Raw genomic sequence first — 486811 nt, 5'->3', positions numbered from 1 at the left:
CCCAACCCTTGGGACACTCACCAAGGTGTGCAAGAGCCACCGCCCCTCTCCCTCAGATTATTTCCTCAATGCCCATTTCGTGGGCAGCTCTCTAAGGGATGATTGGAATAAACCCTGCAGGATCTGGCTCAGCTGTCATTTATTGCTAATAATAAATGATAAATCACAGAGCACAGACGCTAATTACAGTGTGGGAGCATCTTATTTACTATGAAACAGATTAAAACAGAACTAAAAGGAATTTTAAAAAAATCTGTTGGAAATAGGGTGAGTCTCTCTTCAGCACCAACCCCAGCGTGAATAAAATCTCCCTGGACAAGGATCAGTGTTTTTACTGAGTGGCTCAGTGCTGGGGCAATAAGGAAAAGGGAAATGCTGCATCTGCTCCTGTCACAGGGATTGAGGACACTCTGTCCTCTGCCCGAGGCCTCTCTTTGCACCCAGGTTCTGCTCTGGGCAGGAGGTGACAAGGACAGGAGCAGCGTTAATGCAGGGAATAAACAAAACCCCCCAGCAAAAGCTATTCCCAGGAAAAAGCAGGAAAAGACAAGGAGGCTTCAATTGGGACCTCTGATTTGCCTTGTGAGGATGGTTATGGAAAAGCAATTTGCTGTTGCACAGGTAACTCGAGGTGCTGGTTTTCAGGAATTTTGTCTCGGCGACGTTTGGCATGAAATTCTTTTATTGTGAAGACACCAGGAAATGACAGTCACTCCTGAAGGACAAATAGTCGAGGCATGGTACAGGAAAGGGTGGGGGAACAGAAGCAATTGGAAGGATCCAGCAGGAACATTATTTTCCCATGTCCAGAAGGGTTTAGCACAGAACTGCACTGATACCTTTCACATATGTTGGAGCCAGAGCTGATGACTGTGGGGCTGAAAGCTGCAGTCCCAGGGAAAATGAAACAACACTGGCAATGAAAGGTGGGGTTAAAACACATCAAACAAACAAACAGGGGTTTGTACAACCCACCCAAAAGCAATCCTTTCCCAGCTTTGGGCTGCACCTCGGTTTGAGAGCAGCCTCGGGAGGTGTGAGAGGTGAAGGCACTGCTCCTTCCCAGTCATCAGGGGAGCAGGGGGTGACAGCAGGGGCAGGCACAGAGAAGTTCCTAATACAATGTGTTTTCTGCAAAACATTTTTCTCAGGAAGCACAAAGAGACAAGGAAACCAAACCATTACTCACAAGAAACATATTTACATTACTCACAAAGAATTCTGACGAATTTGGCAACTCCACTTACAGTCAGCTCCTCCTGTGACAAAACACCAGCTCAAAATGCACTTGTCTGGACAAAATTAGTTTTCTGTGACTGCTGGGAGAGAAGGATAAAGGTTTTTCCTTTGTTCTTTCCTTCCTCACCCATCCAGATGTGGATTCCACAGGGAAAACAGCACTTGCCAGCACCCTCCCTGTTAAAAAGATGTCACACAGCAAATCCATGTTAAAAATCCATTCATCCAACTGTAGTAAAAAAAAAAGAAAAAGTATACAGAGAAGCCTATCAAACTTCCCAGGCTGGTTTTAGGGTTTCATAAGCGTGGAGTTTAATAAATACCAGGTGTAACATCAACCCCCTCTGCTCCAGGGACACAGATCCCATTGCTCAGGAGCAACACCCCAAAAATCACAGCTGGACTCGATGATCTTAAAGGTCTCTTCCAACCTAAATTGTTCTATTAGTCTATAAATGATTTTATAAAAAGTTATTACTCTTGGAGATGGGAGGCTCTTTTTGATGGAGTTAAAAGTGGACTTGTTGATTTTCTTCCACAAAGCACTAAAATGAGATGGGATTTAAAAACTCTGCAATGACAGAAAAACAAATGACCTGGGAACTGAAATGGCTGTGGAAAACGCTTTGTGTGGGAGACAATCATATGTAAATTGGATTTTTAAAGAAAGGAAATGCAGGATTTACTGGTAAATTATGTGTACCTGTGGAAAAGGCAATGAAACCCCAGCTGGAGGCAGAGCAGGGCCACAGTGACCTCAGCCAGGACACTTTTCCTTCCCGATCTCCTCCAAACTCCTCCTGAACAGACACAGCTCCTCCAAGACAACTGCTGAGAATGGGAACATGCACTTTTCATTATGAGGCTTAAATGCATCTCCTAAAAATAACCTGCTGTTTGGGGCTTTTAGTATCAGAAATAAATCCATATACACTGCTAAAACCTGATTATAATTAGTCACACAAGTAAAATTATGAGTGTAATTAACTACAGCAATTAATTGAAATGCCTTTGGCACATTATTTCCCTTCTTGCAGTCAAATGCAATTTGCATTTAAAGTTACACCATAAAGGGTATAAGATGGCAATCAATTTGGGTTATTTTATTACCTTTTACCTATGAATATCTCTGAATTGACTTAGACATCCAGTACTCAAATACAGTTTGATGTAAAAGATACCCAAAGAGCTGACACTGTTTTAATGAGTTTTGTTTCCCCATAATCCACTCCAAGCCATGTAAACTTTCCCCTGCCCTTCCTTTTTATTGCCTCACAAAACCAGGTTGGTTTCCATCGAGTGGAATCACCTTTAGAGTGATTTAACTTGGAATCACCTTTAGAGTGCCACCACCCTTCCCCTCCCTTCACCAGGGCTGCTCCCTGTTCCCAGCACAGAGATCTTGATGGATGAGTTTGCAGATTGAGGGTGGTTATGAAGAATTTATGAGAGAGAAAGAAAGGCAGGGAAGTTTTACATTTTGCTGATTGTGCTGATGTCGAGATTAAACTCTAAATAAATCATAGACAATCCCTATCAAGAGTGCAGTATCTTTAGAAGCCTACAATCATCGGAGTCTGTGGTGCACAAAGCTCTCAGCTTTGCACAAAATGCTTTTCTTAGAGGCAGTAAAACATAATGGTTCATGTCCTGGAGCCCAGCAGCCACTGGGAAACATAAGAATAACCCTGGTAGAGGAGCAGGGAAACAAAAGGAGTTTAAATCTTAAAAGAGCAGGATAAAGACAAAAATCGGCTGTGGAGGTGCTGAAGCTTCTCCAGCCTTGCCAGCTGAGACCCTCCGTGACTGAGGATGCCCCGCGTCCTGTGCAGCCCTTCCTGCCAGACACATCTGAGAAAAGGAGGATTCTCCTCTCGTTCCCATCTCCTCAGGGAACTTCAGGGCTCCAAATCCCGGGCACAGCTCAAACATTTTGGGAGCTGGGAGCTGGGACAGCCCCAGGAACGCAGAGAGAGCTCAGGCTGGGAACAGAAAGATTGCCAAGGCTCCACTTACTCCAAGGCTCTTATAACTCCTTTTTTAAAAGCGATTTTTTGTTTGTTTGTTTTTTGTTTGGGTTTTTGTTTGTTTGTTTGTTTTGTTTTTGTTTTTGTTTTGTTGGGTTGTTTTGGGTTTTTTTTCGGATTTGGAGCATGGTGCCTTCTGAAGCACTGCAAAAAGGGCTCTGGTGTCACCCACATAAACCCCGGAACGGGCTCCTGTTGTCCCTTGGGAATGTGGCAGTTCCTGGCCTCAGACGGGGTGTATGATCCCACATGGGATGGGGTTGGTTTATCCTAAACAAAACAGGCCATTAAAGCTCACAAATATCCCCATTACCCTTTAAATCCCCGCTGCAATCCCGCCTGTGGCCGCGGCGCTGTTCGGGGGCTGCGGCCGTGAGGGCGTGGCGGGAGCACGGGCCGTCCACAGGCCGCGATTTACAAATGCCTCCGATAAAGTTTATTAAAAAGCAAAATCCTGCCTGTTTGCTGCTTAACGAGCACTGAATGACCTCAGGGAGGATTCACCCTCAGGAAAGAGGCAGCAGTTTGGGGAAAACACATGAGGGGCTCCAGAAGGGCTGTGGGACACAGGGGTCCATAGCGGCACCTCACAGAGTTCAATTCATTTACAGAAGAGAACCAGCACAGCGAGATACATAAAATGGAATTAATTTCATCTCCTCCCATCCCTTGCTCCTCTTTTCCCTTTTGTTTAAAAAGAATCCCCATCAATGACAGCAAAATTCAGCTGTACCAGCTGCTCGTAGGAGCAAACCAGGGATGCACAGCCAGGGAAAAACCAGGCACTGAGGAAACTGCAAGGATTAGATGGAAACAGCAATATTCCGAAACAAAACTCCAATTAGGGCCCTACCGAAAGAAATAAAATCCCAAATAGGGCACAGCACAACTGCAGAAATTAAAGCTAATACAAGCAGCCTGCCCACAGCACACCCAGCTTTTGGTGTCCCAGACATTTGGGGAATCCTAAGCAGTAAAATTGTTGGGGATTTTTTGGTCCAGCTTGCAAGGGATTGTCAGCATCAGTCAGCTGAGCTGCAGGAGGGATTCTGCAGGGAAATTATTGTGGCAAAGGCACAAAAATAAAAATAAAAAAATCTGAGGGGGGTTGAAGGCCTGGGAATGGTGCAGGTTGCTGTCCAGCTGACAGGACAGCACAGCCAGCCAAAATAAATCTGGCCCCTCTCTGCAAGCAGTCTTCCTCAAATGCCTTCCTTTGGAGTAATCTTTTATTTTAAGCAAAATACACAAACAAAAGAAAATAGTGTCAGTTTTACTATTGTACACATGAATCAAAAATATCCACTATAATCATCACCAAAATAAATTATTGTCCCGGTCTGAAATGGTGGGAAACTGCAGTTTTCCTTTCATTCAAGTGGAGGACATTTTATGGAAAGATATTCCTCAGGGATAACATACATTATCATGGATTTGAGTAAGAGTTAGCAGACATTTATTTATATTATGGCTGTGCATATTAAATATAGTACTGTGGGAAACAGAACAAGAGCCTAATGGGGATCTTAAATGGTCATTTTTATGCAAGAGAAATGAAGGATGACACTTCCAAAGGGTCAAAAGCCTCTTAAAACAGCAGCTTCCCATGAAAATTAAACAGCAGAGAGAAGATAATTTGATATTTGGGTGGCTGCACCCTTGTTCTTCAGGCAGGTAGCTCCATGCAGCATTGCCCCAGTAAAGCACTTTACAGCTGCATTTTAAGACAGAGAACCCAGCTAAGAAACCCCTTCCCTGTCCTCCTTTTCCCTCTTTTATTTTTTTTTTTTAACCACAAAGCAAAAGAAGTTTTGTTTAACGGGCTGGAGCAATCAGAGGGATCAGGGCTCAGGTTGCGGACGTGTCAGCTTTTCCACCACCGATCCTGTTCCCCTCAGCCATCCTGCATTTATTTTTAAAAGGTCATTAAGCAGGACACAAAAGGTGGAGTGCAACGTTACAGATTTATAACCTGGCTGGGCTCTGCCTGGAACACAGAGCTCAGGTACAGGAGGAGTCTCTGTGCTCTGCCACATCAAAGCCCAGCAGCCAAAGGGAGAAAGAGATTTTCAGAAGGGAAATTCACATCTGTGTTCTATCCCTCACCTCCCTTTAGCCATCCCTCAGTGTATTTTGTTTATTTGAACTCTACCCTTCCTCACGCTCAGCTTGGCTTTTGCTTTGTTGCAGCACCTGCCACTCTCATGGAAGAAAACTTTAATAAATTATAGCCAGAGGTTTGGGGCCAGTTAAATCAATTAAACAAGAGATTTTATGCTAAAAGCTGATCATTCTTCAGGTCACTCTTAATTCTTACTACTTAAACTGCAGTTGGAGCAACCAGATCTCTGGATGATGTTAAAATCCAAATTGAATGTCTTTTTTAAATGGAGCCACTATTTGAACACATGCACATTGAAAACAACCACTTTCCCTCTTATAATTCATTCATAATCATTTAAAGAAAAAAAATTAAAAAGAATTGGAAGGAAAGGTAAGAAGTTTAAACACCCAGTGTGACATCCTTGCTCACATCTCGTGGCCAAGCTGCTCCTCTGATATGCTGCCAACTCTTTATCAAAAAGCTTCCACTCCAACCCTCCTTGTTACCAGTTAAATGCTGGGGCTGCCTGTGCTCTAAGAGTCTGTGGGCCCACAGATTTATTCCCTGGCGTGTGTCTTTTAAACAGGAACATTTATATAATCAAAGCTGCAGATAAAAAGGCACGGCCACATGGCAGGCAAACATTTCCAAGGCGTTAGCTCCTGAGCAAGGCCACAAGCACGAGCGTGTGCTCATGGCCAGTGTGCAGCACCGGGGCCTTCCTGTGTGGAATCCTTTCCTGCCCCTTCAAGGAGTGTTTGGGTACAACAGGAATGGCTTTGATTTAAAGGGGTTTTATTCCATATCCGAAGGAAAGCACCATGGAACAAAAATTCATCCACCGTTCTGTGCTGTTTGCTGGGGCTCTCAGCACAAACCTCCAGCACTGAGCTGTGGTTGAGATCATCCCTGCGTGGATTGCTGAGCTCCAGAGCTCCAACTTCAGAGCTCCCGACCTCTGCAATTGCCCTGGGCTGGTTTGAGCTGGGCTGGGGCTGTGTCCTGACAGCGCTGAGCTGGGCAGGATCATCACAGCCCGGATTTAAAGGCTCTGCTCCTGCCAAGGACGCCTAAATATTTGAGTCTGCACCACACTGGGGCTTGTTCATCCTGCCCCATTGCTGAGCTCTTCCTCCCTCTCTTGGAATCCCAGGTTTGGTTTGGAAGGGACATTAAACATCCTCATCCCACCCCTGCCATGGCAGGGACACCTTCCACCATCCCAGGGGCTCCAGCCCCATCCAGCCTGGCCTTGGACACTTCCAGGGATGCTCTGGACAAGCCCCTCACATCCTGTGCCCTCCCCAGGCATGGGGACAGCTGTCACCCTGTCACCGAGCCCCTGGAGGAGGGATCCGCCTCACAATGTCCGGGCTGAGCTCTGTAATCACCCTGTTCCTTGCATTGTCTCCCTACTCCAAACATCACAGTACAAACACCATTTGTGAGGGGTTTGATTTGCCAGTGCTGGTGTTGGATCCTTTATTTCTGGCCCTGCAGCAGCAGCAGCTTCCCTTTGTTGTTATCCAGCTCCCAACCAACACCCACGCTCCAGCTTTCCTGCAGCTTCTCCTCAGGAGCCCAAGGTTTATTTATAAGACACATAAATATCTTCCCCAACAAAACGCTGCGTTAGGTGAAGGCACAATTTCATTGCATGCTAAATATACAGGAGATTTAACCCAAAACTCTGCTTTCTGTATCACTTTTCAGCAAACTTTAAACCAGATTACACAGAGATGCAGCAATTCCTAGAGAAACTTGTGTGATGTAAAGACTGAGCCAAACCTGTTGCCTCAGACCTTTAAATTGACTCCAAACACAGCATATAATCCACTTTTCCACATTATTTTTTGGTTTAGTTCCTTTCTTCAACCTCAATTTGACCAAAACCTCTCAAATTCACGGTGTAAAGACAATGTAATTAGCAAGGTATTTGCTAATAAGCTGGACTAGAGTCAGAAAGAACTTGGGATTTAATAGTTCTATGCAAAATAAAACCTTGGTAAGGGCCCCAGGAGCTCCCTGTGCTTCCCATGTTCAGGATCAGGGAAAGCCACAGGATTTTAACCTCACACAGAGCTGAGGAACAGCACTGAGAATGTTCACAGCAGTTTAGAGACAGCATTTCCAAAACCCAAAAGAAGTCATCACACACCACGGCTCTCTCAGCCCCTTCATTTGGACTTTGCACCCAATAAAAATCTAATGCTGAGAAAAATTTCAGCAGCACTGAGATAAAAAATATCAGAGTACAGGGAGTGCTGCATTGCCAGCTCACACAAACACTGACAAAGGCTCTGAAGCATCTGCTGCTGTTTATTTTCTTTTTTTGCAGGGGAGGGAAGTGCATGAACTCTGACCACCCAAAGCAGCTCGTGACCCACCTGGGGACATCTCTGTGCTCTCACACACACCTCGGGTGAGGTTCAGTCATCAGGTCTGTCTGGAATGACCCTAAATATAAATAAAAGCTGTATTTTGCCCTAAGTTTTCCTCATTGGTTTTCTGTGCTCACAACTCCCAGCGAAATTTAATTTCTATCAAATCTAGAAGCATCCTTAATCTATTTTCTCCTTTGTGACTCATTTTGCTGAAGGGACCTTATCAAACATTGCTTTTCATTTTCGCAAACAGGAAATCTTTTACACACGATCGAGGAAGCCAGAGGCTTGTCCCAAACAAAAGGCACAATCTCCCCAGCTCCTGACAGGTTTTTATTTTCCTGAAACGATAAATCAGCAAGCATGGATGACTGCATTTTACTCACTTCTTCCTTCGATTTACTGGACCTGAGGGAAAAAGGGTAACAAAAGGTATAATTAATATAATTAATATCTACGTGGATGCTCCGGGCCTCGAGCCAGTGGCTGTGCCTGGAGCCCAGCACGTTCTCAGGACATGATCACAGCTCACAGATGAATCTGGCATATTTTGATATTTAGACACAGGGAAAAGCAGGGGTAGAGCCTCCAGTGCCAGCCCAGGGAGGACAGGGAGCAGGGGGAGCAGCTCCAGAACGGATCCAGCACTCGGATCAGGATGGAAAATGCCTCTGGATCTGGGATTTCAGGGAAGGGAAAGGACAGGGGTCACTGCTGTGGGCAGCAGGGCCTGCAGGGTGGGTACAGGGGGGAATAAGAGGCTTTGGCACAAGAGGTGCTGTCCCTGCTGTGTCCTTCCCCTCCTTCCCAGGAGAAGCATCAAAAGCCACCCCAGGTCTGCAGAAATCTGAGCCACCCCAAAGCAGAGCAGGGGCTTCAGCACTGCTCACACACACAGAGAGGCCTGGGAAATCCCAGCACAGCTCAATTCCCACTGCTCCCACCTCACAAAGGGGCTCTGCTCATTTCTGATCTCTGTGAGACCGGCACAGCTCTGAGCTGGATGTCAAAGGGACCCAGCAGCAGCAAATGGCTGCAGCCTGGGCAGGGATGTGATGCCTTCATCTCTTCCATGTCCCCTGCTGCACTCCTGCACCAGAAAAAGCTTTACCATTGACAGCAGCACGTATGAACAGCCTCAGTAATTAGAGTTGTTCATCCTTTTAAATTCCACTTTCAACACCTCAAAGCCTTAGCAGAGGAGGATTCATGACAGGAACTACTATAGCCCATATTCTTTATATTGAAATTAAATTTTCAACCTTGAAAATGCCCAAGTGACTCAAATGACACCGTGGGGTGACCACACCTGGTAAGAATGACCAATGCTCTGACAGCTGGTCACCAGCAGAGCGTCACCACCCAGTGCTGCACCAACACTGCCACCCCAGCCAGAGATGGCTTCACTTCCAGAGACATTCTGGGGATGCTGCTGCGTGCTAATCCTCGGGTAAATACCCACCGGGCAGCTTCAAGGGCCATAAAATAACAACAATGGTTCGTTTCCAGCTAAACATCACCAGGGTGCTTTGGAAACACTCACGGACCGAGGTGATGTTGCTCCTGCCATCAGCTCTGTGCAGACTTTGGTCTGGTTGCCAGCTCAAGCAGATGCACTTCCTGCTTGCAGAAGAGCAGGGCTGGGAGTGCAGCAGGGTGTGAGTGTGAGTGCAGCAGGGTGGGAGTGTGAGTGCAGCAGGGCTGCGAATGTGAGTGCAGGAGAGCTGTGAGTGTGAGTGCAGCAGGCTGGGAGTGCAGCAGTGCAGCAGGCTGGGAGTGCAGCAGGCTGGGAGTGCAGCAGTGCAGCAGGGCTGTGAGTGTGAGTGCAGCAGGCTGGGAGTGCAGCAGTGCAGCAGGCTGGGAGTGCAGCAGTGCAGCAGGCTGGGGGTGTGAGTGCAGCAGGGCTAGGGGTGTGAGTGCAGCAGTGCAGCAGGGCTGTGAGTGCAGCAGTGCAGCAGGGCTGTGAGTGTGAGTGCAGCAGGGCTGTGAGTGCAGCAGTGCAGCAGGGCTGTGAGTGCAGCAGTGCAGCAGGGCTGTGAGTGCAGCAGTGCAGCAGTGCTGGGGGTGGGAGTGCAGCAGTGCAGCAGGCTGGGAGTGCAGCAGTGCAGCAGGGTGGGAGTGCAGCAGTGCAGCAGGCTGGGAGTGCAGCAGTGCAGCAGGCTGGGAGTGCAGCAGGGCTCTGCCACCCCTGCCTGCAGTCCCCAGCTGTGTGGGCACACAGCCCTGGCTGCAGCAGGGACACCTCAGGACTGCACAGCAGGTACTGCAGAGCCTGTCCAAAGACACCAGAGCAAAGCCTTCCTGTACCTGAGGGATCACTTCACTGTGACACGGATTGTTTTCAAGTAATAAGTGTTATTATCATCAACAAAATACCCAACTTACCTTTTGTAAACAATGAAGAAGCTGCAAAGAATTGTTGGATGCATGCCCACGCCTCAGCTTTTGGACTGGCAAAGGGATTTAAGCTTCATGGAAGCAGCACAGACACTTCAAAGCAGGAAAACAGTTATTAAAAATTATCTGACAAGAAGTGACACTTCATCTGCATCCACAGTATTTAATTTGTTTGAATAATATAGTTACAGATAAACAGGTTCACTCCATATACAATTACCAATACCTTTGTTTTAATACAGCTCATATTCCAGTACATCAACACTATTTTATTTACAAGGCATTTATGTACATTAACATCTTTCTAAAGTCAGTGCATTGTCAATAAGTTTTATACAATAATTTACAAAGTGAATGTAGTTAATAGTTAACTTAATAAATTTACTACTAATTCTTGAATTAATTTAATTTAAAAAATTAATTACAACCAATGTAACAAACACAGAAGATCAAATAACATTAGTAGATTGTGCTACCTGCTTAAATAAAACATTTGAAAGTAAATCAGTTGAAAATCTTTCACTTTTCATGGAGTTTGCGGAGGGAGGAGTAGACAAGTGGGTGTTGAAAAAGCTTCTAACCTAGAAATTCACAAGTCATGTTTGCTTTTCTTTAGGCTCAATGTTCAGACCACTTCAAAGATAAAAGACCGTAGAGGATAAGGAGCAACACCTGACAGGTAAGACAGGACTCGTTTTTGGAACAGATTTGCTGTCCCCAAAGAGGCACAACCTCCAAAGGCTGGGAGGGCTCTGCCCGAGCAAAGACAGCCAGACCAGCTGATGCCATTTCTTAAATGGATAAACCCCAGATCCTCCTGGAAATGATCAACTCACTGAAGGTTTGGCATTCCTGTCACACACCCCACAATGAATCCTCACTAAGCGCAGAGAACCACGTGAGTTACAGTTTTGTTAGTGAAGGTACAAAAATCTGGAGAACTGGGAAGATGATGTACGACAAAATGAATAAGCTGCTTAAGTTCAGCTGAAGAACAAAAGGCCAAAAGAGTGAAAATTTTCATCTTCGTTCAGATATGCAAACAATTTAACACTGAAAATGTTTAAAGAAATGCCTGCTCAAAAAAAACAACCCTCTTTTTTTTTCCAGTCTCTGCTAAGACTCAGTCACACCTCCCCTCACACAAGAAGCCCCTTGAATTACAGAGCATGTTGCAAGGGCATGGAAAGCAAGTCTGGCTTAACTGCAAGTATTTGCATGACCTGCTGTAACAAACAAACAAACACGATAATTTGAAAAGGCAACCAATTTTGAAAATAAGAAACTGAGTTAAGAAACAAATAAAAAAACCCCCTCCATCCATGAATGCTACCTGACAGCCACAGCTTCCTCCTTTGAAATACACAGTGGATATTCACGGCCAGTCACTCCAGAGCCCTTACAACAACAACAGAAAAACCAAACAAACTGTGGGTTTCAATTGAATCAGATGCGTTTTCAAAAGTGCAAATTCTCAAAAGCAACACCAGTCATGAAACAAAAGCTCAAGCATCTCTCCTTCCAAAAGCTGGGAACGTTTTGTGCAATGTGCACATTTTAAGACACCGTGAGTGTAATCACACCTACTCTCTCCAACCTGAAGTTTCTTCTTGAGGCAGCTCAAAAAAGTTTGAGCCAGCACTCTTCAGGCAGAAAAGCCATTCCTGAAACATGTTGATCTGCACAGCCAACACGTGGAGAAAACACAAGTAGAATAAACCATTCAAGTGTAGAAATTAATCTCTTCTCAAATGATGATTTGGTTGTGCTCCCAACACACAGAAAGAAAGCAACTGACACACATTAGTGGTGGCAAAACTGGAAACTTCTCTTCCCCATGACAGTAATTTGTTTCCATCTGAGCACTTTTCCTTCTCTTGCCTTCCCTGTTTTGCCAATAAAATGCAATAAAACTGCAGGAAAAAGGAGGTAGCAATATCATGTTGTCCAAAGACAACACTACAAATTGTTTTTCCCCGTTACCTTAAACCTAACGAGAGCCTCGGGGGGGTGTTAGAACAGTTGGTAAACTCTACACTACTCTGTTTAGCTCTTATTTGGATGTTTAATTTAGCTCTTATTTGGTCCTAGTCGGCTTTTCTCAAACCATTAAAGGCCAGTGGCAGTCTCAGATGCCCAACACCAGAAACGTTTCGAGCATGTAGTGAGGAAACAGAACAAAACGATACTACTGGATATTAACTGCTTCACCAGGGGGCTCTTTTTGTGCTTTCAGCTCACAGGGGACAACGACAAGCACGAGCTGTCCTGTGTCCCCGCCAGGGACAGGCGGGTGGCAGCCCAGGCTCACTGCAGCACGCAGTATTTCTTGTAGTCGGACTCGAAGTCCTCGTCCATGCTGCTCGTGTCTGCCATCTTCTTGCCGTCGATCTTGGGCAGGAACTGGGCGTAGTCCACCCCCTGCTGCTCGTAGAACAGAATGTAGGCAGAGTCCGTGTCGATCTCGTCCGGGTGTAACTCCTGCCACGGGGAAAACGGCCAGAAAAACCCCATGGGGTGATTGCTGCACTTCAAACAGCCCCAAAAAGGGGATTTTTAACTGGGTGTAACACAAGGAATCCCGTTTGCTGTCTCCTCTCTTTGTCATCTCACTCACTTTGTGAATTACTTGGCAACTCTGACAATTTTGTAGTGATGAATGCAAATAGTTTGAAGTGTCAGAGCTGAGTTATTCACCAACTGAATACAAACTGCTGCCATCATGGAAATGTATTCCTGGCTTTCCATTCTTAGTCATTTTTCCATCTTTGTATGAAATAAGCATCTTCCCTTAACTGTGGGAGCAGCTGATGAACAGATGTTACCTTGGGAAAAAACCTCACGTGCAGTCTCAGTTAATAATTTTAATATTTATCTGATGCAGCTTTGGAGATGCTCCTGATTTCAACCAGCAGCTCTCCACAAAAGTTTGATTTAGTGGAAGGTGTCCCTGCCCATGGCAGAGGGGTGGAATGTAATGAACTTTTAAGCTTCCTTCCAAACCATTCTGTGATTCTAAAATTTCTCTAGCTGGAATTTCCTGTTCTAAATTTCTTTAGCTCTGGGTAACCAAGGCAAAAATTATTTGAAATAATTAGAATAATGATGTGAAATAATGAGGAAAAGAAGTGCTTTACCTTGCAGCTGCTGTCATTGTAGCAGTACCACTTGTTGTTCGGGTTTTTGGCATAAGTGACGTAATGACCCCCTCCCATAATTCCTGAATGGCACTGAGGAAATGAAGAAAAAAGAAATCCTGGATCAAACATCCAATGAATGATTCCCATGGCTCTATGGTTGTGAGTGAGCCATCGTGACAATCTAGACAGCTGGAGCTAACTTTACACACACAAGCAGAACAAATCAGCAGAGGCCAATTCATACCCAGTTTTACAGCAAATTTAAATTTACCGTGCTGACTTTTTCTCCCCTTCCCTGCAGACCCCTGTGCACACGAACCCAGCAAAGGGATTTGGTTGTGGCAGTGCCCCAGGGAGGACACACAACCTACCGAGATTGCATAAAGGTTGTAGATGGGGTTGACCCAGGCGTCGTCTCTTTGGTCGTCGGCGGTGTCGTCCTCGCTGTGGTTGTCGCCCTGCCCGTTGCTGAGCGAGCTCTGCTCCCACAGGTACCCGTTGGGCAGAGCCCCCTCGCTGTCCTGCCCGGGGTACAGCTCGCTCTGGCTGCCCCCCAGGGCCTGGCCTTTAGCCAGAGCATCCCCCTGCTCGTGCTCGGCGCCGTTGTCCCTGTGTGCAGCCAGGTTCTCCTTGCTGCTGGACAGTTTGTTTTTCCCCAGCTGGGGCAGCCGCAGGCGCCCTTTGCCTCTCCCCAAAGTCCTTGGGCTGCTGTTGGGGCTGCTGTTTTTACTTGAAGGGCAGCTGGTTCCACTCTTCCTCCCCAAGGATGGAGATGCTAGGACAGAAAGCACAGAGGTTACTAAGGTGAGTACAAACACAGCCTGGTTTTCTGTTTAAAGTGATTTTTTTAAAGTAACCGAACATTAGTGGAACAGCTCATGAGTAATATACAGAAATAAAACCCCACCCATACACCTGAAAACTGAAATTTAATTCTTTTTTGCAGGAGCACATCCCTCACTCTAATTCCAGCCCACTTACACCAATATCTACTGTCACTGAGCAACTTCTTAAATTTTCTTTCATTTTTTATGCTAAAGTGTCACCAAGAAACATTTCCAAGTGTAGTGCTTTGGCAAAAAAACTCCCAAACGTTAACATTTTGTACATAATGACATTTTCCCCCTCCAAACACCAGCACTGAGTGGAATTTCCCCGGTCATTCCCTACCTTTGACATTATTGAGGACAGTAGTGTTTAGGGAGGATGGGCTCCTGTTCAGCGTGTCCCCTTCTCCAGCTGTGCCTGTCACCTGCACATCTGTCCTCCTGCTGTCCCCTTGGCCAGCCCGTGCCTCGGGAAGGCTCTCGACCTGCAGGGTGAGCTGCTTCCTTTGGAAATGACTCGGATCCCTTTGTACCAAAAAGGCACTTGGGTCAAAGTTTTCTCTGGGAAATTTAACAATTTTCTGGGATTTTATCCAGCGGCCGTTAACGAACTGAAATCTTTTCAGGTGAATGATCTAAGGGGAAACATGGTAGAGATGATTATTAAAAGGGGGCAATGACATCCCATTGAGTAATTTCACTGTTTAAAGAGAGTTTTTCCCAAAACATCCACATTTTATTCTATGCTAGTAAAAATAATTTCTGTGTCACAATTTGAATTTTGGGTCGAGCTGGTAAAATATGACACTAATACTTCCATGTGGAAATGATGGCAAAGGTTGCTTCAATTCAGTGATCAGCACTGTCTGTTTTGAATAAGCTGTGAAGTATGAAAAATGAGAACTGCAGGTGTTCCACAACCAGAGAGGAGGTGGTGTCAGTATCTGAGCATGAGCTGTGTCAGAGCAGCTGATACTGAGCACAAACCACACCACTTCCTGCAAGGCAGCAGCTAAAAACATTCAAAAGGATTTGAGCTTTGCTTTATTTACCTGCAAACTCAGTCAGTGCCCCACCTGAGAGTGTGAACAAAGCAAATTATCTTATTCACAGCAAGAGTGGGGAACAACGTGCTTTGGGTTTGGTGCTGAGGAGGAAAATGACACCAGATCCTACCAAAATCGGGGGAAGTCTCCACAGGTCGAGTTTTTTGGTGGCCAGGCAGTGTGTCTTGCACTTGGAGCAGTAGTACATCTCATCCTCCCCCAGCTCCTCCTCGCTGGTGAAGGCTCGCAGGCAGCTGTCCAGGTTGATGGGCTCTGCCTGCGCCCGGCGGCTCTGCTCAACGCTCTCGTGTTCTTCCACGATCTGAAAGGGACACAAAACTGTCCCTGAGCTGGGAATGTAACACACACTGCCCAGAGGAGGGCTCTCAAAACTCTCTCTGACCTGGCAATGTAACACACACTGCCCAGAGGAGGGCTCTCCTCACAGTATCACACCAATAACTTCGCTGGGTTGTTCAGAATTAAAGATAAAAATGAGATGTGGTGAGTTTTAGCAGGAATTTTGTTTCAGTTATGAAGAGGCAGATAAAAATAATTCACTGTTCATATACTTGTTCTTATACTGCTTATAAATTATCCATAAAGCATAACTTTATAGATAAAACTCCCAAATTGGAACAGTTATTTCAGATTAACCCAGCTACAGGCTTACCTTCAGATGTGTTTTGTTGGCTTAATGAGGAAATAGGTTTACTCACACACATAACTGTTTATAGTTAGAGAAAATGTACCAAATTAAGATATTTTGTAATGTATTATGTAATACATTATTATATATCTCGGCTAGCTTAAAAGCAATTCACAACAGACAGCAAATGCACTGCTGTGGTTCTTTAAAAGCTTCCCTTCCACACCATTAGACCACATAAGAGGTCCAACATCAAGACATCGATTTATCCAGAATACACTGCTCCATGATTGCTGCCTTTGGTTTAACAGAAAAGGGACAGAAGCAGCACCAAAGAAATAAAAAAGGCTGCACTGGGAGGTGTTTCAGAGGTGCTAACAAAGGCCCAAGGTTGCTGTTGGGATTTTTTACCCGCTCCTGCGAGGTCTGGTAGCGCAGGTGCAGCGCGGTGGGGTCCCAGTCCACAGCAATGTAGGCATTGCCCACACAGGCCCTGTCCTCTGTGCACTCGATCTTGCAGCCACGGCAGAACCTGCAACAGAGGGGTTGGATGTGCTCAGTGACGTGTCCAATCACCTCTGCAGTGATTCAGTTCTGCTCCTTGGTTTGGATCATCTGCACCCTCCAAGCCCCAGGCCTCGGTGTGGGACACGTTTATGCAGCAATGCTCAGGGTTATTTGTGTTTTACTGCAAAACTTCACCAGAGTGAGGACTGGGAGCAGCTGGGTGAGCTCCAGCATCCAGTGGAAGGTGTCCCTGCCCATGGAAGGAGGTTGGGATGGGATGATCTTTAAGGTCCCTTCCATTCCAGTGCTGACCAAACCCACCCGCGACCCCAAAAACTCCACTGCTCTGTCTCCACAAGTCATTTTCGCCATGATAACTAATCCTAAGAGCTACAAAACACTTTTAAAAAATTACTTTATGGCCTGAATACCTTCCAGCAAGGGTCTGGAATTTTTACTAGCAAGTCTTTATTTATGGGAAAATTCCAAGCATCCTTCCAGGGTGAATTTCTTATTGCCTATTTTAGATCTTGCCCTTCAAATGGCAAGGAACTCACAGGGGTAGATGAATTACATCTAAAAATTTGGTTTGTGTGAATCCCCCCCAAGCCATGCAAGTCTGTGGACACACAACAATATTGTAAGGGGTTAACAGCTTTTGGATAATCTCATTTCTGTCTCCTAATTTAAAGTTTCTGTAGCAGCAGAACTTTCAGTTCTGTAAGTCATAAAAGCTGTGCTGCAGTGCAAGTCTGCCTGGAGAGAATTCTGGTGAAATTACATTCCAGATTCTTATTGTTTGATATTACCTCTGAAGTCTGAAATGTACCACAGACCCATTACCATAAATTACCTTTCTGCTGGAGCGATTCCCTGCTGTAAATGGAAAAAAGGACAATTTACCTGTACCATGGACACCAAGCACAAGAATTTCCATCCTTCTGAACTACCCTGAGGGTGAAGGGGTACTGATACCCCATGCTGTCATCACTGAAATAGAGGAGAATACAACATCAAACAGCAGCACTTTCACTGCAATTACCTCCCTTCACTGGCCTTGTTATGATTACTTAAAGAAAACCCTCAAAATGGTAATTTTGGTTACAATTTACTATTAAAAGCTGCCTTTCCGTGGCTTAAATTCGTCAGATATAAATAATTATCAATCACTGGATAAGAACGAAGCCAACATTTAAGTGCAGCTACATTTAACTGTACTAAAAAGGACTTAATTTTAATGACTGCTATTATTATGAGAAATCAAACGAACGCAATTTTAAATCTTGCAGGCAAGTGTAAGGCACTGTAATGTAAGTCAGAGCCAGGGCTGAGGTGCCCAACTCACCAGTCCTGGGCATGGTTACTGGCTTCCTGAGGAGGGAGGGGGCTGGCCAGCCTGGACACCTGGATCCACACAGCATCATACAGGTCCCTTTTCCGTGTGTGAACCGTGCAGGGCACGATCAGGGGCATTCCAAAGAGACTGGGCCGGTTCTTCTGGGATGAGAGGAAATACAGCTCTGTCCTCATCTGTGGGGAGCAAAAGGACCAGTCAGATGTGCAGCTGCATCAACTCACAGTGCAACAATCACCTGGATTGCTGGCCTTGTGGCTTATTCCAGGCCTTGGCAATCACAACTGATCAGTAATCATATTAAAACTACACTAATTCCAATATTAAAGACTGTAAATTTTGCTCACTGACTTGAAAAACATTCCTATTTTACGACACTAAGGCGAGGTTACCCGACGGCGTCAAACATAACTGTGTGTAATTATCACGAGGACACGAAAAGCATCTCTGCTTTTTCAGAATTTTTAGGATTTCCTCGGCAGCGTGCAGGGCCACTGACCATTTTCCTGTGCACGGCGATGATGTAGCCCGTGCAGGGGCTGTCACACAGCGAGGGCACGTGGCCGTTGAGGGCCCAGGCGGGCGGGCTGCGCTCCGTCCCGCACGGCACCACCGTGCTGGGCATCCCGTTGGGAATGAGGCTGGCCTTGGGCACGTCCCCGTTCAGCAGCATGGGGGGCACTCCGTTGGCTGAGGGTCCTGTTGAGATCTCTGCAGGCAAACAATTCAATTATTAATTAAATTAAGCACTCTCAGGGTTGTTGATTCCCTGAGATTCTCCTTGGGGTTGGTGTTCCCCAAGGTGCTCAGGGTTCCCCCAGGGTTGCTGTTCCCTGGGAGTTTCCCCTGGGTTGCTGTTCCCAGAGGTAATCAGGTTTTCAGTCTTCTCTTTGCCCTGGGTGTTTCACACCAGAGGTAGAGATGACAAGCTGAGTCCCCAGTGCACATTTCCAAGGTTGTTTATTCTTCATTATCTCAGTTCTGTCTCAGCTCTGCCAGGCCTCCCTGGCAGGGTCCCTGATCTCAGTTCTGTCCCAGCTCTGCAGGGCGTCCCCAGCAGAGCGGGGGACTGGGGCAGATCAGAGAGCCCCACACCTTATGTACAGTACCCCTGACCCAACCACTGTCCAATATGTATTTTTTATTTACAAAATTGGACCAATACCTACTACCTATGCTAACATGTCAGTTCTGCTCTAAACCAATCTCTAAAACCCAACTCAGCAAAAGATGGGGGATGAGAGCAAGAACAAGGAGCACAGGGGCCACTCCCCAATTCCTCCAACTTGTCTCTTCAGCCCCATATACTGAGAATCCCAGATTCTACATTTACATTCTATGATAAAAGAAATACTACTTATTTTGAATTCTCCCAGCTTGTGATTCTCCATACACTGTGGGCATTCACTGCCATGGCAGGGATCAGAGGCAGTGCCCTCCTGGGCTCTGTGTGAGGCTGGCTGAGCCCCTGGGACAGACCCCAGACCCCCTGTCTGGTCTCCAAACCCTCCAGGGTGGCCACAGGGATGTTCTAGACTCCAACAAAGCACGGCAGCCACAGTGATCTGGGGGTTTTATCCTTTCCATCCCCTCACCGAGCACCACCCGCACTTGTCCTTTCCTTAATCCCCGCCTAATGACAAAGCCTAGTCCTGGCTTTTCAAGGCTGTGCAGCTGAAACAAGCAGGGAAAGCAGGGTTTTGTCTCACCTGTCTGCACAGGGCTGGAGGCTGAGGTGGGGGAGCCCGGGATGGGGATCTCAAAGGCGCACAGGAAGCCGCTCACCGACAGCCGCACCTTCTGGTTGTCCTGGGGGAAGTTCTTCAGGAGAGAGGGAGAGCTGCTCAGGCACCTGGACACTTCATCTGGGACCAGAACGTGCTCTGTTCCTCTGAAAACTGCATTTATCAGCTCCTCACCCCTCCCATCTGCCTCCTCACACCTTTCCAAAAGGATAAAGGAACCCAAGCCCTCTGCAGGAGCTATCAGTGGTTCTCTAGACACACCAAGAGCATCTCATTTCAAACACTTTTAATCCACAGCAAAAACACCCACCTGGAAATATCCACACACACTGCAAGCCACTCATTACTATTGTCCTGATGTCTTGACAATGTTTAAACTCATCACAGCACCTTAACTTGAGATTTATTACCTCAAGATGATTTTTTTTCCTAAAAACATCATCAGCAATCAATTTTAATCTATTTCCAGCAAGCCATATTGCTGTTTAAGAATGAAGCAAAAATTCATATAGAGAGGTAAGTAAGCTGATTTTTTATCATACTTTTAGTTAAATTATTTCACAGCTCTTGTAAACAAAGTTTAAACGTTAAAAATAATAAAGAAGTAACAAAAAACCCCCAAAGCGTTTTGCAGCAATAATTAATCTTTTTTTCTTTTTACCTTTATATTGGAGCTGTGCACCTCTGCAAGCAGGATCTGCTCTGGTTTCAGGCCACAGAGTTCACTCAGCTGTTTTTTCAAGCCTGTGTACTTCTCATCCATGTTCAATCTCAGCCCGTATCGAACAGGAGTGGTACCATCTAATTTAATTACTTTAGAGGGGAAAAGAAACGCCCTGCTCAGCAACCCAGGCCAGTTTTAATGACAATAATACATTACAGCTCCCTCCTTACTGGACAATATTTTTCCCCAACTTGAATGGATGATTTATTTTATTTTCCCAGTCAATTTTCAAGGTCTGCAGGCAATGTCAGAAAATCTCTTGCTGCATAGGCAGTAGAAAATGGTTTCAAAATTTGTTTCACTTTTTTACCATCTTTCCTTTTGCCTCTTTTCCAGCTCCTTCAGAGCACAGTTCATGACCCAGATTGTATTTTTCCCCCAGCCCCTGTTTTTCCTCTGGGCAGATTCAGGACAACCTCCACAAGAGAGGGAAGAGAAGGAAAGTTCTCAAAATCTCCATTTTTAAAAAGGTTTTGTATTAAATCCTTCAATCAAGACTAAAAATGGGCCATCCTTTTCTGTTTCTAACCATTTTAGTTTGGTTTAATTGTGTTCCTATGAAAATTCTTGCCCTCTATGATATTAAAATGACTTATTATTCTTAATAAGCAGTAATGCAAACATCAAAATTTGATGTTTTATAGCTGTTTCACTTATATAAATTTTATTTTAGGAATGATACATTTACACCACTCACCTGTAATTTCTAGGTGCATGTAGCTGTCCATTGGCAAAGGCAAGGATAAAAAATTAAAAGGGTCAAACCTAACACTTATATGCCCACAAGTTTTACATTTCACTTGTGACTTCAGCTGCCCATGAAATAAATCTACAACAATGGATCTGTTTCTTCTCAGATGGTTTTCCCAGGCCTGAAATGAAGCACAAAAAATACAATATAAAGTTAGAAACTGGAGGCTACTCAGTGGTCTCCAAAGTTTTCCTGGCCTATGGGAGTCAAATTATTTCCACAGAAATTATTTCCTAATTTCTAATAAATAGGAAGTATTTAGTTACAGCACAAGTTCTCAACAGAATAATCAAGGTATGACAACGTTTAAAATATTTCTGAGGGGATCATCTGGCATCTTGAGATATTTTGATACTCTCTAATTTTGAGTTGTTCAAAATTGTTGTGAAGTACCATCTCCATAATTTTATTACAACAATTACAATTAATTTTCAGCTCAAAGGTGAAATTATCTCTGCAAATCAGAGCTCTGACACGATCCAAAAGGTGCTACAGCCACAGAAGTGTTGCCACAGGCAGCCTCATCAACAATTTCTCAGCTTAATGCTGAGAAAGAAAAGGAAAGAAGAAAGGAAAGGAAAGTAAGGAAAAGAAAAAACACCCAAAAAACCCCAAGGACAAGGATTTGGAGCCCCACCTCTGCTGCCACCTCCCAGTCTGGCCGCCCATCGCTGTCCTTCAGCTCCACATATGGCTTGTCATGAACTCTGTTCAGATCCTCGTGGAGCCCATCCAGGAGAAAAGCCAGGAGCTCCTGTGAGTCTTGCTGCTGAAAGCCATTAAACCTTGGAGCATATTTTGCTATTGTCCACTACAAAGAGAAAAAACAGCAGAAATTTCTTTAGTATCACATAAAAAATGTAAAAATAAATCAAAATATTGTACGTGAGACATGTGCTGTCAATGAACACAAACTCAGTTGCCAAGAGCTGAGGGGAGCCCCTTTGCTTTCAGAACAAAAGCTCATTTACAGGGAAATGCATCATCTTTTGTACCTAAAAAGGGCTTTAAAAGCCACTTCTTACAGCATCAGACCATGTAACTCCTTTGGCCTTACAACCACAAAGCTCTGGTGAACACTGGCTCCTTCTAGGAAAGACTCTGAGTCTCCAAACTGCTCCAATACAGGTAACACCAGGAAAAAGTGCCCTGAATTTCTGCTTTTCCAAGAAATCCTTGTTTTCCAGCCCGGAATAACTCACCCTCAGCTTTAGGGGGGCTATGTTCTTCTGGGTGCCACTCCACAGCTCCTGCACCAAATCCCCATAGCACTTGGCCATGTGTCCTTTCATTCCTATGGGGTTTGTCCTAGAAATCACAAAGGAATTAATTAATACCAGACCAACATTGAACCACAGCTCAAGCCTGGAGATGAACAAAAAAGCAGAAAAGACTTCTTGCTCCCAGAAACAAGAGGTTGTATTTCCATGTCTCTAATGTAGCAGCTGCTAACGCTGAATTTAAATGATTCCTTTACACTGAATTTCAGCTTGCAGGAGCAGACAGCCCTGAATAAATGTCCCAGCACCCAAAATGCCCCAGATTTCCCCCAGAATTACCTGTTGAGCTCGTAGAGGTGCCTCCCTGAGATGAAGTAGCGCGTCAGGGGCTGGGTGTTGCTGACACACTGGATGCTGGAGTTCATGAAGCACGTGTTCCCCAGATTGCTCAGCCCTGTAGCACCCTTCTCAGTAGGAACTGAGCAAAAAAACCCATAAACTCCATCATTTTAGCATTGTGCAGATGAGAAAATTCAGAATGTTGTAGCAGCAGCTTCTCACAGTAACCATTTTTAATTGAACCTGCTCCCAGTTATGACACTACACATATGCAGCAGATGTTTAAAATAATCTGCTCTCTCAACCCTGCTTCACAGAAATTGAGGAATTTTGTTGATCTGATCCACCACAGACAGCAGTGCGATCCATACAGAATATTTACAGCTAATTACGGTACGGAAAATTCTGGGTTCATTTGTTAAAATCCTAATTATTCCTTGCTTTAACAAAAAATCCCACCCTCCCACATTTCCAGCATTAAAGTTAATATAAAGGCCAAGGAATGCAGCATTAAAGACCTGACCCAATGTTAACTTTGTGTTTCAAAGAATTGTTCCAACATTTCAACTGTTTCCTTGGATTTTCCTTCTCATCATAATCCAGTGACTCTGTGAAAGACTCACCTTTGTGTCTGTCTATTTTACTGCTGTTTGCTATAAAAGACATTTCTTCTGGCCAGCTCATGTCTTTGTTCCGAACTAGAAAAGGACATGAAAAGGGGTTTTTAAAAATTGTTACTTACTCCAGAGAGCTTACACAGCTCAAACAAAGAGGTTTAATTAAAATTTTCTAATATTTGGGATTAGAAATGTGCTTACTTCTAGCTATTATTTTTGCTAGTTTCCATTTCAATGTTTCTAATCATTATTGGAACTCATTCTAACACTGGCATCCCTCCAGCCACACCAGTAACATCTTTAGGAAGCAGCCTTGGGATTGTTTTTGCTGTTGAATACCAAATTTTTCAGTGCTTATTCTAATTCTCAATAAAGATCCACCAGATCTGAACAAACCAGTTCATGAGCCCACCACCATTATTTTGTGTTGTTGCAAACCAACAAGAGATCCAAATGTATTTCAAAACAGGGACAAAATAAATGTAAACTTTCCTAAATTAGCTTTACCATCACCTCCCCATAGGTTTCCTCTGTAAATTTCTATTTTTGGAGGTATAATCAATTATGCTTTTTATACCTTCTATTACTAAATGCTGCTCATCTTGGATTTTAAGGTATTCCAGTCTGTGGTCTTCATCATCCAGCAAAGTGAGATAGTTCTGCAGGAGAAAAAATAAACCCATAATAGAATTAGAGTTCTGCATGTAAAACACTTTGAGGTGAAACCCTTTCAATTTTTTTTCCTTTTTTTTCCCCAATTTTTTCCCCAATTTTTTCCCCATTTTTTCCCCATTTTTTCCCCATTTTCCCCCATTTTTCCCCCATTTTTCCCCCATTTTTTTCCCCAATTTTTTCCCCAATTTTTCCCCATTTTCCCCCATTTTTTCCCCCATTTTTCCCCTTTTTTTTCCTTTTTTTCCCCTTTTTTTTCCTTTTTTTCCCCTTTTTTTTCCTTTTTTTCCCCTTTTTTTTCCTTTTTTTCCCCTTTTTTCCCCCATTTTCTCCCCATTTTTTCCCCCATTTTTTCCCCCATTTTTTCCCCATTTTCCCCCCATTTTTCCCCATTTTTTCCCCCATTTTTTTCCCTTTTGTTTCCCATTTTTCCCCCATTTTCCCCCCATTTTTCCCCCCATTTTTTTCCCTTTTGTTTCCCATTTTTTCCCATTTTTCCCCCCATTTTTTCCCTATTTTTTCCCATTTCAAATGGAAACTAAAGCCCAAAAAAAACCCCAAAAATAAACAGCAACAATCTTTAACTGTGAAGCATCTTTATAACCACTGCGCACGTGTAGTTAACATATTCTGGAAAGGAACAAAAACACATAATATATTAAAAATAATACTAAAAGGAAGGGGAAGGAGCCAGATTACCTCACTGTTGTAGAGCCAGAGGCGCATGTCCTCCTCCTTTATGCGCAGCCTCTGGGACAGGTACTCGTGGATCTCCTTGATGGTCTGCATGCGACTGAAGCAGCCCGTGTAAGCCAAAACCCTTTTCAAGGGAGCGTTTGGGGAGGGGACATTCCCTGCAGCCAGTGAGAAAATGGATTTATCCAGAGGTCACATCAACAATCGCACACTGAAGGTGCTGTGTGTAAAATTATTTGATATTTGGAGTGCTTGTGTTTAGGTGGAAATTCAGTTGTTAGTCTTTGGGACAACAAATTTTGCTGTCACAAAGTAGATAAAATCCCTCCCTTCTTGGCAAAACCTATTAGAAAATTGCTTCTCTGAGATTCTCATGGGAAATAAAAAATTCAGGGGAGTTTTACAAGTTCTCACCGTTCTTTTTTGTCTCTTAAAGACACGGTGTGAGAGGCAAAGGGAATTTTCAAAATAAAAAACTTCGAAATTTCATAAGAATTTCCTTTTTGAGAGAATGTTGTAAGTAAAATCAAGTTAAAAAAACCAGTTTGACTATTTTTGGAAGTAGCATGACTTCACTTCAGCTCTTCTGTGGGGTGAATGCTGATCTGTGCACACGGGATCAGACTGGCAGCTCACAATATTAAGTACTCTTAATAACTAAATTTCTTATGAACTAAATTCCTCAAAACATTCTGTGAAAACACCTGGGATTTCCACCAAAATTTCTCAACGAGCTCACATTTGCAACAACAAATAAATTGGTCAAGATTGCTGCTCTTTCTAATGGGAGCTCACCTTTAAATAAAACATTTGCACTAGAGATGAGACCAACTTTAAGAGGAGGGGTTTTTTTTTCTGAGCTTTTTATGTTTAAAATTCAGAAGTTCTCCACTCCTTATAAACATGAAAAACTTTTATTATCCAGCCAAACCCAAACTGGGCAAGTGCAATATTTAAGTAGCCTGAAAAGTGCCACAATTCTATTGTTAAAAGATTTCAATAAAATAAACAGTACAACATGAAAAGGTGCAGCATTACATTATCACATGCAATTTGACAAGAGAGAAAATGATACCTTATAATCAGCAAAGCATCAGTCTGGCTTCAGTGTACCAAGCAAAGTGCTCAGGTTTTTTTAAAAGAAAACATTTTCTGAGATTAGGGATCAGAGGATTAGTTGTAAGATTACAGCAAGAAAGCACATCTGAGAACTCCACAAGATTAATAACAGATTGGACAATCAAATTAGTGCAATGCAAAGTAATTTCAAATCAAGATCAAATTTGGCACACGAGAAGATTCTCTTCATTGGAGTGTGGGCATTTTAGGGTGTCCAAACCAAGCAGTTTCCATTGGATTAGGTCAGGCAGGAAAGCTGAATTTGGGCAGAGGCAGTTTGTGCAGCACAGCTCGATGGCACAGGCAGCTGCTGACCACACAGGGCTGAGATCCCACCAGAGAGTGAAAAATTGAGCATCTGCATCAGGGTTTTACCCACATTCTGTTTTACCACACTAAAAATTGAGCACCTGTATCAGGGTTTTACCCACATTCTGTTTTACCACACTAGCAAGGCTGAAGGATTGAATTTTCAGCAGTCAGGTGAGCCCATTTTTGGGGATTCCTTCCAGCCTCTTGTGCGAGGCAAACTGGGAACTGCAGACAAATCCTGCAACGCCTCGGCTGAAATGTGAAGCCACAACCTAAAGATTACTCTTGTACAATCTTCTGGTCAGCATTACCACCACAATTATGACAAACAGAATTTTAGCTGAGTGTTAATATTTAATTAATGTCTTTTTGAACTCCTTCAAATTATAGTCTTCATATTCCATTCATTTCATCACTCTCTAAAGAGCATTAAATAATTTTGGGCATCAAAGCCCAGCTGCCCAAGTAACTCAGGAGCAGTTGGCTGAGCATTAATTGAATTTATTGTGCCACTATCAGAGAGGCACAGAGGCACCTATTCCATGGCTGCAGGAATCACTCCTGAAACGGGAATGCCCAGCTCTGGCTCTTCACATCAGTTCAGCTCTGCAGTGCTCATTTCTCACTCCCAACTCACCCATAACAGTGGTAATCAACTAAATGCTCCCTCTGCTGCCTCCTCCCTGGAGAGGAGGGCAGGGGAAGCCCCTGGGTGCTCCCTGCTGCCTCTGCCCTGGAGAGGAGGGCAGGAGAAGCCCTGCAGATGCTCCCTGCTGCCTCTGCCCTGGAGGAGAGGGCAGGAGAAGCCCCTGGGTGCTCCCTGCTGCCTCTGCTCTGGAGGAGAGGGCAGGGGAAGCCCCTGGACCAGCTCTGCTGCCTCTGCCCTGGAGGAGAGGGCAGGAGAAGCCCCTGGATGCTCCCTGCTGCCTCTGCCCTGGAGGAGAGGGCAGGAGAAGCCCCTGGATGCTCCCTGCTGCCTCTGCCCTGGAGGAGAGGGCAAGAGAAGCCCCTGGGTGCTCCCCGCTGCCTCTTCCCTGGAGAGGAGGGCAGGGGAAGCCCTGCAGATGCTCCCTGTTGCCTCTTTCTTGCAGGGGAGGGCAGGGGAAGCCCCTGGGTCCTCCCTGCTGCCTCTTCCCCAGAGGGGAGGGCAGGGGAAGCCCCTGGAGCAGCTCTGCTGCAGGGCCATCGAGCTGGAGCACAAACGCAGCGCAGGAAGCTCCCCCGACCTGGGCTGGCCTAGAAACTGCACAGGGGGGTTTGTTGGTGGTTCTTGCTGCATTCTTAAGTTACCTCTGGGCAAATGCTGAGGGAACATTCTGAGGCTCATCATACCCATATTGACCCAGACGTTGGACTGCTGGGTGCGCGTGGCCGGCTGCTGCCGCAGGAACAGCAGGTACCGAGGGAACAGCTCCAGCTCCGGAACGTTGGTCTTGCTGTTCTTGATCACCTGCAAAACACGTTTGGGACACTTTAAAGATTCCCTTTTGCAAGTTTGGAGGGAATAGCAATAGGAAAAGAAGTGGTTCAATCATTAAAAAGTGATTAATTATTAAAAAAACAAACTCTTTTATGAGGAGATAAAAATTCGGAACTGCTCGTGGGGTTTTAGGCAAATATCCCCAGGAATGACAATTTCCTGATTCCTAAGCACTTTTTGGAGCTTATTAGCTGCAGGTTGTCAAAAGCAAACACCTTATTTAGAGCAGCATCACTCTCTGCACCACATCATGGAAAGAATATTTTTATAATTCTTGGAATATATGTGAATCCACAATGAACCTCATTAATTCCACTCAGTGGATAATACTTCCACATAAAAGTTTCACAGCTGTTGAAAGAACTGACAAATGCAGGATAAGACATTGGGTTTGAACTTTGTGAACCACAGGATTGACTTAAAACCTTCATATTTGTACAAACAGGCTGCAACCTACTTCTGTTGCATTTTGCTGTGTTGACAGAAAAAGCTGAAATTACCCCAAAACATATTTTGCAGTTTTTCAGCTGTCATTTCTACAGGGATTTTGCCACCTAGATCTGCCCAAATATACAAGCAGAAATGGAAGGAATCTTCAGTCTTTTTGTGACCATGTGAAGCAGAAGAAAACAGCTCAAGCTGTGAGAAGGAAGGTACCACACTGAAGAGCCTCGGTATTCAACTTCAGCTACAACAAAAACAATGGTGATGACATTTTCTGAGGGGAAAAAAAAGCACATTACTTTGTGTATAAAGTGATGTGGCCTTTTCTGGATCATGAAAGGTGTTTGTTTCCATGGAGAATGTGTGGGAGGAGGTAAAAAGCCAGTGATTTTTCCCTGTAAAATAATTGTCTGCACTGGAGCCAACAGACCAAATTGTCAAAAATCATAGAGATAATCCTCTCCCATCTGTGCCACTCAATGTTTGTGACACCAGCCACCAAAAACCTATTGCTACCAGCACAAAAGTCCCCTCACATCCCTTTTTTTAAGTGCATCTCCTACAAGGGACGACCTGACAGAGAACAAACCAACCAGCCCACGGAATAAACACACTCAAGAGAAACTGAAGAGAAAGTTCCCAACATTTCCAAGGAGCAAACTCCTGCAGCTCCAGCTCTCAGGAGCAGCCACTCTGACAGAGAAGAGTCTGGGGCTGTTCTTCCTGCACTCACCTGCTGCCAGCTGCTTCTGAGCTCCTCCCCAGACTCTGCCATTTGTGTTTCTGTGATGCTGAACCTGAAGGAGCAACTGGTGCCTCCCCCCAGTTCATGGAATTGTCAGAGACAAGGAACAGCTTTTCAGAGCTGCACGTGTTGCATTTTATAGCTTTTTAACTGTTCCTCAGCTTCTGACGAGGAGAGTTTGGATGGCAAAGCTTTTAAACTGACCTCAGGTTTATTTTTGTGTGCTTTAGCAAACACCAGCAGCACTTCTGCCCTGCTGCAAGACCCTCCTGGGATTGTGCTGCCAACCTGCAGCTAAACAGCCCCAACTTTCCATCCAGGGCCAGTCTGGAGGCTGCCTATTCCCAGTTTGCTCCTCAAGACACAGGAGGAAGCAGGAGATGACTCTCAGAGGTTACCTCGTGCCACTGGACAAATTTGTTTGTTAAAAAATGTCTAAAATCACAACTCACCGGCCTGGGCAAGGACAGGTTTGCTCCATACCAGTGGTAAAGTGCTCTCCAAACTGGTTCTGGCACCATCACGTAATCCTTTCCTTCCACCAGCTGTGGGGATCTCTTTAACCTTCCACCCTCCATGGTTAATGATGCAGCCTTTAAAAAAGAAGGGGTTTTGTCACATCTCAAGTGGAGAAATTAGTGCACAGCCACAGTGATTTTAGTTCATGAACACAGAACGCTCTTTAATTATTAAAAGGCTTCTAAGTAACAATTAGCAGCTGCTTTTCACACTGAGAGATGGTAGTTAAATGTAACAGTAATTAACGTTCAAGTCTCATTATTTACTGTTTCTCTAAAAGCCTCTGCAGTACAAAATTCATGTGTTTTGCTTCTGTGTCACCTACTCCAACTCTGAACAAAAAAAATCCCATCTCTGCCCAGCACTGGTCTGTGTTTCATGTTCTATTTGCATTCATACTACAAAAACTATCAGTTTTGTTTTGTTATTTTGTTATGCAAAAGCAGTAAATTCATATTTAGACGGAAACGCTGAAGTGTTTGATTATCCAAGTATTTTACACGTAATGCTGCAAGCTGTCTTTTCATAAATACCTTTCCAATTGTAAGAACATTTTGAATGTTTCTGTTCTTACAAAACACAAGAGCTGTAGAAGCAGAACACCATTTTCCCCTCTTAAAATAAGAGTAAGAAATCCAAATTTTGCTGTATGACAGAGCAACGTTAATTCGGAATTAAGCTGAAAAAAGCCAACATAAAAAAGCTGTGGTAGAAGAAAGCTAAAATATGCTTTTCCTCTCTTTACCTTGACTGGCTCCTGTGTCACCAGGGGCTGGTTATCGATAGCTCCTGGTTTCTGGGGGTTCAGCTGCAGCAGGGAATTCCCATTGGAGCCCAGCAAACACTGGTTATTATTGTCTGAAGTGTTGTGCTGCCTTGCAAAGCTCACCTCGGAGCCAGGGGTGCCAGGGTACAGAGTGTCTGTGCACAGAGCAAGAGAAAAACCAGAAATAATTCAGCTCCTGATCCCATAAACCACCAAGGGATGAGTTACACTCTCGTATCCTGGATTTAAAAAATATGGAGTTTGCTGCCCTTCATCCTGCAGTGAAACATGCAACTCTTCCACCTCCAGAGGGATCCATCTGTTATCTCTCCAAGAAGGATTTATGATTTTATATTGTATTTTATATTTTCTGTATCATGATTACACAAACACAGCTCTGAAACAGCCTAACCAGCTTTGCATGAGCATTTAGTTGTTATCTGGATGTTTGAACAACTCCTAAAAACTCATATACAGAACTGAAGACACATCCAATAATGCCTTGATTTATCTTTCCTTGAAAAGGCAAATGGTTTTATTCTTATAGAAGCTGCTTTGGTCATGCAGAACTAAAAGAAATTTCAATTAAAATAAAAATTAAAAGAAAGAACCTCTGTCTTTCTGCCCTTTGTTTCCCCCAACCCCTCTACCCCAAAAACATCACAGTAATTTACCTAATTTCAATTGAAGTTATGATTTTAAAATAGAAGATGCAACCTTCAGCTGCCTTACAAGGAAAAAAAAATCTCCAATTCTCACAAGAACTCATTGAAAATCTGGACTAAAATCTCTTTCACAAGATAGCTCTTAGGATGTGCACAAACTCATTCAAATTTAAATCACATGCCCTGTAAAACTACAACTGTGCTTTTCCTCATGTTTTTGTGCTGTTTCTTCTCTCTTTTTACTATCATTGCATGGCAGAGTATAGGATCAACCAGCTTAAAACAACTTAATGTGAAAGTGGGGGGAAGAACCCACTCAGAAAATAAAAGATAGGACAAAAAATACCTTGAAAATAATTCTGGAAATGAATCCCAGTAAAACAGATGAACTGCTGTTAAACCAGACTTTGTGTTTAGCCACCACACACTAAAAAAATCCCAAAAAAATCCTAAAAATCCTGCAATCCAAGCTGTGTTATCTCCCTGGCTGGGGGGTCCATGCAGTGTGCAGTAAAAGCTGTTCTACATGAAACCTCCAAGGAAATAAGATGCTTACTGCTGCTGGTGGACTCTGAGGCTTCTGAGGCAGTGGAAATATTATCTGAAAACTTTTCTTCTGGTGCACTGGAGTCATTAAGACCTCCCATTTTGTCTTCTCCCTGTTCTGGGGCATTGGCTGCAGCAGCTACGAGGGGATTCTTACCTCCACTCAAGACAGATGAAGGCTCTACCACAACTGGGTTTGCATCCTACAGTTGGGAAGAAATGGAAAAGTTAATTATGAGCCAAGATCAAAGACATGTCAGTCAAACCAACCACCAAAAACTCACAGCTCTGTGATCACTTTTGTACATCACAAGATTTGCTGAAGGAAAAATGATTTTGTATATACCAGCAAAAAAAATCAGCAGAAATAAACTCCCCAAATTGTTAAAACAAACAAATAAACCATTCTGCAGAGTCAGAATTCCAAAATTCTTTTCCCTACCTAGATACAGAAAAATACACCTGGTTTTAAACAGATGTAGTTACAGACTGTAAATATTTGAGGACTTGACGTTTATAGGGTTAAATGAGAACAGCAAGCACAAAACCAAAACCACATTCCTTCCTCAAACCTGCAGCATTTTCACAGAAATTCTGGTGGTTTTTTATTTCTGCAGTGAGTAATGGCAAAGGATTAGGGGTGAAATCCTGTGCACATCAGGTAAGGATCAAATTACCTGGCATTTCTGGCATTTCAACCCTCATTTGGCCAATTTATTGTGCACAAAGAATAATGGTCATTACAAGGTTAATTAATGCACTCGTTGCAGTTCTCAGAGTACTTTCAGCTATTTGTTTTTATAAAACAAATCAAGTACTTATATGATTACTTATAAGGGTATAGAAACTCTTTTGAGAGGTTTATTTCACTTGTTTAGCCTGCAAATAATATTTCTCTCCAATTAAATTTTATTAGATTTATTCATCATTCTGTATTTTGTACAATTCAGTGGTGCTTTGGCTTAAATATTTTAATTTCAGTGTATTAAAGAGCATCCTGTATCTATAAAGTTTTAGCAGGACTCCTTTGATTGAGTATTAGACTACTTTTTGTCGTTGTCTCTAAAGCAAATTATACCAATTTCCTCCTCTGTCCAGAAAATGCAAAGTGTATTTGTGGCACAAGTCAAGCCCAAAGTGGGCAGCTTTATTATCAAATGGATCAGAAAACATGAAAGAAATGCTCCTGTGAGCATGGGTTTTATTCAAAAAAATATTTTAAGATGCAGGAATGATGAAAGAGATGAGAACTTAATGAAATTACAGTGCAAAGCTCCCCACATAACAATGATTCAGCAGAACAATTATTTTCCACCAAGAGACAGGAGATGCTCAATTCTGAGCATTACTGGTTCAGCAGTCATTTCCTCCACACTGGTTTTTCCACCAGCACATTCAGAAAGACAAGAAATCACTTATTCAGTATAGATTATTATTATTATTATTCTACTTACATATTTGACATATTCTTTCCACTGGTGCCACCAGGGCATAGCAATGAGAAACCAGTTGTGCCCTGGCTGGAGGCCATACCTGCTCTCTCTTTCCAACCAGCCTCTGCACAGAAAGAATGGGAATTTTTAGCTCAAACTGGGAATTTCCAGTTCTTTTGAAAACACTAAAAGGTGGATCTGAAAGCCATTTAATTTTCTGAGCAAAGCACACACCTAATAATCTGTCCTTCCTCCTCTGGGGTGGCAGGGCGCAGTCCCAAAACTATGTGGCACACCTGGAGAAAGAAAGAAATTCTATTAACAGGCAAAAAAACAACTCAAATGAGACTTTTCATCATTTAATAATGGAGCAAGATTACTTAAAATGGAATAAATCACTAATAAAAAAGTCTTTTGAGCTGCGATTCCCAATTTGTTTCCACTGTTAAGATAAAAGCACCAAGAATGTCAAATGTCACACAAACATTAATGTGAAGAGAAAAGCAGTTTTCATGATTTTCAGGCTGTGACAGATCACAAATGCACAAATCAGGATGTCTGGGTGTGCTGGAGAGAGGGAAAGAGGAACTGAGGGAGTGCAGGAAGAGGGTGAATTAAAAGTTAAAAGGAATTGAAAGGGAAAAAGCTGGGAATGAGTGGCTCTAGAAGGGACTGAAAGGGAAACAAGCACTGGAGAGGCTGAGGAGAAGCTCAAAGCAGAGCAACCAACCCAAAATCACTCTGCAAAGTGCAGGCATTCCCTCAGTGCCTGCTGCTATTTTAATTTCTCTTCTTTTTATTCACTTTTGAACCAAACCCAGCAGGACAGGCCCCATCTCCTGCTCTGGGTGGGTTTTATTCCCAGTGCAGGTGGCTCCTGCTCCTCTGCTGTCCCGGGGGAGCTGCACAGGAGGGAGCAGAGCAGGGAGGGCTCTCAGGACCCTCCCAGATGGTTTTGCTGCTCACCCCGTGATTTACAGCCTTCCCCTGATGTCTCTTTGGAGGATATCAATTTGTATCTCAGCTGGAGACTTCTAATCACTGCTAAGATGTCTTATTTAAATTTATATTACAGGGAGAGAGACCACATCACACTCTGAATGAAACAAAGGCCGTTAGCCAGGGGGAAGAAACAGATTTTCCAGCACACACAACACAGCTGGCTCTGGTGTTTCTTTTTAAATTTGTGTAGCATTGAGTTAAAATGAGATTCTTCAGATACACCAACCCCTCTGCAAACAAACCCATTTGTTGACAAGCTTTCCACTCAGAATATTTGGCTTTTCTGTCTGCAGATGAGGCAAATGACACCTCAAATAAATGCTCAGATAAATCAATGGCAGACTCTGCCCTGTGCTTTACGTGATAAAGTTATTCAAAAAAAATTAAAATTAAAATCTAAAATGAAAACACAGCAACTATGCCAGGAGGAAAAAAAAAACATTGTAAATGAGACTTCCAATGAGCAATGTGCAACACTGGTGATGTGCAATCAGCATTAAGACAGATTTATTACACCTTCATTCATTCTTTGTCAAGATTGCAGGGATATTTGTTAGTTCATCAATATTTAGTTACGAGGGGATATTTGATGCCAGACAGGCCAAAAATAAAGACAGCCCTTGTGGAGAAGGTTGCAGCTTCAGCAAACATGATGTAATTAGAGATAAAATGAATTTGAAGAACTTTCTGGTGTTACTCTTTCCAGCTGTGGTGTAGCTGGTGGCCTCAGGATATTCTCACTCAAATCACCCTGAAGCTCTTGGGAAAGCATCATTTAAAATACAATTTATAAAGTAGTCATAGGCCAGTTAGGATTATTAATATTATAATTTAAACTCCAAGTATCAACCTCAAAGGAAAGCAGGTAAGGAACAAACTGCAGTGGATGAAAACACTCTTTGAGGGTTATTTTCTGCACAAAGCGAGCCAGAGCTAAAATATGGATTTCAAGGATTTAGAAAAATCCAATTCAAGCTCAATTAAAACCCAATTCAGCACATACTTAATCCTCAGCTTCTGCAAGTGAACAGTGATAGGAGATCCCAGATTTCCAGGACTGCTTCATTCAGGAAGCAATGAGAGGTACCTTAGAGGGCCTTAACAGAAAATGTAAAGGGAAACTGGTTTTAAAATATAAAGGGAAAGAATTAGAGATTTTTTTTTCCCATTCCCTGGGTTACTTTCTTGGCAAAGATTTGCCACAAAAATCATTTCAAACACAGCCTTTGTCTAATGGAAAATATAATTGCAGAAAACACTCGGAATTTCATTTTCTGAACAGTGCACCAGGCTCTCCTGAACAGATGAGGCTTTAGGCATCTCCATGCACTGCAAAAAGAAATAAAAACCAGAATCACTCTGCCAAGGCAAAGCCACATCCCCTCCTGTGCACACAAACGCTGATGCTGCACTTCGTGGCCATGCAGAAAGCTCAGCAGTTAATTACTGTAAATTACAACCTTAGCTTTCCCCTAAACATACCTGAAAAAGCAGATTTAAAAATTCATTGGCAAGAGCACTCTTCACACTCCATATCTGGTAGTCCTCCAGGGTGAGGTGTCCGAGCTGGAAGGGAGGAGAAGGGGAAGGAAAAACCAAAAAATCATCAAAAGATGAACCTGGTTCAGGTAAAATGAGGTAAAATGAGATAAAATGCTCATTAGCTGTCTCATACAAGGCATAACAAAACCAGGGATTTGATAAAAAATTGCATCTACCACTATTTAAATAAAATTTGATCCAGGGAAAGAAAAAAAAATGCAGTTTTAGCCTAACACAGGCAATGTACAGAGGGTGAACAGTGCCCAGTGTGGAGCCTCTCCATCACACCCAGTGTCCATCACCTGCATCCTCCATCCTCCTCTGAGGGCTGGGAAAAACCAGTTTGGGTCACCAAGCCCTTGAGATCTCACCTAACAACACAAATCCCATCAATTCTTCATCACACTGACCATGTCACAGCGATCTTCCATTCAGTGGAGGGATCAATCTGATTTTTTAATCTGGCAATATCATTCAGAGCCCATTTCACAGTTACCCTGCCTCTCCTCACAGACCATTTTCTGCAGAGTTCACCCAGGTCAAAGCTAACACACGACAAGAGGTTAAATAATTTATGTAATTACTGCACCATCAGCTCTTTCCAGCACTACACTGATGGTGCAACTACAAAAATGTTCTGAAGACTGTAGTCTTCTTTTTTAACTCTTTGTGGAAACCAGGACTGCTGTACACTTGATTATAAATTACCCTTTTTTCAAGAAGTCAACCAATAAAAACCTCAAAGGATGAAACAGAGAGAAGCCACAATTTCCACAGGTTTGGCAATTAAAGAATTACAATAAAGTATTTGCCCACCGCTTTGTTGGAGTACAAGCAGGCAAGTCAACTATTCAAACACGTAATTAAGCATTTCTAGACATTCTTTATAGTTTTTCATAAATTAATTATCCTTCCCAGACACTCTTCCCAATTAGTGAAGCAAAGGATGAAATAATGGAAGCAACTTCCACAATATTTTTTGTGGATATCTCCAAATTTCCTGTTTCCAAAGAGCAAGGAGGAGGATTACAGATAATTAGATTTACACCCAGCTACATTTAAAGCAAGATATAAACTACCAAGGTTTTTTTGTTGTGTCATGACAGATGCTTCCACTGGAGGATAATGTGTCTTGACACAGCATAAAATATAAAATAAACTTCTGCACTCTCTCTTAAGATCAATTTTAGCAGGAAACAAAGAGCAGTTTCCCCAGAACAGAAGTCAAGCATCAGATTTAAAACTGGTGTTAGTTATGCACAGCAGAGCCTTGCAAACCGTGCAGGCTTCCAATTAATTTCATCTGGTTATGCATTTTGGGTTCAGCTTCAAGCATTAAAATGGCTTATAAAATTCAAACATGTTCTTTCTTTCACAGAGCAACGTGGTAAATTTTAATGGAAAACTGACATTTCTTGAAAAAGATTCTTTTATTGACACATCTCTGCTCTAAAGAAAGCACTTTCTTATAAATAAGCTGAAGATAACAGGGTATAAAAATGACAAGGAAAGAACAGCAAATTCCTACCTTTGTGTTATCATGCACATGTAAAATATCTTCCACGATTTCAGACAAACTCATGTCCAGCTCCTTCAACAAAAGGATTAGAAAACAGAGTTCAAGTCTCCCAGCAGGATGTGCTCAGAATAAAAATAAAACTGTAAGAGACGCTGGAAACTCTCAGTAATTCAAACCAAGGGCTCCCAGACAAAAAGCTGGGTTTGTACCTGTGTTTATATGAAAGAACACATATTATAGACAATCCACTGAGCTCTGGGCAGGTCAGGAACACATTCTAACCAAAGCCTGTGCTGGGGACAGGTGACAGCTCTGCAGGTAAGGGACAGCCACGTGTCCCCATGCCCTGAGGGGCTCAGGGGAGCCTGCACCTCACTGACCCCCCAGACAAGGGGAACACTCCTCCTGTGGAGGGATGGCTCAGAAAACAGAAGGAAATCCACCCCAGACACCACTCACGGGTATTTTGTCCGTCCTGTTGTCCTTCCACACCTCTAGAAGTGCCACCACCATGTCCTTGATCTCGGTGCGAGACAAGACCCCGTCCCGGTCCACGTCAAACACCTTGAAGCAAACTGAGGGCACAGGGAATGAGTTTGCAGTTAGAACCACCCCATAAATCATTTTCTTTTATTCCTTGCAGCCCCATGGCCTGCAGAGCCCCCAGCAGCTGCTTTAGTGCTGGGGAGGAGATGCAGCAGCTTTGTTTAATAAACCCCAATCCAATTCCTGCAGTTCTCTGCTGTGTTTGCTGATGGGACCTAGCAGGGGGCGTGTGTGCATCCAGAAATTTCCAGGGAATTACAGCTTGGAAGCTGCAACAATGTGGTTTTAGAGAAGAAGGGAACAAAAAGTGTTTCAAAACACAGGAACCTTGCAGGGAGCCGGGCAGTGAAAAGTCACAGCATGCCATTTACCACAAGACAATCAAATAGGACATTTGTTTTTGTTATAGATAATGAGTAGCTAAGTGTTTGCACTTTCTATACTGAGATACACACTTCTGTCTCAAAATGCAGAACACTGCAAAAGGAACTGGTGAAATGTAGTTTTTCCCAGTTAGATAATTTACATGGAACTACTGATAAGCTGTAAAATACATGGAATTAGGTATAATAATTAGGTATAATAATCCTTTATAAAAGGAAACAGTGATATTTAAAATTCCTCTCTTTTTTTTAACTTCTAAAGTCACTTGTTTAGTGGGAAAACAATCTCAAAAGGTGTAAACAACTAAACCTCATTGTTCAAACTGAAAAACTCCTCCCAAATGAACGATTAAATTTTGCATACTTACACTTCTGTCTCTCTGCCAAGGGTCCCCTGCAACATGCTGAGAGCCCACAGGAAATTTCTTTAAAATCTATGTGATTGTCTCGGTTTTCATCAAAAGCATTAAACAAACCTGCAAACCACAAAAGCATCTCCTGTTACAGCACCTGAGAGAGGCACCCAGCACCTCCACCAGGGCCTGATGGGGAGCAGGGGTGAGGAGAAGTACAAACACTTGTCATTTATTCTCATTAAGTGTGATAAAGGTAATTAAGCATGACTAAGACCATTTAAAGGTGAATGGGATCTCTCTGGATGGCTGATGCAGCCAGGGGTGGGGAGGGAATCGAGCCTGCTCCTCACACCCTCCTTGTAATGCCTGATTTAGAGTGGAGCTGAACCAGCACGGCCAGAATTTCCAAATGCCTGACAGAAATTCCTGTGAAAATCCCTGAATTTCACTGCAAATCCAGCCCTGAGTTAAGAGCTGGAGCTACCAGCCTTCAAAACATTTAGGAGTTCAAATCATTCAGCATTATTTATCCTATAATTTATTTTTTTTTAGCAACAATGATTCTACAGAAGGGAAAGAATGACCAGAAACTATTCAAGTTTCCCCACAGCAGCTGTGTAAGTTCCAATCACTAAGGAGATAAAACACACTCAGAAACAAAAGGATGTGGGGATACATCCCTACAGAACTGGACATAAATTGTGATTTTTTTACCATTGCAGGTGACTTTCCCATTTATTACTTGCTGCTGTCACTTATCAGTAAAGCCAAGCTTTTGGTAATAAAAAATTGTCACTGCAGGGCTGCAGACCAGAGCTGGAGTGCAAGGGGAACATCCCTGACTGTCCTCATGTCGTGCAGCAAATGGCAATGGGACAGCTGCAGCCTCCAGTTATCACCAGAGTGCCTTCAACTGGGCACACCAGTTTGGTTGGCAGTAGAAATAACAACCTACAAATCTCCTGAGTGGGTCTGCTGAATAAAATCTTCCTTAATTTAGGGAGGAGGGGCTCATTGGAGCACGGTACAGCAGCTGACTTGAGCTGTCATTTAATAGCTGAAACTCCCCTTTGTCGGTTTAAAAACGCTCCAGGTTCTCTCATTCAGGGCCAGCAGTCTGTTTTGTATTTACAGAATATTAAGAAAAAAAATTTAAGCAACTACAGGGCAACTTCTCCACGAAACCTGACATTTCCTGCCATGCAACACCTCCTTCAGCAGTCCAGGTTTCCCAACAAACAGATTTCTCAGGGCTCTTTTCCCGTTTTTCAGAACTCAGTGAAGTTATTTCTGTCCAACTTATTATTATTCTGTTATTTCTGTTATTTCAGAACAGCCCTTTTAAAGCCACCACAGGTTGTTCCTCCCTGCTCTCATTCCATACCTTCACTCAGGGATTGATGGATTGGGGGGGACACGAGGGGGGCAAATGTTTCCAGATCGAAGCGTCCAGTCCTGGATTGAGCTTTTAGCAGCCAGTATCTCTTCTCCAGGTCGATGATGTCGGATTCTTCCACTGCAGAATCAACAAAAATAAACCAAAATTACCTTCCCTGTCCACAGAATCTTCTTATCTATTCACCATCGAGGACTTCACCATCAGCAACATCATCACAAGTGTGTAGAAACACAAAAATTAACTTTTCCCACTGTTAAAGCCTCTTCACCTGTTTCTTTTTGGTGATTTGAACAGGTAGATTATATCTGCAGTGTCTTCTTTGCCCAAGATATTCTGTATTTAAATCCTCAAAAAATAAGTGAAGTAGCATTAAAAAAAAAAAAAAATCCCAGATCATTTATGGAAAAGAATTACGCAGTACTTGGCTGCCCTTAAAAAGCTCCTATTTGACATTTTTAGCTTTTTAATAGAGTGATAAATTAATAATTAAATTAATTAATTATACAGCTAAATTAATACGGCAAAATCTTAATGTGGCATTTAAATGTTGTATCTCAGCATTATTTTTTCCCAAATATAAAAGTTTGTTTCACTGTATTATTTATACTATAGAATTATTTATAGCTATTTAATTTACAGTAAAAAGTGGGGAGTAGTTACTCAAACCTAGAATGCAGAAAAACTTAAGAGGCAACTTAAAAAGGGGAAAAAAAACCCCCAAACCCAAGAAATAAAACAAGGTGCTAAACAAGGATAGATAAAAATAGCCAGAGGAAAAACTTGTGTTTTCCTTCAAAACATTCTACACAAATGCTCTCTTTATACTTTGTCCTTGAAATTAAATATATATATATATAAAAAACAAGATTACATTTCTGCCCAACAATACTTTTACCCTTTTTACATATGCAAGTGTGTCACAACAGTGCTTTAGGTCAGTGCCAATTAATTGGTTCTCAAATAGATCTGTAATGACAAAGCTGTCTATATTAAGAACCACTACGTGTGATCTCATTCCCAGATGGTTCTGAGCCTCTAAATCCACGCCAGTTTTCTAATAGGTTTAACTTGAGCTATTTGGCCTGGTTTAGTCCACAGAAACAATAATAATCCTGTAAGGCTTAAGAGCAGAAGGGCTTCGCCTAAAAAGTTGTGTCAAATTGAAATTTTATTGATTTCTTTCCCCCGTTTGTGTCATTAGTGGCAGTAATTTACTTAAAATAGTAACTTAGGTAACCTGCACTGAGCATGAAGCAGTTGTAACCACCAGCAGGAGCATCATATGATGCACAGAACTTACACAACCCTCACCCTCGGCAGCAGAAAGAGCGGAAAAATCTGAATAAAATATCTGGACTTGGAGGAGTGGGAGGGCTTTGAATTTTCCTGTCAGGTGTTTTTAGACAGCCCGGCTGGAGAGGTGACACCAGTGACAGATGTCCCTTTCCTGTGTGCCTTCAGAGCAGTGACAGAGGTGACAGCCCCAGCCCTGCCTCTCCTCAGGCCATCATTCCCAGCTCCTGTGCATTCTCACAGGGACAGAAGAGCTGAGCCACAAGAAAAACTCATTTCCTCTCCTTTTCTTTCGTGGATGGCTCAATCCCCTGATGTGTTTTACCATCCCCTGCCTCTCGGCTGGGGTGTAATCAAAGTTATTTGGGTTGGAAGAGACCTTTCAAGGTCACCCCAATCCCTCCATGGACACTTCCACACCATCCAAGCTGGCCTGGAATGTTTCCAGGGATGAGGAATCCACCACAAAACCTTTTTCTCTCACATTTACCCTTCATTTAAACCCATGAGCCCATATCCCATCACCACAGCCCCTACTGAAACTCTGTCCCCAATACCTGAGGAAGCAGCAATTCAAATTTATAAAGCAATATTATTCCACTGGAAATCAAGACAGAGGAATAGAGGAGTTATTTCTTTAATATCAGCACACAGAAATATCAGAGATGTGAGGAGAATCCCAGGACCCTTCCCAGACAATGGCATTGCTGCCATTTACAGGAATTCCACTTCCACCTTACTGCTCTCATTAGCAAACACAAAAGCATTATTTATGTTCTCTTGTGCATGACCATGTAAATCACTTTGCTTCCTCTTAATCCACCTCTGTAAGTAGGAAGAATAACAAATGTGTGAGCTGCACTTCATTCTTCAAGTGATGCAACACTGAGAATATTCAAAAGCCAGCAGGAAGCTCCAATTGTCCTCGCTGAAGAGTAAATCTGCAGAACCCTTTCTCTGGCAGGTGCAATATTTGTCTTTAGTAATTAAGAACTAAAGAATGTTATATTTTACCAGAGAACCTCTCTCAAATACCTACAGCAGAAGTTAGTTGTATTCTGAATTTTTTTGATTGCACTTCACAGATGTTTCTACAGTGGCAGCTCCACTGTTTTATTATTTCGTCTCAGAAAATAAATGTTATCAGAAATCATCTTGTCTGTGTGGCTGCTCACAGTGGTGAACTGACACCATGGTCACTCCAACACAGAGAATTTTCAAATAATCACCTTGAGAAGAACAGCTGATAAGTGCTAGCACAAGTGTTACATTTTTATCCTCCGCTGACTTCCTGCACCAGAGCCAAGCACTTGAGAAAGTAAAACCAAGTAGTAAATAACATTCTTAGCACTGATTAGCCTTACACAAATCAGGTTAACCACCAGCAAAAATGTGACAAAGGCCTATTTCTCATTGCCAGTTGTAACAAATTGTATCCCAGTGCAGGAGCTGCAGGGAATAAAAGGGAGCAGGATTTATTGGATTGCAGCACAGGAAGTTTTACTGCAGCTGAGCAGCAGCTGTTGCGTAATTTGATTTCTCCAGAGTGATTTTTTTGCACATAATCTCGTAAATCAGTCTCAAGATATGCACTGCACCATCTTATTCCTCCATGAGTGCAAACTAAAAGGAATCTCTGGCAGTTTATGATTATTCACATAATCATATTTGTTACTGACGATAAATGAAGCGTGGGAAAGGCACACTGCACTTAATACCCAAACACACCAATGGGCATGACAAAACACCTCATTCCACAGAGGTTTGGTACAGATAAAGCATTTTATCTTTTAAAATATATATATTTTTCCCCTAATGTCTCTTCAAATCACATCAAAGTGTAAACTGGGCTTTCATTCAGATTACTTAAAAAGATGTATTTTATATACACAATATAGGCCAAAACCTCGGGACACACAGGTTTTCTAGGCCAAGTAATTATTCGTTTTGGTAATTAAATACATGATGTGATTATTTGAGGTCACATGGACATGATACACCTGGGAAATTTAAGCAGTTTACTACCACAAGCTGATTTATGTCTCCCTCATCACTTGCCCATTAGAAATATGAAAAACTTTCAGATCTGTAAAACTACGAATACTTTATTTTGTTCAATTCTCTAAGAATTAGACCAATATAATCAGAGGGATGATATAAGTGCAACTGAAGCACAGTCTTCTTCTTGTAAGGGAAGAACAAATAAACATTTTCAATCAAAATAGCATCTAAAACTGTAAAACTACTACAAATGAGTTAATTTAGAACATTAATCAACAGGCAGGTGCATGGCAGTGATAAACATGAAACCCCCATGCTATGTTTTAATGCCATTCCCACCAAATATTCCATAAATACCACGCCATGAACAACCTTCTGCCTTAAAAAAACAAATTTAAAATCACATTTTCATTTCAGCCACGGCTTATTACAATTCTTTACACCACCAGAATTCACCAAGCATTCCAAGAGATGGCAAAAGTTCAATATTTACCCACCTATGGGTACAATCCTGTCTGGCTCACAGCAGCAGAAACATACCATATTCCCAACATTTTAGCAGGCCTTGGGCTGCTCCCCTGTTCAGCATGATGTGCCCTGCTGGCAGCCAGGGCTCTTCATGGCAAGCACTCACCAAAAACTCCCCTCTGTGGCTTTCAAATTAACCCCCAGAACGCTCTGGCACCCAGAGCTGCTTTGCAAGACATAAAATAGCCCGGAACTAAGAGGATAACAAGTGGTAAAATACAGATTAAGTGACACCGAGGCTTCTACCTACTGGCCTGGGCTGCTGTCAGACTTTCATCTTTGTGCTTTTCCTAATTAAAAACAAACACACGGGGAAGGGGAGATGAAAACCTGGGCCAGGAGAGATCCCTGTGTGTGTCAGACATGAGCATGTTCATCCAGCAGAATGTGGATTATCAGTGCCTCAGGAGGGGACAGGGGGGTGACAACAGCACAGCACGAGTGTTCACCCCTGGGAAAGGCAGCACACAATGAAACCTGCCCTCAAAGCTGCTCTCATAAAGCCAAAATCCTCAGGATTGTCTGCTAGTGGCTTCCACACATTGCTGTTCCTAGAGTGGGTGCCCCGGCTGCAGGAGATGAATTTAACACCCAGCAAAGGGATCCCGTGCTGCTTTCAGCCTCCCATCCTCATCCTCCCATCCTCATCCTCCCATCCTCATCCTCCCATCCTCATCCTCCCATCCTCATCCTCCCATCCTCATCCTCCCATCCTCATCCTCCCATCCTCATCCTCCCATCCTCATCCTCCCATCCTCATCCTCCCATCCTCATCCTCCCATCCTCATCCTCCCATCCTCATCCTCCCATCCTCATCCTCCCATCCTCATCCTCCCATCCTCATCCTCCCATCCTCATCCTCCCATCCTCATCCTCCCATCCTCATCCTCCCATCCTCATCCTCCCATCCTCATCCTCCCACAGCTCACAAGCCCAAGTTGTTCCTTTCAGCTTCGATTTTGTGCTGTTTCAAAATCTGCCTCTCCCATTTCAACCATTCTGCCTGTTCATCCAGGGCTCCTCTCATTTACTGCACCAAATGAGTGATAAATGCATCTTCTGAAATAGAATTATTTGTACTGATTGCAGTCATAATTGCACCTCGGTGGGTGAGAGCTGTCAGAAAGAACAGGATGAATTCTTCTGACTACACAGGAGTCTCCTCCATTCAAAGGGGAATTTGGATGTTATTGAATCAGAACTCAGTGACACAAGAACCGGGTGACAAAGAAGCACAAATTAAACATTCTGTCAGTTCAAAACCAGTAACCTGATGAACAGAATTATTTTCCCCTTGGCAAAGGGCTGAAAACCTGAGTATCTGAGCCCATGACATGACACTGAGTCACACCAAAATGACACATAAAAAAGGCAGCCAGCACCCATGCTGCAGATGAAGGAAATCAATGAGGTGTCCCCTGAGTCAGTGTGATAGAAATGTGGGATTTACAGGCTCCACCTCAGTGCTGTTCAATGTGATGGCTTCAAATATATATATATATATTAAATAAACTGAAATGCATATGATCATAGTGCAGAACTGAGAAAATCCAAACTACTGCCACTTGGTCACTCCTCAGGTGTAATGCCAATTCACATCCCTAAAACTGCTTTTTTAGGAACAAAGGCCAGTCAGTTTGGCAGCTTTCAAATAAAATTTCAAATAAATCTGATTTAAGTGAAACGGAACAAAATTTGATTAAAAGCAGCAAGTGTGCGCAACTTCCTGTAACTTTAAAATTTCATTTCTAATTATGTGTTGAGAAATGTAATTAAAGTCATCTGCACACCAAAACAAATGTTATTTACAAAGGAAAAATTAGTATTCCTTTGTTTCCCTGATAGCCTGGCTCATTAAGCAAATTTAAATGGAGTCACTGATGCTTTGCAATGAAATGGGGGCTGTTTCTGAATCAAAGGGAATAACTTCTCCTATTTTTATCACTGCCATTTTTTATGGCACTGAAATATTGTCCAAGAAGTTGGAGGGGAATCAGAGTGTGAGGTAAGGCTGGGGAGGAGGGGCTGGGGCTTGTGCCAGGAGATGCAGCAGGACTGAGAAATTCCTGACTGCACCAGTGAGTGGCACAAATTAATTTGCATTTTACAATAGAGGAACGTGGAAACCTTTCTCTCTTTCCCTCTGTTTTCTTATTATTATGGTGTTTGCCTCAGTTTACCAAACATTATCTCACTTCCTGATCCTTCCAAAGGCAACCATTCTCCCAGGAAAAATATTAACAAGACTTCAACAGCTCTCAGTGTTTTACACATTCAGCTGTGTTAAAAATACCTCTGTACTGAATTTCTTACTCTTTGGAGTGACCTGATTAGGCTGAAATTACTTCCAAGTGCTCGAGCACTTACATTTCCCTTAGTTTGGCATCTGTTGGATGAGATTCCTACATTGTTGCAAATCACAAGGGAATTCAGTAAAATTTAATTTTACCTTGAGGTCCCAGCATAGTTTTCACGTGAACTTTCCAATTGTGTGGACAATAACATCATCAGCTACACGTATTTCTGGAATTCACTGAAAAGCTCAACCCCAGCTCTGACACGACAGTACCAGTGACAGGGATATCAAAACCAGAAGTGAGAACAACAATAAATACTAAACAAAAACTATTAAAACAGTAGCTGTTAAAATAATTTTTTAATTCCAAACCTCAGTTTCAGTATAAATAAACTTTCTGTGAAAAGCCCAGTAAAAGCTGTTCTGAAAGTTTCAATTTCAAAGCATAAAAAAGAACAGATCTCAGTTTGATACAGGTCAAGATCTCTTCCAGAGCTGAACTCCAGAACACTTCAAGGATTGGGTTTTTTTCACATTCCTCTTTCTCTGCCTTGTCTGTGAGACCTCAGAATATTCAGTGGTTTTCTGTAACCTCAGTGTCTCCTGCTGCCTTTCATGTAATGCAAATAAATTACCTGTTCATAAACTCCTGACTTCATCATGCATTTTCATTTCAGATGGTTAGAGAGGAGTTTGAATGCCCTTATTTAAAACCAAGAGGATAAAAGGGGTGTGTTGCTTTATTCAAGTAACTCACCCATGAGAGGATTAAACACCACGCTGACACCAGTGAGGAAAATCCAGGAAAGACATAAAAACACAACCAGACTGCTCCAACCCCTCACACCTCCTTCTCCCAGGGATCCTCCTTGATTTACACTGCTACATCAAGTGTCTTTTATCAGCCTTTTTTAGATTTAATTTCCAAACCAGCTTTTCCTTCTTTTACATTAACACAGACATAAGGAAGCACTTCTGCTCTGGAGACAACTCCTGAGGATGCTTCTCTTTAGTTAATTCTACCACATGCCAGGAATATTATTTATTTTACTGGAGAAGCAAATTAAGAGGTAACACTTCTTTTTGAAACAAATATTGTTTTCTCAACTCTCTCAGTAGCTTTACAACCCGCTGTAAAGACCAAAAATAAACCCAGTATTACCAGCCAGCCACTTCAGAAGATCCTATTTTTTAGCTTGCTTGGTAGCAAACTTGTGTAGAAGTGTTGTAGCCTTTATTATCTCTTAAAAATTACAACCCGGTGTCCTTGTACACAACATTTGACATCACAGCACAGAAAGCAGAGAAGGATGAGCTCAGGGAAGGAATTTCTCTCACTGAACCGAACACAGCGGAGAAATTCAATGAACACCGGCTCTGCCTGTGAACCCTGGCAGGTTTTTTGAAGATGTGCAGGACAAGAAGCACCTTTACTCACAGTGTGTGACTCCAGCCAGGGTCTGGTAGAAGGTTGGGGTGTCACTGTCATCGGTGAGGGTGACGTACACCCCTCCCGAGAGCAGCCACCGCGAGAAGGTGAACGCGTCTTTGTTGTGCAGCAGCCAAACCCTGAACTTCTCGTAGTTCACCTTCTCACCCTGCAAGGAAAACCAGAAAATGGGAGCTGTTTTTCTCACTGCCAGTAAACAGGAACCATCCAGCTGTATGAACAAAAAAATTGGGGCAATCTCCTAGAAAAATAAGTGCTAATGTAATTTTTCTGCTTGGAGCCATGCCTGTTTTTCCTTCTCCTTTTGAAACAGCAACGGGAGGGAAATTAACTTTCAGTTCTCTCTGCATTTCAGCCACCTACTCAATGTGGCCTTTGGAAACTCATTTACCCTGAACCTCAGGTGAAAAGGATGAAAAGAAAAATGGTTACTTGCAATTCAAAACAGCAGAGGTTATTTTGATGAATTTAAATGTATTATTATAGATACCAGCTCTGCTGCACTGAAAAACAGGTGCTATAAAATCATAAACATTCTGTTCTATCTGTGCAGGTACACAAACAGCACAGAAAAATCAGATTTGGGAATAATTAATGCTGTGATTAATTACTGCAGGAACATGTGGATTTTTTTGCCTCTACTGACCCAAATTCACCCTGGAGCACAAAAGTGAACATGACATTCCCAGGATCTGCTCACTGCGTGTCTCCTGGAGCTCCCTGATCAGGAATACATAAAAACTACACATTCACAGAATTTCAGTGCTGTTTAAACCATTTATTTGAATCCTTGCCAAGCTGTGGCCATGAAACCATAGGGTTCAGCAGACTAATTTCTACAGGACCTACAAAAGTACCTCAAATAAAAGCAAAGCCATTATCAGTAGACAAACTCATTATATGGAGATTCTCATCTCCAGGGGAAATAAACAGGGGTCTGCAAAGTGGAAGAGGTTTCAAGTCATTGATTATTTAAACTCCCCTCATATCACAGACCATTAAACTTCACTGAATTACATCTCTACAGAATCCAACAATTTGCATTTGGCCACGGACTATCTGCAACTGCCAAGTGCAGAAAATTGAAAATTCACTATATTCCCTTTGCCAGGCTGCTCCAATGGTTCATCACCAGCACTGCTCAAACATTTGCTTCCTATTCCCATTGCAGGGGATTGATTCAGTTCCAGATACTCATTCTTTTTATGCCTCTTTTTCTAGACTAGAAAGAGTTTTATATTTCCGTCCAACAAATCACAGAATGGTTTGGATTGGAAGGGACATTAAAGCCCAGCCAGTGCCACCCCTGCCATGGCAGGGACACCTCCCACTGTCCCAGGCTGCTCCAAGCCCTGTCCAGCCTGGTCTTGGATAATTCCAGGGATCCAGGGGCACCCTGTGCCAGGGCCTGCCCACCCTCACTTCGATTTCTTATTCTTTCATTTCTCCAACAGTTTGCATCAAAAGAAAAGAACATTTTCTCACCCCTGTTCCACCCTTTCCCTCTACTTTTTGCACTGCTCTTTGTAAAGGCAGCACAAGCCTGAGGTTTTTTTTTTTCATTAAAACTCCAATTTTCCCTAGAAGGACAATGAAGAGGGACAGAAAAAACTTTGGACAGGAGGAAGAAAGAATTTGAAGCAAGCAATGATTACAGTTGAAATGTGATACAACTTGAGCAATGCAGTTATTACTGAATTTTTCCCCTGTATTTCAGAAACAAAAGGAAAATTTGGATATATTCTAAAGATTCCATCTCTAGCTGAGTACATGCAATAATTCTGATGAACAGAAGTACCTATAAACATCATTCCTGAAATCAAACCATCCTCCATAAGGCAGGCAGGAAGGCCCACAGCAGGAACATTAAACTTTCTCACTCTCCAGCAATGCCCGTGAATGATTAAGAGCCCAGTAAATCCTGCTGAGTGGGTTATTGCACTATTTTCATTTTAAAAGAAAAATCAATATGCAGCATTTTCTTGAACAGGAAAATGCTCTGAAGCCCAGATTGATACTCATCTTCCTGCAAGGCTTCATAAAGTATTTCTGGATTTCTTGGACAGTGTGCAATTAGCTTGCAGGGTGCAATTCATCACATCACACTGATGGGAAATGATAAATAGGGAATGGCAGCGTGGGGCAGCTCCAGAGGCTGCAGTGGGCTCAGGATTGATGATTCCAGCCAGGCTCAGCAATGCAATCCCTGCCTGCAAAGCCAACAGGACACCCGAGCAGAGCCTGGCTCAGGCAATGCCAAAGTTATCTCCAACACAGAACAATAAAATCTGAAGTAATTAAGTAGCCTGATGGCCACCAATAAAGCTCCCAGTCAATCTGGCCAATCCTTTTGCCAGAGGAATGTACAATGATATCTCCATTTTGCTGGTCTTAGTCCTCTGATAACAAACCAAGCAAAAACCCCTGAAAATTCACCAGGATCCCTGGAGTCCAAGAACCTTCTATGAATATGGCAAAGCATCAATGCCCTGGTTTAGAGGAGGACTCCAGCAAGCTCCATAAAGATTACACCTCTCAAACAACCTAAAGCATCATTAAATGTTGTAGCTCCTGGCAGGAACAATGATACAAAAGCAATAATAGAAAATTATTATTTTGAAGCAACCATTGCTGTCAGGTATTTTTAAATCCAGGGTGTAGATTTTTTTCTTCTCAGCTTTGTGTTCTAGGTTTCTTCCCTGAATAAAATGTTCACACTAATGACTAAGTTCCCACCAGCAATATTAGTATTTAAATTTACCTGATGACATGATTACCACTGGGAAATGATCTCTTTCCAGGCAGCACAGTGAATGCAGGAGCACAAAGAATGCCCCCATTTATACACCAATATAAATTACATATAATACCACAACAATAAACTTTGAGCTTTTAAAATGAGCTTTTACTCCATTTAAACAAGGTCAATTTGTTCCCATACGTGCATGGGTATGAAAAAGAAGCTATTTAATGTAATCTTGACTTTTTTGTAAACGCAGCAGGAGAAAAGGTGCATGACCAACCTCAGAGAAGCATTTCTTGAGTGACTCTGGGACTTTCCCATCAACCACATGCAGCATCTTCTCCATCTCCTCACGGACAACATAACTCCCAGATTCATTAGAGAAGAGGCTGAAAATGTCTGAGGAAACACAAATATGTGTAAACATCTGTTTTTCAAACTTAAAGTTTATAACTGGCTGAGAATGTCAAAGGTTGTGCAACAACCAAAGGACTAAAAACTTGAGTTGATCCAAGCTCAGTATAGGCCCACAAGGTTTAGGTCTAGATCTCCCTTTTCTTTTAAATGATTATTATGAAGTCAGATTAACAGAGAAGACACAACAACAGAAGTCAGTAGGCAGATGATTTCTCTTTTTTTTGAAAAATAGCAATTCCATTCTCCTTGTTCTGCCCACATACAGAGACCATCAGGCTTTCTGTAGGATCCCAGCACTGACACTGATGATGATTTGGCAAATATTTCATTTTGGTGAAAACAGACAACAAAAATGCATCTAATTTCAAAATCTACAGCTAAAAATGCTTGGAAAAAATCCCATCTTCACTGTAAAACAGTCACATTTCACACTCAGAGTCCACTGTCTCATTGTTACTGTTACAAGTTACATCACTTACATTTTGTTTTCTCCTCCTCTTTGCCTCTTGTGAGCAGAACTAATCCAACTATCAAGTTATTGAAGTGCAGCCCTTTGGATATTCCTCCAAATGAACAGTAGATAACCTAGAAGAATAAAATAGAGAAGTTAACCAAAAATAGAGAAGTTAACCAGAATCAGGGCAAACAGAGACGTCAGAAGTAAAAACTGAGGCTCCATCTTACACGGTTTTTAGGCTCATCTCACATTCAGCTAAACACACTTGAATTATTTAATTGTGTTACCCTTGTGCAGCTCTTCTGGTACCTACAAAGAGCCTTTACTTAGTGACACACAGGCACAAATCACGAGCAGCACTAAAATCTCCACATCACAACCCTCCAGTGAAGACACTTCTCGCTTGCTCGTGCTGTTGTTTCCCCAAATTTCTTTCTAAGGGCTGAGAACTGCTCCAGGCTGGGCTCTGATAATCTCAGAGGCACCAAGGGGATGCAGCAGAAATCCCCAGGCTGGCAGCAGAGAGGGGAACACCAGAGCCCAGTGAGTCACTGGGGTGGTTTCCACTGCAAGGCAAAATTAAAGCTGGGAGTGCCCAAATAAAACCAGTCCTGGGCCTGGCCCAGGCACAGAGTGCTGTGGTGGCAGGAGGGTGACAAGGGAACCCTTTGCACCACTCCAATCTGTCTGCAGGCATGATAATTTTAATTAATGTACAGCAGGAGCTCGCTCTCCACAAATCATCCTGACCCTCACCTCCATCTCACTCCGAGACACAACATTACCCAAATTCCTGAATTTCCACAGGGGGCTCGGATCAGCCTCTTCTGTCACTAAACTTTAATCCATTTACAAATTCAGCTTGAAGGGCTGAATTATTAAAGCTGAATTTGTGCTTTATTTGGACACAACAATTGTAGAGGCTTCAAGGCAAAGATTTGAATTCTACACTTTTTATGGCTAATCCTTCTGTCTTCAGCAGATGCCTTCAAGGCTACACTGCCCATGTGAGCAATTCACCTTCATGTTACACTGGAATCATTATTTTTTTGAAATGTGCAGCTAAAATATCCACTCACTTCTGCTGAACTTTGGACATCTCAGCTGCCACAGCAGATGAGCACCAAATATTGCATTTATACATTATTTCAACACAACACAAGGATTGCTCGTGAGAGAAACAGGGGAAAGGAACTCTGTAGGTAATGTCCAATATATCAGTATTTAATATATGTAATTACAAATATATGTAATTACAATGCAGCTGGCATTGCTTGGAGTTTAGCTGCTTAATCATTCCTTGGGAAGAGTTTATAAACTCTAAACATTCATGTAACACATCATTTCTAGGGAAAGAACTCCCCATTTTTTCACATTGGTGTGGCATTTGGAAAACTTCTAATAACATGAACCATCAAAATGTGATGCAATTTAGTGTTTTCCAGAATTACTTCATGCTGTTGCAGCTTTACTTACAACAGCCACACCCAGGCAGAATCACAGCAATTTGCATTTCAGAATGTAACATTTATTGTCATTAAATAGCACATAGGAGTTTTTAAAAATAAAATTCAAGCCTGACATGTTCTGTTTCATGGGTAACTGAAGAGTGTAACAAGATTTAAAAACCAAAGCTGTGCTTATGCTTCCCACCACCTGAGCAGCTTTCCTGCAGTTTAACAACACAGACACATCTCTAAATTTCCTTTTATTAATATCTTCAATTAACTCCATTCTCCCAAGAGATCCTCCCAGAACATTACTGCCCTGAACATGTAAAAAATGTTTTGTGTGCAGGACAATCACCCAAACTGCTGCACCAAAGTTTCGCTGGTTTCAGTTCTCTGTTTTATGTCCCGTTGAAAACTCCTGGTTTTAATTTAACAGATTCCTGAAGGCCTCCTACTCCTGAGATATGAAAATATTATTCACAACATGCAGAGCACACAGCCCAGCAACCTGAGGCTCCAAATGATCTGTTTTAGTGACTGAAAGGCTCAAAACTCAGGGTTTTATCTGCCTAATGACTTTCCCTGCCTCTCCCCATCCCGAAGCCAGGAATTACAAAGCATCCCGTGACTCAAATCCCAATTTTGGCCCAATTTACAGTTTTCAAGCTCACAGATTTGATGCTGCACTGCCTGAGTATGAATGCTGCAAGTACATCATAATTTGTACTCAAATTCTGAGATGAGTTCTGATGAGAAGCCATCAAAAACCAATTAGGAGTCTTCCATTAATTTTATTTCACCACCTGGAAAACAAGAACTGCTCTATAACCATCAGGAGTGTTAAAAGAGAATCATCACCAAAATTGTGTCTTTAAGGACAGATTTTAAAAAAAATAAAATAAAAACCAGCCAGCAGATATTTGTAACCCCAGAATCTCTGTTTGTGACCAAATCAGTAATTTAACCCTGAATACTGACAGAAGGGATATACAAGTACAAGTTAACGCAGAAGATAAAATTCTCAATATTTTATACTATTTCAAACCAATCACACATTGTGAGAGATACATTTTTTGTTTAATCTCACAAACCAACTCTCAAAGCACCCAGAAAATGCTCAAAATTCATACTGAAGTCAAGCTTTAAGCTCTGGGCAAATCAGGCCCCTCCTTTTTCACTGCAAATTTTCCTGTTAAGCCTTAAACACCCACATAAAAAGCCAACTGTTTACAGAAGGAAAGTACTATCATCCTCTTTGCCAACACTGAGGAAAAACAGGGGGGAAAAAAAAGAATGGAGAGAAGATTAAGCTCAGGAAAAGGAACTCTGCCAGAGTGTGAAACCTTCAGCAATGCAACACCTCAGCACTCACATAATCTAAATAAAACTGGAGACCTGCACGCTGCCACTGAGGTCAACAGCTCTGAGGGTGCCAAAAATAGAAGCTGTGACTAGAAATGACATGGAGCAAGAGATCATTTGAAAGGTCTGCCTCATCTTTGGTCTCTCTACCAATAATATTTTGATATCTCTCTCAAGAAATGGGTAACTCTATAAAAGAAAATAATTTTGTAAGCATGCACGTGTGTAGGTTTGTATTACTGTTTTTCTTTTAGATGTATACACATGGATATGGATGCTTATATCCATGTTGCACATTTTGATTCTGGTTATTTTTCAGCTCATTTATACATATATTATGCACAAATTTATTTTTAAGAGTTTGTACAGATTCATCTTTAGAAAACAAAGTAACAGCCAACGGAATCTCAAAGAAGCCAACAGCAAGTGCCATCTCTGGAGTAAATAAAATCTGTCATTATGGTCTTGTTACAAATTCCTAATATTTTACATGCCCAAATTTGCATCTGGATATTCACATTTACTTCAAAGTCATCTACCAGGGTTGGGAGAAGGTCTCAGCCCAGCACATCCCTGACCACCCACGACCCAAGAATGTGAGAATGTGCATTGTGATACTGCATAAAAAATAGGAAACAATTCCATCAATTCCACCAACATCAGTGTGTGCACAGCAGCATCCAGCAGCCCGTTATCCTCTGCTTTTGGCTTCCCAGGAAAACAGCAAGGTCACAGCTCACCTCAGCCACTTTGGGAGGGACCCCATCACCCAGGACTTCCCTGATGAAGCACTGCTGGGTCATATAATAGGAGAGGCCACAAGTTCTCTTGAAAGCATCTTTGAGCCTCTTCAGTTCTATGTCTGTAACTGAGAACAGAGGAAAGAAAAAAAAAATTGGTCAATAAAGATGTTACAGAATGGTAATAGCTTAAGGAATCTCCAAATCCTCCGCTCCTCACGCTTACCTTTACAATAAAGAGACACGAAGAAATTAAATGCATGATTTCTCCTAAAGAGAGGGAAAACGTGACTGGGGAAAATGAGATCTAATAATCTAATCTTGCTTGAAAAGAGAGAAGGGAAGCAGACCTGTGGATACCATCAATGAGAACAACAGCTCGCCGCCTAAGTTTTCTGACTACAATAGTGGATTGTAATTTGTTCTAAATTCAGCACCATTCTTGTCGCACAAAGGAAAATAAGGCAGCTTTATGATCAATTTTGCATTGCATGTAAGCCAGGGAAATTATCTGCAACCAACAGTGGTGAATATTATTAAGAGCAGCTCCAACAGCATCTTTCAAGCAGTTTCATCTATTAACCAGTCTGCTTTTCTGTATTAAAACAAAAATTTTATCACCACTACAAGTTCATGAGACAGTGCAGCGAGGTGTGATTGAATAGGAATAAAATGTTGGGCTGCATGTAATTCTTCACCCAAGATTCCCTTGCACAGCCAAAATCTGCTTGCCAGCTACACCTGTTCAAACTTGTTCTCACCTGTAAAGGTGGAAAACGTGATGACATCCAGCCCATCCTGGCCTGGGAGCTCCCTGGAAAGAGCTTCAGATTTTACAAGCACAAAGTGACTTTCTAAGAAATTGTTTAAGAAGGGAAGGATCTCGTGGGACAAAGCAAGCCTTCTGTCCAAAGCCAAGCTGCAGGGAATGGCTCAGGATCCCCTGGAAGCTCCTGGGTGGTGCAGAAAAAGCAATTTATCACGCAGGAGCCCAGGGAAATGATGCTGCACACGGGAGCTGTGTCACTGTATTTATAGCAAGGCATTTTCCTTACCCTGCTATCACAAGCCAGACAGAAACAACACTGCCATGGCCAAAGGCTTGTCGAGCTTTTTGTCAGCCAAAATAAAACAGAGCACTTGAGGGCTTAATCCAGCACTCAGTAAAACATCTACTTTTCAGTTAATTCATTCATCAAAAGCAAAAATCAATCCTTAAAAGTAAATCACATTAAAACATTCCTCCCTAATTTTAATCCGAGTCAACACTGACACAGATGTCGGCTCCACTTAACAATTGTGCAAAAACAGAAATTGGGTTATGTTTCCTCTCAAATTTTATTACAGATTCTGGGAACTTCTGACCATAAAGAAAAAAAAAATCCAAGTATCTAAGAGATAAACCTCAAGTGTGACCCACACAGCACCAGAGCTATCAATTAGCACAGTGGTGATTATCATTAGCATATATCTTGTTTAACTAAAATGAGCCTGCTTTAATTACATGGCAGAAGAATGTTGATCTCATACTGTTACCTGGCTTACAAGGTGTTTAAATTCCATTATTTCACACTTCCATCTACCCAGAGTCACTGTGTGCTTTTCCAGGTGATGCTTTAATGAACACCCAGACGAGGAGGAAATGAAGAGAAGGGCTTCACCTCGTATCACCTTTGAGCACAACAAATCTTCAGCCAGCAGGGACAACTCCCACACTTAATGAGTGCTGGGACTGCTCAGGAATCATGGAGAGGGAAACTACTGGCTTGGTAATTTTGGCAAAGCAAAGCAAACAACCTGGATCCTAGACTAAATCCAACAACATTTCTGGGATGAAAATATTCTCATTTTTTGCAGCTTTTATATGCCTGCACATACTCACATATCTTTAACAAAAATCAGCTCTGTGCTCTGGTTTCTTCTCCCCCTCTGTTAATTTTTTGATCTCCCCACCATTTAATCTGATCTGGTTTGGGGCTTTTGGCAGAAGTTTCTGTACAAACACAGCATTTGCTAAGCTGATGCTTACAGCACCCCTGAGTGCCCCCTGTGCACTCAGGAGTAGGAAAATCCCACACAAAATTATCTCCCATAACCCAGGGGAGTGACTGCAGTGCCAGCCAAGGTGAGGGGAAGGTTGGGAACAAGATTTGTCAAGCAATACTCCCAAGATCTTCAAAAAGAACTGCACTATCAGTGGATTTAACAGGAGTGATGAGTTGATCCTGCCAGCCCATGTCACATTTCAAAAGAGAGTTATTATTGCCAGAGCCCACTCAGTATTATTGTTTGCATGCAGAAACTACAAAAAAGGTCACGGAATAACAGGAAAGGTAATTACTTCCATTCCTTCCCCAGGAGCCATTAAAATGACTGATGCTGGCCATTTAAAATCATCTGCAAAGCTTTGTAAAGATAAGTTCATTATACATTTAGATCCATGCACATGAAAGTACAACTGAAATGAGCAGAGTATAAATCAAAGATATTATCAATGTTTACTACGAGTCTGGAAGGCAAAATATTTGAATACAAAATCCCAACACCAAAGCACCAATTATTCAGCAGAGATAGAACATGATGGCGTGTTGAGAGGAAATAAAACTAAGTCTTCAATTATTAAAGGCACATTTCTAGAAGCAATACATCTATTACAATAATAATATGAGAAATTAGAACACTCTCATCCCCAGAAGCTGCCTTTTTTCTCTCAATCCCAACACACAGGAAGCATCACAGCACACAGAGAGGTTTTTCATGCTGCCTTTAGACACCAGTGGAGCTGACACACGTGTTTCCCACACTGACTGAAGTTCTTTCATCAGGAATATTCCCTTTTTCCAAAGGCACAGATTCCCCAAACACTTCCAGGAGCCAATTGTGTACAAACACCTCTGAGAGGAGCATTCACCACACAGACACCACACTATGGGGTGCACCCTTGTTGTGTTCACAGCCTGACAGGGAAAAACAGACACTGACAACTTTAAGGATGAGTTTGTGGTAGTGAACACAGCAAAAACCATCTTCACATCCCACCTGCCAATAACAGGGGCCACAACCTCAATATTATTGCAGGGAAAGAGACTCAATTGGCAACTCACATTTAATTCTTTACACCTTGAGACCACACAGGTGACCTTTGGACTGTGAGGTTCATTCAAGGTAACAAAACCGACTTTCAATAATTAGATGTTGTGTGATAATTCTTAAAAATCTATCTGCCCTCTTCAAAAACCCACCAGTGAAACCAAGTCCCAGACTGTCCACGTTCACTTTGCAAACACAAAGCTCCTGTGGCACCTCAGCTGGAGGGTTTCCAGCAAAGCTGCAGACAGTTTAACAGGAGATTAGTGCTGCATCCAGCTCTCCAGGGAATATTCCAGCTCCAGTTTGTTTAATAAAGTTTAAATGAAACCATGCAACCTCAGCTAAAAATGTCACTCGGCTTAAAGTAATTGTAACAAACCTTCAGCTCACAACTGCCGAGGGTATTTTTAGTTTCCCAGTGTTATTTAAACTTCAGGCTGTTTATATGGATGTACTATTCCACATTTTTTGTTTGAATTCCCATCTATCCAGGTAATGAAATGTGCAGTGCCTTCCAAAACTGCTGGAAACCACCTTGTTCTGCTCTGCTTTCACATATTTGTCACCAAATCATCCTGCAGTTTTCATTTGGACTAGAACTGTGTCTGAAACTCAGAATTATGCAAGTCCAGCTCTAGACTTGAACTTGTTTGGTCACCCCTATAAAACTTCAAGCTAAGCTAGAGGAAATCAACCCTTCCAGTGGAGCTTTGGAAGTTTTGCTGCCACATTCTCCATTCATTTTAGAATCTCTGTTCACTTCAGAGATTTTTCTTTTTCTTTTTCTTTTCACTTTTTCTTCTTTCCACCTGAAAGCACATCCTGTAGCTCTGATCCCACCCCCAGCTTCTGGGAAAGTTCTAAAATACCCTGCAGGGTCTGGGGTATGGCCCCTCCTCTATCCCCTCCAAAAATCACACTGAAAGGCCAATTTTTGACAACAAAAACTGGGCAGCAAAGACCTGCCTCAGCAAAAGCTGCTCTGCTCTTACCAGGCTGCTAGTGAAAATTATTAAGTCATCATAAAAATATAACTGCATGGTTAAATACAAGTAATATTGATATTTTTGCTTGTTCACGTCCTGGTTTGGAAAAAGAGGGAGGAGAAAATGATTATATCAAAGCAAATTCCTCACTAATCAAAATACCTACACTGTGATATTTCCTTAGAGGCCTCTGAATCTGAGCTAAGGTCTGCAAAAATTACCTGAATAAAGTGTTTTATTCAAATACTGTAAGAAGGAACTTAAAATCTTCGTTAATTATATCTGGTTTTGATGATGCAAGCACTGAACAAAAGGAATGTAAGAACTGCCACACTACAGTCTCTGCTTAAAGGTTAAAAGGAGTGGTTGGTCAGGCCCAGTGGAGTTATTACAGCTTAGATAAAAATTATTCTACACCTTACCTGTGATATATGCATCAAGAGCAAACACAAATGTACTTAAAATTCCTATTTAATATTTATTTGCAATGTCAAGACAGCCACAAAAGCACCTTCCCTCACAACGCTTTCCCCCCATCCTTCAAAATTAAAGCACAATGATGGAAAATGCTGAGAAATAGAGGCTGAGACCCAAATCTCAACTTTCCAAAGCAGCCACTTGTCTGATGGAGCAAAGGTGACAAACAAAAGCATTTGAACTCTTAATACTGCCTGAGACACCAGGCAAGAGACACTTAAACCTCTCCATGTCCTGTCTCAGCACTGAAATGGATATAAATTCCAGCCTCAGACAGATGTGTGATAAATGAGCTAAGATATTGTGTAAAAGCATTACAAGCTACTACTAAAAAGCTGATTTAATCAGTGAAAAGGGCAGAACTCCAAGTGTTTAACTGAGGGGAAGGTGGAATTAATCTGTCCTGGCTACTATAAACTGACCAATTAACATCAGGAAGAACTAATTGGACACACAAACACCTCCAGAATCACAAAAACTCAGTGCAGACCATCACTACCATTAGGAGGAGCAGCAGTAACCACAACAGAAAGCTGATCTTTGTGCCAAAAGCCTGAAATACTTCATTTGACTGCATGAAAATAAAGGATTTATTCTGGTTCACGGGTTCCCAGAACAAAACCCAAACCAGCCCAACCAAGGGAGAAAACCGCGATGTATCGACAATGCTGGAAGTCAAAACAGGAGACAAAATATTGCATAAGCAGGGAGAGAAAACACAGGATAAAAAGGTCAGGCAAGGTGAAGGATCAAGAATCTTTGCAGCCCATCTGACTGAAGCACTGGTAATTTCCCCCACAAATGGAAGCATCAAAATGCCCCCAATGCCTCTCCAAACACATCCCAAAATCTGAATTTCCACTGTCACTACTGGGTGAAAAGCAGCTTGCTAAGTCAGTGCCTTAAAAAACAAAATTCCACCAGGCCTGCACATCACAAGTACACAAAGCAAGCAATAATTTGCAACCATCAGCATAACACTGCATTTATTCTTTACTAAAAATAACCAAACCTGAATTCTAATAAAACTGACAACTTGCTCATCCTTCAGAGAGCAAAAAAAATTCACCAGTCTCACGTTCTTCCTCACTTCCAGTTCAAGTTTTTTCATAATTCTAATATTTTGATTTCTAAGTGACAATTTTAGAGGTTCAATATCAAACTCACAGGGCATATAATTCTCTAACCAGACAATTATCTTCCCTGTAATCACTCGCTCAATATTTCCCTTAGGAATCTTCATCCTAGTTATACATGGAAATTTTATTACTTTTTTCATTAGTCTTTATTGTGACTTAATGGCTGTGGTTATGAAGTTGTCAAGAACCAAAGCAATTACTAAAAAGCTTCAAAGAGGTAAAATGTGCGAGTGAAAGTAAAATGTGTTTGGGAACAACCCCAAATTGGAGGAACCAACTGCAAAATACAATTGAGATAAATGAACCAGCTATGACTAAAAAGTCAACCTCCACACCCACACAAGCTCGCTAAAAAGGAATCCATTTGGGAATATTTTGGGAGAAAACACAGACTAAAAATTCCTGCCTTCCCTAATGGAAAAATAAATCCACTCAGAAGGAATCTTTCATAACTGGAGTATCAGAAATGGCACCACTCAGTTTACAAAGGGCACCTCCATAAAGGCTTCACACAACATTTACCAATAACAGGAATTTAAGGATAACACCACCACGGTTTGGGTATTAGAAAAAAAAAATAGAATTATTCAATCCAGCTGTATTTTTTTTCCTCCCACCTATTCTTTGGTTTTGGCAGCAGTGGCTCAGCCTGTGGATAAAGCTTTTCTTGGTTCTATCAGACCTTCCCCTAATGCATATCAAAGGTTTAACATCTCCTGTGCAGGGAGTGCAAGGAGATTTAGTCATTACAATAGGATTTGCCAATTTTCTGTAACACGAATACTTAGCATTTCTGTGATGCTTTTAATCTTCAAAGAGCTTACTCCTCACAGTCCCCATCCCCAAAAGAATGGCAGCATTCCCAGCCTGTTTTATCCCTCTCCATCTCCATCAGGGCACGCTGCTGCTTGGATTAACTCTCCCAGTAAGCCCAGTGTGGAGAGGAACTGGTACGCAACAGCCAGTGAAATAATAATACTACTAATACTACTAATAATAGTGACAACAACAACAACAGGGAAAAAATCCTCCCACTATCTGGAGATCTTGTTGGCCGTGTTTTAGATCCTCAGGGATTAAAGGAGCTCCCTGGTCCAACCACGTGAGCCATGGGATAAACCTGAAAGAACCTGAAAATCCACAAAATTTTGCAGATTAGTGAAATTTATTTTACCATTTTTACAACCACAAATTGAAGCACAATAAACTGCAATATAATATATTAGGGACAAAAAGTGATTCCTGTTATCATGTAAAGAATTGATGGACTCATTCTCCAGGAGCAATTCCCAGCCCTGGACCATCCCAGGGTGTCACCTTTCCCACCCATGGGCCCTGTCCTCTGCTGGCTGGGAAAAGGGGGACAAGTTTGAAACGGTTTTAAAATGGTTTTTAAATGGTTTTAAACGGAGCAGGCATCATCTTGAACAGCAGCACTGAGAACCCTGAACTACCCTCCCAAAAATGACATGGACTAAAAAATAATCTGGAATCTGGGATGCCCATGTTCACCTGAGTTCCCAATATCTGCTCTCCCTTTCCTGCTGTTTTCCTCTGATGCACCTTCATACTTGTGGTTTGTCCAGGATTTCCCAGGTGAATGTTTTAGCTCTCAGTCTTTCCAGCATTTAGAATTAATGTTTAGTCCTGTTTAGATGAGAAACTAAACTCTGCTTTTCTGAGCTGTCCCTTCATCAGTTTTCCTGGCAAGCACACTGAAAGTTTGTGTTGTTATAGGTGAGCAGAGCAGCTTCTGTCACAATTCAAAAAAGCTGCTTCTGCTTTATTGCCACCATGAAAATCATGGAGACATTTCTGCTTGTTAAGATTCACAAAATTACAATATAGAACTCATTTCCAAGAAATAAACACCCTGTTAAAATGAAAGGCAAGTGCCAACTCTGTAAACGCAAACACACATAAGGACCGTGCTACAAAATAAATTGTAATACAACAAATATTTCATATCCTGTCTCCCAACAGTGCCAAAGATACTAAATGCAGCTGTAAGACAAATTATTCTTTAAATAAAAAATTATAGCCTAAGCCTGAAAGTTAAACAGAAGCTACAACTTCTATATAGGAAGTTTCCCATCACCTTCAGTGAGGATGAGAGGCAAGGAAGGAGTTCTAATTTGGGATTGCTGGCATAGTTTTGATCAAATATTCACTCCAGTGCTGGCCTCTGGCAGCTAAAAGAGCCAACTCTTGTAAAGCACAGTACTTACATAGTATGACACGAATAATAAAAGATTCAGATAATATTTATACATAGCTACATCTTAATTTCTAAAGTCAGAGGAAAAATATGACTCACTTGCAAGTCAAGTGTTCTGGCACAAACGCTCCACATGTGTGTGAATTCACAAGGCCAAGAAAAGGCTCTCTGCTTCCAGCCCTCCTATTCCCAACTCTTGGGGACACATCTGTCTGAAATATCATCTCAAACTCAGATGTAAAGGGAATATTTTAGTGCCAGGTCCCAAATTTCTGTCTCCTGTCACAAACACATAATGACCAGTGTGATACACAACCTGTGAAAGGCTGAATAAACACCAGCACAATCACAAACACCGACACTGGGCTAGGGAGTGAAGAAATAAAATAAAAACCACCACGTGCTTAGTTCTGGGACCCCATTACATGTTTGGTAGAACACCAAGAACTGAATCAGAGCTTTATTTTTCAACAGACAATAGCAAACAATTAGCATTACTATTTCCAAGCTCCACTGCTGCATCTCCTGTCAGGAGAATCCTCAATTAACATCCCAGGATTCACATTTAGGATTATCCTGGAAGATGCCATGCTGGTTTTACATGACAATTTCTCACTGAAGATATTCAGCATTAGATGTACATTATTGCTAAGGCTCTCCACAGGGCAGGATGAAACAGCAAATTTAGATCCACCCTGGAACAGCTGCATGGGGAAGCAGCTCCCAGTCATTCCAGTGGCACCGAGCAGCTGGGATGGATGGGATGACTCCAATTCCAGAGATTCAGATGAACACACTGCCCATTGTTCCACAGGAACAGAAAAGGTGTCAGAACTTCACACCAAAGAGCCCCAGTGCCCTGAACGAGGCAGCAGCTGGAATCTCTCCCTGAATCCCTGGAGAGACTCACAAGATATCCTCAAGGACATTACAGTCTCTATTAGCAGCACTACATTTACATAATAAATGATGAACATTTTATGAGTCTATATTTATCAAATCTCTTCTATTCTGCTTTTTAACCTCCATCCCTGTAGCACTGTGGCCTCTGCAGGTATTTATCCTGTGTTCTGCCCTGGAATTGCTCTGTGTTGTGGTTTCTGCCTGCTCTGCCCTATCAACATTGCAATCTACTCATAATTTAGGAAATAACATTTATTCTCACAACACATTTACACCACAATTCTTTAACCAAGGTGATCAGAAGACAATGCTGAATTGCAGGCAACAAAAGAAGTGGGGAATTGGTTAATGGCAAAAAGATCAATTATAATTCTTCAGGCAAAGACAAATCACGTTGTTAGCTGCAGGATTGGAAAGCAGGGACCAAAAAGTGCTCACATTACTCTGCCACTGATAACGATCCTCCCAAAAAATCCTGGCACAACCCAGACCAGGCTGCTCTGACTGCACCAACTGCTGCTCATTCGTCCTAAACCACTCCTGTTTCAGCTGCACAAAGAACAAATCCGCTTTTTCAATTTTTAAACGAAATTCCAGGATTTAACTGCATCACATCACGAGGGAAAACGTGCTAGAAATCTTGACTAGGAAATTTCCAGAGTTAAATTTTGCTTCTGGATAATACCTAACAGCTAGAAACAGGGATTGAAAAGAAGTGCTTCTTCAGCCCAAAATACATTCATGATGCCACATTCAAGTTCATTTTTAGAACAAATTCAATCTGCAAAACTCAAGTTCTCATAATTACTATCCCAATACTTTCAGTTCTTTTTTCCCCCACATCCACAGACTTATTCAATCTGGTACTTCCTGTTCTGTTTAGGGCTCTGTGTTTCTCCCACTTTATTTCATTCAAGGTCTCAGAATTTTAAAAGAATAAATTTTGCAAACTAATGGAGTAAAATTAATCACTTGAAACAATTCCAGCATCTGAAAGGAGCTCACAGGGAAGCTGGAGAAGGGCTCTTCATCAGGAACTGTAGTGGTAGCAATGGGTTCAAACTGGAAGAGGGCAAGCTTAAATCAGATAGAAATTCCTGTTAAAATATTTCAGCTCAGGAATCTGTCTCAAACCCTGAGCACTGCCATTGTCACCAGATTTGAGATAAGGAACATCCATTCAAAACACAAAAGAAACATAAGCATCCATTCTATATTAAATACTTAACATGAAATTAAACTGTGAGTGGATGACAACTGAAAGACCAGCTAACAAAAAGACAGATACAATGTGAATAAAATCACTGCTTTTGAGGAAGAATTCCAAAGGGCTTCTAGTAGGTTTTATTTTGAAAGGATGAAGCCTACATTTTTATACAGAATGCAATTCTCTCTTATTTTGGCCTGGTGACATTGCCTCTCATAGCTTGTGGGCCCAATTCAGACTCTAAACTAAGTGAAACAGCTTCAAAGCATTTGGACATTTAAAAAAAAATCATCAAAATAAATGTTAGAGATTCCTTTTGCCTTTGTAGCTGGCTGGAAGCAGTGCCTGGCTCAGAGCAGCTCCCACTGCCTGGCCCTGTGGCTGCACAGCCTGAGCAGGAGGAAGTCACAGCCCTTTTTAAGGTACAGACTGTCTCAGTGACTATTTAAAACCACTCCAAAAGTCAGAACTGCAGTGTCTGACAAAGCCAGACGTCCTTTCTGCCCATCTCAGCCTGCCCAGTGATTCCCACTATGAGGGAAGGGTGTCCCTGCTGGTTTTTCAAGAGCATCCCTGTCCCAGGAGCTCTCCTTGGTGAGCACCTGAACCTGTGCAGTTCATTGGCACCACCATTAACACCTTATTTTCCCCAAACACACCCCATGGGAAGCACAGGTCACCTCAAAACCCCAAAATGGGATGGGAGAGGCTGTCCTGGGTGGTGACTGGTTAAAAGGAGGATTTGAACACCCTGGAGATCAGGGCATGTCACTGGATCTGCCAAGTCACCCTACCTGTGACAGCCCTCCAGGGAGGCAGTGATTCAGCAAGGAACCAGTCCCACATTAAATAACATTTATAGAGTGGGAAGTAAACCCTGGGCACTGCAAACTGCCTGATTAGCCCTTGTCCTTTTAGTCAACACCAAATAAGGGTCCTGTGGCAAATGTTACCATACTCTCATAAAAAAAAGGTTTTGTTAAATTTTTAGATTATTAAACCAAGAGTCTCACATCTCTAGGACTTAGGCACATGCCAGTAATACACTAAAATAATTAAGGAATTTCCATTCATTGACATTCTAATGAATTAACTAATAGGCTACACAGAAAAATTCTGATTCATTATAACTCACATCAGTTTTTAAGTAGATTTGGTGAGCTACTACAAAACTCATAGGCAGACATATTTCGTGTCAAACCAAGATCTGAACTCAGGTTTTTGCCATTAAAAATCAGAAATGCAGAAGAGATTCTACATCAGTTTAAAAAATCAGCATTTCAAAGTGATGCACTTCCCAAACAAGCCCCACTTGTAGGGACTATGTCAGCCCTGCTCAGCTGTAGATACAACCCCATAAAATCCCCATTTCTCAGAGGTGTTAAAATTCATTATGTAAAAAAGAAATGAAAACTACCACTAACAGCTCAGCTGCAAACATTAAAGCCACACAGCCTGTGAGATACGGAGCCACCACTAACAAAGGTAAGGTGTCCCTGAAGAAATCACAAAAGAAAATGTGCCTTAGGATTTTGCCACTCCTCTTAGGCAAGCAGGGAATTTTATTCCAGTAAATGCTAGCAATAATCCAGCATTCAAAGTTTGGTGAATTAGGCCCTTTCAAACTCTTAGGCAGAATCTACCTTAATGGATTTTTCTTCTACATTCATCTTTGCCCAAAGGCTTCATTGTCTCATTATGTAAATGACCTTTTCATATGAAAATTAAATGTTAAAGATGCTTTTTGTAGTTCTTCAATACTGCAAATATCACATGGACATTCACAATAATTCAGACTAAGTACAACTTAGAGAAAAAGCACCTGCTTCAAGGAATGGAACAAATTAAGAAATAACTTGTTTTAAAATGACTAAAAATCGAAAGTCTTAATTAGAATTAACCCACAGAACTTTCTTTTCTATACAGAAACTCAAAGTAGGAAACCATCAGGCGAAGAAGAGCCCTAAAGGAGGCCTGGAGGAGACCCTAAAAACCCCAACTGAGCAGTTCTGGTTCACATCAGGCTTGGAAATAACCAAAGCCAGTGCACAGAAACAACTCTGCTATTTGAAAATACAACATTTGTTCTGCTGTTCCTCCATCAGCTTTCTGTGTGCTCACAGTACTTGGAACTTCTTCTTGGACCAGAACAGAGCAGGATTATTTTAATAATAATTAATAACTAAGTCATACAGATGTCATAAGAGCTCAAGACTCATTAGACCTCCCATATACCAAATGATTTATACCAATGTATGACTTCACAACCTAACCAAAGATACACTCAATTTTCAGAAGATAGTGACACTTTTTGAATTACAGATATTAGTAACATGTGGGATTTTAAATACAGAAAAATCCTAACCAGTCCTACCTCAAAGCAGGAGCTGTACAATAAACCTCATTTACAGAATTCAATAGACACTTCATGCCTCACCTTATCACATTACTTGTTAATGCTATGTTCTTTTACATTCTCACAGGCTTGTCATCCCTTCAGAGGCCCATTTTTGGAATCTGATTTCATTTTCTTGAGTAGTAAAGAACTGAAAGCCTTACTTATTTTATGAAAGGAGACAGTGGGCCGAGTTCCCTTCAGCACAGCAAAGGGGTGAGGGTTGTTTTACTCCTCCCTGCCACAGTGCCAGCAGCCAGAAAGCCTGAAACTGTTACAAGTCAAGTAAACAGGATTCAGAGTAGTCCCCTCTTCTTTTTTTTTACTTTCACATTTCATTAGAGATGCTTCATCTCACACTGAACAACTTCCTACCTTCTATTTTTGTTCTTTTTTTTTTTCTTCTGTAAGACACTGTCACGTAGATTTAGGACTTCATCAAAACAAGCCTTTACAAAATTCAAGCTGAACAGAAATATTTTACAGAATCTATCAGGTTGGGAAAGTATCTCAGGAGGTCACTTGGTTCCCCCTTGTGCTTGAAATTGGGTCAAGGCTGAACTCAAACCAGCTTCCGGAGGGTTTTGTCCAGGCAGAGCTTGGAAATCCCTGAGGATGAAAGTTCAACAACTTTCTCTGGGCATGTATATTTTAAAAAAATCCTGGTGTTACAGGAGGAAAAACTAGAAACTGGTTAGAAACCATAAAACAACCGATGTAATTGATAAAAATACAAGAAATAAAGCTCAGGTTTATGACCTGTGAGATATATAGGCATATAATCTATAATCCAAATAAATGTTTGGAGGACTCAGTTTCCGTCTACATCGAGAAAAGAAATGTATTACGTACAGAATAGCCTGATAGTGGTGTTTTCACTTATATCAAGATATTTAACACTCAAACTGAGGATTTGTTCAGCTTATCCTGTGACCTCCAGCCCCATGGCTGGAGTGATATCTATTTAAACTCCCCTGGCAGCTTTCCTGACTGCTTTGATTGGAATCTCCAGCAACACGCTGACAGGACAAAACTGCAGCTAATATTGTGAGCCTGCTTGTGTTTAGAGACATGATTCACCTGAGAAATGAGAAACCAGAGGATTCCCAACCTTTACTGAATCATAATTCAACTTTGTGAGGGTTTTTCCTTTAAGATGATCAACTTTTTCTTATTTATGAAACATCTATGTTCTTAAATCCTCTTTTCTCAGACTTGCATCACTCTCTGCACATTCAACACTTGAGCAATCACCAAGTTTCTGCCATGCTTGGGAACCATCTAAGAATTACTAAAAACCTGCTAAAAAGATGCAATCAGCTCCCACAGAACCGCAGCACTTGCAGCAGCCTAAGCAGGAGGCAATATTTATCCCCACCATGAAAGTTTTCAAGTGGTATTTCGTAAAGAACCTCTGAAGATCACAAAAGGTATGTCAGGAAAGGAAATTTACTGTTAGCTGACTTAACTTCACTCCACCAATGTTCCTCATTTCCAACAGGAAATAATTTGGGTAGTTCTAAGCAAGAGGCTGAAACCCCCTGAGTTCACTTCCCTAAACTTGGAAGCAAAGGTAAAGGAGAAAGTAGTGGCTGCAATTTAGCAGCTGAAGAATTAGAGGTTAAAAACAAACTCTCCTCTGGCAGATCAAGTGCAGCTGTAGGGAGAAGGATTTGGGAGTGCTGGTGGGAGAGGCTGGAGTGTCCTGTGCTGACCCCACAGCGGGGGCAGCAGCAATGGGGGGTTCTGCCCCTCTGCCCCCTCAGGTGAGACCCCACCTGCAGAGCTGCCCTAAGGTGCAACTCCAGGAGGAGCTGGAGCTGCTGGAGCCAGTCCAGAGGAGGCACCAGGGATCAGAGGGATGGAGCAGCTCTGCTGGGAGGAAAGGCTGAGGGAACTGGGATTGTTCACCTGGAGAAGAGAAGCTTTGGGGTGAGCTGACTGCAGCCCTCCAGTACCTGAAGGAGCCGACAAGAAAAACGGGGGGAGATTTTTTCCAAGGGCCTGGAGTGCCAGGACAAGGGGGAGTGGCTTCACACTGACAGAGAGTGGATTATACTGGATATTAGGAAGGAATTCCTCCCTGTGAGGGTGGTGAGGCCCTGGCACAGGTTGCTCAGAGATGCTGCCCCATCCCAAACCAGCCCAGGATTCTAAGAAGCATCTTCTCATCAGTTCATGGAAGTTTCCGTACAATTCCCCAAGTCACTCCTGCCTTTGAAATACATGTTCAGCAGAGACTACTGAGGTGCCCTCCCAAAACAAGCACCACAACTGAATGCCAGAGTTGTGAAATAATTACTGCTCTGTGAATTTGAGCGGCCACTCGCAGCTCTGCAGCTTTATAAACAGGAAGTGTGAAGCTCTGCATTCATACCTGCTTTCATCATATGACAGAGCCCTGAAGCCATCAAATACTGGCTGACATAACAAACCTCGCTGTAGAATCCAGTCTGTCTCCACAGTGGATTCTATTCCTTCTGATAGCTAAAGAAAAGGCTGAGAGACTTCCAGGCATTTTCACCACATGCCTCTGAAACTCAAGGCTCAGAAAAGCACAGGTTTATACCCTTAGAAAAGAACATATCCTGAAGAACCTTCACCTCCCCAGCATGGTCAAGCTCTGGTTTTCAGCTATGAGAGAAAATAAAGCAGAACAATCCCCTTCGTGGAATACAGAAAGAAGAGAATAAACCACTAAAATGGTTCCCTGATCATTTTTCCTAAAAAGATGTCTGGGATTTAAAAAGTTAATTTCATAATCTGGAGTCATAAAAAGCAGTTTTCCATGGGCTGAAGGGCTGAGTCCATGGATTTGTCACCAGGCTGAGATCGACAGCCTCAACTAGATGATTATATATTTGCACAAGTTTTCCATCATCCTTTTGTCAGATTTATGACATCAGTACGCTGGAGGATGTTAATGATCAGACACCAGATATATTTGCCTTGATTTAAATAAAACAAATGTAGCTATTTTTCAAATTCAATCAAGGCATAAAAGGTCATTAGCAAGATTTATCCTCTGCCCATCACACAACATTAGTCATTACTGGCACACACTCACCAACCTCCTTGTGGGTTACAGCGGGGTTTTGTTACTTTGATGGGCTTGGTGTTCTCCAGTTGGCACCATCTTAGAGACACAACCAGGGAAGAAAAGTGCCCTCAAAAACCACTATTCCATGAGCTCTCCAGAGGCAAAACCTGTGGAATTGATGCAAGTTTTGCCTGGCTGTGAGCTGGCATTTTACCTATATATACATTTTCCAACAGCGCTGTTTCTGTGCTTTCACTTTGCTCTTTTTCTCAGAGACCACTGAGCACAGGACCAAACACAATTAAATGGATTTAATTTAATTTAATTAATTAGCAGCAGTCACTCATTTCTCCAAATTCTACACTCACTGACCATGCTGATGGTGTGGCATTCCCCTTCTTCCACCCTGTGCTCATGAAACAAAAATTTTACCTTGCTTTGAGCAGAAGGAAAACTCTGCCTTCCTCTCTGGCCCAAATTTGACAGATCTATGACTATTCACCAACATTTCTTTTAAGTGGTTCCCTGACTCAATATTTAGCATAGATAATTTAGCTGGAAATGGCCTGAATTACACCTGCTTTAAGTAGCATTCACAGAAACTTTGACTACAGATTCTACAGTTTCATAATTCACAAGTTTCTGCATAAATTCATGCTCAGTCTATGATTATCCTCTCAAAGTTACTGAAGCAGAACACATTAAAAGCCATTGGAAAATACAGTCCATAAGGATCTGAAATAAACTGGCCACCAATGCCACACAGGCATCTCTCTCCTGACTTTTTACTAAAATATTCCATATACAACAGTGCATACACAATGCGGGAGCTGCTGTGCTGGAGCTAATACAAGAGTGATAAAAAGTTCTTCTTTTTATAGTTTTATTGGCCCAGTGACAGCCCTTTGAGGAATTGGGTGTCAAGACTGGCAGCAGGAGAACTAAAAGGTAAGGCAGGCTTTAGAGCCCCATCTCCTTGGCAAGGCCACAGCACCCTGACGAGGAGTGGGAAATCAGAGACAAACATTGGAAAATCCACCAAAACAGGGCACTGGCTGACTTGCAGCACTGCCCTAGGAAGGAAAATTGCTGCTGGAGCTTAAGCCTAAGAAAAGAGCAACAAGCTCGAGAGCCACAGTACCAGTTCATGCCAGCGCAAATTTAGTTTGATAAAATAACTGACAATTTTATGCTCAGTTTGGAACAAAGCACTTCTGACTTCACCTCTGTTGACCTGCCCAAGGATTTCATCTCCTCACTAAGAAGCCATCCTCAGGAGGAGGTCTGTGGGGTCAGGAACAGCTCTCCTCACTTCTCATACCTCTTCCACAGCACCACTACTTTGTGCCTCTGGCTACTATAAATAAGGTGACCACAACTGGCAAAATTCATAAAAAGAGATGTCTAAAATAGCATCCCTTGCTTTCCACTGCCAGGCAGCACAGGCAGACAGGTCCCAGGGAGGCTGGTGAGACTCCTGTGACCTGCCCTGGTGGACACAGGACAACTCCACCGTGCCCATCCACAGGGCCACGTCACCAGTGTCAGCTGCCTGTGCCAGGGAAAAGGAGGAAAAGGAGGAAAAGAAAACAGCAGGGCTGTCTCCTGTTCAAGGGTGGAAAAGGCCATCCCCAGCAGCCTGCTCGGGCACTTGCATCTCCTTGAGCAGAAGTTACATTTTAGCTACGGTTATTTATATTGTGAGCCTTTAACCACTACTCCCCTCCTCTTCCCAGCCTTTGGTTACCACCAAAATGGAATTGCAATAAATGAAATTGCTTAAAAGTCAGCCTTATTTTCTGAAGCTGACAGAAGCAGTGTTTTTTCCAGATATTCTGAACAACTGAAATTCAAACTGGTGACTCAAAAACACTATCACAGCATTCTGAATGATTACCACAAGTACAGGTAACCACTACTGATTACTCATGAAGAATTCCCAGTAGAAAAATTTGGACAAATATCACCTAATACAAAACTTTCTCTGCACTTAACAATCAGGAAACAACGCTAGAGAAGGTGGATCTAATTGGAGATAAATATATTTGGCTTTCTTTTTTTTAATGTTTACATTTATCCATTATCTCTGTTTGTGTCCACAGAAATGCCACAAGTACCAGCAAGGTTCTGTGGAAGAAAGAATGGTCTAACAAATAATGTTTTGATAACTGGCCTGTTTTATACATACAGTGATTCACTGGTTAAGTAAACAACATAGTTATTTAGCAAAACATCAATTTATAACAGAGTGCCTAAAACAACCTTTCTGGACTCCTACAGAAAAACAGTATTGAAGGTCTCATATAGAGAAGAAAAACACCCCCAAAAAAATAACAAAGAAAAGTATTATATTCACTGTGCAGAAATAACTTCTTATTAAGAAGAAATCAGTCTCATTAATTATAAAGCATCCAGATCAACTTCCTTGATTTTGAAGCAGTGTAAGAGTTTAAACCTAACTTTAAAATTCAAAACATTTGTTTCTTCTTATTTATGAACTCTGGAATAGACATCGTGACCAAACGAGTGTATTTTCCACCAAACAGCTTATTTCAAACACTTCACGATATATTTAACTTCACACCTCTACCAAGCTGCATTTATAACTCCAGCTCTTCTAAAAATACGGGCACCAAAGCTTTCAAAGGCTTCCTATACTTTCACTAGCAGTGAAAATTCTTCAGGGCTGCTATGTTTAAAATCTGTGACTTTGAATCATACGTTTGTTTCTCCTGCTTGACACTACGTTGCTCCATTTCCTATCTGACATGGCATCCTTCAGAGACTCCACCAGAAAAAAAAATTAGAAAATATTTAACAAAAACCCCATTTCACGTCAATTTGTTTCTTTTTCAGTTAACACCCAGTGGTTCCTCCCAGTTCTCCCTTATCACTCCCGACACGCCGCTCACATGCAAGCAGGAATAAAAAGGGCAGCCATAGATTGGCTTGAGCTTATGAATTTTATCAGGGCTTTAAATATCAAACAGGTGAGCTGCTTTACCTGCACTGCATCACGTGAACGCACAATAGGGCAACAACTGCAAACACCTGTCCTCCCTGCAAACCATTTACTGCTGAATTCCTGTCCCTCTTTGTCCTTGGACTTGGCTATCGCTTCCAGAGCCAGGGAGCTTCCAGGGTGTAGCTTGCTGTCGCCTTGGAGCCCTGCAGCTGCAAGCATTCACCATTCAGCTTGTTTATGTTTTCCCTTGGCTAGTTCCTCGTTAAATCCTCCGGGAGGACCCTACACCGGGCTCGAACAGCGACATGGAGCCCCGAGCCACGCACGCCACATCCATCTTCCCATGCGGAGCCGCAGATGCGTGATCCCCGAGCACGGGGAAGTAAACACGAGGAGCGGGAGGGCCGGCGGGAGCTGTGACAGCCCTGTCACACCGGGATGGCAGCGCTTCCCGATTTATCCGGGCTGCCCGCGCACTGCCCGCCAGCCACAGGCGAAGGCCGGGCCGAGCGCGGCGGGGAGGGGACGGCACCGGCGGCGGGGACGGGGCCCTGCCGGGGCCGCGGTAAAGAACGAGAGAGAGATAAACAAATAAATAGATAAGATTTAAAAAAAAAAATAAGCGACGGGGTGGCGGGTGAGGGGGCGAAGGGCGCGGGGAAGGAGCCCCCGAACGGTGCAAGTGCCTCCGCGCGGGGTCCGTCATGGAGGTGCCGCCTCACCGCCCGCTGGCGGGGGGCAGCGCGGGGCTCCCCCCTCCCCACCCCACCCCTCCACCCACCCTGCCGCCCTTCCTCACCCCTCCGCAGGGCCTCGTCGTAGCCGAGGAAGCCGATGCGGGACTCCTTGGCGCCCATGGTGCCGCTCAGTCCATGGCCGCGGCGGCGCCCGCCGGAGCCGCTACCGACGGGGAAGGGGGGGCGGGGCCGCCCGGGGGGGGCGGGGGGAGGAGGAGGCGGCGGCCGCGCGCCCGCCCCGCCGCCGCCGCCGCAGCCTCCATCGCGGGTCACGTGGGGCGCGCGCGCCGCGTCACGTGGGGCGCGCGGAGGACGGGGCGGGGCTGTGATTGGCCAGAGCCGAGCCCTCGCTCCCCCCGCGCGCTCCCGCCGCCCGCCCGGAGGCGCCGCCGCGCGTCCCCTCAGGGGCGGCTGAGGGGGAGCCGCGGCAGCGGTCGGGGCTCTGCAGCGCTGCGGCCGCGACGGTGCCTCCTCGGCTCCGGGTTTGCTCCTGGGCCGCAGAGGAAGGAGCTGTCACGAGGAAAGACCTGGCTTTGCCGCGGTACAGGCTCTTCGGAAGGTGTCGCTTGCGAAAGCTGTCAGCGCTTCCCGTAGCGTGCACCGGGGAGAGGAGAAAGGCTGCGGTGTGATGGGGCCCTCGGCGGAACAGCCCCAGGCTCCTGTGGGAGGGTGAGAGTCGCAGCAACCTCAAAGCGCACAAGGAACGGCCCCGCAATCCCCTCGATCCTCACAGGGGATCAGCCCTCAGCCCCCTCCACCCTCACAGGGATCATCCCGTTAATGCTCTCAAACCGCACAGGCAACAGCCCCTCAGTGTCCTCGATCTTCATAGGGGGTCAGCCCTCAGCCCCCCAAAAACCTCACAGGGATCATTCCCTCAATGCCCACACAGCGAGCAGCCCCTCAGCCCCCCCAAAACGTGGCAGGGGATAAGACCTCAGCCCCCTGAAACCTCACAGGGATCATCCTCCTCAATTCCCTCAAACCACACAGGGAATCAGCTCCTCAACCCCAAAAATCTCATAGGGATCAGCCTCTCAAACCTTACAGGATCAGCCCTTCAGCCCCCTCAAACCTCTCAGGGGGAGCAGCCCCTCAGCCCCCTCAAACCTCTCAGGGCACGCTGGTTCTCCTCAAAAAGTCCTCTTAAGTCGCAGGGCTGCAGGCATGGGGTGACAGTAGGAGGTTCCTGTTCCATTAAAATGTCTTTTCACTGTCTGAAACAGAAACACGGGCTGAATTGTAAAAGGATCAAAACCACCCCTGCCCTTCGCTGTTCTCCAGCATGTTTGCTTTTAGTATTCAGCCCAGGACTGACACAGAATGGGAGGATTTCCCAAATGGCTTTGTTACAACATTAAGCCTGGTAACCTACCCTGGGTCACTCCCGAGCAGAAAATAAGGAGTTTGAAAGAAAACACTGATTTCTAAGGGCAGCTTGTTCCAAGGATTGTTCCTGCCCTGAAACAAAGCCTGTGAAAACACCAGTTGCGAGTCATTCCCTCAGTTACTGTTTCCGCACGGAGTGATGTTGCCACATCGGAGCTGCGGAAAGGTCAAGCCGGAGTTGCTTTCTCGCTGATGTAAGTTCATGCGTAGGTATTTTTATAGCAAACATTCCAAACAAATTTCATATCTGATATGCAAAGCCAGGAATGCTGCTTACAGAGACACGGGGCTCCAAGGCCAAATTTCTCCTCCTGTAACCCAAGTGCAAACACACTACAAATGAAATCAGTTCCATAAAGCCTCCTTGTATCTTTTCTGAATTGTTTTTTTTATCTTAGATTTGTGGCATATCAAAAAAAAACCCGATATCATTTTCAAGCATAAAATCTGACACAAAAGGACCTTTTACCTCTCTGGAATACAGGCTATGAGGATGAGGAGGAGAACTTTTTAAAAATATAGATTAAATTGGTGGAAATATACTTCATCCAGCAGCCACTGGTTATGTATTTATCATTTAAAGAGTAAAGGTAAATGTAAAGGTAGCAGAGGAATAAGAGGATATAAACTCCCTTCATATAGATATCCTCTTACTCCTACCCTGCCTTTACATATCTCTTCTCACCATAGTTCCTTCCATAAGCTTCCAGTTTAGATACAAAAGAAACTCTTTAAAAATATTTGAGAGTGAATTCAACAAACATGGCAATGTGTCAATCAAAAGCCTAACTTGGCAATACCAGAAACAGCTGGAGAAATCTGTTTTATCTTGTGATTAGGTGGACTATTCTGTGGCATTCCTAGAGCCATGCTCTGTTTGTGATGGATCCCTTTCCTAAAGCATGAGCTGAGATGGGGTTTAATTCCTGACTTCTGTGTTGTGTTCCTGTGTGACCTTAGGTCCAGCAATAATATTTTAATGTTTTGGTTTCTCCTCTGAATTACCAAGATAATGACAGAATCCCATTTTGCCTGGAACGAGCAGCACTGGGGCACAGCCAGCCCCAAACTGGCAGAGCAGTTAGAGAAAGCAATCAGAGCAGGAAGCTTCAGTGGTGGGGTAAGGCAGCTCCACACCAATCCCTGCTGGTTTTCAGGCCGATTTCTCCATGACTATTTCTCCTCAGGCTCTTGCTAGAGAGCCACAGCAAACCCCTGAGTGCCAGGGCTCACCAGAGACTGTTTTGTGTATAACCAGCAGTGAGGGACCCTGCCAGGACAACTCTGACCTGATGCCACTGCAGTATAGGGGGTTTAATGACAGCTAAATTATGAAAAAAAAAAAAAAATGAATGACTGAAATTATAATTACAAATCAGATCCTGCCACCAGCTTATGGTCACAAACAGCTGACTGGGTGTTTGGTGCAAATGAGGAAGCAGAACCCTCTCGTGAGGAATTCCTTCCACTGTGGAAGGAAAAGGGATTGGAGTTATAGTTCATGATAATGGCTAACATTTCCTATTAACCAAAAAACCCAGACCTCTCCCAAAGAAAATGCAGGACACTAGGAAAAACCCATCTTAAAGTGGCATCCCTGATATCCCAGAGGTACAGACAGTGTCCAAGAACCTGCAGAATTTTGTTTGAAGAGCACTTCAAACTCATTTAGTGGATCCATTGTACACACCGTGGCCTGCACCAAATTTAATCACAAAGATACTCTGGATTGGAAACCAGGCTGGAGGCTCCCGATGGCAGTGTCTTTGTTCAGATTAAATTAAGCATGTTCTCAAAGGCACTGAAGCAGGAGCCCGGAGATAAGGCTGTGTGTGCTAACCCTGGATTAGATCTGGCAGTAAGTTTTTACCCAAGCCTTACTGGGGAGCACAAGATTATAGATGCTGCTGCTGTTTAAATGCTGTGTCAAAGGTAAATCAAATTAAAACACAGCAAATTCAGACTTGCATTAGATGAATTGAGCTCCTCTTGTCACAGAGAAGTGCTACGTATGCAAATCGAACTGGGCACGTGTCCTTTGGATTGCTGGAATTTATTAATTATTCGCTAATCAAAAACTAATTCGCAAGCACTTAGCAAATATCTTTAAGTGTCTCTGCATCACTGTCAAGGATGTGAGGCAAAGCAGGTATTTACTGCTGCACAGGAGCTGCGGGAGCCTGGCAGCACAGCAGCTGTTGGGCTCCACCAGGGCTGCTGCAGCCCAAGGCTCCAGGAACAGGGAAAAATCCACAGCCTGCTGCTCCAGCTCAGCCTGCAGCGGGCATCTGCAAGGAGAAGGGGATTGGAGCCACAGTGGAAAGGCCTCAACTCCAAAGGGGTGAGCAAACAACAGAGGAACTGCTGCAGCTACTCAAAAACACCTCTGAGAAGAGCACTGTGAGGCCTTAGGATTTCCTGATTCATCTTCACTAAAACAGAAGCCAAAAATGCAACTTTGTTGTTGGCCTCTAAACCTGTGCCTCCTTCCCCAACACGTGTCTTTCCACCCTGGGAAATTGTTAATCTTTTAGGGACTGTTTCTGCTGCAAGAAAACACAGGACAAGTTTTACCCCTTCCTGCTTCAGACAGCCCTGACAGGAGTGTGGCAGGGCACATCCCAAATATTTGAGAAGAGTAGAAGGTGGGAGAGAGATCAAGATGCAACAAGAGGATTCAATCCGGTCTGCAGTGGTCAGAGCTCAATGGTTTCATCTCTAATTACAGTGAACTGGTGAATGAGAAAAATACCCCGAATCTGCTTCATACAAAGGCTTCCTCAAAGAACAACAAAACAATACGCAAACTGAAACTCCTATCACATCCCACATTTTCTAGGAAACAAGTGGCTTAGAGTGGCAGCAGAGGGTGACAGATTTATATGAACTCGGAGGGAAAGAAAAGGAACAGATCCTTACCAGGTCCCTCCTATTGTTGTCATGTAAGCTGTACTCCTACACTATTGCCAGCATGAACTTTGTAGTGGAATAGTGCAGGGGGAAATGAAAAACGTAATTTTAAAAAATTAAATTAAATTAGAAGCATCCCCCTTGTTGAAGAGACATGTTAATAAAGGCAGTTCTCACCAGGGCTGCAGTGTGGTGTAGCCAGGGGACTCTCGGAGTGAGACGATTGGCATTTTTTCCCTCATTTCCAGTTTGAGGGCACTTCTCTTTTCACACCTGCCCTAGCGATCCCCTCTTCCCAGCACTCTCATGACTTTCTGGAGCAGCTGCTCCTGCCCCAGCAGCCAGGCCCTTGCCCTGGCATCATCCCCCGCTGCTTCCCGGCAGCAGCGGACACCTCATCCCCTCCTGTTCCTGGTGAGTCCCGAGCGGGGCGGGGACACGGCAGAGAACAGCGCGTCCCTGTGTCCCAGAGGGCTGACAGCACAGCGACAGCACAGTGACAGTGACAGCGCAGCGCGGGGTGACAGCCGCTGTGCGCGGGCAGGAGTGACAGCGCTGCTCCGCCCGCCCACGCGTGCCAAACGCCAGACCTGCACATCAGGTTGTGGCAGGTACGGGAACGGGGCTTGGACACTGCCCACACTCTGGAAAAGGCAGCAAGGGAGGGGAGAACAGCCCTCAGACCTCCTGTGAGCTGAGGGCTACCTCTGTTTGATTCTGCCACCCCTTCAAAAGAGAATTAATGAATGTGAGCCTCTTACCCCTGGATGTTTGTGCTCAGGGAGCCCGTGACAGGTTTAAAGCTGCTCAGAAGTGCTGCTCACATTACTGCTCAATCCATAATTTCAGCTCCTGTTATTAATAGTGGGATCTCCACAACCCAGCAAAGTGAGGCACATCACACACACTCACAGCTATTTTCAGGTTTGTGGGTAAGTGGTCCCCCACTTTTCCTGCAGTTGCCTTTGAAAGACAGAGAAGAAAACACCATAAGGCACCCTCCACTCTTGATATTCTCCTAAGCAAGGCTTCTCTGTGCGTGGAAGGGAGGCACGATCACACTTGAGGCCCACAAAGAACAGTGACAAACTCTTCTTTCCTGGCAGACTTTGCCGATGCTCCTCCAACCCGGGAGTAACGAGGTGCCACAGCTAATGGCACTCACGAGGTAAGTGTAACGCCTTGGATATTTACAAAAACGTCACGTCCTTCCCCATTTTCTATCAACCTGTTTGATTATGCCTTATACAGAGAAAGTGTCACAGAATTAATCAGCCTGCTGGAGTGCACACTAAAGGAACAGATGAGCTTTGGCAAGACTGTTGTTAGCACTGAAAAACTGTGACAAAAAAGAGGCAGACTGCAATCCAGACGCGTGTCATTCAGAAAATGAGACATGCTATGATTTATCAACGTACCAACAATTGATGGGAATAGAGATCTCCCATTTCAAAGTGTTGTCTCTGTGTAGATTAAGAGTAGTATCTGTCACCAGGAAACAATGGGAAAGGAAGATATTTGATAAAAGCAATTCTGTGCTCTCTTGTAGACAGAAATCACTGTGGCGTTGGAAAGGAGGTAAAGGACTTCTCTGCAGTTCCATCCAGGGCAGTAATAAAAAACCCCAGCGTTGTGACAAGAGGAAGTGCAAATAATTAATACCAGAAGATCAAATGAAAGGAGTGGCTTTGCAAGAAGTGACTCACGTTGAGTGTGCTGCAGGAAGGCCCAGATTGCGTTAAGGAAAGAGGAGCTTGCGTGGCCCCCAGAGCACGGCACACAGCGGGCAGGGACTCACCGCGGTGGCACCACGGGGCACCTCTCCCTACAAAGAAAGGGCTGCTTTCTTCTCAGCTCAAAGGCTGCTGCTCACAGGGTCCCCAGCACTGCTGCAGTTTGATTGTTGTGCACAGAGAAAGCAACACCAAAGCATCAAACACGGACCAACTTAGGGAACATTTTGCCAGCAGCTGGTACAGTGGGAAGCGCATCTCAAAACAGCAGGGCAGCAGAGCAAAACAAAAGCATGGAGCCAGGACTGTTGTGTCATTTGGCACATCCTGGCACTTCCCTTAATTCTGCTTCACAACTTGCAAGGGAAGGCCAAAGCTTCTTATTTGCTAATTAAGGTTTCACACGATTCAAACATTGAACAAAGGACATCCCCAAACAGAGCAACCTGCCAGCCCTCGTGCCCCTGCCAACAGGCTGATGTCTCAGTTCAGTGCTCTCCCAACACAGAGTGAAAGAGCTCTGGACAATGGCATATCCAAATGTGCACACACACACATTTTTATGCTGGCATGCACACATTACTTCTGATGGGGTTCCAAAAGTTCCACCTCCCTGTTTTTGTTAAGGACACTCCAGACACCCGACAGACAGGGGTGAAACAGGCATTAAAGCAGCAGACTTCTATTTTATGGTGTCAAATGGCTAATAATAGTAATTAAGGATCTTTAAGTCCTTTATCAAGAGGCATTATCTAAGATGGCATCATGCCTGTAATCAGAGTCAATGAACAACTGTTTGATCAAGCCAAGAAGGCAACTAAAACAGTCTGATGAGTTGCCATCTGCTCAAGCCACCCCACCCCTGGATCCAGCAGTGAGCCACTGCAGGACACTGACAACCAGCTTGTTTTCCTGTCATTTCAGCTGAACACTCAGTGTTCCAGAGGACTCCAAACCCAAACGTGACAGATCCATGCTGGACACGTAGCTCTGACAACGCTGTGCCCATGCAGCAAGGTAAAGCATCAGGGCTTAATCAGAATTTTGCATTCCGTATTAAGTATTTGCATGTACATTTGTTTTATAAAACATATGGTTAATTTATCCATAAAAGCCTTTGGCGCTCACTCAGCCTCTAGGTAAAAGTCCAGCTACTGCTAGAAGAGCTTTTGACCCAGCAATTGTAATAAAATTTAGGCCTGGAAAATGGAGTAGGCTCTTGAGCAGATTCTTAGCAATAGAAGACAAGTTCCCAGTAGATGGAGGTTGCCAAATTGTCACAGTTTGAAAAAGAAAATTGGTACATTCAAGGAAGGAGCAATTTGAAGTTTTTATAAAGCACTTGGACACCACAATGATGGGCAAGAGTTTCTTCACTCATTTTGCTTTCTCTTATCACTTCCCAGCTGTTTCCTCCACTTTCAGGTAGTTTCAATTTATCCTTCTATTTTTACCTACACAGTTCACTAACAGCCTTCGAGTTGAGATTCTTCTGGCTTTAGTGATGAGGTGCCAGCTGTGCATCCCTGCAAGCTGGTGCATATACGACCTTGAAAATTTCTGGGAAACCAATCAGGAGATGCTTTTAAACAGTTTCCTATCTCCCAGAGAGCATCTCTCTGTTTTTTAGCTTTAGATATATATCACATTATAACATCCAGAGCATTGTGCAGACATTACCCAGCTAATGCCAGCACAAACCCCTCCCAGCCTGTACCCTGTTATTGCCTAAGTAACAGCTCCTCCATTCCACTGAAGCCAGCCCAGGGAGTTCTTTCTGCTTCCTTCTCTGCAGGAATATTAAACCAGAATGAGAATGAAGAGAGCTGTTAATTTAATGTCACGGCAAGGAAACTGAAGGTCTTCAGATCACACTTTCTCTTCAGTCTTTTAATTGCAAAATTATACTTCAAGATTTGACACAAGTTTCTCACCTCCCTGTTTTCAAGCTACTAGTAAGCAAAACCAGACAAAAATTCTTCTTTTTTTCCTACTCTGCAGAGGCTGTTAATTTCAGTTAGGTGAAATGTTGCTAATTAGTAGCATATTCTAATGGAGCTTGTGGTTTTACAGAGAGCTATGTCAAACTAAACCAGATTAAGGGTCAGAATGTGCCAATCTTTTCATTGTTGTCACTTTGTGATTTATGTACCCCCCAATGTGTTCCCGCCAAGGTTCTTGGAGCCCTTGGCTAGCACTGCTCAGCTGCTCCACAGTTATTCCTCACACCAAATCCAGCAAAAACATTCACAGCACGCTTTTCTCACATATTCTCTAAACATTAGGTACAATAGCAGAAATAGAAATTGGAGATTTAGAAGCAAGAGACATGGGAGGAAACAGATGACTAACAGAATTTTTGCTAAATAAAAACGCAAAAAGAGGTAAAAAATATTCCTGAGCAGACATGGTACCTTTCTTTTTATGGATAAGCACTAATCTAGGCCCTGGAATACTCCCACTTCTAGATATGATGCTTAGTAACATGCTTCTAATTTCAGCTTTAACTTAAATGAAAATAATGGGAATACTCCTTAAGTTAGAATGTGACTTCCTGTGGTCCTCCTCCAGGTCCCACACTTTTTACCTTTGCTATGAGATTAACTCCACAAAGCTTGGCCAGCAGTGTGCCATCTCCCTTCCCTGTCATCCCTACAGCCATCCACAGTGCCTTTTCTTTTGATTGAACTTCACCTTCCAAGATGCAAATTCATGCCCTGCCTCTGGATAACACCCTGCACACCAGGATCTGAGCATCCAGAGACCCCACTGGGAGTTACACAAGCAATAAATCATCAAATCCCATCTTTTGTGCTGGGTAATGCTTTCTAAGTTTCTCCTGCCATAAACTATAAACAGCAGAAAATGCACTTCTTTGCATTCCAGCGTGTTGTGGGAGATCATAAAGGCACTTAATATATTATTTAAGCCATTTAAGCAAGATAGCACAACTGCTGTAATTAGCAAGAGTTCTCCAAATCCCCATATGCCAGACAAAGGCTCACGTTCAGCATTTCCAGGCTGGTAGGAGGGAATCAGAACATCACAGAAATGAAATCCGTGCTCTGCTTTTTTTTCCTCCTGTCAATCTCAGCAGAACCTATGTTTCACTACAGCTACTCCCCTGCACCACCACACAAGAGAGCCAAGGCATAACATAAAGAAGACTGCCCTTTTTGGGGCTTATTTTAGGAATAACAGGCTACTCAAGGCTTTAAGAAAGAGAAATGAAGCCACTTCTTTTGACAGCTACATTCTGCAGGCTGGAGGGGAACTTCTTTGCTTTTTCCTTTGAATAAAACCAAAATACAATGAAAACCAAAGCTTGACTTCCTCCAGAAAATCCATGGACTGAAGGCAGTGTGAAGTGGGAATGTAGAAGCACTCCAAGAGCAGCCACCCTTTGTGCACCCAGGGTCAGGCACAGGGCAGTGCAATGGGAGGCACAGGATGAGCAGAGAGGCAGGACCATATTTCATCATCCAAAAGATTAACAAAAGAAGTCAAATTCTTTTCTATACAAAGAGATACCCATCTTGTTACAGATTTGATTTTATAAGTAGCACCTAAGGGATGGGCTCATTATCATCTCATTAATAATGCCTACTTTAATTTGCATAAACCTCTAAACACTTATGAAGCACAATAAAAATAAAAGCCTTTAACTATCCTGTTTTTCACAGGCTGAAAGTTGAAGAAGTGTGGAGGAAGCTGATAATGCTCTTTCAGTTCCTGAGGACTTCAAGCAGCTATAAAGGTTATAGGACATTAGCAAACACCAACAATCAGCTCACAAACAGCTGGCTGAGAAGCTGAAGACAAACATCTACAGAACTGTTGAAGCATAAAATAGCACAGGAACACCTGAAAATACAACTATTGAGGAGGAGCACCAGCACCACAGGTTGGTCACTGCTACCTTTGGGCATTCTGGGAGGTTTGGCTGCCTGGGAGCACTTGGAACACACCTGATTTTGCCAGAGATGGATAAAAGAGATGCAGATGTGTTTATGGTTTCCCCACACCACTGGTCACAATCACACTTGTGTTTAGACCACATTAATTGCAAACAAGTGGTTAAATGGGCAGCTCCTTACAGGTACCAGAAAGGAACTCCTCTGGCACTTCAGATGCCTCTAATGATGCCACACAGAAACAATAACTGGCCCAAATTCTCTTTCAGATCCCTTCCCCTGATGCGAGATTTGTTAACTGGGAACAACAGGCACCCAGCTGCAGGGAGAGGATCACCTTCATCACCTGTGAGCACCAGGAAGGGAATTTCCAGATGGGATTGCCAAAGCCTCCACCCTTGCAGTCCCAGCAGTTGCTGAGTGTCATTAATCATTCCATCAAATGGAGCATTCACCACCCTCCTGGTAAGAACAGGTTGCTGGAAAACATTCCTCATTACAATTCCTATTTGGCATTACACTGCAATACATCTGGCAACAGTGTTTGGGGTTGATGTTTAACTAAACCACATGTGCAGGCAGTTGGTTTAAGTACAATGCAGAATACCTGTACATTTATCTGTGTTTGTCAGCTCTCCTTCCTGTGATCTGTCAGTACACAAATACCATATCAGATGCCTGCATATATTATATACACCAGATTCATCACATTACACGTGGTAATCGTGTTAAATCTGCCCAAAGCAGCAAGTAACAACCAGCAGCAGACACAGAACATCTTCACAACTGTTTCCTTTTTGGCTCCATGCCTACTCTGCACTGCTAGAGCTGCTGCACAGGAGCTGGTTAATGTTTGCACTTGCTCCTGGAAGATGAAGGCACTCAAATAGAGAAATTAATATTCACAGGAGAGCTGTCAGGGGAAAAGGAAGAGTTTTCCCTAAGGTGCACTGTTTCAGTACAGTGTGTTTGACTGGCACTTGGGCTCCTTTCCTTCACGGGGAGAAACAGGAGAGGCATAATCTGTTTGTACTCTGATTTTCCCCATCCAATTAGAACATCCTTCCAAAGCATTCCTGTTGTAGGTAGGCAGGATAATCTGATAGATTCCCAGAGATGTGGTCTGTCTTATGCCACCTTCCAGAGGCTCCCAAGGAGAAAGCAGTGTTGTCTCCCAGGGGAGGGGGAAGGACACAGCCACAGGCTCCTCTCATGCCTGATCTCTCAGGAATGAACCAGGCTGATGGACAACTTCTAAATACAGCCAGATCCTCAGATGAAGCCTGGCCAGAGAAGTCCATCTGTGCCTCCCACTTGCATATCCCTGGCTTTGGCTGAGCTCCGAGTGCAGCCAACACTGAAAGGGAGAACAAAGGCTTGGATTTGCACGGGGAACTCAAGGCCCTCTCAATGCTCTGCAAAGCAAAATGTACACATGATAAGCCAGGAGAGCCGTTCCTTGGGGCAGTCACATGCCATGGGGAAGCTGTAATCTCCCAAGGACACAGATATGGCCACGCAGATAGGGGTTATGCCTGTGCTAACACCCAGCTCACGTCCCTGCAGCTCCCAAATGGCTTTAATCTGGCTGCTAACACAGGTGAAAAGCTGCTGCTGGGGAAGCTTCATTTCTCCTGCCCCTGGTCAGCCAGGAACGTGCTACCTTTGGCACCTTGGCTGGAGAGGTGAGGACACAAGCTGGCTACTCCTTGGTTTCAGTCTTTGCAGGTGAGGAGGACAGGGGCTGTCTGTCACCTTGGGGACAGCTGACATGACTGCAGGCATGACAGGGCAGCTGGCAACAGGCATTGAGAAACCAGCTGCATTTTCAACACCACCTTCAACCAAACCACTGCTAACAGAGTCCTCACAGAAACCAGGCTGAGGCAGCACTCACAGCTATCACCTCTGCTTCCCTCTGCAGAGCTTATCTTGTGTAAAGTAACACCTAGCACTGTAAAATCCTAGTGCGAGTTAAACAATTGTAATGTACCTCAGATGGTCCGAGCAAACCTCACTGCTAAGTCTGCAAGAAATTCCCTTTGCATCCACTCAGCACCTGCCTGTGAAAGGCTCCTGCATCCAGAGCTGACAGCAAAACTCAGACAAGGGGGAGGAAGGAAGCAGACACAGGAGGGAAAATGCCACAGACGTCTTAAGGGCAGGGCTTGTCTTAATGCATTTTTGTCATCATTGAATTCAGCCGTGGGTAAAAGCCAAACTTCCCTAAGACAGCCAGAGAACCAGGACCTGCCTCTGTTTCAAGACCCATCCACAGGTGCTACCTGCCCTGGGCATTTGGCTCAGCAGGAGCTCAGCACTCCCGGCTGCACGAGGAGCTCCTGACCGAGATCATCCCAACTTCTGCCACGAGCAGCGCCCTCGGCACAGCCGGGCCCGACCTCAGAGAGGAGAGAGGGGCCTTTGTGCAGCCCTGGGAGGGACCGCGGGTGCCAGAAGCGACCTGGCACAGGAGCACAGCTGAGTCACAGCTGCAGCAATTGCACCAATTGTGCCAGGGACACAACAATTGCACTTGTCTGACTGGTCAGGCCATGACGGCAGCGCAGTGCAGCTCTCTTTGTGAAAGCGTTTCGCCTGGAAGTAAATTTCCAAAACAAAATCCCTCCAATTCCAAGCCTTTCCAGGCTTCTCCCTGGAAAGGGCAGTTTACTGAGAGGTGGCATGCAGCAGAGAGAAATCTCAGTGCTGTTGGCTTCCACCATCACCTGTGAAGGAGGTAACCCTGAATTCCCATTACTCTGGGATGGGAAATGAGGTCTCAGCTCCAGCCAGCTTCCCAAGAATAGCCAAAGGTGCAGCCCAAGGTCCCTGTTCCCCATCAGAATAAAAGCTGTGCAAAGGGTCTGTCAGTGGTTACACTCCCAAGCCAGACCCGGGGAGCAGAATGAGGAGGAGGATGAAGTTTGTACTCACGTGCACAATCCACATCTCACCTTCTGCTCTTCGGAGGGAGCTTGCCTGCCTCTTCTCAGGATGGATATGAAGCAACTGCACAATCAGTAAAAGTGCATCAAGAACAAGAAAATGGAAAAGTGTCTCATGAGAAAATAGGGAATTTAATCCCCAAAAGGCGTTCCTGCTGTACTGATTTTAGGGGATGACCACACCCTGCAGCATCTATGCCTTGATCCATCCCCTTGATCCAAGGAGAAGCCTGTTCCTGAGAAATCTCTTTATCAGCAGTACTTTCCCTGCTGCTCTGGGTGGCTGAGCGCTGTTTAGTCTATGGAGATGTTTGTTCACCCCATGCTTCCAGTTATGCTTTACAAATCCAATATGACCCATGGCTTCCTCTGATTCTGTAGGAATTAAACTTTGAAACAGGCCACAGGTTCAGGTACAGCCTGAAGGGCCAGCAGTGATCTCTGTGCCTGAGCATCACCTGTGCAAGGGAAAACTCCAAAGGGTTAACTCAGAGCCAACCATAAACATCTCCTGAGCAAAGGCTGGGTGCACCAGGAAGTTCAAAGATCCACAAGAAACATGGACTTCAGGGAGTTTATTAAAAAATAATTAGAATCAGATCCACTCCATTAAAAAAATGTGTCAACTAAGGAATTGTTTTGAGGAAATCAGAAAACAGGGACAACTTTGTTGGGTTACTGGGACATCTCCCTTTTTCAGGGTTAGAAGGGAGCTGTGGTCATTTGATAGCTGGCAGTGATAAGGCCACAAATAAGTGTGAGGCCACAGGTAAAACAGCTCTCTCCTCCAATGAGAGAGAGAGGGGAAGCCAGCCAGCTTTTCCTTTTCGTTCATGGGGAAACAAAACCATTCATTTCTTTGCAAGGCTCCAAGAAGGAATCAAACCTACTGTAAAGAAAAACCCAAACCAGAATTCCTGCAGGTGGCAGAGAGTAACGGAGCAACTGGTAGCCCAGGGAGGGCTGAACCTTGTGAGGGCTGCAGAGAAGAAATCCAGCTCCATTTCCAGCACGGGGCCTGGGACACGGCCTCAGCTAAGGACAAACCCCACCGCTCCCTCACACAAGTATTAAAGAGCAAAAAAATCCCCCAAACACCCTGCCATCCTTTTGCTCCCCTAAAAAACCACCAGCAAACCACACAGCTCCACGTCTTTTGTACAAGGAGGGCCCAAAGGCCAAGCCGGGCGCTGGGTGTGGGATCAGTCACTCGGGAGCTGTGGGGATGTGAGGAGCATCCAGCCAGGCTGTGCCGGGGCCGGGAAAGGCCGGCGGGAGAAGTGACAAACCCCGCCGTTATGTAACGGGTGACAAATGCCTTTTGTTATGCAAGACAAGTGGGAGAAAAATCAGCATTTTGCGACTCGCTGCTCGAGCACAAACAGCAGGCTGCGGCTCCGGGGGGCACCGGCACGCTCCCAGCAGCAGAAATAGATGCCTTGGAAACGCCTCCTGATTCGGATGAGTCAACAGAAAAATACAGAATCAATATTTAATTTTCAGGGATTGAGGTTGTCAGCACGGTAATTTGATAATTTGGGGGGGTTTGTTAAGGAGAGAGGCTGGTGGGCAGCCATCCACCAGCCTTGCTCATCAGTCATCTAAAATGAGAGATCTACATGCCCTTTGCTCAGCACTCGGGGTTCTAGGCTTTTTAAAATTAAAAATTTAAATTAGTATTAATATAATTTCATAATAAAACCAATGAGCCAAAAAGCCACACACATGTGAATTTAAGCACTAGTCCCAACTCCGTTTTTACACTCGGTGAAAATCCCAGATCCAGTTCTCAGCTTCGAGCTAGAACAGAGAATCCTCTGCCCTCTCCTGGCTCCTGTTCGTGGCTGAAAGCTGTAGAAATCAGCCTCACGTCTGGCTCTGAGAAAGAAATCAGGATCCTGGGCTGAGACCGTGAAAGTGTTCGGTTGAAAGGATTCAAAATCCAAGCAGCGTGACCTGCGGCATCAGGAGCGTTCTTTTCTTTCCCTAGGGATTGCCCAAGGGACGCGCAGCTCCCCGTGCCGCCCTGCTCAGCGCAGGGACCCAGCACCACACGGCGACAGTGACATCCAGCGGCAGCGCACGCCCGTCCGCAGAGCCCCGAAAATGCCGATTTGCTGTGCCGGGAGAGCTCTGGGTGAACACGGCGGGGAGGTGGCACCCAGCGAGCAGGGACAGCACGGACACACGGCTGGCACTGGCACCGCCATCAGGGCTGGAGCCCCGGAGCCCTGCAGGGACAACACGGCACAAGCGAGGGCGGCACCAGGCACCCCTCAGCTCGCTGCTGCTGCCACCCCCGGGGCCCGGGGTAAGCAAGAGTTACTGCCCAAGCATGAGCCAGCTGCGGTGCTCGTCCACATAAACACCTCGAAAAGTGGGCTCATGTTCCTGGTTTTTGTTTAAGCAATTCTGCTGTCTGTCAGAAACCCCGATCAGTTCAGAACTCACAGGAAAGACTCTGAAACAACTTGAAATCAGTTGGAGCTTCAGGAACAGCCGGGTCAAAGAGACTGTCACCTCCAACACGTGCAAGGTCACCGCCCAGCAGTGACAGGTGAGGCACTCCCACAGCCACTGTCACACTGCCACCCAGCAGGGTGAACCTTTTCCTGCTCAGGGACAGGTGAGGCACTCCCACAGCCACTGTCACACTGCCACCCAGCAGGGTGAACCTTTTCCTGCTCACACGGAGCCTTTACCCCTGGATTTTTTACAGCAGGATGAGCAGGTGAAGATGTGATCAGTGCTGGAGGGGCTGGGCGGGTTGAGCTGCTGTCCCAGCCATGGGAGCAGGGAAAAGAGCAGCTGGAGAAGCTCCTGCAGCCAGGGAGGGAGTGAGCAATGAGCCAGGGCTTTGTTGGTAATTAGGGTGTCCCTGCCTGGCAATCTGGATGCTCCAACATAGTTGTGGTTTGCTCTGGGCCCACCCCAGCCCAGCCACACGTTTGTCTTGCCGAGCAAAAATGCAGCCCGACCTGTAGCAGGGGTGTTCGTGCCTCCCAGTGCCTGCACTGGTTACTCCAGCACCTGCACACCCCAAAGGTGCAATGAGACAGGGACGGGAGAGGCAACTGCTGACAGCACCGGCTCTGCCACAAACAGGTGCCGCAGGCTGCCCGGGAAGGAGGATTTGCCCCACATAAACCTATTTTCAAGCTGCTAAAACACAGCCACATGTCCTGTGGGAGTTCTCAGGCTCTCAGAACAGGCTCGTTTCTCATCTCTTTTCTCCCCAGTCTCTCTCTCTTTACCTCTGAAAGGTCCAATCTGGGCTGTGACAGCTCAGAGGGAGCGCTTCAAATCTAAATTGGTGAACTAAAAGTCAAAACGCAAGAGCTGCCAGACAGCGTGATCCGGGAGGCTGAGTAGGAGTCCCTCGGTGCCCTGCGCGGCTCCAGGCGATCCTCCCCCGCCCGGCTGCACCCCGCAGGCTGGGGAAACACCAGGCAGCCAATTCCTACTGAGAGAAAGGCACTGCAGACACAGAGCGTGCGAAACGCCCCACATCGGAGCAATTGGAATGCAAGGAACGTCCCAAGGGGCTGGGACTGCTCAGTGCCCAGAGCCCGCGGATGGGCCAGCAGGCAGCTCCTGCTGTGTGCTCCTGGTGACAAGGGACATGGGACATGCAGCCACATCAGGAGCCGGCAGTCAGCCTCCCCAGAGGACAGACCGGGCTCGCCACGATCCCTGCTGCCTTCCAGTGACTTTCAGGGGTTTTAAAGGTTCCCAGACACCACCAGAGAGGTCAATGGAAACTGAACAGTGCGGCATCCCCACCTGAGCAAACGCAGGGAATCCAGGCTGTCTCCATGGTTTCCCAGAACCAAAAAGTCCTGCAATACTTGCAGTGTCATAGCAACAAGCTCCAGCCCAGCAAAACGAAAATTCTGTTATTTTAAACCATGAGATCTCATTTTTGATGATCCTGGAGGTCCCTAAGGGTTGTACATCAGCACCAAGGCTGGATTGAGGCTCTGGAAGTACCAGACCTACCTTCAGTACTTCATTCCTCTTGTACAAACCCCAATCATGGAAGAGCAGCCTCTGGAGGAAGCAGCAGTGCTCCTTCCCTTGCTGGGGCAGAAGTTCCTGTTCCAGGGAGTTGGCAGGGCTGGATCACCACTGGGCTTGATGACCCCAAAAAGGTTTTGTCCAACCTGAACGGTTCTGGGATTCTGAATTACTCTGGCTGGGCTTTGGGTTTGGCCACATTTGATTTATGGTTCAATCCAGGCTTTAAGGAAACATCAGAAATATCAATAATTTAGCCCAGAAATCTTTCAGTCTGACCAGTCAAAACCCCAAAGAGCCTTCACTCTCACATACTGGATGGGACAGCTGGGTGGGGGCTCAGGTACTGCCTTCAGCTCTGAACCCAACCAAGAAAAAACCCTCCTAGATCCCTTTGGGGGACCATTCTTACAACCAGGACAACAGATTTCCTTTTTCAATGTGGATCCCATTCCCAGACCTGGGCAGGGGCCTGGGGTTCCTGGCTGTGCTGGCCCTGGCACAGCCCTGTCCTCGAGAGCTGTGGGAGGCTGTTGTGTCACACCTGGATCGTGAGGAATTTTCTCTGGGTAACAGGAAACTTCCTCCAGCTAAAGGTAAACCCGATGGAGGAGAGCCTGCGGCTGCGTCAGGAAAACGCTGTCTGCCCTCAAAGTGTCACACTGGTTTAAGAGGGAACTGAGCAAGATTAAAGGCTGCTCAGGACTTGGATTATCCCACAGTTTTTCCAGTAGGAATTGAGGTGACTTAGAAGTGACAGGAAAGCTCTCAAGGAAAACTGAGCTCAGCCAGAAATAACCTCAGTTTCCTGACCAGGTGATGTGGGCAAAGAGGAAAGATTTCACCTTCGAGGGCTCCTGCTCCAAGTAGGATCAGAAAATCTTTGGAATACACTAGAGGATGCAATGTACATGGATTGCCTTTCCTGCTGCTGGATTTTAGAAGATGCCAGAGGCAGCAGGACTTGCTCTCCCCAGAAATCAGCGCAACAGCCTCATTCATACCTCAGTTTCCCCTTCACCTGGGCAGGAGTTTCAGGGTTGCTGCTGTTAATTCTTCCTTCACACCAGCAAACAGAATTATTTTGGAGTCTCCTGTTGTTGGCTTGCTCTTGGCAGTCTGGATCCAGCACTCCCCAGCTGTCATTTCCCTGAGGAAAAGGGGAAGAATTGAGAGAGCTGCAGGAGCACACACAGCCACAGGGATTTCCATTTCCAGTCACAGAGGCTCCAGGGGCAGAGCTGGCACTGCCACAGCCCCAGGGACCCTGGGGTCACCTCGTCAGCCTGACCTGGACTCACAGAGCCAGGGGAGTGTTCCAGAGCATTTTGCCTTTAAAAATGGAAACCTCAGCCCTGTGAGACAAGGAGGGGCCTCTGCCTGAGCTCCACGCACAGCTGGGGAGCTGCAGGTCACTCAAAGGACACAGACCTGATGGTTTAAAGATGAAACCTCCAGAAATGCTGATTTTTACCCACTCTGTGCTCAGGCAGCCACACAAGATGATTTGGTGCTGCCAGGGCACACTTGCAGGAGAGAATTGGTGCTCCCATGGCTACTTTAAGGGGAAAAAAGACCAAGAAGAAGGGAAGGATCCAGGAGGGATCTGGGAAGAGTCCACATCTTGCAATCACCACGGGCTCCCCCCTCCCATTGTCCACATTCCACAGGCCCCATCCACAAGGATTTACCCTCAAAGGCAGGGATTTCACCTTCTGCAAGGACAGGCTCTGTGGGGAGCCGGAACCAATTCACTGCAGATACTCCAGGCTGCGGGAACACTCCATTTATTAGGTCAATATTTCATCTGAGCAATACAGTTACAGAATATCACAATGCTGGTTACAAACAGAGGATGGCTCCGTGGGCACAGAGGATGGCAGGGACAGGTGGGTACGAAACCTTCGTCCTGACACGACAGGGACGGGGGCTGCAAGTAATGAGCAAAATACTTTTATATCAATGAACGTGGCACTACAGGTGGAGATTCTGGTTCAGAGGTGGGTTTGTGTAAGTAGTTCAATTTATACAGTTATACAGTTCAAGCAACATCTTTTTTTTTTTTAATGCTATTAAATTAAAATCCCCCGTAGTTCAATAAAGTATAAAAATAGTACTGAACCTGGTAATATTCAATAAAATGTAGAATTCATTCACATCATTAAGTAGTAAAGAAATTGTAAAGTTGTAGTTACCATGGCAACATTGCTTCCCAGAAAGGAATATACAGAAAAGAAAAGTTACACATACGGTACCTGCGACGAGTATTTAGCGATCCAACACTGAACTTGTGCACCACAAACCGAGTTTCTAAATATCTCTATATATTTATATAGTATATATCTTCTCCATCTTAAAATTTACTTTTGAAAAGAAAAAAAAATGTGCACTTCAACAAACTCACTAAGGCCACTCATGCTATAGATACCGAGGATTGCGAGGAGTAGTGGAATACGAGACCCGAGAGCACACACTTTACACACCCAGGGACACCTGTGCCACTGCCCAAAACGTTCCTGAGATTTAGGGACAAAAGCACTCTCAGTGCTGCCAACTCTTTGCAGATATTGGAGTTTATTTCTAGAAAAAGGAAATTTCCCCACTTCTCCCCGAAGCCCTTCCGAGGCCCCAGGGCAGGAGTGTCGAACACACCCAGAGTGCAGAGGCAGCTTTGAACTGACACCAGGCAGGGATTTTCCTGTGAGGGAACAAGGACCTCCAGATGAGGTCAGGTCAGCAGAAGGAAGGATCTGCTGGAAGGTTGTACCAGCAGCACCCGTCCTGCCCTGCCTGTGCCAGCCCCAGCCCCGAGGGAGGTTTTGGGGCATGGGGAGTTTTCCTTCACTTCGGACTGATAAAGGGAATGAACTTCAATGTGCATTTTGTACCACCAGAAGCAGCAATGGCACCTTGAGCAAACTCCCCCCTCAGTGATCCAAATCACCTCACACTGAAACAAAATATTGAGGGTTTGACTTCACAAGTAGTGACAATAATTTACCTTAAGGTGACACCCGTGCTCATCGCTTGCACTCTGTGACTCTGGGGTGATTCCTTTACTCACCTTCAGGACAAGATGCATTTCAGAGGATTTCCACTGCCAGGCCTGCCCTCACTGCCAGCCCCAAACAGCCCCGTGTTGTGCGTCTGGAAATGCCAACCACTCCCTCCCGGATCCATGTTCCACCGTGCCAGGCTGTGCAGGGAAAGCCTGCCCTGGGACAGGGGAGAGGAGCCCCACAGGAGGAGAACAGCGGGAACTGCAGCCCCTGCTGCCAGCTCTGCCCAGGGCACAGCAGGGCAGGACTGGAGCCAAGCCACAAGATGCACCCCAAGGAGTCCTTCACCTGCCTCTGGTGAATCCCAGCAGCGCCCCACTCCTCAGCAGCATCAAACAAACTGTGAGAGCAGAGACAGCACCAGAAACAGCAGCAGCAAAGCATCGCAGACATGCTCCAGGTGCCAACACAGAACCCTGAACAGCTCCATTTGGAGACAGGGAACCAAACCGCCATGGGATCAGTTCAGTGCTGTCCCAGCCACAAATGCAGGTCCTGAGCAGCAGCAGCAGCGCTGTCCCCGCAGCAGCAGCAGCGCTGTCCCTGCAGCAGCAGCAGCAGCAGCGCTGTCCCTGCAGCAGCAGCAGCAGCAGCGCTGTCCCTGCAGCAGCAGCAGCGCTGTCCCTGCAGCAGCAGCAGCGCTGTCCCTGCAGCAGCAGCGGCGCTGTCCCTGCAGCAGCAGCGGCGCTGTCCCTGCAGCAGCAGCAGCGCTGTCCCTGCCAACCCCCCACGCTCCAGCAGTGCCAGTGATCAGCCACAGCCACGCTGCTCCAAAGGGCCATGCCCTGGCACGCTGGAGCTGCAGGGATGCTGCAGGACAGCTCAGCCCCAGCCAGGATTCCCTGCAGGCACAGCAGGAACAGCCAGAGCCCCCAGGGATCACCACAACAGCCCCTGGCCAAGTCCTTACCAAAGGGACTCCCAGGGAGCTCCAGGACGCTCCTTCCTCCCAGCCCAGCTGACCCTGCTGGCAGAGCAGCTCTGGGGAGGACACAGGAACAGCCCCCGAGCTGAGACTGCAGCCACCAACAAACAGCTGCAGGGTGCCTGTGGTCACCCAGGGAGGCTCCTGCCCACGCCAGAGGCTGCCCTGACCCAAAGGCAAACCACGAACAGGGACACAAGGGCTGGAACAAGAGCAGAGGCTCACGCTGGCCACTGACTGGTGTCAGTCAGATAATGCTCCTCATCCCAAACACAACCTGCAGACCCTCGGGATTCCTTAGCCAAACGCTGGAGACCCAACACTGGGAACACGGAGTGGGTAAATGACCTCCAGCCCCTGTCAGTGTAAACCCAGGGACCCAGCTGGCAGCTTCAACACTGCTGCAGCACAGAATCACTCAGGTTCCTCAGGACAGCTTTAAGCCGCTTTCCCGCCCAAGTTCTGACACTGTTTTATGTACTTTGTTTAACTTTAAATAACTTTTAATAGGACTTAAGAACTCGTAAGAACTTTATAACTTGTCAGTGCCATGGGCATTCAGGGAGAAGAAGGTTTTGCCTTGTATAGCTGAATTTTGTCTGTAGCTCCTACACAGTCATAAACAAAAACTGCTATAAATAAATCACATTTTAAATCCACACATAACTAAGTTGGATTTTCACTGAGCAGCTGTTGCAGACACACTGAGTTAAGTCCTAATACCACAGGGGGTTTTATGCAAATACTTCTTTTCACCTCAGTGAAGATATTCCAAGTATGCAATCATTAATGTGCATTCACTAATTATGTCATTGCATTTTAAAGTTGATATTACTCAGCCTTTCCCCCCCAAAAAAATCCACTTGAAGGCACCAAAATATGAACTATTGGCCTGTAAAATTTCACTTCTTACAAGAGCCATTAAGCTCCAAGTCATGTCCAAAACCTCTGTGTCTTCCCTGAAGATCCTCCAGCACCTTTCCCTGCCAGAACCCCCATAAAAACCACTGGAAATGCAGACCCCAGACAGAACACCCAGTCCCAGCCCTGGCTGTGCCTGGCCAAGGTACAAACCCTGAAAAGAGGGGGAGAGCAACCCCCAAACTGACAGAATCCACAGAATCCCAGAGCAGGGCACTGCTGGTGCCGCTGGCAGAGCTGAGGTAACAGCAGCGAGTCGGTTCTGGTTTGTGTCACACAGATTTTCCAACATCACCCAACATCAGGAAACAGAACAAACCCCGAAACAACGCCCGGACCCAACCCCACACAACCACGCAGCCCCCAAGAGAAGAGGAATTAAGACAAGCTAGTGAGAGAGGCATTCTCAGAGGGTCTGTACAGCTGAGCTCTGCTTCGTAAAGTAACGTGAGGAATCGGTTTCTGGTTGTACTCTTGTTTAATGTAGAAATGAAGCATCACAAAAAAAAAAGACCTGTTGTGCTTTTTGGCATTTTCCACTGACCCCTGCGAACTGTACAGTAAGTTGTGTTCTCCAGAAACAGAACATGGAACTGGACTGCAATACAAAACTCTTCACTGGTATAAACAAGGTGTGGCCACCGTCAGCAGGAGAGGAGGAGTGGCTGCAGCAGAGCGGAGCGTGTGGAGCTGTGGCACTGCCAGGAATCTCTGCAGAAGCTCACTGGGTACAGACAAACCATCAATTCACTTCCTAGCTCTGGATCTATCACATGGATATCATTTGCACTGATCAGACACCTAAATGAGAGAGTTCTACTGTCAAAGTGAATGCAGGGGCAGAAATATTAAATTAAAGCCACTGGTCCAAGAGCGGTTTTTAGCAGGCTGGTCCACTGAGGTGTCCTGGTCCTGCTCACTGGTGGTGGCACCGAGGACACTGTGCTTGCTGGTCTGTGGGATCTGTTCTGGTCCAGTTCAGGGCATCCACAACAGCACAGGTGGCACTCCACGAGCGGATGGGGCTCTCCAGGGTGGGTCTTTGCCACTTCTCTTGGTAAGGCAGCAGCCAAGGCCAGCACATCTCCCTTTGCTGGCTATTTACCATGAACTTTGCTACAGTGATACAGCAGCAAGACCTTTCTCCTACAGCTCCTCAGAGTACAGCTTTTGTTCTCTCTGTCAATCAGCAGAAAGCTCTCGATGAAACCTTCCGTCCGTAATAACAATGCAACTCTTTTGAACTCAAACAGTTTTATTGAATGTTTTCTTGCAGACTTTCTGCAAAGTAGCTTCTTTTGAAAGAAGAGAGAAAGAAGGGGTTGGTTTTTTTTTTTTTGGGAATACCAAGTTAAAAATGTGAGCCGAACTAAACATGCCATACACATGCTGAGAGGAATTAACACACATTCATCCGTATGGGCACTCTTCAGTAGACTGGACCAGTGTTTCAACGCAAATTCCAGCCCCCAGAGAACTACATGGTTTAGGTTTCACAGTATGACTGTTCCCCCTGCAACCCGGGGGAAAACACCTTAAACTGGTGAAGTGACCGAGTTCTTAGCTGCTCTGTCCGTCGAGGTTCTGAGACATCAGGAAAGACTGCACCACCTCCTCCGTGGACTGGGGGCTGGTGCTGACGTCCTCCAGCGCATCCGTCACCGAGAACTGCCGGTCCCGCAACCGGTTCCAATTGGCCAAAATGTTGTGGTACTCAAACACCTTCTCGTAATTGCCAATGGAATTGTACAGTTTAATGAGACCTCTGTAATCGTATTCAAGTCCACTGTATCCTTCACCAAAAAGCTTCTTTCCTAGAGAAACCCAAGAGAAAAAGCAAATTGAGAGGTAAAATAGCCACGGGCTACAGCTGAGTTCTCAGGTTACTTTTACCAGTGAAATTTGGCTACATTCTCCACTTGTGTTCTAGCCACAGCATGTTGGCTAGAGACCAACAGCTAGAGACTAGCTAGAGAGAGTCTAGAGACTCTCCAGGCTAGAGACTAACCAAGTTATTTTCTAAACACTTGGACTCTCCCATAGTCACTCACCAATTGCTATGGATCTCAGATAAAGCTTTTCAGCATTTTCATACTGGTTCATGTCATAGTTGTAGAGGGAGGCGAGATGGCCCACGGAGAGGGCAACTTCATAATCCTCCTGCCCTAGGAGCTGCTCCTTGATCTGGATGGCCTTGATGTGCATTTCCTCTGCTTCCTGTCAGGGCCAGAGTCACACAGGTCAGCCAGAGCCCACTCACCACCCCACAAAAAGAGGGGAAAGTTAGTTTAAAGAGAATTAACCATGTAGCAGCTCAAACAGTAGCATTTTAACAGGCAAAAAGTAACAAAGCCAAACATAAAGCAAGTTCTCCAAACTCTTTAGCTAAGTGGATCAGCAGAGAGCACAAGCTCTCTGTCACCCCCTGAGGGACATCCATCTCCATGGATTATTTCTGCACAAAGCTTTTGGGGTGAATGATGAAGCACAAGTTTTGCAAGCACAGAACTACCCCAGCTGAGCTGTGGCCATTGAAACCCCTCATTTGCAGTGACAGATTTTAGGTCAGGAGTGAAGCCTTACCTTGAACTTCCTCATGGACTGATACAGTCTGCCCAGGTTGCCGTAGTGTTTGGCTGTCTGCACGTTGAACTCCCCAAAGGCTTTTTTAGCCAGCTGCAGCGAGGAGAGGTGCAGGTCGTGAGCCTCCTGGAGCAGCCTCTGCTCCGTCTCCTTGTTGTGACAGTCTATGGCAATCTCCTCCAGGATCAGGGCTGGGGGCAGGAGACAGCAGCTGTCACTGTGCCCAGGGACCCCAGACCCCCGGGGACAGCTCCCAGCTTTGTGTCTGTCACAAACTGCTCTCACTGCTGTGTCAAGCTCCCAACACATTTTTATATTCTCTAATTTTACTCCCCCACTCCAGCTCGTCTGGATAAGCCTTAAAAGGTGTTGTTTGTATTTTACAAGTGTGCTGTAAACACCAAGGACCACAAACATCTCCTTGAAAAAGACAACTCAAGCTACGTTGCTGGTAGGGACCAGACCAGATGAACACATCCAAATGATTCAAACCACAAAGGGAACTACCTTTAACTCTCTTTGAAGAGGCCAAGAGGAGATGGTCTTCTGGGAGAATGTGAGTGATAATGCCAATAGCACGTTCAGCATGGAATCTGAGAGTTGAAATAAAAAATTCAGGATATGTTTATGTACGTCAGCAGTCGACTGATAAAAAATTAGAAATGTTAATGTAATGAACATTTCTCTTCATTTACAGCACTGACTGTGCTGCTGTGTGTTGTACTCACAGTGCATTGTCAAATTTCCCAGAGCTGTACTGGTGAACATATGAGGAATAAGCCAAGTCTTCATGAGCTGTAGCTACGTGGATGTTTTTACCTCCAAATACCGACTGCCGGATATCGAGCGCTGTCTGCGAGGGTTCCAAAAATACAATTTCATCAGTTAACACAGAAAAAAACCCCAAATTCATCTCTATGATGCATCCACTGGCTCTGAAGTCCTCTCTATATTTGAGAAACTAATTATATAAAAGACATGAGTCAGAGGAAGACAAAGCAAAACCCCATGGCAGGCGGTGTTCGGGGTTTTTTTAAACACCATGATTGCAGTAATTAAATCAACAATTCTCTATCTCCATGAATTAACTACAACAGCTGAGAGATGAAAAACATCAAGAGAAACGAGTCCTGCTGCCTACCTGATAGATGGCAACAGATTGGCAGATGTTGTCTACGTTGAGCAGGTAAAATCCGTAGTCTAGTAGCGTGTCAGAGTATTTGGGGTGCTTGGCTCCAAAATGCTCCCTGCACAAACACACTTCCATTACAAACTGAGGCAAGCTGAGCATCATTTTAGAAGGGTTTTTGTGGAATGGCTCTTACCTGGCCAGGTACACGGCGTGCTTGATGAGCTGCTCAGCCTTCTTGAACTCCCGTTTCACCACACAGGCCTGGCAGGGAAGGGAAGCGCGTGAGCAGCTGTGCGCTCACAGCTCAGCCCCCCACACTCACTGCTGCTCTCGGTTTCAGAACATCATTGTGGTTATTAAAGGACTTCTCAGTTATTCAAGAAAAGGAGCACAGCATTAATAAAGCTCTTGTTTTATCCTGCCTGACTGAAGGGGCTGTGCTGTACCTGGTCCAGACTAAGGAGGGATCAGAGCCCTTGCAGGGAAGTGAACCTGTGAACCTGCACAGTGGTCATTTGTGCAGCTCTAACCCAGTTTCAGAATGACACAAATAAGAACAAAACTCTCTCACCCATTCTGAGACAAGCACAAACAACAGCCCTTGGGCCCCTGAGGAGAATTCTGGAGGTAACAACCTCTCCTCAGCTGTTCCTGGTGCAGTTTGGTGCCCAAAGCCAGGGGAGGTTTCTGGCTCACCTTTGACGCTTGCCGCAGCACATCCACCACGACCTTCACAGGCAGCCCCACCGTGATCTCCTTCATGGCTTCTATGCACCACTTATAGGCCTGGGGGACAGACAATGAGCTGAACTCCACAGCATTGGAACATCCAGAAACAAATACTACCCGCCTCTGAAAAGCTCGTCATTTACATTCCAAAATGATAAAAAAATATACAGTTTGATTGCTTATGTGTAATGAATTGTCCGGTTATGTGTTAAAAGACAGACTTAAGAACCACTTTTAAGGTTAATAGTGAATATGTAAGTATTTTATATTAATCTAAGGTTTATACTATCACAATGAATTTTACAGACAGAACAGGGCGTTTCATAATCTTTAAGCAATCCCCACAATTCCCATTGTGCAGGACAACAGCCTGTCAGTGAACTTAGGGGTTAAAGGAAAGCCAGTTAATGGAGTAGTTACACTTCAGACAGTCTTACAAACCAGGGGCAAAGGCTGTGTTCTGCTATTCACTCTCAATTATTACAATAAGCTTTTATAATATTTCATATACAGGTGACCAACACACATGGGCAAGGTACCACATGTATCTTCCTGTTGGTCCATGAAGAGCTATGGATCAGCACAGAACACATGGAAACAACAGCAGATAAATAAATTACTGCTCTGGCAGTGCCCCACAGGCGCCAAGGGGAGCAGAGGCAGGAGGGGCAGGCCAGGAGAGCCCCGGGCCTCACCTCGTCGTAGTGGCTCTTGGCGAAGAGCAGCGCGCACAGCTCGCCGTAGAGCGCCGCCTTGTTGGCCTGCTGCCCGTGCTTGGCCAGCTTGTCCATGTAGGACTGCGCCAGCTTGAAGGTCTCCTCTCCCAGGTGGTACTTGCAGTTCCCGTTCCGCACGTGCAGCAACCTGGGGGATGCAGAGAGGGCTGCTGAGGGAGCTCAGACAGCCCTGCGTGCAGCACCGGGGCTCTCCTGGGAACGCTCATGGGGTGGAGCTGTGCCAGCCCAGCAGGGCTGCCCTGCCCGGGGTCACTCACACAGCCGGGCACAGGCAGGAGCTCTTCCTGCTGGAGATGGCACAGGATCTCACCCACTGACACAGCGCTGCATTCAGCCACTTCAGGGTGGTCCCTTTGTGGGTTATTCTCCATAAAATCCACTCTTCCCAATACTGATGAGGTTCCATTCCCACAGCCCTGCCCTACACGGTCTGAAATCCCTTCCACCTCCCTCCCAAGGGGTGGAACCTCAAGCAGCCACAGCAGGTACAACACAGCTCATTGTGCTGCATCCCTGTGCTTTTCCCCAAACCCTGAGCAGCTCCAAGTGGGCATTTTTGTGCTTTGGGGAGGTCTTCACATAAGACTTAGTCACAACCACTCCACATGAGATCCAGCTCCCCCAGGAGAGACCATTTTATTGACCACAACAACTGAAACCTCCCCTGCTCCTCCCTCTCCTACCCTGCTGCCTTCCCACCTCAAGGATCAACACCCAAATACAGCCAACAACAGCACTGGTGAAACCTGCTCCTGCTTCTCCAGAGGAGTTACAGCTCATGGCACTTAGCATAAATGAAAGTAAAGAACTTGTGCATCAGTGCAGGCTGATGCTCACTGGCTTTACCGAGGAATTAGAACACCATTTTTGGAATGGGTGTGTTTTGATATTCCAAGCCCCAAGGGCAAAGCTGGGTTCCCAGCCAGGGCAGCTGCTCCTGCTGCATGGCAAACACCTGCTGGTGAGCAGACGTGGGATTTGGGTGAATGCCCCACTGTCCCTGCCAGCAGTGTGTCACCAGACAGTGAGTAACAGACTGCAAACAGCCAGGCCTGGGAAACCAGGGCACCGCAGCACAGGAGAGAAACAGAACGTGAGGCTGCACTGCAACGAGGCTCAAACTGCGTGGGTAATGCACAGGAACAGCATTGTAGTCCTGATATATCACATTCAGATACAACCTCCAACAAATTGTTTAAGGGGAAGGAGTGAGCAGGGAAGCTTTTACTCAATTTCTTTTCTAAACCTGTTTCCACTTGCTCAAGTAGAGATTTAAGCTGCTGCAGCCATTCCCTCAGTAATACAGCTCAGTTCATCCTAAAAGCTCAGCCTGTCCAACACTGTCTCAGTTTCCCAAATGCATCACCAAACTCAAATAGTGACAAGAAAGGAAATGAAGTTCCCCTTTCCCTGAGCAGGGCGTGAAGGCGAGCACATGACAGATGTGTATTTACTGCACCAAGAGAACATCAAAAGAAAAGCCCTTCAAAACCCTGCAAAGGCTACACAAACTCCAGCTCTCCAGTGGGAAACAGCACCGTGGCTCAACAACACACAGCAAAAAAGCAACACCCACATTTTTCCTTAAATAAAGCCTCAGAACCAAACACGATGTACGAGTGCATTGTGTGCCTGGTCACAGGAACATTCCAGCAACAAGACACAGAAATTATAAAGAAATGAGAGAAGAATCAAGTAAACAGTTTTCCTAAAGGGAAAACCCCATCTTGCCAACACCATTCTGCTGGGAGCTGCTCTGCAACATCAAAACCACGGAGCCCAAATCCCATGTAATGGAATAATCATTGGGGATAGCACTGCAATTTAGATAAGCTCCTGGGAAAGATCATATCCAGTGTCTGGATGCTTCAGTGATACCGTCTAGAAACAAAGAAATCTCCCCAAAACCAAGCTAAACCTAAGCCAATCCTCCAGGATAAGCAGAGTTTATGTGATCCAGTTCTGAGTAACAAAAATCCTTTATTAATCCAAAGGAATCTTAGGAGATAAAGCCAAGAGGAAGAGAAGAGGCCTCAGGACGTTTATGCTAATGGCTCTGAACCTCCTTTGATGTCTGCAATAACAGCTTTTGGGGACTAACCTCCCCCAGCAAACTCAGTCTCAGAGCCAACACAGCAGCTTAGGAAGTCTAAAACCACCAGAAGAAAACAACCCAAGAACCAGCCAAATGTGCAACAATCAAGTGGGAGAACCACGTCTTTGTGTTGTGCATCTGTACCTTATTGTCTAACACAGAATAATGAGGGAAGGCAAACCAAAAGGAGCACCACACTCCCAGGAAAGCAGGGCACAAGCTCAGAGAAACCTCACACCTTCCCAACTGCTCCTCAGAATTTACAACTCCCAGGACAAGGAAACACCAAGTTGTGCTTAAATAACACAAAACTTCACACTTTTTAAACTCTATTAATAATGCAACGAATTAATTCAACTCCCAGAGATTTGACTTGTTAGCTTTGGAGCAAGAGTTGGCACTTGAAAAAGGTGTGGTATTTTCAAAAGCTGGGCTTGAATTTTGTTTCCTTTAAACTCCCCCTAACTCCAGTGCAAGCCCAGGGTGAGAGCCTCCAGCAGTGGGATCAGGTGCTAACAGCACCAAGTTTCCTCTCAAGCTGAAAGGCAGCAAACTGAGTATAATGACTGCACTCTGCCACACAAAGGTGTTGGGATTTTACAGACTTAGCCCTTCTCAAAGTGTTTGATGTTCTTTCAGTTTGATACTACACCAAACCATTGATTCTTCCCATTCCCCTGCTGCCCAGAGGGGTGATGTCCCAGCAGAGCTCCCTAGGGAACCATGGATGTCTCCAGCAAACAGAGCCAACACCCCGGGTCAGAAGGGCTCATTCCAACACAGGATGCTTTCTTCTAGCACAGAATGAAAACCTCCTTTCCACAACTATTGTCCAGCAGAGACAGTTCCCTTTTTCCCCCTCCCTTTCTTTCCTTTCTTCTCATTTCTATTTGGAGAAGGTGACAGAGTTATTTTTAAGCAACTTCTCCAGCTTGCCAAGGAGCCTGATACAAGGAGAAAACTTTTTTTAGATTAATTAGAAGGCAAAGGCCCAAGCAGTAACTGTGGCTCTCCATCCATCACTGCCCAGTCCTAGGAAGCTGGATGTGTGTGTGCCCAGGCTCCTGGCAGCATTTCTGGAATGCCAGCCAGCAGAAGCAGGCAGAGCAGCGTTGCCATGGCCCTGGGGCTGGCACAGGACAGCAGCAGCTCTTGGCAAAGCTTCTCTGCTCTTCGTGCTTGCCCAGCCATAAACAAGATGCAGGCCTTTATTTGGAGCAGCTTTCCAAACAAGTTTTGCTCTAGATTCAGATAAATACAGCACATGCTTTGTTCTTTGTTACAGCAGCTAAAAACAATCCTACTCTAACCCTGCCCAGCAGCCTGCAGGTGCCCATGGGCACATCTGGAGTGTGCAAAACCAGGTGGGTCATGGGGAGAGCAACAAAACTGAGCCAGCTCCTGCCTGCAGCTCATCACACCCACAGGGGGAAGGGAAACACAGACCTCTGACAGTGAAACGTGAACCTCTGCAAGAACAAGGCACCTCCAAAACTCTAACAGCAAAAAAACCACAAAAAACCCAAACCCTTTTCCAAATGTTCTCAGCTGTGGCTGGAGGTGCCTACAGAAACTGGACATCCACATCTTTACCCAGAGCACTCAACGTGGAGCAAGAGAACTCACTGGGTCTGCAGTCAGGGAGGGTAAGTTCTGCCTTTATTTCTCCTCAACTGTATCTATATTGTTTGCATTTAGATTTGGCAAATTCTCTTTGTAGTAAATAGAACTTCAGCAAAGTCCAACATAGAACAATCCTTGGGAAAACAAGAACTGCTGAACCACTCTTATTATCCAGCAGTGTTACCCATGAGAGATTACACAGGACAGCAAAACATTGGGTTTTTTAATCCATTGTACTGTGCTGCCAACTCAGAGGCTGAAAATCCAGGGATTAGTGTAAAACAAGCACCTCCTGATCTTCAGCTCTAGCCAGGAACGCGTTTGGGTGCAGCAGAACACTGAGGAGCACCTGGAGCTGCTCCAGGGTTCCCTGGGAATTGCAGGTGAGCTCACCTCACACAGCACTCCACAGCACGGAACCAGTGAAGGATTTCATCGTGGAGGGTGCACAGCTGCAGGCAGGACAGGAAAACCTTCTCAGCATCGCTGTACCAGCCCGCGTCTGACAGGAACCCCCCTGCAGAAATCAGCAACAAACAGCGACTGAAGAGCAAAACATTTTCCAGAGAAAAAGGGTTGCTCAGCTCTTGCAAGATGATTGCTTATTTCATAGACCTGTTTCTACAGACAGAAATCCTGGCAAGGTCAAACCCTCCTGACCTGCAAAGGATGAAATGTGAGAGGAGAATTCTCCTATAGCTGAAGGAAATAATAGTTCAGTTCAGGATGTTTTTTTGGTATACAGAGTTTTCCTACAGATTTCTGTCAAAAAACTCCAAAACTTACCTACACTAAAATCATGCAAATTCTTCATCACATCTGCAAACCAATTTTAAACCTAAACTGTTTGAACTAAAAAGTTCATTCTTAAATATTAAAATCCAATCTATTTCTTTTAAGACACCAAGTAGCTTTCTAAAAATTCCATTCCAAAACACACAGTTCTTTAAAAAACCTATCTTTAACAGGAAAAAAAATTAATGTTAGATTAACTGTTAATGTTAAAAAAATTAATGTTAGAGTAAGCAAAGAGCCCCTGAGAGGCAGTTACCTAAAACAAAGCCAATCTGGATTGCTTTTTCTTTCACTGCAGCATCTGACTCTGCAATGTAGGAGCACCGTCTGCTGAAGGAATAGGCCAGGACAGAGGCAACCTTGACTCCATGGTCCATCAGAGCCTGGAAGCAGTGGTGGAGCAGATGTCTGCAACACAGAGAAGCAGGATTTGGTTATAAAGGTTTGAAAGCAGCCAGTTGGCTCTCATGAACTCAGAGGAGAGAAGTGGAGCCCGAGGCAGATGAGCACAGGCCCGCGGTGAGGCTGCAGCTGAGGATCCCAGGTCTGGTGTGATCCACCACAAAGCCAGGGCACACCAACTCCTCACAGGGACACCCTCCACTGGAGCCAAACACAAGCTGCCCAAAATTAAAATTAACACCGGGAATCGGCGTTTGCAGCTCCCCAGGGAGGGGCCACAACCCCCCCTGCCTCCCCCAGGCTCCAGACAAACAGCAGTGATGGCTCCATTACCATCACACACGCGATGGGCGGGACCGCTGTCTGAGGGCTCAAAGCTCATCCCGGTTACAGAGAGTCTGCTCTGAAACAGTCAATCTGTAACACCACAAATCGGAATATTTAATGACAGGAAAACTCTTCAAACTGGGGCAATCCCATCAGCTTCCCCAGGATCTGCAAAATCAGCAGGAAATGGGTGCTGTGACTGCCACCCCCAGGGACTCCGGGCACCGACCTCTCGTGTTGAGTAACTGGGGGGGTTTGCATCATTTGTTTTTTTTTGTTTGTGCTCTTTTTTAACATCTCTTCCTAGATGGAGAGATCAAGAGGTGAAATGAGGATTATTGATCTGTTAAGATACTCACCTTTTATCTAAAGCTCGTAGCACCTTTGCAAAAACTTCTAGTTCACAAAATTCACTACCCAGCTGGCACAAGCGGCCCTGTTGGTAAAGCTGAAAAAAACAGGGAAATTAATCTTAAATTAAGATTGAATTTTTCTGGGAAATCCATCTTACTAGCAAAGATAACTTCTGATAAAATCTAGACTTTAAAGCATTGAAATTCAGCAGGCTAAGAAGTAACCTCCTGTATCAGAAGATTTCACCTCAGGAGCACAATTTCAGTGTTAACAGCTGAACTATGAGAGGTCCATAGGTGGTTTCAAGGTTTTTTTTTTATCTATGGATGTATTTCCAGGTGTTTGTGCCCTCCTGCAACACCAAAACACTGCCACACGTAAGCTACAAATCCAAGACAAAGCCAAGAAATGACTGAAGCCAGTAAAAAATACAATTGACAGTTTTGATTCCAAATGCTTTCAAAAGATGTTGAAATGACACATAATCTAAGATGAGGGAATGCAAATATATCAGATATAAATAAAGCCAAACCCACAAGTTTTGTACTCACCAATGCCAGCACCACAGACAGGCACCAGCCCTGCCCCACTGACACCTGATTGATTCCCCACCAGTAAACGGGAAAACTGGAGTCTGTTCATGCATTTAATAAAAACACTGCCTTGTTTTATGCCCACAGTGATTTGTGCCTACAGATAAGCAAATTTATCAGCTGAGTTACTCACAACAAACAGAGAGTTGTCCATGCAGTGCATGGTTAAGTCCTGCCAAATCAGGCTATAAATGCTACGGATTTACACAGGTACAAAGGGACCGTGCAAATAAATGTCAGAGAAATCCATTGTGAACTATTAATTCCCATTATCTTAAAGGTCCTGACCCACAGAGGAGCACAGCAGAGTACAAGACCTAAGGAAGGATCACTCCACACCTGCCACAGGCACCATCAGTGCTCAAATGAAAACATTAATATTCCTCCCAGTTTTAATAATGCCTTAAAATGCTCCCAGTGATAAGCATCTGGTGCCTGCTTCACCTTTTTCTCCACAAACACTGGGAGCTGATGAATTAATATTCCAAACACAGCATGTGAGAACATCTCCAGCCAGAAATTTCGTTCTAGTCAACTCTTCTTATAAAAGCACACGACTCTGGCTCTAGAGCACAGCAAATTTGTTATTTTAACAACACAACCTACAAAAAAAACTTCAAAAATACTCTGACCTAATAATGTCAATTGCCAGAAATGAATGTTTTCCTTTTCGTTATCTATTTTGCTGGGAGAACACTAAAAAAAAAAAAAAAGGAAGCCTTTTAAAAAGCAGAGCAAGTTTGCATGCAAAGTTACTGCTCAGATAAAGCAGCGTGTCCCTGCACTTCAAAGGGATCAGAGCTCCTGCTGGAGCTGGATTCTCTCTGGCACTGAAGGAACAGCCAGGCTGCTGTATTTAAAAGCTACAGTCATGGTTAAATGTTCTCATTCCTTCAGCACAGCTGTCTCATAGTGAGTGCTCTATAAAATTGAAAATGTCATTTCTGCAGTAAAAAAAAAGCTGTTTGAATTCCATGCCCAAAGTGAAGGTGGGCATCTCATCAATAATGGATGAGATCACTTCTGGAGAAAGCTCAGCCACGTCCCCAAAGCATTGTAGCAGGACTGAAGGCAACCAAAAACACCATCACACTTCACAATCCTCAACTACAGTATCACTCCCTCCTATCACCTTGCAGTGCTAACCCAAAATCCCAGGGATTCCTGGTTTATCAAAAATTAACCACAGTAAGACTTGGAGAATTTTATACATTTATGAGGTTACATAAACACTTGTAAGGAGAGAATCCCTTTTACATGAGCTTCTGAAACTGCCAAGGAGTAAATGGCCTGCTGGGCTGGGAGGGAGGGGGGAGGTCCCACTGCAGCCTCAGTTTTGGAACATCAATAATTTTGGGCACATGTCAAGTTTGGCTCAGGCCCCAAAGTCCAAGCTGCAATTTTTCACTGCTCTAACTTGAAATACATCATCTTTAGGACTTTTACTATCCCTGTAACCCCTTCCTTCACATACTGGCAAACATTTTGAGGAATTCACTCAGCTGGAAGCCTCCGAGAACTGTTGTGGCTGTTACAGCAATATTTTCAAATGAAATTTGACATGGAAATAGTGAGTATACGTCAAACTGTGAAGTAATTCCAGGAGATCCAGTAACACTCATTGAGAAGCAATTGGGAGGGCTGAAGAAATGATTCTCTTGTTAAAGCTCCAGAGAGACAGAATTCCTGACCACAGCCTTGCTACATAACACGAAAACAAAACAAAACAGTGATTCAGGAAAAACATGCCCTGACACGAACACACAGCTTTGGACCTCTAAAGAACTATTCTGTTCTGGAGAGAAATGTGTTTTAGACACCAGCCTAACCTATTTGGAACCTACCAGGGATTTATTTGTCTTTAACTATGGAAAAATGACTCAAAGGCTGCAAGATGACTCCCAGCCCCATCAGCTCATGCTGACACACGAGTTCTGGCACTGAGGACAGGTATAAATTTAATATACAGGTGCACTATGACATGCCCAATCCAGCTGTTGTGCACAGCTGTGAGAAACCCACGACAACCCTCCCTAGGATCTAAGGCAGAAAGTTTAACTGCACATCCAGGTGGGTGTTACAAAAGCTGCACATTGTGGTGTCCACAATTAAACATATTAATGACATCAACTTGTAACTTCATTAGTATATCATAATTCTATTAACATTATTGGCCTGGGTAGATTGAGCTAAAAAAAAAAACCCTAAACTTCCTCAAAACATAATAAAAATATTTTAAAAAATCACTTTTTAAGTAGATGGGGGTTAATTCCAGCCAGCTGTACAAGGATCCTCTAGAAGAGGAACTGAAGACGACGCAATTTGAAAAATATGCTCCTGTTGCTCCAGTTTGGAAGGGGATTGAAAAACACAGATATTTCAGTAAGAATGATAGAGGAAATCCAAGAAGCTCCCCAGCATGTTTTGTAATGCCTAATAATGTGAGATGGAGTATCAGGCCACACTGGGGAAGGGCAGTGCACTTAAACAGCAGAATTTGGGAAAAAAGTTGGGCTGAAACCACCATCTTCCCTCCCCACTCAACAAGGAAGGAAAAAGTTTTCCTGAGTCAACAGGAATCAGTCTGTTGACAAATGACTCATTACCAAAAATAATCAGCTCGAAATTTACGTACATTCCATGCTTTTAAATGAATTTCAAAGTCATCTACAGACCCTCTGGACAAGCACTGCTTCTAGTGAATATTGTTTAAGGCATTAAAAAAGGAGAATTCCAGCACTCCTTGGAAAGCACAATGCCAGCTACGAGGCTGATTTGTACAAACCTAAATCAAATAAACAACCAAGGAAAAAAAATCCAAAGTTATTGAACTAGCATGAATTCAGAGACAACTTTTAGAGCCCAGTGCTTGCACACCCCAGTGTTCCCACCTGCTCTGCTCTCTGGGCCACAGCAGCAGAGTTTGGGTTCCGCAGGGCCCAGCACGAGGGATACAAAGTCTGAGCCTCACAAACACATGAGATCTCCTCAGGAACTGGGAAAACCCAGCCCACTTGGAGCTCAATCAGCCCAGAGGAAATGAAGTGGAAATAGGAATTATTGTTCAGCAGGGGCTCAACACCTCTGCTCATGATGTGACCTCGTTATCTCAATTATGATGAGTTCTGGTGTCTCAGACTCAACAATGATACTGAAAAGGTAGGGAGGTTGGAAAATATCAGGATGAGGAAACATAACCCATAGTTAGAGGTTAAAAAAACCCCAGAACAGTCTGAGTAGTACAAGTTAGGAGACAAGAAGTTTCAAACCAGTAAAGACGTAACAAGGAAAGACAGTTCAGTTCACATCTAAATTTAGACTACAGAAATGAGGCATGTGTTAATAATAATAACTGGCAAAAACTCGTGAGGTAATGATTCTCCTTCACTGCGAGGCTTTAATTTGAAGAGGTGCTAGAAGGCTCTGATTTGAGCCCAGCAGCATTCGGTGCACACTCTGCTCTGCCAGGTGACAGAGAGGCTGTACACGTGTGTGAAATCACCTTCCCACACACGTTTCATGTCTAACCTGGAACCACAGCAGCACGAGGGGGTTCAGTCCTGCGAGCTCCCCCTCAGAAAGCTCCGGGGTGCTCTGGTCCCTCCCTGTGCTGGTGACCTTGGCTGTGCCTCCCCTGTGCTCTTCTGGACTGAAGCAGCAGCACAGCCACACTTCACTGCAGGGGAGTTCATCCTTCTCACTCCATCAAACCCCCTGGAGACAAAGCCTTGGGACAAGCTTGCTTTATTCTAATGGACAGAAATGATGCTTATAATGATTCTCCATCAGTAAACTCAACCCCTGCTGCAATGCAGAGAACGGACAAATGCTGCTCGTTGTCAACAGTCAGCAAATTCCTGTTTGTTCATTTCCACTGCTTCAAAGAATACATAAATGTGACAGAAACCAAATTAATCTCATCTCCAACTGCTCCTGTGGCTAATGACCTCACCAGAAAATGTTCCAAGAACAAATAATTTTCAAGAAAAGGCAACTGGAAGAAAAGAGAAACACACAATCCAGAAAAGACATTCCAAAAGGAAAATGAACATGGGATGGAACTCCTTGTTAACCAACACCAGTCCAAGGTGAGGCTGGCTCTGTGTAACTGCAACAAATCCCTGGGACAGAGAGCACTAAAGCAGGAAAGCACCTTGAGAACCAGCCATGAGATAATGATGTAAAATAGAGTATAAAGCAGAGGCACAAGGGGGAAGAACTGAGCTCTGTACAAGACACTGAATGGAGAGTTCAAAACCTGACTTCTGCCAACAAACTTGATTCTTTACAGGAACACCCTCCCTCAAAGCACTACCCTCACCCCAAAAAACTACAGAATATAATAAATTGATTTTTCCAGGAGTTTTGGGGGTTTTTTGTTTTGGGTTTGTTTATTGGTTTGTATTTTTTTTTTGACTTGCAGTTTATTCCAGCTATCACTACTTTTTAATATCCAATTTTGGCATTTTGCTCATATGCTGAATCTCATTTATATGAGACCCAGCACATTTCTTTCTTTGGCTTCTAAAACCTACACAGCCTCTCTCTTATCCTCCCTCTCCAAAAAGCAAGAGAACCTAACTAGTTTAACAAGGAAAAAACCAACCAGGATATACACAAGCCTGGCAAACACCCAAAGGAAACAAAGTATGAGATGTGTGTACATTTTTATTTTTTCCCCCCAGAGGCAGATGGTACTTGTAATAATACTAGTTATTAAGCTCCTCAAAATACAGCTGTGATTAATAAGACATTTAAATATTTTGTAGCTCAAATGCAGGAAATTTCCAGGATATCCTCACAGGCATCCTGCTCTGCCTCTTATTTTTCTAATGGTAGCAAGGAAAAGTCAAACAGTGCTTGAAAAAGAGATGTGCAGTGATAGCCAGCAGAAGCAGAGCAGGTTTGTTGTTTTACCACGATCATGATTATTTGATAGTGTCTTGTTTTGAGCTGCAGTCACTGTGTGAGAATGCTCCAGAAAGATAAACATGCTCAGTGTGAGGAACCTGCCTGTTCCTGTCACCTTGCAGCAGGACGTCCTCAGCTAGCCCAGATCATTCCCCACTCAGGTTTGTAATGTCCCAGAATTTAACAATTCTGGAAGATGCAGAGGTAAAATAAACTGGATTTGTTAAGGAGAGGGAAATAAAGGCAGTAAGTTATGACAATGGAGCCAAACACTGGATTAGAGTGTGCCCCGGGGAGCAGCACCAAGACACTGCTGGCATTTTCCTCCCTTTTAAATAACTGCACATTGACTGTGCCTGCTGCTGTACCTCACCTCCAGCTTCTGAATCAACCTGGACACGCTGGGAAACCTGGGCAAGCCTGGCAAAGTTGGAGTGTTAATACCAATAAATATGACAAACATTTTTGCATGGCCACAGACAACAACCACAGATGAAACCAAAATCTGACTGGTACCACCTTTTATTTTTTGCAAAAATCAGTGGCAGTTTCTCAAGTACCACAAACCATGACTAATACCTAGATTAAAAACTATTACTTACAAGTTACATGTGAAAGACTGGAAACGTTTTTTATTCCTTTTAATCATCACAAAATGAATGTAATACAGGACACTAACAAATAAGTGACACCCTCCAACACAACAGCAACAAATACCATGTAGTCAAACAAATATTTGGAGGTCTTCTAGTCTGTCTTACTCCAAAGACTGTGAAGGGCTTTGGAAATTCTACTTCTTGTTTAAGGAACTCAACAGTCAGGACACAGGGAATATGGCCCATCATGATGAGCTGGGATTTAATATCCACCTGACATTCAAAATAACTGCCCAGAACCAAAACAAGCACCACACACACTGTGAGAGGGATGCCATCCCCAGTCTAACCTCATTCAGCTGCCATTGATCCATACTCCTGATGTATTTAATCAGATTTAATTTACTGTCATCCAGAAAGAGACTCAAGAAGCAGTTAGCAGGTGTCCTTTGGTGCACAGAGAAACAAACAGTTTCAGCAGACATGTGATCTGGGTGGCCTTGAGGCAGACACCACTCAGTGGCTGCTTCCTTTCAGCTCCCTGTCCAGGGTTTAGGGACATTTGTGGATAAGGTTCTTTGAAAGGGGCTGCTAAAGAGGACAGTCACAGAAACACAGGATGGTTTGGGAGGGAAGGGACCCTGAAGTAGTTCCAGCCCCAGCCAAGGGCAGGGATGCCATTCTCTAGAGCAGGTCCCATCCAAGCTGGCTGTCACACACAGCAAAGACAGCGCTGAGGACAGCCCAGCCTGCTCCTGCAGCCACCAACACCCACTGCAGGCATGGCCCGGGTCGGTTTATCCTGTGCATGTGGGCTGGAAGAGGAACACTGCACCTCACACAGCTCAAAAACTCCAGCTGAGAAACACAGAATGACAGGAAAAGCAAGGGGGAATGGCTTCAAACTGGCAGAGGACAGGTTTAGATTAGAATTAGGAAAAAATATCTAAGGGGGGTGAGGCCCTGGATTCCCAGAGCAGCTCTGGCTGCCCCTGCATCCCCGGCAGTGCCCAAGGCCAGGCTTGGAGCAGCCTGGGACAGGGGAAGGTGTCCCTGCCATGGCAGGGGTGGGATGAGATGGGCTTTAAGGTCCCCTCCAACCCAAACCAGTCTGTGATTCCAAATAACCACTGTCATTAACAACAGCTGTACTGTCTGTACAACCAAACACTGTTTGGGGGCAGGCACTTATCACCTTCACCATCATCTGCCCAGCAAGGTGACAAACCCAGGGACACAGGCAGAAGAAACACACTCCAGAGCCTCAGAAATCAGATGTGCTGCTGGATCTTCTTCAGCATGGAACAACTCCACGTGAACCTGATTCAAAGCAACCACCCAAGAGTGCTAATAAAAACATAAAAAGTCAGTGATCTATCAAGCTCACCTACAGATGAGTTTTTAAACAGCTGAGAATAACACATCCTTGAATATTTCTATCATCATATTTCTATCAGAAGGAGGTTTTATTTCATGCTTTTAAAAGCCACAGAGCACCATCCTCTCACCTGAATGAACATGAGAACAGGCAATGCCAAGGAAGTTTATTTGTCAACAGTCATACTTATTAACAGCTGAAAGTAACCCCCAAAATATTCTTCCACATGGTGAATTTCATATCTTTAGTTTTTAGCTGATGTGTCAATCACATCATTATCTGTGAACGTGCTCATATGTCAGAAAAATGGGTTTCCATCCTTCTCAGTAACTGAGGCAGACATGAAATAACCAGGACACAGAGAATGTACATGCCCGTTTCAATGCCTTTCCCTGTCTACAGTAAATACTACTTCTCTCCATGTATATGATGGGTCTTTACCCCTGGCTCACAAAGATTAGTCTAAAGAATTATTTCATTTAGAAACTTCTAAATTTTTAGGAATTTGCTGGCAGAGGAAAGGAGAGCTATTCCTCATCTTAGGTTTTTGGGGGTTTCTATAGACATTGTTTCTCCCCTGATGAATGCTCATTTCCAGCTGTTCCTGCACATGAATGAAATGTCTGTTTACTGGACAATAAGAAATTAATGGGCCATCTCAGTGCACCTTTTACATCAAATCCGTATATTCCAGGGGCAGCTGAACGAGGAACAGCCCTTTCACCGAGGAATAATTTAATGCTAATAAACTACAGCGTTAAACAACTGTCAGCTCTTTCCATCTGGTTCCTCCCAGATCATTTATACTAGACCACGGTAAACTGCTCCCTCAACCACTGACATCACCGTGTCCGATACATTATTGAAAAAAAAAAAAAAAAAAAAGAAAAAGAAGGGGAAAAGGAAAAACATATTCCAGCACATCCAGCTCGGCCTCATCCTGCCCGCATCGCTCCCCCACAGCGAGAGGCACCTTCCCCCTGCGAGCCCCGAGGCCAGGCCCCGTCCTCGCGTCCCCGCCGGGGCTCCGCAGCCCCTCACCGCGGCCTCGGGGCGGCTCCCGGGGGCAGCCACAAGGCCCCGGCACAGCCCGAGCCCGGAGCCGCCGCTCCTCCAGCCGCAGCCCGGGCGGCCCCACAGGCCCGGAGCCCCCGGGCCGCGCCCCGCGCCGGCGGGACCCCGCAGCCCTCAGCCCCGCGCCCCCGGCCACGCCAGGCCCGGGCCGCCTCTCCTTCCACGTCCCGCAGGCCCGGCCGGGCCCGGCCGCGCTCGGCGCCGCCGTACCTTGTAGTACACGTCGAACTGGATGTTCTCGGGCAGCGAGCGGATGTCGCGGCGCCGCGCCCGCCCGTAGCTGTCCACGACGGCCGAGATGGCCGTGTTGTAGAGCGTCTCGGGCACCCACTCCAGCTCCACCGCCGCCATCTTGGCTGTGCGGAGCCGCCTTCCCCTCCCTCCGCCCCGCCGCCTCCCGCCCGCCCGCCCCGCCTCACGGGGCTCCCGCCGCCCGCCCGCTCCGCCTCGCACCGCGCAGCCCTGCCCGCTCCGCCTCACACCGCGCAGCCCTGCCCGCCCCGCCTCACGGGGCTCCCGCCGCCCGCCCGCTCCGCCTCACGGGGCTCCCGCCGCCCGCCCGCTCCGCCTCACGCCCGGGGGCTCCCGCCGCCCTGCCCGCCCCGCCTCACACCCAGGGGCTCCCGCCGCCGGCCCGCTCCGCCTCACACCGCGCAGCCCTGCCCGCTCCGCCTCACGGAGCTCCCGCCGCCCGCCTGCTCCGCCTCACGGGGCTCTCATCCCCTTGCCCGTTCTGCCTCACGCCCAGGGGCTCCCGCAGCCTGCCCGCCTCACACCCTACTACTCTCATCCCCCTGCCCGCCCGCTCCCCATCACGCCCCGGGGCTCTCATCCCCCTGCCCGCCCGCTCTCCATCACGCCCCGGGGCTCTCGGCTCCCTGCCTGCGTCCCCTCACGCCCCGCGTTCCCCGCAGCCCTGCCCGGGCGGGCGGTAGTGGCGGTAACGGGGCGCTGTGAAGGAGGCCCGAGGGAAGCAGCTCAGGGGGAAGGAGGGCAGTGCTCTGGGGTGGGGATTTATGGAGGGTCTGGGGCATCTCCCTGATGAGGAGGGACTGCGGCAGCTGGGCCTGGTTAGCCTGGAGAAGAGCGAGAGGGGATCTCGTTAACGCGTAATAAACATCTCAAAGGTGTCAGAGGATGGTGCCAGACTCTCTCCGGTGATACCCAGCGACAGGACGAGGAGCAATAGCCATGAACTAAAGCACGAGAAGCTCCACCCCAACACGAGGAAGAAGTTTGCGTGAGGGAGGTAAAGCCCTGGACCAGCTGCCCAGGGAAGGAGAGGAATCTCCCTCTCTGGAGACACCCCAAACGCACCTGGACACATTCCTACTCCAGGTGGCCCTGCCTTGGGCTGGATAGGCTTTAAAAATTCCTTCCTAAGCCATGGATTCTGTGAATCCTTCCAGGCAGCCTTAGGGAGTGCGGTGGGATCGGCCACCATGACCCCACAGCCCACACAAACCAGCCGGGCTTTATCTTTTGGGGCTGAGCATCGAATAATCAAATACCGCCCCTCACACCCTGAGTCCCACCCAGCCCAGACTTCTCATAGGGCGTAAATATCATTTACAGCTCACTTGTGCTAACACCCAGCTAATATTGGGCTTTCCATGACCTCCAGGTGCATTGGCAGCTCATATGAGCACTGTTTGGGCACCCGAAATTTACTGTTACAGGACATTATAATCATAAAACTGAAAAAAAAAATCATAATTGTATGAAATCTTTGTTGCTCATGTTTTCTTAGCTCATGTAGGACTGTTACTGTTCTTTTTTATTTTAAAAATTACAGGAGGCAGAGCTCCTGGTGTTTTGCTTAGAGCACATTATTTTTAAACCAAAGTTGTTGCTGCTCCTCCCATTTTTGTGAGAGGACATTATTCTTTGTCCTTTACTTGCAGAAAGAAATATTACGGGGTGGGAAGAAAGGAATGTGACACAAACAGACCGTGGAAGATTGTTTGGTGGTTTTTTTCTTGTTTATTTAGATTTTTGTTTTGTTTTGTTTTGTTTTTCCTATTGGTGGCTTCAGATTTTCCTTTTATTTTCTGAAATGCTGAGGATTTATTTCACCTGAGGGGACACAGCTGGTTCCTGTTGGCAGTCAGCCCTCCCCGGGGTAGGGGCTATTTAGCTCAGTCGCTTTTTGAGGCTGGGTTTGGGAGGGTTGGAAGTTTTTTAGCAGCAGAACAGAGCTGGTTTCCAGTGCGTGAAGGAAGAAAGTATTGACAAGGTATCAAAAAGGGCTTTTTTGAACTTATAATGCTCTTTATTTTGTTTTGAAATAAAGTATCTAGTGACTTTTCTTTAAAAAGAAACAAAGCAGTGAGGTTAAATATACTTTTCAAGCACTGTGGCAATGGACTTTATCTTCTTGATAAATTACTCTGTTTTGAAAAGTGAGCCAGGCTGCACCTTCTACTGCCTGGTAATTTTTTTGTAGGTGAAACTAGAGTGTGCCTATTCAGAAGAAGAAATAAATGTATCTGTGAAGGAAAAGCATTGTATAAAATCTCTCTGGATCGTGTTATGTATTCAGTCTGTAACTTATTTTGGTGGAGCCTGAAAGCTAATCTTCATAGCAAAAGTAACTTACTTTCTTGATAGAGATAGCATTTAAATATGCAGGAATATTTAAATATACAAGAATTTGTTTTTTATTAAGACTGCATGGTTTGATATATTTATATATTGAATAGGTTAGTGGTTTTTTTATCATAAGTAGTTAGCCTGTTGGTTAAGGTGTTACAGGGAGTTGGAGTCCTCAGTCACTGTGTTGAGATAGTAAATAAGCATCAAAATAACATCTTTAGCAGCCAAACTGACAACAGACCGTTTTATTAAGTAATTGGTTACTCATTAATTATAGAGTTTGTTTAATTCCTTTTTTATTTTCCTTAAACCATATAGGGAGCTTATTAGCAAAACATCTCCATTCAATAATGTGCTTTTCACATCCGTAAATTATTTTAATGCAATCGCTCGTTAATCATTGCAGATGTTGGGAAATCCTCCTGACTCCAATGCTTGTTGGCACAGCTTCTGATGGATTTCCTTATCTTTGCTGGTATCTTTCCCTTTCCTCTTGTCCTTTATTTTTTTTATGTGGAGGAACAGTTAAAGGGTTTTTCCACACGCTGCCAGTGCCTGAAAGCAGGCTGGGGCTGGATGTTGTTTGGGGAAAAGCCCTCAGTGGGTCTGGCTGCTGCAGGCTGAGCTTTTGAAGATGCAGCTGGGTGTGTGAGCCCCTCACGTGTGCACAGCCTGGAGTGGGGCACATCTGGGTGTCATTCCAGGGGAAGGGGGTGCAGGCAAGGCTCACCAGGGGTAAATGTAGAAAGAAAATCTAATCAGGGTTATTTGAAAACAAAAATCCAACTGCCTCCAGAGATCAAACAGGCTCTGGGCTGTCAGAGCTCCCTGAGTGGAAGGAGTTTGTATGGAGGAGATTTTGTATCTGCAGGCATGGCTGTGTGATTTTAGGAGGATAAGTGGAATATTATTATATATTTTATATTATATTATGGAATATAATTTTAGGAGGATAAGTGATGGAAACTGCTGATATTCTACCCTCCCCAAAAGCTCAAAACGCTTAAAAAACCCCAAATCTCAACCAGACAGTGGTATTGGGTTACTCCTTCACACAGCAGTGAATTGCTGAAGCTCCCCTCTGCTGGAAGAGGCTGTTCCTGTGAAAGGCTGAGGGCTGGCATTGCTCAGCCTGGCACAGAGACTCTTCAGGGTCACCCATCTTCAGCCTTCCAAGGGAGAGGGACTCCTTCCACAGGGCACAGGGAAGGCCTTCACACTGAGAGGGTGGATTTTAATTAGATTTTGGGAAGAAATTCCTCCCTGGGAGGGCAGCAAGGCCCTGGCTGCCCCTGGGTCCCTGGAAGTGTCCCAGGACAGGCTGGATGAGGCTTGGGTCAGCCTGGGATAGTGGAAGGTGTGGGAGCTTTAAGGTCCCTCCCAACCCAAACCTTTCCATGGTTCCTTTCCAAATCTGTGTGTGAAACCATAGCTGGATGGCTAACAAGTCAATTTAGTCTGAAAATTTCTGCAGAGAGAAGCCTGTTGTCTTTATCTTACAATTTCTGACTCTGTAACTGAGCTTCAAATTGAAAAATAGTGATTTTTTTATTCTTTTCCTGTTGTGCTTGTAGACTTACAGTCCAGCCAAATTAAGAGCTGTATGTTCATTAAAGCTCACGCAGGAAGCAGCAGAATTGCCTCTCCTACAGCTGCTTTTTTCTCACTGCTGTGCCCCCAAGGTCGGGTTGAGTCACCTGCAGCTTCACCTGATTCATTTTTAGCTGAAATCAATTAGGAAGTGCTCACACCAGGAGCGTTTCTGGTGGGTGAATTTGGGAGGTGATTTTTGGCAGGGAAGAGGTGATCAGTGTCTGGGAGCCCTCTCACTGACCCGCTGAGGGACTGAGAGGGGAGGCCTGCAGATGCTCTGCCTTTTATATGCTGTCTCAAACGATTTTGTAAATAAGTAAGTACTATATATATTTTTTTTTCAGGTATATAGTTCTGGAAAGCCTGGATGTGAAAAATATGGAACCTGTTTCATGTGTTGCCAGTGAGAAAATGTTTTTTGCGTGCTTTCCTCAAAGGTAAGATACTTTCAGAGAGCACAAAAACATTTGTAACCTTCATGTGGTAACCAAGAGGAAGTTCAGTATGGATGGAGTTGAAAATTTGAGCTAACTCATCAATGGGAAATTAAGATTTGGATCACTATCTGCTCCAGTTTAGGCTTTTCAGATTGGACCAGCAGTTCTTGTTTTGTCATGGATTAAATGTGAGCTTGTTTATGTGAACAGCTTTGTTTTTTTTAATTACTATATCTGGGCATAGTTAGTGGAAAAAGAGGTTCTAAGAAAACAATAAAAACCTGCTGAATTTCCTTACAATATGCTTATTTTGAAGTGGGAAGGAAGTGAACTGACATGGATAACATATGAACCTACTATATCTCCTTGATGTGGATATTAAAGGAACCTTGAAAATAGTTTATGGGGAAGTTGTTGGAGGCTTCTAATTTTAAATTCTTAACAGGAAATCATTAAACTGTAGAGGAGCCAACATAACAGACTGTTGCTCTAAAACAAGAGCTAAATGCAGAGCATCCACATGAACTTGTCAGATCTTTTTTTAATGGTTTCTTTTTCCTTTCCTTTCATGTTTACTGCAACCCAGATAAATACATTTTCAGTTCTGTTTTTCATATACATCCACTTCAGGGTCCTGTTCTGGGTGAGCTGTGAAACCAGTGCCTGATGGTCAGACCTCAGGGCAAGAGGAGAAATTCACATTATCCATCAGACCAGGGGTGTTAACTCCTTGTGTGGTCAGGTCCCACCTTCCTCCACTGAGTGAGAAAAACCTTTAAAAACGTGGATATTGTTCACTTTTAGTTTCCTCTTTTACACAAGATTGTGATGCTTTATCTGAGCCCCGTGCTGAGGTTATTTGTACATTTTACATTGGCTATGCAAGAGGTGTAGCAACCTTTGGGCACTGTCAGCTGGGCTGATGAAGCTTAATTAGGGGCTTAATTAGGGACTGGGGGAAGGAGAAACATTCTGAGGTGTCTGTAAGCACTAAGACATGAAGGTGAGTTCCCAAATGCAGAGATTATTTTCAGGTGAAAAAGACTTTAAGGGACGTGGGTTTGCCAAAGCCAGGAGGGCACTGCTGCTTTCTGCTATAATAATTCCTATAATTAATAAGTTTGTACCTAAATGATGAACTTTTTAATATCTGACACTAAGCTGATGTGAATTTTTGTGTGTTGATAATTACATATATTTCATCTGTCAGACAAAATGAGTCATGGCTTTTGGAAAATGTAACTTTAAAGCTGCTAGAGAAGAGAGGGCAGGGTGCTGTTCACCCAGCACCACACTGTGAGGGGGAATTAGGAGGAATTTAAATGTACCTGTCTTGTTTCTTTTGATTGTGTGATCCAGCTGAGGGGAAGGAATTCTGTTGTAAAAAAAATGTAACTAATTTAGTTTAAGCCAATATGAGATTTTTTAAACCCCCAGCTAAAAGAAAAACTGAACTTTTTATCACAAAAGGAATCATGGCCTTTAATTCTGAGAAATTATTTAAGTGTTTAACCTGAGCATTCTGAGGTGGATTCATTTCAGCAACTGTTAGACAAAATGAGGGTAAGCTATCATTAAAGTCAAATAAATATTGTGTTTGGGTTAGAAACGTTTTTTGTGAAATTAATTTAATTCTAAAGTAAAAAAAGCTTTTAACTGTGAGTGGTTTAACCTGACTTCTGCATCTGAAATATAAAGCTGAGGAACCATGGGCAGTTTCTGCTTAGCATTTGCTTCCTTTAAGCATAAACCAAGAAAAGCACTCCCCATTTTTGTAAATGCATCAAGGATGTATAAAAATTGCTAAATTGCCCTTCAATTATTACCTGTTCTTTAGGTTCTGGGATTTGGAAATGGCAGTGCTACTTTCTGTCAAGCTTTATCTTTATTCAAAGTTTTTTCCCTGCAACAAACTTCACCTTTATTAGAAATTTTTCCCCCTGCATCTTCAACTTTTATTTGTTCCTATTTCTGTGAGGGTCTGGTTTAGTTGAAGGGGGTTTTTTTTTGTGAGCTGAAGGACTTCAGAAGAAAAGGAGGAAATCTGGTTTGAGTTGCTGCAGGATCTGCTGGTTGTGTGCCCTGTAAATCTTGAAGCACTTTGCTTTTCCAGCAGCAGTTTGGAGAGTGTAGTTTTTGTGGGCAAAACCATCTTTAATGTATTGTAATTTGATTGAATTTGTGAGTGTAGGTATGATTTATGTGGGCTATTGTCTCAGTTGTAGAAGTACTGACAGAAATAAGACACTTTTTCACTTGGATAGGCAAAAGCAATACTTGGATAGAAAAAGACAGAAATACCTTAGGGTTTGAAAAGGAATTTCTTCCCTCATAACTGGTTTTTTTTTCCCTTTGTTTCCTTCTTTTTACCAGACTACCTAAAGTATGTTTATGTAAAGTGGAGGGGCTGGAGCCAATCTGTGTGGTTCTGTTCCTGGAGTAGCTTGTGATTTTCCACTCAAAATTATTTAGGAAAGCATTGCCTGTATTGAATGAGAGTACTCCTCACACAACAACATATCTGGCTACATTTATCCAGCTAAAAAATAGGGATATTGTACTTTTTTGGAAGTATAAGGCTTTAGCTGTCCCTGTGATGACACAGGTCTGACAACGTTATTTTGTCTTTTTTTTTTTTTTTTTTGATAGTTTTAAGTCAGTTTGTTTGTTTTCTGGTTACTTTGTAATTAAAAATATCCTGCAATGTGGGTGGCAGTGCAGGCCTGGCAATTGATGTATCATATCCATGGTTTTAATGTTAATTAAGAGGGAAATAGAGATACATTGTGATGTTTGGGATTGCATAAAGCTCAAATTAGTCTTTGTCTCCTTTAAACACTGCTGAAACACGAAATATATAAAATACTGTTATGAAACATCATGGTCAGATTTTTAAAGCAATTCTATATTGGGACTGATGATCTGGTGATTGATCTGAGGGTATAAACACCTGTAAAGTAGGAAGGGATCGTTGCCTGATTGGATTAGTGGCGATTAATTCATTAATGGTTGTAGCAGGTTTGCAAATCCCTCGGGGCTCCAGGAATCCAAAGCTTTGTTGATGTAATTTTTATGTTTTAAATGCTGCTGATTTGACCGTGGTTGACGGAAGGAAATCCAAAGGGCTTGCAGTCCTTAAGCCGAACAATTCTCTCCAGGGTAGCGTTTTTGCAAAATTCCGTGGTGGTTTTCGCTGTAGCGAGAAGGGGGTCTGGGAGCTGGCAGTAAAACCATGTCTGGAATTTCAGCTGTAAAAACGAAACGCTCAAACCCCTCCAGAGTGAAGGAAATGTCTTAAATGGTCACGAGCATAGAACGGTGCAGGGATGCGTAATTCCAGAGGGAATCAAGTGGGAAAGCAGGGATGAAAGCAAGGAGCAGGCAAAGATCTGAGTAACCGTGGGGTTCCTGGAGCGGGGAAGGACGGGAGAGCTGAGAAACAACCCGGGGGTTCCTGGAGCAAGGGGAGGAATTCTGTGCCTGCAGTTGTGCCTCCCGCTGGCGGTGCTGAGCTCTGTGCGGAGCCTTTTCGGAGCGCCTGTCGCGGGGGGACACCCGAGGGACACTCGTGGCTCTCTGCACCTTCCTCGTGAGGGTGAGACGAGGGGCACAGCCCGGTGTCTCCGCTGAGCAGTGACAGCACCCGAGGGACCCGCCAGAGGTTGTCAGGGGAGGTTTAGGCGGGAGATCAGGGCACGGCTCTTCCCGCCGAGGGTGCTGGGCTCCCCGGGGAATGGGCACGGCCCCGCGGAGCTCCAGGAGCGTTCGGACAGCGCTGCCCGGGGAGGGATTGCCGGGGTGACAGCGCTGGGAAGGCCGCAGGGACAGCTGCAGGGCAGCCGGGGTCCCGCCGCTCCCGTCCCGCCCGGGCTGCGCCGCGGTTCGCGCTCCCCGCCGGCCGCAGGGGGCGCCGCGGAGCCCCGGCCGCGCCCGCCGCCCCTTCCGCCGCGGCGGGGCCGGCAGGGGGCGCTGGGCGGGCCGGGCCCGTTCCCGTTCCGGCGGGCGCAGGGAGCGGCAGCGGGAGCGGCCCGGGGCCGCCGCGGGCATGCCCGAGCGCCGCCGCCGCCTCCTCCGGCAATAGTCGTCGGCGGGCGGGCAGCGGCGGGAGCGCCGCGCGGAGCCGCCGCCGCTCTTCTCCCCATGGAGGGGCCGTACGCGCTCGGGGTGAGCGTGTTCTCCGACCAGGGCGGCAGGAAATACATGGAGGACGTGACCCACATCGTGGTGGAGCCCGAGCCGCCGCCGGCCGGGGCGCACAAAGGCGGAGCGGCGCCCGCGGGCCCCGGCGGCGCCGAGTCCCCGGCCGAGAGCGGGCGGCGGCGGGGGGGGACCCCGCGGGCGGCCGAGGACGGCGCGCAGCCCCCCGGCACCGGCCCCGGGCGGCGGCCGCGCCGCTCCGTCGCCTTCTTCGCCGTGTGCGACGGGCACGGCGGGCGGGAGGCGGCCCAGTTCGCCCGGGAGAACCTGTGGGGCTTCATCAAGAAGCAGAAGGGCTTCTGCTCGGCGGAGCCGGCCGAGGTGTGCGCGGCCCTGCGCAAGGGCTTCATCGCCTGCCACCGCGCCATGTGGAAAAAGCTGCGTAAGTGCCGGCGCCCGCCGCGGACCCTCCGCGCTCCCCCGCGGGCTGCGCTGCCCCCGCTCCGCCCGCGCTCTCCTCCCCTCTCCCGCGCTATTGTGAGGGCCTCCCTCCCTCTCTCCCTGCCTCCCTCCCTCCCTCCATCGCTGCCATCCCCGCGCCGCGAACCGCGGCAGCGCATCCCGCCCGCCGAGCCGAGCCATTCGGGAAAACAAGAGAAACTGGAGGGCACGCTGCGAGAGGGGAGATGTAAACACAAGGCGAGGGCACGCTGCTGTGTTACGTAGATAGCAATGGTGCGGTGGCAGCTGCAGTTTGTGTTCGGCGTGATACGCGTCGGTTTCCAAATTGGATTCATTGGGAAGGTCTTCATCTTGTTGTCTTGAGTAATCGCACTGAGCTCCCCCTTAGGTTTCCCTTGCATCATGAAATGGAATTGAAAAAGTAATTTTAACAAGATGAAATGGGCTTGAAACGGTGTTTTTCCCCCTAAGGGTGCTTGCGACTGTTTTTGTCAGTCCTGATGGAAGGATTGAAATGGGGCTGGTTTATAACTCGAGCATGGGGGAATACGCGGTGTTCCCGACAAAGCAGAAAACACATTAGTATCCCGAGGATGATTTTGGTAGATATAAATATATGTCATCATTATGTGTTTATGTGTGTATTAGTTGTTTAATTGCAGTCGCATAGAAGCTGGGGTTGTAAATAAGTCAGTGTCGAGGAGAGGAGCATGCCCAGACAAGTGACAGTCATCATTCCTGTACTCATCCTTCACCCCGAGCTCTTGTGAGGCTGCACTTTAAGTTTCTGAAAGACTTTTGTTTTGTAAAATGAAGGTTCTGACTTAAACCGTGGTTGTTTATGTAGAATGTGTGTATATAATTTATGCATTTAGGCATTCAAAAGCCTCAGAGAAGAAGCAAAAGCAGTGTACAGCGTGTGAAGGGAGGTGTGGAACATGGTAAAACTGGATCCAAAATAGTGACAGTGACAGTTGGGCTTGGGAGGGAAACCTGAAAAGCAAGAATTGCACTCAGAGCACCTCGGGCTTTCAACGAAGTGATTCTGGGGGGGAGGTAATTATAATTTCAAAACAGTTTCATTTTCCTTTTCCTTGAATAGCAAAATAGAGAAGTTGTGCAAATGTCAGATACTTGAGGAGATAACGGGGGAAGGAACAGCGAGTTTGAGGGCACGGAGGGAAGGGTGTGAATTTGAGAAGCACCAGAACATGACCACAACCTTGGCAATGGGATGTGCAGCCTTCTGGGCTGCAGGGCTGGGTGATAAGGAGCAAAATGTGTGAGCAGGGGGAGATGACATGGAGGGGGGAGATAAAGAGTTCAGTTTTCTGTCTGTTGTGTCCCTGGTGTGTTATTTGTCACTGAAACTCTGTGTGAGCACCGAAGGCACAGGAGAGAAAAGTGCAGGAACCTCTGTTTAACAAACAGCACCGGGGTTGTGGAAGCAATTTAAATTGTTGTGAGAAACAGCGCGGCTCTGGCTGGGAGCCTTTGGTGGCACTTGGAGCTTGGCTGTTTAGTAAACTCCAGAGCGTGTTTGCTCCTCCTGATTCCTGCTGCACGTGCTCAGCAGCCTGAGTTTTGTGGGACAAGCCCATCATTATCTCAGGTTTATAACTTCATCCTGTTACAGTCCCAGTGTGAATTCTACTGACAGGCAATAATTTTCCGTATTGTCACGTGTGAAGGAGCTTTTTAACCGTGTGCTGGTGACGCTGTGCACACGGAATGGAGACACTGGGTATGTTGGTATCCTGAAGTGTGGGGGAGAATTATTCGGAATTTTGGGATGGAGGATGGAGTCCTTATTGCTTCCAGTTGGCTCTTGGAAGGGAAGCTTGTACTTGGCTGCTCTCTTGATTGTTGGAAGTTCTGGGGTCATTCCCTGATAGACACAAACCACACTGATCATGACAGCAGCAGAAAAACTAAACCAGGAAAGTGCCCACTTGTCACTGGTGATCATTTTTGGCATTAATTCCGCAGTAATAAAATTCTCTGAATGCCAAAGGTCCTCTGGAGTAAGAGTTCACTTTGGAAGCTACAGAATGAGTGGAGTTTATGAGTTCAAAGTTACAAAGCTGAGTGTGAAGGGCAGTGGTTTTCAAGTAGAGGTGGGAAAAATGTTTTAAAAAGATGTTAATGCTCCTGATCCATGGAGGACTTGGGTCCATGGATTTGATTTTAATACCTGAGCTCAGAACAAAACCCATCAATTTTGACACTTTTGCTGGTTCCTGGTGAGACACAATCTCTATAGAGAGAACTGGGCTGTATCTAATACTTATCTCTGAACAGGAGCAAGGCATGAACTGCAGTCTCTGGATGACAGGCAGATAATTCCTGGTTTTGTTGAGCCTAAAATCTGAGGCTGCTGCTTCATTCTTTCTCCCACAAGTGGGTGATTTCCTTCTCTCTGCTCCCCATCCCCATAAAGACTGATTTGACTCTCTAATATATTTTATTGCTGTTCAGGGGTTGTCACACTGACAGAAACTCATTAGTTGCAGCTTGTTTTCTGTTAAGTGCATGGTTGAAGTCCTCATTAACACTTGGCTCCCTCCCTTGTTTGCTTTCCATTTGGAATGTGTTAGATTTAATATCCACAGTTAAAACTGCCAGACAAAGTACTTCCAATAAGCTGATTGAGTGTTTGTGTTCTTGAAATAAAGCTGCTCCTAGGGAGAAAGTGTGTTTCAGTATTTAGAGCACAAAGCTAGAACTGTTGGAACTTAAATGTTTAAATTGTGCTGGATGTCTTGGTAGATCACACTGAGAAAATGCAACTTGTGTCCTCATACTGCCTGTGAATTCTACTTCTCCAAATTCTCCTTTTCCTTCAGCTCTTCTTTCCTTCTTTCTTTTCCTTCCATGTCTTCTCCCCTCAGGCACCTGAACATCATTCAGTGGCACCAGAACTCAAGTTCCTCATTTTTTTGCTTCTGTTTAGAGCTTTAGAAGATTAAAATCCCTGTTTTCACAGAGGCTAAGGTTTAACTGTGTTCTCCCTTTCTCTCCTCGTGCGTTTATTTGCTGTGTGTTTGTTGTGCCACAGGCTTTGGCAGCCTGGGCTGGGTATTTCCTGCAAACAGCTTGTGTCACAGTGGAATTTCTGTGTTGTGCTGTGTGAGCCTGACTTGTGAAGTGCAGGAGACAGAACGTGACAGGGGGATGAGGCTCCCTTTGGAGTTTGTGTGGAGACGTGAGTGGGTGCAGCGAGGAAGAAACATGAGGTTGCTGTTGGCATTTGGAATCGACTGATAGCTGGGAGCTGAGCCTGCTTTCCGTGGGGAGGAGGGTGGTGTGGCTGGGCTGGCTCCCTGGGGGTGTTGTCTCAGTCAATTTGTGCAGTTTGGGGAGAAGATGAGCTTGTGTGGACACAAAAATAGGAAAGGCGTGAAAGAGAAATCTGAATGGGATGTAACTGGAGAGAGTAGTGTAGTGGGAAGTTCAGAGGAGTGGTTTGAGGGCAGAGCAGTTGAGGAAGATTTCCCTAACCCAGGTGTAGTTGTGTTATTACTCTGAATTCCAGGGGTGTCTCCTGTAGAATTTGAGGCGAGCATACTGAGGTAATCTGAATTATTTAGTGCTCCAAAGGGAAAAAATGTGAGTAAAGCATTTGAGATGTCATTCAGCACAAAATGTTGCTGTTCAACCTATGACAGTAAAACAGCAGTTTTTCTCCCTTCCAAGGGGGTCAGGAATGCCCACAAATCCTGCCTGGCAATTAAACATCCCGACAAAATAACTGAATTTAGGACATTTCCACCACTTCAGCCAGGGATATGAAGAGTAAATCACTGGTCACAGCATCCCACAAGCCTCCGAGACACCCTTCAGGGCATTCCCAGTTCCCCAGAGCTAAACCTGTGCTTTTTATGTGTGTTTTGCCTGGTTCCTCCTTGCAGCAGAGTGGCCCAAGACCATGACAGGGCTGCCCAGCACGTCGGGCACCACGGCCAGCGTGGTGATCATCCGCGGCTCCAGGATGTACGTGGCACACGTGGGCGACTCGGGCGTGGTGCTGGGAGTCCAGGATGACCCCAAGGATGACTTTGTGAGAGCTGTGGAGGTGACACAGGACCACAAGCCAGAGCTTCCCAAAGAAAGGGAGAGGATTGAAGGCCTTGGGGGCAGGTAGGTTTGTCTGCTTCACCTCGTTCTTTTGTTCTTTTATTTTTTCTTACAGCTTATTGGGGAATAAATTACAGAGGTTCATTGTTACACAGTTATGGTTTTTGCTAGTGGTTCATGGTATATGCAGAATTTTAATTTCCTGGTGGATCATGCAGCTGAGGGGTGGTTACAGTTCTAAATGTTCAGCTACAACTTTTTGCAAGCAGAGATGTTAATTTTTTGGCCCGTTTTCCTTTAAATTCTGAGGAACCTGTAGGTTGGCCAAATTGCCTTTTCACATAGGTAAAATGATCCGAGGTCTGGAATATCCAGTTTGTCACAGCACCCTGATTTCTCAGGCATTCTGCATTGTCCCTGAGGTGACAGTGGCAGCTGTTGAATCGACTCCTCAAAGCTTCTGCTTAGGGAACATGAGAAAAATCCTGGATTTGAAACAAAACCTTTCCTGTGCTGTTTGAACACCACAGTTTAGCCCCTGTCTTTGCAGGAGCCATTCTTGCCCTGGCAGATGTTGGCTCATCCGAGCTGGGCTGGGTGTGGGGAGGGAGGGGAGCAGGCAGGGCTCTGTCAGGTGGCACAAATGTTTGGAGACAGCCCCCAGGGCTGGGATGTGGGAGCTCTGCCTTCTCAGGTGCCACACCAGATGGATGGGCACGCTTTCCTCCTCGGAGCAGGGATCACTGAAGGTTTTCCTGCTGACATCATTCATCTGAGAGCCCTGTCAGCCTGTTAACCTTCAGGTATTTGTGTCTCTGGCAGATGGGAGTTGAAGGTTTTGCAGGAGGGATAAGCTGCAGTTTTGCTGTAGGTTTCCAAAGTGTTCCTCAGAGAGTGGAAGTCTCTGAAGGTTCAAAGAAGCATTCTCTGAAACTTAGTATCTACAGGAATGGTTAATTTTTAATATTTTTATTTGAGTGGCTCTCCTCCTGTGTTTCCCAGTCTGGTGGGAGCAAGGTGGAACTGTGCAGCTGTGCTTGGGAATCAAAGACAAGAGCAAACTGGGAACAGTTAATGGGAGAGCATGATGGAATCCCATTAAAAAGCTATTTTCCCAGTAAGAGCCTGAGTGTGGGATGAGGTTTCCTTTCCAAGAGTGACTGAAGTGAGCTCTGTGTGGTCATGAGCTGTACAAGTGGATGAGATCAAGTTTTGGGATGTGGTGTTTGTGCCTTTGCCGTGCTCTGGATGGAGTTGAACATGCCCTTGTTGTTAAGGCCTTTGAAGTGTCAGGAAGTGCATCTTGAATGGCTTCAACATGAGGAATCCTGAGGCTGTTCCAGAGCTGCTCAGTCCCTAATTACCAATGGCTGTTCCTTGGATGAAAGTAACTTTCAAGTATCCAGTTCCTCGCTTGGTTGGGACCAAACTTAGTTAATTTGTGGTTTCATTAGCACTTATTCCTTGGTGGTTCATACTTGTTCTTCTTTCTTCTCTGCCTGGCACAGCTGCCCCAGTTGTTTGCTCTGTAGCTCCTTTGCCCCTCCAGTGCCATCTGGAAGAGCTCAGCAGTGCTCAGTGCCTCAGAGCAGGTGCAGATGCAGAGCTGTTCTCTCCATCTCCTGCTTCCTGCACACACCAGCTCGGGACAATTCCTCTTTCTGTGTCTGCCTCCTGTGGGTGTTCCATAAATCCTTTCAGGATGCTGCTCCTTCCTTTGCTGTTGTTTCAACTGTGCCATGCTCTGTGCAGCCAAAATTTGAGAGATGTAGAAGATGAAGGAGGAACTGTGTGGAATTTACACCCGAGTGAGCTGATGTTGATTGATGGCCCTCATCTGAGGGAGGCAAATCCAGTTCTGCTCTGCCACTGACAGATTAAAAAGACACCCTTGTATATATTGTAACCAGCCAGAATTTCATCCAGGTCTTTATTACCTTGATTTTTATTTTCTTCTGCTCTTCATGTCTCACATTTCCCCTTGGTTTTATAAGGAACTATCAAAGTGCTGTCGTGTGTTCTGAAATACTTCATTGTGCCATTGTCATCACCCCCACATTTGCATATTTAACTGTTCTTTCCTGGTTCCTGCTGCTAACCTGCCCTCTGTGGTGCCTGCAGTGTGATCAATAAATCGGGAGTGAACCGCGTGGTGTGGAAGAGGCCGCGGCTGACCCACAACGGCCCCGTGCGCCGCAGCACCGTCATCGACCAGATCCCCTTCCTGGCCGTGGCCAGAGCCCTCGGTGAGTGCCCCAGCCCCTTCCACCCCCTGGGTTTGCCAAAACAACAAATTTACAGGGGTCTCCTCACCTGCCTTCTAAAGTCTGGGCCTTTAAAGGGTGTTTTTAATCCAATAACACTGTGTTTTTTGAATAACGCTGTAGCTAGGGAGAGAAGAAGGTGACTTATGACATGCAGGGTTTTCAGGGTCAGCCCTGCAAGGGTGGGATTTAATTTTACCACCAACTAGTCAAAAATTACAGTCCCATTATCTCAGTGAGAAAGAGTGTGCTCTTCCTCCTGGAGAGACACAGGCCTTGTACATTTTCATTCAGAAACGAAGTTTTGCTGGATGTGTATGAACTGCTTCAGTCTGTCTTTTGTGGAGAATCTATTTATTTTTTAGAGTTGGCATACAATGGGATGAAAGTCAAATCTGTTTAACTACAACCTGCCTTTATGGCAGCACTAGAAATGAGAAACTGTCTTTGAGGAATATTCCAAGGACAGGAAGGGATAATGCAGGACTAGAAAATTGGTGATGAATGTTTTTTTGGGAAGTACTCCTTAACTGAGTTTTTTTGTCTCTTTTACCCATGAGTGTCAGTGTTTCTGGTCGTTTTTCTCCTTAAATTCCATTGCAGAATGCCAATCTTTGGCTGTTCATGTTTTTATCCCTTTGTGCAGCGAGGAATCCTCCATGCAGATAGACCCCAAATAGTTTTGATTGGATGGGATTGTGGTTTTTACCTGTCAGGGCTGTGCTGTTAGCCCTGCTGGCAGCCTGGCAGTGCCCCTGGGTCAGCTGGCAGTGCCCGTGGGGACAGGCTGTTCTGGGACCAGCTCTGGATCATTCCAGAGCCTCGCTGTGTCTGATTTCACAGGCAGGAATAGCTGTGCCACAGGGATTTGTCCAGAGTTAGGGAGAATTTTGCAGTGAGAATGAACGTGGAAAAGTCAGCTGTGTGTCAAGCAAGGAGTCACAGGTGCCTCAAAATGAAAAATTTTAATTTTAAGGACATTTTCTCTGTATCTGAAAGTCTTTATGTGTCATATTTCAGGTAGGATAGAGTTTATTTTGTGGTTAGGAGAACTGACTTGAGAGTTTGAGTAAATCCTTTGGAGTTAATGGATGGGCAGCAAAAAAAAAACTTCATCCCCTGGGCAGCACATCCCTGCTGTTCCCTCCTGGATTGCAAAACGTGGACACTTAATTTCGGTGCGTCTTTTGTTGCTGTGATTGCAAGTTTGTTGCCTGTCTAGAGGGCTCTCTGGCTTTTGATCTGCTTTGCTCCCAGCAAGCTGAACAAAAGGATTTGGCTGGGGTTTGTGTGCAGATGGGAATTCAGGGAGCCGTGCATTTGTCAGCCCCCAGTGCATTCCTTGCCAGCAAGTGCATGGAGAGAGGAGCATTGGACAGTTCTCAGGCCCAGAAAATGGGAACACCTCTCTCTTACCAATTCTTGTGTTTGAAAGCTCAAATCCAGCCTTCCCTCCAACCTGGGTAAAAAATTTTAGCACAACAAGAATCTCTCAACAGAGAAATTTAGAGTTGAGAATTTATTATATTTAGAATGGGGGAGATTATCTGCTTAAAACCCCCAAAATTTAGATCAGTGTTTTAAGTGTCTCTCTCTTGCAACACTTTATAATATTTTGGTGTAGTCTCATCCTCCAGTCTTTAGGTGTAGTGCACTCTTAAGGAGTTCAGGAAAGGTTTTAGAAATAAAAGAAATAAAGCACCGTGGAAAAGTTGCATTCAGCCAGCAGAAAATCCTGGTGCAGAAGAAATCCTCGTGGCCAGATTAATTCTGACCTACCCTTTCCTGTTCTGATTGTCAGAAGTGCCCTTCTGCCCTAAAATAAGCATTTGTGGTATGCACCGTGGCTGTATTTAAGTATTTAAATAATGCTGAATTTATTTATAGCCCCATAACAAGTCAGAAATATTTGGGCTTTATGCTGTCCCTGTGAAGCATCTGTAAGCTGCTTTAAGGTACACAGCAGGTTTCTGTGTCTTATAATAAACCATTATAAACCCAATAAACCATTTTAAGCTGGAGCAGAGTTCTGTGTTTTCACAGCTACTTCTGCTGACCTTTTCTGGGCAATGAGAACATCTTTTTTTTTATTCTAATTTGTAATAGATCCCCATGAATCTGTGGTGAGGAGGGATTGCCTGGCACTGCTGGGGCTGTTCAGGAGGTGTTTAAATAAATGAATGAATAAATGAAACCTGAGCCAGGGGCCCGTTAGTTCAACCCCTCCCTCCTGTGGGAACATCAATTCTGCTTTCCCTGGGTTTTTTTTTAGGCAGGAATATAACAGAGTCACCCCTGTATTTCAGGTGGAGCAGGTGGAGGTTTGGCTCTTCCCAAGAGCAGGAATTTCCTGCTGCCCTCTAGGGCTCTGTCCCAGAGCAGGGAATCCCCGAGGAGCTGCTGCAGGAATCTCTGACAGGGGTAGGGGAGTTTTCCAGAACTGACTGCACCCAGAGCTGTTCTGTGAATGCACACACCATGAAATCCTGGGGAAGATGATGTGCCTGACCTCAAATGACCTGAGGAAATTCCTGTGTAAGGTTTTAGGGTTGTTTACATGCATTTTAACTCTTTTTCAAATTAAGTGGCGCAGCTGCCAATCAGTTTTTCCTTCCTGCTCCATTGTAGGCCATGAACTTGAATCACATGGAATTGTATTAGTTGTATTTACAGCAATTTCCAGCTTCTATTGATAATTGCTTTTCAGTTTTATCTCTATAAAACCAGACAAACTTGGGGTGTGTTTGGGATTCTTTTCTTGTCCTCAGGAGATCTTGCTGTAGCTTGTACAATTTTCTTCAGCCCTGAGACAAAATAAGAAGTGTGCTGTGCCAAATGCAGTGTGTGCTTTGTTCTGGGGACCTGTGTGTTACACACATCATGTGAGGGCACCTGTGGCTCCTCGTGGAGAAAAACTTTGATTTAAAAAGCTCTGGGATTAATCAAACTGGGGTTTTATTTTGGATTGAGTTATGAAAGTAAAGTTTGCTTTCTTCTATTAAAACCAAAAGCCCTTTTTATATGCAAAACTGTTTCTCCAGAAACTGAAATGAAAGACTTGATTTATGTGATTTCTGGACATGCTTTTGCTCTAAGAAGGCTTTGGATTTAATCCAATTCAGCCCACTTATGTGATGGGTGTTTTTGTTTGTGACTCCCGTTACTTCCCTGGCAGCACTTGACTTAGGCTTGTTGTATTTTATATAAGGTAACAGTGAGCAGATAAGAGAGACTGCATTGTTTGATACATTTTTACAGGCAGCTAAGTTAGTTTCCTGCTCCTTTAGCATCTGATTTCAAACATCTCTTTCATTTTGTAAGATGCAGTGTAGATCTCTGGGTATTATTCTGGTTTGAGTCAAGACTAACAAACAGGTTTTTCTGGAAGATAGAAGGAACTACAATAATAACTTTATTTTTTGTTGTTGTTTGGAAAAGAAGAATGCAAACTTCACACTTAAAGGAATACTCCCAGTGTGTGAGGGGGCACAGCTGGGCAGGGGGATGGGGGCACAGCTGGGCAAGGAGAGGGGGGCACAGCTGGGCAGGGAGAGGGGGGCACAGCTGGGCAGGGAGAGGGGGGCACAGCTGGGCACAGCTGGGGAAGGGAGGGGGGCACAGCTGGGCAGCAGCTCCAGAAAGCTTTGCCTTAGGCTGGGGAAGCTCTGCCCTTCAGGGAATAAAACAAAATAAAAATGTAAATGTCCCCCAGCCGTGAGTCGGGTTGGTGTCTGTTGGAAGGGTGTGTGAGAGTCACTCTGTGCCCTTTGGCAAGTTGATAATCCTTGGGCTGGCCCTGTGGCCACTGTGATGTTCCCAGTTATCCCTGGGAGGAGCCTCCTTCCTCTTGGAGCAGATCCCCTGGAATCAGTGGGGATTGCTGTTTCCTCGGGAAGGGCAGCAGATGGACACGATGACACGTGTGTGAAAGAACCCAATTTAATAACTCGGGTTATTTTTATCACCCAGCACAGCGTTTTTAATTAGAAAACCGATTCAGCTAATAACGTTTTGTCATTTCTCCTACGTGAGTATGAACAAACTGGCAAATTGACGTGTAAAAATATTCTCTATACATTGGAAATTGATGCTGCTCGTGTTTATTTTACCTGCTGTGGCCGTGACAGAGCGATGTGAGAAACTCTGAGTGCAGGAGGACTTTCCATGGCCATTCACATCCCAAAATTGCTCAGCTCTAGCGTTACAGTATTTATTTTGATCTCTCTGCCAGCTGGCTTTGTCGGGAGCCCCGTGGCAGCCGAGTGCACCTCTGTAGGAGCAGGCTTGGCTTTTAATTAGCACTCATTAGCAGCATGTGCTTGCGGGGCTGTAATGAGGATGGGCTGCGCTGGAGTGGGGTAATTGAGTTGAAGTGTTCCCTTTCCTGGTTCTGGAAAAGTCTTTTCAACTGCTTGATAGCTTGAGGCAAAGCTAATGGAGGCAAGGAGGAAGACAAAAAGCTTATTTATTGTCTTTAAAAGGGTGCTGATGGATGTGGAAGAAGCTCTGGAAAAAAGCAAAGGAAGAGCCTTACAAAACCTTACTCTTGAGTTGCTGAGCTTCTGTTTGCTGCTCAGCTCTGACATTTTAATTAATTTCTGCTTTTAAAGCTGTGTGTTTTGCCAGAAAAATGTAGCCAGTGCTTGCAAGTAATAATCATGTTACTTTTGGTTGCTTATCACTACAGGGAGCTGTTTGTGAACATGGAAATAAATTTTAAAAAGAGGTGTTAGGGCAAATTATTACTCTTCTTGATTTGAAGGCCTAGCCTTAGGGAAAGGTTTTTAATTTTTCAAGTATACTTGATAAACAGAATTGAAATAAATTGATATGGAAATGCATTTTTGTGCTGGAGTGATTTTTGAGGATGGTTTGGAGGGAGCTCTTGAAGCAGGAGATGATTGGACTCAGATGCGTTGTTCAGCTTTGTTTCTGCTGAGGTGACCCCAGACTCATTCACACAGCGAGAGAGATTTAAAAATAGAAATGTTCCCTGCATGAGGCCATCCTAGGGAGAGGCTTGAGCTCTCATTTGCTGCCTTCCTGCTGGAGCTCAGGCAGTGCCTGTGTTCCTGTGGCTGCTCTCCAGCTCCCAGACTTGGCTCGTGGTGTTCAGAGAGCCCCGCGTGGCTCTGCAGGAGATGCTCGGGCTGTGGGAGGACAAGGAATGGCAAAGGGAATTTCACAGGGAAAAGGCTTCAGTCTCCTCCTTGGCTTTTTCCTTTGTCCCTTCCTTGTGGCACCTGCATGCCCAAATATTTGCACATTAGGTGTGGGATCAACAAAGCAAGTTTTTACTTCTGTTTAAGGAGAACTCGATTAAACCAGATAGGTTTTAGTTTGGAGATAGTTGAAGTTTTACCATTTTCTAGCTATTTATCTGTTTGATTTCTCCTTTTTCCACAAATACTTGTTTTAAGAGAGTAGAAGACCTCTGATTACAGCTTGGTTTAGTTTAAATACGATTAGAAGGTGGCAGCAGCTGAGCAGTGACTGGGCTGGAATTTCCTCATGTTCCTGCCAGTGACTCAAGGCTGATGGTTTTTTTCTCTTTTCCAAGAGTGAGATTTCTCACGTGTTGTGTAACAATCCCAACCCATTTCCTGCTTTGCCAGGCGATCTCTGGAGCTACGACTTCTACAGCGGGGAGTTTGTGGTGTCCCCCGAGCCCGACACCAGCGTGCACACCATCGATCCCCAGAAGCACAGGTACATCATCCTCGGCAGCGACGGGCTCTGGAACATGATCCCGCCTCAGGATGCCATCTCCATGTGCCAGGATCACGAGGAGAAGAAGTATTTCATGGTGAGAGCAGAGCCCAGAAATCAGTGTGGAAATGTCATCCTGGTTACCTCTAAAATCGTTCAGTCTGGCAGGGATGGAGGGTGCCCCACAGAGCTGGTGGGCTTTAGGCAGACTGATGGTTTTGCCACAATATAAAAGTTGTTACAGTGTGGCTGATTAAATACCATGAGCGTTACCAGAGTTTACTTTTTGTGTTTTGGGGGAATTTGACTAGCAGGGCGCTGTCTGTGAGTAATAAAGGAGATAATGAGTTTCTTCTCTAAAGAAGTTACACAAAATGCTGTCTGATCATTAAATTTATTTCACATTAAGGTGCATGTTATAATGCAGACTGTTTAGTCTGAATTAAATTACTCTCTGATTTATTTTACAAAACAGTTGAGAATTTCTATTGGAGCATCAGAGAGTAAACACTCTGCAAACCCCATGAGGGACTTTGGAAAGACTGTGGGTTGTGTTCCAACCTGTTACAAGCTATTTATACAGTTTAAAACACTGTATATATGTGGAATATGCCACCAACTGATTGAAAGGTGGATTTAAGAAGGAAGATGTGTTTTAATCAGTATTTCTGGAGGTGCTGTGGGGCATGGTTTGTAGGAATGTGTGTGGCTTGCAGTGACACGGTGGCTTTGGGTTCCAGCCCTGTGTGACGGTGGCTGTGTGTGGTGGTTCCATGTGACACCCTGTGTGCCAGTGACTCTGTGACACTCAGTGTCCCCTGTGTGCCAGTGACTCTGTGACACTCAGTGTCCCCTGTGTGTCCCCAGGGTGAGGCATGGGAGTCGTGTGCATGGGTGCTGGTGGCCCTCTGTGACACCCTGTGTGCCAGTGGCTCTGTGTGCCTGGATGCTGGTGGCTCCGTGTGACTCCTCATGTGTCCCCCATGTCCCCAGGGCGAGGCACAGCAGTCCTGTGCCTGGATGCTGGTGGCTCTTCAGGGTGGCTGTGTGTGGTGGCACTGTGTGACACTGTGTGTCCCCTGTGTGTCCTCAGGGGGAGGTGTGGCAGTCTGTGTGCCTGGATGCTGATGGCTCCGTGGGGTGGCTCTGTGTCCCCCATGTCCCCAGGGCGAGGTGCAGCAGTCCTGTGCCCAGATGCTGGTGGCTCTGATGCCCTGTGTGACACCCCATGTGACATTTTGTGTCCCCTGTGTGTCCCCAGCGTGAGGTGTGGCAGTTGAGTGCCCAGATGTGGGTGGCTCTGCAGGGTGACTGTGTGTGGTGGCTCTGTGTGGCTCTGTGTCCCCCATGTCCCTATGACACTCCATGTGACTCAGTGTCCCCTGTGTGCCAGTGACTCTGTGACACTCAGTGTCCCCTGTGTGTCCCCAGGGTGAGGTGCAGCAGTCGTGTGTCCGCATGCTGGTGGCTCTGTGCAGGGTGGCTCTGTGTGACTCTGTGCGGGGTGGCTCTGTGGTGTGACTCTGTGTCCCCTGTGTCCCCAGGGCGAGGCGCGGCAGTCGTGTGCCCTCATGCTGGTGGCTCTCTGCGGGGTGGCTCTGTGAGGGAGGGTGGCTCTGTGGGGTGGCTCTGTGTGACATTGTGTGTCCCCTATGTCCCCAGGGCGAGGCGCGGCAGTCGTGTGCCCACATGCTGGGGGCTCTGTGGGGCTCTGTGGGGCTCTGTGGGGCTCTGTGGGGCTCTGTGGGGCTCTGTGGGGCTCTGTGTCCCCTCTGTGTCCCCAGGGCGAGGTGCGGCAGTCGTGTGCCCGCATGCTGGTGGCTCTGTGCAGGGTGGCTCTGTGTGACTCTGTGCGGGGTGGCTCTGTGAGGGAGGGTGGCTCTGTGGGGTGGCTCTGTGTGACTCTGTGTCCCCTCTGTGTCCCCAGGGCGAGGCGCGGCAGTCGTGTGCCCGCATGCTGGTGGGGCGGGCGCTGGCGCGCTGGCGGCAGCGGATGCTGCGGGCGGACAACACCAGCGCCATCGTCATCTGCATCGCGCCGCTGCGCGAGCGCGCGCGCTGGGACGGCGACCACGAGCTGGTGCTCAACCTGGCCGAGGGGCCCAGCTACAGCAGCCCTGACCCCTGCAGCCTCACCCCCTCCCGCTGCTGCACACCTCCCCTCAAGGTAAGGGCTCCCTGTGTCCCCCCTCTGCCTCCTGGGGCACTCAGAGATTCATGAAATACTCGTGGAAACTCCTGAGCTCTCAATTCACATCACTATTCAATGTTGCTGTTTTTAATTTTGAATTTTTACTGTATATGTCTGCTGAGATTGGCTCAGTTGTTAAAAGATGGTGTTGTCATTCCATGACCCTTGTGGGTCTCTTCCAGCTCAGGATATTCTGTGAAAGCTCAGTTATATCCTCAATACTTCCCTCTGCAAAGGTTTGGAGGACCAGACCAACTTTTAACAATGTTTCTTAAAAGACTTGAACATTCTGCCTTTGGTGTTCCAATGTATGGATTTTCACAATTGCTGCTGGTTGTTTATTGGTATTTGTTCATCTGTGCTCCCTCCCTGATGTGGAAGAAATTAGTACTGTTACTTGACAAACCTTGAAATGCATTCTTTCCTAAAGGAAGTTTTCTGAGATCCTCCCCAAGATTCAAGGCAGCCTTTAGAGACAGAGAGGAACCAGAGAGGGGATCAGAGGTATAAAAAAGAGACTGTCCAACACATCCCCTCAGAAATTAAGGCTGGGCTACAGTTTCTCCTCCTGCCTTGCCAGGTGCTTGCCCAGCCCAGGGATTGCAGTTTGTGAACCTGTTCCTGACAGGGCGTGCTTTGATTTGGGTTTGTTTGGTTGTGGTGGTGTTGGGCTTTTATTTTATTTTTTTTTTTTAAGGTTAATTTGTTCCAACACATGTTGCTGTAAAGAACATTTTCTTTCTGTACTGGGAGATCTCATTATCTTCCTTTGGTTGATTTGATGTTCTTTGTTGGAGGCAGAGACATTATAACATAAGGTCTTTCTGAAGGCTGCAAGTTTGAGTTGTTAACATAAAGCAGAGCTCTTCAGAGGGTTTTTGTTTTGTTGTTTTGTGGCTTTTCTTCCCCCCCTCTAAGAACTGGAGTGTAGTTATGAGTGGCTGTTTGTTTCAGTAATTACCAGCTGCTCCTGATTTAAGTCACTGTCCTTTGATGTTCTGCAGAATCTTCAGATAATTGTCCTTTGGGCAAAGGAAAAGAAAGCAGAAATTAGAAAGGGAGTTTTAAACATTCCCTTGGGAGAAACAAGCTCTAATAAAATGGCAAGCTTCAACTTTGTCTCCTCCCCTTTCATCTCGTGGAGCAAAATCCATGAAAAGAGCTTTAAACCTAGCAAAATCTTGAGGAAAAAAACTAAATTGTAAGTGCTCCTAAAATTTTCAATCACCGTTTCTGTGAGGGAAGCAGGGATGGCCTTGATGCCTGACAGCTGCTACCTGCCAAAACAATTAATTTGGAAATAGATGGAGACCAAAGTTTCTTAATTAAACAAAAGTATTTCTTAATTGCTTGTGCTTCTGGCAGCAATTACTAATACCAAATTAATTCCAGTATTCCTGAGGCCAGTGAGGAAGATTGATGGGATTGTTGAGAGATTCAATTGGCGATTTGTGGTTTATTTTCCCTGTTTTGTCACATCACTCTCCAGCAGTCCATCCTCTGCCTTTCCTTGCCTTCCCAAAGCCTTGTTCAGTCTCAGCTGTTTGCACGAGCAGGAGATGTTGGGGAAAAGAGCCACAACATTAAATATCTTGCACAATAAAAAACATAAAACTAAGTTTTATGGGACGCAATATGAGAAATTAAATTGAGCAGCTGAAGCAGCGTTGCCAGAGCTGCTCTCTGTGTGTGATCTGGTGTCCTTCTGGGTTCTGCAGGAATTCAGGTGAAGAATAACCTTTAAAATTCCATTCATAAAGGTCTTCCCTCTTGTGTTGCTAAATGGTGTAAAGGGATGTTATCTAAATGGTTTTGTCTGCACACAGGGAGCCACAGAGGAGTAGGGAGGAGTGGAAAACCAGTCTGGATGCTGGTGACATCCTGATTAGCTTTTCTTTTGGAGTGCATTTTATTAAACCTGGAGTTGTTCTGGGTTATGGCTTCAGAAGCATCTGTTTATTCACCCGGGATATGTCCCTGACTGATTCAGCTGTGTGCATTTCACTTTCCAGCACATGATTTTCTTAAAATAATAACTACCACTTGCTTTCCACTGAGGGTGTGTAGCGTGGCCTTGAAATTTACTTTTGAAGGACTCACCGAGTAACCAGGGACTTGTTCACAATTAAATCTTTAATAAGGTCAAAATTCCTATCTTCAGGGCGCTGCGTAAACACTCATTTTCATAATCCCCCTGTGCATAGTGACAGCAAGTATTGTCCCCATTTTCCTGTTGGTAAAACTGAGGATGAGGCAAAAAAAAACCTGCTCAGGGGCTGCAGAAGAGATGAGGGTCAGAGTTTAGGAAGTGCCTGATTTTTGGGACCTCACTTTGCTTCCCAGGGGGTGGCTGGATGTGAGCGAGGAATCCATAGGCAATAAAAAGTGTAACCTTGCACAGGAATATTTTTAGATGTCTGTCTGCCCCTGCCCCTGTCCGTGGGCAGCTGTGAGGAGCAGTTTGTCCAACCCTGGTTATGGAGTAACTGAGAGGGCTGAGCACGACAAAGGTCAGGAGCCTCTGGCTGCTGTTTGCCCACTGTGGGTGTGTAAATGAGGGGGCAGTGCCACTGTGGGTGTGTAAATGAGGGGGCAGTGCCCCTGTGGGTGTGTAAATGAGGGGGCGGCGCCCCTGTGGGTGTGTAAATGAGGGGGCGGCGCCTCTGTGGGTGTGTAAATGAGGGGGCGGCGCCTCTGTGGGTGTGTAAATGAGGGGACGGCGCCTCTGTGGGTGTGTAAATGAGGGGACAGCGCCTCTGTGGGTGTGTAAATGAGGGGACAGTGCCTCTGTGGGTGTCTGATTCAGGGATTCCTGCCGGTGAAGTGAGAGGTCACAGCGCTGCTTTTCCCCTCATCCCCAGCAGGTCCCTCTGTTCCTCAGCTGCAGTTCACATCCCCTGTCAGAGCTGTTTGCAATACTCACAGGGAGGGAAGGTGACTCTGCTTTGGAGTAGGTTTTTCTGCCTTGGATAAGGTTTAGGGACATTCTGGAAGTGCCACGCGCTGTCTCTGCCCTCGTGGGGTCAGGTCTGTCCCTGGAAGTGTCCTGGGACAGGGCTTGGAGCACGCTGGGGTAGTGGAAGGTGTCTGTGCCCAGAGTTTGGAGCTAAGTGATCCTGAGGATCCCTTCCCCAATCATTCTGTGATTGTCTTTATGCCTGAGTATTTTGTTTCCTTTTCCCTCAGCCCGTAGAAGATGACCCCTGGCCACGACCGAACTCTGCCGAGTCTATTCCTCCCCTCCTGCACAGCAACATGCTCTCAGAAAAATACCTGGAGCTGCCAAACGAGATTGCCAAAAGCAATTTACCTTCCTCCGGAGGAGCCCCGAAGGCTCCAGCCCCGCAGGAGGAGAAGTGCAGCAAAGCCCTGGCTTTGAGGCTGCAGGAGTCCTACAGCACCGGCGTCTCCGTCAGCCTCTCCCCTTCCCACTCGGCCAACTCAGGCACGGACCAAAAAGCCTTCAAGGTGTCCCCTAGCGGCCCGGGCAAGGCGCAGGACGCGGAGAGGCCGCCCGCGGGCAGCTTTAAGCGGACACTGGAGGAATCCAACTCGGGCCCGGCGCTGAAGAAGCCGCGGCGGGGCCCGGCGCGGGGCGAGGCGGGCGCGGCGCGCAGGAGCCCGGCGGGGCGGCGCAGCCTCCGCGGGCAGAAGAAGCTGGGCACTCCCCTCTTCCAGCCGCCCCGCAAAGCGCTCTGCGTGTGCTGAGCCCGCCCACAAAGCTCTTCCTTCTTCCCCCTCCGTCTTTTTTTAAAGTAGGAACTTTTTTTGGTATCCGACAGCTTTATCCCCCGGCCTTGTAACTTTTTGCTTGTATTATAACTGTGAATTTTGTAGATGTGTTAGGGTATAAGTCGCTGTAAAATGTGTGTAAATTTGTATTCCTTCATATAAATGTAGTCTCTTTTTTTTCTTCCTTGTATAATTGTTACGGGGGGGCTAAGCCTTGTTTAAAAAAAAAAGCAAAAAACAAACAAAAAGTAAATTAATCCTTTTTGTTAATTTACTAAAGTCATCAATTTGTATACGCTTCTTGTGAGGAGAATTTCACAACTTTTTAACTAAAGTAAATTATTAAACAGAATGGAAGATATGTATTTTCGTAGTCTGATACGTTCCACCTAAAGTGTGTCTTTTAGAGAATACACTAGGTCTATATTTTGGTTTTAAATTTTAGATTTCTCTACTCAGAAACGAATTGTATGTGGAAGCAGAGATTTGAGTCTTGCTTTACACACCTCAGTGTCGATTTCATGTTAATTAAAATACTATGCAGTATCTTATTTAGTTGTATTTTTTGTAACAATAATCGTCAAAAGTATTTAGCAAAAAAAGTGTGTTTTAACAACTCCAGCTCCCCAGAGCATCCGTCAAAGCCATTCCCATCCCCTGTTCCAAATGATGGCATTTTATCCAGGCATCACTGCCCTCCTGAGATGTTTTCTGCTATTCCAATACCGATGGTGCTGCTAATACCTTTCAACACAAGTTCTTAAATTATTTTATGACTATTTTCATTGACTGTGTGGACCACGTGTATGTTCACCTCAATAAAACACATGAAAATTTGACGGGGATGCTTTTTATTTTTTAATTTTTTATTTCAAGCTGAAGTTCTGTTATTTATTCAGCAGTGAAATATGAATTTATTATTACAGAAATATTCATATTTATCTGGTATTCATTAAATATCTGAATACTCTCCCCTTTCTCACTGTGGCTTAGGAAACAAGACATCCCACTTAAATTTATGACAGAACTGATCTTGGCACTTTATCCTGAATGTTATACTGTAGCAATATATTAACTTTTTACATTTTTATTTTGATGGGAAAGCAGAAGGCCAGTACTTTATTCCAGCGGCCAGCATGATTATTTAAAGAATCCAGTTTTTTACTGCTGGAACAATAAAGCAGGGGTTGGAAGCAGGCCTGCTATCTATATGTGTTACCATGGCTACAGCAATCCCAGGGGATTTTATTCCTGAAAATTCTCCCTTTCATCCATGCTGGGAACACAGCGCTGCCTCAGGAGATGAAAGAAACAGCCTGTCCAAACTGGATCCTGCAAGAATTTATTTCTGTGGATGTGGGAAGTAACTGCAGTTCGTAAAGTTCTGCTGTGATGTTGAAATTCTACCCCAGATGGGGAGGAAAGGCTGCAGAGGCCACAGCTCTGTGGCAACTACCTGGCAACGTCCTTTGCAGCAAAGTAAGGTAATAATTACCTGTTTTCAATTAGTTTGTGTTCAGCCTTCTAAAGAGTGACTGTAACACCTCGGTTAGATGACTATATATATTACTATTTATAAGGGAAATATGCAAAAGAAAAAAGTTTTATTGTGGATTTCCTAGGTTTTTTGTGCTACACAGACACAAAATTTAAGTTTCCACAGAATTCTGCTGCACTCAGAAATGTAAGCCTCATTTAAGTTTCCTCAAGCAGTTATAAACTTCGGCTTCTCCAGCTTTTAGCTTTATTTATTTTTTTTTCTTAACAAATTACCCCAACCCTACAGGTTTTCCTGGAGAAGCTGCTGGGTGATGGTCAGAATTAAACAGTGAGAGCTCCTCTGCACTGGACAGAAACTTCCCTGCTGATAGAAACTGCCAGTGCTTTGCTCCTGGGTATTTTGCCCACCTCTTTTATCATTTGACTTTTTTGAAATTAATATTCAAAGCTGAGAGGGGAATTGACACCGGTAAGTTCACAGAGGCTCCTGTGGTAAGATCAAACCTGAGTTACAACTTTTTATTGCGAAATCAAGCTCCGATCTGTGCAAGCCTGCTGGCAGGCACTTTGTGGATGTTTTCGGTCATTGTTTCATTCCTCTGGCATGTGGATGATGATGGTGTCACAGGAGTCAGGTGCATTCCCGGAGCAGGTCACCCCTCCTGACCTGCTGCCACTGTCTGGAAACCTGACCCAGGGCCCGAGTGTCACCCTGAGGGAGCGGGGCGGTGCTGGACACCTGTGAACATAAATCACACACTGGAGAACTTAAACGTCACGATAGCAGGGACACCTTCCACTGCCCAGCCTGGCCTTGGGCACTGCCAGCGATCCAGGGGCAGCCACAGCTGCTCTGGGCACCACCCACACAGGGAACAATTTCTTTCTCTAACCGAAATCCACCCTCTAGCAGTGTGAAGCCATTCGCTGTGTAAATCGCTCCAGGCCCTTGTCCAAAGTCTCTCTCCATGGTGCTTTGAGCCCCTTTGGGGTTTTTGAGTTCCCTCCTCAGCCGTGTCTCCAGCGCTGCTGCCACAGCGCCCGAGCTCTGAGGGGCAGCAGCTCCTGCCCCTCTTCTGTGCTGTCCCCGAGCTCTCCAGCCTGGAGAGGCTCCAGCTGGGGAACGCATCGGCCCCAGGCGCTTTTCCCTTGCCGGGACTCTGTGCCTGCAGCGTTTGATCGCTGCCCATCTTCCCCCGTCCCCTCACGGCCCCTCACGGCCCCTCACGGCCCCTCACGGCCCCTCACGGCCCCTCACGGCCCCTCACGGCCCCTCACGGCCCCTCACGGCCCCTCACGGCCCCGCCCAGCAGACCACGCCCTATGCGTGACGTCACATCAAGGAGACCCCGCCCACCGGCCCCGCCCCTCCCCGCCCCACGCGCGAGGGGCCGGCCCCGGCGCGCGGCGGCTCTCGCGAGATCCCCGATGTAAACAAAGCCGCGGGGCGCGCGGCGGGGGAGGCAGCGCCGCCCGCCTCTCGCCGCCCCGGCCGCATCCCGCCGCGCCCCGCCCACCGCCCGCCAGCGCGGCCGCCGATTGGCTGCGAGCGGGGCGCGGCCCGCCCCCGGCGCGCTGCGATTGGCTGCGGGCGCGGTGCGCTGGGTGTCATTGCCCGGGGGGTCCCAAACAGTGTCAGTGGCGCCGGGAGCCCGGCAGGTGAGCGCGGCCCGGGCCGGGGGCTTGCGGCGGGGCCGCCCTCAGGGCAGCGCTGCGGCGGCTCGGAGCGGCCCCGCGGGGAGGCCGGGCCGGGCAGCGGCCGGGGCGGGGGGCGGCGGGCAGGGCAGGCCCGCCCGTGAGGCCTGCGGGACCCCCGGCAGCTGCGGCCGGAGGGCGCGGGGTGTGAGGCGAGGGGCGGCCGGCGCGGTGGGCGCGCTCCGGGAGGCCGCGGCCCCGCTCACCGGGCGGCGGCGGGAGAGAGGCCGGGCAGGTCGCGGTGTTTGGGTGCGGAATTGCTCAATAGCGGCGGCGGAGGGTGCCCAGGCCGGCCCGGCCGCTGTCGGGGCTCCGGAGGGCTCGGGCGGTCGCGGCCCCTCGGCCCCGCCGTGGCGGCTCCGCGGGTGCCCCGAGCTGAGGCGCGGCTGTGGCCAGGCCCAGATCAGGACCTAAATTCTGCCCCGGTGCTCCCTTCCCCTCGGGGCGGGGTGGCACAAGGTGTTGGCACCCGGGGCACGGCAGGCGCAGGTGTCTGTGAGGTGATTTCATCCTTTCTGTACACATTTCGCCTTTCAAAGTTCTTCCGTTTGTGTGTCAGGCTGCTGTTTGTGCTACTGAACGTTTTGTTATTAATTATTATTTTGCTACTGATTTATGAGAGGTTATCCTGCCGCCCTTAATGAGCTGGCCCTTGCGAAGTCTGGCCTGACGTGAAATGATGCTGATAACTGATACCACCTTGGGGATTTGGCTTTTGCTTTTGCTTTATGGGCAGGTTTGGGCCGGGGGGACACAACAGAGCAGCTGAGGGGGTTCCCTGAAGGGCTGGCCGGGATCTGTGGCGCTCCTCAAGTGCTTTCTGCCTTCAGGAATGTTATACAGAATTTCCCCTGGAGAACAGAAGTGTGAAGGAAAGCTTGAGGATGGCATAAAAAGCTGACATAAAGCAGCAGAATGTGTGAGCTGCAGTGTAACCCACATTTTCACGATTTCAGTACGCTGCAATTGTGATTGCACGTTATTTTTATATAATTATTTACTGAGACAGCAGCCCATTAGTAAATAATGGGTTTGTGTAATGGTGATGACAACTGTGTACCTGTACCACTATCTCCATCATGGAATCATAGAATGGTTTGTGTTGGAGGGCTCCTTAAAGACCATCTAGTACAAATTGAGATAATTTTCCACTTTATCTGTGGGGTTTGTTGTTTTGTTTTCACAAGCATTCCAGGAGCTGTAGTGATTGAAGAAGCTGCCTTTCTCTCTTTAACAAAAGTGCTGTATAGAGGGCTGCAGCTCCATGTAAATGAAGTTTCTCTCTTGAAGAACACACCAGGAACCCGTGCAATAAATAATCCTGTGGCAGTTTTGGTGAAAGTTGTTGCATTTGTTGCAGGTGTGTGCCCGGAGCGATGGCGACAGAGTCCCCGCGCCGCCCCAGCCGCTGCACTGGAGGAGTGCTGGTTCGCCCTCAGGCTGCCACGTAAGAACCTTCTAGAAGAGCAGCCCTCACTGAAACGGGTTTGATTTTCTTGTGGAAGAACCCAGCCCGGGCTGGTTTGGGTTTTTTCCCTCCCAAAGCCAACTTGTGTTGATGCTGCGCTTCTGCTGAGCGTTGTCAATAAAGTCAACACTTGGCAATTCTGTCTCTCTAAATGGGATCCTTTGCCACTGCACACCAAAGTGATTTATTTAAAAGCTAATTACAGCAAAGTTTTGTTGTTTTCTGCACCGTTTTGCTGTACAAACTTTGCAACTTAGAAAAGTGATGCCAGCTTCTTCCTTAGGCCAGAGGGATGTGCCACATGTGATCCCTTCCTGCTGTTCTTTTAAACAGCACCTTGTCCCAGGAGTGGATATATTAAAACATACAAAACTTGTCATTAAAGTCCTCCAGGAAGGAGAATTGTGGATTTTTTAAAAATTTAATTAAAATAACAAAACCAAGAAAAAAGGAAGAAGCTCCATCCCTCTGGTCAGACACTTTTTATGCCTGGGCATCCTGATTTTCACTGTGTTCTCATGGGAATGCTTTCATGGCAAAAGAGCTTTTTGGCTATGAGACAGCTTAGAAGATTTATGGTGTTTTATTTGTTAAATGAGTCCTGTAGCAATTTTTCTTTCTTTCTATGCTGCTGCAAAATGGCACTGTATGGAAATGTCCACTTCAGGGGGTGTCACTGTGCCCTTGGAGATAACTCTGGATTTCCACAAACAAGATTCTCTTAATTTTTATGGAAGAGCACAAGAAACTGATTGTTATAGCACAAAAAGTTGTGTTAGAACTTTGTCTTGCAGACATTTTTTTAATGTGTCAGAATTATTCCTCAGCAAATGCATTTCCTCTCTGTAAAAACATTTTCTTCAAAATGTGCTTTAAAAATATTATAATAGAAAAATACTGTAAGAAGATGATTATCTGGTTTTTTTTACTTAAATATGTTTTGTTCTTGAGGTATCTGTGCCTCAAAAGTGTCACTGTTTTGGATGAGTCTGTGTGTGCTGAGCACTCAGCAGCATTTTGCTGCTCATGTTAATTTTCTACATCATTATTAAAGGAAGATTGGGGTTTTTTTTTGTGGTTTATGTTATTTTTAACCACTTTAAAGACACTTCCCTGCAAGTTTTTCAACTTCAGGAGAGATTTAGTGCACACACTCTGAATAAAACACCTCCCAAACATCAACTTTGCTTCAAGATGTGCTTGGGGAGAGGGGAAAAAAGTGCAAAAAGAGCTGAGCCATGAAGGCAGCGTGACTCTGGCTGCTTGGCATTCCCAGCACAGCTCCAGACACTGCATTTAACCCTCTACCTGTGGCCAGGCATTTTAATAAAGGTGTGCAGGGGCAGCGTGGGTGACCTACATAAATCAGAGAAGAATCAGCACAGAAGGAACCACAGCTTGTTTGTAAAGCTGAGTGGGACAATCCAGGATGCAGAAATCCTGGGGTTGCTGGCTTGGTCATGGGCTGGAACAGGCTTTCTGGAATGTAAAACTTCCCATTTTAGATTTATCTCTCTTTTCAAAGAGCTGTTGCAGCCTTTGCACAAGTATCTTCTGTGTGTAGTCCTAAATTCTCCAGAGTTCATTTTTCACTGCTGAACACTCCTGCTTTTATCAAAACAATCTTGCACAGCTTCAGAAAAAAGCACCTTTGACCATGCAGAGTTCCTAATTTACATCCAGAGTTCCTAATTTACATCCAGAGTTCCTAATTTACAGATCTCCTTTGTTGCTAAGAGAAGTCTCGAGTTAGCACAGGAAAAATTACGACAGCATAAAAGTTAATTTCGGAGCTGCCAAAGCCGTCAACTAAAGAAAACCTTGAAGGCATTTTTTGAATAATCTCAGACTTTCTGAGGGTAGCCCAGCGTGTCCCAGGTGTTCCTTGTGGCACAAAGCTCCAACTTTGTGCAGAATTTCAGCCCCTTCTGTGTGCTGGGGTTGCACAGGGTCCTCGCTGCTGGTGCAGGGAGAGGCTGCTCAAGGCATGATTTAAACCTCCCCACCAAGTGTATCTTGCATTATAAACCATCCCCAATCAGTGCTGCTAATGACCTTCCAAGGAGGAATTCATTAATTAATAAGCTTCTATAAAATCTTACCTGAGGATCCTCTCCTTGCTCTCCTTAGGGAGGGTTTGGTTCCACCCCTGGTGCCCCTGGGCACTGCCACGCACTCCAGCCCTGCCCATCGTGCACAGGAGCTCTGGGAGTTTGTCTGAGCTCCAGTCGTTGTTTAAATCCTCATTTTCACCTTGGAAGAGCCAAAACAAATAGAAAAACCCTGAGGAATCATCTCCAAATCCCTGTACCACTTCAGGCCCCTCTGATGTGGAGAACACGGCTTATTCCTTGAATGTAGATTTTGTCCTTTCCCCCAAGCAGTTATTCCATCAGCAGGTATCACTTGGCTTTGTTACAGACTCTAATTACTCTTCCTTAGTCCTTTCATTACTTACAGGCCACAATTTACATTATCAGAATTTGGCAGTATAATAAGTGCCTGCATTGCACACTTAGTGTTCTCCTAGTGCTAAAGGCTGCCCATGCTTCCTTTTTCTGGTATAATTTAATATATTCATGATTATTTCTGAACTCCTTTGGCTGAAGTTCTTCTGTTTTCCAGGGAACAGTCATACATGGAAAGTGTTGTTACCTTCCTCCAAGATGTTGTGCCACAGGTAGGGTGTGGATCTTTAAAACTCCTTTTTTTTCAGTGCACAAAAAGCAGTGTCAGGAATCCTCACTCTGCTTTGTAAATTTATCATTTCATTTAATAGACAAACGAACAAATTTATATATTTTAGTATATATAATTAATAAGGCACTGGAATCTTGGTTGCCCATGGGCCTCCCAGTGGCAGAAAGGAATTAATTTTGTTTTAAAATTAATTACAACTTTGGGAAAGCTGTAGTCCATGGTGGAGGAGCCTGCAGCTGATGCAGCTTCAGGAAATGATCCTGATTCTGAATCCAAGGATTATCCTGCTTACTTGGTGTCTTGTTTCCTCATGAATTTCCTCTAAGGAATCCCCAGTGCATTTATTCTGTAATAACACAAAAACAATGCCCTCAGTAATATCAATTTGTGAAAGACATTTTTGATTTAGGGTTAAAATTAAACATATTTTAAGTTTCAATTAAGAGATTGCTGCATTCCACAGCCTCCCATTCCCTCTCTCTGATTAAAGGATACAGTCTGTGTTTTATTTTAAAAATCAGCTTGCCTTGGGAGCGTGGAATGTGATTTGTTTTGAAAAGTAAACCCCACACTTATTTTTCACATTTATATTTTTAGTTCACGTTACTGCTTTTCTGGCATGTATAAAGTGATTATACAAGATGTGTTCATATTTAATCCCAAATGCTGCTCAGTATTTTATTATAATTCATTTGGAAGTGATGGTATTTCTGCTGGTGCTCACGTTGCTGCTACCAGTTTCTCCTGAGGACTGTAAAACCCCAGTTTGGAAACACTGCAAGCCTCACTCCACAATTTCCTTTTGTATCTCATCTTTTTATGGGAATCTGTAGAACACAGGAGTGAAACGTGGATCTGTTCTCCTGCAGTTGCAGTTTATTCTCTTTTAAATGGCTGCATTAAAGTTGCCACAAACAGAACTGAAAGGTGTCAGAAATATAAACTGTGTAGTAAAGGTCCCTTTCTTTCCTCAGCCTGGCCTTGCAAAGCTTTTAGGTAAATTAAAGAGAATTTTAATGATAAAACACCTCATGTGAGAACCTCCAACACTGCTGAAGTTAAAGACTGTAGAAGCCTCTGTGTTTAATTTTATTAACTCTAAGTCACGTGGCATTTCTTACCTGCCCCAGAAGATTTATTGTTATAAATATTTTGTCATTCTTACATCACTCCTGAGTGAGGCTCAGCACGGTTATGTTGTGTGAGTACTGGTGACAATAAGCTCCATGAATCACATTTGTGGTTTTTAATTACGTTCCTTCATACAGGGGGAGAAAAACCACTGTTAAATTTTCTTATTTCAACTCTTTTGCTTTTTGTCCAGGCCTACAGTGGAACCCCACCAGAAGAAAAAGAGAAAATTGTCTGGGTCAGATTTGAAAATGCAGATTTAAATGGTATGGCTTCATTTTCTCTCACCTGTTCTTGTGAGTTTTGGGTCCATGTGCAATAATTCCAGTCAGCTGTAATAGAATCATATAAAAAATATGATTTTCTTGGGTTAAAAACCCTTTAAAATTACATTTTCAACCATGAGAGAGTGAACAAAGCTCACTGAAGGCATGGAAGCATCAGAGACAGAAGATTTATTTGGGATGGTGAAAGAGGATCTTTCCAGGCCCAGTCAGAACAGGCTGCATAAAATAAATTTAAACACAACATGAAGGATTCTGAAGAATATTTTGAGGACTTTTGTTCTATAAACCTAAAAAGGGAATTCCTGAGATTTTTTAAAAAATAAAAGGAAAGCAAACCCCCAAGCAAACAAACCTTTAATGGCCAAAGATGGCCATAAAGCCACGTAGAGATAAATGAGGTAATTTCTAGTTCTAATAACCCTGATTTGGGTTCTTTCCCACTCCATCCCCAACCTTCCTTTAAAAAAGAGGGAACAGGGATGAACAGGGGGAAGAGCTCGGGTCTGACTGGGGACTCCATCACCATTTTCTCTTAGGCCACGTTGATATCCAGATTTTTTTCTCCGTAATTTAAATTTTAAAGCTCTCCCTCTGTGAAACTTTAGCAGTGGTGTTTGCATGAAGGAATAAATTTCAGAATTGTTCCAGCATGGAAATGGAAAGCTTTGGTGGCTTTTAGTTCTAACACTTGAGCAAACACCATCTGATGGTGCTGAGAGCTGGATCCTGCTGTTTTAATGTTTTAATAACGTTTTTGCTGTTGGAATCTCCTGCAGACACCTCCAGGAATATGGAATTCCATGAAATCCACAGCACTGGGAATGAGCCCCCGCTGCTGCTGCTGATCGGGTACAGCGATGGGATGCAAGTCTGGAGCATTCCTGTGAGTACAGAGCTCCCCTCCCTCCTCCCCTCTCCTTTCCTTTGTCAGCACTGTGTTATAATTTTATTTTAGACCTTGAATATGTCCCAGTGTGTTATAACTTTATTTTAGACCTTGAATATCTCCCATTGGAGTGGAAAGAGCCAACACTTCCCTCAATGTCGTGTGGGTTGTGTGTGATGTGCTTATCTCCAGATAATCCTGAGCACTGCTCAAACACTTCACTTCATGTACCTGCACATTTCTGAGGGCTTTTACACATTAATCCTGCTAAATCCATTTCCACACTCAAACTGCCAGCAGTGTTTGCCATTCTGGAATAGTTCGTAGCCCCTCCTCCAAAAAAAACCCCAGATCTTATTTTTTAACAGAAAGGAACAAGGGTTTAAAAACACCAACAGGATTTGTTTGTCAAGAAGTCAAGCATGACAGTATTAATAATATTTTACAGTCACGTGTTTGTCATGGACATGATTTGCAATTTTAATTCTGTGGAGGGCTCTGTGCATATGGGTTTGATTTCTGTCATCCCCACCCCTGGGTTGAGTTGCAGAGTGGTTTATGGGGCTCATGGGCTTCATTTGGGGAATTCCCCCCAAATTTCTCAAAATGAGGGAATAAACTTGAATACAGCAGGTTATAAAATTGTGAACTTTAAAAATCAAAATTGCTCACAACACCCTGTGCTTCAGAATAAAGCAGAGAGGATGGAGTTCTTACCCTTTGTAAAATACACTGTTTTTTAAAAAAATGTGTACATTTTACAACTTTTTGGTTAGCTGTGTAGGACATGTGTTTATATACCAGCAGCTTAGAAAATAATGTTAATTTCTACAGCAAAAGTTCAGTTAAATTGAGTGTTATGGATGTGGTAGGACTTTTCCCCTCTCTATTGCATCTTATTATCCTCCTGATTACATCTCGTTAGCTGGAATGAGGAAATAAAAAAGCTGATGAGGCTTTGCGTTTGAAGAAATGTTTAATAGAAGTGGAGCGAGACCTGATACTTCCTCTAAATTTCAGTATTTTGTAACTGTTAACTCAAATTTAGGAATTCTGACTGAAATTTGGGAACGTTTCAGCCCAGAGGGGATTTTCTCTCGCGGTCGTTTCACCGAGCGCCCACACGGTGGCGCCGGGACACCGAGCTACGAGCCCAGCACCGCCTCATCAGTCACTTCATTAATTAATTACCATCCTCTGAGGATCGCACCGGCCTGAGCTCACGAATCCTCACTAAACACAGAACACTCTATTGGAAACAGCTGAATTGTTGTTATCCAGATGAACCTGTGTTTTCTGCTAAAAAGGGGAGATGTGTTGCCATGGATGGATTTTTTTCCTTTTTCTTTCTCTCTTTTTCTTTTTTTTTTTTCCCTTTCCTTGTGTCCAAATAAGCCACAAGTCAGGCCATGGAATTCCTGATTTTGCCTTTTTTCTAGGAGGACCGTACAGCCAGGCTGATTTTTTTTTCTTTTTATTTTTCCCCAATATATTTCACTTCTTCATGATTCCTAGCTTTTGATAGCATTTGTTATTTCAGGAAAAATAACAAAAATGAAGTTGCAGAACAGCTTCTCTTAGTGTTGTTCAACTTTTACAGAAGCATGAGCATGGGGGAAGTGCAGTAAAATGGAGAAATGTGGAAATATTTGACCATGCACCTTCAGAATGTCAGCTGTGGGGATATTGCATCATTTTGCCAGCCCTTTATTTGTATATTCTGTGAAATTCTGAGAGCACAGCCAGGGAGGTGCAGCTTGGACCTGGACACTTCGTGTTAGTCTAATCTCAGTGCTGGAATGCTTCCTCTGTTAGTGGAGATTTTCACAGAATAATAATCTTTAACATCCGTTTTAAATGTTTTTGCAGAGCAGGATTTGTGTATCCAACAAATTTGGAGGGAGCACAAACTGGAGTGGGTTTGACATAAACCCGAGGGGGTTTTACATAAACTGGAGGGGGTTTTACATAAACTGGAGGGGGTTTTGCATAAACTGGAGGGGGTTTTACATAAACTGGAGGGGGTTTTTCACATTGTTGCTTCTCCTTTGCATTCCCCCCCCCTTGCTTAGCCTAAGCACAATAAAACCTGGCAGTTCTGTGATTGACTTAATATTTAAGAGCTTATTTGGCAACACTTTTTTGTGTCCTTTGCTGTTACACAATTTAGCTTGTAATTAAGCAATGTTATTCCAGCTAAGAGAAAAAAAAACAACCAAAAAACCAACCCTGCATTCTCCATCTCAATCTACAAAAGCAACAAAATGACATTTATGTGCAGATCTCCTCAGGAAAGTCATTATCTGTAGCATTGTGCGTTTTTATTCCTATAATCGGCCCTCTCTTCAGCCTTTAATAAGGTGTTGCAGGCAGCGGGGGCTGTGTGTGAGTGATTATGAAGTGTTTATGACAGCTCCTAAGCCCACACTCCTGCTAATGGTGTTACACGGCCTTGCCCACACCTCTCCTGCAGCCTCAGAGTGCTCTCACATTAACATCTCCTCCGAGGAGGATCTTTTTGGACTGCAAAAGTGCGATTTGCAAAATGGGAGACACCATTAAGGCGCCTTCAAAGGGTTTTTGGGGGAGCCTGGCCTTGGAAACGCAGCACAGGGTGTCCCTGCAAAGGGCTTGGCTTTGATCTCTGCTCTCAAATGGGGGTGGGAAGGTTAAAAGTGGGCTTAAAATACTCCTGGCTAAGTGGGGAGGAATCTGGGAATACACCAGGAGTTCCTGTTTGATAATGGTGCAGTGGAGTTCTGTGTTTTGTTTGGAATTTGGTTTTTTTCCTTGCCCCCAGTTTCATGTTTCAGAGACAACTGGAGCTGGTTTCTGCCTGATGTGGTTTCCAAGTATCTGTTCTAGATGTTCCTGTTCAGGGAATGCATCTTGGCTGCTTTTTTTTTGTTGTTTTTCATTGTAGGCTGCGAGTTTCAGAAGTAGAAAGATCATCTTAATGTAATAGTTCTTGTTACAATTTAAAAAGAAACTTATCACGTCCCAAGCTGCAACCCTTCCTCTGTCCAGGCCTGTTTGTAGAGGGAACCACTTGCATGTACCACTCAGAAAAATGCAATAATGAACTGACCTAGTGACCCTGAAAAACCTCTGAGGACTTTGCAAAACATCTATGCAAATCATTTGCTGAGGCTTTGGGTTTTTTACACTGAAGAGGCACCAGTGTGCAAGAAATGTGGTTTTATAAAACTTCTCATTCCATTAGCACTGCCATAATTTAAGGTGCTAGGTGCAACTTCGTCCTCAATCCAGTCACTAGAGTCACATTCCTTGAGTATCTAAATTCTTACAATCTCCAGATAATTACAAACATCTGATTTCATTGGAAAAGCTGAGTAAATTTATAAAGTGATCAAATTTGTTCATTTGCTTCCAGTCCTTCCTTACTTTCTCAGCAGCAGCATGACTGGAGGTTGCCTTTAACCCATATGCAGCAATATTTGGTGGAGGTATCTATCAATTGCTTATGATCATAATTTAACATCTTATCATGATATCTTCATATTTAAAACCTACATCAGAATATTTAAAAACAACCTCCTGATCATTCCCTTTTCCTGTTATACATTCCCCAGTTTCCATTTCTAGATTTGCACAGTACTTCAAGCATTGAGTTCCAAACTCAATTTCGCTTCACTTTGGTGTGTTTGGCTTTATTTTTTTTTTTAATTTTTTTTCACCATGTGAAAACCATTTTCTCTGGTTGGAAACTGTTACTGACCCTCAGTGTGAACAAAACTTCCTTTGTTCAGCTTTTTTTTATGGGTGCAAACTGGTGTGCTCCAAACAATACAGCTATGCCTTCAAAAATTACCCAGTGCTGCAGATTCCTGGGCTGTCAGGATTTGAGCAGCAGCTCAAGATGTCTTAAGTGGAGAAGATTCTTCTTCCTCCTTTCATGAAGATTTTTTGGGGATTTGAATCCTTGTTTCCAGCCTTCCCTGTAGGTCTGGGAGTTGTGGTTGATCCCAGGTTTGGAGAAGGCTGAGATGTTCTACCAGACCAGCTTGGAGCCATCATTTTGGATTCCCTCTTCCCTCCAACGAGTACCTGAAGCTGCTTTTACAGCTTAATATCCAATTCTTGAAACCTGCTTGGAAATATTCTTGGCTTTTGGAACGGGAAAGAAAAACTTTTAAGAGCTCTGAGAGCTGCCACGGGGACTTGCTACTTAGCTGGATCCAATCCAAAATGGCAGCCACAGCCTCATTTCTCACAGGTGCTTTTTGAAGAATTTAGAGCTCTGTTTTCAATTCATGAGCTCTATTTATATTTTGTCTGTGCGTGTGAGACTGTGTGAGCTCCAGGGAGTGGTAATGGGATGTGGAGCCTTTGGCTGAGAGTTGCCAGCCCACAGCTGACCTGTTGTCCCCTCCGTGTGCAATTCCTCGTCCCACTGGAGCTCCTGGTGGGATAAATGTGAGATAAGGGCCAGGAAGATCAGGCCACACAATCTCTGTCCCCTGCAGGAGGTGCTTGCAGGCAGATTGCATCTGCATGACCTCAGCAATAAAGTTTTATCCGTAGATAAATGAAGGGCATTAGCATTAACCACAGTTAATTCAGGGTTTTATAAGGCTGCAAACACCAGCAGCTTCTGGTGCTGGTGGTGTTTGAAAGAAGTTAGTTAGAATTCAGAGAAAATCTTGAAGGCCTAATGCATTTTTCAGTGCCAGCAAACCAAGGAACAACCAAGCTCTTACTAATTCATGGCAGACACAATATGCAGAGTTTTCCATGAGTCCCTGTCTCAACAGAACAGTTAAGGACACACAACTTAAATCCCGTGAAAAGGCTGTTACTTTAAGAAACTGTGCTAGATTAAATATTAGTGTTTCAATGTGTGATCAGTGTTGTAGTGTCACATACAGATTCTTTTTAAACTTTATTTCGTGCCTGTTAGAGAATTTGAATTTTCTTTACAAGCGAGATGCTGGTGGGTTGGGTGGCATCTTGTATTTTCATTACAAAGCCTCCAGTGGGAGTATATCTTAAAATTTGCTCCTTTTTAGCTCCCAGGAGCCAGCGGGTGCTCAGAGGCTGAACCCAAACCATTCCATGGTTTAGAATGCTACAGGAACTGAGCAAAGGACCTGTTAACCTACAGTGGTGTCAAAACAAGGGCTAAATACCTGTAATCACATCTTAGTCACTGTTGCATCCTGTGCCTTTTGTTATTTAACCTTACTTTCTGTAATTTCCCCTAATATAAAATAATAAACTATCTCTAATGAATATTAATTATTCAAAAGTTACTGCATTATATGCACGAGAAGAACTGGGCTGGGATTTCCACGTTAAATACCTCAGTACAAATAAACTTCATTTGTATTTGGACATTTCAAGCTTTTCTTTGCAAGTCTCAAGTTTAAGCTCTACCAGGTCTTGGCACTCCAGGCTGGATAAACATTCTCCTGGAGCTCAGGATATTTAAGAGCAGAGCCTGAGTTAGGAAGGTTTGGCCCTCTCTGTGTGTCTTCCTTTGGGGACTGGAACTTTGAAGTGGATTGAGCTGGGGCTGATGTGCTGGCAGGGTTAAAAAGGAGAAGGAGGTGTCTGAGCTGGGCTGGGACATTTTATGGGAATCACTCCTTCCTTACCTTTGTTGTGCTGCTTCCTTTCCCTCTTGTTTTCATTCCTAGCCAGAGATGTGCATACACGTGTGAAACAGCATTTTCATCATCTGGGGGGAAAATCTTTAATTGCCAATAATAATAGTTCCCAAACCTTCTATTTTTCTGCTTTTCCATTTCCTCCTTTCCTTTTTCATAGAGCTGCTGTGTTCCAGTGGACAGAAAACGTGCTGCTGTCTTAATTTTTTAAATCTCTTTATTACTCTGTGCCTCTTTAATTTTCCTCATTTTCTGCTTAGCTGTGCTCTACATTTTCCCAAGCTGTTTTTTCTGGATACAGATGTTTTCATCCAGAGGCTTTTTTTTTTTTCCCCCCACACTGCACTCATGATCAGTTAAAAGCCATCAACAAAACTTTAGTGAGCTGATTTCTGATGGTGTCATTAACAGTGATTTTAATTGATAAACTGCTGGGCTAAAATGGGTTAAAATGTTATTTCCCCACATTTGTGTAGCTTGTGTGTAATTCCAGGCTTAGCAGGGAAAAGCAGTAGTTCTCAGTATTGTAAGCAGAATGGTGGCTTAGCTCTGTAGTAAATGGTATTTTCAAAGTAATTTTATTTACAATTATGCTTCATGGGGTGGGTTCATTCTCCCCCATGACCTAGAGCAATGATAATAAATAACCAGAAAAGAGTGGATGTAAGCTGAGAGCCTGGAGTCCTGTACTTGGGATTTGCTGGTCAAACAGTAGGAGTATTTTAACTTCTTGGACGTGTGAGCTGAAGTGCAGAAAGAAATGGAAACAACCATAAAATGACATTTCCAAAAGTTCACTTGAATTTATAGTTTATTGATTCCTAAGAACCTTATTCCAAATCATGTTCTCTTCTGATATTGTAAGCTGCCTGTTTGGCAGAACTTTATGCCAGCCTTGGCTGTGTTCTGAGGCTCATTACATCTGGTTTAAGTTGTTGGTTAGTTGGAAATGAGCTTCATAATATTTGCCATTTTCCTGGAGTTTGACGTTCCATATCGGATCCATTTCCAGGCAGTTATGAAAATACATTGAGTGACCATTGCAGGAAGCCTGGAAATTCATCTTAACTGCTTCTGGTTTAATCTTTTCAACATTGCCATCAGTGACAGGCTGAAGTGGCTTAACCACCTATTTCTAAACATGGTTTTCACACCTGGGGAGTTTGAAATGAGCCAATATATGAAATTCTCCCATCTTTTTCCACCCGTGATTGATCTCTGTGGAGCTGGCATTTTCCTTTAGAACCATGTGAAATATGGGATGAATTTTTGTGAATTTTAGTCGGCTTCAAGTCTTGCTTCTTCCAAATCCTGTGTGGTCATGAGCAGTTAATTCAAAGCTTCTAACATATATTTGCAATTAGAGGAATGGCAGTGGTTGCTTAGGCAGAGCCTTACCAATGTGCTTCCCTACAACCCTCCAATGCCTTTTTACCTACCTTCTCAGCTCTGAAATGTGTCCATTTTTGTGAGAGTGACCCTGTTTTTGCCTTGCTGTGGTTTGCAGATCAGTGGGGAGGCTCAGGAGCTGTTCTCGGTGCGCCACGGGCCGGTTCGGGCCGCGCGGATCCTCCCGGCTCCTCAGATCAGTGAGTACACAATAAATACATCAGCACCCACCAGAGCTTCCTAAAAGGCTGCTTTCCACTCCAGCAAAACTAAGGAGACAACAGAATTTGTTTTTTGGGGTGGTACTGGCTTCTGATTTGTTCAGTTTCTCCTTATTTTACATTAGCTTCACTCTGACCCTTTCAGTGGTTTAAATTTTATCATCCTTTGAGTGCAACTCCTCTCTGCTTAAATACAATTTTATCAAATTCTAAACCAAGCTGCTTAATTTAACAGGATTCTTCCAGAAATTGAGTTAACCTCAAGAAAAACTTGCTGCAAAATCTGAGCAGCTGTGCATAAACAAGCAAATTCCTCTAAAAAACCTGCCCTGTTCCATCCAAACCCAATCTAATTGTTGACTTCTGAATGAACTGTTTGGGTCTAAATTAAATTGGTTGTTTTACTTTTTGGATGAAAAGAACGTATTTCTAATATGACCAAGGTGTTTGGGGATTATGCTGGATTAGAATTAATTAATTAATTAGTTAATGAACTCAAAAAATGCAGCCTAAAATATTACTGTTTAAATTATTGATAGTAAATCGTACTGATTTTGTGTGTTTTAAAGAAAGTAAATGAAGGATGTTTAATGGACATATTACATATTGTTTTGGTGATTTCCTGAGCAGAGGAATATACAAAGTATATGTGGCTGTGTAACTGTTACAGGTTAAACTAACTTACAGTAAAATACTTCCCAAGCCTGTTGTTCCTTTATTCCATTTACTGGAACCCTGCATAATTCCCAACGAGCTGCTCTTTTGTTATTATGTGTCATTGAATAATGGTTGTCTGTGCCCCTTCCTCTCTCAAAGGAAAAAAAACAAGGAGAAGAAGTGGAAATGGAAATGAAAATGAAGTAAATTAATTGAAGAACCTGGGGGTTCTGTTTTTTCTGGTATTAAAACAGGTTTTTGATTTTTCAATCAAGTAAATCACACTCATGAGCTCCTTCAAGCAGTTCTTGTCTTTCTGCCCCTAAATTCCATATATTTAGCATGTGACAACGATAGTTGTTACATTAGAAAACTATTCAAATTAGCTCATATTAAATTAAACCAAACCTTTTAAAAACATGTTCTGGTCTCTTTTTACATGGCTTGGTTTAAATAAATCTTTGATTAAAAGTACATGAATGTATCATTGACCAGTATCTGGAATCAGATAAAAGTAAAGCTGTAATAAGAGGCCTTAGATAACTAACTCATGAGCTTTAATGATTCTGAACGAAATAAAAGGAATTTGTAAAGGAGAAGCTGATTACCATCAGCAGGCTCAAACACTGTTTTACTGTAAAGCTGTAAAAAGGGAATTATTGAAAATAGTCTCCTGGTGGATGGATTTGGCACGTTCCTAGGAACAGATCTGAGCTGGTGATAAGCAGCTCATTCCCAGGTGTGAAAGGAAAGCTCATGGCTTTAACTTGGTGACTTTACAGCAGCAGAACTTAATAGTTTGTCAACTATTTCGTTAAAAAACTGCAGCCCTTTGATGTTGGCTCCTCTGCCTCGTGGTCTGCCTGGTGGCATAATGAGGCCTTGTTTCACAGGGGTTGTTTCATGCGGGGATCTCCTCCAGCAGCTCCTGGGTGCTGCTGCCAGCAGAGCCTGGGCAGCTTTGGTAGCTCAGGAGCTGGGCCAGCCCCTGGAACTGCTGGGACTGGCAGCTCTGCCCTGCTCTGAGCCCAAACCTGAGCTGGGCCAGCTCTGCCAAGGTCTGAGCCCCAAACCTGCCCTGGGCCAGCTCTGCCAAGGTCTGAGCCCAAAACCTGAGCTGGCCCAGCTCTGCCCTGAGCCCCCCAAACCTGAGCTGGGCCAGCTCTGCTCTGCTCTGAGCCCCAAACCTGAGCTGGGCCAGCTCTGCTCTGCTCTGAGCCCCAAACCTGAGCTGGCCCAGCTCTGCCCTGAGCCACCCAAACCTGCCCTGGCCCAGCTCTGCTCTGCCCTGAGCCACCCAAACCTGCCCTGGGCCAGCTCTGCTCTGCCCTGAGCTACCCAAACCTGAGCCTGGCCCAGCTCTGCTCTGCTCTGAGCCCCAAACCTGAGCTGGCCCAGCTCTGCTCTGCCCTGAGCTACCCAAACCTGAGCTGGCCCAGCTCTGCCCTGCTCTGAGCCCAAACCTGAGCCTGGCCCAGCTCTGCCCTGCTCTGAGCCCCCAACCCGAGCTGGGCCAGCTCTGCCAAGGTCTGACTCCCAAATCTGAGCCTGGCCCAGCTCTGCTCTGCTCTGAGCCCCAAACCTGAGCTAGTCCAGCTCTGCTCTGCTCTGAGCTACCCAAACCTGAGCTGGCCCAGCTCTGCTCTGCCCTGAGCCCCCCAAACCTGCCCTGGCCCAGCTCTGCTCTGCTCTGAGCTACCCAAACCTGAGCTGGCCCAGCTCTGCTCTGCTCTGAGCCCCAAACCTGAGCTAGTCCAGCTCTGCCAAGGTCTGAGCCCCAAACCTGCCCTGGGCCAGCTCTGCTCTGCCCTGAGCCACCAAACCTGAGCTAGTCCAGCTCTGCTCTGAGCCCCAAACCTGAGCTGGCCCAGCTCTGCTCTGAGCCCCAAACCTGAGCTAGTCCAGCTCTGCCCTGCTGTGAGCCACCAGACCTGAGCTAGTCCAGCTCTGCTCTGAGCCCCAAACCTGAGCTGGCCCAGCTCTGCTCTGCTCTGAGCCCCCCAAACCTGGCTCTTCTCCACTGCCAGATCTGGGTGCTGGGCTGGGTTTGGGGTTTGGGGTTGTTTCCATGTGTCCAGGTGTGCTGAGGGCTGGATTTTCTGTCAGTGCTGAGGCAACAATACATTTATTTCAGTTACTTTTGTTGTTCTTTCATCTACAAAATCAGAATATTGCTGCTTTCTGAAGGAAGTCAGTGCTACAATCTCCCATCTTTTATTACTTATCCCAGGTCATTTTACAAGCCCCTGGCCAAATACCTGCTTTGCCTTGTGCTGTCCTATTTGTCAGGGTAGAGCTGCATGGTTTAAAAATCAATCAAGAAACTCAGAAAACCAGGGAGCAGCTCTGTGTGTGGCAATTCCTGCTCAAAGGGGACAGGCTGGTGTGGTGAAGTTTAGATCAGTGGTTGTCTGTAAAACCTATTTCCATGTCTCAGCATTATGAAAATAAATTCCTCCAGCGAGCTGAATTAATTTATTGCCATTTTCTAGATTATGCTGCTTGCAAAAAGATGGTATAATAGCCCTACATATCTCAGTGAATTTGACTGTTCACTCAATTTCACTTATAAAGGGGAAAAAAGCAAATAAGAAAAAGAAATAAAAATAATTTAGAGGTATTAAAACCCGTTGATAGTTGAAATATTGCAGCAGATTTATCCCTGTTCTCCACTGCTCCCATCTTTGCTGTTGGTAAAATTAAGATCTGAACCTCAAAAGCTGACTCAGGTTTATGTGCAGGTACACTCAAAGAGCTCTAACATTTCGGTTGCTTTCTAAAGGAAGGCAGATGTGAGGTTTGTGTATGTTCAGCCTCTTGGGTGGTTCAGTGGTTTTAAATCCCCAAAGGCCAAAAATAATCCCAGGTTCTGTGTGGTGGAGGGGCTGGCCCTGCACGATGGCCCAGCAAGGTTTGGGGTGGTTGTGCAGGTGTGTGTTGGAGTTTTGGTGTTCTCCCACTGTTCTGTGGGGTTTTTGGGGATAATGAATGGTAAAGTTTGTGGATTATAGAAATTACAGACTGGAATTCTCCAAGTCAGGCTTTTAGACATGTTGCAGGGGAGAATTTTGGAGTGCAACACTGTAAAACCCCAATTCCTTCCAAGCTTTGGCCTGGCCTGTGTTCCATCAACACATCCCCAATGAAATGAAATAATCATTTCATTATTTTCTGGTGCTTTAGACCAATGCACCTGAAGCTTTCACCCAGCTGGGCTGAGAGGGAATCCCAGCCTGGGCCATTCCCAGCTCCTGCTGTGGGGCAGGACCACAAGTGCCACAAGATTTCCAAGGACAAGATGGAAATGAGAGGGGTTTAGTGGAGCAGGAGCAGCACTGCATTATTAAATGGAGCTGCTCAGTGGAATGACACACCAGGAAAATCCAGCCCACAGTGCCTCTGACCACTGCTAAATAGGTCAGAGTGTGAAATTCATCCAGTGCTGTTCTTCTTCAGGGAATCCAGGCTGATTCCCCGAGCTCTGAGCAGCTCTTGGGTCCCTGTGGCACCCACTGGGTGTTGTTTTTGTGCTGCTTTGGTGGTGTTGTTACTCTCTTTATTGGCATTATTGAGAGGCCTTAGCAGCCCCGAGGTCTCTATTCACAGTTTCATCAGCAGCACAGGACCTAAGCTGCTTTGAGCTTACGTGTGGGCAACCTTTTGACTTCATAAACTCCTAAATGTTGATTTGGATGAAATTTCATTTAGCCGCAAAGAGATTTTTTTTCCTTTCATTTTTTTTTCATTTTTAAGCACACTAACTGACGTTAGGTTTTTTTAAAAAAACAAATCTATCATTTAGCTAAATGGAGCTGTAGATAAGGTGGTGCCTTGTTGGCAGGAAGGGCAGTTTTCATTACTTTAATTGTGTGATTTGTCAGGATTTTCAGCATTTTATAAATGCTGTAGTGTTATATGACAGAGTTAAAAGGATTTAGAATAAAAGGAGTTTAAGAAAAAGACTTTGCAACAGGATTTCAATACTTTTTGTATTTGGAGGGATTTAGAGAGCTGTTTTTCATTTCAATTTTGTTAAACACTGCGTGTGCAGCAGGTGTGTGCAACGTCAGCGCCTCGCACATGCAAATAAACACAATTTTACAAATGAAAATTAATCCAGCAGAACCTGGGAGATTAAATCCCACCCCAGACCTGGGAGAGGCTCCTGCCTCCATTAGAGCGTGGCAAAACCCAACACATGTCACTCTGTGCAATCTCAGGGATGGGACAGCTATTAACCTGATTTAATGCCCTCTCAGGCCTCCCAGTAATGATCCTTTCCTACAGTATTAATATTTACATTCTGAAAGTATTGAAGTAGAAAATGGATTTTTTAAAATTGAGGGGCTCGGGTCATTATAGACAGAAATTAGAAGTTTAAGCACCTATTGCAGAAATTTTACAGATCTGTGCTGTGGGTATTAAATCTGGCATTGCTTTTGATTTTGGGCACTTGATTCCCTGGACTCCCCTCCACGTTTTTCCTCCATCCTTGGCATTAAACTAGACCATAAAGAAACACCTGAATTCGTGTCTCTAATGTATCCTAGTGAAAAAAAGAAGGAAAAAAGTCCAGTTAAATACTTCAGGTGAAATCCTGGCTGCAGTTAAATCAGTGTCAGAGCTGCTGGTGGTCAGCATTTCACCCTCAGTGCTGGGAACAGAACAAATGGAATTCATCTGTTACCTGGCTCGAAGGAAACAAATTGCTTGTCAGACTCTTAAGAAGACTTTTATGTTTCATTTATCAATTTACAGGTCAGTACATACAGTACAGGTTTGACTCACCAAAGAGCTCGAAATAATGGGAATAAAAAGAAAATACATCTGGCTGGTTTAGGTTCCTTGTAAAGCTATTGTTGGTGGTGGAGTTATTGATGTGACCCATTTGACTTTATAAATACCCAAAGGTGTAGGAGGGAAGATTTTTCCTTGCACAGATGAGAGGGCTCAGCAGTGTTTGTTACAAATTAAATGCATGTACCTGAGTTATTAATAATTAACAGTCTGCTGTGTCAAAATGTATATTGTTCAATGTTGTGCCTTTCTGAATAAATGATTTCTTTTTGTACAGCAGTATTTAAGATTTAAATTTTGAGCAGACTATATCACTAATATTCTTTAGAGATCAAAGGGTTTGGTGTATAATGGAGAAAAAAAAACCAAACCCATTATTCACCACACAAATGCAGACTTACAGATAGATAATTAAAAAGGGAAAGGTTGAAAGAAAATGGAGGAAAGTGGTGGTATTGGTTTTTACTTTAGGGGGGGTAGAAACACCCTGGAATTCAGTTAAACATTGTTCACAAGCACAAGTGAGATTTTTTTTTTTAAAAACCCAGCCCCTCAATTTTATTTTTATTTCTGTTTACGCAGCAGTAAAGCCAAGTTCCCCAAGCTCCTCAAAGCCCATTTTAAGAAGTGTGGTGTCTTTAGCAGTGCTGGGGTGAAGGTGTGACTGAGCCTAGGGGACACAGGGCTGCCTCCCAGTGCCAGGGCTGGCTCCCAGTGCCAGGGCTGATTCCCAGTGCCAGGGCTGATTCCCAGTGCCAGGGCTCATTCCCAGTGCCAGGGCTCATTCCCAGTGCCAGGGCTGGTGCCACTGGTGTGGCAGAGGGTCCCAGGGCAGGGACAACTGGCCCAGCATGGCACAAACCCACTCTGCTGCTCTGCTGTGCTGGGCTGTGCTGGGCTGGGCTGTGCTGGGCTGTGCTGTGCTGGGCTGTGCTGGGCTGTGCTGGGCTGTGCTGTGCTGGGCTGTGCTGGGCTGTGCTGGGCTGTGCTGTGCTGGGCTGTGCTGGGCTGTACTGGGCTGTGCTGGGCTCTGCTGGGCTGTGCTGGGCTGTGCTGTGCTGGGCTGTGCTGTGCTGGGCTGTGCTGGGCTCTGCTGGGCTGTGCTGGGCTGTGCTGTGCTGGGCTCTGCTGGGCTGTACTGGGCTGTGCTGGGCTCTGCTGGGCTGTGCTGGGCTGTGCTGTGCTGGGCTGTGCTGTGCTGGGCTGTGCTGGGCTCTGCTGGGCTGTGCTGGGCTGTGCTGGGCTGTGCTGGGCTCTGCTGGACTCTGCTGTGCTGGGCTGGGCTGGGCTCTGCTGGGCCGTGCTGGGCCGTGCTGGGCTGTGCTGGTGCCACCCTCCCAGCAGTGTTTGGGAGGTGGTGCAGGAGCTGTGTTTCCCTTGGAGGTTGTTGTGTTAGAGGTTTAAATCTCCTGCTGGTGGAGCAGAGGGATGTGGTTTGAATTTCATGCCCTGGGCACGGGGCAGGGGCTGCTCTGAGCTTGGCACTCCTGGGTTCCATTTTTGCAAACCAGGGGTGAGCCCCAGGCAGAGCTGCCGAGGGCCTGAGTGCAGACAATTCCTAAAAAACAAGGAGGAGTGAGCAGGAGCCTCTTGTTCCAGTCAGAATCCCAACCCCGAGTGGGATGAGCAGAAAATCCCTCCCAAAGCCTGGCCATGTTTTGCTGCTTGTGTTGTTTCTCTTTTTCATCTCTGTCAAAATCAGTCCCTCAGTGCTCCCAGCTCTGCCTGTAATTTGAATTTCTGTCCCTCTTACCTTGCACAAGCTGTGAGTTCTGTGTTATATTCAATATATTGGGCCCCAACCTGAACTTGGAAACTGTACAAACAGGACATAGTGATTTGCTTTTTCTGTTCTTTTGTTTTCTCTCTTATCAGGTGCTCAGAAATGTGATAATTTTGCTGAGAAGCGGCCTCTGCTTGGTGTGTGCAAAAGCATTGGATCTTCTGGGTAAGAATATTGTGTATAAAAGCAATTTATAAATTGTCTTGCCATCCAAAAAGCTCAGTGGATGACATTTTTAAAGCTTTGTTCCTTTTTTCTTCATGGGATAACACTGGAATGTGGTTTTAAACTGTTTTTTTTGGTGTGTCAACATGTATTTTTCCCATGACCTAAGCTTTTGGAAAGGAATAAAAAAGAGACTCTTGATATAAAACAAATAAAGAGGTATTTTAAGTTTATTTTATTCTCAGTGGAATCACAACTTTATGATTAACCTTTTCTGATATTAATCCAGGTCAGAATTATGATTGTGAAGTGCTTAAAGCAATCTCTGTGTCTTAAAAAGTAATTTTTCAAGCAGCAAATGAATTACAGACACCAAGCATTTCATTGTTGCAGCCACACAGTTTTTTAGCAAAACACATATTAAACCTCCTTCCTTGAGACAGAAAAATCAGTTTACAGTCTTGTTTTGTGCTCTCTACAGAATTGTTGTATCACTGCTCTTATAAAGGAGGCCCTTAAGATATTTCATGTTTACAATGCACAGGATTTATATCTCTACCTACAGGAAAATATTTGCTTTTCAGGAGTAATCCTCTACACAGCCATTTAATGGCTGAGCAGTTGAAGTAAATCTTCTTACAGTTGTAAGACTAATTCTGTGCCACACCTTTTTCAATTAAGAATTTAATCACTGTGTGTGTGAAGGAAGAACTGTCAAATCTCTGCTTTTCTCTGTTATTACTGTGTTAAATTGCAATATTAATGTTACCTGCCTTAAATGTTTGAATTAAAATCCACATAAGGCAGTGATTTTTTTTTCCTTTATGTATTTACAACTTGCAAAAACCAGTTTGTGGTGATTTTTCTCAAATACTGCTCTGTCTTTATCCAAGCAGTGTGTTTATATTTGTAAAGGATATGTTGGTTTAATAAAAATCTTCCTTCACACTCTTATTTTGGAAGCTGAGATACCTGAGACATGAACAAACCCTGAAGATAATTATTTCCATTGTGATATTGCATTCCTCAGTTAATGGAAAATTCAAAGATTATGGGCAGTTTTTCTTTCCTCAAACCCACAAACCCTCACGTGTTTTCAACACCATAATATTGTAATTTCCAAATAATTTTTTGTTGCTACCATTATTAATTAATTCCCAGATGAATTTCCTGATAATGGATTTTGTTTTCTATTCTTGTACGTGGCCATTTTATATTCATCAACAAGATGGAACTTTTGCCTCATATCTGATTTTCTGGTGCATGCATTTTTACATTTTAAAAGTCACATTTTTCCATGTAAAATGACTGAAATGTTTCACAGGGGGGCTGCACTGGGTGATCTCCTTCCAACCCAAAGCAGTCCATGTTTCACTGTATAATCTTTTCAAAACAATTCTTTTCACAGCCCCCCAAAAGTTGCAATCCTGACACAGAAATGGGAAACAGATTGTGTTTTTTGGCTGATATTTCTCTGCTGGTTTAGAGGTTGGTTCAGCCAGCTTCAGTCTTAGATTACAAGATTTGCAAATTAAAAGGAAAACCAAAAAAAAAAAGAAAGAATATCTGCCTAAATTTTGGGGTTGTGGAGGTTTGTAAAGACATGCCTGCTTGTTCCTGGTGATAAGAAAAACAAATCTTCATACACACACAAAATAATTGGTGGGTTTGGTGCATTTGCTAGGTGGTGAAACATGAAGATAACCCCGTGTTCCCCACATGGGTTATTGAAGCCATAGTTTGGAAGAGACTGGATGTATAAAAACACTTTCAAATACACCAGAGAGGTCCAAAATACATTACTTTCATTCTGTTCAAATGTAAATGTTAAATAAATACTTCAATTTTACTAATGGAGTAGTTTAATGGGAAACCAAGCAGGATAATTTCTATTATTTTAGCTCAATAAAAGCCAGTAGAGAATAAATGGAGAGATTGCAAATTTGCCCTTCAGTAGATAATATAGGTAACAAGAAAGCTGAAAATAATCCAAATTATTTTCCAGGGGGGAAATAAAAGCTTGTGAAGGAGCAGGGACAGGGAGAAGAGGGACAGGGAAGTCACAGCCCTTGTCCTGTCACTACATGCTCTAATAAATAGAATTTGTCCATCCTTCCCCAGGTACTGGATCTCTAAGCCATCCTTACAAAAAGCATTTGATATTTTGGTTCCCTTGTCCTGGGCCCAAACGACCAAATTCTTTTGCTAAAAGATTAGCTGATGATGTCAGAATCATACATAGGCAAGTATGATAATCAGCTAATGATGCAGGTCTAACTAATTAAGCAATCAGTAATAGATGATTAAAAAGTCAGAGTCTGAGGCCTTTGGGGAGAGTGCAGGAGCTCAGGCAGTGGCCCCTTCTAGCCTGTGTTGGCTTTCCAGCTTATATTTTTAGAAAAGTGAATTAATTTAATGATATCAAGTGGTGGAAAATTTTGGATGACCTGAAGAATTGGATGAAGGTCGTTTAAGGGCATGAGAAGCAAGAGGTAGTCTTTATTAATCATGGGAGGAGAGAGGAAATTAGGCTAAATTAAAGAAGGAGGAGTAGTTGGAGCAAACAAAATGTATAACTTTGGCTAGCCAGCATTTTTTTCCCCCTGCTGATCTGTTTACAAGGCAAATCAATTGGCAGCAGATTTGCAGGAAGCCTGTGCTTTATTCTCATGGCTACTGCAGATTAAATCCTGCTAACCCTAACCCAGCTTCAGCTCAGCAATGTGTTTATGGGAGTGCTCAGGTTTAGGAAGCAGCTTCACATGAGTAACAGCACAATTAAAGCATTCATATTCTCTCAATTAATATTTCAGGCTCATGTGGGGCTGGCAAAGTTCTAAAGTGCTAAAATCCAGTGTCCCCTCCAGGTGTCTGCAGCTTTTAATGCAGGTTGGGAGATGATTTGTCAGCCACAAACAGCAAAACTCCTGCAGGGCTCACCCAAGAGGGGAAATGAGCTCTGGGAGTGAAGTTCTTGTTCCCAGCCCTCACTGCTCTGGGGATCTTTCCCTGGAATATTTTCCCTGGGATGCTCTTGCACAGGCAGTGGTGATGGTGAGGACTCACCTGGCTCAGCTGTGCAAAGGGCGTGGTCTCTCCAGATGGAAAATGCAGTTTGTTTCCTAAAATCACCCAGAAGAATGGTCTGGGCCACATGGTTGTGATTTTCAGTGGTATTGGGCACTGTGAAATAGATTTCATGAAGTTTGTGAAATATTTGTGGGTTTTTATTGAAGACTGTGCAAAACTCAGATTTTGTGAAGACTCTCAAGCCTAGAGAGCAAATTTAATTTGATTTTTTTCTAAAAAGTACAGTAGGACCTCTGAAAGCTGGGCAAAAATTTCTCATTTCTATTACCTTCGAGGATTTGATTGCAAAGATTCTTGTGCTGCTGCATAACTGCAGAGTTGTGTGGTGTCAGCTGCCTTGCAAAGACTTCCTTCCCTTCCAGCAGATGAAAATCATTTTCCTCTCTGATTTCTTATAGGAAAATTCAGTTTAGCCTTAGCAGGTTGTGAGAGGCAGGAATAAAGAAGTTTAAATTGCTTTTAGTGCTGCTGGATGGGGTTGTTACATGCTAAAGACAGAGTCTCCATCTTAAAAAGAGCTCTTCAGATCCCAGGATTTTTTCTTGTAAGTTGATTCTGTGGTTATAAAAATGTCCTTTTTTTTGTAATGTTGATATTTGCTGGTAGTTCTGTGGATTTTCTCACAGATTCCAGGAGATGGAGCTTTAATTGAATAAGGTGGTGTTTCCATGTGTAAATACCAAAGGCAGGAAAGCTCTGGAGTTCCTCTGATACTCCAAATGTTTGTCTCAGTGAACCTAGAGTAAGAAATAACCTTTGAACCATAATAAACTGTTAATCTTGGATCAAAACTGGGAGAGAAAACGAGAATTGGGGTCAAACCTTGACCAGCTGGTGAGAACCATGGGCAGTTTTGACCTTCTAAAGCTTTGATTTATGAAGCTGTGAAAAGATGAACCTTTTCCAAGGCATCCTCGGGATGGAGTGGAGGTTTGGGAGAGCAGATTTTGGAACTGAGGCACAATTTTGTTTTACTGCTGCTCCAACCCCTGTGTGTGTTGTGATGAAGGGATGGAAAGGACGGAGGGAAGTGCAGCTAAAACCAGCTGGAGCACAAACCTGCCCCCAGTAACTTGTCAAAAGAAGCACCACAGGGAAAAGATGATGCACAGCACCATTACAGGCAGGGCTGCTGCTTCCAGCGCCACTTGAAATTCCACTTTAAATTATTAAATACTGTAAACGCTATAAAGTTAATTAGAAGAGGAACAAACTCTACAAAGATAAATGTGTTTTCAATATGTTTCTCAGGGAGGGTACAGTAGAAACCAGTGAATGAGAGGAAATTCATTTCTGGCAGCACTCTAGACATGGAGCTGTGGTTGAACTTTTTACCCTAATTACGTCCCCACTAATGCCTGCAGCGGTCTGGAATCAAAGTGGCCCTTCAGGCCCTGGAAAGTCTCTGATGTGGCGAGCGTTTGTTGTGTGCTGAGGGTTACTTCAGAAAAAAAACCGGGATATTGTGACAAGATTTTTCAAAATTTCTCAGTTACCACCCACCTCACTTGTTGCCTACAAAAATAGAGTAATTGTTTGCATCTGTGTGTTTTTGTCTGTCTCAGAAATAACTGCTATAAATCAACGTGACAGACCCGAAGAGCAGTTGAGGATTATATTTTCTTTTCTTATATGTTTTAGGGTTATTCCTGTGTTCTGTGCTGTAGGAAGGGTTTAAAGAACACTGGGAAGCAGAAATTTCAGAGTGATTGAAGTTGTTCTCTTTTCCTGAGGACACTTAAAGCCATCACATCCCAGAGGGTTCACAGGGGATGCTCTTTAATCTGTTTTTTCCTAAACAAGTGCTGTCACTTCTTGTAGTTGGAGCAGCTGATTGCAAACTGCTTCAACTTGCAGCCCTTGTTCCTGTGTTGTTACACAACTGCTGCCACTCGAGTAATTCCCTGCAACTTGACAGTATTTGAACTTTGCATCTGTTCCTAAATGCCATTTTCTCCCTCACCATGGGCACTCTTGAGTCTTTCCTCTGCTTTTCCTTTCCTTCAAAAATGTTTAATATACAGAGAAAATGTCATGGGAGTTTGCTGAGCTCAACTGTTCAGATATGGATGAGCTCCTTTTAAATCTCCAAAGTAGAGGAACAGACAATTGAAATACAATTAAAAATATCTGATATCATTATTATTTTTCTTAAGTTCTGGGGATTTTTTTAACGGAATGAATGTATCTGAGTAGCTTTAAATTTTAAATTTGCAAATTTCAATTCATAACTCAGTAAATATTACTCCAGTAATTCAAAATAGAGATTTAGAAGGCTCCTGCATTGTGAAAAAGCTGTAAGGCATGTACTTAAAAAAAGATCTTGCTTAATGCCTTCTTTCTTTTAATTCTAACTAGGTAATGTATTAGACTATCACCTGAGGAGACCCCTCACACATTTTTGGATGGTTGCTCACAGACTTATTTTTAAAATTAATGGTGATTCAGATTATTAATAGAACATTTTAATGATAATATTTTACAGTGAGGCATTAACAAAATAAAACAATGTTTTAATCACTTTTGCCTGCACAGTTTGAGCAAGTGCATCTCCCATTTCAGCATCAGCTGTGTTCGGTGACTCTCTGGGGAGAATGCTGTGTTCCTTTCCTTAGAACTGTAATTCCTCCTGGGAATATCAACCACCTTTAACTAGGAAATTCCTCCAAATTTAATGAAGAGTGCTCCCTTAGAGGAGGTGGCTACATTGTTATCTTCATTGGGAGAAAGGAGATAAAATAAGCTGAAGTTTATTTTTGATGTTAAGCAATTCATGGAGGGTTTCAACTTTAAGACCAATTTAAGGAAAAGCAGAATATTCCTTTTGCTGCTCATGGGGCTCCACAAGTAACTATTTTCAGATGTTATTTCATCATTTCAACCCAGCTTTTGGTGAGTTCAGCTACGGTGAGAACTCTGCACATCTGTAGAGCATGGTCTGTGATTCAAGTCATAAAACAGAGTAAGAAATACCTAAGAACATATAATTAATGGGCACTTGGGAAAGTTCTGGCCTACCTGATGTGACCAGAACCTCAGAGCAGCTTTGCTGTTCAGAGCACTTTTCAAGTGAGATCTAAGCCCATTCCTGCTCAGCTTCAGTCATACGCACTCTAAAACCCTCTAATTATTTCTTGGGATTGTTTTCAAGCTCCTCAAAAATGGTAATTTGAGCCATAAACTGGCATATAAACAATTAAGGCTTAGCAGAGCCCTGTGCAGCTGACAGACATCTTCTAATGATCCCCCTCACGCAACTGCAGGCAGAGGCTGCTTTAATACCCAGGTGATGAAGTCTTGCACAACCCCAGGGGTTTCTTACGCCGTTAATGACACCGAGGGCAAAAGAATTTTAGTCGAGACAGGTCGGTGCAAGGTTTTTGTGCTTAGTGGTGAAGCCCCAAAGTGGCTGTGAGGGCTCAGGGACGGCGGCGCGGGCGGGTCTGGAGCCGCTGGCTTAGCGTGGCCTTTGTTGGTGCTGAGGGGAGAGGGTGCCAAGGGGCCCGTGAGGCTCATGAATCATGAGGGGAGAGCACAGAAAGGGGAAAAAAACAAACCAAAAATCAACCTGGGATCTAAAGAAATGGGTTACAAGAACCGACAGGATGAGATGTTCCATGCTTCGGAATGGTTTTAGGAGGAGCGGGGAAAGTGGGCCTGTTGGTAAATGTTCAGTGCTGGGGAAATGACAGTGTTGAGAAAAAATGTTCAATATTTAGAGAATGACAGTATTCAGAAAATAATGTTCAATATTGAGAATATGACAACATTGAGAAAAAACCAATATAGATCATTCACACACGGAAAGGCTCTTAGTGCAATACAAATAATTTGTATTTCTTTCAGCGTTGAGTTCTGCTTCATTTGACAGTAGGGGGACAAAACAACTCTTAATTTCTTTTTTTTTTGTGGGAAACACATCAGATTGTGGCTTAACAGAACAACTAAAACATACAAAGTGAGGCTGCTAATGCACACATTAGAACATGCCTCAAATACATGCAATAATTGTATATATGCTTAAATGATCAGCTGCCATCTGTGCTAACTGTGCTGTCTTCTGATACACCATTAGTCAGAAAATACTGTCAGTACAAATGCTTCAGAATAAAGGAAAATCTCTGATATTGCTGTGGAGTTTTAGAAATACTGGCACTTTAAAAAATCTGTGTCCTGCTGAGGCTAAAAGTGGCTCAGCAAAATGCTCAGTTTGGGTTCTACATGTGCTTGGTGGAATTTGGCTGGGGCTGAGGTATTTCAGCATCAATTTGCCCTCAGAGTTGTGCTCCCAGAAATGTGATCTTTTCCTCTTCAGCTGTGACATGTGGCTGTCTCTTGATGTGCAAAAATTGCCACATTTTTGATTTTGGTCCATCCTGGATGATCTTGGAGACCTATGTGGCTCTTACTGCAATACAAATAATGTGCATTTATTTCAGTGGTGAATTCTGCTTCATTTGACAATAGGAAGGGCAAGGCAACTCTTTAATTTTGTATTTTTGTTGTGGGAAACACATCAGATTGTGGCTTAATCTGCTGATCACAGAAATATTAGTCATTGACGGGGTATGATAAATGCAGTTGTATTCTGTCAGAACTTAATATTTGCTTGTGTTCACGAAGATTTGCAGAAATGTCTCCAGTTTTGTGCATGTTCATAGAACGATCAAAGACACCAAGTGCAGGTTCATAAATTGTGTGTAAAAGGCCAGTTAAGCTACACACAAGCAAAGTCTAGTCCAGAATACACCAGAAAAAAAATGATCCTGCTCTTCAAGTGGAGCTCCAGCTGCACTTTCCCCTCAGTGACAGCCACGGTGAGGTAGATGAACAAATCCGGGAGACGCCGCTAATCTCCCTGTATTAACGAGCTGGAAATGTGATGGGACAGCTCTGCCTTGGAACATGTGGCACTCCTCAGTGGAGTGGAAATTGTGTCACACTCGGGTCCCCCTGCAAAGGCCACAGCTGAGGAGGCAGCTTGTGCCGTGTTTTACACTCCAGCAACGGGAGTGCCACATGCCGGGGACACCGAGGTGGCTCTGGGTTCTCTCATCAGCTCCCTGCATCCTGAAATGGAAAAACAAACCCAATAAAACCCTCTCAAACCTAGAAAGAATCTTCTGATGATGGGAGTGGGGGATGGCAGAGAGCACAAGAGTCAAGATGTGTTATGTGCTGCTGGCTGTGGGAAGAGCTGCCAAAAAAGGAATTTGGAGGTTGCTATTCTGATACTTTCAAAGATTTTTAAGTGTTTTGATATTTTTAAGGATTCCCCTTTTATTTTTCTTTCATGGTATCTGTCGCAATAATCAATATTTGCACAAACCCAGTGTTAAATTTTCTCCCTCTGGTTGATGTCTGACACCTCAGCTACAGGTGGGAAGTGAAGGAGTTCTTGGTTCCATGGAACAGCAGTGGGCTCGTGGTTGTTGAAAGTACTCAAAATGGGAAAAGTCACTGTGGAGAGCTCTGTGGAGCCTCAGGTTCTCTCACAGACCATGGCCAGACTTATTCAGGAGACAGAAACCAGTTCTTCATCTATTCCCTCAATCAATCCTTCAGCCAGTCCTTCCTGGGTCATTCCAGGTGCAGTTAGACCCTGCCCTGTGAAGAAATGCCTTAGTGATGAATTAACAGAAATAAAATTACTCCTTATGGTCAAAAAAAGGCAGATTCCTGAGCTTGAAACCTGTTACAAAATGATCTCTGCAGAGTCGGTGGCTTCTTGTGTCACAGGCAAATAATAAAAATATTTTCAGTGAAGATGGTGAAGTACAAGGACAAAGTGAGGGGTTTTTCTGAGGCTGAGAGACTTGATCACAACATTTGAGGAAGATGCAACAATGAAGTTTGTATCTCCTGGTGTTTAACACAACTCTTTTAGTGCTGTATCAAATAACTCCCTCCCCTGTATTTAAAGGATTAGATTTAGTAACATGTGTCAAAGGTTGGTACAGGTTTTTCTTATTTAGAAATAAGTGTTTCCATGCTTTTTGCAATTTGTGGTGCACTTAAAATGTCTCTGCTGCTTTGTGATTCAGTGCTGCACACATATTTTGGGGGAGGTGTCACTTTCTGAGAAATTCTGTGCTGCTTTTCCTGATTTTGAATGACTCTGTTAAGTACCATTAGAATTAGAAAATTACTTACAGAATGGAGTTTTCAAACTTTTATTGTGAAAAGATGGGATGCAGAGAGCCTTTAGATGATGAAAGTCCTAGTGAGAGCTCTTTCTGCAGTGGTGTTTAGAAAGAAAGAATTGAATTTATTATTTTTTAAAAGTTTTCATTCTGGTGTGCATTCCTCAGAAAGAAGGGGAGAATCACCCTGCTGAAGAGGGTTTAGAGGAGTTTATTGCTAGGCCTGGAAAACAAACCTTAAAACTTAAGGCTTAAAAGTTTTTTCACTTTCTTGCTGCCTGGATTGCTCTGGGTGATCACTGACAAAAGCTAACTAAAGGCAATGAGCCTTTTTGTGTCCTTGACAGAGACACAGAAGCCAAAAAGCAGAATATGTACCAATTCTATCAGGCACTAAGAAGTCATTTCATAAAAATAAAAGGATCAAAATGTTGGAACCGCTCACCATAAAAATAGAGGACTCATTGTTGGTTGACGTCTTTAAAGACTTTTAAGACAAGATTAGGTTGCTTGGTAAAAAATCATTTCTTTGAGCTTCTGGGACATTTTGTGCATGGCCTGGAAAGAGAAGATGATCCTTCCAGAATTGAAATCTGTTAATCTGAGCAAACCTTCTTCAGGGCCCTTGAGGAGAACAGAATTGCCTTTGTGGTCTCACCATGTTCATAATATTGCTACCAAGATCATAATCAAATCTCAGGCTGCAGCTTTCCAGTGTCAAGGTTCAGGCAGGAATTTTTCCAATATTCACTTCATGAACTCTGTGCTCTGGTTTTCTTTTGCTTCTCTTCTCCTTCTGTGAAGCACCAGAGAGGCAGAGCAGGAGAATTGTGACCACCCCTGCTGGGGTCACTGTCAGCATCCTCCTCATTCCCACATGGGAATAGCCTTTTTCCCCAGCAACTTATTGCTGGATTTGATGCTTTATAGAGTAGTAATTAATAAAAAACCTTTGTGGAGTAGTTTGCTGTGCACATCCTTTGGGTAAACCTTGAACTTCCTTGGAATTGCTGTCACTTTTCTCTCACCTGTTGTCTCTATAAGTCTTGAAATCATATTCCATTTCAGGCTCTTAGCAACTTAATATTTACAGCGAATTCTGTTTTTTTCTTAATCCTACAGGTTGTTAAAGCTGACCTAGTAAGAGATTTTGTTGAACTATTAGTTACTTTGAATAGGATTTCAGTATAAGTTTTAATATTTTTGTCTCCTCTTAAAGGCACCAAAAATAATTAATAAAAACAAGTCTGTGCATTAGGCTGGGCTTTAAAAAAACATTGTGAGAGTGGTATAAAATGCAGTGATATTGGCCAAAGATGATTTTATTAAAGGCCACAATTGACTGGAAAATCCCCACATAAAGAACATTTCATACAGGGCAGCTTTCCCAGCAAAAGTTTTATTTCATTTTTACACCTCCAAGCTCTTTTTTTTCCTTTCTAGACTCATGAGACCAACCTGTCACTGATGTCCACCTCTCTTTGAGTGGGATGTTCATCGTGTGGCAGAGTGGAGGAAAATCAACCCCTGACAACAAAGCAAAGTCCTCAAGGCACAGAAAAAACTGGCCTCGTGTTGATTCCATCACTCTTCTCCTTTTAATTTTTTTTCCATTAAAAAAGCACGAGTGTTTTGAGTGGTGTGTTTGTCTCTGTGCAAACATTTTGCACAGAGCTTTTCTGCCATGGTGAGACCCAGCAGATCTGGGAGGAGGTGACACTGTCGTGGGGCACGAGCACAGATGTCACCAAGTGCCAGCTGGACAAAGCATCTGCTGCTCCCCCTCCATCCCTGCACTGCAGCACTCAGACAGGAGAAGATACAAAAACCTGAGTGTGTTTATACATTTATTATTGCCACATTTTAAAGTTGTTGGTGGATTTGTGTCCATTGCCTTTAAAGAAGTCGTTGATCTCTCTACAGCTGCTTTAACAATTAGGTTATATAATGAATATTTGTTGATAATCTATGGGAGTAATCCACAAGAATTTTATTTGTGACAGAATTTAAGAGTATTTTTGACCTATCCATATAAAATATTCCAGGCCAGAGGGCAAGGCTTGGGACAGTGGAAGGTGTTCCTGTAAAGTGGATGAGCTTTAAGGTCCCTTCCCACCCAGCCCAGTCTGGAATTCTGTGATTCCCTGATATTCCTTGGTTATTGGCACTGAACTCAAGGTTTTACCCACTGTGGGTGACAAAAGCATTGGTAGAATGGTCTTACCATGATCAGCCAAGGGATCATAATAATTAGCCCATAATAATAATAATAATTATGCATTTGAGTGACAGAATTATTACCCACAAAGTGGAAAAATTTATTCCAAACAGGCTGGATGTGGAAACAGTAGTCACTAGTGAGTTGATAGAATTTTAGCTATATCTACTTTGGAGATTTGTTCTGAAATTCCCCTTCTATCAATATTATAATTTGCTAAAGGTAATAAACCACTTAATTTTAAGAAGTTTATTCATAGATCCTGCAGTGGCTTTCTGTGTTTTCGAGCAGCAGTGAACTTTAATGTGAAGGAACTGACTCGAGTTTCACTGGTTTAAAGGTGTTTTTGAAGGGCCTTTGAAGTGCTTGAAGTAATAAATTGCACTCTCAAGTTATTAGCCTAGAAAAATGGATATTTAGGGAAAAATTTCAGTGGGCAAAATGTCAAAAGTGGTTTTTTTTCTATTTTTAAATTATTATTATTATTATTATTATGCACAGTTGTCTTGCTGTGCATTTACTGTGTATTATACATTATTGTCCATTATACATTACTATATAATTAAAAATTAAAATGGTATAAACCATTTTATTATCTCGAGGCATTGGGGGTAAACTGTTGGCATTTATCCTCCAGCTTTCCAGAAAATTCTCGAGCAGCTTGAGCAGATCCAAGAGACAAGCGAGCGCTGGGGCAGGAATTGTGTGAAAATGTGTAAAATAAAACAGATCCGGGCAGGGGGGAACAGCCTCTTTTACCAATGCTCAGGATATGTTTGTACAGCTGGCAATTTGTGCTCCTTCATATTCCTTGACCTAGAAATAGCCAAGGTTTTAATGCGTTCTTGGAGGGGGAGAAAGGTGTTGTGGAGCAGAGCTGCCACATCAAAGCCTCTCCTCAGCCTCTAAAAGGGTTTTCCACCACTGCCTTCCTCGGCCCTATCGAACACTCAGCACTTTTCCCACTCAGCCTTTTTATTAAGAAATGGCCCCGGAGCTTTTATTTGTATGAAAATGATAAAAGTGACACAAAGCGGTTGGAAAGATCTTTAGGATTCAAATAAAAGTCCATTGGGGACGTAATGTAAATTGTGGGTGAGGTGTGTCCATCAGCCCAGGTCAGCTCAGCTGCTGCTCTGGGGAGAGCCCTCCCTGGAGTAGAGGTTACTCTGAGGAGTACCTTTGTAGTAGGACGTGCTTTCAAACTTCCAAAGTCTTACTGGTGGTAGAAAACCAAGTGTTTGATCATCAGTTGTGCAATACAGGTTAATGGCAGTCGAGGAGATCACAATTCAGTTTTCCTTCTTAATGTAGGAGCTTTATTTTGACCCTTTGTTCTCCAGACCCTTTGTTCTCCAGGATTCTGCTGGGATTGCTGGAATTCTGGGTCCAGGCATTGATGTTCTTGGAGGTCTTTCCTCTTAATCTTAATAATTTGTTCCAATCTTAATAATTCTGTGACTTTTCCTTTAGTGTTCTAAGCAATGCAAGGAGACTGAAAGAATTAAACCCCGGTGTTTAAAATATCCTGATTTCCATTAAAATCTCTCTTTTTGTTATTCCTTTCAGCACCAGCCCACCCTACTGCTGTGTGGATCTGTATTCCCTGAGAACAGGAGAGATGGTCAAGTCCATCCAGTTCAAAACTCCGATTTATGACCTGCATTGCAATAAAAGGTAAGGGTGCTCACTCTGGCATGCCAGATCTTGGTAATAAATACAATTTCTGCAGTATGACCTCCCTGATTTTCTCTTTTTTACTCTCCTGTGAGCACAGCTCTGGTTGTGTGTTTCTCAAGGAGTATTTCAGTCAGAATACATCAGTGTGCTTCCCCCATGGCTTTGGTTTTAAGAAGCTCAAACCAAAAAAAATCATTTAAGCTTCTTTCAGTTGTGCTAAAGGGTGAGCAGGAACCGCTGAAATCCTCGATGATCCACCTACAGCTGGGGAAATGGGATCACAGAGAGTTTAAACAGCACACAGCACTAAGGAGTTTATGTCTCTCTCTTTTGTGTTGGTCAGAATTTGCCTCCCTGCACATCCAAAACATTCCTGGTGTGCAGTCTGTGGTTTGCAGGGAATAATGTTCCACTGAGTCAAATAACAAAGCAGCATCTCTGGGCTGGGATAGAGAGAAAACGGCTCTGGAGGCTGAGGATCCCAGAGTTCTGACAGAACAGCATCTGTTGTGTCCACGGAATCGAATTTTGCTGAGTTAATGTGAAATCCTCCTCTCTCCCAGACACACAAACCCGGAGTTCTGTGGTTTGCTTTGTAGTTTGCCGCTTCTTTTTAAGGCAGAGGAGAAATCCCAGGATCCTTGTGTGAGGATCCGCTGATCCCTTGGCACTCCTGATGGGAGAATTTGGAGTGGTGACTTCGGCCCCAGCCCTGCTGACGTTCCTGCTCCCTTCACCCTCCCGTGAGTCACCGTGGCCCCAGGTGCCCTGGGGGAGTGGTGCAATCCAATTCCTGGGGTGAAGGGAGAGCCCTGGATGAGGAAATCGCTGCATTTCTTTGGAAATCCATTTTGCCATGCCAGGACGGATGGCCCTTCAATAAATAATAACACAAATCCTTGGAAAATTCAGAACGATTTGGTTTCTGTGCCTGGTTTTGCTGCAGATGGGAAGTAGATGAGTGTGCATCAAACTTGTGCAATTAAGTGTAAAGTGCTGCTAAAAATGAATGGATCAGTAAATCCTGTGGAATCATCCATCCAGGGGTTTCATTTCTGCAGGAAGACAGAGTGTCTTCAAGGAGAAAACAAAAATCTCCAGGACTGGGAAATATTCCCATCAAATATCCAAAGGTTTTCAATATATACCCATTACCCTTCCACCTGCATCAAAGCCTTCCCATTATTCATTGGTTTCCTCTATTTTAGGCAATGTAGAAAAAGTTAGAATTGATGTATTTTCTTCTGCTTTTGTCTCCTGCAGTTTCAGCAGTTGGAAGATGTCATTTAACTAAAACTACTAACATGTCCAAAACTAATTCATATTCTTTCTATATCTGAAAACATCAGCAAGCATGAGGGGATGGTGTATATTTTGATTTTAGTGTAGTCCTTCACAGGTATTGAGCTCTCATGGGATAAGAGGAAATGTTCTCGTGGCAAAACAGATAAAAATAGAGAAAAAGGGGTTAAAGGCTGATTTCACACTGCTGGGAGATAATCATCAGCCTTTCCCCAAGGATATGAGTTGAGACTGAGGTGATTCATCCTCTTTTGAAAGGTGACTGTTGCAGGCTCTAACACACAATCACAATGTTCACATGAAGCATTAGCTCTGTGTTTCAGTCAGTGAGAGATGTGATTAATTTCTTTCCACGTTGTATCTTTACAATTAAAACTATTAAAACAGTATTTAGTAATGCTCTATATTGACAGCTAATTAAAAAATGCTTTCTCACAGTCTGCCTAATGAGAGAATAACAGATTATTAATTATGTCATATTGCTAAATGTAGGTTTTATGTGTTGGTTTCCCAGGTGCTTCTTTCATGTCAAGCTTTTAAAAACTTGATTATGGGAAGTCATCAGTGTGGGAGAAAGTTTTCCTTGGTTCTAAAACATCCCAGATGCTGCTCTGCTCCCACCTTTGCATCTCTGGGCTCTATTTTTTGGGGCAGCACCGTGTTTCCTGCACATTTATCCTGTGGTTTTTGGCCTTTGCAACCAAAGTGTGTAATGTACAAGCAAACACATAAAATTACATCTTTAATTTGCTGATTGACCCAAATTCTGCTTTTCTCAGCTGTGTTTGTGTGCTGATGTTCTTGGTATTCCACTCCCCCTTGTTTTTAGTAAATAAAATGTTTAAATAAATCTGCACTGAGGTGGGCAGTGGGATTATTTCACATTTAACTCGTGTTCTGCCGATCCTTGACTTGATTGTTGGGTCAGTGAGAACAATTCAGGGTGTCTGCAGCTCCACTCTTGTTTTTAATGGAGCTTTGGCTGCAGGAGTGGATCACAAACGTGCAGAGCTGCTGTGGCTCAGCCCCTGCACTTCCTGAGGTGGAGCTGATGTGGTTGGGAGCAGAGAGAGCCCTCAATACCTGCCAGGGATTGGGAGCCTGGCACTTCATCACCGCGCAGTTTGTATCGATGCTTTTGAAATAATTACATTTAGATATTGAATCTTTAAACCAGTGCTTTTAATGGCTAAAGTGGGCGCTCCATTTCTGTGTTTTCAGGATCCTCGTTGTGGTCCTGCAGGAGAAAATCGCCGCCTTTGACAGCTGCACTTTCACCAAAAAATTCTTCGTCACCAGTACGTACAATTTTGGGCTCAGAGGTGGACACATCACATTGTTTGGTTTGTTTCTTTATCTCTAATTCCTCAAAGGAGGCCTCTGTGAATCATTTGGAGCTTCAGGAAAACTTGCTGCAAAAAAAAAAACAAACCCAAAACCCAACCCCAAATGCTGCTCTGTGAATTTTTAACTCTTTTCTGTATTTATTATTGCTGTAACTAATTGTAAAGGGCACTCACACTGCCATCCAGCACCAGCTGAACAATTCCTTTCTTCATTTTGCACAAATATGTGTAAAAAGAAGTGGGAGTTCCAGGTTATCACATCAGCAGCAATTAAACCCACATCAACAGTGATCTACCCACTGTTCATTTTTGATTGTACCTTAGGCACATTGGGGTTTTTTATATCTTTACACTTCATCATTTACTTTGGAAAGGTCAGAGTTTTATTATTAAAAAGAGTCTGCATTTTTCTGGATGCATTTTCAGTCCCAATTAGAAAAATTTAATTTTTTTTTTTATATTATCTCTGTATTTATAGTAAAATCTGCTTAGGAGAAGCTGTTTCTTGTCATGGTTTGAGGGAAAGCAGCTTCATGCAGTAATATTAAAGTTGCCAATAGGTGTCAGTTTTTTCCTATCCATGGATGTGAGATACTGGGAATCTGCTGGGATTCAGTGACAAGATGGGAAAGGACTTACTTGTGTCCTGTTCATCATTCCATTTTATTTCATCAAAAAGAATCAGGGTGTAAGCTTCCTTTATTTTAGACCAAAAGTAAAGAAAACCCCTCAGTTAAATGTGTATTCTAAACATTTTTGGGCTTATTTTGTTGTTTTGGTGGGGTTTTTTTTGTTTGGATTTTTTTTTTTTTGATACTGCAATTGATTTTTAAAATTTAATGCCATGAAGTTAATTTTGAGGGACAGGGATTCTCTATTCTTAACCATAACTTTGATTTGCTGTGTGTGTTTTGAGGAACAGCTGTGATATTTCAAGATGATAAATTAAAACTTTTGGAAATAATGATCCAATTCTTTTTTTAAAAAAATCCAGAATTTCCTGAAATGTCACTAATGCCAGTGTATTTCTCCAGCTGTGCTGCTTTTTAATATGAAAAAATCCAGATTTTCTGAAACTTTGTTCTGCTTTAATTAAGGACAGCCTCATTTTTGGGACACTTTGGATGCCCCAGCCAGAGCTGGAGCCACCACAGCCCTTCCCTGTGCCCTGCCAGCTCGGTGGGGGCTGTGAGCTGGTGTGAGTGGGCAGAGCTGAGTTTTTTCCCAGGATTTAGGAGTTTTTAGGATTTAGGACCTGTGCTGAGGATCCCAAGCTCAGCCATGCCCTGGGTGCTGTGCCCTGGCACGTCGGGGCTGCAGCAGAGCTTTTGTCTGAGCTTTCCCATTTCATGTGCTGAAATCTGCTCGACCTGAGAGCGTATCTTTAAAGGCTTAAACTCCTCTGATGTGTTTGGAATTGGATGTAAATGAGCTCCCTCGTTAGCTGCAGGGATTTCTGGGAGGCAGCCAACTGGCCACCACTGCCTTCTTTGCCTGTGCTTTTTTTTAAAAAGAAATTATTAAAGGACAGTGCCATTATCAATTAAAAAAACCCAGAAATCCTTGAAAAGGAAAAGTTCTTTGAGGCCTTTTTGTTCGCATTGTTGGGCAGCCTGTGTCCTGTCCAGACTGATGCTGGTGCACCTCAGTTGTGAGGATGTCACTGCCCAGAGAATTTGACAGCATGAAAAAGATTCTCTGGTTTTGGTCAGAAAGGAGGGCACAAAGGTCAGAAATATTCCTGAGGATCACTGACTCTTTGAAGGGTTTTCAGTTACTTTCAGCGAAAAGAAAACCTTTTTTTTTTTTTCAAAAAGATTTGGTGGTGGTGTGAAAATCTCAACTTCCACCCCTGTCAGTGGTGTGGGAGCTTCAGAACCTCACTGAGACAGCACAAACACGAAGCAGAAGCTCTGCTCTGTTTTGTTGATTATTTATACATAGAAATGAAATGCAGAGTGTCCAATTAAAAGCAGTGTCAGGAATTCTGAAGTTCCTCAGAAATGCTAATGCAGCTGCCGTGCACATGAGGAGTATTTGTCTTTCTGTTTTTGTTTTTGTGGTTGGATGTGTAGCTTAATATATTGTTACAATAAATATACCATAAAATATTCAGGATGTAGATGGTCAAGTTCGTGCTGCTGTTGGAATGTTTTAACTCCTGCGTTTCCTGATCTTTCCTGAGCAAGTTTGACATAGAACCAACCTTTGTTTTCCCCTGCATGGGATTCCATGGCAATGTGCTGATTTGACTTGGATGGCAGGGAGCCAGCACATTTTATTTGTGCCTTTTGTAACAAAACCTCAGTGTACAGGTGCTCCAGACTGGGAGAGGGAATTTAAGACAAGTGCTTAAACGTGGAGGGAAAGCATGCTGTAACTATTGTAGAAAAATTACCAGGATATCCCCTAATCTACCCTGTGAGGTGTTCTGATTTTTAAATGTCTGCTAGGAGGAGGCAGAACATCAGTCTCACGGCAGCCACTTCCATCCATCACTGCTCTCCTCCTGCTTGGAGCCAACTCCTTTTCCCTAAGAACAGACACCAAGGGGAGGAGAAAGCCCAGCAGGAATTTCACGTCCTGCACTGGTTTAGGTGCTCCTGTGGCCAAACTAAAAAAAAATTGATTTGATGGTTATGCTAGGAATGTGTTGCCTTTACTAGTTGTGAGTTTCAAGGTGTGGATTTTCAATAGATTCTTAAATAGCTCAGAGTTTTGTTGTGGTTCACTTCAGATTTCCTTCAGAGCCTTTTCTACACGTGACTGAAGGATCAGAAACCAGAGTGATGCATGGAAACCAAAGTGATGCTCAGGCTTTTTTTTTGCCCCTACTTTGCTCTAAACAAAAGCTGCAGAAAAGCTGAATTCCATTGATTTCTATTCCATCAGCGCTCCTCACCTCAAAACTGCTTACTTAGTGCAACACTGATGATTATGATTATGGCCTGATGGATCCTTTCCTTCTCCATAAAGAATATCCTGCCCACCCCCTGGGCCCTGAGGAAAGATCCTCCCAGATAACATCATGGATGTGGCATCATCCCGTGTCCGATAACGAGGGCCTGCTCAGCCTCCCTGCCCTTGCACTCCTCATATTGATATATCCTCCATCCGAGATTCCCCAGGGATGGAGACACTTACTGCAGCCATTAGCTGGCACCACATTTCTGTTGATGCTGTTCTGTGGAGCCCTGAGAGGTAATTTTGCAGATTTTAGTCAGAGTACTTTGTTGTATAGAAGGTCTCCAAAGGCTCTCCTCACCACAAGCCAAAAATCAGTCAGTGGATGTGAAATGCCCTGCACCCCTCCGAGTAAATCAAACCCCCAAACCAAATGGTGTTGGGTGCTCTGATGGGCAGTTTGGATTTGGGATTGCTGTCTGCTCTCACATCCACACACGAGGAATAATTTGGTGGTTTCAGTTTGTCACAGGGCTGGTCTGGAAATCTTGGAGGCTTTTTTGGCTGTTGCTGTTGGAATTTCTTTCCCTGACGGGCTCACGGGAAGCATTTTGAGCTCTTGACTTTGAAGTACAAACCCTGGGTGTTTTCTGGAGAGGTTTAATGCCTGAAGAGTCACATTTTTCGAGAAGCTGTGTGTGTCTCCCTGTCAGCTGTGGGTTTCTCCTGCTTACCCCACACGGGATAATCATTGACAGGATTCCTGTGTCTGGGGGGGATCAGCTCAGCCCGAAAGTCCTCGGGGCAGGTGGGAAAGGTGCTCCTGAGTCACAGGATTTTCTTGATCAGTGAAGAAGAGCCAACTATGTCCCTGTGTGGATTGCTATAAACACTTTTAATCTTTATACACCCACATCTATATGAGTACCTACCCCTTCGTGGTGTTTTTCCCTGAGAAATGCTGATTTAATTTAGCTTTTTCTTTTTAACAGCATTATTTATAGGAGTGGTTTTTTTTTCCTATCTGTAGGAATCAGTGTCTCACCATTCCAGGATAATGCTGAAGCACTTTTTGGAGAGGTCTTTAGGGCACTGTAGTGGATTTATGGGAACAAATGGCTTTGGTGCTTGCAGGAGGGTTTGCTCCACTGCAGGAAAATGTAAATACAACAGAAAAGCTGCATAAAGCCACAACAGAGCCCTGAGTCCCCGAGATGTCTGTCTGTCATATCTCCTGGCTCTGACAGTTTTACAAATTAGATGTAAAACAGGAAGTGCTGTTTGTTTCTATATAAGTTATTTTTATCTAAAACACCCAAATCCTTAATGTTAAAGGGCAGCAAAGCCATCTGACATTGTCCTGCCCAGAAACAACAACCTCAGTGGCAACTTTTATTATTTGTCACTGTCCAAATCTGAACAAAAAAAGAAAGCAAACCTGAGATTAAACATTGCCCTGAAATCAATCAAATTAGTGCTAAATGAAACAGCCAGGTCTAATGAACATGAAAGGCCACTGATATTTTTAGTTAAAGCTCTGGGATTGTGCTTGGACCTGTGGAATAACAGTAGAATCATAAAATCATGGAATTCCTGATTTTATGGGAAGTTTTATCAAAGTTCAGATGCTTCCAACTGCCGTGGTAGAGTGGGCAGGGAAGGAGATCTCTGTAGTAATTACAATAATAATAATAATAATAATATCAATAGGAAAAAAAAGGCCCTGGGTGGCAAACCTGATTTCTCAGTGGGTCCATCCTGTCCCTTTGCTCTTTTACTCCATTTTATGGGTGATACTTAAACAGAAGGAAGTACAAGAACAATAGAAGAGTTTTGGAAAGCATGTGACAGTGTGAGAGTAATAACATTTACACAGGGCCTTTCATCTAGAAGGAACCCAGAGGAATTTATAAACAGTATTGCTTTATACAGTTTATAAACAACAAAAAAATTGGTTTGCTAAAAAACCCCAAAAAACAAAACAACCAACCAACAAAAAAATTTCAATAAAACAACTTATATGATTTGTTTTCCTTGGAATAAACAAAGCTTTTGCTACAGCAGTATCACTCTGGCTGTTATTAATTGCATATTCCCTCTCTGTTGTGGATCTGTTTTCTGGCTGCTCTGCACTGCAAGACCTAAGGATGGAGTTTTGTAATTCCATTCCTATGGAGAGCTCAGTGTTTCGTAAGACCCAAAAAAGAATTACAGATTAATTTTTAGAGAAGTAGCAGCACTTCAGTGGGTTCTTGGAGCTATTTATTTAAAAATCCACAATGGCCCTGCTTCGCTGATTTTTGAAGTGATAATCCAGCAAGTCCTTTCAATGATTAAAGGCAAAGAATTTTGGCTGAAATGAGTTCCTTCTTTTGGAATTTGTTTAGAAATGTGTGTTTAGAACCACTGGACACCTCAGCTGACACATGTCATCTTTAGTGAACCTTGCCAGGCACTGAACAGAAAAATCCTGCTTTCTCCAGAAATCAGGAAGGTTTCCTTAGGATGGAGGTGAGCCGGGAATCTCTGCCTTCGTGGCATTCCCTGTCACCCCAGAGATGCCATTTCTGCCTTATTTTGGGATTAGAGACAGAATCCTAAAAGGCTTTTGTATTAATAATAACTGCCCATCCCCTCAGCTTGAAATAAAACTGGACTCAGAGGTACGAGGTGTGACATATCCATTAAAATTCCCCCCCTAGGAAACAGCAAATCAAAATTAGTTATAAAAAAACGATGAGTATGTACTACTGCAAAGGAAACTGGAGAGAACTGGGGAAAAGAAAGCGGCGAAAATGATGGAAAAAGAAAGTTTTCCTATTAAACTGGTAGGGAAAAAAGACTGAAACAAGACAGAAAAGAGCTTAAAATGTTTTTCATTAAAAAGTAAGAACAAAGTCAAGATACAGAGGATGAAAGCCTGGAAAATACCAAAACCAGATTTTATTTTTTTTTCTGGACTATAAATATTGTTGTAGGGAATAAAGTTCTTATAATGTGCTGTGAAATTAAAAATCAGCCAGTAGTGTCTTAAGATAAACATGATGGGATGTGTTTGAAGGAAAGCAATGTTGGGTGATTCTGATTCAGCTTTTTTATTCCCTCAACTTTATTAATTCACATAATAAATTCACATAATTCATTAATTTGCAGTAGTTTATCAGATGTCATTTTACAGTGTCTTTTAGTGAGTTTTGAAAAAGAAATAAAATTATTCTCTGGGTAAGGAATTCTACAAACTGAAAATAACCCCTGACTTTAGCTTAGACAAGTTCTGACTGTCAACATCAGATTTTTCTAGAGAGATTATTGTATTTCTATATTTCCTTTAAATCTTTATTCTGTAAAGAAGCTGTGGAGATGCTGAAGAGGAAATGGTCCCATTTTTAATAGTGGTGATTTATTGGCCCAGGTTCTGTTGTAGCTGACATGGCTGGTAAGGATTTTGTTCCTCTGAGCAGCCTTTTCCCAGTGTTTGTTTAAAAGACAAGGGGAGGACAGGAATTGTTGCTTTTCTCCTCTTTTTGTTCACATTGCTGTGCTGAAGATCCAGGGTGAGCTTCTGGAAAACAATTCAAGGAGAGGAGCCTTGGTTTGCTTGTAGGAGCTCAAGACTGGAAAGATGCAGAGTCAGAGGAGGGGATGTTTGTGTGAATTGTCAAAAATGGGTACAGGAGGGGATTTGCTTTATTATGGGCTTTCTACCAAAGGGTGGTAGAGATTTTTGTAATTACCACAAGGGTAGTAATTGAAAATTAATGGGAAATTAATAAACCTTCTCTGTGCTCATTCACAAAGCAAATATTTGTGTAGCTCCTTGGAGAACTTCAGGTAACGTGGGATTCCTGTATTGTCAGTAAAACAAAATATATAAAATCAGCACAGCAACAATTAAATTAAAAGCATCTTTGAATGCAAATAATCACAAACTATATGATCATTGCAGTTATCATTTTATAACCCGGTTACTAACAAAAAAGGGAAGAAATTGAGAAATTGTAACACTGAAGAATTTACCTGTGGGGCTGTAGGTAACATTTACACCTTGGAAGTGGGAAAACCAAGGCACAGGATGTGAGGTCCCAGGGTCTCTTCAGAGGGATCCTGGAGTCCATTTCTTATCCCTCACTGTCTCTTAGGGCAGCACCAATTGGATTTTTTGGGCATAGGAACTTGATAAAATTAGCAGAAAAACTTGGACTTTGATTCTGATTTTCAAAACGCAATTTTTCTTCTTTTTTTCCCAGCTTTGAAGTTACTCATTCCCTCTTCACAGAAGCAGAAGATAACTGTGTACTCAAAAGTTAGGAAGTAGTTTCCAGTAGGTTTTCACCTCTATTTTTGTGACAGGCCCAGTTAAGCTGGATCTAAGATCAGTTTTTTAGTAGTTGCTTGCTTTGCTGCACTTTTGGAAGGACTTTCCCTGAGTGATCTTTTCTTGGATGACCTCTCCCTGCTGTCATTAAAACTTGGAAACTTTGGTCTTCTTGACAGTTAGTTCTGCACTCTCATTATGTTCATTCCTATTGTAAACACGCTAAGGTTGCTGCTGTTATTGCTTAGAATTGCTTTTTCCTCTGTTGTTTTGAAGTCTGGTAGAAATAGAAGTTAATCTTTAAGAGAGCAGGGCTGGTGAGGATTGGATGGCCCAGCTCGATGGGTCATGCCGTGTCTGAATTTTCATCTGCCTCATAGATGATGTTCTGCTGACTCCAGCTGTTTTTATGGAAAGCACAAAAACAATTTGCTTTTCCTTCCCATGGAGTATAACCCTTTGTTTATCCTTGTGCTGCTGCGAGTTTCCAAAATGCAAAGACTTGCAAAGAAAAGAAAGGGAGGAAATAGCTCCTTTTTTAATGCCGTTTTTCGTATCGGAGAGTAGAGTTTAGGACCGAGCTGAATTGTTGACCTTTGTGGAGTTTATTCTTGGAATTGTGTGATTTGTGTGTGGAGCCTGATTGTCCCAGCTCACGGGACAAACCACGGGCAGTGGGTTTGGGGAGGGCAGTCCCAGCTTTATGAAGTAACTCTTCTCTTCAGTGATCAGTTCTGGATATGAAGAGCTCTTTTTGCAGTTCTTCAATGACTTCAGTTCACTGGGGTAATTGAGAACAGCTCCCTTTTCCAAGCAGGACTTGCTTTTTTTCTGTGAATTGTTGGATTGCTGAGACTGCTGTAGTTTTCTCCTGCAGGGATGTTCTGAATTTGGGAAACGCAAGCCCCTGGTTCTAAAGTCGCTGTAGAGATTTACATGACGAGGGTTATCATCTGGCAACTTAGAGTGCTGTATTTTATACATAAAAGGGAAGGGAAAAGAAAGGTTTGGGGGACCTGAATTCCTTTGCTGACCCAGATAAGAGCTGCTGAGGCAGAAGTCAGCATTAAAACCTCATCGCTCCTGATCTATAATGTCATCGGAAGAACACGTTTGTATTTACAACCCAGGGCTGTATTTACAACCTTTTTTTTTTGCTTGCTTTGTTCCTTAAGAGGCTCTGGCTACCCACATTTTATGCACTCCTGGAATGCAATAACAATTGTGGCATCATCTCTTCAGAATTTGTGTTCCTTCCTGAGATCAGGCCGGCGATGAGGCCTCACAAAACCCTCACTGGGTTCTGCCTGAGATGCCTTTAATTGGATGAATTAATTCTCTCCTTCCCTTGCTTTGTGACCTCTGAAACAACTCGCTGTGATCTTTGGAATTTTGCAACACCCTCAGCACTCTGCTCTGGAAAATGAAATCAGGGTTGTTTATCTCGGCAGGGCCCAGAACGCATCCAGGGTGTTGTCAAATATCCATTTAAACCTCCAGAAATGTGTTTTAACACCTCCCACACACCTCCTCAGCGCTGTGCAGGTGTGCAAAATAAAAACCACTCCACTCTGGAGGTTGTGCTGTCCTCAGGAAATGTTCTGGAGCGCTTTGGAGCCCGCTGGAAAGGACGGGATCTTTGTGGGGTCTGCTTGCTTTTCCTTGCTGTGGGTGCACAGCGGTGTCAGAGGCTCGTATGAGGGATTTAAAAAATAGAAAACTTAACTGGCAGTGGCTGGGTTTGGGTTTTATATTTTTTTTTTAGGTTTTTTAAGCAATACACTGAATAAAAGTCGTGTTGTATGTGTTCTGAAATGCTGTTTGCCTGTGCTGCTTCAGCCTGGGCTCCCTGAAATCACACACACGTCTGTGAGGGCTTCAAGGTTTTGTTTCTTGGCCAATCAGGGAGAGAATTTCAATTGCTAAATTGGCTGTATTAGCCTAAGAACTGATGAAAACTGAGATTAACCATTTGCTTGATAGCCTCCTCCTTCCCCCTGTTCTTTCCTCCTGATTTTGTTGTGTAAAAATGCATATTTTTAAATGCAAATAATTTATTCTATTTATAAAAAATGTATTTTACTTATTTTATAAAAATGCATATTTTAAAACTTTATATATGAAATACCATTTAATATGGGCCTGATTTATTTTAAGCCTTTCCATCTTTTCATTCACAGCTATTTTCTCTTACAGGTATTTTCATGTTTTAATCCTCAGGAATAATTTGCTTTCCTAAGCTCATTTTTATCCATATATAAAAATCCATTTTAATGATAATATAAAGGTAATGGAAAACAGTTGAACAGTGGAAACATTGCCACCAATTTTAAAGGAATTGTGAATTTTCCCACTGTGTAAAGTTAAGTTTGTGCAAAAGTATATGGAGAGGCTGAGGGCTTGTATATAGAATTGTTAAATCAAAACCAAAAGCATTTTGAAAGGCTGAGGGGCTTGTATATAGAATTGTTAAAAATGAAACCAAGAGCACAATCCATCCTTTCATACAATAAAAATCTAGAAGAGCTCGAAGTGAGCAAACTCTTCACCAACAGAAAGGTGTCAGTCGAATAAAGTGAATTAAAATGTGAAGATACAAAACCAGCCGAGTCAAACATCAATGTTCCCTCACCCCAGAATGTCATTCTTGTATGAAAATGGCTTTAAAAATGCAAACATAAGGAGAAATGAATATTTACACATAATTAAATGTTCAAAATAGCTCATCTAACCGCAGCCTTATCTCCAGAAAGAAGAATGCAAGCATCCACTGAGTGATATTAGCAACTGAAAGGCTTTTGTTTAGACTTTTTGTTTTCTTGGCAATAAATAAAATTCTTTGGAAGAAGTCATTAAGATATTTCTTAATGTTGCCTTTTCCAACTTTGCAGGCTGCTATCCTTGTCCAGGGCCAAACATGAATCCTATTGCCCTTGGAAGCCGCTGGCTTGCTTATGCAGAAAATAAGGTAAGGAGGGCTTTGATATCAAAAAATACTTGTAGATTTTATATATATATAGGGGGGAAAAAGAAAAGAAAAGGTCTCAGGAAAAAAGGAATGTGCAAAAGTAACTCTGTAAGAGGAATTAATTAAAATGACAGACCTAAGTATTTTAAAATATTAGATCTTTATTCTCCATATTTGATTTAAGTTCAGTTTGAGGAACTTGGAAAGCAGAGAAGAAAATCATCAATGTGTGTTTTCAGTGAGGTAACTCAATAATCCACTCATTTTAAAGCATTTAATTATAGACAATTCTGAAGGTAGGCAAAAAAACCCCTTCCTAAATTCTGTTTGGGGAAACTGAGTCTGGACAGAGCCTGGGTTTGTGTGAGCCCACACAGCAATGCACTCTCCAGGTTAGAAAATAGCATTAAATTGGCAACTTTTGAACATCTTCAAAATAGTTAAGCTCCAGGAAAAAAAATGAAACATTTTAAAGACTTTTTCTTTTTTCTAGAGACAAAGAAAATAGATTCCCAAGCAAAGAAATGATCATTGCTTTTACCCAGAGAAGTGGTTGTGTATTTAAAGCTTGAAGTGAAGCCTAAATTCGGCTCCTAATGCCTTATTTTTATTTCAAAGCAGATGTTTTTTCTCCCTTCCACCTGTGACTGGAGAAGCTGTTTCTAGAGCTGAGGCAGAAATTATCAGAGGCAGATTTTAGAAATGTTTTTGCTGTTACACCTCCTCCAGCACAGCTGATTTCTTCCCAAATTCAGACCTGCCTTTCCTTTAGTGCCACACCCTGCTGATGCTGCAAAACTTAACCCTGGCCAGCGTGGGATTTAAAAAGTATTGCTGCCAAAATATCAGCAAAAGAATTGTATTCCAAAGGGAATTTAAATGGGTTGTGTTTTCCCAGGTAAATTCACTGTGGGCTTTCCGTAGTTTAGGTATTTTTATTTAGATATTTAAATATAAGCAGGACAGAAAAGCCCATAGAAACAAAAATACATCTTACAGTAATTTTTAATTTTCTTTAGCTCAAATAGGTAAAGAGGCAACATGTTCTGTGTGCAAGCAACAAATACTTACTTGTATTTCTAATTTTGCAGAGAAGCACAGATTCTATTGTTAGTTAGGGTTCAAAGGCAAACCCTACTTTTGTAGGGTGATGGCAGGTACAAGAGTCTCGTTTTGATTTATTGATTTTGAAGGGAGGCAATAAAAAGCAAACCCCATGTACATTCCTCTAATCTATTAAATGCAAAGTTTCAAACAACTCTTTTCCTTTGTCATTTCTTTGCTTGCTCGTCATAAAAAGGAGGGGGAAGCCACACTCGGATTCTTAGAATGGCTGATATTTAATGTTACATATACATGGCTAAAGCTTTTGATTATATTTATTTAAATTTATTTGTGGTATTGCTGCCAGACCAAAAATCCCACCATTTCAAAGTTTATGAATTCTTCGTGAGCGCTCATCTGGTAATTGAAAACTGGAGCGGGGGACGCGACAGTCTGGGTGGCACCCAGAAGATTATAAAAAGGGGTTAAGTGTCTCAGCAGGGCTTTCTGCTGTTTGTAGGAAAAAACACACAGTGTACATGATAAATAAGAGCTCTGGTAATGGGTTCTGGGCTTGTGCAGTTTAATAGGAGTGACTTGGTTGCTGTCTTTTCTTCTCGCAGCTGATCCGATGCCATCAGTCCCGTGGTGGAGCCTGTGGAGACAACATTCAGTCTTACACTGCCACAGTCATTAGTGCTGCCAAAGTGAGTCCATCCCCTGCCCCGAGAGCTGCTCCTGCAGCACAATTAGGAGCTTTCCCTGCTGAATTGGGCTGTGTCATCACCCCTCCCTTCCTGACAGCCCTGCAGGCAGCAGCACCGTGCTGCCCTCCCCATCCCGCGCATCTCTAACTGCAGCTTTCCACAAAGTGTTTCTGTTTCTGAAGGGATTTTTTAGAAATTTTATTTATTACAAACAGCTGTTTATATTAGAGGGAAGTGACAATGGGATGGATTTGTATAATGGCTGTTCGTAGTGGCACAAGTTTATATGATTAGAGATCAACATTGTGAATTATTAGTCTTTTAGCATCATGAAAAGTGACTTTACAAGTGCCTGGTGCTTTTTGGACTCCATCACACCCCCATTATACATTTTGCTCTCTCTGAAGGGTGACAGCACAGCACTGGAGCTAATTAATTACCTTCTTTGAAGGTTAGAGCTTATTAATGACTGTTTACATATAGGTTCCATTGCCTCGTTTTCTTACTTCAGATGATATAAAATCCCTCTGTTTTCAGAGAAATGTCTGGGCCTTTGTGGTATCAAAAGGAAAAAGTCTTAAACAAGACCGAGCACAACTTTTGTTTTACTGTCTCCCTCCCAGCTCCTTTCCTTGCTGCAACAACAATTTCTTTTTCTCACACACACACACAGAGTGAGTTTTGGCACTGTGGGGTGAACTCGGTGCTGATTACAAGCTTCCCTTGGAACCACCAGCCTTTTCATTTCTGATACGTGCAACAAAACAAACCTAATAATAGGAATGAAATGACAGAAGGCTCAGTGGCACCGAGGAAAACAACAGTTAGGAGAAGCCACAAAGAGAGACACAGGGCAGCCAGCTCATGTGAAAACACAACAGAAAAACAAACACAGCCCATCACAATCACAGTGTGGCCGGAGAAGGAGAAAAATCACAGCTTTTTACATTGTTGAGGGGAGCTGGAATTGCTCCTCTCCTGAGGTGATTCGCTGGATCTCTGGTACTGTTTAAAAAAAGCACAGTTTAAAAAAAGGTGTGGGGCGAAAATCTCCCCAAATTCCTTCAATCCCAGCATCGTGAACATCTTTTTTATAGCACAGATAAGTTTGAAAAAATGACTGGCTTAGTGTGATCAGCCACAGTTTGGATCAGATGTGGCAAAATCCGACAAACAGATCACTGTAGCTGATGACCTTCCCTGCTGAGCAGTACTAGCCAGGGATCATAATCCAGAAATTCTGCTGTTAAGCTGAATTTATCACACTGAAGTAGTGCTGTTGCATCATGTGAGTGGATACTGAAGATAAAATGTGTTTATAATCATAGGAAAGAAAAGATTGTTAGCCTCTGTACAGAGATAAACTCGCAGGGAGAGTTAGGAAAAGGGATAATCCCCAGGGCACGGGCTCTGTGCTGCTCTGTATTTGCACAGCACATTGTTCATGCTCCTGCCTGGTGGATGTTACTGTAATAGACAAGATTAATACTAATATAGTTTTAAATATTTGCATGATTTGGCTCTTGAGGAGTGTCTCAGCCTTAGTGTATTAATTTGTTATCCATGAGTGCGCCACAGTAAATCTGCAATGTTTAATTTATCAGTGATTTCATTGAGCCTTGGCTTGCTGTCTAGCAGGTTTTCATCTCTGATAACTGCAGGGCTGACTTTCTGCTGGCAAAGAGATGCTCCAAATATCTGTTGCTCTTTGTCCATCTCATTGCTTCACCACCAACTTCACTCCTTCCTTATTTAATTCTTCATTTATGAATCTCTGTGTCCTATCAGCTGTGAGGGTTTGTAATTCCTTTGCTTTGAGCAGCTTCTTGGGGAGTGGATGTCCTTCCCTTTTCTCTGCAATGCTGCTTTTTGGTTCTGAAGTGGTTCCATTAAAATTCTTGTTTTGCCAGGTTACCTTGGGTTACAGCCTTTTTCTCTGGTTGGCTTCCAATTTCCTGCTGAGGTGAAAGAACCTTCCTGTGAAAGAGAAGGAAAGCTGAGAGCTTTCAGCAGGGTCCTTTGGAGAATTGCCATTCAGATCCTCTCCAGAAGGTCTTGGTGGCAGCACAGAATATTTTCTGTAATGGTTTTCCCCTTGCTGACCCATGTCCTGGTGGGGCCAGGGGTTTGTCCTCAGGTGCTGCTCTTGGTGCAGCAAATAAATTTCCTCCTTTATCAAATAACTTGGGAGTTATTTGGGAAGGTCCCTGTTAACAAAACCAGAGGTCAGAGTTGTGTTGGTGGCTTTCTGAGCGTTCATGCTCTGAAGGCTCTGGTAGCTTCTGTCATTTGACCAACAGAAAATTTTGGCAAGCAGAAAATGTCAAGATTCCCATTTGGATTAATGCTGAGTGAAGATAAAAATGGCTGGGTTTGGAAAAATGAAAGTATCATTCCTTAGAGGTGTTGGAGACTGCACTCAGGGCATGTGGACAGCAAAGTCCCTTCCAGAGGATAAAGATTCTTTCCAGTCCAGTTGAACAAACAGAGTAGCATGGACGTGGAATTTCTTTTAGATAAACCCTGTTATCCCTTTGTTCAAACTGAGTGTGAGGCTCAACCTCACTGTGTTGACACCCAAGGCAGATCTTTTTGATATCTCTTTCTACTTTCTATAGATTTTTTCATTTGCAATCAAATAGATCATATAAAATGTATTTATTATGAGAAACAGGAACAATATATTATGTTGTCACTAAAAGGATGCAAGGCCTATGTTGGAACAAAGCATCCTAACAGGCACTGAATGGTGCATTTTAATTCTTTTCATCTAATTAAAGTTGTACTTACTTTTCAATTAAATGAGGTATGAGGGCATACATCTACTTTCATTAAATATTTGTATTTCTTTATATTCAAATGAATGCGAACAGTCATATTTTGAAGTAGATAGGATACACATGAGCTTATAAATAATGTGTGTTTCTGCACACTGTGGATCACTGGTTACAAAAGGAACTGGATCAAGTATTTTAATTTTATTTATCAGCAGACTTCACTGGCGGGTTCCCATCAGTGACAAAGGAACTGGGACAGTGCAAACTTGAACCCATTTCATTTAAAATCTATTTGCACTGTCACACGTCTCACATCAAATTATAAACCAAGTCCTTCTCACCTCATAACTCCTTTGCTTGATTCCTTCTCCATATCTTTTAATCCTGTACTGGTAAAGTGATTTAGCAAGGGCTGCATCTGTTTTCTCTTGTTACCTGATAACTTCTTAATGAGGACTAACAGCTTATGTGAGAGCAGGGTCATTAGCCCTAATGGATGGAGGGGACAGCTGATATGGCATGGGAAAGGTTAAAGATTACCCCACAAGTTTTTGCAAATATACACAGCAGCACAGGGCAGTAAGTGCTGTAATGGTTCTGCGCTGATATTTCTGAGCTAATGGCCTTGGCCACATCTCTGCACACCTCTGCTGCTGCAGGCCACGCTCATCTCCTTCTGGAGAGCTGTACATTTATCTTTGGGACTCTGTCAGCCCGCTGCTCTCATTAGAAACATGAAAGGTGTTTTCTAGAGCAGGTCAGTGATGGTTTTTAGCCTTTTCCCTGGCACAGGAATTTCACCGTGTAGCGTTTCCTGCTCTCTCCTCCCTGCCCTGTAAACTGAGGACGAGTCATTTTCTAGGATTTTAGCTACTGCCCAAAAACTGCCTCGTCAGATTTTACCAGGAGAGCTGGACTGCATCCCTGGGATGGCACTGGGGCTATTTTAGGTTTATTCCTCAGCTATCAATATCTGCTTTATGTTACCTCTCCCAGCCTCCCAAACTCGCCACCGTTAAAACCCGTTTTATCCTCCTCTGTCGTAGCCGGGTATAAAAAGAAATAACAAGAAACAAATGGCAGGATATTACTAAAGACTTTAAACCCCCAAAGCCATCGCTGTGCTAAAGGCCTGGCTCGATTTTAAGTGGAAGGATCTCCATTAGCATTAATGGGGTGAGTCCATCAGCAGAGGCATCTCAGAGGTTAATCAGCCTTCCTGGCTGGCCTGGCCATCGATACCGTGTGGCGCCTGCTGCTGTTGGCCCTGCAGAGGCTTTCCTGACAACACACTAACAGACTTTGTGTAAGTCATTTCCCATGAATTATTAAAACAAACGTTTGGCTGCTAATTGATGAACACTAATGTGTTTTCTAATCACTGCAGTTTGAGATTTTAGCACTAAACAAAGCAGTTGCAATTGATTTGTGGCTGCTTCTTGGTTTCAGACTGGGATCTGGGCATTTTTTTTTCCTTTTCAATTTAGCAGGCAGCTTAGCTTGTCTTTTTAGTTAAGAATTGGCTTGTTACAGTGTCATTCCATTCTGATCTCTTTTGCTATTTCTTATTTATATTGCATAATAAATCTGCTCAATTCTTCACAGGCAAATAAGGCACAGTCCTTGGTTCAAGGAGAAAATATTTAAAGTTGTAGTTGGGCTTGTTTTTCTTTCAATCTGCCTCTCTATTAGTCTGCCTCTCTCTCCAAATAAAATAAAGCAAAATAAAAATAATCTTCAGCATCTTTAGCTGCTAAAAGCTGGTGCAGTGAACGTGTTTTGAAACCCATGTCTGGGAAACATGCAGAGCCTGGAAAGTCCCATTCCCTGTGCTGGGATGTTCCAGGGCGTTCCAGGACCTCAGCGGTGGCATTTTTAATTTTCCTGGATTTGAGTCTCATATTCAGTTTTAATGCTTAACTACTGAGTAAAATATAAGTGTGTCAGATGTAGCAAAGGCCAAATTCCTGGTCTCTTGCACTGTGCAGAAGACAAAACTCTGTCAGCTCTAGGAGCTGTTTGTATTTTTTGTGAGCAGGACCCTCCTCACACCCATTGTTGCCTCATCCTTGATCCTTCTGACCATCCGTGCTGTGGGAGTGAGTAAAATCAAAGTTAAAAAACCCCTCAACACTGGAATACTTCAAATACAAAACCATCCAATTATTTGAACATTAAAACACATCTTTTTTCAATAATGCTTTGGCATAATTAACTTCTATAATAAAGGTGAATTCTTCCATTTGTTAGGACGCCTAATTTTTTCAGGCTGTTTTGTCCCAGCCTTTTGCAGCTGATACATCACTCCTGAACAAATCCACTTCTAGAAAACAACTCCGAGCTGAACATCACTGAAGGGGTTTTATTTTCCCTTTTTTGCAGACAATAAAGACTGGGCTGACCATGGTGGGGAAGGTGGTGACGCAGCTGACGGGGACGCTGCCGTCGGGGGCCACCGAGGAGGAGATCCTGGCTCACAGCAACCTCCGCAGGAGTCCCCTGGTGCCTGGCATTGTCACCATCATCGACACCGACACGGTGGCAGAGGGACAGGTAAGGTGTGCCCACAGCCAGGACCTGCACTGCCACCACAACCCCGGGGAAATCCTTCTTGTGCTGCTGGGAGTGAAAAATAAACCAGATTTTTACAGACCCACAGAGCTGGGATCAAATCCTCTTTGGGATCAGATCCTCTTCGGGATTGAAATGCAGCCAAAATATATATATATTGTCCTTGCAGCATATTTATGTGACACTTTGACAAGATCAAGTGTGAAGTGTCACATTTTGTCTGCCCAGCACTTGTTCCTAATTGACACTGATTGATGCTGATCAGTCCGAGTGGAGTCTGATGATCTTTATTAATGTGAACGTGGCTGCAGTGTGGGGTTCCTCAGGAACAGGGGAATTGTTGCATTCCAGGTGAAAAAAATGATGAGAGAAGTTGGGTCTGAAGTGTAAAAGTTATAATTTTATATAAATCCCAGATGCAGTCGAGCATGATGCTGTTCTGTGAGGAATTTGTACTGTTTAATAATAATAATTTATTGTATATAATAATAATAATTTACTGTATATAATAATACACAGTGCAGTGCATCAGGCAGAAACATTTGTTACAAACTCCACACCATTATCAGACAATTTTTAAATTGCTGGATTTTCCTGTCTTTATGACAGAGAAGATATCCATGTCTTTCTTTGTTTGTTTCTACCACTCATTTCATTTTAAAGTGTCTGGTCCTGGATTCAGTGTTTATGCAGAACTCCCACACACTTCATTATTCTGTAACTAGTCTGTGAGATTTTTTTTCCTCATGGGCACTTTTATTGAATTTAAAGCAAAAAAAAAACTTCAGGGTTTTTTTTGTTTTCCCCTATCTTTATGATGCTCATTGTAGGTAAGTTCTGAGGTATTAAGGACACATCAGAAGTCAAATATTTAGCCAAGTTATTTTATTTTTTTCTTGACAGGAAAATAAAATCTTTTACTTAAAAAAAACAAAAACAAAAACAAAGAAAAACTTTGTTATGGTTGTTGCCTGAGAATTAATTTTGGAAGTATTTAGCCAAGCAATGTTGTTTTGAAGGAGTGTTGTTCATAAAACAATATAGACATTTCCTTCCAAAATTGAAATAAAAGAAAGAAGATAATGGAAAAAAAAAGAGATCTTAGAGTCACATCTTAAAATAATTCTGCTGGCTGTTGGGATTTGTATTTGTTTCCAGGGGAAAAAAAATAATCTTTTGGCTCTTCATATACAACAAGGAAAGAAAAAAAAAAGAGACAAATTTTACTTCATAAATTTCTGATGAAGCTGTTTAATGTGATCATTATTTCTGCTACTCGCTGTCTGTGCTTTGATTCTTCTGCACAGGCCTAGGGGGAAAACCATGATAGATCTTGGGTTTTTAAGGCTTGTTCTGTGTGATTTAGAGGTTTTATGAACTTGTCCTCTGACCCTGACAATGGTAGGGAGCTATGAAAGCCTAAAGGACACTACAGGAGAGGGGCTGTAAAAATGATAACGTTTGTCTTGTCCAAACCCTGCTGCTCTAACATAAATAAGCCATCAGCTCCAGGAAAATAAGTTTTGTCTTGAACCTCTAGGAAGTTGGATATCCTCATTGTGTGTATTGCATTCATATTTTCATATCTGAAGTTTTTAAGTGCTGTTAAATTGTGTAATTTATTTCCAGTGCTGCAGTTTGCTTTCAGATCTATATTTATTTCCAGGAAAAAAAAGAAAATAACCTTTCTTTTGCGTTGTTAGATTTTCATGGTGCACAAATTTTTTTGAATAATTTTTTTCTTACTGAAACATCCCTCTGGCAAAAAGCTGATTAAAAATAAATTAATGCACTTTGTACATGGTCATTCCAGCCTGCCAGCACTGAACCTTCTCCTGTGAGGAGTGTCCTGGCTGCTCCCAGTCTTATCCTGTGCCTCCAGCTCTGCTTGCAGTGCAAATGTGAATTTTTGTGCAGATGGGAGCTGGTGGATCCTGATTTTGGCAGGGATCTTGGTGTGTTTTTGGGAGCCTGGCAGGGCTGTGACGCTGTGAGCTGGCAGAATTCCTGCAGGGAATGCCAGTGTGGATGGTTTGTACTGGCTGGGGATGCCTGGCTGGGTTTGGGGCAGAATCCAGGGAATTTTAGCACCTCTGAGAATCTCACTGAGCTCACGGTGGCTGCCCTGGGCTCAGGCAGACACTGCAGCAGGAGGAGCTGATCCCAAACCTGTGAGCTCCTCGTGCTGGGAATTTCTGGCATGGTTTTACTGTGCTGTGGAAAATCAGATTTTTGGGAGGGTCCCCTGAGCTGCATCCTCTGGCTGAGCTGGGGGGGTGCAGCTCCAGCCCCTCTGCTCTTTTAGGGTCACTGCCTGTTTTCAGTGGTTTTTTAAAGTTCCTGCTCTGTGGAATCACAATCAGGAATTTTGGAAAAGACCTGCAGGATCAAATCCAGCCTTTGACTGAATTCTGCCATTCCCATGAAACCAAATTGTCACATCTGCTCGTTTTTTGAATCCTGCCAGGGATGGTGACCCCACTTTCCTGTGGGGGAATTTCTCTTCCAGTGCTGAACCGCACTCAGTGAAAGGATTTTTCCCTGTTTTATCACCCCACTTTTCAGATTCCTGAAAATAAGAGTGGAATCAACAAACCCTTCGTGCTGGGATGAGATGCCTGGTTTGGGATGTTCACGGCTGTGCCCATCAGGCTCTCCAGCATTAAAAATTAAAAATTTCAAGTATTTTCTGTGCTAAAGGAACCCTTGGAAAGCCTTGAACCCCATTCAGCAGGGATTGGTGTGTGCTCACAAGGCTTCAGCCTTGTCACAACTGAGGGGAATTTCAGAAGCAGGGAGGAATTATTTTCTTATCATCAGTACCCTCCTAATAGAATATAAATATCAGGTCCATAAAAATTTCTGTCACCTGCAGAGCCTGACTAAGAATTTGGGTGTTGCAGTGAAAGATACATTTTTCAAGTAATAAAATATGCCTGTAAGATAAGATACAGTAAAAAAAAAAAACCCACAAAAACTGTTTTAAAAAGAGACAGAAAACGGAATACAACAATAAATCTAAGGCAGGCAAATACATCATTTTGGGGGAGAAATAAGCATTTTTTTTTGAGTGGGGAAGCTTTCTTTTTTTTAAATAAATGTGTCTAAAGTTTTGCAAATTAATGATCCAAGTACTTTTTCAGTTATTTCAAGCACAGCACACAGATTCTAAAGATGGACTGAGCTGCTCTGTGCATGTGTAAAATACAACAATTTCTGTGCCAGGAGGATGATGAAGGGACACATTTTGGACACAAACCAGGAGGAGTAACTATATTTTTCACTAATTTTTTATAATTTCTCCCATTTCAAAGGCTTTAAATATGAGAGGGAGCTCGATGTGTCTCAGTCACTGCCCTGTGCTGCCATGGCAGAGGGTGAAATGCAAACTCACCATTGAAAAAATCACACTTAAAGACCAAAGAACTCTCCCAATGTCATCCTGCAGGATTAAATCTGCAGGAAAAGCATTTTTAATAAACCTTGTGAATGTAGATATTGCAGTAAACTCTCATCCCCAGCAGTTGTTTATGTGATAGCTCCTACTTTCAAAATTGGTGCTACTTTAAGAAAATTTGAATTATGAGGTAATTAAATAAATGCAGAGGAATGCAGAATTATTGACATTGGCTGTCAGGAGATATTTGTAAAAGGAATAAAAATAATTATCGAGGTGCCCAAGTAACTTTGTGGTAAACCAAAATATGTTAACAAGGTCGTGTGCTTGTTTAAACTTCCTTCTAATGAAGTGTTAGCAAACTTTTCAGTTGGATGGAAGGACTATTTATTTGAATCCCTTAATTAGTTGAAATGGATAAACCTAAAGCTGTACAGATGTCCTCTTTTTCAGTAATTGGAATTAAATGTGTAAGACTTTATTGGCTTGGGTTTGAAAGAAAAATTATTTTCTTTCGACCTTTGTTTCTGTATTCTTAATTAATTCATCCACCGGGCCACCCACGTGCAGGCTGCAATAATGACCTTGCTCAAAAGTCACCATTTTTGGGGCAGAATGTAAATCTGTTCAACATCTAACAATTGGCTGACAGAGAGAGATGTGGCCAGTGAAAAATCCAAACCTCGATTCTGGGTGCGATCGATGGAATCTCACCGTGCAGCAGCTCATCCACAACTCAGGAATAGTGGAGAGAATATTTTCAAAACAACAAAATGAGATAACATGTTGATGTATATAAGTTTTAAAATGTGATCAGGGCTTTTTTTTTTTTTTTTTCCCTATTAACTTTTTATTGCATTAAGGAGGAATTTTCGGGGAAAAAGCAGAGCCTGCCGCAGTTTCCAAAGTTCATTTGCATTTGGTGAGGAGCTGGTAGCAACTGAAGCAAATCAAGATGCTTGTCAGGAGCAGGAATTGTGACATTTTGGTCTGAAGCAAAAAAAAAGCTCAAAGAGTGAAGCATATTCAAAATAAAACTTTAACTACAGACATAATTCCACTGGTCATTAACACCAGGGCTTTTGTTTTAGGAGCAGCTTTGGCAAAGGCCGAGCTGATGTCCTGATGCTCAAATATTTGGCCTCAATTTTCTTCCCTTTTTATATCTCCGTGTATTACAGAAGAATTCTTTTTATATATAAATATAAAAAGAGCAACAGGATTCCCTCAGAGCATAATACTGTCTGCCTCACTTTTATTAAAGGAGATCTGGTTTTTGTCAAGAAGACATTTTTGTCTCAGATAAATGGTTCAGGCTGAGCGCGAGGCTGGTTTGAGTTTATGCTGGATTCTATTAAAAGGAGTGCAGTAGTTAATGCCACAGATCTATCACTTTTAGCCCCTTTCCACTGAAGTTTGACCTTGGCTGTAACTTGGGGGAGGCTCTTTGTGAATCAAACTCCAGCTCCAGCTCTTTAAAGCATTGGGGATCTCAAGTGTACAGCAAATATTTGTTATACAATATTCATATTTATAATTATTGCCAAACCTATTTGTTTTTATGATGATGGGATTATTCTTTCCTTAATTGTATTAAGAGGAGGACCTGCTTGATTAGATTTGGGTCCATTTTTATTTGCGTTACTTTCATGTTTTATTTAAAAACATGTCTCCACTGGGATAAGTGGTGTAATTTGCCTTTAAAGATTAAAATAATTAAAGTCATAATTACGAGTGGCTTCTGTTCAGCAGTACTGAAAATACCATGGAGGAAGGAAAATATGGCACAGAGAAAACAGCTCAGGCTGCAGTTATCTCCTGCCCTCTATGCCAGCTCTGTTGGCTGTGCTTTGTCTCTTCTTTCAGGGTGAGATAAAGACAATTCCATGAATCCCTGATGAACTTCAGAGCTGCTTTGGCACAGCACCTCCAGCCACGGGCTCTTTGGCTGGGCAGCTTTGGAGAAAATCCTCCTGCAGCTCTTAAAAAATGTTTTTGGGCAGCAGGAGCAGCTGAGGGCTCGTTCACGAGGAGTCTTGGTAGAAAAGTCTCAGGGTTGGTCTCTTGTTGGAGCTCTGCAAGGAGGATCCTGCTGAAGCTCTGTGATCACCAGAGCAATGCTGAGATGTCAGGACTTTTCTCAATGAGAGACTTTGGAGGGTCTTTTAGCAGAGTGGTTAGAGGCTTCCACCTTGGAGGAGGAGAAAAATTGCAGCCTCGGGATTCCTGTGGGCACTGCACGCTCTGGGAGGGAGAAGGAGCTGCCTCCCTCGAGCTCCCTGACAGCCCTTGCGTGTGTTATTAGGGAAATTGTCCCTCTGGTTTGATTTCCAGGAAAAATTCCCAACTCTGCTGTTTTCAGGGGCATGAAACCCTCAGCTGGCTGGAGGAGCTGGAGGTGCTGGTTTGATGTTCCTAAAGCAGTGTTGTAGCAGCATCATCTGATTTCCTGAAATTCTGTAAGAGAGGGAGATCACGCTGACAGCAGGAGGGAAGCTGTGTGTTCCCACCTGAGGGACTCAGGGAAAGCAAACCCACTGTCTCTGGGGTTTGATCTGGTCTTCCACTTATTTGTCTTACATATGTGGGATCAAAATGCTGATTTATGTAAGGGTTAAATATTCCCTTTTCTTTCTAGGAAGTGATTTTGTTATTGGAAACCTCAAATGGAGCTTCCTGCACAGCACGGTGCAATGGGCTCCTGTGCAGTCAGCAATAATTCATGGAGCAAAACAGGAATATTTCTCTTTTTTCCCTAGTTTGAATAGGATAAATAAATAGGAGATCCAGGCATAAAGTGGAGAATCCTTTGTGGTTATTAGAGCAGATCTCGTGTCTCTGTGTCTGAGGGAATTCCCGAGGATTGTTGGTTCAGCTGCCATGCAGCTTCACTGTGACTGTGAACACCTTACAAACCAATCCCTGTGTCAGTAAATTGGGAATTTCCCTCTGGAGTGTTCTCCCTCTGATGGTGGCTGTGCTCTGTCCCCAGGTGCTGGTGAGCGAGGACTCGGACAGCGATGGCATCGTGGCCCATTTCCCTGCCCACGAGAAGCCCATCTGCTGCATGGCCTTCAACCCCAGCGGTAAGAACTCCTCTGCTTCTTGGCACAGACATCAGCAAGGCAGCAGATCCCATGGGAATGTGTTTGCAGGGATTGCTGGTCCCGCTGGTGACCTGCTCTGTGGAGTGTTGGATGTGGAATTTGTCTTTTCTGGAAATTTCACACTCTTTTACTGTGGTAGGAGGGAGGAGATTCAGTCCCTGCCTGTCGGGATCCTGCCAGCCAGGTGCACACACGTTGTGGTCCTCAGGTATCAGCACATGCATTAAATTGTAGTCCCCCATAAATACAGAGATAAAATGGTTTCGCTGGTTTTTAAAGTAAATTATTATTTGTTTGCTAATGAAGAGTTTGTGATCTTACCCTCTCTCCTGAGTGAAACCAACTAAAATCTGAAAAGGCTTTTAAGAAACTCCTCATAAGTACCTGTTTGAGTCCTTCCTCTTCATAAATGAACAGTCACTGTGGGCAGCAGGGACAGCTACAAACCTTGTGTATTAATTAATCTTATTAATCTGACAATTAGCATTTAATTATCTGTAGGTAAATGATGTTCTGGCTGGTTGCAGCAGCACTCAGGGAAATGGTCAGGGAATCAGCAGCTTCTTCTGCCTAAATTAACAATTTCCAAAATGCAGCAAATGCCATGAAGATCAGGAGGGTGAAGTCACATTTCAGAGAATAAAACTAAATGTGTGTCATTTATGTTTTCACTTTTGCTGACCAGTTGGTGTCATTCTGACACCCCATCTGTTGTGTCAGAACTCTTTAACAGTGCAGTGCAGTTCACTGGGAGTTTGTGACAGAAAAGCTGTATTCTCATCTGCCTGGCTTTTCTTGGAAGGGAATTTTTCATGGAGCTCTGTGCAGTGAACTGAGAATCCTCAATGCCAGAACACTCATTTTGCTTTGTGCTCTGGAAGAAGGATGAGACCTAGAGTGGAGCATTTCTAATTAAATGAAATAAATAAGTGCAATAAATACAGCTGCTTAAATTAGAATGGTATATAGATATTAATTAAATGCCTCCTTAAGAGAGTTTCTAGGATTGTGTAAATTTAAAGGGCAGCATAATGTTTATGCAAAACCAAATTGTTATTTTTCAAAAGGAAGGATATTTTTACAAATTGCTGGATACTTCTATTAAGATCAAATTCTTTGGTTTGCTCAGGTACTGGGATGACAATAATTTAGAGAGTGACACTTAGAGCTAATGGTGTTTAATGGCAGAACACTTGTTGAAGTGGTGTTATTTTTGGAGATGCTGTGTGCTGTGGGAGGTTTGCAGGAGGGATGGGGACAAACCAGCACAGAACTCTTCCCTCAGCTGCCTCCAGTGAGAGCAGCACTTAGCCCAGGATTCTGTGTTCTTTATTTAACATCAAGGCAGGATTCTGTTTGAAGCCAGGGCTGTAACATCATCCCAGCCCATTCTGCAGTGGTCTATTGGCAATCAGGCCGAGCTCATTACAGAGAACAAAACAAGAGGTGGCTTTTGATTCTGTCCTTGGCTGCTTGCTCTCAAACCCCACTTTCACTCCTAATTCCAGGCAGTGTCTGCGTGGCTGCACCAGAACACAGCGACTGCAGAGCTGTGCTGGGGAGGCTAACGGGGGGCACTGCTCTGATTCACTGAAAATTTGATTTTCTGGGGCTGGTAAACCCCTTAATTCCATCATATCTCAGTGCTGGAGCTGCACAGGTGCTCAGGTCTGAGTTTGGGAGGATCCCTTTATAGATTTTTACTGTGTTAAAAACGAGCAGAATCCTCCCTTCATTTGGGCAGATCAGGGGTATAAAGGCCTTTATGAACTGTGCTAATTAAAACCAACTTGTGTGTAAATGACCCACATCTCTCCATACTACAGGAATTGTTATTTGTGCTTTTGAGAGTAATTTTTAAGTCTGCTGGGCTGCAGCTTTATTTCACTCAATTGTCTTTACTTCACCACATTTAAAAGCGAATTATAGATGTTTTATTTGTGCTAAAGCTGAGTTGCTGAATACATTGCTGTCTACACTTGGGCAGGTTCTCCAGAGCCAGTGGAGTCTTTTCTTTAGCAGAGGGGAGGAAGGGCCAGACCCTCTGGGCTCCCCCAGGAAAGTGTGTTTAAGGCCTCAAGGATGCAATGTGGGAAAAGTGGAACATAAAAACCTGTAGAGATGTCATTTTCACAGTTTGTAGATGAAATAAAGTGTAGAGAAGTCAGCCCTACATTTTAGCTATGACCAATAATTCTGGAGCTTGGTGTTGGAGCGTTGGGTTTGGTGTTGGAGGACGCCGGGACAGCTTCATGTGGACTCTGCTGCTCCTCCTCTGGAGTTCCACTTCCCATGGGAGCCTGGAGTGATGCAGCCCAATAATGAATAATTTTGGAAGCTGGGCTGAGCTGCTGAGCCCACCAGAGCTGTGGTGGGATCCCCGTTCCTGTGGTGAGTGCAGAGCCTGACCTGGACACGGCCTCCTGGGCTCCAGGTGGGATTTCCACACAAACATCTCCATCCCTTGTATCTCACTGGGGAGTAAGGGAAGTGTAGAAGTTTTCATGTCTCCTCAAAGGTTGTTTAAATCATTCACTGCTGGTTTTGGAAGGTTTGTGCCTCGTTTCCCTGTCAGGCTGCACTGCCAAGAACTATATGTACAACAAACCCTGTGGGCAGCCAGGAAAGATGAGAATTATCCCCCGTTTGATTTTTGTAGAGCTTCTGCTTCAATTGCCAATTTGTAAAGGCCAGTAAGTAGCCTTAGAGCCTCTGAAAAGGACATTTTGTTACCTAAGCTTCCTGGTGGTCTTCTCCTGGGACAGCTTTTCCCAGTAAAAGCTTTTCTCTGCACTCAGATGCAGCACAGAGGGGTTTTCCAGCTGCAGGACTGGATTCTGGCTTCTCACCCTTCTGGAGGGAGCAAAAGACACAATATTTTTCAATAAAAGCCCTTTAAAACCCCTGCAAATACAATAATTAAAACATTTCTGTAGCTATAGTTAAATCCAGACTCAGTTTGGGAGTAGGACCAGCTTTTAAATCGAGGGAATGGTGCAGGTACATTCCAATTTTAGTGTCAGACAGGAAAGTTTTCACATCAGATTCTCAGTTAGTAAACAGCTAAAAAATGGTGCTGGTTTATAAATATCTGGAGATTTTTTTTTCTTTTAAGTGTGGTAAATAAATGATCTGCTTTCCAGAAGTGTTGCTCCTGCCAGCTTGGCAGCTGAGAGCTGTGAAGTGCAAGACATTGAAAATTTAAAATAATTACGCTTCCTTGGCTACAAAAGAGATTTTCCACCCATTAATAACGAGAAAATTAATGTTGGGCCAGCAGTAAAACAGATTAAAGTGTGTCCCCCTTGGGATGCCTGACTGCACCTTTAACAGACCTGAAATTGCTCTGATTATTTTAATGTTCTGTATTGAAACGTGACGGTGGCCTTGAGTTAATAGTTAAAGAGGGTGAAATTGGAACATCTCTGCACAAGTTTTTTCCCATTGATCAGAGAAAGTGGGCAGGAAAACACTCCTGGAGAGTAAAACAAGCTGTAATTATTTAATGACAGAATAATTCTTCCATTTTTCTGTTCATTTTCTTCTGGGTTTTGACTTGAATTATTGCCTTGGAAGACAAATATGTTGAAATTAAGTCAGTTTGATGAGATGCAGTTATAAATGTTGTGTCCCTGTGTCCCATGTCACAAAAGGAGGAATCCTTGATGATTGATGGCTTGATCAAGAATTGCATTTTGGGTTGGTTGTGAAGGAAGAGCTGTAGCCATGGATTGCTTTAGGAGTTATAAGAGTCATGGGGAGTTATTTATTCACAAAATAATATTTTATTTTGCTTCCCTTTCTTTTGACTTCTTGGGATTTTTAAAATATTTACATTAAATCTTTACGCGCCTGCGTTTGTTTTGTGGTGAATTTCGCTAAAATCAGAATTTCATTATTTAGTTAAGGTTTTTTGAGACTCAGTTTTGGAACTGTAGCACATGGTCCATTGGGGAGTACGCAGGGGCTGAGCAGCTCTGGTGTTTGGCTGTATTTTCACTTGCCTGGGAGGGGAATTAAGTGGGGATAAATAAAGCTGCTGTTCCTGATGCCTCAGAGAACCATATGAGCTTTGTCACATGAGTGGGATGCTCAGCCCCGGGAGCAGAGGTGGAACAGGAATCCTGTGCCATGAGCCTGTGGAAGGGGGGAATGCCAGGAGAAATCCCCATGGACTGAACCAGGAGCTGCTCTAGGTCACTGTGGCTCCCCTGAGCGCTCTGAGCCTGCAATTTGGGATCCTCCAAAGCTCAGTACCAGCCTTGTGTGGCATCCAAGGTCAGATTTCCAAACTGAAGTGAGAGAAGTTGATATTTTTAATCACTTTTTGGATAAGCTCATTTGTTGGTGCTGGACTGGTCTCTCCGTGGCTGGGCATGGAAGTGTGAGGGTTGCATTCCCAAATCCAGTCTGTCCATGGATCCACGTTTCCTCCACACTGATCTGTGATTTCATTCCCAGCACTTACACCCTTGGTGTTTTGAAAAGAAATGCACAGCTTGGAGGTGTGGAACCCTCCAGTGAGCGCTGGCAGAGTTTGGGGAGGTGAAAAACCCCTCTGAAAACCGAAGGGAAGCTCCTGGTGGAGCTCCAACCCGTACAGACCTCATTTATATGCACGCAATCAACAGCTCTGCAATTAGAGAGGTGTTATAAATAGGATGTGGTGGGGCTGCCCAGCTTTCCCAGCGCTCTCTAATTTGCCCCTGGGGCTGCCAGGAGCTGAGAACTCCGTGTGCCATCAGCAGCTCCAGGCTCGGGCCAGGCCGAGGGGAGGAAGCCTGAGATAAACACGGCGCAGCCTCAGCTCCCAATCGCGCCCGGCTTCCGCTTCCAGGCCCTATAATTAGAAGTCCTTCTTTTCCTTGTATTCCCAGTTGACGCAAATGCTTTTTGTGGCTTGGCACCTCATTTAGGGCGTGGGCTTAGTTTATGGCCAGGCCAGAGTCTGGTTTAGTCTTCTGATACTGCATAAATAGCTCTTAACCCGCAGTCTGCATCTGTACTAGTTTTTCCTTTTATGCATATATTCCTCGTGGTTTTGTTTCTATCCTGAAAGAAGCTGATTGTTTCCCCAAACAGAATGCAGGAAAAGTAGGAAGCTGTAAATTAGGGCAGGTAAAACAAAGCTTGCCTAATTATTTTTCCCTCATCTAGGATATCTGTTGCTTTGAAACTGGATTTTAATCATCTCTGTGGATTTAAAACAACCACACAGTAAAACAGTCATTAATTTAATCTGGCTGCACCCTCGTACTGTGGATAAGCAAAATCAGAATTTTCGCAATGAGATATATACGAAATAAAGTCTGGTTTACACATAAATTTCCACTGGGTCCTGTGTATGCAAGATTTCCAGTGGATTTCAGCTGTTATCTGTTAAACAGGGATTAATGCCAGTTAGAAAAATAAGCAGGAAATCCTCAAGAATTATTCACTTTTCATCTCTGATTATTCACCCATAAAGTCCCTCATAAGAGAAAACATTTGGACTGAACTTAGCACAGCTTTAACTTGTATTTCCGTCTAAACAACTTTTTGGGAAAACCGTCACGAGGCCTCTTAAGGAGCTTGAGCTGAAGTTTCCTGCACTTGGAAGTGAAAGTGAGGTAGGACCAGGATTCCAGTTCGTGTTTCTCTGCTGGGATTAGGAATTCCTGCTGGGATGCTGCAGGGAGATGGAGAGAGAAATGAAATGGCTGCGCTGTGATAATGGAAAACTGGGATTCTGCAGTGTGAAGTAATGAGAGCTGGAAAATCCCACCACAAACCCCAGCCCAGTGTTCTGAAACATGGGTGATTTATTGTTTGAATAACAGGAGCGAGGAAGAGATTTCAAAATGCTGTTTTATAAATACACGTTCTTTCCCATCTGTGGTGTTGTGCTTGGGACCTCTGTGTTGATACAAGTCCTGCCAGAAGATATTTGTACTTCAAATGCAAATGTGGGTGTGAAAGGTCCTCCTTCAACTTACTGAAAAAGAGCCTCTAATACAAGTGAAGGGCCTGTTTTCCCTGGGTTTTCATCTAATAAATGCATTTATTCCAAATGGGACAGGCAGCAGGAGTTTAGATTAGACATAAATTGCCAAATCAGATACCACCCATCTTTCTATTTTTAAGTCAATTCCTTTGCAGCCACAAACGTATTATCTTTCACCTCTGTACTCCTTCAAGTTAGCAAAAGCAGAGGAAAGAAACCCCAAACCAAACCCAGAAAAGCCAAAGGCAAAGCACACATGGAGTTAAGAGCATCATCTGGAAGTGCTCAGAGCTGCAGGTAGGCAAATGAACGTCACGGCTGTGGCCATTGGGATCTGAGGTGTCACCCAAGGAACGAGCAGGGACCCCATGGCTTCTGGGAGCCCGTGTGCCACAGCTTTTGGTGTCTGTGCCCAGAGTGAGCCCTGCCGTGCCTGAAGACAGCACTGTGGGGTTGGGCAGGAGCCTGTGGGCAGCAGGGGTGAGGCCTCCTGCGGCTCTCGCCAGCACTGGGCACCAGATCCCGCTGGGCTGAACACCCACGTGTTGCCCGGAACGCAATAATCAACAACACGGGGGCAGAGTCTTCAGTGAAAGCTGCTCCCCACCGAGAAAAGAGGGCCCAGCCTGTTTATTCTTTTCCTTTTATAATTTTGTGGGTCTGGGAGCACATTGGCTCCTGGGGTTACTACCCCTTCACCCCACTGGCTATGCCAGCTGTCAACCAACGTTGTTTTCAGGTTGGAAATATGTAAGCAAAGGGCAGTGAACAAAAACAAGAAGGGTTGTTTATGTTCCAAAGTGTGAGAAAGTGAAAGACTGACCCTTAATATCGCAACAGTAGCTAAAGAACTGACTCCATCTTACAAGCAAGTAGAAGGCTTTAAAAAATCTCAGAAAAACCAGGGCAACACCCATGGACATCGCAGGACGGTGATCCTGGTGTTCTCACTGGCTCAGAATCATTACACGGCCTTTTGCCTCCAGCTCCAGACAGATTTTTGGTGGATTTAGGGTTTTTTACCATCTTCTGTGCACTGTGCCGTGCCCTGGGATCCACATGAAGAACGCTCCGCTGGGATCTCTGGGTGCACTCAGCTCTGAGTCTGTATTTATAAGAGACTTCTCAAGCCTTGGGGGAAGAAAAAATATCTGTTTGCAGAGCTTGTGTGCTCAGTATTCGGAGAAGTCTTATGGATCCATCCCCTCCAGCTTCTCCAAAGGTCCATTCCATCGAGAATAAGAGCATACAAGGACCCAAACCACCCTCCTCGTCTGTATAAAGCTGTCTAATGCATGAGGAGAGACAAACATGGCAATAGAGAAGATAAATTCTTCCTGGGTTGAATTAGATCTTTTGGAATATCCTCGCTCCAGTAACAGCAGCAGCCTAATTCCAGCACACAAACCCCTCTTTGCTTCCAGCTTTCTCTGCTGGAAATGCTATATATTATTGAGGACCGCACACTTCACTAGAAGGGAAGTGTAGTTTGTGATGTTGCAGAACAGAATTAATGCAAATTGTGTGCATAATCCCACACGAAAGGCTTGGCTGCCTTGCACCGGAGCAACTTGAGCTGTATTTCCTATCAACACAGTCACTACAAATCAAGGAAATTGCCAGTTAAGCCAACATTAACATCCAGCCCAACCTCAGCTCACATGCCTTACCGCCCAAACATAATACCCCAGCGCTCTCCCGGATTTCTCAGCTCCATAACAAACTCCCTTTCATTTCTAACACTCGGGCCCGGAGGAACAGCCGGGAACAGTAAAAGTGTGTCTGCTGGAGGGAATCTTGCTGAGCTCAGATGTGAGATGGTGCGTTTGTGCGAGCTGCAGGAAATGCCTGGGTGCAGCGTGGGTGGCCTGGCCGGGCCGGGCCCTGCCAGCCTCGGTGGTCAAGCTGAGGGGAAGCTTGCAGGCAGTTTTGTCTCCGAGAGCAATTTGGATTTTGTACCTTGCTGCTGGTGGGCCTCAGCCTGTTGGAATTGCCTGTTTGCCTCCCCAGGATCCTTCCCTCAGAGGTTTTGGAGAAGCTGAGGTGGTGCCACGCAGGCTCTGAGGGTGCTGCGGTGCCCTGGGTGAGGTTTCAGGACCCTGAAAAGGTTTTGCCCACAGGACCAAATCTTTGGCCTCTGAAATGTTTCTGTCGGAGCCTAAAGAACCCAATCTCTTGGATTGCCAAGGAGAGAAAACACTCAGGACACCAATCCTTTCCCACTGCAGTGGTCCTGTGTCTCTGAATTTTATCAGATATTAGCTGTGCTGCTCAGCTCTCCGGTCACATCGAGGCTGTCCTACAGAAGAGTAAATTGTATTTCTGTTGTGTATAAATAAAACCTTCACTTTTGAAACAGGGAGGAGGCAACAGCCTCACAAGGACTGCGCCTCTGACATGTCTGAAGCTGCTCTTGTTTATGCCAACCAATCTAGTGATGAAATGTCCTGTAGAAAAGCTAATCACACCTAATTTTTACTCTGCTGCTTGGCACACTTTATACAGTTTAATACTAAAATTTTCCAAGTGTCATAGGGTAGGAAATCAGTGGTAACGTGTGAGAGGTTTCAAATATGTGCTGTTGGTATCTGGGGAAGCAGAGGAACAGCAATCCCTGGTATCACCTGTAAATAAATGAAGGCAATGGACACTCATTTATGACAGAAATAAGATAATCATTTATCTTCTGAATCAGTGCCATGTAAAACATGGGGACCAAGTTCTCTTCCTGCAGGATAAAAGATTTCAGTTCTGCTTTGTGTGGAGAAATGTAGCAACAGATCTGAGTGGGAATTCCTGGTTTTTCTTTAATAGGTGGGTACCTTGAAAATTATTTAGAACATTGCTATTAAACTGCTAAAATCACTTTGTCCTTGCTGTTAACTAAATGTCAGAAGGTTGCTTTGGGTGATAATGTATTGAATTTCATTAATATTATAAAAACAACTCTGTAGTTTGTTACTGTAATCCTAAGTTCTGTAATGATGCTGTATTTTCCTTATATGTACAAAAATACTTTATTTTTTTGTATAAATTTATGGCAAATTGACTTCAAATATCTTTGTAAATGTTTTAAACTGGGTTATGGGCTGAGACATTGTGGGATAAAAAAGTAAATAGCAAATGTAAGTTACTGTGGTTCTGCTGATCTAATTGAATCATTTCAGTGACCCGTTCTCAATGAACCTGGTACCTCATTTAGTGTTTCATTTGAAATTTCTCAACTCCTCTTTTCACCAATAAATCAGACAGTTTCTTTCATTTATAAGGAAGATGCTTCTTCAGGATTGTTTTGGTATGGGCTGTTTTGGCTGGATTTCGATAATCTCTTCTTCCAAAAATTGTTATTGTGGAGACATCAATCTTTTTTGGACTGGCTCTTGCCCAGGGAAGAACATTTTGGGGTTTTGCCGTATCATTCATCACTTCAGTGCTTCATATTCATCACACAGTTCTCAAATTTAGTTGGAATATTCAGATTTTTCAGATGTTTTTATAGATTTGTGTTGTAATACTATCTTAATATATTAATATTTAAGTAGTAGTACTGTGAATATGATTTCAGTTGTAGTCCTGATTCATTTTTATGAGGTGAATCCCTTTCAATTCAATAATTTTCTGTGTTTTCTTCTGTTTCCAAACCCCAAATGTAAGCCACACTCAGTGTTTTTTTTTAAATAGACACTTTAAACCTCTTCTTTTGCAGCGATTAATCTCTTGTGCTTTTGTGCTTCTCTTTTTGTCCCCCAGGGATGTTGCTGGTCACCACTGACACATTAGGCCACGATTTCCATGTTTTTCAAATCCTGACACATCCGTGGTCATCATCACAAAGTGCCGTCCATCATTTGTACACACTGCACAGGGGAGAGACCGAAGCCAAAGTAAGTGAAACTCTTTGCTGAGGAATAATCCCCAGACACCTTATCCATTCTGTGGATGTTGGCACTTTAATGTTTGTTTCAGCACACAAAGAGCCTTTCTTGTGCTCCAGCCACAGAAGGGATAAGAGCAGAGCGTTTAACCTGGACAATAATAAATTCTTGCCCTTTGCAATGAGGTGCTGTCAGATTTATTCAGATCTGGCACGGCCTCCAAAGAGCCCCGATTATTGGCTGTGTTTGCACTTAACCTTTTCTCATGTAACATGTTCAGCATTTGTCTCGTGCCCGTGAAGGAACTGTCAGCGTTCGCCTGACTCTGCTGGTAAAAGCCACAGACAGACAATTAAAGAGTTGAAAGGAAGAGTTAATCAAAAGGCTGTGATTAACTTTGCTCAGCACAGTGGGGGAACCTGCAGAGACTCCCCAGTTTAACCTCCCTGTTGAAAAATCCTCCTCTCAGAGACAGAGGGCTAAGTCAGGATATCATCCAAGGGTGGAAAAGTCTGGAATTGTATTTTAAGCAATGCTCAGTGATTTGTTGGTGAGGTGGGGAGAAGGGATCTGCTCTCACTGGCAGGGCTGTGGCAGCAGCAAGTTCTGCTTGAGTCCTTCCTGGCAGTGCTCTGGGCACCAGCAGAGCCTTTTGGAGCACTGAGGAACTGCTGAGGAATCTGCTTTAAACACAGGAATAAAAATGTCACCACGGGGTAAGAAATGAGTATTGCACTTGCTGATGCAATTACACACGGGAAGCACAGACTTGTGACAGCCTGGCAGACGTAAAGCACCGTGACAGGGACAGCCTGGGGCTCTGTGATTGTGACCCTGCACTGGGAGCTCGCCTGCTTCTGGTACCTGATTACTGTTCCTTCAAACCTTATTTTTATCCTGGGAGTTTCTCACCATACCTTTGTAACAAGTGGAATGTGAAAGCTTTATTGTAACAAGTGGAATGTGAAAGCTTTATTGAACGGAGCAGTGGTTGATCAAGTTTTGATCTGGATGAATTTACATTTCTGGTAGTTTAAATACTCTGAAGCTTTCCTGCCACCATTCTGGAAAAGTGGAATTGCTGGTCCAGGCAATGGTTTACCATAAGAAGGAATAACCAGTCTGGAAAGTGAGAAGAAATTAGGAAAAACTGTTCATTTGGGATAATATATATACTACTAACAAAGTAGTTTTTATAAATATTACGAAGAGCAATGAGATCTGTGTGTATGCACATACTCTGCCATCTACTTGGGCATGTTCTATAATGGGTTTAATGTTTTAGAGTTATTTTTGTTCTCCCTTCATACAAAGACTCAATATTGAAACCCAAAGCACAGGACTTCAGTCATGAGGAACAAAGATGTTCTTCTGGTTTTTACAGCTGATAAATTTGTTTTCAAGGCACACATTGGAAACCAAACAGAACACGTTTTAGAGAAGAAACCCTTATTGATAGATGTTTTTTTGGGATATAGTATTAGCATCTCTGTGAAAGCATTGCATTAAAATTCTCAGAATCAACATAGTAAAATTTTTTCCTAGTTTGCCACACAGTTTTCATTTGGGATGTGAACAGTATAGCTTTTGGAATGGCATAAAATGGAGAAAATTCTAACCAGTCTGAGGTGTGTTGATGGATTTCACAGCTCCCTGGATAATTAAACAATATTGCATTGGTACCTGTGATTCTCAACACATGGTTTGAAATATTTTATATAATATGAGAGATTGTTTTACTCTTTTCTTTTGGAATAACAGCACTTGTAGCTGTTCAGTGAGAGGGGAGTTTGTTGGTGCTGCTCCTTTGTTGTGTGAATTCCCTGTATGAGGAGCATTAGACAAGAATTTTGGAGGCTGTTCAATATAAAACTCTCAGTGCAGCCCACACTGGGAGCCTCTGTACCTCCTGTCTGGTTAGAACAGTATTTATACATTTGCTACCAGACCTTTTTTCTTTTTTTTTCCCTGGTTTAAAACTAACTGTGAATCAAGGCCAATGGTCTTAAAGGTCACCTTCTGTACTGGAGCTATAAAAAGTTCTAATTTGTGTTGATGGACATGAGTGATTATCAGTGTCAGAATTTGTTTAGCTAGTACCCATTATAAATTGTTTAAACATCATCATTATGGCTGTGTTATATGTGGGATTTTAATGTCCATGCTGAAATCAGCTCTGCTTTTGTATGTGAGGTTTTGGCTGTTAGAGCTTCACCCCACATTGCCCAAAATCTCCTTTTTGTGACTCAGATGAGGATGGGGTGGGGTGGAAGGTGGACCTGTGCCTCAGAAGGGGATTGTGAAGACAATGACCATGGCAGAATGTGAAGTCTCAGATAATTCAGAGTCCTGCGGTCACAGCACTCAAAGTCACTTTTCTGCAAGCACAGACAGAACTCCCTGTTTCGGTTATATCAGATTAAGTTCTTTTAGCCTTGAAGTGCCACTTGTGCTTTAGATTTTATATTTTTTTCCCTTAAGAGGACAAAGAGCAGCACTGAGTAACACCAGGAGGATCCATTGCAAGGGCTGGTTGTATTTAACTGAGTCAGGGAGAGAACAGAACCTCTCAGAGGATCTGTGCTTGCACAGTTCAGCTGTGAAGAGGAGAAATGTGCACATGTATGTGCTGCATATTTTGGTTAAGGATACATTTTCATGTCCTCCAGCTCTTGCATTGTGAGGCAACGCTTACTGCACTCGTATTTTTACCCAAGAATATTCTGGAAGGTTTTTAATGAAGGTATAGCATGTTCTGAACTGAGGAAGCTCATTCACTTACAGATGAAAGTTAGGCTGTCACCTGATGATCCTTTCTCTTTGATCTGAAATTGTAAACAGCAAAAACAAAATCCCTGAAAACAGCATTATCTCAGCCTAGGACAAATAAACGTAGCGATAGCATCAGCTGGCTGCTGGCCAGCTCCTCTGTAATCCTTTACTCTGTCACACTGTTGTTATTCCCACTCCAAACTGCAGCTACAACTGACTTCAGTTGGAGAAGGTAAACAGGGGGAATGATAAAAGCCTTCCAGCCTGGCTGCTGCAGAACACGAGTGATTTGATGCTTTTCCAGGGAAGGCACAAATGTTTCAGTGATTCCACTGAGACTGTTCAAGGTTGTGTCACACCCGTGCCCAGGTAGAGAAACACTGGAACAACTTCCAAACATTGGATGTGAATCTTGCTGTCTGTGGCATGCTCATAGTTGCAATTATTGAAATAGACTCTGTTAGACTAGGAGGATTTTCTTGTTTCTAGGAAAGAAGCTGGGGATGGGCTTGAAACAGCCAAGATTGATTTGGGGAAGTTGAGCAGTCTGGGATGAGAGCTGACAAGGAGAAGCTGCTGCAGTCAGGAGTGGCTGGGCTGCCTTGGGGAGAGGAGCCCTGAGCAGCAGCGATTGCAGGCTCAGTCATTAACTGAGAGCTCAGCTCTGGTTGAAGGCCCCACGTGAATCTCTCCCTGTGCCCACATTCTGCCCTTGCTTCCACACAAAACTGAAATCAGTGCTGGGGACTTGGGGAGACACAGTTGGGTCTGTGTGGGTCTGGTAAATCATATTGTGTAGACCATGATTTTATTATTTTTTCATTTATGCTTGTTGCTACATCATTTCCTTAATTTTCTCAGCCAAAAAAATTCACATACAGACCAGTTTTCTAATTTATTTTGACCCTTACCTCCTTGGGGCTGCTGCTCTTTCTCATTGTGTAATGATACTGGTTTTTTCTTTCTGCCATCTCCCTGCACAGCATAATTAAATACTTGAGTCCTGTGCTTCAAACCAGGGTGTTTTTCCTCTGTGACACAGCACAGTGATCATGAACAGGTCACGTTCCTGTTGCAGCACTGCTGGCCCTACTCTCCCAAGTTTAATTAAATGCAGTAAAATGCGGAAGAATATACAGATTGCACCTGGTGTAACTCCACACGACTGACACAGGGGTGGTAGGAAGGAAAAAAAGAGTGCTAGGAAGATCAAAAAGGGGTTTATTTATTGTCAGTGTTATTGAAATCCAAGTTAAGCATTGTGGGGTTGGTTTTGTAGCTGTTACATGATTTACCTGGGCACAGCCCTGTGCCAGGTGCTCTGGGCTGACCCTGGTGGAGCAGGGAGGATGGACCAGCTGAGCCTCTGTGGCTCCTTCCAACCCAGCCCATCCTGTGATTCTGTAATATCAGAAATGATTTTTTGATCTGTACAGCATTGAAAGCTGATCCTCAGTAGAGCTGCTGACATGTGCTGTGTCCTTGGAGGACTCTGTATATTAAATTACCTGACTGTGTCACTCAGGGCAGACTCTCAGTGGTAGCTACATTTTAATTCTGTTTTCTGGAGGATTTTACATCATAATGTTCAAAACACAGGGAAATAGAAAAGTGGAAGTTAGAAAGAAGCATAGAAGAGTAATTGGAAGGAAACAGGAGAGGACAGGAAGCACATTGACCTTTTGGAGCAAGTCCAGAGGAGGCCACCAAAATGTCCAGAGGGCTGGAGCCCCTCTCATATGAGGAAAGGCTCAGGGAATTGGATTGTTCAGCCTGGAAAAGAGGAGGCTTTGCAGTGGTGTTTTTGTGGCTTTCCAGTGCCTGAAGGGAACCTGCAAGAAAGATGGAGAGAGTCTAAGATTGAAAAGAATTTGAAGATATTTTAAGGGCTCCCCAATTAACAAAGTCTCAGGTCTGTAATTCCCTCTACCGGTTCAGACAGAAGAGGATAGATAAAATTTTAAAATACAGACATGAGTATTAAATGTGACATTGACCTTGAGCTATAGAATAAACTTTACATCGTGAGAGATCTGCTGTACTTTATACTTTATTAACATATATCTGTAAACACTATGGGGTCTTGATTGATCTTTGGTATCTAAACATTACATCATAATTAACAACAAATCCAGAAATATATTATAAATACATGAAATAATAGTACATTAACCTAAAGAACAGCAATAAATTGCAACGCTTAGCATAAACTTGAAAACCACTAATGGGCCACTGTGCAGTTTGTTTATACTCTGAGCAGTCGAGAACTCGGCGTAATGTACAGGAACGTGGTGGGGAACAGCACAGCTCAGGGCATAATTTATAGGGGTTTATTCATGGACACAGCTGATTTTTGAAGTTGTTTCTCAGACTGCCAGGATGAGCATTGTCCTTTCAGCCTGGTCCATGCCTTCTTCCAGTTCTCCCAGAGAGTTTCGGGCTCCTCCACGTTGCACAGATGGATTTGTGCCGGTTTGATGTGAGCGTGTTTAATTCATGCCCTTGGAATTGGAAATATTCTCTGAATCACCTCCTTGAACTGCCTGTGGTTCTGCTGCTCCTCGTGTATCTCTGAAAGACAAACGAGCCCAGTGAGCAATAGGTGAATCACCTAGAGCAGCAGCTTCCAGCTTTGCCACTGCTGAGCAGGGTTTCACAGCTCTGTTCCTGTAAATCTTAATTCATTGAACACTTCTTTCAACACTTTTTTCCATGTTATTAGTGAACATTTAACCCCTTGTGGTTTCAGCCATGTTTTAGACAACCATGGCCATGATGCCTGCTCTGATTGCAGCCACTGTTTGTGAGCGCTGTTTTAAAGACACCATTGGAGATTATGGAGTTCCACGCTTTCTTCCTGTAGATCAGGAATACTTTTTTTCTGTGTAATGTTTACACCGAGGAAAAAAAAACATCCTGCAGTGATTGTTTCCCAGTTTCTTGGCTGGGGTTGTCATTTGCCAGGGCTGTTGTGTGTAGTTTTTGAAACAACAAAACCCTCAGGGTGCCAACTGCAAACTGAGTATTAAAGCAGAAACACACAGTTCTGTTGCGTGGTACAGTGAGATGGAATTTTTCTCTCTCATCTCATAGCTCTGTTGTAACTGAGAGTGGCAGTTTGTACACAGTTCATATGTTTGGTTTTGATCAGCAGAATTTGCCACTTTAACAGCAAGTCCTGAAATGCTCTTGGTGCCATCATTTTCCCTGACTCCGGGGACTTTGGGGTTTGGTTTTTGGGGTTTTTTTTGAGCCCTTATTAATCCCTGTGGGGTCTCTAATCCTTCTGAGCAATCTGTTAAGGTGAAACACTTGGTAAGTGCTGCACTGTAGGTGGGTCAGAGCTGAATCCTGGAGTGCCAGAGCTGTCAGGTTTGGGGAGCATCGTTGGCAGCTCATTGGGGATGTCACCAGCACTGAAAGGAGCAGGTGTGCAGCGCTGCTTTTAGTTCATCTCGATAATGTTTGTGTGACAGTCAGTCAACCAAATATCTTGTCACAAGTCACAAGATTTAAACCCTTTTTTAATCTCCCAGGCTTCAGGGCTCTGTTGGAAACTTGCACTTTGCTGAATACTTTGCTGCTTTTGTCTGGAATAGCTGGAGTGCATTTCTGGAATATTTGTCAAGATTTTATCAGTGTTTACTCCAATTTGGGTACCTAATGTATTGTAAAACTGGCTTCAGTGAAATCTTAAAAGAATTTGATTTAGTTTATACTGCTTAATAATATAATGAAAACTAATCCTTCATCTATATGTTTGTTTGCCGTGGTAAATCCCACTTGTGTCCATGTTCCTTTTAGTCAGCTTTTACCTTTAAAAACATTTTTGGAAGAATTGTTTCAGGACTTTTTTTCTCTATGATAAATCATTTTAACTTCGACTACTTGTTTTCTTGAGTTGTCTGCCAGGATGGGCTTGGAAACAAACTTTAATCTCTCTTTTAAAGCATTCCTTCAGGAACAAGAATTTGCTTTCCATCAAAGCGTTGTGTAAAGCACACTTAAAAGAGAATTAAATCCTTCTGGACTTCATATCTGAGATCTATGCAAGGAGTAACCGTAGTGGAAAATGTTTAACTGTATTTTTGTATTTGCTTCAAAATTGACTATTTTAAGCTAGAATAAGACTTGTGCCAGTATTTGTCAAAATCAGGCCCAGTGGTGAGATCTCTTTTTCTTCTCATCCCTCCCTTTTCCCGTTTTTGGGCAATCTCTAAAGATTAAACAAGCAAATATAAAACATGTAATTGAAACAATTTCCCAACTCTTTTTAGAACAAAATTCTGCTTGAAAACTACACAAAGATCTTGTGGCTTTGTGCAGCACTTCACAGCGTGGTTTGTTTTCATAATCTCAGAACATTTTGAAAAGTACAAAATTTCCAAGTGTGAATTATAGTGTATACACTGAATACTAAGTTTATTGATAAATGCACCAAAACTCAAGTTATTGCCTAAATGTGAGGGATTATTTCCCATTTCCAGCTGAGATCTGTGTTGGAGACATGACCCCTGTGCTGGAGGTGGTGGCTTCATTCCCCGTTGTTATAAATGCCAGGACAATTTATTTCCAAATTCAAAAATTTGGTTTATTAAAAATTCAAATCACAAAATTTGGAATCAAATCACAGAATTTTAAGCAATAAAAAAAACCCCACACAAACAGCAACACTTACTTGACAGTTTCTCCTGGGAAAAAGAGAGCCAAGGGTGACCCAGAGACACAGACCCTGGCCGTCTGTGTCTCTAGCTGGGTACACGAATTTGCCATGTTGGAGGCTTGGTTTTTATACTCTTTATTCTGCCCTCGGCAATATTTCCCCATACTTCCCTTTGTTTCTTGGTTGCTATTCAAACCCAAATTCGTCTCTGGTCTGGTTGAAAAGAGCTCCCCTCCCAAGTCCATGTGTTAATATTCAGTTTTTATGGATCCTTATAGTTGATGAATGTTGGAGATATGGGTGATATTGCTGGATGGTCTGTGAAGGTGCTCCAGAGGTGTGAGGTGCTCATCTCAACAGGTCCCCTCCCAATACTTGAGAAGGCTGCAAAGTCTTTTATCCCCTTCTGAATGGAGAAACCTCCTAAAACATAGACTTTTACCTGATATAAACTTATACAGCTTTATCATTTTCCAATTTACCATAAGAACATGAATTCATCACGTTTTTCACACCCGTCCCCCCTGTTTTGCAGGTGCAGGACATCTCCTTCAGCCACGACTGCCGCTGGGTGGTGGTCAGCACGCTGCGGGGCACCTCGCACGTGTTCCCCATCAACCCGTACGGGGGCCAGCCCTGTGTCAGGACACACATGTCCCCACGCGTGGTCAATCGCATGAGCCGCTTCCAGAAGAGCGCGGGGCTGGAGGAGATCGAGCAGGAGCTGACGTCCAAGCAGGGAGGACGCTGCAGCCCCGTGCCCGGCCTGTCCAGCAGCCCCTCTGGCTCACCTCTCCATGGTAAATCTGCTCTTTTCCTTTCTTTCCATCCATAATATTGATTTCATAAAATGAAAATTTGCACTGTAGATACTGTGTAGAAATATGTGATGTGTGCAGATACCGCGGGAATGAGCCAAGGTGGAAACACTTTGGAAAGACAGTTGTAGTTTTGCTGCTTGCTTTAAGTAAACGATGCTGTCACAGGTGTGTTGAGAATTTCTACTCAAAACTGAAAGGTTGGCGCTCTTTAGGTTTCAAGTTTTGTTTCTATGTAGCGCAGTCAGTAAACTGGTCTGTATTCAAAGAATTTTATTGCTAAAAGTTCTCACTGCTCGTTGGCCTTGATGATAACGAAGCACATCTGGATATCTACAGTAAATAACGCTCAAGGAGAAATGTGGGAACAAGGCAGTGGGAAGTTGATTTCAGAGATTTGTGTCTATGTTTGTTGTGTGTGTGTGAACAATGTGACAAATAACGTGTAAAGGTAAAAAAATCTGTAAGAATTGATCTGTCCATCCTGTTCCTGTGGTGGATGTGCCTTGGAGAAACTAGAAGGATGTGAAGGGGAGCCTCAAAAAATGTTGAAAAATTATCAATGTCACAGCTTTTCCAGTTTTGTCTTTACTTTCAGCCTTCCTCTTTCATGAGGTCTGTGCTGGAAACTGTTTTGTTTGCATTCAGGATTTGCTCCATCCTTACCCCTCCTTTCTGTTGAGAGTCAGTCACAAGTTCCATGGAAGTGAAAGTTTGAATAGCAGTTTGTTTGGGGTAACCACCCTTTTCCAGTCTGAGGGTATTAAAAATGGCCAGGAACAGTCCCTCTTCCCTAATTATGAGTAGGATTAGGAGCTCTTGTGAAAGCCCAACTCTGTGCTGGGCTTTCTGCTATAGAGAGAACCTTTGTGGAATTTCCGAATCAAAGGAACTCTTTTATGACTTGGTGATTATTAAGGGAACCAGACTTGTCTCAGAACAACCCTCTCTGTTTTTGCCTTTCTTTGGAACTTCTCTGAACAAAGGTTTGTGCGTGGCTGTTCTGGAGCCATCCTCTTCTGCCTGGAGCCACTGGAAGGCGCCCAAAACGTGCTCTGAACTTTCTTCCTCCTTTGGACAGTTGTGTTTCTTCCATTTCACTTCCTCCCATCTCTGTACAGCAGCTCAGCCTGGAACAGGCTGGGGAGTGCTCCAAAGATTTGCTCTGGCACATCCAACCCCTTTTAACTGTGGACATCATGGAGAGGAGAGGAAGGAGCTGTCAATTTGTGTGGCTATCACCCAGCCAATTCTATTTTCTGTCAAGGGAAATTGCAGTCAGTTGTTGCCTTTACAATACTCCGAGGTACATTTGGAGTTTTGAATAGTTTGACACTTTTTTAAAAGAAGAATCAGCAGTTTCAGGATGCTCAGGGGTGGTGGTAGGAGACAGGCGTGCACGGACGAGTCACAGAGAAAGGCAGCAGCTTTTAGGGGAGTGTCTCCAGAGTCCTTCAGTTTGCAGATGTCTGTCTTGAAAGATAATAAATCTGATTTCTTTCAAGATCTCTGTGCAGTCATCACTGCTTGAAAATTAGCTCTGTTTGAACAATCAGTTCCACTGGAAGTCTGCACATGAGTGCTGAGAATTAAGGCAGGAAGGTGACTTCGATTCCTGGAGGACTTCACACAGATTGTGCTCGTCACTTCTGCAGTGCAGAAGTTGGACATGTGCTATGACTGTGTGTTGGTAACTTGCAAAACTTCATGTGAACGTTTTCCATGAGAAATTTATGAGAATTGTGTAGAGGAGTCAGCACAGATGTCTTTAAAAAATTAGGAAAAAAAATAAAATAGTTGCGTTTGAAAGAGTCCATTTGGTAAAATGCTGTAATATTTTCAGTAATTTTATTGCTGCTCTTTCACTTCAGTAATCTTCCAGTTCCCGTGGCTGAAGGCAGGCAGGATATTGAACCCTATTCTAAGCTTTTTATAAAAAACCATTTATCATCAACTTGTAAAAAACCCCTGAAGTTCAGAGCGACTTTCAGCAGAGGGACTGTGTGTGTGTGTGTGGCAGCAGGATTAGCCAGAGACCGATGATTATTTTAATTTGTGAGCTAAGATGTGTTTACTCAGATTGTAACAGCTCCTTACCATATTATAATGTTAAATTATTGTTGTTTGGAGGAGTCGCGGCAGTCTGGTGACAGAAGTGTAAGCGAGTACTCGAAACAAAAAAGAGCAGTTCTGGGTTTAATTCTTTGCTTTACTTCGAACTCGCTCTGCAACCCTTGGTGAATTTTATTCAGCTGATTTTGCCTGTCAGCTCTCTGCTGTGTGACAACAGTAGGAATCTCTGTGTTCCCCGCGTGTGGAATGAGTTTAATTTTGTAGCTTTCTTCAAGAAGAATAACTGTTGTGTTCCTTAATCACCCGTCTAAGTGCAGCTGATTATAATGGAAATAAAGCCAGAGACCGTGTCCTGGAGAGCACCGCGGCTCTGGGACAAGGTGTTGATTAAGTGACTGATTCAGAGGAGATGGTGGCAGACTGGAGGATTTTTCTGTGTGAAGTCACGTCATCACGATTTGCCTCTTACATCTTTTCCAATTTTCAGTAAACCCTACATTAAAAAAACTGCTTTTAATCTTTCTGCTGATATTCTTTTTGCATTGAAATATCATTGCTACAGCCTTAGGCCAAAAGACTGCACGGGCTTATCTTCCCTTTTGCTTAGCAATTGTAACTTATTGATGATAACTTGTGATTAACTTTTGTTCTTGTAAATATTTTCAGAGCTCAGGCTCTGTCATATTTTTCTCACTCGTTTTTTTTGCCTGCTGGTTTCAAAACGAAACTGTTTGCTGTGTATATAGTAGCAAGGCAATCTATTTACATTGTGTTGGAACACCCCAGGACTGTTTACCCACACAATGTCAGCCTTTGCTGGGGGTAGGGATGATTTCATTTCCAAATGAATCATTGTTTGGCTTTGTTCTTTCTAGCAGAATGAAATAAACTGTTAAATAGAGGATGATAAAGAGTTATTTCCTTTGCACCTTTTATAGCCGACAGAGATTTTGTTTGGGCTGTTCTGTCTGTTAATGCAGCGAGGCTGTATTTTTGTCATTCCCTTGGATCACCAGAGTATGTTGTCAGGAATATCTGAGTTGGGATCCTTTTATGGGCTTTTACTATTATAAGACTATTACGACATCGGTTGGTTGTTGGGGTGAACATTAGGGTAAAATATGGCCTTATGTGACCATTTTAATTGAATAAAATTGTGTTTGTGGTCCTTACCTGTCTCACAGGTACACTGTGAGTAGTAGTTAAAGCAGAGCCACGTCCTTGGGGATGCAAACTTCTCCCTCTTCGGGACACCCACAAGTGAATAGCAAGGAGCTTTTAGCTGTAAAAGTGCAATGCTTTACGTGGAAGGTTGAAAACTACATATTACTCCAATTATTTTAATCCTGCAAATTAAAATTTACATAATATTATAAATTCTTGCACCACCAGTAAGTGAAATAAAGTCTCTGTAGCTCTGCTCACTCAGTTTTCTCTGTTGTTGGCTGCAGGAATTTCCAGTACCAGAACAAATAATAATCCATTAAGTTAACATTGGATCTACAGCTACACATCCACACCTACTAAAAATATTCCATAATAATATGATACTCTCTGAATTTGCCTTGCATTTCATTGGGGATTGAAGTATTTATTTATTTGCCAAAAAACTGTTCATAGTATGCCATGGTTCTGTTTCAGATTTAATACCGATGCTGAGAGGGAGTATATAAATTTAGAATTATGAAAAAACCATGTTGTTCTCAATACAGTGCATTCAGGCTTGTATTTATCTCTTTAAAAACATTTCAGTATGGCACGTTTTTCTTTGCAAAATCTTTTATAACTTTAAAAATCAAAAGGTTTTCTCTTGCTTTTCCTTCATTTGTCACAATCGCAACATGATTAAAATCCAAGCATAAAACTTGAAGTTTGATAAACATGCAGCCTGAGATGCTTTACATATTTTCACGTTACTTTTCACTATTTCCCAGAGTGAAACTCCTTTTACTAGAAGAATTCTTATGGGAAAGCAGAGTTGAAAGGACTGACATCATCAGCCCTTCCTGAAAAACAGATTGGTTTCCTTTAAGTAACACTCACTTAAGAAACCACCTATTTAGAGAGAAGCAGACAAAAATAGTTTCAAAGAAAATTAACTGTGTAATAACTTTAAATTATTGTAGGGCAGTTGCTTTACGAAACGCCGTGAACACGAGCTGAAAACGCTTTTTGGAAAACTCTCAATTAAGTTTAATTTTTCTCTTTGTAGCGTCTTATGGTAGAAACAGCGCGGAAACAGCAGAGCAAGCTGCAGCATCGGCCCGCGTCGTTTGAACGTGTCTATTTGTGTCATTGTCGCGTTTCTCTCCAGGGTGACACTCGCCTCTTTTTAAATTTAAGCCACATTTCAAATAATTTCAAATAATTCCTTTCGCAGCTCCGTTTCTTAGCGCAGATTTCGTCCCGGACGCGGCTCCCTCAGCGCTGCCTGGCCCCCGCCGCGGCCTGCAGGGGGCGCCCTCCTCCCGGCCATGGCGCCTCAGGCGGGGCCGGCCCTGAGGGGGACCCGGCGTGGAACCGCCGGAACACGGACAAATGGTGCCGATGAGGATAAAACCTTCTCTTTTTCACTAATACAGGCACTGAGCTGCTCGTATGGGCATCATAAATATTTATTTGCGTGTGTAAACCCTCCATACTCTCCGCGCTGCCTGAAGCATCCAGTGGTTCTCTTCACACCTTCACCTGAAGTTTCTCTTCACGGTTTTAAGGCCAGTTGGGGAAAAAAAAAAAACCAAAAAAACCCACCAAAACAAAATTAATTTACCTGGTGGGAATTTTCTGCTAATGACTTTTAGAGACCGTTCTGTGATTCTGTGATGATTCTTTGTTTCTGGAGCAGTCCCGGTGGTGGTGAGGGAAGGTCCCCACAGGTAGAGGTAGGAAGAGCTGTAATCAAAGTTTGGGAACCGGCCAGCAGCTTACTGGGTTTAAAGGAGCTGTGTTTGCTGTGTTTTACTGCCTTCTCTCCCCCATCCCTTTTTTTTTTTTTTTTTTTTTTTGGTAATAGAGAATCAGTGGAGTGAAAGAAGTAGGTGGTGTATTTTGGATAGTTTCTGAAGTGGAAGGAAAAGATCCATTCCCTTCAGATAAGTAGGGAAGTAGACTGATAAATTCTGTCACAAGGGAAGTTCGTGTCTGTACATCAAGTGTTTCTGAAGCAGGTTTTATGTAAACAGCATAGATCGAAGACTGAGGCATGTTTGCATTGATATTAGAAAGAGAAGTTTCGAATTTTCCAGACAGATTGAAAATTGAAGGAGACGGACATCAGAAGGGAATTGCAGCTCTGGAGATAGGGGGTGTAAAAATCTATGACTGAGTGATTAAGCACAGCAAATGCTGTAGCAGTGGTCAGAGCAAACTGTTTCAGAAAGGTTGTGGGTAAACAGACAGAGGGGAAATAATCGGCAGCACACAGGAGACCGCGATGGCAGAGATGGATCACGAGGTGAAGGGGAAGGGGAAGGCAGAGAGGGGTGGGATTACCACAGATGTGAGCGTCCCACTGAAGTTTTCCTGTCAAGATGGATGAGTTCAGTCTTGGTAACATCAAATGGAAGGAGATTTTGAGAGGGTCAAGTGCTGATGTGTCAGAGTCAGGTACTGAGGGAGTCCAAGAAGTGGTAACTGGAATTTTAAGTGTTTATCTGAAAATGACTTAATAAATGACAGCTTGTAATTCTATGGTTATTTCAATTGTTCCTTCGATTGCTCCCTCTTAGTTTACAGTAAGCCCACGTTTTTCCATCCGCAGAACTTCCCAGCTAACCAGGTACATAAAAGACAGGCTAGTGCATTTCCTTTTTGTATGCTGCAAGCAGTAATGACATCCTGCAGCTGATGCAGTGCTTTGATCGGGTTTTGCAATTGCCAATTGGAAATTGATAAATAATGATATTAATGATCCATGAGAAGGAACATGCTGGACTTTACATCTTCTCAGTGTGCCCGTGCAGAGGGTTAAGTACACTTGTGTACAGCTGAAATGAGTGTGATCAGCACAAAAGCCATCACTAGGATTGAGATGTGGAGTAACAGTCCGGCTGAAAAGAGTTGATCAGTGAAGGAGTGACGCAGGAAAGATTCTCTGCATGGTTCATGGCCAAAGCACAAAGGGGAAAGGCTGGAATTAGGTCAGGAGAAGAGTGGACTGGCACAGGGGAGACACTGCAGTCCAGACATTCATTGGTGGGTCAAGGAATGTAAGTGGTTCAAGGGAGCTGCCATCAGTGAAATGACAAAAAGTAGCTTTGCTCACCTGATACAAGCCTGTAATATGTTGGATCAGAAGGTGAGAAAGTAGAATCTAGAGTTTTTCAAGAGACTGTATCAGCTGAAGGAGGAGGTTTAAGTACGGAGGGTGTTGCCTGACAAGGGAGGTTTGGCATGAGGGAAGGTGAAAGCATGTGAAGCTCTGTGTAAGTAACCAACGAAGGGAAGGAATGGGGCAAGAGCTGGTGGGAACAATCATTTTATCTGATGGACATGCTGAGTTCAAGCCCAAACACCTTCTGCTTCTCCTGGCAGTGGGTATTCTGGGAATCCAGGGCTGCTCCCTTGTGTCTGCAGCCTGAACCAGACTGCCTGTCTATATGATTGGTGATGGATTGTGCAGTAAATGGGTGTTGCCCTTGCTGCCCTCTTTTTTTTTTTCCAGTTTATTATTCTTAAGTAAGGCATTTAATCAACTGTGCATCTTTAGTAGCCTGAAAAATGTAAACACTTTATGGAAAGAAACTTAAGCATTAAGATTAGAAATAAAATATACTTCTATCTTTTAAAAGGTTTATCTTTACCCTTAAATATGCTGATTGAGCTTATTCTTTTTCGCTTAGCCCTTGTGGGCTGTTAAATCAGTTGCTTTTTCCCATCTCAAGGAAATGCATCTTTGACACTTCTCATGACCTGAGTCACGATGCTGTCACGGAGCCAGAAAACATCCTCAACGGTCATGGGTAAAAGAGCAGAGCTGCCAAGGGTGTGTGGTGGGTGCAAGAGGGACAGATTGCTTCAGTTCCTATTCTATGGGTGTTTCAGACAAGCCATTTATTATAATTACCCATGGATATTATTATCAAGTTCTCAAATGCAGTGGTTCTCAAGGCACTTTTGTTTTTTTCCACATAACTTGGGATAAATCTCGTGTATCCAGCCCAGATTGAATTCAGATGCTAAAATATTTCTTCTTACGGTTGCAAGTGGAGGGGAAAATAAGGCAGAGATGGAAAGGTGGGCATAAAAAGATCACAGATTTATTAATATGTAGTTTATCATCAAAATAAATTGTAGTAAGCTCAGCCCTTTGGGTAAGGGGCTGGCATTAAATTTTCCCTATCTCCTCACTGAACACACTTGCACACAGAGATGTCCTTCAGAAATTCCCAGCCCAGTTCATTTTGCAGTTTCTAAGACTGGCAGATGAGTATTTCTGACTGTGCTGTCTCAATACAAAAAACATTAGGCTCATAAAGATAATTTTATTTTGTATCATTTGGAAGAGAAGTCTGAGACACTGAAATTTTCCAAAGTTTACAATGCTGAAGCGTCTGAGAGTCGTCCCTGAAAGAAGGCTTTGAATTGAAATCTGTGCTGATCTGAATTATGATGGATGGACACGACGAGGGGCAGCAATAGCGCATTCTTGTTTTCTCAAGCGCTTCATCATTCACCAGCAGACAGTGTTAGCAAAATTCCCATGTGCAAGAAATCGGAGCAGCAGAGCCTCTCCCCAGCGCCCGGAGGCTGCCTGCACGATAACCTCATTAGTGCAGTGTTAGGCTGAGCTCAGAGAGTCCTGTCCTCTCAAGAGTTTGCAAACTCCATCCAGAGCTGGCGTCCAGCCACCCGGCGGGGACGATGGCACCGCTCCTTCTGTTTGTTCACAACATTCTCTGCACCTACACCCGTAGCACTTACAAGAAACTGCTCTTGCACTCTTCCCATCTGTGCAGAGCTGGAGGTGCAAGATCTGTTTCAGAGAGGATGGGCTGGGCCCTGGCCTTTGCTGAGATGACCCAGGGTGGCCAGTTTGGCTCTTCTGGCTGGTACCACCATCTGAAGCGCTGCCTGAGCAAAGCCTGCAGCCGACAGCTGGCAAACCAGTTTGGTTGGGTTTATTTCGAGTTTTGCCCATACATGGACTTGAGCCTTGCACAAACAGTATTTTTAGTTAAATAAGTCCCAAAAGATGATTATTGTGCCAGATTTGTGTGTGTGGTGGTGGAGGGGTTGTTCTCTAAGGAAATCCCTCTTTGTCCAGGTAGAGGCACAGGCAGTAAAAGGGGTCATGGGAGTTCCTTCTCTGCTGAGCACAAGAGGAGATTATTGGGTATCAGTGAGTGGGACACTTCATAACTGAGGGACAAAGTTCTGACACTGAAGATAGTAGAAAAACTCCAGAAGGAGGAAGGGACTGCCAGGAGGCCATGTTCAGGTTTTGAGTGGATGTTGCTGAAGTTCAGGGAGCTCGGGTGAGAGGGCAGGGGACTCTGTCCCAGCAGTGACCGAGACACTTGGGCTGCCGCTTGGCCGTCTCTGCAGAGCACTCTGACTTAGGAGCTGTCACTGTCACATGCCTTGCCTGGATGCAAACAGAGAGCAAGCTCTGCTTTCCTAGCGTGATCGTGAGATTTAGTGCAGCTGTGTTTCCAAAGGTTCCATATCAAACGGATCTAAATGTTACAAAAACAACCGGCTGCGTAATTTTCTCCCATCCATTCCAATGGAAGCAAGTTAGTGATAGGTTTAGCTCTGAGTAGCTTCATGATGTGTGTACAGTAGCTGAGACATAATATTCCTCCTTTAATGGGTCTAATTGTACTGGAAGTATTGAGGGTTAGGGTGTGAAATGAGTTTAAATTTGATAGGACACAATTCAAGGAAATGGCAATGCAACTTTAATTGAGAGGCGATCGTTAACTAAAATAATTCATTTCCTGACTTCTTCTAGGAAAACGTCTAACATTTTACAAAGAAAGATAACACATGTTGGGCTGAATTAAACAAAACACGAAGGAAAAAGCCCACTTTGGCAGTAATTAGGGCTCGTGGTGCTGGGTGTGTGTCCCGGGCTCTTCCAGGGACTCGAGAGCCAGCATTGCTTCCGCTGGGTTCTCTGCTGGGGTCACAAGGCAGCGTTTCTCACCAGGGCGCTGCTGTTTCCTCTTCCGACTGTAGTAGATTACAGATTATACTGGAACATGTCTGAGGAAAGGTCAGGAACGAGGGTGAAAGTCTTGGAACTGAAGCTGGGAAGCTTTCCATTCTCATCCGGGAAACTTTTTGTATTGAATAAAAAGCGAAGCAAAATAAACCACCACATCCATGACACTTCTGGTTTTCCTGCCATTTTTTGCCTACCAGTTAGAAAGGATTTTATTTCTCTTGTATTATACAATTAGGGAATGTTTAGCTGAGGAATCCTCAGTGTTACACTAAACAGAAATAATGGCCAAACATGGTTCATTTTCCTGTAACTTGGCCTCCACATGATTGCATAGCCCGGAGTTACTGCATTTTTATTTACCAAATTATAGATGTTTATATGTAGTGTTAATGTCAGTAGACTTCGTGGTACCCTTTGAAATGGAGTCTGTTAAATACTGGAAGATATAAAAGCTAATCAAGTGGGGTTTGAATTTTAATGACACTGCATTACTAAGCTTTTTGTATTGGAGTAATGGAAGAAAAATGGAAAAAATCAACATAGAAGCATTTTATTATAAGGCTGAGAGGTGCTTGATACCACTTTAGTTTTTCAAATAAAGTGTGTAGAGAAGCTAAAATCCTTTTGATCATTACTTTCCTACCAGAAAAAATTGTCTGGGCCAAGTCATCTTTGCTTTGCTCGCTGACAGTTTACACCAAAGAAAATCCTGCAGGACTTGGAGACATGTCATAAACATGCTGAAATTGAACGGGTAAAAGGGTTTAATTTAATTTAGTTTGTTGCTAAGTTGGTGTTTGCATCCCTTAGGTGTGAGGGTGTAGTTTTGGTTTTAAGCTTGGCTGTGATTTAGGAGTTCCATTTCGAATGGGATCTGTGATACTGATAGATTCAAACTCGGTTGAAATCAGACAATTAATTGCATTAATGTGGGACTATGCCTGGACTAAAGAGCCGAGTAACAGGGGCTTCATCCACATCATTCTTTCAGGATCCTAAAAAGTCTTTTTGCCACACTGTGTTGCTGCTGAATGCAATCACTGGGGCTGGGGATTTGGATGTATAATTGTGTCATTAGTAGTGCCAAAAATCAGGGTGTTTCTCCTCCCCTCTCCTCAGAGATGAGCTCTGACAGCAATGCCCTCAAGTGTTCTGCTCAAACACTGACCAATTTGAAATCTGGCCTGAATTCATCAAGGCTCTTAGTTGATCAGAAGAGGACACATAACTGTATTAATTGCTTTCAGTTGATTGATTGCTTTTTGGACAGTGTTAGAAGCTCACAAGTCTTCAATGTTTTCCCCTTGATGTAGCTTTCCTTTCTTATCCAAAAATACAGTTTAAAAACTTAAAAAAGAGTGATTGATCAAATGTTTAAATCCCATATTGAGGCCTAAAGAGTGACTTACAGATTTAACACTGGGTTTTTGGAGAGTGAGGGTGTTGAGGAGGGAAGCGATGCTGTGGGACCCCGAGCCTGTCTGGCCATACCTGGGAGCTGCTCCTGATGGCTTTACCACAGATGTCCAGCTTTGTCAAAACCCACTAAATCTTGTGAAGTTTATTTTCCTTATAGCATCTGTATTTTATAATGGTGCTTTTAATTTGTTTTTTCTTTGTCTGCTGGGAGTTCTTTTGTCCGGCCCTTGCAGGCCTCCCTTTTTTTCCTCGGTGGAAGTGAGTCTGTCAGTGACGGCCGCTTTGGGAATACGGCTCAGCCAACAACAAAGCCCATTGTTGTTTTCTCTCCTCACTTTTATCCTCAGCTTAATCCATTTCTCCTTTGAGTATCAGTGGAATGAAATGTCTGGAAAAGAGTGGCTCAGGTTTTGGGGGGTGAGATGGTGGTGGTTTTGCAGACTGTCAGCAAACAGGTCCAAAACCACTGGAGTGGGTTTTCCTTGTCTCAGTAGACAATGTTTGCCCAACCTAAGGCTGCACTTGCAAATAAACTTGTCAGACCCCACAGCCACAGCATCCTCAGCTTTTTGGAAGTCCTGTAGTAAAATTAGTAAGAGATTTACCAGCCTAGACTGGCTTTAATGTATCCCATGCACAGCTCTGATACAAAAATCTCCTCTGTGGCAGCCCATGGAAAGACAAATCCTTGACCCCATGCCTTGCACAGGGTCCTGAGGTGATTACCAAGGGAAAGCACCTCCTTGCTCGGGGTGCTCCACTGGAAATGATCCTTGAGGGGACACATTTGCCATGGAATTGTGGTGGTGGTGACTGATTGCAATAAAAGCATTCCTGGAGCAGTCTGCAGGGTGAGATCTGTGTGTGTCAGTCCTCAGCCATTTACAGACAAATGCACTGTCCACATGTCGGGAGGTAACTCGAGTTCAGCATTCTGCTGGATGAAAAATACTGGATATTTCTACCCGACTTAAACTTTGGCTTATTTGTTGCTTGTCCTTTGACAGTGAATCAACAACGGCTTGAGCTGTAGAAATAATGTTGATGCTTGACTGCATTCTTTGTGCTCTTTTGGCCTCATCTGACTGCCCTGTGCACACACAACTCCAGTTTGCTGCAGGAGTTTCCTACTTGGAAGGGCTGGAGGAACGGAAGGGGAATTTTTGGGATTCCTGGATGGGTACAGCAGCACACCAGAAAATTAGGGGGTTTTCTTTGACCTTAATCGTCCCCACCATCTTAATGCTATTGTAGTCAGATTTACAAGAACAACTTTCCTGTCAGAAATAATTTCTCTCCTCTTTGTAGCATTCCAACTTTTATTTTTTGACTAGTATCACTTTTAATTACAATTTTTGCAGTTAAGCAACTGACTGTTGCAGCAGAAAATGCAGGTTGGCAGGCAATGGTTATTGTGACATATGTTTGGTATTTACAGCTTTTCCATTTGTCACAGCAGAATTTTTTTATCATGTTTGTGCCGTGAAGTGCTGTGTGTTATGAGGTCTGGTTTAGTAAATTTTTTATTGAGGTTTGTGTACATCAGATTTAGATATACTTTCAAATACATAGCTACAAATTAAATGCTTGACCTCCTGAATGTTTTTTTGTTTCTTTCTCAAAGAAAAATAATCTGATATATTAGTCCCTTTCAGAATCTCTTTTTTTATTATTTTTTTTATGGTTTAGTACTTTTTTTTGGTTTAATTATGTTTCCTTATAAATGAGCCTAAGAATTTAAAAGATGTTGTTCCTACAATTAATAAATAACTCTGAAAGGATGAGATAATCCTGCAGCTTTCTAAGTATCCCTAACTGCTCTGAGAGTCCTCAAATCGTATGGAAGCAAAGCTGCTCATCCTTGTGTAGGAAGCACGTCTGTAAATTCCTCATTTCCCTGCATGCAAATATTCATTGAAGGTTTTGAATTGAATTGAAGATTCAGCTGAAGGCTTTGCATGTGGCAAACCACATGAAGCTGGAGCAGAGACACGAAATGTGCCTTGAGAGGGGAGAGGGGGCTGTTCCAAGCCAGCCTGGGGATCAGTAGCTCCGAGTTAATCATTAGATTCTGAACAAGAAAACAAATTACAGATATTTACAGATATTTGGGGCTCCCTCAGTGGATCCTGTCAGTGTTTGCTGTGCCCATGTGGATCCAGGGGATATTGGAGAGGGAAACACTTCCAGAGGGGCCCTGCAGGAACAGTGACTAATTAGACAATAGTGCACAAAACTATTCATACGCCTTCCTGCAAGAACCAAAAATGCTTTATTAAACTAATCTTAAAAAAAATAATAATGGCATCTCAGTCTTATTTAAAACTGAGCTGGGTTTTTTTTTCCTTTTCCTTTTTCTTTGTATTCCAAGTTGGTGCAGGAAAATTGCTATTAATGAAATCTGCTCTCTGGGAACTTCAATAGGCTTGTTCTTCATTAAAGCCTCGCTATTTCTCTTAAAACGTATTGATGGATGCTCAGGCCAGATACTTACCACAAAATACACTTTGTAATTTCATCATTTCTGTTATTGTGCTTCTCTGAGACACAGAGATCTGGGGGCTTTGCAGAAAAACCCAAATAAAACCCCCAAGCTCCCAGTTATATAGCATTAAAAGAAGGGTGAAGGAAGCATTGAGTGTCTTTAGGATGATGAGACATTCATTAAGATTTTTCCGCCTTCCTTTTCCTATTTTCAATCCATCTGAAGTACCATTAAAGCTTTTCAGGCAGCTTCCTGTGAGAAACCCTTTGCTGTGCTGTTTTTCTTCCTTGAAAAAAGGTGGCTGCTCTTGAGGCAGATTGTATGGATTTGGCCTGGGATTTGTATAATATCTGTGTAGAATGCATCGGTTGTTTAGGAACCTAATTCCCAATATGGTTCCCTTTTGATTAAGAACAAAGCCAGCGTTTCACAGCATTATAGGAACACAGAAAAACAAGTTAATGATCTAAACCTTTTAATTCATGGTTGCTTGTCTATTTAAAGTACTTTTGATTCTGCTATAAACAGACCGGCCCCTTTTTTTGTTTAACTTCTTTCTTTGGTTTCTTCACATTTCTTTCTTTACTGTCCATGAAATTTGGAGCTAGTTTCCTTTTCCAACTGAAGAATGAAAGGTTGTGACTACAGAGTGATACAGCGAGTAAGAAAGCGTATCCAAACTGGGCGTCCATCCAGCACAGACCTCTTTGAAATCAGCTAAATTTAGGGTTGTTGAGGGCTTTTTTTGATATGTTTTCCCTTTCCTTTTTTTCAGTACCTGTGTTTCATTTTCATCTTTTGGAATGAATATGAAATTTGTTACTTTTTTGATACTTTTGTGATTTTTACATCTAGTTTGGCGTGGCTTTATTTGACATAGTTACTTGATATTTCCCTGCAGCCTTAGTTCTGCAGATGATTATTCTGCGTGTCTTTATCCGTCGAGACAACAAAAGCGACCTTTTCAGGACTTCCAATTACCAACACTGTATGTGGTACTTTAGGAAAATAATTCCCTTCCAGATACTCCTTTTTTTTTTAAATAGAGAATTGGAATCCTGAGCTTGTCCTTCAAGTCGAACTCGAAAACTTCTCGGTGAACAAAACTGCCAGGCAAGCAGCAGCAGCAGGAATAATTTCCCTTGCATGGAAAGGAATCTCTCCTTATCCCCAGATGTAAAATTAGCAATTGCTTCTTCCATTGTAATTTATTCTTTATCTGAAACGAAAATTATTTTTTTGGATTTTTTTTCTTTTATTACAACAGCAGCTCATATGGCTTTTTTGTTTTGGTTTCTTTTTTTTTGTCTTTTTTGCCTTACTTCAGGCAGATGTAGAAATGATAAATGAAGAAAAAATTCCAGTAATGTTTTTTATTGCATCTCTATCCCATCAAGGTAAATTGAACAGCCAAGACACTTACAATAACTTCACAAACAACAATCCTGGGAATCCTCGACTCCTGCCTCTCCCAAGTTTGACTGTGGTGTTGCCTCTTGCTCAAATCAAGCAGCCAATGACATTAGGGACCATCACCAAACGCACGGGGTAAGTGGCACAAACCTTCCTTAGCCTTTATGATTCTTGTGGAAATCAGTTGTGGTATTAGTAAGAATTAGTTTTATTCCGTATTTTAATTTTAGTGCATGTAATTTAATAGCAGCAGAGTGTAGGTGGGAGGAAGAGGAGACTGAAAACATCAGATAAATAAATATAACCTGGAAACAAACCTCTGTAAATTCAGGAATATTCATTTGGGTGGGTCAGGAGACGTTTTCACACCAGGAATTGGAATGAAACATAAGCAGAGCTGTATTCAATCAGAATAAAATATGGTTTTACTTTTTTTCCCAAGTTTGTTTATTTTGATTTCCAACCTTTTCAAGCAGAAATGATTTTTGACCATCAGAACTGGAATGACAGTAAGCCAGGTTGAGCAGAAAGGCAAAACTTAATCCTGCTGTTTTCTTGACCTTTTTCTTCTGTTGTACTCTGTTCTGGACTGGGTAATTCATGTGTGGATTTCCACTCCAGAGTCAGCTGCACTTTGGTACTTCTCATGTGCTGTGATAAAACACTTCAAAGTATTTCTTGGAAAAAATATGTAAGATTTTATGAACTTCATAAACCATACCAATTTTCAATTAATTAATACTGTCCAACAGCTGACATTTTTGTCTTGCTAAACTTTAAATATTCTTTTACTGCAATTAAAGCTACAGGGTGATCATTATATTTTTCCTCTCTCATTTTCGGGTTGTTTGAATTCCTGAATATTTTCCAGCTAAAATTCTGATTGATCTGTTAGTTTTCAGAGGGCTTTTATAATTTTAAGGAAAGCAGCTCGAGCATGGCATGTGTTTGGACAAAACAACCGAGAGTCCTGCAGCTCCCTAAGCTTTCCCTGCATTGTGGCAAACACAGGCACTGCCTCCTTTGCTTCGGTGCTTCCTTGCTCAAACCCTGCTCGTGAGGTGAACTTCCCCTTGTGTTTCATGAACAGGGAATTATTTTCCAGGCGAGAGCTCAGGGATATTCCCTGTGTAATTCCCATATCTGTGCCTGAGCTGTAAATTCCCTTTTGCTGGGTGCAAGGCAGTCACAGGCTGGGCTGTGTGAGTCCCTTCGTGTCTGTCCAGCCATCCCCTCCTACCCTGCTGTGAAACGGGAATTTCACGGAGCCAAACGGGAGGCACGGACACGCAGCTGCCCCCAGCACAGAGAGAAATTCCTGAACTGCACAGATAATTGTAAATGGAACTCAAGGAACACTGAAGGAGCAGTTTGAGGGTCATCTTGAGGTTTAGCTTCCTCCACAGAGACATTGCGGTTTCGTATTTTTGCTTTTTTAGTTCTCTGCTCGGTTTAAAACGAGTGAAAAGGATTTTGCTGCTGCTCAGGTGAATTTTGGAAGCATATCCAGGTGTGATCCTGGACGAGGATGGGAAGGGAGGTGGGATCAGGGGGAGGTTGTCACAGGGCAGGAGGTCACAGTTCCTCAGAGAGGGGAAGTACCAAAAACCTGACTTGAAGAACACAGCCAGTGAAGGACAGAAATGTAAATATGGGCTCCCAGAACTGCAATAGATGCTTAGAACCAGGTGGGACAGGGCAGAGAAAGAAATTAAAAATTCACCTGAGGGTCTGCCAGGGGAGGTAGGTGATAGGAGCAGTGAGAAGGATTTGGGAAAAAAAGCTCTTGGTTTACAGTAATAATGAATACAAAATTCTTTACAAAGGTTTCCTTAATGCGGTGGTGATGCCAGCAAACCTTTCTAAAATTATTGCAATTGTAGTAAAACTGCAATATTTTACTTACTGTTTTATTCTTAAACATCTAAAACACATTCGGAGTGTTCATATTTGTAGTTTTCTGGTAAATTATACTATTCACAAACTGTTTCTGTTCCATTTTGTGTAATTTTTAAAACTAATTAAATTTAAAATGCTCAGTGAGGCTTATGGAAGGGGGGAAAACAACAGTCATGGGAAATACCCTGCTGTGTAAATAGAGTTTTCATGAATGAGGATCATAATTTTCAGCACAGCCCACGTAGCCTTGTAACGCTAAGCCGAGAGCTTCCTTCATTTGTTCTGCATCCAAAATATTTGATGAAAGTACACAAAATTAACATGAGAAGCTGTTATTTATAAAGCAGGGATTTAAGAGGAATGCCTAGGATCCAAGAAGCCTGGCATGCCTAAAATGACCAAATTGAGACAGCAGCCTTAACTTAAACCTCCAGGGGGCAAAGCGTGTGTTTAACATATTTAACATCTGCCCTCATATTTCTGCAAACACATAGCACTGGAAGTCTGTGCAGTGTAAGATTTCGACAGGACAGGGACCATCTGCCTCGCTGGGAGAAGTGTAGGAGGCGTGGATTACTGCAAATGGCAAAAGACAGATGTATTTACACCTCCATGGTCAGCACCTCCGAGCGCTGCTCCGAGGAAACACGGCTCCTCCTCGGGAGCAGCTGCTGAGCCTCGCGTGGTGCAGCCATCAGAAAGGAGCCGGCATCGCCCGCCTCCTGCAGCCGCCCTCAAAGATTCCTCTCCTCTTGTGACTTTGGAAGAACTCAAAATCTAATCTGTTGCAGCACTTTTAAGCGAGGCTCAAATACCGTATAATTTGTCCGTTTGATTTGCTCTTAACATCAGCTGCTGTAATATTAAATCTTCATGAAGTCTTGTAGGTTTTATTAACCAAAGGGTTGAGCTGGGGTTTGTTCTGCCAGTATCCAAGACAGCAAAATATTTTCCAGGTACTGAAAGGACTGATCAGTGCTCTTAATATCATGTGTCTGGAGCAGAGCTGCAAAGCATGTCGTGGTGCCTGACAGGTGGAATGGCAGTAAATTTTTTAAAAGTGTTCCCTGTAGCCCTGTGGGAATGAAAGACGGGGTCTGGAATTGTGGCATGACCGTGCTGTTCATCACAGACGCTTTTTTTTCCCCCTGCAAACATGTAGATTTTGGAACATGTTCTTGCTCTGAATTCGAGTTCCATTGTCAGCATGGAGTATCTTGGAGCATCCCCTCCACCTCCCAGCGCTGTCCTTTCCTTCTGCCCTGCCCTCTGCTTCTCCCTTTGCTTTTTCAAGCCTCCCACTGTAATTTCCGCGCCTTCATCAAGCACTTAATTTTTGTCCCTACGTTTTGTCATCCCCTTGACTGGCTTTCCTGTAGTTTGTGCTGTCAGCACATTCAGCCTTTCCCAGAGGGGCTCTAACACTAATGAGTAAGGAAGCTTGTGATGTTTTAAAGATTAGGGGGGGATGCAGGACAGCACAAGAGCTGGATTTAATAAATCTTTCTATATCCGTGACTCAGTTTCCCCTCTCAAAGTTTTAATAGTAATGCTGAATTACTTGTCAAGGCTGGTGAATGGGTTAATTCATTGCTCATTTACAAAGAGCTTATAGATTGGGAAGGGGAAGAGCTGTATGATCCATCTCATTGTCTATAAAAGGCAGTGAATCAGAACATTCTAGAATTCAGCTTTGTGCCCCACAGTAACTCCATGAGTGTTCCCTGGGTTTGTGGGATGACCTGTAGCTGGTTTCCAGTGGGGACACGGCTGAGCTGTAATGGGAAGGAGCGAAAGAAAAGATACAATAATTGCCCCAAAAGAAAAACTATTGTCAAAGTTGGCTCCTCTGACAGCAGCATTTGTTTTAAGTTCCTCAAGGGACAGGGTCATTATATTTGTATCATACCCCACTCCCCAATTCATCCTTGCTGGAGTGAGCAGCAGGATGGAACCTGCGTTAGCTGAGCCTTGTCAAAACACAGAAATCCAGTGTGCCTTGCAGGAGAGGGATAAAACTTGCTTTTTTCCAGCCAAGAAACTGAGATAGTGTATTTTTAAACATGAAACTCTGTCCCTTCTTCGTCCCATCCCTCATTCCACCCTCACTGAGGAGGGGGGAGGCAGGTAAAGTGTCTGATGCAATTTTATCATTTTAATTTTCTATGCACAGAAAATCACTGCTATAACTTGGGGTTATTTTGTCACAGGGAGCATCATTTATCCCAGGGTCAGCTACTGCAGCAAACAAAAACAAGGGGTGCAAAATCACCTCGTTATGGTACAATTAATTAGGAAAAAATAACTGAAAAAGTAGAGAAAAAAAAATAAAGCTAAAGAATTCTTCACAATTGTCTGAAGCCAGACATTCTCTTTCTGGCACATTTCTCAGACATATTTTATATCACTTTTAGTTTTTATAATACATTTTAATAACAAAGCAACTGCTGTAATGATTCGTAATTGATACAAAATACAATTATTTGCACTAAGGTTTGTTCAGATGTCACTGTTGATGAAAGGATTCTCGATTTGGCATGATGAGGCTTAGAATAAATGGGTATTGCACAGCTTATTAAAAGCTTAAATAGTTTTATCAAACACAACACAAAATCAAAGTATTTCAATTTTCAATTTGCTAAAACTCAGAATCAGGTAAGAACCTGCAAAAATTCTGTCAGAACTTTGAATGGTGAATCCTCTTGATTCCATGATTTCCTTTGGAATGTCTCCCTAGGCTGGGAAAGGGGAACCTGGGTGAGTTTTTGCCTTGGCACTGCTCTCTTGCTGTCACCGAGCGCAGCCATCTGGTGCTGTCTCTTCAAGGTTGGGTTATCCTGTAATTTGTGGATTCTCTCTCGCTCTCAATTAGCATTCCATCCATATTATGTGAAGGAAATAGTGGAAAACAATTGCTTATATAAAAGTCATAAGGAAAAAATGGCTGTCTTTAAAGAAATCAGCTCTTTTGAACAGAGAGGAGGTACCAAGTTGGTTTACTCACACATAAAATATTTTAATAAGATTCTGCTGTAGTCTTTGGAAGTGTAATTGCATTTTCTTCATGATACAAAATTTTCTGTCCATTTCCATCTGTTTTCTATCCAAAACCAACAGAACAAAACCTTCAGTTGAAGCCCACCTGGCCCAGTCTGTAATTAAAATAAAGAGAATTTGTTAATTTGTATAAGTATATACACATAATCAGGTCAATATAGATGTTGTGGAAGAAGAAAAAGCTGGTGCCATCTTCTAAAATTTTTAATGGGCCCAGCTAAGTGTTATTTGTTATTTGTGAGGTTTGAAGACAGAGCAACTAAGGCAAGAAGAGGCAAAAATAGTGTCCAAAACATCCCTGCTCATCATTTAGAAATTGAATTCTAAGCTCCCAGGCAGATCCGACCACTCTCCAATGACTGTTCAAATTTACACTCAATACATTCTAGGTTTTAAATTATGTTGGCTTTGGGTTATGCAGGAGATTTAGCTTTCAATTAAATATTTAAGCAGTGCAGTAGTGCTGGACTCATCTTCTAGACTGGCCTTTGACTCAGGGGCTGGATGTGCTGACTTTATAGGAGATCATTTAGTTCAGACAATTTAATTGGGTTTTAGCACTGCTCAAAGATGATATATTAGGTCTAGAAGGGTGGTTTGTTCTGCCAAATGAGCTCTGTCTCCAAAAATATTAACCAGTTTATTAAATACAAAAAGTTAAAGGCCAGTCCTTATATGGAGCTCAAAAATGGGGTTTTTTTTTGGTCTGTAGTATCAATTAAAAATAGGAGTTTTTCTGTAATATGCTATTTTTTCTGTAATATGCTATTCTTTATTGGATTTTTGCATCTTTGCATGTTGAAGAATATATGTCTTAGGTTTGTACCTTCACCTGAATGTTTTTTGAGAGGATCCCTTCATTCATTGATGTTGTGCTCATGTCAGATTTAGTTCACTGAGTTCTTTTTTATCAGGCTGGTATCCTTTTAATTGTGTTGGTCTATGGCTGAGAGCTTTATACATTCTTCAGGGCTGGACCCTTTTCTGGTAATTCCTTGCTTGAAAATATTTCACCTGTTTCAACTACCCAGAACTTATCTCTGAGTCAGAATATGAAAACAGAGCCATTGGCATTTACAAAATCAGTGATTTAGAGATTTTGTGGATGATGTTACATCCCAAATGAGACTCAGAGAAGCCTTGAGCATGTGAGTAGCTCTAAATTTGTCTCCTTTTGCTCCTTTTCAGATTTTATGCAAGTGTCACTATGGCAATGGCTTTTAAAAAAGGATATATCCATTGAAAATTCCTTCAGGTTAATGGGTTAAAAACTCTCCACTGTGCAAAATACTTGGACAAACCATGAAATCACATCCTGGTGTAAATTGTTGTGTGGCCAAAAGCACTCAGCTCTAGATCTGGTGATTTGAGCATCCAATGCATTAGGAGTAAGTTAGGCCTCTCTTCCCTGCATCTGTGCAAGCTTCCAGGGGGGAAGAAGATTTCTGGGTCCAACAGATGAATTTCATGGAGTGTTTCTGTCCTAGCAAAAGGCTGATAATCGTCCCTGAAAGGTTCTGATTGCACTGTTGGTTTTATTTGCCCTCCTCTCAGTAACTTTGTCAATCTGCCCCATTCAGCCCCTGGGTGTTCCATGAGACCCCAGCCATGACTGCTGTGGATGCTGATTCCCTTCTCCTGTCACTCCTCACTTCAGTCCCTGCTGCAGCCCCGGCTTTGCAGCAGCTTGGAGGGAGGCCCTGAGCTGAGCCTAACCCAGCTCTAACTCTGAGCCCGGCTTGCCGCGATGTCCCCGCGTGTCCCCTGCGGCAGTGCCACCCCCGGGACTGGCCCTGGGCACTGCTGTGCCCCTGGCAGCTCCTCCAGGGCATCAGCAAGGGGCTAACAATGACCGTGTTCACTGGCTAACAGCATGGTATGCAGTGTACTTGTTGGGAATTGAGTTCTCATCTAATTTCTGTGCATTTTTCCCCTTTCCATGAAGACCTTACCTGTTTGGAGCAGGATGTTTTTCCATTAAAGCTCCTTGGTGAGTTCCCAGTTCAAACCCAGCATGCCTATACTCCATTCGCTGTCCTCGCTGAAAATAACTCTGTGCTTAGACTTCTTAATTTTGGATTAATTTTTTGTTTTCATTTGTTTACCTGCATGGCTGATCCATAGGTTTCCACCCACATAATTTCACTTTTAAACTATGGATGCGTGTTCACCATCAAGCATTGCAAGGATTTGAATTCACTTTTTTTTTTCTCCTTTTTTTTTACCTTTGAGAGTGCATTTAATTTTTAAGTAGCAGGGAAGTTGAAAAAATAAATTATTTCTAAGTGGGCAGAAATGATTGCAGTGTCTTTCCAAACAAGCCTCTCTCTTTTTTTTTCTATATTGCTTCCTTTATTATTGTAGCACTAAGTTGCTTACAGACAGAAAACATCGATGATGACCTCTGAAAAATAAGCCAGATTAGCAGTGAGTAGGCAGTAAAGTACTGCACTGAGAGGTGAAGCAGTAAAAGGGGCACTGAAAAAAAAAAGAAAAGAAAAGCTGATTACTCTGGAGAAAAAGAGTCACAGAATGGTGTGGGGTGAAAGGGATCTTCAGGATAATCTCATTCCAATGTGGGAAACGGTTCTGTTAAAATTTGGATATTTGAAATAAAATGTTTCATTTTAATGTGACAAAATGCAGCATATTATAAGATTACAGACAAGAAAAAGCAAGCTTTAACAAGTCTTTTGCTGCTGGAGTTTGGTTCAGTATTTGGGCAGTGCTGCATCACCTCAGTCACCACTTTGTAACAGGATGGGGCTTAGATGCTGGAAATTTTGGATAATAAGAATAAAAGAAGTAGGAACACCTTAGAAAATTTAAAAACTTCCAGCAAGGAGTCTTCTGGGACTTGGGTTTTTGGGGTTTTTCTGTGAGTTTGGGATTTTCTCTTTGTTTTTAATTTAGCTAAGGATATCTATTAATTGTGCCCACCAGTATCTGTTAGAGTATTTGTGCAAGGCTCTTGGGTTTGCTCTAAAAGCTGGCACCACGTGTGTCACCCTCAATGTCTCCATCAGAATATTCTGTTCAGGAAAAGAACTTGCGAAGAGCTTTGTAGGACACAGAATTCCCAAAGAAAGGCTGAGGAGGGATTTGGGAGCTGTGCCAGGGGAAGCACAGGGGAGGAAGGGGAAGAGGAGGAGGAGGAGGAGGAGGAGGAGGAGGAGGAGGAGGAAGAGGAGGGGAGAAGAAGGAGAAGGAGAAGGAGAAGGAGAAGGAGAAGGAGAAGGAGAAGGAGAAGGAGAAGGAGAAGGAGAAGGAGAAGGAGAAGGAGAAGGAGAAGGAGAAGGAGAAGGAGAAGGAGAAGGAGAAGGAGAAGGAGAAGGAGAAGGAGAAGGAGAAGGAGAAGGAGAAGGAGAAGGAGAAGGAGAAGGAGAAGGAGAAGGAGAAGGAGAAGGAGAAGGAGAAGGAGAAGGAGAAGGAGAAGGAAAGGAAAGGAAAGGAAAGGAAAGGAAAGGAAAGGAAAGGAAAGGAAAGGAAAGGAAAGGAAAGGAAAGGAAAGGAAAGGAAAGGAAAGGAAAGGAAAGGAAAGGAAAGGAAAGGAAAGGAAAGGAAAGGAAAGGAAAGGAAAGGAAAGGAAAGGAAAGGAAAGGAAAGGAAAGGAAAGGAAAGGAAAGGAAAGGAAAGGAAAGGAAAGGAAAGGAAAGGAAAGGAAAGGAAAGGAAAGAAGAAAGGAAGGAAACTTTGCCTTATTCACGGAGAATTTCTAATTCCTGTAGTACCACCCAAAGAACCATTTCTAAAAGCAGTTTATGGTGCACCAAAGAGTTTTTGGCCTGATGCTGCTCTAAGAAGGGCAGAGGCTGTGGAAGATGAGTTTTGGCAGTGGATTTGTGAGCAAAGGCTGTGCGGGTCACCCCTGCACGGAGCAGGAGACGTCGTTAACCAGGAATGGTTTTAGATTGAAGTAAGATTAAAAGGCTGAGATTAAAGAGGAGAATATATGAAATAGGCTCCAAAATTGTTGCCTGTCTTTCACAAGACTCTTTTTGTGGTTTGTTTAATGCCAGTGCTAGCTCAAAAATATGGTCCTTACTGGTCTAAAGAGAAATTAGGATAAAAAACACACTTTGGGTGGGGGAGAAATCATGTTTTTTCCATTAAGGTCTTAATGAGACCTAAAATTCTGTAAACAAAATGGATGTTGATTTGACAGCTAAGTGCCTTGTGAATAAAGGATCCCACCATGGCTTTTCGTGCTTTTTCTTGCTTTATTCATGATCTGACAACTGGAAACATCTTTGTTTTCATTTTAGACACAATGATAAATGAATTAAAATTTCTGGACTTGGAGATAGAATTTTTTTTTGTAATTTTATGTGTAATTGCAAATTTCATGCAGTATTTTTCTCCTGATACTTTTGTTGCTGCTTATGCAGTCAAGATAAAAGTTATTCCATCAGCAGTCATAGATGTTTCCATTTCAGTGGGTTTAGTGTGAAATACTGCTTCTGTTTTTATGAAACTCATATATTTGGAATGTATTTGTTGGGAATATAAAATCAAAGCAATTTTCAATCTTTGCAGACTGGTACTATTTCACTATAAATATTTGAATATATAAGGCAGCTCCTTCCTGTCACATATATGCAATTTATTTATTGTTTTAAAGTCATGTCACTTGTTTGACAACGGATTTAAAGATATATTTAAGAGCCACAAGAGCTTTGTGAGACACAAAGCTCCATCATAAACTGTGCAGCCTATGGAATATTTTAAAAGTATTAATTCTTACCAGTAAAATAATAATAATTCAAATGTTAACTAGTTAAAATATTGTAACCATTTAGTATTTTCACAAAGAGCTACCACGATGCATTTGCAGAGATTATGGCAGAGTTTGATGTGTTACAAAGTCACCAAGTGGGAGCTCTGAGTGGTTTCAGGAGGTCTTAATCTGTGCTGGCAACATGAAAGAATTGGCATGCTGAGCTCGGTCTCTTCACTGCTTTTCAAGCTCTGACAAAGTGATGTCTTCATTTCTTTCTTCAGTTTCCTCCCATCTCCTTTCGTGCCCTTTCAGTAGAAAATGTCATTTGGCCACGTCTGTATCTCAGTGCTTCTGATTTAAAATAGAAATAATCCTCCAAAATGATGTTAGAACATTTAATAGCAATACAGATTTCCCCAAATATATTCTATTCCTGATATAGATTTATGTACAGATCTAACTGGGGTAAATCTACAGCTGTGTCTCACTGAATTCCAGGTGTGGTTTCACAGTGAAGTTGATCTAGAGAGGAAAAAGTAAACTGCTTTTTTATCCTCCTGATGGTGTAAATACAATCCTGTTGTGCCTGACATTTGGGAGAAATGCAGAGTGAAGTTATAATGGGGAATGTTTTGTCCCATTTGCTTCACTGTCTTGGTTTTAGCATTGACACTCAAAAATCTGAATTTCTTCCTGCATCCCTTCTCAGGAAAGCTGTGGTACAATTTTTTGGAAGTTACTGTATTATGAAGATTCTTTTAAAGTAACTGTTTGGTAAAAAGTGAGGCCAAATGTGCCTAAATTTCAGCTCTTGGAATAATTTATGAAGTGCTGACAAGCCAAGAGCAAGGAAAGAGCAGGAGTTCATAGCAGAAACAGGTCATTCACCACCTACCTTCAACATTGCTGTTTTATTATCATTTATAAAGCTGAGAGGGTGTTTGCATCTGCAGAATAATGAGGATATAGTTTCCAAGTTGTTAAAACATCACAATGACATGTAAAGATATTTTTGTAATGGCATTACTGTTACTGAAAATAACTGGGCTTTGGAGGTTTGCTGAAGGAATGAAATTGGAGTTGGAATGTATCGATGAAAACTCAGGAGTCAAATGATGGTCAAATGAAAGATTCCTCAGCTCCAAGAGGCTGCAGAACAGCCTTGTTGACATCTCAGCAGTATTTTCAGAAATCTGTCCAAACCAATCAGATGCACAAATCTTTTTTGTTTGTTTGCTAGCAGGGCTGAGTTGAACCTCATGAGTAATCATGTTTTACAAGGTCTGCTCTCTCTGTCTACAAAACATCATCCTCGAAGGGAAAAGCTGCTGGCACTGAAACCAACACTTAAGTGCTTGCCTTGAAAGATGTGCATCCTAAAGACAAGATGGAAATAGAACTGAGCTCAGGCCATTTCCTCTAAGGCTGTTTTTGTAGAATTGGGTTTGGTTGAACACAGGGATGGCGACTCAGAGTGTGGAGGACTCTGGAAAAATGTGTTGAGTCCCAGGTTCACTTCTGCTTCAAGGCTTGCAGGCAGTTCTGTCTCTGTAGAATTTAATCCAGTTTATAGCTGACAGTAGCATTTGTTTACAATTTTTTCCCCATTTTTAATAACTTCATTAACCTTGAAAAATCATTTGAATGACCTCAGATTGTGTTTAGTAGAAATTGAGAATATTAAGAATATTAGGACAGGATAGAAAAGGGTCCTTTTGTGAAAAATGTGTTGAGTCCCAGGTTCACTTCTGCTTCAAGGCTTGCAGGCAGTTCTGTCTCTGTAGAATTTAATCCAGTTTATAGCTGAGAGTAGCATTTGTTTACAGATTTTTTCCCCATTTTTAATAACTTCATTAACCTTGAAAAATCATTTGAATGACCTCAGATTGTGTTTAGTAGAAATTGAGAATATTAAGAATATTAGGACAGGATAGAAAAGGGTCCTTTTGTGAAAAATGTGTTGAGTCCCAGGTTCACTTCTGCTTCAAGGCTTGCAGGCAGTTCTGTCTCTGTAGAACTTTAATCCAGTTTATAGCTGAGAGTAGCATTTGCTTACAGATTTTTTTCCCCATTTTTAATAACTTCATTAACCTTGAAAAATCATTTTAATGACCTCAGATTGTGTTCAGTAGAAATTGAGAATATTAAGAATATTGGGACAGGGTAGAAAAGGGTCCTTTTGTCAAGAGGAAGTGAAAATGGCAGAGTCATACCTGTGCTCCTGGTTTGCTTTGTAATGATTGATGGGTGACACTGTCCTGAACAATGTTCTGTATTAAACCGAATAATTCATTAATTGAAGTAATCAACAAGACCAATTCACTGATATATTTATATTTTCATTTCTAAAGGAATATGAGTATGTGAATACATGGAAAGTGAGAGCTAAAATAATTCTCAGTATACAATTTGGTTAAAAATACTCTTTCTGTGACAGATGATTATTTCAAAGTGAAAGAAATCTATTCTGATTTTTTTCTGAGTAGCTAATAAAAACTTACTAGTTTAAATCTCAGTTTAAATATTTTGATATAGAAACATGATGTGCCACTGCAAGCAAGGGAATGCATTTGTAGTCAGGACCTTTTTGGAACACAGATTTCTGACCCAGTCATCTGTAGCTGGAGGTTTAACAGTTGGATATTAAGTGCTTTGTGGTGGTTCAATACCAGAGTTACTGACTATAAATTCCAACTGCTCTTTTGGGACATTCCAGCTTCTCCCACATGTACAAGAGCTTCAGCTCTGATCCAAGTCCCTGGAAGTTTGTCTGAGTCTTTCCATGGGCTCTGGTCAGTGGAAAAGAACTTTTTTGTTTTAATTTCTAACTAATACATGAGACCATAAACTTGCCATGTGTATGATCTGTTAGCATAAATTAAATAGCATTATAACTCTACAGTATTTTAATTGATTTCTGCTCTTTAAAATGCGGAATTCCACTGTAACACTTGTACTCCTTTGTTTGCACAGACACCTGTGCACACACATTTCTCAGAACTGGAGATTGTTATGTAAAAACCAGGTTAATGGGATGGTCTGAGCACAGGCTGAAATTGTGTGGAAGCAGAAATTAATAGAAGAAAAATCGAAAGGAGGGCTGGGTAGGAAGAGAAGGGAGCAGTGAAATAGATTAGAGAGAAAAATATAAAATAATTAAATTAAAAGGACTAGAACAAAGGGAACATGAAGTAAGAAGAATCCTGTGTGGGTTTGTCAAACAGCTTTTCTCTTAAGGAAAGGGTGAAATCCTGATTCAGTGAATTGGGGCATGGACAGTGCTCTGCCCATAGTTCAGAAATGTTTTGTACCTGCAGGTCCCTGTGAGGAGAAACACCTCAGAATAAATATACAATAATTAATGAACACCCCCTGGGGCTGCCCATGCACCTCGTGGGCTCTCAGTGTCTCTGCTTTTCCATGGTGGAATTCCTGCCGTGCTCTAACAGTGGCTCATGAGTGTGTGCATCTCCCTGTCCCTGTCCCCTCTGCATGTCCCCCTCCCACCCTGTGTCACTCACACCCCCTGGTTGTTCCTGACTTCCTTGGAAAAGACAAGGAATGACTGACCCAGGATCTGTGTTTTCATTCCCAAAGGATTTAGGATTGCTTTCTATTTACATCAGAAGTTGTTTCTGTTGAATGCAAATGTGCACTATTGGGTCTTTTAAACTGAATTTGTTTCAGTTTTAAACAATTCAGCACATTATGAGCCAGTGCTGTTCTTCCAGTGAGTGAGTTCAGTATTCCAGGGGAATTTGGGACCTGTTATTGAGGAACACTGAGCATCTGTAAATCCTGCTCAGCCCTGTGGGAACTGCAGATATTCCCCATGTCTGAAGTAATATCTTAAAATTGCTGTTAAGCGAGGGACACTTTAATTTTTTGAGAATTAACCTGTATAATTTTATTTTGTTCTTTCTTTAAAGCAAATCCAAACCAGCTCCGCAGATTTCACCCAGTAAATCTGTGGGAGGGGAGTTCTGTGTGGCTGCAGTGTTTGGAGCTTCAAGGTCGTGGTTTGCAAACAATTCCGGTCTCAAACGAGAAAAAGGTTGGTACCTCACTGAATTAGGACTTGCATTTAAACTTCAATTCTTGTTTGGTGACAGGTTCTAAGCAAGTTGTGGATTTTGTTCCTTAAATTCAGGGGCAATCGAGAATTTTAGGAACACGCTTGGGGTGTTTTGGTAAAATGTACAAGAAATTGTAATTAGTGAAATGAATAATTGATCTTTTATGATGATAAAGTGACAGAAACCCAACTTTGATAGGTCAGTCCATAGGTACTGTGTGAAATGGCACTGAAAAAACTGAGATAAAGATGAAACACCTTTTCAAAAGCAAATGTACAAGATATGTTTGGAAATGTGTAATCAAACACCTTGGTGAGAAACTTCTGTTGTATGAGATATTCATACAATTGTGTGAAAATTGTGTGTTTTGTACAATTTTCTCTTTTCTCCCCAGCCCTTTTGCTACTTTTATTTCACAGTTTTAGCTGCAATCCAGAGACTTAGAAGAACACAGATACATCTGCAAAAGCTTTCCCTGTTCCCGTCATGCTGTCACAACAAGATTTTCTCTCTTTTTTGTCCCCAGATCAGTCCAAGCAGTTTGTGGTGGAGTCTCTGTACATCATCAGCTGCTACGGGAGCCTGGTGGAGCACGTCCTGGAGCCGCGGCCGCTCAGCACCGCGCCCAAGATCAGCGACGACACCCCCCTGGAGATGGGCACCTGCCCCAGGGCCAGCTGGACCCTGGTTAGGTACTTCACTCCTGCCACTCTTCCTTCCTGTCAGCCACAAAAGGATTGTGATCTTTGTTTTTGAACAAGCATCGTGATTGTCACTCGTAAATTTTTACATTGAGGGAGAGAAATTCAAACCCTGCTTTCCACACAGTCGCTGTTCATGTGCTTCTAAATCCTTCTCTGCACATGGAGCTAGACATGAACATGCCTGTGAATCAATAGAGATCCTAATTAATTGGTGATTTTAAATGATCAGGTTGTAATTTTCTTTTTATGTAAGGACTGGAAACGATTATTTTGGTAGTGTTGAAGTACAGAATTCTGCTGTGAGACATGAGCAAGGTTCTCAGGATGAAGCACTGTGAGTTTTCCTGTGAGCAGCTGAAGGTACCATTTCCAAAGACAGTAGAAGAAATTATTCCTGACATGTGGAAGAAAGTAAAGAAAAATTGATGAGAAAGTGTTGTCAGTGCTTTTGACGTTTTAAAATATTTTTCTATCGATTTTTCTTGGCTCCTACATTCCTTAGTGCTGCTTATGGCTGGACTGGAGTGATCAATACTTGATTTACCAAGCTATTTAGGAATGGCCCACCCTAATTAAAATTACAACACAGACTTCGGGACCATTATTGTTGAAATGAGTAGGTTGTAATGGAATTGAAAATTCTAATTGGATCAATAATCCATAACTTTACACAGCTTTATTTTCACAGTGAGTGCGCAATGACTTCACAGGATGGAAGCAGTGGTAGTTAACAGAACAAAAAAAGTTCCCCAGTTTCTCTTGTGTGTTTATATAACGTCAGCATGACATACAATGGTCCTAAACATATTTACCAACTTAATCTAAACCTCCTTCCTGGGTTTTTTTATGCAATCCCTGCTGCAGTCAACAACCAAGCATTGTCTTTGCCTCACAATCTGTACAATTTGGCCCTGCTGCTCCACTGCCTGTGGTGGATTGCAGTGTTTGAACAAGCTAATTTAAATAATTACAAACATTTTGTGAGCTTGTATAGATAATTGCATGTGATGACAGAAACACTGATTTACATTCTCCGTATTAGCTTAAATATTAATAGTCTTGTGTTTTACCTCAGAACTCCTCAGTGGAATGAACTCCAACCACCATTTAATGCAAACCATCCACTGCTCCTGGCTGCAGATGCTGTGCAGTACTACCAGTATCTTCTGGCTGGCTGTGAGTAGCTGACAACTTCTTGTCTTGTCTCATGTGCACAGGGTTTGAAGCACAGAGTGATTTTCCAAGTTGAATTTTCCAGCCAAGTTCAGTGTATGTTCCACCCCAGAGTAGAGCTGTGTGTAAGTGTGTTAGTAAGGATGGAGCAGTGAGTGTGGTGTTGGGGTTTTTGCCATGACTCAGAGTTGGGAGGCTGTGGGGGCACTTGGCTGGCCTTGAGAGTCACCCACCACATCCCATGAAATCTTCAGGGTTTCCTCACCTCATTCCTTCTCCTTTTAGCCATTTCCTCCTGTGAATTCCACACCCAGTGACAAATGGATCTGCATTTCCCTCTCCCTGGGAGCTCCTGGATGCTGGGCTCCCTCCAGCCCCAGCCCCAGGCACTGCTGCCCTCGGGAGCCCTGGCACTGCTGCCAGGGGTGCCTCCCACCTGCCCTGGCCTGTGTCCTGCCCACAGAGCCAACATTTCATGGCATGGCATATTCAGAAACATTCAAACACCTGCAGCTCTGTGTATGTGGTGTGTCTATATCACATAAATACACAAACCTGCACATTTTAATAATGGTTTTGTAGAAAAATGACTACTTACCTTTTATCTGACAATTGAAAAGAGAGAAGAGTACTGACAGTGAGGAGAAGGTTTTTGTTCTGTCTAGGATCAAGGGGATGCAGCAGTTGAAGTCTCACAAGGGAGCAACTCCTGGCATCTGCTGAGGTTCTCCTGGGGAAACCAGAGACCTTTCCTGGGGAAAGGGACACTGGTGCCAGATTGGATCTCTTGCTTCTACCTGGCCATCTGCTGCATCTCAGTGCTATGGAAGCCTGCAAAGTTTGAATCTTCCTTCTGTGCTGCACAGAAAATTGGGATAAACCTCAAAAGATACAAAAGAATATGAAAAAGGAATTAGTAGTGCACAGCACCATTAGATTTGCATTTTGGCTGGATTTTTTTTGCTAGATTCCTGATTTGTTTCACTTGTATCCCACTGAGTGAAACCAGGGGTGGATGGGGCTCATTTTGTGTATTCTATTAACATTTTATGAACAGCTCCAATACTGTTACACAGTAAAATATACATATGTGTATAAATACATATCTCAAATGGTTTAGTACTGAAAACTTTTTAAAGAAAGAAGAATGAATTGTAGCTAAATTCCAGCAAATTAATGAACTTAAAGGGGTTTTGCATATTTGATTGACTTATCCCTTGTTTCCTTTGTGTGACTTCTGTACCTTTCACATGGTTTTTGCATGTTTGAATTCACACAGTCAGTGTTCATGGCACATGATGGAATTGCCATGGAAATAGGTAACTTTGCATCACCAGCAAGTCTGACATTCTCATTTCATATTTATTTCCTTTCTTCCTTATCTCTCCATTCTGCATTGACTTTTCCATTGCACAGTAGATGTAATATCTGAAACGTGGCCCATTAAAGAACTTGTGTTATTTGAATTATAAGACTTTTTACTCAGGTATAAGAATTCTTTAAGCATGCAAATTTAAGCATTCTTTAAGCATGCAATTCTTTAAGCATTTCTTCTGGATGTGAAATGGAAAGAATAATAGAATATTAACCACTAAAGACAGCAGAGTGTCTAGAGGACATAATGCAAACGGCAATAACAGAGAAATTAGTGTTTGATTGTCTTTGAAGTTTTCTCTTCTGGATTCATTCAGGCTGAAGCTGCTGGCAGTGGAGTCCGAGCAGCTTTTGACAAACCCCACCTGTGCAAGGGCTGCCAGCCCAGCTCGGGGCTCTGCTCACCTGCAGCTCTGCCCGGGGCTCTGCTCACCTGCAGCTCTGCCCCGGGCTCTGCTCACCTGCAGCTCTGCCCGGGGCTCTGCTCACCTGCAGCTCTGCCCGGGGCTCTGCTCTCCTGCAGCTCTGCCCGGGGCTCTGCTCACCTGCAGCTCTGCCCGGGGCTGTGCTCACCTGCAGCTCTGCCCGGGGCTCTGCTCACCTGCAGCTCTGCTCACCTGCAGCTCTGCCCGGGGCTGTGCTCACCTGCAGCTCTGCCCGGGGCTCTGCTCACCTGCAGCTCTGCCCGGGGCTCTGCTCACCTGCAGCTCTGCCCGGGGCTCTGCTCACCTGCAGCTCTGCCCGGGGCTCTGCTCACCTGCAGCTCTGCTCACCTGCAGCTCTGCTCACCTGCAGCTCTGCCCGGGGCTCTGCTCGCTGTGCCCTCGCCTCCAGCGGGGGCTTTAATTGCCAGCAAATGGCCCAGCCGGGGCTGAGGGGGCCCGGCCCATCTGTCTGCCACGTCAGGGCTGAGAGCAGCCCTGGCGCCGTTTCAGGGTCACTCTTTGGAGCTGTCTCTCCGAGGTAGAATGCAGCAGTTTCTCTCCGTTTCTGTATAGCATTTCTGCCGATTGTTTGGCTCCATTAAGTGTGCAGGGGAAATAAAAGCCTGAATGACCAAGTCACAAGGGGGTATGGATAGACCCTTTCTTTGTCCACACTCAGAACATTGCATTAGGTCTCATTATCCATTTATAATAAGTGACCTTTGCCCCCTGGGTCATTGAAAAACCCTCAGTGTGCTTTTTAGCACAGAGTACCTCTGTCAGCAGCCGGGCAGAACAATGAGACGTCTGGCGGGCTGCTTGGAGGGCTGCACGGCCAGGTTTTCAGAAATAAGAGGTTTGATGCCAAAACACAGGGCCAAAATCTTCCTTAGTCTTCGAAAAATATAAACCAGGCCGGTGACTTCTTGTGCTAAACGGAGGTTATTCAGAAAAATCCTGCTCTAGGTTATCAACACATGGTTCAGCTTTTAATATTCTGAAAGAATCTGAAAGTTTTATTTGCAGCTAGAAAGGAAAGGAACAAGGAACCATTGTTTGAAGAGATGTTTTGTACAACAAGTGTCCAAGACCTTTCTCCCAAGGGTATTTGTAAGTGGAGCAGCACAGCTGTTTCCTTGCTTTGAGGTCATCTGTGACATCTGCTGCAGAAACCTGCAGCAGCGTGTGCAGCTCGTGCCTACCTGGGCACGTTCCCACAGCTCGGGCTGTGCACAGGTGAGAGGTGGGCAGAGGCATTTACAGCTTTCTGTCAGTTCATGGCTTTGAAGTGAATTTGCCTGCTGAATTCCACAGCGTGCTGGCCTGCAGGAAGTGTCAGGATCCTGCTCCCAACTCTGCAGTGGGTCAGAGAGAATAAAACCAGTCCTGAGGGCTCCCTCTGACAGAGCAGATTCCAGGCTCACCTCTTCCCACGAGCCCATCCCACAAACCCCTGGATTAATTACAACCCTCAGGTTTTCAGTGCTGGGGTTTAGGTATCAGATTTTTCTCTACACTCCTCACATTTAATACATAATATCCTACCTTATTTGTGTCTCTGATATTCCCTCTCTATTCACCTGTGTCCTGAGCAACTTCCAAATCTCACCTCAACAGAAGGAAATCTAAGTCCCATTTTTTTCTTCCTAGATGTTTTTGCTATAACATAAATAACATGTGGTGTAGTTAAACTGTCCTAGCAGGCCTGGCAGTGGAGGAGAGCTGTGCCAGGCACTGCATGTGAGGTTTAGGTGTCCACAGGAACTTGCAGTGTTAAAGCTTTCTCACAGAATTGCCAAGTTTTGTCATTAATTACTCATTAAATCCTGCCTTCTTCCTGCTGTTTGGTACTTAGGAATTAAGGTGCTTTGGGTTGTATAAACTCTTGAGGATGCTGTTAAGATGTGCTTTCCCTGTCTCCATGACAATCCCCTGGTTGTGTTCAGGTTTCTTTCAAATGAATTCTTTCCTCTCTTTTACCAGGCCCTGAAGTTTTGCATATTTGATTGACTTATCCCTTGTTTTCTCTGTGTGACTTCTGTATGGTTTTTGTATGTTTGAATTCACACAGTCAGTGTTCATGGCACATGATGGAATTGCCATGGAAAAAGGTAACTTGGCATCACCAGCAAGTCTGACATCCCCATTTCATATTTATTTCCTTTCTTCCTTATCTCTCCATTCTGCATTCACTTTTCCATTGCACAGTATGCAATATTTGAAATGTGGCCAATTAACACATTCATGAATAAACTCCCTAAAATTTGCCCTAAAAAGGTGTTGAATAGATTGAGATCTGATTTCTCTCCTCTGGCTCTGCAAAGGGCACCTTCACATTCCAGGCAAGAGTTTTGGCTCATCAGGACCAATTTCATGGACACGGCCTGCAGTTGTCAGGAGTGGGCCAGTGACAAGAATTAATATATTAACTGGTGTGCAGTACTCTGACAAATTGCTTACTAAATACATCAAAATTGATTGGGCATTCTGTGTTTAAATTGACAAATGACTGCATTAGGGGAAGGAGGGAAATCCATTAATTACAGCTGCCCTCAACCATAGGAAATGTAATCGTATAAATATAGATTTTGTTAAAACAAAAGTCTGTGCTTTACTCCTGTGTTGCTGGTAAGTGTACTTGCACCTCTTTGCTATTAAACCTGCAATAGGAGGCTTTGAAGACAGATCTTTGCAATTGGCTTTTAAATAATCAAAGAGCATTTCTGTTGTGTTAAAAGGAAAGATGCAGTGTTTCTGCATCCCGCTCTGACCGCTTCTGGAAATTGTTTCTCTCTCAAAAAAAATGGACCTGTAGCTGAGGCTTCTGCTGTCTCATTAATTGTTTATTCTAAATGCAATGTGATTTGTATTCCAAGATGTGAGCATTCAAACCAGCACTGTTTTCTCCTTCCTTGTCCCTGTACTGCTCTCCAGGTCATACTTGCAGAGCTGTTAAATTTTTCTGAGTAAGAATTTGCACTTGGGTTAGGCCTGAAGATACAATCAGTTTTATAGGCTTCGTTAAGGGATTCTTGAAAAGATTAAGGCTGTATTTATAGCTGCCTTTGACTTTTGGCTGTTACAACAGATTTTCATTTCTGGACCAACTCTTGCACATATCTTGTGTTTCACTGAAAATGGCTTTCATTACAAGTCCAATTTAGTAACTGTCCATTGTCTTCAAAGGGAGGGGGTGAGCCTTTCCCTGCTGTTTGTTTGGGTTAAATGATAACACCATTTATACAGATAATCTCTGGAGCTCTGACATCATGTTTGCACTTCCTGCTCCCTCTAATGAAAGCTGTGCACCCTGGGCAAGACTTCTGTCTCCAGGCAGCACCGTGGTTCTTTATGGCCCCTTTTGTGTTCCCTTCATACATTCCATTGACAGAAATAAAAATTACATCCCCAGAGCTAGCGAGTATTGTGGAAAGTCTGAGGGTAAGACAGAGAATATATTAAATAACTGTGAATATGTGCTGTGAGCACAGACACCGTGAAAACCAAGCTGTGGTGCTGGAATGAGAGCCAAGGAGTGCCACAGCAGGAATCTGGACATTCTGGTCCTCCAGCCCTCCTCAGGGCACAGCAGAGCTGGTCTGGTCAGAGCTGATTGAGCTGGGCTGATGATCCCATTCAGGGCTGTGCCTCCTCCTTTCCCCTTTCGAGGGTGCATCTTTAACAGCGGGTTTGGATGGAGGAATGCAGGTGATGGCACAGCCCTTTTTAGATGTGTCACCACAGAGTGTTGTGTAGCGTTTTTGGGGAGGCCAGAGCTGCTCTTGCCCTGGGTGTGTTCAATGTCTGTAACGAGCTGGGTTTCAAACAGTAAAGCTGATCTAAAGCAGAGCCTGTGCAGTAACAGCAATTACTGTGTCGTGTGCTTACGAGGTGTTCAAAGCCTTTCTGCTCTGCTCTGTGGCAGGGCCATGCTCGAGCACGAGCTTGGGGCACTTTCAGCCTCTCTGCTGGGCTTTCCTGGTTCTACCCTTGGCCAGTTGATCATGGCCCAATTCTGGAGTCCATCCCTACCCAAACCCAGCTCTGACCTTGCCCTGAAGTGAGGGAGTTTCACTGAGTTCACCTGAGCTGCCAGGGAGAGGAGCTGGGACAATCCCTGGGATATGGGGAACGTTTCCAGCTGCTTCATTTTCCTGTGCTGCTCATGAGAAGGTGCCCAAACTCCTTCAGCTGTGCCCGTGCCACAGGTCTTGCCACAAAGTTGTGTCACTTGAGTGCTCCAGGCTCAAACTGCAAAATCAGAGTATCAGAAAAATCCATTTTCTAGATTCCCACTTTGCCATTTTATACTTTCTACCTGATGTTGCCTGAAATCAGTAAATCATTTTCATGAAATTCTACTTTTTTATACCCATATAATAAAAGAATTCAAAATACTTCTTAAAAGAACTTCCTGGGGCTCTTCATCAGTGGTCTCAAAGGAATTGTGCAGATGTCCTGTAAAACTCCATATCCTTGGGGAAAAATTTATAATTCCTTGAAATTTTGAAGAGGGAAATGAGTTTTAGATTTCCCTATGCAGGAAAATGAGTTATAGAATTTCAGAAAGTTAATTCTCAAGTGTTTATGTTACCTCAGGTATTCTCTCTATATATTACATGGAAATACAGGTATCTGTATGAGCATGTAACTGATAATGTAAATGCTGGTAAAATACATTCTAGAAGAATTTTGATGATTTAAAATTTGTAGGTTTTTACTGCATTTATAAATGCAGATCTTAAATATATATGTGTGTATATATATATTTATGACTAAGATTGCAATATTTCTGGAGAAAACAGATTCCAAGCAGGCATTTCTCATACAGAGTGTGTTTGGATTTTCCTGGAAAGAGTCACAAATGGTGAAAATGGAATTTTCAAGTTTGCTTCTTACACTTGGAGGCTTGTCAGATTGCAGATTAATCTGTCTCCCCGTCCCCTTCCAGAAAAGGTGTTTCTAATGAAATTAAGTTTGTGAGGGTTTTTTTTAAGGGAAAACTACATTTCCCTAAAACAGTAGCCTGCACTTTCTGCTCCCTGCAGGAACCAGGAGTGTCAAAGGAAGCAAATTTCATTTCTGGCTGAGCCCTGAGTGACTGGGGTGAACAGGAGCGGGGCAGACGCGTCGCTGAGCGAGCAGTGGAGTTATTTCACAAATATTCCCGTGAAATATTTGTGAAATAACACAGCTGAGAGCGAGCTCTGCAAGGTGCACTGGCTGCTGGCAGTGTGCCTGCCGAGGTTCTGCTGCAGGGACACTCCTGGGCCGTGCACGGCTCCATCAGCTCCGCCTTGATAAACCAACAGCGCTGCCTCAGCGACTCAAACACTTTCAGATGTGTACAAACAACAATAATGAACACGGGCACATGCTGAAATGGTTCTTTCCTCTCCTGCGTGGTCATCTGGAAGTCCTTAGAGCGGGGTCCGTGAGCACGCAGGGGTCAGTTTTCAAAGCGGCGTGCGGGGATTTCGCCGCGCGCCTCCCATTGCCCTTAATGGGAGTCAAACGGGTAAATCCCCACGCACCGCTTTGAAAATTTACTACTAAGCCTCTTGACTTCTCACTACATACTTTGATTGTAACAGTAATCCATGGTTAACATAATTTTCCCGACAATAATGTCAAACATACTTTTGAAGTCGGTGAATTATAGAAATAGTTACTTCTTCCATAATTCTTTAAAGATGGCCATCAGATGGGTTTCAGCGTGGGTTCGTGCAGTTGAAATTATTCTTTAACTCAGAAAAGAAGATATTTGTTCTGTTGGGGTGTTGAACTGATTGTCTGCTCACAGTCTGAGTGTTGAGCAGCTTTAAGGTGCTCCATCCTGTGAACAATACCAGGTTCTAGCTCTGCACAGATTTAAAAGTGCATCGTACTCGACTGGCCTCCTAAGGGAACTTTGGAGATTGAAGCTGAAATTAAGCACAGGGAATGAACACCACTCTGTCTTGGGGAAAAAAATCCAGGCTGTGGACTATCAGACTAGTGTGAGTAAGGACTAAGTCATCAAAAAAAAATCTAAGAAAAATTAATCTCCTAATTACAGACCTACCTGTGTCTTTATTAAACTGCCGATACAGAGAGTGGATGGTCAATAAAGCACCTAATAAACTGTGGACAGGACACAAATAATGAATTAATCCAGCTCTAATCAATTGGTGGTGTGAAATAACTGTCAGTCTGACTAAACTGCTGCTTTATTGCACTTTTTAAGCCTAATTTTATTATATTTATGTATATGAAAATCTCAGAAAGTCCTAACAGGAAAAAAAATGAGCAGGGAGTAGTTTTGGGTAAAAGAGGATATTTTAATTTGCGTGCCATGCTCCTGTAGGAGTTTACAAGCTGAAAACTGCATTAAAACCAGAACTTTGTTGAGTAACGTGCAGCCACAAGAAAAGTTACATGGAGCATATCTGCAGCCTACAAACAGTTTATTGTTCACATGGCTGGGAGTGTTCTGCCCAAAATGAAATCCTGCCCTGTGCTTTGTTGTCACACTTGAGCAGAAATGGAGCCAGAGGCACCAACTCTGACACAAACCCACAAACACGAGCTGGATGTGAACTGCACAACTGTGGGACACCAAAACCAGAGCTGAGATCACATCAGTAACAGGGAGGGAGGGTGGATGTGGTGAATTTGGGGTGGCTCCATGGAGACCTGAACCAGAACCATCACACCGTGCTGGTGATGCTGTGGAACAAATGCAAGAGGGAAATAATTCAAATTGTGGGGCTGAATTCCAGCACAAGGGCCCCTGAAGTTTGTTGGCAATCATGGGGTTACCTCAGGTCTCTGCACCACCTAGATGTAAGTGAGGAAACAGAGAAAAAGCAGCAAAATCAGGTGTTAGGGTGGTTTTTTTATGAAAACAAGGGATATATCGTTTTTATCCTATGTACCTGGACATCATTAGAGATTGGAGGGGTTAGTTATGACTACATTGTCCTGTTCCTACTGCGTTTTAGAAACTCATTTGACATTATAATGTTAATTATATTAAACTATAATTGAGGAGATGGAAAAGGCAAGCTCTCTGGGTGTCTGCAGGCATGTGCATGGCAGGCAGCACCAAACAAACAGGCTTTGTGGTGCTCAGATGCCTTTGTTTGCTCTTAAATTGGACAAACATCCACCCCTTAGAGAAGAGCACATTGGGAATTTCATATATAACTCTCAATTAAATTGAATTGTGCAGAGCTTTTTTCTATAAATGAGAAAATTAAAACCTTTTGGTTCAAGAAGTACACAAAACGAAGTAAAACTAATGATTTATTGTTCCCAAATTAAAGCCATAAGTGCACACAGTACAATTGAACTGTAGTGGTTCTTTGTTCCAACACTTATGCTGCTGAAAGATGACAATTTATAATCTTTGAAGGAAGATTTGTCTTAGCTTTAGGTATTTATTTTATAATTAGCCCATCCATGAACAAACCTACTGCGTTTTAATTCCAATATTCCTCTGTTGTGTGTTTATCTAGGTCCTGCTCTGGCAGGAATGTCTATGCAAATTATTTGAGATTAATACAAATTGTTTGTTTTCTTTACTTGTCAGTAAATATCATGGAGAAATTTCTAAACAATGAGGGATTTTTTTTCATACTTACTCATGGAACTGTGTGAACAGGTCCTGGAATTCCAGAGGAATATCAGCTCTGCTGTATTTCAGCCTTTGCTTTGCCTGTGTTGACACTTGTGTCTCCTTCTGTGCAGTTTTCCTGGCACTAACAATTAGCACACAAATAACTTCATTTGCAGTGTGGTTTCTTTCCAGATACAATCTTCCTTCAATATAATGGTAACTCAATCCTGTCAGAGCTGTCAGCTGTTCCCCAGAAGAAGGACACAGAGTAAAGGTGCCATTATTGCCTTGGAGCAGCTCAAAGATCCTTTCTGTCCCTTGCCGAATATTGATGGCAAAACTCTGATTTTTCTAGGTGTCAGTCCAGTTTTTCAGAAGTGTCCTTGAATGCTGATTTTTGTATTGATTTGCCTTAAGCAGACTGTAGAAACTCCTGTCCTGCCATATTGCACAGACAGAAGTTTCTGTTTTAATTCTCACCTTTGATTTTTAATAAACCCTTTTTTGTGCTTTTTCACTTTGTGTATTTCTAGATTAAACAAACTCAGTTGCAGTCTGATATTTGACGTGTTTGTTCCAGATGTTGGTATGAGAACAGAAAAAGTTGAGAGTTAGCATAGCTCAGACACAACTGATTATTTTAGGAAGGCACAAAGCACCTGCAATTGCAGTAAAATATCTTTGTGCAGCCAAGGCTGTCTTGCTCCTGCTCTACGTCTGCTCTATTTGTGATTTTGCCCAATGAAACAGAAATTACAGGAGAACCATTAAAAAACACTTGCTCCAGAGCTTTGCAAGAATTAGAGTTTTATTATTTATTATCCTGCATGGTTGGGAAATGTTTCAGAAATTTAAAATATTCTGTGTTGCAGCATCAGAATAACCTCACTGATGGGTGAGAGTCTGTTGTAATTTCCAGTAATTGTAATTGTGTGAATTCAGATTTTCAAAGAATTAAGATGGAAGATAAAAGATTACTCCTGAGCTCAAATTCCTGGAAATGTCCTTCCAGGGTTAAATTAATCTCATCTTGGAACGTGATACCGATGTGAGAGATGACCCAGAAATGGAGGGAAAGGGGGCTTTGCATTTTTACACCGTTTGTTCCTGGAGCTCCAAGGGCATTTTTAACTTGGAGAAACTGCCCATATGCCCTGTGTAACAGGCAGTGGCAGATCTCCAGCAGGCATCACTTGCTTTATTGGGTCACTTCTCCAGCACACTGCACATTCCCACTGGGAATGGTGGGAGTGGGGATCCCCCATCCCAACCAGCCCCTCTAAACTGCCGTGGTGACAGGGGTGCCACAGAAATGCTGCTCCGTGGAACAGCCAAATAAATGACTGAGGGCTGACCTCAGCTGGGGCTTTATCACTGCTGCCCCGCTGGTGAACTCCAGGCAGAGCTTTTCTGTGGAATTCAGGATTTCATCACTCCTGCATGGAAAGAGTTAATGCTGCGCTCGGAGGCTGCGCAGAAACACAAGACCTGGGACTCCTCAGGGAGAGGCTTCCAGTGTAGCACCAAAACCAATCACTTGTTCAGCTTTTTAGTTGTTTTTTTTTTTCCAAATTTCTTTCTCACTGTAAAGCTATCTTGAATCTGCAGTAAAATGTAAAAGTTTTCCCCAAGGGAGAAATACGGCGACCAAGCAGGGGGGATGCTGCTCCCTGGGCTGTGTTTTTGCAGCTCCCCTAATCTTGACAGCTCTGGTAGTTGCCCCTGGGATAGAAAGAGCAAAAAAAAAAAAATTCAGATCAGTCCATAAAGTCCCTTTTGGTTTGAAAGCAAAACCATCTGCTGGAGCCATGAAGTTTGTTAGGGAGTTCAGTAACAGGAAAGCCTGCAGTTGATCAGCTGTGCTCTCAGAAACAGGCAGGAGGATTCAGAGTGGGGAGCCAGGAGATGTGGGGAGCAGCAAAATGGGTCAAAATAAAGGGTTTGTGTCTTTGGTTTCGAGTATGAACTTGGAGGAGAAGTGAGTGCTGTGATTTCATACTCAGATTGTTCTGTGAGTCCTCAGGAAGGGGTGTGTGTTCTTTAGCAGGAGTTTGGACAGACAGACACGTCCCTCAGTCATGGAACTGAGTCTGTCGTGGATGTCAGGAAGCAGATGGAGGTGTTTCTGTATAATCTGAAAACTGATGAAGATGCAGAGCTGAAATAACGCCCGGGGCTGTCAAGGTGTGGGTGTGACTGGGGATTGCAGTGAAAATGGCAGATCACAGGATCACGGGATGGTTTGGTTTGGAAGAGACCTTAAAGATCTTTTATTCCACCCCTGCCATGGCAGGGACACCTCCCACTGTCCCAGGTGGCTCCAAGCCCTGTCCTGCCTGGCCTTGGGCACTGCCAGGGATCCAGGGGCAGCCACAGCTGCTCTGGGCACCCTGTGCCAGGGCCTGCCCACCCTCACAGGGAGGAATTTTTTCCTAATATATCCCACGAGAAAAAATTGGTGTTTTATCAGAGAAGCACAGAATCATTAAAGTTGGAAAAGACTTCCAAACCCATCGAGTCCAACCCACTAAACCCACCAAACCATACCATGCAGTGCCACCTCTGCTTGTTTGAACCCTTCCAGGGACGGTGACTCCACCACTCCCCTGGGCAGCCTCTTCCATTGCTTGACCATTCTTTTTCAGTGAAGAAATCTTTCCTAATATCCAACCTGAGCTTCCTTTGTAAGACTGTGTCCTGGTTTTTGAATTTGGGATGTTGCAGGTTTGAGAATATGGACACTCTGTGGTCCAGAGGTGGGAGAAATGGCTCTGTACCTTCAGATCCTGACACACACAGACCAGGATGGAAATCCCTTTATTCCATGATGTATGGATTTATGCAAAGCTGTTTACTTTACAGAGGCGCCATTCTGTATTTATGGCTACCATTGTGTCTGCTTTGCCATTAAAACTCCAATTATTGGGGGTTTACTACATGGCTGTAAAAATTTGTAGTGGTTGGAAGCTTGACACATGAAGGTCAACCCTGCAATAATATAGTTTTTAAAAACTTTTAAAACTTTGAGTGATTATAAAATGTGGGAATATAAAAATACTTAAGTATTTTAAGGATTTCAGGTTAAAAGAAGAAGAGCCTGTGGGTTTTCCTGGTGGCTGTATGGATACATCCATGTCAAAGAGCAGGAACCTTTTCATGTCGATATCTGAGCTCCTTCTGTGCTCCTAGAAAATTCATTGTCACAGATTTAGGAAAACATACATTGCTATGCCATTAACTTATTAAAAAAACCTTTCTTTTTTTTTTAATAGAGCATTTAACAGTGAGTGTGATTTTGTGTTTTCTGGTTTTGTTTCAGTGGTGCCACCAGGGAGCCCTGGGCCCATCACCCGGCACGAGTCCTACGACAGCCTGGCCTCCGACCACAGCGGGCAGGAGGATGAGGAGTGGCTGTCACAGGTAAGCTCTGGGGGCTCCCAGCTCAGGAAACAGCCCTGGGAGCCTCTGCAAGTAAAATTCACAACGTTCCTCCAAGTGGGGAGTAAACTCCAGCAGCCAGGGAATTGCTGTGTGTAAAGCTGAGCCCGCTCCTGAGCGTGGGTGTGGATCTGATGGTCCCAGAGCAGATACAGCCCCAACATTCCTGACACAGTCACATCCCTGGAATGAAGTGGGAAGTTTCAGCTGGCACCAGCAAGTGAGCTGCCTTCCTTTTTCTCCTGGCATGGTCCTTTTTGGACAGGGATGAAGGAACTTGGCAGAATGATGGTTCCCTTTGGGTGCTGACCTGAGACTCCCTGCATTTGACCATAAAAATGGGGCAGTAGGTGGTTTATTTCCTTCCTTCCTTCCTTCCTTCCTTCCTTCCTTCCTTCCTTCCTTCCTTCCTTCCTTCCTTCCTTCCTTCCTTCCTTCCTTCCTTCCTTCCTTCCTTCCTTCCTTCCTTCCTTCCTTCCTTCCTTCCTTCCTTCCTTCCTTCCTTCCTTCCTTCCTTCCTTCCTTCCTTCCTTCCTTCCTTCCTTCCTTCCTTCCTTCCTTCCTTCCTTCCTTCCTTCCTTCCTTCCTTCCTTCCTTCCTTCCTTCCTTCCTTCCTTCCTTCCTTCCTTCCTTCCTTCCTTCCTTCCTTCCTTCCTTCCTTCCTTCCTTCCTTCCTCCCTCCCTCCCTCCCTCCCTCCCTCCCTCCCTCCCTCCCTCCCTCCCTCCCTCCCTCCCTCCCTCCCTCCCTTCCATTTCCTGCTGACAATTCCTGTGACCTATGCCCAGATATAAATACTGTATTGCTTTCAAACCATCCTGCTTGGTGGAGGATTTTTTATAAGAGGTCAAATCTTTGTCTTGTTATCCAATCTTGCTTTGTCTCAGTCCATGAAGCTCCTCTCTGAGAACTCAGTAAATTCTTGACCATTTGGCTCAAAACAGAACCTCAGTGTAAGAATGTAGGTCATGAATAATACACTGAGAATTAGTTCCTGTTAGAAATGAAAGGTTAGAGTTAAATAAATAAATAAAATTTACAAATGCTCTGGATTTGCCAAAGCAATTACAAGGTACCTGATCCATGGAATTCACCCTGACAAATTAGGTGGGTTTCCTCTGGTTTAAGAACAATGTTGTTATGGGAGTGATGCATTAAATGTGTTGCTGGGGTGTATGGCATAAGTATGAAATATTTATGGATGGGATTTGCTTCTCCCACTGGTGCATAAATCATACAGAGCTTTTTCCTGAAATGAGAGGTTAGGTTTCCACATGGACCTGTCTAGGAGGAGCATTCACTGGGGATTCCAGTCATGTGAATTCACTTACCTGTCTGAGGTTTCAGATGTGGCTGCACATCGAGGTGTCTCATTTGTCTGTGCTGTCTCTGATTTCTCAGAGCACAAAGATGATGAAACCTCTCAATCAGGGGAGTCAACAGGAATTTTATCTCTGAGCTCATTGGGACCAGATTTCACTTGCAGTTTTCCACCTCTCCAAGACTGTTTGGAGGTATTTGCTTATTTTACTGTTCTGGTGAAACCTCAGGAAAAAAGAGATTATGGTAAACCTACATTGTGGCTGTTTGTTTATTACTAATTCTTGGAAGATAAAATATACCAACGGAACTTAGCCTGCTCGAACTTCACCACATCCATCCCTCCAGAAGAATAAATATATTTATAAAGGGAAAAAAAAAGGTCCCAAGTGATGTCACAGAGCACAGATAATTCCAAGAATGCTCCTGGAATGTTTAATTCCTGCTGAGAGCAGGAGTGATGAGAGCCCTTGGAGCACGGCAACGCCGGCGCTCCCCGAGCAAGCCACTTCAGATTAAGCCTAAAGTGCAAGGATGTTTTTCAGAATTAAAGTGTTGTTATCAACAGTAACAGCAAGCAGTGAAAAAACACCGCCCTTCACTTCAACTTTTCAATTAGAACAGTGGGTAATGTGTGCTGTCAGTGGGAAGTAGATACAATATGTTTGTCCTGCACACAACAGGGGAGTGAATAGGAACATCTGGCCATAGCCTCAGTAAAATTGCAGAGGCATCTGTTTACCTCTCGGCTCTGTGACACTGATGGTTTCGAGCTTAAAATACACAGATTACTTTATCTGTGGCCTAATTTACGCTGCTACATAAAAGCTACTTGCTTCAGAGACGGCTGCAGCCAAGCTGAGGTGGGCTGAGCTCAATGCAGAGATGGAAATAGGGCTGTGGTTGTTGTCTGGCATTAGCAGAGAACTGACATCAGCCAGGGTTTCGAATTGCTCCTTGAAGGTGGAGAATCACATGCATACCTCTATGCATACATCTCTGTACCTATACAAAAATCTGCTCTCATGAATTCCCTCCCTAACTTGCACTTCTTCTGTGAAGATGATTGTTGTTTCAGCAGAAATTGATAGGAACTTCATAGTCTATTTTCTGTTTTAAAAGTATGAGTTCACCAGAGCTTAATATTTTCACTTTGTCTTTCCTTTTTCTGACCTTTAAAAGCTCTTTTTGATTTTTAGTCTGGTGTTGCATGATCTTTCCAGCCTTAATGATTCTATTCTCTTGATTACAGAAGTTGTATGCCTTTAATTTAGTTTTCCTGCTCACAAACCCCCTACTGCTGTTGAATTGTCAGAATTTTGGTTAAATGGATGTTTGTGTGGCACATCCATGGTTGTATTGCTGAGCTGTGAGCTGGGCTCATCCCAGCACTCCTCCCATGGCTCTGGCTTATGGATCTTGTGCTTCCCACAAGATGCTCGGTGCCAGCCTCTCCTCACACGTGCCAACAGGAATTAGGAGCTGTGATTTGCAATCCAGCTCTCACTGTATCCGTGGGAAGCAGTTTAAGTGTGAATTTTCACAAAGCAAAGCTGGAAGGAGCTCCCCAGAAGCGCTGCCCTCGCCCTGCTCAGGGTGAGGGATGTCTGGGGGATGTGGGTTCCTCTCTCTGCTCCATGCAGACTCAGGCAGAAATGTGTTCCCCCTTGGTCATAGCATCTGAGTTTTGGGGTGTATTTCATCATGGCAAGGGAGGAAGGAACAAGATCAGGTGAAGTAGTGGCCAGGATGAAGAATTGATCCTTAAAATAATTAAGGAGCTGGAGTTCAGTGTCCTGAGGCTGGTGGTTCACAAGCTTTCAGGTCTTTGCAAGGAGCTCTTGGCTTTGGCTAAAGCACCCATTCTCTAGCAAAGACATTCCCAATTTCCCCTTGTTAACCATTCCTCCAAACACCCTGGCTGAGAACACCCTTCCCACTTGAGGACAGCAGGATTGCAGGACTCCAGCGTGCTGAGGGAACCGCGCATTGTCTGAAGCTCCTCTCTGTGTTCATCCCTGCCCATCTCCCTCCCACAGGTGGAAATCGTGACCCACACGGGGCCTCACCGCCGCCTGTGGATGGGCCCTCAGTTCCAGTTCAAAACCATCCACCCCTCGGGCCAGACCACCGTCATCTCCTCCAGCTCCTCGGTGCTGCAGTCGCACGGGCCCAGCGACACCCCGCAGCCCCTCCTGGACTTCGACACGGACGACCTCGACCTCAACAGCCTCAGGTAAAAGAAAAACTCATTTCCCAGCTGGCTCACGTTTGTTGTGTGCAGAGCTTGCCTCCTGCCACGGGTGCAGGACAGGCCAGTTTTTATCAGGCTGGTCCAGAGGAAAGGCTTGGAGGAACACCAAGAAAAATCCATCCAGGCCAAGCAGCTCAGATTCCTTTTGCTGCCCCTTCTTGGGCACATGACAGGGAAAGACAGCACAAAATCTGGTGGCCTTGCTCAGTGTCCTCTTGCCTTTCACAGATTCTGCATTGCTTAGTAAATTCATTTTCTCAGATGTGAGTGGGAGCTTTATGCTGTGAATTTAGACAGCGGTCAGTGTGTTGGAACAGCAAGTGAACTTCTGGAATGTTTTCCTCCTCCCTGTTTTTATTTTTCCCACTCATTTTTTTCCTTCCTTGTAATTCTTTTTCATATATTTAATTTCTCTGGGTTTGTACCTTAGCTGATTTGGAATTGGGGTGCAGTGGGTGGCCTTAGGGAAGGGAAGGAGGATGAAGGTAACTGTGGGTTTACATTTACTGGTGATTTGTAGAGAGATTTATGCTCCAAGTGTTTGTGTCCTGCCCAGTAACTCCAGATTTAACAAGTTTCCATGCTCCTGACTCTGCATTTGAAGTCCAAAGTTCTGTGGTAGGGACTTGGATTGTTTGGGCCTGAAACTCTTAGGAGTAAAGCAAGAGAGATGGATGATATGACTAATCCCATCCAAAGTGGGCAGATTGTCCTTGGACTGGAAATCCATGGGTTTGAAATGGGTGATTTCTCCTTGAGTGCAATTATTGCCATGAGTAAGGATATGGCTGTCAAACTTTCAATTTTTTTAATATATATATGTATGTATACATGTGCAGAAGGAAAGCAGAAATTAAAAAGATAATAGATATCTGTGTTAGAAAGGACTCAACAATTACAAATGGATCCTTGAAACGCTGCTGTTGAGGAGAGCAATGGAAGCTTTTTCACCAGGTTTGGGTAGGGTGAGCTTTTTCCTTTGAGGCTTCCTGAGAGCTCCCATCTGAGCCATCCTTTGGGAACACCCACTTTGGCTGAGTCTCTGGGCGGATTATCCCAAACTCAGCTGTACCAAGCAAGGGAAATCAGAACTTTCCAACAGTTTTTAAGCCATTTCACAATGAACTTGCTGCATGTCCCAGCTGATGCTGGTATGGGGCTGAGCGGGGCCAGGTGGTGACAGTGACTCTGCCCAGCGAAGGAGTGGAGCTGTTTAACAAAGGACTGAACGAGGCACTTGTGCGGTCAGTGAGGAGTTTTTAGGGTGGCCCTGCTGCTCTCTGGGTGTCCCCAGCCTGGCTCACCGTGGTTTGTGTGGCTGTGCTTGGCAGGATCCAGCCGGTGCGCTCGGAGCCCGTCAGCATGCCGGGGTCACCGCGGCCCGCCGCCGACCGCCGCGGCGTCTCCACCGTCATCGACGCCACCTCAGGTAGGAGCACCCCTATTTCTGCTTCATCCATCAGTCTGCTCTGTTGTTTTTTTGGCTGGTAACGTGTACTAATTGTTGCCATCGAGGTTGTCGTGGTTTTCTGCACCACGGGGTAAGTGCTGTCTCGTACAAATACTCAATCCTGCCATGATGATGATTTTCTTTCCCCCTCCTCTTACCGCTCAAATGTGAAGTCACAGCGTTGTGGTAAGGTCTGGACACACTATTTATGTAAAGTTTAACATGAGCTATAGAACGCTAAAAACTGCCTAAACTAAAAAGCAGAACATTTACAAATACTAACACTGAAATGCTTTTATTAATGAATGCCCAAAGCGTAGAATATTACAGTTCCATCTCGTTTATAAAGTAGCTTTCATTGAAATGTAATCATAAATGTAATTGATTTCTGTGAACAGTCAGGACAACAGGAGAGTTTATCTAATGTTTGTGTAATAGGCACATTTTCACTGCTCTGCTCTGAAAAGAGTGTGTAGATTTAATACCACAGTGGTTGTGTTAATATCAACAGAGTAATAGATGTTCTATAAAGTTCTCTTTTCCCCTCGGTGCTGGGGAATAGCCTGTCTAAAGAAACAAGGGCAGCAGCACAGCTTTATGTTCCAGTGCAGCTGTACAGCGTCTGAGGGTCCACACAGCAGGATTTTGTCAAATAAAATCTCTCACAAGTAGAATTATTAAACACACAGCATTTGTCAAACAGTCAGGGCGGAGAGGATTTTAATCTTCAGCGATTTGAAAATCCCTGGAGACTCCTGATTGGATTGAGGTTAAACTGTAAAAAGAGACTGTAACACATACAGAAAGGGGTTCCTGAAGGTTGGTTTAAAGAGAGTTAAAATAAAAGCTCCTGTTTCAGGCTCTGTTTGCTGTTTGATGTAAGTGCTGAGTCCAAGATACTTCATTGTTTGCCAAATGAATTTATTTGGGTATTACAGGATATTTCATATATGTGTTTGTAACAGAGTTCAATAGTAACCGCATTTACTTTGGAGATTGAAAATTGTCCTTATAAATTCCATTTTCAAATATTTAAAAGTTGTTAAATTAATTCCTGTTGGGCTTAGACAAACATCTGGTGCTGGTTATTGAAAGGGAATTTTGTTTGTTTTACTACATGGCAAAGTAATTTTGAAAATAATTGTTTGATACAGAAGAAAATATTAATGCATCAGTTATGATTTTTTTTTGCCTAGTTTGTCTATGCTTATTGCTCCTAAAAGGTTCCAAGCTGGGCTCACAGGAGTGCTTGAGGCTGTGTATGTGACACTTGAGATTCAGGGTGATTGAAGGCAGGGCTGTGCCTCACTATCAGCTGATACAGAGACAGATATCAGCATTATCAGGTGGGGATTTTTGCCTTCACCTGTCCCAGGGATGTGAATAATTCTGAAATGTCTCAGTTCTGTAGCTGTAGCACTTCCTAAAGCTGTGTTCCTCCATCTACAATGAACACACAGGGCTGTGCCTCTTCCATGCTGAACAGCTTTTCCTGAGGTGTGGATGGGCCTTTAATATGAACTGACTCATGTGAATGTGATGAAGCCTCATTTGTAATGCCTTTAACATGTGTGTCCATATTAGAATTGCCAAAATCCATTGCATACATTGTTAGGGCACTGAAAATATATTTACTGTGCAGCAGAGACTCAGTTTGGTTATAACACTTCATAAGTTTCTCATAAACAATACGTGGGTTTTGTCAGGGACATGCTGATGGCAGTTTTTATTTGCTTCACCCAGACAGGTTGGGTTGGAATTGATTTTTGACTCAGGGATTTTAGCATCTCTTTGCAGGTTTTGTATTGCCTGATCCTCCCTCTTTCCCATGCAGAACTTAGGGGTTCAAATTCTAAATTGTGTGGTGGTTTAGGTGTGTGACTTGTTGCAAAGTAAAGGAGACATAAGGAAAATAATTACACTGTTTTTTGAGGTTTCCAACTTTTCTTATAACAAGGCCCAGCAAAGGCAAGCAGAGTATTTTATGCTTGTTTTCTTCTCTTCCCACCTCTGAGATGTGCAGAAAACTCCTTTAATCTCAGCTGTGGATGGGAAGGGTTTGGTTTTAATCCCACTCCTGCTCAGCACTGGGTTTTTGTGTTCCAGTCCACCACTTGAAGCATTCTCATTTCCTGCTCTTCCCACGGCTGACGTTCTTGATGGAAAGGACATTGTTAGGTCTGAAGGATTTTTAAGTAGATCATAAATTTCTCCTGCCTGAGCTGAACCAGGAAGGGATTGTGCAGCTGTGCCCCTGCACTGGAGCCTGCTGCACTTGATGAAGATGCTTATCTGCAGCTTTGATTGCCTGTTGCTGGGAGATGCAACCCGCGTGGCGCCTCTGCTTATCTGACTCATCACTTCTCCTTCCTATCCAAAGACTTCAAGTACATGTTTATCATCTCCCATTATCCTTCTGCCTTTCTCAAGAGCTTCCTTCCTTCTCCCCTGATGGTGACAATTCTTTTGTTGCATTTAATAAGCAGTTTGTGTGGGGTTTTTTAAGCGTGGTTTTCCTCGTGTGTCTGTAAAGCTGTGGTGTGCTAAGGACGATCTCGCCAGATCACGTGCAAAAGTCTTCATTTAAAAAGTGCAAAGCTCTAATGGTGTTATCAATAATGAAAATTTGCAGTGGCATTCTCAAGGTGGATGGCTGAATCTGTAATGATTACTTGGATATATTTTGAAAATGCATATTACAATATGGTTATCTCAACTCAAAATTCTCCTAAGATTATTCTCTGGCTTTTCGAGAAAAGTTTGCAAAAATTCACTCACCTAAAGCCTACTGGACATTTATCCCTCAGTGCACATATTTTAGTCACATGCATCACGGAGAGAATATACCCCCAAGGATTAAATGCAGTGTAATTCCAGATGCTGTTCCAGAGTTTAAAGCTGTGCAAAGCAGGAAGCCTTTGGTGATAATGCAGCAGCAGCACCACTGCACACAGGAGCTGCTCACAAGCAGAGGGTGTTTGTCCCTCCTCCCCACAGTGTGCTCAGGCTGTGGCCTTGGCTTTGACACGGGTGGGTTAAGCCTTAGTAAGTCAGGTTCTATTTATGAGCCCAGAAATGAAAGAGAAACCCTGAAGAAACCAGGCACCTCTCTGAGTTTTCATTCTGTAACCTGTGGAGGAATGGCCTACATCGTATGTGTTACATATCTGAAAAATCAAACCTGGCAGAACTCTGTTAGGGATGTGGGCAGGTTAGGATACCTGTACAGTCAACTCGGAGCTTTCAGAGCTGGAAAAGCTCTGGGGAAGGGATTTTGCAGCATTGCTGGTCACTGAGTTTGCCCACACAGCTGCACTGAGTGTACAGAGCGTCTCCCTTCAGCTGCACCCCAGGTGTGGGCTCAGGTGTGCTCAGGGACTCAGCCCTGCTCATTTGGGAGAAGTGCCTGCATCTCTGTGTCTGTCTGTGTTGTTTTTTCTTGTTTATTCCCTCACACAAAGAGGTTTTGGACTCTTACCCATCAGCCAAGTAATGATTTGGTTGCATTGCTAGTGGAGGATGAGAACATTGGCAGAGGAATTGTCTCATCTCTTTTTTTTTTTTGCATCAACCTCTTCCTTTCCTGCTGGGAGGAGATCACAGAATAGAATCATAAATCTGTTTCTTTCTTGCCTAGAATAGATGTAGAAATTGAGTGGGAAGGATTTCAGTGAATGGCATTATTTAATGAATAAAATTAATTTGTGGAAAAAAAAGATGCTGAGGATTCTTTTCCTCATTAATTGTGTGTGGGGTGGGGGGAACCTTAATGTTCTCAACTGAAGCCTGGTGAGTGCTGTGCTGCAGGGGGATGCACACATCATTTTTTAATGAAGATTGTTTATTACTGTTGTATGAAACTCTGACAATGCTAAGCTCTCTTCTGGTTACTTCAATCAATGCCCACTTAAAATCAGCTTGTAATTTACTACTTCCCTTTCTTTTGTGTGTGACTGGCTGGTCACGGGCAGAGAGCTCTGCCTGCAGAGGGTTTAATGAACAGGAATTGACTGGGGCTTTGTGTGGGAGGGAGTTGTCCTTTTATTGTTCATCACCTCACCTGGGAGCCAGCGACCACGGGACAAATTTTTACTGTCCAGCAACGCTCTCAGTTGGAATTTAATGAACACTTCTGCTGTCACACCTTAAACCATCTGAGCTCCTTTCTGTTGTATGCACAATCAAATATTCATTCCCAAACGCTGTACACCACAAAGTGCTGCCTGGGAGCAGATCAGTTATTCAGGTAGTGAAGATGTGTGAATGCAGCTGGCAGATGAAGTCACCAACATTGTGAATTCCCAGGCTGGCCCTGCTGCCACAGGCAATAAATGCCAGGGCTGGGCTCCCATTCCAGAGCTCTGGTGTCACAGGCTGCTGGAGCTGCCCTGCTTGAGTGGAGCCAGCCGGGGCTGCGGGGAGATGAAATCAATCCGGGCTGCAGCCCTTGACCTGAACCTGTAATTACCTGCACGGGATAAAGGTGGTTTGTTGTGGCAGATAGAGATTGCACTCGGGGCTGCAGAGGATAATGCTGGGCTTTGAAGGCAAGGAGAGGCTTTGGCCCCTGGGCTGTTCTTCGCAGCAATTGAGAGGTTTTAATAATGGGCAGAGAACAAGCTGCTCTTAGAGGGCATCACCTGTTCAGTAACACAGAAACACCGACCCAGCTCTGCTTGGTTTGGAGTTATTCATCCTGTCAGCCTGATTCTACAGGAGTTTAATAAGTTATGGTTCGTTCCTGGAATAACTTCTGTGCTTATCCTATTAATATAGCTATTTAAAATGCTTCTAATGTTACCTCTTTGCATAACATTTTAGGCATTATTCCCTGACTAGTGACTAAATGTGGGATATCTCAGGTATCTTTGTTTCCTCACATGTGCTCCTGCTCATCTGCTTTGCTAAGTGTGTGTGCACGAGCTGCATTATGCAGAATTCTGGTACTTTGAATGTTTTCAACTTGATTTATTTCATCTAATTTGAGAAAATGTTATCTGATGATTTCTGAAGAGAGCCTTAAGACAGAACTGACTCCAGCAGGCTCCAAGATGCCAATGCAGTGTACATGATTACATCTAGAAACAGCTATGCCCTATAGACTGGGGAGATGTGAGGAGAAATTAAAATGACCTGACACTCCTGACTGGGCACTTGCTGCTGGATCATTGCCTGGGCTGGGAAAAGACTCAGCTGCAGGGATCCATGGAGTAGCATTAATGTCTCCAAACACTGGTGGGTGTTTTCTGGAGGCAGGAGGAGTACACTGGAGAGGACAGGCATGGCAGCACTGAGTGAAAGGCAGCAGAATCATTAGATACTGATTTAATTTTCCACCCTGTGATGATTGTGGGTGGTTTAGTCACTTGTGGACGTGGCAGCTCAGTCCCCACAGCACAATGTGGTGATGTGGGGTAGCTTTACCCTGCAAGGAGCAGAGGAGACTCCTCATCCCAGTTTGCCTCTGGTATAACTGAGCAGTGTAATAGTGATTGAAGCAATTCATCTCTTCTGAGACGACTGCATTTCAAACCAGGTCTGTATCAGCTTGAAAAAACGGTGCTGCATGCATCTAAAATAAAAAATAAAACCCCAGCAGCTTCTAGACCCTGCAGTGTTGGGTGGAATTTGCCTTCCAGCAGTTGAGGTGCTGCTCTCCTTGTTCACCTCCCCCTGGGATTTTTGGCCATCCTCTGTGGATGCCCCAGCTCCCTGGGAGCTGAGCTGTGACCTCCCCACACTGTAACCAAATCCAGGGAGCTGGGATTGTCTCCACACAGGAAGACAGGTTGCAGTGGGGCCCCCAGGGTGATGCTAATGGTCAGTGGCACAGTGCTGCTGCTCCAGACAGTTGTTCTCGTGTCACACAACCTGCCTGACGCGTGTAGGGGCTCCATTAGTGCAGCCTCTGCAGTGTCTCACTGCTCAAGTGTGAGCCACTAACTTCCAGTTGGGGAAGCCACCTTCAGTTCATAGCAGCTGAAAAAACTGGGCTGGAGCGTGGTGGAAGCACAGAAATGCCTTGGGTTTATTTAGGGGAGGAAAAAAAATAATCTTGTTATCCGGGGTATTTTGCGCTGGTTAACAAAATCTCATTCTTAATAGGAGATTCTTATGTGCCCCTTAATTATCTTTCATTAACAGTTGTTAATGCTGTGTGTAGGTAGCTTTAAAGCTCTGAATAAGTGGGAAGTGTTGATTCTAATCATATCTGACACCACAATCTTCTGTGGAACAACACATGAGCTGAGATTCCCGATGGGCTCCTGTAGGATACAATATTTATTATAGCTGGAGATCTAAGAGCTCCCAGCTACTGTTAAACTTACAAGAGATCCAGAAACCTCAGTGTCTGTACTTGTGTTTTGAGAGATTGCACAGAAATAACACACCACTGGTATTTGCAGGCAGCGTGTGCATTGACATTTCTGCTCTTTTCCTGCACTGCTTAAAGGAAGTGTTTTGCAAATCTTTATATTTTTATAAGCTTGTAACATATTCTAAGCTCATCTATTAATCTAGACTGCTCGAAATGGCCTTAAAATGGATGTGCAAGTTAAAAGGGGAGTATTTGAATCGTGGAGTCAGTACTGTTTCAGGGAAAGCTTTATTTGTAAGCAGTTTATAATAGAGACATTTTTATTTAGTGATTTCACTAAATTAGGCTATATCTTTTGAAGTATTTGCTCACCATGTCCCATGTTTGCTTTGAAAACATCTAAATATGCCTCATTATTTCTCATTGCCACTTTGGCCTGCAGTCTCTGTTAAGGGTTTCAGCCATCAGGATTCTGGTTCTCATCCTCTTGAGATCCTCCTCTCCTTTTTTCAGGAGGTGTTCCAGAACATCAACCCATCCTCGGGGCTCTGCAGACCCTTCCTTTTGTCTTTCAGCTTCTTCTTGCTGTAATTTTTAATGTAATATAAACACAAGCACTGATTTTCCCCTCTGTTACTCCAAAAGGAGCAGGTTTTAGCCATTGTCCATTAGAGTGTGATAAGGATGAGTGAGCAGAAGTGTGGATTTGGGGATATGACATAAAACTGAGCTATTTGGCATGATAAATTAGCCAGGCATTTCATCTACTCTAAGGTGCAGTTTAATACCTTGAGGGTGTTCCAGTCACAGCCTCCTCACCCTGGCTACTCACTGGAGTAAAGATGTTCTCTGCTGGGAATAAATATTTATATCTAGGTTGAAATACAGCCTGTTGGTGCTTACTTGTGTATATATTTTATTGCCTCAGTGACGTAAAGGGTAAAGAAACAGATGGAAAATATTTTGTTTTCCTTAATTATCCACCACTGTGGGATACCCATTGGCTTGGAGCTGTGGCTCCTCCCCTGCCTTGGACTCCATCCCTGGCATCACCCCAGGCAGATTTTAATAGTTCTTTATCTGCTGCCTGCATTGCTTTTAACTTTCACTTTTTATTACAACCCAGGCTAAATTGGGTGCTGGTTACTGCTCCAGCTCTGGCTGGAGAGCTCTGAAAAGCCAAAGCTTGGTGCCAGCAAGTGGCTGCTGCAGAGAGCAGGGGGTGACAGGAGCCCCTGAGTGTCACCATCCTCCTCCTCAGCTGCTCTGGTGTGCCAGGAGGGTCCTGGAGGTGCCAACTTCCAGCTGTGGAGCTTTTATTCCTGCCTGGAACAGCCCACCTGGAAATCTCCTTCCAAGAGGAACACAGAGTCCCTGAGGGAGCTGGTGAAGCCAAGCACTGCCTGTGCTTAAACCTGGTGCTGCTCCCCTTGTGAAGGTGAAAACAAGCAGGGCACAGTCAGCTAAAGACAGAAAACACATTTGGGATTATTGGCATCGTTATTCTGGGAATTCTGCAGGTGAGAGGTGGTCCCTGAGCCCTGGTGCCCCAAGGCAGTTCAGTGCAGGCCTGGAAAATGCAGCAAGGGAAAAGCAAAAGGTGCTGATATGAACAACACATGGTTTCTGCTGGAGTTTGGCCACAGATTTAAGGCCTCAGAGTGGATTCCTGGAGCCTTCGTATCCTCTCCCAAAACCAACACAAAAGCCTTTCCAAATACATTTTATAAGCTCTGCAATGGTAATAGTCCCATCAGAAATCCCATGTCCCCGGGTCAGGTGGGGTGCAGACCATCCTCTCCTGAAATCCAGGCTTGCCAAGCCTTTCTTCCCTGCCATTTCCCCCCAGCAGCAGCGGGCAAACATTTGTGCCTGGCTGGAGGGCCCGGGGCCTGGCACAGCTGCAGTCCCTGGGGCTCACATCTGTGCAGGGCCAGGGCTCCCCCCCTGCCCCGTGTCCCAGCTGGGGCTCCCTGCAGCCCACCCGGACCAGGGCTGACTCCTGCTTTTGTCAGCTTTGGCACGGCTTGGACGAGTGGGAGTTTTGGTAGCTGGCTCTGCCATCCCCTTTTGGGATGCATTTCCTGGGCTCTGAGTCACGGTATGAGAAATGACACATCCAGAGCAGCTTTTGATTTTGGGTCATTTCAAAGAACCCATCCAGGAAAGTGCTACCTACTTAATTTGGCCTTGATGCAAAAAAGCAGGAGAAGCCACTGTTGCAGTGAGAACCTTGCTAGCTCCTTGCAATTCCCATTAATTGGGATTTTCACCTCTATTATTTACAGCAGGAATGCTGAGCAAACTGCTGTGTGCCCTATCTTTTGCCCATCATTTAAAATATATTTTAAAAGCAAGGATAATTTTACTTGTGATTGAATGTGAGATGCAGTAAATGGCTGTAGATCATCTGCGAAGTTGTTTGCGTTGCTGGTGGATTTTTAACAAGCAGAAAGTTGCCGTGAAAGAATTTGGAGAAGCAAAAAGTGCTCTGGTAGTCTTTTGGTCTTGGTGTTTGTATTTAAGCTCTTCAAAAAAAAACCCAAATAAAAGCAAACCAACACCCAGTATACAGTGAAATGCTTACAGGGAGCTACATTTTAGCACTGAAGTTAGATAAAAAATTCACTATATCATAAGTGAACCATTTCCCCCTTGATTTGTGTCCAAAATATGAGGAAAAATCCTGCAGCTGCATTATGCATTTTACAAAAGAACATATGCATGCATTTAAATCATTTACATTTCATCTTTGCTTTCTCTTATTTTTAACCCATATTATGGTGAGTGACAGCGTGTTTGGAAAACTGAGGTTGAAAGCAAAGTTTAAACTTTGATGCCCAGTAAGCTGAGCTGCCAGCAGTGCTTCACTATTTCATGATTTTATTTCAAAGTTTGGCTCGTGCTTTTTTCCTTTCTCTCCGATGAAACGTGATTGAAACTTTGTGAATCTGGCTGACAAAAAAGTTAAATTATACTGCACATGGTTTGTGCTGGTCCTACAGTTCCTGCAGAGGAAGAAAATCCATCCTTATGGAAGCAAGTCCTTGGGAGGATGCACAGCTTAAAGATGTTCTGGGCTGGGGCTCAGTGAGTTTATTAATTGGTGATCATTGCGTGGAATCAAATATTCCCCATGCTATAAAATGGTTTTTGATAGGGGGCAGAGGAGGGGGAAGGTGGGGAGGCACCAGCCCTGTCTGATGTGGCCATTTCTCAGCATTACCATTTCTCAAACTCCAAACATTAGTTTGATTTCAGTCATCTACTCAGCATTTCTAAGGAATTTCCAGCTGATCCAGGTGTGGGATTGCAGCAGTCATTTCCTGCACCACATTTGTTAAACTCCCGACTGATCCCCCCTGCAGCAGGAGCTGAACAAGAGTTTGTGCTGGGGGTGTGATGTGTTGTTCAGTGCCGTCAGCAGGCAGCACTCCCCCTCTGCTGTGCGTGAACAAATAAAATCCGGCTTTATTGGCCTAGTTCTGGCCTTTTAATAACCCTTCAGTGAGGGATTGTGCAAGGCGTGAAGTGCGAGCGCCCGCCCGGGTCACGGCGCGTGACGGGGGCACACGGGGGTGGCAGCTGAGGGCAGCCCCTGTGCCCAGGGGACCCGGAGCTGGGCTCTCCAGAGCATCAGAGGTACCAAAGGTGCTGGACAGTGGGGTTTGTCACCTTCCCCTCACCCCACGGAGCCGCCCTGGTGTGACCTGTGCCACCGGCGCGGTGACAGGACAGGGTGACAACACCCAGACCTGCCCTGTGAGGAGCCAGTACAGCCCGGGCTGTGCCACACAGCCAGGCTGGTCCAGGCTGTCCCTGAGCCCCGGGGCTGGCAGGGACAGTGTGGCACACACAGAGCCACGGGGGGTGCTGGAAAATGTAGGTTTGGAACTAAATGTAGGTTTGGAACTAAATGTAGGTTTGGGGGTCTTTGCACGCATCTCTTAGATTCAGACCTCAACATATACAGCAGGACCTGCATCCCCCTAACAGCTTGCAGAAATTATTCCTCATTGTCTTCACCTTCCACAAGAGTTAAACTTCCAGTTCTTAATTTATTTTGCTGGTAAAGATTGACTTATAGTCGAGGATATCACGTGGAGGACCTGTAACTTATTTGTATATCCATCCTTGCATGTTTAAAACCAAGTCGAGAAACTAATGAGGTTACAAAAATATTGCTGATCCTGAAGCAAATACAGTTGGAGAACATATGCTTTGGTTTTACATTTCTGCCTCTAAAAGGTGACATGTCCCGTGTTTGTCATTTAATTTAACATTCTATATATTTTTAAACGGCTGTATGATTTGAAGTCTCCAGATGCCAGGCTTTGTGCTAAATGAGGTTGACAGTTCAGTGATGTGGAAGGCCATTATCTCACCTTTGTGCTTCTAAACTGTAGCCACTTGCCTTTGCCTGCTCATAATGCATTTACTGCCTTACAGCCCAGGAATTTTTAACACCTATTGAAAGCATTAATTAGCTATGCCACACTGATGAGCGCTTTAAGTGAAAAGCAAGAATTGATGCTGCACTTTGAGTTGGTATTTCTCCCACTTCAGAGGATGAGTACCTAGAGAAATGAAACCCCCACATTCCTCAGGCGAATTCAAGCCCTGACTGTGCCCTGGCCATCAGCACAAGTGGCAGTGCCACATCAGAGCTTCTGTCCACGTCCCATCCCTGTCTGTGTCCTGATCAACAGCTCTAAATGGCTCCATCCCTGCCAGCTCTGCTATCTGTGAACCAATAAACCAAAATTCAGGCTTTTGCATCCCATTACTGCTGTCCTGAGTCAGCAGGTCTCGGATAGGATCATTTTTCTCTACCCTTGGAAAACAGATAATCATTACTTGGCTGGTGAAGTTCAGTAATGCAAGAATAAATGTGTCACTTGGATCTTAAAAGCTCACCAGCTAGAAACTCTCCCTCTTGTCTGATCAGGCCTCCAGTGCCTTTGATCACCATTTTCTCCTCTTTCTCAGCAGTAAACTTCTTGGTTTTCTCCATTTTCCTGGGCCCTTGTGCCAGTGCTGCAGATCCCAGCTGTGCTCAGGCACCATAAGGTTTGTATGATTAGTCAGCATTTGGTTTCCATATTTAGCAAAAGTACGTCTGGAGAAAATATTCTTGTACATATTTCCAGCAGTAGGATCAAAGCCCTCTCTAGGTTCTGAATTTTAATTTATCTCTCCTTGCTTGCTGTAGAAGGAACATCAAATGGAGTTTGTGTTTGTGGGAGGGAAGGGAACCTTTTGCTGGGTAGTTTTGGGAGCTGCATTCATCCCAAATCTTTAAATCCTGCCCTTTCCTCCTCCAGAGCATTGCCAAGCTCTGAATCTTGAGGTTTGTGCCTGTTTCTACCCAGGTGTCCCTTCTTTCTTTGAATCCTGGGACCTCTCCCATTTTTGTTTCATTTTTCCTCAGATTTTCCTCTTGTCTCCAGCCACAGCTGCTGAGCACATCTTCCACCCTTGTCAGTGTTTTCTGGAGCTCCTAATCCCTGTGTTGGCTCCTTTTCTGCTGTAACACATGCACAGTTCACACCCCTACATCGAAGGAATTCTTGTTCCTGTCTTGTCTTTGGAGTTTTTTAGTAAATTCCCCCAAGCTCTCTTCCTACTCCTAATATCTGTCAGAATTTGCCTGGAGAAGTGACTGCCCCATCCCTGGAGGTGTCCGAGGACGAGGGCTCGGAGCAGTCTGGGATAGTGGAAGATGTTCCTGCCCATGGCAGGGGCTGGGAATTGATGATCTTCAAGGTTCCTTCCACCCACACCATCCCATGACTCAATTTAATTTAACCCTCCGTAAGAAGCAAAGATCTGGAAAATAAGATCTGAACCTTTTCCAGAGCTCCACTCATCCTTCAGGTGTCAACTCCCAAAGTGTGAGAATTAACAGCCCTTGGAGCTGGGTGTGTGTGAGGAGTTACTTGGGTGCTGTGGCATTAGAAATTGTATTTACTTCAGCTTCATTAGATCCCTTCTTCTGTAGCTTTCATTAGATTCTCACAGCTACAATTTGTAAACCTGGATGTTTTTGCAGTGTGGGCACTGCTGGAGACAGCCAGAGGTGACTGTCATTAGTGAGGAAGCAGAATTCTTTAATTACACAAATCCTGCAATATTTTCATCCGAGGAAGTTTCTGCATTTTTCCTAAGTGGGGTAAGCCAAGACATTCGAGACCTTTTTACATCACATTTTCAGAAAGGCCTTTTTTTTCCCTCCAGATAGAAGATCTGCATTAAAAAAAACCCCACATAATTAGTTTGATTTCAGTCATCTACTCAACATTTCTTAGGCACTTGCCAAATGATCCCAGGTGTGGGATTGCAGCAGGTAATTTCCTGGGCTGTATTCCTGCGGATGATTTTCTGTGTTAGAAGATGATATCAGCTCACCTGGCCCCTCAGTGACAGAGAAATCCTTTGTTTATTCATTTAGTAGGCAGATTAACCCTAATGAAGCTGGCTTCCTGGAAATAGATACAGGGGACAATGGCAGAGTGGGGACAAGTGGGGCAAATTCCCTTTTCTTTCTTCACTTGGAAATAATGGTGGCTTTCAGGGCAGGGTGTTTTAAATCCGAAAGGAACGTGAAATATGTCAGCCAGAAATTCTTGATTTTTGAACAAAAACTTTTCTTTTGTGCCTCAAAGGGCTGCTGGGGCTTTCTTAGTGTGTCTGCTGCAATTCTGCCCTGCTGAACCTGTTGGAATGTTTTGCCCTGTCAAAAATTAGAATAAAGTGAGCACCTGAGATAGTTACACTTAAATCTTTATTGTTGGAGGACCTCAGTGTGTATTCTCTGGAATATGAGGTATTTGTTAATTATTATTTCTGTGTATTAGAGGTTCATAATACAATCTGTTTAAGTAAATCATACATTATATGAGACAGCCAGAGGAAAGCACTGAAGTCTTGATGGCTGAAACAATTTTATTCTTTATGGAAATAAAGCTGTGTCATGTGTGTCAAGGTGGATCCTGTTTCTGTTACCTGAGCAGCTGTGCTGGACAGGGAGCAATGCCCATATAGGATTAAGCTGCACATTTTACTTTATTTTCAGCTGTTCTCCCATCTTGAGCTGGCCCAGGAAAGCTTTGAGGAGCATTTCCAACAGCTCAATTCCTCCCGTTCCTGCTGGGGAATGCACCCAATTGTTCTGCAGCAGGCATGAAAGGTGTGCCACACTTCTGGAAATAAATGAGCAGTAATTTCTCAGCTCTTACTGACATCACACTGGATTATTATTCACAGCACAGTGTGAGAATCTGCTGGAAAAGCAGTGAGTCCTGAGCCCTCAGAAACAGAGGGAAGGATGCTCACTGACTGCAGGGATATAAATCAGGCTCTGGTGTTACAGGCACAGTCCCTGCACTATCACTCAGTTTATGTTTGAACAGCATGAATAAATTAACTTATTGCAGCTCAAAGAGGGAATAATGCCATGGTGAATTAAGTTGTGTATATGTTACTAATTATGTATTTTTTAATGCGTACACACGTTAAACAGTCAGGGTTTGAAATCAGGGGAAAACCTTGTAGTTTGCTAGCTCAGATCTCTGCTGGAAGCTACCAGTCAAAGTGTAGACATGAGTACAATGAATGATTTGGCTGCCTTTGAGAGAGGAACAATTTCTTGCATTTTTATGTGACTGGTACTCGAGATACATTATTCCCAAGACATGGATGTGTAGACACAGATGTGAAAATCTCTTAACTTCCAACCAAACTTTTCCAGATCTTATCACTATAATTTATTCTTTACTCTCTGTAGACTTGAAAAAAATGTCTTCTTTCACATAACTTTATACATTGGAGGGAAAGGAAAGTTCTGTTCTACCACATGGTAAGTGTTGAAGATGGGATACTGTTGGCTTTAACACGCTGACTTTTGTAGTTGCCTGTAAAAACTCTAGAGTTTCAGAGGGGAAGTGAAAAAACAGAATTTACCTTTCCACAAAGAATAAAAGTTTCCATTGTTCTTCAGTTCCATCCCTGAAAGTGCAAGCGGGCAGGAACAGATAATTCTTTGGATTTAACATCTATACTTGGGTATGTGTATATGTGCATCGGGCAGCGATAAATTACACATGAATATGTTTGCTTTGTATGGAGATTGTTTTATCCTTCTTAAAGCTACTATTTATATAACCTTTCACCAAACAGAGAGTAGCCAGAGGATTTCTGAGAGTGAGAACTGTTTTTGTGGCTGGGGAGGGGAGCAGCTCTCCCCCCTCCCCTCGTGCAGCGGGGCTCACCACGATGACGTGCAGACAATTTGCCAGGGATTAATTTCTTTTTTTTTTCCTTCTGCACGTGAAAGCTCAAAATAGATACATGTCACATTAGGTGTCATTAAAATAGAGCTTGTGATAACTAAATAATAAATTGAGTGGTACCTAATCACTCTCAGAAGATGTTGACACAGTTGCCAGAGACGACTGTCGTGGAGAGCCCCTGGAAGGAGCAGAGACTGTCTGTGTTGGAGGGGTTTTTTTTCCTTTTAGTGGAAACCCAAGGACAACAGTCATTATACGATTCTGTACTTTAAGTATTTTCATAATCCAACATAAATTGGCCCACCCAAGGATTATGTCTGTCTTATAAGGATGTGTTTATATAGTCATTGGGTGAAAGATTGCAGAAGTTGAACCACTAGTTTTGAAAGTTGAGCCAGACCAGGAAAAATCAGGATACAATTTGGCACTTATGGAGACTAAATGATTTCCTTTTTAGCTGCTGATTTCTACTGGGAAATGTATCCTTGGACTGAAAATTGCATCCGGAAAAATGTTTATGTAGTGTTTTTCAAATGACTGATTATTCCTCTAACCTTTAACACGCACTGTGTGTGATTTTTTTCCTTATTAACTCTTTCACAACCAAATGAATGATTTCCTTCACTGTAAATAAAATTAAGTACGTATTTCAATTCATGCAATATTTTAGTGCTGTAACAATGCAGAAAAAGACAAGCTGGGGATTTTATTGAGTCAGGAACATAGGGAAATCCAGCTCCTCTTGTGGCAGACTCTGCTGGAAGAGGAACATCCTGCTTTGACAGCGAGGCAGGCAGAGCACATGAACTTTTTATCCTGATTACTGCAGAGAAGGAGAGCAAATACGTTCCTAACACACCGTCAGATGCAGATTTGTGCCAGCCAGGGGAGGTTTCCCCCAGGCTCATGGCTGAGGTGGAGGGACCGTGCTGCCAACTACTGGCTACTGCTGAGTGCAGTGAATGAATTCATTGTGGGCTCGGGGTTTGTCTGCAGGGGAACAGAACCAGGAGTGTCAGACACATCCACAGATGCTCTGTCTGGAGGTAAAACGTTTTCAGTGGTGTTGCTTTCACATAAAGACAAACTGTAATTTGTTATAATCACACCGTGGGTATCCTGGTGTAGGAAATCCTCCCGGGGTGCCTTTCCCTGCACCCAGAACCTCACGGGTGCAGGGTGGGAGCTTTCAGAGGCTGTGCTGCTTTCAGAGCAGCAGCCTGACCTGGCTGAGGGCAGGCACCGTGCAGACATCACCACCTGTCTTTAAAAGGCCTCCAAAGGGATCCTGCACTGCGTGGATCCCATCCTGACAAATGAGTGGGGCTGGAACTGCAGCTTCCACTTTGGCAGAGCTGTCTCTGAATTATGGCTGGTGTTTTCCTATGTAGAAACACGCTGAACTTCAAGATTAATTTGTTGAATTTCTGCAAAAAGCATCACCCAGCCCATCACAAGTCACATACTCCATAAAAATTGCTTGAGTGGAAAAGGGGAGAGAAGAAAAGAGTAGCAAGGATCTTACAATCACTGCTCCTGCTGGCCTGGCCCAAAAGGACAGGTTTGTGTCCTGTGAGAGGAAGCAGAGCTGGACAGAAATGGAATTGCAGGCCTGCCAATGCTGATGGATTGATGCAAAGATGTCCCCAGCTCGCAGGGGTGATCCGTCTGTGCCTCTGGCATCAGCTGGGGAGGAACTGCTGGAGAACAAAAGCTGATATTCCTCGTGGCAATAGTCAGTCATTCTTGGCGTGGAGGGGATGAGGGGAAGTGCCTGGCAGCTGCTCTGTTCTTTCATCTCTTCTTCCAACTCTTTTTGATCGTTTTCTCCTGCAAAGTTTTGGGCTTGTGCAGGGAGATTTGTGTTTAGAAGCAAGCAGAGGGTGCAGCCCTGCTCACCTCAGATAGCTTTTCCCAGGAGCAGCGATTCCCAGGCAGTCTCTTGTGTTTGAGGCAATAATGGGTTTAGGAAATTCATAGAATGTTAACAGTCAAATGGCTTTTAACCACCCATCGATGGAGTGAAGTTTGGCAGATGACAGAGGAACCTCACGTTTTATTTTTTTTAAAGCCTAAATAGCTTGTCAGCCGTGCAGAGCCCCTTGAATTTATGAGATCTGAATGTTGGGGTTTGGGGTTTTTTTTCTTCATGTGGAACCCAGCAGAGTCTCTGACGGAAACTGTTGACCCTTCTTTGTGCTGTTTCTTTACTGTCTCGTCAAACATCTGGAAAACAGCATGTTTGCAGTCATTTCACAACATAATTTTGCATTTACATCATGTGTTATCTGGTAAAAGTTTTCTTGTTTTTTCAAGGAGAAGGGGGGGGGGATAAAAGACAAAAAAAAAAAAAGAAAAGAAAAATCAGCGAGTGGAAGGCTGCCGTGAGGTCAAGCGGTGCCGGTGGATGCTGCCCGCACTGAACACATGTTCAGCTCCCAAAAGCTGAGGCAGTTCCCAAAAATTTGGTAACCATTAGAGCACTTCCTAAGTCAGTTCCGGATGTCAGGCCCGGGCTGGAGGGGGAAGGGGCGTTCCAGGAGAGGGATTGGGGCTGGCAGCTGATGGAGCGGAGCACGCAAGGCAGAGCGGGACAGGAAAGGGGGAGAGGATCAGGAGCTCAGAGCAGGAGCTGTGAACTTGTGCTGCGACCCCGGGCACGGAGCGCCGCCACAGCCACCCCGGGGCTCGGGATCACGGAGGAAATTAAAGGATCATTTAAGTGCAGTGGGAGCAGACAAGTTAAAATGACGATTTTCATCTCTGGGAAGGGAGCGCTGGGGTATATTGAATTCTTTGAAGTAACGGAGCGCGCTTGGTGCAGGGAATGTTTGTGCTGCATTCCACGCTCTGCTTTAGCAGCTCCTCTAATAGAACCCGGCCCTAAACTTTCCAAATCCACCTATTTATAGTGCTCAAAAGATTGGGCTTTGGAGCACAGTGTGTCCCTATAACTGAATATGCTATGCTCCTATCAATGATCTGAAAATAGCTCCTTAGATAACTCCAAAATTCAAATGAATATTCATTAATACCCATAATTAGATTATTTACTTGTGTTTTAATTAACAGTGAATATTTTATCTTGCTCATTGTGATAAACCTGAGTGTGAGCCTGCAGCTCTGCAGAAGTTCACGATGAGTTCACAGCAAAGGTTGTGTCTCTCTTTCCTCCCCTTTTTGGTGTCCAGGATTAAACCAGGAGCTGCTCTGTCCCAGTGGTGTTTTCTGTGGCTTTGGGAATAGTTTGGCAGAGGTCAGGCACAAGGTGCTGCCACTGAATGATGAGGAGGCTTTTTAATACCCTCACAGAGACCCTCTTCACCCCCCTAGCTCAAAGTGAATTCATCCTACAGTTTATACAGCCCAAAACTTGAAGGAAAGAAAGTAGACAAGAGCAAATAATTCTGGTTTGTTGGTTTAGGACTGGAGATTTTCCTGCATTAGCCTGAATTTCAGTGCTGGAGTCAGCTCACTGGAGGGAGGTGATTCCTGGACCTTCCTGAGCTTTGGAAGGAGGAACAGTGGAAGATTCTCTTTTTTCCTGTGCTCTGTCCATAATCACTTTATCTCCATGGGCCAGATTTCCAGGTACCATAGAGATGAGTCTTAACAGAAAGGAAAAAACCCCAAACCCTGTGGATAACTGCAGTTGTGGTTTTGGAAATCTTGCTCTGGGATTTTTGTTCAGCAGCCCTTGGATGGGAGGATGCTTACTTTGCTGATTTGGGTGCCAGTGCTCAGTTTAAAGCTCAGGGTTATTTCTCTGAGGTGCTGGCACCTGGGGGAGGCACAGGGCCTTGGGTGTGCATTCAGCTTTTTCCTGTGGTGCCCTTGGCAGGCACTGGCCCAGAGTGGGGAATTGGACAGTTTTAACAATAATAACAACTATTGAAATGCAGTTGGAACATCAGGCAGGCGTTTTAAAGGGATTGGATACAGGGGGATGGGCGTGAGCACAGATAACCTATGCAGATCTTTTCCTTTTGAGATGACATCTGTTCAGTTGTGTTTATAAATAACCTTTGAAAACAAAAGAAATGGACAAACCCCTTTCTTTTTCCATCGCAGTAATACATGAGGTGCCTTGGGAATGTGTTATCTTCTATCCATTTCCTTTTCCTCCCCTTTCAGTTCATTGTACACTGATTTTTTTTCCTCTAGATATGTTAGGACGGCAGCACGAGGTATCCATTACCAAGTTTGTTTCCCTGAATGCTTTCTGGCAGGAGGCACAAGCACAATCCACTGAATTAGAGGAACCAAGCTCAAGGGTGAGAGCTTTATCAATAAAATCCCTTTATCCAGCGAGAACAATCTGCGCACAGGAGGCTTTTAAATAACATTAAATAAGTGCGAGTCCTGCTGAGCCTAGGAGGTAGGGATGGTTCAGTGGCTGATTATTTTGATGTGGGCCCTTCTTCCTTGAGGCCACTGAGCCTTCAGGTTGCTCCAAGCCTTTAGTGGTCTGCACTTGAGTGTTATTCTTTCCCTGAGAGTGCTGATTAGTGACTTGCGGTATGGATGCTGATTTATCGCAGCCCAGAGCCGCCCCTTGGGGGCCGAGCAGAAACACTCATGAAGGAGCCCTGATTAAAAAGAGTGGTAATGAAGACAAATGTTTCGGAGGGAGTCAAGAGCAAACCGGGCCTTGGCATTCCCACTGCTCCTCTGAGCTTTTGGAGAGGAGGTAACAGTGGCCAAAGGAAATATTTCCCCCTTGTTGTTTATTTCTCATGGCACTGGAAAAATTTTTCTTTTCCTCCTGGGTGTTCTAACTCTCACTTGTTAACTGCTTTTCATGCAGGGTTGCAATTAACCCTTGGCAGATACTTACCATGTTCCCTTTATATTCACTCTATACATAAAGAAGTTTTTATGTTTTGACCTGTTAACCATTTTAAGATTCTTTAAACTTGACAGTTTCATCTAATTTCTCACGTCATTAAACCTTACTTTATTTTCCAACAGTCCATTCACGGGAGGTTTGCTGTTTGTTTGATATCTTTAATCATCTTTTTTCCACACTGCCCTTTTTAATAAGGAAAAGAATGGCAAAAGTAATGCTTACAAACCAGGCTGTAAATCAGAGAGAGGTCAGAAAGTTCCTATCTAGTGTTGGATGAGTAACTAGACACAAGTCTCAAAAGCACATTGGTAGGTTCTGCATGGTCTGACACTTCTATTAATCAAGAATTCAGAACAAAAATAAATGCAATTATGTCACCCCATTGTAGTTTTTTGGTTTTAATTCTGTGGCTTTTTCCACTTTCAAAGACCAGCCTGGGCTATAATTAGTGTATGAAGTAAAAGCTGAGTATGTGGAAAAATGTACCCTGCCTTTACTGGCCTTTGAATTCCTCCTGCAGAGATTAATAGGTCTGTTAAAATGTTAAAACCCCCCTGCTCCCTCAGTCCCTGTCCTGTCAGAGCTGTGTGGGGATGCAGGGGAGCTGTACCTGCTGCAGGAGTGTTCTGTGGACTCTGAGCTGTGTTCCTGAGCAGGAGCTGCTGGAAGGGGCAGCACTTTGCACCTGCCCTGGGGGAGTTTCTCCAGGTTCCTCTGAGCCCCCTGAGGAGCTGCCCTGCCCTGGGGCACTTCCACAGCCCCTCCCAGTCTGGGGTTGTCTGTAAAGGTTGAGCAGGGTCCTCTCTCTTCTTCCACCACTTCAAAAAGGACAATTCCAGCACAGCCCCGGCGTGCTCCACTTGCACCAGGCCCAGCCTGGCCTGTCCATCCCTCCTCTCTGAGCTTTGCTGTCCAGAACAACAGCAAACAAACCCCAAAGTGGAGCTGGGAAAATGCAAACGGAGCTGGGAGCTGTGGTGAGCATGGGCACTGTCCCTGTGCCACCCCTCCAGCCATGCCAGCAGCCCTTGTTCCCTTCCTTTGGGAATGCAGGGCTGGACACTTCCTGAGCAGTGACAATTTGTGTGTGGCCCTTTGCATTCAGGGAGAATTTCAGGGTATTTTCCAAATGTTAATTAACTTTCTCATGAAATTTTAGCTGGTGCTTTGCTTTAGAATGACATTCTGACCTGTCAGGCCAAAAGGTTTTTTTTCTTCCTAAAATAGTGTGATAAAGGAACAGTTCATCCAAGAAAAAACCAGGGAGAAGGGTTTTCTCTGATTGACTGGCCTCGTTCATGATGCACCCAAAAGGTCAGAGACTGTTTTGAGAAAGTATTTTAAAGGATGGGTCTGTGTTTTCTCTCTGTCTGAGAAGCTGCTTACAGCTTCCATGGTAGTTCTTGCAGTGTTAAATAAACTCACTGTGCATCTAAGGCTGCTCTTTAATCTTACACTGATTCTGATACTTCCAAAGTATCAGAAGCATTGTCCAGCATCAGGCTGGAAAAAAGAAAATGAAAATTAAGGTTCCTTTATATATTTTTGTCCAAGTGAATTATTTTTTAGGGTAGAGGCAAAGAATGAAGCAGCACTGCAGACCGTGCACTTTGTGGTGAGTGAAAGGTTGTGTGTGATTTGATGCCAGGTTTCTTAACTTTTATTTTTAAACTTTTTTGAACTGCTCACCTACTTAACTTTAAAAATCCAGCTTGACATCAGAAGCTTTCAAAGCTGGCTGTGAAATTTTAGAAGTGGCTTTTGGAAGTTATTTTTGAAAGCGCTGTTTTGTACCCCTCCAAACTCCATTGTTTTAGTTCCAAGTGAACTGATCTATGTTCACACAATCCTACAGAATTCAGGAAATGCTGGTTGTGTGTGGCTAAGTGAAAAGTCTGTTTGATGTGAGAAAATGAGTGTTCAGGGGAGCTACATCTCATTAGTAGCAGTGTGTGGACCTTGAAGAGATCACAGCAACTGGTGGAAGCTCGGTGGCACCAGCCTTTGTCCCTGAGCCATTGCACTAGTCAGAATTTTGGAAATTTTGGGGTTTAAATCTGATTAACTTGTGGGTGTTGGAGAGCTAGTTTGAGACTGGCATTGCTGCACTAGTCAGTTTGCATCACCATCAGCTGCCCACTAATTATCAGGAAATTTATAGCTGCATTAGGTAAATGTCACTTCACTGCAGTGGCCTGGAATAAGAGCGTTTTCTGCTCTGAATTAGCACCATGGGCACGTCTCAGTGAGAGCCTATCCAAGCAAGGAAGGGTTTGATTTATGCACAGGCTTATTAAGGCTTTGAGAAAGGGTAGCTGAAAGATGTTGTGTTGCTTTTTTGAACCGTAACATCTCCCCACCGTAAATGTGTGTTTGTTTATTCATTAGGCATAATCACATGTAAAGTGTTTAAAAATAATTTGTTAACTCCAGGATGGTGCTGTGTTCAGCAAAGTGGGATTCTGTGTGTGCTCCATCTGCAGGAGCTCTTCAGGAGGATCATCCAGAGCAGGGATGGCTTGTCTGAGTTCCTTTTGATCAAATTCAGTGTTAGGGAATGTGATACTTCTGCAGATCTCAGCAACTCTTCTCAGCTGTGCCAGAATGAGAAATAAATTCTATATCTTACATCATTATAAATTATATCTCTTGGATTCTTATTCCTGAGCTGCTCAGTAGCCTCTTTGACAGAGATTCTGGGCAAATAGTCTGTAAATATGGACTCAAGGATGCACACTTGTCCATTCTGCACAAACCTCAAAAAGCTGAAGGATCTCACACTCCCAAAGGCTCAGTAGAAAAGAAACTTGAATATTCAAAAAAAAAACCAAACAAAACAAACCACCTCCATTCTTAATGTACTGGAAACAAAGTTTTCAACTCTTCCCAAAAGATGATTGTGGAATTCATGGTGCTTCAGAACCCTGCCAGAGTGTCTGGAGTTGTCACCATGAATTCTTCATAAATACCAGGGTGAGTGATGGCTGCTGCTCTGTGAATGACGACATCTCAGCAGTCCCAAGGCTACAGAAAGAAAAGTAACTACTTTTAAAAAGCTGGCTAAAATCTAGACAAACTTATCTTTTCCATCTCTTGAAAGGAACTGAGTAGCTTCAGTGGTCCTTTTGCAGCAGCACCCACTGCTGTGGCAGGGGAGGTTTGCTGCAGTTAATCAGGCACTGGAGGAGATTTAAAGAAAGTCGCTGTCCAGTATTGAGCACTTGGCTTCCCTTCTCTCTTCCCTCTTGCTGCTTTTATGGTTCAAAGTGATGCAGATCACACAAAGCTTTTGCTGCATTCAGCCCCCCTTTCTTCTGTGTCGGGAGCACCAGCACTGGCACCCAAACCAGCACTTCAGAAGGGTCTTTGTGTTGGGTAAGAGCAGATACTTACACGTCCTTGTCAGAGGAATATCGTTCTTAAAATGACAATTCTGCCTGCAGTTCTGCTCAGGGCTGTATTGAAGTTGCTTCCTATTGTTCTTCCTAAAATGCACCGTCCCTTCTGCCAGAACTCCTCAATTCCAGCTTGCAAGGGAAGGGTTGAAATTGTGAAATTCAGTCCCAAATTCTGCCCCAAACAGGATGAATGTCCCTGCCGGTATTACAGCTGTCCTGAGAGGGAACATTTCATCTCTTCTCCTGCACAGCTGATGGTCTCCAGTTCTTCCCAATACACTCAGCAGGCAAACAGTGACTGCTTTGGGATTTTTAGATTGTGTGTCTCAGTATTTAATTGTTGGGATGGTTTTCCTTGGGAATTTTGATTTTTGGGGCAAGATCAAGGCCTGAAAGCAGCCATCAATCACTGAACCTTGTAAGCAGGTTTGTGTCAAGGTACCAAAGGTGGTTCTGATGCTCCAGTTACCTGCTGAAAGGTCTGTGTGCTCCTGGTGGTTTGCAGGGCTCCCAGGGGAAACTCTGTTCTCCCCTGCAAGGCTGTGTTTAACTGTTTGCACCTGAAACCTTCGCTTTCATCATGGAATTTTATTGGATTTACTACTGTACCTGTCAGATCTTTAGGGTCCATAAGAACTAAACATGAATCTTCTGTTTCTCTGGTCATTAATGCCCGACCTGCCAAAGTTTTACTTCAGTGCTATGTGCAAAAGAAGCTCCTTTTCCCTGGCTGGAGAAGTGCTCAGAGCTTGGCAGAGTTGAAATTCCACTGATGTAAATGGATATCTTCAATCATAGCCTAAAATTGGGCATTTTGATGAAGATATTATTTCATGACTTGAAGCCAGGATGTGAAAGGGTCTTGAAACCTTCACATGAAAAGATGAAAGAGTTAAAATAAATAAAATTAAATGAGAGAGAATCTGCTGGAGTTAAAAAGTATTGTTACTACATCTATCTGTGTGCACACCCTTCTGCCTCTCCAATTTGCTTTCCTTGCCTTGGAAGCAACAAATCAGAGAATCCTACAAAGGTTTGGATTGGAAGGGACCTTAAATCTCATCTAATTCCACTCCAGACACCTTCCACTGGACCAGGTTGCTCTGTGTCCTGTCCAAGCTGGGCTGTGCAGTAAATAAATTATTTATTATTTAGTAGACAAACTGCATCTCCCTGTTCAGTAAACAGGAACCGTGTGGATAATTTGAGCTCCACAAAGTGTAAAGAGCTTCTTGGAATCCTGATAGATCTCCACCACGACTTGGCCAAAGGAATTGTGTAAATCCTGAAGCCTTTGCAAGGAGCTGACAAAGCAGGCAGAGGTTTGGAGCAGCTGCTGGCTCAGTTCCTTCAGCATCAGCTGATGTTTCAGGGCCTTTCCTTGGCCATTAGCAGTAGGTTGTGAGAAATAAGTTTTTAATCTCTGTTTCATATTTTATAGTGATTCACAGTGATATTTAGCATGTTTCCCAGCAGGAGAGCAGGCAGCAAAGTCTGGATTCATTGACAAAATTCTCCATTTCCTGGCAGCAGTGATGACCTGTCCAGGGATGAGTTTCCCCTCACAGCTCTCCCTCACTGGAGCTCTGAGCTCATCTCAGGCTGCATTCATATTCTTTTTCAACCAAGATCTGTCTCTATTGCAGAAGTTAAAACATTCCTGAGATGACAAACAGCTTGGAAGGTTTGCTTCCAAAGATGCCCAATTACCGTGTGTGTTTATAGCCTTCATTGTAAATGTTTGTCTCCAGGGAAACAGGTGAGCACAGGCAGAGGGAGAGGAGGAGGTTTCTGCAGGGCCATGGAAAGGGGCTGAGCCCTTGGGTGCCCCAGCCCGGCCTTCTGGAGCCTGGTTAATATTTTGTAAGCTGGGCAGGTTGCTTTTCTGGAATGCAGGAGTGCACTGCATCCATCCCTGGAACAGTCAGAGGAGGGTTTCTCATCTGCAATAGTAAATTAATAAACAGCCAGACTGTTCTGGCATCAAACTTTTATACCTGTGCTTTTCTATAAGAAATGACCTTATATAATTAGGTACATTACACTGACATGAATTTATATTATATATATACAGTGCAGCATTGGATGTTGTAAAATCTTGTTATGTTCTAACTTGGAAGTGTTCTGACAAACGCTGTCTGGGTAAAAAACACATTTTCCTCTAAATTTAACCTGATTGATCATTTTGCAAATGTGTTATTGCTTTGATGCAAACACAATTGCAGAATGGACAGACAGACTCCTCCTGCACCACAAAGGAACTTTTGATGCTGGTGATTTCCTGCTGCCTTTTACCACGTTTCATACAGAGCTGCTCAGAATTAAACATGCTGCTTTAAAAGTACTTGGTGCAACGCTCCCAGAACATACATAATTTTGAGCGACTTTCCTGACAATTGCTTTTTTATGGGCCTTGATGGAAGCGAAGGACAATCTTCCCATTCCCTGGAGGAGCGTCTGCCTCGTCAGACAGAGACACTGCCGTGGTTTTATGCAGGCTCTGAGCGCAGCCTCCCAGTTTGGGACCAGTTGGGGAGGCTGAGGTGGGGAGCAGGGAGGGCTGGGGACACTGGAGCCTGTCCTGTGCCTTGTGGGGAGGATGTGGCAGCCTGGCTGTGATGGGATCCTGGGGATGGCTGCTGAGTGCAGCCCCAGTGTGATGTTTACCCACCCAGCCCTTAAATCCTTGTTAACCAGCTTGACAACATAAAAGCAAGACACGGGGGGTTTTATTTGCTCTGAATTTTGGGCACTGTTGAGCGGGTAGGAAAGGAGAGAGCCAATGACTCCACAAGTGTCCCGGCCTCTCTTGTTCTCAGGCTGGTGCTGGAGCAGTTCCTGCTCCCCACCACAGCTCCTTGAATGCAAATAATGAATGTTAATCCAGCCTCATTGTTCCAGGGTCAAACACCAAAAAAAAAGGAATCAGTCAGGGTGCCAGCATGGTAAATCGTGTTTGTTTGCTTTGAGCATTAGCTTGGGTTCTGCCTCCTTTTTTTTGAGGCATTTTCAGCGTGTGCTTTTCACTCCCCATGTGTGAGAGAGAGCAGGACTCCAGCTGGGCTCACTCCTCCTCTCGAGGTGAGGACTTTTGTCCTCTGGTTGTTGTTATGCAACGTTTGTGCTGCTTTCAGTGCTGAGGGAGGGGGGAAATACGGGCTGCCAATATGACTGCGATATTTGGATGATTTATCTCATTCCTCTTCTGAATAACCTAACTTTGACATTATCCGTGAACTCCGAGCTGTGCTTGCGTTGTTCTTGCTGGTAGAAAACACAGCGAGGATGTAGTGGGTAATTGAACCCAGATGCACCCAGGGCTGCTCAGCCAGACTGTTATTTTAGCCTACACTAGTAGGTTTTTAATACGAGTTTGACCTTACTTTGAAACATTCTCAAAATACCATACTTTAATATCAATTTATACACTCTTGCTTTAAGAGTGAGGCAGAGTCACTGGAAAAAGTAATGAAACACTTTCTACCTGTTAATGCAGGAGATACAGAAAGAGTTTTGGAGTTAATTTACGTGTCTGAGGGACAAGTTCCACGTGCTGCCTGTCTAATTGGGGTTTTATCCTGTGCCTGGGGTTGGGATTGGGGCCGTGACCATCACGGAGAAGCTTTCCCTGGGCCTGCCCCTGCAGAAGGAGGCACCGTGGGCAGGGAGGATTTAGGCACTCAGGAATAGGAAGATTTACCCCTCGTCCCTATCAATAACTTATAAAACAGATCTTAATAGCCACGGTAAATATTCATCTTAATTATTTTTAATGCGAGGTGAATGCTTTGTGTGCGTGTTCTGTGGGGTTAAGCTGTGTTAAACAGCTTAGAAATGCATTCCTGATTTAAAAAAAAGAAAAAAACCAAAAAACCCAAACCAGCCAGGATGGCAGTTTGATTCTGACATACATGTAATGGACTTTCCATCCCCACACTGTGTTTTCCTAAAGGAGGAGCTGCTAAAGGCAGGATGGAGCAGAGCCCTGTCTCCCTCCTCAATGCGTGCTTTGTCAGTCACAACTGAGCACAAAAAAAATCTGATGTATAATTAAATTTCCTGTGAAGATAGCATACCTATTTCTGCCTAAACAGAACTGGTTTTCATTCATTATTGCTCCACTCAGGTGGAACCGAGCTTGCTGCCTTTCTAATGTGTCTGAATAAGTATTCTTTAGTAAAGAATAATAAAGAAATTAAAGTTTTGTGGTTGTACATCAACAGCTCGGAGTAAAGTAATAGCGAAACAAGATTTTGTGGTAGATCTTGAAGTAAAATACTTAAACTGATTGATTTTGTTCAATTTCACTCTAATTTTTAGAGTTAATTCTTGTAATTGCTTGTGGTGAAGCAGAGGAGGGATATTTAAGGGCTATGGAGAGGGAGTGTGTTGAAGTTATTTTAGATTATTCCGAAGGTGTTGCTGTAGCCAGTGGTGTTGTTCCCTCCCAGCCTGGCCCAGTGCTCGGTGTAAAAACCCCGGCTTTAATCGCAGCGATGGTGGCAAACGGCTTCAAACCTGTTTGGCTTTGGGCACTGCAGCTTCAAACACAGAGAGCAAGAAATTAAAAATGGGTTAGTGTTTTTCTTTCTGCTCTCTTATCAGAAATGTTCACTCAGACTATAACAACTGTTAGAACAAGATAACAACTTCAGGCCAGCTGTCAAATGTTTACCATTATCAAACCTCTCCCTAGGGTAAGATGCGACTTTGGCTCGCCTCACCGGCAGTAATTTAATTTTTCCTTCGTTCTGACTCGGAAATGGCAGCATTTTTCAAAGCTTCCTCCCACTGATGGCTGAAATTTTCCTTGTGAAATGATTTCCACCAGTCTTGAATCTTTCTTGCTTCTGCCGTCTTCACCTTTACTGATGGTTCTGCAACTCATCACCAGCTATGCGAACTGACAGTTCACATCCTGGGGCAGCAGCCGGGGCTGGCCTGCAGAAAGGAGCAGCCTGACCAAATTTACGCTCACAAGATCTCTTAATTCACAAAAGCATTTGCTCCAGTTCCTGCTCTCTGCTGCAGGGGCTTTGGGGGGGTGAGCAGGAGCGGTCGGAGGGGAGAGAGGCTCTCTTCACACTCTGCTGAGTGCACAGCCCTGCGAGATGAAAAACAGACGGAAAGAGACATTTCCAGCCATCTTGCTGATCTGTGCAGGGGTGCACTGAGCTGTGCAGCATAGCACCAGACCCATGGAGCATTCAATGTGCTAATTTCTCCTTGGGTTTTTCGTTGTTTGGTTGGGGTTTTTTCTTTTTTTTTTTTCCCTGAGTGAAGGAGTTTGTCATTTTGTTGACAAGCACATTAAAATTAAAAGTGGGAACAGTTTAAAGAGAACCTAAAAATGTACACTCGATACCCACCGGTTCCTTTCTCCTTTGACATCAGAGCCATGGAGAGATCTGCTTAGTTTTGAAAAGCCTCTGACAAATGAGAATAGTCAGAATAAGTTTTCTATTTGGTCTGAACTGCACGGAACATCGTGATTGTTATTTTTTTTTATTTTTTGCCTCCCTCACAACCTGAAACTCATGCCATATGCTTGCCCAAATGCTTCCCCTTCTTGTACTGTGAGATGGATCTGAAAGTTTTGTTCCATTCTTTTCCTGGAGAGGGATTTTGTTCCCTCTCCCACCCAAGGCAGTTTGCAGCCAGAGAAAAGTGATGCTTCCCCTGGCCGCCGTGCTCACTCCCTACCAAAAGGTCACTCAGACACTTTTTTTGGGATTCTTTGGCTCTCTCTTGAAAGCTTCTCCTAAGAATAAACCGTTTTACATTTTTGTGATTGCTTTGGAGGAAAAAATGTGCTATAATACCAGAATGCAAATGCAGGGGGAAACAACATTCCAAGTAACCTGATCACACTGCCGTAGTATTTGCTTTGGTACTTTCCTGTCATTTGCTATCCAGTTGTTTAAGGAGCAGCTGCACGGTCTGGTAAATTAATATATGTTGTAGGCAGAAGTTTAGACAGAAGAAAAAATTAACGTGGTTTGTACTAGCACAGATCCTGATCCTGTTAACTGGTTTTCTAATTGAGGGGGAGGAATCTCTTTACCCTTTTTCATGTGCAAAGTAGTTCTGTCTCTCAGTAACGGTGGGGTTTTACAAAATAAATAGAATATATATATTTGTAATGGGCTCGCATGTCCTCAGCATTAACTCTGCTTGTATGTTCTGTTTTTGGAGCTTTTAGGCATTGTGAGAAATATATGAGAGATTTGCAAACAGGGGCAGGGAAGGGTCAGATGTATCAAATCCGTGGATTCCAGCAAGCAGAGCCCCTGCCTTAGAAATGTGAATTAATAGGAGAGCTTCCTCCTGCACGGACTCGGAGGAGCTCAAACTAGCGGTGACTGGTCGAGGTATTTGTCATCCTAATAAACTGACAAAATGGAAAAATAAACACCAATCTTATCAGTCTGCATTTTTTGTTGGGGATGAAAGTGTTTGAAGAAAAATCATAAAGGAATCCGTGGTAGCTCAAGAAGGTTAAACTCAACAGTTGTTCCCTTTGAAGTGTATGACCACGAGGTTAATTGCCAAAACTGCTCGTGGAAAAGGTGGTAACAATTTAACGAGACTGTACAACTGCAGGGCTCCGATGAAAATCAGGTGTTTGCACATGGGCTTGGAGCGGAGGGTTGGGGTTGATTTTTGCGTTGGTTTTTTTTTTTTTCCCTCCTAACAGGAAAAGGATAGAAAAAAACAGAATGAGAAGCAGGGCCCGGGCGGGAGAAGAAAAGCCCGACTAAAGAGGCAATAATTCCTTGTTTGCTTTGCCAATGAGGCTGTAATTGGGCGGGAGGTCAGCCCGCGGAGCGCTCCCGTCCCTTCTCCCGCTCCTCGTTCCTCCATCCTGCCAGGACACCTCAAGGCTTTGTGCTTTTGCTGCTCACAACCCACTTTATCCCAGGGTTTATTCCTCTGTAGGTTCGTGTGTCCCTTTCTGAAAGCGCCACGCTTCCACATCTCTCTGAATTTAGTGGGAGCAAAGTCTTCAAGGCTGGAATTCCCCGCAGCCCCCCAGAAATCCAATTAGGTGGGTGCAGTATCATAATTGGGAAGCTGAAATCCCTTACCATGAGTTACTCTGGGTGAACAGAGATGCAGCAGTGTGATATAAACAGAAGGAGAAGAAATTCTTTTAATGTTGCTTTGCACTTCCAGAGAGGGAGAACCTTTATAATTTTAACAATATCATCGGGGTGTTTTAATTTTGACATCCTTCTCGGAATTCAGCAGTGGGGTTTTTTTTCCATGGTTACATTTTATATCTATAGCAATTTGTGGAACCTGTAAAAATGTGTACAAAGAGCAGCTTTTTCAAGCTATTTTCTTGTAGACGAAGAGTTGGCAATGCCTGAAAACAATGAGAAAAAAAAAATCTTTAAATCGTTAACTAAACTCTTTGAACCTCAAAGAAAGTTTGTTTATGATGGAAAGCTTGCTCACCAGTCACAAATGCCTATTTACGCTGGGTTTTCTGTGTCAGATACCCTTAATGAACTGCCAATTTTATTAACAGCAGCTCAGATTTTGGTGGCTGAGCCATCATCAAAACTTTGAAACCTTTGTAATACAACATCATTTACGTGCTCAAAGCAGCCAAAGCAGCAGCCTAGATCCTAAATTTAGTGCAAAACTGTAATTTCTCCTGCGTTGTTCTGCTGTTTACACATTGGGCATTAAAAGCAGAACCTCTTGTGGGGAGAGTCCTCCCTTTTGGAGCTGTGGGATGCAGCTGGAGCATCCCGGGTGCTGCTCCCTCCCAGCAGGCAGGAAATGTTGTGGGAAATGTTGTGTACTGAGGGTTGGGTGGGACTCAGGAGCTCCCTGCTCTGGGGAGGAATTGGGGATTTGGGTCAGGGGGGAGCCACCCAAATAATGACACTCTCAAGTACAGCTTTTATCCTGTGGCTTATTTTTATAAAGAGAATTAAGTCCCAAAGTTGGGGGTGTGTGAGAAGTGATTACAGCTGAAGGGTGAGGGTTTAGGAACCTCCAGTTTGATCCTTTCCTGTGAGATCTGGGAGCTCAGCTGGCTGCCAAACACCTTTAAATCTGCTGTGGCATCTCCTCTGCCATGAGCCACTGACGTTTTTACAATTCAATTATGGCTCTCACACTGCTCCTGTGCCAGGGATGTTTTACAGGGGGCAGGAATCCCAATTGCAGCTCTCCAAAATGTACCTGCCAGTCCTGGTTTTTTATTAAACATACAGTTTATGGCAAAGGTGTTATATAAATGTAATTCACACCTCTGAGGGGCAGAAGAGCTCAGTTTACAAGGGTGATACCTCTGCAGCATTGAGACTCTGCCCATGAAGACAATGGCATGATGAAACCAAATGTTGCTTAATACAGACCTTATTTTTATTATATTTCAAACTAAGGTGGTCTCTGATGGGATCCAGCAGGTCAGTGTGACTCAGCAGACAGAAAACCTTGGCTTTTTTGGGCTGCCAAGCAAGTCTCAGCCAGAGCAGAGAGGAGCCAACCCTCATTCAGTTTTAAACTTTATTAATATTTCCTCTTCATTATAAAAACACAAACTCACTGCAACACAGGAGGGCAGGATACTCTTCAACATCTTTTTTATTTGTTTAAAAAGGGGCAGGGGGAGAAGAGAGAAACGCAGGCTTTGCAATCTGCATATGCAAATCCTGCTGTGATTCTCCTAGACAGGAGGAAACCCAACTCTCAATAGATATTTATTTTCTAAATTGGTGACAGACATGCAAGCGAGAACGTTCAAATGACTTCAGCTCCATTTCTGCCTTCATTATGTCAGGCTTGCAGATCACATATGGCATTATGGAAATCACTAAATGAAAACCATATTGATCAGCATTGAGAACAAATGTAAAAAAGCTGGGCTGAAGGAGGAGAGGTGGAGAACTCTGCTCCTCTCTTCAACCAGATAGGCCCTCGTTAAGGCCTTTAATCATTTATTAATGTAAACTCCCTCCTTCCCTTTCCACTCAAATTACCTCAGCCATAGAGCATCCTGCTCCATTTATCTTTTAATGTTTCCTTTATTTAATTTATTTTTAAGCTATACATTATACTTTTATTACAAAACCAAGGTTTGTTGGGTTTGTTTTTTTTTCCCCTTTTCTAAAGGACAGTGTTGAGCACCCAGATTTGATAGAAATGCTCCTGCCTGAGCAGTGAGGGGAGGGAGCAGGAGCAGGAGAGGTTTTTCTGTGGATGGCAGTGAAAAGGAGTGTGTGTTACAGAGCCTCCCCCCACTTCACGCTGTTTGTAATTAAGGTTGTGTCAGCGTTTCCATCATAAACCCTTGTTTACAGGGTTTATAATTCAGCTGTGAAAATTTGCTCCAGGCCAGATTTGACATACAAGGGCTCAACCTCACAGTAAAGGAGGTTTCTGCCCTCCCTCCCTCCCTCAAACCTAAAAGCTGCTCAGCTACTACCTAAAACCTTTCTTCAAAAAAAAAGAAAAATAAGAGAAAGGTGTAGTGGTGGGGTTTGGGGGAAAACTGGAAAATATAATTAACCATAAAAGCCTTGGGCCAGTGTAACTCCTAAAAGTTGTGTGGAGCCCTTTCTGTGACTGTGGCAATTTTAGGAGAGTCAGGATTTTTGGTCAGGCAGGGGATCACTGACTTGTAGTCATTCATCAAAATCTTGAGTGATGGACATCTCAATCCTGGTGTCCATTTTCTTGAGCACTCTGTCATTCCCTCACAGTTTAGTTTGCAATTTCCATGACAATAATGAAGGGGTTCTGCTCTCAAATCCGTGCTGGTTTCTGCTCCAGATGAAGCTCTCGCTGGCCCGTGGGGTATTTCCCAGTACCCTCTCAGCTGGGTAATGTAGGCTGTTCTTAGGGATAATAATATACTTTTTACTTGGAATCTTCATCTTTCCCACAGCAGAAATAGTTTAACCCGTTTGGTTAAAAAAGAGAAAAGAAGAAAAGGAGCAGGAGGAGTTGTGTGTGCATTCAGAGCAGTTGGATGCCTGTTGCACATTCATTTAAAAATAACTCGTCACAGTGATGAAGAGGAGGCAGAGTGATCCCCCTGTGCCCAGCACAGATGAGGAAGGTGACACTGAGCAGTGCCCTGGGTTGAGAGCCCTGCTCCAGGAGAAGCTCATCAGCCCAGGCTGGGAATCTCTGGGCTGCTGTCAGTTTTAGTTAAATCCTTTTCATTTTAACGTTTTCATATTCTCAGTGATAACAGACTCCAAGTCTGGGCCGTGGAGATGGCTCCTGATTGATCTGGAATGATCCTGGCGTCACGCGCTGCGGCGCGCGGGGCTCGTTTATTTTAAGTGCTATTCCAGATTCCTATTTTTATTTTTTTTTTTCCCTTTGGAGGGGACAATTCCTAAGGGGCAGCAAAGATACATACGGTGATGTATCTCTAAAATATGTGTGTAAAATGTATTCTGCCCTTCCTCTTTCTTGCACACTCACCCACTTCCAACTTCTTTTCCTCTTTGACTCGCATTACAATCCCACTTTCCTTCCCCTGCTCTCAACATCAAACAGTCTATAAATTACAGCAAGAGTGCTGTCTGTGGCAGACATACAGTCCTTGTTTGTGGCAGAAGAGCAGAGCATTAAACAGTGAGTGGACTATGCAGAGAGCTCTCTCTCTCTCCCCGTTCCCAGTGGGAGTGTTGTTTATAGAGCATTATAATTTATAACTGAAGAGAGTGGATTTAATTTCAGCGGAGGGGGCTCGCCAGCGGGGCGCCAGCCTGCAATCATATGAATCAGCAAGCTGCAAACTCTATTGAATGGAAAGTATTATCGCTGGCCACAAACGGACACTGTTTCTCCTTAAACAACTCCCTCGGTGCAGGAAGACGTTGTCTTCATTCATCTATTTTACATATCTACTCCTGGTTTAATTCTGCTGTTTCCTAAAAGTCTTTTTTTTTTCTTTTTTCGGGCGCATCTTTTCTGGTTTTTGCTGCCTGGCTTCCTGGTCTGACGTTGGAAACCGATTGTTGTCTGGATGTTGCTGATTTTGTAGCTCTTAAAATTGCCTTTGCTTCTTAGCGTGTGTGTTTTGTTTTTAGTTTCTGAAATGCCATTTCCCTCTGATCCTGTGTACAAGCAACTTTTATGGGAACCGAAGTTAAACATGCAAACAAGAGGATGATAATCCATTAGCATTAATATTGTAAAATGGTAGTCAGATTCAATCACAGGAAGTTTTATTTAATCATGGATGTTTTGTGCATTTCTCTTGCACAAATGGAAACTCTTTTTTTTTCCCCCCACTCTCTTTAGTCTTGGAGAAGTTTAACATTTTGTCCTTTGAAATAAGACCATCAAATCCATAACGAAGCTGGAGTTTCTGCAATAATTCCAAGCTGCCTTAGCTTTATGTTTTGTATCAGTTGTGTTTTTGTATCAGGGCTGACTCATGAGGTGATGCTTCCTATAAGGGCTTTATGCAGCTCCTGTAATTTATGAGACATTTGCAAGCAGAGCAGTAACACAATGCATTAACAGCCTATGGCAAGTACCAGTTTTACACCAGTTATTATTTTTCTTTGGCTTTCTTTTTATGAAATAAGGGCTAAACTTTAAAAAAATCCCCAGCAGTGAGATGCAGGGCAGGGTGGATGGAGTGATGGATTTGTGAGCTGGGCTCCTGGCAGGTACCTGAGCAGCAAAATACCTGAGAGCTGCTGCCTGTCCCCCTCCAGAGCAAAGCTTTGGTTGACATTGCAGCATTTTTAAGGAAGAAAACGTTTTCTTTTTAATCACAGGCCACAGCAAGCACTGCTGCTGTGTCCCTGAGGCTGCCCTGGCTTGGGGAAGGGGTGCTGGGAGGGCACCACTCCCATAGAAACCCCCCAGAACTGCTCTCCCTCCTCCCAAATGAGGATTTCATCTGGAAGGGCACCACTCCCATGGAAGCCCCCCAGAACTGCTCTGCCTCCTCCCAAAGGAGGATTTCCCATGTGGGAGGGCACCAGTCCCATGGAAGCCCCCCAGAACTGCTCTCCCTCCTCCCAAAGGAGGATTTCCCGTGTGGGAGGGCACCAGTCCCATGGAAGCCCCCCAGAACTGCTCTGCCTCCTCCCAAAGGAGGATTTCCCATGTGGGAGGGCACCAGTCCCATGGAAGCCCCCCAGAACTGCTCTCCCTCCTCCCAAAGGAGGATTTCCCATGTGGGAGGGCACCACTCCCATAGAAACCCCCCAGAACTGCTCTCCTCCCAAATGAGGATTTCATCTGGGAGGGCACCACTCCCATAGAAACCCCCCAGATCTGCTCTGCCTCCTCTCAAAGGAGGATTTCCCATGTGGGAGGGCACCAGTCCCATGGAAGCCCCCCAGAACTGCTCTCCCTCCTCCCAAAGGAGGATTTCGTGTGGGAAGGCGCCTCAGGGGAGGCTGTGTCAGTTCTGCAGCTCGTGCCCCCACGGCCGGGCAGGAGGATGGGTTTGTGCCCCCTGCCCCTCACGGGCTCTGCAGGCCTGGCTGAGAGCTCTGTGTGTCTGTGCTGATTTGTGGGGCTGCCCCTTCTCTCCCAGTGCAGGATCTGTGCCCTGGCACTCATTGCTGAGCCCTCAGGAGGCTCCCTGGCCTCACCCTGCTCTCCTTGCCTTGGGATGGCAGCTCTGGAGGTGTTCCCTCCATACAAACACCCCTCCCGTGTTCCTGCAGATCCCAGCAGTGACAAATGGCAGCTTCTCTAATGTATTTTAAATAATTGTGGCTTTTTTGGTTGCGTATGCTGCGTGATTTTGCCTGACTGCAGACCAAGTTGTGCAGATCCCCAGCCTGATGGATCTGATCGAAGCCGTGCTTTTCAGGGCAGGGGCATCAGTCTCTCTTTGCTTTGCATTGCATTTATGAGCATAATAAAGTTATTGCCCTCGTTTTCACAGAGAGATTGTCCTGCATTAGCAAAAAAAGCCACATAAATTATTTGCAAATGAGTGGCTTGTTTTTTGCCTATTGATTTCCCAGAAGTGGCAAAATGCTTTAGCTTATGTTCACGACTATTTATAAAATGTAAAATGTATTTTTCTCTCTGCCTCTTGGCACAGACAGGGAAGTTTGTTAAAGGATTAAAGGCTACATCCTACTGTTCCTCCCTTCACCATTCCACAGGCTTTTAAAGTCTCCTTGACTCTATTTTCTATGCTTAACTTCATGCTAAATTCCAAAGGTACACGAAATAATCGTAGCTCTTTAATTCTATAGCACCACATACGGCCCTTTTGGTCCCCTCAGGGGGAAAAAATGTTGTAAAATCCAAACTTGTAGGTAGATTGGAAAGATACAGCTCTGTACCCTCCAGTTTCACCTCATTACCTCTTTTGTATGTGTAAGAACTGTTCAGCACTCCAGAATGATCATATTTTATACTGTTTAAATCTGAGTCAGAGCTGGTAAATATTTTGGGCACACAGAGTAAACTAGTTAGTGTTTAACTCTGGCTTGCAGAAACCAAGATGATTCACAGTGTTAACATTTTAATTTCTTGTTCATTCTGAATGCAATGGGAATGAATTAAATTTGGCATTTCAAATCATTAAGGATTTAAGTTATGTTCCACCTTTTTCTGTCTAATTTTCTCAGCACTTCTGAGAACATTTGAAATGCTGGGGTGCTGTAAAAATATTTTACATTCTGCTTGGGAAATAGGACGGTCTGCATCTGAAGCTTTCCTTTTCTCTAAAAGAAAATATCTGCAACAAATGTGAGCAGAAGCTGCTATGTGTTTAAAATGAACAGGAGCAATGTCACCTGAAGTACAGGCAGATGCAGTTGTAGCATTTTGAGTGCAGCAGAGCAATCTCTTGAGGAATGCTCAGTTAGGGAGGTCTGGCTGGTTTTATGTAGTTCAAAATTACTTGATCAAAGAATGTCAAGAAATAAAATGCAGAGCTAATCTTTATTGAAAATATACTTTTATTTTACTAGGTGACTTACTACTGTGTAACACCCCTTATTTCGGGTTCCATGTGCTCCTGCTGTAGGTCTCGGGATAATAAAGACATTTTTGGGTTTGCTTTGATGAAACTTCACAAGAGCCGTCTGTAGGGGAGAAATACAATTTCCCCTGTGCTTTAATTGTGCTCTGCCGTGCGTTTGGCTCAGTTAACCCAATCAGGGGAGCTGCATCGGGCTCTGAGTGGATCTTATCAGCACTGGGCTCTGGCTCCTGTTCTTCCCCCGGTGCCCGTTTGGGAATTAAAATGTGCTGGGGGTTTGGCTCTCCCTCCCGGCGCTGGGGGCCGTGGATACCCCGTTCTGTGCCTCCCAGAGGGGTCGTGTCCTTATCAGGGCTGGAATTGATAAGGAGGTGGTGCTGGGAGCAGCCCGGTGACCTTGGCTGGGCTCTGCTCTGTGATGTGACCCCGCGGCTGCGGGGATGCGCAGCTCAGGCAGCGGCAGCGCCGCGTCCCAACACTTCCCACCCCCAAAAAGCATCCAAAACACCCAAATTTCTTCATTTAGCATAATTAATGCCTTGTATTTCCATTGGCTTTGATAAACTGAGTATTCCCTCCCTCTTTTTTTTTTTTTTTTTTTATTATTTTATTCCCCGTAGCTTTCAGGAGTTCTGCAGTTAAAATGTTTTACAGACTCTTTTTTTTTGGGAAAAGCTCACATCAAAAGTCTCAATTAGGTCGCAGCCTGGCAGGAAGCTTATGGCCACATTAAAATGGGAAAGTTATTTCATTTTTTAGTATATTTGTGTTTTCAGTAGCCAGCGTAGTAAGCTCAAGGCAAAAAGACACATGTTGGATCTCTCACCAAGGAAATCCTCCTGCTCTTATGAATTTGTAATTAGAGATATGCACAATAACTGCAAGTGCTCAGTGTTTAATGTGGATCCTTCTGAGCACAACTTTCTGAAACAGCAGCTGGAGGAGCTGATGAAATAACTTTTTTTTTTTTTTTTTTTAATCCTTTTCTGTCATAACCGTAGCCTGGGAATTATTACTGCCACCTTTTAAAACCACTCCATAAAAAAGTAGCTGAGGAGGGAGGGAGGGAGCGCCTGGATCCGCGTGGCTCCCCCAGCCTGGAGGGTCTCTAACAACGACCCTCAGAGCATCCAAACCCTGCCTCGGTGATGGCTTTGTGTAAAAAACAACAAACCCAGGGCAGAGCCTGCAGGGCCGAGCTGTGCCGGGGTTTTTGGGGCTGTTTTGGTGATGGGCACAAGGCAGGGAGGGCAGCACGGCCCCACTCCGTGAGCCCTGCAGGGATGAGCAGCTCTGATTTCTTGTGATGAATTCAGCTCAGGGAGCTGCTCCTGGAAGGCAACAAATGCATCTTGTGCCCTAACTGAATTTGATTCCTTTTTACCAATAAATTCTTGGGTTGCGTTTAACAGCCAGATAAACGCGGAGCTGATTTTATTGCAGTTGTGATTCTGGGTATCTGTATTGCATGCATTTCTATTGAACTTTGCATTAAGCACAGTAGATCTTCTCTGTCAACAAATAAATTAAACTTGGAGCAAGGAGCATTTTCTTGTGGGGCAGTTTTTGCAGCATGTTTTTGTTTTTCGGTGACAGCAGCATCAAAATGCAATACCTGTGAGGTTTAAGGATTCTAAAATGCTCCTTAAAGGAAGATTTCCTGAGCTGTTCCCCATGGCAGAGCCCTTGCATTAGTGTAGGGAAATCATCTTTGCTGAAAGTATTGCAGAAAAAAAAATCAATTTAATTTTGCAGGCAGTTTTACTGTGTACACAGAGATGGGCAGGAGGATGGACAAGAGGACAGTGTTATCTCATTCAATTCCCAAAGTGTTGGGGTTCAACACTCTCCTTTTTAAACATCAGAAGTGTTTTATAATTTATATATAAATTTAGTTCATCCTATGACTGAAGAGTGCAGGAAGAAGGAAAATTAAAATGGAAAATCAGTTACTGTTTAGGCAGCTTGTTATTTTTGCTCTGCAAACATCATCTCTTTTTCAATTAGCTGATCCTTGATGATTGGATTTCCCTAATTTAGGAGTTCTCACTCTTTTCCTTACCTGAAATCCCTTTACCCTACTGAGCTTTCTTGTCCATGTGAGGCTGTGGGGGTGGATTCCAGGGGCTGGAAATTCCCAGCAAATTCCCAGCTGGATTCAGCAGCACCAAAGCTGCTCTCACAGGCTGCACCTGCAGATTTGGCATCTCCTTCACCTGCATGGAATCTAAAATGATCCAAACTCTTCGTGTTGCATAAAATGCAGCTTCACATTTCTTTTTTTGCTTATTGATGAGTCTGAATTCTCTGTGAAATGTTTGATAAAGGGAGGAGGAGTGGATGATTCAAGCCTGGTAGAAACAAGTGTGTGTAAGCTGTGAGGGGAAGCAAAGCTGCTTGCCAGAATCAGAGGAATCCCTGTTGGAATCTAAATTTCACCTGAAACTGCTGCTTCTTTGATGCTCTGAACGTCTGTCATGTGTCTCAGTGACCAGAAATATCATTTGTGTGTGCCTGGGAAGTGTTGGGTGTTTGAGGCTTGTTGGTGTCTGTCATCACTGATCGCTAATTCTGAGAGTGGCAAAAAATAGGGAATTAAAAATCCAAACCAGGGGATTCTCTCTGTGTCAGAGGATTCCTTCTCACCCGTGCTTGCAGCAATGCTGCCAGAAGCAGCAGCAGTGTGGAGGGTATTTATTTCTGCATCAGCCAGGCTGTGTGAGGCTCAGCTCCCCTCCTTCCCCTCCCCTGTGCCTGGCTTTGCACATGCTGGGCACAGGCACTCCCCACATGTGCATCACATCCAGGGAGCACCAGAGCTACTGTGAGGCTGAGCTACTGCTCTGTCAGCACCCTGCCCCGGCCAGCACACGGCAACTGATTCAAAAATCTGATTTTTAAACCTAAGCAAGGCTGGGTGAAATCTTGAGGGTCGCTGTTGCCACTGCCCCAAATCCCTTGGGAAGGGAATTCAGGGCACTCTGCTCTTGGATCACCCTGAGGGGCTGCACAGAGCCCTTGATGGACATTTCCCCCCCTTCAGCTGAACATTTCCCCCCCTTCAGCTGAATATTTCAGCCCCTTCAGCTGAATATTTCCCCCCTTCAGCTGAATATTTCCCCCCCTTCAGCTGGATATTTCAGCCCCTTCAGCTGGATATTCCCCCCCTTCAGCTGAATATTTTACCCCCTTCAGCTGGACATTTCCCCCCCTTCAGCTGAACATTTCCCCCCCTTCAGCTGAACATTTCCCCCTTCAGCTGGACATTTCCCCCCCTTCAGCTGGACATTTCCCCCCCTTCAGCTGGACATTTCCCCCCCTTCAGCTGGACATTTCCCCCCCTTCAGCTGGATATTTCCCCCCCTTCAGCTGGACATTTCCCCCCCTTCAGCTGGACATTTCCCCCCCTTCAGCTGGACATTTCCCCCCTTCAGCTGGACATTTCCCCCCCTTCAGCTGGACATTTCCCCCTTCAGCTGGACATTTCCCCCCTTTCAGCTGGACATTTCCCCCCCTTCAGCTGGACATTTCCCCCCTTCAGCTGGATATTTCCCCCCCTTCAACTGGATATTTCCCCCCCTTCAGCTGGATATTTCAGCCCCTTCAGCTGGACTTTGAGGGACTTTCAGCCCCTTCCCTCTTCTGCTTCAGTGTATGTGGAGAGAAAAAAATGCAGCACTGAAAGAGGAAAAAAAATGAGGCTCAGATCTTGGGGACATTTTAATAAGCATCTAACTTAAGTTGCAAGTGGTTTTAAGTCTGTGGAGCTGCTCTTATGCTTAATAATAAACATCTGTGTGTTTTTTCTGCCTGAAGATTTCAGACAAGCCAGTGTCTGAGGAGCTCACGGCTCAGCATAGATGATTTAAAGCTCAGGTCTGTATTAATGCACAGAACACTTGGGGAAGCAAAAACAGAAAACATCCAAGGAAACAGAGTGTTTCAGGGTTGACATTAACAGTTCTGAGCAGGATATGTATCTCTGCTTGCATATTCTATTCAAGTGTTTAAAAAAAAATCAGTTCAGACATGGCAAATCCAGTATTTAAGTGTATTTTGTGCTAATTCTTTCAAAAGAAGCCTACATTCCAGCATGTCTTCATTCAGTAATTTAATTGGGATGTAGGTCTTTGAGCTAGTGGCTGATTAGAAAACATGACCTGCTTGAGAGATCAAGAAGGTAAATTGATAAATGTTGTAGCAAAGGTTAGTAATGTGTGAGAGAGTAGAAGCTGCTCTGGGCTTTGAATCGCTGATCAAGGTCAGCTGCAGTTCATTAAAACCTTTGGAGATTTAGATTCGCTGTAAATATACCCACATACCATAGTTTATCTTGTAAATCCTGCATATTGTTGCTTAGTAAGATTGCACATTCTAGCAGAGGTTTTGTGGCAGTGCATTTACACCGAGGTGCAGAGCCAAAGTTCAGATATTTGTTAGAAAAGCAGGATGGACACGGGCGATGAGACTCGGACTTCACACCCTCAAACTTTGTATTTCATCTTTTAAGGCACCCCTGGGTTTGTGCCCATGCTGTTCTTTAGGTTAAACAGTTTTTCCCTCCCTGGAGTGTCTGGGGCAGGGCTGTGGGCTCGTCCTGGCTCCCACTGCAGTGGGAAGGGGCTCTGCTGCTCCCATCCCTGTCAGAGCCTCTCTGTTCCCTCCTCAGGCTGCTCTGGATCTCTCTGCAGTTTCCAGCTGGAGCAGGAGTGTTGGTACCTGTGTTTGAGGTGACATCTCCCTGCTGAGCTGAGCAGGACAATGCTCCTGTTTCCTGCCCTGTCCCAGTCCTCAGGCTCCACCCCAGCCCTGCATTCCTGACCTCTCACCCTCTGCTAATTCATCTTTTGATTATTATAATCCTCAGGAACTTCATTCTCTTCTGGATTGTCCATCCTCATTCTTGTTGTCCAGGTTTCTCCCTTCTCTTTCCAGAACCATGACATCTGAAGGCCATTTAAAGACATTTTTATTGTCCTGTTTGGCCAGGGTGGCCTGTTGGTCTCTTCCAGTTTAGCCTGACTTTGCTAGAGCCTCTTTGGCTGCTGTCACCTGCTTGGTGTCACCTCCCTCCCTCTGCCTCCATCACCCTGATTTCATTCCAGCCACCCACTTCTCTTTTGAAGAATATTTCTGCCCCATATTCCTGGTGCTCTGCTCTTGCCCCTCTCAGTTTTGCTCCTGTTTTGGTCTGGTGTCCTCCCAGCACCGTGTGGTTCCAGAGAATCCAGACTCGCCTCAGCTGCACCTCCAGCCCCACTGGACTGGGAGCACTGGGAGCACTCCTGGGGCAGCCCTCGGGTGTTTCAGTGCCCATCCCCAGCCCACAGGGGTTCCTCAGTGCCCAGGCAGTCACAGCTGGGCCACCAGGCTGGCAGGGCCACCAGGCTGGCAGGGCCACCAGGCTGGCAGGGCCACCATGTCCCTCGTGCCCATCGTGTGGTGCCCCCAAACCCCAGTTTGCCACTCATCCCACAGCCTGATTTCAAATGTCACAGGGTTTTTTATGTGCACTTCACGTGGTTGTATTGCTGGGGGAAGTGCATTTGCAGGCAGAGAAATGTTCTTTAAAACTTGACCAAATACCTCTCCATGAGCTTATTCCTGGCTCCAATCCGTTGCTGTGAGGTTAAAGTGATGTTAAATCTACTAAAAAAAGTGCCTAACAGAAATACTTTGAAAGTACTTTTCTTGAAGCATAGCTGTGAATCACTTCGAGCTTAATGGTTTTTAAAAAAATCTAGAACAAAAGAGTTTTTTCCCTACAACAGCTGTGCACTTTTATTAAAAATTTAAAGAAATCTTATGTGTCTAATCCTTTGAGCGGATGTGTAATTACTTGGCTTGGGCTCTTACACATGGATAACCTAGCTGTACTGTGAGACAAGATTCTTATGTTTAATTTAAAGAATCATGGGTGTGCTTTGGAGATTATCAACACCGAGCCTCATAAAGGAACACAAACCCAGAACAACTCTTCTGCATTATCATTTGTTATACAGATGTTCCAAACCATCTGACGAGCAGATAGTGCAGCTTGCAATAGATTAGCAAATGATAGCGGGGTGTGGAGAATAAAAAATGGGGGAAAATGGCTTTTAGGGGATGTTTTCACTTGTAAAACGTTTAGGTTTTCCCCCTGTGGTTGAGTATTTGCATTAAATATGTGTTTGCTTTAGGTGAACCTGTTGCTTTTCTAATCTCTCCTTCAAAGTGAGTTATCCCCTCCTTTGAGTGATTATTTGATAAATATCAACAACGTCCTGGGGCTTGCACAAGCTGAGTCTGTCCTGGGTGTAAATGCAGCTGCATTAAATGAGTTTTATCTCTGTCAGATGTAACAGCCACAAGTTAGATTTTTAAAGATTCATGTATTGTAAAGGATCAGCAAAACCCTCATCCACAAACAGAGCCCAGCTCCTTTTGCTTTAGGTTGTTTTATCAGGATATCTACGTTAGGTACTTCTATCAGAATATGATTCATTATTTAAAATGATGAAGAATTAACCCACATCTGAAATGAATTATAAAATCTCTTTCAATCAAGTTTGAGGTATCAGTCAAAATCACCCTTAATGTGAGCAGGTACAACTCCATTGAAGTCAAGTCTGCTTACAATCAAGCTGATTTTAGCCAAGGGACTTTTTTTCCTTATTTTCTTTATTTTTCTTCCCTTTCCCCCTCCCACCCTCAGTAATCTCCTTCATATTAGATGCATTTTTTTTCTGTTACATTTGGCTGTAGTCACTTGGGAGGACAAACACATATCACACAATTCTCTTCCCTGGAAATCATGTGTGCACATTATTTTCAAAATCTGTATTACAAAGTCTTTTATCCTTTTATTAGTTTAGTACTTAAGCCCTAGACATAAGAAAGAAGCCTATCAGTGAAAATCAATTGAAATGCAGTTAGATACAGATCTGATGTACTGGGCAAGGAGGCTTAGACACAGCACAATAAAATCAATTAAAGCCTTTCCAGCCCCACAGAGCTTTACCCATCCAATCACTTTTCACACATTCCCTCCATTAGTTTTGCAAGAGGTTGTTTTTTGGTTTTTTTAATATGAATTATGATGAATGAGAGCCTTGTTCTGAATATATAGATGGGTCATTACCCTACGAAACCCAGACTGTGCTGGTGCTCAGTGATTAAGGCTTTCTGTCAATAAAGTTCAAATCCTTCTGCCTCAATCTATGATAGGGAACCTGCAGCCTTTGTTGTCTAATTCACTTAACAATGTTTTAATTGTCATTTGGGTTTCTTCAGCACAATAATTTACATAAACCCTTTTGTATTTGTGAATAATTTGGATTAGTCATCAAGCTTAAGGAATGTAACAGATCAAATAAACAAAAGGGAAATAATAATATGTATTAAAAAAAAAAAAAAAAGGCCAGGCCTACCCAGACAGATGTGAAGAGCAGATTAACAACTAGTTGTGTACGATGCCAAAAATGAAATATTTTGGATTGAGAAGTTAAATGTGTACAAAGTGCAGGTGGATCTCGGGGCAGGGGTGGAACACCTCACTCCCAGGGCTCTGTCTCCCTTCTGAGAGTGGATGGCTTGGCCAAATTTGAATTTAAACCTTAAATATCAGCCAAGCCAGTGACAAGTGGCCAGACTGCTCTGGTGTATGAATGTTTATGCAAATGAAGATGCAATAAAACAAGGCTCCTTCAAAAATCTGCCCCAGTAAATTAGCGGAAAATGCACCGCCATAAACAGCTGTTGCATTTTAATCAAGCATCTGTAGAGTATATTTTGCTTTGTGTTACAAACAAAACAAAACAAAAAACACCCAGATTGCAGCAGCCTCATTTTATATTCAGAAATTAACCCGTTCTGCTCCAGAAGAGGAATTCCCAGGTCACAGCTTTGATGAACCGAGGGGACAGCAGGATGCTGAACTCACTGACTTCCAGGTTACCTGGTTTAATTTAAAAAACAACGTTCCTGACTGGGAGAATAATTATAAATTTTCCTTCTCTGTAATTTTTGGGTGGTTTTTGTCATGTGATCTCACAGTTTGAGACACAATTTACACTGAAACTGCTCCAAATAGATTTCAAGTGCGTCCCTCCTGCACTCCTTCACACAAATCAGAATTCATCTTGCAAAACAGCTCAGCTGTCAGGGCTGGTTAGAAAACATCCTTTTTATGGGCCTGCTAGGAAATGGTGCATCTTGGTTTCCAAAGAGTTAATAAACACCCCGAGCCCTGCTGATCTTGTAGCTTTAGCGAGCCTTAATCTGTAAGCTTGATTACCTCCTAACCCTCCGTCGCCTGCCTCCCTCCTAACACAGCGGGAGTTTTACGGCAGCATTAGTGGCATTTTGCCCAGCTTTGGCTTTAGGGAAATCATTCAGTGAGAAAGAAAAGCAGAAGGACTGGATCTGTCTGCTGCTGCTGGGTCATTAACACACGGCCTGGCCAGGCTGGCAGTGCCACTGCCACCCAACGGGTACCGCCACCGTCCCCGTGGGCATCCCACAGCTCCCACCCCAAAACCGGCACCCAGGAGAGGTTGTTTTCCTTAAATCACCTCCATGGGCATCTCTCTGTGTGTCTTGGTCCTTCTCAAAGCAATATTCCTGCAGATTTATGTGCTCCGGGCTCTTTGTGCACACCAAGGCAGACAGGAATATTTAGTGGGGTTTGCTCTCACTCCAGGAAAAACTCACAAATGGGAATAACTCTTCCTGGATGTCCTTTATTTATAATGCTGGCCAAGGTGAGGAGCTGCTTTCTGGAGTTCTCACTCCACAGGGAGTGGAGCTGGGACTTTTTGGTTTCAGCACTGCTGTGCAGCAGGTTTGGTGACACAAAAGTCTGGTCTGTGGTGTCAGATGGAAATGGGAGCTTTCCACAAGTGACTCACGTTCTACCTGGTCACCAAAAATGGGTTTTGTATTTCCAGCAAGTAATTTTTTTGCCATCCTAATTAAAACCTGTTGCATCACTTTTAACCTGGGTGTTCATTAAAGGGACAAATGTGTGAGACTGATGTGAAATTAAACCCACAAAGACCCCAACCTTTGTCTGAGGTCTGTTCTGGGGAGAGCCCCGTGCCTCTGACTCCTTGGGGCCACCCTGGCAGTGAGAGAAGGCACTTTTAGAGCCCCTCACTTATCTGCAGTTTGTCCCTACCATTGGTGCAAATGTGCCTCCCTGTGCTTTGCTGTTCTCGGTGGAAATTCAGATTTAAACCCCTCGGGTGCTCCCTGACAGATTGAGGAGGAACTTCCCAAGTGGCTGCTCAAGGACACACCTCATCATCCTCACCTCCCTTGTGCCAGAGCATCTTCCCTGTGGGCTTCAGCTGCCTTGTTTGCCGTGTTTATTTAATAAAAGTTCAGCCTTTGCAGCTGGTTTGAAACAGTAGGCATGTGTTTATCCTCATTTCAGCGTGCTGTCAGCAAGTATTTCCTTAAAAATATCCTTATTTGACCATTCCCTCCTCTGCCATCGTCTGCAGACAGCTCCTGTTGTGCAGTGGCCAGAAGGTGCTGAGGGAACAATCCTGAAAATATATTAATACCTATTTCTATTAATTTATCTATTAATACCTATTTCTCCTTGAAATGTTGTCTTTGCCTAATAATACTCCACAGAAGGTGTTGATGCTCCCCACCATTTAACCCACCCCTGAATTGTGCTGCTCCTCAGGAAATCTGCTGTATTTGCCTTGAACTTGAAGGAACTTTTCTCCTCTCACTTTGTGGTGCAGGAGCAGCAAAGTCCATGTGTGGGGAGAGGATGAGGATGGAGAAATTCCCTTTATGTAGAAATAAATGTTCTTATTAAGTTCACAGCTGGGGTGGCAGCATTTCCTTTACATTCTTAAAAAATAGTTGTGTGTGTATAAATTAAGCTGGTGTTTAATTTAATTAAATTCCAAACTGGTGCTTTTTGTTGCACTTTTAACCTCTTTGACAGTTAAAAATGTATTCCAATATCCCAGAGTATTCCAGGTCAGTGTAGAGAATCAAATCTTATGAAAGGTGGTGCCAGTGCTGATGGCAGAAATTGTATTTCAGGTAACTCTGGGTATCCACAGTGACCTGTCCCTGCTTCACACCTGTAAATAAATTTTGATAACTGGGCTCAGTGTTTCTGTACATATTTCCTTTAATAACCCACAGAAGTGATCCATTTAGTGTCCTGAGCATAGCAATTCCCAGCAATATAATATAAATCCAATGGGAAATAGAGAAATTATATTTTCCTTAATGTCCTTCCAAGGACCAGACACACAATGCACTGAGCTGGGTTGGTTTAAAAGGGTTTTTTAAAGGATTTCTTGTTTTTTAAAGAGGAGTTGCTTTAAAGTTTTGACTTCCAGCTACCGATAGCTAAGAATAAATACAGCCTGTTTGCATATAAATTGCATTTGGGTTTAAAATCTTTTGATATCAGCCTGCAGTTTTGCACTGTTGTACAAAATGCTTGCCAGCATTTAATATCCTCTGTCTCTGCAGTGACCAAGCCGTGACCTTTCAAAATAAAAGTTGCAGATCGGAAGTAACTGGCTGAGAATTAGTGCTTGGTGTATTCCAGTTTACATAGAAATGTCCTCAGTTAAAATATGGTTCATTCATCGGTCAAACCCTCCTGACTTCCTCTAATTGAATTAAGATGGGCAAATGAGAGATGTGTGCGAGGCAGGAGGAATTCTTCTGCAAAATCTCTGTTATCCTTTCCAGAGTGTAAAACGAATCAATTCGAAACGTGGCAGAGCATCTCTCACACAGGCACAACTTTGGGAGCAAGGGGCTTTTCCTAAAAGTGGAGATTTAAAGGGAAAATAGGGGAATGTAAATTAGATTTTGCAATTACACGTAATCTGATTTTTCTTTTTGGAGAAAGACACATGACTGTTATTTGAGCATATTTTATAGGTTGTTACATCTACTAGAATCACTTTTATGACTTGTTCCTTCAGGGACACGCTCATGGAGCTTTTGCCTCATCAAATTGTAGCAGCAACACTGAGAAAAAAAAGTATTTTAACTGTTCACCATGAAATGCAAGTTTTTGCCTGTTAGTTGGCAGGACTTGGAGAAAATCCCGCATTTTGCTGTTACATTTTCCTGCCTTTCCTGATCAGCTGGTTCTCAGAAATCCACAGTTTTCCAGGGTGTGTGGGTTTTGTGCTTTTCGTGGCCTTTGCAGGATTTCACAGTCCCCTGACAAATTGGTGGAGATGATCAGAAGATTTCCAACTCGGAAATGTTTAAATCTGCCTGGGTTTTTTTTGATTGGTGGTTCCCCTTTGTTTTCCCTCTGTGTTTCCATCTGAGCCATTGCCAGGGGCTGGCAGAGCAAGGGGTGGGGCTGGGCACTTCAAAAAGGAGCCCTTGTATGCTACATCATTTATAATTTGAAATAATTAACATAAATTAAGAAAGTCTGTACGTGCCATTGCAGTATCTTCAGTAAAAGAGGCAAATTTCAGCCACAGGAGCTCATGTTCTGGTGCAGAATGTGGCTGTATGTATTGTAAATTTTAACTCTCCCTCTGTAATTCTAATCTGGATTGAAATTTCATTTGTAATAAGCTTAGAAAAATTATTTAAATTTAAAAACCCCAAAGGATTTTTTAAAGAGATGGGTGAAATTTTAGAGTCTATCCTTTTGTCTTATTTTTATACAAAGCATTCCAGTAGGTTTGGGCTTTTTTTAAAGTTTGTTTTGGTTAACTTGTGGACAGCATGGAGGGCAAGAGTTTTCACAGCGCCCCACAGCCAGGGATTTTCAAAATCCTTTATTTTCATCACGAGCCACATGGTTTTTCACTTGGAAGCTTTTGGAAAACAGGCTGTTCTGCTTGATCCATGGTGCAGGAGGTTTTCATGGGGTTTTTGTGTATTTGAAGGAGTACCTTGGAAGGTAGAAAATCCATCTGTGCTCTGATGCTGATGGCAAACCTTACCCTAAATTTGGGTCTGTTTCCTTATCGGACACTTTCTGTTTGTCCCACAAAAATTGAGACAAAAAGAAGAAAACCAGCACAAACCACACCAGCACTGCGAGAAGCTCTGAGCACATTAACACCAGATTTGGAGTTATTTATTGATGGGTTTGCCCACTGGCGGTGTAAAATGTGTGTCAGTTGTCATCACCAGTAACAATTTCAGCACATTGTGTTCCTTTTTTATTTACACCAGTGGCAACACGCTTATAAACACCGTCACCAGGGGTGGGTCAGGAGGTCAGAGCTCGGGGTTAAGAATGGAAAGGGTCATCAGCTATTAACCTAAGTTTAGCAGCAAATCCTGCAGCCCTGGACGTGCCGGGGCCTCAGCACCTTCCACACTTAGGAAAATTCGTGTATCTCAAAGAATTCGGCTGTAAAAGGGTTTTTTTTAGGGTTTGAATTTTAGGGGGTTTTGGGAGGGTAAAGTCTCATGGATTTTGTAGATGTCTCTGTATGGTTTTATGGGCTTCCTGATCTTTAAAAAAAAGGAAAATTGCTCATTTAGGGCTTAATTGTGTTTGGAGGAAGGGGGAGTGTTCCATTGGCTTCGGCAGAGTCGGACTGATGCAACACATCACAGAATGAAAATGATCAGCAGCAGCAGTGATTAAAACCTGCACTGGGAACTGATGAGGTGGAGGCTTGTTACAAAACCAAAAAAGTGAAATTTTCCACTTTTGCCAGTTTTTTAGTGAACGTGCAAGCCCAGAAGAGCCCGACACGGGCGCTCGCAGCGGCGATGAGCGGTTTGGGGCGAGCAGCCCGGCACGTTGAAGGGACCTGCCTCTGAGAAAGTGCAGCCTTCCAAAAACACTTCCCTGAAGGTGTTTCCAAACGAGCTCTGAGAGGGAAAACACGGGAATGCTGCCCAAAATATCCCGGGGATGGCTGGGCTGTTACTGCCCTGCTCGTTCAGAGCCCACCCGCCGCAGCCGCGGGGCTCCGGGGCAGCGCCGAGTTCCCCGAGGATCTCTCACCTCCTTGGCTTTTAGAGTTTTAATGCTCCAAAGGCCAAGCTATTTTTTTTTTATTCTATACTTTGTATACTGTGTTTTCTGGAACCGTTAAGGGGTTTAAAAGTTGATGCCAAGGAGGAGTGCAAGGCTTCCCCTCTGTTCACGCAGGGCGATGGAATCCGTCAGTGCTGGTAAAAGAGACAAAACTGTTCCCATTAATGTTCCCTGTATTTACAAGTTATTCTGTGTTTGGAGCCGTGTACAGCCCTCAACATCCCCTCAGCAGGGCACACACAGAGTGGATGTACCTGTTGGAAATTCCCTCTGTTCCCATCTTTTCCGTGTGTCTGACACAGCGGGGTTTTCCCAGGAGCTCTCCTCCTCCTCCTCTGCTGCAGCACAAAAACCCTGCCTGGAAACCTTTAAAGAAAGCTGAAAATTCACAGTTGCACTTCAAAACGAGCTCAGTCTTTCCAAAGGTGCCTCGTGGGTTTGAGTACACAGATCTAATGAATTTTAATGGGAATAAGCTTTGAATTATGTAAAATATAGCGAGATGTTCGGCTTGGACCAAACAAAAATAATCTTTTAAAGTAACATTTTAATACACAATTTATCTAACATAGATAATTTATACAAGTTTCTTCCAGCCCCAAGTCTGTTCCAGGAAACAGCACTTCTGCCAAAAAGCTTTTCCACACAGAATCAGGGTTTTTCTGGATTGTGCAGGAAAAGTTGTCTGAAGCTGCCTTTGCATTCTCCCAGCCCTGTTTTTTGGATGTTCAGAATTGGGTTGGTAAATAAAACCTGCAGCTCCCCTCCAGCAGAGCCTTTGCTCATCCATGAAAACGGGTGGAGTGTGATAGTCCTGAAAGAAGGATTTAATTCCTCAGCTGATACGTGCGAGGTAGCACTTATTGAGAGCAGGGGCTGCATTATTTATAGGCATTATATTTGCATAAAACATGAAAGTAAAAAAAAATAAATATATTTTTTGCCTTTTCTGTTCTGCGGGGAGGGCTCAAAGTCCAGCTTCTCCCCACGAGAAAAGCGAGGTCCCTGCCCTGCTGAAGCAGAGCAGGGCAGCCCCGGGCTGGGAGTTTGGTGGAATTTCTCCCTGGTTGCTCCCAGGATTTTATGGAAATCTTGTTCTCAGTGTGTGGAACTACGGGGGAGTTACAAAAGCCACGTTGTGTAACAGGCCTACGTGTCTGGATTGCTGCAATCTGTGCACACCAATGGTGTTACCATTAATTTTCTGAATCAAATCCTGTGCGAGGGGCCAGATGGCTTGGGAGCATCTTGTCATCCCGACTGCTGCAAACACATCCAGCCAGGAAAAAAAGAAGATTGAACTGTGATTTCACAGATTTTGCATTAGTTAATCTGGGATAGAGAGGCTTCAAAGATCCCATCAGTTAATTCTCTCAGCACTTGTGGAAATTTCTGGCACATTGTGCTAAAGCTGGTTTGAAATCCAAGCGGAGAATCAGCGCCTTAAAGAAGCTGATCTCCTGCATGTGCCCAAATTAAAAAGAAAAAGATAAAATAACCCCTCCCTTGTGTGGGTTTGGGCTGAAGCTGATGTTTGAGAAAACACTTTAAATACTTCCAATATTATCCAAAGCAGTTGCTCAAACTGTTGGGCTCTGTAATCGGTTTCATTCCAAATGCTTCCCCAAAGTGTTTGCTAAATTCAGATTTTTCCAACTCCACAAATTCTAAAGGATTTTTCCCCCTTTTGGCTGGCTTTAATGCCACTTTCACCTTTGCAAACAGACCTGCTAAATAATAATCACTTGCAATCTGTGAAGTTCCCTCCCCTTATCAATTATTAAGTATCATAAACCTTCTGTTTGGATAATCTTGGCACCACTTTAAGCGTTAACAGTAAATTTATTTTTAATTAAATCTGTGCATTGAGAATAAAATGAGGCTCTTCTGCATACTAACCAGAACACATATGCCACCTCTACTTATTATCAAAAAATCTGATAATGCTTATGAAAGTTGTAAGGGCTGGCTGGAGTTCATTGTGTCCCATTTAACTTCAGCAGTTCAGGCTAGTGAGGTGCCAGCCAAGGTGAGTGGCTGCTGTTGCTTCATGAGGGTTTGTTGAGAGAATTCCTTTTTCACAGAGCATTTCTTTAATGGAACTCAAAACTTTTGTTTCAGCATAGCTACAGGTGTTGGGGAATCACAGATGCACTCAGGGTGGTGCTTTGGGACATGGAGAAGGTGCTTTCCCCTCTCAGATGCATTTGAGCTGAAAGTTTAAAATTATTAGAGTAGAACATTGTGATGATTTATTGTTATTATTATTAATATTAATAATAATAATTTTAGCTGCAGTTTTTCAAGAACTTCAGTGAAGATCCATCAGCTTGCAGTTCCACATGAGAAAAACCAAATCTAGAAAAACCAGTCCAGGACGCTTTGACAGCTCAGCTCAGGAAACTTTCTGCCACCAAATAAGAGGTGGCCGAGTGAAAATGCCTCCCAATGCCTCCCCACGTGTGTTTCCATCAGCGTTTTTGCTGACAGGAGCTGCATCTGAGATGGAAATGCCTCTCCAGTGTGTTTTTGTTCAACTCTGGAGAGTCCGAAAGCGCTTCTGCCGGGGACAGGAAGGCTCGGGCCAGCGCTGTGAATCTCATCATTTATTTTTCCTGAGCTCCCAGCTCGGGGCTTGGGGGGGATTTTTAGCCCAGAGGGAAACACCGAGGCAGCACTGGGCACCCATTGTGCTGCAGCTCGGGGCCGGGGCGCGTGAAGCTGTTTGCACAAGGCGCTGCCTCCGCCGGGGTCAGCCCCAGTCTGCGGGCGCCAGAAATGAAAAACATGCCCCAACCGGGCCGAGAGCGGGGTCAACAGCTGGCAGAGGATATGGCAATCATTTATATAAATATGCTTTCTCAAGCCCGCAAAAACAAAAAACCCAAAGCCAACAGCTGGGAAGGGTTGGAAGTAGCCCCAAGGCTGGTTAGTTCCCTTCCAGATGGGGAGGTTAGACCGGGGGTAGCCAGGCTGCTCCACATAGACTTCCGATTCGCATTAGGAATAAAAAGAGTGGAGGGAAGGGAAAAGGAAGAAAAGCTACAAGCATGACTGCTCTGTTTTTCACCTAACTTAATCAAATAAGTGAAGAGTTTCCGAGACGGAAGGCTTGCATTTATTGGTATTCACGCTGGGTTTTCTGGGTTTATCACGGTGTCTGATACACTCCTTAACTCTTTCAAAGGGGAGCAGATATGTTCCAGAGAATAGTTTAGATGTAATGTCATGGTCATTTGTAGACAGATTGAAGAATCATGTGAAGATTTATGCTCTGTTCATGTTTTCTGAGTGTTCATATCATCAGATTCAACAGAAGGAGAGACAAAGAAGTTGCTGGTCATGGCTTTGAGTTCTAAATCACAGATCCAGTTTGTTCTTCCTACAATTTGCTTTTACCTGTACCTGTCCTCTTAGTACGTTTTGATCTGTCCAGCCAAAGCCTTTATCTGTCCAGAAACTCGGCCATTAAATGTTCTTTCCTTCAGCATCGTTGCCATCCACGTGGTGCTGTCAGGGAAGGCCTTGCACAGATGCTGCTGCTGTGTTTTGTGCTCACTGATTTTGCATTCTGACTTTAATCCTGCCCACTGGTGCCGGTTCTTTGATGGCCGTGATGTCACTGCTCGAGCATCCAAGCTGCAAACTGGGATTTCACTGTTCCCTCAGTCCTGGGGAGAGGGTTCCTGTGCTGTCTGCTGCACGTGCAGATGCACAAAATCCCTCCATAAAAGCTCAGTTTTCCATCTGCAGTTGTCCCCGAGCCTGCCAAGGTTTGGAAACCAACTTGGGGTCACACAAATCCATCTTTTGGTTCTGTGAACAGTTAATTTGCAGAGGGGTTAAGAAAGCTCTCGATATCTGGACAGCATTGAGCTCTTCTAACTGTGAAATCTGTTGCAGGGGAGGGAAGAATTTTCAACCTCTGGACATTCAGACTATTTACAGTGGGAAATAAGAAATAAGAAGTAAAGCTTGTATTAGCTGTGTGTATATATCCATGGGGGCAATATGAATCTTCTGAATTTGATCTTATCTCTTTTCCTCTTGGAAAAGAGCAAACAAGGTAATTTAAAACTACCTGAACACATCCTTCCACCTTACTGCTGGGCCCTCAAGTCGTGACCTCCTGACCTCGGGGGTTACGGGTCTAGTGCTCTTTATCCACCCTGATTTCCCAGTATCTGCCCACTTCCTCCTGACACTGCAGCCTTGTTATATAAGGAAATTGGAAACACCGAGCAGCCTGCCCAGCAATCTCCTCTGCAGATAAGGGCACTGGTGCAAGAGGGCTGGTTTTAAATAGAAATGAGCATCCAGGGTATGGGGGAAGCTGAACTGGCTTTGCAGTGCCACTTAGGAATGCATTTACTCGAGAAATTGCTATTTATTTTTACACAGGTACAGTCATTTGACTTCTTTTAAAGTGAAAAACATACATTGAGATTTCTGCAGCTTAAAAGAATGCACGTAAAAATCAGAATATAAAAATCAGTATAGTTTGGAGAGGTTCTAATTCCATAAAAGATTGGCAGGAGCATTAATAGAAGTATTAATAAGCTGCTTGATTTCTTTTGTGGTTATTTTCTATTTTTTCTCTTAACCCTTGTCCTTCTGAAGTGGGGTTTGGAAGGTGAGGTGATGTCCCAGGTGGGCTGAGCTGAGCTCAGGTACGAGGCTGTGAGTTCTGTGGGAAGATTCAGCCCTGGAGAGGAAAAGAGGACGGGGTTGTTCCATCAAAGCCAGTGTTGTTTCTCCTAAAGATCTTTGCTAGACTTCTGTCTTGACAGAGTTAATTTTTTCAGGTGCCAGCTTGTTTAGTTTTGTGAAACAGAGCTCAGGAGTTGGAGTGTGGAGTCTGGATGGGACCAGAAGTTTAAAGCAGTAGATGGTGATGGTGTATCAAGTTAAAAACAGAGGCATGCGTTGTGTTTAAACCCAGAATTGTCCATTAACACATCTGCATTAAAGGCTCTCTGTCTACAAAATAAAAATTCAGATGGACAACAAAAATTGAAATATGTAAAGCTGAATATATGGAAGACACTGTCAGAAGTAACAATGGCTGTGAGAAAATTATTGTAAATTTATTTCTTACGCTGTTTGATGGAAGCAGAAAGCAAAGTGAGAGCAAATTTCAAGTATTTCAGGTATATTCCATGAAGTGGCTGGTCCAGGACTGGTTTCAAGTCCAGGATCCAGGTCAAACCAAATTCTCTTCCAGGGCACACAACCCACCTGAGAAAAACCCAAGCAAGTCTGATTGTTTCTCCCTGTAACAAATGTGGTGCTCAGAGCAGGGAAATGTTCCTTGAGGCTGAGCCAAGGGAAATGTGGAGAACTGAGGCTTCCACGGCAATGATCTGCACTTCCCAAAAGGAACAGGCAGCACCTGGAACAACAGGACTCCATGGGAATGTCTGAGCCCCACCAGCTCCTTCTGAAAGTATTTCAGGACAGTTCCAGCCTCGTTGGTAACAAATAAACAAATTCCTGTTCTGGGAGATGGGCCGGGTTGGGATAGTCCGTAAATATCCTGGAGACAGGAGAGGCATGAGAATATCCCAAATAAATGAATATCCAAGATTATCCCAAATTTACAAGTGGAGGGAAGGGCTGTGTGCTAAACAAAAATATATCAAGCAGCAAGAGCTCTCCTTAGACATTGTAGCCATTAAATACTGCATTTATTGTCTGTTAATTAATATCTCTGCTTCTTGGAGCACAATTCTGAAGCACATAAGATGGATTAAGGGAGGTAAAATTTAACTTATGTACTGGCAGTTTAAAACATATTGTTGATTTAATCTCATTGAACTGCTCAACTGATCCATAGTACTGACCAAAACCTGACCAGGAAGGACCCAAGAAGAAGAAAAGAATGAAAAATAAACTATACAGTAGCAGACATGCCCAAAGCTTGGTGGAATGAGTAAATAAGAAGATTTCATAAAATGAAACAGTAATTCCTTTCCACAAGATTAACCAAATGGAAATGTTCAACATACAGCACTGGTTAATTAATAGTCAGGTCCATCAGTTCCCTGTAGGATTTTCCATTTAACAAAGTCTCTCTTCTCCAAACAGAGCAGGTAAAATGATTGAAGTTGAACTACTGTGGCTTAATTAAGTCACTCTCAGGTTTATGTGGTACTAACTAACCTCTGCTGTCAGTGTTCTCCTTTTCCTTGCCTTTAGGATGAATTTCCTCTTCCTAATGTTGCATTGGTTGGGTTGGTGATAAGGAAAACCCTTTTAGCCACACTGTGTTTGTCCAAAAGATGTAGAATTTGGATTCGGGAGTTATTTCAGCTGAAACTTTTACTTTATTTAAAAAAAGTAGCAGAGTGAGACAAAAATAAAGGATTTTTAGTACAAAGCAGAAAGTGTGAAAGAAAAAACTGCCCCCCTCAAATGGAATATTTCTTCATTTCTTCTTTTTCCTCCAGTAGGAAGCAGGAAAACATTTAACTTTATTATTAAACTTCACTGCCTTCATGGGGCAGTTCCTACCTACGGTTTAACAGGCACTGAGGAAATGATTTCTTCTTTAATCTCCCCTACCAACAGTGCTCATTCCAGCTGCAGTGTCCCTTTTCTGCCACCTAAAGGAAGGAGTAGTGCCCCATGGGTTCTTCTCAAAAAGCAAAAACTCTTTTCATCACTGTAGCACAACTTTTTTTTCCCTGATTCCTGATAGTGTGTTCTCAAAATATGGTAAAAAGAGGAGCAGGACACTGACAGAATTCATCATAAACTATCATTTAAACCTCAGTATTTTAACACAGATGTCACACACGAGAAATTTGGGAGGATTTTTTTTCTTTTATCATGGTTGTGCAGCATATAGGCCCCAGTCCAGCAGAGCACTTAGGTCCATGCTTAACTTCAAACACGAGAGAGCTGAAGTCAAGTGTGTGCTTAAGTGTTTCCTCTGCGTGTGCTGCCAGCTCCAGGACGGGGTTGGGTCCTTTGGTAGCAGGTGAGTCCTTCCATAAATGTCCCCGTGTTATGGAGTGATTGCACGACAGCTTTTCACAATTTATTTATTGCACGACAGCTTTTCACCTCCACAGAACCATTCCTGCCTGCTCTGGCACCACATGAATTCAACTCTCGCTGCTCGTCCACGGGTTTGGAGTGTCTCTGGTTAAAAATGTGTAATTTCACCTTCTGGCTGTGCCAGTCCGCAGATTTTTTGGGGTTGTTTTTGTGTTGGAATTTAGAGCGAGGACTCAAACTCCCTCTCTGAGATGAAAGGTCTGGCAGCATCAGTTTGCAGAGAATTTCTTGACGTTTTCACAGCTCATTCTCTGTGTGGTGAAACAGAACCAGGTATTGAAATGATCCACTCGATGAGTGCCCCATCCTGGCAGGGCTCCTCACCTCCAAACCCTGGAGGTTTTCCCTGCTTTCCAAGAGTTTGATTCCATTTTTAAATGAAGTTTGGGATGTGAAGAATCCTGAAGGAGCGAGGAGCCGTGAGCGTCCCCGCCCTTTCCCAGCTGGGCTTTTGGCAAAGTGTCACTCCTGCTGTTAAACACGGTGACCTTGCTGCCTATGATTTACTAACTGTTTTACAAACATTTCCTCACTCTGTGAGGTTTGATATGTTCTCCATCCTCAACAGCTCAACAGAGCCACTCAACCACCCAGCCAAACCTGCCTTTGTTTACAGCTTTTCCGGAAATTTTCGCAGAGAAAAAAACTTTCTCCTTTTCCAATGTTTTATTTTTAAGTCAACACTTTCTGTGGTTTATTTGTGCAAAGCAACATTCGGGTACAAGGTATTGCACCGTGTCCAAGTGGGAATTGCTGCCTGTCTAAAAATAAATTGGGGGTCATGTGAACCAGTGCAGAAAAATCTGAAGATACCAAATATTACAGGACCTTTACATTTGGTGGTTCTTTTTTCCATAATATTCTGGGCCTGGATTTTTCTGAACTTTTTTTCCCACATTAGTTTCTATAATAGAGCATAACGTAAAATGATGAAACACAGGAAGGAATCTTCTTTTAAACAAAATTATCAGTGTTAAAAATAACAGTCCTATTTTCCCTCTGTGTGCATTTTTTTTTTCTTATAAAGGCTTTATTTAGTACCCTCGTTATTAGATATACCCGAAGAGTCCAGTAATATTTAAGTGGCATTTTATTTCATTAAAAGCTTAATTTTCCTAAATGCTAATTTGCCTCATGTGCCTTGAAGTCCCACAGATTTAATTTCATGTTTTGGGCAGGGAACTTGAAACTGGGGGCGCTTTGGAGAAGGAGATCAGGCAGCTGTGCCTGGCCTGTGCGTTGAAACTTAGCACAAATTAAAATTAGAATGGGATGGGAATGTTTTCATTCCGTGTTTTCACAGTGGAGATATGTTTCATGGAAATGGCCTTGTTTTGATGACAGTTTCTCAGGGTCAGGGTGGAATTTCTAGGGAAAAAAGGAGACAAGAATAACCTGGAGAAGGGCACAGGGGCTCCTCGTGCCCAGGTAGCTGGGTGCTCCCAGGGTAGGAATTCCTCTCTGTTCTCTCTTTTCCTTTTAAAATTTACATTTATTCACCATATTTATCATTTCTGTTGAAAATGCTGCTAGTTTCAGCAGCAGGACAGACATACTACAAAAAGTGTTTTTCATTCTGAAATATCGTTTCTCTCTGGTGTTTTAGAGTAGGGAAATAAAAAGAGTTAATTTATGGAATATTTTTTGTGAATTGGCAGCTGATGATACAAAAGGTAAAGACATTAAGGTGAGGTTGTGTTCTCTGTTAGGTGAACAGGTCACTCAGGACTGGGTATTAGATTTAAATCTGGTTCTAAATGAGAATTGAGTTTTATTTTCAGTCCTGATCAGTTTGTTCTTTAAGCTGTATCTCACTGAATGTGTATTTTCAGGCCTATCTGCAAAATAAATGTTTTCTTTACATTTTACAGATGAGTAAAGTAAAATTTAAATGACCTAGAGAGGTGTTGACATTGAACTCCTGCACAACAGGAATGGATATTGTTGAAATACCTCCTTGATCTGGTTGTGTTTCTGTCCCGTGGCTATATTACATATATTGCATTTTTAATCCTGTGAAATACAAGTGAATTAGAATTCTAAATCTTCCTTTTAAATGCATTAGATTATTAATGCTGTTAAAGGAAATACCCACAAATGGAATTATTTCTGGAGGGTTTGTTTGCTTGTTTTAATCACTCAGAGTCACTCAGGCATTCAAAGGGAATTTTCTGTGCCAGGCTACCAAGTCAAAATGAGAGAAAGAAAAGGAAAAACAAATTTCACCAAGGAAAAACAAATTTTAGATACTGATGAAAAATATTTTGAAAACACTTTGTGTCTAGAAATTATCATTATTAATGTGATGTTTGTTATTTAATGCCGGTGTTACGATGAAAGCAAGGAGGAAAAGGGTTTGAACACTGAAGTAAATGATTATTTACTTCAAGCAAATTAAAGAATTTTAATTATTTATTATTTTTTTTTATTATTTATTTATTTATTTATTTATTTATTTATTTATTTATTTATTTATTTATTTATTTATTTAATAGGCATATGTGGGATGGAAAAAAAATAAAAGGAGGAGAATAAAGGAGGCAAAGGCTGCAGCAGTGCCAGTCCCAGGCTGCCAGAGCAGGGCACTCCAACATCCCCACTCTGCAAAAACCCAGTTCCTGTTGCAGCTTGGGGTGAAAAATCAAGAATTAAGTGAGTGAGGATTAAGACATGGTGAGAGCAGCGGCTCAGGGAGTGGCAGTGGCAGTGCTGGTGTTGGGTTTGTGGTGAGGGCGCCCCGTGCTCACCCCGTGATCCCTGCAGGGCTCCCTCCAGGGCTGGGTAAACTGCTGCCCCTCCTGCCTCCAGCCAGCAAACAGCTGAATTTTCATCTTGGATTGAAGTTTTCTTCTTTTTTTTGGAGTTGTTGTGGTTAGAACAGTGAATATTCACTGATGTGAGCCCTCTCAGGATCTGTTGAGTTTTTCTCTCTCTCTGAATATGCTTTTCAAATATTCCTGTGCAGTTTGGAGTTGTGTGATTGATGCCAGGAGAAGCAGAGCAGACAAACCAGCACCATCCTGTTTATATCACTGTAACTGGGTTTAAATCCACAGTTCTGGTCATGTCCATCACCCCAGAAAGGAGGAGAACAACCCAAAGCTTGTGTTAGCAAAATTCCTGATTAATGACTTCTTACAAAACAAATGTCCACAAATCAAGAAAGCAGGTCCAGGTCCTGACCACAGGTGTGTTTCAGGAGGAATTTGGGATGAATCCTGATGGGAGAGAGGCGCAGGAAGGAGCAAAGGAAAATGATCCCATTGCTTGTCCCTTGCTGCAGCCAGCTCTGCACATGCTTGTGGTTCCAGGGATGATATAAGTGGTGTGCAGTGGTTTTGTTGCTATGGGAAAAGTGCTAAAAAAGGCTGGAACTCTTGTAGAGCTCCCATCCTTTGGGTATTTAATGTACAATTTCTGCTAAGGACACTCAGAATTATACCTCTGATTCTAAATTGCTTAAATGTCGAAACATATGGTCTTGTGTGCTGTTCACTAGGAAACAACTGGCTGTTTCCAAGCTGCCAAATTCAAATAAACTCGGGCTGGAGGAAGGGGGAATCTGCACAGCTCAGAGGAACTTTAAAAGGAGAGTTTTTTACTGAGAAGCCAACCTGAGGTATAGAAAAAATGCTAATTAAACTTGGTTCCATATATCGGTAACAGATAATTAAATGTTAATAGCTGAGAAGTTTTTCAATTAAAAATGAGCTGTTTGTGTCCTCTTGGTTTCTTCAGGGGGCCGAGGCCGTGTCGTTTGTGGTGTTCCCTGCTACAGTAATCATTTTAATAAAATGCAATTATCTGCGTAATTAATTTCTTTGACTGCTCTGCTGTGTCCTTCTCTTGCAGAGGCCAGAATGTCAAAGATCAAGTAGACTGGAGAAAATAAAAAATTCACTTTGTGAAAGGATATAAAAAATAGTTGGAATTTCAATGCATTGGCTTCTATTTATCTCAAATGTCAAGGGCAGTGTAAAATGTATTTTTAAAATGTGTTTTTGTATGGTTTGAGCCCATTCTTGGCGTAGTTGTGAATCTAGAGGGGCCATTGTTCTTTGAGAGAGTTTGAGGGGGTTTCTTTGTACAAAGTGACAAAAAGAAGACTTGGAGTACTGGGCTGCCATTGTTCCTGTGCGGCGCTGTAAAATTTGATTTGAAATTAGGACCTCGGGGCAAGCTCTTCAATAGCCAGTTTTTATTTTCTGCCAGCATTTTAATCACTCTTGGGCTTAAAGTGGATGACCAACATAATGCCTCTATGTTTAATAGAACAGTTCATATCTTGAAGGCCAGTTAACTGAATTCAGGGATCTGTCATCTGCCCAACATTAGTCTTTTCTGTTTCCTGTCTATTTATGAAGATAGCTCTGCACTCCGGCTAGCTCTCAAAGAAGAGCAACTCTTTTTTCTTTTTTTTACATTTTTTTTCCTTTCCTTTTTAAATTTTTTTTTTATTTTTTCTCTCTGAATTTCTTCAGAGCCATCTCTTTTAGTGATCCCTGAAAGGAGCCGGTGCTGCAGTGTTGGTGTCAGCAGATGGGGCAGGAGGGGAGGGACAGATGGAAGAGTTTCCCAGATTTCCCAGTGAAACGGGATGGTGGGAAGGGAAAAGTGACACCAAAGCCTCGTGCACCTCCTTGGGATTCCCGTTCAGGCATGTGTGAGTGGGGCAAAATGGAAAATTAGGGAGGAGGCAGAGGTTTCACAGAGCTGGGGTCCGGGTTGGGCTGTGTTTAGAACGGAGCCTGCAGAACTGTGGTGAATCCCAGGGGGGGTTTGGTGTGTTTGGGTTTTTTGCACGCTCTGGGTGGGTTCATCCTGCACCCCCTGGCCGTGTGTGCTGGGCAGGCTCCAGGCTGGCACAGGGGACAGGGGACAGGGGACAGGGACCCTGCTGTGCCCACAGGGAGGTCCTGGCGCACGTGAGGCCTAAAGCAGAGCTCTAGGTCGGGTTTAAAGTCGTTTGGTAAATGGGAGGGAGCTCATGGGAGGTTTTGATGCTTTAGAAGGAGCTGCTCTGGGAGCTGTGATCCCTCCAGCACCGCTCAGCCTGGGTTCCCTGTGCCCAGCAGTGTCCTGCCCCTCCTGTCCTCACTGGGCACCACACACCAGCCTGGGGACGGGTCAGCGTGGTCACAAGCCAAGGTGGCATTTCAAAAACTGCACTTTTGTAACAAAGATGTAAGGATTAGAACTGATGTTCCCTCAAAAATTTGGGTTAGGTTGCTCTATGAGTGCAAATTGTGAGAGTGTAACTGATAACCACCAGGCCACTGACTGGTCATGAACTGGGCATGGTTTCTGACTGAGTTAAAACTGGCCAAAGCTGACACCAGTAGCCCAAAGTAGAAGGGAAAATGTTTCATATCCCATTACTAATTATGATCTGTTGCACATTAATATTAATTCCTACTAAGCTGAAATTCGGGGTTGGTTTGCCAGAAATGAAACAACTGCAGGCACAGATTGGGGTGTTTCAGTCAGAATCATCTGATTTCTTTGTTGTCTGTATTTGTCTGAAATAACAAGATCCAGCTTGTTTTGCAGGCTGTTCCCTGTGCAGATGCAGGAGCAGGGTGGCTCACAGGGCTGGGCATCCAGGAGAGGTTAACATATTCAGCAGCATCAAGCAGAGCTTTTCATTCACGTTCAAATGGAGCTGTGTGGGTGGCTCCACAATGTGGGAAATGCTTTTCATTGAGGAATCTGAATATTTTGTAAGGAAGTGAATAGTTGCAAATAATCTTTTCTGTAGCGCTGAAATAAAGAACAAATGAGCTATTCTCAGAACATACTGAAGCGTTACTGTCTTCAGTGATTTAACAGAGCCATACAGAAAAAAATATTCCAAACTTGACAGATTCATATCCTAATCTTTTGCTCCTTTATCAGGAGACTGTGTGGTTTGTGTAGCTGATACTGCCTAAAGCAGAAGGAGTTAAAAGGAGACATTTGCTCCAGCACAGCCTTTTGAGAAATACAACTCAGTTTCTTAAATTATAAATGTCAGACAGAACTCCAGTAGTCAGCGTGGGGCCCATGGGCTGGGGACATCCCCAAAACACCCAGCAGCTCCTGAGGGGCAGAATTTTGGCTCCTGCCAGGCCACTGAGGAGATTTTGGGGCTTTGTGTCCCCGTGTCAGAGCAGTGGCACAGCTGCCCTGGCAGGGTGAGTCCCCATCCCAGCAGGGATTTAAAGGATGTGTGCATGTGGCACTTGGGGACGTGGGTTCCTGGTGGCTTTGGCAGGGGACTTGATCTTAGAGGGCTTTTCCAACCTCAGTGATTCTCTGCTAGAACGTAACAGTGATAATTTTGCCCTCATTATTTCACTGAGGTGGAGTTTTTCCCTGAGTGCAGGGTCTGAAGGACAGGGCCAGACTTTGGGAGTCCCCAGGTGAGAGTGTCCAGCCCTGCTTTCCTGCCTTTCCAGCCAGCAGTGATGCTCAGGGGGAATTTCCCAGCAGGAAAATCACTGCAGGAATTCAGGGCAGCTGCTGCAGCCCTGTGGGCTCTGTGCTCCCAAATAATAAAACTTCAGCAAGTGCAGGGCATCTCCCAGGCAAGGCTGAGTAGGTCAGCAGCAGCCCTCACTAAACGTGATTAACTTTATCCATCTCCTGGTGCATTTCTTTCCAATCCACTCCAGTGCTTGATTTAATTTTCCTTTTATGTAAACTCCCAAGATTTAGCTTCATTAGAATGATTGCAGGGATTCCCTGCTCACGGCTGGCTGCTCCCTGATCCCTCCAGGGGTTTCCTCCCAACCCCTCCAGTCTGGTGCTCTGGGGGTAAAAAACTGCAGGGCATGAAAGAGCTGGTGTGGAAAAGTTACTCAGGGAGGGAATGGAGTTGGAATCCTGCTTGGGAAAATGAGCAGCAGGTTCAGGAGCAAGCCCTGGGACTGGCAGGTCAGGATCTCTGCTGGGATCCACACTGGGGGAGGTTTGTGCCTGTTTCCCTGAGCATCCTGTGCATTTGGTGATCCAAAAATACTCTTCATTTTATTTTTAAGAATTAAAGATCATTTTTGAAATAATTTTGTAACAGGCTTGGTGAAAAACTGCATTGCCCTTATTCTGAATTACCCATTTTGCCTGTGCCCACAAATGTATCATGTGCTACACAAGCTTAGATGTTTCTACCTTTTCTAACAAGTTCAAAACGCAGCCACAATTGTTCTCAAGCTTTAGGAGGTTAATATTGTATAGACCATTTTAACCACCATTTAAAACTTGTTTTATCCCCAGGAAAAAGAAAAAAAAAAAAAAAAAAAAAGACTTCTGGCTTTTTCCACAATATTAGATATATCATATCAGAGTCCTTTATTGAATATTTTATTGACCGTCTGCCTGCCCTATGCTAACCTGCCTGACATCCAAAGTTTCTCCCTCTCTGGAGAGGCCACGTCAGTTCCCATTAAGCAGCTGAGCATGAATTTTTCCTTCTTATTTCCTGTGGATCAGCTCCATCCCAGCAGGAGGAACCTGAGCCCTGGTGCATCCCAGGCACAGCCAGAGGCAGCAGCAGCCCGGGGTGGCTCTGAGGTGGCCTGGGCAGGGGTGGGCTCCACACTCCAGGATCTTCCCTCTGGGCCCTGCATCAGCATTTTGTGTGGTTTTGCTTTGTACAAATGCAAAGGTATTGAAGAGGAAAATTTCTTCCCCTGGCAAGTTAATTACTTGAGTTCTCATAGAAGCAAAGCTTGAAGCAAAAGGGAAGAGGAAAATGCATCTTCTGCTGAAATTAGGCAGCCTGTCCCGGGTTTTTAATTGCCTCGGTTAATTTTCCAAATTTTTTATGTTATTAATATTTAATTTTATTTTCTGCACACCTTCCCTTTTAAATCACATAATATTTAAATCCTCTGTTTTCAGTTTTCCTGGAAAACCAGGAAAAGGCTGTGTCCTGTAGGGTTTTATGCAGAGTCTGCTCTGGCTGGGCGTCCTCAAGAGCTCTGTGCTGAGCCTGCTGCCCTCTCAATAACGTGCCCCTGGGTTTTTTTTTGCTGTGCTATGTGACATTTACTAAATAGTTTTAATATGAAATAGGTATAAATCTTTCATAATTCCTCAGCTGACAGGGTTGAAGTAATGGACAATGTCATTATGTGCCTTCCTTCGTATGCAAGGATTGTTTGACAGACATTGTGGCGTCTCTGAGCAAAGCATCCAGGCCAAGGGAGAAGAAAATTTTCCTCCAAGCCATAAAATATTTTAGGCCACCTTTCATGCTGTATTATTTAATTATTTTTTTAAAAAAAACAGAATCTCAAAATATTTAGAAATTTTGTTTTCCTTCAAGGAATAAAAATCCGCACAAGAACTTCCAACAGGGCAACTCTACCTGAGCTTTACTATTCTTGAAAAGCTCTCAGGAAAAATAAGCAAATTTGGGAGAACAGATTATTAGATTGTGTTTCTAAGTGTATTTTCGTTGTGGTGGGGTTGGAGGGGTGAACAAAGTTGGTTCAAATTATATCTCTGGGACTGCAGTGTGTTGGCAGCAACGTGTCTAACTCAAAATGCAATAAGAAATGGAGGAAATTTAATTTTTTTCTTGTGGTTCTGGAGGTCTGTGGAGAAGGGTGCAATTCTTGGGACATGTAAGGCAGCTTTGGGGTTTTTGTGCCTTTCTTTTCCAAACTTGGTGTCAGATGTTGTAACTTAATTTATTTTCCCATTAGCTCTTGCTAATGATACTAAAACTTCCTTTAAAAGCTTTCCTAATTAATGATCTTCTTGCTCCCAAACAAAAACTATATTGTCTTTGAGAAGTGCCTGAGTATTTTAAAAACAACGGGCTGTTGGTAGGTTTTATTGCCTCATGAATTTAGGGTCAACACACCTATTATTTGCCAGAGTTAATTTGTGCTGGGTTATTGACTGTCGGCTTGTTGGGGATATCTGACTCTTGTAAAAGTTACACTCATCTCAAATGGTTGTAATTTTATTCTTCGTGCTCTGGTGCCACAATATTTAGCTAATAAAAGAAGGGCAGCAGCTGTACAAAGGCAGGAATTTAACTTCAGGCTCCTGAAAGTGCGGGAATGAGGTTGTCATTACTCTTTGTGTTCCTTCTCTCTGACACTGAGTGGTTTTAATTTTTTTTTACATAAGGAAAGGGGGAAAGACAACTTCATAAGTTGATGTATGATATCAACATTTTATCAACTGTATGATAAAAATCATAAGATGTATAAAAGTACAAGATACTTAGTTTTGGAATTTGTAAGTTTTTAATCAGGCTTTTCAGGTGGCTCTGTCTGAGCTCAGGGCTTGTCCAAGAGGAAGTCTGGCCACTTGCAAAGGGCTCAGTGGCACTAAAATAAACTCTCTGAAAAAGGATGGGACAGGTTAATTTGACTTTAACTTGTGTGTCAAGGTGAAATATCCCCCTTGGACACTCCAGACTGGAAGCAGAGCAAATAGTAAAGCTGGCAGTTGGTTTAAAAACCCCCTAAGAAACCATTCCTTTTGTGTTTACAATTCAGAATTAAATTGGGGAATTGTTCTTTCTGGTTTTCTGAGTGTCTGCTTCCGTCCCAAATCTGAGCCCCATGTCCTTGTGGGGTAAACCCCAGAGTTTTCTGTAAACCAGCCTTCAAACACTCAGTGCCAAGCCCAGACCTCTCGCTGTGCCTTGCTCTCCAAACTGCAGTCGATAAAAAGTTCCTCAGCAGAATCCAAATTAGCACCAGGAAGTCATGACCTGTAATGTGGGAGCTGGAAAATATCCATTTATTCTGCAGGGTGCACTGGGAACTCACGTGTTCCTGTGTAGGAAATTCAGGAGTGTGGTCAGCTCAATCCTGTTATCCCAGTGCTTTCCCAATCCCTTTGTTTTTAACACCCAAATATGTCATTATTCCTTTGCTTCATTCTGGGCTGACAGAAATAATTCAAAAATACTCCTCAGCGTGCTGGAGCTGTGCAGATCCAGGGTGCTCCTGACAGGAGTTTGTTCTGAGACCCTTGGCACAGGCAGTTCCTATTAAAAATTGGAGGGTTATTCTGACCCCTAAAGCCAGCCCTGCTGAGCAGGTGACACTCTCATTCTTTGCTTGATTCCCAGCAAGCTCTGATTTTGGCTCTATTTATTGCATTAAAAGCTGGAAGCATCTGAGACTGGTTTAAGTCAAGTCTAGGAGTTTCCCTGCCTAAGCACCTAAGGAATAAAGCATCTCTGCTTTTATGCTAGCTTTATAAATAACCACCTCAGTCCTTCCCAAATTATTTTTGCTAGTTTACAGTGTGTGTATAGCTTTTAAAACTGGGAAACCAAAAGCTGGCTCTGTCTGTTTTCTCACAAAATTGTAGCCAGAGCAGTGAATTCATAGCTAAGCTCTTACTCAGTGGCTACTGTATTATAAATAACTCTTCACCTTGGCCCTGTTTCTCCATTACTCACTGTGAGTAGCACTTACAAGCACAGAGTAGCAGAGAAGCAGATGATTCTGCTCACAGAATTAGTACAGAATCACAGAATTAGTGATTACTCACAGTTTTAGTACCCTGGCACATCAGGAGGTTTATTTTCAAACAAGGACTCTCTTTCCTCAAGAAGTGGCAAGTTTTCCCACCCGGCAAGACTACACTTGCAAAAATTATCCCAAGGAATTAGTACTGAAGATAAATCAAAAAATAAAGCAGGGAAAAGTGGGGAGAAACTATAATCTGGGATACTTGGAAGGGTGTGTGGCTGGAAGTGGTGCTGTGGTTTTTCCTGGGGCACTGGCAGGAGTGTGGAGCTCTGATGGGAGAGGCATCACCTCACCCCTGCTGCTTTCCCCTCACTCTGCTTTGCTCTCAAAGTGTAAATTAACTTAAAGGTTCGAAGCTTTTGGGAAAGCTTCCACACCAGAGGTCATCTTTTCTGGGTGGTTTATTGGCTGGCCTGTGTTTGCCCACATCTCTAGCCTTCACCAGCTGAGGGAGTTTATGAAATTTTGATGCAGGAATTAGGTTGTTGCTCATCTTGTACCTTCCTGCTCATATTATTGACAGTACCACTGAACTGCTTGAGGCAGATAGTATCTCTGTGATCACTGTGCTATTCCAGCTCTCCACTGCTGACAACATCAGAAGTGTTTTAACAGGGTTTTAATGGGCAGCCTCTGCAGCTCCTTGGAGGGTTGCAAAGAGCTGCCGTGAAAAACCTTTGCTGCCGCTCTGAGCCGCCGTGCCCTCCTTTCCTTCCCTTCCCTTCCCTTCCCCATCCAGCTGCTGCCTGTCTCCGTGGCTGCAGCACTGTCAGGTCCTGCTGATGTGGGCCAGGTCCCTGCATCCTCCAGGGAGCTGTGAGGAAGAAGGACACGGCTGTGAGGAGGAAGGACACGGCTGGGAAGGGCGGAAAACCCAAAACACAAATCCACAAATCCGCTCCTGTGCTGCTCCTCCCAGCAGCATCACACCAGTGACACCAGCACAAAACCCAGCTCTCCCCTCGTGCTGTGTTACTCACAACGTGTTCTTCATGATACCCCAGAGCAAGAAGCGAACAACCTTTATTTTATTTTTCAGCAGAAAACACACCAGGGGTGGAATAAATCGCCCCTCTTCTCAAGACAAAGCGTTGGTTTGATGGCAGCAGTTTCTAGCTGAGTGCTCGCCTTGCTCTGCTTGTTACCAGCAATGAGGCCTGGAGGACAACTCGCTTTGCACTGTGGAAAAGCTTTCTCCTCCCTCTTTTGCTTAATATAACTATAATGTGCCTTTTATCACACTTCAACTTGAGCAATCCCAGTTTGGAAACAGTGCAGAAATACCCATGGGAAAAAAGCAGGAGAAACGTACATTATAAAAAACACACAGGCCAAGCTCAAAAGATCCACTGACATGTAAATTTAATTAAAAAATTAGAGGTTTTCAATGAGGGCTTGTGTCTTCAATTTACCAGTTTCCATGACTTCTCCAGCAAAAGTGTTTCTTTTTTGCATTCTTGGTGGAAAACACGCTGAGGGCTATTACAGTCTCCAAGAGGAGTCTCTATTCTGTGTCACAGGGAAAAAATAAAATTACCTAAAATATGTACACTTGAAATAAGTAAGAAAAATATCCACTTTCCTGTTTTGTTTTATTTCTATCCTCTAACAGAAGTTAAACTTTCCAGTAACCAGCAGTGCATGTAAAAGCATGTTCCTAACTGTGTGAATAAGCTTCCTTTTGATTGCATGTGCAAATTTCAGGCTGTTTTTGTTCTTTCCATGAAAGATGCGTGAGGTTGGGTAACAGGGTGAGCAGCAGAAGAGCTGATGGCCAAAGGTAGAGGCTCATGATATAAAATGTCACTGTTCAAAGAGGATTCTAGCTTAAAGAAGGGAATCCTGAAGTTTTATTGTTGAAAATTATCCATTTCCTCACCAACTGCATGGTTAAGGGAAGAAATCCCAGCAAGGGAACCTCACCCTCCTTGGTGTGATGTCCCAGGACCAAGGGGTGTCCAAAATCCAGAGATTCTCCTCAATGTCCTCAGCCTCAAATCCTGAGGGAAAACAAATCTTGAATCTCTTGGCTGCTAAAACTTAAAAGGAAAAATCCAAAGGTCTTTGGAACTCAGCAGGATTAAATGCTTTTCTTAACTCCATTCTTCCATCCACTCTTCTTTCAGCAAAGCCCCGTGCAGGCTGAACCTCTCAAATATCAGGGTATATAAAAGCTACTTCTGCTTAATACCCATTATTTCAGTTTTTAATGCAGTAAAGGCAGTGGCTTTTGTGGTGCTTTCTTAAGTCCAAAGCAGCTGCTCAAAGGACCAAATCTTTAGGTTAAGAGAGAGGAAAAGCCCCCTTGTCTCTGGAATTTCAGCCCCTCAGTAAATAAATGGAGATGTTCAGAGCAGAGCTGTGATTTTCACACTCTCTGCCTCCAAGCTTGCGGGTTCTGCTGCGAGTTGCAGCACTGAAAACCACTGTGGTTTTTGTTTCTCTAACTTAATTAATAAAAACAATTCATCAGTAGCTGATGCCTTTCAGAATGGTTTTTCCCTGAGTCAGCTCACTGTGGAAGAGGTTCATTATAAATTACAATGAGCAAAACAAAAAGGAATAGGCAGAATAAAGCTTCTGATGCGGTGGGCTTCTCTCTGCTGAGTTTATTTGAGGAAACTTGTAGCCAAAATGCTGCATTCTGGTTTATATACATTGCTCCATGTGTAAAATGAAAAAAAAAACCAAAAAGAGTTGAAGTGAGCAAGAGCAGAAGGGACTAAGGGAAGGAAAAGGAGCCAGTGCTGCTTTAGACCTATTTTTATGCAAATTGTTTGTCACCTGTGCTGGTTGAGTGGCTGCTTTGAAGTTAGTGTGGCATTAGTGTTGTGCCTTAGGCAAGGTTGTTTGCTGCCTCTCTGTCCGTGTTATTTCACTTGCTTTTATGTTCACTTGTATCTCTTAGATTTGCTCTGCCAGTTTGGATGTCGTTGTATGAAAGTTGCTTTTGGGTTCATCCTGTGGCTCCTGCTCACACCAGGCATCCTTTGCCCTGCAGGAAGGCACCTGGTGAATGAAAGGCTTTGGGTTGGCCTGGTCATTCCTGAGTTTTCCATAAAAAGAAATGTAATATTTTTAATCTTCTTTCTTAACACGTTCTAAACATGATCAAAACTAATTAAGAAGTCAGAGAGTCAGAGACACGTTCATTCAAAAGGTAAATCTGGTGTAATGATGCCTCTGATGATTGAACTCCATGATCCTCGAGGTCTTTTCCAACCTAAATGATCCCATGGCCCATCTGGATGTACAGAGTGATTCCAGCAGAGGATCTGCCTGTCCAATAGGTTTGGCCTGGGCAGGATCAATACAGAGATTTAAGGGATGAATTCATCACTGCAGCTGTTTCTTGAACGTCATGGAACAGGAACCAGCCTGCAATTGCTCAGGTTATGTCACTGCTTGAATCCTCTCTGCCTCCTTCCCTTTATTCCCAAATATGTTTTTTATCCCCTCTGGGCACTGGCAAGGTGCTGCATGGCCAAGGGGCACTTCCCTGCTTCAGGACTGAAGAATTCCCCTAAAAACTGACCCTGGATGTAACTCTGGGTTCAATCACCCAAAATAAGGGCTAAATTTCCTTATGCTGCCTGTGCTTCTTCAGCACGTGGAGCAAATGCAAATTAAAAAATAAAAAAAGGAAAATAAAATGTCTCTTTTGCTTCCCTGAGATTCCCAGGTCCAGGGCACAGCACCCATCACCCCAGGTGCCCAGGCCAAGGCCCCAGTGACAGATTGAGACTCTGGGTCCTGCTTTGTAACATCCATTTGTATTTATGGCCTGATCCTGAAGGGTATTAAATGTATAAAATATGTATGTTTAAGTGATGTATTTGAATCTCCAAGTCACTCCACCGTTAATGTGCTTTTAAGTGTTTTCATGACGATGTGCTTAGGTAGGAGCAAATTGAGCTTGTAGGGAAGTTTAGGGAAGATAAAATTTAGGATGCCTTGAGCTTCTTCAGACGGGTTTAGCAGCAGGAGGAGGCAGGACTGGAGTGGGGCTTTTCTTATTGTTATTTTGTCTGCAATGTGGGCCAGTCAGGTATAAAATAGAAATATCAGTGAGCAGCTGATTGGTGATGGCTCTGGCAGAGGTGAGGGTGTCCCTGCTCGTGGCTGTGACCATCCCAAACCTCTGCCACAGCTCTGTGTTCCCCAGTGCCAGAGATGAGGCAGCTCACCCTCAGATATTTCCAGTCACATGCTGCAGAGCGTTTTAGGCAAATTCTGTTTAAGCAGCTGTCGGATGAAAACTATCAAAGCTCAGTTTTGTTCCTGGAGCTCTCGGAATATTCCTCATGGGTTCCCGGGGCTGAAAGCAGTCATGTGTGGCAAAGCCACGCTGCCAGGCTCTTGTGCTCTGGAATTTAGAGGGAAATGAGGATCCTCTCCCTCTCATTGACTTCCACTGCTGCCTCTTCCTTTATTTTGTGGAACTGGGCAGCTCCTTTCTAAAATGCAATATTTACCCTGTGCCACTTCTGAGCCTGCGTCCTCAGCGACAGAATTGCTTCAGTTGGTGCTGCTGCACTTTTAATGTTCCCTTTTATGTTCATGTTTGTTCCAACAGAGTGGCCACTAGCACAGACGACTTGAACTTGTATCACCCGCAAACTGACAACGCTGGAGCCACCAGTTTGTCATTATCCCTCCTAGTGTATCTGATTTAATTTTGCAACACTGGATTAATTCTTAAAATTGCAGTGCTTTTTGCTCGTTAATGGTCAGTAAATGATTCGGGGTGGGGTGGGGGGAGGGTTGGTGGGGGAATGGAATTCATCAGTTTTGCAGTCGTTTTAATTCTTCTCGTTTTAAGTTGTTCTATAAATATGTCTTTATGGATGTAGTTTTACTAGCTTAAAAACATCTAATTGAAAACAGTTGCTTAAATCTCTTTGGATCAAGGAGGCAGTAATAAGCAAAGAGAGTATCTTATCCCTGCAATCCAGAAACGCTTAGTGACTGGTATACTCAGTGCATGTGTAATCAGCTTCTTGTTTCATCTAAAAACCTTAGCTCTTTTGGTGTGATTTAGTACTTCCCCAGCAGCACGGTTTCCTTGTCTGTAAGATTATCAACGAGTGAAACAAAATATATAAACCAAAAATGGCCTAAGAGACAGAAGTGTTTTGAGAACTCTCTTGTTCCTTTGTGCCCTCTCGTCGTGGGGCTGGTGCGCTGCAGCACATCCAGGCCTTGATTTGAGTCTTATAATTTAACATTTTGTCGTCCATTATGTAATGTTCTTCTTATGACTTAACGTTTGCATCAGGCAGGACTGATCTCTGCTATTTTGTAATGCCCCCCAGCAGATGAAGCCTCTCTTAGAGGAGATCAGCCTGGGCTTTTACCTCCTGACGCTGCTTGGGAGTCCCACAGCACTGAGCTCCCAGGGATAAGAGCTCTGCTTCCTCAATTCTGGGGGATTGGGTTTGGCACAGGGGGTTATTGCTGCCATTTGGGTTTGGGGCCTCGTGTACTGTTTGTTTAATGTCAGAAATGTGGATCCTTTCTGGCTGATGAGATGTAATGACTGCAGATCCCCGGGCGGGGATACTCGGATGATGTGAACGCTCTAAATTACGTTGTTAATACAGTTAAACAAAAATTACTGATGACCACTCTGGCTGCTGGCCTGTTTTTTCAAGGCTCTTACCTGCGTCCCTCTGGTTTGAAATGTGGTGCCATTTTCCAAAGGGATCCTCAGAAAGTGCCCCAGCAAACCTCGGAAGTCTGTAAATGATCCGTGGCTCCTTTCCAAGCGGAGAAGCCAGGGAAAGAAAGCCAGTCTGTGCTGGGGGACAGGGAGGGAGAAACCACAAGTTTTCCTTCGTGCAAGTGGGAAGTAAACCAGGTTAAATTACATAAATTTAGTGATATTTTTTCTTTTTACCATCTGTGTTATTCACCTGAATTGGACTTTCCATGTGGTCCATTGTAATGTCTCATTAAGCAGTCGTAATTAATGGAGGCGGTAATTTCATAAGTCGCAAGCCCACATTTTATAAGATTTTGTGTATCTTATTCCTTAAACAGGCAAACTGTGCCATGTACTTTACTCAGAAAGTTGTGTCATTTTCCTTTTTTAATTATTTTCTTTGGAAATGTCAGATAATTTCACACGAACTTATCAATCCGAAGGGTTCAAGCTCCAGCAGTGTGGCAGCACCACAGGACTAAGGAGCACACACTTGTGCAGCTTCTGATTCTTTGTCCAGGGTTAAAACTCTGAGTTCAACCCCTGAAAATTCTTTTTCCAAGTCTTTGTGATAAGCAAGCAGCACTTCACACAAGGCCTTTGTTGGAAATCACCCGTGGTTTGGGGCTTTAAGAAATGCCTGAGTGTGTTCTGCCCATCTAAAAGCCATCCATTACAAAAAATAATCAGGCATCCTTTTTTTCTCTTGTACATTTGTGTCATTCTGCGAATCAGAAGCATTTTTTGTGCTAAGGGCAATGTGCTTTGCTTTTGGAATTCCTGAGTTTCACTAAAACCCTGGGGCACAGTTTGTTCAGGAGACCTGAGGTGACCTGTAAATGGGAGCTGCTGTGTCCCTTTGCTGCTTAGCAAGATCATTTTAAAGAGAAACTGAAACGCAGTGTCCACATAAATTGTGGTAACATCCTAATCCAAAGAGAAAAGCAGTTATTTTTATATTAGCTGGCCCATTGAAAGCACAATCCTCTAAGTTGGGCAGCTTCCTCAGTTGTAAATGACAAATCTCAGATGGAAAAAAAAATTGGTGACTTTTCTGAACCCAAAAATCCTTCTGCAAGCAGGGCTGAGGAGTTCCTGTGGAGGTTTGGATTCTGTGCTGAGCTCTCTGCAGGCAGGGGAGGTGAAGGAGAAGGGAATATCTGGTTTGGTTGTAGGAAATGTGCTGTCCTGTTTGGGAACCAGCCTTTCCACTCTTATGGACCTAAAACTTCAGTTTTTCCCTGACATCCCAGTGACTGTCTATAAACACACTGAGAGTCAAAAAAATAAGGAGGAGGGACCTGCTCATTGTCCTCATTTCCCATGGAAAGCAGTGTTGGAGCTCCTGAGCTGCCGTCCTGGAATTTAATTCACCTCAAAATTAATTAAGAATCTTTATTGCCATTGTCTTGGAGTTGGATTAGTTTCTAAACTCTAAATATTTGAGCTTCCCTCAGGGGCAGGGTGAATCTCTGTCTCGCTGTGGGTGGGGTGTGGGAGGACCCCGAGCATCCCAAACCTGTGTCCATCCAGGGCACCACGTCCCACTCCGAGGTGCAACACAAAGTTCCTGCCCCAGCTGGGAATTTGGTGGGATTTGCTTCCCTCTGACAGCGTTTCCAGATGGAAAGGAGCCACTGCCTGTTCCTGTGTGGGGCCATTTCCATCCACCTCCAGTGGGTTTGGGCTGGGGAGGGGGATTGGCCGCTCTGTTTTCATAGCATGAGAACAGATGTTATTTCACTGCTCCGTCTGGAAGCTTCTCCTCCTCCCCCAGCCCTGCCATAGGTGCTTGTCTTTTGAACCAAGACGAATTCCATTGGAAGTGTTAGAAAGTTCAGTTCCATTTCCAGGGTTGCTTTCATGATTCCTCCCTTTTCTTGCACGGTGGGTTAGGAACGTGTTAAAGCCGGTGGTAAAGTAATTTATGAAGGGCAGCTGGAGTTCAAAAGGTTCAAATATACAAGTTCAGTTCCAGCATCGTTTGGATCTTCACACCTCAGTGTCCCAACAGAGAAACTGGATACTGAGTTTTTACAGGTTTTACTGTAAAAACTGAGCCCTCCAGAACTTTCAGTAACTAATGGATTTTGCAGGAGTGATTTGACTACCCTGGATGTCCATTAGCTGCGTTGCTTTGATGTCTTTGCTGGAAACCTAAATGGCTTTTACTTGCACTTCTCTTTTTTTTTACCAGTTCTATGTTTGCAGGAGATGTCTTTTGTATCACGGTAGCCGGCAGGAAAAAAAAAAAGTGATGTACTCAAAAATTGGAGGAGCGTTTAATCACAGAATATCCTAACTAGAATTTAAAATGTGTGTTCTCAAGAAAGGTCCCATCTGCAGCTCACCAATCCCAGGCTGACTAAATGCAGTTTTAATCTGCTAATTCTTGAATTCATTCTTTGCTGTGTGGCTTTGATGGTGTTAAAATTTAATCCTCAGGAACTGCATTGTATTGAATCTGTATTTCTGTCCTTTCCTTGCTTCTCCTGCTGTATTACTGGCAATGGGGTTTGAAATATCCTGAAAAATCTAATTTTCTAATATGGGGGTGATTGATAAAACACCTTTCTACCTCGTGAGGAGTTTAAGAAAAGTTTCCTTTTGTATTTATTGAGCTGCCAGATACTTGGCATCATTTATTTCATGTATTAGAGGTACACATCTTTGATGGGCTACTCTTAAAAACATCTTGCTGATTTAAAGGATTTTTTTCATCATTATGTTCTTCGTATTCCCCTTACACTGAGTTTGTCTATTTTCCATCACCAGTAAGAATTCACTTTGTACCCCGATACTAAGAGCAAACTTACTCTGTGTTGCAAAATTACACAGAATAAGGAAAAAACCAAGAAAAATTCTGATTTCCAGGGATATCTGACAATTCTGGGCATTTTATACATGGAAAAAGTGGCTGGCACGAGAGCAGAGGAATGATCAAACCACTTCCATTTGGAGGAGGGATGGGATGGGATGGGCTGGGGGTGTTTCTCCCTGTCAGACAAGGAGGAAGGAGGTGTTGGAGCTGGTGTGGATCCCCACACAAGGGTTTTATTTTGTGGTGGAAAATCTAATCTTTCCGAGACCATTTCTCTTGGGTCTGAGTCTGAAGTCTGCTTTGTATTGGGAGATTGGCATGAAATCCACAGCACTTAGAGAGGATAAAGGCCTTTGTCTCCAAAATGTACATTTTTTTTGGAACTGTAAAGGCAGTGGAACAAGAAATGGTTTTAAGTATATAATGTTAAGATTCAACCTTGTAATCCTTTCTCAAGTAAAAATATGTTATAGATCAATTTTATCAATTCCTATATTTTTTCCATGTGTTTGAGAGCATTCACTTAAAAAAAAAAAAACCTTCCACATTTAACTAAAAATTGAAGAATTAAAAAAGTTTATTACAACCTATAAGGACCTACTGCCAACCAGAGTGGCATCTTCTGGTTCCTCTGTAGGCACCATTTGATTTCTGGGAGAATTTAAAAATAAATGCAATAAAATACCTCTTAAAAATTCTCTTATTGCCTTTCTCATTTGCATGGTCACTCTAAAGGACCCCAAAGCCTGTCTGTACGTTGGGCAGCTCCTCAGCTTCGAGGTAAATTCAGGAATATTTTGAGAACTGTTGTGCTGTAAATAACCTGCAGTGTTTGGAGCCTTTCTCTGCTTCCTTGAAATATTCCAGGAATATGAGAAATGCAAGAAATCATGGGAAGAGAACAAGGCAGGCTGAGGAAGGGAAGAGCTGAGAGTGGAAAAGGTGGGAGGAATGGCTCTCTCTGCATGTGTGTGCTCAATTTTCAGTCTGCAGGCAAAGAGAAGGAGTTTGAAAGGAATAAAAGGAGAAGATTTATTCAGTGAATACATTAGAAATTATCTCAGATAAATAGATGGAAACAAGAGCAGACCCCCTGACTAATGTCAGTTCTTCTGGCACCACCATCTTAAATCAATTTACACGAGCTCAGGATCGGGGCACACTGGCTCAGATTAATTTTTTAATCTGAACTTCCAACTTCCTTGCTTAGTATACTTAAATTTTATGTTTCCAACTTCATAGATTAATATGCAACAAAACCAGAATTGCCACAGGTGCTGACATGGAGAGAAAAGTGATGAAATAGGTCAGATGGCTGATGAGCTTTGCTGTCAGACTGGGCTTGGATGGGATTGGGAAGGAATTCCTGGTCCTGGCACAGGGTGCCAGAGCAGCTGTGGCTGCCCCTGGATCCCTGGAATTATCCAAGGCCAGGCTGGACAGGGCTTGGGGCACCCTGGGACAGTGGGAGGTGTCCCTGCCATGGCAGGGGTGGCACTAGATGAGCTTTAAGATCCCTTCCAACCCGAATTATTCTGGGATTCTCTATTTTTCCAAAAAGCCATACTTGTGGCTTCCCAAGAAGAACCACAGCCTGTGACATTTTACAAGTGAGTTTTCTCCCCAAAATTCCTCTCTCTCACACACACACAAGTATTTCTTCTGTTTGCACTCAGCTCTGGGGAAGGCAGCAGCCTCTTTGTGCCTGGCCCTTGTGCTTTGTGCAGCTCAGGTCCTTGACCAACAAACAGAATTAAGAATTTTCTCCTCTTAAATGCCTCATTTTGACACTTGGTTTGTTGGCTGCTGTCTCACTTCCATTCAGGTGTCAGATTTAGAGCAAAGCACGGGCAGTGTGGATGCATTTTTGGTCAGGGAGCAGCAAAGGGCTTTGGCCATCCCTCTCCAGCATTTTAAGGCACCTCCTGGAGTCAGGCTGGAGTGCTTTTAAAGGGAGCCAGCATCACTTGGATGTGGCTGAGGTGCAGCAATTTGGGAATTGCTCCCAGCTGGTGGAGAAATGATTTCCAAGCAAGCTGGGTGGCTCTTTAGCCGCTCCTCCCAGTAGAAATAAGCTAAAATATATAGAAATTGTTGCTTTGACAAATAATCTAACGAGCCACTCAACTTGCTTAATGTATTGAATGTAGTCGCTTGACAGTTATTATTATTTTCTAATGATATTAAGTTATAAATTATTAACAAGTGTTTAATTTCAGTCCAAACAGACCCAACAAAAGGGATTTGTGCAGTTATGAATTGCAGCAAAATACAAAATTGTTGAGCTTTTAGTAAACGCAAACTTGGAGACCCTGGTTATTTCTCCCTCTTTCAACAGCCAGTCATGAAACTTTCTTGCCCTTTTCACCTTTAAACTTCATTTGAACTTGGAAAGAAGACTTGTGAATTGTGGAGGGGGGAGGAAAAAAAAAAAAAAAAAGAAAAGAAAAAGGGTGGGGGCTGGGGGGAGAGAAGTTCTGATTCTGTGTTACCGTAACAGTAATTCTGGCAAAATAATCCTCCTCTTGTGCATGAGTGTCTGCTACTGCTGCAGGGTAATCAGCTCACATGACATGCCTGGAGGCTAATGCTGGCCTGGACTTTCTTTCTTTCTTTCTATTTTTTTTTTTTAAAGTCCATATTTAAACAAAGGCTGATTATCCAAACAAGAATTTGGACTGCATCAGCTGGACCAGTTAAATTATAGTTAGTAAAACTTGGCACCTCCGGAGCTTGGAATGCTACAATTACAGCTGGATCCTGGTTTGGTAGGAGCCGTACAAAGCAATAAAAGTGGAGATTTTTATCTTTATAGGACATAGCTTAACTCTTTGAACACACAGGACCGAGTGCCAGATATTACAGTCAGTGCTCAGACACAAAATTGGGGGCCAGGAAATGGGATAAAGAGTTGTATCCGTGCTCGTGTGTCCCTGCCAGCACTGGGGTGGATGCTGTGGCACTTGGAGTGGATGTTCCTCATCCTCCAGGATTCCTCTGAGATCAGGAACAAGAACACCAACAGTACTTGTTGTTGAACTCCCTTGTCTTCCTGTTGTCTCTTGACAGCCTTGCTGTGGTTTTGTTTGAATTTCTCTTCTTCTTGTGTTTCCTGTTGCTGTGAAAAAGGTTTATGTCCTTGAAGGATCTGGGCAATCCCTGGAATTGCTGTGATTTTCATCCCTCTGGAAAACTGTTTCCAATACTGGCTTGAAATCCTCGTGGAGCTGCTCCAGGGTGGGCAGGAGGCAGGGGGCGAGAGGCAGAAGTTGGGTTTCGTTTTTAGCAAACTGCTGTTGACCATTCCAAACTTGTTTTCCCTCCTTTCCTACAGGCAGGGCTTGGCTTTGATTAGTCACTTGCAAAGCTGAACTTTGGCTTTCTTGTTGTGTAATAAATAGCTCTGGTCGCCAGTCAGAAAATGAAAGTTCTTCTCCTAAAATTAAACCAAGAGCCCTTATCATTAGCCTAGAACAAATCAATGCCTTTGCATTAATTCCCATGGAGTGGGGCCAGTTGACAGCTTTCCCTGCTGGAGCTCTGTGCATCCGTTTATCTCAGCTTCTGTTCTAAGAAAGTGTTTGTTGTTTGCATTTTCTGAAAACCTTAGTGAAGAATAAGGATTGAAATTCAAGCAGTCACGACAGTCCAGTGTGTTTGCAAGAGCCCACCTGCTCAGTAACGTTTACCAGGCTGTACCTGGAGTTTTATCCTTGATCTTCTTCACACAGAATGAAAGTTCCCATTCATTAAGGCATGGAGAAGTTAATTTCCTTTCCCGTGGCAGTTTTACCGTGTCCCAGTGTCCTTTTGTCAGTGACAAATAATGTGGGTGACACGTGATTGCTGCAGCCACGGTGCCGTGGGAGCTGGGAGAGCAGGGTCCTCTGAATGGAAGGACTTTTCCTGCCTTGAAAACCAAGAAGTTAAAGATTCTTCATCAAGATAAACGTGCAGATCCATAAGGTACAGCTCGCTCTGGGAGGAATGATACCAACTGGAAGTAAGAAAGACCTAAGGAGAAATTGCTGGTTAATGTTTACTCTTTAATTACTGTTTTAATGGGCTGGCTTTACAACGTGACCTTCCCAGTGGTGGCTGCTGTAGCAGGGGGGATTCGGGCGCCGTGGGCTCCTGGGAGGGAGAAGGAGCTGTTGGCTTTGGATCCAGCATTTTCCATGCTCATGGCCCAAGGGAGAACTTCTCCCCCTGGAACAACAACTTTGGGCAACTTTGGGCCACTTCCCATGAAATTCCTGACTTTTTGTTGGGGACCATGGGGCCTGCAGGAGGAGGAACCCAACGCTGCAGTCTGAGGGCGAATATTTGGACTTTTCTGGTGTTTCCTGGGCCTGGGAGGCCATCAAGAGTTTCTTTCCCAGTTTTGGGGAGGAATTTGGTTCTTGCTGTGTCCCCCAGTCCTTTGCTCTCTGCTCAGTTCTCAGCCAGCACTGAGGAGCAGCAGGGATGCCCCTGAGTCTTTTCCATGACAATATTTCATTTCAAGCACCACCATTTGCTTTCTGGCTAGAAGAAATCCTCCATTTATCCCATCTGCTCTCCTTGCTTTTGTCTGTGTTGGACAGACTCACCTAAAGCCACAGTGAGAGGAGAAGTGGTGCTTTGCTGACTAAAAGGACCCAAGTTTCCAACCTGGATCCAAGTGCATCCAGCAAGGAAATATCCTTGGATTTAAACAGAAAAGGAATCCACAGGGCAGACTGGGATTGATCACAGAGCTGTTGACAGAGGGAATCTCAGATTTTAGACTCTCCTCAGACAGCTGGAATATACTTCAGCTGCCAAGGAGGAATCAACAGCAATGCTCCATGGATAAATGTGAGCAACGAGCTCTATGTGCAGGACACAGGTTCATTCCAGCAGCTTTGCTCTTCAAATATTTCCTGAAATGCTAATTAAGGAACAATCTTGGATTTTAAGTAGCCAATATTGTATTCAGAAATTATTCCCAGTCTTATTTTTTCTGATCTGTGGCCTTAATTCATCTCCTCTTTCTCCCCCCTCCTCTGTTTGGTAGATTTATTCCTGGATCAGCGAGGGAGGCAAGGAGAGGAAGCAGGGCAGGAGCTGGGTGCCATTCCAGAGCTCTCTTTGGAATTATGGTTCTCACCCTTTTTATTTCATGGACTCACTGTGAATTAATATTCACTTTAACCTTAAACCAGTTCAGATTAAATCACAGAGGAAAAAAGAAGCAAGTTCACAGTGAAGGAGTCAAAGTGAGGAGGGTCCTCAGTAAAATTTCACCAAGCAGTCAGAGCTGTACTTGGGAAGAAAATTTATTTCTCATTGTGCATGAGTCGTATTCAAAATGCCCACTGTGCTAGGAAACAGAAAGAAAAGATTTTGAACTGTTTTCTCTCTGAAATTGTTGCTCCAGGAGCCACTCTTGATGCTCCAGATGCGTTATAACAAGCAAAATTATTTTGAACTTAGTTATTCTTAATTAATATTAGATATAAAATATTTTCCATGCAAGCACAAAAAGGAGTTCAAAATTTGCATTTTTATCTGTGATTTGATTTCTCAGGACTGGTGGAACACACAAAAATATTTGTAGCCTTCTGAGGATAGCAGGGATGCAAATGGCTTGGGAGTTGTTTAAATCAGATTTCTCAGTACAGAGTTTTAGGTGAATGGAACAGCAGCCAAATCTGTTGGTTCTTGTGGGTCGATTGTTTGTTGTTTAAAGCTTAATTAAAGTAACTTCTGCTTAAAAAGGAGGAGGAAAACTCAAATTAAATGTAGATATCTGTGATAAGTCTGTAATGCAGCATTTTTTCTCACAAATTGTGCTTGGAATGGAGGTTTAGATAGATGGCCATAACCAAAAATAATAATAAGGAAATTCTATTTATGCCACAAGTTAAGAATTCCCATCACCAGCAAATCCTAATTTACTACTCCATCTGATTTCTGATGGGAAAAATCTAATTGCTTTTGTACTGGAAATAAAGTTGATTGAACTCTGAGTTTTTCCAGTGCCTCCAAAGGTTATTTCCCAAGCAGTGCTCTTTTACAAACTGCACTGGTTTTTAATGTATCTGCTTTTTTCAGCAGATGAACATTCACTATTATTATATGTAGGGGAAGGGAGACTCTTAATTCTGATCTCTGTTAATGTATTGGTAGGTGGGACATTATTTGACTTCCAGAATTTCACATGAAATCTATTAGAGATGTGATGGCAGAAACTCCCTAGAGATAAAACTGTGTGATACAGGGAGCAGCTAAATATAATTTTTGTGGGTTTCTTGGTTTCATATCAAGCTGTGCAGTTTCTTTCTAGAAGGAAACACTTGAGGACTCCTGCCTGTAGGAACTGTTCAATCAGTATTAACAGGCAACTTGTCAGGAGCACAATCCTTGGAAATTTTAATTACTCTGGAGGTCCTTGGGCTTTAAATAGCAAATGTCAGTCATGAAAAACAGAGATTAAGTTTTGGGGTTTTTTTTTAATTTCGTAAAGAACTATAGAATTTCTATTTAGTTTAGGAAGCTTAAAAAAAAAATTGGTTTTGCCTGTTGTTTTCATAGAATCAGAAACAATTTGCTCACATTTATTCCTTATAGTAATTTCTGTTGATTTAATAATATCAGTTGACCTGAGTAGTACCTGTTGGTGAGAGGAGAACTGATCACAGGCCAGCAGCTTTATCACTCACCACAGTCTGCCTTGACAAACTATTTAACATGATCACTAATACCCAGCTTTTCTTGTGAGATATCCAACTCTCTCTGGTTTTGGCAAATCCCAAACTATTTGGAATAGTTGTGCTTCTGCAGGGAAGTTTTGCTTTGTAGTAATCCCAGGGAGAAAGGCTCAAAGCAAGGGTGGTGGTATCCCTCAGACTGGGATCAAACCTTCCAAACCTCAAAGGTTTCTTCCAAAAACTGCACTTGAAAGCTTAGGTGGGTTTTCCTTCTCACAGAACTTGTTTTCCCGTCACTCTGGCAAATTCCTTTGAGTCTTTTCACCCAGCAGGAATGGATCTGCCCTTGGAAAGGAGTGCCATGAGGAATGGTGCTGGATTTTGTAGGCATCAGCACTGGGAAGTTGCTGAAAATGAGTCAAAGCTACCCAAACGGCTTTGGTTGGGTTTGCTTTACATGTGGAGGAATTACTTAATTGGCAGAATTATGTAACTGGAGAAACCAGTTGTTTTTGTAATTATGGTGGTGGCTGTGTCTGCCAAGAGACTTCCAGTGCAGCAGGTTTAAACTGATCCAATTAGTAACGAAATTGGGGTAATTAACCCATCCGTTAATGAAATGTGTGCACGCACGCTGCCCTCCGTCCCTGGTTTGGGGTTGGGTTCTTGTCATTGCCCTGCTGCAGAAAGCAGATTTAGCTCCATATAATCTATATTCAAAGCATTTAGAGCCATAGGATGATTTAAATTGGAAAATACCTCTGAAATTGTGGAGTTCAAGCGTTCCCAGCACTGCCAAGGCCACCACTAACCCATGGCCCCAAGCGCCACATCCACAGGGCATTGAAATCCCTCCAGGGATGGGGACTCCACCACTGCCCTGGGCAGCTGTGCCAAGGCTGGACAACCCCGAGAGTGAAGGAATTTTCCCAAATATCCAACCTGATCCTCCCCTGGTGCAGCTTGAGGCCATTTCCTCTCATCCCATTGCTTGTTACCGGGGAGATGAACCCCACCTTGCCCCAAACCTCCTTACACTGAGCTGGAGCCTCCTTTTCTCCAGGCTGAGCCCCTCCAGGTGCTCCAGCCCCTTCCCCAGCTCCGTTCCCCTCTGGGATGAGCCCCTCTCTGCCAGGTGATGGGCTGGAAGATCCTCTTGAGGGGAATTTTGCTGCTTGCTGGGGCTTCTCGTGGCTCTGCACCCCTGGGTCACTGCACAGTTTCACTTTTGGAGGGGCGATCCTCCAGGGAGGGATGGTTCCCATCACAGAGCCCAGAGATGAACTGGCACATGGAACAAATCAGCTATTTTTGATAACAGGGTTCCCCACAGTGTGGCTTGTTCAGTGCTCAGGGAATAATTCAGGAAGAGTCACCCAAGGCTGGTCTCAGTGCTGAACTCACAGGAGGCTCCTCCAAGACAAGGAGCTCTCTGGATAAACTCCTGTGTGCAGCAGCACTGTGGAAAATTTTACTCAGCAGTTGCCTTCCCTTGAAGTTGATTAATACAAGATTTCAGTGTTCCCAGTCCATTAATCTTCACAAGCACATCTGCATACTGAAAAATGTTTTTAAAAACAACATTAAAAAAAAAATTACAGGCGCTGATAATTTTGAAGATAAAAAGAACTTAAAAGAGCAACAGTAAACTGGAGTTCACTTGCATGATGTGAATCCCAATGCAACGTGAGAGAGGGGCTTTGCCACTTCAAATATTTTAATTGAATAAGAGGAAAACATTGAAAAGTGGTTGTTCTCCAGGCACTGGATGCAGTTCCCACTGTGAAATATTCTGGCCTGTGTTGCATCAAGTAATAGTATCTTGCAAGTCAAAAAGGTATTAGGGAAGTGTTAGAGACATCACAGGAGGAGTTGGAGGTGAAGTTTGGGCTGTTGAGAAAGTTAATTACCCTGAAAAGAAACTAATAGTGGAGGTGTGTAAGAGCCAAACGCCAGGAGAGCAGGATTTGGGATTTAAGGAGTGCACAGCTAAAACTGGATAGCTGAGCCTTTTTTTTCCTAGCACATTTGTTGGTACAAACAGGGTAACAGTGGTGTCCAGATGCCTGATATTTCCTGAAATGGAGGATTTTAAGGGTTCCCTTCACCTTCTGAAACTGCAGCTTAATGAACAACAAACCCCACGGTTAGTTTTATGACCCCGGATTTGGATTTATTTTACCAAGTACTTTCCTAGTAAGGAGATACCTGGAAAGGCTGCCAGGTACCTTTGTGATCCCTTTCCCATTTATCCCAGAAGCACTGAAAGCCCTCATTGTACAAGGCAGCGTCTGCTTGCAGGGGAGACAGCAAAACAAAACCTCCTGAACTCCGCTCAGCACTTCCAGGGGGGAATTGCTTCATGAGGAATTTGGGGCTCACAGCTCAGGATTTTACCATGAACCAACCTTCATTTGATGGGCTGGGGCACTGCCAGGCACCTTCTGCCAGCTCTGGGGACAGCTGTGACATCTCCAGGGCTGAATTCCTGTATCTCCTCCCCAGCCCAGCTCTCCCAGCAAGGCACAAGAGCAAACCAAGCATGAAAGAGCTCAAAGTGTGGAAAATTCAGTTTAGCCCTTATTTCGGTCAGATTTTTACTGAAAGGAACTGGATCCTAAGTTCATTTAAAGAACTAATTTTCTAGATCCGAGTGTTTTTATAGCAAGGGGATGTTGTAAAGAAGTTGTTTATAATGGAGTTTATCTTAGGCGTGGAACTTTTTGCCAGCCTAGTATCAGGAACGGTGTGGAAAAGCCTTCCAGTGGTGGTAGCTTAAGGAAGGGGACCAGGGTGGGGGAGAAAACCTAATAAAAATAGCTGAGATCATTCAACAGTTATCAAGAAACAGATACTGCAATTTTATAACAGAGAGCACTAAAAGTATATGCACTCTTAAAAGGCAATTAAAATGTATACTCCAAAACTATAAAACATTTTCTTTTCATCTGGAACATTGAGGGCAGATTACAACACATTAATAACGCTTTGTTTACAGTTCAGTTTCTGATGGCTTCCAAATGCAGTCTGTGTAGATTAACCAGAAGGAGTCCAGTTCTCTTTTAAGAGAGCTTGTAAAGGAAAGCAATGTGGTAAGATTGTTATGAAAAGCTGGTGTATTTAGGAAATAGCACTTAGCAGGGTCTCTCTGAATGGCTGCCAGGTCAGGAAGCTGAAGTGCAAGGCTTGGCCCCGCTTCAGGCCCCCCAGTCCCGGCTCCTTGACCACACAGTTCGGCGGGAGCGGCCGCGGCCCGGCCGGGCGGAGCCCCCTCACGGCCCCGCCGCTTGGCACCGGCCCTTTCACATAACCCACGGCTCCGCGGGGAGGGCGGCAGCCTGGGAGAATAGACCAGGATAAATAAAACAGGCCTGGGAATGAATGCAGCGCGGCCTCGGTGCCGCTGCCCGGGGCGCCCGTCCCGCCGCTCCTCCTCATCCTCCTCATCCTCCTCATCCTCATCCTCCTCATCCTCCTCATCCTCATCCTCCTCATCCTCCTCATCCTCATCCTCCTCCTCCTCATCCTCACCCTCATCCTCATCCTCCTCATCCTCCTCATCCTCATCCTCATCCTCCTCATCCTCCTCATCCTCATCCTCATCCTCCTCCTCCTCCTCCTCCTCCTCCTCATCCTCATCCTCCTCCTCATGCTCAGCCTGCCCCGGGCCTGTGCCCGCCGCGCCGCGGGCTGGACGGGCGGAGGAGCACCGGGACATTGTTCCGTACGGAACAGTGACAGGACAAGGGGGAATCACCTTGGGCTGAAGGAGGGATTTAGATCAGATACACGGGAGGAATTGTTCCCTGTGAGGCCCTGCCACTGTGGCTGCCCCATCCCTGGAAGCGCCCAAGGCCGGGCTCTGGAGCTTTGCAGCCATCACTACAAGCAAGCCCTGCTTTGTTCTCTCCCAGTCTCAAGCCTGTCTTGATGCTCAGCTGTAAAAGACATTCAAATTTGGCTGCATGATAACGAACCCACAACTTCACGTGTCTGTGGTGTTGATCCCTCTGTGTGAATTCTCCCTCTGGAGCAGCCTGGGTTAGTGAAGTTGTGGAGAGGCTGCCAGGGCAGGCAGGTGCCTGAGCTCCTCTCCTGCCCTCAGCGTGCTTCATCCACTGCAAGAACCTCTCCACATAATCCTGCAAATTCTCATTCTCATCCCAAAGTGTTTCCTCCACGCACTGTCTTCCTGATATTTGTAGTCACGGGAATGGGGGAAACAGCATTGGCCTGGAGTTAGTTTAGTTCATGATGTCGTGACTTCTGCCTTTCCTGGGGACTTTTTCATTGCTTTTCTCTGTTGGGAAGAGGTCAGAACGGGATACACTGCTGACCTAGCACACAGTGTCCTTCTTCAGTATCTCTGCTGTCCACGTTTCCCCCTTTTTCCCTGGCAACCAGCTCTGTGTTAAGGAGAATGTCTTTTTCTGCAGTGCTGCAATGGTATATTTTGTATTAAATGCAAAGGGAACACAATTGCTCTCCACTCACTCCTTCATGAGAGTTGTCCTTTGGCTGTGCTTCATTTCCCTGTGTAAGTAAATGTTGATTATTTGTACAGGCTGTTTTCAGGGCTCTCAAACCACTCTTCTGCCCTTAAAAATTGATCTCCTGGTAAGAAAAATCTGCTTTTCACAGCCACTAAGTTCACCTCAAAAATATTTTTATAGAGAAATGGAGGGGATAAATTGCATGGTTCCATTCAGTGCTTGTGTTCCTAATAACTCCTGCTTTTCCTTGGAAAGAGCCCTGGGTGTTTGTAAGATGTACATTAGCAACTCGTCTGTTTGATGGGAAAATCTAATAAATTGCTGTTACTCAGAATTGAGTAATTATACACAAAACTCAATGTGTGCATGTGAGAGAGGAACTTCATCTCGTTCTTGGGTTCAGACAGTGCCTCATTAAGCCACCCTAATGCCTTGGATATGCAGCAGAAGACTGGGAACGTTAACACTTCCATTCTCATCTCCATAAATGAGGATTTGAACACATAATTCCCTGAGATGAGTCTATACCTCTTGATTTTTATTTCTAAATCTATGCTCGGCTGGCAGATGTCAGGGAATAGCTTTTAGCATTTTTTCATTTAGATTCTGATTAAAAGATACGCCTTTCCCCCCCCCCCCCCGCTTAAAACCAGCAAAACTAATTATTCATGAGCGCAAAAATCATCATCCCCGACTAAGAGATATCTCAGCAGCAGATAACGTGAGGTCTGGAGCAACTGTGGCCCAGAATGGTGTTTCTGGATTTCATTATCTGCAGGAATGGAGGAGAGGAGAAAGTTCAGGAGCTGCTCCTGCCTCTGCTGCCACCCGGCCACACTCGGATCCTGGAGCCAGGGAATGTGGGTTTGCTCAGGGCTCTGGGGTTCCTCTGCCCCCCTCACTGGAATTCAGCTCTCAGGGCATCACTCCCAGCGACTGAAACACTGAGGAGTGGGAAGGAGCAGGGAAAAACTGATTTTTCAGCTGCTCCAGGGTGACTGGATTCCTTCAGCTGTCCGTGTACTCCAAGAGTCCTCCTGGAATAGCAGTTTTCCCATATTTATTATTCATATCCTGCCCAGTTCCTGGTTATTTGTCACCACACCTTCTTTACCATCAGGATGAAAACGTTTTCAGTTTCTTTGCTGTACTCTTGGTTTGCTTCCTGATGTTGGGCAACACCTGAAATCCTTTGGGCAGCTGGAGCAATGGGGAAGGATCCAGGCTTGTACCACTGTGCATTGTGTAAAACCCCTGACTCGGACAAAAACAGTATATCTGATTTCATTAGCTGAGAGATCATAATCCAATTATTTTATTTTTAATTTCTCTTTCCTGAGCTCTTTTGCAGATGCTGCTTTTTGGCCCTTTGACAGAAGCCTCTCAGCCTCCCTTATGAAAATCCCAGATTGCAGCCTTCCGTGGGGGTATTTCTTGAGTCACAGAGTTAACCTGAGAAGGCAGAAAAAGGGCCTTATTACATTGCTACAAGCTGCCAGCTCCTCACTAATATTTTAAAGGTGTGGGTGCATGTGTTGCTCTTGTGTAGTATCAGTTCTCTGTGATTTTGTAAACAGAGCCCTGTGAACCCTGAGTACCCGAACTGCGGTGTAAAGGCAAAACTAAAATTACTCATTTAAGGTCATCTGTTTTTACTGACACACCAAAGGTCTAGGAGAAGGAGTGAGCAAGCATCATATTTCTCAAATACAAAATTTTTACAGTGGGAACGTGTTATAAAACATTCTGCCAGTGTTGTTTCCCTTGGGATTTAGAGTGAGAGACATGAAGGCTGACAACTCTCTTCCTGTTGGAGGTCAGAGCTTCAAGGAACTCTGTAATCTTCCCACCAGCTTTACTCTCTCCTGGAACTCACGGTTAAAATTAGATGCTGGCTGAACTTTAGCAGTTCAATTTGAAAGCTTTTCAGAGGCAAAAGTAAAACAACTGCGGAGGGGAGTTTTCTCACAGTGCCATTTTGAGAAGCACTCTGTGCAGAGGAACGTCCTCCGTGAACCGACGGCTCTCTTGCCTAGATGTTTTCATAAACCATGGTTAGCAAGAGAGGCAACATGGAAATAATCCCTGTGGGTGCTTTCTCTTGCAGTGAGGTAGCTTTCTTCTGGATGTTACGTTGCATTTTGGGTTGATTTCTGTTTTTCCCACAGTTTCCCCTCCTGCCCCACCGTTTGTCGAGCAGTTTCTGCCGAGCACAAAGCCAAAAATCAAACCAACAAGGGGGAAAGAGTGGGTGACAAGGCCTTACAGTAAGTGCTGTGAGTTATGGACTGCAAAACCAGGAGTGAGGCAGGAATTGGAGTTCCAGCAGCACGGGGAAGCCTGGGCACACAGTCCAGGAGGGTGAGGTGTTCTGCTTAATCTCTGCTGCAGGATGCTGTGCCCGTCCCGCTCACAGCCCAGCCTGCCTTGATTACCCCTTTTATTCAGGACTCAAAACAGCTTGTAAATTTTTTTATCATTCCTTCCCAGATTGCGTGGAGTGCGTTGTAGCCTTCCCTTGCCTTTTCCCACATCTGTTTTCCAAACTCATTACTTTCATGTTATTAGGTTCATTGAAAGCGCTGTGTTTATTTCCATGCCGAGAGTTTATTTTTTTATCTTTTGAATTAATGCAACAACTCCATCAAACGATGATTTATTTAACAAAAATCGCCATCTATCAATTTTTCCTGTGTATTAGTTGTTGCTAGCACTGACTTTGTCCACACACTGATACCAGCAACAGCCCTGAGAAGCTGTTGTGAGTGCAGAGATGCTGTGCTGGGAATACTGTTTATAATTTCAATTTCTTGTGATAATAATTCAAATACTGTCATTTAGAAGGATTCTCTCCTGAGAAGAGCTTTTGTCCCCTGCTTGCTTGCACAGAACCTCACACAACATTGGTCTAATCCAAACTGAGCCCAAGAGCTTTTCTTTAATACAAATATTAACCTGAGCCCGTGGATGGTCCAACAACTGCTGAAATGTCTGTGATTATCACTTTTCCAGGCTGATCATTGTGCCTACCTCATTCTTTCTTGTGGTTTTGGCAGGTCTGGGTGTTATTTTTGCCACCTGCAGTTCCTGCTCCCAGTTTCTTAGCGATGTGTTTGGGCTCTGGCTGATTTTTGGGCTGTATTAATAAAAAGTCTAAAATATTTCCTTGGGCTGTGCCATGGGAGTAGTCAATGTGATCCCAAATTCCACATAGTGACAAGAGATGAGGTTAGCAGAGCTCTTCTGTATTTAATCCAGTTTGGGATTTGGAATAAGAAATCCACAAACTCATCATGTAGTGTTTATCATTAATTCCCCCTTTTTCTCATTGCAACTATGGACATTTCCTACCGATGAGAAAATTATGTGTAAGTGGCTGATCACCCTTAAAAATTCAAATGGTATCTGTTGCAAAATCTATGGAAGAGGGATTTTTCCTGGAAAAATTTACAGTTTTCTCCTTCTTGTTCTCAGGTGCTTTATTTATTTTAGTCATGATGAAGGCACTGCACATTCTGGCTTAGAAACATTTGCTCTCCATTAGTATCCTGTAACCTCTGATGGAAATGCAGGAGAAGCCTTTGGCAAGTGAAGCAATTGCTGGTTATTAATACCAAAGCTGTAAAAATGAAAATAGGAAGTCACTGCCTAGGCTCTGAGTGTTAGTGTTGTTTACATTCCTAATTTGATTCACATATTAACCACAATTAACATGCTCTCTAGATTTCAAGCATATGTTTCTTCTGTCACAGAATGGGTTTTTTTCCTCTGGTGCTTTACTTCAGACTGTTCCTAGTTGGAAAAGCTTTGAACAAATTCAGGCAGCGGGGAGAAATTGTGATTTGCATTATTTTGGGGAATCTATTTGTTGGAATGGAGTGGGGATGTTCTGCTGTGCAGTGACACATTTAGCTGTGGTTGGGAGGGAAATTTTTTGAAATTTGCCTTTTTTCTCTCTCAGGCACTCCCAGGTGGAGATGGTGTTCTTGATTTCAAGTGGAATAATAGTAATAATAATAATAATAATAATAATAGTTCTCTGAAGTCACACCAGTGCTTGACTCCTGGTCCTTCCCTACTCCTGATAATCCCTCCTTTCTCACCCCACCCCCCTGATCTGATCTCCCTCATCCCCCCATTTTCTTTCATAACCCTGTGGGCTATGGAGGGATTAATTGTACCAATAAACACAACTTTATTTTATAGTTTTATAGCACGATTAGCTATCAGATACTCTGTGCTAAAATAACATTTGCTAGGCTGTTTCAAGACAAAGTTTTGTTAGGCACAGTGGGCCTTTAATCCCCAGAGGAGTTCAGCTAACTAAATATAATATTAGTTAACATACTTTACTGATGTTAAGAAAATACTTCTGTGCTACTTAGAGATCCTTGGCCATGGTATTCCACTGGCAGCAATGGCTCTTTTCCTGTGCATAGAGTTTGAAAACTGGAGAACAATTTGGTTGATTAATTCTGTTCCTTCTTTTAATGGTGATAGATTTCTTCTATTGGAAATTCCCATCAGTGTTACAGACAGCCCTTGGTTCTGTCATCGTGCTATTAATTAAGATATTAGAGGAAATTGCTGTTTACATAAGCTTTTGAGAGCTCACAGTTAGGAACAGCACTTCATCCCTCTTGTGCCATTTTTCCACTGATCTAATTCCCCTGCCTTGGTTGGGCTCCTTCAGGTCTATTCCTGATACAATTCCCTTTACTCTGTGCCAAATCACAGGATCCCAGAATGGTTTGGGTTGGAAGGGACCTTAAAGATCACCCAGTGCCACCTCTGCCCTGGGCAGGGGCACCTTCCACTGTCCCAGGCTGCTCCAAGCCCTGTCCAGCCTGGCCTTGGGCACTGCCAGGGATGGAACAGCCACAGCTGCTCTGACACCCTGTGCCAGGGCCTGCCACCCTCACAGGGAGGAAATCCTTTCATACACTGGCAATCAATATTATTTATCCAATATCCAGAATATATTTTCCCAAGAACACGAGGATTAAACTACAGAACAGTCTTCCAAGAAACCTCACCGTGGAAAACTCTTAAAGTGAGACAAATGTCTTTGTAGAGAGCATTGCTGTGTGTGAGGGAGGAGGAGATGAGCTGGCTTTGCAATTTCTGAACGCACTTGGAGTTTACATGTGAGACCAAATGAGGAAGACTGAACCCAAACTCAAGTAAAGCTCCAAGAAATATTCCAGTGGAATATTCAGGGAGCTCTCTCACCTCCAAGGAAGCTTCTGTCGTGTGTTAAGAGCAGGTGGGTGTCCCTAGGATGGATTGTCTGATCTCAAAGGCTGCTCACTGCTGAGAGTGGCTCTGAGTTTCTTGCATGTTAAGGACTGTGAGAGTAAAACTCTCCAAAGTCTTTCAAGTGACCAGATTGTTATAAAATCCATGACTCAGTGGCGCCTTTCCTCCTGTCCTTGTAGTGTCGACCGCCCTTTATGCTATTAGAAACTCATATGTTTTGATCCAGTGTAATCCAAATGTATTTAGTCTGTATTTTATTCCACTTTGTAAACACGTTTTTTCCATAGCTGCAAATGTCTCCACAATTATTTGTTTCAATTTGTAAATTGAACAAAAGGCTTTAATAAACAATGTCCTCCGGCAGCCTCTCATCGTCTTCTCATGAAGAAACATGATTTCTAAACCCAGCAGCCTGTAAACTCCTTTGAAATTCAAAGGGAAAGCTCCCACCATTTTGTCCAGCTTGGCCATTTAGAAGTTCAGGGCACTTCTTGCCATGGATAAACTCTGTAGCTGAGTTTGTAAATGAAGTTTGGAATGACAAGTTGGTATTTTGGAGCCTGCTGCTGGTGGCCCTGCTCTCATCCAGTGGCACCGCGTGTGACAACAAGAAGTTGTTGGAGGAGGCTTTATTGCTTGATTCAGCGTTCAGCTACGCTCTGTAGCTGACCAGAAGGTTTGATTTTATACTTTGGATTGCTGCTTATGGCTGCTGAGCTGTAATTAGACAAGTCTGAGCTCCATCAAGCAGCTCCTGGCTATGGATCCTGTAAACACGGGAGCTCGGACGTCACGGCGGGCTGGGATCGCCACGAGAAGCAAGGCTGCAAACTTCGCTGAAAATTCAGACTTCCTGCAGCATCCCAAGTCCACAGCTGTTTCCCTGCATTTTAGCAGTGGCTGAGACAGCCTTTAGCTTCCCTAGATCCCAAGGAATTCGAACTGGAGAATTCCTGATTCATGTTGTTTAAATCACTTATATAAAAGCGTACGATGCACTTACTCATGTGTGTTGATAACATACACACACCCATTCACAGCCACGAATTCAATCTCCAAACATTGGAGTGGTTACAAAAGAAAGTAAATCTTGTGCTGGTTCAACTCATCTCAGGATGAGGTTGAAGGATTTTGGGAGGGAGAAAATAAGAACAGCCAAAGCCCAACTTAATGTGGCTGCTGCCGTAAAAGACGCAAAAAAGGCTTCTACAAATCCATCACCAACAAAAGGAGGGTGTGGAGGAGAATCTCCATCCTTTATTCAGTTCAAAGCTGATTTTCAGGAGAAAGGTGCTGGGGTTTTGCTGACAGATCACCAGCTGCCTTTCCAACCTTTATTAAATCTCTCTCCTTGGTACCTGTTGCAGACACGCTGAGTTTCAGTGTATTTATCTGCCCATGTTGGTTTTCCTGGCAACAGGAGGGGTGGGATTGTTGATTCTCTTGCTGTTTTTTTTAATCTTATTTTATCAGCCTTTCCCTGGGGATGGAACTGGTAATATATAATATTACATCTGTGGTTCCCTGCTAGGTGATCCAGTCTTTCTCACAAGTCTTCTGCTCATTTTGTGCAAAATAATGGCGTGTGAGGTTTTTGTTTTGGCTTTGGCCAGATTCTTCTCCCATTGACTTCATTGTTAGTGCTAATAAAACCATGGGAAATGTTTTGATGGGTAGGAGATTGCAGGGACCTGAGGTTTAAGCTTTGATACTGTATTGGCTGCTGCACATAATCTTTGGTAAACCAAAGATAAAAAGCAAAGCTTGTTTTAGAAAACCATGGGCTTTTCAGAATGACGCTTGGCAAATTCTGGTCCTCACTTTGTCAAGTATTTGTCCACATATCAGTAGTTTTGTGCCTGTGTTTACACTCATTTTGCCTCCGGGCTTGTTTTAGTAAGTCGGATAAAGTGTTTATTATGTGGGTTCCAAAATATGTGTCTAACAGTGACCTAACCCGTGGTGCCACAGAGACTGGGGGCTGTGGGGATCTCCTGTTGTGCAACGCAGAGCGGGGCAGGGAACCACAAGCCAGCCTTGGCCACCCTTTAGGGAGCCAGGATGGTTGTGGCAGGGCAGGACTTTGCTTTCCGCTCCCTCAGCGTTCCCCAGCGTTTGCTTGGCTTGGCTGGAGCCTCCTGGCGGGCTCTGCAGCCTCCCCTCTTCAAAAATTAGTTTAAATTGCAGCAGCTCCAGGGGCTGGAGTTGGAATGGCAGCAGTGCCCAGGCAGCTTGTGGTGCTCGTTCTCTGGGCAGATCGTCTGGGGGAGCTGCTGGGGAAAGGCCTGTGAGGTTCTCCTCACCCTTTAACCTCTGCATGGCTCTGCTCTGCTTTGTAGCCTGCTCAGAGCAGTTGTGGGAACACCCAGCAAAAATTAATCTGATTTTACGACGAATTTTGGGAGTCAGTTTCCATCCCTCGTGTGGTTTCAGGGTATCTCCCATGTGTCACCTCCCAGGTTGCTCTGGGTGTTCAGGAACCTCCTCACTTACAAAAAGCTCCAACTAAAGCTCATTTAACAACTCTTAACCAAATGCAGGCTAAAGAATTTAAAATATAAGTTAGGCCACAACCCTTCCAGAGCCAGAGTGCCTCCTGCAGCTTCTCCTGGAAATAAATAACAATGAGAAAGTTTGCTCTCTTTAATGCAATAATATGTAGGAAGGTAGGACTTGTATTAAATTACTTTATATGTGATAAGATGTGATTATAATAAAGAAGGAGATTTATGATTGCTATAAAAAGAAATGTGATTGTATTATAGTTTAAATAAGTTATTTGCATTTCAGATTTATTTTGGAGTGGTGTCTTTAGGTACCAGCTGTACACTGGGTTCACATGTGCCAGGAGCTGTACAGAGAAAACAAGATTATTGCTGCTTCAGGAGCCTTGAGGGAAGTTGTGGCTTTCCCGAGTTGTATCTGGGAATAAAAAAGTGTATTTCATGTGAGACCTTGTCCCTTCACTTCTGGCCAGTAAAAATTACCTTGAGAATGGAGTTTGGAAAGTGTTTTATGACCAAAACCTAGTGAGTCCCTTAAAAGGCATCTTAGGAAATTCATTCCCCTCTACTTAATTTTTTTTTTAATTTTTACACTTACATTAAGTACAGGCATTCATCCCCCAGCAGGTACAACTGAGATCCGAGGCTGTGTAAATAACGTAGGGCGAGCTGACTTGGATGAGGTGCAAATTGGGATCACACGTCTGCTGGAGTGGAGTGATTTACATTCTCTGGTTACAGCAGTTAATTGTGGCTGCCCTGATAAGAGTTGTTTACTGCCACATCAGCGTGTCCCAGGCCTGCTGAGCATCAGCACGGGCTGATTGAAGGCTTGATTACCTATTCTGCTTACTGCTGCAAGGGTTTCATGCAGGAAAAATCAAAATGCCATCTTCTGCAGCCTGCTCAGGACCTGAAATTCCCATTTCAGGCTCTTGCCCGCAGACACCCTCAGGGAGCAGAAGTGTTAAAGGATTCTGTCATCTGAAAACTCATGTTTGGGAGAATTCTTAACTATAAACACCTTTTTTTTGAGCCTAATGAAGGGCCAGACCTGGTGCCTGCATGGAGTGGCCGTGACCATCACAGGGAGTTTGGACATTTTAGGGAAATGTCTGTGACCACGCTCAGTCCCCAGAGCTGGGCTGTGGAGCAGATTGGCTCCTCCATCCCTGAGGAGATTGCCCAGGCTCCTCCATCCTGAGGAGATTGCCCTGGCTCCTCCATCCCTGAGGAGATTGCCCGGGCTCCTCCATCCCTGAGGAGATTGCCCAGGCTCCTCCATCCTGAGGAGATTGCCCAGGCTCCTCCATCCTGAGGAGATTGCCCAGGCTCCTCCATCCTGAGGAGGTTTTCCAGGCTCCTCCATCCTGAGGAGGTTTTCCAGGCTCCTCCATCCCTGAGGAGATTGCCCAGGCTCCTCCATCCTGAGGAGGTTTTCCAGGCTCCTCCATCCTGAGGAGGTTTTCCAGGCTCCTCCATCCCTGAGGAGATTGCCCAGGCTCCTCCATCCCTGAGGAGGTTTTCCAGGCTCCTCCATCCCTGAGGAGATTGCCCAGGCTCCTCCATCCCTGAGGAGGTTTTCCAGGCTCCTCCATCCTGAGGAGGTTTTCCAGGCTCCTCCATCCCTGAGGAGATTGCCCAGGCTCCTCCATCCCTGAGGAGATTGCCCAGGCTCCTCCATCCTGAGGAGGTTTTCCAGGCTCCTCCATCCCTGAGGAGGTTGCCCAGGCTCCTCCATCCCTGAGGAGATTGCCCTGGCTCCTCCATCCTGAGGAGGTTTTCCAGGCTCCTTCATCCTGAGGAGGTTTTCCAGGCTCCTCCATCCCTGAGGAGGTTTTCCAGGCTCCTCCATCCTGAGGAGGTTTTCCAGGCTCCTCCATCCCTGAGGAGGTTGCCCAGGCTCCTCCATCCCTGAGGAGGTTTTCCAGGCTCCTCCATCCCTGAGGAGATTGCCCTGGCTCCTCCATCCCTGAGGAGATTGCCCAGGCCCCTCCATCCCTGAGGAGATTGCCCGGGCTCCTCCATCCCTGAGGAGATTGCCCTGGCTCCTCCATCCTGAGGAGGTTTTCCAGGCTCCTCCATCCCTGAGGAGATTGCCCTGGCTCCTCCATCCCTGAGGAGGTTTTCCAGGCTCCTCCATCCCTGAGGAGGTTTTCCAGGCTCCTCCATCCCTGAGGAGATTGCCCTGGCTCCTCCATCCCTGAGGAGGTTTTCCAGGCTCCTCGATCCCTGAGGAGGTTTTCCAGGCTCCTCCATCCCTGAGGAGATTGCCCGGGCTCCTCCATCCCTGAGGAGATTGCCCTGGCTCCTCCATCCTGAGGAGATTGCCCGGGCTCCTCCATCCCTGAGGAGATTGCCCAGCCTCCTCCATCCTGAGGAGATTGCCCAGGCTCCTCCATCCTGAGGAGGTTTTCCAGGCTCCTCCATCCCTGAGGAGGTTTTCCAGGCTCCTCCATCCCTGAGGAGGTTTTCCAGGCTCCTCCATCCTGAGGAGGTTTTCCAGGCTCCTCCATCCCTGAGGAGGTTTTCCAGGCCCCTCCATCCCTGAGGAGATTGCCCGGGCTCCTCCATCCCTGAGGAGATTGCCCTGGCTCCTCCATCCCTGAGGAGATTGCCCTGGCTCCTCCGTCCCTGAGGAGATTGCCCAGGCCCCTCCATCCCTGAGGAGATTGCCCGGGCTCCTCCATCCCTGAGGAGATTGCCCTGGCTCCTCCATCCCTGAGGAGATTGCCCTGGCTCCTCCGTCCCTGAGGAGATTGCCCGGGCTCCTCCATCCTGAGGAGGTTTTCCAGGCTCCTCCATCCTGAGGAGGTTTTCCAGGCTCCTCCATCCCTGAGGAGATTGCCCAGGCTCCTCCATCCCTGAGGAGGTTTTCCAGGCTCCTCCATCCCTGAGGAGGTTTTCCAGGCTCCTCCATCCCTGAGGAGATGCTGTTTGTGCCTGTCCAGCTGTCAGGGACGGTGCTGGGGCTCCCAGGAGAAGGCAGCACGTTCCCCGTTACCTTTTTGGTGTGATTCCCACGGAGCAGCCCAGCCCCGTGCCCGACCCCTGACTGTGCTCCTCGCTCCCGGCCTGCCAAGTTTCCACTCCTTTTGTAGGCACAGGCTCGGGGATGGGGATGGGAGGGAAAGGGCAGGAGCCACGGGCAGCTCCAGCACCCTTCCCTCCCTGGAAGTCTCACACATGAGGGGAAGGATGAGCCTCCACAAATATTTATTGTGCAGGTGGTGTGGGGCACAGCCCGTGAGTCCTTCTTGTCCCCACAGGGGTTTTCTTTCCTCAGTGTTTTCCTCTTCCATCTTCCTCAGTTTGTGGCTGCCCAGGTGCTGTCTGCAGCAACACCAAAAATCCTTAAAATAAATTCTCATTAAACGCCATTCCAGAGTGTGAGGGATGCTCCTAAACCATTCCTTGTGTGAAAACAAATCTTAACCAAAGTTTAAACCCCTCTCATGCATGTATGAGAAGAGTTGGTTGTACCCAGGAGGCTCAGATTACTATTTTTTCCCTAAATTGGAAGAAAAGCAGCATCATAGCATGTGTTTTTGAACATTCTGGGTGTTCTTTCACACCCTTGAAGAACCCCACTTGAGCACCCATGGTTACACCAAAGATGCAACATGTAGAGTTGTGAAACAGCCTGCAGAAAACCTTGGTGATAAAGGAACATCCTGTGATGATCTGAAATCTAAGTTGGAAACACAGGAAAAGTACCCTGAGAGCAGAGCATCCATACAGGAGCAATTTTATTCCCCAAGGTTGTCCCCAAGACAACTCCACAGAGGAATTTCAGCCTCACTGAGAAGAGGAGAGGTAAGGAATGAGCTCAGTCACTCAAAGGAAAATTCAGCAAACTTTCAAATAATGCATCTTGAATGCCAATATGTTGTATAGGTTGCAAGATGCTGGTTAATGAATGTTGAATTAGGATGTCAATATTTCCATTCTCCAACCTTTTAGAGTAATTTTGCATGAATATTAAAAAAAACAAGCCCTAAAACATCCAGCACGTGTTTGTGCAGGATTCAGTTTTCAAGGGCAGCTTGATCTGGCCAGAAGGTTTCAGTCCAAGCAGTGGCAGCTAAAATTTGCCACTGTCACCTCTGTGGGTCTGGGAAGGTGCAGGGGGGGTCTGCACGTCTTTCGTGGCTTCTCTGCGTGTTCCTGCAAATGAGAACATCAAATCCTATCAAAGTTGTGGTGAATTTTAGCTTGATTTTTGTGTTCTTGTACAGATCCTCTGTGTTGGGATTGTGGGAGAGAGGAGAGCTTAAAGAGCCACGGACAGGAGACAGGGGAGGGCATTGCTGGGCTGTGAACTGCCCTGCTCTCACAGGGGTCACCTGAGCAGGTAAAGGTGCCCAGGGGCCCAAGCATGACTTCAGCAGTGCCTAAAGTTGTTAAATTACCCCGAAGTTGTCCTCTTTGCACATCTGCTCCTCTTGACCCAGCGGAATTCCTGCTGGTGATGCAAAACTCCCAGCACTGAGTCCATGTTAGACCCGGGCTTAATTTTTGGATGAGCAGCAGAGGCTTCTGTGGTTTTACAGTGCAGAAGGAACTGGTCACTTCCCTAAGAAATGATGGATTTGAAATCCACTCAAATGAGATATTTCTGTCTTGTGACAGAAGAGCTTAATAGTTTCTTGCATTTGTGTTTGGAAACATATTCTTTGAACTTTTGTGTAACGTTCAGCCAGTATAAGGCAAACATTCTTCTTCAGCTGGTAATAGGCTGTCTGGTGTCTGTAATTCAGTTATTTAGCTGAAAAATTAACTGTATATATTTGTAAGTTTTTAATTAAGATGTGTTTCTACTCAGAGCTTTTCAGAGCTTACTCAGAGGAGCATCAAACACTCCACAGTTTTGGTCTTTCCTCTCTCCCTATTAGCTTCTCCCCCTCTGCTTATAAATTTCTGATGACAGACATAAACATTTACCTCCGTGGGCATTACTTAACTCTGAGATCACTTTGTTCTATAAATACAAATAAATAAAAGGCCCTTTAATGGGCGAGGGGAAGCCAGCAGTGAAGTGGTTAAAGGTTTGTGCCGGCAGCCTGGCCAGCAGGAGCTGGCGGTGTGGAGCAAGGGGGACGCCAGCCTGTCTCTAAACTTTTTGGCCCTCCCTGAGTGCAGAGATGAAGGAAGAGCCCTCTATAAATCACTGGAGATTAGAGACCCTGTTCTTGCCGACTCTGCAGGGTTGCACTGCTTAATGTCAAAGCCTCACGTATTACTTTAACAGCACTCCTTTTCTTTATTAAATCCACTTTGAAATAAAAAAAAATTTAAAAAAAAAAAAAATGATGATCTTTCCAGTGAGGGGGAGAAGGTCTAAAAGGATTTAGAAAGTATCTGTTATGTTACATTACGGAGACTAATAACTGCACAGGGAGTAGGTAACATTTTTGCACCATTTCAGAAAGTAAAATGAATAGACTTTACAGAGTTTTCCTCCTTCAAAATATTTATTGCTGTTGATTTTGAGGAGCTTTTGCGGGCTCCTCAGTAAAGGTGGATCGAGTGTGAACGCCGGCGGGGATTTCCCTCCAGGTCTGCAAAATTAAATTTGCATCTTCATTTTTGCACGTCCTGCAGCATCTGGTTTTAGATTACTTTTTTTTAACCTTTGGATTTATTCTGGAGGAATTTTATTCTGTCTCTATCTCCATCTGAGTATGATGAAGACATATTTTAAGCAGCTGTATCTGTGTCAAATGTCAGGGTTTGCTCGTAGCCTCGCTGTCTTGAGGACATTCAGAGGCTTCGAGGCACTGCAATATTTATCTACTATTATGACCTGATTTCTTCTGATTTGTGAAAGTCACATTAGGCAGGATATGATTTTTTTTTTGAACGTGCGAGGTTAATGGGATTGTTTTTATGTAAAACACTGTTGTTTTTCCACATGTATTTGGTTACCTCCTTTAGTGCATTGCATCCCACCTAACAAATCTCCCGAGCCAGAGGAATTGCACATATGTATTTTTTCTGCACATAAGTGTTTCAGATCCTCCAGGTCATTTAGTATCCATTAGGACTCTAAAGCTTCTTACTGTTTTCTCATTAATAGTCGAGTCTGTTACCACGACAAAAACAATTTCTGAGAGACAGGATTCTTTGAGAAACATCCCTGATGAAAGTCCTGGAAATCCTAACAACAAATGTTGTCAAGTTAGATTTCAGCGAAGCATTTCTGTTTCACTGTGCAGCATTATGCCCCAGGAATGTAGTTTTTCTTTTAGTCTCATGACTTTAAACACAACATTGGCAAGAAACCCATTAAGAATAACAGATTTATAAGCTCTTGTTGATGGATCCTGTTCAAATGCAGTAGGATGGAAGGTGAAAATATTTTTAGTCTTTAAACGTATTAAAAATAAACTGTGATTATTTTAATTCTCTACATTTGAAGTCATTCGCTTCCTTGCCACCGTACCCGGAGTGTTTTTCTACCCGTTCACAGTTCATTTACGATACAGTTTTGAAGTTTGGAAATAGTTCACACCTATAAAATGCGGTTTTGCCTTTGCCAGGGAAAATGAATATTGTTTTGCAATGCATCTTATCCAAAAGTTGACAAGTAACAGCTTTTTTGCTGCTCTGCCCTGACAAACAGCTTGAAGGTATCACCTTTGTAGGCGGCTGCCGCAATGAACTGCAGATATTCATTTATAGCTGTTTGTACTCCGTGCGTTCTTTCATGTGCTCAGGAATATTGCCCAGTTCCAAAGTATGAGCTCTTAAAATAACTGGAAATGGGGGTGGGGTCAGGGTTTTGTATAAACAGGGCGAGTTTCTGGGGCTGGCTGGATGCACTGGAGGATCCCAAGAGCGCGGTGTAGCCGAGCAGGAGGTTATCACATCCCCGCGCAGCGGTGCCGACGCTCCGACCGGCACTTGGTGTTTTATTAGGAGAGAACAACTCTATAAAAGGAACAGGAGATTCAATCATAATATAGCGGGGTGACATGAAGGCAGCTGACAGCATGGCTTCAAAACCCATTTAAGATCCAAGAAAAGTTGCCACAAGTAATGTGCTGCAGCTGGGGAGAGCGTTTTGGAAAAAAGCAGAACCTGCCACAGCCCTGCGGATTCGCGTTCGCCTCGCACGGAAAGGCTGGGCTGGGCTGGGCCCTCCTTACCACCCACAGGCAGGGCTGGGAAAGATCTCTCACCCCGTGTTTGTGTGTGTTTTTCCTGCTGAAAGTGGTTTGGGGAGAAGTGGGAAGCAATGACCAGTCTGGTGGTTTGGGTTGGAAAGAGAGGGAATAAAAGCGTTGGCTACGAGGCGGCGGAGCGCGTTCTCCTGGAGGGGCTTTGCTGGTGGAAGCTTCCAGGAAGGGCCATTGTGAGCAGGGAAAGTGCTCCAATTAGGGGATTTTTAATGGCACGTGAAGAAGTGAAATGCAATTTAAAATAAAATAAAAAATATCGTTTTCTTCCCCTTCATTCTTCTGCTGTCTGGCAGTTCAGTAAGTCAGTGTTCTTTGGGTCGTCTCTGCTGGATGGAACATTCCCCAGGGAAGGGCTGGAGCCGCTGTCCTTGGAAGTGTCCAAAAAAATCAGCAGATGTGGCACTTGCCAGTGTGGTTTAGTGGGCATGGGGGTGTTAGGCCAAAGGTTGGACTTGCTGACCTTGGAGGTCTTTTCCAACCTCAATAATTCCGTGATTCCATGATCAGCACTGAGTGTCTTTCATCTCTCTTCCTCTGAAACGCGTGAGCCAAGTCCTGAGAGGTGCAAAGCCCTTCTAAACCTAAGGCAAAGACTGGAACATTTAAAAGGATAAACTTGGCTGTGCCAGAACTGGTTTGGTTTGGGATTGCTTAAACCCAAGTCATTGGTGAACTGGAATAATTTGGAAATAGGATACTTTAGTGTGTCCAGCCTAAGAATGTACTTCTGAAGATCGTTAAATTTGCATTTTTAAAAGAAATCTGGGAAGAACTTCGTGCCTGCTCTCATGGCAGTGGCTTTACTGTGGAGTGATTGACAGCTGGATGGACTTCCAAGGATGAATTTTCCAAGGGCAGCAATATCAGCAAGGGTGGTGTCTGTATCTAGAGAGAAGTTGGCCAAATTTCTGCTCAACTATGATCCAAATCGAAATTAAGTGATATTTTGGCTGGAAGTAGCATGTCACTTATGTAAGAAAAGGTCATCTTCTCCCTGGTAGAAGGTAATGCTAATTTAGGAATAAACAGCTTTTTTTTTTTTTTTTTTTTTTTTTTTTTTTTTTTTTTTTTTTTTTTTTTAGTTGTTCTTGTAGAGGTTCTGTCACACAAAAATACATTGCACAGAAAGGAGCTCAAAGAAGAGAAGCACAATTAAAACAAATATCACTGGGTTTTCTGAGTAATTAAAAGGAATTTCTGCGTGTTCTCTTCTACAAGGGTAACACAAATACCGTGTAAAGAAAATTTCAGAATTAACACACAGATTTGTGCTGCTTCCACAGAGGGAAGGAGTAGCTAGCACTGAAAAAAAATCCCTCAAACAAGCAAATCTTTCATTTTTAATTCACCTGTATTAGAAGCAGAATCAAAATAGTTACAGTAAGTGTTTGGGATTCCTTTTTTTATTAAAAAATTCCATGTCGATTGTATTTGTTGAAAAAACCAGAGGCACAGGTAGGATTAGGAAATCCAGGCTACCCCATCAGCCTCAGCATTGCATGGAATTGACTTTAAATTGGGCACCTGGTGACACTGACACAGAGAGGTGGAAAATCTTCTGGGCACTTGGAGTTTGGCATGGTTTGACCACAGAGTGCAATTGCAAGGACAGCTTGGTGAAAAAACCTGTTCTGTGCTCCTCATGCCACTTGATCCCTTCGTTTTCCCCTCCCTTTGGAACTCCCTAATTTCTCTTAAGTGTTGCACCCATGCCAAAGATGGATTTAATAGGAATGGTTGATCTAAAAAAACATTTTTTTTGTGGGGTGTGAAAAGTTGGGGGCTATTTGCTGTTATTGTCCCACCCCATATTAATGCCTGGCAGGGAAATATAAAATTCCATGTGCTGCTTTGGCTCCCAGGGAATGCAGCTCTGCAAGGAGGTTGGGGTTGTTAGCAAAGCAAGTATCTGTCATCCAGAAAACAAGGGGCTTAAAGATTACGGACTAATTTCACACTTCCCATGGCATAGCATTACTGGTGCAGAAAATGATGGAGAATAAGCTGAGCACTCATTTGCCCGTAAACCTACAGGGGGGTAATGTCCTAAAAAGCCACTGAAATTGGATATGTGGAAAATGAACTCATTTTTTAAGTGGGTCACAACATCTGTGATTATCTGGTTGGGATTACGAGCGTGATCCTGCTGTGGTAGCACCGACTGCTCCCCGTGGGCTTTGCCCCTCCGTGCCCAGCCTGGCAGGGACTCCTGGTGTGCCCAGCACATCCCCAGCCTGCCCTCGTGGGTGGCTGGGTGGGAGAAGTACGGCAGGATGGTCTAGAAATGCTCAAAACTTCATCCCTGCCCTAAAAATCTAGATTTGAAATTAGGGATACGTTTTGACCGCTATTAAAATAATACCGTGCTCTTCTGTGCTTTTGTCTTCTGCTTTCTTGGAGATAATTTCAATATTCCCGAGGCTTGAAAATTATTTAGAAAATAATAGATTTGTTTTAGAAGCCGTGTGGAGCTTTGAGTCATGGTGTAGTGGACATGGAGCTTCCTGCTCCTCCCTCCTGCTGCAGGGGATCCAGGGGGTTTGTGTGGGTACAGAATATTTTCTCCATGAGCAGCGTAGACAGCAGGCCTGGTGTCAAAATTTAAACCAAGTTCATAAAAATCCTCTTCTTCATTGAGCCCCCTTGGTTGTCAGGGAAAGGACGTGCTCTTTTTAGCTAATTTGGATCCTTCTTTCACCCCACCTCGGAGCTGGCTCTCATTTCTCCTCTTGTAACCCTTTGTGAATGATTTTGGGGCAAAGCAGGAAGGATTTTAACCTCTTAGCAGGTCTTCCTACACAGCCTGCCAAAAGCAGTACCTTGCTCTAGACCTGGAGGCACTTCAGGCTGCACATGTGGTGATTTAATCCTTGGGAGATGTGGGAATCCTCAAAACTGCCTGCTGGGATTTGGGGTGGAATCTCAATTTCCTTCCTCAGGTAGAGCACCCTGAGGAAGGGCCGTGGTGGTGGCATCTGCTCCAAACCACCCCCGCTGCTCTCCCTGCTCCCTCCCCTCTGCCAGGAGATGAGGTGGGAAGGGGGGATAGGGGACAGGTCAGTCTTGACTCCAGAAACCATGAAATTGGGGTTTTTTCACACCATAATGGTAATAGCAGTTTTATGACAAAGAATCCTCTGCAGAGACAACCTGTGCTCCCAGAATGGAGACCTTGAGAGCATTTAGAAACACAATTGACTGAAACTTGAAAAATGTGAAACTCTCAAGATGAAAAGCTGCCTTCTGTTAGACTGATTCTGTAGAAAAGGGAGAAAAAACCCCAGGATAAAAGCCCAAACTGGTGATCACGCTTCTGCTGAAGGCTCTGAGCAGAGGTTGCCTGCCCTCACCAGAGCCCTGAGCTCTTTGTTGGGGCAAATCATTGCAAAAAACTCATTTTACCAGGTTGTTTTTCTCCGTGGCAGCAGTGGGGTCACAGCTCCCCAAAGGTTATTTCCTGCCCCACAGCCAAACAACATTGTTCTTCAGGAGTGCCAACCCCAAACAACGTTAGACCCCCCTGCCTTGTTTACCTGACACCAATTCGTGCTTTGTTTTTCTTCTGGTGGTGCTTGGTGTCTGTTCAGGGTCTTAAATAAAATAGGAAAGGTAAAGTACAAAGAAGCAGAGGGAAAAACAGCATGGGGAGAAGATTGGTGCTGGTTTGGGGACAGAGGTGACGCCTACAAGGGTCTCTGAAACCTGAAAACTTCAGGTTTTGTGTATTCAGCTTTGCATATAATTAGCTTAGAAGCACTCCATCGTTCTTTTTCATGCCTCAAACAGAGCAGGAAGCTGCAGGGAACTGAGATCTGGGGGGAGATTTATGAAGGAAGGGCCTGCAGAGCTTTCAGATGCTGTTTATAAATGTCAGCCCTGTCCAAAGCCACGGTGGGCTCGCACAGGAACCCAGGAGCAGAGAGGTCTCGTCCTGAAGCATGACAAAGCAATTATTGATCTCCCTGGCAGGGAAAGCAGCACTCCAAAAGCACGAGGGACAGTAGAGAGGGGTGGAACGTGCCACAGAGACGGAAGGAGAGGCCAAGGACAGGTTACCAGAGGAGTGGGCTTGGATCCAAATAGCCCAGATGCAAAATCCCTCAGTTTTGGTAAACTTGGATTAGCATGTAAGAACAAACAGAAGAACACAGCTGGCCTTGCAGCTCCAGCATTGATTAAACAATATCTGCGGGGCTTTGAAGTCTGGAGAAGTTTGGGGAGCTCAGGCTCGCCGTTTATCTGCCAGGGTTGAAGTATTCCATCCTGGTTTTCTGTTTTAGCACCTCTGCAAAGGGGCTTTCTAATGAGCTAAATATACTGAAAGGTGCAGGGAGAAACTTGGGATTCGTGCATGGAAAAGATCTATTTAGAGCAGCCCTGGAGGAGCTGCACTGGAGTTTTTAGATGCTGTATCCAGTCCCTGTCCTGCTCCCTGTGCAGCTTTCCTGTTGGCAGTGCTTCCACCTTCCCACTCAGGATGTTGAGAGAGAAATTCTTCTGATTAGAAAAACACCTCCCCAAGCCTGTGTACAAACACGGGGATGTTTCACTACTGGGAGGAGGGAGATGGACAAAAAGCTGGATTTTGAGGCTGTTAGTTGGAGTGTGGATGTTTAAAATTAAAATTCAGACATGTGGGGGAAGAAATGAGAACTAGAGGGCAGAAGGGAGATGCAGAAGACAGGAGTTTTGATTGTGATTTTCCCACTATTTCTCATGGTACATGGTTGAATTCACTCTCCCCTTAAAAACTGAGAGCAAGACTATTTCCATTCAGTGTTTGTAAATGACCATATGGGAGGCAATAAGTGTGAACTGTTATTATATCTGGAAAAAATTGTGGGTGTTTATGGATGCCCAAAGGCTGGGATCCATCCCAGATGGGATTCAGCACCTGAGGAAAAGAGCTTGAATTGATTTATCTCCTCCACCGACTTTCTGAGAGACTTACAGGAACTGTGTCCATAATTTAGTCACCAGTGCCTCAAACAAACCAGGCAAAAAAAAGTTCTATTTTCTTGTTTATTAGCAGTGGGCATTTTTTTTTTAGATAAACTAATGTGTAATTCCAGTGTCCAAAATGCCAGCATCCTCCATAAGCCAAACTCCTTCCTGCTTTTGGAGCCCCTGGATGCAGCTCAGTAGAGGAGATCAAAAACTTCTGGCTTAAATTCTGGAATTACATCTCAGAGCAATTCCAACAGCCCCATGAGCAGGAATATCTTCAATATCTTGAAGGAGATGCTGTTTTGCAGTGGCCACTGAGATCTTTATGGCTCATCTGAACAGTAATGCAGCAGGAAACCCCATTCTGTGCAGATACTGTATAGAGACATCTTCTTTATCAGTAAAGGAAAAAGTTTAAAAGGAGTTCTCCTGTGCCAGAGCTTTTAGCAGCAGCCTGAAACAGTTCCAACATGCAAAGAGTGAAGATTTTCTGATTTTTTAATGGAAGAATAACCCACTTGCACATCAGTATTTGGGGTTGATTTGGTCTGTATTTGCTTCAGGGCGACTCCCAGAGTGAGCTCTGTACCCCAGGTTCATGGAAAATGGCTTATTTTGACTGAGGGGTTCTGCAAAACCCCTTCATTACTGTAACCACTGGTCTGAGTGTGTCAGCCCTCCCCTTTCTCCAGGGCAGGCTGCAGGAAATGCTGGATATCATTTCAAATGCCAATCCCTTATTAGAGAGGGGCTGAGTCCCACAGAATTGGAGCTCATTTGTCATGTCCTGGTGGCTGTTCCCAGACTGATTTTCGTGCCTGGTTTTATTTCCAAATCTTTCTGCATTTGTGTTCTCCTTGGCATTCCTTACTCACCCTCAGGTATCATTTCCTTAGGTTTGCAGCTCTCCCACCCCTTTTCCAGCAGCTCCCTGTCTGTTCATTCAAATCCCTCCTCAAAACCAACATCTTCCAGGAAATTCATCCTCCTCCCCTGTCACTTGTAATCTCTCCTACTTCCTCCTTTATCATTTCTCCTTGTCCTGTTCTCTGTTTTCCTGTCAGACTTTCTGTGAGTGTGTCTGTTCAGATTGTTCCTTATCATATTTATACTGTAAATACATGCTATGAAATATTGTTCAATAAAAAAGAGAATATTTTGCCTTTATAAATATTTATCAATATACCTCTGGTGCTTTATACCATCCTAATTCAAAGGGTAGGAGTAAAACCAGTTCCTGCATAGCAGTGGGGTCTTACAGCTACATAGTAGAAAATATTTTTAAAAAGCAGCCCCTACTGTTTAGGAAATGAAGTAGAATCAAATCACATTTGATTCTTTAATTTTCAGCTATGGACATGTTTAATTGACAAGCTGAGGCTGTATTTGGGGTTGGAAACATGTTATATCTGACTGTAGCAGTATTTTTTATTTGTTCATATATGCACAGCGTGCCCATGTGCACGTGCTGTGCATTAAAATACAAAAGGAACGTCACCAGATTTTTATTTTGCCTGAGTGTGCCGTGAAGTAAGAACTCTCTCGTGCTAGACTACAGTAAAAGTGGTAATAAAAGCCTGGATTTTAGGCCTGTAGCTAAATGCTTGGTTACACATAAACATGCACACGTAGCTGAGAGCAATGCAGAGATATGTGGGAGATAAAAGAGAACAAATGGGCAACTTATAATTACACGTATTTTAGTTCATCTGGTATCCAGATGATCATCCTCGCTCCTGATGGGTTTGACAAATCAGTTTATTAGGACTGTAAGTGTAACCCAGGGCTGTGCAGTAGGCAAGGGAACACTGTTTTGGTGGGTTTTTTTAATTTTTTTTTTTTTCATATTACATTCAGTCATTTCATTATTGGAGGTAAATACTGCTTGTACTTAGAAACACAACAGCTGGTCTCATGTGAGAAGGCAATCCACAGATTAACTTGCCAAATGTATTACCAGTTCATTTCACTAGACTGAGAACCTAAGGGTATTTTAATAGTTTTGACCTTGATCAGACAAGAAAACAAATGCCCTCGTTCTCAAGTTGAACCTGTGACTTAACCATGCTCTGCTGCAGCGTGGAGAGTGCCTGGCAGCCCTGGCAGGCTGAGAGCAGAGGGGTTTGTGAAATAAAGGGGCAAATTCAGTGCTGAGAGTGGTGCTGGTGATGCTCGGGAGAGGAGGTGCTGTGCTTGTGCCTTGCTCAGAGCTGTCTGCAGAGCAGCCACAATGCAAACTGGCTCTCGAGTGAGGAGGGGTTTTTAGTCAGATGTTTACATCTCTGATTTGGCTTTAATGCAGGTTTTTACATTATAGAAAATTGATTTTATTCGAACTGAAAGGCCAGGTGTGTGCAGCCTCTTCACTGGACCCCAGGGCCTCCCTCCTGCTGGATTTCCCACACCCCTGGATGTGTCACAGGAGCAGCCAGGGACAGGTGTGTGTCCAGCACTGGGAATTAAACTGCAGCACATCTAACAAAGAGAGACTGGTTTTAAAGGACTTTTCCCTGTAACTTTTTGTGTTCCATGGGTGTCTTCTCCAAGGAAGGCAGGGGCTGGACCTGCACCCTGAAAGGGCTGGAGGGACCCTTACCCAGCTCTCTCGGATGTTGCTGTCCCTGAGCAGCCTCTCTTGATGGATTCATTTATTCCCAGGTTCTTCTCACATTCTAAACTTGCTCATTATTAAAAATTGGGCAAGATTCAGCTTATTCAGAGGTAAAATCACTTGTGGGGCTCATCCAGGTTGAGCCCCTTTAACTGAGGGCTCCGGTGCCTGCGTGGATCACAGACCTGACTCTCTGCTTTCCTTCAGGGAGAGTTATGAGCACGAAGGATTTAAGGATGAGTCTTTGGAAAGCTCTTGACACTGGCCTAATTCAGCTCCCTTTGAAGTGGGGGGAGCTTTGCTGTTGGTTTTTTTGGGAGCCAGGCGCAGCAGGCGCCGGGCGCTTCCCGAGCCCCGGCCTCGGCTCCTGGAGCTGAGAAAAAAGGGATTGAGCCTCTCTGTCAGGAGCTGGGCGCTCTCATTTGAGGGGCCACTGGCAAAGCCTCTTCTGCCTTTCCATTTCTGAATCTCTCCTTTCCTCTCTTTGCTTCTCCCTTGCTTCCCTCTGTGCCACAGGCAGACATGAGCATGGGCAGGTGGGTGACACAGCCTGGGGTCACCAGCCAGACCTGGAGCCTCAAAACCCATTTTGTGCCAAACTCTTCTCTCTCATTTCCTAATCAGATCCTGGTCAAAGTCTTGTGGTCACTTCTCATTAATTCTCCTTAAGAATCCTTTGAAATAATCAAGTTTGGAGATGCAGGGCAGCCAAAAACTCTGTAACTCTTTTGTTTTTTTTCCATGAAATCTACATCTTATTTCACAGTCCCGTGATTGCTTGTAAAAATAGCTTCTCCTTACATCTCCAAAACCCCTTCTCCTGCTCCGTGATCTTTGAAGTGACACAAACCAGACCAATATCAGGATATTTTTTCCTTTTTTTTAGCTCTTTTATAACATTTACCAGATTAGCAAATGGGGATTTACTTTATGCTTCCCTTATACTGTGCTGTTCCTGGAAGAGATAAGTAAAACTCTGTGTTGTACACAGCTCTCAGAGCCTTGAACTTGAATCTCAGCAGCAAAACTCCTTCCATTTGATCTCCAAACCCATTTGTAATTGCCAGATCCACGTGCCTTATCTGTCCAGAGTAGATTCTGCCATCACTGATTCTACAAATAGTCCTTCTTTTACCTAAAGCTCAATATATCAGTTTGGATTCAGCAAAAGCATTTGTTATTTGGTTTTTATTTGGAGTTTTTGAGGGGAGATTTTAGTAAATAATTAGAATATGCTGAAAATCCTAGTTTTTAATTTACTACTATTTTAAATTAAAAATAGAGGCTTTTCAGTTGTAGAATCATAGAATGTTTTAGCTTAAAAGGGACCTTAAAGATCATCTAATTCCAACAGGAATGGCCAGGGACAGCTCCCACTAGACCAAATTATTCAGAGCCATTATTTCCATTCCATTATTTCCTTGGGTTTAGAATAATTCAGTATCTAATTTTACTGAATATTTAGGCTTCATTTAATAGTAGGAAGGCAGGACTATTTTCCTCACTGCTTTATTCTCCAAGTGTGTTTACATTTTCATGGTAACACAGGTTTGAATTTCTTTCAGAATTTCATTGTGATTTAAGCATCCATTAATATCCTCTTCAACGTTTTTAGTGGTTTTGACGTGGAGTTTCCTGAACTCACTGGCATTTCCCACCCTCAGCTGTGATCCTCAGTTGTTGGAGTGACACCTATGCAGATTAGCTCCTTTTTCCCTAGAAATACCCTGATAGGTATTTCTAGGGAATATTTTATGGGTATAATTCTTTATGGCTTTGGTGTCACACAAGCACTGCTCGTTTCCTGCTGATGCCTTAAACTCGTAGTAAATCCATAGGGTGGTGTCTGTGTGAAGGAGTTCCTTGCAGGAGAGCTTAAACCCATCTCAGTGTCCCTTGGGACTGAAGGAAGTTTAATGCTGTTATTTTAGAGAGAGCCTGAGCATGTGATAGGCAGCCTGACCAATAATGTTCTACCCTAAGTAGGGATCCAAGCTGTAAATCTATTTTATACAGCATGAAGAAACACTTAGGCCAGGCAGAGGGATGAGGTGCCATGCTAGGAGTCCAAGGTTTGCAAACAGCTCTCTGAAATGAAGACAAGCACAGCTATGAATCTTAGCAGAAAGGTTTACCTACCTCAATTTCCCTGATTTTAATTAGATGTTGCAACTTCCAGTAGATTAGAGTGTCACTGTACAAATTGGGTGAAAGTTGAGATCTTCCCTCAGAAGATTGAGGACCTCCAGTGCACTGATAGCCCTAATGTTTGCTCATTATTTTTGCAGGCAAATGGAGATTTAGCTTTGTTTATCTGTGGGATTAGTAGTCGGGATTGGCTTGGAAGCCCTGAGGATTATATTCTGATGTTTGTGCACGACACTTGAGGAAATCTCTGCATTCCTGGGAGTGTTACAGACAGTGCTCAGTGACACGGGGAGAGCAGTGGGAGTGTGGAGGTGGCAGCTGGGGCACCCTGAGGTCTCTGTGCCTCCACGGGGCACTGCAGGAGGGTGAGAGGAGTTATCCTCCCTTCCTGAAGCTTTGGGATCAGCCCCTGATCCTGGAGCTTTGGGATCAGCCCCTGATCCAGCCCTGGGGTGAGGATGGGCACGGCAGAGGGACCCTGGGGCTCGGTGGTCACAGTGGTGGCTGCTCCCAGCCCCAGCAAACTGGGCTGATTTAAAGCAGTGATTTAGAGCTGAAACCTCTGCGTGCTGCCCCTGAGCAGCCGAGCTTGTGCTGGGGCACACCTCGTTAGTTTGATGGGCAGAGGTGGGGTGGATTCCCAGTGTTTGGTGATTTCTGCCCTTTTTTATCCAGTTTGCCTCCTCCAAGGGCTCCCTCTGATGAATTTCCCTCTGATGAATCTCCCTCTGATGAACCTCCCTCTGGTGAATCTCCTCTGATAAATCTCCTCTGATAAATCTCCATCCCATTCGAGGTCAGGTTCATTGCACAAGGGCCCATTTCAGTTTTTGGAGCCTGGGTCACCGTGGGCTGTGTCCCCCCGGGTGTGAGGATGCCCAGGGAGGTGCTGGCATCCCCTGCCTGCCTGGCTGAGATGCCCAGGGAGGTGCTGGCATCCCCTGCCTGCCTGGCTGTGATGCCCAGGGAATCCTGAGCATGTCAGGGATTGCAGGGAGAGGCTGCACAGCCACAGCCTCTCCTGCCCTCAGCTCAGCTCTGTTTTTACCACTGGGAGCAAATCTGCTCCCCAGAAATTCAAGTAATGATCATGTCCAGTCCGAATTTCTATTTCTGATGATGCAGTTTCCTTTTCTGATGTTTCTGTTTCTCTTTCTGGTGATGTGATTCCTCTCTTAATTTCATTTTCTCTGTAATTTCTTTGATGTACTCTGAGAATGGACTCTTTGCTGGAGACCTTCCCGAGCACCACGTGGTGAATCACAGAATGAAGTTCCCAGAGCTGAGGAGCCCTGGGAACTGGAGCTGTGTTCCCTCAGATCAGGGCTGGGGTCAGAACCTGAAATGATTCTGAGGATATTGAGAGCAGCACACTTGAACCACCTGTTCCAGCAGTTGATGGCAGCAATAAAAAAAAAAATGTAAAGCAGAAATAAGGGTATCTGTGGGATAATAATACACAAAAGCCTGTCCTGCATTTTAACATTTTTATGTGGGCAATTTTTCTAAGTTCAGCAATTTATTAACCAATATCATCCTAAAGGGTTCTTCTTTTTTTTACTGTTATTATCATCTTCATTTTTGTGTGCTTATTCCTTTTGAGTGTTTATTCCTTTTTCAAGTTACATCATCTCAGGTTTTTTTCCTGTCCTTTCCTCTAGGAGTAATGAAAACCAAAAATACCCCACAGTAATGAGAACCAAGAGTGTACAAAGATTAACGTCACAAACCCATCACTGACCTCAATAACATTTCACAACATTTAGTTTTCATTACAGTGCAATGTTACTGCAGGCTTTTTACATGAACTTCTGAGGAAAAATATACGATAGGGCTTTCCAAAAATACACACATGTTGGGAAATAAGACTTCTAAATCAAGAGTTTTACACATCCACTGATCACATTTGACGAATCACATGTATGGTATTAATTACCCTGAATCACAGCAAAGCAGACATAAACACTCAGAAAACAAAGATTTTCTGCTTTGCTGCTACAGACACGAGTCGTGCCTTCTTCAAAAGGTGCCTTCTGACTTTTAGTGCTGTTTGCTCCCTTTGGATGATGAAAGAACATTCAATTTTTAAATTGTATTTGTAAAAAGTATTGCTTGGCATGGAGCGTAGGAAAGAACATTTAGAACAGGTTGATCTGTAACACCACGAGCAGTCTGGTTTCTATCAATGATTCCTAGCCAGCTTATTAAACAGATTTATACAATGAAAGAATCTAATAACAAAAACATTCACCTCCTTTATTACTTGGCATTATTTATGGCTCTTACTTTTTTTTAGCTACCTTTTTATATATCGGAATCTGCCAACATTGTATTTATAAAGTTTATGTACTAGCAGCATTTGTTGGGCAGGGATTTGGGTTATTTTATGTCGCTTTCCTCCTACACTTCTTATTACTAAATCTATATACAAGCGCTTGTAAAGATTTAAAAAAGACACCAAAGAAAATACTCCAGAGGAGATGGAATGCTTGAAAAATTTACTAATTCTGGAGAAATGGAGGTTTTAGTGTGCATACATTTTAGATATTCTCTCAATAATAATAAAAAATAATGATGCTGAAGACTGAACTATTCCAAGGCTGAGCTGTGCTCCTCAAAATCCTCAGTGTTGAATCATAGATGGGGAAGTGTTTACACACTGCGAAATCCAAAGTTCATCCCATGACTGTCCATTCAAAGCTCTAAATATCCATAATTGCTGCCCAAAGAACAACTTTGCCCTCCAGAGCTGCTTCCTTCCGTCCCTCCTTCCTCCCTGCAGTCTGTCCCTCTGTCCCGAGGCGCTGGGGCCACAATGGCACGTTTGTCACCGTGGGTGGCAGTTCATGGCAGCCCCTGAGCCTGCCCTGCCCGGCCTCCGGTGCCAGCCCTTGGCTCTGCCATCCTGGGCCTGGCACAGACATGAATAAAGTGGAATAAAATAGAATAAAATGGAATAAAATGGAATAAAATAGAATAAAGTGGAATAAAATGGTCTCCCTTCCCTAAGGATTGTTCTTTGCTGGCAGACCAGTTCAGCCAGGGCACTCAGAGCCTCTCCGTGGGTCTGTGTGGAACAGCCCAGCGTGGACACGTCTGCTTGTCTAGAAAGGAAAATGCTTTTGTTGGTGTTAGAAACACCTTGGGATGTCTCTTCTGTACTTAGGGAGAGAAATAAGGGGAAAGAAGGGAGATGGGGACTGTGGAATTCTCCTGGCAGCAGTGTCAGGATGAAGCGTGGGGTTTGTCCAGGCTGCAGCAGAGGGGAGCAGGGAATCCCTCGCAGATCCCTGCAGCAGGCACAGGGAGCTGCTGGCTTCCCCAGGCACACGATGGCACTGAACTGTTCAAATAAACAAAAAGTGAGAGGTGGAAGCAGGGGAGGTTCTGTGCTGAGCTCCTCGGGTTGGAAATGCAGCTCCTGGGAGCTCCAGTGGCCGCTGTGTCCCAGGAGGGGTCAGCGAGTCCTCGGTGCCCCCTCCCACCTGGAGCTGGGCTGGTTTATAAATGATCTGTCTGATGCTGGCTCTCGCTTTGCCTTTTGTCTCACCCTCCCAGGAACGTTCCCCCTCAATGCCCAGGCTCCAGCTAGTTCAGAAGAAAACCTTTATTTTTTTTATTTTTTCCACTGAGGTTAACCAAGCCTCCTTCTGTTTTGCTGCGCTCAGCAGTTAAGGCCAAAGTTTACAAGAAAGGTAATTACAGTCTTACTTTTAATTGTAATTAACTAGGAGTAAGGAATCAAAATAATCCAGCTACTCTTTTGCTGAACCAGAGAATTATATATAATGTGACAAGGAGAACGCCTTGCCCTTCAGCCATTAATTTTAGCAGCTCTGTTATTCCTAAATCACATAAACCTCTGGTGTCAGAGGGGAGAGAAAATGAATCAGCTCTGAGATTTCATTGGAATACCTTGCCCATGGTTGTGTCAGAATGTGCAAGGCTTTTGAAGCACTTCAGATTATGATAAATTAGAAACACATAATGAAGAAAATCGGGAACTCCAAATAAAGAGGTCACAAGTGAAAAATGTTGGCAGTGAATTACAGGCATTTCTGGTCTCATGAAGACCAGAATTTGGGCTTTTGAAGGGAGCCCTTCCCTTTTATTTCCAGAGGTGTTGGAGCAGTGTGAGTGTGGCAGGGAGCTCAGGGGCTGCAGTGCCCGAGGGGCTGTCACTGCCAGAGGTGGCAGAGACACTTGTGGGAATAGATGGATCCATAATCAACACAGGATAAAGATGGGACACTTTTAGCCCTCTGATTCCTGATTGTATTCACTGATTATGACCCAGAGCACAATCCTGAGCATTTGACAAACGCTGCTCTTTCCAAACTCTTTATTTAGCAGGGATTGCTCTCCTGCTTTCTCACCTGGCACCGCCTTTGCCGTGGTCCCTTTTCCTGGGCAGGTGGCAGCCAGCCAGGCCCGAGGGAGCACAAAGCTCAATGGCACCACTGGTGACAAAGAGAGGAGTTCACAGCCTTGAAAAGGCAGTGAAACGTCAGATATCCACATTTAAAGCCCAGCCCAGGGCGGATTTTCCTCGTGCTGCAACTCTTCCACAGCCAAAACCCCAAGTGCCACGGAGCTTGGCAGAGTTATTGGGGGGCTCTTCCTTTAAAGATGAGTTATTCTGGAACAATTTCTGCACTGTCTGTGACACAGACAGCCTTTTCTTTGACACCAGACGTGCATGTCTTCTTGCTCCAGCTATTTCTTTCTTGGACAAACATATGTATTGTAGCCAACGCAAGGAAAATCCCGCTCACTGCTGATGTCTGAGTGCCCTGTGTCCCCTGAACAATGTCCCAGTGTCCTGCTGGCACCAGAGCATCTTGATCCACGTCCAGCACTGTTTTCCTGGATTCCCCTTTGGTCACTAAAGTGCCACAAACTAATGGCTCTTATTTAGTGACCTTCCATCCCAGAGGCTCTGGGTTTTGGGCACTGGAATAGTTTCCTGTCCTTTTTTTTCTCTTTTTTTTTTTTCTCTTCTTACTGTGAATCTGAACTAAGAATAATGATCAGGACTAGGAACAGATTTTATCTGCTGTCCTGTGACTCCTCCACACTTCCAGGAGCTCTCATTTTGGTGATGCTCTGACCACCAGGCAGAGATTTACTATATTTGAATATAATAATTTCTTTTTATTTGAACTATAAAATTTGAATATTCTGGGAATTTTATGTGGCTCTCAAAGGGCAAAGCCTTTAAACAGAAAAAAAATCATGGTGTTGGTGCCTTTCCTTCAAGGCTGCTCTCCTTTGTAGCAATATAGAGATGGAGATTAAATGTTCCTTTTCACTTCTTTTCCTGGTTTTCCCTTTATTTTTCTTTTCCCATTTCTTTCTTCTCATTTTTCTTTTTTCTTTTCCTTTTTCCTTCTTTTCCTTTCCCCCTTTATTTTCCTTTTTTCCCTTCCTTTTTTCTCATTTTCTGTTACCTTTTCTTTTCCTTTTTTTCCTTTTTTCTTTTCCTTCCCTTCCTATTTTCCCCTTAATTTCCTTTTCCTTCCCTTCCTATTTTCCCCTTAATTTTCTTTTCCTTTCTCTTCTTTTTTTTCCCTTTAATTTCTTGGCATAAAAGGTGACCAGGCACACTCTCCTTCCATATAAACAAATACAGCATTTACATCAATTTAAAAACAAAAACCAATGCTATGGGCTCCCATTGCATCCATTTATTGTAGGATCCATGAATTCAGATTTATTTGGGGCTGGAACCTGACAGTTTTTTCTTAGCTGAGCTTTGAAGAGCTGCATCCCAAAGCCCCCTCACCCCATAAGTTTTCTGTCCCGTTGATGATTTATTGATTTATCCACGGAGCCTCCTTGTTTACAGCGGAGCCATTAAATCATGAAACAACTCCCATCGTATCCTGTGCTCAGATAGGCAAAAGCTCTTGCTAACTGTGAAACCAGCTGCTCTAATCTTTAATGACCTCGCTGCAGTGGCCAAATCTGCTCCCCTAATGCACCATTAGGTTGGTTACTGTCATTGCTGGCCCCGGTTAGGGAGGATCACGGTATTTTTCATAAATCTTTTTTTTTTTCTTTCCCCCCTCCCTTCTTCTTTTACTGTTTAAAGGATAATGGTGCTGCAGCTTTGCAATTGTTTTATGAGGCAGTAATCTTGTTGCTGTGAGGATAAAGCGTGAGGCCGAAGGCAGTGCTTATCTCTGGAGAAGCCAGTTATTGCCCAGGAAATCTCTACAAAACATCAATTATCGCGGGTTCCACCCCTCTGAAACAGCAGCAATGAGATTTTTGTCTCCAAAATAGTCCAAAATGAAGCCCAAATGCAGTATTTGGGAGGTGCTTTTGCAATTAATTCCCGGGTTGTGAAATAAGTTTGATTAGCAAAGGCCAAAATCCCGGGATGTTACCGAGGGCTGCACATGCAGCTCTGCTCACAGAGCATCCTCAGGCTCCAGCATCCCCAGAGCCAGCCAGGACAACCCACCCTGCTGTAAGCAAATAGAGAATTCCTGCAGAGAATTCCTGTAGAGAATTCCTGCAGAGAATTCCTGCTTCCTTCTCTCCTCCCTGGTGTCTCTGACTCAGGCTGCAGGAGGAGGATTCCCTGGCTGATGCAGCGCTGCACCCGGAGCAGCAGGAATTCAGAGCTCACTGCCTTTACCTAATAACAATTAATTCAATTAATAACGTTAATAACGATTTTAAACATTAATAATGACTTTAGGCCTTTCTGCCTTTAAAAACAAGTGGAGGGAGGGAGGCAGCCCACAGTGATAATTCTGGTGCTGGGGCTGATTTTTGGGAAAGGAGAGTGATCCACGCTGGGGAATCCGGGGGGAAACCTCTCAGTCCCGTGCACCAATGCCCTCTGCCTTTAAGAGGTTTATTCAATTAACAGTTTAAACTTTCCTTCTATTTTGCCATTTGGCGAAGAGGATCCTTGTGCATTTAATAGTTTTATTTTATTTACCCATTAGCCGTGCTCAGTGTGCGGGCCGGGCCGGGCTGGGCCGTGGGGCGGCGCTGGGCAGGGCAGGGCAGACAGTGATCCATGGCACGTGTCACGGCCCCCTGCATCTCCCTGACCTCCCCAATCCATCTCCAGGGATGGATTGAATCCCTTGAATCCATGAATCCCACAGCAGCTGCTGCTGCAGCCACGCCGAGGCACCAGGGCAGGTAGCCAAGGCTGCAGGTAGCCCACGGAGCCTGGGTGGGCAGGATGATCTCATCAAAACTCAGAGGAAAATGACATATGTTTGTTAACCTAAGGGCTGCTGATCACTTTAAATACTTTAAATTAATCCTGCTTCGTTTGTTAAAACTAGCATCATCTGCTTAGGGGCTGAGGGAACACTGGGAACACTTCAAAACAGGCACCACAAATCTTTAGGATTGTCTAAAACTCATTTTGCAGCAATATTCCTGTTCTGTGTTAGTTCTCACTCATATTCCTCATTCCCATTTCATTTTAAATTCCTGCCACACAGCACTGTGGCACTTGCCTTCCCTTACCTTGCAGATATTTCTGGCCTGCTCTGTTGTGCAGCAGGTCAAGGATTTCTTTATCTGCATCCCAGCTGCTTTGCAGGGAGCTAAGGGCAGGACCAGCCCACAATCCACAGGTAAATTCAGATATTGAATGTGCAGGTTCTTCCCACCATCAGGAGCTTCTGTAAGCCAAAATTTTAGGTCTGTTTGGCTTCTGATACTGGCTGAGAATGAAATGTTCCCTCAGGGACTGGTACCACCCTGCATTTGCCTTTTGTCTTGTATTCAGGCTGAAGTTGAAGAAGAGAAACAAAATTGTTAAAATTTGATGAGTTTTTATACTATAAATGGGCAGCAAGTAGTTACTTCTATCCCAGTTCTGTAGGTGTTATTTGTTTATAAATTCTCTGTTAAGGTCAATATGAACAGAGCATTCAGCTGCCTTTAAAAGTAATGAAAAATCCAGCAAAACTCACTTGAGAGAATGATTTCTCCATAATCTCACTGCTTCTGGCACCTTCTCCTGGTAATACTCATATCATTATAATACCTGTGTTAAATTGAGCAGAGTTAATTGATGTAATTTATGGGAATGTGGGTGTTTATCTAAAATACCATTGATCTCCTGTGTGTGAAGCTGCAGCTGACAGGGAAAGGAGGTGGCACATCCATGGTTTTGTGTCAAGAGGCTTGAAAGGATCTCTGGGGTAGTTCAGCTTCAGAAATAAACCCAGAGGAGCCATCCCCACCTGCTCAAGTTTTTTCCAACCGAGTTAAAAAGGTTCAGCCCTTCCTTCCAAAGCTGCTGCTGTGCAGAGAGCTGGATTTGGGATTTATTCCACGAGGAAGGTGTGGTTCTGCAGGAGTCAGTGGGGAATTTTCCAAAAATATTGATTATTTACAGACCTTGGAGCAACCTGCTCTAGTGGGAGGTGTCTGTGCCCATGGACCAGCCGATCTCTAAGGTCTCTCCAACCCAAACCATTCCACCTTCTGGGATTCCATGCCTCATGTCCCACCCCAGAGCAGCTCCCCAGAGCCTGGTCCTGGTCCTGGTCCTGGTCCTGGTCCTGGTCCTGGTCCTGGTCCTGGTCCTGGTCCTGGTCCTGGTCCTGGTCCTGGTCCTGGTCCTGGTCCTGGTCCTGGTCCTGGTCCTGGTCCTGGTCCTGGTCCTGGTCCTGGTCCTGGTCCTGGTCCTGGTCCTGGTCCTGGTCCTGGTCCTGGTCCTGGTCCTGGTCCTGGTCCTGGTCCTGGTCCTCTCCCAGGGTTGCTCCTCGGTGTTTTCTCTCTCTCTCTCCAGCCAAACACGACCACCTGCAACTTTTTGCACCGGTGTCAGCATTTTCATCTGCCATCATTCAGCTGCAGCTGGCTGTCCCTTTGAAGTCCGTTCCTGATGTTAAATGTTAACTCTGATTTCTCTTGGCCAGGGGAACAGGCAGTGCATTCTTTCCTGGCTGTGTGATAATGGCCACGCTTGTGCTGCTGCCCTGGGCCCTTCCCGGATGCTCCGGATCCTCCTTCAGGAGGGATTTGTCCTGCAAAAACCTCTCAGCCCAGCCCTGAGATGTTCCTCACCTTCCAAAGCATCTTCTGAACCCCAAGAATCAGAAATCCTGTGTGTAGGATTTTACCGGTGTAAAATTGTACTTAAAGATAGATCCACTGACAGATGGATATTCTGTGCTTCTTAAAAGATTGATATTCAATAAGATCTGTTTAATTGCAAGTTCTGCAGTTCTCCTGTGTTTTCTGCTCCTGGAGATGCAGGGGGCTGCAGCAGCTGGTGGGCTGGGCAGGATTCATTGCTTTAGCTTTATACCTGGAAATACAAATATTACAACAGTGCACAGGTATTCTGAAAAATACATGGCTCTGTTCAGAACTGACAGCAACCAGGAAAAATTCAGGTACAACAATTAAGAATATTCCAGGTGAATATTCCAAGTATAATTAATGACTGCTAACGATAACAGATGTGAAATAGGGTGATTATTAATTACCAAAATGCTGTACCATCAGCTCAGAGTCTGCAAACAGCTTGTGGAACCTTTACAGTGGGACTCAGCCACCCTCTCCAGGGCAGGATATCTGGGATGGCCAAACCTCTCTTCCAAGCCTGGGATTAGGGTAGAGAAAAATAACAAAAATTTCGCATTTAGGGGTAAATTTTGAGCAAGCCCAGGGTGTTTTGGGTTTTTCTCAGAGTCGTGCAGGCTAATGTTTGGCTTTTTCCAGCTGTACCAGCATTTTTCTGAACATATTTCAGTGCTTATCCTTGCATTAGGCACAATAGGAATGGAGGGGGGGAGACTTGTGACCATTTGAACTTGAAATCCCCAGAGAGCTTTTTATTCTAATAAAACAGCAAAATATTGGATACATGACACCCCTTACATCAAACTCTATCATATTAGGGAAACCTTAGAACTCTGGTCTGCAGTCTGCCCTGATTCATTACAATTCATCAGGGATCAGGATGAGAAATAATTACATCTATTTATTTATTCCACTGTCAGAATGTTGACACTAGTTTTTCATATTGTCTCTGTCACGAAGAATCCTAATTAAATAACATGTCAAACGCATTGATCATACATTTATAAATTTGTTTGATATATCATGGAGGCCTTTTGTTATTAGGAGATATCACAAGATTAAAATTCAAGTTTGCCAAGCCATCTAGCTCATTCTACACAGGGCTTTTTCCTCCTAATTAACCACAGAATTTTGATGGCTTGTCATTCAGATATTGCACAAAGTGATCTCTTCCTTTTTATTTTGACTTCAGGATACCATTTCCTTTCGACCAAAATCTGGCCAGATATGTACAATTATATTAAGCCATGAAATTACAGGCTCCTCTTGTATTTTTTTCCCATTTTTCTGTCCTAATTCCTCTGCTTAAGAGGCGCTGTCTTATCACAAAGAAGATCAGGAGGAGCTCACCTTCAGTTCTTGTGCTTTCTGCACAGAACTCAGCAGGAGCTTTGACCACCCTCATTCCTTCCCCTCTTTTTGTAGCTGGGTTTGGACCCCAGTCAGGCTCCAGTTAGGTGACCATAAATCCATGAGCATCTTCCCAGCTCCTCTACACTCACCCCTTTAGGAAAAACAGATTTTTAGGAGGGTGACAGGGACCAGGACAATCAGTACATCAATAGTACAGTTCCTACCCCAACAAAAATAATTTGCAAAGAATCACATTTTCTGTCCATCCAACTTGAAAGGATAAAAAGATGCCAATAAATAGGCATTTGTTGTCCCTTTTTGATGTGTTTTCTCCCATCTTCCATAAGAACATAAGCTAGGAGGGTTTTACACAGATTTGGTGGCAGAACACATGCATTAAGATTAAGTTTCTTTTTAAAATTTGCATTCTTTGCTTTGTGTGTTTCCTAAATGGGGCAAGAGGGTTTCTTAGTGTGTCTTAGTATTAAAATCTAAAGTAACAGACCTTCATTCTAATGAGCTTTGTAAATCTGACCTAAAAAGTGTCGCCTGGAGTCTTTGAAATGAGTTTCCTACAACTTCCTCTGATCTGATTGTGTGTTTTAGGGGAGGTTAAATGGGTTAAGATTCTTAGCTGTCCTAAAGCCATTGGAGTGATTCCTTATTAATCTTTTTCACCCCCTAAGACATCATCTACAGATCTAGGCGGATTTAGCACATAAGATAACATGGCCAGCCCTGCCATAACCATCCACACGGCTTCTGAAAGGACAAAAGGGTGACAAAAATATTCAGGAACCTTTCCAAAGGTCCGTGTTAACAATACTTCCCCAGTCTTCCCCCTGCCTTTATTCAGCCCTGGCGTGTCGCAGGAGGGAAGTTTTATCGTCACAGGATGATATCTCTGCAACTTGTGATCGAAATCACAAAGGAGTTGGTTGTGCTCTGTGTCCTATGGCAAAACTTGTGAGCATAGGACGGGGTGTGCAAGCAGCCCTGCCCCTGCTGATAACCAAGGGCTCCTTGTTCCTTCAGGAAGGGGCTCGGGGCCAGCTCCTCCTCCCAGAGGGATTTCCCTCCCTGTCCAGGCTGATGGAGAACTTTTCCAGAGCTTTAACTGAGGGAGGAAAACTGCCTTTTTGCCAGGAAATTGGTGAAAAATTGGTCCCGTTGCTGAAGGTGTCCAAAGCCAGGTTGGGCAGAGCTTGGAGCAGCCTGGTCCTAGTGCAAGGTGTCCCTGGCCTGGTCTGGATTAAATCAGCTTTAAATGTTCCTTCCAGTCCAGACTGTCCTGTGATTCTAAATAACAGAAAAAAGGTAAAAACACAGAGATAGTTTCATTTATCTGAGTGATTGATGCTTCTGTCTTAGGCATCCTTTGACATCACAGGGCAGTTCAGGGCCTTTGCCTCTGGTGGGAAGGTCACACAGTAGCATTGTAATACTTTTACCATAAATATGCTTTTTTTTTTTTTTTAAGAAAAAAATCCACTTATTCTTTGACAAGGACCATGTATTTTATATGATTCTTTTTTACCCTATTCACATATCTGCATGGCAGCAACAGCATTTTCAGTTCCTCATTCTTTTCCTTGAATTTATTTGTTCCTAATCATTTGCTGTGCTAGAAAATGTGAGTGAGGTCCATGGCCAGAAGATTTTTATAGGTCTGTCCAGGGCATAACAGCATTTGGGAGCTTTAGGTGTTGTACAAACAATGGTAATACAATTTGAGGGATCAGCTGCCATTTAATCAACGACAGGAGGTTGTCAATTCCTTCCATGATTTATGGCTGGGAAAATACAGAATGATTTGTAAAATAACAAGGAGCATCTCCCCCTCGCCTCGAAATGGGATATTTTGAAAACAAAGCAAACTGAAACACCAAACTATTCTGGAAGAATTTTCTCAGGATTTTGAAGTGCTTGCCTTAGCCTTGAACTCCCTGTTGACATAAGTGTTCCTTAGTCCTTTGCAGGTGCTCCTGGACTGTCACAGAGCTCTTAGGAGCCCATTAGAGTCTTTTGGCCTGGAAAAAAAAAAAGAAAATAAAAGAAAAAACACTTTAAAATCATGAGTGGCTTCTTCAAAGCTGGAGCTGCCTGATAAGGAGCCCGAGTGTGTGGTTTCCGTGTGTCCTAACGCTCTCTGCAGTGTCACACACACCCCACGGGCCATGGGGTCCCCACAGCCCCCATCCCACGGGGTCAGGGCTCTGTCCCCACATCCAGAATGTCCCTAAATGCCTGCTTAGCTTCTTCCAGGCTGAGGAAAGCTTTTAGTTCTTAAAACAAATATTGTGTACCTAAAGCAGGGAGGTGGGACGCTGCAGGACCTTTCCCAGCTCGTCCACAAACTCACCTGGATGTGGCACTCAGAATTTCCACGCTGGTTTTCCTGTCTCTAAAAGGAAACTCATGGTTTCAGTTTCTTCCTGTGCTGCAGATATTGTAGGTCTTTATATTTATAAAATTGATTCAGGTCACCAAGCCTGTAAGTGCACGTGCCCATGGATCTGGGAGGGACAGCAGGAAACAGAGATGTCACTCTGCCTCTTTAACAATATTCAAACCAGAAATTATTAAATTATTCAATTACACATGTATTTGGAGAGCTGTTTGACCCGTTGGTGGCAGAGGATGAACAGCTCCTCCTTTTCCAGCAGCTGTGCAGCCAAAGCTGTGGCTGGTGGTGAGCTCTGCCCTGCCTCCAGAATTCCCCTTCTGACACCAGCGTGCCAGGGATTTTTATCTGCATGGAGACCAGCTCTGGGGTCTACAGAGATGTTCCAAGCAGAATCTGGGAGAGCTCAGGAATGCGTGCTTTATTTAAAAAAAAAAAAAAACAAAAAAAAAAACAAAACACTGGAGGCAGTTTAGGTATTTAGCTCCTGAAGCATCTTTTTTCTGTATCTCTTAATTACTTATAATCTGACTTTTCTTTCTAATTGAGGCTCCCAGCATCTGTCTGGCTACCAATACTCTTAACTACTAATTTACATTGCAGTTGGCACCTGACCTTGCATGACACATGTAAGACTCTTAGACAGATAATCCTGCCTTCTTCTGGAGACTTATGTCGCCATGGAGGGGTCAGTGGTGTGAGACAGCACAGCCTGAGGTGCGAAGTGCCACAGCAGCTCACACACTTTACCTTGCTGAGTCTGGCAATCCCTTAACAGGCTGAGCCGGGCTTTTGCACAGCCACTCCTCCTGCTTTTGTCCCAGCGTTTTTCTGCCTGTCACTGGTTCGTTTGCAGACATCAGTAGGCGCATTTCACACTGAATTCCACCCCGTGGGGCCGTGTCTAATTGGACAAATTTGAGCAGCAGGCAGGGAAGCCACCGCAGCATGGAGCAGTGATATATGGGCACGGGGAAAGGGCTTGGGAGCTTAAAGTCACAGCTCCTCTGCTGCCTCCCAAATTCAGAGCAGGCAGGCTCTGAAAAGTGAGTTTAACATCCTTTTTTCTCATTTTCCATTACCTTTTCTTTTCCTTTTTTTCCTTATTTTCCTTTTTTCTTTTCTTTCCCTTCCTATTTTCTCCTTAATTTCCTTTTCCTTCCCTTCCTATCCCCTATCCTTCCCCGTCCCCAGGGCGCTCCAGGGTTTTCCAGAGTGGCTCATTCGTTCAGCTCTGAATCCCAGAATTATTGAGGCTGGAAAAGCCCTCCAGGGTTTTTTAAATCCAACCTGTGGCTGATCATCACCTTGTCACAGCACTGAGTGTCACCTCCAGACATTCCCTGGACACCTCCAGGGGTGGGGGCTCCACCACCTTCCAATGCCTGAACATCCTTTCCACGAGGAGAGCTCTGTGAGGAGCAGAAAAGTGTCTGTCCCTTTGGAATGGGACACTGGAGCAGTCCAGCTCAACCCCTGAAATTAAAGCCTTGCTCAGCTTTAACCTGCACAGCTGCCATCCACATAAGGGGGTTTTTTGGGGGAATTTCCTGCAATATTGCAGCAGCAAGGTGGAGTGGGGAAGCTGTTATTAGCAGAGAGAAAAGGGGGAAAAAAGAATTTCAGAACCTTGGCAATAAAAGGGAGCTGAAGGGTTGTTTCTGGTCATAGATGTTTCTTTTTTATTTTATGTTGCTTAAGCATAATAAATGTCAGATGGCTGGAGTAGCAGGTTTTATTAAAAGAAGTGAGTTTGGAGGTCAGGAGAGCACTGTGTTGGTAGCCCTGTGCACAGGATGGCTTTGTTTGGGTGAGGGGCAAGTGGAGGGCTCCATCCCAGTTTTAGAGGGAGAAACAGCCTGAAATCCTGTTTCTGTGTAATTGCTCTGGGTTTTGGTGTCTCTGCTCAGCCAACAAACAAAAGTGCCATCTAATGACAACTGTGAAAAACCTTTTGGAATGTAAAACTGAAGAATATTAGGGATAATTATTCCCTAGAATATATTTATATTAGTGACATTTTGATCTGTTAGAGGTTCCCCACTTGGATTTTGCTTTTTTTAAACATCTCTGAGAAACATTGCTCCATATGCTGGTTTTTCACAGATAATGGCAGGTCTGAAAAGGATCTTAATAGGCACAAAAGTGTTGAAAGACTTCCCAGAGGATGGCTTTGGTGACAAGTCCTTGTATTTTGCATCAGACTGAAAATCTCTGCCTGACTCTTGAGCGTGCAGAGAACTCGCTGGGTGCAGCTGCTTCGGGGAGAAAAAGGGAAAAAAAGAAGTGGCTTGGTGGCTTTCAAAGCATCTGGCCAGAGTTTTATGCTTTTACTACACTCCACTGATGCTCAGGGGTTTGAAGAATTAGATGCCTTTTGGCTCTTCCTGTGAGTGGAGGGAGTTGCCACAGCAGCAGAGTCGAGCAGTGTCTCTCACTGCCCTGAAATGCCAAATTATGGGGATGTCATGAAAAGGTCTCTGCCAAATGGCACAGAAGTGATGGCTTCAACAGATAGTAATTATTGGGTTTTTTTCTCTGTGATGGATGTCTGTTTATGTTTAATGTAGTCACTAGATGAAAATGGAGGTCTTTGGTTAATCAGATACGGGGTTAGAAACCAAAATTAAGTCATTCATGTGGATATGGTTGAATTTCCTCGCTTCCTTGTGACCTGTTCCTTCAATCCTGTAGCTTAGATCTGAGGGTTTGCTTTACTTAACTTTCCCCAAACTGAAATAAAAAGCAGCTTACTTGAACATATATCATGGGAACGCTGTGGATTTCTCCCCCTCCGGGCTCCTCAAAACAAGCCCCAGGCCCAGCAGTCCTGAAAACTCGTGTGAAGCTGGAAGTGCAAGATTTAATGCCTTGTAACTTTACTCTGTCTCCACAGTAAATTATTTATGCAGGACGTGTCCAAAAGGCAGATGGGGCAGAGCTGCTGCCCTGGTGGGTGAAGGCAGGGCAGGGTGGCACTGCCCAGGAGGGTGGCACTGCCCGGGAGGGTGGCACTGCCCGGGAGGGTGGCACTGCCCGGGAGGGTGGCATTGCCCGGGAGGGTGGCACTGCCCGGGAGGGTGGCACTGCCCGGGAGGGTGGCACTGCCCGGGAGGGTGGCATTGCCCGGGAGGGTGGCATTGCCCAGGAGGGTGGCACTGCCCGAGAGGGTGGCATTGCCCGGGAGGGTGGCACTGCCCGGGAGGGTGGCACAGAGCCCAGCTGGGGTTCGGGCTCTCCTCTCTGCTCACATTCCTGCTTCTCCTGTGGGAGCTTTTCCTTTTCCCATGGCAGCTGATGGAGTCTCCCAGTGGAAGCTCAACCCCTCAGAAGTACCACAACACCTATAAATATTAGAATGGCTTTAAAAACGTTGTGGGGTGTTAGCCCAGCAGCTCGCAGGGTACGAACAGGAAGGTCAGGAGAAAACAAGGGCTGTAAATATTGAAGGGGCAGTTTCACACTGATGGGGAGGGGAGGGTCCTGCCGAGCATCCCTGGATCCTGACTCCATCACCACTTCCCAGCCATCCAGCAGGAGGGACAGGACCTGTCCTGCCCTCCCCAAGCCCTTTTCCTCCCTCTGTGCAGCAGGAGGTTCATGTCCCTCCCCAGCAGGGGAACGCTGCGGGTCCCAGCCCCGTGCAAGCCCCGCTCCAGCCCTGTGCATCCCTCACAGCAGCACCAGCCGCCTGCAGAGAGGCTCGGAAATACGAATCGTTGCTCGAGCGCCAAAATTATAATTAAAAAGGTTTTGTCTTTTGGCTTTTGTCTGCATACTTTCCTAATCTTGTCACTTGGCAGGGCCGGGGTGTCTCTCGCCGTGTAATTGCCGCAGAACATTTCCTTGAAAGAGCAGCACCACCCCGCCTCCTCCTCGCACTTGCATGTGGAAAGCACCGACTGTTTTATAGGCATTGGTGAGCCCTGCCCTGCTCTGCGAGCAGCAATGAGCTGTGTGTGCAGCCCAGACAGCTGCACAGCAGCTTCGGGATGAGCGACCTGCCCGGGGCTGCGCCGGGGATGCTGCGGCAGAGGCAGGAGCTGCACTGTGCCTCCTCCAGAGAGCAAACACAGAGGCTTTGACAGGACAGCCTGGCTGGGGGGGTTGTTTTCCCTCTTTTTCCCTCTGCAGGGGTCTGTGTGCAGGAAGGGATCTGTGTTCCCCCACAGCAGCAGTGCCCTGGGCTGTGTGCTCGCTCTGAGCCGCGTCCTTGCAGCTCCACAGCCGCAGCTCCCATCCTCTGCCTCTCTCCATTGCAGGGATGCCAGGGCTTCTTCTCAGGCATTTATATACTTAAAAAGCCAAAGGGCTCTGCTCCACCCCATTAAAGAGTGCCAGGTAATCCCTTTATGTAGTTAGGGGCATTTCCCTCACCACCTGCACGAGGATGAGGAGTACAGGTGCCTCCCTGCCAGGGGCTGAACGCCAAGGAATCCCTTGGGAGTCATTTCTTTTTTTTTCAAAGAGCACTTGTGGTAATATTAGAATAAGTAAATAAACAGAACAGATCTTTAAAATCAGTTGCAGAATATGCTTTCTATTTTTGGTCAAAACTTCGAAGATCTGGAAATTGTCCAACTGTTTCGAAACGAAACCTTAAATTAAATCGATGGCTTGGAGGGGCTGTTTAATTTTTTTTTTAATCTTTAGTACCAAGAAAATTAATCTTCCAGACAGGGGTTACGTTTGAGGGAAGAGCAGTGCATGGACAATTAGGACTTTCCCCCCTTCAGAGTGGTGGAGCAAAGTTTGGGGTAGTGCAGGCTCAGGTCTTCAGCTGGGCTAAATTAGCCCAGCTCTGCTCAGGCTCCAGCTGTAGGCACACATTACTGCTCCATTGCAGCAGATCTCATTTATGACATGTTTTTAAAGCAGATCTGTGAAATGATCCAGCTTTAAAAAAATAACACTAATAAGGGTGTAGTTACATGAGCATCTTATCCCGCAGCAAAGCCAGTTTAAGAGGCTCCCAGCCCTTCCCTGACCCTGCCTTCTCCTTCCAACCCCACGCTTCATTTCCCCTCAGCTTTGCTGCTGCAACTTTTTGGTGTTTGTGGCTTTGGGTTGGGTTTTTTTTTCGTGTTTCTTGCATTGTTTCAGTGATCAAGTGGGAGATGGATGCAGCAGAGGCGATTTTTCAAATGACCTCTGATGCCAGAACGGGCGTTCCTGGAGCTGCCACCACACCCCAGTGACCTTTGGGGCTCTTCTGGAAGAGCCAGGCAGGGGAGCAGCTGAGTGGGCACTGCTGGCACTGCTGGGGCAGGGGTGGGAGCTCACACCCCACCAGAATCACAGAAGGGTTTGAGTGGAAGGGACTTTCAAAGGCTCCTGCAGTGACCAGGCTGCTCAGAGCCTCATCCAGGCTGACATGTCCAGGGATGAGGCACCTTCCACCTCCATGGGCAGCCTGTGATGTTGGCTGAGCCTTTGGCCCCTGGAGTCAGCTGGAGCATGGTTACAGTCAGTTCCTGGCCACAGCTAGGAGTTGTTAGGTGAATCACACTGATTTTTTGTTCTCCACAGCAGTTTCCTCTCCCCAGAGCAGCACTGGTGTGAGTGCTGGAATAGAGGAGAATAAGTGGAGATTTCAAGGAATCTCAGATTGCTGCACTCTACCAGGAAATCCAGCCTGCCTGGACTCTGCACTAGGCAGCAACGAGATCAAATGCTTCCCTAACCTATTTACTTTAAATGTATCTTGAATATTAGCAACGGTGGAGTAAACAGACAGCTCTTTGAAAAGTGTGGTGCCTGGTGAGTGTCTGACACAGAATTCATGAGTGCAGGAAGGGTTTTTATCCAACTGCCTTCGGTGTGTGGAATGTGTTTTCCCCTTGTTTTGACTGGCTGGGTCTTGTGGCCGATCTGTTTGAAAATGCTGAAGTGAACAGTTGCAGCAGCAGCACAGCGTGGTGGTATCTGAGACCTGCACGTGGTGCAGACGAGGTGGGAACACAGAGCTTCCTTCATCTGTGGTGTGCTTATCATTGCTCCCCGAATCCTGCTGCTGATAGCGTCCCACAAAGAGCTGAAAAACACGAGGGCATGAGGTGACACCTCCCTGGGGTGGCAGTTTGGCCTTTGGTGGGGAGCTGGTGTCCCTTGGAGTCCCCCAGCACAGCAATGCCCAGCGTGGCTTTGCTTTTCTGCTCCTCCCTGGGAGCAAGGTCTATTGCTCACTCCTCCTATTCCTTTATACAGAGTGGAAACAAAAATCAGATATAAAGACAGAGTCCATCAATCATCACTAACCCAGAAGATAGACTGTGATAGTAAATCTTCCTTTTGTCTTCTTCCTGGGCTCTACACACAGCAGTGCAGCAAGTAGGAGCACAAGAAGAATTAAGTTGTTTGGGTGCACACCAGGGTGGTGCTGGAATGATCTGGATAAAACCAAAGGGGCTGTGAGGTGAAGTGTGGCTGTTCTGGTTTAGCTGAATCAGGAATAAAGTGCTTAACCACAGCCCCAGGTGGAGGCAGTGCCCTGAATATCCCCTAAGTACAGATTGGGACCAGTGGCTTTGCCATTTGGATTTCTTTAGTAATCATTTTTTGCAGCAGCACCGATGAGATCAGGGTGGTAAGAGGGGTTTGTTTGCATTTGGTGTTTGTGTGATTTCTTTTTTCATTAACCTTTTGTGTACTAAAGCTGTTCACTGCAGTCCAGAGGGGGTTTATGAGTTCAGAACTTATGGCAAAGTGCTCTAACATGAGGAATTTGAGTTGGATTAAGCTGGGTGTGCATAGGTTATTGCAGCAGCATTCACTGGCTTTCCTTCTTCCTGTAATTCTGTTATGATCTCAGTTATGTGATCATAAAATTCATATTAGAACATTAGCAAATGCAAATGTGTAGCCACATTCTCATCATTTACCCTAATTTTAATTCTTTGGATAAAGTACTTTGTTTTTATCAATTCACAGGCATGGAAGTGACAAGCCTGTTTATAACTATCAGTGATACAGAGCAGCAGCTCCAAAAATGCCATGGGATTTTGGAATCAGCGCTGAGAAACTTTTCCATAAATGCCAGGAATAACATTATATTTGAATATTTAACCCTTACCCAGGCAATTTGAGGACTGGAAACCATATGTGCTTTTCATAATGGGAGCCAAGATGACCCTACATAAAGATAAATATAACTACATAAAAGCACTCAGGAAGGATGGTGTTGTGGTTAAGAGCTGGGCAAGGGCTGGGGAGCTCCAAGGTCTAATCCCAGCTCAGCCACAGGCTTCTTGGGTGATCCTGGGCATGTAACTGAATCCCTGCATATTTCAGTTTTTCCATTTGGGAATGAGAGATAATAACACCGCCCCAAGCGCGTTGCTGCGTGGGAGGTGTGGGCTGGGAGATGGTGCTGGTGACCACCAGGAAAATGTGACCAGGTGCTCTGCTGAGGGCTCGTGCTGCTCCACTGCCAGCGGGGTTCAGCTTCTCCTCCCCTTCTCCAAAGGCTGGATGAATAAATTAATCCTGCCTTAATCAGCATGTCAAAGCAGGGGGGCACACCTGAACTCTGCAAAGTCACATCCTTGGCAAATGTTCCTTGTTTGAACATCATTTCAATTCAAAAGCAGTGAGGGGGGGAGAATGAGGAAAGGAAAGGGAAACCTGCAGTGGATGAGCGCATCTGGTTTTGTTTGAGTGCTACCTAAGTGAGTTGTGTTTATTGGTTATAGACTCGTGTTTGCTTTATTCGCTCGCGGGCCAGGTAGCTCTTGTTCCGCTCGTGACTTGGCATCCACTCCTGCCCTTTGAGAGTCTGCTCAGGAGGCACAAACCTGCTCCTGTTCTCTGAAAAGGTGGGATCTTTCAAAGTAACCACCAGGAAGGAGACTGAATTGCCCACGGAGCATTCCCACTTGCAGCCTGTGTCTCCTGTGGGACGTCGTTCCACCACCATGGATGCTGGGCTGGCAGCACATGAGAGGCAGCTCTGTGCAGCTGCTGGCACGAGGAGGGGCCCTGTTGGTGGGGAAAGGTCTGGAAGGAGCAATCCTGCTCTGGGAAGCAGGTAAAGTCCTGTGAAACCCTGTGAAATCCTGCTGGACGCCGAGCAGCCGGCGCTGGGCCGCGCAAGGTGCGGGGGAGCGCCATCACCCATTGTTTGGAAGGAAGAGTTTTGATGTAATTATACCCTTCAGCCATTGCCACACTTTCCTCCCTTTCATCTCCAGGCAGGTCCACACGTTCAGATGTGAAGCTGGAAATGAAACACATCTGGCCATCCCAAAATGACAACAGACTTTTATTTGCTATTTTTGGTATACAACAAAAGCTTTGTATCTGCCTAATTGAACATATGGGCTCTCCCTCGCTTTCTTCCCCCTGCTCAACTCCACTTTTCCATGTGTCATCGTCCGATTCCAACATTTGATCTGTCGGGTCCATCTCGGCCATGTGTTTGTTGTAATGTGCTACACATGTAGCCTTGTTTTGGTGTGTGTCCTGACCTCCAGGAGAGCTGCAGTTGTTTCCATCACGGCTGGTGTTGAGGAGTTACACATCCTTTTTATCAGTGTTCTTGGCCACCGGCGGCTCCTCGCGCCGCTCCTGAGAGCTGGGGGGTTTGGGGGCAGCCCTGTCTGATACCAGATGCTGCCTTTCTTCAGAGCAACAGAAGTGGGAAGGGGGAAAAATTCCCAAAATAGAAAATAGGCCTGCCAGTAAAACCCGCAGAAGCTGAGGGTCGGCTTAAGCTGGGCAGAGCTGGGTGAGGATGGAGGGGGATGGCTGGGAGATGACCACTGGACAGAAGGCAGGGAGCTCTTGGGGGTCAGAACAATCTGTGGGGTAAAGAGATGAAAATCTCTGCTGCAGAGGAGGCCTGAGCCCTTCAGAGCAGGCGGGGCCATAAAAACCCCCTGGGAACTCAGCCCCTGTTCGTGAGACTCGGCTCATTACGGGCTCAGGACCTCTTGATTAGTGTGAAAGATTCGTCATCAGAATATTTTTTTGTGCCTGTGGGGGTTCCACTTTGTTATTTCCAACTATGGCTCTAAATTGTTCCCATGCTTGGTCGTGCTTTGATTAGCTGAGATCTCGCAGTAACTGTTTGAGGCTCTCACCGTGACAAAATACAAAAAACCCAAAACAGGTGACAAAGATCCAACCGTGGGGCGTGGGGTGGGGACTCTTGGGGATTTAGGGTGGGGAGAAGGAGCTGCTGGGGCTTTGGGGTAGGATGGGGTTGGAGGTAACCCCTTTACAGGTTCCTGAGCACTGAAGGACAAACCACCTGCAGCTTTCACCATGCTGTTCCCCAGGAGAAATGGCAAATAAATGCCAAAAAAAAAGGGATAACTGTGCATTTAATTGCCCACACAAACACACAGGCATAGCCCTTGAGTCCCCATCGTGTTCCAGCTGTGCTAATGGTCACCTTCCCTGCAGTAAATATTGGGCCAATTTCATCACATTTGGCTTGTGGTTATCAACACAGCCCTTAGGCAATGGGGCTTTGGTTGCAGTGAGGGAATGAGTCCGTGTCTGTCTCACCCTGAGGTGAGGATGAGGAGCCACACGTGGGGGCCCAGGCTTGGAGGCTTCTCAGTCTGTGTTGCAACCCTCTGACTACAGCAAAAATGAAATAATTGTGCTTGAAGACAGAGCTGAGGCAATTTCCACCAGGAATATGGCATCTCTCACCACTGGAACAATATTACACATTCACTGTGCTATTATTCTGTCCAGTTCTTGACATAAACTGCTGAGCAATTTTGTCTTGAGCTCCCTTTTTAGCCAAGAGTATAAGCTTAAAAAAATTGAGGTTGCACTTGAGCACTTCCCAATCAACTGAGAAACGAACTCTGAAGCAGAAGTTGTATTTAGCAAAATGGACTTACAATTATTATTCATAAATGCATATGTTATGGCTACAGTTGTTCCACTTCTTTCTTTTACAGCCCTATAAATTGTATACAGAACATAAAGGCTTTACTTCTTAAATAAATGTTTTGCAGCCGTCATAAATTATCTTTCTTGCATTCATAATGAAAAAAGAAAATCACTGTTTGATGTTTTATATCCTCTTCACTAAAATGTAAAATATGGTAGTTGGAGCCAGATTTTATCTCATTTGAAAATAAAAGAAGGTTCATTTCCTACTAATTTTTTTCAGTCTTAGGTTTGGAGTTCCCATGAAGTGCTGCCCAATCTGCAGAGCAGCGTTACAATAAACTCTGCTTTAGCCGAGCCTTTGGTTTGAGCTGTACCAGCACTAATAACCACCATTGTGAACTGAGTTACGAGCATAACCTGAATCTCTTTTATTCTTTTTTTTAATCCCCGATGTTGTTGTATTTCATCCCTGTACACCCCCTGCTCACTGGCTGAGTGTCAGATCATTGAACTCCTCCCTTCAGCCCTCCAGGACCCTGCCCCAGCCTGGCTGTCCTGGAAGCAGGCCTTGCTGAACTCCCAGCTCACTGGTTTGCAAAGCAAACTTCAGCCTTGTACTATTTACCTTGGCAAGTGCCCGACCAGATTGATGATCTGTAAAGTGGATTTGTTATTTGGCTGTTTGCTTTGGCAGCTCTTGAAAGCAGTTTGCTGATTACAGCCCCAGATGTCATTGCATACATTACTGTTCGCTATAAGTTTCTTCTAAAGTTTTAATTTCAGCCACAAATGCTATTAAGCTTTTTGCACCTTTGTGTATTTAGCTCATGGATATTAAATATCAAGAGCAGGCAGCCTCGATTTCCTAATTTTTCCTCTCATTATCTTTGTTGGCCTCCTCCAGGCATCTCTGTAGTGCCAGAGCAGGGGATGCTGCTTTGCCCTGGGTCAGTGCTGTGCCCAGCTGTGCCACAGGCAGCTGCAAGTTGGTCACATGCACAGTAGATAAGATGGAAAATTGCCACAGCATTTGTATAAATTATCAGCTTTAACATGACCAAACCCTTGGTCACTAGAGCAGAGATCAGGGGCCATGGTCACTAAAATGGCCCTGTGCCCGTTTGTGTCAGGGTGAGGAACATGAATTCCCTGGGTGATCTCCATCCCCTCTAACTATTATCTTGACTTTTAAAGGCTCTCAAACCTGATAAGCAATTTGGCAGATCAATAGGCTCAGAATCAATTTGTTTCTGACATGGGGTAATCCTGATTTTGGCTCTGGTGCCAGCAGAGCTCCACTCCCAGCCCTGTGCATGCAACCATCAGGATTAGGGCTGAGGAATATTGGGATATTTTATTTTCCTGCTGCCTCAAAGTGCATCTGCTTTTCTGAAGTCCAACCAGAGGCACATGGAAAGCTCAGCTGGGTGTTTGCTGCTCCCCTACCTCAGGTCCTGCCCAGCTTGGGCAGACACTGCTGGTCCTGGCTTGGGCCACTAAACCACCCTTTGTGGCCAGGAGCTTTGGGGTTTTTTTCATTGGGGGCACTTTCAGCTTTGAAATATTTCAGTTGAAGAAGTTAATTCACTTTGAGTAAGTTTACTTTGCAAGGGGAGGATATCATTGTAGTATTTTTGGCCACTGCTTGAAAATTCCTCTAACCCTTTACTATAATAAGCAAATTGAGCAGATTAAAGACACATTATGCTGCCAAATGGTTTTTCTACACAGGGTGACATATATTTTTTCTGTGGAAAAGGTTGTGGGGGTTTTTGTGAGCTGCTATGCTTTTTTTAGCACTTCCTGTTTTATTGTGTTTGAAGTGTCTTTGTGGTGACCTGTTGGGGTAAGATTCTTCCATATGGAAGTGTTTCTTCAACTTTTAATCATTTTGCCTAAAAAAAAAAAAAGGTTTTAAATCCTATTTGCAGATGTCTCTGGTTTTGTTCGCAGAGAGCTTGTCCAACTCACTACAGTGTTGTAGAAATGATGAATTGTTCATCCACAACGTGATGGTGACATCCACGGAGTTGCACTCTCAGCATACCTTCTTTAAAATCTGTTTAAAATATCTGCAGGAAAGCTTTTGTTTGCGTTTTGATGTATTTTTCTCTTTGAAACCCTGCCTTCACTGAATGGCTTGGCAAAGCTCCTGTTGGTTTTGGTGGAACTGGGATTTCACCAGTAGACCCCTGACTTGGTTGCAGGCATCTCTGAAGTCAAGTGATATCAGGATAACAAGCAAATCTGTGTCTATTCCTGGACAAAATCAAGCTGGGGTTTTATGAAGGGTCAAAAAAAAAGAAGTTACAAGTTTATTTTTAAGTCTACAAGACAAAATCATTAAAGCACAACAGAATGCAGATTCCCTGAGCTCTTCCTGGACTCGCCAGGTCATAACTGAGAGCAGAGTTTGGACCACTGGAGTTGTGCTGCAGCCGCCTCCTGTTTCCCATTAGCTCTGACACTGACATCTGAATTTCAGACTCTGTCTTGTTCAGGTTGAGCTGCTCAACCAGAGCATCCAGCAGACACCTCAGGAGCTGTGGGGCTGCCAGGGGGTGTGAGGGCAGAGCTGGAGCTGCTGGGCACAGCGTGTTCCCCAGGCAGGCATCCCCAGACCTCCCCTCTGCATCCTTCCCTCCATGTTTCAACCTGAGGAAAACTGCCTTTGACAGGGTTTTTGAGCCCACATGTGAATACCACATGTTGAGGTCTCGTGTCTGCAGTTTCACTCCTAATTAAGTGTAGATGTAAGTACTGGGTATCGTTTAAGGTCTTTGGCTCTCTGCAATTCACCACAAGCATCTAATTCCCACTTCCTTTGCCTTGGACCTGTTATTTATAGGAGAAGGGTAGGTGGACTTGGTGGTTACAAGTCTGTTGGATTATTATATTCCTGTAGCTGTCATCCTGTCAAGGGTCCTGCAGAAATTTGCACTGTGGACTCTTGGTAGTTTATTGGGAGTAAAATCCCCTCCTGTGCCAAAGGCTGGCCTTGGGTCTGTGCACCACTTAAGTCTTGCTAAGCTCTAAAAATGAGTCTTAAATGTTATATTGGCCTTCTCAGCACAGAGGTGAGCTGCATTCTGTGTGAGCAGTGGGATTTCCAGTTCAGCTTAAGGCTGTTTGTCTCTGCTGCTGGGAGAATTAGGATGGGGTCTCTGAACCTGCTGAAAACCTTTGATGCTCGTCCTTCAGGAGCCAGGGCCTTGCAGCTCTCTGACCTAACATCAGCACAGTCTGGAGGAAAGCAGCTTTTTGATGTAGATGGGCACAGAACTCATCTGGTTTGGATTTTCAAGGTGTCCCAGAGTCATATTGTGGGCTACAGGGGGTCTTCTGTGAGCAGCAATATGCACTGACTTACTGCTGAGACCTCGGAGCATTCCCAGATATTTATTTTGGGAATATTGAAGTCAGGTAGCTCCTGTCTATTAGACAGATGGAGAAATTGAGGCCTAAAATGGACAAGTGACTTCCCTGGGCTGGGCAGAGCAGCATCAACAAGACTCAGACATAAAGCTGGAAAGTTATTTCACTCTGGTTTCCACAGTAGTCAGTGTGTTGGAAACATTTCCAACAAGGAAATCCTTACAACCGTATTTGCATCTCCCCAGAGAAGATCATACTGGTATAACCTTGTCAGATGATGCTGTCCCTTGTCCCACCTGATGAATGGTTTAGCTTTGGGCATGGATTTGGCTCTGACTTTGGAAAAGATGGAATTATTATGCCCATGAAGGTCATTATCATCTCCAGACCTGGCAGGGCTTCAGGGGCTCTGACGCCTTTAGCTCAGTGGCAACTCTGCAGTTTAAATATTTCACCAAAACACCTCCAACGTCTCCCACTTCCTCAGTAGTCTCCTAACAGTGTCCAACTAGATGAAAATTAGCCAGTGTCTTGGTTTGCAGAGCTGCAAAGGTCAAATGTCCTGGAGAAACAAGGTGCTAAGATGCTAATTCTCTCCTGGAATGGGAAGGCAGTGCTCTGCTCGAGCAAGCAGAAAATGCAGGTGGGCTTAAACATCTCAATTTTTGCCTTCTGTTTTGAATGCAATTAAAAGAAATCTGCTGGGTTACAGGGAGGATAGCCAGCTTCCAGTGCAATCCCAAATCTCATCCTAACACCAGATCTGAGGCAAACAGCCTGGGGAGGCTGCAAATGTCCTGGGCTGGTTCCTGCCCCGTCTGTCCCCAGCGTGGGACACACAGGAAGCTTGCCCTGAACTTCTGTTCTCACACTTCTCCTCTTGGAATCTTGTTTTCCACTTCTTGGAGATTTGTGAAACATATGCCTTGGAGGCTTCCCAATTTTTTTTTCACAGCAAGAAGAGAATTGCTCTCCGCGCTGTAAAAACTCTCACGAAAAAGCACACTCCTTTCTAAAGGACCAGCCTGGTGCAGCTCAGCAATTCCCATTTCTCATCACTTCACAGTGTATTTTATAGGGTATAAAAATGGTGTTATGATCCGTGTTCCCAAACCTTGCCTCAGCTAGCAAGAACATCAATAAACACGGCGTGATAGACACCAGAGCTGCCCCGCTGTTCCCCCGGTGCTTTGAACGTGCCCTCGCAGACTTTGGGGATCTGTTCTCCATGTAGGAAACTCCTCGTGCCTCTGTTGAGTTTTTAATGTATCAAAGGCAATAATTGTGCTTAGGAAAAGTGACTTCTCCCAGGGTACATTCCCAACCTGGTCACTTAATGGGCTTAGAAATATTTCCTTTCCTTCATCTCACGTCCCGCAGGTTTTTTTCTCGTTCCTCCATTTAAATTAATCTGCAGATTGGGACGCCGGTGTTACCTAGATCTGGCAAAAGATTTTACTTCATTTCTCTCCCTTCCCTTTTCCTTCTCTCTCTATAAAGTTATTCCTGTTATTTCTTCAGTCCACAGCTGGGATGATGGGTTTGAACAGCTTCACGCTCCGTTCCAGGAAATTCCGTCCTTGTTCCGAGGCTTCCAGCACCGAGGCTCCTTTCACCTTGATCTTTCAGCACGGCACTAAAACATTTGGCAAGTTTTTTTGTCGTGCTTTTTTTGCTGCTGTCCGGGGCTTTTGAGAGATTCCCCTTGGACAACTTCCACCTTTGAGCTTGCCCACTGGAGGAAATACTTCCCCTTGAATTTACACAGCCACATCATCACGAGCTCTGCGTCCCTCTTGTGTCTTCATCAGCTTCCTCACCTCCTTGGGTTGCTTTCTCTCTGCTTTAAATGCATTTTTTCCTGCTGAAGCCTGGAGCTGCTGGGAGGGTGGTTGGAGCTGGAGCAGCACTGGATCCTGTGATCCTCCCCAAAGGAGGCGGTTCTGCAGGCTGCACAGAGCAATTCCCTCTGCGAATCATCAGTGGTTTCACTCATCATTTCAGTCTGGAAAAGGTATGGGATCAGCTTCTACCTGAATTATATCAGTCTCCCAACTAATCAGCTTTCTTTTCCACATTAAATTCCCCAGAAACTTGTGATTAGCCCCACTTCTGAGAGTTCACCGCAGCTTAATTCTACTGTAAAACTGTCAGCAGTGATTTTCTTGTTTAAAGACAGATTTTGGTTCTTGTACAGAACTACTTCTTGCTAAATTCCTTCTCGACCAAACACTCTTGTCATTTCTCAGCCATTAAAGACAATAAACTCCATCTTTGGATTTTTACATGCTGAACTTAGTTTATAATGATGGATACTTGTTTATAACACACTGAAGATTTTTGTTAGCTTTCTGGCATAAAAATTGGAATCTTCTCTTTTGATTCGTGGTTATTAGTAGCAGGTTTATCCTTTCAAACATGTACAAGCCATGATTTAAGTGGAATATTTATTGTCCACAAGAAGGGTAGACTGCAGCTCTCAGAATCCATCTTGCCTTCACAAGCAGCAACTTTATAATCATCGAAATATTCTCATGGGTTGAAGCTGATTTTGCAGCAGGATTTAGGTGTTGTAACCCAGAAAATCACAGTCACAATGATGATTTTTGATGCTTTGTCCATGAGGAGAGACCTGGGGCTGCTCTCCCCTGTGTTTTGGGGCAGCTCCGGGTGTGGATGATCCCACATTTCCTGGCATCCCTAGGTCAGTTCCTGTAAAGTTTGTTTTGAAGGTGCTGGAAAGCTGAATCAGGACCTGCTGGGGAAGTGGGAAGTGAGAAACACCCACTGGGACCACTGGTTCTTCCTAGATCCAGGGAGATCTCTTGGGGCAGGCAGGGATTTGGGGTTTGGACTTCCACTGAAATGTCTCCTTCCCTCTGTCTGTGCCAGGTGGCTCTTGGTGGAATGGTCCATCCCAAATGACCTTGGAGGTTTTATTGCATCATAAACCAGAGCAAAGCATGTCCTTGCCATCAGTGCTCCAAAATGGGGTTCACTGAAGGAGGAAAAAAAATCTGACTATAAAAATCCAGCTCTGGTCCTTCCAACTTAGGGCACACTGTGATTCAGCTACATGAATTATCAGACTTTCCTCTTAACTGTGATTTATTTTGCATTATTTTGGGTTGATGCACCCACTTCTGTCTTTTTTTCTGGTTTTGTGAGAAGAAAAGTAAGAAAGAGTAAGGAAAATTTGCCTTTTAATTCGTCCCCATTAGGGCAATGCCCTACAGGCACACCCTTCCAGTCACCTTTAGTGATTTCTGCAGCAGCAGGTCACTGCTGTTGTCAAGTGCAAAAATGCTGTTGTCACTCAAGGCACTCAAAGACCTTGTGTGACTCTTTTTTTTTGAGGAGTTCTTGCTCGTTCCTGAAAGCTTTGCTGCCAGCCACCCACGGGGAGCCAGGGCTGCCCGATTCCCCCTTGCACTTGGAGCTGCTGCAGCTCGGAGGACGCTTGGGGAAGGGTGAATCCCCTGCCCTTTGAGTTCAGTCTGTGCTGGATGAGAGGGAGATGAGTTAAGTGACCGAAAGCCTCGGGCTGGGACGTGCCAGCCGCGATCATTTTTTCACTCCATCATCTCACCTTGCGACGTCGCTCTGCCTTATCCAGCCACCAGATGCCTGATGGAAAACACAAGTGACAAGGGCAAAACCTCCTCCGTGGATGCAGAGGGAAACTTCAGGGGCTGCTGGCTCCTGCCCAGCTGCAGTGAAATCCCTGCCTTGGATGGGCTTTGGGAGGAGATCAGACCTTGGTGCTGTGAGTTCCCCGGTGCTCTGGCCATGCTCCAGCAGCACACTTAAGCACACACTTAACTTTCAGCTTATATGCTCCCATTGAAGGCACTGGGGCTGTTTGCATGCTTAAAAGTAAGTATATGCTTAAGCTGGCTCAGAACCAGAGGTTTCAGTGCTTTGTAGGTCCAGTCCTTGCTGGAGCTCAGATAATTTGCTCGTGCAACTTGGCACACGCTTTTAATGAATTCAGAATCGGGCCAAAAAAATTTATCTTCCCTGACTTGGAAGGATTACAAGGAAACAAGTTTAAGGTTTTGTTGAGTTTTTATTACTTTCTAAACATAAAATTTCACGTTTCTCTGTAGTCCTTAAAGAAACACATTTTTCTGGTGTTCTTGGGGGGATGTAGAGGCTTGGAGTGAGCAATTTCCAAATTGCCCAGAGGTGATGGAAGAGTGCCTAAGCTGTGCTGCCTGGCCAGGGCAGGAGTGGCTCTGGAGGTCCCATCCATGCTTTCACACCTTGTAGGAGGATGTGGCATTGCACTGGGTTGTCCTCAGGCAGAAGATTTCATTGTGGTCACCTTGGTGAGTCACCTAAACCTCGATCTTGCAGCTCTTCCCTGGTGTAAACAATAAAACTCTATCACCCTGAAAACTCATTTTGCCTCAGTGCTTTAGGTGTATTTTGTAGCCTCTTCTCCATTCCCTGATCTTGGTCGCTCAGTGAAGAAGTTGCTGAGTTTCCAAACCCGTTCCTGCAGTTAATGGTGCTGGATCCTGGTGGCAGCTGCTGGGCTGCCCCAAACACAAACATTTCACTGGTTTAACACCTGAATCCATCTCATGCTGGTTGTGAAATACGTCAAAATACTTGAGGGGGAGCTGTGATTCCAGCAGGCTCTGCTCATCCTATTGGATATAACCCCAGTAAACTGAATGGTAACTCAGTGAGATTTGCTACAGAAGTGGCACAAGGTTCAATGTCAGGAAAAACCTTTTCCCTGGGAGGGTGGGGAGGCACAGGATGCTCAGGGAAGCTGTGGCTGCCCCTGGATCTCTGGGAGTGTTCAAGGCCAGCTTGGAGCAACCTGAGATAGTGGAAGGTGTCCCTGACAATGACAGGATGGAATAGGATGTTATTGAAGGTCGTTTCCAACCCAAACCATTCTGGAATTCTGTACCTCGTGGGCAGAAACCAGCTGGAAAAGTCACCCTGTGAGCACTTCCCAAACACCCAGCGAGTGCCTGGTGTTTGCAAGTGAGATTTCTTTATCCCATGTCCAAGCAGGGATTAGACAGTAGCTTGGAACTAGCGTGCACATTATCTCACAGTGAGGTAAGACAAATAAATTACTGCTTGGAAGCCCCGAGTGGGATCACTGATCCACCTTAGGAAAATATTTTGCTTTCTGTTTATAAGTCAGCTGGGTTGTGAAATGTTTCATCTGGGAAAGGTGATATGAGACCAGAGAAATATTTGCTCTTATAATGCAAAAAAACCCCTTCCAGTTTCTCTCTTAAAGGGTTGTTAGTGACATAAACCAAATTTCTTCTTTCCGGAGCCTCGGTGCTCAGCTGCTTCCCCGCAGATGCTCTGCTCCCAGCTCCCTCCTGGCTGACAAGAAACTGCCCACTACCTCCCCTCTGTTTGTGAACATCTCCCAGGCTGTAAATGACTTATAAAGAGGAAAAGACACAAAGCCCAGCAGAGTTCTGTGTCTCCAGCAGCTGGGCGTGCTGTGTGGAGGGTGCTGAGGGTGCTGGGGCAGGGTTTGGGCATGGAGCCACTTCCATCCCTGCTCCACCCAGCTGGGATTGGGATGGGGGAGCCTTCACCCCTCCTTTGCAGCAGGTTTCAAAAATCCAGCATATCCCCAACATCCAGCTGCACATGAGCTGTACCCACCATGAACTTCCCACACTCCCTGTTGCTGTTACACAAGGAGGAGTCTCCTGTTACAATTTGAGTGATGTATTAGTACATAGCACAGTTCCAATGCTTTTTCAACACTAAGATTTTTTTTTAATTCAAATGAAACAATCAGAATTAAATTTCTTGGCTCACACAGTCACCGCTGAGGCTCAAGCAAGATGACAAATCCACACTTGTTCCTTGAAGTGTAACACAAGACCTTGGTTATCCCGAAAACCCCGATGAGTTGTCAGATCTTTCCTTACTTGTGGGTAAATATGAGCCTTTTTTAATCCATTATGTGTCCTTTGTACATGTGTATACAACCATGCATTTGCACATGCCACGAGATTGATAATAAGCAAGATAAATCTGTTTTCTTAAGGGAAGTAATGTATTATTCCAGCCCCTGCAGTGGAATTGGCATATTTCTACCTCGTTAAGACAGGGTTTGACTGCAAACCTCTTCCCAAGAGTTCAGGAATGACTTGGCATGTAAAGAAAGAAGGATCATTATGTGGTGTCACAGAAATACCAGATGTATCCTTCCTGCATCTCACACAGCGTTTTCCCCACCGAAGCCAACACAAAAGGCCTCAGCATCCTAAAATCGCCGCTTTTATTCAGAGAAGTCAAACAAAATAAAGGCTCGTCTAAAAAAGCCTCCACTGAGATTTAATGGAATTCATTGCGTGTTTAAATTTCCTAGGCATTGTTGAAAATCTCAATAATCATCTTATTGTAAGCTTAGCTAAGTCGTAGATCTTCAGAGAGTGGGAAATTTTACTAGGAGAAAAAAAAAAAAAAGTGACTGGATTTTCTAATTTTAACCAGGACTGAGAATTATAAGTATGTGAATACCACAAGAAAACATTTCCAACCTTGCAAAAACTAAAAAGTGCTGAAGATCTTTAGTGAATCCTTTTTTAATGAAATTTCCAGACCTGGAGGTTGAAAGAACATCAGGTGAAGTTTTTTTGCTGTGCAGATTCATACCTGGTAACTCAGGCTTGTACAGAGCCCTGGGTTCTTCAGGACACTCTGCTTTATGCCAGGATTAAATATAAAGAAATGTTAATCTCCAAGGGGGCTTGGGGCTGGTTGTAGCATTCCTGATTTTTTCCAGGCATTGTGATTCTGTAAAGCGTTAAAATATGCACGAATCTTGCTGTTCAGGGGAGAGGGAAAGATTTCTCTGGGAAATTAATTTTATTACAAAGGGCTATTTTGTTTTCAAAATCATAATAGCATCCAGTTATACTGTAGATTCCATCTCTTTTTGCTTTTAGGCAGCTGAATAAAGAGCATCCACTATTGGAAAAATACCCTGAGCTGATTTTTCAGTGCACTGTGCTCCTCGGGCTGTGGATGAGCTGCGCCTTCTCTGTGGGTGCAACCTCTGACAGCGCCCACCTGTGCCCACCTGTGCCCACCTGTGCCCCAGCCCCTTGTGTTGTCCTTGAAGGCAGGATGACAAAGTCTTGTGGTTCTGGTACTGCAAAACACTGCCAAATTCTGGTACCACGACAGAAATGTCCCCGCTGACACCGAGCGTGCGTTTTGTTGGGTTTTCTCTTGTGAAGCCCTGCTTTGGGTGGCTGTCACACCCTGTCCCCAGGTTTGAAACCAGCCCGTGTCCTTGCTCTCACCTCCAGCCTGGGCAAGCCAGGAGCTCAGCAAGGGCTGGGGGAGCTCCTGGCACTGCTGTGGGGGCTCTGGGGGGCTCCCTGCAGCTTTTGGGGTCGTGGCGCTGCGCCGGCGCCCCTGGTTTGGTGGCCAGGTGTGCTGGCAGCAATCTGCAGTTGGATGGCATCTGACAGGCACTGGGAGCATTCAAGGCAAAGGCAGGGTTTAATAAATACACTTAATCATTTATGTTTTGACCTTAGCCCAGACTCGCAGTCAGACACGGAGAGCGGAGAGTTGGGAGCGCGCTTTGTCAAGGCTCCTCTGGCAAAGCAGGGCAGCCCCGCTCTGAGGAAAGGCAGATCCTCCAGAAAGGAGAGTAAAAGGTCAGGACTAATCCAAAAGGACAAGCAGTGTATGTCTGTGTGTATATTGGGTTTCACATATGAAATCCAGTCATGATAAATCTGATGGCTTTAGAAACATCTACTTTGATTAATGAAAACATAGTTCCCATAGACCGTGGGTTTCATACTTCAAAGTTCCCCTGGATTTAGGACCTTAGGTTTTGCTTATTCATATAACATGCAGGAAACTATTTTTAAATGAATAAGGGAGTATAAAAAAATTTTTTTAAAAGGCAAAAGTTTCAACATCAGTGGTGCAGATAGGCTGGATAATAAGGAGCAAAATTAACAAACAACAGACGTTTTATTATGCATTTTACAATAATGTTTACATTCTTTTCTCTATATTTGTTTTTCCTTGAAAAGATTTATGTATTTATAAAAATATCTAGCTGCTCCAGCTCTGAAAATTGCAGCCTTGCTCGCATTTGAAAGCTTTCAAGGACGGCTGGGATGGCTGGCTGTGCTCCTGAGCATCCCAAATCTCCCCTGGTTAACCCCTTGTGCAGAGGATTTGGAGTTTGTGGGGATGTGGGGAGGAGGAGGAGGAGGGTGGGGAGGTCCCTACAGACCTGCACCACCATCCTGGACATCACCAGCACCATCCTGAGTTTGTGGCCAGTGCTGGGGCAGCCTCCTTGCCAAGCATCCCTCCCTGGAGCTGCTGGGCACGGGGCTCCTCCCGGCAGCTGCGGGTCTGCCCCGACCTCATCCCGAAATCCTGACAGAGGAGTAAACAGAATTTTTGTTTACAAGCCTGTGGTGCTGAGGAGGGACGAGCAACTCCTCAGGCTCCCTCAGCCTCAGTTCAAAGGCGTTTGGAAGTTTTGGTTGCCTGTGGGACGGGGTACCCGGCTGAAGGCGCCATTAATTAAATGCACTCACAGGATACAGAGCTGGTGAGTAATGTCCTGTTTATAGCAGAGCTGTGAGCGGCTCTGGAAAAAGAGAAACTCTGTGGGAGGGAGGATGACAGGGAGCAGAGTCAATCCAAAGGCTGTGGCTCCTGCCGTGGTTTCCAAAGGCAATAATTGACACTCACACCTTGGTGCAGCAGCATTCTGTCCCTTGTTAGCTGGTGGCAGCGTGTGAGCCCTGCACGGGAGGGGATCACAGACCCACCAGATCCAGGGCAGGATGGGGATGTGGCTCCTCCACGCTCCAATAAGGAATTTGCCCGGATTCCCCTTTTGTGGGGGAATCACAAGGTCGTGGCAGGGAAGGGAATTGGCAGGGCCTGTAGGAAAGTTGAACCTTTCATGTTTGAAGGGGGTGTTAGAGCTTGGCTCACTGCTTTGGGCGAGCATTTCCGTGTGCCCGTGGGGCTCTCACTCCCATCCGAGGCACTGCTGAGGTCACCAGCCCGTCCAGTGCCACAGCCCCTTCAGAGCTCTGCAAAGAGCAGGAGAAGCAGGAGAGGTGATGGGCAACCCTTCTGTCCCTCTGCCTTGCACCTCAAGGTCCCACAGCATCCTGTTGATGAGGATTCCTCTTTTATTAATTATCTATCTTCCCTTCTATCTTCCCCTCCTCTCCACGCTGTTGTCTTTGCTCACACAAATGTTGCAATGTGCAAGGTGAGGCTCAAAACTGTCAAGCTCTTTAATAGAACCATTACTGTATTCTTGGAGAACGTTCTCGTTTTGATTTACTGTTCCTTAGAAGACAGGAAATGGAGCTACTTGATTTCATATTTTAAACAAAGCCGTCCAGAGGTTTAATGAAAAAAATTTCCCCTGGCTTTTGAATTAAAGGGCTATGGTGAAAGATTTAGCTTAGCTATTTTGACTTAGAAAAATAACACACTAGAAGCATTAAAACATTTTGTAAAAATATCTTTTACTACTAGATTTTTTTTTCAGAGAAGAAAAGAACTTCCTTTGGTTTTCTCACTCTTGGTTGGTGGAGCTGTGAAATGAAAGGATATTTTCAGAGTTTAGGGTGGTTTTTCTTTTCCTTTCTTCTGTAGAATTTATTTTGCTTTTATATTAAAAGCCTTGAAACAATTGTAATGCTAAAGACAAATCCTGTGTGTCTAAGCAAGGTAATTTGGTGTGAGTAATGACAGGAGCCTTTGCCATTAATAAAATGCAAGAAATGTTAAGCAGAAAGATGGGAACCTGATCCTGCTCCATCAGCAGTGGCAGGAGAAAAGGGTGGTGCTCCTTGAGAGGCAAATGTCTGTGGAAAGAGAGAAGTGGGAGGTTGGTTTTAGGCAAAAATTAAAGATTTATTAGGAAAAATCTGTGTATGAAGCAGAATTAGCTCAGAGCATTTGGGCTGGAATTGCAAAACAAAGCACTTCTGACCTGTATGGTCAAGCCAAGGTCCTGCTTGTTCCACTTGGGTGGATTTGGGGTTCTGGGGTGATGCTTGGACATCATTCAGGGGAGGCTGATGATCTCCATTCCCACCCAGTTTCACCTTCAATAAATAACAAGTGTTCTGCAGGCTTGAAAGCACCATGCAATAGCATGAAATATTGACACAATTTTAAGTCAATAAGATTTTTTTTCGATGATTTAATGAGATTTCACCAGGATTTCACTAGCAATTGCTAGACTCACATAATGCCTGCTTTGCTCACCCTTGAGCTGTTCCTAAATTAATTTCTCCTTTTAGGTGGAACCTGTTCCCCAGGCAGAGCTGTGCCCATGCCAGGGGGACACAGGGAAGGCTTCACACGTCACCCTGATCTTGGTGGCTGTCAGGAGGGTTTCAGCAGCTGCCAGCCTGCCTCCCTCAGCCCTCAGGGATCCCTGGAGGCAGCAGGAGCTTTCTCAGCCCCGCTGGGTCTGTGCTCATGTCCTGGCTTTGGCCCTTCTGAGAGCAGGACGCTCCTGCGGGGTTGATCTGTAAACTCCTCGCTGGGCGGCGATGGGGAATTCAATACCTTATCAAGTGAGATACTGGGATTGAAAAGGGGAGAGGGAGGCAGCCAGAGGAGAGATTGCAATATAATAAATAGCAGAGATAGGCTGAGCTGCTATCAGGGGAAGTTTAATGCCATTAGCCCGTGTGCTGTTGGGAGTGATGTGTGCAGGGGATGATGCAGGCAGGGCAAAGCACCCAAAGGCTCCTGGCAGCAAGCAGCCCATTGCCATGTCACACACTCCAGAGTCATTTTCCCAGGTGTAAAAATACCCAGAACTTAATCTGCCTTGAAAAAAATATTTAATTATTTTACTCTGATAATGTGCTGTCTGCTGATGCACTGGCAGGAGATACAGGAAGGTCCGTGACAATAAATCTTGTTTTTCCTGAAACAGTTTTGTTTTACATCAGAGAGGGACAGAGCCAGGGGTTTGCAGGAGGAAAGGACCTGGGTGCTCAAGCAACATCCCCTTTCCTACCCCATATCCTGAATAACCTCAGTCACACTCTGTGTGTTCAGCTTTACCTGGAACCTGTTTTATCAATGTCTGTATTGAAATAAGGGGGAATTTGTGGCTCCCACTGCAGCACAGAGCAGACAATGGTGCAAGGTCCTCCTCTGCCTGTTACAGACAGAGTGATCACCCAGGGGCTGCAGTGGTGGCTGCTGAATCCCATCTGGATGTCTGGATATCAATGGTCTTGCCAGATGTGCACTGCTACCACGGAGAAGGAGTGAAAAGGGAGGAAAGATAAAACTACAGCTTCCCCAGCCCTGCTTTTTTTTTTTTTTTTTTTTTTTTTTTTACAAGCAAACTTTCAGTGCAGTTAATCCCTCTAACCTGCATTTGCATTAACACTTGCAGCCTCACACGTTGCTGCTAAGAAGTTTTGGCAGCTCCTGGCCCTGATTGCAGAGGTAACACTGCACTTGTCTCCTTTGCTCTCACTCAAGGATCTCAGGAGCCAGAGCCCAGCACTCCATGAAGTTTCTCCCTCCACACACAAGCAGGCATCTTGGCAGAGCTTCAAAAGCCATTTGCCTTATTATTCATGTGTCTGCTTATAGGAGCAGAAATGCTCCCATTTCTCACTTTTGGAATAAGGGCTGACACCAGGATAGAGGAGATTTCTCATCTCTGGTACAGCCCTGTGAACCTGTGGGAGCTCATGGTGTCCCCGCTGCTTCCCTGAGGTTTGGGAAGCAGATTTAAAACCCTGATCACTCTCAGGGGACATGAACAGCTCTGTCAAAAACAACTGAAATCCGTGGGGTCTTGGAGAGGGGGTCTCAGGGCTGCATGAAGCTGTAGAATGATGACTTGGGGGAAAAAAGCTTTAAATTTTGCTTCTCCTCCTGCCTTTAGGAGAGCTGGCATCATGGAAATTCTGTAGAGATTTCAACATCATCAAAATCACTTTGCCTCCTCCCTGCATTTTCTCAAACCAGCTTCAAGAACCCTCACTTTAAAACAAATCAGTAGACTTATAAATCCAGAGAGCCATTAAAAGCTGAAATATTTGGTCGTTCCTCGTCTGGGTTTGAGCTGGGACTCATCCAGGGTTCAAGTGCGTGTCTCACACGAGAGGCACGGCCCCGTTCCTCGGGGTCCATCCCAGTGCTGATGGTTCTCTAGTGCCAGGAATCCGGGAGATAAATCAACTCCGATGAAATTCAGGAGCCAGCAGCCACCCCTGCAGCCCATATAAATCCCTGAATGCCAGCCCTGGCGCTTTTGTCCGTGCCATTAGGGTGCAGAATTATCTGCCCCTCTTTGCTGATGTATGGATTCACCGGCTGGCCGAGTGTTTACCAGCCCTTATCAGGCGGTACTCGGGGCGTTATCAGAGGAAGGGCCGCCTGCCGCGGGGCTTGGTCTCTCACCCTTTCTATTACCACCTGTCAGTGGCAGGGAGTGTGCTGTGAGGCTCTACAGCCACAGACTACAAGTGTAGATAGTTTCTGACGGCTGATCAAAGGGGAAAACCAAAGGCCTGATAACAAGGACGTGTTTCATGTACTTTTAACTCCGAGGAACACTGGCATTTGCATTTTTTCCCCCCCTGCCCCGGTCGGTAGGCTGGCAGAAACCAGGCACAGTGAACACTGCGTATTCAGTTACCTAATAGTGGAGTAAATGGTATGTGCTTGAAGCAACAAAGCATAACTGTAATCTTGTTCCAAGTGGGAATGATTTAAGCAAGCCTTCGCAGAAGACTTGCCGTGTAATAAAGGGGAATAATTTTAATTTGTACTTTGAAGTGATCCTGAATTCGGAATCTAATCTTTGCATTCGGCAGAGCATCATACCCTGCTGAGAATGAGGTAATAACTGCAAGTCAAGGAATTATTTGAAGGATCTTCTGTAGGTACGTGCGCTCCCTCACAAGAGCCAGAGTCTTCAGCAGGGGCTGCTGGTGAAGGAGCCTCTGTTGGAGCACGTTTGACCTAAAACTTCCCCGTGCAGGAGCAGAGAAAACCCACAGATATCCCAGACTGAGGGAAGAGATGCGTTTGTTCTTCGTCAGACACAAGGCTGCTCTGCCTCTTCTGTTTCAGAGCAAGAAAGGGATTTTAGCTAAAATTTTTGCCCATTAGCAAAGACAGAATGACTGTTTCCATTGTCAGAGATGAGGAGGGGGAGAAGCATCTCAGCAGCAGCCCAGTGAAAGACTAATCAACTTCAAAAACAGTTCCTAGTTGTCTAACATAAAGATATATGCATGCCATTCACATTTGTGTTATTGTGCTGCTTTCCTGACTCTCACCAGTGTGAGACCATAATTAGGTCTCTTTTAATTTCACCTTTTGGATTACAGCTGCTTGGTCGAAGCTGGTCCATCCTTGGGGTTCTGCTGTGCTGTGCTGGTAACACCAAACTTTTAATTGCCAAAATCATCTTTGCAGGCACCCAAGAGGCAGCTGGGTGATGCAGTCAATTTGCCAGGCTTGCCCATACCTGTATTTGTACAGTGCCCACCATACCATAGGGGTTCACTCGCTTGGCCTGCTTGATTGCAGCACACATCTCACAGTCATAATAATGACTATAATGATATATAATATCATTATATAATAATAATGATATTCTGAGAAATGCTGTCCATGGTTAGATCCACCCCTCGCTCTCGTGCCCACTTAGAGGTGGCATCTCTGCCCTGATGACCTGAGGTGTCCTGGGCCCATCGAACTAGGAACAACTCTCCCTTGTGTTGCCAGTCTAGGTCTATCTTTGACACCTCTATCTTGGCAGCCTGATCTACTTGCTCATTGTTTCAGTTCTCCTCATTAGCCAGACTCCTGGGACTCTCATCTACCTGGCAGATTTTACAGGCAGCTTCTCTACCCGAGCAGCAATGTCCTTCCACTCATCAGCAGCCCAGACTGGTTTTCCCCACGCTGCCAGTTGGTTTTTTTCTATCTTTCCAGCCAACCCCACCAAGTGTTGCCCACCACCCACGAACCAGTGCAGGGGCAGAGCTTTGGCCCTGGTGATGCCTTAGGGCTGCGTTCTTCTGTTTTGTTTGATAGCACTGAGTGGTGCTGGGATCTCTTCACGGAGTGATGCGGGTCGGGCAGTCTTGCCCTGGCGGGGAATTCAAGGACATTGTCTCAAACTCCAGGCCCGAGCATAAACAACGTGGAAGAGAAGGGCAAGCAGGGAGGATGGTGCTCTGTGATTTGGGTTGTTGATTGGACAGTGTTAATATGTAAATGAATAGGAACTTGTAAAAGGGGTAAGATCTCAGGACAAACCCCTTGGAAACACCCGGGCAAGGCCACTTCTGCGGCTCCGGAGATGCATAGTTTTGAATAAATACTCACTTTGTTCCTTTGACTCTGCCTAGCCTCTGTTTCAGCCTCTCAAGCCATCACTCATCCCGTTTGTGTCCCGCAGGTGCCTTCGACCGGAGCGTGACGCTGCTGGAGGTGTGCGGGAGCTGGCCCGAGAGCTTCGGCCTGCGGCACCTGTCGGGCGAGCACGGCGAGGAGGGGCTGCGCGAGCGCCTGGCCGACGCCATGTGCGAGTCCCCCAGCAGGGACATGGTGGGATCAGGCACAGGTACAAAGAAGAGGTGTGATCAGAGATCACGTACAGCTCACCCAATGGTGATTTTTGCTTAATTTTGTTTTTATTTTCTCTTTTTTTTTTTTTTTTTAATTCGCTTTTCCTTTTCTCTGTACACTTCTTTCTCTCTCTGATTAACTTGTGGGGATCTCAATGGGATAGAAGTCGTTCATAAAAAGAAGTTAGTGGTAGGTCATTGAAATAAATCCTCCTTTTTAACCCCTCCAAAGTTCCAAGCTAGCTCAGGCCTTTGGAGGAATATTTCATAGACAGGAAAAAGGATCCAAAAGAGGCTCTGACCCTCAGCTGCAGTAAGATGTTTATTCCAGGTGGTCTCCAGAGGGAAAGAGGGCGTGCACAGAGGAACGGGGTCTTTTCTCAGCTCTTGCCAGGGAGGGGCAGTTTGGGACACAGCCAATGGGGTCAGAAAGGGAAAGAAGGGTCAAACTACATGGTACAAGCTCTGCCTCCCTGAGGGGGCAGAAACCATTCCCACAGGGGAATGGAACAGATCACATAAACACAGTCTGAGAGATGTGCACATGAGAGATTGGCATAAAAAAAAAAAGAGAGATTGGCACAAAGAAGAAGAAAGATTGGCACATGAAGCTCCCTTATCACAGAGCTGGGACAAGGACTCTCTTGCATCCCCTCCTGTGCAGATTGCTGCCCTCACCCACCCTGCTCCAAATGATGCCATTATCACACATATCCTCATTTTGTGTCCTGGATAGAGCCACTGTGAAACGCTGGTTCTGTAATCCAAATTAATCCATCTTCATCAGTGTCCATTATATTGATAAATTGTATCATCTGTTTAAGTAAATGGAATGGCACATCAGAGATTACCCTGTCAGAAGGGGCCCTGTGGTAGGGGATGCTCAGAAATCAAAGCACGGTTATTGTGGGTTTGTTGTATCCATTAATTCCGACTTGTTCCAAAAAACACCTCCAGTGAAAACACCTCAGGGTGATGGTGGCCCCTAACATCAGCTGCCAACTCACTTCTCACTCTCCTGGCAGCTTGCCTGGGAAGGCAGAAGAGGAGAAACCAGCAGGAAGGTGTGGGAATGCCAACCTCTGGATCTTCCAGGAGGAGCAGGAGCTGTCTCTTCCCTTTGCTCTTGCCCTCACATCTCTCATGTGCTGCTCTGAGCTCTCCCTGCTCCTCCCATCAGGGCTCACCCTGACTTTGCTCACTGTAGAGCAGGTGCCAAACTGCAGCAGCTTCCCACAGCCTGGAGGAGGAGGAGGCAGAGCAGCAGGATTTGACCCTTGTCTGTAGGTACAGGCAGCAGTAACCAGGCTGAGCAGTGCAGAAACACCTTCGTAACCCAGCTGGTCACTTCCCAACTCTCCTTCCTCTGATTTCCATCTTGAGAGAGGTGAAATCAAAGGATGAGTTAGATTTGGAGTTAACAGAAAGGCTTGGCTGAATACTAAGAGTGGGTTTGCTGCAGCTCTGGTGCAAATCCTCAGCAGCTTTTTGTCTTGGCCAAGACTTTTCATGAGTCCATGACTGCAGAGCTCCAGTGAGGACAGAGATGCCTCACGTTGCTGGTGTGGACTTTAATCAGCTCATGTCTGTAAAGGGCTGGGAAGGTGGAAAAAGCAGGCTGTGAAAAGAGAGAAAGGCACATATTTCATCACTTACTGACCCAGGCTGGGATCAGTGTGAACTTTGGGAGGGTATCCACTGCTGATAATGGGTCAGCACCCCTCAGGCTGTGTATGGGAGGGGAAAGGTGAGGGGAATGCCTCCTCTGAAAGCTGAAGCCTTCCAGATGTGCCAGGTTAGGGTGACTGGCTGCCCTGGAGACTTGACAGTGCATTATATTGTAAACCACGAACTTTGTCAGAGACAGGGCTCTGTGTTTCCCTTCCATTTTCCCCAAACCCAGCTGATGGCAGCCAGTGCCAACTTCTTTGGCACAAGAGGCTCGCAGTGCTGCAGGTGTCAAAGACAGAAAGGGGCTGTTTATAGAGATGCCATCACTGAGTTAATATTCATCCAAAGAGATTTCTCCCAGCCCTTGCTGCATAGCCATAAATCTCCCTAATGAGTGTAAGATAGATGCCATCTCAGAGCAGCGATTTTACGCAGCAGTAATGAGTAACATGAGCACTGACCCAGCTCACCCCACCCCAGCACCCTCCTCTGCCTGTCATTAACACTCTGTGCTGCCCTGGGATCCTCTCCACCACTAACACACTTTATTCTCAGGATTTGGGCATGCGGTGACTCAGAGCAGCAGAGAAAACCTGGTGATAAGAGGGTGAACTCCTGTGCCCTTTCCACTTCCATCCCCTAACAGCTCTTGAGCTGTTCCTCTTTAGCAGACAGACAGACAGACAGACAGAGTTCTCCCCTGCTCAGATGTACCTGGAGAGCTGCACTCACACAGGGAGTGGGCTGGAGCTGGCTGCCAGCACCATTCCTCAGCCTGGGGAGCACAGGGAAGGGCTCACATCTGTCTGCTGCTTAATAAATGGGCAGAGATAAGTGTGGAGCTGCATTACCCTCACTTCAAAAAAAGAGGTGTCTTTGTTGGCTCATAACAAGTAGGAGAGCTTTCACTTCCCCCAAACTACTTTCATCGTAACCAGGCTTGGCTGAACTGAATTATCTTTGAAAAAACTCAGTTTTCCTCCTTGGGTTCTCTGCTGCCCACTCACCACAGTGAAATGACAGCAAAAAGTTCAGCAGAAAAGGATACTGGAGCTTTGTTTGTTGGTAGTTGATTTCTCTCTTGCTGCTTCTTTGAAAACCAGTGTTTATATTTCTGCATTGGACTCAAAATTATGGACTTTATAATCCTTTTAATAATCCTAAAATAACTTACTTAAATTCATGCCTTTACGGTGTGCATGCTTAAACTCCTGTCAGTGCACTGTGGATTCTCTTCAGTCCTTAAATAGATTTTGCAGAGATTTAACAAAACCTGCGAGCTCTTGCTCAAACTGCAGCACAAATTAATGAACATTTCTAGCTGGGAACGTGAAGATTTGTGCATGTGCAGTGCTGGGGTCCAGTGTGTGGACAAAAACTGGGCAGCAGGGTGGACAGTGAGTGGCAGCTCGTCAAGTGCTCGACTGGTCCTGACATGCACTTAATGGCAAGAGATAAATAGATTCTTTTAATGCCTTAACTGTTAGGGCATAGCTGACACGTAGGTTTATATAGAAATCAGGGCTGATAGGCTGCAGGGCTGTGGAGGAAGTGTGTGCTCGTGGTGCACAGAGCACTTTGGGCTGCTGATACTCCCAAATCTTTGGTGCCTGCCCCGTGGCAAAGCAGGGATGGCAGCACCAACCCCAGCTCTGGCTGCTGGCAGGGGCAGAAATCCCCAAAGATCTGTCACAGCACCAACATCAAACTGGAGGGTGCTGAAAGCATCAGGAATAATCTGCAGGGAAGGGGGGTTAGAATGGGGCTTTTCCACCTCCAGCTCATGCCAAGGGCTGTCGGACAGTGGGCGGGAGAAGAACCAGGTCTGGAAAATGACCCCCTAAAAATCTCCTTTTCCTGTGACCTAAATGATAACTCCAGTTGTCCAGCTAGTTGGCCTGATTGGGCAGCCAGCTTTTCCCCTTGCTAGCCAATTATTCAGACAACCCATGTCTGTCTGAAGGGGAGTCTGCTGTACATAAGCTGTCAGCCCAGAGACACATTTAATTCCAAGGAAGGCGTAAATTGGCAAAGATGCAAAAAGATGTTTTTGCTGTTTCAGTTTCTGTCAAACTCTCTCTGAGAAGAAAAAAATTATGCAAGTCTAGACACAAATGTTAGTGGTCAGTGCCCTCTCTTGCTTGCAAAGCTTTGTTTTCAAGCAGCTACAATATTTACATTTGCAGTGCAGTTCTTAAGTGTGTGCTGGAGCTTCATATTGCATTCCCCCCAAAAAAAACCTCACCCTAGGATTATGATTTATGAAACTCTGCTTCCAGGAAACAAATATCTCTGACAGGATTCCACTCAAGCTGGACAGGAAGAAATTGCCAGCTCAGGCTAGAAACCTTTCCCTCCAAAAATACTGTAATTAGTAAACCCTGTGATTCACTTACTCCTTCAGCAAGTTTGTTTTCTGGGCTTTCCAGCGTATTTTGATCACTTCTAGGCTTAATAATTGAAATCAGCCTGTAGTAGGGGAGCAACAGGATGTTTTTTGAAATGCATCTTTCTTCCAAAACTGCTGCAAACCTCCAAGTCTGTCACGGGAAGCACAGTGAGGTGCACCTCTGGCCCTCAGAGGAAACCATCTGGATTCCTTCCAGATTTCATGAACAAACTCATAATGTGCTGAAGGAAGCTCATATGTTGAAGCAAACTCTTTAACCTGATTAATGGGATGTAAGTAAGTGGAGCTAATTAGATGTGCTCTTAGGGAATGGCCCGTAGGAAAGCCGGGATGGGGGCTCCAGGCACTTCGGGTCCTGGTCCCCAGCCAAAACCCGAGCCTAACTCAGGTCTGGGCACCTTTGAGCTTTGCAGAGGGATGGTTTTGAAACCTTCCTGTGAAATTGGGGGTTGGAGAAGAGAAGTCACACATTTCCTGGGGTGCCTGGCTGAGGTGGGAGGCAACGGGAGGAGAACAAGCCAGTGGCTCCCATGCAAGGACCGTCCTTCCAGAGGAGAAAACATCTGTACTCACAAGGGTTGTTCAAAGATCAGCAGCCACCTGGACATAGGTGTAACCTGCACATTTAGTTTCAGGAACAGGATTAGCCCTTTTTAGATTTAGAGCTTTCAGTGCTACCTTCCCCTCCCTCTCTCCTTCCTTCCCTCCCTTCCTTCTTTCCTTTCTTCCTCCCTCTTTAATTTCTCTAAGACAGTTTTCCCCTTCTCTCTCCTCAGCTGTTTTTTATCCTAACTCAGACATGGGCTGTAGATACACAGAGCAAATTATTTTCCCCCTGAAGAGCATTTCTGCCAGGAGATTTCTGCACAGGTTCAGTGCAAACCCAGCTTGGGCAGCGAACCCACTGCTGGATCAAATAACATCGATGCTAAAAGCAGCCTTTGAACTTTCACAATCTTCATCCCAGGGTCAGAGATTAAATTACCCCCTCCAATAAGTCAGGAGCTCAGTGCAGTTCTTCCTACAAAAGGTTTGGATGGGCCTGGTTGAAAAGAAAGGAAAATTCAGGCTCTTTAGGAGCCACCATTTCAGAAGTGCTGGACAAGAGGAGCACTGGCCTCGCACAGATTTGGGGATTTGAATCACTTCAGTGTGGGGTTCTTGCTCTCTCCTGTCCCTGAGCAGCCCCATCCCACAGCCCTGGGCAGGCCCAACAAGGGCATTTTTAATTTCCCAGTAATTTCCCATCTCCAAATCCAATCTTGCCACCAGCCCTGGGAGTTTTTACTGGAATTTCTTCCAGGTCACATTATTTAAGAGAAGGGGGTGTGAATCCATGAATATTTCTGATGTGAATTCAGATTCATTGCTGTTTGTAGAAAAATTCTAAAGGGAGCACTGATGCCACAAGACACCTCTGACTTTCTGCCATTTGATAACAAACTTGATCAACTGCATTTGCTTATTATCAACTGTGGTGTGGGGAGATTCCTTTTCTTTCTCTTCTTATTAAATCAAGGCATTTTTTTTAAGAAATATTTTATTTTTGATACAGACACAGCCCGTGAAGTAGCAGTAAAAAACATCACCACAAAGAGGCACATGGCTTTGAAATGTTTTGGTATGTAACATAACTGTATTGTTATCAGGTCTTAACTTTTGCACAAAGAGTATTTCCCCTTGTTCTAAAAGCAAACCCTCTCCCAGCTTCCCAAGGGCCACGCACCTAACATGGCCATAGGGGGACAAACCAAAAAAATATCAAAGTGTCTCAAGTCACTCCACAAATAACATTGTTCTGCTGCTCCCCTTAAATGAACAAGAGTTTCTTTGATTTTCCTTTTTTTTAAGTCAAATTTAGGATTCTGCTGTTCAGAGCAGAGAGGTCACAAGGCCCTAATGTATTTAGCATTGACTGCCCTCTCTTGTAGTGCGTCTATTAGTCAGTAATTTGATTTGTACCTATTCATTTGCAGTCCCTGCAGGAGCTCTGAGCTGGCCCCAAGTATAATTGGTGCTGTCTCTATTTTTACATCATTAGATTAGCCCCGACTCCTGGCCACTTGTTGTCTGCGCTTGTCTGTCCATTTATACAACCTAATGTAACACAAAATTCATTACTGATCACATTACTTTCAACTCTGAAGCCAGCTTTGTGATAAACATTTTGTTAACCCTTCCCTGCCAGCGCACAGACCTGTAGGGGAGAGATGCACTTTCCCCTCTGCAGGAAAAATCAATATCATAATAAAAGAAAGTGCAGTCACATTCCTGGATTTGTCATTCCTCCCAGAGAAAGAAATGGGGAGGAACATATAGGAGATGACTAAATGGTGTCTGCATCCAGGCATCTCCCTCTGCTCGATATGGAATGAGCTCAGCATTGTCCTTTCTACTGGAATATAAAGAAGTGACACGAGGTAGGGCCAGCACTCAATTTAAAACTTAATTTCTTACTCATTGTTCTGCAAGTGTTTTAGCTCTTCTGGTCAGGCTGTAATCAGGTTATGACATTATTGGAACTGGACATTTTTCTTCCAGTGCTTTGTCTCAAAAGCAGTGAACAGAGACACAGTTCCCTTTTTCCTTGGAGATTTGCTGCTGTGTTGGGTTTTTTTTTTCTTTTGGTTTACTTGGGGTTGTGCTTTTTCCTCCTAATGATTAAGCAAATTAACTGCAGCTCTCCAGAATTTCACAGCAAAGTTCAAAGCTCTGTCCTGTCTAGCTTGGCTTTGCTCACAGTTGATTGTCAGCATGCTGAGTCCCTCCTAAAGCCTGGAGCTGTTTGCATCCCTGAGGCTTCTGCTGCTGATTCCAGGGGGAGCAAGAGGAGAGCCAGGGTGGGTGTTCCAGCCAGGGCTGAGCATCCTCCCAGCATCCTGCCCAGGAGCTGGCTCCTGCTGCCCAGAGATATTTTGGTGCACGCCAAAGCTGTTGGGTTTTTAACAAGTTTTCTAAATTCATTTTCTGTTTGCACAGCTTGGCTCGGAAATCTGTTATTTTGGGTTTTCTAAATATTTAGAAATATTTCTTAGTGTTTATTAAATCTTCCTTTTAAAAGTCTGAGGCCTGAAGCCTGCCCCACACCGAGCAGTCCCACACTGGGAATGGGGCAGGAGACAAGAGGATTTTTCCATCTGTAATTCCCATAATTACCTTGTCATGCCTTCTAGGAGTCTTTCTATGGTGTTTTTGTGTAGGATATGACTTACGGCAAGCGTATCTCTCTCAGTAAGTGTGAGAGCCCTGGTCTCCCAGCATTTGAACCAGGACTGGTATTTTTACAGCTGTTTGGTGAGCCAAAACCTCGTGCAGCTGCTGAGGTGGTGGCAGAATAAAGACAAGACAGTTCCTGTCCCTCCTCCCAAGCCCAGCAGCCCCAGAGAGGGGTTGGGCATTTGCTGATTTTGGGGATGAGCAGCACAGGCTGTACAAATCTCTCATAAACAAAGCATTGCCCTCTCCAGGGGACATGGGAGAGGAGGCTGTGGAATGGGAACCCATTTGTGCAATAAATTGTTAAGCAGTCAAACTGTTAAACGAACACTTATTAGAGAGGTAGGATGAAGTATGAGTCACCAAACAGCAAAACACACATTAACACAGCAAACCCTCTGCAGGAAATGGAAACTCAAGAGCCAAGGCAAGGCAAACGTTGCAGTGTGAGCCAACCCCTGGCCCTGCAGCTTCCAGTCCTCTCAGCCCCTCTCCCACCACAGCATCTGCTCCTGGCAGCCTCAGCTCCTCTGGGAGCTCCAAGTGCCACCTCTGCCAGCTCCAGGTGCTTCTTCCCTCGGGTGCTGCATCATTTCTGCCATTGTGGTGTGGCCTGCAGCTGTGCCCTCCCCTCCCGTCACCCCTGCACCTTCCTCTGACAGAATATCACACGAAGAGTCACCTGATTTCCCCAAAAATCCTGCCTTGTTCTCCGTGGTGCAGCCTGAGAGCGCCAGGCCTTGCTGGACAGTGGTGGTGTTGGGTGTTTGGTGTTCACAGTGTGCCTTAGGGGCTGTGGCAGGGAGAAAGAGAGGGCCAGGGGAAATGAGAGAGGAACCCAGAGGGATTTTGGCTCGGGGAGGATCTCAGTGATCAGTGGAGACTCCCTGGAGCATCCCCATGGATCAGCTCTGGTGGCTGCCCCCAGGGGAGGGAGGGTTGTGGCCAGGTCCCTGGCAGTGCTGGGAACACTTAGTCCTCCTTGAAGCATATATCCTAATTTGTGGTATGAAAAGATTAGCTTTCCTTCCATTCCTAGCCTGCTGTCTCCCCACCATGGATAATATATAAAACAGTAGACTTTTATTCATTAACATTTATGGGAAAATGTTAATATTAAACTGTAAGTGAAAAGCCCCATCTTATTGAATTCTTCTGCTGTGTTATTGGGAGCCTAATTTCATTTTGCATTTAAATAAAAACCAGATGACGCTCAGGACAGTCAGGCAAGCATTCTGTAAGTGAGAATTTATCTTACAATCTGGGTAAACAATGTCTCATCATTTAACAGTTATTATAAATAATGGGGTTTTAAGCACTTTGCAGGGAGTTCATATTGGCTCCACACGGGTTGCACTAAGGGAGAGGGAATTTCAGTGACATCTTCCAGGCATCCGGTGAGGAGGAATCACATCCTGAGCTCGCTTCTCAAGCTGCAGTTTTCATCCTCCTCTGGTTATTATTGCTCAATATTGTGTGCACCATCCCCTGACCAGAAAAAAACGGAGAGGGAGGAAAATGACAAATCGGTTGGATGCATTTGGAAAATGAAGAAACCCTGTTTGAAGCTTCCCCATAAAAAGGGGAATGTGTCCAGCCCACTGCAGATGTTCATGCAGGTAGCTGAGCCTTCAAAAGGGAGATTTTTCAGTAAAAATGCCAGCAGAAAGTCTGCAGAAGAGCACAACACGAGGAGCAGGTAGTTATGTGAGCTTCACTGCCAGGTGCCTAAATGCAGGGCAGAATCGTGATTTAAATTGCCTTTCCTGGGGGATGTGGCCAGAGGAATGCCTTGGTTTGCCATTAGGTCTTTCAGGTCTCACAGAGAGTTGCCTTCCACCAGCTCCTCCACCAGCTGCAGCTCATCCACAGGTTTGTAAGGGTGCAGCTACAAAGATGGAGTGTAATAGAATCAATGCTTGGAACGGGTTTTAAAATGTGACTTTCAAAAAGCAAAAATGTTGAAGTTACTATTTCCAGCTGCCTTCTGGTTTCAGGAGCACAAATGTGAATTGCTGTGTTCAAGAGCTCCGCTAACAAAGGGATGAATTAAGCTTTGAATGTCATTTTTATCGAGGCTCTCTCATATTTATGTCTAACATCAGAATTTGGAGCTATATAAATGAGAGAGTGTATTAAGAGCCTCAAGCAGACCTGCAAGAGAGAGAGCCCACGAGACTGGGCTGTTGTTTTTCCAGGCTGGGTTAATACCCAGTCAAGGTAGAGCTGTGATTTTAAGGGGATGACTGCGAGCTCTGAGTGCTTTGTAAAATTAGGGCTGTGTTTACAAAGCTGCTCTGCTCGAAGCAGCCTTGTCAACATAATCTTTAAAAAAAATGAGTGAACAGACTAAATAAATTGCATTCAGAACTAGGATGATTTGGATGGGTTTGGAGCTCCTCGGTGACACTGAACTGCTGCCAGGGAGGTGGGAGGAGGAGGCTGGTCCTGCTCTGCACCTGAGCTCTCCCAACTGGAGAGCCTTGAGCTGCTCAGAGGAGCAGACAGGGCTGAGGCTGTGGTGACATCATTTCGTGCATTCAACAAAACCCTCCTGATTCGGACCAGCTGAGCATCTGCTCCCCCCCCAAACTTTTTAACTTTTCCTTTGAATCAAACCCAAATTCCAGTCTGGTCTAGCTTCCTCCTCAGCATCAATCTGCACCAGGGGAACAGCCCAGAGCCTCTCACTGGCCCAAAAGGCCACTTGGTGTCAGAAGTGCTAGAAGTTGTGCCAGAACAGCTTTGCTTTGTAATTTAATACATTTGAAGTGAGCTGGGCAGTGTGTGTGTGTGTGTCAGGGGCACAGAGAGCACACGTGTGAGATGCACAGGGCCACACTGAGCACTGCACTCCACCCTGGGGCTCTCTGATCACCTGAGAGGCTTCAGGAGCCCAGATGCTGAGGTGGCATCACACAGAGGATAGAATTAGATCTTAGATGGGAAAGAAACTGAGATTTGGAGGGTCAGGTGTGAAATTCTCATTCAGAACCTCAGCAGTCACTGCCCACACCCTGAGGTCATCACCAGGTTTGTGGGTTTGACCTTCAGGCAGCTTTTCCTTACCCAGGTTTTTGCTGGAACTGTTTGGCTGAGCCCGAGGAGGAGGAGGAGGGACCCCCTGCACTCCCTGAGGGCTCCTGGCCATCCCTGTCTTTGCTGCAGCCACCTCTGGGACACGACCTGTGTCCTGAGACTGCTGCTCTGGAGGGAAGGGGATGCTCAGGTCCACACCTGCTGTGGACAGAGGAGGTTCCAGGAACAGGAGCTCTGCCTCCAGCATTTCTGAGCAACATCCCCAGGGTTCAGCGGGTGCAGGACGTGGTAGGTGTCATGAACATGCATTTTACTTTGAATTGGTAATTTCCTTCGTGGAGCAGAGGCTGACAGAGGGGTCAGTGTTGAGCAATCCAAGGCACTCCCATAACCCTGGGAATGAGAGACCAAACCCAGGAATTTTAATACAGTGTTTTCTCTGCGAATGCTTTTGGTCTGATATACACAGATGTGCCGCTTGCGTAACCAAAGATGCAAGATAGTTCTGCCTAAATGCATTAAAAAACTTGTCTGCACTCACTGGCTGGCACAGGAAATCTTGTATTCCACATAGGATATCTTACAGGAATTCGGAGTAGCAGCACAGTGAAACTTTCAGGATGGGGCAAGAGAGAATTCCTTTAAACCCAAGCAGCCATCGCTGCACATTCATTCAAAAACCTCATCTGTAAATCTTGCACAAGGAGTCACAGGCTTGCAGGATGTGATGGGCTGCAGAAATGATTTTCTGTTTGACTGTCACAGCTTTTGAGATTTCACATTCTGGCTAAAATCAGCGACTCATCCTTCTGAAGAGCCATTTATGTAGGAAAACATCCTAAACCTCTTTACAAAAATATACAGCTCTAGGAAACTTGAGATTATTTTTTAAAAGCACTGGAAGTCATTGTGAAAGTGCCTATCTTGAAGAATATTCTCCCTCTAAATGCCAGTTCTTTATCTGGTGCACTTTTAACCTTCCATAAAATGCTCAGAGTCAAGTCTGGCGAGATGCCAGAGTCTTGGGTCTCCTACTCCATGGGCTGGAGTCACATGGAGCCTTCTGGGTGCTCTTTTTAAAGGAGCAAACAACCTGTTTAAAGTTCATGCAGGGAAATGTTTTGTCCTTTCCTCACCGATCTCTTTGTGCCTGAAGCAGACCAGGACATTTCTGTAAGCTCAGGTGCCCTCCCTGTTGTGCAAGTGTTAAGTTGTTTGGCATCCCTGCAGTGAAATCAGGCACTAGAAATGAGATTTGTGGTCTCAGAGGGGCTCTGATGTTCAGAAGGCTCTGTCTTCATTCCCCTGGTTCTCTCCTGCTCCTGTACCTCCTGTACCTCCCCATCCCCTTGCTGGATGCTGCCACCTCTGTTCCAGGATGCCAGCTTTCATCTCCGAGTGCATGGCACGAGCCAGCTCTGTGTGGATTCAGCTCTGGAGCTGTTGTAAGGTAGTTTGACAGTGATTAATATTTTTTACATAGGCCACTGAACCCTGATTTCACAGAAGTTGCTCAGGCAGTCTTTACTTGCAAATTTAATGGAGGTGCTTTAGTGGCGTCTCAGCATCTTCCAGGTTGTGACAGGATGAGACAGTTTGAATACAGGAATTGATTTTCAGTGTTCAGATGCCATTGTTTTAATTTTTTTTTTAATTTCTGCAGTTGGAAAGAGTTTAAAATTTCTTTTGTGAAACTGCTGGGTTTACAAAAAAGGGAAAAAGAAACATTTCTGAGGGGCAGGTCTGTCACAGCCACCCAGAGCATGGCAGGAATTTGGTCCCACTGTGCTGAGTGTCAGGCAGGTGAACAGGCACAAGGGACAGAGAGCAGCTTTAATTGACTTCTGAACATTATCATAACAACCTGAAATTGTAATCATAGCAATATATAAAACTGGGAACTGTCTTTTTCCCTGTGCTGCCTTTGGAAAGGAGCAACACACATTGGCCCAGAAATTTCAGCCATCTCGAATCAGAACCAACTTGGAAAATTAAGGTTCTTAATGAGGACTCAGTGCTTTCATTACACCGCAGTTTAATCTTATAAAAATCTGTATTTTTGTTGATCCAAATACCCAAAAGCACAGGTTCCCCTGGGGGTGCAGTGCCCCCCTGTGCCCTCCCTGCCCACGGATCCCGGAGCTGCCAGCGGGGCTGGAGCCCCTCGCTCCCAGCAGCCGCCAAGGGTGCTGGAGATGGATTATAATTAGAGCTCCCTCGTTAGCATAATTGCATTTCATTAAAAAAAAAAGGGGGAGGAGGAAATGCTCAAGAAAAACCTCCCAAGTGCAGTAGCAGTGATGTCATTTCCAAGCACCCCGATTTTTCCTCATCCCGCTGCTGTTTCCAACCTCGCGTTGGATTTTGAGCTCTTCTCACCCCGTGTGTCCCAGGCAGCAGCACCCACTGCCCTGGGCACCAGTGGTGATGCCCAGATTTGAATGTTTCCCACAGAAATAGTGCCAGGAGCAGCCAGCAGAGCTTGGGATGCTGTGTGAATCCTGAAAGATGGAGCTTTTCCATGTACCAGTGCCGGTGGGAGCTCCTCGGGCTGGGGGGAGCACATCCAGCTCCCTCCAGCAGCAATCAGTGAAATTAAAATGTTTAACTCACCCATTCACTGGGGAGCCTTGTGTAAATTACAAACAGTTTAAGAGATCCTCAAGACTTCCATTGTGTTAATACAAATTGCCTTTTAGCATTCCCTTTAAACAGGGCCCTTTTGAGTGAGAATCCAGATGGCAGAAGCTCCATAATTATTATTCATTACAGTTAATAAATAACACTCGGGAAGCCCCAGTCGGTTCTGCGAGTCCCCCGTGATGGGCATTGTGTAAATGTAAGGGTGAAAAAAATAGTCCTTGCCACAGAATCTGTCCGGATTTCATGGAAGACAAGGAGCTGTGGAGGGCCCTTGTGTGTGCCTGCCCCAGAGCATGGGCCAGGCTGGCATTCCCAGAGCTCTCTCCGCAGGGAATCCCCTCCAAAAGGAAAGGGAATTCTCTTTGATTTTAACAGGAGGCTTGAATTTCTGCCTTTAGCTGTTCATTCAGGAGCCCCCGTGGATGGGGAGAGGTTTAGTGAGCAGCACCTTGTGTCTGTCCCCAGCCCTGGAAATGCCTGTCCCACATCCGAGCACATTCCCGCCTTTGAGGCCCCTCAGTGCACGGCAGGGCCTGCAAAGTTCCCCAAAACAATTGCTGTGAATGACAGAAATGAAATCGAGGAGATTCGGGCTCTGCTGGCCATTACCCCACTTCCTGCATTCCTACTTGTTAATTGTCTAATTCCTAACGAGTCTTTGGGCATCTGATGGACTTTCTGATGCGTGCTCACTCCGACGCTTCCTTCCCTCCCCTCCCTGGCCTCATCCCTCACCAGAGACCTTGTTCCTTTAAAAACACCATCCTCAAAAATCAGAAATACTCAGCCCAGCCAAAGGAAAAGGGAACTTGACATTAGTTGAGCTTGAAAGGCTTGGTGCTGTGAAAAGTGACTGACGTGTGAAAAGAGGCTACAATTAGTTCTTTCCCCGAGCACTCTCCCATTCAGTCCAGGGTCACTCCTTCAGCGAGCTGCGGCTTTGAGGGTAATGTGTTGTGACAGTTTGAGATGATGAAGAATAATTCTTGTATTCAGAGTTGCTGCCGCTTCCCCGCTGCCCTGACACATCAGGCTGCTGTCATTGTATCACTTATCCCGGGCAGCCCCTCCGTAGGTAAGAGGAAAGAGTCAGCTCTTCCAGAAAACGATTTGGGATATTTGGAAACCGTGCTCAAGGAGGGGAAGGCGAACAGAGAGGAAGGAAAAACCATTAGAAGGAATAATAATGCACTGGAGAGGGGATTTTTGAGTGGGCATAAAGGAGATACCAGGACTTCGAGTGGGCCACTGCAGGAGAGCACGGCTGAGAAGGGCAGCATAATTTATGAGTGTTCCGGGCAAAAGAGGGCCGTATGGATTTTCCTCAGGCACTGAATTAATGTGCCCTATAAAATGGTTTCACATTTAGGCTTGGCAGGGCTTTGTACCCCGCTGGATCTGACGAGGTCCTTTGACAGTTCCTGGAGCTTTCTGGAACGGAGGGCACCGCTGCCCCAGAGCTGCCGACCCCGGGCTGTCCCCAGAGCAGCTCCTCCTCCTCTTCCTCCTCCCCTTCCTCCTCCTCCCTCCACCTTGCTCAGGGAGAGGAGCAGGGGCAGGACGGGCTGGCTGCAGCTCGGGAATATCGGCACAGAGAAACGCTTCCTGCAAGGTTTCCATTCCAGCTCCTCGTGGAACGCTGCAGGATGCCGAGCAGGGAGCAGCCAGCATCTGCTGCCAGCTCCTCTGGTGCTCCTGCACGCCCAGAGCTGTGCCCTGAGAGGGGGTGGCTGCCCTGGGGTGGGCCAGCGACTCAGGATGGCCACTTGCCATCCCACACCAGCAGCCACGAGGGTTTCACTGCTGCTGCTGCTGCCTCCACCACGGTGGGAAGTGTGTGTGTGTGTGCCCTGAAAATCCCCTTACTCTGGGACCCTGGGTGATGCCAGCGGTGCCCATTACTGTTACTGTCAAAAGCGCAGGCTGGGCTGTTCCCAGCTCCCCTGAAGTGACTTTCTCCTCATGGCTTCAGCAGATGTTCCAGCTCCTTCATCTTTTTTTCCCTTTTTTTTTTTTTTTTTTTTTTTTTTTTTTAGGGCAGGCAGGACTTTGTGAGTCGTTTCCTCCGGGGACGTGGGCAGGTTTTAGTATTTACGTTTCTAGTATTAGCATTTATTTGTATTTGTGTTTGTTTTTCACGGGCTTCTGAAAGCCTCAGGGAGCCATTTATAGGGCCAAAATAATGCAAGTGCTGGTCTTCTCACAGTATTTCATTTCCTTGATGTTGGAAACGCTACGAGAAGAGCAGGTCTCATGTTATTTTGACCCCATAAATAGCTCCCAGAGGCCCCTTTCTTCCTTCTCCCACCCACTCCCCCCCAAATCAAATATTTAGGTTTCTGCAAAGCCTGACTTCTCAACCCTGGTTATCTTGCTTCAGCAGAAGCAAATTGCAGTTATTACAAAATAGCCAGAGAGTCTATAAGGCCGAATGGGTTTTATATGATGCACAATTTGTTGGCTACTGTACAAGTTCATTAAAGTGTATCATAAGAGGTTGTTTTACTGGTACATTTAAGGAAGTTAATACATCTCGACAGTGTATGCATGGGGGAATGCAGATACAATAACCCTCAGACTTGCTGGGGCCAAGTCCATTCCTGGCCAAACTCCACCAGAGTGAGCAGCATCACTGCCTGGGCAGCCCTGGAGTGCTGCTGAGCCCTGATCCCGCTGCTCTGGGCTCTCCTGCCACCCACTCCCATCTTCCCGTGGGGATTTGCTCCTGGTTTGGGTTTTTCAGCCTGTTCCCAGCACAGAGGACATCAGGGGTCTGACCTGCTGTGTGGTGTGTCTTTACAGGTTGGGAGGTTGTTTAGAAAAGAAGACTTAGAGGTGACCTTGTCACTCTCTGCAACTCCCTGAAGGGTGGCTGTGCTCAGCTGGGGTTGGGCTCTTTCTCCAGGGACAGAATGAGGGGACACAGCCTCAAGCTGCACCAAGGGAAATACAGACTGGGTATTAGGAAGAAGTTTTTCACAGAGAGAGTGATAAAGTACTGGAATGGCCTGCCCGGGGAGGTGGTGGAGTCACCACCCCTGGATGTGTTTAAAGAAAAACTGGATGTGGCACTGGTGCCGTGGTTTAGTTTGAGGTGTTAGGGCTGGGTTGGACTCGATGATCCTGGAGGTCTCTTCCAACCCAGTCATTCTGTGATTGTGTGATTGTGTGATTGTGTGATTCTGTGATTCTGTGTTTCTGTGATTCTGTGAGGTGTTTTAGGTCCTTCAGCTGTGCCACGGGGGCTCGGCTGTCCCATCCCCGGGTGGCTTTAGGGACCTGTCTCTCCTGATACCCACCAGCCCCACCACGCAGCTCCCGCTGCACTTGTTTGGTCTGCCCAGATCTGTGAGAAATTGTCCTCCAGTTCTCACTCCGTAACAGGAAGGGTGTCCCCGTGTCATGGAGCCATTCCCAGTCTTGTCTGTGCTTCCCATGGGAATCCCACTGATGTTCCTCTGCTGTGCCCCGGCCTGCTCTGAGGGCTGGGAGGAAGAACAACAGTACACACTGGAATTTTTATTTTATTATATTTTATTTTTTTATTAACGAAACAGAGCAGTGTGGGGAGAGGCAGGCAGATGTGCAGCCCGTGGTGCTGGGGGTCAGCGGGGCGGGCAGGGGTCCCTGGTGACCGTGTTAGGGCTAATTGCCCCCCTCGTGTGACCCAGCCACGCTCCAGAGCAGCCGGGGGTGAGGGCAAGAGCCCAATTTCCTGAGCACGGCAGAGCTCTCCGGCAGCCGAGCACTTGAGGGTTTCCTGGGGTGTCGGGATACGCTGCTCCCTGCCCGGCCGGGTAATTGGTTCCAGAGCGGGCCGGGCTGTGTGTTCCAGGGGAATGCGTGCCCCGGGATGGCCACTGGCCTGTGGGAGCTCCCCGGGTTTTAGCCGGACACCCCCTAACCCAGACCGGGCTGGAAAATCCCCTCCAGAGCCTCTGCCCCTCTGTACCCTGTGTTTTGTTCCTCCCCATCAGGAATTGTCGGGATTTCCAGCAGCGAGGGGAGCTCGGGGCAGCCGCGCTCGGAGCCGCGGGACGCAGCCGGGACGGGAATCCCTCCCTGCCCGTGCCCACCGCTCCACATCCCGCACCTCCGCTCCTGCCTTTCCCCGGCTGGCATCAGCCTCCGCAGTGCCACCCCCTGGCAGGCCCCGCAGAGCTGCCGGGAGCTGCCAGCTGCAGGAATCCCGCAGAAAAACCCGAATCCCCCCCAAATCCCACCCGGGCAGGGCGCAGGGTCCCGCAGCAGGCACCGAGGGACGGGCGGGAGCTCGGCCCCCAGGGGCAGGAGGCACAGGGAAACAGAACTCCTCTCTCTGCCCCTCTGCCTGGCCTTGCTGGAAACGCTTTGCCTGGAAATCGATTCTAGGTGGAAAGAGAACAGGCTCACCCCAGGAGGGGTTTGGGGGAGCCCAGCGCTGCTGTCCAGCGTGGGACCTTTAAGCAAAGCCAGCTGTGTGCTGGGGGAGATAAAAGCCCCAAATCAGACAGGATAAGCACAGTATTAGTGTGGGATACGCCACTCATTTCTGATTTAAATTACTGTTTTTACTTCCTGGACTCATGGGAGAGTAAGGATGTGAGGAAAATGAAGAGGTTTAGACACGGACATTCCTCCACCAAATACTGGCAAGAAACGGTGATGAATACGGCTGAGGTCATCACCAGCGCTGCTTTCAGGGTGATCAGCTTCCTGCTGATTTGTTTTCCTTGTATCCTGGGCAGATTATCTCGCTGCAGGTTAGCTCCAGGATGAGGGATTAAATCCCACAGCCCCCACTGCTAGGTGTGTGCAGAGCTGCTGGCCCGCAGTGCCCAGGAGCTGAGGGGAGCAGGGCAGTGCCGGAGGATGCTGGGCTGGGACGCTTTTTGTGCCAGGGAAAAGCTTTTTGCTGTTCCCTGTGCTTTGTGTATAGATCTGTCCTCATCAGAGTCCCACTGCAGCCAGAGGGCTGCTGTGGGGTTTGCAGGAGGCTGAATGTCCCAGGTGAGGCAGTGGAAGTGGTGGAAGTGCAGGAATATTTAGCAGAGAGCAGAGCAGGCGCTGCTCCTCCAGCTCCTGCGGCTCCTTTCCACCCAGGCAAGTCTTACACGGAACCAGAGAAGGGTTTGGGTTGGAAGGGACCTTAAAGCTCATCTCATTCCATCTCCTGCCATAGGCAGGGACACCTCCCACTGTCCCAGGCTGCTTCAAGCCCCATCCAACCTGGCCTTGAGGATTCCCAGGGATGGGGCAGCCACAGCTTCTCCATTCCAGTGTCTCACCACCCTCACAGGGAACAATTTAAAGCCATTCCTCCTTGTCCTGTCATTCTATGCCCTTGTAAAAAGTCCTTATCCAGCTCTCCTGTAGCCCCTCCAGGTCCTCTTTCCCCTTTGGCAGCAAGAGGAATTTGCCCAAAACTCCTGTCCCCATCTCATCCCCTGCAGCCCAGGCTGCCCGGACAAAATCCTGCTCTGGGTCACACATCACAACTCCCCAGAACATTTCTTGTCTCCTGTCACCCTGGGGGAGGATTCCTGTGCCATCCCTGGGCTCTGCCTCGTGTCCCTGCTGCGTGCCCCCGCTGAGTGCTGCCAGGGGGATGCTGCATGTGGCCACCGAGTCAGCTGCAGGGTTCAAGTGCTGACAGAGAGGCCACGGCTGGAAACGATGCCCTGCACACACAAAAATCCTCCTGTCTGGAGATTAGGGAGCACTAAAGGCTCCGGGAGGTCAGAGAGGGGAGATGTCTGGGTGGGTGTGACCAGGAGAGGGAGAGGCACAGCCGGGCTGCTCTCTCTTTTGCTTGGAGGCACGGCTGAGGAAAGGGGAGGTTTTCTCTTTGACTTGAGAAAGCAGAGTTATTTATGGCCATTTGGGCAGGATAAAGGGCTGTGGAAAGTCCCTGGTGTTCCCAAGGTGGGAATGGCAGTGGTTCTGCACTGCTGGTACACACTCTGCCCAGCAGCCTTGGGAGGGAAGGTTTTGCACCATCTGCAGCCATCCCTTCCTGCCCTGCCCAGCCCAGCCGTGAGATCCCCTCTGTGCAGTCCTGCCGTGTCCTGAGGCAGCAGCCTGGGCCCCAGGGAAGGGCAGCAGGTAATGTCTCCCTTTTGGCTCGGCTCAGCTGTGGGCCCAGCTGGAGAGAGGCAGAACCAGGAGCTGGCATTCCTGGGGAGCCCTTCCCAAATCAGCCCAGAGATGGACCATGAGCCAATATCAGAGCAGTGCGGCAGCGAAGGGATTTGTCAGTAAAGCACCTCTGTGACGACTCTGGGGGTTTATCCCCAACACTGACCAGGCCCTGCCCTCTCTCCCTTGCAGAGCTGCAGCGAGAGGGAAGCATAGAGACGCTCAGTAACAGCTCGGGCTCCACCAGCGGCAGCATCCCCCGCAACTTCGACGGCTACCGCTCGCCGCTGCCCACCAACGAGAACCAGCCCCTGAGCCTGTTCCCCACGGGCTTCCCCTGAGGGGGACACCCTCCCAGACAATCCCGCTGTGTCTGTCACCTGCCAGCTCCCGGGAGGGCTCTCCTTACCCCCATGGATTCTGACAGCTCTTGAACCTTCCTGGAACGCACCCACGGCATCCTGACTCTGTGCTCCTGCTCAACGCCAAGAGGCTCCATCTTCAGTCCTTCTTTTCTCGCTGTCTTCAGGAAGAGGTTGGGTGAGGAGAAATATTCCTGAGCCATCTTGGGCCAAGCACGTGGTTTCACAGCCGTTCTCTGCTTTCCCTGTGCTGGGAGAGGAATCTCCATAACTCAGAGGAGCTCTCGCCGTCTGTGGAAGTGCCGAGCAGTCATGGATGAACTGGAGAGACTGGAAACTGGAGGACTTTCTGTGGACAGGGTTGATGATGTTATTCCCTCCTTGTTGCATCTCCTTGCTGCCCTTCTTCCCCTCTGATACTCGTCGATGCCAGGAGTATTACAAATGGAAATGTTTCTTTTTTGTTCTTTGGAAGAATTCTCTCTCTTGCTCCGGTTTTCTTCTAGTCATGTATTTTAGAAATGTACTTAATTGACTAATTGCAGTCACGGATTTCTCATATTTGGTTATAAAAGTTGTTCATTGGAACTCAGATATCTGTCCAGAAATGCATGTGTCATTGAATAAATCTAAGTTAAACAAGAAACTGCTTAAATGGCAATGTTCATGGAGTGTTCCTGGGCTGACTGTGGGCTTTGTGTATCTCCCTGGACCAGACTCTGTGTGTATTTACTGACTTGAGGGCTTTAATTAAAGCCATCAGTGGCTGTTTTGCAGCCAGTCTAGCATGGTTTTGCCTCCCCATTTCCTCGTCCTCGCATGCATGGACAGGATTGTTAAAATCAAGGTATTTATTTGCTGTGCCTTGCACCCACTTGGCTCCTCTGAAAACCAGCACCCCACTTTGGTTGGGGCCCTGCTTCTTCATCCCCCTGCTTCCAGCGGGACAAGGACCAGGTGTGGAGGCAGAGGCACCATTTCCATCCACTCTGCTGTAGGATCAGGATCAGAGGCTTTGCAGAACAGCCTGAGCCTCTGCACCCTTCTGAACGTGCACAGTCAGAGCTAGCACTGCACAGCCCTGCTGATAAAACAGTCCTGGGCTCACACATCGTAACCACACAAATTCCTACATCTCAGCCAGCTTGTGTCTACAAGCAGAGTGAGATGGGACTGTCAGCTTATGAAATTTCCTTCCCACTACTTGTTTTTAATAGAAGCCATTTGAGTCATGGCAGGGAGAGGAAACTATCGAAACCCACAAATCTTACAGCTCCAGCCAGCCACACCAAGGGATGCAGAACCAACCACCCTCTTCCTACTCCATCCCCAAACACCCAGTTCAGTCTTGGGCTTGGTTTGGGTTGGTTTGTTGGGGTTTTTTTTTGCTTTTAACTGTAACACAGCCACTCAGGAGGTTCTGTTTTCTTCAGGCTGGGAAACCGCTAATAAAAAGCGAGAGTTTACAGCGATAATTTCAGTTTCTTGCTTGGTTTTCAGTCAGTCTCTTCTCAAGCAAAAAAATAACTTCCTTGGGATGAAATCAGAGGAGAGTTTTGCCTCTAAGTGAGTACTTGCAGCTCCGGCCCGCTGGCTATATCTGCTGTAATGTTATGTTCCTTTTTGTCTGTAAAATAAAGGCTTGAAGCACAGGGCTGAGGGCTGGCACCGGGGACAAATGGGACCGCAGGGTCAAGTCAGTCCACACCAGGCAGGGTTTTTAACACAGTTCAAGCCAAGGTCAGCTCCAAAAGTTCAAACAAAATCCAGATTAACACATACAGAAGGGATTGTGTTGTCACCGTGATGCTTGTTTCCTTCCAGGCTTTCCAAGGAGCGGGGCAGGGGACAAAGTTGTGCAGAGGAAGGAAGGAGGCTCTTCTCCCTCAGCCTGGCTGCTGCTGGCTGAGCACACGGAGTGGGATAGCACATAACACACAGTGGTGTCATTGCAAATGTATTTGTTGTTGGCAGGCATTAAATCACTTTTTATAAGTGCTGCAATATGGCCATGTGGAAATTCCCAGTCTGCAAGAAGCTCCTTTGAATCAGGATGTTTTGTTTAAAGTGGGGGGGAAGAGATTAAAAAAAAACCCTACAAACTGGGGCTGTACCAAAATATTTTCAGTCTGGTTCATTGAAAAGAATGTCCTAAATTCCCTGCTGTTGATAGCCCCGTAGCCAAACTGTTAAGAAAGCCTAGAGCCTAAAAAAAAAATAAGCATTGCCATGAGGTGGCTAATTTAACTTTAATTTGATACTTTCACAGATGACCCAGCAGAACAACCACTGAGTTCCAACTTTTCTGTGAGCCAGAGAAAACTGAGTGTGTTGCAGTGATGACTGTAGAGAATCTGATTCATTGATAACTCCATGGGGTCTGAATTATCACTAACTCCAAGGTCTGTAGGGCCTGATTTAATGATAATTTTACAGGATTTGGTTCAATAACAACTCTATAAGATCTGATTCATCGGTAACTCTGATGCAACACATCCCTGCACTGTGTTCTTCACTCACAGCACACTCCTGCTCCCACCCATGGCCCTAAACCCCCCCATTTCCACTGGGTGCCAGGTGGGCTCGTGCCACAGCACCCTTCCTCCTCCTCAACCTCAGCAGCCACAGTAGAACTCATTTTCAGGCACCAGGAGAGAATATTTCTGTTCCTTGATAAGTCTAGAAGCTGCTCTTCAGGGAGCTTTGCCCCTGACTTTAACACAAGCAGGTTTTCAGTCCAGGAACTTGATCCAAACCCCACTTAAAAATAACCAGAGGCTCCTGGTCTTTGCAGGATTTCGGGCGAGCGGCTCCTGCCGCTGTGGAAATTCTCCAGGTGAGTTTCTGACACGCCAGGTTCTCAAGCTGGCAGCCCAGCAAGAATGTTGTGCCATGACATAAACCAAAGAGCCCGAGAGACACGGGGACTCGCAGGTTTTTAAACTGTTTCCAGTAGTCGTAAGCAGAGGGCTCCTGCTGAGTTCAAAAGGCAAAACATCTCATTTAAAGCGGGGCCGACTGTATATCACTCTGGGCATAAAGTGGGGCTCTTCTATTAAAAGTTGAGTTCAGATTTCATGAATTAACATGAAATATTGCTTTCTTATCCTACCCTGGTTTCTGTAATAAACACACGCGTGTAGCGGGCTTAAATCATGGGAGGGGGATGTTGGGCCGTTTGAAAAGGAGTGGGAAGTCAAAGGTTCTGCAAACGTGACAGCCTGGAGTTCAATGAAATCAAACCTCAGGACCAGCCCAGGGCCTGGGTGTAACCAGCAGAGTTTCCTGGTGCTTTGCAGAGCACGGGGAGCTCAGGAATTGGTGGCTTTGCCGGGGATGCTGAGCCCTGCTGAGCCCCAGCCCAGGCAAACCCCATCCTGTCCCTGTCCCTCTGAGGGGACAGACTCTGCTTTCTCCTGCCCTCAGCAGCATTCCCCAGGCCCAGAACATTTGCTGGGACGAGGCAAAGGAGTAGCCAAGGGCAAAATACAGCCGAGATCTCCATCCTCCTTCCTCAGCAGAGAAGCCAGAGCAGAGTTCTGCAAAGTGCAGCTGTGAAAGCCCCGAGCGCTGCCCCCCGTCCCAGCGAGGGGCTCGGCCCGTGCTGCTCTCACCGGGGCTTCCTCAGAGATCTTTTGAGCATCCAAACCACGTCTGCGCCACGTCTCTACATTTCTTTTCTCGCTCCTTTGCTCTGGCCTGTTGCTGTGCAGGGTAGGAAAGTTTGCGCCATTTCCTGTTGTCTTTCCCTTATGCTCCTGAGATATTGTAAAAATGTTCGGTATCCTCCAGTAGGTTGTAATCACTTCACCCTAATGTTTCACAGCTGCTAAGTGTAACTTTAAACCCAACCATTTGAGTGCTTACAATTAGCGAGTCAATGGGGCTGAGATCGGGGCTTTGTGATTGCAAAAAAGGAGAAAACGAAACTCCTTTTATTTTTTTCCCCCCTGAGTTTTAATTGGATAAAATGGGAACAAAAGTTGTGGAGACGAGGAGTTTTGGTTTTTTTGTTTTGTTTTGTTTTTAATGCAATAAATGATTAGTGGCTTGTGTGCTAGGAAAAAAAAAATAATTGAATCCACTGCTCGGCCTGTTTCACAGATGGGAAAGGCACCGGGACAGGGATTTGTCTGCGGCAGTGCCTGTCCCGGGGACTGCAGGAGCCTCTCCCGAGCTCCCCGGGCTGCTGGCAACAGGACTGGGAAGAGAAAAGATCTTCAGCTGTGCCCCTCGCCTGTCCCTGCCCCTCTGTCCCCGCATCCCCTCTGTCCCCGCGGTCAAAACCGGGTGGCACCGGGGCTGTTCAGCCCCGCGGCATTAATCAAATAAATTATTAATTAATTAATTAAACACCAGTATAAATTTGGGCTCGGGAGTCCTCCCAGCTCTCACAGGGTGAGACATCCCACTGCCGATGTCGCCGGGTTTGTCCCCGCTCGGTCCCGCGGGGTTTCCATTGTCCCGCCAAACGGGACACGGCGGGTCCGAGCCACCGGCACCGAGGTGCCACATGTCCCCCGGCCCTGGGGACACACGGCCGTCCCTGGCTGTGCCAGGGCGGTGACACTGTCCCATCAGTGGCCACCCATCCCTCCCTGGGCTCGGATGTCATTTGAAGCTGTGCATCTGTCAGTGAGTTCCCAGGCTGGATTTTTGCCTTCCTTGGGAGTTTCTGCTGCAGGAAATTGTGCTAAAATACTGACAGGGGGGTCAGGGGCTCGCAGCGTTCCCTGTCACCTCCATCTCCTTCCCCCCGTCACACCCCTGGGGATGGGCACAGTGCTGCTCTCTGGCAGCTCCCCCTCCATGCAGAGCATTCCTGCCACCTGATCATAAATACTAATTAATAGCAAAGCCCTGGCCTGGATCAAGGAGGAGGCTCGGAATTTTCTCTGGAACTTTTCTGTCTGAAAGGTATCTGAAATATTCCGTAACACTCAGCCTGTCAGTGGGTCAATTTTACGGTGAGCAGCCATACAAAGTTAATTTCTAATTTAATACAATGTTAGAAGGTTGTCAGGTTAAAACCTAATCTATAAACGAGACATGTTTAAAACAAGGGTTGCGAACCAGTCCTGGCTCAAACCACAGGCTGCTGCTCCTTTTATAGGATATAATTATTTCCCAGTGACTATTTCCAATATTATTAGAGAATATTAATAAAAGGTGGAGCCACTGCCCGAGTGGCAGCCCGGTGCCAGCTGGGCATTAATCCCATCCCCATCCAGCCCCTCTCCCTCCGGATCCTTCTCTGGAGAGGTGGGAAGTGTCAGCTCGTGGGGCCATGGGAAGAAGGATGGGGAGAGAACCGATCGTATTTTGTGTTTAAAAGTGGGGCTGTGGGAGCAGGGACGCCCTGATGTGTTCTGGAAGAAGCACGGCATCTCTGCATCCCCCAGGGAGGAGGGGAATCTCCTGGGATGAGGTGGGAATGATGGGCGAGCACATTCCCTCCTGAGCAACCTGGGGAGAGGACTTTGGCAAGGGTCTGCTGTGGGGTGGAGGTTGTGAACCACCTTCAGAGCTGCAGCTTCATTCAGGCAGGAAACCAGAGAGAGCAGCTGCAGCCCTGTGCCCTGCTCCCCATCCCACCTCGCACCCATTCCATGACTCCCAGTGGAAGGACTGGGCACGACCACTGCCTCTCCTCCCACGCCAGGGTGCCCTCACTGCAGCCACCTCCAAGGTACATTGAATTTTGCTTTTTTGCTGCAGCCACCTCCCAAGGTACATTGAATTTTGCTCTTTTTGCTGCAGCCACCTCCAAGGTACATTGAATTTTGCTCTTTTTGCTGTCGAAAGGGGAAAGTCCAGCTGTCATGTGGGAGTGATGCTGTTGTCCTGCCCGGGTGACTGACCGGACTATGTGACTCCTGCTCCTGGTAGTCCACAGTGCCCGTGGGAGCTGGGCAGGATCGGGGCTGCCCTTGCCAGTCTCAGCCAAAAGCCACCATGTGTCACCCTGCAGTGGGTCACACGATCAGCTTTGATACCATGTGGGTTTATTTTCCAGGAGGAATCTCACCGGCTCCAAAGGCTTGGATCAGAAGTCTGAGCTCCCCTCTGTGCCCGTGAAGCCCAGCAGGGAGGGGTTTTCCTAAAATGGACCAAGATTTTGGTGGGAGCAGGTGACCCCCACCACAGCAAGGGCTGGAGGGGAATGTGAGGTAATTCTGGAGCTAAAATGGAGGCACGTGGTGATGCTCTGGAGCTTCAAGGGATGTGTGGGCTCCTTGCTCCTGCCCGCCGCCGGCCAGGACCCCTTCCCTCCCTTTTCCTGGGATTTCTGGTAAATTCTGTAATTGGGAAAAGCCGCTGCCGAACATCTGCACGGGCACCGTCCCCTCGGAGCGCTGCCGGGGCCGTGAGCGCTGCTGCCGCTGCTTTGATGTGCGGGTGATTCACGGCTGGGCCGCGCCGCAGAGGCTGCCCCGGCATGGCATGGCATGGCATGGCATGGCATGGCATGGCATGGCATGGCATGGCATGGCATGGCATGGCATGGCATGGCATGGCATGGCATGGCATGGCATGGCATGGCATGGCATGGCATGGCATGGCATGCCGTGAGGTGGGCGGCACCTGCAAACAGCAGCCCCGGGTGTGAAACCCCCCGTGCGTCCTTTGTGACCTCCCCTGCTCCCACCTGCGGAAGAAGCACCTGGGGGCACCCGGGGGGGCTCGGGGGCCTCCCTGCACCCCGCCAGCCCCCGGAGGGCACGGGGATGGGGATGCCCATGCACGGGCCGCCTTGCTGGATGCGAAGGGGAGGCAGCAGAGCCCCGGGCAGGCAGAGCTGCAGCCCGGGGAGCGCAATCTGTGGCCTTAATCCCGGCGTGTCCTGCGCGCTCTCAAATCCCCTCCACTTCAACGAGCGCTTGTGGTGTCAGGGCTGCGCCGGGCGAGACGGCCCGCGGGGCTGGCGGGGAGGATTTGCTCAAGAGGCGCTGTTTTTAAGGTGAGATTTGAAGGGTGGAAGACAGATGGCAACCGGGGAGGACAAACGGATCAAGTGAAGGGTTTGTTTTCAGCGTGCAGGGGGAAACGCAGCGGGGAATTACTGCTGGCTGCAAAAGGGGGGCTATTAATACCTGCAGCAGCTCCAGCCCGGTGAGCCGGGACCCTCCCGCGGCAGGAGCGCGGGGTTTTTTTTCTGTGGAGGTGAATTGATGGCAGCGTCACTTGAAGTGTCGGCAGACAAAGCCGGGAGAAGGGTTATTAGCCAGCCGGCGGCCCCGCCATTGTCCCCGCTACCTTTTCTTCCCTTTCAGCCTCGCTCGCCGTGGGCCAGGTCTCAAAGACCGTGTGTCAAGAGATTAGTGACCTGCGGGAAGGGCGATTGCTTGCTTTGTGCCGGCGGCCCGGCGGCGGGGCTGTTATTTACTTGTTATTCGGTGCTGCCTCCGTTGAGGTATCCATGGAAAACACGCCCTGGAGAGGGATCTGCCAGCACCGCGGGGCTCGTGTGGGCGAGGGGCTGGGAGGCTGGAAAAGAGGGGCTCGAGGGCTTCATGCCAAAATCCCCAAATCCCCCAGGATGGTCAGTGCAAGAGCCCAGCACCTACAGAGAAGTGAGGAAAAATCTGGGCAATGACAAAATTGGGTGTAATGCAGAGGTGCCCGGGAATGGGGCTGGATCCAGGGCTGAGATGAGGCCTTGCCCCAGAGCAGTTTGAGTTTTCAGACTGGTTTCAAGAATTGGAAGATGGAAAGAGCCCGTCCTGCCTGCAGGGCCGTGTTCCACCTCTCTGCCTCTGGCAAGGAGCGGCTTGGAAGAGCACTGGGCTTTGGAGGAAATGTAAATCAAGATTGTGAGAGTTGGCCCTTCCATGCAGTGCTGGTGTGCATCAAATTTGTCCGTGGTGAAACACCCAGGAAAGGGACAGACGCAATGAAAAGTGTTACTCCTGCCCACGACCAGCCCATGATTTATTCTGGCTGGTTTTATTCTCTTTACAGTGAAATGCTCTCTCCTACAAACACGAGACGGTGATTTTCTGCAATTCCAAAAGTCAAACCTAGACCAAAACCACAGCTCACGTGACGTGGGACCAGCGGCGTCAGATCCTGCTTCAGATGTGATTCCAGACGAGTTCCCAGATCCCGTCTGGAGCAAACAGGCCAAGATGTGAGACCCTGTCGGCCCTGCCCACACAGGGCCGGCTCGCTCATCCTTCCTTTGATCCTCTAACTTCTGCCAAGCTCCTGGCCCCAAACAGGGGGAAAAGAGATTCTGGGGATGCGAGGGGGGCTGGGGACCAGGGGGGCTGAGTGACCCTCTGGGGATGGGGGCTGCCCTGCACCTTCATCCTTCCAGAGGCAGCGGGAGGGGCTGCACCCACCAGGGACTGTTTGAAAATAAAACTAAGAAGGGAGAGAAACTGGGATGTTCCCTGTCCTGGAGGATTTTGCTGCCCAGGTATAGTCAGAGTCCCCTCCCAGGAGGGGATTTTGTGGGGGTGGCCATCGGGGGGTTCGCACCGGGCGTGGAGCCCTCAGTGAATTTTTCCTCTGCTCCCAGAACCGCCGATTCTGTCGCTTTCCCCCCGTTCCGTCTCAGGCTGCAGGAGTCGGGCAGCCCGTCCCGGCCACTCCGGGCCCTGTGCAGCAGAACGAGCCCAAATCCTCGCTGTTAATCCAGAGAGGAGACCCCAGCAGCACCATTTGATCAAATAACGCCGTTTGATTTAAAAGCCGAGCCCCGGCCCGCCCCTCCCGAGACCGGCTTCGCCCGGGGAGCGCGGGAGGACAGCGGGACCCCGGTGATGGATGGGCCCCGAGAGAGCCCCGAGGGGGCACCGGGGGACCCGGGAGGGGCAGCGACACCGAGGACAGGGAAACTCCCGAGGGAGCGGGGCGGATCCGCGGCTCCGCGGCCCCGCGGCAGCGAGCCGCGGTCACGCGTGGCGGCGGGCGGGGGGTGCTCGCCCCCGGCCCCATCCCATGACGGCGATGAGGCGGCGATAATGCCATTAGCCCGGGATTACGCGCCCGCGCCGGGATGTGACACACTTTCTCAAATGGGAGTTTTTTAAACAGAGGGATTTGCATGATCCCCCACCGCACCCGTTCCCATCCCCGTCCTCGGTGCCAGCACCGGTTCCACGCGGGTCCCCTCGCTCTGCCATGGCCCGGACCGGGGCTCCCGGCTCCTTTTAAGGCAGCGGGATCGGTGCGGGCTCGGTGCCGCGCCCCGACGTGGAGAACCCCGGGGGCACGGCTCTGGAGGGGGTCACTCCCCGCGGTCTGTAACTAAAAAAAAAAATAAAATTAATAAAATAATTTAAAATTCAATAAAGCGCAGGTTCACAGCTCAAAGCGGCTCGGAGTAACCGGAGGATGGAGGATGCGTGTGTCTCCTCCCGGCCGGGCCGGGGTCACTCACCGCCCGCCCTGCCAAACAGGCTGGGAAATGTGTTTATAAATTGTTTCAAACTCTGGATAAACTTCAGCGGCGTTTGTGTCTGCGTCTCCCCGCGTGTTGTTATTTTCCAGAAATCTGGATTACTGGAAATATTTTCTTTAAAGCTGGAGAGAAATCTAAACAGTCTGAGGGCAGGGGGATCTCAGGGGGTGGGGGGAGCGGCCCGGGGGCTCCGCGGGTCCCCCGCGCACGGAAGGGGCGCGCAGCCCCCGCAGCCGCCAGCGGGAGGAAGAGGAGGGTGGCGGTGCCGAGGCTGGTGTCAGACCGAGCATCTCTCTTGGCGGCCGGGGATAAAATCGCATCAGCCTGGCCCCGGTGCCCGGCGGGCCCTCCCCGTCCCCTCCAGCGGGCACCGGAGCACGACGGGGCAGCAGAGTCGTTTTCCCGGGATCTCCCGGGGATCAAGGAGGGATTCCCACCCCGCCGAACGGTGCGAGGGGAGAGGCCGGCCCGGAGGAGCAAAGCGGAGGAGGGGTGTCCTGGGCGCGGGTGGGTGAGATCAGACGAGGACAGCTCCGTCACACGTGGGGCTCTTTTCCCCTCCAGGAGGAGCGAAGAGGAGCCGACAAGGCTGCTGGGGCCGCGGGGCAGACCCTCTCCTCCTCCCCGCCTGCCCCACGGCCCAGCTGAGGCTGCAGGGCCAGGTCGGACCGTGGGGCAACCCCGGGGCTGGAGGGGCCACGGAGGACCCGGTTCCCTCGGGGCGGAGGGAGCTCCCCCACCCCGCACCTGCGGCTCCGCTCGGAGAGTCTCGGACATCCCCAGGTCCGTCTGTCCGGCTGCTCCCGGGGAAGGACAGTGGAGCTCAGCCCTGTGGCAGTGTCCTACGCCCCACGCCACGGGGCTGTTCCCACCCGGCTGGACTCCCCAAATTTGGGAAGGTGCGAGCAGCCGGGCCGCCCTCCCCGAGGGCTCGGGGGTCTCCTCTCGCCGTGGCATCGCTGCCGGGGTTGGGGGGCCCGACGGCTCGCCCCGGGCACAAGAAAACCCCTTTCGCCTGGTGCTGCCCGTCGGGGGGGAGCGCCTCCCGGGGCGCGGGGCCGCCGCAGCCCGGTGGAGCCGGGAGGAGGGGAAGGCGGAGGCCCGGCTGCTTGTGAGAATTGTTATTTTTCATCAATCACCCGCAATTTGTGTAAGTGCCCCGGACAGGACACCAGCCGTCCTGCTGGCTGGGGTCACGGAGACAACACAGCGATGGAGAAGAGCAAATTGCATTTGCTCACCAGCTCACAGATCCAAATTACGGCCCTCGCATGGCGCGGGGAAGAGAGCGAAAGGTCCATGTGACATGAGGGAAATATGAAGGACTTTGACAGGTCTTAAACGGCCTGGCGCCAAGGCCTAAGTCTACCGGCTAAAAATAGAAAAGGGATGATGAGTGGAGATGGGCAGAGATGAAAGGGGAAGAGCGAGCGGGGCCGCGATGCGGGGCGGGAGGGGGCGGGGGCGGCCCGACGGGACGGTTTCCCCGGGCTGAACGGGGACGGATCCCCAGGGCGGATCCCGGGGACAAATCCACCAGACGAGCCCGGTGCCCATCACGCCCAGCCCGGGACCGGGCCCGCGGGGGACCGGGACGGCTCCCAGGAGCCAGGCCAGGCGGTCCCGAGCGCTGCAGCACCCTGGGGCAGATTGGAAAACTTCCCTCCAAGGGGACTGCGCGGGGCCTCTCCTTGTCAGAGCTGCCCTTGGGACGGGAACCGAGGCCGTCACCCCCTCTCTCCCTTCCCGGTGCTCGGTCACCGACGGGCGATGCGCGGGCATGGCCGCTCCGTGGGTGCGGGCTCCTGTCGGGGCAGCGCAGCGGGTCCCCGCTGGTGCCCGGGCCCCGTTAGCCCCCCATCCCCGCAGCCCCGCCAGCGGCCGTCGCTACGGAAAGTCGGGGACACGAGGCTGCTCTGGAGCGGTTTTATTCTGTTCCAGCGGTGCGGAGCTGGCCCGGGGGACAGGCGACCTTTCCCTGCCGGGACACGGCTGCTCCAGACCCAGGAGGGCCGGGCCCCGCATCTTCCCGTGGAGAAGCAGGCGAGGTGTCCGCGGGAGAACCGTCCCGCCGTGGGGAGATTCCCCCCGAGGCAATGAAAGGCTCCATTTTTAATTTGTGAGGGAGGAAAATTGGGGAGAAAAAAAAAATCCAAGCAAGCCCCACTTTTGCCAAAGCTGCCGTCAGCAGTTTTCCACGGCGGCGAGGAAGCAAAGTCCAAATTGGGTTTAAATTTCAGTCCCCGTTGCCCGTTCAATGGTCAGCGGGACCCCCCCGGCCCCGCCGCCCCGGGGGTGACGCGCGGTGCCCGCCCCGTCGGGCGGGCAGAGGTGAACCTGCCGCGGGACCGGGGCAGGTGGAGACCGGCCCCGAGCAGCGCCGGGGATGGGGACAGGGCTCCGCCGGGGGCTGCGGGCCGGGGTCGCTCTCGGCAGGATGAACCGGGGCGGAGGAATAGAGAGGAGAAGTCGGGATGGGAAGGGGCACTCGGGGGTCCCCGCATCCCACCCTGCGCGGGGAGCAGCGACACGGGACCTCGGGGGCTCCGAGCTGTGCGGCCGCGCCTCGCTGCGCGCCCGCGGAGCGGGAGGGCCCGGGGGCGGGGGGGACAGGCCGGGGGGCAGAGGAGTGGGCCGGCCGCCACCCCCCCGTCCCGCCTGGTCGCAGCGCAGGCGGCGGGGGCAGGAGCCTTGGAAGGATGGCAGGGCGCTTTTTGAAGATTTGGGGGTAAATATGAAGTGACAAGAGACGGGTCTTTATTGTGAGGGCTCAGCCGCCTGGCGCCAGGGCCCTCTTCAGCCACCGCGGCCCTCAGTTAATCAGCGCAGATCTCCAAACCGGCCTCTCCGAGGGGACACCCACCGCGCCCGCCGCCCCCCCGGGCCCGGCGCGGCGGGACCGGCCCTAATCCCTCAGCAAACAGCCCCGGAGTGTCCCCCCTCCTCCTTATCGGCCTCCCCCCGCCCTGGTAAACAGCCCCTCGGGCCGGGCACCGCCGCGCTGGCCCCCGGCCGCGGACCCGAAGCGCCTCGACGGCGGGGTCCGGGGGTCCGCGCCTCCGGAGCGGGCGCGGAGCTGCGGGCGGAACCCCCCCGCTCCCGGTCGGGGCGGCTGCCGGCAGGGTGGGGGGCGACGGCTGGGAGCGACTCACCCGCGCTGGAGGTGGCCGCTCGGGGCCTCGCCGCCGCCCGCAGCTCTCCGCCGGGCCGCGCTTCCGGCGGCCGCCCCGTCGGCGCTGCGCGGTTCTGCGCGGCTCTGCGCGGAGCGGCGGGCGGGGCGCGCCCCTCCGCCATCCGCTCTCCAGGATCTGCCGTAAGGCCGCCGCCGCCGCCGGGCTCCCCCGGCCTCGCCCCCCGCCCCGGCCCGCCGCCCCCGCGGAGCCCTGCGCGGGCCCGCGCCGCGCCCCCGCCCCCGCGCCGCGCTCCCCGCTCCGCCGAGGCCGCTCCGCGCTGGCCCCGCACCGGCGGCGCAGCCGGGGCTGACCCGGTATGCGGAAAGGAGCCGGGGGTGGGATTTCGAGCACTTTTCTCTGTCATTGGTTAATATTTTATTCTGTTGACATGTTTTCTTACTGCCGATGCTTCCGACACCTTCTTTTTTTTTTTTTCTTTTCTCCCTTTTTTTTTTTTTTCCCTTCTTCCCTTCCTCCCTCCCTCCGCGCCCCCCGCCCCCCCGCGCCCGGAGCTTGGCCGGAGCTGTCAAAACCCCGCCTATGCAGATCCACAATTGGTCTGAAACGCGTAAAATCAGCAATCAAGGGGGCTTGGCTCATTAGCGGGCGGATCAGAGCAGGAAGGACATGTGAGATAGTCACAGTTTTACAGAGATCAGGACAAGATCTCACCGTTCCCACTCGGCTGCTTTGGCCATGAGCAGCCCGAGCGCCAGCGCCGAGCGCGGAGCGCGGAGCCGGGCCGGCCCCGCCGGGGCGCAGCGCGGGCCCGCGGGGGTGTGAGGGCAGCGCGGCCGCTCCTTCCCCGCCGCGCCCCGCGCAGCCCCGCGCAGCCCCGACCCGGCTTTTGTTTCTATTTTAGTGTCGGGAAGGACTTTCCTGGGAGGGCTCGTTCCCTCGCTCGCTCTCCCTCGCTGCAACAACAACAACAAAAAATAAGGACCTACTGTCTCCCCTCCGCAGACCGGGAGTCCCAGGAGCCGGGAACTGCCTCGCTTTTCTTTTTTATTTTCTTTTTTTTTTTTTTTTTTCTTCTTCTTCTTATATTTTTCCATTTTGTCCTCTTTTTTTTCTTTCTTATTTTTTTTCCTTTTTTTTTTTTTTTTTTTTTTTCCCGAATCTAGTTCGGCTGATTTTTGCCTCTTTTTTTTTTTAAGCTTTTTTTTTTTTTTTTTTTTTTCGGAGAGTGTGTGTGTGTTGTTGATTTTCCTTCCTCTTCCAGAGACTCGAGCGAGTTCGCTGGGCAGGAGAGGGGAAAAAGATAAAAGCCAACAAATACACAGACACGCGTTTTTGTAAAGGGAATCCCTCTTTTTCTCCTGGATTTGTGGATGCACCGATGAGAGATCCAGCCTTCCCAGGGACTGCCATGGCTTACCACCCCTTCCACGCACCCCGGCCGGCTGACTTCCCCATGTCCGCTTTCCTCGCAGCCGCCCAGCCGTCCTTTTTCCCGGCTCTGGCTCTGCCTCCGGCGGCGTTGGCGAAGCCCATGCCGGACCCGGGGCTGGCCGGGGCGGCCGAGGCCGGGCTGCACGTCTCGGCCCTGGGACACCACCACCAAGCCGCCCATCTGCGCTCGCTCAAAAGCCTGGAGCCCGAGGAGGAGGTCGAGGACGACCCCAAAGTAACGCTGGAAGCCAAAGAGCTTTGGGACCAGTTCCACAAGCTGGGCACCGAGATGGTGATCACCAAGTCCGGGAGGTAAGAGCCGGCCCCGCGCAGCCCCCCCAGCCCGCCCCGCACCTGCGCGGCCGCGCAGCGCCCTCGCCCCTCGCTCCATCCCGCTTCCCACCCGTCCCCATGGAATAACGCGGGGACTTTCGATCCCTGGAGTTTTCCGGAGGTGTTTCCCCCCGCTTTTCTGAGCTTTCCAGTCGCCGCTCCCCCCCCACCTCCCGTTACTACTTTTCCGAGCGCAATCCCGAATTAAATTCGTGCACGTTAACCGAGCGCTCGGAACCCCCCGCTCCCGTTGTTTACGCCGCTTCCTTCCCTCCTGCCAAACTTTCCCCACGTCCGGGGTCGTCCCCGGCCCTGCCCGTGGCCCCGGGCCCGGGAGAGGCAGCCGGAGGTGCTGAGCGAGCGGGTCGGCCAAGGGCAGAGAAATAGGGAAAAACAAGGATGTGTTTTCGCCCCTTATTTCCCGAAACGGGATTTTTTGAGCTTTCCCCCTGCTTTCTGCCACGGTGTGGGCAGCACAGCGGGATGAGAGGAGGTGGGACGTGAGGAGGGCTGGGAATCCTCGGCGAACTGGACTGAAAGATGGTGTTTGGGGAGCAGCAGCCGGGTCGGGCGGTGCGAGGGGCTCGGTGGGGCCGGGCGGTGCGGGGGGCTCGGTGGGGCCGCGGCCGTCGGGGGTCGGCGGCGGGCGGGGGCAGCCCTGTACCGCTCTGGGTCTCTCCGCAGGAGGATGTTCCCCCCGTTCAAGGTGCGGGTGAGCGGCCTGGACAAGAAGGCCAAGTACATTTTGCTGATGGATATAGTGGCGGCCGACGATTGCCGGTACAAATTCCACAACTCCCGCTGGATGGTGGCCGGCAAGGCCGACCCGGAGATGCCCAAGCGCATGTACATCCACCCCGACAGCCCGGCCACGGGGGAGCAGTGGATGGCCAAACCTGTTGCCTTTCACAAGCTCAAGCTCACCAACAACATCTCGGATAAGCACGGCTTTGTAAGTGCGGCTGCGGGGCAGAGCGGAGCCCCCCGGGCAGGAGCGGGGTGTGCCCGGTGCGGGTGTGCCCGGTGAGGGTGTGCCCGGTGCGGGGGCTGCCCGTGGTCTCCCCGAGGGACCCGCAGGGCTTTACAGCCTCCTCCAGCCGGGTCGGGCTGGGCGGCAGGGCCTGGCCGGGCCTTGCGGCGGCCTGGCTGTCCCGCAGCCCCTGCTCCTGCCCGGCACCGAGGGGCAGCTCCGGGGGAAAAAGGAGGTTCGGGCTGCGGGCAGCCGGGGCCTCCCTTTGGCTCCCGCATCCCCGGCCCCTGCGGCCTGTCCTGCTGCTTCTGCTGCTTCTTCCCGGCCTTGGAGGCTCCGTGGGGAGCGGAATTTAGGGAGATGGATGTGCGGGGCCGAGGCCCTGCAGCCAGGGCAGCCCCGACGGGGCGGTGGCCGGGCAGGGGCTGTCGCTCTCCCCGGACCGAGCGGGGCCGGCGGCACCTGCGCTGGGCTGGAATCGTTGGCACCATCTGCCTCTGAAAGCCGCTGTTTGTATCCCTATCGATGGCATCTGCATCACCTAAAGCAGGCAAAACAAAACACAGAAATGAAGCCAGAAAGCCCCGACCAAAATAAACAAAGGAAGGAAAAAAGAGAGAGGGAGAGAGAAAGGAAAGGCAGCGAAAAGTGCTGGCAATTTGCAGAGACCCGCAGAGAGCAGGGTCAGAACGCGAGGGGAGAGAGGGAATGAGCGGAGGGGGAGATCCCAGCGCCGCGGCCAGCTCCGCTTCCTCCGAGCGAGCATTTGGGGCGATAAAGGGAAAGTTCCCGGCGCTGATACGGTGATTAGCGGGGAGCCGGGGCTGGCGGAGCCGCGGGGGCTGCGGGACCCCGTTCGGGCCGGAGCTCGGAGCAGCTCCGCTCCTCCCGCAGAACTTCCCCCTCTCTTTTTAGTTTTTTTCTCTCTTTATTTTTTCCACTCTCTGTCTTTTACTTCTTTAAATTTTTTTTTCTCTCTCTCACTTTTATTTTTTTCTCTGAAGGCAGGAAACAGCGTCTTTGTTAAATAATACATTGCGAGGTTATTTATAGCCAGCAAGGTAAATCGATAGAGAAGGAGTCTAAAAAAATACCTTTTTTTTTTTTTCTTTTTTTTTTCTTTTTTGTACTGGTGAAAAACCAGTTTGATTCAGCGCTTTTAACGGTTCGCCTCCTTCAATTAAAGATTTCTGGTATCTGTCGTTGTCCAAAATCCGGACTGTGTTAAATCTGGGAGATGAGGGTTTAGCCAGTGCCCATCTGGTCAGAGAGGGATGATTATTTTTTTTTAAAGGAATGCAGATTTGCACGCCTGAATGAGACTTTTTGCACCATTTTCATGATAAATCCCGTCTAGATTATATCAATATAACAGCGATCTGACAGTTCATCAGCAGGTGATTATTGCTTGGGTTAAAAAATAAGGGGGGGGATTTTTTTTATTGCCTTCTAAACCGAAATGAAGTGATAATTATTTAGCCATTTGGCCGACGTTATTTAACAATAATTACTCGAGCTTTCGCCGTCCCTCTACGAATTCTGGGATGTGAATTCTGCATTTCAGTCCGACCACAGCAGGTTGGGGAATTATTTAAAAGCCATCGGGCAGGGAGGCAGGCAGCGAGGGGCAAGGGGTCGGGGCGGCCCCAGGGACGCGGCTTGGGGTGTTCAGCCGCTTCCAAAAACCCTCAGCCAAATCACGGGGATTTCGGGTTTTATATAAAAAAATTAAAAACAACAACAAACCAAACTCAAAAAATAAAACGAAAGGGTAGAGAACGGCTTTGAGTGTTGGCGAGGCTTTCAGACACCTGGCTGGGGAAAAAAAAAAAAAGGAAAAAAAAAGAAAAAAAAAGAAGTCTGTTCCTTCTGCAGTATTGCTCCGAGACATAAATTTGCTGTGGCTCGTGGTGAAACGCTCCTTTCAGGTCGCAGGCTCTGGCTGGGGCTGGCACCGGCTCCTGCCGCCCCCGACACTCACCCAGAGCCTTTTAACATTATTTTTTTTGTGGTGGTGAGGGACAGTAATTTATTTTTAAGGACGGAAATACGAAAAGCGGTGAGAAACATGTGGAAAAGTCGCCCCGCGTTTGCAGGGTTGTAATAAAACTAGGAGATCCCTTTTGCTGCTTTATTGCCGTGCTTAACACCCGCAAGGATGCTGCTCTGCCTGCGTCCCCTGACCTCCTTCTTTGGGGACAGATCCTGCTATGGCATCAACAACAGCAACAAAAAAAGAAATCTCCTTCTCTGGCATCCGCCGGCTTTCCTTCCTCTCGGTGAATGTGAGGGGTGTATTTTTTTGGTTGTTTTCGGGAGAAAAGGGGGTTTTTATGGGGAGGGAGCTGACGGCAGCCGCGGGCTGTGCTCTCTCGCCCATCCCAGACCATCCTGAACTCCATGCACAAGTACCAGCCCCGGTTCCACATCGTGCGGGCCAACGACATCCTCAAGCTGCCCTACAGCACCTTCCGCACCTACGTGTTCCCCGAGACCGACTTCATCGCCGTCACTGCCTACCAGAACGACAAGGTGCGGCCCCTGGCCCCATCCCTATCCCTGTCCTCGTCCCGTGCCTCTCCCTGTCCTGTCCCCATCCCTGTCCCTGTCCCTGTCCCTCTCCTCACCCCTGTCCCATCCCTTCCCCTGTAGCAGCCTATTTCTGTGCCTGTGCCTGTTGGTGAGAATATTTCGGGGCAAAAAGCAGCGACAGTAGAGAGGTTAAACCTCGAGCCCTCGGAGTAGGATGCACCCTCACACTGCTTGTATAATTATCGCTATTTTTAGTGTTAATATTAGTGCTGCTGTCAGTGTTTCTGTTATTGCTGTTAAGAATTCTCTCACGGAGTTTGTTGTGCCTGTCTGGGCCGTGGGAGTCTCTGCTGCAGGCCCGGGCTGTGGAGAGCAGCACCAGGCCTGGGCAGCCTCGCTGAGGAGGTGCCCAGGGCTCTGGAGGAGCCAAAAAACAGAGGCAGATAAGCTAATTTTAGTTGCTTTCGTGATTTAGCAAGTGTCACCCTGCGAGCAGGCAGAGCCAGGAGAGCGCGGTGGGGAGCAGAGCCTCTGCCGTCCCCTTCCAAGAGTCGTGTGTGTGTTTTAACCCAAAAGCTGACCCCCACCTCCACCCCTGGCTGCTGATGCTAATTGACAGCTCTGTCTGAGGGTCCTGGTGGGCTTGTTTCCCTCGTAAAGTTTATGGCGAAGAGTCACAATCGATTAAAGAGCACTTTGTCTGCTCGCCCGCCGCAAGCTGCGCGGGGCGGCTGCCTGCCGTGGGCCCCGTCGGGCGGGGGCTGCGCGGGCCGGGGGATGCTCGGGCCGGGGGTCGCGGCGGGGCCGGGCAGCCAGGCCTTTTCCAGCGCCCCTCTCGGGGCCGTGTGTTCAGCCCATGCATTATTGAGCGCCCTGATGTCGCCGGCCCCAGCAGCCCGTGGCGGGCAGGGATAAGAATAGCTTTTAACCAGCGCCGCGCAGCTCAGTCGCCATCTTCCCTCCGGGGGGCCGTGAAAAATAACTTCCTATCATTAAGACGTTATTAATAATTCAAGGCCAAACCTCAGCATCATTTTTAATAAAGCGTGCGGTGTGTTAACGCGGGCTCCGCAGCCTGCGCCGCGCACCCCGCGCTCCCCGACGGCGGCGGGGCGGAGGGGGGCGGCCGGGGCTTCACGCCTCCCCTCTCTCCTTCTCCCCCTGGCAGATCACGCAGCTGAAAATCGATAACAACCCCTTCGCCAAGGGCTTTCGGGACACAGGGAATGGCCGGCGGGAGAAGAGGTAAGGGGCGCGCCCATCGCTCCGGCCCGGTGCCCGCGGGGGCTCGGCCGGTGCCCGACGCTGCCTGTCCCCGCAGGAAGCAGCTCTCCCTGCCGTCCCTGCGGATGTACGAGGAGCCCTGCAAGCCCGACCGCGACGGCGGCGAGTCGGACGCCTCCTCCTGCGAGCCCTCGGCCGTGCGTGATGCCCTGCACTCGCCCGTGGGTGCCCTCCCCAGCCCCCTGCGCCTCAAGAGCAGCGGCAGAGGTAACGCAGGCCCCCAAAACGTCCCCAAAATGCTCCCTCGGGGCTGCTGCGTGCTGATTTTCCTGTGGGCAGGGAGGTAAAACACCCGGGGAAATAAAGATGGGGATGCGCGCAGGGGTGGAAAGCACAAAAACACAGAACAAACGCAAATGGCATTCACGAGTTGCAAGGTTTTTCTCTTTGAATATTTTCTTTTGAATACGTATTTGATCCTCTATGCACCTGATGCCTTGTATTTATGTAATACAAAAAGAAATGGCAAAGCAGCCCTTGTATTTATATAATACAAAAAGAAATGGCAAAGCAGCCCGTGTGCTCGCCACGTTAGCCCGGCGTGCCCTGCCTTCCAGGGGAATTTCACACTCCCCTAAAAACAGAGAGAAAAAAGAGAAAAGAAAAAGAATTAATACATTTGAAAGAGGGGAAAAAATGTTGGAACTGCAGGGCTACAAGCTGGTAAATGAAAATAACCCAGCAGCTCCCACGCTGCAGTTGTTCGATGCTGGGTTTTGTCTTGCCGCACTATCAATCTGCTCTTTAAACTTTCCACCAACCCGATTCCCTGCAAACCTTCATCAAAACTGCAACCCCCCACCCCGAGCTGGAGGAAGGGTTTATTACACCCCTCTCCACTTTCAAAGGCTTCCCCGAATATTTGCCCCAGCCTGCAGAGCTTCACCTCACCCGCACCAAAAGGCTTTTCTCGTTTAGTGGAGCCGCTCAGCCTCGCCTCGCATCCCCCTGCCTCCTCTGAGAGCTCAATGGGGTTTTTTAAATTAAAGCCCTTTTCAGGGCAGTCTGTACCATACTCCCAGCCTTAAAACTGGCTCTTTAACCTGTCTCAACCTGCACATTTGGAATAAATCCACGGTGCGCTGGCAATCAGCTCCGTGTAATTAAATGTACTCAGGACCATTTCCTCCCTCTGTCCACTGCCCGCTCTCCTCACCCCGGCTCTGCAGCCCTCCTGGACTTTGCAGCTCAGGACAGCGAGGCTGTAACAGATTCTGGTTCTCCATCAAACCCATTTTTCCTGCTTGGCACAGCCACAGGACTGTGTTGTTAATCCCCTTTCCCCAGAGTGACCCTAGCACGAGGGTGCTGCTGCCCCCAAAATGAGTCTGTCCCATTAAGAACGATCGCGGCTTCGCCCTCGCAGCCTCTCCCTGACTCCGGGGCTCTTGTGAGCGACCCCTTCCCCTCCCCTGGGTGCCTCTGCTCTGACCCTCTGCCCCTCCCTCCCCTCGCAGAGGAGAAGCCGGGGCCCGACAGCGACGCGGAGGTGGAGAAGGTGCCCGAGGAGCGGCCGGTGGCAGCGGCCAGCCCCAGCGCGGAGGACGCGACGCCCCGCGGCAGCCCCCGGTGCCCGGAGGAGCGGGGCAAGGAGAGGCACAGCCCGGAGAAAGCCAAGGATGGAGCATCCCCCCGGGAGGGCCCTGCCGAGGGCCTGTTCGGCGCACGGGGCCTGGAGAAGGACAAGGTGGAGGGACGGAGGAAAGAGACGGAGCCGGGCAAGAAGGACACGGAGGGCGGCGGGCTGGGCAAGGAGGCCTTCGCCCCGCTGATGGTGCACACGGACAGCCCCCCGCACCTGAGCGCCGGGCACCTGCAGAGCCTGGCGCTCTCCGGCCTGCACGGGCAGCAGTTCTTCAGCCCGCTGGGCGCTGGGCAGCCCCTCTTCATCCACCCGGGACAGTTCGCCATGGCCCCCGGAGCCTTCTCCGCCATGGGCATGGGACACTTGCTGGCTTCCGTGACCGGCGGGGGCAGCCTGGAGAACGGAGCCCTCTCGTCCGCCCCGGGCGCTGCAGGGACTGCCACTCCCTTCCCTTTCCACCTCTCCCAGCACATGTTGGCCTCTCAGGTAAGCCCCGTGTCCCCATCCTTATCCATGCTGCCCAGCTGGGCCCTGGAATCTCCTCTTCGTGTCCTCTCAAAAAGCTCCCTGAGTGAGCGGAGCACTTTAGGGATGCCGGTCCGGCTTGGCCAGTGTCACCCCCAGTGTGGGGACATGCAGGGTGGCCCCATTGCAGGGACGGAGCTGTTGGTGCCCCCAGCCTCCACCAGGCCCTCTGCAGCCCATAGGGACAGGGGGTGAGACACCCCTGACACCCCTGTTCCCACATGTGGCACAGGCAGAACGCAGAGGACATTTTGAAGGTGGCTTCAGGGTTGATTTGAGGAGGAATCTCGATTTTTTTGCAGCTGCTCTGACTCCTCCACAGTCAAGGGCAGAGTCAGGAGCTGTGGCCCTGCCTGACCTGGCTGTCCCCATCCAGCAGCTCCCTGTCTTCCTGTCAGCTCTGCAGCGCTCCCACAGCGCCTGCACTGGTGTTGCCTTCCCCATCTCCTCTGATGGAACACATGAAGATGTCTTTGAGCTCCCCTAATTTATCTGTCCTGCTTAACAATGTGTTTTAATGTGGTTCAGGGGCTGTGGCGCTGCTCAGGCAAGGACACGCAGCGTGCAGGGAGGGGACGGGGCAGATCTCTGACAGGGGCCTGTGCTCGGTGTCACCAGCGTGGCTTGGGACAGGGCAGATGGGGCTGCACCCCCTCCCTCAGCCTGTTCCACACCGATACCCCCATGTTCTGTTTTTAGGATGTTTTTAGGGGCTGTTTTGTCTTTCCTTGGCTCTTTTTGGGAGCACAGCTGGAGGAGGGGGCAGGCAGGAAGGGATGCAGCAGCAGCACAGCTCTGACGGCCTTTTCTCTCTCCGCAGGGAATCCCGATGCCCACCTTCGGCGGACTCTTCCCCTACCCCTACACCTACATGGCAGCGGCCGCGGCGGCCGCCTCGGCCATGCCGGCCACCAGCGCCGCCGCCGCCGCGGGGCCGCTGTCCCGCAACCCCTTCCTGGGCAGCAGCCGGCCCCGCCTGCGCTTCAGCCCCTACCAGCTCCCGGTCACCATCCCGCCCAGCACCAACCTGCTGACCACCGGCCTGCCCGCCAGCCTCAACCCCGGCCCCGAGGGCTCCAAGGCCGGCAGCAGCCGCGAGTCCAGCCCGCTGCCCGAGGCGCCCCTGCACAAGGGGGGCAGCCAGCGCCCCGCAGCCTCCCCCAAGGGCTCCCTGAAGGAGTCCCTGAACGAACTGCAGAACATCCAGAGACTGGTGAGCGGGCTGGAGAGCCAGCGGGAGCTGTCGCCAGGCAGGGAGTCCCCGAAGTGACCGGCGGGGCGGGCAGCGAGCCCTCCCGGCGGGGCGGAGAAGCACTGTATTTTGTACAGCACAGTATAAATATTTATTGTGGAGCGAGGGGTGGGAGCAGAGGGACCGACCCCGCGGGCCATGCGGACCCACCACCCCAGAGCCAGGAGGGAGCAGCCGGAGCGCAGCGCTTGCCCACCCCTGGAGCTGTGGGGCTGGGGGCGGCTCCCCCAATTCCAGAGAGGCCGAGGAGCCCCCAGGACCCCCCAGGACCCCCCAGTCCCTCGCTCCGGGCACTGGGCAGCTCGGGGGAGGGTGATGAGCTGGAGACACCTGATGGACGGGGCGGCCCCGGCCGCTGCCCCACTGCGGGGTGAGAGGGGCCAAACCCTCATCTGTGCAAGGGGAGGGGAAGGAAAAAAATAATTTAAAAAGATAAAAAAAAAAAGGAGAGAGATAAGAAACGGAAGATGGAAACCAAACCGCCTCGGCAGCCGCTGCCGCACACAGCGGGCACGGCAGGGGAAGCCTCGTGGGTACCTGGGCAGATATTTATGAAATAAATGGTAATTTGTGTAAATAAGCTATAAGGATCCCAGAATATGCAAATTGGTATTAATTTATTCAGAGTTGTACATTGGTGTGTACATAATATTTAGAGTTTAACTCCTCGCATTTAAGTTTTTTTCGGTTTTTTTTTTTCATTTTACATGAACATATATATTGTAAATGAAAACTATTTAGCTCTTTGTGATTGAAGGAGATATCGGTTTCTCTGTGTTTTAAAATATTGTTTACCCCGCCTGTTCTCTAGGACAATCATGTGCCACTGATAAACCAATTTTTGGAGTCATTAAAACCAAGATTTCAATCCTTTAACGGACTTTTGCAAGAAAAAACAAAATAAACGAACGGATCCAAAACATTACTAAAATGTTGCTACAGTGCGGGGTATAGAGAATGCAGGAATAAACCTCAGGTTTTTATTTTTCACTCCAGAACAAAAAAAATAAAAGGTATAATAAATTTAAGTATCACAGGACTGTGCTCTATATTTGTTTTAAAATAAAAAGATACATGATTTGCAACGTGCTGGTTACTCGGGTATCTGTCTGTTCAGTTTTGATGAATTCTCACATCTTTCAATAAAAAAAACAAATCTACTCGGAGAAGTCCTGCCGGCTCCCGCCTGTTTCATTCCGCGGCCGCTCCGCCCCGTCGGGGCCGCGGCTCCTCCGCAGGTGCGCAGCGCCGGGAGCCGCCCGTTCCGCGGGGCGCGGAGCGGGGAGAGGCGGGGACGGCCCGGGGGAACGCAGGGCGGGACCCGCCCGCTCTGCCCGTCGGGGTTTGCTGCGCCCCGGGCAGGTGCTGCACCGGGACCCTCCGCGGGTGCCTCCGCTGTCCCCGGGGCCACCGGGACCGCCCCGCCGGTGCTGCGGGGACGCTCCGGGACCGGCGGGCGCGCTGGGGATGGACCGAGCGGGGCAGAGCGGCACCGTCGCTCTTGTGAAGGGAGGACGGGGAAGGGATGACCCGGGCGGAGGTGACGGAGCGACCCGGGCGCTCCGCTACCGTCGGGGATGGGGCCACCGCGGGCCGTGGGCTTGAAGTCCCCCCGTGTCCCCCGACCCCCGGAGCCGGTCGGGGCGCCGGGGGGCGCGGCTGCGGAGGAAGGAGCAGCGCCTTTCCTCACCGATTCTCCTTCTCCCGTGCGGGATTTGCGGCCGCGGGCGCGGCGGGGGCGCGGCCCCCTTGGGCTGAGGCGCAGCGCCGGGCGCCGGGCGCCCTCTGCCGGCTCCGCCGCGCTCCCCCGACGGGACGGGCCCTGCTCGGGCCCTCCGCGGCCTCCCCCGCGCTCCCCTTCCTGCGGGCAGGGAAGGGGCTCTGGATCCTCCTCCCTCCTCGTTCTCCCCCGAGCTCCCCTTCCTGTGGGCAGGGAAGGGGCTTTGGGCCCCCTCAGTGTCTGAGGAGAGGTTCCTCGACGGCTGGAGAGGAGGTGCTGCCTCTGGGATTCTTTCTGCTTGCAGGGGGAGCAGCAGGGTGGGAATGCCTTCCGCTGGAGGAGGGAAGGGTGTTGACTAAAGTTAGGCTTGCGGGATTATTTCCGAATAAACACGGCTCGGGATGAGCAGTAGTTTAATGGGATCTATTTTTAGTGAGGGGTCACAGCCTGTGCCAGCGTGGGGGCTCCTCTGGCCCTTTTCCCTCTAATCCAGCCGTGCTGGATTCAGGCTAAGGGGGTTGGGACAATCATGGTGGGGAGATGGTGGCAATGCTGCAGAACTGGGGCAGCCTCACCATGGGTTCCTGCCGTCCTGGAGGGTCAGGGACAGCCCTGTCACCCAGCCTGGATTGGGGGCCAAGCGCTGGTGCCAGGGGGACATCCCAGCCTGCCCACTGAGTACAGAGCCCCTCTTCACCCAGGAGGGGAAAAGTGTTCTGTGGGTTCATGACAGTGACCCCGAGGAGCAGTGCCCAAAGGCAGGGAGCAGGGCCTGTCCCCCCAGCCAGGCTGTTCCAGCAGGAGCCGAGCTGCTCCACGCCCGCCCTGGCCATCCCCAGGCTCTGAGAAACCCTATTCAGGCAGCTCGATGAGCAGCTACCCATTAGTCACGCACTGCTCTGGGGTTTCTTTTCCTGGGCTGTGAAAGGCGCTGGGAGGCCCCTCGGGGGCACACCCGGCCCAGTACCCGCGGCTCTGCTGCTCTGCACCTGGCAAACCTGGCCTGGCCATGCCCCTGGGGTCACTGCCGAGCCGCGAAAATGAAGTTCTGGGTGTTCTGGTGATGTCTGGAGCTGGCGTTTCACCACCTAAATGCTGGTGCACTGTGAGGTCCTCAGACACTGAGGCCTTCACTGGGGTCAGTGGTGAGCTCTGAATTTCTTCGGCTAAATGCACTTTAGGTGCTTGGCCAGACACTAAAAATAGCAGAGCTGCCCCGAGGGCTCCGTGGGCCTGGTGGACAAACCCCCGGCTGCCTTGGCCGCGGAGCTGTTGAGCTGTGCCGTGCAGCACAATAGCGCTGCTGGAAGGGCTCCATGGGCGGGTGTTTGTAAACAGGAACAGGAGCTCACGCCAGAGCATCTCGCAGCCCTGCAGAGGGGCAGCACTGCTGCCACTCTTGTCCCTGTGCAGCCCAGGGGGGCTCTGCAGGACCCCCCGCCCCTCCCCTGGGCTGCTGGCCCCGTGTTCGTGTGTTATCCCAGGGCCGCTGCCCATTTTGGGTCAGGGATGTGGGGCAGAATAAGAGAAACATAGAGTGGTGGGGAGGAATCTTAAAATCCGTCTCGTTCCAAGCCCCTGCTGTGGGTAGGGACATTTTCTACCAGTCCAGGTTGCTCCAAGCCCCATCCAGCATGGCCTTGAACAGTCCCAGGGATGGAACAGCCACAGCTGTTGTGGGCCAGCTGTGCCAGGGCCTCAGCACCCTCACAGGGAAGAACTTCCCACCAACATTTAATCTAAATCTCACCTCTTTTAGTTTAAAACCATCTCCCTTGCCCTGTCATCCATCTGTGTAAAAAGTCGCTCTCCACTTTTTATAACCCCGCCCTTAAATACCGAAATTTGCAGAAGGAGCAAGAGAACGATGCCACGGAGCTGGACATGCCACGGTGCCAGGATCCTGCCCTGCATCAGGAGCTTCTCCCAGCCAGGGCCTGTCGCTGCCACACAGGGGATCAAACCCCCACAGGAACATCTCACCGAGCATCTGCCGGTCCCGACCGCGCCCGCGCAGCGTCGGGGAAGGGGAGCCCCGGTCCGACGGGGCGGGCGGTGGAGCGGCAGCTCCCTGTGCCGGGCTGGCGCCGTCCTGCCGCCGCACCCGCGACACAGCGGAGCGGGCGAGCCCCGGCCCCGGCTCCCGATTAGGGCCCCGGGAGCGCAGGGGCGAGCGGGGCGAGCCGCGGTCACGGCCCCGGAACCCCGATCACCCGCGGGGCCGCCGCCGTGTCTGCGGCTGCCGATGGCGGATCAATGGACAAAGGGCAGCGGGCAGGGCACACAGCCGGCCCCGGCCCGGCCGGGCATCCCTGCACACCTGCGGGGCGGGCCGGGCTCCGCGGCTCCGCACCTGCGGCCCGGCGGGATTTATGGGGCTGCGGGGGCTGGACCCTGGCGTCCTCCGAGCCCCCGTGCGGAGTCCCTCCTGCCTGCTGAGCCCCCGGAGCCTCTGCCCGGATCCTTCCTCCGGGCACCGGCATCTCAAAGGCTTTTTAGCCTCACTCATGCGGTTATCCCGGCCGGGGCACGGCCCTGGTCCGGGCCGGGGCTGTGGGAAGGGCGCAGCAGCCGTTCAGGCTGTTCCCTGCCACAGGGTTCCCAGAGCCACTTTGATCCGTGTGAGTGTCTGGGGGGTGGAGGGGAAGGGGGGGTAAAAACATTATCAGTGGAAGAGCAGCTGTTTATTTTGATACGGAGCCGGTTCTTAGCCGCAGGCACCGTTTGCTCCGTTCTTGCTCTTCAGGCAGGGTGGGAAAGGGGAAAGGGGAGGCTCTCCGTTTATTCCGGTTGTTTACAGCGGCTGGTGATGGCCAGGGAGAGCCAGGTCCGTCGCCCCTCGGCGCCCGCCCGGGCCTTTTCCCAAGCGTTCCCGGGAAGGGAGGAGGCTCTGCTCGGGACATCCGACGGGATGGAGCGGAGGCTCCGGCGGGGGGAGCCCAGCTGCCCCCTCCGCTGCTCTCCTGGGGGGGCCACACCGCTCCCAGCCCGCGCCTCAGGCCGGCGTCTCGGGGATGGCACCTCTTGGTTGTGGGGTAGCAGAAAAACCCGAACTCAATCCTAAACCCAGCCCGGGGCTTTCCCTGCCCTGATGCGCCCCGAACCCGGAGAGTCCCGGCGCTGTCCCGGGCTCGGCCGCCAGGTGGCGCAGCGGCCCCGCGCCGAGGGGCGGCCCCGGGGGCGCGCCCGGGCCGGGGGTCCAGGGGGTCCCCAGAGGGTTCCCAGAGGGTCCCCAGAGCTTTCCCTGGTGGTGACCCTCTGTCGCGGGTCGCCAGAGGGTTCCCCGTACTTGTGGCACCATCAGGGATCCCAGTGGTTTGGTTTCCTGCAGACAGCAGGAGTGGGGGATCTCTGGCAGGTGCCCCTCGCTGTGCCCACCCTCCATCTGTGCCCTGAACCTTTCTGAGGGCGTTTGAGGGGTATTTGCTCACTTTTTCTGTTCATGTGTCCATGTGAGCAGCTGTTGGGGACCTGGTGCCATTCCCCAGCTTTGTGGGTTCTGCCAAAAATGCTCCTGTTACACCTCCAGAGCCCCCCAGAATGCAGGGAACGCTCGCTCCGAGGCGCCTGAGCCCCCACAAGCAGCCTGAAGCAGCCATGCTCTGTGCTCTGCACGGAAGGTCTTACATTGCTCGGGGAATGTAAGATGAGTGATGAATAATTTCATCATTCAATTAATGGATGAAATCATGCAGGAAAGGCTGCTCCTCTCCCTCCCTTTGGCGTTGCTGTAGCTGGCGACGTGAGCACAGGTACATCTGTCCTTCGCTTCCCAGTGATTCCTGTAAATGGCCCTTGCCTCCAGCCTTGGGCCTGGCACGCTCGGTAATTCTTTGGAAATGAGATCTAATTAAAATGAGACAGCGCTGTCGAGGGACTACCTAATTGTCTTTGCAAAATGACCTTGTGGAGATCCTGGCTGGGTTCCCAGCAGAAAGGTGTTGCCAGTGCAAAAAACCCTGTGCGGCTGGGGGGAATCACTTCGAGACTTTTGGGAAACAATTCCCCAGGCTGGGAAATAATGAGCTGGTGGAGACACTGCAGTGCTGCTGTGCCTGGGCCAGCTCGAGCTGTGCTCCCCTCCCAGGCCATGCCAGGCCTCAGGGACACTCTCAAAATGGCTTTAAAGAGGCCAAATCCATGTGGGGTTCAGCCAAGGCTGATGCCAACAGGTTTTCCTGGGGTTCCTTCTGTACTCCCAGCTGTCCATATCAGAGAGAAGGGGGAGTAATTTGGCTGTTAAAGCCTCAGAGGCATCCAGGATCCCAGGTGATGGATTCAGAACTGCCCACAGCTCTGAGCTTGCCCCATCCCATGTCTGCTCACTCTGGAGATCCCACTGGGCACCGAGGGCTGGCACCATGGGGATGCTGCCAGGGGAGGGTGTCACCAGCCCCCTTTGTTCCTACAGAGCCCCTCATCCTCGGGAAAGTTTTGGGATGAGATCTCTCCTGGTCTCGCAGCCAGCAGGAGAGCAGCCAGCCTCCACGAGAGGGAGCGTTTGCAGGGATTTTTATTCCAGCTGGGTTGTTTTGGTTTTCCCCCGTTGTTTTAAAGCACAGACGGTCCCTCCGGCTGGCTGAGCCCTTTGCCTGTGTGAAATGCCCGTTTTTCCTGGTGTGGGGGAGAACTGGGCAGAAGCCTCAGCTTTCCTGGAAGAGTTGTCACATTGTCACAGTGCCATGTGCTGTGCTTTGGTGACATGAGGGGAAGCTGCTCTCTCCCTGCCTGAGGGGCAGGGTCCTGTCCCATGTGAACAGGAGGAGGTTTTCCTCCTTTTGGCTCTGTTAAAAAGGAGAAGTCTCTCTTACTGGGGTGACTGGGGAGTGTTGTGGCTGGTCTTGGTCAAGTGTGGGGCAGAACATGAGCAGCCAAGCTGGCCCCCCATCATGGATTGTCCTTGACCACGTTCCCCAGGCAAGGATGGCTGAGGGGATCCTGACCCTGGGACACCCCAGTGTGGCTCCTTGTGGCAAAAAATGGCCTTGGCAGCTCACACACTCAGCCTGTGGCCTGAAACTCCCATTTCAGGACTGGGAAGGGAAGCCCACCCCTCCCCATCTCGCTGCTCCCCTCTGCGAGTGACTTTGAGACTCCACCAATGCTCGTGATCCTTCTAGAACAGGAACGGGCTGTTTATGATTTCCCAAGTGGCTGCTACAAACCCAAGGCCAGAGCTCCCACCTCTGGGGGCACAGGATCATGTCCGGGTGCCTCGGTGGCCGCATGAGCTGTGGGTGGTTTGGAAGGAAGATGCACAAACCCGCTGGAGGCCTGGGAGGGGACGTGGCCCTGCCTCCCCCTGCGTGTCCCTGGAGCCTGGGAGAGCCCAGACTACCCTATCTGCAAATTGCAGAGCAGATTATCAGCGAGCACGTCTGAGATTAAAGACCCCTCTTCATGTCTGGCTCCCCCAGAGCCGGGGAGGCCGGAGCTGAGCTCGGTGCAGACTCTTTGGCACCGCGGGGCTGATTGCTGGGGTAACCTTTTGCTTGGCTGCAAGAAGCGAGGAAGGCCCAGACAATCTTCAGTCAAGGAAAGGAAAAACAGAAAAAGAGAAGGGAACACACAACAACAAAGCCAGTTCATTCCGGCTGGGTGGTGGGAGGAAATTCAGGCACGGCTTCGAGATGCTCCGGTTTGTGTGGGCTGGGGCAGGGAGAGAGTTCCTGGGAGGGTTTGTCCCTGTGCTCCTCTTCAACAGGCATTTGGTACTGGAAATTCTTGATGGAGAACCCAGTGAGAAGCCCAGAGGTGGTGGATTGGCAGCCCTGGGGCTGCTCCTGCAGAGCTCACACGGGCACAGCCCCTGGATCACAGAGCCTGGCGCTGTGCAGGGAGCGCATCCTCAACAAAGCAGAGGGAGATTTTGCCTGAGAGTGCTCTGGGAGCTCTGCTTTGGAGAAATGGCAGAGAATTCTCTGTATTCTCGCTGGCAAAATGTGTGCCCAGCTGCTCTGAGCAAACCTGAGGCTTCGGAGGGTGCACAGCCGAGAGCTGGGATAGTCCTGGCCAGCCAGAGTGGCTTAACAGGCTTAGAGCAGCGTAGTTCTTATAAACAATCACATGAATTAGCACAAATCTCATTAGATCCCTGCTTCTCCTGGCCTCCTGTGTTCCTAATGCCCCTCACAGGGGTTCTCTGCAGGCGAGGAGTGAAGAAATCCTTTCCAAGTAGAAAGACCCGTAGCATTTTGAGTTTGCTTTCCTCAGAACCATTTCCATTATGCTTCATGCACAGGAGAGCAGGAATCTAATAGGTAAAAAGCCATTCAAGGTCCTTGGGTATTTTAAACCTGATTTAAAATTTCGGCTGCTCTGTTAGAGCTGATGATGCCCAGGGGTGTCTCCCCTGTCGAGCAACAGGCACGGGGTGATTTCTCTGCTCTGATGTGCTCCAGACAGTTCTGCTTGCCCTTGGCTCTTGCTCTTGGCTGCCTGGCGGCCTGGCACCGTGGGGAATGGGGCAGTCTGGGCACGGTTTTACAGCCTGTTCCATTGGGGGTGTAGTGGAAGGCCTGGTCAGTGCTCAGGGAATGTGGGAATAGCAGATTTAGCCTGGAATGCTTCGGGGAAGGGAATTATTTTCCTTCTGTTGGGGCTGTGCATGCCTGCTGCATGCTGCCCGCTCGAGGGCAGTGCCACCCTCCAGTCTCCCATTTCTCCTCCCAAATCACTGCAAGAGGAAAGACAGAGGAGTTTCCCTTTTTCCACAGCCACAGCTGCTCCTGGGGTGAGGCAACTCCGCTGCTTGGACCGGGCCTGGGCTCCTGGGAGTCGGGGCAGGAAACAACACAGGACCTTTAATGATTTATTTAAAAAAAAAGGTTTTTACATCTCTGCTGAAAGTCTGTTGCTGCTTCACCTCTCGGCAGAGGAGAGATGTGAGCAGCAAAGGACCGGGGCAGGCAGCAGAGCTTGAGAAAGCAGCTCCCCTGGGAGCCGGTCTCTGGCGGAGCAGCCCGGGATAAGCGAGCATGAGAAAAGCAGGCTTAGCCCTCCAGTCACCCTTCAGATGCGTTTCCGGCTGCTTTTCATCTCGCTCCGAGTTTAAAAGCCATCCTCTTCCAGCGCCGCCGCTGCCGCCAGCCCGGGCAGCGCTTCAAAGCGGGGCTGGCTCCGGGGGAGCGGCGCTGGCCGGGTCCCCGCCGGGTCCCCAGGGCACCTGCCAGCCCCGGGGACACGGGCACGGGCGGGCTGTGCCCTCCAGCGATGCCCCCTGCTCTGGAGCCCGTTCCCTCCCGGCTCTGCACAGCCTGCAGGGACAGCGCTGTTTGCGGGGGGCTCCTTCCCCAGACGCTTTTTGTCCCCCTGGTGAGCTCGGCCCTGCAGTGGGGTCACTGCTAAGCCAGGCACCGATGTCTTCTTGGACTTTTGCACCCCTTTTTACATCCCACTTTCCTAAATTTCCTCTCCTCCCCTGCAGCTCTCTGTGGTGTGCCTGGGGATGAGCACAAGCAGGGGTGGTCGGTGACAGAACTGTCACATTCCCGATATTGGGGGACACCAGGGGGTCCCACAGAGCGTGTCTGTGGGGTTTGGCGCTTGGAGCACCCCGAAACAAGAGGGGAAAGAGCAGAGTCCAGCAGAGCCATGACTGTGCTGGCCGTCAGGGTGGTGGCTGTGGCTGTCACAGCTCGGAGGGTGCTGGTGGATCACCCCTGTCACAGAGGGACACAGAGGGACCATGGCCAGCAGCACTGGGGTTCTCCTGCATCCAGGTGAGGGCTGGGAATGGGATCTGCTCCTCCCTGGATCACCCACAAGTGATTTCACCCCTCTGGTGCTCTGGGCAGAACACCTGAGTGTTCTCCAGGTGGCAACACCTGAGTTTGGAGGCAACACCTGAGTTTGGCTCCAGGACAGAAAGCAGAGAGGGGCCAGGTGGTGTGAGGAGCCCAGGATGAGCTGCAAACCTCCTTGATGGAAATCTGCTGCCCAGCCTCTCCTCTCCTTGACTCTTCATTTGTTTGCCAAGCCCCTGGATGTGGTTCTCCATTTTCTCCCAGAGTTTTTGCTCCAGCAGGTCTGTCGGGAGAAGTGCCCTCACTGCTCGGTGACAAAACGCGTTCTGGAGATGGAAAAAGCTCTTTTCAAGGAAAACATGACATTTCAATGGAAAAGTAACTTTGCATGCTGTTTCTAATTTTAAAGCTCTGCCTTGGAATGCTCCCATGGACTTTGAAATCAGAGCTGGCTCTTATGCTTTCCAGGTTTTATCCACCTTTCCCATATAATTTCAAATTGCTCCCTCTGTTAACGAGACAATTCTGCCTTGGTGGATTTTGCATAGACTGCTTCCAAAGCACAGTTTCCCTTACCCCATCCCTTTTTTCTGTGTTTTCTTTCCCCCAGCTCTAGACTATAAATACCTTTAGGCCAGACTGTGGGAACTGCACAAAGCCCTGTACCTGGCTGATGCCTGCTGAATGGATGAATGAATGAATTTTCTTCCCGGTATTGCTCTGGACAGAGATTAACTCTTGAAGCCACATGCTACAAATTAATGCATCTGCTCATTCCCAAAGCATTTCATCCCCATTAAACCTGCTAGCATTAATTTCCCCCTGTTAATCTGACCCGTGCCATGAGGGAGGAACGCTGGTGGGCTTTGCCCCCTCTATTTTTGCAATCCTGGTTTGTCCTCACCGGGTTTAACTTGTAAAAGCAGAGGAGCAAAACCAGCGGTGAGCCAAGCGCTGCTGGAGCCAGCAGAGGGGAGGCGAGAGCAGAGATTCTGCCTTTCCCCGCTTGGCAATAAAGTTCGGGGGAAGGGAAAAATGGCTACTGGGTTATTTCTGTTAATTCCCCAAAATAAGAGCTGATAGTGCCAGCGGTGCTGACAGCAGCCAATGCCATGGCAAACCAGCAGTGGCAGATGAACCCGGGGGCCAGGCAGAGGCTGGAGGGTTTTCCCCATCCCTTATCCCTGCTGAGAGCAGCATTATTTTTTTCTTATAATTATTCTATTATTTCTCCTGCATTATTTCTCCTGCATTATTTTTCCTGCATTATTTTTCCTGCATTATTTCTCCTGAATTATTTCTCCTGCAGCATCGCAGTGCAGCCCCAGAACCCCCCTGCCCCTGCTCTGGGTGGATGCAGCACTAAACCACCCCAGCAGTGCCCAAATTTCCCTGTGAGCTCCAGGGCCACGTCCTGCCACCCCCTGTGGCACCCAGCACCCTCTGCCTGGCACAGCTCCTGTCCCACACTCCGGGAGAGCAGGGAATATTTACACTGGGCGATGCTATCGTAGTGCAGCTCGAGCTGTCCCTGGAGGTGAAGCACAAACAGGTTCCCTGCAGCGAGGTCACTCCCTTAACAGGTTCGAGTGGGTTTCACTGTAAAATGAATTTATTTCAACAAAACCTTTTTTGATAAATTAAACCAGCACCGCTCTGTGTATAATTTCTATAAACAATCTTCTCTAATGTTTACCTAACCTGGGCATGCAGAAACTCTTGCACGTTAAATATTAGATGAAAAGAGGCTATGAAACCTTTAAATAATTCCTCTTTTTTTTTTCTTTTTCCAAAGCAAGAAAGCCAGAGTACCATGGGAAAAACACTCTGATGCTGCTGAGCTGAGGGTTTTTTTGGCTTCTGCCAAGGGTGAAGGGAGACAAACCCCTCGTGCTGCCATGGCTTTGGGTTGTTTCTGTGTTTCCAGGGCTGCAGCACGAGGTTCACTGGATTTACAGGGTGCCAGCACCCATCCACCTGTGTTATTTGAGGGTTTTGTGGATACTGGGATTGCAGGATCTGTCCAAAATATGTATTAAAAATCAGCTTATCTTCCACTGTCTATCCAGTGGCTGGTGGTGTGATGATTTATCCCCTGTGTGATACCTGCAGGCTCCTGGGAGGCTTGGCACTCACAATTTGTGAATTTACCACAGAGCATTCATTAATTCATTAATTAGCGGTCTAATTTGCACTGCAGGTGCTGGCTGGGGAGAGCTGAGGACTGCTGGGGTTTGAGGTGCCCTGGAGCTGTGCTGGGTCATTTGTTGAGGGGTTTGGATGTTCTCCCTCAGCCTCCCGGACTGCAGAGCACCCTACAAAGGTGGACTTGACTTCAGTGAGAACAAACTGTGCAGCTCATAAAAGAGAGCTGAGGTGAGTGAGAGATCTGCCTGCAGCAAGGCTAAACATGGCCTGAGGGGGTTTGGAGGAGTTTGGGTGAATTTGTGCTCTTCTCCAGAAAGGAGGAAGGTGGCAGTGCCTTGGATTTGTTCCTGCACAAAGCCCCAGCCTGGACAAAATATCAATATATTACTATATATCAATATATAATATTGATTATAATATATAAAATATATCAATATATTTTTCCAGCTTTGCTCCTTGAGGTCAGGTCACTCCACTGGCTCAACCCCTCCTTGGGCTGGAAGAAGGGGATTTTTTTCCTACTCTTGTAGGAAAAAAAATCTTAATCCTGAGTAATCTTTGCTGCATCTGACTTCTCCCTAAGAATCACTGTTAAATGAGAATAGGGGGAATGTGCTTTGCAATTAAATACAGCTTAATTGTGTTGGAGGGAGGACAGCAGCAATGTTCCTGCTGAATAATTCAGCATTTAGAGGTACCCTCACATGCAAGTCCTGCTCAGGTCCGTGGGTGGGGCTTGGAGCAGCCTGGGGCAGTGGAAGGTGGGATGAGATGATCTTTAAGGTCCCTTCCAACCCCATCATTCTGGATTTAGTGAAAGGAATGATGCAGAACCACACAGGAGACAGGAATGAGATCAAGCAGGTTCCAGCTGATGGAGCTGTGAGAGTCCCACCTGCCAGGGGTGAGACCAGGGCAGGCTCAGAGTGACTTTTGTCACTGAGTGCAAAAGCACAGAAACCCCTTCTGCTCTGGGCAGGGAGAGCCTGCAGTGAGCTCATGTGTTACTCCAGGGTTTTGTGCATGCTGGGATTGCAGGATCTGTCCAAAATATGTGTTAAAAATCAGCTTATCTTCCAAATAAACCCTCAGAAATTCCAGTATCTCCAAGATGTGCTTGGAAGTGATTTATTCTTTTTGCTTTTGGTGTTTCCTTGACGCTTTTCAGCATTATTTTTAATGATATTGTGTTACCAGAGATCACTTTTGGTGGATAACACAGTATTTATGGAGAAACCAACAGCTAAATCTGGTTATCATTGACGTTGCTTATAAAATACACATAGCAACCAAGATACTGACCACGGCAGTAAATTGAAAATATATTGAAAACATAAAGCATTCTTCCAATTTATTAGTAATATAAAAATATATATATTTGGGCAAGTTTTTCTCCCCCACCCTTGATAAAAGGAAAGATCTAGAAGCCGTTGTGAGGAAATCTGTGGTGGTGCTGGTCCCGAGGCTGGCGTGGTGAGGAGGGTGAGAGGGGTGCTGGGTTTTTTTGGGATTTCAGATAGCAAACAGCCCCAGCTATGGGGCACAATTTCATTGCCAAAGGCGTGTGGAGATGCTGCCTCAGGGTTTTTGCTGATCCCCCTGGTCCTGAGGGGTCCAGAGTGTGGATTTAGGAGGGTTGGTGGCTTTGGAGTGGTGGCATTAAAACTGATGATTTTGCCCTACTGGCTGCAGCCCCTGGTTCTGGTTGAGGTGACCCCTCTGCCCTCACAGCACTGCACATTTTGGGCACGTTGTGGAAGGGTTAACCCTGGCAACTGCTGGGTAAGTGTAAAAATATTAATAAGGCTGCTGCAGGTCGCCCTAAAATGGGAATTTATGGTGGTAGTCAAAGCTAATGTTTGGGATCAATGCAACATCCCTTCTCAGAATGAAAAAATAAATTAAACTGACCGTCATACAGAGGGTATGTAACCAAATCAATCATGTTTATGGCATTTAATCAAAACTTGATTCAGTTAAATGTATTCCATATGATAGCCCTGTGTTTCAGGGGATGCACACCTTGCTGGGGAGGCTCAGAGCCCTGTGCTGCTCACCAGAGCCAGGGCTCAGCCCTGTGTCCTTGCACATTAATGAGATTAGGGGTGTTCATTTGTAGGATGCTCTGAGCAGAGGGTGGAGGGGTGTCTGTGCACCCAGGGAAATGATCACAGGGCTTTGCTGTGGATAAATTATTGGTGTTTAGTGGCAAAGATCCCAGTGACAAACACCCCAGGGCCCTGTCTGCTCACTGCAGGCTCTGTCTGGAGGCTGAGGTGGTACACGGCTTCTGTGGTGGGACAAAACCCGCCCCAAACCCCAGGTGGGGCTGAGGGATGCAGCCCAGGCACGCTGGTTTATGCCATGCTGAAATCACTGAGTTAAAAACGTCTTTGAAACATTCATTGAATCCATCAAAGGCACGTCCTTCTCTCCCTTCTCTTGCCACCATCCCACAGGAGCAGGTCCTTGGCTGCCTGCACCACCAGGCACTGTGTTCCCATCCTGGGAGGAGGATTTGATCCCACAGACCTTCCTTCTCCTCCTGGAAGTTGAATATTAGAATTCTTCCTAGCTGCATATATAATTCACTACATTAATCTTCCCTTAAAACGTGCTCCTTCCACAAAGCCCCTCTGTATTGATCCAACAAAGACAATTATATATTATGGGGGGAGAGGCAGAAAGAGCTGAAATATTTGAGATTGGCCCTTCTGGGGGATTTATGATGTGTCTGAACTACAGTGTCTGCCTATTTTTTATTCTAAGCCTCCATGACAGGGGTCATGTCTTCCTCCATACACTGTACAGCGCTGTGCACAGCGATGGGGCTCTATTAAATGCTCAGGATGATTAATCACTGCCTATAAACACACCTCTGGTGTGTGCATCAGCAAACTCCAGCCACAGGTACTGCCTGTACCTGCCCACGGCCCCTGCACGGCGCTGGGCAGCGTGGCCTGGCTGTGGGGTGCTCCTTGGGCTGTGCAGGATGTTTATCTGGAGATCTTCCTGAGCTGGATTTGTTCTGGTGCTCAGTTTTTCCCAGCCCAGCTGGTTTCAGTGGTTTCCTGAGAGGGATGAAGTCCTGGGGTGTGTCCCAAAGGTGATGCAGAGCACGAGTCTGGGGGGATTTCTGGAGATTCCCTGCATGGGAGCCGATCACTCTCTGGGCATGGAGATCCAGGCTGTGAGGATGCAGGATCTCCCTCTAGAAGAGGGATTATATTCCCTCTCCATCCACACACCCCAAAATCAGGAGGCAAAGCAGACAAGCTGAGAACCTCGTGAGTCAGGGAACGAGAAAATAACGAATGGGCAGGATGGATTGTTTGTAAACGTGTGTGAGATTAATGAGCAAAGGCTTCTCCATAACACAGAAGGCATGAAATCAATCCTGCTCTCCGAGAATAATGAGGGAATCAATAGGATTACGAGGTTAAGGCCGGAGTAAACCTGAATGACAGCTGCAAAATAAATTTTATTTGGAGGACGTGGCTGGGGTTAAATGAAATGTAATAAATAATGTAAAGCATTTAAGGGGTGGGGAAATGGTCCAGAGATGTAAGGAAGAACAGAAGGCCCTACAGTGGCTAAACCTGCCCGGTTTGTGCCCACAGTGTGTTTGTACAGGCGAGTGATGAGTGTGACACACACCCTGCAAGGTCGTGCCCTGTCCCCTTGCTGTCCAGGACAGGGACAGGAGCAGGGGGGTGGCAGTGGTGCCACCAGGACCTGGGGCTGCAGCAGTGGCACCGCTGCAGGACAGGGATGTGGATGTGTGAGCTGCAGTCCAGGGTGCATTTAGCATTGTTTGAGCTGCAGGTTTGTTCATCCCTTTCCCCCTGCACTCCTCTCCTGGTGTCCAGCTAGGAAAAGCCAACTCTGACCCCATCCCATCTCCCACAGAGCTCCTGGAGCTGCTGCATGGCACAGAGACTGCCCAAAGCAAGGCTCACACCACCCCTGCCATGGTCACTGAGGGGACAGGGACCTTTCTGGATGCAAGAGCCTGAAGTTTTCCATTTATTCCCCTGTGGTGGGCATGTCTCCTCCTGCTCTGTGCTCCAGGTACATGATGTCCTGCTGACCTTGGCTTTGGGGAGAAATCTGTGCAGGTGGGTGCAGTGCTGTGATTTCAGGTGGGTGCTGCTTCTCCTGGTGGGTGCTTTGGAGCTTGAAGCTTTTTTGGAGGTTGACACCCAGCCTGCTGCTCCCTGAGAGCTCAGACACTTCCAGTGCCTCCGTGAAAATGGAGCTGCTCTGAAAAAGCCTCAGGGGTGGGTGCCAAATCGGTGTGGAGCTGTAAATGGCTGCCCCGAGTTTTCTGACATGATTAACTCCTGCTCCTCCCTGCTAGCTCTCGGGGAAGGAGATTGGGAGTTCCTGGGATGTGGTCAGTGATGTAGAGGCAGAGCCCAGCCCAGGGAGGTGTCAGCTGCTTCTGCCCCCGAGGAAAAACACATCCCACTCAGGAGGAGCAGCTCCGAGCAGGGATGGGACAGCAGAGATTTTTTTGCTCTGGTGTCACCACGTAAAACCCTTTCTGCTCCGTTCTGGGGTTGATTCCCCCGGTTCCAGCAGGTTACCCCGAGCCCCAGGGCTTGTTCTGGTCAGATGGTGCGTGTGAGGCTGAGCCCTCACGGCTGCTCCCTGTGTTTTTGCAGTGTTAAGGGTGTGACTAACAGGGCAGTCCTGCCTGCACAGTGCCCGCTGACAGCAGCCAGCCCTGGGGAGGGCCAGCACAAAGAAGGAAATGGCTTCAGTTTGTCCCCTGGCCAGGGGCTGGGCTCTCCCTGTGGAACATCCCCGCCGTGCTGGGTGGGAGGCTGAGGAGCTGGGTTTGCCTCCTGCCGCCCTTCCCGGAGCTCGGAGTGTCCATCTGTCCGTCCCGGGGTCACTCTGGGTGGGACCTGCCCTGTGCAGGGGATGGCCCTGAGCACCCTGACCCTGCTGTGTGTCCCTGTCACTGCTGGTGGCTCACCCCACTGCCATGAGGAACCCCCTGTGTGCTCAGGTGGGTCCCCAGCTGTCCCTGTGTGTCCCTGTCCCTGCACGGTCCTGTAGACCCACCTGCCTCCCATACGAGACCTTTCCTCAGCAGAAAAATGCCTTTAAGTTGCCTTCTAATAGCTCCTGTAAATCTTATTTTATGCTGAAGCTAAAGATACGTTTATTATTGTCAGGAAGGAGGAAGAGCTGGTGAATCCCTGACTGGCCCCAAAACCAAGTGACCTGGGAAGAGCAGAGAGAGAAGGTTGAGGGCCACGGACATCCCTCATCATTTGGGGACACAGCAATGACACCAGGTCAGAACCTTGGGCTGCTGATGGGGGGCAGATCCCCGTGCCTGGGATGGGCTCAAGAAATCCCGGCTGCAGCACCAGGCTCAGGAACCAGGCTGGGGATACTCAAATCTAAGAACCCAGGTGCTTGTTTTCCTCCAGCACCTTCCATGCCATAAGAAACCATGCAGGGTACATATATATCTGTATATAAAAATGTTTTTATTTAATATTTTTAAACCATTGCACAGGCAACCTCAATCCCAAATCCCAGCCCAGAGGTCAGTGGAGAATTGGCCTTGCACCTGCAACCTGAAACCAGCTCTGCCTGGCTGGAGAGCCTCACGCTGCGCCACTAATGAAGGGTTCAGGGGTTGTTTTTCTTTTCTATTTTATTTTGAGGAGCTGTTTTGAAGCGCACGGCCAAGAGTGGGAATTTCACAGGGTAAACAGAAAAGCTGCTCTGAAGTTATTTATTGGTTCTGTTTTCCAGCACGTGGACTAGTATTGATTTATTTTGCAGTGTCTCCAGAGGCTTCTTCAAGGTTAAAATGTAGACATTGCATGTTAGGCTGGACTAAATACTGGCAGGAAAACACATTTGGCTCCTTTAATTGGAAAAACATACTCCTTTTGTCACCCTGAGGCCAAGGCTCTGCCACAGCAGCACAGGCAGGGCAGGGGAACCAGAGATGCTCTGGTTCACACTTGCCTGGGGAATTCAGTGGGAGCACAAAGGTCCCCACCAGCAGCTCTGGGGTCCCACCAGGCCCAGAAGGCAATTCCTGGAGGGAAGGTGGGGGTCAGCAGCCGTTCCAGGTGGGGAAGCTGGGTGTGAGCTTCCTGCTGACCCAATTGAAGCTGTTTATAGGAGCCACCATGGCCAAGCTCGGTCCCAGCTTCAGTTTTGCCTCTGTGAGCTGCTCCCAAAGGGCACCAGGGGCTGAGCAGGATCCCACAGCCCAGAGGGGACAATGCTGGTCCCCACAGCTGATCAGGGACTCACCCATGTGGAAATACTCCACACCAAAAGTAGGAGACTCACACATGCCAACCTCAGGCCCCACTGCCCTGTTTTCTGTCCCTACATTTGCAACCATTATTCAGCTGGAGAAGGGGATGGAAAATGGAATTCTTCATCCCTGAGAAGCACCCACATCCTCGAAGTAATTTCCAGCCTCTCTGCTGCTTGTGCCCATTTCTTTGGCAGGTTAAGGGGTCTGCCCAGGCCACGGAAGGAGGCAGTGTCAGGGTGGCTGCTGCTGCCACAGGATCCCCTTCCCCGTCATTCCCGAGCCGGGAGCGACTGCGTGCAGCCAGGATGGAGGTGGGGAGCTCTGCCGGGAAGGTACAAGCTGAGGTTTAGAAATCATGATGTGTGAATTGAAATGGGAAGCAACGGATCTCGGGAATCACCGCAACTGCTACAAGGTGTTCCTGAAGCTGTCAGCAAGCCATCTGCCCGCTCGCCCTGGGTAAACACGGCGCTCCAGCCAGCCCTCCTCGGAAAACCGGGCAGCGCGGGGGTCCCACGGGGTGATCCCCCTCAGGGCAGGGTGGCGGAGGGAGGGAAGGGGCTCCGGGGTGTGCGGGAGGAGGGAGCAGCGCTGCCTCGCTGGCTCCGGGGCTCTGGAGCGGAGCCCTGGCCGCGCCGCTCGCTCCTCGTAACTCATGGCACAGACACCGCCGTGGGGAGCCCGCGGCGGCCGCGCCGGGCCCGGCCCGCGATTTATGGCTCCGGGGAAAGCGACAGGCGGCCCGGGAGCAGAGCAGGAGGGGAGGAGAGGAGAGGAGAGGAGAGCGCCCGGGGTCAGGGGCTGCCCCGCTGCCTTCTCTCCCGCCTTGGCTCGGCCGTGGTCCCCGGAGGCACCGGGGAGGGTGAGGAGCACACCCGCGGCAGGGCACCGGGTGGGAAGGATGGCCAGGGTGCGTGGATTCTTTGATAATTTCAATGGTATTTTCAACTCGATGATTTCAGCATGGCATCCTGGGCCGCATCCCTCAGCCCCACCCGGGGTTTGGGGCAGGTTTTGTCTCACGACAGCTCCTGGCACGGGCTGGGCAGTGGGGATGTCACCCCCTGCCCATGGGGACGCGGTGCCACCGGCGTGCACCGTGTGAGCTGGTGCGGAGGCCGCGGGCTGGCCCCGCTCACAGCCCCAGCACGGGATTGGAAGAAGCTGCGTGACCCGGGGTGACACCGGTGGCTGGAGCGTCAGTGCAGCCCCAGAAACGCCCCCGATGGGTCGGGACTGCAGCGTCGCTGCCAGCCCCGAGGGCGGGAGCAGGAGGAAGGGCCCGTGGCTGAGAGAGACCGTGGGAGAGGGTCTGAGGGGCTTCTCACGGTTCCTCACGGGGTTGAAGGGCAGCTCTGGTCAGTGCTCGCAGTCCTGTGCTTGCTCTGAGCTCAGTTTCCCCCTCTGTGCCTCAGTTTCCCCCCTGTGCAGGGGACAGTCCCCAGGACAGTCCTTGTCCCCAGCTGCCCAGAGAAATGTGCTGAGCTTTGGTAATTCTGGGGCTGAGTGTGCTGAGAAAAGCAAAATTGTGGAAATTATGTGTATTTTTTCAAAATCAGTGCCAAGATCCACCAGTGCCTGGTGCAGCCATGCAGGGAAGAGTGGAGGGTCCCAACTTTGGGGACGAGCCCCCTTGTGAATGATGCTTGGTCCATGTCAGCCTGAGTCTTCCCGCAGTACCAGCCAGCACTCTCAGCCTTCCCCCTCACTCACAATTCAAAATAAATACAGAGAGTGAACATGACCTTGAGTGTATAGTCTAAAGCTTTTAAAACTCTCCTCTAATTCTTTTAACTTCCCGCTCATCTATCCTCTGCACCGGCCTCCTCATTTCTCTTTCTCTACAGTAAACTTATCCCCTTTCTAAAGTGCCCGGAGAAGACGCTGCAGATGAAATGTTGCTTTAGCTTAATTTCCTATTCCTAACATATGCTTTAATTAATGTCATTTGCTTTGATTTGCTGCCAGCATGGCAGTGCGGCACTTCCTTCGCTTCGTAACCTTAACCATAACCTTGTGGGAATGAGGATCAGGTGTTCCCGGCTGATTTCATCTGGTTCAGGGCATTTATCTCCAGCTCTGGGGCTTTTCTGCACTTTGTCGGTGGCACCATCACAGAGGGAAACCCACAGCGTTCTCCTTGGCTGGAGGTGCTGAGGATGTGCTGTGCATGAAGGATGCTGGTACAGAAAGTATTGAGCAGCATTATTTATCCATGTTTTTCACAGTTTCTAGGTTCAATTCGGAGCAGGGACACGGCAAAACAGGAGAAGGGGGATGGACCCCTGCAGCTCCTGATTTCAGGACCAGAGAGGACCATCCTGCTGCTGGCTCTGTGCCTGCTGTCCCCACAGTCCCTGAGGCTCCACGGCCAGTCTGGACCCCACTGCCCAAGGTGCTTCCTCAGGTCGATGTTCCCAACCCTGGCCAGCATTTTCCAGCCATTTAGCAGCACGGAAATGGATGAACACCGTGTGGCAGAGGTGGGGAGTGATCTTGAGGATGTCCCAAAGCAGCCAGGCCAGCCCCTTGACCCGCTGGCAGAGCTGCAGCAGCCTCATCACCCAGGGCAAGAGGAGAGGTCCCCGAGTGGATCCCTCTGCTCTGGTGGTGGAGCAGTGGTTGGGGTTTGGGGCAGAGCCCATTTTGGCCTCTTCCCTGCCTGGCTCCCAGGTAAGAGCAGGGAATGGCAGGGGCAGAAGCACCTGGGCTCCCTCTGGAGCTGTGGCTGGGCTGAAGTTCAGTCGTGCAAACCTCTGTGGGAGCATCTCCTGCTGTCCCCACTGCTCCTGCTTCTTCCCAAATTTCACCTTGTTGGTTTATGACAGGTGCAGGCTCATCCTGAGGATCATGAAATCCCTTTTCCATCCCTCTCTCTGTTCCCACTGCATGGTGAGACACTTGTGGCCTTCCTCCAGCAGAAGCTCCCTCATCCTCTCTGCACCACCAGGTCAGGGCTCTGAGCTGTTCTTCATGAAAAAAATCCTAATTTGAAGGATCTTTTTCCTTCCCCTCTCCTGATGGAGCCAGCTTGGTCCTTCAACCCAAGCAGAAAAGCACCAGAAGCTCCCACGACTTTCTGTAACTGCTTTGCTCCTTGCACAGCGGAG

The 486811-nt window shown here is 45.5% G+C and overlaps 5 protein-coding genes and 1 long non-coding RNA gene across 15 annotated transcripts; 4 read left to right on the top strand and 2 right to left on the bottom strand.

Annotated features, from left to right (window-relative positions):
* Window positions 1-11168: 11168 nt before the first annotated feature.
* USP32 (ubiquitin specific peptidase 32) lies at window positions 11169-73292 on the bottom strand. 3 transcript variants are annotated; one of them, XM_063402855.1, is made up of 34 exons: window positions 73172-73292; window positions 53953-54080; window positions 50422-50527; window positions 49806-49924; window positions 46771-46930; window positions 39200-39331; window positions 37828-37935; window positions 36990-37105; window positions 36540-36602; window positions 34952-35035; window positions 32702-32763; window positions 32489-32591; window positions 31045-31237; window positions 29803-29978; window positions 28991-29131; window positions 27160-27319; window positions 24442-24596; window positions 23648-23729; window positions 23077-23151; window positions 22454-22592; window positions 22097-22202; window positions 21532-21705; window positions 20841-21015; window positions 20081-20232; window positions 19384-19495; window positions 18174-18385; window positions 17666-17850; window positions 17224-17310; window positions 16225-16345; window positions 15295-15486; window positions 14462-14753; window positions 13663-14066; window positions 13289-13381; window positions 11169-12632 (listed from the first exon to the last, which is right to left on the bottom strand). In XM_063402855.1, the coding sequence occupies exons 1-34, from the start codon at window positions 73227-73229 to the stop codon at window positions 12459-12461; spliced, it is 4839 nt and encodes a 1612-aa protein (XP_063258925.1). In that variant the 5' UTR covers window positions 73230-73292; the 3' UTR covers window positions 11169-12458. The 3 variants fall into 3 exon arrangements, with proteins under 3 accessions (XP_063258925.1, XP_063258926.1, XP_063258927.1); XM_063402856.1 differs by having other exon boundaries at window positions 27202-27319; XM_063402857.1 differs by having other exon boundaries at window positions 31192-31237.
* Window positions 73293-73349: 57 nt separating this feature from the next.
* LOC134554402 (uncharacterized) lies at window positions 73350-85894 on the top strand. Of its 2 annotated transcripts, XR_010081226.1 has the most exons (8): window positions 73350-73778; window positions 74336-74692; window positions 78515-78576; window positions 78958-78986; window positions 80066-80158; window positions 82825-83045; window positions 83325-83520; window positions 84775-85894. It is a non-coding gene; the product is annotated as an uncharacterized LOC134554402 (long non-coding RNA). The 2 variants fall into 2 exon arrangements; XR_010081225.1 differs by having other exon boundaries at window positions 73350-74692.
* Window positions 85895-95384: 9490 nt separating this feature from the next.
* On the bottom strand, window positions 95385-114641 carry APPBP2 (amyloid beta precursor protein binding protein 2). Its single transcript, XM_063402854.1, has 13 exons — window positions 114465-114641; window positions 105708-105796; window positions 104876-105027; window positions 104218-104341; window positions 100065-100233; window positions 99337-99426; window positions 98834-98901; window positions 98650-98755; window positions 98237-98361; window positions 98016-98101; window positions 97509-97699; window positions 96977-97142; window positions 95385-96739 (listed from the first exon to the last, which is right to left on the bottom strand). The coding sequence occupies exons 1-13, from the start codon at window positions 114603-114605 to the stop codon at window positions 96486-96488; spliced, it is 1761 nt and encodes a 586-aa protein (XP_063258924.1). The 5' UTR covers window positions 114606-114641; the 3' UTR covers window positions 95385-96485.
* An 8227-nt stretch (window positions 114642-122868) lies between these two features.
* PPM1D (protein phosphatase, Mg2+/Mn2+ dependent 1D) lies at window positions 122869-142290 on the top strand. Its single transcript, XM_063402853.1, has 6 exons — window positions 122869-123458; window positions 127390-127618; window positions 129677-129801; window positions 135435-135625; window positions 137456-137695; window positions 140906-142290. The coding sequence occupies exons 1-6, from the start codon at window positions 123020-123022 to the stop codon at window positions 141425-141427; spliced, it is 1746 nt and encodes a 581-aa protein (XP_063258923.1). The 5' UTR covers window positions 122869-123019; the 3' UTR covers window positions 141428-142290.
* A 2101-nt stretch (window positions 142291-144391) lies between these two features.
* Window positions 144392-444807, top strand: BCAS3 (BCAS3 microtubule associated cell migration factor). Of its 7 annotated transcripts, none has more exons than XM_063402849.1 (25): window positions 144392-144610; window positions 146007-146093; window positions 148740-148794; window positions 150139-150211; window positions 151009-151115; window positions 158256-158337; window positions 165688-165760; window positions 178781-178888; window positions 181415-181491; window positions 191650-191726; window positions 193394-193477; window positions 198637-198807; window positions 205215-205308; window positions 215063-215196; window positions 223158-223422; window positions 237986-238136; window positions 251607-251731; window positions 252280-252445; window positions 253533-253633; window positions 266349-266449; window positions 269825-270021; window positions 271371-271468; window positions 423706-423870; window positions 429511-429576; window positions 443163-444807. In XM_063402849.1, the coding sequence occupies exons 2-25, from the start codon at window positions 146023-146025 to the stop codon at window positions 443309-443311; spliced, it is 2790 nt and encodes a 929-aa protein (XP_063258919.1). In that variant the 5' UTR covers window positions 144392-144610; window positions 146007-146022; the 3' UTR covers window positions 443312-444807. The 7 variants fall into 7 exon arrangements, with proteins under 7 accessions (XP_063258919.1, XP_063258922.1, XP_063258917.1 ...); XM_063402847.1 differs by having other exon boundaries at window positions 144478-144610; window positions 423706-423917; window positions 443163-443300; XM_063402845.1 differs by lacking the exon at window positions 144392-144610 and adding an exon at window positions 144778-145146.
* A 12277-nt stretch (window positions 444808-457084) lies between these two features.
* TBX2 (T-box transcription factor 2) lies at window positions 457085-466875 on the top strand. The gene is made up of 7 exons (XM_063402844.1): window positions 457085-457618; window positions 458324-458591; window positions 460995-461141; window positions 462310-462386; window positions 462463-462632; window positions 463883-464496; window positions 465356-466875. The coding sequence occupies exons 1-7, from the start codon at window positions 457254-457256 to the stop codon at window positions 465803-465805; spliced, it is 2091 nt and encodes a 696-aa protein (XP_063258914.1). The 5' UTR covers window positions 457085-457253; the 3' UTR covers window positions 465806-466875.
* Window positions 466876-486811: the final 19936 nt, after the last annotated feature.

This window comes from Prinia subflava, chromosome 8 (assembly GCF_021018805.1).
Source record: "Prinia subflava isolate CZ2003 ecotype Zambia chromosome 8, Cam_Psub_1.2, whole genome shotgun sequence".
NCBI classification, from domain to species: Eukaryota; Metazoa; Chordata; class Aves; order Passeriformes; family Cisticolidae; genus Prinia; species Prinia subflava.
This window is presented reverse-complemented; position numbering and strand designations above follow the sequence as displayed.

What these genes read in the sequence shown, in the direction of transcription:
- TBX2 (XM_063402844.1), top strand. Translation starts at nt 457,254, where the DNA reads ATGAGAGATCCAGCCTTCCCAGGGACTGCCATGGCTTACCACCCCTTC. An exon ending in GTGATCACCAAGTCCGGGAG is followed by an intron (nt 457,619 to 458,323) that starts GTAAGAGCCGGC and finishes GTCTCTCCGCAG; the next exon opens with GAGGATGTTCCCCCCGTTCA. An exon ending in TCTCGGATAAGCACGGCTTT is followed by an intron (nt 458,592 to 460,994) that starts GTAAGTGCGGCT and finishes CGCCCATCCCAG; the next exon opens with ACCATCCTGAACTCCATGCA.
- APPBP2 (XM_063402854.1), bottom strand. Translation starts at nt 114,605, where the DNA reads ATGGCGGCGGTGGAGCTGGAGTGGGTGCCCGAGACGCTCTACAACACG. An exon ending in AGTTCGACGTGTACTACAAG is followed by an intron (nt 105,797 to 114,464) that starts GTACGGCGGCGC and finishes TGTTTTTTTCAG; the next exon opens with CTTTACCAACAGGGCCGCTT. An exon ending in CCAAGAGCCACTACGACGAG is followed by an intron (nt 99,427 to 100,064) that starts GTGAGGCCCGGG and finishes TCTGTCCCCCAG; the next exon opens with GCCTATAAGTGGTGCATAGA.
- BCAS3 (XM_063402849.1), top strand. Translation starts at nt 146,023, where the DNA reads ATGGCGACAGAGTCCCCGCGCCGCCCCAGCCGCTGCACTGGAGGAGTG. An exon ending in CAAAAAATTCTTCGTCACCA is followed by an intron (nt 181,492 to 191,649) that starts GTACGTACAATT and finishes CCAACTTTGCAG; the next exon opens with GCTGCTATCCTTGTCCAGGG. An exon ending in CATGGCCTTCAACCCCAGCG is followed by an intron (nt 205,309 to 215,062) that starts GTAAGAACTCCT and finishes TTTGTCCCCCAG; the next exon opens with GGATGTTGCTGGTCACCACT.
- PPM1D (XM_063402853.1), top strand. Translation starts at nt 123,020, where the DNA reads ATGGAGGGGCCGTACGCGCTCGGGGTGAGCGTGTTCTCCGACCAGGGC. An exon ending in CGCCATGTGGAAAAAGCTGC is followed by an intron (nt 123,459 to 127,389) that starts GTAAGTGCCGGC and finishes TCCTCCTTGCAG; the next exon opens with CAGAGTGGCCCAAGACCATG. An exon ending in ATTGAAGGCCTTGGGGGCAG is followed by an intron (nt 127,619 to 129,676) that starts GTAGGTTTGTCT and finishes TGGTGCCTGCAG; the next exon opens with TGTGATCAATAAATCGGGAG.
- USP32 (XM_063402855.1), bottom strand. Translation starts at nt 73,229, where the DNA reads ATGGGCGCCAAGGAGTCCCGCATCGGCTTCCTCGGCTACGACGAGGCC. An exon ending in CTTGGCAGAGAGACAGAAGT is followed by an intron (nt 37,106 to 37,827) that starts GTAAGTATGCAA and finishes CTGTGCCCTCAG; the next exon opens with TTTGCTTCAAGGTGTTTGAC. An exon ending in CACCTCTACGAGCTCAACAG is followed by an intron (nt 22,203 to 22,453) that starts GTAATTCTGGGG and finishes TGTGATTTCTAG; the next exon opens with GACAAACCCCATAGGAATGA.